Source organism: Panthera pardus, unplaced genomic scaffold (genome assembly GCF_024362965.1).
Source record: "Panthera pardus isolate Hobbes unplaced genomic scaffold, ASM2436296v1 HiC_scaffold_3, whole genome shotgun sequence".
NCBI classification, from domain to species: domain Eukaryota; kingdom Metazoa; phylum Chordata; class Mammalia; order Carnivora; family Felidae; genus Panthera; species Panthera pardus.
Genome location: NW_026526876.1, coordinates 31,065,043 through 31,631,377, shown reverse-complemented (window position 1 = coordinate 31,631,377; position 566,335 = coordinate 31,065,043). Strand labels below are relative to the sequence as shown.

General features: G+C 46.8%; 19 protein-coding genes, 4 long non-coding RNA genes and 1 other non-coding gene across 64 annotated transcripts; 12 read left to right on the top strand and 12 right to left on the bottom strand.

The window, feature by feature from the left end:
- Positions 1-9,976: 9,976 nt before the first annotated feature.
- SLC4A1 (solute carrier family 4 member 1 (Diego blood group)) lies at positions 9,977-25,734 on the bottom strand. Its single transcript, XM_053892889.1, has 20 exons — positions 25,625-25,734; positions 22,001-22,083; positions 21,785-21,875; positions 20,670-20,731; positions 19,623-19,803; positions 19,386-19,521; positions 18,819-18,937; positions 18,590-18,703; positions 18,235-18,437; positions 17,562-17,766; positions 16,935-17,147; positions 16,607-16,755; positions 16,324-16,518; positions 15,135-15,308; positions 14,604-14,693; positions 13,976-14,142; positions 13,221-13,474; positions 11,918-12,087; positions 11,647-11,823; positions 9,977-10,945 (listed from the first exon to the last, which is right to left on the bottom strand). The coding sequence occupies exons 2-20, from the start codon at positions 22,013-22,015 to the stop codon at positions 10,865-10,867; spliced, it is 2,796 nt and encodes a 931-aa protein (XP_053748864.1). The 5' UTR covers positions 22,016-22,083; positions 25,625-25,734; the 3' UTR covers positions 9,977-10,864.
- A 22,964-nt stretch (positions 25,735-48,698) lies between these two features.
- Positions 48,699-53,716, bottom strand: LOC109258199 (uncharacterized). The gene is made up of 3 exons (XR_002076227.2): positions 53,181-53,716; positions 52,786-52,885; positions 48,699-50,844 (listed from the first exon to the last, which is right to left on the bottom strand). It is a non-coding gene; the product is annotated as an uncharacterized LOC109258199 (long non-coding RNA).
- On the top strand, positions 50,607-59,955 carry RUNDC3A (RUN domain containing 3A). 5 transcript variants are annotated; one of them, XM_053892621.1, is made up of 11 exons: positions 50,607-50,772; positions 54,469-54,584; positions 54,955-55,103; positions 55,292-55,377; positions 56,322-56,411; positions 56,512-56,592; positions 56,737-56,902; positions 57,009-57,166; positions 57,917-58,054; positions 58,184-58,290; positions 59,329-59,955. In XM_053892621.1, exons 1-11 carry the CDS (start codon positions 50,666-50,668, stop codon positions 59,469-59,471), a joined length of 1,341 nt encoding a protein of 446 aa, XP_053748596.1. In that variant the 5' UTR covers positions 50,607-50,665; the 3' UTR covers positions 59,472-59,955. The 5 variants fall into 5 exon arrangements, with proteins under 5 accessions (XP_053748596.1, XP_019290387.2, XP_019290386.2 ...); XM_019434842.2 differs by having other exon boundaries at positions 50,619-50,772; positions 54,970-55,103; XM_019434841.2 differs by having other exon boundaries at positions 50,619-50,772; positions 54,967-55,103.
- A 650-nt stretch (positions 59,956-60,605) lies between these two features.
- Positions 60,606-65,001, bottom strand: SLC25A39 (solute carrier family 25 member 39). Of its 3 annotated transcripts, none has more exons than XM_019434852.2 (12): positions 64,868-65,001; positions 63,904-64,003; positions 63,711-63,770; positions 63,542-63,586; positions 63,175-63,308; positions 62,764-62,831; positions 62,497-62,621; positions 62,142-62,315; positions 61,686-61,795; positions 61,378-61,459; positions 61,218-61,298; positions 60,606-61,125 (listed from the first exon to the last, which is right to left on the bottom strand). In XM_019434852.2, exons 2-12 carry the CDS (start codon positions 63,986-63,988, stop codon positions 61,010-61,012), a joined length of 1,080 nt encoding a protein of 359 aa, XP_019290397.2. In that variant the 5' UTR covers positions 63,989-64,003; positions 64,868-65,001; the 3' UTR covers positions 60,606-61,009. The 3 variants fall into 3 exon arrangements, with proteins under 3 accessions (XP_019290397.2, XP_019290399.2, XP_019290398.2); XM_019434854.2 differs by having other exon boundaries at positions 63,175-63,284; XM_019434853.2 differs by lacking the exon at positions 64,868-65,001 and adding an exon at positions 64,105-64,486.
- A 16,454-nt stretch (positions 65,002-81,455) lies between these two features.
- On the top strand, positions 81,456-88,598 carry GRN (granulin precursor). 2 transcript variants are annotated; one of them, XM_019434839.2, is made up of 13 exons: positions 81,456-81,578; positions 84,503-84,647; positions 84,772-84,897; positions 85,006-85,090; positions 85,584-85,696; positions 85,793-85,928; positions 86,049-86,143; positions 86,359-86,482; positions 86,774-86,871; positions 86,962-87,207; positions 87,459-87,692; positions 87,784-88,014; positions 88,111-88,598. In XM_019434839.2, the coding sequence occupies exons 2-13, from the start codon at positions 84,510-84,512 to the stop codon at positions 88,246-88,248; spliced, it is 1,764 nt and encodes a 587-aa protein (XP_019290384.2). In that variant the 5' UTR covers positions 81,456-81,578; positions 84,503-84,509; the 3' UTR covers positions 88,249-88,598. The 2 variants fall into 2 exon arrangements, with proteins under 2 accessions (XP_019290384.2, XP_019290383.2); XM_019434838.2 differs by having other exon boundaries at positions 86,031-86,143.
- Positions 88,599-88,695: 97 nt separating this feature from the next.
- On the bottom strand, positions 88,696-98,738 carry FAM171A2 (family with sequence similarity 171 member A2). The gene is made up of 8 exons (XM_053892600.1): positions 98,483-98,738; positions 94,945-95,172; positions 94,619-94,711; positions 92,020-92,178; positions 91,756-91,935; positions 91,493-91,609; positions 91,245-91,371; positions 88,696-90,712 (listed from the first exon to the last, which is right to left on the bottom strand). The coding sequence occupies exons 1-8, from the start codon at positions 98,598-98,600 to the stop codon at positions 89,230-89,232; spliced, it is 2,505 nt and encodes an 834-aa protein (XP_053748575.1). The 5' UTR covers positions 98,601-98,738; the 3' UTR covers positions 88,696-89,229.
- A 2,997-nt stretch (positions 98,739-101,735) lies between these two features.
- ITGA2B (integrin subunit alpha 2b) lies at positions 101,736-116,111 on the bottom strand. Its single transcript, XM_019434837.2, has 30 exons — positions 115,806-116,111; positions 114,140-114,261; positions 113,954-114,051; positions 113,665-113,830; positions 113,340-113,389; positions 113,220-113,265; positions 112,998-113,126; positions 112,575-112,622; positions 112,377-112,420; positions 112,181-112,234; positions 111,991-112,043; positions 111,585-111,796; positions 108,644-108,826; positions 108,349-108,394; positions 108,145-108,249; positions 108,006-108,061; positions 107,761-107,912; positions 107,491-107,616; positions 107,031-107,098; positions 106,739-106,886; positions 105,656-105,748; positions 105,308-105,387; positions 104,907-104,987; positions 104,689-104,785; positions 104,433-104,585; positions 104,185-104,310; positions 103,596-103,709; positions 103,267-103,368; positions 102,936-103,052; positions 101,736-101,990 (listed from the first exon to the last, which is right to left on the bottom strand). Exons 1-30 carry the CDS (start codon positions 115,991-115,993, stop codon positions 101,934-101,936), a joined length of 3,114 nt encoding a protein of 1,037 aa, XP_019290382.1. The 5' UTR covers positions 115,994-116,111; the 3' UTR covers positions 101,736-101,933.
- Positions 116,112-121,069: 4,958 nt separating this feature from the next.
- Positions 121,070-222,419, bottom strand: GPATCH8 (G-patch domain containing 8). Of its 12 annotated transcripts, XM_019434763.2 has the most exons (13): positions 222,308-222,325; positions 196,372-196,446; positions 195,327-195,361; positions 190,316-190,333; positions 187,918-187,990; positions 168,123-168,167; positions 165,982-166,049; positions 162,951-163,037; positions 145,573-145,716; positions 142,759-142,795; positions 132,379-132,428; positions 131,082-131,212; positions 121,070-127,324 (listed from the first exon to the last, which is right to left on the bottom strand). In XM_019434763.2, exons 7-13 carry the CDS (start codon positions 166,006-166,008, stop codon positions 123,436-123,438), a joined length of 4,365 nt encoding a protein of 1,454 aa, XP_019290308.1. In that variant the 5' UTR covers positions 166,009-166,049; positions 168,123-168,167; positions 187,918-187,990; positions 190,316-190,333; positions 195,327-195,361; positions 196,372-196,446; positions 222,308-222,325; the 3' UTR covers positions 121,070-123,435. The 12 variants fall into 12 exon arrangements, with proteins under 12 accessions (XP_019290308.1, XP_019290310.1, XP_019290307.1 ...); XM_019434765.2 differs by lacking the exon at positions 190,316-190,333; XM_019434762.2 differs by lacking the exon at positions 195,327-195,361.
- Positions 222,420-222,565: 146 nt separating this feature from the next.
- Positions 222,566-255,671, top strand: LOC109258163 (uncharacterized). Its single transcript, XM_019434770.2, has 6 exons — positions 222,566-222,711; positions 228,873-229,044; positions 246,319-246,404; positions 246,725-246,813; positions 247,575-247,605; positions 254,108-255,671. The coding sequence occupies exons 1-6, from the start codon at positions 222,669-222,671 to the stop codon at positions 254,371-254,373; spliced, it is 687 nt and encodes a 228-aa protein (XP_019290315.2). The 5' UTR covers positions 222,566-222,668; the 3' UTR covers positions 254,374-255,671.
- On the bottom strand, positions 242,695-333,121 carry LOC109258241 (uncharacterized). 3 transcript variants are annotated; one of them, XR_008418774.1, is made up of 3 exons: positions 332,797-333,121; positions 324,961-325,089; positions 242,695-243,504 (listed from the first exon to the last, which is right to left on the bottom strand). It is a non-coding gene; the product is annotated as an uncharacterized LOC109258241 (long non-coding RNA). The 3 variants fall into 3 exon arrangements; XR_002076257.2 differs by lacking the exon at positions 242,695-243,504 and adding an exon at positions 281,304-281,991; XR_002076256.2 differs by lacking the exon at positions 242,695-243,504 and adding an exon at positions 304,860-304,939.
- Positions 262,741-266,572, top strand: FZD2 (frizzled class receptor 2). Its single transcript, XM_053892904.1, has one exon. It carries the CDS (start codon positions 263,224-263,226, stop codon positions 264,919-264,921), a length of 1,698 nt encoding a protein of 565 aa, XP_053748879.1. The 5' UTR covers positions 262,741-263,223; the 3' UTR covers positions 264,922-266,572.
- LOC128774402 (U5 spliceosomal RNA) lies at positions 320,800-320,917 on the top strand. Its single transcript, XR_008418970.1, has one exon. It is a non-coding gene; the product is annotated as a U5 spliceosomal RNA (small nuclear RNA).
- A 255-nt stretch (positions 333,122-333,376) lies between the features above and the next one.
- MEIOC (meiosis specific with coiled-coil domain) lies at positions 333,377-349,021 on the top strand. The gene is made up of 8 exons (XM_019434772.2): positions 333,377-333,589; positions 334,168-334,302; positions 337,592-337,749; positions 340,603-340,707; positions 341,622-343,491; positions 344,035-344,169; positions 347,550-347,730; positions 348,152-349,021. The coding sequence occupies exons 1-8, from the start codon at positions 333,524-333,526 to the stop codon at positions 348,379-348,381; spliced, it is 2,880 nt and encodes a 959-aa protein (XP_019290317.2). The 5' UTR covers positions 333,377-333,523; the 3' UTR covers positions 348,382-349,021.
- Positions 349,022-351,147: 2,126 nt separating this feature from the next.
- On the bottom strand, positions 351,148-361,843 carry CCDC43 (coiled-coil domain containing 43). The gene is made up of 5 exons (XM_019434779.2): positions 361,601-361,843; positions 357,572-357,659; positions 355,856-355,991; positions 354,330-354,388; positions 351,148-352,772 (listed from the first exon to the last, which is right to left on the bottom strand). The coding sequence occupies exons 1-5, from the start codon at positions 361,802-361,804 to the stop codon at positions 352,585-352,587; spliced, it is 675 nt and encodes a 224-aa protein (XP_019290324.1). The 5' UTR covers positions 361,805-361,843; the 3' UTR covers positions 351,148-352,584.
- Positions 361,832-420,419, top strand: DBF4B (DBF4 zinc finger B). 5 transcript variants are annotated; one of them, XM_053892948.1, is made up of 14 exons: positions 361,832-362,024; positions 379,554-379,636; positions 397,470-397,624; positions 400,852-401,037; positions 401,655-401,705; positions 402,480-402,567; positions 405,116-405,192; positions 406,855-406,888; positions 408,338-408,383; positions 410,915-411,031; positions 413,806-413,914; positions 414,041-414,165; positions 414,970-415,157; positions 420,102-420,419. In XM_053892948.1, the coding sequence occupies exons 1-14, from the start codon at positions 361,993-361,995 to the stop codon at positions 420,179-420,181; spliced, it is 1,371 nt and encodes a 456-aa protein (XP_053748923.1). In that variant the 5' UTR covers positions 361,832-361,992; the 3' UTR covers positions 420,182-420,419. The 5 variants fall into 5 exon arrangements, with proteins under 5 accessions (XP_053748923.1, XP_053748922.1, XP_019290320.2 ...); XM_053892947.1 differs by lacking the exon at positions 420,102-420,419 and having other exon boundaries at positions 361,834-362,024; positions 408,338-408,387; positions 410,919-411,031; positions 414,970-417,056; XM_019434775.2 differs by lacking the exon at positions 420,102-420,419 and having other exon boundaries at positions 361,835-362,024; positions 414,970-417,056.
- On the top strand, positions 362,737-370,857 carry LOC109258169 (uncharacterized). The gene is made up of 2 exons (XR_002076216.2): positions 362,737-362,851; positions 368,204-370,857. It is a non-coding gene; the product is annotated as an uncharacterized LOC109258169 (long non-coding RNA).
- Positions 375,321-488,448, bottom strand: LOC128774256 (uncharacterized). The gene is made up of 2 exons (XR_008418793.1): positions 488,299-488,448; positions 375,321-375,462 (listed from the first exon to the last, which is right to left on the bottom strand). It is a non-coding gene; the product is annotated as an uncharacterized LOC128774256 (long non-coding RNA).
- Positions 422,336-442,799, top strand: ADAM11 (ADAM metallopeptidase domain 11). 5 transcript variants are annotated; one of them, XM_053892944.1, is made up of 27 exons: positions 422,342-422,629; positions 423,086-423,261; positions 431,806-431,882; positions 432,087-432,153; positions 433,170-433,255; positions 433,345-433,420; positions 433,821-433,887; positions 433,956-434,023; positions 434,381-434,455; positions 434,536-434,607; positions 434,812-434,978; positions 435,514-435,598; positions 435,718-435,808; positions 435,941-435,992; positions 436,499-436,598; positions 436,694-436,765; positions 436,879-436,971; positions 437,370-437,450; positions 437,971-438,021; positions 438,137-438,200; positions 438,428-438,527; positions 438,753-438,872; positions 438,966-439,134; positions 439,226-439,340; positions 439,428-439,518; positions 440,139-440,156; positions 440,678-440,812. In XM_053892944.1, exons 1-27 carry the CDS (start codon positions 422,563-422,565, stop codon positions 440,691-440,693), a joined length of 2,316 nt encoding a protein of 771 aa, XP_053748919.1. In that variant the 5' UTR covers positions 422,342-422,562; the 3' UTR covers positions 440,694-440,812. The 5 variants fall into 5 exon arrangements, with proteins under 5 accessions (XP_053748917.1, XP_053748918.1, XP_053748919.1 ...); XM_053892942.1 differs by lacking the exon at positions 438,966-439,134 and having other exon boundaries at positions 422,336-422,629; positions 440,678-442,799; XM_053892943.1 differs by having other exon boundaries at positions 422,341-422,629; positions 440,139-440,792.
- GJC1 (gap junction protein gamma 1) lies at positions 456,577-496,240 on the bottom strand. 5 transcript variants are annotated; one of them, XM_053892951.1, is made up of 5 exons: positions 495,496-495,692; positions 469,774-469,947; positions 468,465-468,541; positions 463,359-463,434; positions 456,577-462,404 (listed from the first exon to the last, which is right to left on the bottom strand). In XM_053892951.1, exon 5 carries the CDS (start codon positions 462,382-462,384, stop codon positions 461,194-461,196), a length of 1,191 nt encoding a protein of 396 aa, XP_053748926.1. In that variant the 5' UTR covers positions 462,385-462,404; positions 463,359-463,434; positions 468,465-468,541; positions 469,774-469,947; positions 495,496-495,692; the 3' UTR covers positions 456,577-461,193. The 5 variants fall into 5 exon arrangements, with proteins under 5 accessions (XP_053748926.1, XP_053748925.1, XP_019290402.1 ...); XM_053892950.1 differs by lacking the exon at positions 468,465-468,541; XM_019434857.2 differs by lacking the exons at positions 468,465-468,541; positions 469,774-469,947; positions 495,496-495,692 and adding an exon at positions 496,057-496,240.
- Positions 496,241-504,746: 8,506 nt separating this feature from the next.
- On the top strand, positions 504,747-508,084 carry HIGD1B (HIG1 hypoxia inducible domain family member 1B). Of its 2 annotated transcripts, none has more exons than XM_019434815.2 (5): positions 504,747-504,878; positions 505,713-505,863; positions 506,472-506,606; positions 507,210-507,322; positions 507,817-508,084. In XM_019434815.2, exons 2-4 carry the CDS (start codon positions 505,764-505,766, stop codon positions 507,272-507,274), a joined length of 300 nt encoding a protein of 99 aa, XP_019290360.1. In that variant the 5' UTR covers positions 504,747-504,878; positions 505,713-505,763; the 3' UTR covers positions 507,275-507,322; positions 507,817-508,084. The 2 variants fall into 2 exon arrangements, with proteins under 2 accessions (XP_019290360.1, XP_019290359.1); XM_019434814.2 differs by lacking the exon at positions 504,747-504,878 and adding an exon at positions 505,312-505,623.
- Positions 507,875-547,265, bottom strand: EFTUD2 (elongation factor Tu GTP binding domain containing 2). Its single transcript, XM_053892538.1, has 28 exons — positions 547,157-547,265; positions 543,472-543,580; positions 538,128-538,293; positions 537,383-537,461; positions 535,778-535,853; positions 535,226-535,291; positions 534,438-534,473; positions 531,699-531,789; positions 530,685-530,767; positions 527,658-527,824; positions 525,287-525,411; positions 521,852-521,915; positions 521,178-521,268; positions 519,596-519,731; positions 517,853-517,980; positions 516,605-516,798; positions 515,075-515,186; positions 514,570-514,710; positions 513,052-513,153; positions 511,992-512,074; positions 511,319-511,405; positions 511,007-511,133; positions 510,730-510,817; positions 509,941-510,059; positions 509,690-509,784; positions 509,049-509,202; positions 508,794-508,901; positions 507,875-508,451 (listed from the first exon to the last, which is right to left on the bottom strand). The coding sequence occupies exons 2-28, from the start codon at positions 543,574-543,576 to the stop codon at positions 508,356-508,358; spliced, it is 2,919 nt and encodes a 972-aa protein (XP_053748513.1). The 5' UTR covers positions 543,577-543,580; positions 547,157-547,265; the 3' UTR covers positions 507,875-508,355.
- On the top strand, positions 547,233-551,044 carry CCDC103 (coiled-coil domain containing 103). 7 transcript variants are annotated; one of them, XM_019434812.2, is made up of 4 exons: positions 547,233-547,339; positions 549,052-549,203; positions 549,596-549,728; positions 550,428-551,044. In XM_019434812.2, the coding sequence occupies exons 1-4, from the start codon at positions 547,310-547,312 to the stop codon at positions 550,887-550,889; spliced, it is 777 nt and encodes a 258-aa protein (XP_019290357.2). In that variant the 5' UTR covers positions 547,233-547,309; the 3' UTR covers positions 550,890-551,044. The 7 variants fall into 7 exon arrangements, with proteins under 7 accessions (XP_019290357.2, XP_019290353.2, XP_019290352.2 ...); XM_019434808.2 differs by lacking the exon at positions 547,233-547,339 and adding an exon at positions 547,487-547,600; XM_019434807.2 differs by lacking the exon at positions 547,233-547,339 and adding an exon at positions 547,491-547,582.
- A 259-nt stretch (positions 551,045-551,303) lies between these two features.
- On the top strand, positions 551,304-553,176 carry FAM187A (family with sequence similarity 187 member A). The gene has a single exon (XM_019434805.2). It carries the CDS (start codon positions 551,896-551,898, stop codon positions 553,135-553,137), a length of 1,242 nt encoding a protein of 413 aa, XP_019290350.1. The 5' UTR covers positions 551,304-551,895; the 3' UTR covers positions 553,138-553,176.
- A 721-nt stretch (positions 553,177-553,897) lies between these two features.
- On the bottom strand, positions 553,898-563,419 carry GFAP (glial fibrillary acidic protein). Of its 2 annotated transcripts, XM_019434803.2 has the most exons (10): positions 562,932-563,419; positions 561,862-561,922; positions 561,573-561,668; positions 560,712-560,873; positions 559,399-559,524; positions 558,943-559,163; positions 558,323-558,366; positions 557,851-557,970; positions 556,126-556,211; positions 553,898-555,482 (listed from the first exon to the last, which is right to left on the bottom strand). In XM_019434803.2, exons 1-10 carry the CDS (start codon positions 563,390-563,392, stop codon positions 555,441-555,443), a joined length of 1,419 nt encoding a protein of 472 aa, XP_019290348.1. In that variant the 5' UTR covers positions 563,393-563,419; the 3' UTR covers positions 553,898-555,440. The 2 variants fall into 2 exon arrangements, with proteins under 2 accessions (XP_019290348.1, XP_019290349.1); XM_019434804.2 differs by lacking the exon at positions 557,851-557,970 and having other exon boundaries at positions 562,932-563,418.
- Positions 563,420-566,335: the final 2,916 nt, after the last annotated feature.

The window sequence follows — 566,335 nt, the reverse complement described above, 5'->3', positions numbered from 1 at the left end:
CTCGTGTGAATTTGGGCAGATTGTATCCTTTTAAGGAATTGTTTCATTTCATCCATTTATCAAATTTGTGGAATTATTTAGAATATACCTCTATATCCTTTTAACATCCATGGGATCTGTAGTGATGGCATCTTATTTCTGATATTAGCAATTTGTGTCTTCTCTCTTTTTTTCTTTGTTAGCCTAGCTAGAGGTTTATTGATTAAAAAAAAAAAAACAAAACAGCTTTTTTCCTGGGGTACCTGGGTGGCAGGCTTAACCTGCCAGTCAGATGCTTAACTGACTGAGCCACCCAGGTGCCCCTATTTTTCCCATTTTTAAAAATGGTAGCAAAATACATTTTGAGCTGAAGTCAGACGCTTAACCGACTGAGCCATCCAGGTGCCCCTTTTATTTCTATTTTTAAAAAATGTTTATTTATTTTTGAGACAGAGAGAGAACATGCTTGTACATGAGTGGAGGAGGAGCAGAGAGAGAGGGAGATAGGGGATACGAAGCAGGTTCTGTGCTGACAGCAGAGAGCCTGATGCGGGGCTCGAACTCATGAACAGTGAGATCATGATCTGAGCCGAAGTGAGTTGCTTAACTGAGCCACCCAGGCACCCCATCTTTACTGCTTTATGTTATCCAACCGTCACTACCATCTATCTCTAGAACTCTTTTTATCTTGTAAAACTGAAATTCTGTCCCTATTAAACAGTAACTTTCTGCTCTTTCTCCCCCCAGCCCTTAGCAACCCACCATTCCACTTTCTGTCTTTATCATTTTTGACTACTTTAAGTATCTCCATAAATGGAATCATACATTGCCTTTTTGTGAATGGTTTATTTCACTTAATGTGTTATTTTGAGCGGGGAGGGGCAAAGTCAGTTAGGGGTCTGACTCTTGGTTTCAGCTCAGGTCATGATCTCACAGTTCGTGAGTTCAGAGCTTGGAATTTCTCTAGGCTGTCTCTCTGCCCCTCCCCAGGTTGCTCTCTTTCTCTCAGAAAATAAATATATAAACATTAAAACTAAAAAAAAAAATCCTTCCTTTTGTAAATAATTTCCATTGTAAATAATATTCCATCCACATTTTGCTTATCCATTCATCCATCAATGGACATTTGGCTTGCTTCCAAGTTTTAGCTATTATGAATGCTGCTGCTATGAACATAGGTATACAAATATCTCTTTGAGACCCTGCTTTCAATTATGTTGGGTATATAGCCAGAAGTAGAATTGCTGGATCATATGGTAACCCTATTTTTAATTATCTGAGGAAGCACCATATTGTTTTCCATAGCAACAGCACCATTTTACATTCCTACCAACATTGCACAAGGGTTCCAATTTCTCCATATCGTCACCAACATTTGTCATTTTCTGTTCCCCTTTCTTCCTTCCTTCGTTCCTTCCTTCATTCCTTGCTTCCTTTGTTCCTTCTTTCGTTTGTTCCTTCCTTCCTTTCAGTAATCATCCTAATGGGTGTAAGCTGGTATCTCATTGTAGTTTTGACTTGTATTTCCCTAATGATGAGTAATGCTGATCATGTTTTCACGTGTTTATTGGTCATTTGTAGATCTTCTTTGAAGAAATGTTCATTCAAGTCCTTTATTCATTTTTAAATTGGGTTGTTTTATTATTATTGTTGTCTCTATTTCTTTTTCTTTTCTTTCTTTGTTTCTTCCTTCCTTTCTTTCTTTGTTCCTTTTTTTCTTTCTTTGTTTTTTGAGACAGAGATAGAGAAAGAGCATGAAAGCTGGGGAGAGGGATGGAGGCAGAGAGAGAGAATCTTAAGCAGGCTCAAAGCTCAGCATTGAGCTGGACGCCGGGCTCGATCCCATGACCCTGGGATCATGACCTGAGCCAAAATCAAGAGTTGGATGCTCACCTGACTGAGCCACCCAGGTTCTCCTCTATTTCTTTTTTAATGAGCTTCAAAAGTTTATGTTTTTCAAGGAATTTAGTTTCATCTAAGTTGTGAAATGTATGGCTATGTTTGTAGTATTCATTCACTATCCTTTTATGTCTTAGGGTCTGTAGTGATGCCCTCTAATTTCTGTTATTTATAATTTATATTTCTCCTTTTTTTTTTGGTCAGCATGGCTGGAAGTTTATCAATTTTATTGATTTTTTTCCCAGGGAACTAATTTTTGGTTTCATTATATTTCTCTCTTATTTATACTCAATTTCATTGATTTCTGTTCTAGCTTTATTATTTCTTTTTTCTGCCTGATTTGGTTCTAATTTGCTCTTCTTTTTCTAGTTTTTTTTTTTTTTTCTTTAGTAAACTCTATGCCCAACATGGGGCTTGAACTCATGGCCCTGAGATCAAGAGTCACATTCTCCACCAGCTAAGACAGCCAGGCGTCCCTCTCTAGTTTTCTAAGGTAGAAGCTTAAATTACTGAGTTGAGATCTTTTTTATTTTCTAACCTAAGTATTTAATGCTATTTCCCTCTAAGCACTGCTTAATTGCATCTCACAAATTTTGATCTGTTTTCATCTTCATTCAGTTTAAAGTATTTTGTTTCCCTTGTGACTTCATCTTTGATCCATGGGTTATTTAGAAGTGACTTGCTTAGTTTCCAAATACTTAGGCTTTTTTTTTTTTCCAGATGTCTTTCCATTACTGATTTATTTTTTTATTTTTTTTAAGTTTATTTTATTTTATTTTGAGAGAGACCAAGAGAGCGCGAGTCGGGGAGGGGCAGAGAGAGAGGGAGACAGAGAATTCAAAGCAGGCTCAGCACGGTCAGCTTGGGCCCGATGTGGGGCTCAAACTCATGAAACCATGAGATCATGACCTGAGCTGAAACCAAGAGTCAGAGGCTTAGCCGACTGAGTCACCCAGGCACCCCCAATTACTGATTTCTAATTTAATTCTGTGATGGGCATAGATTATACTTCCTCTGACTTCAATTCTTTCACATTTGTTAAGGTTTGTTTTATGGCCCAGAACATAGTCTATTTTGGCGAATGGGTGTAGTTAAAGAGAATGCGTATTTTACTATAATTAGTTGGAAGGCTCTACAAACATAAATTAGGTCAAGTAGGTTGATAGTGCACTCCAGGTGTTCTATATCTTTAATAATTTTCTGCCTACTTGTTCTATGGTTAATTGAGAGAGTTGTAGTTTCCTACTGTAATTGGGGATTATCTAGAGAGACAGAATCTGAAGCAGGCTCAAGGCTCCAAGCTGTCAGCACAGAGCCCCACGTGGGACTCGAACTCAAGAACTGTGAGATCATGACCTGAGCCAAAGTCAGATGCTTAACTGACTGAGCCACCCAGGTGCCCCTGAAATTGTGTTTAAAAGTTATGTATGATCTATTTTCTTAAACTAGGTAAATTAGTGTTCCCATATAAGTCAATCTGCAGGAGAATATTCTAAATGATTAACAGTGAGTGATTACCGGGAGGTTTTCTGGAGGCTTTTATTCTCTGTATTAGATAGTTCTATAATTTTAAGTGTTTCACATACAGATTTTTAATAATTGAAAAGATGGGGGGGCACCTGGGTAGCTCAGTAGGTTATGCATCCAACTCTTGATTTTGGCTCAGGTCAGGATCTCATGGTTGGTGAATTCGAGCCCCACATTGGGCTCTGTGCTGACGGCGAGATGCCTGCTTGGGATTCTCTCTCCTTCTCTCTCTGCCCCTCCCCTGCTCACACTCTCTCTCTCACTCTCTCTCTTTCTCTCAAAAGGAAATACAGAAACTTTACAACAAAAGAAAATATGAAGATATGGTTTAAAGAGAGATGGTTGTGTGCCTATGAATGTGTCCTCCCTACCTGGAAAGCAGTCTCTGGATCACCTTGGAGAAGAGTCAGCTGGGCTCTCTCTGCCTGCCCATTCCTGCCAAGCTCCCCAACCATGGCCTACACCTCCTGCTTCTGCTTCCTCACCAGCTCTTCCTCACCTCCTGTCATCTGGCTCCGGGCCCAGGTGCCTGGGAAAGAAACAACTTTCTGAGGTCACCATGTGGCCTGCCAACCCAGCAGGCTTTCCACCATGTCATTTGACTTTGCCGAGCTTTTCTTTTCTTTTTTTTCCTTTCTAAGTAATCTCTACACCCAACATGAGGCTCAGACCCCGAGATCAAGGGTTGCACACTCTACTGACTGAGCCAGCCAGGCACCCCTGAATATATTCATTCTCTAGACCTTTATTCCCCGAAGATGTTCCCCCTCTCTCATCACTGGGCCAGCTCTTACTTTCCCCTTAGGAATCAGAGCAAATGTCTCTACCTCCAGGAAGCCACGCCTAATTCTAGCCCCGCTCTGCTCCCACCACTCTGTGCAAATCCTCACCATTCTTGTTGAATGCCATGGTCCTGTGCTGATTGCAGGGCCTGTGAGGGTGGGGGCTATGTCTGTTTGCCTCTGCTATTGGCTCACTTACCTTCAGATTCCCAATTTGCCTCCTGCAGCCAGTCCCTCCTGTATATAGCTCCCACGTGCCTCACTTTAATCATGTCACTCCCCAGTTCAAGTACCTGCAATGACTCCCTGGTGTCTACTGAATCAAGTCCAAACTCTTCCTCTTGGGTATATTTAATTACATCAAAATTAAAGATTTGATCAACGAGGTAAACAAAATGAAGACAGAGCTGACAAAATGGGAAAATATTTTAACAAGATCTCAAACCAACAAAGGATAGAGAATGTCTTGCAAATCAACACCCAGAAAAGCATCAACCTCAGTAAGAATATGACCAAATGATATGACAAAACCATGTATATAATGGGAAATCATTTTTTGAAGTTTCTGAAAAATTTATTCATTTTGAGAGAGAGAGAAAGCTCAAGTCAGGGCGGAGCAGAGAGAGAGGGAGAGAGAGAATCCCAGGCTCTGAGCTGTCAGTGCAGAGCCTGACGTGGGGCTTAAACCCACGAACTGTGAGATCATGACCTGAGCCAAAGTCAGATGCTTAACCAACTGAGCCTCCCAGGTGCCCCTATATAATAGGAAATCTTTTTTTTAATGTTTATTTATTTTTGAGAGAAAGAGAGTGCCCAAGAGAGATCGGGGAAGGGGCAAAGAGAGACAGAGACACAGAATCACAGAATCTGAAGCAGGCTTCAGGCTCTGAGCTGTCAGCCCAGAGCCCAACACGGGGGTCAAACTCATGAGCCGTGAAATCATGGCTTGAGCCGAAGTCAGACACTTAACTGACTGAGCTACCCAGGCGCCCCTAACAGGAAATCTTTTTTTTTTTTAAGTTTATTTATTTGAGAGAGAGAGAAAAAGAGAGTGCGTGTGCGCAGAGGAGGGGCAGAGAGAGAAGGCAAGAGAGAATCCCAAGCAGGCTCCAAGCTGTCAGCACCGAGCCCCATGAGGGCCTTGAACTCACCCACCATGAGATCATGACCTGAGTGGAAATCAAGAGTCGGACGCTTAACCGACTGGGCCACCCAGGCGCCCCTGTAATAGGAAATCTTAAAGACTAATCAGCAAATGCAGAGATACTCAAACTCTACAGTGATCAGAGAAATGCAGAAGAACAAACAAGCAAACAAACCCCAAAAACAAAGAACAATGAGGTAATTCCTCAGTCAGACTAGCAACAATCAAAAGGGCTGAATAATGTCAATCACATGGGGACATAGGAACCTCGTGGGCTGCCCGTGGGAGCGCTGAATGGTGCAGACAACGCGGAGAGGAATATAGCCATATTTGGTCAAGACAGACCTATTTATACCCTATGACCTAGCAAATCCACTCCTGGCCCCTGGATACATAACCCAAAGAGGTTCTCACCAGAACCAGAAGGGGACAAGCCTGAGGACGCTGCAAGTCATTTATGGGAGGGGAGTAGGGTGCAGCAAGGTGTCCCTTCTTGGGAGACAGAAGAAGCCAAAGGTAAGGTGCTCCATGGAGCACCACACAGGAGCTAAGGCAACTCAGTGTTCAGCTTTGGATCCTAAAACCACAGTGTGGGGCAGAAAGAGCCAGGACTAGAACATGATGCTGATAATGTATAGGAACAGACAGACAGACAGATACACACACACACACACACACACACACACCCCAACCGCAAACAGACATCTTGAGAAATTTATTGTAGGTTGGATATTTGATAATATCAGGCACGAGTGCTCATTTTGTTGGGTGTGATGGTGGCACCGCAGCTGGTTAAGAAAATGATCAGTGTTGGTGGGAAGGTGCACAGCTGAAGGGTGCGTCTGAGATTCATTTTGAAGCATTGCGAGAAAGATGAAACAAACAGATCTACCCTGAACTGAGGATGATGAATTTAACCCTTTGCCCTGGAAGTCCAGGCGAGGGAGGGAAAAAAAATACCCCTATAACTCTACCACTGTGGCGTTTTCATATTTCCCGTCTAAGCCTCTAAACTTCGTTCCTGTGCACGCTATCCTTTCTTGCATGGCTGTCACCTTGACTGTCACAGCACTTCATGCTTTGCTTAAGAAACAGGAATAAACGTTTTGCTTACTAAATGCCAGCACCGGGGGCACCTGGGTGGCTCCGTTGGCTGAGCATCCGACTTTGGCTCAGGTCATGATCTCACTGTTTGTGGGTTCCAGCCCCGCGTCAGGCTTTGTGCTGACAGCTCAGGGCCTGGAGCCTGCTTCAGATTCTGTGGCTCCGGCTCTCTCTGCCCCTCCCCCGCTTGCGCTCTGTCTCTCTCAATAATAAACAAACAATAAAATAAAATAAAATAAAATAAAATAAAATAAAATAAAATAAAAAAATAAAGGCCAGCACCGGGCTAGGACCTCGAGGCGGGTGATCTCAATTTATCCTCTCAAGAACACTGTGAAGTCAATATCGTTACCACCGTTTTACAAATGCAGATGACGTTTTCTGTCCTTCTCCAACTAAATCACGAAGCTGGAATTCCAAACTCATTGACCTCAGAGGCCCAGGATCACGTGATTGCACCAAGCTGATTCAGCAGCTTCTTCATCGTCATTATTATTTTGTGGGTCTTTTTCCTAAGTAGGCACTTGAACCGACAACCCCAAGATCAAGAGTCACATGCTCTACAGACCGAGCGAGTCAGGTGCCCCTCATCATTTTTTTTTCATGTTTATTTACTTCTGAGAGACAGAGTGTGAACAGGAGAGGGGCAGAGAGAGAGGGAGACACAGAATCGGAAGCAGGCTCCAGGCTCTGAGCTGTCAGCACAGAGCTTGACGTGGGGCTCGATCCCACGAACTGTGAGATCACAACCTGAGCTGAAGTCGGATGCTTAACCCACTGAGCCCCCCAAGGCGCCCTGCGCCCCTCATTATTATTATTTGTAAGGCCTGCCTAGTGGCCTATCATATTGAGGTAGGGTGATTTGCTATAATTTACTAACCACCCTCCTATTACAGAGTGTTTGGCCTCTTTCTAGTTTTTTCTTGTTACCATAGAGAGTCCTATTAAAAAAATAGCTTCGGGGCGCCTGGGTGGCTCTGTCGGTTAAGCGTCCGACTTCAGCTCGGGTCACGATCTCGTGGTCCGTGAGTTCGAGCCCCGCGTCGGCCTCTGGACTGATGGCTCAGAGCCTGGAGCCTGCTTCCGATTCTGTGTCTCCCTCTCTCTCTGCCCCTCCCTTGTTCATGCTCTGTCTCTCTCTTTCTCAAAGGTAAATAAACGTTAAAAAAAAAAATAGCTTCAGGGGCCCCCGGGTGACTCAATCAGTTAAGCGACTGTCTCTTGATTTCCACTCAGGTCATGATCCCAGGGACTAGGGATGGAGCCCTGCATCAGACTCCCCACTGAGCATGGACCCTGCTTAAGATTCTCTCTCTCCCTCTACCCCCTCTCCTCCACACACACACACACACACACACACACACACACATGCACTCTCTCTCTCTCAAATTAAAAAAAAAAAAAGGCAATCTTCAGGTATAGGAGTACGTAGTTGGCTGAGTGGAGCATGTGACTTTTGATCTTGGGGTCCTCAGTTCGAGCCCAATGTGTGGAGTAGAGTTTACTTAAAATTTTTAAAATATTTTTAAAAAAGAGAGAGAGAAAGTCTTCAGGTGTATAGCTTTTGGATTCTGTTGAATTATTCTCTTACCTTGAGGGGGGTTATTTTGTGTTCACACTGCAGTGTGGACCTCGTTTCGGCAACCCATTCACGTTGAGGCAGTCTTCGAGAAAGGGTTGAGTGGGTGAGCAGGATTTAAAACTGCAGAGATGTTGAGGGAGTGTGTATGTATTGGGGGTTGGAGGGGGCAGAAGGACAGCTCTTAGAGGAAACGTGGGCAGTAGAGAGAGTGGGACAGGGCATCTGTTGGGGGCGGCCGGAAGCGCAAAGGGAGTAAGGCCTCAGGACAGGCAGGAAGTCGATGGGATTGATTTCTGTGGCCTTCACACTTCCCTAATGCCTTGCCTGCTCAAGGTGGCCAGTGGGGTTCTGGCGAGCCCTGAGGACCGGGCCAGCTGCTGTGGAGACATGAAGCTGCTGTTTGCAGGAGGTGGACAGCCAGGACGGCTCTCCCTGGGGCCAAGGTAGCTCTCCGGCCCTTTGGCGGCTGTCCCGGGCAGCCTGGGAGGGGTCAGCTGGGGATAGGCGGCAAGTAAATATAGATGCAGGGAAGGAAGCCAGGCGGCCCAGCCCTGCGCTGACCTCTCGTTGGAAGGCTGAGAAGTGTGGGGAGGGTTTATGTTTTGGCACCCTCCTGGCCAGGGGGTGAGTGACACCTGGCCCAGAAGCCTTCTAGATTTGCTGGAAGCTGGTGGTCTTCCACGGGGACCAGAGTGAGGGCCAGTGGAAAAGCTGGTCAAGAGATACTGTTCCTGTGTAACTGAGCGCAAACTGCCTTCCCTCCCTGGCGAGGCCCCTCAGAGGCGCTGCCCACCTTGATGCGTGCAAGCCAAGGGGCTGATTGGCCCCAAGGGATGTGGGGCCCATGGTACAAGGGACAGGGCCAGCCTGAAGATACCGGATGACAGTCCTTTCAGCCCCTCCCCCTACTGGGTCTTGCTCATTCTGAAGAAGGATGTCCAGAGCGTAATGTGTTTTCCCTTGCTCTCTCACCCTCTCACTGGCGGCTGGCCTTCTCCACCCTAAGACTCAGGGCCACCAGTTTTATCCCTCCCCCCAGGACACACCCTGCCACCCCCCAGCCTGGCCCTCCTTGCCCGCACCCTGGGTTACTCTGGGCACCAGCCCCACGGCGTGCGTGCCATGTCCACAGGGTCCGGCCAAGACCCCTTGGACCCCCGACTCTCGGAGGGAAATTGCAGCAAGGCAGTCACTCCACCACAGACGCATTTATTGGCAAAACCTACTCCCAAGCATCAAGGGGAAGGGTGCTAGCAGTGAGGGCGACTTTCTTTCCACTTTCCTGAGCAGTGTTCAAGGAGCAGAAGGAGGGAGGGGGCAGGGACACCCCAGTGAGGATCACAATACCAGCAGCGAAGGTTGATTGAGCGCTTCCTCTGAGGCCTGAGGCCAGGCTGGGCTAAGCAAGCGCTTTACATGCACTGTCTCATTTAAGCCTTACAAGAATCCTACAAGGTAGGTACCCTTATCGTCCCCATTTTACAGATGAGGAAGCTGAGGCATAGAATGGGGAAGTGGTGAGAGGCAGCTGTCAGCCTTCAGGGATGCACCCAAGAGCCTCCCATCGGGCGCCCAAGGCACCGGATTCTCCGTTTCAACCATTTCTCACCGCTTCCAGCTCTTTCCACTCTTTTTATATTTTTGTTTTGTAAAAAAAAAAAAAAAAAAAAAGATTATGCCCCTATTCTGCAGAGTCCACTGTCTCTTACCCCAATTGGTCAAATCTGGGTTTTCCCCAAGATTCAGCTGGGGTGAGGTTGTGGGCAGTGCGTCTCCAACGGGAGGCCTGGGCATTTGTGTGAAGCCGAAGTACAATGAAAGCTCTTAGAAAATACGCAAACAATAAATTACAAACCTCCCTCCCTCCCCCCCCATCTGATCTCACCCCCTCCATCCAAATCTAGCACAGACTCTGCATCACCGCCTCCCGCCCACCCCCCCACCCCCGCCCCCATTCCCCACCCCAGGGCAGAGTCTTTTCTCGGTTGCCCCTGTATCTGCAGGGACCAGGGCCCTCAGTAAGTGTTTGCAGAATGAATGAACACATGACTGAGTGAGAGCATGGGAGGAGGGAGTGAGCACTTAGGAGTCCTGGGTCCCCGCCCTGATTGCTTCTTCACCTGCTCCTTGCCCTCACCAGGACACCTCCCTCTGCCCCAGATGAGAGGGTCCAAGGGATGGGGGTGGGAATAGGGAAGGGGAGTCAGCAGGGGCATCTCTAGGCATGGGAAGATGGGTAACTAAAGTAGAGCCTAGGGCTCTGGCCTCAGAGTCAGGAGACCTGGTTCAAACCCCAGCTGTACAGCTCAGGAGCTGTGTGACCTTGGGCCAGCCTGAAGATACCGTCTGACAGTCCTTTCAAAGTTGACAAGGCTCCTTTTTCACATTTATCTTTGGTCCTCAGTGGCCATCCTGTAGTGTGGGTATTATTATAATTATACCCATTTTACAGAAGAGGAAGCAGAGGCTGGAGGACTTGCCCAAGGTCACACAGCATGCAGGAATTTGAACCTCACCCCCTCCACCTCCCCTGCCACTGCCCCTGTCTGTGCTGGCTGTGAAGACGTTGGTTCGGATCAGAGCCTTCCAGCTTGGGAACCCCACGTGGCAATGTGGCAGCAGGAGGGGACTACACAGCGAATTTCCTAATGTGGGCCCTACTGGCCATCTCCAGCCATAAAAGCTGGTTTACTAGTCACTCCTTCCATCCCCACCCACAGCCCCAGGGCTCCAGTTGCTACCCCAGGAGGGACATGACAGTCTATGAGATACCCATGAACTTCTGCTTTTCCTGGGAGAGAGGGGAGGCGGGAAGGTGGAGGGGGCCCTGAGGCCTGGGCCTTCTCCTCACACGGGCATGGGCGCCTCGTTATATTCATCCTGACCTTCCTCCTCATCAAAGTTCGGCTTGGCATCGTCGGCATCCAGCTGGAGGGTAGAGTAGCAGGAGAGAGGGTAAGCTTCCGGGGAGAGGCGGGGCAGATGAGCCCTCCCCGACCCCCCCCCCCCGCCCCCCCCCCGCCCCCCCCCCCCCCCCCCGGGTGCTGAGAGCGCCTCTGGAGGGAGAGGGCCTGGCTCTCTCTGAACCTTGGACGAGTCATGTCCTGCCCCCTCGGCCCCCAGGTTTGGTCCGGATGAGCGGTGTCCAATGGGCGAGGAGCCCCCGGGGATCCGGTGCCCCGGCAGGAGAAGGCCTACAGAGGGTGGGCAGGGCACCCCTTCGCCAGGACAGCCCCACAGCGACTGTCACATCGTGGAAGCATTCTACTGGAGGAGAGACTCTGTCCAAAATGACTTACAAGACCACAGGACCAGTCCCCCAGCGGTGAGGACAGCTCGTGTGGAACACAGCCCGTGTGCTTCTTAACTCTCTCCAACCCTGCCATTACTTCTGTTACAGGTGAGTAAACCCAAGGCGTAGAGAAAGGAAGCCACTTGTTCCGGGTCAGAAACTAGGATGACGCAAGCCCCAGACCCAGACCTTAACCTCTGCGCCCTTCTGCCTTCCTTTGTTTCCAGACCCGCCCCTCCTATTCTGCCAGCCCCGGGGATGACCCCTCCCTGCCCCCTGCAGCTCTGCGGGGGGTGGGGGGCGCAGGGGAGGGGAGGGGAGGGGAGCAGACACTTACACACTTGAGCTCCAGCTCCCTGAAGATGAGCGGCAGCAGGAGGCGGCGCAGAGGCACCGTGAGAATGAGGATGAAAGGCAGGATCAGTGAGATGGCCTGGAAGGACTTCACGACCCACAGCACCACCAGGCAGATGATCTGGATGCTCGTGAACAAGTGCATGCGCCAGGTCTTCACCTGCGGGCAGAGGCTGGGGTTACCGCCCGCCCTGCCCTGGCACCCCGCAACCCCCCACCCCACTCTGGGCCGGGCCGCCAGGAGGGCTCTGTACCCGCTTGACGTAGGGCACGACCGGGTGGTACTTGGGCGGCTTGAACAGAAGCAAAAAGCGGTCAAAGAGCTGGATGCCGCTGAGGGATGTGACCCCCATGTAGAGGAAGATGCCAAACAGCACAGCCAGGGGGATGAGGGACAGGATGGGCCCCATGAGGATAGACACGCCTGCGGGGAGAAGCACACGCTCTTAGCCCCCAGGGGCCCCAGTGGGCCAGAAGCATCAGGGGCTGGGGAACAAAACCATAGGTACCGTATGAAGCCCTCTTAATAGGTATTACCCCCCCATTTTACACAACAGTATTAATGCCTGTGCCGCTTTCCAAGCCTCTGACCGGCCCGCCGGGGCCCCTCAGACTTCGGCCCACGGCCAACCACTCCCAGCATCGTCCTAATCTTCCCCACCACCTAGCCCCAGGCCCCCGCCCCTCGCCCACCCCGTCCCTCCCCCCCAGGTATTACCCCCATTTTACAGATGGGGAAACAGACCCAGAGAGGGGAAGCAACTTGTCTGCAACCACGCAGCTACTAAGTGGCGGGTCAGGGAGTCAAACTCCTGCCAGCCCAATTTCAAAGCCTTTTCTTTTAGCCTCAGGGGATCACAGAGGTCAGGGGATCACAGAGGTCAGAGAAGCCCAACTTTTCCATCGCTCCAGCCCAGAATGCCTCCAACCCCCTCCACCTATCCAAACCCTGACCCTCCTCCAGCTAACACCAACTTTGCCTCCTTTAAGAAACTTCCCTGGTTCCTCCATCAGTGACCGCGGCGCTGCCCACACTGAGCTCAGCCGGATTCTCAGCTGCTCCAGAACTTGGATCAAACCCCAGTGACCCTCTGTCTTCTCTCCCACCCCAGATAACGCCTGGGGCACTGCCCTTGGGATCAGTCGTAGAACAGCCAAGCTGGAGAGACTTCAGGGGCATCTAATGAACTCTCTCATGGTACAGACCGAGAAACCGAGGCCCAGAGATGAGGAGGGTTACTAAGTTGGCAGCAGGGCAGGGCTGGAACCCACTATTCACTGAACTTCTGTCGGATAAAACTCTGAATGCTGGGTCCTATCTAGAGAAGTCCCCTGCTCCTTCCTCGACTCAGATGTCCGTCTCAGTGCCTTGGGCATTTCCTCCAGAATTCCCTCATGTGGACAACTGACACTGGGAGACACGGGCAGGGGGTACATCGGGGAGATCTGGCTACAGTGCGGGCAGGGCTGGAGAAGGCACTGGATCCTAACGGGCAGGGGCTGGGGGCCCGGAGCAAGGCCAGAGGGTGGTAGAGAGTGTGGCCAGCCCTTACTCACCCACGAGCACAGCGACCAGGAGCCCGCTGATCCGCTGCTCCCTGACCGATTGGATCTGGGGTGCAGCCCCCGGGGTGCTGTCCTTGACCATGACGGTGAGCGCGTTGGCATGGGTGATGGATCGCACGGTTGTGGCACTGAGCCAGGGCAACCCAAAGAGGGCACCCACACCGCCCATGCCGATAATTAGCAGCAGGTCCAGGTGGAATCCAGAGCCTTTGACCATCTTGCGCTCTGGTTTGCTGATGAGCAGCCTGGCGGGGGGTGGGGGTGAGGTCAGGGGTGAGCAGTGCTCTCGCTTGCCCCCACCCTCTTTGCCCCTCCTTCCTTCTCCATACTTGTGTCCCTCTGTATCTTATTTATCCTGCTGTGTTCATCTCCCTTAGCGTTCCTTGCTTCCCTCCCTCCCACCCCCTCTTGAGAATCCAGACTCTAAGAGTAGAAGTATCTTTAGATATCATCTAGAACGTCTACAAGCAGCTGATGCAGCTGAACTTCAGGGAGCCTCACTGGTACAGGTCCCTTCTGCGTTCTGGCACCTCGTTTTGTCTCCTTTTTCTTAAAAAGGCTTCCCCAAATTATACAGTGTCACGTCCCGCAAAACCTGGACCTTCCCCCGCCCCCACTCCTGCTTGTCAGGAGGGCCACAGGTTTGACTGAGACTCGCGCTCAGTCCTTGGGTGTCATGCCTGCCCGGAGCCTGTCGCTTTCCCCGCCTCGGACCCTCCCAGGCTCGGCCCCACCCTGGCTCTCACGTGGTGATCTGGGACTCAAGGAAGATGAGGATGAAAACCAGGAGGGCAGGCAGGATGGAGGCAAACATCATCCAGATGGGGAAAGGCGAATACAAGCCCAGTGGGTGGATGATCCAGCCCCGGACCGAGGAGTTGGACACCGAGAGGCCTTTAGGCACACTGAGTTTCTGTGGGAGGGGGATGCTGGTGAGAACACCGGAGGCAGGGGGCTGGGGGCAGGGAGGCAGGGCCAGCCAGGGTCCTGGGCACTTGGGAACTTACTTATGGTTTGTACCCAGTCACTGCACTAAGCCCTTTACGTACATCTTCTCATTCCCAGCTTTATAGATGAGGAAACATGATCAGAGAGGTTATGTGGTTTGCCTTGCATCACACAGCTATTTGGTGGCAGAAGTGAGATTCATACTCAGATCTGCCTGGCTAAAGCAGGTTCTTTGGAGTAAAGAGGGAATCTGCCCCAGACCCTCGCTTCAGTCAGAGGGCTCCTGTAGGGCTGTGGGAAGGACTTGGGGCTCTCAGGGGAGGCAGGGATGGGTAGGGGTAGTTCTAGCCGGCTTTGGGTTTGGGAAAGCTATTCTTGGGAGGGGGACACTGGGAGAATGAAATAACTGTGGGGAGAGAGGGTCACCTGGGTATAGGTGTCCTTGACTGAGAAATCCACCAGGACCATGATCAGAATGGAGATGGGAACCCCAAAGTCTCCAATGACCCGTCGCAGCTGAAGGCAGAAATCAGTGGTCAGTACCCGGTTGTTTCCCTACCTCCTGCCTCCCACTCCTGCCCCTTCTTCACCCAGGGCGCCTTGCTTTTCCCAGGGAGTCCATCAACATCTAATGCCCTGTCCTGCACCTCAATGTACCTGCTTCCTTTCTTCTGCCCCTGGCCCAGCCCCACCTCTGGCCCCACAGCTTCTCCATCCCTTTTTTAAGAGCTGTCCTTGGCTCCCCACTAGGTTCTCAGCCTGGGCATGCTAAGAAAGGGAGATGGGCTTGCCTGAAGAGTGGCAGCCTAGATGAGGAGGAGACCAGGGAGGCTTGGAATGGGGAATGGGAATCTAGGGTAAGAAGGAGAGCTAAGGACACTGAGGAACCTAGAGGCATGCTTTGGACTGAGATAGGGCAGTGTAGGCAAGGGCAGGGTGAGGGGAGGGTGTTCTCACCCGGCCGGGGAAGTAGGAGCTGTTCTTGAACTTGCGCAGTATCATGGCTAAGAAGAAGGTGCCAGCCATGAGCACAAGGGAGAGGAGGGCTGTGTTGGGCAGGGGAGCCTGAGGTTTGGGCACTGTTGTCACATTGTAGTCATAATCCTTCTGCAGTGGATGGTCCCGGAAGATCTGCAGCAGAAAACCAAGGCATCCTATTCCCTTTCATCCATCTGTCCATCATCCATTCATCAATCTGCCCATCATCCATCCATCCATCCATCCATCCATCAATCTGTCCATCATCTATCTATCCATCCATCCACCCATCAATCTGTCCATCATCTATCCATCCATCCATCCATCCATCCATCTATTATCCATCCATCCACTTATCTTCTTCCTCAACTGACAGGGTAACAGAGGGACAATGGGATTCTATAGCTTAGTTTTCAGGAGTAGAGACCAGGCTCAGCTTGGGTGGGGTTAAGCCACGGTGGCAATGAGTACATGTGTGTGTGCACGTGAGCACTCAGGGACTGGGAGACCTGAGAAGGCTGGTGGGCAGGAAACAAATGCCAAGGAGGTTCCTAAAAAGGGCTTCAAAGACTTGGAAACAGAAAGCCCCACCAACGAGCAGAATCAGGGGCAGACACGCATCGTCCACCCTTCCTCCATAGAAAATGCAGATGCAGAGGTGGGCATAGTTTAAGGTGACTGAGGTGAGGAGGCAGGGTGCTCCAACCACAGGCCCTGTGGTTCTTGGGGGTGAGTGTAGAGACGGCATGCAGGACTGGACATGGGCGCACAGAGGCACAGGCACTATGCAGTCACAGCAAGAGTACCAGCCCACAGGGGTCCTGGGGGGCTCAATGTGTTAAGCATCCAAGTCTTGATTTCGGCTCAGGTCATGATCCCAGGGTCGTGAGATTGAGCCCCATGTTGGGTTCCGTGCTGGGTGTGGAGTCTGCTTGGGATTCTCTCTCTCCCTCTGCCCCTCCCCTGCTCACACTCCCTCTCTCCCTCCCTCTCAAAAAAGAGAGCACCGGCCCACAGGCAGCAGATGTCAACAGGAATGCGGTCACGGCCACACACTGTGAAGGTACAGCCGCACGAGTGCCATATGGACACGTGCGCAGCGACACACACGGTCGCATGGCGCGTGCACAGAGTCACACGTGCTTGTCGACACTCCCGTGGCCCCTACCTTGATCAGCTTGAAGAAGGTCTCAGAGATAAAGATGAGGGAAATGAGGATGGAGAAGATCTCTTGGGTGTAGCGGGAGATAAACTGGACCAGGAAGCTGCCCTCGAAGGCCACAATGAGCACCACTAGCAGGACGAGCCAGAAGCCGATCCACACGCGGCCCACGATGTACTCCAGGTTGTTACTGCTGCAGAACTGCAAGGGCGGGAGAGGCGGCTGGGTCAGCGGACGGGCCCAGGCACCGTGCGTCAGGCAGGTGGGGTCAGGGCCAGAACAGAGCTACCGAGAAAAAGGCTTCCTCGAACACGAGCAGGGGTCCTGAAAAGCCAACCACCAGCAGCGGCTGAGCCCCGAGCAGGGAGAAGATGACGCCCTGGGCCGCAGTGGAGATGAGCAGCTCCGACACCCCCATGTGGTTAAAGGTCTTTTCTCCTGTGGGTAGAAGTTACAGTGTGGTCAAGGTCAAGAGGTCATTCCCAACGGCCAATAGAGCGTTTCACGGGCAGGCTGGTGCAGGGGCCCCGACCGTCAGATCGGGACGGAAGACAGGGCCGACACGGAGGCCAAAGGGTCAGAGGTGAAGGTGAGGGGGGCCATGTGGAGGCACTGACCCAGGAGGCCGCCGAAGGTGATGGCCGGTGACAGGGCAGCAAAGTAGATGAAGATAATGGTAGCCAGGACCTGGGGGCTGAACGCGTCTGTGATGTCACTCGGGTAGTGGGAGTAGCGGCGCTTGATGTCGCGTACCAGGCCCCCAAAGAACTGGCCTGTCCGTCGTAGAGGGTCTTCCGGGGCACCAGGGACCTCTGGACCCCCATTCAAATCTGCAGTCAAGGACAGGACCGTGGTCACAGGGGGTAACAGCAGGAGGTGTGGGGAGAGAGGAATCAAGGGGAGAATCTTTATTTTTTATGCTCATTTATCTATTTTTTGAGAGAGAAAGAGAGAGAGAGAAGAGAGAGAGAGAGAATCCCAAGCAGGCTCCGAGCCGTGAGCGCAGAGCCCAACAAGGGGCTCAAACTCGCAAACTGTGAGATCATGACCTGAGCTGAAATCAAGAGCCTGACGCCCAGCCCAACCGACTGAGCGACCCAGGAGCCCCGAGGGGAGAATCTGCTGATGGGAAGGGAGTGGCCAAGGAGGCTGGGAGACATGAAGACAGAGAGAGGAGGGGAGGCAGGGTCCCGCAGGGCTGCGCCGGGGGAGCTGAGGGTCTGTGGGGGCTGCAGGGTAGGTACCTAGGCCTTTGTAGAGTCTGGGCTCCTGCCTGACAGTGCCTACTCGTCTCTGCAGCAGCTCTCTCTGCACGGGCACCAGACCGAGCAGGGCCTTCTCAGAGGGGACTTCGGAGGGAGGCAGCACCAGGCTGCAGTCCAGAAACTCCTCTAGGTTTTTCACCAGCTCGTCCCGGCTCTGGGCCAGGTAGGCCTCAATGCGGAACACCTGGGGGCCGGAGAGAGGGTCAGGGCTGCCTGCACCTGCTAGACAAAAGGACCCAAGAGGCCACATTCAGGGCCTCCAGGAACCAGAACCCTCTCCCCCAGCTCCTTCGTGCTAGGAACTGCTTTTCCTGCTGCCCCCCTCACCTTTATGCCCACCACAAAAGGGTTTTGGGGAGGCAGACAGGGCCTCGAGTGGGGAAAGGGGAAAGGAGGCAGGGCCAGACCAGGCCAGACCTAACCCGCTGGAACCCGGTCGGAGTGGCCACACCAGACCAGGCCAGATCAGGCAGGGCTGGGCCAGAGCACGGGAGCCCTGGACTACCTGCCCCTGGCCGCACAGGGTGGAAGCAGCTGGGTTAGACGGCATGTGCCAGACCAGCAGAACTAAAGTGGCCCGGGCCGGTCCAGTGAGTGACGTCAGCGGCCGCCCCGCCTCAGGCTCCCCCAGCCCTCGCCAGCCCCTCCTCACCTTCTCCGACATGAGGGTGGCAGCAGCCCGCCCCAGCTGGGTGTAGTCGATGCGGGGGACCTCAGGTCCCAGCAGCACGAAGAGGAAGCGCACGGGCACTTGGACCCGCACGGCCTCCTCCAGCAACGGGGCCTCCTCCAGCGAAGAGGCCTCCTTCAGCCGCACGAAGCCCAGCACGGGGCGTGCCAGGAACTGCGCTCGGCCTGCGAGGGGAAGGGGTGACGGGGTGGGGGGTGGGGTGGTCAGGCCCGGCTGAGGGGGGGCTGCTGGGGCCGGGCTCAGGGAGACGAAGGCTGGGCCGGGCCGGGAGGCAGAAGCAGGGGGTGCGGAGGGAAAGGGGGCACCAGCTCCTTACCCACTAGCACCAGGGTGGCCTCCGAATCTGGGGGTATCTTTTCCAGAATTCCAGATGCTGAGTGGTCTTCTATGTCTTTCTCTCCCTGTTGGAAGGAGGGTGGTGAGGGGACGCCTCTGGCCACTCTGAGCATCCAGCCCCCTCCTTCCCTAACCACTGTCATGTCTCTGCATGTTCAGGTTGGGAGCTCTCCAGCGCTCCCCTCACCCCTGGTACAGCCTCACCTTACAGAAGAGCTTCGTCTCTAACGAGGGCTGCTGCTGGGAAAGCAGAGGCTCTGAGGGGTTCCCAGAACTCGTCACAACTGTGGGCTTCATACCCCCCAAGTCCTCCAGGTCTCTGGCATGGCTGCAGGAAACACAGGGGACGCGGACTGAGAGAGCTGTTCGGGCCGGGCTGTTAATAGCGTGGAGACCCGTGGTGGGAGGGATCAAGCGGGGCTCCCCAGTGACCAGACTAGAGAAACCCCGGGGCAGGAAGACGATCGGCCTCCTGTGGAAGGACGGGGTGGATGCCAGCGGGTGGCCTCCGTCTGGAAGGACGAGGTGGGGCCAGGAGGGATGGAGGGAAGGGCCTTGAGAGCCTCGCCTCCTGAGGACCAGTAGCCCCCCAGATCTGGGCATGGAGACATGGTCTCCCCCCAAGAGGTGTCCGAGGCAGGAGCCATCGTGGAGAAAAGTGGGCCCTGGTCCGGTGGGGGAGGGGCCACCCGGGCCTCTAGGGAGAGCTCGGGGCAGGCGGGCCGGGGAGGTGGGCCTTTTGGCTGTGGAGTCCAGGTCCTGGCAGGCAGGGGCACCTGTGCTGGAGCAGCAGGATCCGGAGCAGTGTCTCTCGGTCGTCAGGCCGGATCAGATCCTCGTAGATAAACCTGTCCAGCAGCTGGTTGGCCACCCCCGCCAGGGAAGTCTCTGGCAGGTCCAGGAGGACAGCACCTGCAAGGGGTGGTGGGGTGAGCCGGGCGGCGGGACGTTGGCCCTCCTCCCCTCCACCGAGCCGTAGGTGCAGGGTCGCAGAGGCACCCGGCAGGGCTCACCCTTGGCAAAGGCTCTCTGCAGCTCCAGGAGGCTCCAGAAGGTGAGGTAGGACAGGTGCGGGCAGCCCCAGGTCCCGTCTTCCCCCAGGTTCTCCTCCAGCCGCATCCAGTGCGCGACCTCCACCCACCGCAGCTCTTGGTTCTTCCCATCCATCACCAGCTCGTGCAACTCCACATAGACCTGCAGCCCCACAGGCCTGAGTTCGTCTCCAGGGCCCGGAGCAGCGCCCTGGGGAGAAGACTGGCAGCCCGGGACATGGGGGACACTCAGCAGGCTCTGAGGGATGTCTGGGGGAGGCCCGGGGTCCTGGGAGGCGCTCGGGGCAGACCCCGAGCTCAGGAGGGGGACCGGCAGGAGCAGCAGCCTGGGCGTGTCGAGCGAGGCAGCAAGTGTGGGGAAGGGTACAGCCCACAGCCCTGGCTCTATTCCCCGACTCCCTGACTGGCCTCCTCACCCCATCTCAGAGGCATTTGGAGAACCTCTGGACCAAAAGGGGTGCTAGAGGGGACACCTGGGAGGAAAAGGAGAAAGGAGGACTTCGGGGTCATCGGGTGGATCTCCTGCCTTCAAGACTGTTGAGCGGGCTCGGCATGCCCTTCCCTGTCCTTGGGGCCAGAGGACCACTCCCTGGAGCCTCGCTGAGGACAGACCCAACTTCCCAAGCAGCTAGACAGTCTGCTGCCCAGCAGGGAAGTGCGGGGCCTGGCGGACCTGGGCAGAGGGGGCACGTATGTAATTCTGTGCTTCCCCAGGGAGCACATGACAGCCTGGCCAGAGGGTCTGGGAGGGCAGGTCCCCAGCAGTTACTTTATCTCTGCCCAGGGCTCTCCCTGCTCAGTGGAAGAAGGCCCCGGGCACCCCATCAGCGAGGGGTGTCCTCTCCCATTCTGCCAATTTCCCGGGGTGCCCACTCCTTCTCTACCTGTTGGTGGGGTTCGCCGATGCTAAAGCTGTGTCTGTCCTTCTTCACCTCCCTTCCCCTGGTAGAAGGGCAGGTCCCACGGGCAACACAGAAAAGAGAATTGGGGGAGCCCAGGGGTCCTCACCTCGTGGGTCTCTGGGTACAATGTGATGTGATAATCTGTGGCTGTCGGCTCGGCTTCGTGAGCTGAAAACCCGGAGGCCAGTTAGGGTTGCCCCCAGATAATGCCCCCCTCGGGGTCGTCCTGCACCTCCACCCCCCCACCCCCCCCCCCGTGAGCCTCAGCGCAGCAAGCCTCCCTCCCTTTGCCGCTGGGCAGGACCGGGGTGCCCGCACCCCACCCACCCCACCCCTGCTGCTCCATGGGCTGTGGCCCCCCGTGTGTCCGTTCTTGGCCCGGCCTGGCTCTGTCATGCCCCGTCCAAGCATGGTGGACGACCCTTGAGACTCATCTTCAGCGGTGACAGAGAGGGTCACCTCCGAGGTACAGGGTCCTGAGCAGCAAATCTCAGGATTCTCCTAGGATCGCCCTCCTCTCCCATCACCTTCTGGGACCAGGTTCCCTACCTTCCTCCTTCCAGCCTCAGCAATCCCACCCACCCCAAAACTCCTCACCGTCTCCAGGTGGAGCACTGGGAGCCAGGGTGGGCTCTACCTTATATAGCCCCCACCCCCCCACCCCTCTCCCAGCCCGCATTTCTCAGAGGGGCCTCTTATCTTCCATACCAATTGCCAGCACTTAAGTCCTGTTGACGGTAAACAGGTCCCCACCTGGGGCTCCCCAACCGAGACCTTGACAGGGCCAGGAAGGTTTCCTAGTATCTCTCTGCCCTGGGAGGGTCCCCACGGCCCCCCATTTCTCAGGACCTCTAGACCCCCAAACAGAACGATGCTCTCAGGACAGACCCAGTGCCTGGCCAAGAAGTCAGCCTTGGATGGGCACAGGTGGCCTGTGGGCTCCTGCCCTTGTCCCAGACAGGCTTGGCTGCCCTGTCCCAAATCGAAAGGCCTGGCCATGGGTGACTGGTTCTGCCCGGCCCCCACCCCACCCCACCCCCGCAGTCACCCCCTGTGATCATTTCAAACAAAACTCTGTTTATCCTTCAATCAGCCAGGATTGTGGGGAAACTGGCCCTGGGGCTGGGGAGGTAGTGGAGAAGGGAGAAGGCATGTTGCCCACCCGTCTCTGTCTGGGGCTCAGCACCTCATCCCAACAAGACAAAGAGAGACGGGGCTCACCCACTGGCTCCTCCACCTGAAACACGGGGACGTCTGGGTCTTCATAGTCCTCCTGTTCTAGAGTGATCTCCAGCTCCTCTTCATAGTCATCCTGTGGGAAGTGGCCATCAGGGCTGGGCTGTGAAGGGCTTCTCCAGCCACCACGAAGGGAGGGGTCCAGGGCGGGGTTCCCAGAGCCCCGAGGTAGGAGCCCTGCAGGTACCACGAAAGACTCACCAGCCGCTCCCCCATGGTGCTGTCCAGATTTCCTATTTGTCTGCGGTGATCTGCTCTCCCAACATAACCCACACTGCTGGTCCCTGCAGTGGGGCAGCACAGGCTGAGTGAGACACAGGGCATCCCGGAGTCTTCTGATCCCCCGCCCCCAGAGGAGGCTACATTTGAGTGGAGGGGGATCCCATGTGTTGGGAGACAGTGGGCTCAGGGGAAGAAGTGTCGGAGGGGCCTGGAGGAAGGAGCTAGATTTGTAGGTTGAGGGCGGGTGCACGGGGGGGCCAGGAGAGATGGGGCAGGTAGAGGAAGCTTGGCTGGCATTGATCAAAGGGCGTTTGAGAGGATGGAGGGCCTTCAGGTTCAACTCCTTCCTCTGGCCACCAGTCCTCACCTGGCTTCTTTTCCTGTCCATCCTCAGGACTTAGCCAACTCCGGGGACATGACCTGTTTCTTCTTCAAGGAGCTTAGCTCCCCTGACAGTCTTCACAACATACCCTCTTCTGCCAGAAACAGCTACTTTCTGCTGGGCATGGGCTGTAGCGTCCTTGGGAGTGGCTCACGGGTGCTGAATGACATGGCCCTGTTTCTCTCCCCCACTCCATCTCTCATACTCGCTCCCCACCTATCCTGTTGGCCTTACGAGCCCTTTCCTGCCCCAGGGCCTTTGCACATGCAATTGCCCGCATCCCAGGTACCCCTCCCCCACACCTCATCCCTTCCCACATCTCAGCTCTTCAGATTCCCTTCCTGACCACCCTGCCATTCACTGACCCGATCTGTCGTTTTCTGGTCGTTTGATTCATTTATGTATACATCATTTGAGGATGCCTCTAGTAGGGAAGCCACTCGAGTGCCAAGATCTATGTCTCAGTCCCTCCCTACTCAGTCTCCACTAATCCCCTACTCCTAGAAGAATGGTTGCCACCAATAAATAAGTTTTGGATGAATGTAAAGCGTGGCTCCGCCCTGCAGGCTTGTGCCTCTGGGACTGGGGAGTCAGGATGCCTGGGACTCGGCCAAGAGACGGCTGAGCCCCGCGCCTCCATTTGCTCAGTTGCGGCTCTGGCAGAGAGGGAGGCATGGTCACTCCAGGAATGTGAGGACCAGCCCCAGGGGAGCACAGAGGTCCCCTAGGGTGGCCCCGGACTGGGCGTGGAGGGGCTCCCTTTCCCCCTCACCCACTGAAGCCCTGGGTGTTGCGACAACGGCGATTCGGGTCAGGTCGACAAACATGCCCGCTCCGTGCCCGCATGGAGCTGAGATGAACAAGACAACTGTCCCTCCCCTCGAGAAGCTCCCGGCCCTGACTGGGACCGCAAACTGGGAACGCGTGACAGGCTGAGGGCGCCGGGAGATAACGAGTCCCCCAGACAAACAAGAGATGAGCAGAACGTGTCGGGGGCCCAGGATCGTAGGGCAGGACAAAGGGTAGGAAGGACCTGCGGGTGGGGTTGGGGGTGGGGTGGCTCCAAGGAGGGGGACCCTGGGGCTGGGCCGAGAAGCTCTGAAGGACCTGAAGGGCTGAGAGGTGGGGAAGGACAGTCCGGGTCTGAGGAGTGGCTGCCCAAAGTGCAGAGCTGGGACCGTGCCAGACAAGGCTGAGGGAAGAGGGCAGGGAGGGTACACAGAGAGAATGGGACAGAGAAATTTCTTTCCGAGGAGTGGGTGGTGCTGGGGTCCCAAGAGATAGGGAGAGGGCATGACAGAGGCCCGCCAGACTGAGAAAGGCAGGGGTCCCTGCCTCGCGGTGGTGGTAGGGGAGGTGATGACCAGGGCACGGCCCTTGAGGACCCTTGTCACACAGCTTTTTCTCTCCCTCTCCTGTCCCTCTCTTTCCTCTTCTCCCATCTTTGTTTCCTTCCTCCCTTCTCTGGCCTTGCCCCGACCTGGGCCTCAGATCCCTAGCAGTCTCAAGGGTATTAAGCCTTAGGGGCTAAAAGTCCCACCTGTGAGGCTGGGACTGTGGCCTCCATTTCTGAGAAGTGGGTTGGTCCGAGGGGCCGTACAGAGCCACAGGAAGCAGCCTGTCTGCCACTGACTGGCCGAATAGCCTTGGGCAGCCCCCAGCCTCTCTCCAGGCCTCAGTCATCCCATCTGTACAATGGGGAGGGCCTTCCGGCCAGGGTTCTGAGACCTCAGTGAGACAGAAGAGAGGAGAACGGGGGTGATTTGAACGCATCTGGGGCCTTACAGGGTGCACCCATGACCCAGATTGCTGGTCCCACTAGGCCCAGTCACCCCCCGCAGCTGCCGGCCTCGCACTGATAAGAGCCTGGAACCCGATCCCTGCCCTGTGTCTGGAAACTCCCCAAACACCTGGCCGTCCAACCAGCCAGGGCAAGGCCAGATAACGGTGAGCAGGGCATCTGGAGCCCAGGAGGTGGAGCACAGCTGGCAGAGGCTGGGGTCGGGGATGGGGCGGGGTGGGGGGTTGACCAGATGATATAGGGAGGGTTCCCTGGTGGCATAGCACTGCCTTTGTGTAATCGCCCCCACACTGCACAGAGCTGTACTGCCTTATCTCCTATAGTCCCCAAACTACTCTGTGAAATGGGTAATGTCATTAACCCCATTTTACAGATGAGAAAGCTGAGGTTCAGGAGGGTTAACTTGTTTTGGTCCTATGGTAGGTAGGTATCAGAGGCGGGTTTAAACCCTGGCCCAGCTGACTCCAGCCACATCTCTAGCCATCATGCTGAGCTGCCTCCTAGAAGAGAAAACAGCGCTAAGCTGTTCAGCACTAGTGGTTAAGAGCGTGAACCCCGCAGTCAGACTGCCTGGGTTCAGATCCTAGCCCTGCCACTGCCTGCGTGACCTCGGGCAAGTGACTCAACCTCTCTGTGCCTTGGTTTCCTTACCTGTAAAGTGGGGGTGATATTGATACCTACCTTATAAGCCTGTTGTAGCACTGAGTTAAGTTGATCTACGTAAAGCACTTAGAATAACGTCTGACACACAAAGAGCTCAGTGTACAAGTTTGCTGTCATTATCACTGAGACTGGGGATCAAGGTCAGACTCGCTTTCTTCACCTATGTCTCTGATTTTCCTTCAATTCCCATGGAATTAGCCTAAATGCTTTGAGATCCTTGGGTGATGGGGGACTCCTCCTTTCCCCGCAAACACTCTCTAGGATGGGCTCGGTGCCGGGTCTGCCTGGTCGACTCCCCTGCAAGCATCCCATACGGGAAGCACTGTCATTGGCCAACTTTCCTCGCAAGAGGGAGATCGGATGGCCTGTACATCCCCACACGTGGAGGAAAGAGGGAGCTGGGCTGTAAGACCGGTGGGAGTGGTAAATAGGAGCCTGACAAGGACCCACACTTGGAGGGGGGGGGGATCAGATTTGCCCCCCACCCCCACCCCAGCCACATGCCTCTGCTGCTACATGCCAGTCTCTTTTTCCTAACACCTGCAGCCCTGTGCTCTCCGGCTGTAGGTGCCAATGGGCTTGTGCCCTTAGGGGTAACAACACATATCCTACGTTCTCAACCCACCCACCCACACCGCCCCCCCCTTGGAGGTTGGGTGCCTGTGCCCACCTAGACACAGATTCAGGCTGTGCACCTGCAGAAGCCCTCGGGACAGGTGCTGCAGGCCACCCCCCAGCCCCTCCCGGCCCTGCTTACCTGCTCACGAGCCTTGGGGTCCCTCAGCGAACTCCTGAAGCCACCGGTGTTCTCTGCAACCAGCCGAGCTCACACCTGCTCTAACAGCACCAGGTCCTGGCTCCCAAACCCCTGACTCATGCCCCCGCCTCCTAATCTGCCCGCCCCACGGTCCCGGGAGCCCCTTCCCACCCCCCGCCCGGCTCCTTCTGGGTGCCCAGTAAACAGAGTTATCTCTTACACACATCTGGACAGCTGTGAGTCTGGCCCACCCCACCCCAGCCAGCTAGCCCCCAGGGCCGCCTGATGCCCTCCTGGCTCTCAAGGACTCTCCTCGGTCTTCCTTCGTGGACCAAGGTCGGATGGTTGGCTTCTCGAGCTCCCAGCCTCATAGCAGGTCTGTCCCAGCTTCTGGATGCCCCTGTCCTGCATCTGTCCGCCCTCGCTCTGGCCAGATTCCTCTGCTCCGGCCCCAAGATACATGGGAGCCTTCTCTCTTCTCTCTTGGCTCAGAACTTGCTCTTGCTCTATGGCCTTGTCCACAGGGACCTGCTCAGTGTACACAGGGTCCAGGCAGCCCCCTCCCCTTCTTGCCCCGGACGAGGGCTCCCTAGCCACCCTCTTTCCCCAAGACCCTGGATGGCACCGAAGAGCCGGCCCCTGGATGCTAAAACTCTGCCATTCAGTCAACCTGAAACAATGTCAGGTCAACAAAAACAACCTTCCCCACACAGAGCTCCTAGCTCACAAAGCCCCAATGTCTGGGCACACTGGTTCCTCTGTCGGCAGCCTGGCCCAGGCCCCCGGGCCAGAGCAGCCTGCATTCTCGGCCCCCGCCGTGCCCCTGCCCACACCCCACCCCCCAGCAGGGCTGCCTCTGCTCCTGGGGGTGCTGGGGCCAGTCACCTGTTCCCGGGCTCTGGTTGCTAAAGAAGCAGAGACTGAAAGATGAGTTCAGATTGGCACGAATGAAGAGAGGCTTGAAAGCAGACAGAAAGGGGCGTTTGTAGATACTGCTCTGGGCGCCGAGAGAGGAAACCATACTAGCCCAGCACCAAAACTGACTGGCCGTGGGACCCTGGGCAAGTGCCTGCCCTCTGTGGGCTTCAGTGTCCTTACAGTGAAGTGAGAGTACCTAGTTCTGGGGCTACCAGCCCGGGGGCTCCCTGCTTCAGACTCAGACAGGGACGGAGAGCCGACATATCCAGCCATTTCGCCGCCGTTTCCTGGGTCTCGACCGCAGACCTGCACTGCGCCAGCCCAGAGGAGAGGGAGAGGGGCAGGAACACGGAGCCGACCTTCTGTGTACGAACACAGTGCTGGGGGCTTCACCTGGCAGTCACACCGGATCCTTGCAGCCTCCACAGGTCCCAGAGAAGGCAACGAGAGTGACAGAGTAGTCAAGTGGAGTCCTTGTTGCCACCCCCTACCCCTACTCCCCGCCCCCCCCCCCAGGTACTTCCTAGTGCTAAGGGAAGAGCCCTCCCCAAGGTCCATGGGGTCTTTGTCCAAGCCTGTGCTCATGGAAGGTTGGGAGCCAAGGCCAAGTGTCAGCAGGAACAAGGGAAGCCAAGGGTGGACCCCCAGGCCGGGCCTGGGGGGTGCACCGCGAGCGGTGATTTGGTTATATTCCTTATACGATGTTATGCCAGACAACACAGCCCAAGACCACGGGCTGGGACGGGTTGTCCCAGAGGGAGAACCTCCGGGCGGAGAGCGCTGTTCTGAAGGGATGGGACTTTCTCATTTCCCGTCGTCCTGGATGTCACCTGTCCTCAGTGAGAGGTGAGGCAGCGGCCACGGAAAAGAGGCTGTCTTCTCTTTCTTGGCCTGAAGGAGCAGAGGCTGAGATTCCACACGAGAAGGAGGGATGTCATGGCGACCTGGTGAGCTGTCCTTTGTCGTGGACTTGGCAATGAGGTGGAGCAGCGTGGGCCCGTGACCGCTGAAGGCAGACACGTGTCACAGTCTCACACCTGCTCTTCGGTACCCACTGGATGAATTTGGCTGCTCTCCCCAAGTCCCCAGCAAAGCCTTCCTGGACAGTCCCCTGCAGGCACTGAAGGGAAGATCTGGGCCCACATTCGGGGCAAAGAGGACTGTGGTTTGCAGGGGCTGCTAAGGTGAAGGGTCCAGATGGCATGGGGAAGGGAGCCGGGAGGCTGGCAGAGAGGAGAGGGTCTGGCCAGATGACCTGGAGGGGTCCATGGGTATTCCCTGGTGAAGATATGACTTCCTGTGCCCTCACGGACTGGGGACTCAAACCATGCGGAAGCACCCCATGGCTGGGACATTTGGGTTCAGGGGAACTGTGGGGGCAGGAGGCTTTGGGACCTCGGTGGATATGTGACCTTGAGCTGGCCTATCATCTCTCCACTCTTGGTGTTCCTCTCTGGGCTGTTGTGAACACCTAATGCGATGAAAACGGGAAGCATAATCTGCCGGGGGCACAGGTAAGGGACTGAGTTGTGGAGGGAGAAGGAGCCGCGGGGACAGAGTATCCACCCTCCAGGAGCTCATACCCAGTGGGGCCGGCAGCACCTAACAACCACGCGGTGCAATCACAGGTGTGTGAAAAGGATGGGGGGCCTGAGGGACGAGTGATTGGAAAGTGGAGATGTCCCCAGGGAGTCTTCTGAGCTGAGTCTTAGGAAAGTGCATCAGAAGAGCAAGCAAGGCCTCCCATGTGGAAGGACCAGAGGTGTATGTAAGGAACCGCGTGAGTTGGGGGTGCAGAGCCATTCGGGGGTTAATGGAAGTGGGGCAGTAATCCCTGCACATTATGACTGGACCAGTCGCCATTAGGGCAGGTGAGGGCTGTGGGGGGAGGAGGGGGGAGAAGAGGGGAGGTGGGGGATGGGACTGGAACTGGAAAGGTGTTCAGGGATGAATCAGCCCAACCCTCCTCCCTCAGAGTCCTAAACCCCACCACCCCACTCCTCAATCACCCCAGGAGCCTCCCATCTGGTCTCCTGGCTTCACTCGAGCCCCCTAGGTGCCACCCAGCACTCAAAGGGGTGCTCCCCCGTGACTCCCCCGTCGTGACTCCCCCTGCTACAGACCACTCCGTCCCTTTGCTGCTCCATGGAGGCACCTGCATCATTCCTGCCTGTCTCTCCCCACCCTGCCTGGATGCTCCTCCCCACCCACCCCCGCCACTCCTTCTCACCATTCAGGCCTTAGATCAATGTCATCCCCCGCAAAAGACCTTCTTTGACCATCCATTTCGAGATAACCTCCAGCCACTCTATTACTGCGTCAAGGAAAATCAGTGTGGACTACGTGTCAGAGACAACCCCAAATCTCAGCGGTTTAAAGCAAAATGGGAGTTTATTTCTCTTTGATGTAAAATCTGGAGGTTGGAGCTCCCAGGCTGGATGGTGCTCTGCAGTGTCAGGGACCCCGCCCGGGTACCTTCTATTCTGTGGCATCCTTGACATGTGGCTTTCTCTTCATGGTTCATCATGGCTGCTTGAGCTTCAGCCATCACTTCTGCATTCCAGCCAGCAGGGAGGAGGAAAGGGTAAGGAAGGATGTGCCCCTTCTCTTGCAGGCTATTTCCTGGAGACTTTCTGCTTGCGCCCCATTAGCCAGGACTTAGTCACATGGCTATACTCGGCTTCAAGGGAGCCTGGGAAATGTAGTCTTTATTTGGGGAAGTCGTGTATCCAGAGTTCTATTACCCGGGAAGAAAAGGCAAATGAAAATTAGAGGGTGTCCAGTAATCTGCCAGAATCATGTCGCCTGCTAAATACTCTTCTTTTTCCTACCAGCTGATGGTTTCTTGCTTCATTATTTGTTATTCTCTCTCCCCCGGAACATCAATTTCACAAGGGCAAGTTTTTTGCAAGGGCTTGTGTCTATCACTGTATCTCCAGGGCCTAGCACAGTGCCTGGCACAGGCAAAGGTAATGAATTTGTACTGAATGAATGAACGACTCCCCCACAATAATTATTTGAGGAATGCATTCTCACTCCCATCTTACAGATGGGGGAAAATGGGGCTCAGAGAGATTAAGTAACTTGCCTAAGGTTACACAGCAGGTAATAGGGCCAAGGTTTGAACCTTGCTCTCTGTGGCTCCAGCTCTGTTCCAGCTCTTTCTACCTGAGGTGCTGGCTGTGCTGATGGCTCAGCTCCACCCTGAATCAAGTGAGAAGCCGGGAAACCTCACCTGGAGTCTGTTAGTGTCCTCTCCCTGGTAAATTCTACCTCAAGTTCTCGCCAATGGCTTGCCTTTGGCCTCTAGTGGGATCAACGTAAGAAATGGTTGTTTAAAAAAATTTTTTTAACATTTATTCATTTTTGAGAGACAGAGAGAGACAGAGCACAGTTGGGGGTAGGGCAGGGAGAGAGGGAGACACAGAAGCCGAAGCAGGTTCCAGGCTCTGAACGGTCAGCACAGAGCCCAACGCGGGGCTCAAACTCATGAACCGTGAGATCATGACCTGAGCTGAAGTCGGACGCTTAACCGACTGAGCCATCCAGGTACCCCCATAAACAAACTTTAAAACAAAGAAGAGGAAATGGTTGTTTCGGACAAGTTTCTGTAACTCTTCTGCAAGTCCCCGGATGGGGATGTTACATAGAAGCCATGAATTCATTCCCCCTGGCATCGAGCACTAGGAAGAGGTCTGAAACTTCAGACAAACTGATCGGTTTCTTTGTTTCAGCGGAGGGAGAACTACCTGTCTTATCAGACCTTCCTTTTTACCTTGGCTGCTAGGAAATTTGGAGTTTAAATTACGCGTCCAGAGACAGCCCTAGCCTCAGGAGAAGTGCTGTAGGGGACAGACTGCGTGTGACTTGGAACCAGGGGGCCAGGACTTGTGTCTCAGCCAATGCTCCATGAACAAGACATTCAAACGTCCCCGAACCTTAGACCTGAGGTTGTAAACGTAGCATCCTTCCCTCCCAGGGCCGTTAGGAGGATGAAATAAGCTAATACATGGGACGACTCTCTAGAAGTGCCTCGGTGATATATAGATGGTTGGCCCTTACCACGTACAGGGCACTCCGCTTGCCTAGGCTAAGCTGCAACTTCTCAGGCCCCAGGAATTCTCTGATAAGATTGCGAAGTGGTCAGGGAAGGCTTCAAGGAGGAGGCGTCTTTCAAGACAAGTAGGCTCCTCTGGTGCAGAATGCTGATAGTGCTGTCCCTGTCCCCTGTAGTGCTGCCCGCTTCCATTTCCCAACCTGGCGGGCCCTGGTCCAAATCATCCTTTCTGGTAGGGTCTCATCTAACACCAACCCCATGGTCTAGCTCTGTCCCCAGGGGTAAAGCACAGCTCACAGGCGGAGAGAGAAGCTATAGGATGGCTCACAAGTCCCCGAGACCAAAGGGCTTTGGAATGAGGAAGAGTATAATCTTGGGACAAACCCCAGCCCAGGGCTGGAGGCTAAAATCTAGGCCCTTTCCACCTCATCTCTTGCCTATTAACCAGCAACCTCTGACCCTCTGCTTCCTCAGCCATACAAAAAGACTTAATCACAAGGCACACAGACCACCCTCCATAAAGTGGCTGTCTTACAGGCTGTTCTTTGTTAATCCTCACAATACTTGAACAAAGTGAGGCACAGAGAGGTGAGGTAACTTCCCAGAGGTCACACAGCTCATAAGCTATGGAGCTGGAACTGGGTTCCCACGCAGGCAGCCAGGGCACAATGCTTGGGATGGGGACGGGGAGGGAAAACCTTCAAGGAAATGGCTCTTCTCAGTCAGTGAGAGTTCAAGGTCAAGCCGCCTCAGGGAGCCAGACGTAGGTGGGTCCCTCAGGCTCAGGCAGGGCTGCAGAAGCCCATAGGCTTACAGAGGCCTGAAGGCCTGCCCCTCGGGTCTGACTGCCCGGATTCACAGCTGAAGACACCCCCTCTCCCTGCCCCTGCCTACTTAGGGCCCAGGCGACCTGCCCGGGATGATGGGAGCCTTGCTTGGGCGGAGGAAGTATGAAGAGCAGGCTCCCTCTTCCTTCCCGAAGGGCTATGGGGCCAGGGCACACACAGTGAGCCACGCGCGGCGCCAGGGGCCCACTGACCCTGCACTCCCTACCCTACTTCCAGCCGCTCCTGGCGCTCCTGGCGGGCGGCCTCAGGATAAAGTCCAAATTCCTCCTTCTGACCCAGTTTCTGCTGACCTCCCGACCGGGCCTCCTGGCTTTGAACTTGCTCTTGGTCCCAGGTCCCGCCCTACTAGTCCAGGTCTCTGCACTCTCCCTTCCCCTGGTTAAAAGTTTAAAATTGAGCTCAGTCCCAGAGCACCTGGGTGGCTCAGTCGGTTAAGCATCTGACTCTTGATTTCGGCTCTGATCGTGATCTGTCGTGATCTCAGAGTTCGTGAGTTCGAGCCCTGTGTCAGGCTCTGCGCTGACCGTGTGAAGCCTGCTTGGGATTCTCTCTCTCTCTCTCTCTCTCTCTCCCTCCCCTGCTCTCTCACTCTCTCAAAATGAATAAACTTAAACAAAAATTGAGCTCAGTCCCTCTCCAGTCTAGCCACCTCCCCTTTGGAGGGACCTCCACCACACTATTCTTCCCCTTCCCAAGGGCTTCCTTGTGACCTGGTCACCGTCTGCTTTCAGGGTGGGCCTGCCCCCAGTCGGAGCTCAGAACAAGGTGGCATGGAGGCTGAGCATGCATTATCAGGCGACCAACCACCGCTGGGAAGCTGCCTGTCCCTCCTCCCTGCTTTCCATGCCTGACCCTTTGAAATATCAGAAGCATGGAACAGCCTCTTTTGCAGGTCAGGGAGGTTTTGGGGGGGGAGCGGGAGGGGGGGAAGCGTCAGCTCCAGGCACTATCCCTCTGGGCTCAGAGGGCCCCTGATGCCAGGAGCCAAGGTAGCAGGATGCCACATCTGGAAGGTTCCATCTGTGGTCCCCAGGGCAACTTGCACTGTGTGAGAGGAACCCCAGCATTAAGCATGGCCTTCCCCAGTCACCCTCCCCTGGGCCCTTTATTTTAAAATAAGGTGCAGATAGGAGTGCCTGGGTGGCTCAGTCGGTTGGGCGTCGACTTCGGCTCAGGTCATGATCTCACGGTTCGTGGGTTCGAGCCCTGCGTCGGGCTCTGTGCTGACAGCTCGGAGCCTGGAGCCTGCTTCGGATTCTGTGTCTCGTCTCCCTCTCTCTCTTCCTCCCTCACTCATGCTCTGTCTCTCTCCGTCTCAAAATAAATAAATAAACATAAAAATTTTTTTTTAAATAAAGTGCGGATAAAATATGTCGCTGCAGTTGTGATTCCACGTGAAACCTCAACAGCCAGCATTGGCTGGAGCTCCACACTTCTTGGGCTGGGCCTGGGCAGGGCGATGAGGGGGGAAGGAAGGGAAGGAGGGGAGGGGAGAGGGATGATGCGCAGGAATTTGCTCCTGTTTAGTGCGTGTCCGTGGCTCCAGTGGGGAGACAGCTGCTGGTGCACCTGAGCTGGGCAGGAGGTGGGGGCAGGGCACCCTCCCTCGGCCGTTCAGGTCTTGCCCCTGACTTGTCTTTCACAAGCATCCCCTGGGGTCTCTGTGGCTGACTCACCCCTCCTCAGGGAAGCAGGGAAGGGGGCTCCCTGTCAGTCTGGGCCTCCCCTCCCAGCCCGTGGGGGCCCCTTCTCTCACCACCCTTCCCGGAGGAGGGGATATTTCCTCCAGGAGAGCGCCAGGCCTGACTTGACAGATGGCGGATGGCTCCTCCCTCCAGAAACAGCTCCCTCTCTTCTCACCCCTCCTATCTGCTGAGCCAGATGTTTGGCGCCTCCGCCTGACAGCTGATGGCAGGGTCTGTCTCAGGGCCTGGGCCTATGGGTGTGTCCCCCACTGTGTGTGTGTGTGTGTGTGTGTGTGTGTGTGTGCGCGTGTGTGTTCAGGGGAGTTGTGGTTCAGCCAAAGGCTTTGGAGTCAAACCAACTGTATCTGCTCTTACTAGCTGTGTGACCTTGAGTAAGTTTCCAGATGTCTTCCAAGTCTCATAGTCTTTACCCATAACATTCGCCCATAACATTGTGCAGGTAGTGTGAGGTATTGTACAGGAGGCCCTGTACATAGCTCCAGGCACACACGGTCACGTTTGATGATTAGTAGCTATTGCCACGGTTAGGGGAAAACCCTAGTCAGCACAGGGATCCCTTGAGGGGAGGCCTCCATCTGCGGGACCCTGAGATGTGACACTCCCAGCAGGTGGGGGTAGATGCCCAAAGGCCTGGCTGGTGGAGAAGGAGGGGAGCAAGGCCTCTGGGTCCCCAAACCCCCAACCCTAGCTTCTCCTCCTCTGTAGACTGTCCCAGTCAGGAGACCTAGAGCTGCCCACCTCCAATCCCAACAGCGAGGCTGAGCTCTGGAAAGACCTCGTGGGGGATGTTTCAGAACCCTCTATTTCTCCCACGTGCTCCGTCTCCCTGGGTGGCGAGGCCAACAGGCTTCAGCAGATTCAGCTTAGTAACTCAACTGTCCCTTCTTGAGCTTGGAGAAGGACAAGGAGTCCCCAAGTCCAAGTTCCCCCTGTTGACTGTGCTTTGTTTCTTTTTGAATAAGCCTTGGAGCAGCCAGTCAGGACCCAGAGCCTCAGGCCTGCCCCAACACTGGTTGATTTCAACTTGGGCCTGGCCAGTGGTGCAGAAGGGGCCCTGGGTGGGGTAGGGTGGGGTGGGGAGTAGGGAGCCTGTCTGCAGGGCCCAGGCCCCTATCTCAGAATCCAGTGCTGACAGCTGGGAGACTTGGGAGAAAAAATACTAGGTCTGATATGGGCAGGAGGAGGAGGACCGGGGAAGGGTTTCCAGTCTATGCCTCAGTTTATCTTTTGGATAGCTGGATGAAATGGGGTTTCCTAAGCCTCAGCTCTGAAAAGATGGGGCGTTAGTTCCTTTATTCATCCAAGGAGTGGGTCCATAACATTTATTTCGCCCTACTAATGTATGGGGCTCCATGCTAGGTGCTTGGAGATACAGAAGCCTGAAACCCATGCTGAGGGTCCCGGGGCCTTCAAGTCTGGGAGAGAGTAACCCCCCTCCCCCATCCTGGGACGGTGCAAAGGCAGCAGCCCAGAACCCACGGGAGGAGGCTCGCAGGCACTAAGTCACATCATTTTGGCCTCTAAACCTCAGGATGAGCAGGGATTCCCTCCTGTGACGTAGCAGAGGAAAGGGAATAAGAATCCCAGGATGATAGCGGCTTTCATGTCCTGAAGAAGCAGGAATACATTCAGGGCAGTGCCGAGAAGCCCTTCTGCTGGGCAGGCGTGGTTTGAGCACCAGGCAAGTAAGGGTAATTAGGCGAGCCTGAAACAAGCCAGGTGTGCAAAGGAGGCGGGGCAACACGAACAGGAAGTCCAGAGAGTCAGAATGTGCTTCTGGCCGGGGACAGGCCTCTGCCCCAGTGGCCATCCATCCTCGTGTGTGATCAAAGGGGCAGAAAATGAGAGCAAAAAATAAGCAAGGACATGAGAGATGCCTCCACGCAGTGGCTTTAAGTTCCCTCTCCTCATTTGGTACTTTAAAGACAGACTTTAGGGGCGCCTGGGTGGCTCAGTCGGTTGAGTGTCCGACTACAGCTCAGGTCGTGAGCTCGTTGGTGGCGAGTTTGAGCCCAGTGTCGGGCTCTGTGCTGACAGCTCGGAGCTCGGAGCCTGCTTCGGATTCTGTGTCTCCCTCTCTCGCTGCCCCTCCCCCGTTCGTGCTCTGTCTCTTTCTCAAACAAAATAAACATGAAAAAAAAAAAAAAAGAAAGAAAGAAAGAGAGACTTTAGATCATTGGAAAATAACCATTGCAAAGAAGCCTCGGTTTGCCTGGTAACCAGACAGTATGTTTGGAAGCAATTTTATTTTTTTTTAAATTTTTTAAATTATTTATTTATTTATCATCTATTTTTGAGACACGGAGAGAGTGTGAGTGGGGAAGGGGCAAGAGAGAGAGAGGGAGACACAGAATCCGAAGCAGGCTCCGGGCTCCGAGCTCTCAGCACAGAGCCCGACGCGGGGCTCGAAGCCACGGACCGCGAGATCGTGACCTGAGCCGACGCTCGACAGACTGAGCCACCCAGGCGCCCCACTTATTTTTTTACTGTCATTGTCAAAAGGCAACTCAAGTTTTAAATGTTTAGAGAAATTTAGTTTGTCAAATTCCTAATTGGTGTGAATGCGCTGGGCAAATATTAGAGATGTTGATTGCTTAAAGCAGTATCAGTAGATTCAGAAAGTTAGTAAAAGGGACATGAAACCAAGTTCGCAAAGTAGTGAGGATTTCTCTCCTCAGTAAAGGCCCCTGGACTTTAAAGAATTTAGTAAACAGCCTCTCCTACCCCGACGCCTGTAAACTTGTCTGTAGTGACACCGCCTGCCCTCCAGGGGGCCCAGGCTGCTCCTAGTGACTCCCTACCTCTCCTGAGCCCTCCAACTGGCCCCCACCACTTCCGTCGTCCTCCCTCACTGTGTGCCCACTTCTCCCAACGCACGCACTGGCTCCTTCCCTACAGCCCTAAATGAACTCAGGCCTATCCCATTAAAATAACCAATCTTCTCTTGACCCGACCATGATTGTCCTGTTGCTCTCCTCCCCTTCACAGCTCAACTCCTCTTCCTTGCCTCTTGTTCCCTCCTCTGCCCACGACTGTCCAGCCTCTTCCCTGTCTCTCCTTTCCACTAATAACCAATTAGTTGCTAAATCTAATGGACACTTTCCAGCTCCCCAGCTGGACTTCTCTGTAGCATTTGACATGTGCAGCCTCTCTCCCTTCTTGGAAATATCTGCTTTCAGTTTCCCTCCCCTATTCCTTTGATGGTTTCTTCTCTATCTTCTAGGCTGGTTCACCTTCCTCCTATCACCCCCCCCCCATGTCAGTGCTCCCCAAAGTCTGTCTTTCCTATCTTCTCTTTTCACTGTGCACACTCTTGTAGCTTGGTCCTCTTCCAAGTTGCCCTCTGTCAGCCAGTGACACCCCCATCCACCCATAGCTCAAGCCAGAAACCTGGCAGTAACTGCAAAACTTCCACCTTCTCTGGCCAATCACCAAGGAGCCATTCATAGGCTTCCCCGTAACTGATGACCTTTCTAAAGCCCAAATCGGAGCCTATCGCTCCTTACTCCTGTTCAAATCTCACAGTTCTAACTTCGAGCGTCCTTCTTCTTGTTCCTTCTCTCCACTTATGTACTAAACCACACGTAGATCGTGAATGACTAGCGCAGGGCATGGCACACAGTAGACGTCAGTAAACGCTTGTGGATTGTGAATGCTGAAAGGTGAAGGTAAGAAGACGGGAAAACGCGGATCATGCAGCTCCCAATGGCCAAAGCGAGAACAATTTGAGCAAAATAAATAAATAAAATAGAATTGGATTATAACCTAAAGTAGAAACTAAATATCCATGAGTCCATATTGATATATTTAAATGATTGAATACATTAATAAATGGAGGAGAAGAGATAAATCTCCCATACGGACGAATTCTAAAGACTACATATTGATACTCCCCTCCACTACTCAAGGGTAGGCTATGCATAGTGACTCCCTTCAAAAGAGTACAGTTTGGAAAGTGTGTGTGTGGGGAGGGACACATATAACTTTACAGTGGAATAACCTGATAAATGCTACCTCAGCCAGGGAGCAGGATCAACATTATCCATCGTTAGTTATGTTAACAATATGCACACTTGATATGGTGGGATGAATCTGGGACTCCATGATCTCCCTTCCTGCAGCTCATAACCTCAGGTCTCATCATGAGAGAAACATCAGACAGAGGCCGATAAAGCAGGGTGATGGGTTCATTCTACATGCCAACTTGACTAGTCTACAGGGCTCATTCAATCAAACACGAATCTAGGTGTTCTCTGAGGGTATTTTTATATGTGATTAACATCTACAGTCTGTTGACTTTAAGTAAAAGATAATATGGATGGTCCTCGTCCAATCAGTTGAAAGGCCTTATGGAGCAAAAGTAAGGGTTCCCCGATGACGAAGAAATTCTACCTGTGGACTGAAGTGTCAACACTTGCCCTATAGACTTTGGACTTGCTGATCAGCACCCCCTCAACTGAGTAAGCCAATTTCTTGGCAATAAAGCAATTTATTATTTATTATCTATTTATTTATTATAATTTATTATTATTTATTAATAAACATTTATCTATACATGTCTAAAATATATTTATAAATATATAAACATATGTATACATACATATGTACACAGAGAGACATATATGTTTATACATCTCTGTATGTCTCTACCTGCCCTCCTGGTTCCCATGGGTTAAAGAAGAAACCAAAATGGAAATTACAAAAAGTTTTGAACCGAATGAGAGACAATGCCAAGAGAACGAGAAGACAAGCCACAGACTGGGAGAAAATACTTGCAAAAGATACATCTGATAATGGACTATTATTGAAAATACGCAAAGAAGTCATAAAATTCAACAATAAGAAAATGAACAACCTGGGGCGCTTGGGTGGCTCAGTCGGTTAAGTGTCCGACTTTGACTCAGGTCATGATCTCACGGTTCTTGAGTTGGAGACCGCGTCGGGTTCTGTGCTGACAGTTTGGAGCCTGGAACCTGTTTTGGATTCTGTGTCTCCCTCTCTCTCTGCCCCTCCCCTGATCATGCTCCGTCTCTCTCAAAAATAAAATAGACATTTAAAAAATTTTTTTAAAAACAGAGAGGGAGGTAAACCATAAGAGACTTTTTTTTTAAGCTTTTATTTATTTTTAAGAGAGAGAGAGAACAAGCAGGAGAGGGGCAGAGAGAGAGGGAGACTCAGAATCTGAAGCAGGCTCCAGGCTCTGAGCTGTCAGCACAGAGCCCGACGCGGGGCTCGAACCCATGAACCTGTGAGATCATGACATGAGCCGAAGTCGGACACCCAAACCACTGAGCCACCCAGGTGCCCCAAGAGACTCTTAAAAATAGAGAACAAACTGAAGGTTGCTGGAGGGGGAGGGTGGGGTGGGTGAGTTAAATGGGTGACAGGCATGAAGGAGGGCAATTTTCAGGAGGAGCACTGGATGTTATATATAAGAGACAAATCACTAGGTTCTACTCCTGAAGCCAAGACTACGCGGTATGTTAACTAAGTTGACTGTTAAAAAAAAAGTAGAAAAAAGTAAGAGTAAAAATACATAAAACACAAAGTATCATAGAATCAATAACAACAAAGTTACTTCTTTTAAAAGATTAATAAAATTTAAAAATCTCTAGTGTGACTTATGAAAACAAAGATCTCGTTCGGCAGATGTCAGTAATGAAAAGGTGATTGGGCGCCTGGCTGGCTCAGTCGCAAGAGCATGTGACTCGTTCTCGGGGTTGTGAGTTCAGCCCCGTGTTGGGTGTAGAGATCACTTAAAATAAAGAAACTTTAAGAAGTAAATGAAAAGGTGAACTTCACTACCAGTTTTAAGGACATTACAAGTAAGAGGAGGCGCCTGAGTGGCTGAGTCAGTTGAGCGGCCAACTTCAGCTCAAGTCACGATCTCACAGTTCATGAGTTTGAGCCCCGCATGGGGCTTGCTGCTGTCAGTGCAGAGTCCACGTCAGGTCCTCTGTCCCCCCCTCTCTCTGTCCTTGCTCCGCTCGCATGCTCTCTCTCTCTCTCTCTCTCTCTCAAAATAAATAAACTTAAAAAAATAAACTTAAGAAAAATAAAATAAAAATAAGAGTATATTATGGATACATTTATTTTATGCCAAGAATTTAAAATTTTCAATAAAATGGGCAGAGTCTTAGAAAACTATGACTTCTACCCTCTCCAGAAGCCAAAAGGGAATTCTACCTCATCATGATGGAGCTGCAAGGACTGGACTGGCTGTCTTGCTGTAAACGACTAGAAGACTAGACGAGACGTATGAAACAACCGTTGTAGACATTGACGATGGGCGGTGCAGGGCTGAAATCTCAAAGACGAGGGGAACAAACAAAGTAAGCCCCCATGCTTGTCCCAGTTTCTGCCTGGAGGCACGGCCTCATCGGTGCTGGGAAGTTGTCCCAAAGCAGCGGGGTTTGCCAGGGTTGAGACAAGAGATCAGAGGTTAGGGAGGCTTTCACAACTGGAATTTGCAAAATGGAATATTACAGATAAAGGAGCTATGTATAGAAAGAGCTCCAGAAATATGCATCAGAGTGTCCCTGAGACTGCCGTTGAATACTAAGCCACGTATGTGAGGGTGAAACTCCACCCATCTGAGAGAGGCAGTGGCAGGCTGTAAGCGAAAGACTTGCCAGAGATTACAGAAGGCGAGGACGCAGCTGAGTTCCGGCCACCAGAGTGGAGAATCCTTGTTAAAACACCCAGGGCACTCAGGAGAGGCTCTAGAAAGGTAACAGACACCTTGGTAATAGGGCTACTGTAGCGTTAAAGGCACATTTAGACCTCCCCTAACACCTTAAAAATAAGCTTCAAAAGAATTGAGTTTCTCATGAGTAAGTTAACTAATTGCCTGATAGGACCAAGTCTAGCATTTTGGGAAACAAAACTCAGCACCTTGAGTAATGCAGTAAGTCACGGTCTGAGAGAAAATGTTTGCAACGTACATATCTGACAAAAGGCTTGCATCTAGACTATGTAAAGAATTCCTAAAACTCAATGATGAAACCAGGCAAACAACTCAATGAAAAAAATTTGCAAAAGACTTGAACAGACACATCACACACACACACACACACACACACACACACACACACAAATGGCTAATGAGCTCGTTGAAAAGCTCAACATCATTAGTCATTAGAGAAATGAAAAAAAAAAAAAATTAAGTCCACAAGGAGATACCACTACCTACCCAGTTAAACGGCTAAAATGCAGAGATCAACAGGGGTGCCTGGGTGGTGCAGTAGGTTAAGCACCCGGCTCTTTATCTCAGCCCAAGGTCGTGATCTCACAATTCGTGAGTTCGAGCCCCACTTGGGATTCTGTCTCTCCCTCTCTCTGCCCCTCCCCTGCTTGTGCTCTCTCTCTCTCCCTCTCTCTCTCAAAATAAATAAATAAACTTAAAAAAATTAAAAAAAATAAAATGCAGAGATCAACAGCACTGAGTGTTGGAAAGGGGGTGGAGCGTTGGAAATCTTACACTTTTATATATCGTGCAAATTGCACAACCACTTTGGAAATCGGCTTGGCGGTTTCTTTAAAAGTTAACCATATACTTATCCTATGATTCCTTTAATCAATCCTAAATATTTATCCCAGAGATATGAAATATATCTTGAATGAGAATGTTCTTGGAAGTTTTCTTCATAATAGCCAAACACTACAAACAGCTCAAATGTCTATCAACGGGAGAATGAACAAACTGTGGTATACTTCTTATCTCATCGATAAAAGTAAATAGTTACTTACAGACGCTTCAACATCAGCGAATCTCAAAAACATCGTGCTGAACGAAAAACAGCCAGTGCCAGAGTATTTATTGTGTGATTCCATTTCTATAAAGTTTTAGAGTAGGCAAAACGAATCTATGGTTCTAGAAATCGGGTCAGTGGTTGCTTCTGAGCAGACTGACTAGGACGAAGCACGGGAGAATGTCCTCGGAGTTGTGGAAATGTTCTGTTCCCTAACTGCTATGTGGGATACATGAGGGCACGTATCTACTAAATTAGTGAATGTCATGCTTGACATCTAAACATTTTGCCGTATGTAAATTCCACCTCAGTAAAGAAGAACCATATTGGGGTCCCACCGCACACCCACCGGAGTGGCTAAAATTAAAAAGAATAAATATACTGAATGTTGTCTACTGTAAGAAGCAAGCGGCTGTCTCATACATTGGTGATGGGGATGTAAAATGGTACCACCACTTTGGAAATTTCTTATGAAGTTCAACATATACTTACCATGTGATCTAGCAAGTCTGCTTTCAGGTATATACCCAAGAGAAATGAAAATATTTGATTACAAGTATTGAAAATGTATACAATACCATGTGTCCTAGCTTTCGCCGAAATAGTCAACAGAATCAAAACAATCCCAATATCCATCAGCAAGTAAATGGACAAATAAATTGTGTTATATCTACACAGTGGGATACTACATTTTATCCACTGTATTTATCCACCAATCCCCATCAGCAACAATAAGGGATGAATTGGGGCTCCTGGGTGGCTCGGTCGGTTAAGCGCCCGACTTTGGCTCAGGTCATGATCTAGCAGTGTGTGAGTTCGAGCCCCGCATCAGGCTCTGTGCTGACAGCTCAGAGACTGGAGCCTGCTTCGGATTCTGTGTCTCCCTCTCTCTCTCTGCCCCTCCTCTGCTCTCTGTCTCTCTCTCAAAAATAAATAAACATTAAAAATAATAATAATAATAATAAATAAGGGATGAATTAATGATACTTGCAACAACATGAATACATTCCCAAAATGTTATGCTAAGTGAAAGAAACTAGACACATACATCCTATATGATTACATTTAAATAAAATTCTTTAAAAAAAAAAACTAGTTTACAGTGACAAAGTAGATAAATGGTTGCCTGTGGACAAGGGTGAGGCAAAGGATTGACTGGGAAGACCCACAAAGGAATCTTTTTAGTGATAGATTATTCCATATCTTGATAGTGGGTGTATGCATTTGTCAAACCTCATTGACTTGTAAAATTAACACGGGCCCATTTATTGTGTGTAAATTATTCTTTGGTGTTGTTGAGTTTTATTTTTTTTCAACGTTTTTTTTTTTTTTTTTTTGGACAGAGAGAGACAGAGCATGAACGGGGGAGGGGCAGAGAGAGAGGGAGACACAGAATCGGAAACAGGCTCCAGGCTCCGAGCCATCAGCCCAGAGCCTGACGCGGGGCTCGAACTCACGGACCGCGAGATCGTGACCTGGCTGAAGTCGGACGCTTAACCGACTGCGCCAACCAGGCGCCCCTGGTGTTGTTGAGTTTTAAAAATGGAGAACCATTGGGGCGCCTGGGTGGCTCAGTCAGTTAAGCATCTGACTTCAGCTCAGGTCATGATCTCACAGTTTGTGGGTTCAAGCCCTGCGTCGGGCTCTGTGCTGACAGCTCAGAGCCTGGAGCCTGTTTCAGATTCTGTGTCTCCCTCTCTCTCTGCCCCTCCCCTATTCATGCTCTGTCTCTGTCTCAAGCATAAATAAACATTAGGGGCTCCTGGGTGGCTCAATCGGTTAAACGTCCGACTTCGGCTCAGGTCACGATCTCGCGGTCCGTGAGTTCGAGCCCCACGTGGGGCTCTGGGCTGATGGCTCAGAGCCTGGAGCCTGCTTCCGATTCTGTGTCTCCCTCTCTCTCTGCCCCTCCCCCGTTCATGCTCTGTCTCTCTCTGTCTCAAAAATAAATAAAACGTTAAAAAAATAAATAAATAAACATTAAAATTTTTTAAAAAAAATAATAATAATAAAAATGGAGAACCAGTTGACAAAGTCAAAATAAAAAAACTAAGACAAAAAAAAAAGAATAAATAGAATACCCACATGATGCACAACGATTAAAGAAACTGAATCAGCAAAGATAGTTCCATGACCAGATAGCTTCATCACTAAATTCAGTCACATATTCAAGAAGCAAATGCTTCCAAAGATTCACAAATTATGTCATGAAGCATAAAAAATAAGGTGGCATGTCTTAACTCATTTAACAGCATAATCTTAATACCCAAACTTGGCGTGGATAGTACAAGGGAGGGAAATAATAGGTCAATCTCACGCATGAACATAAATTTTAAAAGCCTAAATGAATAAAACATTTAGCAAACTAAAGCCAATAATATATATAAAAAAGGTAATATACCATGACCAAATTGGCTTATCCTAGAAATGGAATTTGATCACATTAGAAAAAATCAATTTATGTAATCCTCCACATGAACGTAAAGACAGAGTAAAAACCAAATATTCATCTCAGAAACAGAAAAAGCATTTGATAAAATTTTGTCACCCATTAATGATGAACACTTTGAGCAAACTAAAATAGAAGGGAACTTCTGTAACCTGATAAGAGATACCTACAAAAAACTTATAGCAAACATCACACTTGGTATTGAAATCTTTCCTTCTGAGGCCAAAAACAGAACAAGGATGCTTGTTATTTGGTGAGAAAAAGACAAACCTGTTTTTGCAAATGACCTAATTGTGTATCAAGAAAATCCAAAAGAAGCTACAGGTTAATTAATTCAGCGTATAGAAATTTTCAGCAAATTAGTAGAATCGGCTTAAAAGTCAATCGCACAAAGACAGACAACCCATTTAAAAAATGTTCGAAGTGGGGCGCCTGGGTGGCTCAGTCAGTTGCGTGCCTGACTCCTGATTTTGGCTCAAGTCATAATCCCAGGGTTGTTGGATCGAGCCCTGGATCAGGCTCCAAGCCGAGTGAGGAGCCTGCCTACGATTCTCTCTTTTCTTCTGCCCCTCTCCCTTCTTGTGCTCTCTCTCTCTCTCAAAATAAAAAAAGCAAAATAAAATAAAAAAGGAAAAACAACAAGTGTTGCTGGAGAAACTGGAACCCTCGTATATCTCTGGTGGGAATGTAAAATGAATCGACCCCTGTGGAAACAGTTTGGCTGTTCCTCAGCAAGTGAAGCATAGAATAACCAACCATACGACACAGCAATTCGGAAGAAGTGAGAACACTCACCATAGATCCCAGGTGACCATTTTGGCCTTTCTGCCCATTACGGGGGTCCACCTTGACCCTGCTGATTAAGTGCCATCGCCTGGCCTCTGTTCTGGGCTCCCGTCGTACACATCGACTCTGGGAAGCCTCTTTCCGCAGCAGCTTCTGCTACCACCGACTTTCGCCAGCAGAGCAGAACCACTACTGAGTTGTAAAGAGTGCCAGGGTCCCCTAACATCTAGCCCGTTTCTTATCACTTTATTGAAGAAGTATCTCTGGGCCTCCACGAAGAATACAGCGGGCTGGAGGGTTCCCTGATCACATATAATTATAATTTCATTCTGGTGTGCCCACCTCTCTGCCTTTGAACCCCCCTCCCCAGTATTCTGCCGCTCAGTCCCGGCCTCTCCGCCTCATTTGCCCTAATGCGTAGATTTTCCTAAACTTTGAAGATCTATGCCAGTAACATCTTGCAACTGGCTTCAGATGTCCTTGCCGAGCCTTTAAAATGTTAACTCCTCGGCTCTGGGAGAGTATCCCAGATCAATAAACTCTCCATTATCCAGACTTATTTATATTCCACCCCCTGGCCTCCGTCCAGCACTCTCATGGGGTAAGTAGAGGCACTTTCTCCCAATTTCTGAGACATGTTAGCCAGTCAGATCCTGCAGTCTTCTGATGAATAATCCCTTTCTTGTCGTCGCTGGGATAGTACTTCCCCGCTTGGTGCATGGTGACACTTAACCGAAGTTATGGGTCTAGAACCGTGGGGGGGGGGCGGTCCCTGGGTAGCTCAGTCGGTTAAGCGTCCGACTTTGGCTCAGGTCATGATCTCGCAGTCCACGAGTTGGAGCCCCGCGTCGGGCTCTGTGCTGACAGTTCGGAGCCTGGAGCCTGCCTCTGATTCTGTGTCTCCCTCTCTCTCTGCCCCTCCCCCGCTCATGCTCTGTCTCTCTCACTCTCAAAAATGAATAAATGTTAAAAATTTTTTTTTTAGAATCATGGAGGGAGTCAGAGTCAGATCTTGAAGATCATCTTATGGGGCATCTGCCTCAGATGTGGACTTTGCACAGTATGCAGGCAAGGAGAGGCCACTTCTGCTGCCCCAAAGGGCTCAGGGAAAAAATCTGAGGGTCCCAGGACAGGTGATCCCATACCAGATCTCAGGGGCCTGACTTGTTGCGTCTATAAAGATATAATTCTGCTATTTTAAAGACTTTAAAGACTTTAAAGACTTGTCACGTCTTTAAAGATATAATTCTGCTATTCTCACAATCAGATTATGGGATCGATTTTCAGCACAGGCTGCAGATGAGAGTTTCCTTAAATGCTGCCATAGAGGCCTTCCTGCTCTCACCCTGAACCCTGAGTTGATAGTTGGCTGTGAGTCTCTCATTTTTGTCTTTTAGCACTTTGATGTCGTTTAACAACCGGCCAACTCTGCTGTCCTTATAATGACCACTTCCCTCCTACGTCTCAAATACTAGAGATATTCACAGGCCGTACACCCTGTATTCACCAAGGGGAACGTAATCATGATGTGCAGCACTCTAGTCGATCTAAGGACTCCACTTACCTCAGCAAAGTAACCCTTGTTGCCATATGGATGGTGAATAATACAATTCCAGAATCCTATCCTGAGAACCTGCTTCCTAGGACCACTTAAAATACCAGCTGTATTTTGGGGAGTTGCCCTAGAAGTAGAACCTAGGGAAAGGATTCAAAGGCAAGTTTTTATTTGGGAAATGATGCTAAGAACCACCAGGAAGCAAGTGAGAAAGGAACACGGGGAAGGAGAGGAGGCTAATAAGGGCGTGCCCTCAGGAAAGTTAAGAGTGTGAACAGCTACGGGCTCCTGGGTGGCTCAGTCGGTTGAGTGTCCAACTCCTGCTTTTGGCTCAGGTCATGATTCCAGGGTCGTGGGATCGAACCCTGCATTGGGCTCTGCGCTAAGTGTGGAGCCTGCTTGAGATTCTTTCTCTCTCTCTCTCTCTCTCTCTCTGCTCCTCTCCCTCACTCAGGTCTTCTCTCTTTCTAACATTAGAAAATATATATATTAAGAGCGTGACCAGCTAGAGCTTAAAATCCTGTTGGGACACTCAGGGAACCAATAATAATGTGAGCCTCAGGACCATCCCAAGTGAGGGCTGAGGGAGCTGGGGTATCTATTCACCAATCCCCATCAGTTATTTCCTCAGGGTTGCTCTGGATGGAAGTATAATTCCCCAGAACTTTCAGCCTGCCCAGTGTTTGTTGGAGTAGAGCAGGCTCCAGTGGCCAGAGAGAGCCCTTGGGGAAAGAGCTGCAGGTTTTTTTTTTTTTGGCAGTTGGCAGTTCTTCCAGTGTACCCAAGAGCTGAGCGAATGTGGGAGGAGCACTGACAACATTTACTACACCTAGGGAGGAATCCTTTCACCAGATACAACAGTGGGTCCACTAAACTGGAGATCGAGGCTCGCCTGGGCTCAGAGCACAGAAGGTTACTATGGGGTGACTATCCCAAATTCCAAGGGATATTGGGTTGCAGCTATGCAATGAAGGTAGGGAAGACTATGCCTAGGACCCATGGGATTCTCTGGCGTGCCTCTCCTTTCTTCCATGTCTAATAGCAAAAGTTAAAGAAAAAACGCAGGAACTCAATTCTGAGGATTTAGAATCATCAAGAATGAAGGCTTGGTCACTTGACCTGGTTAAAAAACAAAAAAACAATTAACAAGCTGAGGTTATGGCTACAGGCAAAGTGAAAATGAAATGAGTAATGGAAGAGGAGAGTCATAAAGGTAAACTTGTGACAGTTACAGGAATAAGGATTGTAGAAGCCATAGGTATTTTCTTTCTTGCTTGTTTTGTATTATTAATACATATTAATAATACATAGTATTACATATGTAATAATGACATATTAATCTACATATTAATCTCTACACATTAATCTCTCCCCTCCTTTCTTTCCCTTATTTTATAGGCTGTTTTTTGTTGATAATGAACTTCATAATTTAGCCTTTAGGTTACAGAATCTTCTAGAGGAAATGTGGCTGAACTAGGTGAGGTATTAGCATCATCCAGAAATGGATACTGTTACCGAAGTGACTTTGCAGCTTCACTTTTGGGAGTGGGAACCAGAGCATCTTCATTTGTACAAAGGACAACTGCACCTTGCGAGGCAAACATATGAAGTTCATTACTGTTTATTTCTTTAAGTTTCTTTTTTAATGTTTATTTATTTTTGAGAGAGAAAGACACAGAATGGGAAGCAGGCTGAGCTGTCAGCACAGAGCCTGATGCGGGGCTCAAACCCATGAACCGTGAGATCATGACCTCAGCTGAAGTCAGACGCTTAACTGACTAAGCCACCCAGGCACCCCATACTGTTCTTTTTTTTTTTTTTAAGTTTATTTATTTGAGTGAGAGAGAGAGAGAGTGGGGAGAGGGAGAGAGTGAGTGAGTGGGGGAGGGAGAGAGAAAGTGAGAGAGAGAGAGAGAGAGAGAGAGAGAGAGGATCCCAAGCAGGCTCCGAGCTGTCAGTGAAAAGCCTGATACAGGGCTCAAACTCACCAACCATGAGATCATGACCTGAGATGAAACGAAGAGTCAGATGCTTAACTGACAGCCACCCAGTCACCCCTGTTACTATTCAAATACGTATAGAAAGATGTGTACAGGGGTGCCAGGGTGGCTAAGCATCTATTCTTGGTTTCAGCTCAGGCCATGATCTCATGGTTTGGTTCACAAATTCGAGCCCTGCATGGGGCTCTGCGCTGACATCGCAGAGCCTGCTTGGGATTCTGTCTCCCGCTTTCTCTGCCCCCGCCCCCGCTTGCTCCTAGCTCTCTCTCAAAATATATAAAAGTAAACTTAAAAAAAAAAGATGTGTATAAATGTTGAGCAGGTAGAGAGGCAGACTAATGTCAGTTATTCATTTCTTGCCTTTCTGCTCTAAATCCACTATTTGTGTCTCTGCTGTCTGATTTGAGTGCATCTGACTCTGCAAACTTGCTTCCCAGTCTCCGTTACTAATTGGCTTTCTGTTAGGTTCTGCTAATAAGAGACACTACAGAGAGATGGAAGGCAGGAGGAAGAAAGAAGGAACTATCTCCCCATATTTCTGGTTTTTTTTGAGTCGCTCTGTCGTTGGAAGTTGGCTCCAGCCTTCAGCTTCATTCTGCACGCCAAGAACCAGCTTTGTAAACAGCTCCTCTGAGGAATAAGCAGCAGCCTGCTGGTGACTTTGCCTGAATCTGAGCCCCAACTCAGTAGGGCCCTACCTGTGGTCTCTTTGGGTGCAGCAATCCCACCTCTTCTCTTTTGTTCCCTCAGCCCTCGCTGCTTCATTTGGTTACGAGTTCCATGTCGTCCCAGTGTTCTCTTTCTCTTTTCGCTTTTAGTCTTCTAACTCCTGTGTAACCAATTCCCTGTATTAAATCCCTTCTATCTGAAATACATAATGTGGTTTCCATTTTTCTTACTAGGCCCTTTCGGATACACAAAATTACCCTCAGTGACAGAATAGGTAAACTGTAGTATTGACATGTATTGGAATCATATACGAGGAAAATAATGGAGAAAGAATAGACAAATAACAAATTTTCTTTTAATAAAGAAACATTAAACTATATATTTATTGATCGACATATAGGTGATAAAACTATAAAGAAAAGCAAGGAAATGATTATCACAAAAGTCAGGATAGTGGTTGTCCCTTGGGGGGATGGATGAAGAGAAGATCTGGGTGTGTTTGGGAAGTCCTGGGTTCTTGACAACTTTCTATTTCTTGATCTTTAAGGAAATGACACAGGTGTTTGTTTTGTAAATATTCTTTAAACTGCACCTATGTGTTTTACATGCTCTTTTGTTCACATGACATACCCCGCAACTGAAAAACAAAAGAATATCATGATTGGCATTGGCTATCTAGCTGGAGGCAGGAGGATGATAAGAGGGCCTTCTAGAAGTGAGGGAAGAGGGAGACGGCAAAGGAGAAACAGAAAAGACCAAGTCTGAGGTTCTGGAAGCCAAGAATTGAGGCTGAGGTTGAGTAGACATGAGATCTTTGCTGGGAGTGCCCAGGGAGTGAGACCGGGGTTGTGAGCTTGCATAGGCCTTTTTTTTTTTTTTTTTTTTTATCTCTTCCTCCTCTGTTTGTGCTAACAGAGGGTCCCTGCCTGCTGATCATATTCAGATGTTGGTGCACATGTGAATCCATGTGGGGACATATGACCATACACTAGTAAAGTGGAGTAAATCCAGGAGGTGGACAGAGTTGGTGAATACACATAAGCTGAGCCCTAGGATGGACATTCCTAAAGCCAAATGGGAAAACTGGGTGTACCCCACCTTAACACAGAAGGATTTCTGTGGGAGCTGGAGATTTCGGAGTGTGAAAGAGAACAGGTTGAGTAGAGGAATGGAGCAGGTGCAAGCAGGGATGAGAGAACAACTGGGAGGCAGAGGGTGACAGGAAAGCCAGGCAATGTATCCATTTCTTTCACTTTACCCTAAAAGATGTGATCAGCTTTGGGGGCTCTCTTAGCCTTGCAGAGTGAGTTGATGGCACCATGCAGCAATGCTGATAGCCAGGGGGTTAACCCTCAAGCCAGTTGCCCTGGGATGGTGTGTGGGTGTAGTAGGACTCAGAGAGAGAGAGAGAGAGAGAGAGAGAGAGAGAGAGAGAGAGCAGTGCCTTGGCCCTTAGCTGCCAGTCTAGTCTCACAGTCCTGAGTGGTTCAAGCCGCTAGGCTCCTACGGCTTATTCTGGATTCCCATCCCCCACCCTAGGAGCCGTTGAATCCACCGGCCGGTGCTGACAAGCCAAACACCAGATACACAGTCTCTCCGACTGCTCCTTGGCCTCCTAGGTTACCGCGTAGGGCCACCTGCGCTCTCTGGAGGCAGACCTGATCCCGGCCTCCTTGAGAACCCAGATACTGATTGGGTGGGGGACGGGGCTGCGATGAGGGTATGGGAAGTGAGGACCTCCTTTCCCCGGCAGCAGGAGGAAAACTGAGACACCACTGATCACAGCTCAGAAACCAGGGAGTTCAGTCGTTGGAACTCAGAGACGCGAGGCGAGGGGTCCCGGGCCCTGAGTGTGGGAATGGACAACAGGCCAGATACCCCCTCTTCCTCCTTCCAATCGCTGCTTCTTCCGGGGACCCCCTCCGCCCTCTTTCTGCCCCAGCCCTCTCCCCCCCCCCACCCCCAAATTCTGCATCCTCTGCGGATTGGTGCCCGGCCTGCCAGGGGCGGGGCCCGAGGGCCTTGACGTCACCAGCCGAGGGGGGCGGGCGTCTAAGGGAGGGGGGTGACGGGCCCGGCTCAGCACCTCGGAGAGCTCCCTCCGGCCTTGTTTTGCTCTGGAATCGCCGCCGGGGGAGGGTGCCAGGGGGCCGGGCACCGGGAGCAGCGGCAGGGGGATGACCGAGCAGGGATCGAGGGGCCCCGGCGGGCAGAGGGCCCAGCCGTGATCCGGCGGGGGGGGGCCGGGGCTCCAGGCGGGGTGGGGGGCAGCTGGTGGCGGCAGCAGTGGCCGCACATCTGGATGGAAGCGAGCTTTGTCCAGACCACCATGGCTCTGGGGCTGTCCTCCAAGAAAGCGTCTTCCCGCAATGTGGCCGTGGAGCGTAGGAACCTGATCACCGTGTGCAGGTGGGCGCCGCTGGCGGGGGGTGGTCAGGGAGAGGCGTCGGGGCGGGCTGCGGAAATACGGACCGAGCGTGCCTGCCGGGAGGGTGCACAGCAGCCACGGAGGAAAAGGGATGAAGCACAGAGTTAAGAGGAGCGCGTCCACTGTTCCTCTCAGGCCCAGACCAGGAGGGGGTTTGGAGGTCTGGTCCCTATCCTTCTAGGCCAAGTCAGGCCTATGCCCAGTCCGGGGCCTAGGGGTGAGGGGTGTTTAATTGGCACTGCAGCTTCCTGTGAAAACCAGGAAGTGACATTGTGTGTGAGGGGGAGGGGTGGGGATGGCTGGCTCCCTTGCTGGGGGCGGGGGCGAGGTGGGCAGAGAAGAACTGACAGGTAGTGGCCTGAACGCCCTCCAAGCGTACCCTCACTCCCACCCCTGACATCCTGGCCTCTCAGGGGTGGGGCTTTCCTGGGAGATTTCCCAGGCTTAAATCCGGGAGCAGAGATGTGCCCTCCTCCATCTCTGGGCAGCTGCAGCCTGTGGCAGGATCAACTAGGGGTGTGGGCAAAGCCCCTGAATTCACCCAGTGAAGGGTGAGGGATGCTGTGCCTGCCGTGGGAAGGAGGGAGGGTCTGACCGCAGAAGCCTGGGTCTCCTGGGTTCCAGGGAGGAGACTGGGAGGGCAGATGTGTCCCTGAGGGTGGGGCTGTCGCAGTGTTGGGAAGATTCATCTGCTTTTGGGGGGCCCAGGAAATGAACCTTCCCACCTCAGCCCTGCAGTGACTCACCCTCACTGCCCTGCCCTGAGCCAGGAGCGGCCAGCTGCCCAGCCACTGTCCCTCAGCCTCACCTGCCCTCATCTCTCCCTCTAGGACCTCCCCCCCCCCCCCCCGCCACTAGCTGCCTTCTCCATCTGCAACCTCCCCACCCCCATGCCACCTCTGAGGGCAGGCACTCCAAGTGCCGGGCTCAGCTGTCCTGCCTTGCCACCCCCACCTTGCCTACACACAGGCCTTGGCCCTGCTCCTTCCCCCCAGGAATCAGCGCTCACCTGATGCCCTGGCTCCTGCCCGCCATAGCTCCTTCCAGGTTCCTGAGCACACACCCAACCACACTGCATCTGCCCCAGCCCAAAGTGCAGGCTGCTGCCTCCACCCTCACCTCTCAACCCCTGCCACTATGGTATAAAACAAAGGTTTCTGCCTTTGGGGCCAGAGGGTCCCAGGTTCAAGCTCTGACTTCATCAGTTATTTGCTGTACAACCATGGGAAGTCTCCTAACCATTCTGGGTCTTGGGTGCCTCATCATCCCCACTGTCAATGTAACAGCCACACCAAGGAATAGTTATGGCATAATTCGTGTAGGACCACATGCCTGGCACATGAAAATAGCCCTCTCCTGATGGTACCCTTCCTGTCTCTGAGAAGAAGGTTCTTCTTCTTTCCTTTGCCTGCTAGGACAACTGAGCCTCTTGAGTGCATGGGGAAAGGGGGGTGGGGTGCGGGGAATCTCCCTTTGGCCTAGGCTGGAGAAGCAGAGGTTCTGGAGGTTCGGAAGTGGGCTTAGAGCTGGGGTGTGAGGGACAGAGTTTTGGAGGGGGTTGGGGGCATGACAAAGACTTAGAAACCCCTCAGGCCCCTGCTACCTCATCACTGTCATGTGGTTCGCCTCCAGCTCCCAGAACAGTTCCCTTTAGCAGGCCAAGGGCTCCCCTGGGCCCTGGCCTCCCCGTCTCCATGGTAACCTGCAGCAGCCACTGCACCTCCTAACAAGGAACACACCATGGGGCTCCCGGGGGCAATGACCAGTTCGGCGACACCCCTGAGGATAGATGGCAGATGGCTGCCACACTGAAACGAGCCCCAGGCCCCCACTGAGGGCTGACCCAGATGACCAGAAAATATCACGGGGGGTGAAGCGTGCTGCATAATGAAGCCCAGCTAATGCCCTAAACACACGCTCCTTCCAGCAGGGTCGACCTTACCATTAATGACCCTGCCCCTCGCCACCCCTGCCCAATGGCCTATCACACTTACCTTCTCCCAGTCCTTCCTGGAGCCTGAGGCAGGTACTCTATTATTCCTGTTTGGGCCTCAGAGAGATTAAATGACCCGTCCAAGGCCACATGGATATCACCTGGAAACAGGATTTGAGTCCATCAGGCTGCTTCCGTCTACTACGACCCCAACACTGACCTGGCTCTGATTTCGGGCCAGACCAGCTCTAAGCCCAAAGAGAGGGAGGGAGGGCCTTTGGCTCAGTTCTGCCATTGGTCTGAGAGCCTCAGAGGACAGTGCATAAGGGCTGGAGCTTGCAGAGTGGAAGGCAGAGGAGGCAGGGGCTGCTCCCAGGCCTTGGGAATCGTGATGGCCACCAGGAGGCCACAAGATGTAGCAGAAAGAGGGAGCGCTTTGGAATCAGACATACTTACCTGACTCCTCACTAGCTGTGTGACTCTGAACAGATCAGTCCACCTCTTGAATCTTCAATTACCTTATCTGTCAAATGGGAATGATGATAGTAAGAGGACCTACCTCCCAGAGCTGTTGTAAAGATGGATGAGCTAATACATGCAAACTACAGTGCTTGACACATTACAGGGCTTGATAAGCTTAGGGGGGGAGGGCAGTTCCAAGCAGCCCCCATATCCCCCCAATACCCACTCTTGCTCTGCTACCCACAATAGGGTAATAATGGGATGTTGGGAGCTGTGTCCTCATTCCTGCCCCATCCCAGTGCAGGGATGGCAGGTGGAGATTGCAGGGGTAGGGATTGCAGAGGTAGCTGAGGCTCTGAGCAGGATTGCAGAGAAGGACGGGGGCTGCTGGGCTCCAGTTTCTCAGCCCTGTTGGCTTCCCTTGATTCCCTTCCGCTCTGAGAAGCCAGGTGTCTGGACCTCTAAGACCCCTTCCAGAGATCTGCTGCCAATGTCCCGCACACACACACCCAATGTGTGTCAGACCCACAACCTGCACACACACACACACACGCACACACACACACACACACACACACACACACACACGCACAGACACACACGCACAGACACACAACGCCCCAGCCCAGCTCTGCACCGCCTGGTTCTGGGCAGCTGGTGTGTGGGCGACCAGGCTAGGAAGGAGAAGGGGAAAGGGGGGCATCCGTGTGCTAAAAGCCCACCTGGCCACCCTTGCATGCCCACGCTCCATGTGCTCAGTGCCAACTCACATGTCCTGGCACAGGTGACCCCCCGCCGCCCCCAGAAGGGACTGAAGTTTGTTCCAGCAATAGCAGAAGACAGCACAGGGCAGGGGTACAAACCCATTTCTAACTCCTAGCTGACCTCTGACCCACACACAGAAAATGCAACTCCAAAGGATGGGCAAGAAGGAAGGGGCTCTGGGAAAGACCCCTGACTCCGGGTGTCTCATCTTCTTACCTGTTCTATCCCCTCTCATACTTTATTCCTGAAGTTTCCTTTCTCTAGCTGTCACCTCTCCTATCACCTATATGTCAATCAGTCTCCCACCTGCCACTCTATCACTCCCAGGTCACAGCACCTCTGTGGTCACTGTGTATCCCTCCGTATTTCACCTTCTTTCCCTTTCCTACCACACCCATGCTCTTCATGACCTCTTCTCTGTCCTCCTCTCCCTCTCTTTGCCTAACACCCCTCCTCTACTGCCATTACCCTGTTGTCTCACTGGACCCCCACTTCCCCCTCTCCCACCCCTCACCAGGTTCTCTGTGAAAACGCTGCTGGAGAAGTATACGGCAGAACCCATCGATGACTCATCCGAGGAGTTTGTGAATTTTGCAGCCATCTTAGAGCAGATCCTCAGCCACCGTTTCAAAGGTGGGCGGGCCCAGCTCCCTGTCCCCTGTTGTCCAGCCCTCCTAACTCCCAGCCTTTAGCTTCCAGCCACCCACTCTGTTCTACCCTGTGGCTTTCTGAACCCCATCATTTTGACTCTGGGCCATGCACAGAGCTGGGAAGAGGGGACGGGGTCTTCTGGCCACTTGAGTGGGTGCCCACAAGCCCAATCAATGGGCGTGCAGTTATATGCTAGTGAGCCCTTCGTGTACATGCATGTGTGTGCACATATGTTCGGGGGAGGCACCATGTGTGGGCGTGGCTGCTTATACTTATGCATGTGTATACCCCATTACATGGACCCTGTACAAACTCCCTGGTTTTGCTGAGCCCCCTCCCTGCCCTGGCTCAGCCTGTGCCCCAGCAGGTCCGGTGAGCTGGTTCAGCTCAGACGGGCAGCGGGGCTTCTGGGACTATATCCGGTTGGCCTGCAGCAAAGTGCCCAACAATTGTGTGAGCAGCATTGAGAACATGGAAAACATCAGCACAGCCCGAGCCAAGGTGAGGGGCCTGTGATGGGCAGGGCGAGGGCAGCTGTTGGTTGCAGGGGAATACAGGGGGGGATTGCCTGCTCCTTGTTCCTCACCCCTGCCTACAGGCACTGGGTAGAAGAGCCACAGGAGGTCTAGACCCAATAGTGCACTCATGGGTCCCTTCAGGGCAACAAATAAAGGTGAGTGTGCTTTCAGGGCCGGGCATGGATCCGAGTGGCACTGATGGAGAAGCGAATGTCGGAATACATCACCACAGCTCTGCGGGACACCCGGACCACCAGGTCAGACCCTCTCAGTCAGCTCGGCCCACAGATCCCAGTGTGCACGTTCACTGCCTAAACATACTCGATCCTTCAATTCTTAGAGCAACTTTCAGTACCTGGACTACAACTCCCAGCATGCACTGCTAGCTTGCTAGTTTCCCTCTCCCAGACTATCCTCTGCCGCTGCGCCTGCCTTCCTGGAACACACCTTTAGCACCACCACCATCTCTTCCAAGTCAGATTAATTATTCTCCACCATTCGGCAGCACTGACCTCATGCACAGCCCTAACCTTAGACACACCTCTGAACAAGCCTCAACTATGTTAACCTTGTTCCATGACCTATAACACAGAGCCCTACCTACTCCGCAAACAGTGGCAGCAGTCTGTACTTGCTACCCATGGACAACAGAGTCCCAGTGTGTCGAGCCTCAGTCCCTGCACCGTGGGTCTGCAGAGAGAATGGGTCTCAGGGGCCGGGGTCACAGGCAGAATTTGTGCTTGAAGCTGAGTATGGTCAGGGTCATGTCTCTCTCCCCACCAACCCAGTGGTCACATACAACCCAATGTTTTTACTCCATTCTATCTCTAGTCTGTCCTCACATGTCAGAGTTTACATCACCATATTTTTGAGCACCTGCTGTATGCCAAGCACTAATGATTAGAACTGGTTTCCTGATTTTACCGTTCTGGAGGACTCCATGCTTTGCTGGAAAGGGGTAGTTCAGAGGATGGAGGAAAGTATTCTCAGGGAACACACGTTCTAATAGGTGGGAGACACAGTGGGCCCCACTCTGAGGGAGAGACCAGATCCACACCTGAGAGGTGAGCAGGAAAGAGACCCCTCCTTCCTCTAGGAAAGGTCTGTAGTAAGCTAACAAGAGAAGTCCTGAGGGGTGCCCCACCCGCCACCCCCGCGGGAGGATGCTGCACCATCAGTCCCTCGCTCCCCCGCCCCGCAGACGTTTCTATGACTCGGGAGCCATCATGCTTCGGGAGGAAGCCACCGTCCTCACCGGAATGCTGATCGGACTGAGCGCCATAGACTTCAGGTGGGGTCTGGATGGAGGTGGCGGAGGGAGTTTAGCCGCGAACGCCCACATTCCCATCTCCTCCTACCCGCCCCCAACCTTGTGGTTCCTCTGCCCCCAGCTTCTGCCTAAAGGGCGAAGTGCTGGACGGGAAGACCCCCGTGGTCATCGATTACACACCCTACCTAAAGTTCACCCAGAGGTGAGCACCAGGACTGTTGTGATGGGTGGGGGACGGCGGGCAGGGGGCAGGCTGCGCCGGCATCCGGGTCCCTCCGCCCCAGGGGGCCGGCAAGGGAAGCCCGGGCGGGCAGAGCGGGCCGTGCCCACCGCTCCTTCCCCCAAGCTATGACTACCTGACGGACGAGGAGGAGCGGCACAGCGCCGAGAGCAGTACCAGCGAGGACAACTCGCCCGAGCACCCGTACCTGCCGCTCGTCACCGACGAGGACAGCTGGTACAGCAAATGGCACAAGATGGAACAGAAGTTCCGCATCGTCTACGCGCAGAAGGTGCGTGATGCCGCGGCGGGGGCTGCGGGCTGGGGGAAGGGGGGCGGGCGGCCGCTGGGACCCTCCCCCCGCGTCCCGCGGCCCGGGCTGAGCCGGCGCCCCGCAGGGCTACCTGGAGGAGCTGGTGCGCCTGCGCGAGTCGCAGCTGAAGGACCTGGAGGCGGAGAACCGGCGGCTGCAGCTGCAGCTGGAGGAGGCGGCGGCGCAGAACCAGCGCGAGAAGCGGGAGTTGGAAGGCGTGATCCTGGAGCTGCAGGAGCAGCTGTGAGCGCCGCCGCCGCCCTTCCCCGTCCCGGCCACCCCGACCACATCGCCCCCAGAGTCTAACGTCACCTTCCTTGATAACAGCATCTAGTGCAACCAACCGCCAGCATCAAACCACTGATCCCCTCACCTCCTCCACCCCAGGCCCCCGTCCCCAGCGAACTAAGTTACTCTCAACGTAAGATCCTGGGCGCCCCACTTCATCCGTCAGCTAGCATGGTTACAGAACATTACTCCTGGGACCCCAACATTACTGATAAGGACCTCAAATGTTACTTAGCAACCTTCAACACGATCCGTTATTCCCTCTGCTCAACAGCCCTCTGATCCACAACCACTGACCATCATCCCCACGGTGACCACTGACTTCACTGCTACTCATCCCCAATAGCTCCCCCCTAGACCTTTTCATTACCCTGTGACCTCCCAGCAGGAGTCCCAAGATACCCCATTAACCTTCAGGATTCCCACTCTGTTCTCTATCCACTCCACACTGACTTGAGTCCCACAAACACCCCATTGTCCCCTCCATCCCCCAGTAGGAGCACACCAAATCCCCGTCACCTCTCTAACCCCCAGTACCTTCCACTGACTCCCAGGATCTACCCTACTGATCCTCAACATTCTGTCCCCATTTCTGCTACCCAGGTTTCATTCCTAACCCCACCACCACCTCTTTCTGAGCTCGCCCCCCCCTCCCCACTTCTGCTCCCTCTCCTAGCCAGTCCTGACCCCTCCTCCCCATCCCAGGACAGGTCTGATCCCCGGTGACCACGTTCCCCTGGCCCAGGGTTCCAAAGAGCTCACTACTCCCCTGGTCAACCAATGGCCGTCACTAGGAACGCTCAATGGGGCAGAGGGTGCCAACAACCCCAAGCTCTACCGGAGGTAAGCCTCAGCCAGGCTCAGCTTGGGCCCGAGTGCTGGCCCTTACTGGGAAGAGGGGCACTGGGAGGGGGGGGGGGCGCGGGGGGCTGTAGGCCTCTGCCTGCACACCAGCCCTCTGCTCTGCCACAGACACAGTTTCATGAGCACGGAGCCACTGTCAGCTGAAGCCAGTCTGAGCTCGGACTCCCAGCGCCTGGGAGAGGGCAAACGGGATGAGGAGCCCTGGGGCCCCATCGGTGAGCCCCCGATCCAGCACCCAACTCTTCCAAGGAGGGCTGAGGCCAGGCCTTGGGGCCTATGGTCAGGCCCTGGCCGATTCCCTCTTTCATTCAGCCCTTCCAGAGAGCTTAGCACAGCATTTAAGTTTGGTTTGGGGGTGTTGGGCAGACCCTAGGGCAAACTAGCTGTGCCTCTTCCCCTGCCAGCTTGGTCAGTCACTTCACCTGGCTGAGCACTTCCCATCTGTAAAATGGGGATGCTGATTAAAATAACCACCCATGTTGGCATATGGTGAGGGCTCAATGGCTTTTTGGCATGATGACATCCTCAAGGGGCTCACAAATTCTTGGGGAATTCTTTGCCTAACTGATTTGCTCTTATCTCATGCACTCTGCGAACCGCTTGCCTGACCATTGTTTCCCCCTTTTCTTTGGCTGCCAGGAAGCTCAGAGCCAAATTAGTGGCTCTCTTCAAGCGAATGTCCAGGACTTCAACGCATGCATTTTGTGTTGCCCTCCCCTGGCTTCACCTTGGTTCCCCGCCCTAGTTTTCCCGGTGCCTGGACTCCTGCCTTTTCTTTCTAAAAACCACACTGTACTGGATGATTTTAGATCTTCTTTGAGACAAGGCAGGCTATGGACGTGGAACCCCGCCACACTGTGTTTGTGATTGTCCGTGTGTCTGTCTCCCCACCAGACTGTGAGCTCCGTGAGGGCAGGGACCGTGTCTCGTCCGTTCTCTGTATCCCCAGTGCTTGGAACGGAACAAGTGCTCACCGTGTGTTTAATAAACAGACAGAGAGGATGAACCTCAGGGGGAGACAGAGACATAAACTGACGATTACAATACAGTGTCCCTGGCACTGTGCATGGCATGGGCAGATGCTTATCAAGGTTTAACTGAAAATGGCAAATGCTCCAGAAATGAGGAAAAATTCCTGGGGGAGGGGGGGTTCACCTGAGGGCTGCCCCTCCACTGCCTTCACCTGTACCCCCCTCCCCAACTCACACACAGGCAGACCAGTTGGCTTGGCCTCACCTGCCCTCTCTCCCCAGGGAAGGACCCCACGCCCTCCATGCTGGGCCTCTGCGGCTCCCTGGCCTCCATCCCCAGCTGCAAGTCCCTGGCGAGCTTCAAATCCAACGAGTGCCTGGTGAGCGACAGTCCTGAGGGCAGCCCAGCACTGAGCCCCAGCTGAGGAGCGGTGTGGGCAGCACCAACGCCAGCCCCCCACCCCCACCCTGGCCAGGGGCACAGACACCTGCCGCCTTTCCTCAGAGTCCCCCAGTCCAGGCCACTTTTCCAGGGAACGCTGCCCACCCAGACATGGGTCTCTTGCGAAAGGCACCCTTTGCTTCTTGCCAGTTTTAGCTTTCTGCCCAAGGGAGCAGGAGCTGCAAAGGGGAGTCGGTTGGGCCAGGCTGCAGGGGCACCGCGGCCACAGGGAATCCTTGGGAAAGTTTGTTCCATTCTTCTGGTGACCCTGACGCCCGGCTGGCTTCCCAGTGGACTCTTCTTCGCTCATCCCCACCACCCTCCTCAGGAGCTGGTGGCCCAGCCTCAGCACCCCCACCTCCCATGCCTCTTCAGTCTGTCCTTGTGTATTCCCTGGAGTCCCTCCCTTCCCAGTCCCCAGGGCAGGGGCTCTGAGGGGATCAGGCAAATAAAAACCAGAAGACTGAGGGCAACTTTGTCTGTGGGGGGCTGGGACTGGACACTGTCCTGAGGTGGCATAATCTGATAGAGCCGGTGCCGGGCCCATAACGAAGGTGATGCTAGACTGGACAGAATGGGTGCGTGCCCCACGGGAGCAGACCTGTCAGAAGAATGCCAGGAGTAGGTGGCTTTCCTGAGAAGGGTCCTAAATGTTAGGCCTTTCCCCAGCAGACATGTAAATGCCCCATTCAGCCTAATACTCTTAATAACTTGCTTAGCCCCAAGCAGAGAAGACACTGAACATCCTGGGGGCAGGTGGAGGAGGCAAGCCCTGGCAGGGCCCTATTCTCCTTCCGGCACCCTGAGCAATTCAGCTTTGGCCCAGAGTTGCAGACCCAAAGAAGCAACCTCCCTCCTCTGTTGGCACTGAAGTGTGCCCTTGGGGAGAGGTTGCACCACCTTCTACCCTGGCCCTAACACTACCTGTCGCCCCCAACTCTGGGTCCTTGCACTGACCCAGCTCTCACTAAATAAGGAGGGGGGTGCTTTATATGGGTACCACCTGGGCAGTAAAAGCCGCTGTCAAGGTCCCCTCCAGGCCCCCTCTGTGCAAATCACTCACCAAGTCCCAGTTCCCTCCCCACCCCTGACCCCCCTGCACTCACAGGCACTGGAGAGAAGTTCATCATCTTTAGACTCAAGGAATTAACAGGGAAGGGTGCAGACTACACCAGGCCCAGGGTTTTGTGGCTCCCAGAAGCAGACCCAGCTACAGCAAACACAGGGAAATGGTGGGAAGGGAGGGGGCAGTTATCAGATTTGGTCTTGAACTTGGTCGGGGCGGGGGGCTGGAAAAGTGATTATCCTTGGGGCTTGGGAATGAGGAACAGCAGGAAGAAAGCTGTTTTAGGGGGGCCTTGGCAGACCTAGAGGGGTAGCCCCAACCCCTGGAGCTCATAGTTGAGAGGGAAGGGAAATGAGGCCCCTCCCCTCAGTGCTGAGGACAAGGCACTTGGCTCAGTCTCCTTCTGCCCCACCCCCATCCATGGAAGAGATAGGGTCCTTGTCCCCTGGCTCCTTTTAAGAGCCCAGAGGCTGTTCTCTGTTGAGCCTCTGGAAGAAGCTTTTGCCAAACTCGTAAGTGCTGATCATGATGGCACAGGAGGGGGCAGCCTTGATGATCCTCGGGAGAAAGCCTGCAATGGGAGACGGAGATTAGGGTCAGAGGTCAGGGTCCTGGGAGGGGCCCAATCCTTCCAAGTTTGGACACACACACACAGACACTCACCTGCAAAGAGTCCCCTGGTGCCAGACTCAGCCCGGATCCTCCGCAGCAGCAGCCAGGTGGAGTCGGCGTGTGGGGGCGTCACTGCAAACGTAAGGCACAGCCCAGTAAGACCCCGCGTGGGCCCCCACCTGCCTAGCCCCACACCAGCCAGAACCTTCACCTCTCACAGCCTCCACCGCTCCCAGTGCGACCTGGCGTTGCGTCTTCACCACGTCAAAGGGTAGAGTCAGGATGGCCGCCACCTGGCGGGGTAGGGAGAGAGCTGGTCTCCATTCCCAGGACCCCCATCCCTCGCATCCAGCCAGGGTCTGCCAACCTTAACTAGGATTTCACCAGGGAGGGCGAGCTTGCTCCTCAACAGGCAGCCACCTGCCGCTACACGAGCACTCTTCTCTTGAGCACCTCCAACAACCCTCAGGCCTCCCAAGGACACATCCACTGGCCTCACTCCCTGTCCGATCAACTCACCGTCCCTGAGATGCCGCCAGCCACAAAGCTGATGCCCACGGATGTCTGGTCTTTTGGCCTGAGCCCGCTCAACCAGCTCTTCACCAGCTCATAGTTGAACCAGTACAGGGCTTGGGGGCGCAAGGATACGCTCATTAGAGTTGGAGAGGGCAGCAGGGTGGCCCCAGACCTCCCATTTTCCACTGCCGCACAATGTGACAAGCCCTCCCTCCTGGTAACCAAGACTGCTCGTTACGTGCCAGTTTCTGTAACGGGCCCTCTGCAGAAATTTACTTCTGAAAGAAAACCTGGGTGAATACCCTGCCTGCTGGCCCCATTGCACAGATGAGCTATTCAAAGCCCAGAGAAGTCAGGTGACTTCAAAGTCAGTAATAGCACAACTGGGATTTAACTGCAGAACTCTTGTGAGTCATCCAAAGGCTCCGTTACCCCAGCCCCTGCACTCCTGATTCCTACCTGAAAAGGGCACATCCCGAAGGGCGGTGGGGCCCCAGCCCAGCCACAGCGAGCGCCAGCCGCCCTGAGCCATGGCAGCTCGGACACAGGCACCCAGCTCCCGGTATGACACGTGCTGAGCCTGCAGCTTTGTCCGCACCAGCTCCAGGGGGCTGATCACAGTCACGGTTCCCACTAGGGGGAATAGTGGGGAGAGGTCAGCTCACGGGGCCCAACGGCAACGTGTCCCAGGATCTGGGGGCCCAAGAGATCCCTCTACCCCTAAGCTGCCAGACACCGGAGCTGGAAGCCAGAACCGGACTCAAGCACAGGTGGGGGTCAGAGAGAGAGATCAAGGGCCCAAGGCTGTGCTCACAGCGGGCTAGTGCGCCAGCCACCATAGGTGCGTAGAGGTCAGAAGTCAGGGCTCGACCACAAAGGAAGGCCTTGAGTTGGTCATAGGCGGTGAAGTAGATGGCAGTGGCCGGCACAGTCATAACCCTGGGAGGGTGAACAGAGGTTAGCTGGGACTCCCAAAGCCTCCCAAACCTCCCAGGCCTCCCCTGCCCAGTCAGCCAACAGGAGAGGAACGGGCCAGAGGATTCCGGGAAGGAAAAGCAAATACACAAGCTGGGATACTCACAAGGTGGCTGGGAGGCCGCTCCACAGGGTCCTAGTGCCTTCATGTCTCACGATCTTCACAAAGGCATCCTGGCCAAGCAGACACCAGTCCGCAAGGAGGAAGGTGAAGAAGCTCCATGAGGGGGCTAACCCATACTTGGCCCCAGCCTGACGTCCTCACCTCTGCCCACTGCCCAGAGTCCTGGCGGTAGTCGCTCAGGCCCCCACACACTCAATCACCCACTTAGCTCCAAGTGGACTCTTGCCCACCCTTCAAAACCTCATAGCGACGATACCTCCTCAGGGAAGCCCTTCCCAAACTGAACCGGCCACCCCTACTTGCTTTGCGTCACTCATTCTTTCCTGAGTCTGCAGCGTGACCAATGCAAAGCCCTCAGGAATGCCTAGAGACACGGTTGAGGGCACAACTCACCAAGGTGCCCGTAAAACGCGTGGGGTCCTGGAACCAGGTGGCACAGCGGGCACCATTTGGGCACAAGTACAGGGGCTCCAGGACACCGTTGCAGTACAGGAGGCACTTCCCTGTGGATCGGAGAGAGGAGGGCACTGGGAAAGGGGAGGGGGTGTTAGGATGACTATGCTCTGGAACTCTGCAGGGAGGTGGTGAGCCCCCATCCCTAGAGGGCCAGCAGAGGCTGTGGTCCCTGCGTGGACATTCCTGACAGAGGGCTCGCTAACAGGACCTGGAAGTGTGTGCTAGGGCTGTGGAGCTCTCGGGTCCCCTGGGGACACTCCCTCCCCTGGACCTTCACAAGCCCCCTGTGGCTTGGGGAACTCACATTTGGTGTAGGGGAGGCTCCAGAGTCTGGAGGAAGACATCAGCTCTAAAATACAAGGCAGTCCCTTAAGTCAGGAGAACCCCCCCACCCGCTCCAGGGACCCCATCCCTGGAAGACCCTTATTTTATCCAGGCATCACCCCATATTGGCTCCAGGGTCGGGCACTCACCACCGGCCACGGAGGGGCGCTGAGACTGCAAGCGTACCTTCACCACGTCTAGGGGTGTCACTGGGGGGAAGACAGCAGGTCTGAAGTCTCCTTAAGGACCCCAACCCTGACCCCTCCTCCAGGACCAGGTCCCCTCCAATCTTTGGTCTGCCCTAGTCCCCAGCTGCCCCCACCCCACCTCCCCAGATCTTACTGAAGAGGGAGGTGACCACAGCCCCGGTGCCTGAGGCCACCATTTGTTGGAGGGGGCTAATGCCCCCAGGGTTCTGGTCAGCCATCTTGTAGCTTCAATTCTGAAAAATAAACAGTCAATTGGAGTCCCAACTCACAAAACACGAGTCAGTGGGAAGGGAAGAAAGGGATTTGACCCAGCCCTTCATCCCAATTCACTCACTTAACATGAATTCAAACGATCCTCACGATAACCTTTTAAAGCAGTTGTCAGCTCTACTTTGTCAATTGAGAAACAGAGATTCATAGAGGTAGGGTGACCTGACCAAGGTCACTGTGGGAGTAGTTAGGAGGGAAGCCTGGGGAGTTACTCACTGGTTAAGAGGCAATAATGGCCCACTGCCATTCCCTCATCTAAGCAACACGGAATTGCCGTGCCCCCTCCTCGGGGCAGGCACCTGGTTTGGCCCTGGGGACCCAAAGATCAAAACGTCTGAGCCGCTCCCCAAAGCCCCTGCCTCTCGAGGCAGGCACTTGGGAGCTCCGAGTCACCGGGCCTGAAAGGTGGGGCCGAGCAATGAGGGAAACGTGTAAACAAATCTGATGGTCACGAAAGGACCGTCCGCTCTCTCGGGACTGCAGGCGAGCTTCCAAGCCCTCCCCCGCACCCTCCCCCCGAGGCCGGAAGGGCCAGTCCCCAGGCCTAGATAGGAAGGACAATCTCTCTGCTCTCTTCCCAAGACAGAGGCGGGGTTGTTCGGCCGAGAGGGCGGAAAGTAGGTTTGGAGAGACAGGATCTCTCCTTGTTCCTCCGGCACGCCGGTCCCGCGCTCAGCGGACGCCCGGTGGGACCGAGCAGGTCGGCCCGACCGCTCACGACTCCAGGCTCCCAGCCCAGCTCAGGCTCCCCGGGACCTCGGAAGGCCCACCTCCACCCCCGCCCCCGCCCCGAGCCGGGCCCTCAACCCCGGTCCAGCTCCGCCCACCTGGCTCCAGGCCGGTGCTCGCGCTGCGCGGCGCCCAGGGCCCAGCGGGCCCATGGCGGCTCCGCGGCCGGTGCAGGGTCCGCGCGCGCTCGACCCGTACCGAGGCCGACTTGAAAAGCAGCAGAGCCCGCCCCGCCTCCGGACCGCGCCGCGAGGCCCCGCCCCCCGCCGGCCGACCTGCCGCACGCCCGGAGTGCCGCCGGCCCCGCCCACCCGCAGAGGTTCTGGGACGCGCACCGCCCCAGTCCCCCAGCCGAGGGAGGGTGCGCCGCAGGTTCTCCGCCGGACCAGCGCCCCAAGGTCGCGGGGTCTCCACGTCGAGCGTGACGGAGGCAGCACCGCACTTAACAGCGTGGTCTTACAAACTCCATCCCACCAGTACGCTGCGCGAGCTCTGCCTGGGGAGTCCCAGCTCTTCCCTTAACTTTCCAGACCAGCGTGGGTAAAGCGCTCTCCCGCTCTTCCTCGGTGTCCTCATCTGCGGAGCCGGCAGGGATTTGAATCAGTTCTTCCAAGGCCACGGGGCGATCAGATAGTGATGGCATATATTTACCCGCCGGGCTCCCTGCGGAGTTTTCCAATTTAGCGATGACGTACGAAACAGAAATTAGCATTATTCCTATTTTACAGATAATCGACTGAGGTGCTGCTCCACAACCTCTTGCCAAACTGCTGGGTACCGTGCGCGTGGGCGCTGGGGTTAGAAGAGCTGTGACTCGGACCAGGCAGGCTGGACAGAGAAAAGGCTCGCCCGGGAGCCAGGAAACACAGGGTCCGCCGGACTCCATTTAGGCTGCATCCCACCACCGTGTGTGACCTTGGGCAAGTTACACCACCACTCCGGGCCTCGGGTTCCTCCTTCGCACAATGAAAGGGTTGAGTAGGAAAGAAGGGGACCGACATTTTTGCGTTGGCTACTGTCACGTTATTTTTTCTAAGTCCCCAAGTTTTTAGAAGTGTATTATTATTTGGGCCCTTTTGACAGAAGAGGAAACGGGGGCTCAAAGTTAAGTGCCTTCCAGGTACTTTCCCCCTGCACTGGGGGGTGCCGCACTGGGTGACAGGTAGGCTTAAATCCTGCGCTGACGTCTCTGATCCCGCTTCTCAGAGAGACACGTATCTCCCCCGCAAGCCCCGCACCTGAGACCCCCACCACCTGCCTTGCCTTTAAAACTTTTGTGCAGTCGTAATTATTTGTCCGAACACAGAAAAATGAACACGGAGTGCAAACCTGCGCCTTTAAGAAGGGCAGTCCGTGACTTTGACGTCACCAGCTTCTCGGACCTGAAGCCGCCCAGCCAGCCAGCGCACGCGAGGTTAGCACGCGGATTCGAAGGGGCCGACCATCAGCTTTCCCTGAAACTGGCTTTGGGGCTCCGAGAGGCTTGAAAGCCCACGTTTAGGAGCGGGAGAGTGCAAACTCTAACGGGTGAAGTGGCCGCTGGTCGAAAGGGCAGGGGAGAAGGTGCCTTTACATTCCCTTACCCCCCGTCAAGAGGAGGTCTGAAATTACACAAAATCATTTTATAAACTGTATGTATGTAAAGGCGAGAACCAAGCTTCTATTAAGGTCTTTCACAGCCTCCAAGTTACGGTTTACCCAAACACGTTCCCAGCCAACAACCAAGAGATTACTCTCCCATGATACAGAGGAAGAAACTGAGGGCCTTGTGTGTAATGGCTCCTACCGTGGAGTAGAACCAAGACTTCTCTCAGCAATCTCCCATTTTGCAAATAAGAAAATGGAGGCGGGAGAGGTCAAAATCACACCAAGGTCACTCAAATGAAAGAGCCAGGATTCAAACCCCCAATTGCCTGAGTCCAGAGGAGCTCTCACCCCACCCGGTTCAGAACCAAGTTTCTCTGCTCCCTGCAGTGACCTGCTCACCTGTTGGAGGTTTTATCTACTCAGGCCTTGGGCTCAAGAAATCCAAGAAATGCAGCTTGTGCCTCAAGATCAGAGCACGTGGGAGGCAGGGGCCAGCGCCACCTCTAGCAAATATCTTAAAGCCTCTGTGCCTTAGCTTTCCCCTTTATAAATTGAGCTGATGGGGATAATAATGCACCCACCTCATAATACACTATGTGAGGATTTAATAAGTTAATAGTAGGTTGATAAGTTAATAGCTGTGAAATACTTAGACCCTTGCCTATCCTGTGGCAAGCACTCAATGACTATTATTGATTGCCCATCCCCAGGACCTGTAGCATAGAATGTTCTAGAAAGAGCCTTTAGAGCATCCAAGTTCTGGTCCTACCTCTGCCTCCAAATGCAGACACAGATAGTAATAATTCCTGAAACACCTCCTTGCCCAGAGCCAAAATCATACAGCTGCAAAGTAGCAGTCAGAACCAAACCTGGTGACCTCTGAGCCTCAGTTTCCACCCACAGTAGAATAAGGGGCTTGCATTCCATTTCTGGTTTTCTTCTCGCAAGAGGAGGCCTGTGAGATTTATCGCTATGCCTCAGTTTCTTCATCTGAAAATAACAATGATGTCATTCGTCCTGCCTAACTTACAGACTCCTAGCTAAAGTCACATCTGTGAAAGCCCTGTGAAGAGTCGACAAATGGTTCTGTGGCTCCTGACAGGATCCCTGAGTTGATCAGATCACGGTCCCTGCCTTCCCCCACCGGTAAATGCTTTGAGCCGGAGAAAACCTTGGGACATCACTGGTGTGAGCAAAGCCCAGTGCAGTGGCAACAGTCTGGACAGGTGGGAGGGCTTATCCAGGGGCAATGAGGCACCACTCAAGCTACTGGATGCATCTCCCAAGGATGGTCGTGGCAGCTGCAGGGCGGATCAGGAGCCTTGAGATGCCCATGAAGCTCTGGGGCCCTGGCTAGACTCACCTGCCCAAAGACCTGAGGAGGAAGCAGCCATTGTCCCAGCTGACTTGGCCACAGTTCACACTGACCACACACCCAGTAATCCTTCCAGAGGCAGCATGTGGCCCCACATGGCCATCACCAGCTTCCTCATCAGATGGAGAAACAGAAACTCCTTTCAATCATAAAAGGAAAGAAAACAGCCCTAGGAGCTGTTGTGGGGACTGAAGGATAAGTCCTTGCCTGGCCCTGGGGGAGTGACATCAACAGAAGGTAGTTTATTGTGAGATTGAATTCTTCCATACAAGCCCTGCAGGGGGACAGTGCCACACACCCCCCCCAAGCTTGCACTCCACCCCCCCCAACCCCCACCCCCGGCATCTGGGAAGACATTTGTGGGGCCTAAGTCATGCTTATGTCCTTCCCATGGACCCCACCAGCACCTATGAGCTCACAGCCAGCACCTGTCTCCACCTGGAGCTGTCTTCCTGGAGGCCGGGCCCACAGTTGCAGGGCCACTGAGCTGGAGAGAAATCCAAACTCCAGGCTCAGCGCTAAATGCCAAGTCAGATTTTTGATTGGACCTTGAGGGCAGGAAGGGGTGGGTGAGTTGCAGAAAACTATATTGGGCCAATCGGAGAAAATTGAGTAAGGCCCGTATAGTAGATATTACCTCATCGGTGTTAAATTTCTTGAGTGTGCTAACCGTGCTGTGGTTTCGTAGGAAAATGCCCTTGTTCTTAGGAAACACACGCTGAAGTGTTTAGGGGTGAACATCTGCAATGTAGTCTCAAACGGTTCAGCAAGAATAAAGAGAGATAAAACCAATGTAGCAGAATGGGAAGAACCAGTAAAGCAAGGCGAAGGGCATATGGGTCCTCATTGTACCATTCAGGCACTTTTTCTGAAGTTTTTGAAGTTTTCAAAACAAAAAGGTGGTGGGGAAAGGGATTTCTCGCTCTGAAATACTTAAAGGGCCGGAAAGCAGCAAAGCTGCCTTCTTTTTAAAATTTTTTTAACAGTATCTATTTTTTTTAACTGTTATCTATTTTTGAGAATGGGGGGGAAGGGCAGAGAGAAAGGGTGACAGAGGATCCAAAGTGGGCTCTGTGCTGACAGCTGAGAGCCCAGTGTGGGACTCCAACTCATGAGCCGAACCGAGCCGTGAGATCATGACCTGAGCTGAAGTCGGACACTTAACCGAGCCACCCAGGTGCCCCAAAGCTGTCTTTTTTTTTTTTTTGGAGGTTAAAAAGATACCCGTAATAGCTAGGATCAACCCACCCGGGGAAAGGCATCTGTTCACAACACCTCTCCGTCCCCCACCACTGCTGTCTCCAGCACCCACGCCCGAGAGGGTGAGTTGGGGAGTTTCTGGACACCCAAGGCTTCATTGAAGGGACCCTAGGTGTAGTCTGAGGAAATGGCCCCAGAGGGAAAGGATCCTGACAGACCCTCCAGAATTGCCTCCCTCCACCCCTATCCCAGCCCGACTCCCAGAGCTCTTAGGGACAGGCTCTCTCCTGCTCAGCTCAGAGACAGAGTTAAATTAAAAAGCAGGGCTGGAGAATGTATTGGGTAGTTGTTCTCGTCCTGAGCGCTACCGCCCCCTAGGGGACAACTTGTGAATTTATGAAGCCGTTTGTAGTTATCACAAGACTGGAGCTCCTGGAGTTTGATAGAAGGCAGGAGGGAGATGCTAAATGTCCTATAAAGTGTAGGAAGGATATCCTGACGCAACCAGGAATTGTCCCGTCCACCACTCAATCTTCCTTTGTCTTTCTGGCCACCCACATACATTAGAAACACATTTATAATTATCTGACCTAGAGGCTAGCCCTATTTCACCCACATCTTTTGTAAATGCTTTTTTTCTTAATTTTTTTAACGTTCATTTATTTTTTTTGAGACAGAGAGAGACAGAGCATGAAGGGGGGAGGGTCAGAGAGAGAGGGAGACACAGAATCCAGAACAGGCTCCAGGCTCTGAGCTGTCGGCACAGAGCCCGACGCGGGGCTCCAACTCACAGACTGCGAGATCACGACCTGAGCCGAGTCGGATGCTCAACCGATTGAGCCACCCAGGCGCCCCTTTTGTAAATGCTTTTAAAATATATTGAGTTTTCCAGGAATAAAACTACCCTGCAATCCTACAGAAGATTTGGCTATATAAAATAATTTTAACGTTTATTTGTCTCCATTAGAACTTTATCAAGGGTAATTCACCATTTCAGAAAATCTTGTCTCCTTGGCCACCTGGCCCGTGTGAGCTGAGTCGCTAACACGACACTCCAGCACTGAGTCTCCATTTACAGCTGCCAGTGATTCATTGCCAGGGATTCCTGTGCATTTACAAGCTTCTGTTCTCTCATGGAGTCAAGCCTGAGCTTTCACACGCAGAAACGCGTATTATTTTATTCTAAATTATTTGTTTCCAATTATTTGTTTTTCCTCTGTATTCCACTTTGAACTTTATATACACTTCTAACGACACCGTGCCTAGGAAAATGGTATTATCTATGAATTTCATTTCTGAAAATTTGTTAAAGGAGGGTGCAAAACATATATTACCAAAAGCAGGCTTTGGATCTGTTTCTACCGAGAACCTCGGAAAGGACCCTGAGAGCTTACCAAGCACGATCCGGCCTCATGTGGTATCGTTGCCTTCTGGGGGCCGCATGTTGTGCCTCTCAGTGTGACGAATGCTACCTAGGGTACATTGGCTACGAGACCAGAGTGGCCACGCCAGAGCTGAGCCCAAACAGAGGCGGAGCCATCCCAGAGGGGCCTGGACCAAAGGGCTGACTGTGTGCATCTCTTTTTTTAAATTTTTTATTTATTCTCTCTCTTTTTCTTTTTAGCTATTTTTGTGTATTTGTTTCTTGCCAGCTAGTGTTGTAGGCACTGGGATACAGCAGGGACCAAGTCACATAAAGTCCCTGCTCACACTTTCTGGGGCAGAAGATACAAACAAATGAGTAAATTTTTATTTTTTATTTTTTTTATTTAAAAAAATTTTTTTTTAACGTTTATTTATTTTTGAGACAGAGAGAGACAGAGCATGAACAGGGGAGGGGCAGAGAGAGAGGGAGACACAGAATCCGAAACAGGCTCCAGGCTCTGAGCTGTCAGCACAGAGCCCCACGTGGGGCTCGAACTCAGGACCATGAGATCATGACCTGAGCCGAAGTTGGACGCCAACTGACCAAGCCACCCAGGCGCCCCACAAATGAGTAAATTAAGACAATTGCAGACAGTGAGTAACTCCTGAGGGCAATACAACAAGTCACGTGATAGAGAGGGCCGGAGATGGTCCAAAGAAAGGGAGAACTAGGGGGTCAGGAGCACCGATGGAGACTGACCCCGGGTGAGGACCTGAGGACCGAGGGAAGGTGGAGCAGGCCGGGATGAAAGGAAGTGCCCAGGTGGGGGGCAGGGATGTCGCAGTAACTTCCATTGAAAGAATATTGTGATAGTTACAAACACAGGCTCTGGATCAGCCGTGGATTCAGTTTCTGACTTCACCCCTTCCCAACGACATGACCCCAGTAAAGTTGCTTAACATCTGAGTCTTTCTTTCTTCATTGTAAGACAGGGGTAATAACTGTACTTACCTCGCACGGTTATGTTAAAGATGAAAAGAGAAGCTTGTACAGAACCTCGATAGAGGTTGTGTGAAACTCGATAGAACGTTAGCAGGATCCACTGTTTTTTAAAAAAATTGTTTTTTGTTTATTCATTTTTTGAGACAAAGAGACACAAAGTGTGAGTGGGGGAGGGGCAGAGAGAGAGAGGGAGACACAGAATCAGAAGCAGGCTCCAGGCTCTGAGCTGTCAGCACAGATCCTGAAGCGGGGCTCGAACTCACAAACCGTGAGATCAAGACCTGAGCCAAAGTTGGACGCTCACCCAGCTGAGCCACCCAGGTGCCCCTACAGGACCTGCTTTCTTAAAACACTGAAATCAAGTACACCAGCGACCATCCTAACATCCAAGATTGAATGAAAGTCCCCTGAAGGGCACTTGAGTACAGATTTCTCGGCTAACTTGTTGGAAGAATTTGTCTCCGTTCTGGGCCTGGGCTTGTTCATCTTTATAATAGCATAATATTCCGGGCCCTACTTCCCTCCCAGGACTCCTGAGTGGTTAAGACAGATGAAATGTGTAAAAGGGATTTGTTACCAGGAAAGGGTGCTGGGGTTGGGGATGGGCGGCTCCTTCCACCCTCCAGCCTTCCTTCCTCGCAGCCGCCTCCTCTCTGCCCCTCCTCAGGCTCCTGGAGGTGACTGTGACTTGACCTCTCTGAGCTGTTTGGGGAGAGCGGTTTCCTCACCTAGGCCCTGGCCTGGTGCTTCAGAGCTAGATCATCAGATTAACAAGAGGAACCCCTCTGATGTCCTAAAAAGAATTCCTCCCATTTTTAATGTGGCGGTTTACAAGGCCTCCTCAAACCCATCATTCTTGTCGAACCTCACATGACATGAATCTCACATGTCGGGGTTATTGTGGACCCATTTTACAGATGAGGAAACTGAATCTTGGAGGGATGAAGTGACCTGTCCAAGTGCCTTTAAGCAGGTACTTCTTGGCCTCTACGGTGTCTGCCTGGAGAAGGGCCAGCAGCGCTCAGTGGGCTGGAAGGACTGGGAGGGAGGACTGGGCTGGGCTGGTGTTAACATCCAGTAGAGCCTGGTGCTACGGGCAAAAGCTCTGATTGACTTGGACTCAGCACGGACCCCACCACTTGGGACTGGGTGACCCTGGACAAGGCCCTTAGCGTGTCATGTATCTGTGAAATGGAGATACCACCCTGCAGTGTTGTTATAAGAACTCAGTGATGGGCTACAGACATTCAAAACACTGTCCTGATTCTTCTGGGCTCCACTCTGCCCCCGGGTCTCTAAGCTCATTATCCTCCCAGCTCTAGTGGTCAATGAGTCAACAACCCAAACTGCCCTTCCATGTCCACCACCCAACCTGTTCAGTTGCTGCCCTTGGCAAACTCTGGGCTCCAGCTCCCGGAGGCCATCAGCCGTGCGCCCAGCGCAGCTGCCCCCGGGGGATTCTCAAGTTCAGAAAAAGGCACAGGGTGGGAAGGGCACTCCACGTACCTTGAGTGGCATGACAGTGGCCGGACCACCAACGGGGTCCAGCTTCTCTCAAGCCTTGCAGCTCAGGGTCCACCCCCTCCCAGGGCAGGGACTGGACGTCTTTACATGTGGGCCCAGGGGAGTTGGGGAAGGGTTTGAAGGACCTGAGCCCCTCTCTTGGCTTTGGCTGCATTTTTAAATTTTTTCACTCTAGTGGGGTCAGATTTTACATCACTGACTTTGTAAATTAAAAAAAATTTTTTTCAATGTTTATTTTTTGGAGTGAGAGAGAGAGAGCGAGCAGAGGAGGGGGCCAGAGAGAGGGAGACAACAGAATCTGAAGCAGGCTCCAGGTTCTGAGCTGTCAGCACAGAGCCTGACATCGGGCTCAAACTCATGAACTGTGAGATCATGACTGAGCCGAAGTTGGACGCGTAACCGACTGAGCCACCCAGGTGCCCCTGATTTTGTAAAATTTCACAGAAAAATGAATTCTTTGGTCCTAAATAAATGCAGTTTGGTTGTCCAAATTCTTTCGAACATAGGGATGATGGAGAAGGAAATGACAATTTATTGAGGAACAACTGTGTGCCTGGCCCTTTACATGGACGTGTTAACACATTTGATCCTCCTGAACTCCCTACTGGGTAACTACAGTTAGTCCATTTCACATTTAGGGTCAAAGAAGTAAGCCAAAGTCACCCCACAGGCAGGAGGCAGAGCTGTAACCCGAGATCAGCAGACGGTGACAAGTTCCTGCCGCTGCTCAGATCCCAACCCATTGTCCTGATTTCCAGGAAAGAGTTGACTCTTGTCCCCTGGCACCGGACACCTGCCTGTCCCAGAGGCCACTCTGGCTTCCTGTAGATTCCCCGGGACCAGTCCTTGCCCTGGAAGTTCACCTCCAGAACATACCATGCTCTCAGGATATACAAAACCGAAACTTTCACCCAGGAATGTGCCCCTCCTCTCCTGTAGGAGGCAGATGCTGGCTTCCATATCTGGATAGAAGAGAAGTCAGCCCATCCTCTCCCGTGTCACGTCCCACCCTGACCCCATCTCGGAGGGACTGATTCTTCTTTGGCCACCTCTGCCCTTGTCTGGCTGAGGGAACCTGATGGTTTTCAATCTCGCGATTGCACAGGGGTCAGGACCAGCTGCCCGGGGGGGGGGGGGGGGGGGGGGGGATGGAGTTCCGGACACTGGGCCAGCAGGATGAGATGGGGTGCAGCCCCGGTGGGGAACCAGGTGGGTTCATGGGAGGAGAAACCCCGGGGGGGGGGGGGGACCAGGACTAGGGAGGAGAGAGGTGGGCTGAGGGGCAGGCGACCGTCTCCCAAGCTAAAGTGGGGGTGGGGGTGGCGGTGCGATGGGAGGGCCCAAGGGGAAGAATCCCCACAACGGGGCAGCTCTATTAACTGAGCGCGTACTTGGTTCAGGCTGCGCGCTGAGCGCTCTGCAGCCACTACTTGACTCTGATGGGGGAACTGCCTCAGTCTCAGTGTCTGCAATGTGCACATCAGGACTCTGTGGCCGGGCTTATAAGTCACGCAGTTCGTAAGAGGAAGAAGAAGTGGAGAATAGTTTCCTCGCCGAGTTCCAGGTTCCTCGTTCCATAAAAAGGGGGCTGAGCGGGATAAGCGGTTCTCAGACCTCAGCCATCTGCAGCTGCAAAAGCTCCCCAGCTGATTCCAATGGGTAGCTGGCATCGAGAACACGGGCTAGAAGATCCCCGATCCCCGGATCCCCGAAGGCCCCTCCGGCCAGGGCCCCTGCAAAGCTAAGGAATCCACTTCCTCTACCGGCCTTCCCCTCCCCCATTCATCCCTCCCCTCCCCCCACCCATCCTGCATCCACCCCACAACTGGATTTGAGGGTACCGCCTAGCATCACTCTCCCCAGGGTCAGTGGGGCCGTCACAGCTCCCTGTAGACTTGGAATCTCGCAGTGGACAGGGAGCAGGGCAGTGCTCACTCACTGCTCAGATGGATACACTGAGCCCAGAGGCGAAGCAAGAATTCCCAAATGCACACTGATTTAGAAATACGGGGGTGGGGTGGGGGACTGGGTGCCTCGGTCAACTAATCCTCCGATTCTTGGTTTCAGCTCAAGTCGTGATTTTTCCGTACGTGGGATTGAGCCCCAAGTCAGGCTCTGTGCTAACAGCTGGGATTCTCTCTCTCTCTCTCTCTCTCTCTCTCTCTCTCTCTCTCTCTTTCTCTCTCTCTCTCTGCTCCTCCCCCACTCATGCTCGCTTAGGCACGTGCTCTCTCTCTCTCTGTCTCCAAATAAACTAACATTTAAAAAAAAAGAAATGCAAGGGAAACTCACAGAAGAAACTTAAAGGGTTTGAAAGTGGATGTCTGGGGCAGGAAAAGAAACAGGACAAGAGGACCGTGTTGTGCTACCATTTGGTTAACATTTATATGCATGTTACTTTTTGCTAAAAATAATAATTGATTTGGGGCGCCTGGCTGGTTCAGTCGGTGGAGCGTGCAACTCTTGACTTTGGGGTCATGAGGTCGAGCTCAAAGTTGGATGTAGAGATTACTTTAAAAACATAGTAACTGATTAAAACACAGCAACAAAGAAAGTGACCTGCCCACTGGCACTGGGCAAGTTACAGCCTATGCCTATGCTGGGACAGGAACCCGTGTCTCCTGATTTCATCCAGTAGCTCTGTTGCCAAACATCCTGCCACAGCCTCTGGCCTGGCCACTGACCCCGTCCCAGGTCCCCTCCCCCACACTATCCAGAAGCCTGCAGGGCCTAGCAGAGTTCCATAGGCTCACCAGTCAGGTGCCTGATGATGAGGGCAGGCGCCAACAACTGCTCACCCCAAGGTGACTCAGGCAGGAAGGGGAAGGAGTAGGTGTGAGGGAGGAGAGGCTGTTTCTGTGCCCTCACTCCAAACTTAATCTTCAGGGCTGCCAGATCTGGCAAATAAAAATGTAAGATGCCCAGTTAAACTTGAATTTCAGACACACAGTGATTATTTTTTTTAAGTGTAAGTATGTCTCAAATATTGCATGAGCTGTACTTATACTAAAAAAATTTCTGGGTCACCTGGGTGGCTCAGTCGGTTAAGTGTCCGACTTCGGCTCGGGTCATGATCTCGTGGTCTGCAAGTTCAAGCCCCGGGTTGGGCTCTGTGCTGACAGCTCGGAGCCTGGAGCCTGTTTCAGAGTCTGTGTCTCCTTCTCTCTCTGCCCCTCCCTCACTCACACTCGGTCTCTCTCTCTCTCAAAAACAAATAAACATAAAAAAAAATTTTTTTAATTTTTTTCTTTTTTTAAAGTTTATTTTTGCAGAGAGAGCGAGAGAGAGAGAGCATGAGGGGGGAGGGCCAGGGAGAGAGGGAGACACAGAATCTGAAACAGGCTCCAGGCTCTGAGCTGTCAGCACAGAGCCCGACGAGGGGCTCGAACTCACAGACAGCAAGATCATGACCTGAGCCGAAGTCGGACACTCAACTGACTGAGCCACCCAGGTGCCCCTAAAAAAATTTTTTTTTAGTAAAAAAATTTCATTTCTACTCTGAGATTCAAATTTAACTGGGAATCTTATGTTTTATCTGGCAACTCAAGAGCCTGGGGGTGAAAGGCCCCATCCCTGGGGCCCTTGTGGCTCTTCTGTGGGGGCAGAACAGTAACTCTAAATGAAGAAAATCCTGCAGGGTGATTGGAAGAATCAGGGAGAGACTGAGAGAACTGGAAGGAAGGAAAGAGAGGGAAGCCGCCCAGTCCTTTATCCAGACCATCGCCTCTGAAAACAGCCATGGGCCTGGCCTGGAGGAATCTCTTCACCAGGGAGATACATCCAGGGACCTCTCCATGCCAGAATTCTCAGTGGAACCTCCTGTCACCTTCGGTGCCTCAACACTAGCACCTGAGGTCATCCAGCTGGGGCTGTAGTAAGAATAGAAACAGACCATATTTATAGAACATATCTATAACTTCTTAAACAAGAGGAAAGGGGAAAGGCAGAAGCCACACAGGAAAAGACCGATCACTAGATTTCCGATGACATAACAAAGACACAACTTGTGACCACAAAAGAAAACATAAACCGGGCTGCCTGGGTGTCTCAGTCAGTTAAATGTTCGACTTCAGCTCAGGTCATGATCTCACAGTCCGTGAGTTCAAGCCCCACTTCGGGCTTTCTACTGTCAGCGCAGAGCTCACTTCGGATCCTCTGTCACCGCCCCCTCTTCCCTTCCCCTGCTCTCTCTCTCTCAAAAATAAACAAACATTAGAAAAAAAAACATAAACAAGGATAAAAGACAAATGACGGATTGAGAGTAGATATCTGCAACATATAAAATATCCAGAATACATAAAGAGCTCCCCCAGTTCAACAGAAAAAAGACAAACACTGAACAAAAATAAAGAATAATGTGATGGTTAGTTTTATGTGTCAACTTGGTGGATGTTTTGGGGTGGGATTCACATTTAAATTGATAGATTTTGGCTAAAGCCAGTTGCCCTCCATAATGTGAGTGGGCCTCATCCACTCAGTTGAGGGCCTGAATAGAACACAAAAAACTGGCCTTTCCAAACAAGGAGAAATTCTCCAGTGCTGGCCCACACTTCAGATTTTGGACTTTTTGCTTCCATAATCACGTGAGTCAATTCTATATAAATTTATATTAAATCTCTTTCTATATACACATCAATCGGTTCTGTTTCTCTGGAGAACCTAATACAAATAAGAACAGGCAATTCACAGAAGAAATACAAATGCAGAATAAGCATATGAAAAAAATGCTCAGCTTCCCTAGAGATCAAGAAAATGCAGAGAAAACAACCACGGAATATCTTTTGTCATTAGATTGGCAAAACATCTTTTTTTTAAAAAAAAATTTTTTTTTAATGTTTATTTATTTTTGAGACAAGAGAGACAGAGCATGAACGGGGGAGGGTCAGAGAGAGGGAGACACAGGGCTCAAGCTCACAAACCGTGAATGAGATCATGACCTGAGCCAAAATCAAGGGTCAGACGCTTAACTGACTGAGCCACCCAGGTGCCTGGCAAAACATCTTTTAAACTGGCATATTCAATGTTGGTGAGTATCTGAAAAGTAAGTTCCCTCAAATAGTGTGAATGGGAGTGTAAACTGGAAAAGAAAGCAATCTGGCAGCAACATTTCAAATGTGCACATCCTTTACCTAGCAATATTACTTTTAGGGATTCAACCTCCATTCGAGCACTCGGAAACATGTTCACACACATTTATTGCATAATTATTTGTCACTGCAAAAAAAAATGGAAACGCACAAAGGTCCCTTAAATGAGACTGGTTAAGTAAACTATGTAGCATCTATAGTGGGAATGTAAAGCCATCCCATGTTCATGAATGGGAAGACTTAGTAAATATTATGTTGGCAATGCAGCCCAAATTGACCTATAGATTCAGTGCATTGCCTATCAAAATCTCAGCTGTCAGAACAGAAACAGATTCTAAAATTCACATAGAAATTTGAGGGACCCAGAATAGCCAAAACAATTTTGAAAAAGAAGCTGGAAGACGCCCGCTTCTTCCAATTTCAAAACTTGCTACAAAACTGTAGTAATCAAGACAATGTGGTATTGGCATGAGGTCAGATGTATAGATCAATGGAATAGAATTGAGAGTCTACAAATAAACCCTCGCATTTACAGTCAATTGATTTTATTTTTTTTTTAAGTTTATTTATTTTTGAGACAGAGAGAGACAGAGCACGAACGGGGGAGGGTCAGAGAGAGAGGGAGACACAGAATCGGAAGCAGGCTCCAGGCTCTGAGCCATCAACCCAGAGCCCGACGCGGGGCTCGAACTCACGGACCGCGAGATCGTGACCTGAGCTGAAGTCGGACGCTTAACCGACTGAGCCACCCAGGCGCCCCTCAATTGATTTTATCAAAATTAACAATCTCAAAGTCTGGCCAAAGGGGCCTGGGAGGGCTCAGGGAATGGGACAAATGGGGATGGACCCTTTGATGTCATATGTCTTTGTGACTCTGGAAGTTTCTTTTCAGTTGCTTCTTTTCAGTCTTCCCTGTTCAAAAAATGATGCACCCTCCTTAAAAGCAAAAAGCAGAGGGAGAGAGATTCCTAAATTGGAGGGCTTAAAGACACTGGAGTATTTCTTGAAGAATGTGAAAAATGTTCTGCGGTTTTGGGGGGAACTGTACCCTATCCACTGAAGTGGGGTTTCACTGCATCCATTTTAACAAGTAAATGCATTTTGCTTATAGTAAATATATTTCACATTTCTTTGCCATAGTAATCAAAATAACTGCATGTGATTCAGATTTTTCTAAAGCTTGGACTCATACGTTGATTGTTAATTACCTTGTCCTTTGAGAGTGATACCCACAGGGCGCACCGACCTATCCAGGACCGTTTGCCCCTACACCCAGTGTCTCCAGGATGTTAAGCTTCTAAGTCCTTCAGTCTGTCTTTTGCATTTTGTTTCTGTTGAATGCTTTTAATCCATGCTCAACTCCAAGTGACTCCTTCTAGAAACTTCCGTGCACACATCCCCTGGTATTTCTCTCATCTACTGTTTCTGGGAAGTCGGGTAACATTTATTAAAAATATATGAAATAAGTGGGGCACCTGGCTGGCTTAGTTGGTAGAGCATGAAACTCTTGATCTTAGGGTGCTGTAGAGCCCCACGTATGTGTTTGTGTATGTGTATGTGTATATATGTATACATATACATATATAAAATAAGACAAAAGAAGCTGTGTGAAAGAAACTTTGAGCTCTTTCATGGAGACGGTTTATGATCCTTTTGAGAGGGCTTCTCAACCTCAACACTACTAATATTTCAGGCAGAATAATCTTTGTGATGGGTGTCGTCCTTTGCATTAGAAGATGTTTAGGGGCGCCTGGGTGGCTCAGTCGGTTAAGCGTCCGACTTCAGCTCAGGTCACGATCTCGCGGTCCGTGAGTTCGAGCCCCGCGTTGGGCTCTGGGTTGATGGCTCAGAGCCTGGAGCCTGCTTCCGATTCTGTGTCTCCCTCTCTCTCTGCCCCTCCCCCATTCATGCTCTGTCTCTCTCTGTCTCAAAAATAAATAAACGTTAAAAAAAATTAAAAAAAAAAAAAAAAAAGAAGATGTTTAGCAGCATCCCTGGCCTCCGCCTACCAGATGCCAGGAGCACCTCCCCCTTGTTGTAACAACCCAGAATATCTCCGCACACTGCCAAATGTCCCTGGTGTGCAAATCGCTCCTTTAAGGATATTTTTCGTGAGACTCGTTTCAATCACTCTATTTTTTTTCCTCCCGCGTTTATTTTTTACATGGGTCTGTGTAGTTGTGATTAAGAGGCTCATTTATTGAGTAGCCTAACATTTCATGAAAAGTGTGCGTGCACGCGCTTTGTTAATGGAAGCGTGAGCTATACTCCTTTGCCTCAGGATATACAGGGAGGAAACTGCACAAAGGCCACGAGCAGGCAAAGAGTAGTCTTGATTCTCAGCAGGAGCCTCCATCGTTCCCCAGACCTCTAGCCCCAGGCTGAGCACCGCTGCTACACAATCCCTCCACCCTGCCACTCCCCCACTGCAGACTGCCACCACCCCTAAGTTGGGCTGTTTGTCCCCTCTCCCTGCCTCGCACTCAGCTCAAGCTGTTTACCCTGCAGTGCCCCACTCTGTATAACCAAATATGGCCCTTCCTCCCAGGCCTGGAACGAGGCTTTCTCTGGGCCTCTCCTCTCCCCTGGTGCATCTATCAACCACCTCGGCCTGAGCCAGGTCCTTTGGCACTGGGCGCCTGGCTTTTTTTGCTGGCTAATCTGTTCCGTGTGGTACACTTCTCTCCTCACGGGCCATGTCAGTTCCTGGAAGGCAGGGCTGACTCAAACAAGGAATCCATTTTTACTATGCACCCACCCCCAGCCCAGCCTTGTGCCAGGCACCCAACAGCATCTCGAGCCCACAACGTTGAACTTGGCATTTAATCCCTGCCCAAGGCTGCTCTTCCCATCTGGTTTCCTAAAGCTCTCCCCCCACCCCCACCCCCACCCCCCTGTCTAGGCACTTCTCCAACCCCTCCCCACCTGCCAGTTAAAATCCTCCCAGATTCAGCTCAAAAAGGTGCCCTTAAGGTGGAATTAAATCTTTTCCTTCCTGCCGAGAGCCAGCCTATCACCTCTTCCCTACACACATCTGCAACACCTGGCACACGACTTTGCATTTTACGTTAGATCTAACGTGAGCCTGTCTCACCTTCTCCACCCACTCACACCCCGCTGCCGGCGCCCTAAGGAAGGGGACTGAGAGCTGTTTATCCTTGCCCTCCCGACTCTCTTTCAACTCCTTTGGGGCCTGGCTGCCCAGCATTAATGAGTTTGTTGAACAGAATAGAAACAGGTGCACAAACGTCCCTAATCCAGAAGCTGACATCCCGTAAACGTCCTTGAACGCACTGTGTACGGGGTAGCTCCCTTGTTGGTCAATGTCTTCAGACAGGCACTGTCCTACCTTGGGGCAAACTCTACCAGGCGCCCGTAACCCTGCCGAGCCGGGCCCCGACGTCACATGATTGTCCAATCACATGATCCCGCAAAAAGTGGGGGAGGGTGGGAAGAGAGACGTAGGGAGGGGGGAAAGAGAATTGAGTAAGAAAGCAGCACAGCTTTCCAGGCTGGCCCCGCCTCTACATCGACCAATAGCCAGTAGAAGCCCGACATTCAGGACACCTGGCCAATGGAAATTGAGGTGGGCGGGCCATCGCGCTGCCAGGCCCTAGTCCGGGAGCTTCCCGGCCGCGGCTACCCAGAGAGCGCGGAGCGAGTCGCAGGTAAGGAGGGCGGCCGCGCAGATCTCTCGCTTGCTTCTTCCCAGAGGTTCGGCCAAGCGGACGAGAGGCTTGGGATTCCTCCAGAGTTTCAGCCGGGAGGCAAGAGAAGACTGGCTTAGAGAAACTCCTTTGGGGATTTCCGATGCACTGGAGACAGTTTTAGGGGGTGGGAGTAAGCAGTGACTGCAGTGACCCCCGTGAGAATGGGGCTCTCTCCCTCTCCAGCATCCTCGGGAGCTGCAGCCCTTTCCCCCAAAGCTGGGGGCACTCTATTCTTGAGCCGGCTCCGGCCGCGTCCCGGTGCTGGTGGTGGTGTTGGTGGGTGGCCCCTGGGCGCCTGGGAATGAGAGAGGCGTCGGCCCCTGGTCCGGGAGCTCAGAGGGCTGCGAGTGGGCTGGAGACCCTGGTTCCTTCAAAGATAGCATGGACTTGGGAATGGTGACCGAACCCCTGGGTTGTGTCTGACTCTCCCTTACTTCCTCTGGAGCGGGGTGGAACCAGCTAACTTCCGCCTCTCTCGGCCACTTTTCCTGCTCGCTCGCAGTTGGGTTCCCTCACCTTTTGGGAATCTCTCTCCTGACGCTCGGAGTTGGGGGCTGCCACCTAGTGGAAGATGGCAGAGCTGGGGGTTTGAAGAGGCAGGCTCCTGTCCTCCCTCTCTACTGTGGGCTGGGGGTGAGAGAGGCTGCCATTCAGAACCCTACTGAGACGAGTTAGGCCCCTTCTTCCCCCATCCCTGATCCTGAGTGTGTACGCGCCTCTGTACATTTGTATTCACTAGAAGCATTCGCTATATTCCCTAACCTTAGGATACCAAGGACGGAAAGTATGTGTAAATAAATCACTAGGGTGTTCAATGGTCTGAGATCTGTGCAGACAGCACCCCTTTTGGCTTAAGCCAGGGTAGTGGGACGGCCTATGAGGGGTTGAGGTTGGACTCCCAGGAAGCAGGTGGGACCAGCTATGGATGCCTTGCCTGGGAGCTGTAGGTGTTGGTGAGAGGGTGAAAGGGGCCAACGTCCAGGATCAGCCAGACAATGGCCTCCTGGAAATGGTCTTTGAACTGGGAATGGGGCACCGAGGAAAGCCAGGTGAGGGAGAGAGGGTGCCAGTGACTGGGCGAGTGTAAGTCCTCGCCACCCATAGCGTGCAGTGTCCACTCACAGACTCATGGGGAAGCTGAGGCCCAAAGGCAGGAAGCTACTTTTGAGGCTCTCACAATCAGTGGTGGCAATTCTAGGACTGGCACTCAAGTGCAGTATCCAGGCAGCCCCTGCACTTGTCGTTTCTGTTTTGTCTTGTCCTCCTGCTCAGAAAATGCTTGTCTCCCTCCTCTGCTTGGACCCCAGGCCTCTAGTCTCCTGGGATTGGGGGTGGGAGTGGGGGGGGGGGTCCATTCCTGGGCACTGTCCATGGTGCCACTTTGTGAAACAAACCCAGGTCCAGTATGCTTTGGAGCCATCAAAGCCTGTCATCTCCAGGACTTGATATATGACATGGGCATGTTACTAAACATCTCTGAGCCTCAGTTTCCTCCTTTGAAAAGTAAAGGAAATAATTACTACTTTGGATGGTTGTTTCAAAGAAGAAAGAAAATAATATAGTGTAACTGGTGCACGAGAGGGGCAACAAACATTACTGTTTTTGCTCCTCTAGGCAGGGGAACATCTCCTGGGCCCATCCCATTGACCTAGCAGGGCTGGCTGAGCTTGGGGAAAAGTCATTAAGGAAGTGAAAGGCCCCGCAGAGATCGATGATCGTTTTTTTCCACTGTTGCAGCTGGGTGGGCACATGGGGTCCTCTCCACAAACTGCTGAGTTTCGGCTTTGGGGTAGGGGGAGAGGCAGGGGTTGGAAGTGGTATGTTTGAGGAGCCTCAAAGGGTCCAGTGGTGTTGTGTGGCCCCTTAGAACACAGGTGGCCCAGTCTGTGCATCCCCTTCCCTGGGTGGGGTGGAGACAGTCAGTGGGCAGGTGTGGCCTCTGGGGAAGGCAGCTCACATTACACTGGCTACCACACTTCCCGTTTCACAACTTTCTCAACTCATTGGTTTCCCATGTCATCATGTGACACCCCTCCCTTGCCCCCAACAGGCCTTCGCAGGTGTGACCACAGCATCAGACAAGGAGGCATCTGGAGGGTCTGGCTGGGGAAGTGGAACCCTTGCTTTTCTTCAAGGGGGGACTCCCTCTTTGCTCCCCAGCTCAGTCTTCCCATGACTACTGACACCTCCTCACCCCCTGGAGGTGACCCATGTCCCTACAGATCAGATCCCCAAATTTTCCTTTCATATGCCTACATCTTTTTTTTTTCCTAAGACTTTATTTATTTTTTTATGTAATCTCTACAGCCAACATGGGGCTCGAACCTGCATCTCTGAGATCAAGAGTCGTATGCCCTACCGACTAAGCCCCCACACACCTACATCTTTACACACTTACCCACAGAGACTGAGGCATCTGGCCACGTTTGGGGGACACAGGTTTTGTTTTTTTAATGTTTTTATTTTTGAGAGAGACAGAGTGTGAGTGGGGGAGGGGCGGAGAGAGAGGGAGACACAGAATCCAAAGCAGGCTCCAGGCTCTGAGCTGTCAGCACGGAGCCCGACGCAGGGCTCGAGCTCACAAATTGCAATGTCATGACCTGAGCCAAAGTCGGACACTCAACTGACTGAGCCACCCGGGTGCCCCAGGGGATACAGGCTGACACATGTACCTGCATCGGTATTCATGCTCATCGCTGTACGTGTGCTGGTGCACGTGTGACACATACACAGGACACATATAGGGCGACATCTTTTTTTCCCTCCTGGATAAGGAATTGTTGGAGAAGCTCAGGCAGTATCTGGTCTGGGCTGGACTGGCCCCAGAATCAAGGGTCACCTGGGCTCAAGCCAGTTGCCAGATGCCTCTTGGTATTTTGCAGGCAGACCATGTGGACTTTGGTGAGCTGGGTGGCCTTAGTGGCAGGGCTGGTAGCTGGAACACAGTGCCCAGATGGTCAGTTCTGCCCTGTGGCCTGCTGCCTGGACCCAGGAGGAGTCGGCTATAGCTGCTGCAGTCCTGTTCTGGTGAGTGCCCTTCTGCCCAGGTGAGAGCTGGCGGCCTGGGATTTCCCAAAGGGTCATCTTAGCTTGGCTAGAGGAGGGGGCCGAGCTTGGGTCCTTCAGTTTATCGCCTCCTCTCACTTTCCAGGGCAAGGGGCCCACAGCGCTGAGCAGGCGTCTGGGCAGACCCTGCCAGGTAGATGCCCATTGCTCTCCTGGCTACTCCTGCCTCCTCACCATCTCGGGGACCTCCAGCTGCTGCCCATTCCCAGAGGTGAGGGTGCTCTTAGCCCAAAAGAGGGGCTCAAGTCTGCATACAGACATTTCCTCCACTCACCCCAGGTAAAAAGTCCTCGCCAATGCAGGCATCTCTGTCCCGCAGGCTGTGTCGTGCGGTGACGGCCGCCACTGCTGCCCACGGGGCTACCACTGCAGCGCTGACGGGCAGTCCTGCTTCCGAAGACCAGGTGCGGCAGGGGTGGAGGTGGAGGGTGGGCAGATGGGTGGTCTGTGGAGGCTGGACTGCCCAGGAACCCAGCCATCTGGGTGACCTGATTCCTGACCTTGTGCCCTCATTCCTGTGGCATCTGTACTAAGCAACGCCTTTGCTCTGGACAGAAGGGCACCCTAGGCTAGGAAGGGGCAGGAGACAATGCCAGCCTCCAGGCCCAGGGCCAGGCATTGTGAGGGTGGAGAGACGCCAAGCTGGGCTGGTTTAAGGCCAACGCAGGCAGTGGATGCCCCTGCCCTGTGCCGTGTTGCTGAGGCAATGAGTGGCTTGTGAGGAGAGTGGGTTAGGAGTGCCTGGGAGAACACCCAGCCCCAGTGCCGGCCCCCTAGTCCCCGCCCCCCCCCCCACCCCCCCGAGCCCGCAGGCCCTGGTGCCAGCCACTCCTTCAGTGATGGGATAATGGCTTTCACTGGCTGGGTTGGCGGAATCCTGGGTCATCCTGTCCACAGATGCCAACCCCTTGGGTGCCATCCAGTGCCCTGATGGCCGGTTCGAATGCCCCAACTCCTCCACGTGCTGCACTATGCTAGATGGCTCCTGGGGATGCTGCCCCATGCCCCAGGTACAGGCTTGGGAAGATGGGGGGCGGCGGGGAGCAGTAGGGGCAGAGCAGGGGACTGGAGGGAGCCAAGACAGAATCAGAACCATCTCTTGTCAGGCTTCTTGCTGCGAAGACAAGGTGCACTGCTGTCCCCATGGTACCTCTTGTGACCTGGCTCATGCCCGCTGCCTCACGGCCACAGGGACCCACCCCCTGGCAAAGAAGATTCCTGCACAGAGGAGTAACCGGGCAGGTTAGGGGATGGGAGAGCATCGGGTTGGGGGCTGGAAGTGGGGCAAGGCCTCATCTGGCTCCCAGCTGGGGAGAAGTTCCCCACCGCCTTGGCTGCCCACAGGCCTCTCTCCCCTTCCAGTGGTCCTGTGCCCCGATGCACAGTCCCAGTGCCCTGACGGTTCTACCTGCTGTGAGCTGCCCAGTGGGAAGTATGGCTGCTGCCCAATACCTAATGTGAGTGAGGGGCTGTGTGCCCACAGCCACCTGGCCTGGACACCTAAGCACTCCAGGGGGTGGGGCCGGCTGGCCGGCAGGCTGTCGGGAGCCTGGCGGCTCAGGACGCATGCCACCCCCTAGTGGGAGACTGAGGCAGCGTCCGCTGTCTCCTGGCTGCTCCCCGAGCTGACGGAGACTCCACGTCACAGAGACCTTCTCCCACCCCCACCCAGGCCGTCTGCTGCTCGGACCACCTGCACTGTTGTCCCCAGGACACTGTGTGTGACTTGGTCCAGAGCAAGTGCCTCTCCAAGGAGAACGCTACAGACCTCCTCACCAAGCTGCCGGCGCACGCAGGTACCAGAGTCTGGCCACAGACCCCATTCCGCCTGCACCATGCGCGCAGGAGCTCTCCACCAAATCGTTCCAGCAACAGATACGGGGGTGGGGGGCTGATGGCCACAGGGCGCCACGGGGCGGGTACAGGCCTCTCCCTCCACACTGGCTATTGCCTTGGGATCACTGCTGTGATCCTAAATGTACTCCCCGTCCTCGGCATCTGGTTCTAGCTACGGAGCCAGCAAACGGTTGGGTACCCCAAGGGTTCCCAGCGCCACTGCTGACCTGTTCTCCTTGCATTCGTCACAGTGCAGGAGGTGAAGTGTGACATGGAGGTGAGCTGCCCAGACGGCTACACCTGCTGCCGCCTACAGTCGGGGGCCTGGGGCTGCTGCCCTTTTGCCCAGGTACCCAGGAGTAGTGGGTGGGCTGGACTGAGCAGAAGGTGGCAGCCGGCTAGGCCCCGGTGCCCACCGTCCCCTGTCCATCTGCCCTAGGCTGTGTGCTGTGAGGACCACGTACACTGCTGCCCGGCTGGCTTCAAATGTGACACAGCAAAGGGTACCTGTGAACAGGGGGCCCAGCAGGTGCCCTGGATGGTGCAGGCCCTGGCCCGCCTCCGCCTGCCGAAACCCCAAGCCGTGGAGAACGATGTCCCTTGTGATAACATCACTAGCTGCCCCTCCTTCAATACCTGCTGTCGACTCACGTCTGGGGAGTGGGGCTGCTGTCCTGCCCCAGAGGTGTGTGGGCAGGGGGATAGCTTGGGGGCGGAGGGGGGGAACAGTGTCTTGGCCTGGGTGGGTAGACTCCTGTTGGCTTTGTTCTTCTGTCGCCTGTCTGGCCCGCAGGTGGCATACCAGCTCTGTGAGACTGTGTCCCAGCCAGAGGAGCTGGGAGTAGGAGAGGGAGTCCGGGTAGGCAGGGGGCTTCCCGTCCCACATAGTAGCTTCCTAGACCATCCTTATCTGCCACTCCCCTTACCCCCCTACAGGCTGTCTGCTGCTCAGACCACCAGCACTGCTGCCCCCATGGCTACACGTGCTTGGCTGGGGGGCAGTGTCAGAGGGGGAACAAGGTGGTGACTGGATTGGAGAAGATGCCTGCCCGCCGGGCTTCCCTGTCTCACCGCAGAGACATGGGCTGTGACCAGCACACCAGCTGCCCAGTGGGGCAGACCTGCTGCCCAAGCTTGAGTGGGGGCTGGGCCTGCTGCCAGTTGCCTCACGTGAGTGCCCTCCCGCCTGCCTCAGACAGGGGAGCCGAGCCCTCCTGGGGAGAGGGGGGGAGAGCCTTTAACGCCACTCTGTCCCTCCCAGGCCGTGTGCTGTGAGGACCGCCAGCACTGCTGTCCGGCTGGGTACACCTGCAACGTGAAGGCCCGATCCTGTGAGAAGGAGGCAGACTCTGCCCACCTTGCTGCCCGCCTGTCCCGTGGCCCTCACGTGGGTGTGGGGAACGTGGAATGTGGGGCCCGGCACTTTTGCCACAATAACCAGACCTGCTGCCCAGATAGCCGAGGGGGCTGGGCTTGCTGTCCCTATCGCCAGGTCAGTGCCAGCCCCCTCCTGCCCCCACGGGGCTGGGGATCCATGGGAGCTGGGTCCTGCTGTGTCCAAGTCTGACTCCCCCCTCTGGCCGTCCAGGGAATCTGTTGTGCAGATCAGCGTCACTGCTGCCCTGCTGGCTTCCGATGTGGGGCCAAGGGAATCAAGTGTCTGCGCAGGAAGAGCCTGAGCTGGGACATGCCCTTGAAGGACCCAGCCCCGAGACAGCTGCTGTGAGGAGAGACTGAGGACTGAAGACACTCCGCAGCCCTCGGGACCCTGCTCAGAGAGTACCCACTGCTCAGGCCTCCCCAGCACCTCTCCCCCACCAGATTCTCCCGATTCCCCGATTCTGAGTCCCCCGCCCATCATGGGAGGTGGGGCCTCAATCTAAGGCCTTCCCTGTCTCGAGGAGGGCTGTGGCGAAAGCCATGTTACAAGCTGCCATCCCCTCCCCCAGTTTCCATGAACCCTGTGGCCAGGTGCTCTTCCCTATCCACAGGTGTGTGTTTGTGCGTGTGTGTCTGTGTGTGTGTGTGTGTGTGTACGTGTGCGCGCGCTGCAGTAAAGTTTGTACACTTTCTTAATAGTGTCTGATTTTGGCCACCCTGCCTGCCCCACCATGAGCAAGGGCCCCCATCCCCTGTCCACGTTCCCCAACCCCACAGAAAGACCCACACGGAGTTAATCTCACCAGTTTTATATTTGCCGTTACCCACAGCAATCCCATCACATTATCCCCTAGTCCCCAGAGCCGCCCCCGCCACCAGCCCTGTGACCTCGTAGCCCAGAGGTGGGCTAGTCAGCAAGCAGCATCCCCTCCCCTCCCTGGGGTCCACAGAGAAGGCCCCCTCCCTTCCCAGCCCTCACACTAGCTGCTGAGGCCGGTTGCCCCTCCTGCTTTCCCACAATAGATCTTTCTATGTACAGCCACGTTTATACAGGCACTGCTTCCCCCCACCCAGCCCTCCTTCCCCAGCACCTCCCAATGGGAGTCTGGACCCCTCCCACCTCCCGGTCGGAGGTCGACACGGGTCCCTCCCGAAACATTACCCAGTACATACCACTGGACAGCTCCGCAGGCCCCCGGGCACCTCCCCAGGAGGGGGACTGAAGACTAAGAGCGAGGGCCCCCGCGGGCCCCGGGGGCACGCACCCTGGGGGCGGGCCCGGGTGGAAGGGGCGGGGGCGGAGGCGGGGCCGGCCCGGGCGGAGCCGCTACTTGACGTTGAACACCATAAGCGGCCGCTCCTCCCGGCGCTGCCAAGGGCTCTTCTTGTCGCCCGCCTCGTCGCCCACCTCCGCCCCCAGCTCGTCCTCCGGGCTGGTGAGCGAGTCGCGCCGCAGCTCGCTGGCGCTGCTGCGGGAACTGTCCCCGCGGCTGCGGCCCCGACCCCGGGGTACCGTGGCCGCCCGGCCCTCGGGCGCCGCCACTTCGTCCAGCAGCGGCGTCAGCGAGTTGTCCTCGGGGGAGCAGAGGCCCGTGCGGCTCTCGCTGCTGCTCGGCTCCGTGTCCTCGCTGAGCGCCAGGCGCGGGGGCGCGGGAGGCTGGCGGCGGCGGCGGGGGGTGGCGGCGGGGGCGGCGGACGGGGTCCGCTCCCGCTCCTCGCGCAGGGGCCGCCGGCGCGCAGGCCGCGCCTCGTGGACGTCGACGCCCGAGTCCAGGCTGGCGTCGGTGCTGCGGCCGCCCCCGCCCGCCTGCAGGTCGATGTAGGAGTGGCGCACTTGCGAGTTGGAGCGCCCGTCCAGGGACACAAACCAGGCGCGCGGGTGAGGCTTCACGCCCAGTTCGAGCAGCTTCTTCTCGGTCAGCGCCTGCAGCTCCCCGTTGAGCTGCGCCATGGTGGACTCGTTGAACAGCACCGGGATGGTGACCGAGCCACTGACCGGCGCCGAGCGCCCGCCCCCCCAGCCCTCGCCGCCGCCGCCCCCGCCGCCCTCGCCGCCCGCGCTCGAGTGGCCCTGCATCAGCGGGCGCTGGGGGTCGGGCGGGGGGAAAGGGCGCGCGGGGCCCGGGCCCGTGCCCTCGGGCGGGGCTGGCTCGTCGCCCGCCCCCGCTGCGCCCGCCTCGCCGCCGAGGCGTACGTAGTGCGCGGGAATCACCAGGGTGGGCATGACGTTGCGGTAGACGCTGTCCTTGAGGTGGTCGATGGAGCCGCAGAAGATGAGCTGCCCGGCCTGGCTGAGCGACGGCGGCCGCGCCAGCTGGTCCACCGACTGCGACAGGAGGAAGTCGGGGGGCTTGCTCTCGGCTGCTCCCTTGTGGCCCAGGTAGTGCTCGAAGGGCGGCGGCGGAGAGGGCGGCTCCTGCAGGAAGGCGGGGGTCGCCGAGCCCCCCCGCCGGTACTCCTCTAGGCCTGGCTCCAGCCCGCCGGGACCCTCGACGGAGCGGGCGCCCTTGAGCCCCGCGCCCTCGCCCCCGCGGGCGCCCCCAGGCTCGGCGGCCGGGCGGCTGGCGGAGCGCGGCTTGGCGCGGAAGAAGTCGTCCCGGGAGGCGGCCAAGTCCCGAGAGCTGGAGAAGGCCGAGTGCAGGGGGCCTGGGGGCGGAGCCTCAGGGTCTCCCGACGAGGCGGGCTCCAAGGGTCCCCCACAAATGAGGTGGAGCTGGGACATCGAGGTGGCCTGGTCTCGTTTGTTACCATCAGAGGGCCCGGACAGCTGCAGCTTGCGGTGCTGTTGCCTCGGCTTCAGGCAGCGTCTCCTGGAGGGTATTGGGGGGGGGGGGGGGGGGAACTCAGGAAAGCGTTGGGGGCCTGAGCTGCTCCCTCACCCCATACTTGCAAGGCGAGGGTTGAATATAGTTGGAGGGGTGGGGAGAATGCCTGAGACTCAGGAGAAATGCTGGGGAACCCAGGTGGGCCTGGGGAGAGGTCTGTGGAAAGAGCTTGGGTGTCTGTGGGTGTCCTTCGCTTGTAGGAGGCGCTGTGGGAACCTGGGGGGAGCACGTAAGCCAACCAGGGCCACGTCTAGCCTGAGGCGGGAGCGGCTGCCGACCGTCCCTTTGGAGGGGCCTGGCCTGTGGGTCCTGCCTCCTTCCCCCCCCCACGTCTCTTCAGCCACCAGTCTCTCAGGTCTGTGCATGTGCATTGGAGGTCCTTTCCTGTCAGTGCCTTGAAGACTGGAATTGTATTTTATGCATCTTTGGGGCTCAAGCGCCCAGCCCAACACCAGGCACAGAGCAGGCTTCTGTCCGCATGGGATGAGGGGAGGTTGGGGGATTGGGAGGCACTCACCGGCAGTAGTAGATGAGCAGACACAGCAGAATGAGCACCAGCAGGGCCAGCGCTGCCAGGATGGTGAGCAGAAAGATGGTGTGGTAGGTGCCGATGTCCTGGATGCCTGATGTGATGGTGACCAGTCCTGTGCCAGGCAAGGGCTTAGCATTCCAGGCATGGACGCCCTTCCCGCCTTTCAGGAGTCTATGCTCCCAACCTCCCCTTCCCCCACTGCCCCCTGTCCCCACTGTCCCCCCATCTCTCACCAGTGGTGGGGGAAGCCATGGCAGCTGCCCAGTACCCCAGCTGGGGGGAAATGAAGGTCCAGTAGAGCTGCCGGCCTTCCTTCCGGATCACACCAGTGCCATTGCGTACCCACAGCCCTGGAGAGGCGGGAGTTTCATGAAACTCAATGCCACTCCCCTCCCCCCGCCCCAGCTAAGTCCCACTTTCTTTCCCCAAACTCCAGCGGCTGAAGTCCCACTTTCTTTCCCCAAACTCCAGCAGCTGCACCCCTTGAGGCACTCACCACTCTTGGGGTCGAACCTCCAGGCTGGAATGCTGGTGCCCGCAGTAAGGGCACGAGGCTCAGAGGGCACGGGCAGGGACAGGTGAATGGGGCCTGAGAGTGGCACTTCTGTTCCATTGCCTGTTAGTAGGTGCACGCTGACAGCAGCCAGCGGCATCAGCTCCAGCCAGGAGCCATTGCCTGGGTGGGGGAAGGAGACACAAGGGCTGAGGGGTGAGTCCTGATGGGAGGAGGACATCCCTTGCATGCTGACACCCAGCGTACCTGAGCTGGAGGCCTCGGTGCCCAGGAAGGCAGGGAAAGCACGCATTTCCTGCTGGGTGCTGGCGGGGGTGAGCGAGGCCCAGAGCTGGCTGTAGGTAGAGCTGACCGGCAGGCGGGCAGCCCGGCGCTGGAACTGCACCCACGGCTGGGAGCGGGCACCTGGATGGAGAGGGGGGCCTCCTGTGGATTGGCCAGGGACAAGGTTCCCCAGGGACCAGGAGCAGAAAGCAAGTATGCGAGGAGAAGGGAGCTATTGGGTCAGGCCACTTGGGAAGGTCAGGGAGGGTTGTGACTTGGGGAGAGAACTGGGCATTCATAGAATGTTAACCTGGAAAGGAAAAAGGACACGGACCTGAAATCTAGTCCTGGCTGTGTGACCCTGAGCGAGTTACTTGCTCTCTCTGAAACACTATTTCCTCATTAACCCATAAAATGCTGAGGTTCAGGTCCTCAAACAGTTACTATTGACTGCTGTGTGGCAACACTGTGCTAGGTGCTAGAGATACAAAGTTGAATAAAACACAGTCCGCAATTCCCTGCCTTCAAGTTCACAGTCTTGTGCAGCACTGTCCATTTTGGTACCCATTAGAACTTTCTGCTGTGACGGATGGAAATGTTCTCTGTGCTGCCCATTACAGTCCCCATTAGAGACACAGGGCTATTAAGCGCTTGAAAGGTGGCTAGTGTGACTGAGAAACTGGATTCATTTTTCATTTTTTTTTAATTTAATGAATTTTTAATCTATTTAAAGAGCCACATGTGGCTACTGACTACTACATTACACAGCTTAGGTCGTGTGTGTGTGTGTGTGTGTGCGCGCGCGCGTCTGTCTGTCTGCCTGTTTTGGGGTGGAGGGGGCGTACAAACAGAATTCCAGTACGGTGTGGTCGTCGCTAACATTTATTAAGCTTTAAGATATACTGGACACTGTTCTAATCAGTGTTAACCCCTATAATTAGTACAGCAGCCCCTGAAGTAGGTGCTTTCGTTATCAGCCCTGTTGTATACATGCAGAAACGGAGGCAGGAGAAGTTTAGTGACTTGCCCAAGGTCACAATCCTGGAGCCTAACTGAAGCCCAGGAAGCCTGGTGCCAGCCCAACTTCTCAGCCCCTGAACATCATACCTTGCTATTAAAATACGGTACAAAGGGCACTCGGCCCACCCAGCTGGGGTAGGTCCTGTGGAGTCTTGCATGGTGAGTAAGACTCCACCAGGAAATAGGATATAAAGGGACCTCCAGGAGAACGGACAAGAGAAAGGCCCAGAGGCATGGGGCAGTGTGCTGGCTGGGGACCCCTGGTGACTGAGTGGCACGTAGGCCCCACAGGGCACAGTCAGCTTTGTGAAGGACTTGAGGCTTGACTTTGAAAGCAGTGGGAGCCATGGGAGGGTGGTAAACTAGGGGGCAACAAAGAGATAATTTGGCATTTTGTTATTTTTTAATTATTTTTTAAAGTAGACTCCACACCCAATATGGGCTTGAACTCACGACCTCGAGATCGAGAGTTGCCTGCTCTACTGACTGAGCCAGCCAGATGCCCCTTGTTTGCATTTTACAAACCTCCAAAGACAGTTTTTAGGAGCCTCTGGTTCAGGACCGGAGAAATGAAGGTGAGCCAACAAGTAACTTGGGAACAAGGGCACAAGCTAAGAATATAAATTGGAGGGGGGTGGGGTGGGTGTTCTCTGTCTCCAAAATCCACTGTGGCTCCCTGGTATGAGCCAGATCAACCAGTCTGCACCAGGCACGCCACCTGCAGAGCCAGACCAGAGCATTCCCTGCACCCTCACTGTCCACTTCTGCCCCTGCATCTGGATTCCTCTCCAGTGAGGGCGCCTCCTTGCTCCCCCTTCAACTCCCAAGGCCACATGGTCCATAGCTCCCGTCCCCAAATTCTCTTGCCCTGCTACACTCACAGGGTAGAGTTGTCTCAATACTAAAGGCGGCTGCCCTCGACTCCACTGTTCTACCTGCTTTGTAATTAGTTCAGGGTTTGCAGGGATCTGTTTGTCTTCCTACTTGTCTGTGAACTCCAGAAGGCAGGGAGCGGGTTCTTTCTTCCCATTGTTCCCCAGCACCAGACACAATGCCTGGCGCAGCACAGAGACTGAAGCCGTGAGTAGACAGGTACCACTGTGGGATTTCTCCAGGCCTTGCACTTGACAGTTGTCCAATAGCTATGGAATGACCCCCTCGCGGCCTTCTAACATAACCAAGCACCCAGTAGGTGCACAAGAAGTACATGGAGATCCAGCAGTGAAACAGGTGGCAGGGAGTGGGGATTCTAATGGTAGGAGTAGAGGGAGAATAGAAATCACGAGAAGCCCCAATAATAATAAACATTTATTGACCACCTTCTGTGCTGTTTTTTTTTTTTTTTTGCATGTTTGATGATATTTAATCCTTACTTCAATCTGATCACATAGATACTATCAATATCCACATCTTACAGAGGGACAAACTAAGGCTCAGAGAGGTTAAGGGACTTGCTCAAGGGCATCCAGCTAATCTGTGGAAGAGTGGAGCTCTCTACACCCAGGTCGGAGGGGGGAGGAAGAGGAGCTGGTATGAGGTAGGGGGGAAAGAGGAGCCTTACCAGGAGAGCCCAAGAGGATGTGCACCAGGTCCTCATAGAGGATGAGGGTGGCCGGCCGCTCGGGAAGCAGGTAGAGGCTGACTGATGCATACACTGTGGGAGGGGTGGCCTGTCAGCACCAGAGAAAGCTCCCCCCAAACCCCAAGGCCGGGCACTCCTTCCATCTGAATCCCAGTGACTTCATCTTCCTTCAGCCCCCTCTGTGTACCCCAGCCCGGGCAGCAGCTGCTGGAAAGTCTGCCCCCTCCACCCCCGGGGACTATTTTGGGAAGGGGCTGATGGGGTCAGCTGCTGCCCACCCCCCCTCCACCTGCCCCTGCACTCACAGGGCAGCTTGTCAACACGCCAGGGCACAGAGTTGGTGAGAAAGCCAGGGCGAGCAGCAGTGACCAGCACCCAGGTGCCCAAACGGTAGCTGAGGGGCAGTATGGCCACGCCCTCTGAGTCCGTGGTGCCAGCGGCAAGCAGCATCCGGTTCCCAAACACATCCACTGAGGCCCGGGCCAAGGGCACCAGCTCCCCGCTCACGTACACCTGCACCTTGATCAGGATCTCTGTGGGGTGAGGAGAGTGAGGAGGAAGGGGGGGAAAGAGAACTGGAGGGAGCCCCAAGATCAGAGGAGGGGGCTGTGGGTTAGAAGCAGCTTTGGGGTCCAGGTGAGACAAGGTTTCCTAAGAGTCGGCATTGGTAGGGCCCTCATTTAAACCTCACACCAGCCTGTGAGGTAGGGGGTGCTAACACATGCACTTTTTCCACATTTTAACATTTCTGAACTCAGATTATGCCTATGATTGATGATGTCATAACTACAATTGGCAGCATTTTTTCTTTTCTTACTGGTACATGAAATAATGGTGCATCTTACAGTCAATGATGTATCAGACTCCATCAAATATGTTCTTGGTCCATTTTACAGATTAAGAGGCTGAGGCTCAAAGTTTAGACACTTGCACTGCAGTTAATGGGAGACCTGGGATCCAAACCTGGAAGTATGACACTAGACCCAAATTCTTAACCAGTGGACCCTATGGGGCACGTGTCAGGGAGGGGAGAGGGATGAGGGCTGAGAAAGGAGGACTAAGCAGAAGACCAAGGGTCTGCAGATGGAGAGGAGAGAGACCAAGATTCAGCCAATGAGAAGGGGAGGGAGGGAGGCTGGGTCAGAGTTTTGGTTCTGAAGAAAAAGCTGAGAAAGGGGACACTAGGGAGCTGGTCATTCCCCTCATTTATTCTCTTCCCAGAATCCTTTGCACACGCTTGTTTCCTTTCAGATTTAGGGACTCACCCCAAGCCCTAAGCCCAACCAAGTGCCTCCCTAACCCCTCCCCCTCACAAGTACTGCCTGCCCCCTCCCAACTGGTCAGCTACAAGTCAGTCACCATGGCAACGCCCTCATTCCTCCCAGGAGATGGGCAGAGAGCTGGGGCCCTGGCAAGGGGAAGGAGTTCTGGGGGGGCTGACCCAGGCCCAAGGGAAACTGGTGTGGAGAGGGCTGAGAAGGGAAGTCCAAGTTTTTTGCTTTCCAGCCACCTCTGCCCCTGGACCCAGGACAGCTTGTCCAGGGTGGGCCTGCAGGTGTCCTGAGCTCAGACAGAGTGACCCTGTAGGGACCAGGCCTGGAGTTGTCGTCATGGACTCCCCAGGCAGCCTCTCTGATCCGTATTACCATCTACCTCTCTCCACTCAGCAAGGTCCCTCCCTCAAGAACATACCTCACCCCTACCTTGCTGCTAATAATGGGAGGAGGTTTCCATACCTCGAAAGGTACAGAGGCCTCATTGCAGGGCCCAGAAGATGGGTGGGGAGTGGGTTAGGTGCTGGAGAGTCCAACCTAGGAGAGTCCAAGTGCCCTGGAAGCTCAGGGCAGCGGGGCATGGGGAGGTAAGGGGGACTCATGGGTGGAGCCTGACACTCAACAGTGACAGGTGTCTTATCTCAGGCTTCCAACCCCAAGGCCAGCGACACGCCTGGCCCTGGCATCCCATCCAGCTGTTCTCCTGAACCCACCTCCCTCACCCCTCCCAGGCCAAAGCCCAACTTGGCAGGGTGGGTGCACACACTTGACTCTTTCCTACTCTGCTTTTCCCAGGAGCTGACAGTCTCCCTGCCCCTCCTCCCCTACCACTCAGGAGGAATTCTGAGAAGCCAGAGGGGCTCGGCTACTCCCCACCCCTACCCCCGGCTAGGAGCAGCTGGATGGAGCAGCTGGGAAGAAGGGACCCAGGAGTCTGGAATATGGTCATTTGAGGGAATGCTTTGGGTTCAAGGGCCAGAGCCTCAGATGAGGGGAAGGGGCCCAAGGAACACGACGGGGGTGGGTGGGTGGGCCTGAAGGAGACATTGGTGGGAAGGGGTGGGCAGGTGCCTAGCAGATTCTCTCCCCGCTTCCCCTCAACCTGGGCTCTCAGCCAGTGGCCTGGGAGAGCCCTCTATCCTGGCTCTATTCCAGCCAATGCCCTGGGCCCCCTCCCCTGGGGTACAGGACTTGAAGGAGAGGCTTCTTGAGAAGCCAGGGCCCCTTCCTATCCATCAAACCCTCCTCTCCTCCCGCAGAGAGCAGGGAAGACTGAGGCCAGAGGTGAGCCTTCCCCATTTCTCAAGCTTGGCATTCCATACAGTATCCGCCTCTCCAGGCTTCAGCCCTGCCTCATTCCAGGAGGAAATCCGACCCCCTGCCTTCATCCGGACCCCACTTCCCTCATCCAGACGCCCCCCCACCCCCACCCCCCGTTTTTCCTGTCAGCTCCTTGGTGGGGAGATGAGGAATGGAGAGCACCGTTTCGGGCAGGGACGGGGCCCAGAGGCGATAGAGGGAACAGTAGCTGGGGTGGTGGGGCAGGAGGCTGGAAGGTGGGCGCAGGGCTGGAGTGGGCGAGGCCCCGAGAACCCAGGCGTCCCAGGCGTCGGTAGGGAGTCATGGTCTAGCTCTCCCACCCTCTCCCGCTGCAGGAGACCACCCCACCCCCCACCTCACACACCCACCTGGGCCCGTGAGGCGCCGGGAGGCTCTCCTCCACCGCGATGGAGAGGTTAGATGAGGAGGGGTGACCTGGGGGAGGGCTGGGGATAGGAGTGGCCGGAGGCCTGCTGGACGGGAACCCAGGCACCTGCCCTCCTAGCCGGCACAGCCCACAGCCAGCTAGCCAGCTCAGCATGGCTCCGCCACCACAGCCCTGCCATGCGCTTTGGCTGGGAATCACCGCGTACCCCTTTTTCCAGATCCCCCCAAACTGCATGCCCTCCCCCCTCAAGGTTTGACAGCGTTTCTTTGGTACACCCCCAATTCTGAACCTGGGGGGCCGGCCGGGGGCTGTCAGGCTCCAGAGCGAAGAACCCCATTCGAGCAGTCAATCCGCCCACCGCCTCACCCACTCCCCCTTCTCCCCTCCCCCCTTCCAACCCAGCTCCAGGCGCCCAGCCCCCGTCCGGGTCCAAGGTGGCAGCCGATGCTGGCGCCCCCACCCAGCCCGCGTCGGGAGCGAGGAACCCGCAGGGGGCTGCGGAGCGGGCGCCCGCCCCAGCCCGCCCCTGGGCGGGTGTCTTCGGTAGACAATGGCTCAGGCAGCAGCGCCTCGCGGACCAGGAGAGAGAAAAACAAGGCGAGAGGGGGAGGCGGCGCGGAGCCTGGGGACCCCCGCTCTCCCCATTGTGTCTCCCCGAGACCCCCGCCCTGGCAGTCTCCCTCTCCCTTCCTCCTCTCCCCCGTAAGCGCCGACCCGAAGTCGCCTGGCTCCCCCCCACCCAAACCCACGGAACAGAGTACCCCCCCAATTCACGAGCGCCGCGAAGAGGGGGCTGGCGGGCGGGGGCCCGATGGAGGGGGCGCAGGCCCGCGATCGCTGCCCCTCCTGGCCGAGACTCACCCTGCGGGCTGGGGGGCTCCGGCGGCGACTTGCCGGGAGCCCGGGAGGCGCCGCCGAGCAGCAGCCCCAGCAGCGGCAGCAGCCGCGCGAGGACGCTGGGGCCACTCGGCGGCGGCATCGCGGGGCTCGGCGGGGCCCTAGCGGCCCATGGCTCCCGCCCGGCCCCGCTCGGCCGGCCCCGTTCAGCCCCAGCTCTGCGCCGCGCCGCGCCGCTCGGGCTCCCGCTCTGGCTGCGGCGGCCGCTCAGCGCGATTGTCTCCGCCCGGAGCCGCCGCCAGCGCCCCCTGCAGGCGGCGCCCCACCCCGCGGGCCTGGGGCACCGCCCCCTCACCGCCCAGCTCCGCACGCCGCCCGCCGGCCCTGCCCGCCCTCAGCTCACCCTGCAGCCCCGACCCCGCGCTCCCAGACCCAGAGCTGCAAGGGAGTGCAACGAAGAGGGTCCAATCACCCGGGTTCTTGGAGGTCCAGAGCCCTTGAAATTTGGTGCAAAATTTGGGAGGGAGAAAGGCTCACCACACACTCAAAGAGGTGAGACCGTCACGAGTGTTTCCAAAAAGTGTAGAAACTGCCCAGTTCTACCTGCACAAACACCCACGCAATGGGAATCAGTCAGTCCCGGTCTCTAGCTTCTGCCTGTTGAGCCATGAGCAAGTTACTTCGCCTCTGGTCCTCAGCCTTCCTTTAAAGTGAGAATTGTAATAATCTCTACCTCGTGTGGCTGTTGTTATGGTTAATTGAGATAATGATGTAAAGGATCTAGCATATGCTTGACGAGGGGCGCGATAATGGTGCTATTGTTGGCCCAGGGTGAAGTGGAAGCTCACCTCCACTCAGATAAGATCCACCGTTGGGCAGTCATAATGCTTAGGAATTTCTTCTAGAGGTGCAAGCAGTTTCTCTCTGGGAATCACCAATCCGTCCCACTGGTTCATGTATGGCAGTCTTTTCCTTCTTCCTTAGCTACATTTGAACCTCACATTTGAAGCCTTCCCTAGCCTCACAGCCAAGCTCTCTCTTTTTCCAGTTTCTGGTTGTCATCATTATGTAGTTTCTGGGTGGCCAAATCCTCACTAATCTGGTATCCCTCTCTTGGTTTTCTCTGATTTTCACCTTCTCCTTCTCACAGTGTGGTGTCCCAAAAGGGATTGGATACTTAGAGCAAGGACATTGTCCCCCAGAGGACAACAGGATTCTCTCCTCATTGGGTCTCCTAGTTGATCCTCTGACTTAAAGAACCTTGTTATGAGTTTGTGATACCAGATTCTTTTTCCCTCCCTCCTCCCTCCCTTCCTCCCTTCCTTGTTCCTTCCTTCCTTCCTTCCTTCCTTCCTTCCTTCCTTCCTTCCTTCCTTCTCTCCCTTCTCTTCTTTCCTTCTCTTTTTCTTTTTCTTTTCTTGTTTCCCTCCTTTTGTCTCTCCCTCTCCCCCTTCCTCCCTCTTTCTCAGAAATTTCCATCTAACCAGATTTCCCAGTCTTCTTATGTAACCAATTTTTCACAACCTCAACACAGGATTTAGCATTCCTCCCTGGTGAGTTTCATCTTGTTGGTTTCCACCCAACTTTACAATCTGTCAAGGCTGCCTTGAATGGGCTTCAGTCCCCCATTGTGCTGGGGCTCCCTCACAGCCAGCAGCCACCTGCGGGGTGGAGAGCAGCTTCCCTGCCTCCTTTCAGGGGTCTCATGACAATACCAGGCAGCTCAGAACCGGGATGGAGCTTGTAGAAGGAACAACCTTCTAGAGATCTTCTTCAGCTTTATCAAAATTCTTCAGTTTTAAATCCAGCTCACATTTCTGTCTTGCCAAACGCTTTGCTGGATCAAGATAAACTGTCTGGGCCCATCCAGTTGCAGTGGTGGAGTGGAGAGGGAGTCTGGCTGGTGTTTAAGGATCACAGCAGCTTAATCTTTTCCTAAGCAGTCACAGTCACCCAACTAAAAACCTGTTCTGGAACTTGCCATGCATGGATGTCAAATTGTTTTCTTTTCAAAATTTACCTTTACCTATTTGGGTAAAATCAAATACCAGAAGTTCCTGTGAAGTAAGCCTGTTCGTCAATGGCTTCCCCCAACACTTAGCATCTAGTCCAAAGTCCTACCCGTGGCTGAAAGATGCTGCCTGCCTGCTCCCCAGCCCTGACCTCAACTGGACCCATGCCTGCCTCCAATCCATGGGCCTCCTTGCTTTTACTTAAACACATCAAGCCTGCTCCCACCTCAGGGCCTTTTCACTGGCTGCTCTTTCTGTCCAAAACATGTTATTCCTGTGCAGCCATTGTCTCTTTCATCCATCTCTCTCCTCCCCTCATCGGAGAGGCCTTCCTGACCACTCTACCTAAAATGGCAGCCCTCTCCCACAGAATTCTATCACAATCTCTTTACCTTTATTTTTACTCCCAGCACTGACCACCACTGACCATACATTTATTTACTTGTTTCCTCTTTACCCCGGGTGGAATGTAAGTTCCAAAAGGGCAGGTACTTTGTTCTGTTCATTCCCCTGTCTCAGCACTGGGAGAGCACTGGGCACATGGCAGGCGCTCAATAAATATTTATTGAACCCATAAATCAACACGTTTCTCAGGACTCCTGGTGGACCCTGACGGCTATCCCTGGATTCCAGTCTCAGCGGGCGGAGGGAGAGCTATCTTCCATTCCTAGGCCCGTGAACTCCTTGCCCGGGGCCTCTTTCCTGACTGAAGAGCCTTCTCTTTGATGGGGAGGAAGGGTAGCTGGACAGCAATGCCTGCTCTCCTCTCCCTGGTGTGATGCTGCCTTCCTCAGGCTGAGGGTTTAGTCAGCCTCCCCCTGCCCCTCCTCAATCTGAACATGGCTTTAAAGGCTTTCTTTTCTTTTCTTTTCTTTTCTTTTTCTTTTAACAGGAGTGGGAAGAGCATGTTATGTTCCCAATCTCAAGTCAACTTGAGGCTTATCCCTCAAAAAAAAAAAAAAAAAAATACTGTTTAAAGCTGTCCACCAGAGACCAGCCTGCCTTCTCCGATGCCCCCAATCTCCACGCCACCCAGCCACCCTCAGACATCCCATCTTTCTCCAGTATCACCTAGAAGCTCTGTCACCCTTTCTCCCCTGTTCCACCCCACTCTCCACTTCCAGGCATTCCCCAAAGATGATAATATGCCACCTTTGCCTGGCAGAGACACTCTCCACTCACCCTTCTGCCAGCCCCGGCCCCTCACTCCAAACATCACCTCATGCCCGGTGCCTTTCTCTTCACTGAGCCAAGAGGAGACAGCGTGCTGGGGGTTGGGGCTCAGCCTCTTTATTTGCCAGCGGGGAAGGGAGTAGCCAGCTCTCACTGGAGGGGAGAATATCGGGTGTCTAGGGGACAGCTCCAACCCATAGAGCTGGGGGTGCACCCTGAAGAAGGGGAGGGGCGGGCACGCCTGCCGCCTTCCTCCCAGGACACTCCCAGGACACAGCGACGCTGCCCCTTCACTCCTCCTCTTCATCTTCTTCTAGTGGTGGCCGAACACGCTTGAAGAAGCCAACCTGGGGGCACACAAGGGCCGGGGACAGGGTGTAAAGATGATGGGTGGGCCCCAGAGCAGCAGTTGAGGAAGAATTCTAGAAAGCAGCCAGGCACGAGGTCCTTCCCTGGACCAGCACAGAATCGGATCCCACTGCCAACACAGATGGCCGCCGTCCCCACTCAGAGAGAATACACGTAACGAGTTGCTTTTTTGGTTTTTTTCCCTTGACGTTTTATCCTTTCTTTTAACGTTTATTTATTTATTTTGAGGGGGGCAGGCAGAGAGAGAGAGAGAGAGAGAGAGAGAGAGAGAGAGAATCTCAAGAAGGCTCTGCGCTGTTAGCTCAGAGCCTGACATGGGGCTCATTCCCACAAACTGTGACCTCATGACCTGAGCCGAAATCAAGAGTCAGACACTCAACTGACTGAGCCACCCAAGCACCCCCACTCTTGACTTTTTCTTAAATATTGGCGATTGTGTATCTCTCTGTGACTCTAGCACACAATATGTATTTGATGATTTTAAGTCTTAACGCATGATTTTCCCTAAAAGTACCATGGCTTCCCAGAGCTTGAACACTTGAGCGAGTTTGAGAACAGCCCTCCTGGCACAGAGGAGGAAGTGACCCACCAGGGCCTCCCGGGTCTCCCACCTCAGTCAGGGGGAAGGACAGAGTCAGGAGGAGGTGAGCCCTGTCTTCCTCAGCAGCCAGGGAATTCCTGAAGGCAGGACTCACTCCCTGTGACTCTTCCTGTCAGAGGGGAACAGACTGAAAAGGCCTTAGGATTTCAGGGGCCACCTCTTCCAGAGGTCTGTGCCCTGGAAGAGGTCCTCTGGAGAATGAGACTCTAATGGTAGAGATGTGAATGGACCCGAAGTCACCATCTCTCTCTGCCTCCCTGTGAGGTAGGGCAGGGCCAACTGTGTGCCCTCCTGGGGACCCCACTCTCCCTTCAGGACTTACCTTCCACATGGCCAGGACCAGGACCGTGAGCAACAGCAGGCCGCCCAATACACCTAACAGCACCCACCAGATTGGAATGTCTCTCTCCTCCAAGACACGAAGCAACTGCGTCTCGACCTGAGGGCAAACCCATGTGTCTTCTCAGTCACCCTGACACCTGTCTTTCCCAAAGACTCAAACTTGTGGGATGCGCATCTCTGAGCCAGCCACCTACCTGTGCCGCTCCTTGGACCCAGGGGTGTCCCGCCCCCATCCTGCAAGGTGCAGACACTTGGGAAGACAGTGGGTCCTGCAGGGCTCCTGTCCCCTGCCACCATGGGTCTATACTCACCGCAAATTCTCCACTGGGCAGGCTGAGGGCGGGCACAGAGTAAGGAAGGGAGGAGACGTTGAACCAAGCTTTTGACTTTAGCACGAACTGATCCAGTGGCCTCTGAATGGGGTGGGGGTGAAAGCCATTTACATGAGTCTATTGGTTGTAGGAGTCCTGGCCCCAGCCTCCCCGCTACCTTGGAGTCCTGCCCTTGGCCTACGCCTGGCTCCTCGAAAATAAGCCTTGCCTTCCCTCTCTCTTCACCACCCCCCCCATGCCCTATATCTCCCCAGAACAAACTTGGTCCCCGCCGCCAGAAAGCCCCGCCCTCCAGCATCTGCCCCCACCTGCCGGAGGCTGGGCAGCCACAGGAAGGCCAGCACCGTGACCATGGCCCTCTGCCCTCGTGCCATCTCTTGTAGCTCACACTGCACCACTGTACAGGGCACTGAGTCGCAGCTCTAAGGGGATGAGTCATTAGTTCCCAGCCCCTCTGACCCCTCACCCCAAGGACCCAACAACAGAGAGGGGCAGGGGGGCAGGGAGCTCCAGGCTCCCTCTCAGGAAGGGCCTCAGATTCAAGCGTCTGAGGTTGTCTCTAAATGGGGTTGCTCACATCGTTCCAGAAATGCGAGGAAGGGCCGAGAAGAAGTGGGTCATCATATAGTGTTCAATACCCAGAATTTTTGTAACTCTGCTTTGGCATTTCTCCATTTTCTTTAATGTACCGGGAACCTTTGAAAATTCAAATATTCCCACCCGGCCCAGACACAAGACCAGCTCAACCCTTCATATTCATTTGGAGTGTTCCGTGGGACCAAGGTGGCACACCCAAGGCCCACATCACACTGCCAACCGCTCTCCCTGCTTCCCAGAGCCTCTGTCCCCTGGGCCCCAGGGAAGAAGCCCCAGCTGCAGACCACAGAGCTTGCTCACCACGCGAACTGGATCCTGAAGCCTGGAGGGCTGGTTGGACCCTGGCAGGAGGGCCTCTCTGCGGTCCCGCTTGTGATGCCCCGTGTAAATGGGGGAAGGGCTGGGGGTAGGCAGCCCCCAGTTCAGCTGGGGAGGCAAAGAGCCGTCAGTCGGTCCCGAGCACCGATCATCTCCCCACCCTCCCAGAGGGGCCCTGGCTGCTGGGCTGGGGCCTCACCCATGGCTGTTTCTTCCACCCAGGCTCTCACCTTGAGGGGGTTAGGAGCCGGCTGTGGGGAGCATCGAAGCCCCCCCTGAGGCTGTATATCCAAGATGTAGAGCAGGTCAGAGGGCTGGGACTGGCTGGGAAAGCTAAGGCTGAGGTGGAGGCCACTGACAGTGCTGGGGCCATTGTTATGGAGCTGGTGGGTGGTGACGGCAGACGTTAGGTAGCTCAGCACCTAGTGAGTGCGTAGCTCCTGGGTACCCCCCACCCCAGCCTGGGCCCCAGGTGGTCCTCGGTACCTCATAGGTGTGCTCAACTTTGGGGCCCCAGCTGTCCGAGCTGTTCTCCCCGTTGCCTTCTTCCGCCACCATCAGCAAGGAGGCTGGAAAGGAGTTCCTGCAGGGGCCCAAGCCCCCGGGGGGAGCCTGAGCGCCTGACTTGCCTGTAGGGCTTCCCCCCAGGCCCTCTGAACCTTCGGCTCCTGCCCGCTGTCTCCCCGATCTACCCCTGGTCTCACCCTTGCAGTTCCATGTGGGCCTTTGCCCGGACTGGTACGTCCAGCAGCACAGCCTCGCTGTTTGGATTCTGGCTATTTTTGCTGGAGGGGAGGGGACAGGAGAAGCATGTCAGGGACACCAGCCCAGTGAACATCCAAACTCTCTGGACGGGGCCAGAATTTCAGAAGCTTCAGGAAGCGCTAACTCCACAGGCAGCGTGCCACACTGAAGTTAGACCTGGGTAAGAACTTCCTCTAGGGCTCCAAGACTCAGAAACAAGTCTCTGGGGGAAGAAAGGGAACAAGGACGTCTGAAGAGCAGGCACCCCAGAGGACCCTTCTGGAAGGAGAGCATCTCAGGGTCTCTGCATCGGGATCAGATAGGGGAAGGGTGGTGGGTAGGAATGCTCCCCTGCCCATACCTTCTGATCTGCAGCCAGAAGGACACATGCTCCCCAGCCTCTTCCAGGTCCCCCACGCTCACCAACATCGTGATTCCTATCTGAGAGAGAGGGAGGGCCAAAGTCACGGCCCAAATGCCCACTCTGGGCAGCCTTGTCCTGAACGTGGCCTCCAGTTTCCATCCTCCAAGTCACCAGCGTTATCTCAGAAGCCCACTCAGAGAGGGAAAGTCACTCACCCAAGAACGCAGGGAGTGTGAGGCCCAGGATTCCAGCCTGGGGCTATATGACTCCAAAGCCAGCCCCTAAAGCTCGGCTGTGTATGAGCCTCAGGTGGAGCAGACCCAGCACCCACGACTCGTGCCTCACCTGGGCATTTGTCTTCATCGGGTTGCCCAGCTCACACAGCACCACCTTGGTCTCATTCTCCTTCTTCTGGTTACAGATGAGTCTCTCAAAGCCCTTCAGGAAGGCAGTTTCAAGAAAGAAGATGGTTGCAGAGCATCCCATATATATTTAAGCTCCCTTGGAAAGTCTGGAAGAGACTTGTGTGCAAGGGTGCAGAGAGGGGTGCCTTGGGGTGGGAGTCTGAGGGACTGTCACGTTCTTCCTTGTGTCTCACAGTAGCACCTGATCATTTTTTTTTAATTTTATTAATGTTTATTTACTTTTGAGAGAGAGAAAGAGAGCACAAGTGAGGGAAGGACAGAGAGAGTGAGACACAGAATCTGAAGCTGGCTTCAGGCTCTAAGCTGTCAGCACAGAGCCTGATGCGGGGCTCGAACTCACGAACCATGACATCATGACCCGAGCCGAAGTCAGACACCTATCCGACTGAGCCACCCAGGCGCCCCGCGCCTTATCATTTTTTTTTTTTTAAGTTTACTTATTTTATTTTTGAAAGAGAGAGAGAGAGAGGCAGAAAGAGAATCACAAGCAGGCTCTGCACAGTCAGCATAGAGCCTGATGCAGGGCTCAAACTCATGAACCATGAGATCATGACCTGAGCGCAAATCAAGAGTTGGTCGCTTAACTGAATGAGCCAGGCACCCTGGGCAACTTATTATTTTTAATGAAATTTTGGGAAATAAAAATACAAAAACATTACATACAGGATGCTTCCATTGTTAGAAACTACATCAACAAGATAAAAAATAAATACATGCCCATGTTAAGTGTCTGTGGAGGCTAAGAAAAAAGACTGAAAGGAAATCCACCAAATGTTAACAGAAGTTTCTGCTAACATTTCGTACCTGAGCCATTTGGGGTTTGGGTTTTATAATAGAGCCCTTGGATTTTATGCCATTAGCAAAAAAAAAAAAAAAAAAAAAAAAAAAATCAGTTTTACAGCAATGCATAAGAGAAATGGGGGGGGGGTCCTCAGGTGGAAAATGAGAGTCGAGGCTCTTGCACCTCCCAGGTCCCCAGCAATGCCCCTGGGTGGGGCCTCACCTCAGTGTTGCCGATGGCCCTCATGTAGTGGGTACCTGGGGGCAGGTGCACAACCAGCTCGGCCTCGTAGGCCCCCTCTCCCTCATTGACTGCATCCATCTGTAGCTCCAGCACATTGTCGGCTCCAATGAGGAGTGGGGAGCCCGTCCTGTGAGGACAAAGGAGTTACAAAAAAAAAAAAAAAAAAAAGCAGAGGAAGCTAGGTCCACCCCAGGATCTGGGAAGGGGTGAGGACAGAGTATCAGGCCCCCCGGGGGGCGAAGGGGTGTCACGGGGCAGACGGCCTCCTCACACGTTGGCGGTGAGCTGGAGCTGGGGGACACACAGATCATCCTCTCCGCAGTCCAGGATGATGCGGGTCTAAAAGAGGCATGTCAAGATGTGTGGGTGAGCTGGGGGTGGGGGAAGTTTGAGGGTCACATCGGAACTTAGGGAATTAGGTCCAAGAATGAAAAGGAGTTTGGAGCTGACGTCAGGGCTTGGGGATTTGCATCAGGGTTTGGGACGATGTCAGGATGGTGACATCAAGGTTCATGCGTTTGTCAGTGTTTAGAGGTAACATCAACAACACTTGGGACCTGTGTCAGGGTTTAGGGAATTTTGAGATTTGGAGGTTTTTCGTTAGGGTTTGGCGTGACAGCACAGATGAGAGGTGACGTCAAGATTGCGGGGTTCACATTATGACTTCGACACTAACCCTAACCCTGAGCAGGGGTCCTGCACCTCCCTTGCCTGCTTCCGCCCACCCCCACCTGCTTCTGGACATGGGTGTCCCCATGAAGCACGAGCTCGGGGGCTATTCCGTCCTTCTCGGGCTGCAGGGACACATTGAAGCTGAGTACGATGGGGCTCAGCTTGTCCCGGAAGTCAGCCTCATCCTAGGGAGGGGACAAGAGTCAGACTGTGCACCCTGCTATACGTGTCCCACTGACCACCCCCGTACCCACATCGCTCAGCCCGTGCCCCGGGGCTGGACGGACAGGCTGGAGCACCCAGCCCGGCCCATCCCCAGCCTGGCGTACCCGGAGGAAGACCATGGTGGAGTGGCAGATGGGGCTGTGCCTCCCGCCCAGGTCCAGATGCAGGGTGGTGCCCGCCTGTTGAGAATTCAGCAGTAGCACCCGCCGGCCCTGGCGAGGCTTCTGCCGGTCCAGCTGCAGCTCAGCTTGTAGGGCTGGCAGGGCGAGCGGGGAGGGTCAGAGTCTCCCTGGCCAGCCTCCAGGGGAGCCCAGGACCACCTCCCTCCTGTCCCTACCACGACACTCACGCAGCTTCTGAGGAATGCTGTGCCCAGTGACTCCTACACACATCTGGATGTTAAAGCTGCAAAGATGTGAGTTGGGCTCAGGGGCTAGGATCCCTCAAGGTCCCACACCTTGCCTGGGCCCTGCCCTCCGTCTCCTCACCAGCTCACTGGTGTCTGGGTCTGGGGCAGGACACAGTTCTTCACAGCAGGATTCAGTGAATCTTGCACCAGCAGCTGCACATTAGCCATCACCACTGGCTGAGCTCTGGTGGGATGGGGGCATGCTTGCCATTATCCCCTCCTGAACTGGTATCCTCTGATGGTGTGGGCCCTCCGCCACCACGCCCCTAGAGCCAGCACTCACCTGTACACAGCCACCTGGTTAGCCCCATAAGCTCCTACCAGTAGGTCTATAGATATTGGAGGGGTCAGAATCAGCAGTAAGAGGGGGCAAGGGTGCTCATCACCTCTTTCCCAGAGTTTCCCACACCACTGCCTCCACTGAGTTTTGGCCTGGCCTCGCCTGGCCTCCCCTGGCCTCCCAGCCCCACAGAGGGGTCAGACGCTCAGTGGGGCAGAGGCCCCTGACTGTATTTTTCAGCATCTCCAGCTAATGCCCAAGGGCCCTTCCTGGCTAGCCGGAGGCATTCCAGGGGCACCTGGGTATCCGTTGTCATCGATGTCTGTGGCACCTCGCAGGGAGAAGCCGAAGCCAGAGCCTGTGGGGAAGGGGCTGTCCAGGATCTGGGAGGGGCGTGAGCTAAGCCCCTCACTCTGACCCAGGAACACCAGCACTTGGCCCCGACCACTGGGACCCCCGTAGGGGGCGGCCACTGCAACATCTGGAAGAAAGGGAGGGGCTGTTTGTTACAATTTTCTCCAATTTTTGTTTCTTATCCAGGCAGCCCTGAGCTCCTTCTCTGGGCAGAGGGCAGGAGACCGTGAGAGGGATACAAAAGTCTGGTGCAAGGAAGCAGTTATCCTGCCCCTCCAGGAGTTTATGAGTGAGTACAAAAGAGACCCATCAACTAGGATTATTATAAACACAGTAGCAGCCTTTGATAGCTATTGAGAAAATTTATTGACATGATTTCATTTAATCCTGAATTAGGCATTGTTATTCCCATTATTTTTTAAAGACTATGAGAAATTACTTTTTTTTTTTTTAGGTTTATTTATTTATTTTGAGAGGGAGAGAAAGAGCACAAACAAGCAGGGGAGGGGCAGAAAGAGAGGGAGAGAGAGAATCCCAAGCAGGCTCCGAGCTGTCAGCACACAGCCTGATGGGGGGCTTGAACCCACGAATCATGGGATCATGACCTGAGCCAAAATCAGGAGTTGGATGCTTAACTAACCAAGCCACCCAGGCACCCCAGGCATTATTATTCTAATTTTAGATGGAAAAACTGAGTCCCAGAAGAGTAAATAATCAAGACCAATGAAGAAATGGCTCCCTCTTCCCCTAGGGACCTTCACCCCATTTCAATTCCACCATGCAAACTCAGAGCCACACTATGGGCTTGTCATCACTAAGCACTTGTAAGATCATTCTTGAAGATGTATTTGTTAATCATCATAATCTTATTAATTTGTAGGAGTTATTTACATGTGACAAGAATTAAGATCTTTTATATATGTTGTAACTGTCTTTCCTTTGTCTTCTGACTTTGTTTTCTATGCAGCTTTTTTTTTTTCTTTTAAAAATCTACTGATTGGGGTGCCCCGGTGGCTCAGTGGGTCCTACTTGTGCTCAGGTCATGATCTCATGATTTGTGAGTTCGAGCCTGCCATCAGGCTTTGCGCTGAAAGTGCAGAGCCTGCTTGGGATTCTCTCTCTCTCTCTCTCTCTCTCTCTCTCACACACACACACACACACTCTCTCTGCCCCTCCCCCTTCATGCTCTCCCTCACTCTCTCCCTCTCTTTCCCTCCCATGCTTTCTCTGTCTCACAATAAATAAACTTTAAAAAACCTATTGATTTTTCTTTCTTTCTTTTTTTTTTTTCTGTTGATTTTTCTGATTGAGTTACACAGAATTCATCCATATAAGACCGCTCTGACCACAGTCTCATGCCCAGACTCTGGGCCTCCATTCTCTCTTGATCTTTAGCACCTTCCTTTCTTTACTTCCTTCCGACCATTCGATCACCCTTGTCATATCCTCAGCCATCTTGCCCCACTGCCAGTCCTCAGCAAACCTGGCCAGACCTCACCAGATTGGGCCCCAGGGATTCCTGACCACCAGGAAGGTGGAGATGGAGGTACTGCCCAACTGTTCCGAGGGGGCACTGCTCAGCCCCCTCCCCCACTTTGCTCAGCGCCTATTTCAAACCTTCTTCATTCTGTCAAGTTCCCAGCCCCCCCCACTTCCTTCACAAAGAGAAGCAGCCCAACTGTTGTGCTATCAGTCCAAACCCGCTTTTCTGGCTTCCTTTACCCTGCCACCAGGCTAAACATCTCAGCCCGGTCTTCTCTGTGGCCCATCATAGGGACCCTCCTCCAGCTCACTTCCCTCCCCACCCTGTGTCCCCGCAATATCATTCCCTCCACATTCAACCTACTCCATATGCTTTGAAATTAAAATAGCCTTCCCTTGACCCTCATCTCCTTTCAGGACTCTCCTTTTTCTTTTCTTTTCTTTTTTCTTTTCTTTTCTTTTCTTTTCTTTTCTTTTCTTTTCTTCTTTCTTTCTTTCTTTCTTTCTTTCTTTCTTTCTTTCTTTCTCTCTCTTTCTTTCTTTTCCTTTCACAAACTGAAAGAGCTGTCTACACTGGCTGCTTCCAATTCTTCACTTCCATTCATCCCTTGCCCCCTGGCATTCTGACTTTTGTCTCTACCCGGCCCTGAATCAGTTCTTACCGCTGTCACCAATGACCTTCTTGCTAAAGTCCAAGGATACTTCTCCAGCTCCATCTAAGTATGCCTTTCAGCAGCATCTGAAATCACCGATCCCCTTCCTCCTGCTCAAAGGGCTCTCTTCCTTTGAGTTCTGGGCCATCCAATCTCCTGGATCTACTACTTCTCTGGACACTCCTTTGTCTCCTTTCCAGACTCACTTCATCTGGGAGTCCCCTAAATGCTCTTGCTCCCCAGGGCTTTGTCCTCTGCCTCTTCTCACTTCACAGGTGCCCAGGACCTCATCCAGCCTCCCCAGGCCTCTGTCTCTCACTCAGACCGCTCTGGTGGGAATGGGGAACCCAACTGTTCTCTGGAAGTCTGCCTACTGCTCCCAAGCCCTTCAAGGTCAAACAGGCCCAGCGCTGAGCTGCTGACCTCTGCCTCCCACTTCACCTTCCCAGACCTGCTGCTTGGTCTGAGTTACAGGCAGTGAAGGCACCAATACCCCTCTCCACCAATGACTCGCTCTCTCTTAGCTCCACATCCAGTCACCCATCAAGTCCCAATAGTCCAGGTTCTGGATATCTGTGAAGTCACCCCTGTCTCTAACTCCACTGCCGAAATCCACACCCAAGTGCTCACCATCTCTTGCCTAGACCAATGCAAACAAATCCTAACTGATCTCTTTCAACTCTTAAACCCACAGTCTTTGTTGCGGCTGTTAACCCCTCTGCAGCAAGTGGGGCACCTTTCTTCCCTTACCATTGTAGCCATCCCGGTCGAGGTCGCCCAGAGGCGCGATGGCGGAGCCGAATCTCCCGTAGAGCTGTGTGCCCGTCAGCAAAACGCTGGGGGCGCCCAGTGGGTGGTGACCGCGAGGCTGCAGGAACAAGTACACACGCCCCACCTCGGCCAGTTTGCGGTCAGCGCGGCTCTCCATGTACAGTGGCGCGCCCACCAGCAGGTCGTGCCTCCTGCAGGCCAGACGGGCGGTTCCGTGGGGGTGGGTGAGAGGGATGCTGCGGGCCTGGGCCAAATCTCGCTCATTCTCGCCCTTCCGCGCCCCTCGGTGGTCACATGGGAACGGGTGAGGAAAGGAGGGGACCGAGAGCAGTCAACCTCTCTGGTAATAGGGGACTCAAGTCCGTAGGGATGGGGCGCCCCTCACCCGTCCCCGTTGACATCAGTGACGGCCACCGAGTGCCCGAAATACGAAGCCACCTGCAGGAAGACGAGGCTTACTTAATTCCTGCCCCCAGGCCGGCACCTTCTCTTAACACTGCCCTCCACGCTCCGCGGAATATTCTAGGGTTCCAGTTCCCCAGCGTCCGCCACCCCCCACCGGGACCGGTTTCCACCTGCTCTCCGTGCAGCCGGTGCAGCGTCTGGTGGTCCGAGTTCAAAATTTCCACCTGCACGGACAACGCCCAGGCGCTCATCATTCTTGCTCCCGCTCCAGGGCAGAAAGGGCAGGGGGGGCGTAGGGGGCTTGTGAGGCTGAGGAATGGGGCCGAGAGCTTTGGGATGCCCGGTGGCGGGACAGGGGGCACTCACCGCTCCCAGGGTCCAGCTCCAGGTGGGGGCGCCTAAGACATACTCTAGGGAGAGCCGGACCCCAGTTAATGAGGTCCTTCCAACCTACCCATCTCCCGCCCGCCATTCTGCCACCCAGGGGAGATTTCGTGGCGGGGAGTGGAGGTGCTCCTCCCCGGGCTGGGCTCCCCAACGTTTGCCCCTAAATGGATTTCTTGCCTGTAGTGTTGATATCCCCGTCGAACTCGCCCACGGCCACCGAGTACCCTGAAGACACGACACGAATTATTCTTTCTGGGAGGGTGAAGCAGGGAGAGAGGCCAAGGGCGAGGAAGAAGGGGACCCAGAGACCCAAACCCTGCATCGCGTAGATGGGAAAACTGAGGCCATCGAGAGGCCAGGACCTGCCCTAGGCGCCCCAGCGAATCCAGGGCGGGGAAGGCGAGGTGGGGCATATGGGAGTTGGGCGGTCGGCGGGAAAACTGTGGGAGCAGAGAGTGGAGGCGCCTTCGATGCCTCTGGGGTTGGAGTTGGCCAGGGGGGTTGGTCTGAGGGCGCTCCCGCAGGGGCAGGACCTGACCGGCGGAGGGGGCGGTGATACTTAGAGGGATGAGAAGTCTAGAAGGGAGGGGCCAGGGTTACCCCGGTAGCCGTCGAAGTACACTGGGTTGGTGTAGTCTGCGGAGAAGCGCTGGGTGGGCACGTTCCACAAGAGGGTGCCTGGGCGGTAACTCGAGACGATTTCGGCAATAGGAGCTCGCGCCAGGAGACCTAGGGCGCGAGGGACAGCGGGTGTGGGGGCTGTGACGACTGGGGTCTCCCCAGGCCAAGAGGAGGGAGGGAGGTGTACGGATGGGCACGTACCTAAGAAAAAATAGCCGCCAGGGGCCCCAAGCACCAGCTCTCCAGCCTGAAAGGGAACCCTGGAGGTGAGAGGGGCCCTGTTTGGGAGCTGCCCCCACGCCGCTTATGCTCCCTACTCGCCTGAGTGACCGCGGAGCTGAAGCCCGCTTCGCAGTAGCGCTTGTCTTGGACTAGAGAAGGCAAGGAGGAGGGGTCAGCGAAGGGGCGGGTCAAGAATTGTGCGTGGGCGTCTGGGGCGGGGTAGGGGCGGGGTCACGGGGTTAATATGGAGGCGTGGCCTTGAGTCTGAGCCAGGCGGGGCGGGGCTAGAAGCTGGGCCCAGGAGTTGGGCCCACGGGGATGCCGGACTGAAAGCCGGGCTTGGAGGGCGCTTGGGAGGTATCAGGTGAAGGAGGGAGCTAGGTGGCCGTGAGGGAACGGAGACAAAACGGAGAGCTGAACTCACTAAAGGACTTTGTCACGTAACCCCGGCTCATGGTGTTAGCCCGACAGGGCGAGTACTCCGCGCGGTAGCCGGTTTGGAGCTGAGCCACGAAGCAGCCACCTACGGGCGTCTTCTCAGCCTCCTCTGTCTTTTCTAGGGCGTTCCAGTGCTGCCAGGGGGCGCAGGCCTGGAACAGGGCCACAGGAGAGTGGGGAACCGGCGGGATTCGGATTCCCCCCCCCTCCCCCCCCCCCACCACCACGTGTCCCTGCCCACGATTGCTCTCTGTGCCCCGTTCCGCGGCGCCCACCACAATGTTGTTGTTCCAGCTGACGACCGACGCCCCCAGTCCTTGCCCGGCCTTGAAAGTTTGGAAGGTTTGGGAGCCTACGTGTCGGGTCTCATCATCTGGAGGGCGCAAGAAGGATGGGGCGCTGAAGCTCGGCTGTCCACGCTCCCTGTAACCCCTCCCTCTGCCTCCTTGAGCAGGACTCACTGAGGTCGAAGGGCAGCGAGGTGCACTGGCCGCCCTCGGTCCTCCAGGGGCACAGGAACACGCCGCCCGTCTCCTCCTGGCTGCGGCCCCGGGTCCTCGGGGCGCCCACCACGATGGCCACGCTGCGATGGAAAGCTGGGTGAGTGTGGCGCGGATTCCCGGGCACCACACGCCCCGTCACCTGCGCTGAGAGCACTACCTGGAAGGGCTGTGTGCCTTGGAGGGCACTGGGTCATCTTTCCTCAACGAGATATCACAGACCGTGGAGCCCAACCTTTTATGGCCAAACTGCCTCCCAGTGGGAGAAATCACGTGCCTAAAGTAACCTAGTGAGTTAAAGGTAAATCTGGTACTATAACCGTTTGGTTTGATTTGAATATGAGGAGTTTGTTATCCTTTCTGAAAAACACCTCCTAAGCTTTGCACATCATCCGAACTCCATATACCCCACCTCTATGCCCCACACCGAAAGCCAGGGATTTACATGCCCCCGAGAGCTTAAGACCTTTACCTGAGAAGTAGTTTCAATGGTGAAGAATTAGGGAGGCTACTGGGCACCTCTAAAGTGAGGTACTGATATTGCTGAGGACCTTAGTAGATCTAGGTTCAAATAATAGCTCTATCATGTATAAACTGCAGACAATACCTACCAATCAATGTCAGGAGAAGTAAATGAAATAAATGTATGAGGGACATTTCTGCATGGTGCCAGCCAAATAACACATAACAAGTACTAAAAAAAAAAAGTATTAATTTTTTTCTTTCATCTCGTAGGATGTTTATTAAGTAATACCTATGAAGCCAATATCTGTAGAAACAAAGGGAAAGAAGCAAGAATGGGAAGAGAAAGGAGTCAAATGCAGATTCAGGCCCAGTGACAGTCACGGGCCAGCACCCTGGGAGCTCTGGAGTTACAAGGACCCTTCAGAACCATCCCAAGTTGAGGTGAGAACATCGGACCCTTACACCTCTCTCCTCGCTCCACACTCCTCATGATCAGTCATTGGTTATAGGCCACATTGGAAAGGGGACTTGACTTGGGGGGAGGTGACTCTTCAGCAGAGAAAATTCCCCAAGAGGCAGATACTTGAAGGCCATCTGCCATCCCCACTCCCCGAAGGTGAGCATCACAGCATCTGCTACACCCAATAAGTAACTAGTGCAGGGTAGTTACTGTAAAGACAAGGAACCAGGACTCTAATCTTGGAAGTCTGATTTTACAGCTGATTAATTCCAACCATTAATGCTCTATTGTTTCTTTTCAAAATATCTATACTTTTGATGGGGATGGGGGTGGATAGAGTAGAAAAGCAAGGTGGAGTGGGTAGACAATTTCGCGGTTTTGCAAGTCAATTTAATAAATGTATTTTAAAGGGTGAGGGTGGAGTAGGTCATACAACTGACCCTTGGGGGGAAAAGGAAGGCATCAAATTTTGCCTTTGTTCTTGCTGTAGTTTTGGTGCCTATCTCCCCTTTGGTGCCCCTCCCTGACACTCTTACCTGAGCCAGTTCTGCCAGTATTCCTAAAAAGAACTCAGTCTGAATAGAGCCTAGAAATCGCTTTGCTCAACCTCTATCACAAATGGGGAGCTTGAGGTTCACAGAAGTAGTGAGGGGGGCACAGAATCCTTCTCTCTCCCAACACCCAAACTTCTCCCGGGCTCACCTCCCACGGCTGTCCTTGTAGAAGTCCAGCGAAAACCCAAAGTGGCTGCCATTGGGGCCTGTGTAGAAGGTGAGCTGCACTGGGTCCAGGTTCAAGGCCCAGGCTAGAGGGACAGCATCGGGTCCCAAGAGCAGCTGCACCCACTCCAGAAGCCAGAGGGCATGAAGTGGACACACAGCTCTGGCCATCTTCCTTCTCCCACCACCTCCTAGGCAGGAATGGGCTAGCTTCTTCCTCTTCCTTTCTGTCTCTACCACCGGAAAGCTTTTCTTATCAAACTGGAACTCACTTGCTGAGCAGTGGGCAGAGGAAAGGGCTATAAGCCCTGGATACATATGGTTTCTTGGATTGCCAGAAAGGGGGTGAAGCCACCCTGGGGGTGGGTGCTAATGGCTGAAAGCCATGACTCCTCCCTTTTCCTGAGAGTAGTTTATCACCAAGTCCTGTTGGTTCTGCCTCTCAACTATGTCTCTTGAGTCTTCACATCTGCACTACCACCATTCTAGTCCGAGCTACCATTCCTATCTGCTTGGGGTAATCATGAACTAACTGATCCATACGCCTCCATTCTAACTGTTTTACAGCCCTTCCTCCCCCATCCCCCACAACTGTCTACATTGTAATCGCCCAGTGCGACTTGGTCAGAGGTGGAGGAAGGAGGAAGGAAGCTGCTGTCTCCTGATAAGAACTGAGGTTTTTATACCCTTTTGGATAAGGCACTTATCCACTTCCTGCTTCCAGGGCTTTGGTCAGCCATATTGGTGTAGCAAGCTTCTTCACTCTCCCTCCATCTCAGGCCACATCTTAATGTGGCCACAGCAGTGCAGCTGGTGCTGGCGAAATGTGTGGCCAATGGATCTTGGCCAAAGGGGAAAGGAGATGGGGAAAGAGTGGAGTCCAGGATATTCTGGCTCACAGGCTCTGGGACTATATGCCAGCTATTCATTTGAAGGCAGACCCTCCCTCTTTCTTGGGTGACAGAGCTCTTGTCCAATCAAGACTTGATTCTAGTGGGCTCCCTGCCTAGGGGACGCCTCCCTCAACTCCTCAGGCTGGCACCCTGGAGTTGGCACACATGGGAACAGCACTGATCACACTGTTTAGTCATGGTCCATTCACTGGATTGTGTCCATGACTCCCTTGAGAACAAGGTTCCTTTTTGCAGCCCCAGGGCCTAGCCAAGAGCCTAACGTGTAGTATGTGTCGCTGACAGACAGACTGAATGGAAGCATGCACTGAGGAGGAAAGATGCAAACATGGAGTCACACAGTGGAGAGAAGGAATATTTTGAGCAGAAAGGCAAGGCAATTTTCTCTGGATGACAGGAAGAGTAGTGCCAAGTCTTATTGGCACTGTAGGTCTTCCCCAAAAAAGCAGGCTCTCAGGAAGGAAATTCAAAAGATCTGCTAGGGGTAAAGGAAGACTGCCACATCCTCCTTTTGCTCTATATTTTCTAATCAAACTTAACCACCATCTATCTTATCCTGCCCAACTATCCCGTGCCATCCTTCCAGCTCCCTTCCCCTTGTAATTCACCACCTTGGCCCACAGCTCAAAGTCCTCTCCCTTACTAGATTAGAAGCTCCTTGAACTTAAAAAAAATTTTTTTAACGTTTATTTATTTTTGAGACAGAGAGAGACAGAGCATGAACAGGGGAGGGTCAGAGAGAGAGGGAGACACAGAATCCGAAAAAGGCTCCAGGCTCTGAGCTGTCAGCACAGAGCCCAACGCAGGGCTCGAACCCACGAACCATGAGATCATGACCAGAGCTGAAGTCGGACACTTAACCCACTGAGCCACCCAGGCGCCCTGAGGAACCTCCTTGAACTTTAGTCTGGATCTTCTTCACTGCTGAATCCCCAGTGCTAAGCTCACGATAGGCATACATTTGCTAGAATGAATACTTAACCCTGTCCTATACTTACCTTCTACCCTCTTCTGGTCTTCAACCAAATGGTATTACATTACTGCGGTATACTGACTGCATAGCTCAATATTGTCACATCCCACTGAAGTCTTTAATGGGTATTTATTCTGCTCAAGGCACTGAGTGATGAGGGATACAAAGGTAACTGTCAGGGATCGTTAAAGAACTTAGCCCAGAATTAGGACACAAACACACATAACTGCAGCAGAGGGACAGTAAAGAATGCCTTGAAAGGGTAGACTAACATTATGCCTAACTGAAGTCGTTTATATCTTTGCTGCTCATAACAACCCTATGAAATAAGTACTGTTATGCACATTTAAAAAAAATTTTTTTTTTAACATTTATTTATTTTTGAGACAGAGAGAGAGCATGAACAGGGAAGGGTCAGAGAAAGAGGGAGACACAGAATCTGAAACAGGCTCCAGGCTCTGAGCTGTCAGCACAGAGCCCGATGCGGGGCTCGAACCCATGGACCGCGAGATCATGACCTGAGCCCAAGTCGGATGCTTAACTGACTGAGCCACCCAGGCGCCCCTGTTATGCACATTTTATAGATGCAAAAACCGTGGTAGAGTTTTAGGTAAATTGCCCAAATTTATATGGCCAAAGGGTGGCAAAACAAGGATTCAAACATGTTTGGCTTGAATCCATCAGTCTTAAAATCTTTTTTTTTTAACACTTAATTCACTTTTGAGAGAGACAGAGCACGAGTGGGGGAGGGACAGAGAAAGAGGGAGACAGAATCTGAAGCAGCTCCAGGCTCTGAGCTGTCAGCACAGAGCCTGATGCAGGGCTCGAACCCACTAACAGTGAGATCATGACCTGAGCCGAGGTCGGACACCTAACTGACTGGGTCACCCAGGTGCCCCCCCTGCCCCGCCTTTTTTTATTGCGTGTTCTTAACCAGTACACCGTGGTGCCTTTTGTCTGAGAATGAGGGTTTTTTAGGCACAGGAAATACCATGAGAAAAGAGAGCTGCAGACCATAGAGGTCAATTATAGGGAAAGGCAAGTAGTCGACTCAACGTACGGTGTTCAAAGGGGAGGACTGGGGCACGAGAATGAAATGGAAGGCTAGGATCAAATCACTGAAGGTCCTTGAATGCCTCAAGGAATTTGAATTTTTAATCTGTAGGAGATGGAGAACCAAAGATTTTTCAAGTCAGGGAATAAGAGATACATTGACCAATTGTGCTCCCTTTTGGATGATTACACTGGCTGTGGGTAGAAGGAACTGAGAAACACAGGACTTAGCGGGAAGGTCAGATAGATGGGTGGCCACTGCAATCCTTTTGGTTAAAGGTGGTGAGGTCTGAACCAGGATACTGATGATAGGAACAAAAGAGAGAACAGAGGTTACACAATCAGTAACACTGGGGTAGGGAGGTGTCAAAAGTAATTTACAGCTTTGGTGCATGGCTGTCTGTCAGGACAGTTGTACCATCAGCTACAACTAGAAATAGGTGAAGGATCAGATTTGGGAACAAAAGAGTTTGGTATTCAAGAATTGTTTCTCACGGGTGTTCCTTTGGGGCCAGAGCTGGGTTGATCTCCCTTCTGAGATAATAGGCAGAGTGCTGACACACTGCTCCCACTTTCCCATCCCACCAACCCCGAGTCCTAGAATTCCTCAATGAATCCAGAGTTCTGTTAAGGCTTCAGTCAACAATGACTGAACTTCTATGTGCCTGGCACTGAGGTAGGTGACGTGGAGGATATATAGAGAAAAATCCTTCATTATCTTTGATGCTTCCTTGTTTAATCCTTGCATAATCCTCAGTATTTTTTGTTCCTATTTTTCAACATATAGTAAAAATGTTTACTATGCGTTCAACTCTATGTAAAACATTCTAAGGGACTTAAAAAAAAAAAAAGAGGTATAGAAATCAGTCTGTGTCCTCTCCAAGCTTAGCATTTTACTGGGAAGCAGTACATAAAATGAACCCAACACAGATTCTGAAAAGCCAGTAAGCTTGCATAGGACTCTGAGCCCAGCCAGAAATATGCTACAATAATTCAGACATGAGCTGATAAGGGGGTGGGGGGAGGTGAAGGTATTTCTGACAAATAAGAATGGGAAGGTCAACAAGGCCTGATTTAGTCATCAGGGGGTAGAAAGGGGAGTACTTCCAGGTTGCAAGTATAGGTGGCTGAGGCAGGTGGTTGAAAGAACCCTTATTGGAATCGGCTGCACATGCCCTCACACAGCACTCTCTACAGGCCAGTAGGCACACCTTGCCTGCTCAGAAAGTCACTTTTTTTAATTAAAATTTTTAAAATTGATTTTGAAAGAGCACAAGCATGAGGATGAGTAGGGGGGAGGGGCAGAGAGAGAGAGAGAGGGAGAGAATCCCAAGCAGGTTCTGTGCCCTCAGCGCAAACAAGCCCAATGTGGGGCTTGAACTCTAACCAGGATCATGACCTGAGCCGAAATCAAGAGTTGTCCAGACACTCAACTGACTGAGCCACCCAGGCGTCCTTCACTTTCACTTTGTAACATTCCTTCTTTCTGGGCAGGGATTTTGCTCAGTTAGGAAGGTAGGAAGATCTGAGCATCCAACCCAAGGTTCAAATTGAATAGCTTCTCTTTTGTCTAGGGAGAACACAGCTGCATGAGAGATTAGGAAAGAAACAGACTTTGTACTCCTCCTTCCTGAAAGTCTGAGGAAGAGAGAGGGATCTCAATTTATCATTACAAATCTATGGTTAGCTTTTGAAACTAAACTTCCTCTGCCTTTTGTCATTTTTTTGATACAGAAGAGTAGAGAGAGGTTTTTATCTGCTGTAACAATTAGGGCACACTTCCTTTTACTACGCAGCTCTGAAGCATTGTTATTATTATGAGGTTAAGAAGAATAACTCAAGACTGGTTCGGGTATACAAAACTCCATCAGGAAGGCAAAATCCAGGCAGATGACTTGTAATCCCACTGCCCCTGAAGTGCATTCCAAATCCTGAAAATTGAAGCCAGAAATTCCAATGCCGTTTAGTGAGCACCTACATGCCACACATTCTACTACACAGAGATTGTATTTCAACTGAGCGAAAAAGTAGACATAGAAGAAAATTCTCATGGGAAAGTGTGGCAACGAGGTGCATATTCCAAGACATCCACCTAAGACTAAAAGAAAATTAACCACTATTATTTCCTCCCACAGCACAATCTGCTGCTACGTGGGCAGCCTGTCTTGAGAAGCTCAATTCCAAACATCATAAGCAACTCGTTCACAAGACTCTATTCCTTGATCACTTCAAACAAGGTATTATTTGTAACCCACAACTCCATCCCTTCCCAACTTGAGTGGATGGGACAACAATCACGACAGACTCTGCTAAGTTTCCACAAATCATTGGTTTATTAGAAAGTTCCTTTCCCTAATTTTACAGCATATATATCTCTATCATATGTGATAAAGTTAAATACAATCTGTAATGTTTGTAAGTAAGGATAGGTTATTTTGTTTTTTAAGTTTTAAAATCACTATTCTGAAAGTTAAAGAAAACTGCCCCCAGGAAGGTAGAGAGGCAGCCAGAGTATGGCTCAATCTACAAGCTAATGGGAAGCAGCACAAAAATGTTAATACTGTATTATTTAAATATTTACATGGGCTGAAAGCAAAGAAAAATGAGTCCCTTCACTTCAAACAGATGATTTCATTTTTCCAGTGCTAGTTATCCAAAGTGATGCTTCTGAATCAGAGGAGGAGCACTGAACAGGTAGGAGGCTCAGGCAGGAGCCTTGTTTGCCCAGCACTTGCTTCTCATAAACTCAAAACCTTTTTCTTTTGGGAATCTGAGAAGAAAGGCAGAACCCAGAGCCTTGGCCCAAGTGAGTAGGGTTTGATTTTTCCTGTCCGGTAACCACCCAACCAATTCCAGCCACAGGAATGGGTAGGGAAATGCCAAATAGAGAACTGCTACCTGCACCAAAGATGAGACCTGCAATATAAACACCTTTGGGCCAGGACGTGAATTAGGTCTGAGAGCCCTGGTGAAAGGCAAGAGGAAGAAGAGGAATGAAGGTGGTACTTCCTCCGGTAGGTGTCATGGGAGAAAAGGAAAAAAAAAAAAAAATCTTCACTGCTTAAACTAAGCTGGGCAGAAGGCATGGAAACTAGGAAGCAAAATAATCTGCAGTATCTATAAATATGCTCACCTCCCAACAAGGGGGGAAGAAACTGTCCCAACTCATCATCCTCAAGTCTACTTCTACTTCTGCTTCTAGCCAACCCAGAAGGCACATTAAAAACAAAAGAAAACAAACAACAACAACAAAAACAACAACAAAAACTGTCAGAGGGGGGCTAAGTACTAGGAAGGCAAATGGACTGCCCGGAACAAGGTCCCCAGAAAACCCAGGAAATCCCCCAGACAATCACTCTGAATCTCCCTGCTTCCAGAGAACAAAGCTCTCAAATTTCTCTCCTCCTCTGTGGGCTCACCTCTCTGTATAAAACTGCAAAGCACATGAGGGAGATGTCATAACTGAGGCCCCCTCTGACACCCCCAGCTGACTGCTGCCCGTTAGTTGAAAAACAAAAACAAAAACAAAAAACAACCAAATCCCAGTGCTGGGGGCACCACTTACTGCAAATTAACTAAACGTTCTGTCCCAGCAAAAAATGTTAAACAATTGTTCTTTTTTTGTTTTAACATTTTTATAGTTCATAACTTCAAAAAATACATGAGCTTGATAAAATATACATGCTTAGTCATTTTTGCATCTAGCAGAAAACAGATACTTTATTTTTTGTTTTCATTTTATAACCTTTAAAGTTTCTTAGTTCAACTAGGGCAAACATATTTACACAAAGCCACCAGAACAAGGATCACTTAAAGAGCTGGATGTAAAAAATATTATTGCAGTATACTACAAATATGGAACTTTTTTTTTTTAATATGAGCTACAAAAAGCAGCATTTACGTTTATAGAGTTCAGTGCAATTTTTTTACATTAAAAAAAATCCTATAAATTAAGAAGGAAACATCAACATGACAGAAGAAAATACACCCTTCAGACACATGAGCTCCTCTCTGGGGAAGCACATGGGCGACTCTATGTTCCGCATAGCTTCTATTCATGAGAGGATCTTCTTTTCTGGGATATGCAGATACCTCTTCTGGGATGAGGGATATGAGGACAACAGTGCCAAATGTGTGGCTTTCTGTTTGTGTGGGAAGTGGACTGATTGAATAACAGCCTGAGTAGCATCTGGTTCCAGGTCAGACTCCCTTTCCACCTCACCCGGGATAGCATAAGGTCACCAAGGGATGGTCAAAGACACTGAGAGGGCAGGACCAGATGGACAAACCTCCGGCCAGAGAGGAAAAATGTTTTAAAATTTACAGAAGGGAAGAGTGGAGGATAAAAAGTAGAGGGAAGAGAGGAATATCCAAACTTGACAGTTTGGAGATGTTGCCGCAGAGGGGTGGGTAGCACTTACTGGTGTTCCCTAGCTTAGAAACACAGGAGAGGGAGGGACAAACAGAAAGGGGGGGAAGGGGAAAAGAAAATCCCTGATAGTAAACCCAAAGCAAACCTCAAATCTAAAACCACCCCTGCAAGCCAAAACTCGATTCTTTGGCTGTCAGACACTGCCCATCCCAGCTTCTACTTGCTGGTATTAATGGCTCAACACTCCCGAGGGAAGATATATGGGTCACCTTCCCTGGCCCTACCTGGGCTCCCATCCCCCAACTCATGTGCCATGGCTAGGCGGGTGCTGCAGGTCCTGACCTGAGAAGATGGGGTGAAGTAGTGGGTGAAGGTGGAGGGCGGTGGCAGCTGCTGCAGCAGGCCGCGGAGCAAGCAGGGTAGGGTAGAGGGCAGCGTGTGGGACAGGATGGAAGGTGAAGGGCCCAGGATGAATGGCTGAGGCGGGAATGATGTGGATGGGATGGCTAGCGAGAAAGGTGGCCGGGTGGCCAGGGATGATTGAGTGAGTGAGGTGGGACAAGGAAATGGGGGTCAGGTGGGGCTGGGGAATATGATGCACTTGGGCGAGCGGCTGGGGATGAGGGTGGGGGTGAATCCCGATGGCGGCGGCAGCTGCCGCTGCATGATGTTGCAGGATGGCATGCTGAACAGTTGTGATTGAGGTGGCAGAGGCTGTGGCTGGCTGCTGAATGTGGATAGGCTGCAGGGCTGGAGTGGCTGGGGCCAGGGCAGCCGAGGCTGGAAAGGCCTTTACTTGCTTGGCTAGAAGCTGCTGCTGGATGTGCTGTTGTGCGGCCTGCTGGAGCTTGCTGTACTTCTCCATCTCCTCAGGGGTGAAGGTGATGGGCTGGCTCTCTAGGGGGGCCAAGGAAGCATCCTCAGCCCCGTCAGCTGACTCAATACTAGGATCCCCACTGGGAGGTGCATAACTGGGGAAGTGCTCAAGGTCTGGCGCTATAGGCAGCAAGCTGGATTCCACAGGGCCTGGCTGACTGCCACTATCCAAGGACTCTAGGGTGTCCCCATCGCTGGGGTCAGGGAGGTAGTTATGGGAGATGGTGGGGTCCCCAGGATAGCAGTCTGAGTGCACTGGGGTGCCTAGTGGAGCAACAGGGTGATCAGCAGTAACTTCTTCAGACTTTGGCTCTTCTGGGGGTGGGTCTGATAAGGGGCCAGCTGTTTCCTCTGAGGGGAACTGATGTCCAAATGGGGCATCACTACTCCCTGGAGGCCCTTCTTCTGTCTCTGACTGTTCTTGCTCTTCCCCCCTTTCTAAGCCAGACTCTTCACATTTCTTGCTGTTCGGCTTTCGGGTAGCTGGGAGCTTCCCTATCAATGGAAGAACAGGCTTATTGCCAAGAGATGGGGGGAGCTTGGGCCCAAAATAACCTTGTGGGGGGTCCTTGAGCTTGAGCCCAGCTTTAGCAGGGGTGGCCAGCACCTCCTCACTCACACTGGGTTTCTTCTCCACTTTCCTTGACTGAATCTTCTCCAGGAGCAGTTTGGCAGTAACGGAGTTCTTGTCTTCGGGGCTGCAGTCACCTTCCGACCCCCTTCCGGCACCAATGTTGCTGTTCTGGGAGGGCAGGCCTGTCCCTTTACCATCGTCTCCTCTGCTGTCATCTTTCTTCCCAGGACCTTCTCCCCGGCCTGGTCGGAAATAGTGGGGAGACTGGGAGCGGTAGATTTTAGAGCGGATGAAGTCTCGACGACCAGAACGCCTCTCCTCAGGGCTTTCGTGACCCCATGATCCCTTCCTGGAACCTGATCGCTGGGAAGGGCTCCTGGTGCTGCGGCTGCGGTCACGGCTATAGCTTCGGCTCCGCTGCCAGCTGTGGGCCGTGGTGCTGCGGCTTCTCCGTTTGCTCCGGCTGCGACTACAGCTGCTGCTGCGGCTGCGGCCCCGGGACCTTGAGCGCTCCCTGGTATGACTCCGAGACCGGCTTCGGGACTGGCTGCAACTGAGGCTATAGTCGTCATCAGAAGAGGAGTACTTGTGCCGTTTGGACCGGTGTTTGGAGCTGGCATAGTCCGAGTCGTCAGAGTCATGGGAGCGCTTGGAGTGCCTTCGAGATCGGTCACTATAGTCACTGTAGCTGTCATCAGAGTAACTGCGCTGTCTGCTGTAGCAGCTCTGGTCTGAAGAAGCATCGGAGCTACTTGAGTAAGAACGCCGGGAGGAACGGTGTGAGGAATGGCGCCGGCCCGACCGGGAACGGCTCCGGGAATGCTCACTGCCTGAGTCTTCCTCCTCTTCCTCCTCCTCACTGTACTGGGACGGAGACTTCTGGTGTAGCCGGTGTGACGAAGCATCGTCACTATCTTCATCTCCACTACTGGGTCGACTTCGATGGCTGGACCGGCTGCTCCGTTTGGCGCCAGCTCTTCGCTGGCAGGATGAAGTTAGAGGCTCACCTTTGTGTTTCTTCCCACCATGATCCTGGGAGCTGCCACCACCTCCACCTTCGTCCTTCTTGCCGCTGCTCCCTTCTTCAGCTGGGAGGGATCTCCGCTGGGAGTCATCTTGAGCTCGCCGCCGTCGTCTTGGTGGTGCAGGGCTACCACTCCCAGGGGGTTCTGGTTTGGGTCCCCGTTCAGAATCCGCGGGGGCCGATGACTTGTTCTTCTTTCGTTTTCGTTTCTTGCGCTTCTTAGACTTCTCCCCAGACTCTGTCTTAGAGCTTTTCTCTTCCGGGTCAGCCTTATGTTTCCGTTTGTGTTTGCTGGATTTTTTGTGCTTCTTTTTCTTTTTGTGTCGGTGGGACTTCCCAGATCGTTCTTTCTTGCTAGGAAGGCTTCTCCCTGTGTCCTCTGTCTCTGACCCATGGCTGCCTCCAGGTTCTTGCTTGTTCAGACTGCTACAGGCAGACCCAGAAGCAGGTGCATCCATTCTGCCTCCTGAGGAATGTTCTACATTCTCTCCACCCTCTTTGCTTTTATTTGGCTCACCAGCATCAAGGCCCTGGAGATGGTCCTTTGAGGAGCCTCCTATGTCCTTTGGTTTTTCGGTCCCTTTAGCTCTGGCATCTTTGTTCCTTGAAAGTTTAAAGTCAAAGTATAAAGGGTTACAACTGTATGAAATGGAGGGTTCTGCCTTGGTAAAAATTAAGAGTTCCGATGGCCACTGGAGGGCAGTGCTTTCATCTTTGCTCAAAACTGGAAAGAAGGGACCAGTAGGATGTTTGGGTCCCTCCTGGCTTTCTTTCCCTGCTGGGGTGATCTGAGAGGTTTCTTTAGAGGGGTCAGACTCACATATTTGATTCTCTGAAGCCTTCTGACATGGACTCTCTAAACTCTGCTCACTTACATCCCCTCCTGAGGTCTTCTTTGTCTCAGCTTTGCTTCCAGGCTCTGAGGGCTCTGCGGCACTGGTTTCTGTCTGTTGCTCCAAGACTTCATCAACTGTCTTTTCTGCTCCTTGGCTTGCTATCACCTTGATACAGCCTTTAGGCTTGGGAGAACTGCTTTTTTTGCTCTCTAGGGCATTCTTTGGGTGCATACTATTATCACCTTCCATCTGTTCACTGGCTCTCATAAAGAGTAGGAAGGGGAAATTTGGTTTTACTTTGCAGTGTGCTGGGGGAATGTAGTGGTAATACTCTGGCTCTGCAGCCCCAGCTCCTTCTTCTCGCTTCATTCTTTTTAACTTAGATAATGTTGAGGCTAGGGACCCTCCATCCTGAGGGTCTTCATCCTCTTTTTTACCATCAAGATTACTGCTACCATCAGATTCTCCCATCTTCTGCAATCCTTGGTCAGAACCTTTCTCATCAGCTTTGGCTCCATCTTCAGAGGGTCCTTCCTCTGCGTGGTCCTTGAACACTGACGCTATTGATTCGAGTTTGACAGGAGCCTTCTTGGCAAAGGAAAATGACACTCCCAATTTCTGCAGTGGAGTTCCTGGATTATTCTTAATGCCAAAGCTGATGCCTTGGGAGGCTAACCCAGGAGCCTGTGCCAGTCCAGAGGTATTAGTGCTTTGTATTGCAGTGAAAGGGCCTCCTTTATCTGTGGAGAATTCAGATCCCAGGCCACAAGTGGCTGTGGCACTTGTGCCACTGTTTGTAGCTGACTCATCTTTATCATCATCTCCGCCTTCTTCATCTACAGCCACTGTGGTTGGTCTGAACATGGGACCGCTTCCAGGTGCACTGCACAAGGGTTTAGAAAAATAACAAAAAAGGTTAGCGGTATACACTTCATACTTCTTATATAACACTTCTCTCTCACGTTCCACCGTTCATTGCAGGTTGGACCCGAAGACACTGAGTGGCGGTCATTTCCTAGCCCTGTGCCAAAAAGAGATACTTGCTCAGTGGGTTTAGGCAAAGTCTCATACTGTTAGCATACTAATTAGCTGTACTCCCAGGGCCAGCCAGTTAATACTATTTCTTCCTAAGCTGTCCAGAATTTAAAAAGTAAAGCTTTATTACACAATTCAAATAGTCTGTCATTACCACCTGGTACAGCTGACCCATCCTGTATTTGTTCTCATTTCTTTTTTAAGTTTATTTATTTTGTTAGGTAATCTCTACACCCAATGTGGGGCTTGAAGATCAAGCGTTGTGTGCTCTTCTGACTGAGCCAGCCAGGCACTCCTGTTCTCATTTCTTACTGAATCATTCCACCCATCAGTATGCCATCAAATGGGTGGCTGAACATCTATTCACAAAGATTGTATTTCATTCAGCTCAAAAAAACCCTCTAATTTCCTCTGTGTTTTCAAATTATACTTTTTTTTTTTTAAGTATATTCATTTATTTTGAGAGAAAGAGTGAGCATCGAGTGGGGCAGGGGCAGAGAGAGGAGAGAGAATTCCAAGAAGGCTCCACACTGTCAGCACAGAGCCCGATGCGAGGCTAGGACCCACATGACCTGAGCCAAGATCAAGACTGGACGCTTAACCGACTGAGCCACTCAGTTGCTCCTCAAATTTTACTTTTTAAAATGTGGATATCTTCTGAGTTTATCACAGTCAGAAACTTCCACTGTGTTACTCTATGGTAGTCTCTGGTTAGTATGTCTGGCATTTGCTTTGGTTTTTTGATTTCTGGACATTCTGTACGATGATCATGATGCTACCAAACACTTTCTCAGCTCTGAAAAAAGGAACACAGAGAAGCCTCAAAGCCAGTGTTTTAAACTCATGTCATGTCTGAAATTTTTACAGTGTGTGGACTATACACTTGAGGTACCTTTCAAGCCAAACTTAAGGTAAACTTATCAGGTATCTATTTAGATGAAGTCTTGTTATCTGATCCCTAGCTACAAGCTATCCTAAATTCAGGGACTACATATATTTGGATGATATGTTATCCCTTGTTCTCTAAAAACTCTTGCTAATGAAAGACAGGAACCCAAAAGATTTAGATAGCAAGAGACACACTGTGCCACGAAACCTACCTCATGGCAAAGAGACCCTCTAGGTGAATAAGAAGGGATCTTATTTTGTTCTTTTGCTTACTCTTTACCATGTTAATTCAATAATACATATGATGGGGTCATGCATTATTAATTCTGGGACAATGAAATACCTGATGATTGGTCAAACCTTCTTTTATTCTCCCAAGAGATTACTTGGTCATCTTTTAACTGTTTGCTTATGAAACTGACAACTACCAAGACACTTCTGAAGAAAAATATGTATTAAAATACATCCTAAGTTAGAAAGTGACCCGGTATATACTTTTTGAGAAGATAGCTTTGTGATATGCCCAAGAGTAACATGTTACTATATAAAAAGCTGCCCAAAGAAGGAATCAGAACCAGTTTATAGGCAGTTTAACTCAACATTAGAGCTCAGCAGTTAATTCTGTTTCACAACTTATACTATGTGTTCTCTCCCTTCCTTCTTTTTCCAAAACACTCAGAGAAGTAAGTAAAAAAAGGATCCAGAGACAAAATGAACCTAGTAAGTCCAGGAACTTGGTATCTGTGGCCCCAACTTGGCTGTAAACTTTTAAAAACCATAGTCAGGGGCGCCTGGGTGGCTCAGTCGGTTGAGTGTCCGACTTCAGCTCAGGTCACGATCTCGCGGTCCGCGGGTTCGAGCCCCGCGTCAGGCTCTGGACTGATGGCTCAGAGCCTGGAGCCTGCTTCCGATTCTGTGTCTCCCTCTCTCTCTGCCCCTCCCCTGTTCATGCTGTGTCTCTGTCTCAAAAATAAATAAACGTTAAAAAAAAAAAACAAAAAACAACACAACCATAGTCATAGTTTCTTTCTACTGTAACCAGTTACTTCCTTTGATCCTGGACAGCCATTAAAAACAAACATGGGGGGCACCTAGGTGGCACGGTCGGTTAAGCGTCTGACTCTTGATCTCGGCTCAGGTCATGATCTCATGGTTCATGAGTTCAGCCCCACATCATGCTCTGCGCTGACAGCGTGAATGAAGCCTGCTTGGATTCTGTCTGCCTTCTCTCTGCTCCTCCCCTGCTTGTGCTCTCTCTCAAAATAAATAAACTTGGAAAAAAATAAACAAACAAACAAACATGGGGGCCTAAGTCTTTCTCATCAGGGCACATACTGCATGAATCCTCAGATGCTTTGGGTCCCCAAAGTCTAGTTGCTTGGAAATTCCACCCCAAGTGGGGTAAATTCCACCTAAGGCTAAATACCAGCTCCCAAGTTTTAATCATCAAGAACCATGAAGGAAGATTAAAAAGAACACTCAAGAAGGTAGGAACCTGCAGAGAAATAAATGGATAGAATACTTAGGTTTTAGTGGTTATTACTAACTGTATAGTACTTAAAAGGAAGTTATAACACTTGAATCTTTGCGCCAGTACTTTTTAGCTATAAAACAGAATACTGTAATATATGTGCTTTTCTACAGAAGAATGCTGAAAAATGGGAAAAATATTTGTAGAATTTATCAATTTACTGAGCATCTTCTATGGCATGGCACTCTAAGGCCTTTTTTTATTTTTTATTTTTTATTATTTTTTTTTATTTGAGAGAGAGAGAGAGAGAGAGAGAGAAAGAGAATGAACATGAGCAGGGGAGAGGGGCAGAGGGAGAAAGAGAATTTTAAGCAGGCTCCACGCCCAGTGTGGAGCCTAATGTGAGGCTTGATTTCACAACTATGAGATCATGACCTGAGCTGAAATCAAGAGTTGGACACTTAACTGACGGAGCCACCCAGGCTCCCCTATAATGCACTTTTGATGAAAAGATAATCACTCCTCACAACTGTAAGAGGTAAATTGTTACTATTATCATCTCCATTTTATAGATAAGGAAACTGAGGCATAGAGCTTAGATAACTAAGGTGGGACAGAAGGTAGGATAGGGCCTCAGAAGTGCATATTCCTCATCAGTATATTACACTCTAATTACAGATATGCTTTCAGTTTGAAAGAAAGATACACTAATTAGTATTGTAATTCCTTTTTTATTTTTTTGACAGGAAGAGTGAGCGGGAGGGAAGGGCAGAGGGAGAAGGAGAGAGAGAATCTTAAGCAGGCTCCATGCCTAGCACAGAGCCCCACAAGGGGCTTGATCTCACAACTGTGAGATCATGACCTGAATTGAAATCAAGAGTCAGATGCTTAACCAACTGAGCCACCCAGGTGCCCCAAGGGTTATAATTCTTAAATCTTAAATTATAATCTAAAATCTTAAGGATTATAACTATCTGTAGAACCCTCTGGGAGAAAATATCCTCAGGGTGCCTGAGTGGCTCAGTCAGTTAAGTATCTGACTCGTGACTTTTAGCTCAGGTTATGATCTCACAGTTCGTGAGTTTGAGCCCCACAGAGGGCTCTGTGCTGACAGTGCAGAGCCTGCTTGGGATTCTGTCTCCCTCTCTCTCTGTCCCTCCCTGTCGTGCTCTCTCAAAAAAATAAATAAAAATAAAACGTCGAGAGGAAAAAAAAAAAAAAAGAAAATAAAGGAACATATCCTCACCATTCAGCTTGTTTCCTTTGCTCAGCCAATTCATGGAGCCGCCGAAGGGCTTTTTCCTGTTTCTTCTCATCTTTGCGGGATCTTGAAGAGACATTTCGAGCAAACTCTCTCTGCTTGAGATCTTTCAATCTCTGGTGTAACAACAACAACAACAAACAAAAACAAAGGGAACAGAGGGTGGGTGATTTAGAATAATTTGGGGATCCTGAAAACAAGGCCTTTAGAATATTTACCCTCAATCAATGGTTATAGTGCTAGCGTAGAACACACTGTTTAATACTCTCAGTAACTGAAACCACAATGGCAGATTACTTTGGATAAAACACTTGGAGTACCTGCATTTCTAATTAGGACAGCATACCACTTACTTTACTGGGCAAAATTAAATGTTTTCAGATACAACAAGCAAATTTTAGAACATTAGGAGGAAAAAAAAAGGGACTATTTAATCACCTGCTCCTCCAGGATGCAAAACTAAACAAACAGAACATGAGATAAATTGTAATAACACAAGCCAAAGAGAACAGAAAGGGGTTAGGCTAGTACAGAAAATTACCCAGGAGTAAGATCTTAAAAAGCAATGTACAGCTTACATGGGGAGGTTATGTGAATCAAAACAAATAGAAAGCATACTTTTATTTCACCATAAAAAGGTGCTATTTCTTTTCAGCATGAAGTTTTCCTGTGACTATCACACAAACCATCTTCCAATGCTAGCATGTTCAGAGCTCACCAGTCTGACCACTTGCGTCTGGTCAGTCTGCTGAAATTAGAGAGTAATATGTATAGCTTTTCCATTCCTTCATGGCCCTGAGAGGAACATCCAGGGGATGAGGAGAGAACAGAGATAAGTCAAAGGATTTATTACTTAAAATCCTGATAAAAGAATGAATCTTTTATTCTCAGAAACTAGTATATAATTTTCCTTAAAACAAAACAAAACAACAACAACCAAAAAAGAACAGTGCTGATGACACACTGGTGACAAAGTCCAGACATATCTGCAATGAAGACAGAACTAAAATTATTTCCAACACACTAGATAATATAAAAAACAAACCAAAACAAAACACATACATTAGCCTATGCTTTTACAATAGCATTAGGAAAAGGAATTTGACCCAATATAAAGTGGACATTGCTTTGTGGAAGGGCATGATGTTCAACAGACAGAGGAATTTTCATATCTAATATTTATGAAATGTGTTTTGAATATTTTTGAATTGGGAAGGGAAAAGGGTGGAAAGACACACACAAAAAAAGATATACAGCTAAAGACACTAGTAGAAAAACTCACTCTTGTGATCTGGGCTCCCAAATTAGAAGGATTTGCTTTCAATACATCAGCTGAAAATGTCACATCACAAAGAAAAAAAAGTAAAAATAAAACAAGAGTGGAAGAGAAAAAAAAATAAAGCAAGCATTACTACACAGGCTCTCTTAGTGAATCTGCAAACTATTATACTGAACAATCAGGGACAAAGCCATCAACTCTAAAAGGGTGGGGGGAGAGGGAAGCACCTGTACAACACATATATGTATACATACACAGAGACTGACACAGTAATAATCTCTCCTGGATACATGGACCTGTCTACATTCAGGAAAAACAGTTAACAGAACTTCAGGAAAGACCACTGCTACCTAGAAACCGTCTATCTTATTTTCATTTACCTTTATTTTGGGAATGTTCAAGTAACCAACAGCTGGCAAAATGTTTTCCTAAAGCTGGCTATCCAGAATTAAGAATTTTATAAAAACCACTTCAAGACGGTGGATCAACTATCTTGAATAAATATGAATTCCAATTTCTTTCTTTCAAGGAGAATGAGACAGAAAGAGCCTGTCAGGACTATTGTATCATTATTTCAGGCTACAAACTTAGTTTTTTTCTGCCCCAAACATTTACCAGGCGCTCTAGCCAAAATTTAAATAGAACATATGTTTTTCTCATATCTGCCATCTTCACTCTAGCCACCCCATAGGCCTGCAAAATTTCCCAGTGCCTGGTCATTTCCTTCCTTCCTTCCTTCCTTCCTTCCTTCCTTCCTACAAATATTTGATTACTTTTAGGAGTTATTTCCCAAACTACAGGATACTTTCTAGAAGAATGAGCATTTTATCAAAGCCTGGAGTTTCCAAGCTAAATCAGACAGAGGTTAGGCTTTCCAATCATTCAGCAACCACTTGGTGCAACCTTGAAGTTGAAGGGATAAGACTATGTCCACATCATCCTGAAGACGCTGTATCTCAAATTCTTACCATAACATAATTGGAGGTAGGGAGGGATGAAAATGGGATGAGGTCAGTAAAACAAATCTGAGTGCAGCCCCATTCTAGGTGAAGCTATACACCAAACAGGGTGTAGCAAACATTCCTAAATCACCTTTACAAACTTTAAAGTCTCAAATGTAAAATTGGGAACACCAGAGTTCTAACCCAAACCTTAGAGATAGGGCTTGGCAACCCTCCCAAACCCAAAATGTATGTTTGAGGTCTTTCAGGTGAGGGTATTTTGATGATAAAAACAGATTCTACCCAAGGTCAGACTAAATCCCCCTCCAAAGTCTTTACTGATACCTCATAAAATTTTTTTCTTCTTTCTGAACTTAGTATTTTGTTAAGTACTCATCTAGCAACCATCATACTTTGCTCTGTCTATACTTATTTTTGCCTTTCAGAAAAGCAGAATGTGTAAAGTTTGAGTCAGAAAGACTTGTGTTCAAATCCATTAACTACCAAGCAAGTGATGATTTCATCTCTATGAGCTCCAGTTTCCCCCATGAGAAAAATAGGGCCATTCTAGCAGGTTTATGAGGGTAAGTGTCAAAATAAATATAAAGCACTTTATGTATCAAAATTGTTCAATACTGGGGCAACTGGATGGCTCAGTTGGTTAAGCATCCGACTTCAGCTCAGGTCATGATCTCGCAGTTTGTGAGTTGAGCCCCATATTGGGCTCTGGGCTGATAGCTCAGAGCCTGGAACCTGCTTTTGATTCTGTGTCTTCCTCCCTCTCTCTGCCCACCCCACCCTGCTCACACTCTCTCCCTCTCTCTCAAACATAAATAAAAGAAGTTCAATACTGTCTCTGTTCTTTTATTTGGGGCAGAGACTGTAGCTGCTCTTTTTTTAAACTTCACTTTTATTTATTTTTTAAGTAATCTCCACACCCAATGTGGGGCTTGAATTCACAACCTCGAGATGAAGAGTCACATTCTTTATCAGCCGAGCCCCTCCTTTAAAAATTTTTATTTTAAAAACAATCTCTACACTCAATGTGGGGCTCACGTAGCTGATCTTTGTAATCAACACCGTAGTGCACAGAACAGTAGTTAAGTCTACAGAAAGCATCTGGTAAATGCTTGGTGAGTAATTTGGCTGAAACACTGGATCCTTAATTTTTCCCCAAATAAATTCTTTACCACTTGTAGAAAAGTTTGATAAATATTTTCCTATCTCTATTAGGGACATAGTTAAGTTATATGAGATATATGGTTTTCCTAGCTATTACTCTCATCCAGCAAGAAGTCTCATTCTTTAGAGAATCAAAAAGCCTAAAATGTTAAGCCCCTTACTTCTGGACAGAATTAGGCCATGGGTGCCTGGATGGCTCAGTTGGTACAGTATACCACTCTTGATGTCAGGGTCATGAGTTTGAGCCCTATGTTAGGTGTAGAGATTACTTAAAAAAAAAAAAAAAAAAAAAAAAAAAAAAAAAAAAAAAAAAAAAAAAAAAAAAAAAGAATTAGGTCAAATGGCAAAAAGGATATCAGAAAGTTCTCAATTTCCTATGTAAAAAGTAATTTAAAAAAATTAAGTTTATTTATTTTGAGAGAAACAGGGACAGCACAAGCAGGGGAAGGGGAGAGAGAGAGAGAGAGAGAGAGAGAGGGAGAGAGAGAGGGAGAGAGGGAGAGAGGGAGAGAGAGAGGGAGAGAGGGAGAGAGGGAGAGAGAGAGGGAGAGAGGGAGAGAGGGAGAGAGGGAGGGAGAGAGGGAGAGAGGGAGAGAGAGAGGGAGAGAGAGAGGGAGAGAGGGAGGGAGGGAATCCCAAGCAGGCTCCATGCTGCCAGCATAGAGCCTGATGTGGCGCTCAAACTCAGGAAGTCGTGAGATCATGACCTGGGCTGAAACCAAGAGCTAGACACTTAACAGACTGAGCCACCCAGGTGCTCCTAAAAAGTAATTTTTATAAAGGCAAAAGTCCCTAATTCAGAGTCAGGTTTTCCAGAGTTGGTTATTTTAGTCCATGGAAAAGCCTGGCTCATTTGCAACTAAATGCTCATATGAAATTCTGTGTCCTGTACTTTTACTTTCCTCTTAAATTCTGAAGAGGAACACAACTTCAGGTAACTTCTTCAAGGTGAGAACAGAGGAGCAACATACCTGCCTGTCAAAGAAGAGACAGAGCTCGGGGTGCCTGGCCGGCTCAGTCGGTTTAATGTCTGACTTCACCTCAGGTCATGATTGCATGGTTCATGGGTTCTGGCCCCACATCGGGCTCTGTGCTGACAGCTCAGAGCCTGGAGCCTGCTTCGGATTGTGTCTCCCTCTCTCCCTGCCCCTCCCTGACTCATTCTCTGTGTCTCTGTCTCTCAAAAATAAATAAATGTTAAAAAAAAAAGTTTTCTTTTAATGTTTATTATTATTATTTTTTTTAGAGAGAGAGAGAGAGACAGAGCATGAGCAGGGAAGGGGCAGAGAGACAGGGGAGACACAGAGTCCGAAGCAGGCTCCAGGCTCTGAGCTGTCATCACAGAGCCCCAATGCGGGACTCGAACTCACAGACTGTGAGATCATGACCTGAGCTGAAGTCGGACACTCAACTGACTGAGCCACCTAGGTGCCCCCTCCCCCAATTTTTTTTAAATGAAGAGACAGAGCTTATGCAAGGAAAAACATTTATTGACGTGTCATCAATCCAAAAACTTTTCAAAGGCCAAGCAAATTCCATTCCATACGTAAAAATTCAAGTTAGACTACTCCAAACTGGGATACAGTCTGATCTGAGTGGATATAATTAATCATTTAAGCTAACTCCAAAGCTACTATGTCCTTGTCTCTGAAAATTATAAATTATGCCTTCTGAAGTATTGCTAGTAAATTTGTTTCTTCACTGAACTATTTAAGCTTATTAGTAACAATTTAAGTCATATAATACATTTTTCAGCTGGGCAGAATTTCATTCAAGGTAAAGGAGACTGAACCCCATTCAAAATCAAAGGGTTTGAAGATCCTGTTCTGAAAAACCAATGGCATGTTTCCAAAAAAGCTTATACATTTGTGGCATAGAACACAGTGGCCATTTCTTTCTCACTGATTCTCAATCACATGGTAGCTGTAGTTTCCATTAAATTTCCCAAAGACCAATATAGGGAGAGACCTTAAGAAATGATCCAGCGCTTGAAATACCCACCCACATAACCATGTTCTTTGTGCTAAAGACGACTTCAATGTAAAGGACATTCCAGTTTGTTTTTTTTTTTTAATTTTTTTTTTTTAACGTTTATTTATTTTTGAGACAGAGAGAGACAGAGCATGAACGGGGGAGGGGCAGAGAGAGAGGGAGACACAGAATCTGAAACAGGCTCCAGGCTCTGAGCCGTCAACACAGAGCCTGACGCGGGGCTCGAACTCACGAACCGCGAGATCATGACCTGAGCCGAAGTCGGACACGTAACCGACTGAGCCACCCAGGCGCCCCAGGACATTCCAGTTCTTAAAACGCAGCTTAAATAGCACTGTGTTGGCAGCAAAATATCTACTCCACGATTACCCAACTCTGCAAACTCCTGCACCACTATTCAACTCTGAACAAATTAAACCAGAGAATTGAGAATCTGGTAAATCTTACCAGATTTTTAATGTGAGTGATAAATTTGCCCACACTATCAATAATGTGGAGTGTGACTAGCAAGGAGTGGCATGGCGTTTGACCTGGGAATGAATGAGACAAAGATACATTTGCACATAATTTTCCCTACTAACAAAATAAGCTTTTGAATTAATAAAATATTCGTTATCTTTTGGTATTACTCTTTTCTAACAAAAATTGATGCTAGAAGTTTATATTTGGGTATAGTCTACTAGGAATAAATCTGATTATTCTTTTTCTCAAGTATTTTAAATCTTTTATCTCAATTTAAAGAAACATGCTATTATTTCCAGATGAAGGGAATTTCAGACATCAAAAAACAGGCAGAGTATTTCCTACTGCCACTAACAATCCTATGTTCTAATATTTACTGAACTCTCAAGAGAAAACCTGATTTTGTCTCTGTAGGGTCAAAAGACTGTCCACGGTTTCTTCTCACCAACAACAATGCTCCTCTCCCAGAACAGAGACTAAAGCTTAGTCTTTGTAACTAACCCTGCAATGCACATACAGTTGTCTATGGCACAAGAGATGCTCAATAACGTATTTCAGTTTTAAAATAAATCGGGAGAAGGAACACATCTAAATACTTCATGTATTATCTGTTGATAATGAACAGTGACAGGGAATAGTAAAGAAACTGTTTTGTACTGCAATCTCTTTTTCTAAGTATAATCGACCTTTTTTTTTTTTTTAAAGTAAATCTCCACACCCATATGGGGCTCAAACTCACAACCCCAAGATCAAGAGTTGCACACTCCACCAAGTGAGCCAGCCAGGTGTCCCTAATTCGGCTCTGAACCTCAACCACTTTCTTTCCCCTATGTCAACAATCCTGCATACCCCAAATCCATAGCCTCTTCTCCCCACCATTTCCTGCCTCTCTTTCACAACACAACATTAATCTCCTCTCCCTTCCCAAACTGGAGTAATCACGCTCTAGCTATCACGTGGCCAGGTTACCTGGGTGCAAGTCTTGGTGTTTGATGCTTCTGAATGAGACCATCCAGAACATCACCATGTGGTGAAGAAGGAAAAGGACCAGGAAAGAACACAGAAAGCCTCAGCATTCAACTACTCAGGGAAGGAAGATTACAGTTGAATGGTTAAGGAAACCAAGTTACTGGACATTGGATGTAAAGTCTTTCTTTTTAGCACGTTTATCAGTAAGTGATGAAAATAAATTTTATTCAGTAACAGAGAAAACTAAACACTAATGCCGACTATAGATACTGAAAAAAATCAGAGGGAAATACAGAAGTAGTCATTCTTCTTGCTAAGAGTAGTCCTAATTAGTCATTTATGACAATACTTATCATTTGGTGAATATCAAATTAATACGTCATAAAATTCTTGTTAAATACTTGCTTTGGTATTTTCAGGAAGTCAGCAAAAAGCCTTCAAAGTGTGGTATATTCTTACAGTACCAAGCTGTGCCTGCTGTAACATGTTTTTTTCACATACATGTACGTATATGTACATACAGTCACCATCACCAAAATTTAAGCTGGATCATGAGATTAAAAAAATAATTTTATTGAGATACAATTCACATAGCATAAAATTCACCCATTTAAAGTGTAAAATTTGGTGGGTTTATCAGAGCTATGCAAGCATCACTACTAATTTTAGTTAGAACATTTCCATTACCCTCTAAAGAAACTCCATGCTCATGAGCAGTCACTCCCTATTACTCCTTTCTACACAGTCCCTGGAAACCTAATATATGTTCTCTATAGATATGATTATTCTAGACTTTCCATGTAAATAAAATCACACAATATGGGGGTCTTTGCGACTGGTTTCTTTCACTCTGCGTAATATTTTCAAGACTTGTGCATGTTGTGTTTATCACTAAGTCATTCCTTTTTATTGCTGAATAACATTCCATGGTATGGATATACCACATTTTGTTTGTCCATTCATCAGTTGTTGGATATATGCACTGTTTCCACTTCTGGGGTACTATTAATAACGCTGCTATGAACAATCTTATGCAAATTTTTGTGTGGACACATATTTTCATTTTTCAAGGGTATACACTGGTCATATGGTAACTCTATATTTAACATTTTGAGGAACTGCCAAACTGTTTCCCAGAGGGGCTACCCCATTTTACAATTCCACTAGCAATGTAGGAGTAATCCAGTTTTTCCATCTCCTCTCCAACATATGTTACGATGTCTTTTTAACTTTGGCCATCCTAATATGTGTGAAGTGGTAAACTACTGTGGTTTTGTGGATAATGAGTTTTAAATATAACTATATAGGGGTGCCTGGGTGGCTCAGTTGGTTAAACATCCACCTCTTGATTTCGGCTCCAGTCATGTTCTCACAGTTCATGAGTTCAAGCTCTACACTGGGTTCTGCTCTGACAGTGTGGAGCCTGCTTGGGATTCTCTCTCTCCCTCTTTCTCCGTCCCTCCCCTGCTCGCATTTGCTCTTCCTCTCAACATAAATGAATCAAAACTTAAAAAAAATAGATACAACTATATAGCCCTCAAAATCATATCTGGAGGCAAAGGTTTGACCTCTTTGTAAAATTTAAAGGAGCATAATTCATAAGAACTGCTTAGGCCTAAAGCAAATGCAATAGCAGCATCTCAATTCAGAGCTCTCTTTTCAGGACTGTCACTCACAGACTATCATTATTTCTTAGGTTGCTTTACCTTTTCAGACTACAACAGAACATATAGCCTCATATATGAGTCTCCACCACAATGTATCACTGTAATAAATGTAAATGTGCAGGGCCAGAAAACAGGTTGAAAACTGCAGAATGTAAGGTAGAATCATTTTAATTCATATTGGGAATGTGTATCAAAATGAAGAACAGAGTCAGAAATTCCCAGGAAGAGAATACAGAGTTTACCAGCAAATGAAGTTCCCAAAGGGTCTGTTTAGGGTTACCCCTGCCTGCTCACAAAAGCAGATGGTTTCCCTAAACAGAAACAAGAATTTTCTAAGGTTAACTAGATTGTGATAGCTGGATTTAAGAAGTCTATTCCCAACAAGAGCAGAGGCGGTGAGTACATAAGATTCAACAAGTGTACAGACTCAAAACATGCTCAGTTTTTGGAGGACTAGCCAAATAATGTCATTCTTTTATTAAGCAAAACAGTTCCAAAGAAAATAACACACACAGCAGTAACAAACTTGGATCTCTCTGCTACAGGTTACTAAAATAAAACTACAATGTCTCAAGTTCTTAGGAAGCCTTCCTCTTCATATCTGCTTTGCTTCTCCAGGCATAATCTCTTCAGAAGCTAATTATGCTGTTTAAGTCAACATCTACAAAGCTTTGGGATTCATAAATACTTTACGGCTTTCCTAATCTATTTCACCTGTTTATAATAATCAATTTACAGTTTTCTAAGGATAAACACTCCAGAAACACATGAAATATAGATTATATGTGTAGATTATCTTCAGTAGTATCTAAGTGGTTTCGCTTCTATTATTGTTGTTATTATTATTATTATTATTATTATTATTATTATTATTATTATTATTATTATTTTCAAAGTAAGTTCTACGCCCCAATGTGGGGCTTGAACTCCCAACACTGAGATCAAGAGGTGCACGCTCCACTGGCTGACCTGGCCAGGCACCCCTGTGGTTACACTTCTTTTAGAAGAGTTCAGTTTCTTTTGTATTTTAGCCCTAAAATTATTTCTCTCTTATTTTATTTACTTTTTATTGCCTTTTAAACATTTCCATTTGTGTTTCCCTTGCAATGAGTATCAAAGTAGCACTGAAGAAAGGGAACCCAGTCTGAAGCTCCTCAAACCTGTAGTGGCTTGCCAGAGGTCCAATTGGTTTTGATGTGCTTATTGTCCTGATGCCCCGTGTGCCAAGCACACAGAGGAGCAAATACAGTAGAATATCTTGAGGGGCAAAACTGCAACAGTAAGCAGTGCAACTCCAAGTGGAGAGTGGCCAGTCCAAATCTGAATGAAGTCCATGTGAAGTCCAAAGATGATCATTCCTTCCATCACCAAGGAATTTCTCAGAAAATACTTCAACACAGAACCTATTTCAATTCTGAGTCATGAGGAAAACTAAGCCTTCTATTCCTTGGTAATACCAGATATACATAACAGTCAACGAAAAGTAAGCAATACTGCCCCAAAATAATTGTAACAGTTTAGACAGAGTTAACTAAATCACGCAGTCACAGATCCCATTGTGTACAATTCAGAACAGAGCAGTCATCGAGGGGTACTTACTATAGGCTTAATCTGTTTTAGTTCAGCTATTTACAGCTCATAAAACCACTATTTTTACTGTTGAAACAGACCTTGGTATTAAATGAAACTTCAGTCTTTTCAAGAAACGTGAAAGGGGTTTTCACACTGAAGCTATTTTAGCAGGTTGAAAGCATTCTTTCCTCTGACCAATACACTGATTCTTTCTAAAAAGAATTGCCCAAAGCCGCTAATTTATATGTACCAGATTTTGATAAACTGGATGCGACTACTGCAGATGGTTTTGAAATTGCAAAGAAGTTGGACCCAACACTTAAAGATGAATAAGGAGGCAGCTTTTCAATGTGCTGCTTCTCCACTGTCAATTAGAACCGTGTGTGTGGAGAGAAAAGGAAGGTCTGGGCCTGGGTCACAAACTCAAATGTTTAGAAGGATTTGGCAGTCAATATAGTGAATCACACAGGTTGATGTAAGAGACATCTAATTGAAGAGTGAGCATGTGACTTTCTAAAGAGATAGCAACTATTCAGCTTTAGCCAACTGTTATGTTGAAATGCAGGCCCAATGTTCTTAGGTATTTCAATTTTTCAAGATAAGACAAAGCCTGAATTATATAAAATCTCATTTTTAAAAGACAGAGAACCAATCAAAATTAAATGGGAAAAATCTAACACTACAAAGACCAGACAAAATACATCTGTGGGACAATTTGTGACCTCTGGTTTATGTATTGGAGGCTGGTGAAGAGGAGGACCCTTAGTGGCACAAATAAAAGAGAGTAAGACTGGGAGAATCCTGACTAGGTGGCAAGGCACCAAAGAAAGCAAAACAATAACAAAAAAAACAGTGTTAAGATAAGGTACTATTATTACTGTGTTGCTACAAATTGACTTCTGGGAAACAATGTTCTTTGTAGTTTGAAATTTAGGCCCTCTGAAAAGCTCAAGAAAATGGTTTCCATGATCATATCCACTAGTAGACCTGTTTTTAGCTATGCAAAATAATCAAAGATGCAAGGAGGTAGAGATGAAAAATGTTTAGTTTCAAAGTAACCTTAACTGTACTGTAATTAAGCCAAGAGGGATAGAAGATGGATACTAATGTTTATTAAGCTCTGAGGCATATTAGGACTAACTTACATAAAAAGGAATCACAGATTGAGCTAGCTTTTGAAGAATGGAGAGGACTACCCTTCAAAATGTATTGAAATTATCACCTTAAAATGAGAGTTAAACTGCTGAAAAGAGCCAAAATGTCTAATTAGCTTTCTCATCTTTAAAAAAGCTGGGTCTTCATATTTGCAGGGTAGTGACTTTCTTCACAAAAATCTTGGAAATTTTGAGAAAAACTAGTGAATAGGGAGAGGCACATGATAACAACCCCCCAAAATCACCACAAAACGTGGGTGACCACACAGCCCTTTTTTGAGAGATTATTTGTGCTTAATAAAGATAAGGGCGTGTTCAGAATCCTGTCTATACTACTAGTTTTACCACTAACAGGATAGATTATTTCTCTGGAAATTTTAATAGTAAAAATTTGATGGAAGATGCAAACTAGGGATTACTAATATAGGGGTTGAATGTACTTACCTATTATCTCAGATTCATAATAATCCTGTGTGCCTTCCTGGAAGACAAGACAGGGTGTCTTTATGATTTTAGAGCATGAATTTGGAAAATGGTAGGTCCATTTGTATGGTAAGTTCATGTCCATCAAAGAGGAATGAAAAACAGGACATAGCTCCTCTTAGAGGTTATTTAGCTGTGTTGTACCAAGGGCAATTAAAGGCTCTTTAGAAATTCTAAGTAAAGGGAAGAGAACTATAAAAAAATTTAGTACTGTGCACTTTTTTGTTTATATATTTACAGCATTGTTTCAAGATTCTACTCTATCTGCACTAAGAGGGCAGTATAAAGAAAGATGAAAAAGCCTATGTTTCAACCAAATACAGAACACTCCGCCAAAACCAAAGAAAACAACAAACTCACACTACATTCATTCTTTTTTTAATACCTAAGATGGGCTTTTGAGCATGGTGAAGAAACAGGCTCACATGCATTCATTAACCATACCAGCTAAAGATTTCTTCCCAGACCAAGGACTGCAGACATTTTTCTATGTTAATGGAGAAAGGTAGTCCATAAGTTCCTTATAAGAAACCCTTAATTTTGTATTTCCATTTTTAAATGAAATGATAATCTAAAAAATAGTATTTGGGATCATCTAGATGAGCACTTTACAAATGTTTATAACATGATGAGGGACTTAAAATGACAGTGATTTGTTTGTACCAAGGAAAGGCCAAATGATTTTGCAATATCATATGTCTTTGAAAGTTTTTCAGTAGTCTTAATAGAACAGGGTTTCTCATCCTCAGCACTACTGACATTTTGGGCCAGGTATTCTGTGTTGCAAGGAGCTTTCCTGTGCATTGTAGGATATTTAGAAGCACCTCTACCCACTACATGCCAGTAGCACCATCTTCCTAATTGTGGTAATCAACAATGTCAAGTGTTCCCTAGAGGACAAAACTCCCCATGTGGAAAACCACTGCAACAGAGAAACATGGAGAGAGAATGAAGTCATCCCAAGGTGCACAGAACAGACATGTCAAATTCAAATGAACCAGAGCTGTAACAATTACTACTACTCTCAAGTTGAAAGCAGCATCACTAAAACATTATCATCCCTCACATTAATGCTGTCGATGTGAATTTCACTAGTTCTGCATTTCTGCTCAGATTTCATTTGTAATTCTGTTGCTTGGATAGAATATTTTCCCTTAAAAAGCAATCTAAACATTGCTCAAGTCTGAATTATACTTTTCCTGGTTTATTTTTTTTCTAATAGAAACTTTACTCAAGAGACTTCTCATCAACTAAAAATGTAACCTTTCTAAACGTCCTTCTGGTGCCTAAAGTTTCTTCTGGAGTCCTAATTTATCAGACAACTCTTTTTTTTTTTTTTTTTTTAAGTACGCTTTAAGCCCAACGTGGGGCCTGAACTCACGACCCTAAGATCAAGAGTCACATGCTCCACCGACTGAGCCAGCCAGGCGCCCCACAGACAATTTTGTCCCCCGTAGACAATTCTTAATTGAAGAAATTTTTAGAGCCCAAAAAGGTGGTTGTGTGTTTAGATGCTACAAGTCTTTCTCAATTCCATAAAAAATAACCCCCAAATTTGAATTATGTATACACTGAGAAGCCATAAAAATTATTGGATAAGCAATATTTGCTGTTGTAACTCTTTCTTGACAGATGTTTCTTTGAAAAAGTAAGGTAACTCCAGTATATATCTTGTCCATATATATCCTCTCTATATTTCTCTTCTTCAAATTAAGCAGACCTTGATAATACACAATGTCCAAAGGTGTATCAAAAGTTCAAAAGCTGTCTTGGATACAATTCTATCAGTGGAAGCATCTTAAATTGGTTAGGTGTGGTTAAACATGAGAGAGATTGTTGCAAAAAGTGTAACAGGTTACAAACTATCCTTGTGCTAGTAAAGCTTAAAGCTTGCTCTTGTGCACTGAAATCTTATGGCTGGTTGAAAGATGAAGCAAAGGTATTTAAAAAAAAAAGTTGGTTCAACAGATCCACTTAAGACAGCATTCCAGCAATGCTCACAAATCTTACAAGTTTAACAAATACAACTATTATGCCTTCAAAGACCTAGTAAATTCTGCTAAAATCACCCAACATCAAATGGCTCAAAATTATTCAATAAGCCAGAAATTTAAAGATCCATTTCTTTCTTCTAAAATCCCCCCTGGGCCACCTTCTTTATGCCAGTATCTAGTTAGGTACAATTTTATTTTCTAAGTCAGTGAAAGCAAAAAAGACTGCAAAGAAAGTATAATTTACTTTTTAGCAAGCTCTTCAACATGCAGCATCAGAGGTTTTTGTTAAAGTTAGAACAGCATCTAATTCTTTTTCCTTCTCAAGATTTATCTAGTTTCCAAGGTATACCAAATAACAAAATAACTTACTGATAGGAAATAGTAGCCAATAAAGCATGAACTCCTGTATATAGAAGATGAAGCACCCATAGTCTGGGATAACTATTCAAAGTTTAACATGTTCACAAAGAGAGAGAAAGGGAAATAAAACTCCTAGTGATCCTCAGTTGAACTACCAAATTAAATACAAATTCAGAAAATAATCAAAGCCAAAAACTTTATGCAAGATTTATGAAGCTCACAATTCTCTACATAAATTCTTGGAAGAGGGAGGTCTATGTCAGGACTTGTCACTGAAAAAAAAAAGTAAGTCAGATAGACCTCAGATAAAGACTGGCAGATATAAGAAACCATAGTCACCAAGCTTTTTGGGGTACATTTATAAAATTCAATAATTCTAACAAATAAAGTGTTGTTTTGTTAGCAAGCAACTATTCCTCACCTGCTTGTGTGCATGATCATAGGAGTTGATGTGGTTGTCAAATTCCTGATGTTTCTGATATTGCTTATCACAGAGTTCACAGTAAAAGTTGGCTCTGAGGTCTTCCAGTGCTTTGGCAATGGCCTTCTCTTTGTCAACATAATCCTGTAAGAACCACAAAATACAAACAAAAAATGAACTTAGAATTTTAAGTGAATGGTATAAAGACGGTTATTTAGCGGTACTAGCAAAAACTAGATGGAACACAAGCGGCAATTAGGTGGGTAATTTGTGTGTACTAATAGTTGTCTTCAAATAAATAAACATTCAAAAAGAGTTCCATGTTTATTTATTTTTGAGAAAGAGAGACAGAGCGTGAGCAGGAGAGGGGCAGAGAAAGGGAGACGAAAGAGGATCCAAAGCCGGTTCCAGGCTCTGAGCTCTGTCAGCACAGAGCCCGATGCGGGGCTCAAACTCAGGAACCATGAGATCATGACTTGACCCGAAACCAGATGAGTAACTGACTGAACCACCCCAGTGGTCCCCTGCCCCCCCGAAAGAGTTTAATTTTACTTTGCCTTTTGGCATTATGGTGGCATCCCCTACTCCTACCTCTGGCTAAAAAAAAAAAAAAAAAACAAAAAAAAACAAAAACAAACAAACAAAAAACAACCCCAAGCAACCAGAAAGGAGAAACAAACAAAATTTTTTGAATGTTTATTTTGAGAGAGAGAGAGCACACAGCAGGGCAGGAGCAGAGAGAGAGGGAGACACAGAATCTGAAGCAGGCTCCAGGCTCTGAGCTGTCAGCAGAGTCAACACGGGGCTCGAACCCATGAACTTCAAGATCATGACCTAAGATGAAGTGGGATGCTTAACCAACTGAACCACCCAGACACCCCCAAAAAGAGTTTAATTTTACTTTGCCTTTTAGCATATGGTAGCATCCCCTACTCCTACCCCTGGCTAAAAAACCCCCCAAACAACCAGAAATAAAAAACACAATTTGTACTGCAGTGTAAGGAACCATAGAAATATCCTCAAAAGAGGCAACAGAGGGGCGGCTGGGTGGCTTAGTCGGTTAAGCGTCCAACTTCGGCTCAGGTCATGATCTCGCAGTTTGTGAGTTCAAACCCCGCATCAGGCTCTGTGCTGACAGCTCGGAGCCTGGATGGAGCCTGGAGCCTGCTTCGGATTCTGTGTTTCCCTCTCTCTCTGCCCCTCCCCTGGTCATGCTCTGTCTCTCTCTCTCTCAAAAATAAATAAATGTAAAAAAAAAAAAAAAAAGTTAAAAAAAAAGAGGCAATAGAAAATAAAACAAATCAAATAACTGAAATTGGTATCAGGCTGTGATGGGCAAAGGCTCTCCTTAGGACATGTGGGTAGTGACACAGGAACTTGGGGTTTGAGCAAGATGGGGGAGCTAGATCACAGAAGCCTCATTAATAAATCAAAGAACCTGTGAGTGGGCTGGAGAGTACTTAAGACCTCTGCATCTTGGCAGAGGGGAAAAAAAATCCTCTCAGTGGGGCACCTAGGTGGCTCAGTAGGTTAAACATCTGACTCCTGGTTTCTGCTCAGGTCCTGATCTCGCAGTTTTGTGAGTTCAGTCGGTAGAGCATGTGACTTGATCTCAGGGTAGTGAGTTCATGCCCCATGTTGGGCATGAAGCCTACTTAAAACAAAATAAAACAACAAAACATAAACAAAACAAAAAAACCTAGGCAGACTGCAGAAAGAACCAAATAAGAACCGTAAAAAATAAACCAAAAAATTCATCAGCTACCTAGAGGATGGATGAAAAAAATAGGCCAGACACACCTCAAAAAAGATGCAGTAGGGAAGTGAAAATGTTCTGGAATTAGATTGTAGCAATGGTTGTACAAGCTTATGGAATACACTAAAAGCCACTTTAAAAAGATGAATTTTATAGTATTCAATTTATATGTCAATTTAAAAAAGATGTAGTAGGGGTGCCTGGGTGGCTCAGTCGGTTAAGCGTCCGACTTCAGCTCAGGTCACGATCTCGCGGTCCGTGAGTTCGAGCCCCGCGTCGGGGTCTGGGCTGATGGCTCAGAGCCTGGAGCCTGCTTCCGAGTCTGTGTCTCCCTCTGTCTCTGCCCCTCCCCCGTTCATGCTCTGTTTCTCTGTCTCAAAAATAAATAAACGTTAAAAAAAAAAATTAAAAAAAAAAAGATGTGGTAAAATAAAAGAGGTAGACGTCAGTTTGAGATTACTTGGAATGAGGTACAGAGACAGATAATATGCAAGAGAGGTTTAGAAGCCACAGAGTATACAGTATTTACACATGTACAAGTGGAATCCCAGAAAAACAGGATAGCATAGATGAGAGAAAAATATTTGAAGATATAAAGGCTGAGAATTTTTCCAAACTAGTTAAAGACATAACTCCACAGATACAGGAAGCACAAAGTATACCACACAGGCTAAATAAAAATGTGCACCTAGATACACTGCAATGAAACTACAAAAGGACTAAAGACCATCAAATCCTAAGATACACAGAAAAAACTTAAAGATTACCCACAATCAGACAGCAGACTCAAAAGCAATGTAAAGTTGAAGACAGTGTGCTTAGAGAAAATACATGTCACATGTATACCAAATGACCTATTTTTCAGAAGTGATTAAATTAAGGCATTTCCAGATAAAAGTTTTACCACCAAGAGATTCATTAAAAAGAACCTTCCTAGGGGCACCTGGGTGGCTCAGTCAGTTGGGCATCCGACTTCAGCTCAGGTCATGATCTCGCGGTTCACAAGTTTGAGCCCTGCATCAGGCTCTGTGCTGACAGCTCAGAGCCTGGAACCTGCTTCGGATTCTGTGTCCCCCTCTCTCTCTGTTCCTCCCCTACTCACACTCCTGTCTCTCTCAAAAATGAATAAAAAGATTTTTTTTTAATAAAAAAAAAAAAACCTTCCTAATAAAGCAGTATTTCTGAAATCATAGATTGTAATTCACCAGTAAGTCATGACATTAGTTTAGTAAATTATAGCAGGCACAGAAAAGGAAAAAAAAAACCCAAAACCAGAAAAATACAGAATATAGTTCACATAAGGGTAAATTCTGTCTTGTAAAACTTTTGTTTCAGTTGTAAGTGGTTGCAGTATTAAACATATTTAATTTTTGAGAGAGGGAGACAGCATGAGCAGGGAAGAGTCACAGTGGGGGGACAAGGAGTGAGAGAATTTTTTTTTAACTTTATTTTTTAAAATTTACATCCAAATTAGTTAGCATCTAGTGCAACAATGATTTCAGTAGTTGATTCCTTAATGCCCCTTACCTATTTAGCCCACTCCCCCTCCCACATCCCCTCCAGTAACTCTCTGTTTGTTCTCCATATTTAGGAGTCTCTTCTGTTTTGTCCCCCTCCGTGTTTTTATATTATTTTTGTTTCCCTTCCCTTATATTCATCTGTTTTGTCTCTTCAAGTCCTCATATGAGTGAAGTCATATATTTGTCTTTCTCTAATTTCGCTTAGAATACTATCTCCAGTTCCATCCACGTAGTTGCAAATGGCAAGATTTCATTCTTTTTGATTGCTGAGTAATACTCCATTGTATATGTATACCACATCTTTATCCATTCATCCATCGATGGACACTTGGGCTCTTTCCATACTTTGGCTATTGTTAACAGTGCTGCTATAAACATGGGGGTGCATGTGTCCCTTTGAAACAGCACACCTGTATCCCTTGGATAAATACCTAGTAGTGCAATTGCTGGGTTGTAGGGTAGTTCTATTTTTAGTTTTTTGAGGAACCTCCATACTGTTTTCCAGAGTGGCTGGACCAGCTTGCATTCTCACCAACAATGCAAAAGAGATTCTCTTTCTCTGCATCCTCGCCAACATCTGTTGTGGCCTGAGTTGTTAATGTTAATGTTAGCCATTCTGACAGGTGTAAGGTGGTATCTCATTGGGGTTTTGATATGCATTTCCGTGATGAGTGATGTTAAGCATTGTTTCATGTGTCAGTTGGCCATCTGGATGTCTTCTTTGGAGAAGTGTCTATTCATGTCTTTTGCCCATTTCTTCACTGGATTATTTGTTTTTTGGGGGTTGAGTTTGGTAAGTTCTTTGTAGATTTTGGGTACTAACCCTTTATCTGATATGTCATTTACAAATATCTTCTCCCATTCTGTCGGTTGCTTTTTAGTTTTGCTGATTGTTTCCTTCGCTGTGCAGAAGCTTTTTATTCTGATGACGTCCTAGTAGTTCATTTTTGCTTTTGTTTCCCTTGCCTCCAGAGACGTGTCGAGTAAGAAGTTGCTGCGGCCAAGATCAAAGAGGTTTTTGCCCGCTTTCTCCTTGAGGATCCTGATGGCTTCCTGTCTTACATTTAGGTCTTTCATCCATTTTGAGTTTATTTTTGTGTATGGTGTAAGAAAGTGGTCCAGGTTCATTCTTCTTCATGTCGCTGTCCAGTTTTCCCAGCACCACTTGCTGAAGAGACTGTCTTTATTTCATTGGATATTCTTTCCTGCCTTATCAAAGATTAGTTGGCCATACGTTTGTGGGTCCATTTCTGGGTTCTCTCCTCTGTTCATTGATCTGAGTGTCTGTTCTTGTGCCAGTACCATACTGTCTTGATGATTCCAGCTTTGTAGTATAGCTTGAAGTCTGGGATTGTGATGCCTCCTGCTTTGGTTTTCTTTTTCAAGATTGCTTTGGCTATTTAGGGTCTTTTCTGTTTCCACACAAATCTTAGGATTGTTCTAGCTCTGTGAAGACTGCTGGTGTTATTTTGATAGGTAGGGATTGCATTGAATATGTAGATTGCTTTGGGTACTATCGACATTTTAACAATATTTGTTCTTCCTATCCAGAAGCATGGAATCTTTTCCCATTTTTTTGTGTCTTCTTCAATTTCTTTCAGAAGCTTTCTATAGTTTTCAGTGTATAGACTTTCTACCTCTTTGGTTAGATTTATTCCTAGGTATTTTATGGTTTTGGGTGCAACTGTAAATGGGATTGATTCCTTGATTTCTCTTTCTGTTGCTTCATTGTTGGTGAATAGGAATGCAACTCATTTCTGTGCATTGATTGTATATCCTGCAACTTTGCTGAATTCATGAATCAGTTCTAGCAGTTTTTTGGTGGAATCTTTTGGGTTTTCCATATAGAGTATCATGTCATCTGCAAAGAGTGGAAGTTTGACCTTCTTCTGGCCGATTTGGATGCCTTTCATTTCTTTGTGTTGTCTGGTTGCAGAGGCTAAGACTTCGAATACTATGTTGAATAACAGTGGCAAGAGTGGACATCCCTGTCTTGTTCCTGACCATAGGGGGAAAGCTGTCAGTTTTTCCCCATTGAGGATATTAGCGTTGGGTCGTTCATATACGGCTTTTATGATCTCGAGGTATGATCCTTCTATCCCTACTTTCTTGAGGGTTTTTATCAAGAAAGGATGCTGTATTTTGTCAAATGCTTTCTCTACATCTATTGAGAGGATCATATGGTTTTTGTCCTTTCTTTTATTGGATGTGATGAATCACGTTGATTGTTTTGCGGATATTGAACCAGCCCTGCATCCTAGGTATAAATCCCACTTGGTTGTGGTAAATAATTTTTTTAATGTATTGTTGGATCCAGTTGGCTAATATCTTGTTGAGGATTTTTGCATGCATGTTCATCAGGGAAATTGGTCTATAGTTCTCCTTTTTAGTGGGGTGAGAGAGAATATCTTAAGCAGGCTCCACCCTGAGTGTAGAGCCCGAAGCGGGGTTCGATTCCATGACCCTGTGATCATGACCTGAGCCAAAATCAAGAGTCAGACACTCAACCAACCAAGCCACCCAGGCAGCCCTGTATTAAACATGTTTCTAACTGTGGACCTGAATGTCACTGTTTCCTTAAGAATATACTTTAGGGAAAAAGGAAAATGATGCCAGTAAAAAGGTCTGAAATACTGAAAGTAAATGGTAAGCAATAAAAATATATGATACACACACACACAAATACATAACAAAAACAAAAAAATATAACAAAAATTATATAAATATAGACATATATATACACACACACATGTATACACATAATAACAAAAACAATACCTAGTTTGCAGGACTGAAAAAGGATAAAAAGCAAAATGCTAGCTGATATAGCCAAATGTAACAGAAGAGGGCATTCAAAGTTTAAATGTTCTCGAGTCCTTCTAATGCGATGGAGTTAACTTTAGACTTTGTTAAATTAAGCATAATTTAAACTCCCAAGGGTAATTATTAGAAGAACAGAAATAGTGAAGGGAAAAAAAGAAAACTTCAATTTTATAAAGGTAAGACAGGACAGAAAAATCAGCAAAATATAAAGTAAAAAGGCAGATAAGAAATCACAAGAAATGTAAAGGTACTGGGACCCCTGGGTGGCTCAGTTGGTTAGGCGTCCAACTCTTCATCTTGGCTCAGGTCATGATCTCATGGTTTTGTTGAGTTTAAGCCCCATGTCAGGTTCCATACTGACAGCATCAAGCCTGCTTGGGATTCTCTCTCTCCCTCTCTCAAAATAAATACATAAACATTAAAAAAAAAAAAAAAGAAAGAAAGAAAGAAAAAGAAATAAAAGAAAAAGAAAAAAGAAATGTAGATGTACTAAAAAAAAAAAATCACCAGAAAAACAAAATCCAACTACATGTTGATCACAAGAGATATCCCCAAACTCAAGAAACAACTCAGAAAGTTGGAAGTTAAAGGACAGAAAAAGATGTATGTCGGGCAAATACTAGCCGAAATAAAGCTGGAGCAACTATATCAATACTCAACTTAATTAACTTTTTTTCTTCTAAGTAATCTCTACAAGCAATGTGGGGCTTGAACTCATGACCCCAAGATCAAGAGTCACATGCTCTACTCACTGAGCCAGCCAGGCGCCCCATCTTTTTTTTAGACTTTAAGGCAAAAGCATTACTTGAGACTGTGGCCAGTTATGGAATTAAATATTAAGAGGCTATTCTCCAAATAAGCTGCACTGCTAATCTGAAAAGCCAACACAGACATGTTGGTTATCCACTGGTCTTAATGAGGTTTTGGCTCAAAACTGTGGGACTGACCCAAAAAGGTGGTCCAATTTGCCTCAGCAGTTCCATTTAAAAGCTAGACATCAAAAGACATCTCAAAACAAGCTGAATACATGATCTTTGAATGAATTTGAACTGCATGGGTCCACGTACATGAGGATTTTTTCCAATAAGTATATTGGAAAGTTTTTGGAGATCTGCAACAATTTGAAAAAATTTGCAGATAAACCACATAGTCTAAAAAATACCAACAAGAAAAAAAGAAAAAAAGAAAAAAGAAAAAAGAAAAAAACAGTGTGTCATTAATGCATAAAACACTTGTAGATACTAGTTTATCATTTATTACCATAAAACACATGCAAACCTATTACAAACAGTTAAAATTTATCAAAACTTATGTACACACTTACAGACCTTAAATGGTACCACTGGCAGAGAGAAATGTGAACAAATGTAAAGATGATGTATTAAATCATAACTGCATAAAGAACTACAGTACATGCTGTACTACTGTAATAATTTCACAGCTATCTCCTGTTGCTGCTGGGGTGAGCTCAAGTGTTGAGAATATCCACTTAAAATGCTGTGTGATGTTAATCATCTCTGCATGAGCAGTTCATCTCTCTAGCAAATTGGGTACTGCAGTGAAAAGTGATCTCTCCTAGTTCTTGTGTATTTTTCATCATGTTTAGTGCAATACCGTAAACCTTGAATAACACCACAGGACCCACACAAAGTGCCACTCGTGATGCTGTAAATGCTCACAAGCAGAAAAAAGTCATGACATTACAAGAAAAAGGTGAACTGCTAGATAAATACCATAGATTTACATCAGCAACAGTGGTTGCCTGACATTTGAAGATAAATGAATCCAATGTAAGGACCATTTAAAAGAAAGAAAGAAAGAAAGAAAGAAAGAAAGAAAGAAAGAAAGAAAGAAAGAAAGAAAGAGGAAACCTGTGAAGCTGCCACTGCAGCTGAATTAGCCGGTGCAAAAACCTTGCACTTTTTGTGCAAAACCTTTCAATCTCGTATTGAAAAGGAAGCTTTTGTGTGTTTAGGATTGCTATAAGAAAGGAATACATACGGACTCTGATACGGTTAAAAAACAGTGAAGTGATTATATGACAACTTAAAGCAAAAGGTGAAGGATCTAAAGCTAGAGAATTTAATGCAGGCAAAAGATGGTTGGATAATTTTATAAAGAGGTCTGGCCAAAACCTATCAAGATAACAGGAAAAGCGGCTTCTTCCAACCAGGATGCAGCAGACAAGTTCCCAGACGCCATTAAGAAAATCCCTGAGGAAAAAGGTTATCTGTCTGAACAAGTTTTTAATGCAGATAAAAGTGTCCTACTCTGGGGATGGGATGCCACACATGACATTTATTAGCAAGAAAGAGAAGCAGACACCAGGATTTAAGGCAGGAGGGGAGAGGCTAACACTACTGTTTTATGCAAATACAGTTGGGTTTATGATCAGGACTGCCCTTACCTATAAAGCTAACTTCCACCTCCACCCCTACCCCAACCCCTAGCCTTAAAGTGAAAAAATAAACACCAGCTATCAGTCTTTTGGTTGTACAAGAAGGCTTGGACAAGAAGAATGCTTTTTCTGGATTGCTTCCATCAGTGCTTTGTCCCTGAAGTCAGGAAGTACTTGCCAGTACAGACTGCCTTTTAAAGTTCTTCTGATACTGGACAATCCCTCAGCCACCCAGAACCTGGTGAATTCAGCAAAGGCACTGAAGTAGTCTTTCTGCCCCCAAACACAAGGTCTTTAATTCAGCCTCTAGATCACGGGGTTATTATACACAGTACACTACAGAAAGGATTGTGAACACTATGAAAGAGAACCCCAAGAGAGAGAATATGAAAGTCTGGGAGGATTACACCACTGAAGATGCCATTGTTGTTACAGAAAAAGCCGTGAAAGCCATAACATTTCCAAATAATAAATTCCTGCCGGAGAAAACTGTGTCCAGATGTTGTGCGTGATTTCACAGAATTTATAATAAAGCCAATCACAGAAATCACAGAAGAAATAGTAAATGGGGGGAGGGGAAGTGATGGTGGTGGGGAAGGGTGCAATATATGGATCTTGAAGAAATTCAAGAGCTAACAGAGGGATTAACAGAAGACAACTCAATGGAGACAACTGCTTCCACACCAGAGCCAGACAATAAAGAAGAAAATGTAGAAGCAGCAGTGCCAGAGAACAAGTTGGCAGTAATCCATCTGGAAGAAGGGTTCTGATTATTCAAGACTGCTTTTGACTTCTTTTACCACATGGACCCATCTAGGACACAAGCACTGAAATTAAAGCAAATGGCGGAAGACAATGAATAGAAACATTTTTTTGAAAATGAAAAAGCAAAATAAATAAATAAATAAATAAATAAATAAATAAATAAATAAATAAATAAATAAGACAGAAATAATGACGTATTTCCATAAAGTTATACTAAGTGTGCCAGCTTCTCCTACCTCCCCTTCTACCTCCTTCTACCCTTGATACAAGACCAACCCCTCTTCTTCCTCCTCAGCCTTCTCAATGTGAAGATGAAGAAAACCTTTATCATAATCCACTTCCACTTAATGACCAGTAATATAATCATCATGCCATATAGTTAATAAACTTATCTGCTGTGTATGTGTGTTACTGTCTTTGTGTGAAAATCTAGTAACTATATGACAAGAATTCTGAGAGATGTTTTTATGTCATCATCATTTCCCAAGTACTCATAATGTAGGACATCCTGTGCAAGGCTGTATGGAAGTGGATAGCCTATCCTTACTTAGGAATAAGGTAAGTAACACTTGATGGAAAGTAATAATGTGTTAGTTTTCTTAACTATTTTATAACTTTGCTTTCAAAGAATTATATTATGTACTGTATGGCTCTCTTATAACTGGAGAAGCTGAGTATCAAGCTATCAACTCAGGGAAATATCTATATATCTATGCAGATATATAGATATATATTTTAATGTAACAATGTTTCAGTAATGTATTAAGAACATGTGGTATGCCATAAAAATTTTATAAGCATTCATTAGTGTATAGTCTAGGCTACTGTGAAGTAACTGCACTGATTAGGTCACCATAAAGCAATCATACTACTGCTTCTTCATTATCAATATATGAATCCTTATAATTTCTTTTTCATGTTAGCTTTTCATTTTTTAAATGTTTGCTTATTTTTGAGAGAGAACAAGAGTGTGAGCAGAGCAGGGCAGAGACAGAGGAAGAGGAGAGAGAGAATCTAAAGCAGGCTCCGTGCTGTCAACACAGAGCCCAATGTGGGGCTTGAACTAATGAACCATGAGATCACGACCTGAGCGAAAATCAAGAGTCAGATGCTTAACCAACTGAGCCACCGAGGCTCCTCTACCTTTTTTATTTTTGATTACAGTATTAATGATAAGTACAACGGCTACAACATTTTGTGTCATATAAGACAATATTGAGGTAGGTACTGACAGATTATTCATCTTGTAAACAGATAACATCAACTCATAGTACCGATACGGTACAGTACAGTAAATGTATCTTCTCTTTCTTTAAAAAAAAATTTTTTAATGTTTATTTATTTTTGAGAGAGAGAGACACACACACACAGAGTGAGCAGGGGAGGGACAGACAGAGAGGGAGACACAGAATCCGAAGCAGGCTCCAAGTTCTGAGCTGTCAGCACAAAGCCCGACATGGGGCTCAAACTCACAAGCCATGAGATCATGACCTGAGCCCAAGTTGGACACTTAACTGGCTGAGCCACCTGTGTTCTCTTTCTTATGATTTTAATATTTTCTTTTCTCTAGCTTACTTTAAGAATATATAATAGATAGGGAATGATAAATGACTACTGGTGCATCTGGGGGGCTCACTCAGTTGAGCATCTGATTCTATTTCATCTCAGGTCATAATCCCACGGTCATGGGATTGAACCCTCTATCAGGCTCTGCACTGAAAGTGGAGCCTGGTTGGGATTCTGTCTCTCCCTCTGCCCCTCTCTCCCGCTCACTCTCTCTCTAAAATAAATAAAATTTAAAAAAAGACAAATGATTACTTGTTAGCCTTTTACAGCAAGGGTAGATATATTAGTCTCACAATTAGTAGCTCCTCTAGTTAATAGATCTAAAGATAAGTCTCATTTCAAAGCCTTCGGACATTGGCCTCCTATTCAGTTTCGTATCTTCTGGATACATTTTTAAGGCAGTTCTATCATCTACCATTTCTCACATAAGCTAGTTAATCAGTAAACAAGAAAAGGTTGCTGTATTTTGTGGAATGTCAGTATTGAACTAGTTTGGATAAATTTATTAAAACTACAAAGTGAACATACAGCACACTGTAATTTTTGCCATATTCAATCATTCAGCATCATTTCTGCTAAGCAGCCTGGGTAGTTTCATGTTGTCTGGCTATTAAGCAACTTGTGGATAGCCTTCTTTATCAGTGCTGGTTTTCCCAAGATAGAAATCAGAAAACTCACTTTCTCAACCTCCCTTAAAACCAGGGTTCAGGGGTACCTGGGTGGCTCAGTTGGTTAAGCATCTGACTTTGGCTCAGGTCATGATCTCAGGGTTTGTAAATTCGAGCCCCATGTCCCCATGTCGGGCTCTGCGCTCACAGTGAGGAGCCTGCTTGAGATTCTCTTCCTCTCTCTCTGCCCGTTCCCCGTGTGCACGAACACATGCTCTCCCTCTCTCAAAATAAATAAATAAACTTAAAAAAAAAAAACCAAAAGACAAAAAAACCCCAGGGTTCAGACATATGATCTTCCCATCAGATACATCTGCCTAAGACTTCTACTTGAAAACAATACATAAAATGTATTCTTTAGAATATTTCTTTTTTTTTTTAAGTTTCTTTATTTTGAGACAGAGACAGTGCAAGTTGGGGCGGGACAGAGAGAGAGGGAGAAAGGAGAATCCCAAGGAGGCTCTTTGCTGCCAGCACAGCCTGATGTGGGGCTTGAACTCATGAAACTGTGAGATCATGACCTGAGCCAAAACCAAGAGTCAGACACTTAATGTACTGACCACCTAGGCACCCCTAGAATATTTCTATTTCGGACAGTATACCAAATAAATCTGGCTTTTCCCCTTATTTCAAAGAAATTATTTATTCAACTCGTATTTACTGACTACTTATGTGTCAGGCATTATGTTGAATACAGTATATAAACGGGCAAATAGACACAGTCTCTCTCCTCAAGGCCCCTTCTGCCCAGTACTGTAGACAGACTATAAGAAAGTGAACAAACAAAATTTTATAATTATAAATGATAAAAGAGAGTGTTACAAGAGAATGAGGTAGAGTGGAGGATTTATTTAAATTGGGTGATGAGGGAAGATTTCTAAGCTAACACCTAAAGATAAAAAAGAACCTAAAGGATGAAAAAAAGAACCAAATGAAAGATAATGAAACATAACGTCATAACCATTCAGTGCCTATGGACAGTGTTAGAAAGAAAAAAGAGTGCCCAGGTCTGAATATGAAGAACTCTAACATCTAAAGTTCAGGCAGAAAAGAAGGGACCAAAAAGGAATCTATATAGAAGCAGTAAGGGAGATAGGAAGGAGGAATCTAGGAAAGTATAAAATCTTCAAAAACAAGAGAAAAGAAAAGGCTTTAAAGAGGAAAAAATGGTCAATTGTATTGAATGCTGCCAAGAAACAAAATGGAATACAAGTTTTGGGGGCATCTGGGTGGCTCAGTTGGTTAAGTGTCCGACTTTGGCTCAGGTCATGATCTCATGGTTCATGGGTTTGAGCCCTGTGTCAGGCTCTGTGCTGACAGCCTGGAGCCTGTTTCAGATTCTCTGTCTCCCTCTCTGCTCCTCCCCTGCTCCCATTCTGCACCCCTCTCTCTCAAAAATAAATATTAAATTTTTTTAAAAAAAATATGTAATACAAGTTTGAAAAAGCCTACTGGACTTAGCAAAAACAGGTGTTTTGTGGCCTTGAATAAAGTGGTTCAGTGAAAAGTGCTAAAGCCAGTCCAAAAGGGTTGACTAGTGCATAAAGAAAAGGGTAGGGATAAGAGACTACGAAAGGAAAAAAGGAAGGGAATGAAGATGATTTCACCATGTTGTAATTCTGGATAAAACAAAACATTAAAAAATTATTCATTCATTCATTCATTCATTCATTCGTTTTAAGTAGGCTTTAAAAAAAATTTTTTTAACGTTTATTTATTTTTGAGACAGAGAGAGACAGAGAATGAATGGGGGAGGGTCAGAGAGAGAGGGAGACACAGAATCCGAAACAGGCTCCAGGCTCCGAGCGGTCAGCACAGAGCCCGACGCGGGGCTCAAACTCACGGACCGCGAGATCATGACCTGAGCTGAAGTCGGACGCTTAACCGACTGAGCCACCCAGGCGTCCCTGTTGTAAGTAGGCTTTATGCCCAGTTTGGAGCCCAATGCATGGCATGAACTTCTGACCCTGAGATCAAGAACTGAGTCAAGATCCAAAAGTAGGACGCTTAACCGACTGAGCCAGCCAGACACCCCAAAACACAAAAAATTTAACATAGAGCTGAGCTCAACAAGACAGAGAAATCCCTAGATGCTTGAAGATTAGGCCTCAGGACCTTGATGGCAAGAGGCTAATTAAGCTCTCCCTGCGAAAAGTTCAGAAATAGGAAGAGTTCTCTGCATGGGGCACCTGGCTGGCTCAGCTGATAGAACATGCATTTTTTTTTTTTTATTCCATGTATGTTGATTCTTTTTATCTATTTATTTTTAGTTTTTAATTATAAGATGCTTCAAACATATAGAAAAGCAGAGAACATATTAGTAATAGCACCAGTGTATGCACTGTCCCATGAACCCAACATAGAGCATGCAACTCTTGATCTTGGGGTTGGGAGTTCAAGCCCCATGTTGAGTGTAAAGATTACTTAAAAAAATAAATAAATATGGGCGCCTGGGTGGCTTAGTTGGTTAAGCGTCCAACTTCGGCTCAGGTCATGATCTCATGTTTCATGAGTTCGAGCCCTGCATCGGGCTTTGTGCTGACAGCTCAGAGCCTAGAGCCTCTTCAGATGCTGTGTCTCCCCTCTCTCTGTGCCCCTCCCTCGTGTGAACTCTCCTTCAAAAAATAAACATTAAGAAAAAAAATAGTAATAAGTAAGAATTTAAAAAAAAAGAAAGCTGTCTTCATCCTTGAAACAGGAACTAAAAAAATTTCACTATTATCATTACCTGCTGTCTCTTAAACGCATCAAGAAACTCGCCATCTATCAGGATATAAACAAATTAAGAGATTGGAATTTCAGACCAGTTCACTGGTGGACCTAAAGGATTTACACTTTCTACTCACAGCAGGAACACCTAGGTCAGGTATTAACATTTTGAGACCTCCAATTAAAGACTGTATAATGTTTCCTATATGGTTTTTGTAAGCATTCTACCTGGTTAAGGAAGGTTCTTTCTTATCAATTTGGACAAGACTTTTCATCATGCATGAATGAAGAATGTTATATACTGCTTTTTTTTTTTTTTTTTTTTTACATTTATTGAGATGATCATATAGTTTTTTCCCTTTAATCTCTTAATGTGGTTGACTATATTTCTAACATTAAATCAATTTTGCATTCCTGGCATAACTGATACATCCTAAATTGGTTCGGTAATTGCTCGTGTTTTAAGATTTGCATCTGTATTATAAATCAGAATATCATGTAAGTATCCTTGTCAGGATTTAGCATCAAGGTGGTACTAGACTCTCACTAAATGAGCGGGGAGTTTTTTCTTCATTTTCAATTCTCTGGAAGATTAGAAATTATTGGTTAAGACTGAAGTGACTTCCTATATGAATTTTGACAGAATTCACTAAGTGAAGTTAATTGGGCTTTCTGGAAAGACTTTTTTACTACAGATTCAATTTATATAATAGGTACAGAACTACTGAAGTTTTCTTTCTTTTCTTTTTTTTTTTTTTTAGTGTACTTTAGCAAGTTCTATTTCTTAGGAATTTGTCCATTTAAATCTTATTTTTGCATTCAATGGAATAAAGTTATTCATAATATTTTTATCTTTTAGTGCTGCCTACTACATCTGCAATAATGTCTGTTTTCATTATGGATACTGGTTTTCTAAGTTCTTTTCTTTCTTAATATCACAAGTACATCAAACAGCTAACTTTTGGCTTTGTTTTATGCTTCATTTTTGTTTTCTTAATCTTTTATTATTTCTTTGTGTTTACTTTGCTATTCTTTCTCTAACTTCCTGAGAGAAACATTTACTTCATTTCTTGCTTTCTCTAACACAGCATTTAAGGATATATATTTGCTATCAAATATATTACTTGAGGGGGCACCTGGGTGGCTCAGTTGATTAAGTGTCCGACTTCAGCTCAGGTCATGATCTCATGGTTCATGAGTTCAAGCCCCGCATCGGGCTCCGTGCTGCAGCTCAGAGCCTGGAATCTGCTTCGGATTCTGTGTGTCTCCCTCTCTCTCTGCCCCTCCCTCTCTCTCAAAATACATACTCCCTCTCTCTCAAAAATAAATAAACATTAAAAAAAAATTGAATGGGAATGTAAGCTGTTGCAGCCACTCTGGAAAAAGTACGGAGGTTCCTCAAAAAAGTAAAAAGAGAACTACCCTATGACCTACGAATTGCACTACTAGGTATTTATCCAAGGGATACAGGTGTGCTGTTTCGAAGGGACACATGCACCCCAATGTTTATAAGCAGCACTATCAACAACAGCCAAAGTATGGAAAGAGCCCAAATGTCCATCGATGGATGAATGGATAAAGAAGATGTGGTATGTGGATAAAGAAGATACACACACACACACACACACACACACACACACACACACACACTGGAGTATTACTTGGCAATCAAAAAGAATGAAATCTTGCCATTTGCAACTACGTGGATGCAACTGGAGGGTATTATGCTAAGTGAAATTAGTCACAGAAAGACAAATATATGACTTCACTCATATGAGGACTTTAAAGAGACAAAACAGATGAACATAAGGGATGGGAAGCAAAAATAATATAAGAACAGGGAGGGGGACAAAACATAAGAGACTCATAAATATGGAGAACAAACAGAGGGTTACTGGAAGGGGTACAGGAGGGGGGATGGGCTAAACGGGTAAGGGGCACTGAGGAATCTACTCCTGAAATCATTGTTGCACTATACACTAATTTGGATATAAACTAAAAAAATAAAATTAAAAAAGAGTGTGTAAATTAGTGAATGAAGCACATATTTATAACAATATGTAAATAAATGCATCAAAAATTTTAAAAAATTAAACTATGTTACTTAAGGCTACTTCTATAAATTGTGAAATACAGTATTTGTATCTTTCAGTTCAAAATATTTTCCAGTTACCACCGTGAATTTTTCTTCCACTGACTGGAAACTAACAATTTTCTCAAAATATAACAGGGTTTTGTTTTGTTTTTTTTTAATCATACCTTTTATTTTAAAACTTGGTTGCTTTGTGGCTTGCTTGATTTCAATTCTTCAAAATTGTTGATACACAGATTATGGTAGAAAATTTTGATTAAATAAATGTTCCATATATCTTCAAAATTTTTGATTTTCAGTGATTGTGGATTCATAGTTCTATACCAACCATTAGGTGAAATTTGTTAATGTACTATTCAAATCTTTCAAATGTCTTTTGTTGATTTTTCTCCTACTTTTTAAATCAGTTACTGAAGGAGATACATTAAAATCTCCCACTATTGTGGTAAATATAAAATTTCTCCTTACAGTTGTCAGTTTTCGTGTTGTATATATTTGTATGGTAGAACAGATTTTTAAAAATAAATCCTTTTTCCCTCTTCCCACTTTAAGGATCATGACCAATAATCTTAACTTGTTTCTTATCTTCAAATTTACCTATTTTTTTTGGTAGAGATTGGGCATAGTACATCTTGAAAGGCATGTTCCCTGGCCACTCTATTTGAAAGCTAACTTACAATATGGTTTAAACTGCAGTTTTCTGTAACTAATCCTTTAAAAAAGGAAAATACTAAAGTTCTCAATTTATTATTCTTAAAATACCTCATCCGCTGAAAAATAAAAGGCTTAGCAATACTTTCAAGTTCCCAAAGGAATCTTAAATAACAATTTTTACTGCTACTACCACCTACTGTGTACCAGGCACTGTGTTTTCAAATACAAATGCAATCATCCCAACAGAGTATTAGCTCTATAGTTTTTACAAAGGCAACAAATAGGCAAGTAACAGAAACCTGAGGCCTACTAATAATCATCACCAAATGTCAAATAAATGCTGTAATCAAAAGAGATCCTCTTCACCAAAACAAGTACCTCTTTCAGTGTGAGCACCCAACATGCAAGACTGGCTTCATTTAAGTACCTTATACTTCTGTCTCAATTCTTCTGTGTCTTCTTTTTCTACTTCTAGGACACGGCGCCGTTCGGTAGCATCTTCAGCATAATCAAGCTTCACAAAAATAGATATAATTAGTCTTCATTCCTAAAGAACCCCCAATTAACTATTAAAAAGTCATTTGTACAACTACAGTATTGCATGGAAATTAAAAACTTCATATTATAAACTCAGCCACCTTGGGGCGCCTGGGTGGCGCAGTCGGTTAAGCGTCCGACTTCAGCCAGGTCACGATCTTGCGGTCCGTGAGTTCGAGCCCCGCGTCAGGCTCTGGGCTGATGGCTCGGAGCCTGGAGCCTGTTTCCGATTCTGTGTCTCCCTCTCTCTCTCTGCCCCTCCCCCGTTCATGCTCTGTCTCTCTCTGTCCCAAAAATAAATAAAAAACGTTGAAAAAAAAAATTAAAAAAAAAAAAAAAAAAAAAAAAAAAAAAAAATAAACTCAGCCACCTCTTGCTTTATTGTCATCTCACAAGAAATATGTGTGCAAAATAGCTAATTAATCCTTTTGTGCTGGTGGTTCCCAACAGGCACATTTTTGATAATAACAGACTTTACTTCAACGTTTAATGCCAAAGAATTAGGAATGAATGGAGAAAAGATTTTAGGCAATGAAAAGAAGGTATCACAGATGACAGCTGTACACATGGGCAAAGCTTCTACCACAACAAACATGTTTAGAGTTGAACAACAATGGCTAATGAAATGAGCACCAGGGTCTGGGTTTGAAGTCTGATCTTGCCTTGTGGTACAACCCTGGGCAAAACATTCAGCTTCGTGGAGCGCCCGGGTGGCTCAGTCAGTTAGGCATCCAATGCATGATTTCAGCTTGGGACATGAGATTGAGCCCTGCATAGGGCTCAGTGCTGAGCATGGAGCTTGCTTGGGGTTCTCTCCCTCCCTCTCCCTCTGCCTCTCCCTTGCTTGCAAGCGCCTTCTTCTAAAAAAACAAAAAACAAACAAAACAAAACAAAACCACAACATCCAACTTCTTCATGCCTCTGTTAAAATAGGGGAATTATCTGTCATCTACCTGCCTCAAAAGCAGCAGTAGGTGAGAATGTAAAAAAAATATATATTTTGGGGGGCATCTGGGTGGTTCAGTCGGGTAAGCATCCGAATCTTGGTTTTAGCTCAGGTCACGACCTCGCGGTTTCATGGGTTCGAATCCCATGTCGGGCTCTGCACTGCCAGTCCAGAGCCTGCTTGGGGTTTCCTCCCTCTCTCTCTCTCTCTCTCTGTCCCTCCCCCACCTGCACTGTCTCTCTCTCAAAATAAATCAATTTTTAAAAAATTTTTAAAAATATATATTTTAACTTTTTATTTTAGAGAGAACACATGAGTGCGGGAGAGGGGCAGAGGGAGAGAGAATTTCTATTTATTTTTTAAAGGTTTATTTTTATGTTTGAGAGAAAGAGTGCAAGCGGGAGAGGGGCAGAGAGAGAGGGAGACAGAGGATCCAAAGCGGGCTCTGAATTGACAGCAGGGAGCCTGATGTAGGTTCAAACTCACAAACTGTGAGACCATGACCTGAGCTGAAGTCGGATGCTTAACCAACTGAGCCACCCAGGTACCACGAGAAATTTTAAGTTTATTTACTTAGTTTGAGAGAGAAAGCACACATGTGAGTGGGGAGGGGCAGAGAGAGAATCCCAAGCAGGCTCCACACCGTCAGCAAGGAGCCTGATGCGGGGCTTGAACTCAGTAACTGTGAGATCATGACCTGAGCTGAAATCAAGAGTCAGATGTTTAACAGACTGAGCCACCCAGGTGCCCTGAGAATTTTAAGCAGGCTCCATGCTCAGTGCTGAGTCCGTGACTCTGGGATCATGATCTGAGCTGAAATCAAGAGTCAGACATTCGACCAACTGAGCCACCCAGGCACCCCAGAATGTACAATATATTTTTAAATGACCAAAGAAAAATATTAACACTACATTCTAATAAATGTATTTTTTTTTTTAAATATATGAAATACATTGTCAAATTGGTTTCCATACAACACCTAGTACTCATCCCAACAGGTGCCCTCCTCAATACCCACCACCCACCCTCTTCTCCCTCCCACCCCCCATCAGCCCTCAGTTTGTTCTCAGTTTTTTGTTTTTTATTTTTTTTTAAATTTTTTTTTCAACGTTTTTTATTTATTTTTGGGACAGAGAGAGACAGAGCATGAACGGGGGAGGGGCAGAGAGAGAGGGAGACACAGAATCAGAAACAGGCTCCAGGCTCCGAGCCATCAGCCCAGAGCCTGATGCGGGGCTCGAACTCACGGACCGCGAGATCGTGACCTGGCCGAAGTCGGACGCTTAACCGACTGTGCCACCCAGGCGCCCCAAATTTTTTTTTTTTTTTTTTAACGTTTATTTTTGAGACAGAGAGAGACAGAGCATGAATGGGGGAGGGGCAGAGGGAGAGGGAGACACAGAATCGGAAGCAGGCTCCAGGCTCTGAGCCATCAGCCCAGAGCCCGACGCGGGGCTCGAACTCACAGACTGTGAGATCGTGACCTGAGCTGAAGTCGAACGCTTAACCGACTGCGCCACCCAGGAGCCCTGCTCTCAGTTTTTAAGAGTCTCTTATTGCTTTGGCTCTTTCCCACTCTAAGCTCTTTTTTTTTTTTTTTTTTTTCCTTCCCCTCCCTCATGGGTTCCTGTTAAGTGTCTCAGGATCCACATAAGAGTGAACACATATGGTATCTTTCTCTGTACGGCTTATTTCACTTAGCATCACACTCTCCAGTTCCATCCACGTTGCTACAAAAGGCCATATTTCATTCTTTCTCATTGCCACGTAGTATTCCATTGTGTATATAAACCACAATTCCTTTATCCATTCATCAGTTGATGGACATTTAGGCTCTTTCCATAATCTGGCTATTGTTGAGAGTGCTGCTATAAACACTGGGGTACTGTGATAAATGTATTCTTGCATTAGCAACTGAATTTGGAATATCAATAAATACAACATTAAAAAAAATAAACTAACGAGATCAATTTACCTCCATTTCCATGCGACCCATGCCCATGACATCATATTTGACGACAATCGGAATGGGATCTGTTCTCCCTGTAACAGGAACACATAATCAAGGTAAGAGGCAAAGCTAAGCCAACAGTTCACTTCATACATTGGGTTTGGGTGGTTAGAGATCTTGCCTTGGAGTGCAGAGACCAGAAAGCTACAGTGAACCAAACACAAGCCATTCTCACAGCTTACGACCAAACCTACCTCTCCCAGTTTAAGCCCAACTAACCACCTTGGTTGACGTTCCAGTTGGAAATAATTCCAGATTACTATGGCAAAATTAAATAAATAATGCAAAGCACTTCTAAGCAATGGCACCAGGAGATTTAAAATCAAAAACTTCAGAAATTGCTTTTTAAAAAGACCCCCAAATAACTTTCCATTAAGAATCATTTCACTCTTACTATCTACTGACATCCCCCCACATACACTTTTAAAACCAGTAACAAATACTTCAAATTACATGCTTAAATAAAAGGGCACTGTTTCAAACATGATACAGGAAAACTGCAACTAGGTAACTGCAACTCAGCATGTTTAATATTTTTTTGTTTTCAAAAGATGTTTTACAATTAACTGGGGCTGTGAAAATTTTTTAAATAAAAAGCAACAGTTAGTTGCCCTTAGGGACAAATTTTACTTTTGAACTGGTGCTCTGAGATCCCATTTTCCAGAGTGGATTTAACACTGGCTATAGCAATTGGTAAGCTGTGAAAAGGACTAGTTGCGAAGAAAATTGACTTTTAACTAATCAATCTATGCTGGAGATTTTTTTTAAATGTATATTTAATCCACTCATAACCAGCCAAACAAAGCAAAATGGGGCAGACAAGCACTTTACTACCACAGCTGTTTTACATCACAACTTGCGCTTTTTATTGTGATGTAAGCCCACTGAAAAGAGGACTTACTTACCTTATCCGTTGCACACCTTTAGTGAAAAAACACAATGTTTACTTCCCTCATCATTTCACTCAGGCTGGTGTAAACAATTGTTTTTTTGTTTGCTTTTTTGTGTTTTTGTTGTTGTTATACACACATATGTATTATACCTTTGGGCTAAAAGATGAGTTTTGTCAGGCTAAATCTGAGGTATTACCAAAACCAATTAAAAATAAATAAATAAATAAATAAATAAATGCTATATTCATGACTGGAGTCCTGGAGAAAAAAGAAGAAACTATTCTCTAAGTGACTGGCAACCACTCATATCCAGTTGCTCCATACTTGTGTGTAATTTTTGTCTTTAAAACATAATGAAAAACAAATTCAGAAGTTTACTTATCACCAGTATCTCATTATTGTTTTCAAACAATAAATAAGGAGATAATTAGGAATAATTAACAGTGAAAGTTGAAGTTAATAAAGACCATTTCATGCCAGAAAAAAAAAGAGAAAAAAGTTCTAAAATACAGACTTCTTTTAGATACTGTTAAAGACTGCCAGTTAAACAAAATGAAAATGCATTACTACCTTATGCCCAATGGTATAATAAATAAGCAGTGACTGCAATCTTTAGCAAAAGGACCAAATTAAAGACAGGTTATAAAAATGACTTCCTAGGTGCAATATCACTTTCATAACGTCTCAATCAGGGATTTACTGGTAAAATACACAAATGGTCCAATGAAAGAATTGAAAAGAAATGTCAAAGAAATTTCCTTTTTTTGGTTTTGTTTTGGTTTTTTCAGTCTGTCAGAATTTGTTTTGCAAGAATCAAGAAAGTTTTGGTACAAATTCATTACCTCTGTAAACCCCTGTTTATGAACTCTGCATTAGTACTTTTGCCTCCTAAGGCAGTCAAAGTTTGTTTTAATTTATTTATAAATTGCAGTAGCAAGTGCTAGTGCCCATTACATTGTGGGGAAATCAAGTTTTTGACAGTATTAGAATTTAATGTTTTAACTGATTTTTTTGGCAGTTCTAACACAAACAGATACATCCCTTCTTAACATTACCCTTTAATGAACAAGGATCAGACAAGTTGCATAAGGAAAGGAAAGGAAAATGAAAAAGACCAAGCAGAAGGATGAAGGCTACAACAGAGAAAGTAAGCCTAACATATTGGTGCACTGATGACAAAAGGAGTAATTCAGTCTGAAAATAAAAAATTACCACTGCTAAGTTTACCATCACCACAACAAGTCCAGGATCATAATGCTGTAAAAAAGAAACACCATCTGTTAGGCAGAAACCATGAGGGCAGGAAACAGGCCTTCTAGCAGGCAGATAAGGAGGGGTAAAATAATTATTGGTTTGTCCCTCCCCCAATTTCAGCTGCAGACAGAGGAAGGACACTTCCAGCTCCAGCAGTTGTTTCCACATTGGTCTGACCAGGGTGTGAGATTTTTGCGCGGTTACTCGGGAATATGTCCAACCTCCTCTTTAATAATGCAGGGAGCGGTGGGGGGAGGGGGGCATGTTACAGTGAGAACTCGCTCTAGCTTCCAATCTCTCACTTAACTATCCATTCTGGTAAATCAGTATTCAGGGCCCAACTTCAGACTTCTTGAAGAAATAACATCAAAGACAGATCAACTGGACAGTGATCAAGTCATTTCCTTCAGTAAAAGAACTCTAAGAGGATCTGTGGGTTGGGAGGGGAATCATCACGACCTTGTTAAAAAATATATAATAAATAAGAGGTCTGGAAAATAACCTTGTACACTAAGTGCTTAGAAAACTTATGTGCATTAGAGTTCTGATATGAATGAATAAAACTCTTCAAGTAAATTTCCTCAGAAATTTGCTTCCTTTTAACGAAGTGTTCCCAGGCTTGCCAACATCTTTTTGCATACAACAAAGCCAAGCTTTGAAGGAGACCAGGACTCCAGAAAGTGGCATCAAGATGGCTGTCACATTTACAATTAATCCCCTCAGAGGTAACTCATCACAGAAAACAAACAGTCTGGCTTCAAAAATAATCTGAAGGTATTGTTAGAACATTGTTTGGTGACAGCAGGGAACTACACTTAACTGCTGAATCATCCTGCACATCTGAAAGTAATATAACACCGTGTGTTAATTACACTTCAATTAAAAAAAATACAGGGGTGCCTGGCTGGTTCAGTCGGTGGAGCATGCAACTCGATCTTGGGGTCCTGAGTTCAAGCCCCACATTGGGCGTAGAGCTTACTTATAAAAAATATCTATACATATATGTGACAACAACACCCAAAACAAAAAAACAGTCTGAAGATGACTTTATTACCTGGGCCAAGCAGCAATTTCTTTCCATTATTAAAGAGGGTCCAAACCAAGGAAAAAATCCTCTCCATTCATTCGTGATTAATGACAAATCCCATCATAAAGACACCACTGTGGAACACCTGAATAACAACTTATAGTGATGACTTTTCAAAAGGTAGGTAGCAACCAAATGTTTGCTGATAGGATATTCTTTAGAAAACTCAACTTCTTTTTTAAAATAATTGAACTAGGGGGTTCTACTGGCTGGTTGAGTCAGTACAGCATGTGACTCTTGATCTCAGGGTTTTAAGTCCCTGCCCCATGTTGGGTGTAGAGGTTACTTAAAAATAAAATGTTTAAAAAATAAAAATAAAATTTAAAAAACTGAACTAAATCCAGGTTCCCTACTCTTTGTTTCTTTTAAAGGAGAAAATATCTCTTAAGATTCATTAAATTAACATTTTGTTACTTATTTCACTCCAAAGGAGGCAACTTCAATCAGAACACTAAATATTTTCTATAAAAGAAATTGTCCTCCTCAGCCAAAGATCAATAAATACTCTGTGATCCGGCCAAATGGAGAAGCGGGGCGGCGGGGGGAGGAACCCTACCAGATCTACAATATGCCAATACTAATGTATTCATATGATGGGGAAAAATTGATATTCATATTTTCTAAATCAAACTTTAAAGTGTGCATATAAGCATCTCTTGCTAAAATGTGCACCTGGGTTAAGCATCGGACTCTTGATTTCGGCACAGATCATGATCTCAGGGTCCTGGGATCGAGCCCTATGTCAGACTCTGTGCTGAGCATAAAGCTTGCTTCAGATTCTTTATCCCCCCCCCCCCTGCCCCTCCCTTACTCATGCTCTAACAAATAAACGTTTAAAAAACGTGAAGCTATTATGACTTATCATAACTAAAGAGAGAGAAGAGAATAAGGCCAAATACAAAAATTCACTGATTAACTATAGCCACCTTGTTTCTGAGAATAATCCCTCATGAATCACTTTTGATTTTAATATAGTTAAAGATATATTAATCTACAAAACTGGCCCAAAGAACTGGACTGAAGAGAAATACTTTTTTGAGAAACGCTATTTTTAAAGAGAAAAACTCAAGGAATAGAACAATTGAGAAGAAAATATTAAAGGACAACCGTAATTTGGTAATCAGTCACACTTCAGAATCAGAAGACATATAGGATTTCCCTACAGAAACAAATTAGAAATGAAGAAGCTTCCAAAGTGATTAAAACACTGGCTGGATAGTCAACAGATACAAGAACACCTCAATTTCTCTCTGCTGTCTTTCCCCTTACTAAGATTCATTCAACAACAAATATTCATTACAAATATTTGTTGAATTGCTACTACACTGTTGGAAGGCATTGGGCATATGGCAATGATCAACAAAGTCCTAAACTCCAGTAATTACCTATAATTAAACAAAATTATCTTACCAACTTAAACTTCTGGCATGGGGGCGGGGAACAGAACATTTATATATATATCTGAAAAAGCTTAAATGTATATATCTGAAAAAGCTTAAAAATATCTTAAGATGTCTACAATTGTTTTTAAAGACTGACCCTAATAAAGCAGAAATAAGTAAAAGCCATCAAAAGTCACAATATTCACTTCCAAAAGGCCATTAAACTGATTAAGACCAAGAACCTAACCTGACATCTTTCTTACTTTAAGCAACTCAAACACATGTATGAAATATTTTCTGATTTGCGAAACTATTCAAAATAGAGGACTCTAGGAGTGCCTGAGTGGCTCAGTCAGTTAAGTGTATGACTCTTGGTTTCAACCCAGGTCATGATCTCCTAGTTCTCAGGCTCTGCGCTGACAGCTGACACCGAGGAGCCTGCTTGGGATTCTCTCTTTCTGCCCCTCCCATGCTTTCTCTCTCTCTCTCTCTCTCTCTCTCTCAAAATAAATAAACTTAAAAAAAAAAAAAAGGACTCTATATACTAAGCTATGTTAATGTATTTAAATATAATTTCATTATTAAAACAGTGATACAGCTTTCAGAAACAGAAAAAATGGTATATCTATTTCCAAGCCAAAGTTTCATTTTTGCAAATTTCTTCTGAAAAGAATAGTCTTTGGTATCATAAAAAGAATGGTTACTTTCAGCATCATTTAAACTCTAATATGATATATGCCATCTCCCTGCAAACATTAACTGGAAACATCAAGCATATTATTCCTATAGACATTAACGTTAAAAAAAAGGAAAAAAGACTTCCTACTCAACAGAATTCAAATTCTCCAATACTACCAAACTAACTATATTCTTGCCATAGCCTGTTTAGTGATCTATACAACAACCAGATTATTTTGATTTTCAAATACAGATGTTTTCTAAGAGCACAGAAATTTAACTGTGACCTAAAAGAATCCCCATCCTTCCATCTTACCAAAGTATCAGGGCTAGCTTTACAAGATAAAGTAGTTAAATTTTAATCACATAGCCTGTGATTAATAATTTAGTATTAATAATTAAAACATATTATAAATATATATTAATATAAAAATTACTATTACTATTAAATGTTACTAAACAAGGACATACGGCGCCTGGGTGTCTCAGCTGGTTGAATGACCGACTTCAGCTCAGGTCATGATCTCGCAGTTCATAAGTTCAAGCTCCGCATTGGGCTCTGTGCTCACAGCTCAGAGCCTGGAGCCTACTTTGGATTCTGTGTTTCCCTCTCTCTCTGCCCCTCCCCTGCTTGCTCTCTACCTCTCAAAAATAAATTGTAAAAAATTTATTATTTTTTAATAATTAAAAAAATGTAAATGAGGACAAAGACAGGGCAAAAGGCTTTAGTGGGGTGCTTGGGTGGCTCAGTGGGTTAAGCATCCAACCTCAGCTCAGGTCATGATCTCACAATTTGTGAGTCTGAGCCCTGCATAGGGCTCTGTGCTGAGAGCTCAGAGCCTAGAGCCTGGAGCCTGCTTCGGATTCTGTGTCTCCCTCTTTCTCTGCCCTTCCTCTGCTAGTGCTTGATCTCTCAAAAATAAATAAAAAACAATACAAAGAAATAAAAAAAAAAAAGGGTTCAGTAAACATTTTATGGAATCAGAATGTTAAACCTGAAAAGGACATGTCATCCACAGATGACATGAGATACACAAGCCCTTAGAAAAGATTAATAAATGGAATTGTGAGATGCTTTCAATTAAAAAAAAAAGTCACCTAAAGAAAATCAAACTTTTACTCCAGGTAAGATTGCTTCGGCTAATTTTTTTTTAAAGTTTACTTATTTTGAGAGAGAGAGAGGGAGAGGGAGAGAGAGCATGCGCATGCACCTGTGAGTGTGAGTGGGGAAGGGGCAGAGAGAGGGTGGAGAAAAGAGAATCCCAAACAGGCTCTACACTGTCAGCACAGAGCTGGACTCAGGGCTCAAACTCACGAACTGTGAGATCATACCCTGAGCCAAAGTCAAGAGTTGGACACTCAACAGACTGAGCCACCCAGGCACCCCTGTTTGGGCTAAAAATCTCTTGACTCACTGAAGGTTGTTTCATGCTAACCATTATGATCAATTTAAAATTTTTAAATGGGAAAATCAATTTAATAAATACAATTTCAGGTTAAAATAACCCAAAATGGGGCTCAGGGGGAAGAGGGAGAAAGAATATTAGGTCCTTAGTTAAAAAAAAAAAAAAAAAAAAAAAAAAAAGGTTAAGGGTGCCTGATTGGCTCAGTTGGTTGAGTGCCCAACTTCGGCTCAGGTCATGATCTCACAGCTTGTGAATTTTTGAGCCCCGGGATAGGCTCTGTGCTGACAGCTCAGAGCCTGGAGCCTGTTTCAGATTCTGTGTCTCCCTCTCTCTCTCTCTGCTCCTCCCCTGCTTGCGCTCACTCTCTCTCATTCTCGCTCTCAAAAATAAACAAACATTAAAAAAAAAAAATTAGGTAACACTTCTGTGCCCTGAGTTTTACTTCTGTTTGTATCCTGAATAACTGACACAGGATCTGGGATAGAGCAGTGTTCAATTAAAAAGCATTTGTTGACTCAAAAGAATGAACATGTTCATAGTGGGTCTAGGACTTGTTCAGGTCTATATATTTAGTCATCATGGTGCTTTCTGCTTAATGCACAAAATACTGATAATTTACTGTCTTGTAATCAAGTAATTATTTTATCAAATAGAACACACGGCCATATTATACAGGTTTCCATATCTCAGATATGTAAGCTATTATAAAGAAATATTTGAATTTTGCATTACTGTTCATGAGAGGCTTGTTCAATTTGTTTTATCTACTGTCGCTCGTTAGCAGTCAGGGAGAAACAGGCATTACATGTTTAAGGAGTTAGACTTAATATTCGCTAAGGCTCACTTCAAGTTTATTTCTTTAAGTACTTAATCTCTACACCCAATGTGGGGCTCACACTCATGACCCCAAGATCAAGAGTCACATGCTCTTCCGATGGAGCCCACCAGGCACCACGGCTCACTTCAATTCTTAAGCTATAAGGAGTGGAAAATATCTGAGTAGAAAATATTTCGGAGAGTTATGTGGATAGTAGCGAGTCCTATGGCACTCTAATAATCCAACAATCCAACACCCTATTGGAGTTATATTCTCTTACTATTGGTTATTTTTCCATAACTACACTGAGAATTTTTTACTATTCCAGGATCACTCAATAACCCAAAAAAGACTTTCCACCTTCATTTAAACTTCTCCTCCTTTACTTTCCACATTACCTTCTCCCCAGTTCATCTTTAATTTTTTCCTTTCTATATTTTTCTAGGTAGTCCCCAAAAAAGCTGGGCTACAAAATCTCAGTTCTCCAATAAGAGATCATTTCTAAGCATTTGTGTCACCTTTGACAACCAGAGCCTGAGTCTCCACAGCCTCCCCTAAGGTCTCAGGATCGGTATGCAGATCAAGATATAACAAACAGAAGAAGCTTTGGAAACCATAAATCACCATGTAGGATGTTGTTGGACTCTAAACCATTTACCTCCTTAAGGCTTCAGAAAATTAAAATCTTTTGTTTTCCTTTCACTTCCAAAATAAAATGAACGATGCTCTAAAATAGAAGCTGTGACAAAAATGTAATGTTTTACATACAAATTGGTGATAATGAAACAATCCTATTTACAGATGGGACAAAGTGATTATCCAGGACCAATAACCCAAGTATTACCCAAAAATCTTTCCCACATATAATTCTGTTAACAAAATGAGACTGAGTTTGAAAAGCAATGTTACACAAATATTAAATCCAAGCCAAAAGTATAAATTTAAAGAAGCACAATTTTAGCAAGAACTTCTCCAAATTAAACATATAGTTCAAATCATCTAATAAATTATTCAGCTTATGAAAAATTGAATAAACACTGTCAAAATGTTTTACTATTTATTGGCATGTGGAGGAAGACAATAGTGGCTATGTATGTGTACTGAATAGCAAGATATTAATCCATGGTATGTCCCATTTATAATAGATGAACTCTGCATGGAATATAAGAATTCAGAATGTCAAGTAGATTGAAATTACTCAAAAATCTCCCTTATTTCCTTTGGACTCTCTGCTAAGAGTCCAGAGATGTTAGGGCATCCCTAGGAAAAAAAATTTTTTTTACAGCCCTAAACTCTAAGAATCCATATAGCATTGAAAGCAATTTTGTTTCCTCTTAGTTCCTATTTATCAAATACTGGTTCACTAGTGAATGTTTATAATTTCAAGTATTTCTACCTGGTTGGACTAGTCTATTTACAAAAATAGCATCATCACTGTATGCTCTATATTGCTCATTTAAAAAGTTTCTTGGACACTCCACTTTCTTGCCTAAATAAGTAACCCAATTTCTACATAAACCAGTTTCATTTTAATCATTCAAATTAACCTAGTCAAAGAAGTTCATAAGTAATGCAGTAGGAAACAATATAAAATCAGGCTAAGAATAAGACTATAAAGAAAAAATAGGGGCACCTGGGTGGTTCAGTCAGTTGAGTGTCCAGCTTCAGCTCAGGTCAAGATCTCGCAGTTCAGGAGTTCAAGCCCCGCATCAGGCCCACTGCTGGCAGCGAGGAAACGGCTTTGGATCCCGTCTCCCCCTTTCTCTGCCCCTCCCCCACTCACGTGCACTCTCTCAAAAGAAAAAAAGACTACAAAGAAAAATAAACAGTATTATATGAATTCAGACCCCAAATCACTAATACACTTTTTAAGGTTGTTTTTTTTTTTTTTTGAGAGAGAGAACACACACGAGTGGGGAAGAGGTAGAGAGAGAGAGAGAGAGAGAGAGAGAGAGAGAGAGAGAGAGAGAGAGAGAGGGAGGGAGGGAGGGAGGGAGGGAATCCCAAGCAGGTTCTGTGCTGTTAGCACAGAGCCTGATGTGGGGCTCCACCTCACAACCATGAGATCATGACCTGAGCCAAAATCAAGAGTTGGATGATTAACTGAATGAGCCACCCAGGCACCCCATCTTCGAACTCTTAAGACTTAGTACAAATCTGGCATATTCTAAGGATTCAATAAATTTATGCAGAATTAAAAAAGAAAACAGAGAACATGTAAATGCACAATTATTATCATTCAAAATCATTCAAAAGTTTATAGTCTAATGAGGGCTAAGAGACACAAAAACACTATTTATATAAGAATATTACAACTGCTACAGGAGAGAAATATGAATAATACGGGAGAAAATTAGAGTAATAAGACAGAAGTTATAAAAACCAATAAACAACCATCCCTTAAAGTGCCCTAAGAAAAAAATACCACATTCACAGCTACCTGTGAATTTTTTTGGCCAGAATAACCACTCCATGTTTCAATTCTGTAATACTTGCATTTCTCACCACCATTGTATCTTTCCAGAACAGAGAAGTGAGCCACCACATAGACTTTAAGTACATTATAGTATACTGATTAAAAGCATACTTTTGGCACCATTATTCTACTACTTATTTACTACCAGGTCTTGGGTAAAGCATGGCTCAGAATGTGAATTTTCTCATCTGAAACACAGGAACAATATCTACCTCAAAGAGCATTTAAATTAGAGAATCCATATGCAAGCACTCATTGAACACTTAATAAAATGCTAGTAGCTATTATAAAGGAGTATCACTAAACCCAGTGAACAAGGGCTTGCTAGTCAGATGCATGCATGAACTAACTGTACACTGTGCTTCTTGGTTGATGTTTTATCATCCTTCATACCCACATCTTCTTCATTGCTATCACTCTAAGTCCTCATCATCTTATACCGTGACAACTTTCTAAATGGTCTTCCATTCATCTTCAGACATATCATGAACATTCTAGTACTTAAATTCCACCACAAATATCCTGGCTGGTATACTGGGAAGAAAATTAGATCATAAATCAGAGAATTGGGGCTGGGTTTCAGCACTATTACAAAGACATTTTAGAACCCTAAGCCTAAATTCCTCCATCTGTAAAATGAAAATTATCTTTAATATCTCTTTTTGCTATGAAAGTCTCTCCTCTGATCAAAAACTGCCTTTGGTTTACAAAATAAAGTTCTAGATTGGTATAGTATTAAAGCCTCGCATTCAGTGTGGGTAGTTAAGAGCATGGTTTTAGAGTGTGAAAAACCAAGGTTTGAATTCTGATACTGTTGTTTACTGGTTGCTTATTCTTGGGCAACTTACTAAGCTTCTCTAAGCCTCAGTTTCTCCTCCTGCACACTGAAAATAACAATAATTATTTCACGGACTTGTAAGAATTAACTATTTAAGTGCTTGGCACATGGTAAACACTCAATAAGTATTTGCTTTGTGCCTATTCAAACCACTTTCCTATCACTGCCTTCTACTTATGGTTTCCAAACTGCTTCTGGAGACCCAGGACTCTGCTTCAACCAAAACAACTGTGTCATCCACCCCCCCCCCCTTTTATCCTTTCAAAGTTTATTTATATAGGGGTGGGGCGGGGGGAAGGGGCAGGGACAGAGGGAAAGAGAGAATCCCAAGCAGACTCCACACTGTCAGTGAAGAGCCTGACTGGGGCTTGAGCTCACAAACCGTGAGATCAGGACCTGAGCTGAAGTCTGACCCTTAACTGACTGAGCCACCCAGGTGACCCCTGCCTTTATATATTAAGGTTCAACATCAAAAAAATACGTGGAGAGGTTCTTCTTTAAAAGAAAAAAAAAAAAGTAAAAAATCCACTGCTCTGTGGGCATTCTCTACTCCAACCAGTCATGCCTACACTTGGCCAACTGTAATCACCTTGTGTACACAAGTATTTCCTATCTTTAGTAATATCCATTCCTCCTTCCTCAAGACTTCACAGTGAAATCTTCCCTAGTCATTCCTTCTTCTGAGGACTTACAGCATTTACTCTTTAAGATTTCCCGCATTTAACTCCGAAAATAAACAGCAAACTCTAGGAGTAAGGGTAGTGTCTTTATAATATTATATACATTCATTATATGGTTTCTTGAACAAAGTATTCAATAACGTGCAAATAATTCCATGTAATCCTTCACCAGTTCCTCTTTTAAAGTAATCTTCCTTTAAAAAAAAAAAAAAAAAGTAATCTTCCTTGGGGTGCTGGATGGCTCAGTTGGTTAAGCTTCAGGTTTGGCTCAGGTCATGATCTTGCAGTACGCAAGTTCAAGCCCTGTGTCGGGCTCTGTGCTGACAGCTCAGAGTCTGGAGCCTGCTTTGGATTTTGTGTGTCTCCCTCTCTCTGCCCCTCTCCCACTCATGCTCTCTCTCTCTCAAAAATGAATTTTTTTTTTACATTAAAAAAAAGTAAAAGTAATCTTCCTTGATAATGTCCAACCTGCTTCTGTAACTGGTTCACTCTATCTTTTCATAGTTTTAAAAAAAAAAAAAAAGGGACGCGAATGATAAAATAGGACTTCTGTAACTTATCTGTTCCAAATATTCATTTGAAAAACTTGCCACTTTTCTCCTGTTATTTTGCCACAAACTTAACATATATTTAATGTCTTATGACATATCTTTTAAATGTGACAATCTCTATATTGAGACAAATAGTCTATACAGCAACTGAGCTCATGATCTCCTCTTCTCTCCCTAATCCCTCTTCCTTTTTAGTCTAGCCTTAAAACCCAGACCTCTTATTGCAGACTGCCAATTCCAATTTTATTTACTGAATGGGCTTCCTCTTTTGTTTATATTAATGAAATTTCATTCAGAAGGTCATAGGTTCTATAGAATCTGTATCTTACTAAATGTGATACATGAACTACTAAAAATTATGCTTGCTTTTGGCAACTGTGTAAAGATTGAGAAGATCATTTAATTAGCAGGAAAAAGAGGTAATTCAGCTACAGGCTCCTTCAGCTAGACCCACTTCAAGTATGACAATCCATACCTTTGTGATATGGGGGAGCTACATGTCTGTCCTCCCCCAACTACTCTTATTTTCAGTTATCAGCTTTTTCTGAGAAAGGCAAAGGTATACATAAAAAACCACTGATTTCAAAGTTGTGCTTATACTTGAATGGCAGAAACTCTGTAGCTGTATGCCCTTTCTAAAACTGTTTCTTCATTTATGAAATGAGTACACTAATACCTATATCATTAAGTGCAACATACAAAACATTTAGATTCTATATCAGTATTCTGCATATAATGTGTACTCAATGTAATTTCCTTTTCCTAAAGGAAAATAAATTTCAAAAGTAAACTAACGTAGAAAGATAGCAACTTAGATTTTACAAAGACCCTATCCATAAAATTTACCTATATCATTACAATATTAAAGGAAAATTTATGGAGGCGCCTGGCTGGCTCAGTCAGAAGAGCACATGACTCTTGATCTCAGGGTCATGAGTTCGAGCCCCACGTTGGGGGTACAGTTTACTTAAAATATAAAATAAAGGAAAACTCATTTTTCTCAATCAAAGAATGATTTTTCTTAGGAAGTTAGTGAAGTTTTAAAAGGTCAACATTCTGGGGCACCTCGGTGGCTCCATCAGTCAAGCATCTGACTCCTGGTTTTTGCTCAGATCATGATCTCACTGTTAATGGGATCAAGCCTCACATCAAGCTCCTTGCAAATTGTGCAGAGCCTGTTTGGAATTCTCTCTCTCTGCCCCCACAATAAATAAATAAACACTAAAAAAAAATAAATAAAGATCAACATTCTAATTTAACAATAAAGTCTAAATTATAACACTACATATTTCTGTTGTATTCAATCCAAGTCTAGTTTTCCTTCAGTCATAAAAGTAGTAATAACACTGTTATTACTAGGTAATATAGGCCCTACCCAACTATATTCATCATTTATTTGCTAACCGAAACTGCAAGCCAAAGGGGATGGCTGGCACATATATATAAAACCAAAGAAACACACCCTGCTCTACTCTGCTTTAATTCCGCCTACTCTTTTTCGAAATAATTTTCTGTATTTTTAAATAGCAATGTAAGTATACTGTATCAAATTTTAAAAGAATATAGTAAAAAGCCAAGCACCTGGGTGGCTCAGTCAGCTAAGCATCTGACTTCAGCTCAGGTCATGATCTCGTGGTTTGTGGGTTCGAGCCCCGTGTCAGGCTCTGTGCTGACAGCTCAGAGCCTGGAGCCTGCTTCTGCTCTGGATTCTGTGTCTCCCTCTTTCTCTGCCCCTCTCCCACTTGCACTGTCTGTCTCTCTCTCTCTCTCTCTCTCTGTCTCTCTCTCAAAAATAAACATTGAAAAAAAAAGAGAGAATACAGTGAAAAGTAACTCAGTTTCCCTTCAGAATCTACCTTTACAAGGATTTTTTTCTGCATAGTCAAGCAAATACGAATAAATATATAGGCATATCCCAGAGTGTGCCCATTTAAAGTTTCACAGTGGAATACCTTAGTTCATGGATGGATCTTGACACAATATTTTTCAATCAAAGGTTTTACAAAGTAATATGTTTATATTTCATTCTCAAAAATCTAATTCAATATTTTTAAGAAAAAGACACATGAGAAATCTAGAAATACATTCCATATATACTAGAACTTTGGAGAAGCTTCTTACATATCAACAAAAGAGACAGACATGTTCCTACACAGAAAGCAACTGTTTGTTAACAACCATATTAATTATTTTGTAATAAAAAAGAAATGTGTAAGTATTTTATATCCCAACAACTTTCTTTTAATTCACAGATAGGCAGCTGTGTTTTTGAAAATTGGTTAGGGGTTGACGTGTAACTCATTTTAAATAATGTAAATAGGTGCTCAAGTAAAGCTTTCAAACAGATCATCTGATTTGGGGAACAAAATACTGATTTTAAGCAGGAGGCATGTATCTATTGGTTTATATATGCACACACATATACACACACACACATGTATATATGTATAAGTATGTATATAACACTATATATATCTATGTATATAACACAAATGATAGTTTTAACATACAGCACACAGTTCTGTACCTTTTCTACTTAAGGTACCATGGAAATTGTTCTACACATACTGAATACATACTAATGTACTTCAATCATTTTAAAGCTGCATGGTTTCCCTTTATACAATTTCAGTGGTCTATTTCTTCAAATCCAAAATGGTCATTAACCATTAAACACATTTTATGTGCCACAAAAAAATTTAAAAGCTTCCAATTATAACTATAATGCCATTAAGAAGATGCATCTAATTTTATCTTTATTAAAATATGCAAAAAATGTCTTGGAATCAATACAATATGGCCAACCGTTTCCAATCTTTTTTTTTTTTTTTTAATTTTTTTTTAACGTTTATTTATTTTTGAGACAGAGAGAGACAGAGCATGAACAGGGGAGGGGCAGAGAGAGAGGGAGACACAGAATCGGAAGTAGGCTCCAGGCTCTGAGCCATCAGCGCAGAGCCTGACGCGGGGCTCGAACTCACAGACCGTGAGATCGTGACCTGAGCTGAAGTCGGACGCTTAACCGACTGAGCCACCCAGGCGCCCCCCGTTTCCAATCTTAAATTATCGTGAAATAATATAAAAATCTCAATCATAAATTAGTTTGTGCATTTCAAAGAGTAACGAAGAACAGAAAATTAGAATTGCTGGCCCCAAGGAAACATGCATTTTAATCTTAAAGTTTTTCTCTGCAGTGGTTTACCAATTTATATTGTCATTGGCTATGATGCAAATACCTGTTTTCCCAAAATATGACCAGGCTAATTTTTTTTAACCTTTCCAAAGCAAAAGTGAAAAACTGTATTTGTGGTTATAAATGCATATTTCTAAAAATACATAGATGAATAATTAGATAAAGAATATTTCTATTATAAGAAGGACTGAAAATATTTTCATACGCTTAAAGGTCATTTGCATTATTTTTCTATAAACAGTGTTCATATCATGTCCCCTTTTCTCTTTAGGTAGTAAGTTCTTTTAGGTAATAAACACATGAAGGAAATTTTTCCTTTGTCTATAAGGAGATATTGCAAATATTTCCCCCAGTTTGTTACTTGTTTTTTCTTTTTTATTTGCAATGAAATAGTAAAATGTATCCTTTTTAAAGACTTCTGGGCTTGCAGTTAAATCTAGAAAAGATGTTCTCATTCCAACATTATTTCTTTTTTTAATTTTTTAAGTTTATTTATTTATTTTGAGAGGGGCAGAGACAGCATGAGTGGAGGAAGGGCAGCTAGAGAGGGAGAGAGGGAATCCCAAGCAGGCTCTTTGCTGCCAGCACAGAGCTCAACGTGGGGCTCGAACCCACAAAGCCATGAGATCATGACCTGAGCCGAAACCAAAAGTTGAACACTTAACCAACTGAGCCACCCAGGCACCCCTATTATTATTATTTTTAAGTAGGCTCGATGCCCAGCACAGAGCTCAACACATAGCTTGAACTCATGACCCTGAGATCAAGACGTGAGCTGAGATCAAGAATCAGACGTTTAACCGAGTGAGCCACCCAGGCGCCCCATCAACATTATTTTTAAAATAATAATTATCTCATTGCTCACCCTAGTGATCTTAAGATTTTTTTAACATTTAAATATTTTATTCACCTGGAATATATGTTGGGGTAAGAAATGACAGTGTGGATCCAACCTTTTGTTTCTGAGTTGCTATCCAGTTTTCCCAATGCCACAGTTTAGTGATTGGGACTGTTAGGTATTGTAAATTAGGCTCAGAAGTGGCAAAAACTAAAGACCTCAGAATCATTGAAAAATACACGAAAATTAGGGGTTTAGGGACCCTAAAATGCACACAGCATTAAAAACACAGATCAAGGAGTCAGTTATCTAGCACAGAGTGAGCACATATAAGAACCATATTGTAAATTCTGGGAAATAGCAACAAGACAGGGCTTCTGAATTTATGGTTTTTATGACATTTAGGTTTATTAAGACCTAAAGGTGGGTGCCTGGTTGACTCAGTCGATGGAGCTTGTGACTCTTGATCTCAGGGTTGTGAGTTTGAGCCCCACGTTGGGTAGACAGATTACTTAAAAATAAAGTCTGCTGGACGGATTAAGTGTCTGACTCGGCTCAGGTCATGACCTCACAGTTCATGGGTTCAAGCTCTGCAGCGGGCTCTGTGCTGGCAGTTCAGAGTCTGCTTGAGATTCTCTCTGTCTCCTTCTCTCTTTGCCCCTCCCCCACTGTGCTCTCTCCCCCCAAAATAAATAAACTTAAAAAAAATCATCTTTACAAAAATTAACAGGGGCGCCTGGGTGGCTCAGTTGGTTAAGTGTCCAACTTCAGCTCTGGTCTGTGAGTTCGAGCCCCGCGCCAGGCTCTGTGCTGACAGCTCAGAGCCCAGAGCCTGCTTCAGATTCTGTGTCTGCCTCTCTCTCTCTGCCTCTCCCCCACTGACGCTCTGTCTCTCAAAAATGAATAAACGTTAAAAAGTAAAAATAATAATAAACTTTAAAAAAAAAAGGAAAAAGACCTAAAGATGGATTATCTCCAATTTAGTTAAAATATCTAAAAATACACAAGAGATATTAATAGCAATGAGCATTTATACAGCATTTTATAGTTTTTATAAAGTGACTTCACTTAATTTACTTCATCCCCATTAACTGTGAGAAAATGAGCAGAGATTTTAATTCCCATTTATTGGACCAAAAAAAAAAATTCAGTGATGGTAACTTGTCCCTTTACTTAAAGTTAGTGGCAGAGCCAAACTCTTATCTGTATCTTATATTTCTATTTATTTATTTATTTATTTATTTTTATTTTTATTTTTTTTTTTTAACGTTTATTTATTTTTTGAGACAGAGAGAGACAGAGCATGAACAGGGGAGGGGCAGAGAGAGAGAGGGAGACACAGAATCAAAAGCAGGCTCCAGGCTCTGAGCCATCAGCCCAGAGCCCGACATGGGGCCCGAACCCACGGACCGCGAGATCATGACCTGAGCTGAAGTCGGACGCTTAACCGACTGAGCCACCCAGGCGCCCCTGTATCTTATATTTCTAAATGCTGCTCACACCTCCTTCACATCCTACACCAAGTACTTTTACAAAAAAACTAGACAAAAATCCCTACCTTCGAGGAACTTGGAGTGATTTGTCAATTATATATTCAGATTGATCACATACTTAATTCTAAGTATGGAAAGAATACATAAAAGTATAAAACGTAGACCCTTGCTTCAAGAAATCTTCAAAGGTCTACAGCAGTTTAAAAAAGCAAGACTTGGGATACTTGGATAGCTCAGTCAGTTAAGCGCCCAACTTTTGATTTTGGCTCAGGTCATGATCTCACGGTTAGGGAGTTCAAGCCCCACCTTGGGCTCCATGCTGACAGTGTAGAGCCTGCAAGTCTTGGGGAACAGGACAATGTCTTACCTACTTTGTCCATGGTTTGCTATGCTTATTTACAGCCTCAATAGCTCAGTAAATATTTGTTGGATGTCTGTTATTGATTGAATCTTCGAGACAGGGTGAGAGATGAAAGAGTATCAGACCCCATCCATTTTTCCCACAGGCTGAACTTTTGTTTATGATTTAAAAAAAAAAAAAAAAAAAAAAAGGGCAGCGAAACCATCAAAAAGCACCTAGACAATGTAACAAAGTTTAGGTACTCCACTTCTAGGCTACACCTACTGACTAAACATTTCACGGCAAAATAAAGATTTTGAACTACATTTCATTTCAAAGCTGCCACAGGGAACCTGGGTGGCTCAGTTGGTTACACATCCAACTCTTGATCTCGGCTGGGATCGTGATCTCACAGTTCACGGGATCAAGCCCGTGTCAGGGTCCACAATGACAGAGCAGAGCCTGCTTGGGATTCTCTCTCTTCCTCTTTCTCTGCCCCTCCCCCACTTGTGCTTACTCTCTCTCTCTCAAAATAAAATAAAACCTAAACAAAAAAAAGAAAAGCTGCTAGAAGGTTATAAAACAATTTCAAGAACCAAATCTAATCCAACTTCCACAAAATACAACTATCATTCACTGTTGCTTTATTCCAATTTAAATACATCCTCTGCCCCTATAATAAGCAATGCTCCATAATATCTCTCATCAAGAGGTCTTTGTATTGTTCCCTTCAGACACCTTATCAACATATCTTTTCCACCTTAAGTCTTTTTTTTGTTTTTAACAATTTTTTTAATGTTTTCTTAAATTTATTTTTGGGAGAGAGAGGGGCAGAGAGAAAAAGAGAGGTAGACACAGAATCCAAAGGAGGCTCCATGCTCTGAGCCGTCCACGCAGAGCCTGACGTGGCACTCGAACCCACAAACCACGAGACCATGACCTGACCCGAAGTCGGACGCTCAACTGACTGAGCCACCCAGGCAACCCTAAGTCTTTTTTTTTTTTTTTCTAAACCACTAGCAATCACTTATCTGCCATACACAATAAAAGTCCTTTTTAAAGTTCTTTTCTAACTTTTGAAATATTTTATTTATTATTTTTTTTTAATTTTTTTTTTTCAACGTTTTTTATTTATTTTTGGGACAGAGAGAGACAGAGCATGAACGGGGGAGGGGCAGAGAGAGAGGGAGACACAGAATCTGAAGCAGGCTCCAGGCTCCGAGCCATCAGCCCAGAGCCTGACGCGGGGCTCGAACTCACGGACCGCGAGATCGTGACCTGGCTGAAGTCGGACGCTTAACCGACTGCGCCACCCAGGCGCCCCTGAAATATTTTAATACTAAGGGAGAATAAATGGTAATAATAAATAAAATTCAAGTACAAAAATAAACCCAGTTTACAAAGTACAATTTTCTATCCTGCCACAGATAATCTCATTCTAGAGTCAGCATACCCTATTCCCCAATCTATATAGTAACAAGATAGTTGCACTGTAGCCTCCAAGGACTGACATTCTTTGTAAAAACCTTGGATGGGTTGAAATCATTTATAAACGTTAAAAAAATCTAAAGAGATGAGGCTTAAATTTTAGTGGATGGTTGCATGTTAAAGATGTTAGAGCCCTAAAAGCAAATAAAAAGGAGAACTGAAAGGATTTACAAAGCTATGAGCCCAGAAATTACATGCAGTGACTAGTCTATAAAATACTAAAAAGGCATTTTCATTTTCATCAGATCACAAGGACTTTCTTCAGTGGTTATCTATAGCAAAGGTTTGGTACAATGAAAACAATCTGTCATGAATGACCTCAACATGCCATAAATGTAGCTACATTCTAGGTCAGATCATGTGGGTATTACAGAAAGAACTATGCAAGAGAAACATGCACACTGATGAATCTAACACTAAAAAAAATAAAGAGCCATTGACAAGACAATTAAACTTGGCCTTTAATGTTGGCAACAGAATAAGGTTCCATTCTTTTCAAGAGTAAAGATACTGTACCAGCCATTCAAAACAGATGGGCCTTACACAACAATGTGGATTTAGTTAACACTACTAAACTGTTCACTTAAAATGGTTAAGATGGTAATTTTATGTTATGTGTTTTCTATCACCATTGAAAAGAAAAAAAGGGATGGGCTTCAAATTCCCCTTATATTTTAGATGAATAAAGGACTTATGAGTTATTGAATGCTTATTATATGTCTGCAACCACGGAGATGGAGTTAAAATATGGATAAAACCTAATTCCTCTTTTCAAAGAGCTCAAAGATAAAAACAGAACCAAAATTCTAAGTATTCTTAAAATAAAATTAAATTTTTCCATCACCCTAAAACAAGTGAGTATCCAATTACTTCTCCTTTCTTAAAGCCACTCTTCCTCACTCTTCCTCTGCTAGGTGTACTTTAATACTCTGATGCTTACAAATGAAAAATTCTGGGATTCAAACAGATTTGCTAGCTCCTATGAAATGCCCCCAAATTCTACTCCCTTGTGTGCCTGAACAAAAAAAAGAATCAACAATGCTCCTGGGAATCTCTGAATAGGAGGGTAAATATAATAGAGAAAGATCAAATGCAGTCTTGAGACCATCCTCTGAGCAATCACCTGCATTCAATTCCACCCCACACTCACAACTACATAACCTACTGGGGCAAATTTTATCCTTTCAGTCCTGATTATCCGTACCCTTCTTCTGGACTCTTACAAATCCATGGGTTACACCATACAAATAAATGGCTCTTAATTATAGACAGCTCTTTGTAATCAACTGCAATGAGTTCCTGTGCCACCAGAAAACAAGTTTAAAGATAATCAAATCTTTTTCCTACCCCCCAAAATAGGTTAGTGCTTATTAATAAATACTAATTTGAAATATATTTATTAAGCATCTCCTTTGTGTCACCACTAAATAGAACTTGTAGAATTATCATTTAAAAAGCAAACGTCTTTAAAGACTAGAACATTCTGCTTAACGCCCTGACCTATCCCCTTTAACACGCACACTGGAATTGGCTAGATTCCCATTCCCATTGTGGAAATCTATTTCCAAAAATCAAAGAATCAGTCAACAGAAGCACACCTCTCCCCCAAAGATCCTCTTATATGAGACCCTCCGTGACCAGAAGTAGAAGTGCAATGATTTCCATCATTTCTGAGGCAGTGTTCACAGAACACTACCAAGAATAGTAAGTAGCTCTCAAACATGAGGGAGCTAAAAGGTAAATGAAGCTGGGTTTCCAACTAGCAAGAACTCAAAAGCAGAAATATTAGTATTTTTGTTTTTACCGGAATGATTTAAGAAAAATGAACGCAATGGAAACAAAACCATATATTTTCCAGAGCCTCAAAAGCAGAAATATTAGTATTTTGTTTTTACCCAAATGATTACTATAGTTAAAAGAAAAATGAATGCAATGGAAACTTCAAGCCATATATTTTCCAGAGCCTAATATGAACCTGAGAAATGACCTCTCTGCTCAGAGAGCCCTAGGAAACAATCCTCTGCTTTCATCTTACATTTCATATGGGTTAATTCTTCTCTCTCCTACTACATGGGTTCTGACCATAGAGGAAAAGAGCCAGGGCAATCACCAGCTTCAGGGAGAATTCAGAAGGGCAAAAATTAAATTCTGCCACTGAATGGTTCCCTTTATAATACTGAAGCCACAATACAATATTGCTAAATGACATACCCCCATCAAAAAAAATTAAAACCAATTGAGCCATACACACACAATATGTTTGACCTGAAAGTATTCATGACACAGCAGCTTACTCTTGCAACTTATGATCTTAATAGTGACTTAAAATACAGTTACAGGAAAAATATAGACTATTCTAGGGGAGAAAAGGCAGGGGGGAAAGCCCAAACACTTTTTTCTTAAAAAGATAATATATTCAGGTATAAGATCAAATCAGAAACATTGTTTTCTTTCTTTCTTTCTTTTTGTACATTTAAAAAACTTACCCTGAAGAGATTTTCCCAATCCCTGGCCCAGCTTCCACCCATGTTTCTGGAGTAAGCGATGTCCAATATTATCCTGACAGACAGAACAGAGAGACAAACCAAAAATATTCCAATAATATATTCTTCCCTTCCTAGTGACATTTAAACAGGTGATGAGCAAGAGATAATTCTACATATATGCATGCAAAAAAGTGCTAATAATAGGGTAAATGTGCCCAATAAAAGGGGCATTAATGTAAAAAGAAATGCTGGCCAGTATTTTATATGGGAAGAACATAGGGGTGAGGGTCCTTTCTGATGGTGTGCTGGGCAACTTTTGTACATAACACTTTAAAAAGGAGAAAAAGGGGAAGGGGGAAAAGGGGGAAGAATACATTTATGAAATTTAAAACTAACATTAAAAAGCATAAAGTCAAGGTACTTATACAATCATATCCACCACCTAGACAGCACCACTTGAAGTTTTTTTGTTTTTTTGTTTTAAAGAAAATCTACATTGTGTTTAGTTATTTTGCTTATGTGTCAGGCTTTCATGATACAAAGTAAGTTGTAAGTGTAAGACTGCCCCACCACTAGAAATGAAAACACAATCAGAGCAAAATCCAGGCTAGACTTGATTGGTTTTTTTAATATATATGTATATATATATAAAATATAAATATTTAACTAGCATGCAGCCAATATTAAACTGAAAAAACAGTGAGGTTAGTAAAACAAGAAATTAAATTGATTAAACAGAAAAATAAAATGAGCTCAAGCACAGACTGAGTGATGCATTTCAACATGTAATCTAACAAAAATGCTAAAATGTTAGAATGAAACAGGCCTAGCAATAAGTTAACAGTAAAGAACCATTAGTGCATGTAGGGGGAAAAAACCAATATACATAATGTCTCATCTTCCTAGGAGCACACCAGAAAAGGCATTTCAATGAAAACTGTACATAAAGACACCAGAAACAACAATTAATGTCAGCTTTTAAGGGTTCAAGGTCTTAGAAGTCTCTGCATATCTTTGTCCCATTCGCTTTTTACAAACGTTGTGAAATATGAAGACAAAACTAAAATAACCATTAACTACGTCAGATAAAATGCTGCTATACTCCTCCAAAGAGAAACATTTTAAAATTATAAACACAAAGTGTTCTATATGCATTAAAATGTAATTTACAGTAGTAACCTAGTTATCACCATTTGAAAATAATCTCATTATTTCCTGAAATCAATCTATAAAGCTAAAGCCATAAATCTTATTTAAAACCAAACATCTCCTATTAAACTGCTTTTTATCTTCTAGTTCCATATTCAATGATAAAATGTTCTTTAGAATTATAGAAGAAAACAATTAATTTTACTGTTATCTTTTCTGACAATAAGTTATAAGAGGAAGGTTAAGCCTTCCAACGTTCTGTTTTGAGATGGTGGGGGGACAATTTCCTTCCACAAGTTTATGACAGCAGGCAAACTGGAAAACTCAGCTGAGCAACTGATTATTCACTGATCAGGGCAGAATAAAGATCAGGATACCTTTTTAAAAACAAAAATGAGGCAAACAATAATGGAAAATTTGTTTCTAAAAAAGAAGAGGAAGAAGAAGGAGAGGAGGAGGAGGAGGAAAATAATCTGTCCCTAAAACAAAAGATACTACTGTTTTAAACATATATAGGGGCGCCCAGGTGGCAAAGTCCGTTGAGTGACTCTTGATTTTGGCTCAGGTCATCATGATCCCAGGGTCGTGGGATAGAGCCCTGAATTGGGCTCCATGCTTGGGGTTTTCTCTCCCTCTCTTCCCTCTGCCCCTCTCCCCCACTTGTGCGCGCGCGCTCTCTCTCTCTCTCTAAAATAAATAAATGAAACAAAAGGTCACTAGAAATTACTTTTTCCCAGGAACTGAATTAGAAAATGCCATGGTTATGTATAATCTGAGGCAGTAACTTCCTTATTACTAGACATCACAAAAACTTAAAAACAAATGATAAAGTCTTACTATAAGCAATGTTAGCAGAAAATGAAAAAGAGGACTTTATTATACTATTATGAATATAAACTTACCTGTACATAAAATCCTTACTTTATATCATAACTCTTACATCTGAAGAACTATAGGACACGGATAGCAGAATGACTCTAAGGTTATATAGTTGACTAAATTATCATTTAATCTTTTAATAGGCTAATGTTATAACTCTACTTGGCACAAAGATTTAGGATATTAAACCATGCTGACAAAAATTGTCGCTCCCTTTTTTTATTTAAGAAAATTCAATCTTTGGCTAAGTGGAGATGAGACATTATGCTGACTGTGTTATATTATGAATGCACTAAAATAAACAGACAGATGAAGCAGTATGCTATTTCCAAAAGCAGTGCAAGTGGAGTGAAAGCATTTCCATACGAACCTGGCTTTAAAAACTGGGCTGTCAAAAGAACAGTTAAATGTAACACAAAGTAAGAAACTGTCCAATCACTAATGGTCGTTTTTTTTTTTTTTTGTCTTGTTTTCAATTCACTGCTTGCAATTAATGTATTTATTAAAGAAGAGTGAAAGCATAAGTAAATTCACGAGTCAAGACCAGCTGAGAGATTCAAGAGCAGCGTGTTGTGACTGACAACAGTGAAAGGAAAAGCAAATGTTAAAGGGAGAGGAAGAAAAAAGAAAACTTTAGGATTATACACATTAGCACCACTTTTACAAAACCACTCAAGATAGCTGTCACCTTCTCAAAAAAAAAAAAAAAAAAAAAAAAAGCAAGCTGATACAAAATGGTAGTGGCATTTTTCAAACTTTAGATGAAAGCTGTCCTTTAATTAACTCTACTTTCCTAAGTATGGATAAGGAATGAAATGTCAGGGTCTGTATTAAAATTAATATGCCACTTTATGTCCTTATGATTATAACAAAGGCAACAGAAACAACAGACATACCTCCCAGAACCTCTTCCCCTCACCAACCTCAGAGATTAAGTGAATGACTAATAACAGAAAATCTGGACCTTTCCTATCATTCCAGACTACCTGCTTTTGTAGGAAAAAAGGCAGCTCTGTGACTCTGCAGAAAGGGCTAGTATTCAGTATGGTCCCTTTTCCTACCAAAAAAAGAAAAAAAGTTTTATAAACACTTGTCAAAAATTCAATAGGCTTAGGGATGATGGGTAACACAAGGGAAGGCACACCAAAATACCTCACAACAAAGTACAACAAAGTAGACTTGCCTATCCCTGAAATGATCAAAATATTCACTGAACAGTCACTGTGAAAGAACAAGGGAGTCACTCATAAGCCTGTGAAAATAATAATCTACTCTGTTTGGAGTTGTGATTTTGCAAATTATTCCCATGGATGTTATTTATAACAGTAAATTGGAGTAATTTAAAGCCCAAACAGGTAATCTAGACATTATGAGGGTAACAAGAACTAAATTTACCTCTCAAGTAAATTTACTATTTAACAATTTACTATTTCAGTCACTATAGTCGTAACTAAAAAACCTTTGTTTTTTATTTTAAAATATAATTCAACTTCAAACTTTATATTTTAATTTCGTAGAACCAAAAGTAAGTAATCGAAAAAAACTTTTTAACACTGTCTGGTTTATAACTAATAAATGGGCATGACAATGACAGGCTGTTTATAAATTAAATGCACATGGAAGAACTGCAGGGAAATTCTACCCATCTTACCTACCTACCTACCTACCTACCTACCTACCTACCTATTTAAGTAAACTCTACTCCCAATGTGGGGCTTGAACTCACGACCCCAAGATCAAGATTCTCATGCTCTACCAACAGAGCATGAACAAGCCAGGTGCCCCAAGACAAATACTAATTTTAAATTAATTGATAAAGCAACTAAACTTTGCCCAAAGGAAACAGGCAAACAAACTAGTTTTCCACTTGATTCACAGAGTTCCCACAAGCTATTTGTTACTCTATGTTCTTAAGACCAAAATGGTGGCAGCGTGGCATTTTCTTTGGTTAGGCATGAAGTTCTTTAATTCTGGTCAAACCACAAAGCTGAGCTGAAAACTCAAACTTTTTTACACCTAGATTACCTCAATTGGCCTTTTTTTTTTTTTCCTATTTCTAAACTTAAATATATAATTAAAATGCTACATTTTTACCCTCTGTTCCCTTCTTTTACATGTGTAAGAAAGGAAAATATAATTTTTCAATGGGAAAATCTTTGAAAGCAAGAAATGTAAGTATTATAAACTATCAACATGCTAAAACACAATACCAGAAAAAACAAAAACAACAACAAAAAAAGCCTCATTATTGTTTCAGCCATTCCTCAACATTTTTACTTATTAACTATCAACTAGAAATTTTCCCAAGAAGTTTTCTCTGCTCTATAAAGCTGTATTCTGTCATAGTAACAATGATCATTTTGGCAATAGCACCACCAATCTGTACAATGGGAGCCTGCCAAAACATAGATTAAAATTTACTTTATTGTATGAGGCTGATTCCAGTTTTTATAGCAGGAAATAGAATCTTCTGTCTCCAGAGAAAACTGTATTACAATTATGTCAGTGACTGGATGAATATTAACTCCACAATGAATTTTGTTTTAGTTGACAGCCACATTCAATTTACACCATTTGCCCATTTTCAACAGTGACAAAAATGGTAGGTCTCTTGAGTGGATTGTAAGCTTTGCTGATTGTGTATTAAAGACTCTATAAGCAAAAACCAAATGCTACTAGGTGAACCCATGCAAACAACAAGTTGTAAAAATTCCCGAAACAAAAAATCTATAGCTCACTACAGATGACACAATGAAGACTAGAGAGAAAAGCCATATAGTAATGCTACACCATTCAGCTCCAAGAAGCACATTATTTATAGTGCAGTCCACATATGGTCACTGCTAAATGTCAAATCAGCAGTCTTATAGTTACAGTTTGGAACTAGTGGAGTCCACAGATCTAAACAGATATGCAACATGAACTCAATTATAAATATACTTCTAAATCCCAAGAGAAGCAAAGTAAACATCAGCAACTGGAGTTTGAAAACTTACATTAATTTTTAAAAACCTCTCAGTCAACCTAACAACTATAAAGACAGGATTTTATTCAGGTAGAACAAAGACCAACTAATGGCTGATGGGTAGTTTTACTTCCAACTGCAACAGTGACAACATATTTTACTATGATGTACGTGTTTTGCCTTCTGTATAGCTGTAATCATGCCCCCATCTCACCTCTCATATTGTATGACAAAGGTCATAAAAAACCATATATCATAAATCACACCAAACAGTTCTTCGAACTATGGTGGAATTCTAAAGTGAGCTTTGGCTTTAGACTTAAGTTTTGCTTTCTAAATACTTTATCGTTAAAAAATGTAGAGGATATAATGGCTGCGACCTAAAAAAATCATCAAACAGTAACTTAAAATTCACGTTCTGTAAAGTTGTTTTTCTTTTTGTAATAAGGGAAAACATTAATACTTTCCATCTTCTCTGTAATTCAGATAACCAAGTTGTCTGGCAATTCTTTCATAATTTTCTTAGAACAGTTTTATTTTTGACCAAAAATTTCATTGAAAGATATTTGGTTGACTGAAATAAAGCAGGGGAAATAAAACTTCGCAACAAAGATTATGAAATACTTTACAAATGCTGGATTTTGAGGTGTTTTCAACACTTCCTGACTGAAACTGAAATGTGGATCATCTATCTCACCAACAAGTCTAGGCTTCAGAAGTTTACTAAAGCATAATGCATTATTGAATCTTTGTACTTGAGTCTTTGTATTTCATTCCCCATCTTGCCAGTTTACAACAAATTTACCCTATTACCAAAGGAAAAGACCTTAATCCTATACTCACAATAACCCTTCACACAGGCATATTTCTTGGCACAAACCTGTGCAGAGATTTCCACGGTTACCAGCTGCTGCAGATTACCTTTGTTTAAAAAAAAAAAATGACTAGACCTTTAGCTCCTGCAGTGATCTGTAGACTCCCAAAGCTGCATATTTCCAGCCACTTTTGAGTTGCATGCTGTAGCAAAACAGTCAGCACCTCTCAATAGATATTGCTGCAGAGAAAGATTTTAATTCAGCAGAGACTCTTTCTATGTGTGAAAAGCAATGCCATTTCCCCCTAAGAACAAGAGAGCTCAATATAGCCAGCCAGCGATATAATATATATTTATTTGGTGGGAATTCCTTAGATGATAGGGTTCTTCCCTTTGGAGGGGAGGGGGAGATTGATACCGCACTACCAACTTTCACGCCAATTGTTTTAGCAAAAGTTTCCTTAAAACCTTTAAAAACTTTCAATTTGTTCCCAAGTGATTCATAAGAGAAATAAAATCCTTCCTGTCTTGTGTGTTCCACTTCTACCTAAAGCAATGTAGGCTATGAAGCTCCTCCTCCTATTACCTAAACTACCACAACGCAAATAGTATTTATTTATGTTTCAGGAGTAAATTTTCATTAGAGATATAATTAATATGCATCTCTGAACATACACTTATTTATTAAAAAAAAATTAAATATCCAGTCTGAGCACTATGTCATTCACTATTTTAAGTGGAGAAGATAATACGATTCAATAAATAAGGCATATTATCAATTCCACTCCTACTCTTTGAGATTCCTCAACAGTGATCACTCAGACAGTCTTCTGATAGCATTCTTTCTATGACATATGCTAGAAAAAATCCTGGACAGTGTGAGAGGAAAAATAGCATTAGTCTCACATGCCGAAGGAATGAATTTTCCAAAAACCTTAAAATACAGCCCTAAAATGCTTTAAAAATGTTAAATATTATTTACTTTAGAGCTTTTTAAAAATCTTTTGAGTATAGTAATAATGAATACTAAGCTGCAAATTTAGTCTAATTAAATTCCCTACTACTGTTGAATCAGAGTACCCACAGATTTACAGCTTATTTAAGAATATTAATCATGTACCTTGTAGATATGGTACTTGGGTCTTGCTTCTGACAACTATCTGTTCTTAAACTATGACCCAAAGAGACATTTAAATAAAATGAAAAAATTAAATTATTTTTCAAGTACAAAATGCTAGCTTAGCCAGCCTACAGACTTCATTATAAAATTCTGCCTTGTGGTAATTCCCAAGATGACACAGAACAAGGCACAAACTTCAGTGATTTTCACCTTAGCAATGTGGGCTTGGCATTTTATCCTCAAGTCAAAATACAAGATTGGGCTTTCAGCTCAAGATCAGATGTGAATTCTCCCTCTGCAGCATTATCACATGCGTCATCAATTACTGCCATGCCTAAGTCTAGCATCATGCCAGCACATTAAGACAGAAGGTACTATATGCAGTGTTCACTGGACCAGAAGAACAGAAATAAGAAGGGGAGGTGGGGGAGAAAGAAACCCTAGAGAAGAAATTAAAAAAAGGCAGACCGTGCAATACAAACCAGATCATGGCTGCTTAGCTAATATGGGCCAACTGCTGTGGAAGAAAAATGTCGAACACCCCAAGTTGTGTAAATTTCTGTAAACATCTAAACACACACACAAACACACACACAACACCAACCTAATTAGGAACATAAATATATGTTGATCCTTTACTATGTTATAGTTTTGAAAATAAAAGCTGAAGTTAAAATGTCTGTGCTCTCTAAACTGTCTTATTTTCCTGAGGGAGGAGAAGAAGCTAGTGTTTCTTAAAGAAGAAGGGAGATGTCTTCACTGCTATTAAGATTAAGACTTCCTCTTCGATCATTTTCACTCAAGTTTACCAATAACTCACTGAGACCCTAATTAAATATGTATACTTAAGCACAAATATTAAATACTGACAATACTGACAAGTTTAGACATTTTAACAATGCACTGTGTAATTTAAAAATAAAGAGCTTTTCAAAATGAAAATGATGTTCAAAAATTAAGATTTTTTAAAAAAATTAAAAGCCAGGAAAATAAATCTCCTTGTTCTATTGACTTATATCAATATCCAAAACTAAGTCATGTAAAGGGATAGAAAGAATCAGCTTTTCACAAAAACCAGACATCTCTTAAGCTACCAAATTTATCATGTTTCGTAAGTGTCTGGTAAATATATTAGTCCTTAACTATTCCTAATGGAACATTTCACACGTAATTGTGCTGCCAAGGAAAGGTGTAGCTTTTAAAGGATCAAAATACATTTTACTCCTTTATTCAATTTACAAAAACACTAAACTTTAACTCGCTATCTTTAACAGAATATCAGTATGGGCCAAAATGAAATTTTCCATCAAATTCTAAGTGGTTTCTAGATCTTTCAGACTGATTTCCCAAAATATTAAATATTAGATAACATCCCAAATTCTATTTGATTACTGTAGGGCATGCAAGAAAACAGCTCTAAACTGTACTATAACTTATTAATAAGTTTAAATTCATTCACATCAAGTGTCACACGAACACTACCTAACTAACTATGACCCAAAATTAAGCACTGATCTATAGGCTTACCGATTCTATAGGCTTGTCAAGTGATGCTTGTTCAATTTCCAAATGTCCTTCTTCATACTGATCAAAGTGATTACCCTGAAAAGACAAGACTACAGTTATTTTTCAAAAGTAATAAATGCCAAAATATGAATAATCTAATCCAGCTAGGGGTTATTTTTAACTTTTTATTCTTTTTCAGTAGACAATCAAAACTGTGCCACAATTTCAGACTTTTCTAAATCTATAAAAAAAACCAATTTATTAGAAGTCTAGGCCCAGTAATAGGAATTCTCCCTTTGATAAACATTGAAATTGCTAACTAAAATACTATCAACCATTTGGGATTATCAACTCCTTATCTGACTGATGATATCATGGAGACTCCAGAATCTTAAAAATGCCTGGGTGGCTCAGTGGGTTGAGTGTCACTCTTGGTTTTGGCTCAGGTCATGATCTCACTGTTTGTGAGTTGAGCCCCACGTCGGGCTCTGTACTGACAGTGTAGAGCTTGCCTGGGATTCTCTGTCTCTGCCCCTCCTGTGCATGCTCTCTCTCTCTCAAAATAAATATATAAACAAACAAAAAAAAGCCATGTTTTTTAGCTTTTCATAAACAATCTTGCACTGAAGAAGATAAATCATAATAATAGAAGAATGCAAATAAAAATCTGTTATAATACTATTCAATGTTGGTAACATTGCTTTTAAATTAAAACTGCTAAAACATTGGACTTTAAATCAAGTTGCTAACTCCCAAGTTTCAAAGAATCTAAAAACACAATCTCTTGACACAGTATTCTAAATACAGCTATTCCTCAAATGATCTGCCAAGAGAGATAAACATGTCTGTATAATGCCATATTTGACCATAAGTAAGCAGTCACTGCAACTAGAGTAAGTCAAAATAGTTCAACTGAGGATAGGAGGAGACAACTAGGAAGTTCTCTCTAATCATGGTTTTCTCTGATCTCCCTACTCTATTAGCAAATAATAGCTCATAATTTGGCTTTAAAACAGAATACCAACTTTCTGGTTCCCTTTATGTTACAAAATAGAGGGCGTGATGATTTGTAAGTCCTGAACTGACCTAAATCAAAAGAGGAAAGACTTCAGTCTAGCCTATGTTAATCCAATGTGTGGAGTGGTAGGACAACTTGAATGTTAACAAAAAGTTATTTTACCTTTTCAAGGTAAAATTTTACTTGAATAAATCTTAACCATAGAGATCCTAAACATATAATTTGCCACACTGTATCAAAACTACTAGGTTACTTATTTCCTTCATCAGACTGTAAAGTCCTTAAGAACAAGAACTAAATATTGTTTACCTCTTACAACCCTAAAACTTAACTCGGTGGCTAAACATTAGAGAACAATTAGGTGCTAAAATTGTGTGGTAGTGATGAAAAAGTTCTGGAATTAGACAGTGGTGGTGATAATGGTTGTACAACACTGTTAATATACTTAATGCCATTGAACTGTATACTTTAAAATAATTAAAATGGTAACTTGTACGTTGTATGTATCTTAGCACAATAAAAATGATAAAAATAAAATTGTGTAGTACAGTATATCCAAAAGAAGAAAGGAGTAACAGGACAGGAATAGGTTTTCCAAAGACAAAAAGCAAATCTTAAAAATGGAGGAGCAGGCATTCCAAGAATGAGGAAAAGCAGAGGTGCCAGGGTGGCTCAGTCAGTTAAGCATCTGACTTGGTTTTGGCTCAGGTCATGACCTCACAGTTTTGTGGGTTCAAGCCCCACATTGGGGCCTGCGCTAATAGCACAGAACCTCCTTGGGATTCTCTCTCTCCCCCACCTCTCTGCACCTCCCACATTGGCACTGTCTCTATCTCTGTCAAAAAATAAATAAAACTTTTTTTAAAAATGAGGAAAAGCAATCATCAACAAATACTAAAAATGAAAAATAGGTACAATCTCTGAAAGTCTCTCTTAATCTCCAATATTTTGTCCAACAATCTCTTTAACATTTGCCTCTTATTTTAACTTCTAAAGCAACATTTAAAAGTTTAGAAACAATCACTTAATTGTTTCTACCACTACCACTATTGGTGTTAATACCAACAATAACTGGATACTATTTTGAAAGTAAATCTTTAGAGTATTAAACTTAGGACAACCATGTTTGTTTGTTTGCTTGATTTACTTATTTTTGAGAGGGCACGAAGGGGCAGAGAGAGAAAAAGAGAGGATCCCAAGCAAGCTCTACGCTGTCATTGCAGAACCCGACACGGGGCTCAAACTCACAACTCTGAAATCAAGACCTGAGCCAAGATCAAGAGTCAGACGCTCAAGTGACTAAGCCACCCAGGTGCCCCATGCTTTACAAATTGCTAAAACTAGCCGCCTAAGTTGTCAAATCATTCTGGATCTATCACACACAATACAAAACAGGATTAATAATATAGTTTGAGTCCAGAAAAAGACCCATATATTTATGAATAACTGATCTTCAACAAAGATGCAAAGACAATTCAATAGAGAAATAATAGCATTTTCAATAAATGGCATAGAATTCGGTATCCATATGCAAAAAAAAAAAGAAAGAAAGAAAAGAAATGAGCCTCAATCCATACTGCACACAATAAAAATTTTTTAAAAAATGTATCGCAGACCTAAATATAAAACCTAAAATTACAAGCTTTTCTAGAAGGAAATACATAGAAGAAAATCTTTGTAACCTTGGGCTAGACAAAGCTTTCTTAAGCTACACTGCCAAAAGCACAATCTATAAAAGAAAAAAAATGAAGAACTGGGCTGCAAGGTGCCTGGGTGGTTCAGTCAGTTAAGTGTCCAACTTTTGATCTCAGCTCAGGTCTTGCCCTCAAGGTTGTGAGTTCAAGCCCCCCAAGTGGGCTCCACACTGGGCACACAGCCTACACTTATTAAAACAAACAAACAAACAAACAAACAAACAAACAACCTGGGCTGGGAGAAAGTATTCACAACTCTCATATCTCATAAAGGATTTGTATTTCTAAAATATACAATAAACTTTCTAAACACAGTAATAAGAAAACCCAATTTTTCAAGTGGGCAAAGATTTAACAGACTTCACCAAAGATGATACATAGATGGCAAGTAAACACTCAACATCATTACTAAGGAAATACAAACTAAAACCACAAGATAATACCACTACACATCTATTAAAATAGCTTTTTTTTTTTTTTAAGTTTATTTATTTATTTTGAGAGAAAGAGAGAACACAAGCTGGGGAGGGACAGAGAGGAGAGACAGAATCCCAAGCAGGCTCCGCGCCATCAGTGCAGAGCCCGACATGGGGCTCAGACTCACAAACTGTGAGATCATGACCTGAGCTGAGATCAAGAATAAGACACTGAAGCAACTGCACCATGCAGTTGCCCCTCTATTAAAACAGCTTAAAACAACAACAACAACAACAACAAAAACAAAACAACTAACAAGTGTTGCAGAAATTGCATGGAAACTCTCATAGGTTGTTGGTGGGGTGTAAAATGGTACAGACACTTCAGAAAACAGTTTGGCAGGTTCTTATAAAATTAAACACACATTGAACAAACAATCCATCAATTCCGTCCCCGGGTATTTGTCCACATAGAAGGAAAACCTGTGTTCACAGAAAATCCTGTCTTGTGAATGTATGGAAACCAATCAAATGTCCCTCAACTGAGAAATAGATTAAAATACTATGATACACCCATTCAATGAACCATTCTTCACCAATAAAAAGAAACTACTCATATAAGCAGTAACATTTCGAATGCATTACGCTAAGTGAAAGAAGCCATACTCAAAAGTCATTGTATAATTCCATTTATATGGCATTCTGGAATAGGCAAAACCAGAGAAAAGGAAACTGATCAGCGGTTGCCTGGAGCTATATACTGATTGCACTGGTGACTACACTATATTTTGTTAAAATTCAAAGAACTGTACACTAAAATGAATTACCCTGTATCTTAATCATACTTTTTTTTAATAAAAAAGGAAAAAGCCAGTATTTCTACATCTCCCCCCTTAAAAATACTTTTTTAAGCATTAAGAAAGTTTAAATCCTATTGTGTAAACACACGGTGATGGTTACAGGAATCTATACATGTTTTAAAATTTATAGAACTAAACACCAAAATAGAAGTCAATATTACTGTATGACTTATTACATAAAAATAAACTAAAAAATATGCATAGACAGCTCTAGAATACATAAGAAGCTGACACTAGCGGTGAACTCTGAGAAAACTGGGTGCTTAAGAGACAAGAGATGAGAAGGAGGCTCTTTCGTTGTTTTAAATGTTTATTTTTGAGAGAGAGAGAGAGAAAGAGCACAAATAAAGAGGGGCAGAGAGAGAGAGGGAGACACGGAATCTGAAGCAGGCTCCAGGCTCTGAGCTGTCAGCAGAGAGCCCCATGTGTGGGGCTTGAACTCAGGAACCATGAGATCATGACCTGAGCTGAAGTCAGACACTCAACCACTGAGCCACCCAAGTGCCCCTGGGAGGCTCTGTTTTTAACTGCGTGTTTTTTCCTTTTGAATTTTATACTTAAATTCCCTAATACTCAAATACTCTAATAGAAATCATAAATATTTTGTATTTAATAGAAATCACAACCATTTTGTATTTATCTTTGAATGCTTAATCAATGCCATTCAAAATAAATTTCTGATGAATTTATTTTAAAATGTTTAACACATTTTAAAGTGGTGTTGATTCAAAAATATTAACTTTAATTTTAAATGTTTAAGCATAAACATAAAATGAAATCATGATTTCCAATTGAATATTTGAAACTTTTTTTAAAAAGCTTATACATCAGGGGCACTTGGGTGACTCAAGTCAGTTAAGCATCTGACTCTTGGTCTCAGCTCAGGTCATAATCTCACAGTTCGTGGGTTTGAGCCCCAAGTCAGGCTCTGCACTGACAGAGCCTGGGATTCTCTCTCTCTGCCCCTCTCTCCCTCCCTCCCCCCAAATAAATAAATAAGCTTGAAAAAGAAAAAAAAAAAAAAAGCTTATACATCAAACATAACAGGCTATAAGCTCAGCTCCTTTTTTTTTTTTTTTTTTTTTGCCAGTCTTCTCAGTTATTGACACCAGAGTTGCTCTTATGCTGCTGAGAGGTTGACTATTTAAAAAAAAAAAAAAAAAAGACATCGGCTAATCATCCACAATGTAATCCCAACTATAATACATTTCAATTTTAAAAAACTAATTAGTTTAAATAGAAAAAATTAATAATCATGAAAGACAAACTATGTGAACTCAGAAATTTTTAATATAATTTATTCACAAATTGGTTTCCATACAACACCCTGTGCTCATCCCAACAAGTGTCCTCCTCAATGCCCATCACCCACTCTCCCCTTGCTCCCATCTTGAACTCAGAAATTTAAAAATGAAAACCAAATGATCTTTTCAATGAAACCAACAAATATGTACATTAAAAAATACAAATACTCTGCTGGTATAACTAATTCACCGCCTAAATTAGATACTGTTTAGAAGAACTCAGGAACTCATTTTTAACAGTTTACTCCCATGGTCTTGCTAAACAGTACATTTGTACCAGCTATCTTTTGAGTACCTATTAATAAGTATCAGGAACTGTGTGCTTCACAGGCATGATCTCAATCCTCTGAATGATCCAACAAGGTAGGTATCATTATTTCTATTTTCAGATGAAGAATTCAGGGGTGTAAGTACAAAATCTACTCACTTAAATAGTAAGTAAAGAAGCCCAAATTCTAAACCCAAAGTCATTATTAACTTCAAAGTCCATGTTCTTTCTGGTATGCTACTTTGTGATTTTTTTTTTCCAGGAGGAAGAGGCAGGAGGAAGAACACTGGGAGACAGGGTTCCAGATACCACATTTTCCATAGCTTCTGCGAATTTTAAATGCAGATAACATTCACTGTAGCACTTCTCTAATATATTTTTAAAAAATTAGAAGCAAATGTCCAATAGAGGAAGAGTTTAATTTAATTCTATTTTATTAACACAACAATTAGGGAGTTACAATAAAAGTTTTAAAACTATGCAGAAACAGGTTAAGTTTAAATGGAAGGAGGAACAAATCAAAAAGGCAGTTCACTAATTACAACTGTGTAAGACTATGTGGACAAGAACTGAGTGGTGTTCTGAAAATGTGACAGGAACTGATAAACATCTGAAGAAGCATCTAACGAACATCTAAAGTTAATTGTTTTAATTTAAATATTATTTGTGATAGAAGTTGACTTTAAACAGCCTAGAAATATTCCACAACCATAACTAAATTAGTGAACTGAGATTACTTTTTCTTTTTATTTATTTATTTATTTATTTGTGTGTGTGTGTGTGTGTGTGTGTGTGTGTGTGTGTGTGTGACAGAGAGAGAGAGAGAGAGAGCGAGAGACAGCGTGAGAGAGAGCGAGAGAGAAAGCGAGAGAGCGAGCATGCGTGCCAGTGGGGAAAGGGCAAAGAAAGAAGGGGACAGAAGATCCCAAGCAGGCTCTATGCTCGAATTCATAAACCGTGAGATCATGACCCAAGCCGAAGTCAGACACTTAACCGACTAGGCCACCCAGGCATCCAGAACAGAGATTACTTCTTAACATTTATGAGTGCTTGATTTCCCACAATAAACAAATCAATTAGTAGCAACGTGTGAAAAGTATAAAAACTGCTTATAGGGGCACCTGGATGGCTCAGTTGGTTAAGCGTCTGACTTTGGTTCAGGTCATGATCTCAGTTCACGAGTTTGCCCCGTGTCTGGCTCTGCACTGACACCTCAGAGTCTGGAGCCTGCTTCAGATTCTGTGTCTCCCTCTCTCTCTTCCCCTATCCCCCCCCCCACCCCCACACGTGCTCCCTCTCTCAATCTCAAAAGTAAATTTAAAAAATAATAAAAATAATAAATATTAGGATATAAAGGGGGGCAAATATACAGAAAACAAAGGGAGAACTATTGGAAAAGATCAAAGATAATAGACATTTGGAGGAAATTGCCTTAAAGACTAAATAGCTCCTTCCTTAAAGAAAGAAGAGTTGGGGTGCCTGGGTGGCTTGGTCCATTGAGCATCCGACTCTTGATTTCATCTCAGGTCATAGTCCCACAGTTCGTGGGATCAAGCACGACTGCGCTGACAGCATGGAGTCTGCTTAGGTATCTCTCTCTGCCCCTCCCTAGCTCATGTTCACACGCTCTCTCAAATAAATTTTTAAAAAACAAATATATAATAAAAATTAGACATAGGGTCCTTCTGTGCTATAGAACATATATAAGTTCTTACAATAAACTGAAATAGTAAATTAGACCCCAAATTAATAACAATTACAACATTAAAGTTTTACCCTTTAAAAGTTTTTAGAAATTGTCACGGCCAAGAAGAGTCTAAAGAGACATGACAACTAAATGTAATGTGGTATCCTACATAGGACCCTGGAACAGAAAAGGACATGAGGGGAGTACTAAGGATATAGGTTATGGACTTGAGTTAATAATAAGGTATCAATGAGTCCATTAGTATGGTGACAAATGTGCCACACTAATGTAAGATGTTAATAACAAGGGAAACTGGGTGCATATCTATGGGAATTCTGTACTATCTTAGTGATCTTTCTTTAAGCTAAAACTGTCCTAAAAGGTTTATTTAAAACAAAGTTTTGAGAATGGTTAATACCACCCCATATACATAGACATGTGTAGGTTCTTTTAGTTTTATAAAATATCTTCAGAAACCTTATCACAACAAACTTATTAGATAGCACAGGATTTGGCAATCAGTTGAATTTAGGGGATTAAAAAAATGTTTATTTATTTTGACAGAGAGAAAGATAAAGAACATGCGAGTATGTGCACAAGTGGGGGAGAGGCTTCATCTCGTGAACCATGAAATCATGACCTGAGCCAAAATCAAGAGTCAGACGCTTAGCCATGAAGCCTACTAAAGAAATAAAAAATAAAAAAACAAAAACAAAGAAGACAGTTGTAAGCTCTACGGACTGAGCCACCCAAGCAACCCTAGGTGATTTTTTTTTTTTTTAATCATCCCTATCTCACAAATAAGAAAACTGACACACAGATTGTCCTTAATTCTTAAAGGCTTCTGATTCTTTGGGGGTGGGGGAGTAGATGGTAGGCATAAATGTAATTTTGTTTTATTTTTATTTGAGTATAGTTGAAACACAATGTTACATTAGTTTCAGGTGTGCAACCTAGTGATATGCATCTTCTTAGTTCCATGTTTCTGCCAATGTATTATACTATACAAAACTCAAAAGATTAAAAATAAACAACCTTGACTCCATAATTCTGAAACAATATTCCATAAAGAGAACAGTTAGTCAAAACCTGCTTCCTATCACAAAAGACATGGAAAAGACTGAGGAAATGTTACAGGTTAGAGGAGATGAAGAAAAACTAAATGCAATCAATTCAAATTCCTGGGTGGGATCCTGCAACAGAAAAAGAACATTAGTGGATAAAAGTGGTAAAATTCAAATGAGGACTGTGGTTTAGTTAATATTACTGTACCAATGTTAATTTTCTAGTTTTGATAATTATATTATGGTTACTGTCCAACTATTGTAGTAGGGGAAGCTGGGTGAGTAGTAATCCAAAACTCTATATTTACAACTATTCCATAAATTTAAAACTTAATGCTTGGGATGCCTGGATGGCTCAGTCAGGTTAAGCATCGAACTTCAGCTCAGATCATGATCTCTGGTTTGAGAGTTCCAGCCCCATATCAGGCTCACTACCGTCAGCACAGAGCCTGCTTAGGATACTTTGTCCCACTCTATGCCCCTCACTCACGCATGCGCTCTTTCTCCCTCTCGCTCTCAAAAATAAACATTTTTTAAAATAAATAAAACTTAATGCTCAAAATAGGGGCACCTGGGTGGCTCACTCGGTTAAGCATCCAACTTCGGCTCAGATTTTATGATCTCGCGGTTCATAAGTTCTAGCCCCACATCAGGCTCTCTGCTGTTGGCACAGAGTCCACTTTGGATTCTGTCTCCCTCTCTCTCTGCCCCTCCCCCTTGCTCTCGCTTTCTCTCAAAAATAAACATAAAAAAAAAAACCTTGCTTAAAAAACAAAAACCTTTTAGTTATGCAATAATCTCAGCATATTAGCATTAAGAGAAAAACAACATCAAAGTGCCGAAAGATGTGTTTACATGCTACCCTTTGGGGAAGGAGAAGAGTGGAGAATGTCTGTATGTATACGTATTATGTATGTCTAAAAGAACCCACGTGTAATTGGAAATAGTGGTTGTCTTTGAGAAAATTAAGTGGTTTACTTTTCACTTTGAATCCATTTGTCCCTTTTAAAAGTTGTACTAGAAAAGCAAAAAAAGGGGGGGGGGGAGAGGAAGGAATGTAAAATTGACTTTAAACCCCCCCCAAGGGTTTAAATATATAGTAATAATAGTAACGGTGGTGGTGATGATTATGATAACAGTAATAAATATTTTATTTCCTGCTTCTTTCCCCGTTTGTGCCCAATTTTTTTCTTTTTTTTTTCAATATATGAAGTTTATTGTCAAATTGGTTTCCATACAACACCCAGTGTTCATCCCAAAAGGTGCCCTCCTCAATACCCATCACCCACCGTCCCCTCCCTCCCACCCCCCACCCCCTCAATTTTTTTTCAAGTCATCTTGATGAACTTAAGACTTAGACTTTTTTTTTTAAGTAGGCTTCACTCCAGCACGGAGCCCAACACAGAGCTTTAATTGACAACCTTGAGATTAAGACCAGAGATGAGATGAAGAGTTGATGGAGGCTTGGGGCACCTGGGTGGCTCAGTCAGTTAAGAGTATGACTCTTGATTTCGGCTCAGGTCACATATCTCATGGTTCATGAGCCCCACACCGGGCTCTGGGCTGGCAGTGCAGAGCCTGCTGGGATATTCTCTTCCTCTCTGTCTGCCCCTCCCCCAGCTTGTACTCTATCTCTTTCTCTCAAAATAAATAAATATTAAAAAAAAAAAGTCAGAGGCTTAATCAACTGAGCCACCCAGGCACCCCATCAGCATGCAACTCTTGTTCTCAGGGTCTTGAGTTCAAGCCCCATGTTAGGGGTAGAGTTTACGTTTAAAAAAAAAAAGCAAAGAAAAGCAAAAGCAAAAAAGAAAAAGAAAAAGAGGGGCACCTGGGTGGCTCAGTTGGTTAACCATCTGACTTTTTAACGTTTTTTTTTTTTAATGTTTCTATTTATTTTTGAGAGAGAGAGAGAGAGGGTTCAAGCAGGGGAAGGGCAGAGAGAGAGAGAGAGAGAGAGAGACAGACACACACACACACACACACACACACACACAAATTCTGATGTAGGCTCCAGGCTCTAAGCTGTCAGCAGAGAGCCCAACATGTGGCTCAAACGAACCCCAAGATAATGACCTGAACTGAAGTTGGGGCTTAACCAACTGAGCCACCCAGGCACCCAACTCTGACATCAGCTCAGGTCATGATCTCACAGGTTGTGAATTTGAGGCCCGCAATGGCCTCTGTGCTGACAGTGCAGAGCCTGCTTGGGATTCTCTCTCCTCCTCCCTCTCCTTCTGCCCTTCCCCCACTTGTGCTCATGCTCTCTCTCTCTCAAAAATAAACTTAAAAAAAAAAAAATCATTCTTTCCAAAAATAGTCAATATGGCCTTTGATTATGTGAAGGCCTCAACAGGGATTTTAAGAGAAGTATTTCTTCTGCTTTACCCTACTTTCAAAAATCTCCTTTAGACTTCTCAAACCCCATCAGAATTAAGATGATCACAAAATGTTATCAGGCAAACCAGGGCACTTTGAGAGTAAAAAGGAGTGTTGAGACTATGCCAGGACAAAAGACATAAACCACAACATATCTATCCTAGTGAAAAATCACAGATCACTATGTTACAGTATTCCTAAAATTTACTTTCTTTTTTTTTTAATGTTTGCTTTTTCAAGAGAGAACATGAGCAGGGGAGGTGCAGAGAGAGGGGGACAAAGGATCCAAAGTGGGCTCTGTGCTGACAACAGAGAGCCTCATGTGGGGGCTCGAACTCATAAACCATGAGAGCGTGACCTGAGCCGAAGTCGGATGCTCAACCAACTGAGCCACCCAGGCGCCCCCTAAAATTTACTTTTAATGACTGCTTGAAACACTTACTCCAATGCCTAAATCAACTCTTCCTTTCTACGTATTATGTGCTTTCGTAGTTGAAATATAGTTTTTCATTTATGGTGATCAGAAATTTAAGTACAGGGGTGCCTGGCTGGCTCAGTCAGTAGAGCATGCGACTTTTGGTCTCAGGGTTGTGAGTTCAAGCCCCACATTGAGTGTAGAGATTACTTAAAAATAAAATCTTAAATAAATAAAAGAAATTTAAGTTCAAAAGGATCGGACTAGAAGCAATTTCACTTTTTAAAAAAATTTTTAGGGGCGCCTGGGGGCTCAGTCGGTTGAGTGCTGGACTTCGGCTCAGGTCACGATCTCGCAGTTTGTGAGTTCGAGCCCCGCGTTGGGCTCTGTGCTGACAGCTCTGAGCCTGGAGCCTGCTTCAGATTCTGTGTCTCCCTCTCTCTCTGACCCTCCACCACTCACGTTCTGTCTCTGCCTGTCTCAAAAATAAACATTTAAAAAAATAAATTTAAAAAATTTTAAAAAATTTAATGTTTATTTTTCAGAGAGACAGTGCAAGAGGGATAGGTGCAGAGAAAGAGAGGGAGACACAGGCCACCCCGGCACCTCAGAAGCAATTTCACTTTAAAGAAAAAAAAGATGTTAAAATGTACACAGATGTATACATATACCCAACAGACTTTCCTTCAACTGCCTCTCTCTCAAAAAAAAAGCTTCAGGGGCGCCTGGGTGGCTCAGTCGGTTAAGCATCCGACTTCAGCTCAGGTCACGATCTCACGGTTCGTGAGTTCGAGCCCCACGTCGGGCTCTGGGCTGATGGCTGGGAGCTTGGAGCCTACTTCTGATTCTGTGTCTCCCTCTCTCTCTGCCCCTCCCCCATTCATGCTCTGTCTCTCTCTGTCCCAAAAATAAATAAATGTTAAAAAAAAAAAAAATTAAAAAAAAAAAAAGCTTCAACTTGTGGTAGATCTAATAATAAATGAATAGAACCTGGCTGACTTGCAGGTCATTAAAATACACAGTAGCTCTAGTTCCTTATAGGTCAAGGATTCTGCTTCCAAGCACAGGACAAATGTGGAAACTTCTCTATTACAAATTTAGCTGTGATGATCATTTAAATATAAATAGAGACAGGGACTGCCCTAAATTTATCCATATAAGTGGAAACTTGTTATTTGCTAACCAGTGCTATTTTGGAATTTATACAATCCTATAGGGAAAATTAAAACTAGAGAAGAGGAAATTATCAGGACAATTCTTTAAAAATCACAACAAACAGGGGCACCTGGGTGGCTCAGTTGGTTAAGTATCCAACTTCGGCTCAGGTCATGATCCCATGGTTCTATGGGTTCGAGCTCCACATCAGGCTCTCTGCTGTCAGCATGGAGTCTGCTTTGGACCCTCTCTCTCCCTCTCTCTCTGCCCTTCCCCCACTCATGCGTGCTCACGCTTGCTGTCTCTCTCAAAAAATAAACATTAAAAAAATTGTTTACATCACAATAAACATCACAATCTCAAATAACAAAACACAACACTTCAGACATAAAGAGGTGATATTCTCTTCCATCTGACAATGACTATTAAAATTTAACACAATTTCCCAAAAAAAACTAATGAAAAAATATTACTCATAGTCAAAGTCACTGGATCCAAGATCTCTGATGAATCAATTATTTAACACAAGGATTATGCAAACTAAAGTTTTAAATCCTGTCTGACTTTTCCCTAAACTAGGTATGAGCCAAGTTTAAAGTAGTTTTATCTTTGGCAGTATATTCTACCACTCAATGCTAGCCCTATCTTTTAGCACCTGGCTCTGGTTATTAGGCTGCATATTATAGACATTCCTGTCTCTCTCTGCTTCAAATATCCCCAAGCAAAACTTATCTGTTGTACTGTACTTATTATTCTCTTAGAGATAATCTAATGTCACTAAGAGGAAATATTAATCATAGCCCGACCTTACAACTCAAGCAACATACTTGTTCATAATTTGGACCTTCTAATTTCAAAACACATAATGATGCTGATTTTACCTACCATGGACAAAAAATGGTATGTTTAGCAGACAGAGCCATACAGGATAGCTTCATATTCCATCTATGAACACAACCAGTCCTCCTCTGTCACCAAATAAATAAGAGACATCATCCCCGTCCCCCTCTCTATTCATTCCAAAAAAACTAACTCTAATATTATCCTAAACAATTCAGAATAAAAATGTCTTAGGAGGAAAAACCCTATCCAAAAGGAAATGAACATTCTAGGGAATTACTGTATCATTTTATTAGTATACTTAAAGTTTATTTCCCCTTAGTCGACAGAAACATCATTGTGGTCAACTCCTCAAAACCCCCAATTCTTTAGTATTGTTTTCATAATCATACTGTCTAATGTACAATGGCTTCCAGTATGCAATTATAAAACCAAAGATCTCTGTCTGATATCAGAGACACCAGAAATCAAATCACAACCATCTGCTAGCTGTATCACCTTGGACATATTACTAAACCTCTGTCCAGGCCTAGGCTGGTTTCCTCAGCTGTAAAATCCACATTATTACACTATAGCATTACTACATAGATTGTGAGGTTTAAAGAGGAACAAAATTATAATTATTTTAAAGCACTCTTGAGACCAGTCAATACCCAGAGAAAAATTCATTTATTAAACTTAATTCTACATAAATTGGTAGGAAAGCTAATTGGCTAGCAATCTCAGCAAACAACTAAGAACTTGAAAACATATTACACTGGGTCAAGGGTATGAGCATATCACATACTAGTCTAAAAATACATGCACACCTGTTTGACATATCAAATTTTCTGGATAATTCAACTAGAACGAGAAAGAAATGGTTTCCAAAAAAAAAAAAAGCACAACACAGAAAAATTACCAACTTAAAAAAAAAAAAAAAAACCCATAGGGGTTTTTCAGAAATGCATGAAAATACAACAAACAATTCTTGAGGCATTCAAAAAGATAGGGAGACAATAGTTAAACAATTCATCTGGGACCCACAGTAACATGTATTATTTCTTTTACCACTGGCTGGTATGATAGCTCTTTTCAGAAGTTTGAAAGAATTTCTGCCCTAGTCCACAGAAAAACAAGTATATGTACGATGTGTCACAGAAAAGGAAACTCACAATTAAAAGATGATTGGTGTGGTTATATACAATATGAAATAAAGTGAAACTATAAATGACCATAATACAGCCTCCATACCTGAAATATCCCTCAACTGGCTCTATAAGATATCACAGAAAATAACAGTTCAACCTAGATAATCCACAGCACAGCAGGAAGCTGAGTCCCCAAGTCTACATTCTTCTCAGACTAAGCCTCTCCTTAACATACCTGACTTCACTTAACCATTAATTCAAATATCTGAGCAACTTTTAGGTGCCATACCCTGGCTCAATGCTAGAAAAATGAATAAAACAAAGACTTTGCATTCAAGAAATTCTTTTTTAACGTTTATTTTTGAGAGACAGAGAGAGATAGAGCATGAGTGGGGGAGGGGCCGAGAGAGAGGGAGACACAGAATCTGAAGCAGGCTCCAGGCTCTGAGCTGTCAGCACAGAACCTGACATGGGGCTCGAACTCACGGACCACGAGATCATGACCTGAGCCCAAGTCCGATGCCCAACCGACTGAGCCACCCAGGCGCCCCAAGGAATTCTAAGTCTGGTATGATAAGATAAATCATAAGAAGTATACAGCAGGAGAGATAAAAGCACAGTGATTAAAGGCTGCGACTGGTTCGAAAGCTACCTCTTCAACTTGCCAGCCATGAGATCTGGCTAAGTTTTTCGCTATAAAATGGGGGTAATAGGACCTGCATTAGTGGGAGATTACATGAGATAATGGTGCACACAACAGAGGAAGCACTGTATACTGTTAGCTGCTACTATTACAAGTAAATGTAATACTGAAATATTACGAAAGTGTTGTGGGAGCACAGAAAATGGAGTAACTAACTCTGCCTAAGGAATATGTCAGAGGTGACACCAAAATTGAGTAAAAAATTGAGTACAGCAGTAGGAATTCCAGGCAGGTTAGAGTATATGCAAAAACAAGAATAATAAAAGAGCCTAGCATGTCCAGATAACAACAGAAACTGTAGGATGGCAGGACAAAGAAGGGAAAAGAAGATATACACCTGGGGCACCTGGGTGGCTCCAGGCTCTGTACTGTCAGCACAGAGCCCGACATGGGGCTAAATCCTCAGTACCGTGAGATCATGACCTGAACTGATATCAAGAGTCGGACACTTAACCAACCTTGTCACCCAGATGCCCCAAGTGTCCAACTCTTGATTTTGGCTCAGGTCATAATCTCAAGGTTTCTAAATTCAAGCCCCACATCTGGCTCTACACTGTTTGGGATTCTCTCTCTCCCTCTCTCTCTCTCAAAATAAACAAAAACTTTTTTTAAATGTTAAAATTAAAAAAAAAAAAGAGTCTTAAAACATAAGTTAGTGAGTTTGAATCAGATACTTGAGAAATCAGAAACAAGAGAAAAAAACTGTAGCTTAGGAGCATTCAAGGTTCAAATTTGAGTTTTCTAACTATATGGTCTCGATTTCTCTGATCCTCAGTTCTCTCACCTGTAAAAAGATAGAGATACCACCACCTGGTTTAAAAGGTTACTTAAGATTACATAAATATCTCTAAAATGCCTTGGCCCAGGGCCTGGAATGTAATAAGTACCCAACAAATAGCAGCTGATAGTACCATCACTAGATATCACAGCAGTCAACTTTTGATGGTGTAGTGGTCAAGGATAAGTTTATAGTACCCTAATTTGACAGTATCCAGTAAAAGTACCATTCTCTTTCCCCATCTATTCTTCTTAATCTCGTTTCTTATTCTTTATGATGCTAACACATGGTCACTCAATAAATGTTTGGGAAATGGAATTGTCTGGTAGACCTATATACACAGTGAATAGGCCAGCAAGAAGTCATAAATAACCAAATTAAATCTATAACACCAAGATGTTTCCAGAAAAAAAATATAATATTTAATGATAAACATACCAACTATTTCCTACCAGTTAACTGGTAGAAAATGCTACCTTGTATTAAAAAGAAACAATGCTGGTGCACCTGGGTGGCTCTGTCAGTTGAGCATCCAACTTTGGCTCAGGTCATGATCTCACACCTCGTGAGTTTGAGCCCCACGTCGGGCTCTGTGCCGACAGCTAGGAGCCTGGAGCCTGCTTCTGATTCTGTATCTCCCTTTCTCTCTGCCCCTACCTAACCCACTCGCATTCTGTCTCAGTCTCTCTCAAAAATAAACATTAAAAAGATAGTTAAAAAAAAAAACAAACAATGCTTTGTGTACGGTAGACAATACCAACACTCGTCTCAAAAAGTGGCCAATCTATATAACACAGCAGAAAGAATACTACCAAAAGAATCAGAAGATTAAAGTTCAAAATCCAGCTCTGTATTAGGCAAAATACTTAAAATATCTGGGCCTCTGTTTCATCATCTCCAAAACAATTTCTACCTAATCTACCTGAGTTGCCAAAAGAATTACATAAGAGTGTGTATGAGGGCACTTATTAAACCATGCAGTATATAACTGCACAATATTACCATTCTAACATCCAGGTTAGATGATTTTACAAAACTCTGGTGTCTTACTTCCCTAACTTCGTTTCCTATGATCTTGTCCTCCAAACTACTTTAGCCATTTCATTCTCCCAGTCATTACCAATAATCTCAACCCTTCCATAATCTCTATTTCAAACACTGTGCTCTCCCAACCACAAAGTTCTGTCTTTCCCACTCATTCACTCCAGTACCTCTACTCCAAAAATTCTTTTTTGTTTTGTTAAAGTGTAATTAACATATGTTATATTCGTTTCAGGTGTACAAGGATTCAACAAGTCTATACATTACTCAGTGCTCATCAGGGTAAGTATATTCTTAATGCTTTTTATATTTTCCCCATCCTCCACCCACCTCCCATCTCTCCAACAATTTTTAAATCCCATCAGTTTATAATCCATTGATCCAACTTTTCCCTCCACCCCAAAAGTCCTTACTTATCCCCCTACTAAGCTTAAAATCACAGTCATTATAACCCCTCTCTTGCCCCCCCCCCACATTAACTCTGGTTAATGGAGACTGGTTATCACAGCTTTAACTGTATGTATAGCACATCTAACACCATTGTAACTGAATTAATCTTCAAATAAGAAAAACTGTTTCGATGTCTATCCCCCATTTAAACATCTTAAATAGGTAGAATATTCCAGCATAGAACATTAAAATAAAACTTGCTGTTGTAGCCTTAGCTTTTACTTTTTTCCCCTATGCTCAATAGTTTTATCATTGTGAAAACAGAAACAAAAACAAACCCCCCCCCCCCACACACACACCAATTCTGCTTATTCCACTTCCAAACTTTTGCCCCCCCCCCCCCCCCCCCCACCAATTCTGCTTATTCCACTTCCAAACTTTTGCCCTGGCTGTTTTCTCCAACTGAATCCCTCCCATTCTTTTCGTTGCAAAGATGCAATCCTATCTTTCAAGATATAGCTTAAATGCTAATTTCTTCATAAAGGCATGCCCAACTATCCCACTTTAAGGGTTCTGTCATTTACTTTGAGTTTTGTATTTATTTAGTATACTATTCATCTGATAATCATGCTGGTCTTATGAGTAGTAAATATTATTTTATTATCTCTCAATCTGGAACAAAAGTTCCTTGAAAACCACCACTTATTAACAAAGCTTCTTCCACAAATACACACATACTCTTTAGCACAGCCACTATTCAAATATTATTTTATTAACAACCTTCTTAAAAATAAGTATATACTAGAAAATATTCTGAAGGTAAACATACCTCTCGGTATCTCTTGTGTAGATGATACCCTAAAGTAGTTATTAAACCAATTAAATTTTCAACCACTCTTGCTCCTTTTAAGATATCTCATAATTTTACTTCTAGGTTTACTCATAACAAGGGAAATTACTGACACTACAGCATATAATCTACAAGCATAAGCTTTAAATTTTTTTAATGTTTATTTTTGAGAGAGAGAGACACAGAATCCGAAGCAGGCTCCAGGCTCTGAGCTGTCAGCACAGAGACTGATATGGGGCTCGAACCCACGAACCGTGAGATCATGACCTGAACCGAAGTCAGTCACTTAACCGACTGAGCCATCCAGTTGTCCCCGTAAGCATCAACTTTAGCTTCTTGTATAGTCCAGATCTAAAACATCAAATTAATTTCTTGATTTTTGATCAGTACTACCTACAAAATGGGTGAAAAAGTAAGCCCCTCCTCCCTAATCAACACTGGAAAAAGGTTACCCAAAACAAAACACAGGAGTACTGATTTCTCCAATGATCATTATTTAAAATAGCAGTCACAAGGGGCGCCTGGGTGGCTCAGTCAGTTAATCATCCGACTTCTGCCCAGGTCATGATCTTGCTGTTCCAGAGTTGAAGTGCCTTCAGGCTCTGTGCTGACAGTTCAGAGTCTAGAACCTGCTTCAGATTCTGTGTGTGTGTGTGTGTGTGTGTGTGTGTGTGTGTGTGTCTGCCCACCCCTCATGCTGTCTCTCTCTCAAGAGTACATAAACATTAAAAAAAATAAAATAGTCACAAAACATGATCAATGATGTTTTCTATTACAACTTTAAATCTGAAGAGCTATTTTGTATTTCAATTCCATAAAACAGACAGAAAATTCAAATTCCTCTTTGAAATCAATGTAATTGTCAGAGAAGGATGATAAATAATTGGAATTTCATGAGATGAGACCAAATTATTTTTTTTTATTTTTTTTAACGTTTATTTATTTTTGAGACAGAGAGAGACAGAGCATGAGTGGGGGAGGGGCAGAGAGAGAGGGAGACACAGAATCCGAAGCAGGCTCCAGGCCCTGAGCTGTCAGCACAGAGCCTGACGCAGGACTCAAACTCACAGACCGTGAGATCATGACATGAGCCAAAGTGGGACTCTCAACCAACTGAGCCACCCACGCACCCTGAGATGAGACCAAATTAATATTACGAAGACACACAACTCAAGATATGTCTTACCTCCTATGTCTTACCTCAACACTGTTGGTAAAAATAAAAATTAAGCAGGGATGCCTGGATGGCTGCTTAATTTCGGCTAAAGTCATGATCTCCTGGCTCATGAGATCCAGCCCTGCATCAGCCCTGCACTGACTGTCGAGCCTGCTTGAGATTCTCTTCCTCTCTCTCTCTACCTCTTTCTCTCAAAATAAATATTTAAAAAAATTAAGGCAAATAACAGAAAACTACTATTTTGGCCCTAGTTTTAAATTACTATCTATGGCACTTACTAAAATGTTAGGTGCTAGGGGCACCTGGGTGGCTCAGTCAGTTAAGCGTCAAGACTCTTAACTGGCTCAAGTCATGATCTCACAGTTCATGAGTTCAAGCCCCGCATGAGGCTCTGTGGTGACTGCTTGGGGTTCTTCTTCTCCCCCTCTCCCTGCCTCTCCCCAGATCAAGCTCTTGTGCTCTCTCAAAATACATAACTAAAAAAAATTTTTTAATAAAAAAATAAATAAAATAATACATGCTATAACCTATGTACAATGCCAAAGCAACTTTAGCTGCTTTTCCTTCCATAAATTCCTATATTAAGTATAAGATACCAAATGCATCTGTTAAATCCCAAAGAAATCATTTAGTATAAGCATGACAATACATTCTTTCAGCTGGATATATTTAAACTTTTGCATTGACTAATACAATGCATTAAGCACATTCGGTTAGACTTCTACAGTTAAACAGACAATTCACTTTTTATAACTGGAAAATCATTACAACATCTTCTGGTATTTGCTGCAATATCAAATCAATGACTTCTTTCAGTATTTGTGGTGCTCATTTGTAATTCCTCTGGTAATTAAACATGAGTCAGCTTTCGCTTAATGCTAAATGGCAATGCTAATATGAAAAAGAGATATAATGCCAGACACACAAGCAAAAGTACCAAGCAGTTTTCAGGGAAGGAATTTTAATAGAATTCAAGAACAGGATGTCAACCTCAAGTTGGAACCCATTTTCACTAATAAAATATTAGAAATTTATCAAGTCATAAGAAAAAAGATGAAATCTCTACATGGGTTTCAAATACATAATTCAAGATCTCATGAACTTCTATTCCTTTTCTTTTTTTAACCAGACTCCACGCTCAACGTGGGGCTTGAAGTCACCACCGAGATCAAGAGTTGCATGCTCCACCAAATGAGTCAGCCAGGTGCCCCAGAAAATGGAAATCTTGCCAGGAAAACACTGTCCTTTTTTTCATTTTATCATGTACCCAAACAGATGGAAAGGACATAGAAATGTGTCTCAGCTACAAAGCAGCAGAATCAGGATAATTAATGATATAGATCTTTAAAAATTTTTAAGTCACAGTTTTTAGTTCTGGTTATGTAATTCATAGTACTTTTTAAAGTTTATTTTGGGAGAGAGTGAGCATGCACACACGAGCAGGGGAGGAGCAGAGAGAGAATTCCAAACAGGCTCTGCGCCGTCAGTGGGCTGGAACCTAGGAACCTTGAGATCACGACCTGAGCTGAAATCAAGAGTCAGATGCTTAACTGACTGAGCCACCAAGCACCCTGGTTATATAATTTATCATAAAGACTTGATAAAACATGATAAAAGAATCCCTCTGTAGTACGCTAATGAGAACTGTGTGATATGTATAGGATAAAAGAACACAACACACCTGTTTTTCTATGTTCATGGTACTAGAACAGCCCTGTGAATCATCAGCCTGATACTATATTCCTCTAGATCTGTTTCTTCGTCTCCCATGCCTACTTTTAAAACAAATAAGCATACCATCACACAAAACCCTGTGATCACAATTCTTGTCAAACCCATTCTCCCTTCAATGAAACTCATAAATGTCTTTCTCTGTGATTTTTTTTTTCCTTAAAATATCCCTTTTCAAATACCTTTTATCTTGAATATATACCCTGTATCCTTCAAATCACCACCAGAGAGCTTTCCCTTAAGCTGACCTGACATGGTAATTCTTGATCCCCTGAGAATATACTAACCAATAATTTTGCATTTGCTAATAACCATGCCAATTTATCATCAGTATTCTGAAACTGGTACAGCCTTGGTTCCAATCCTTTCCACCTATCATAATATGTTGAGAAAGGGAACAGTAATAATTTTGCATAAGTTTCAGTATCCCAAGCAAAGCAGACATTCATTCTCATAGCTAGTGGCATCTCTTCCAGATGATGGGAGACCTAGAAAACAGAGATTAGAACACTTGCCCATGTCTCTGTCATATCTGCATTAGAATGCAAACTTTTTTACAAGACACCACCACAGAAAATATACTTACATGCTTCCGTGCCCTAAGTACTTTAAAACTTTAACCTCCTCACTTAATGGTCAACTTCAGAATTAAGTGAAGGCCACATCCTGGTATCATGTGAAACACCTAGAAGAATCCTACAAACATGCTACATAAAAGTAATACATGATTTATTGCTATTTACCACTATGATTACTTACATAGATTATAGAAAATCCTTGGGTAATTTTATTTCCACTATGAACTTTAAGATATTTCTCTCATTCTTTTATTACTCAACTATCTATTATCATAGCTCCTTTTCACTAGAAACCTAATACAGAGGGACACCTGGGTGGTGCAGTCGGTTAAGTGTCCAACTTCGGCTCAGGTCATGATCTCGCAGTTTGTGAGTTCGAGCCCCGTGTCGGGCTCTGTGCTGACAGCTCAGAGCCTGGAGCCTGCTTCAGATTCATTCTCTCTCTCTCTCTCTCTCTCTCTCTCTCTCTCTCTCTCTGCCCCTCCCTTGCTCATGCTCTGTCTCTGTCTCTCAATAATAAACATTAAATGATTTTTAAAAAAAAAAGAAATCTAACGCAGAATATATTTAGAACAAAAAGTAACAAGAGGCTACTTTAAATCACCAGTCCTCTGCAAGAACACAAACTAAAGAACGTATTTCCTCATAGCATTCAGCAGTGTCACCATTAATAGCTGCACAACCACTAAATGTTGAGCAGATCTTAACGCCTTATGGTTGCACATCACTGTACAAACAAAACTTTCTTTAGAGAACCTGTAATTCAAAGTACTGAATACATCTATATCTTAAATTATACTATATATTTTCAATTAGTTTGTGTTAACATTTCAAACTGTGAACAAATATGCCTTAACCTGGTAAGTGTAGGCAGAAGTCATGTCTCATTCAGAAATTGAGGTCAGATTCTTAAAGCAGTAGTCAAAACTTAACATAAAAAAAAATAAATACATCAGCCTAAATCACAAAGATTTCCAAAGATTAAAAAATATCACTTAAAAAAACTACACAAAAGAATGCCTAAACTAAGTTAATATATCCTCTAGGAGAGTATAACTCATCACTGTCAGAAGTCTCCTTAGAAGTCCTTGAGAGACCAAGAAACAGATCTGGACAAAAGAGAACACAGTAAAAAGTACTTGTGTAATCTCTCTAAAAGCTCACTTACTCTTTGTGACCTAGAAGTTTATCCTCCATATTTGATGACTCAATTACAGATACAGAAAATACGTAATTACCAGTAAACACAATGATTATGAGCACAGGTTCAAGAGTCTAAGAGCCAGAGTGTGAATCTAGGCTCTGCCATTTATCCACTGTATGTGGTTGGCCAGCTATTTAATTCTCTATGCCTTAACTGCTTCATTTGAAAATGGGCGTTAATAGTACCTACCTCATAGGGTTATTGTGAAGATTATTAGCTAATAATACACATAAAGCCTGTAGAGTAATACCTGTTTATTATTAAAATGAAGTTATCGAGGGGCACCTGGGTGGCTCAGTCAGTTAAGCACCAGACTCTGGATTTTAGCTCAGGTCATCTCACAGTTCGTGGGTTCAAGCCTCCCCCTGCCCCCATCAGCGTAGAGCCTGCTTGGGATTCTCTCTCTCCCTCTCTCTCTGCCCCTCACCTGCTTACTCATGCACACTCTCTCTGACTCTCTCAAAATAAATAAGCTTTTAAAAAACAAAAATTAATAAATAAAATGAACTTACTGAAAATGTTTAAATGTATGTCCCTGATAATGATTACCCCTTCTAGTCATAAGTGCTCCAGGTGGCATACCACAGTTAATTAAGCTCCTCACCGTATTATACAAAACACCTTTAAACTTCAGGTGTTTACAAATAAGTGAACCCACTTCTGACTCAATACTCAGTTCAAGATACCACAAACTCTTCAAAATTTGCACTTGATGATAAATTGGCAAAGAGTGTAATTTTATACTTCTAAATTATCTTGCCAAATTAAAGGCAAAGAAAATGATACTCATCTAGAACTTACCAGAGAAGACAGCACAGAAAATTTTCTAGTGCTGTAAGAAGATCTGTTTAAAGCAACAGGATCTATGCACTTTGTTTGGAAACCTACTTGGGATTTGTTTTCAACTGTATTCAATGCCTTCACCTCATTTATCACTTAAAACCTTAAAAGGAGGCCACATTTAATTTTGAAGAACCCAACCCTGAAATTTGTTTCAGATATACTATATTCAGAAGCATGCTATTACACTTCCTCTCAGTAACTTTAATTGAAAGACCATATTAATGAAAATCAATTTTTATTTTTCCTTTTACCATAATATCCAGAAAATTACTACTTTAAGTATTTTTATTATGTATTTTTTTCTATTTTAGAGAAAGAAGAGAGCAGCAAAGAGGCGCAGAGGGAGAGAAAAGAATCTTAAGCAGACTCCACGCTCAGCATGGAGCCTGACGCTGGGCTTGGACCCATTACTTTGGGACCATGACCTGAGTAGAAATCAGCAGTCAGACACAACAGACTGAGCCACCCAGGTGCCACATTTAAGTATTTTTAAATGGATGCTTTTTAGAAATGTAGTACAATAATTTACAAAAGTTGTAACATCTTATAATTGTCTAAAAGGTTTTCATTCCCAATACCCTATTTTACCCTTAATATTAGGACATCCGAATTTTTAAAAACCAACATTTTCCTGGCTGACCCAATACTGCGGGAGTTGGTTATTCCAACATACAAGCAGGAAACAAACTTCAAATAAACGTACTATCCTCAAAGGACTAGCAACCAGGTTTTACATAAACCCAACCAAAGCCTAAGAGAAAGAACTCTTACTTGAAAGGTAGAGGCTTTCTCATTTTTTTCAAGTGACAGCACTCATAATCTGCTATCCAGTTTTCAAATTCTTCTTTCAGGGCTCTGCAAATGCTCTTTGTTTAAGCCTGCTGAACTTCTGGGGTTGACAGCCATTTTCCCTCAAAACTTAATTGTCCATATTATCTATTTTCAATTTTATTAGGTCACCTTGAAATTCTCTCCTCTGAAAAAGCACTTGAGGATTTTAGTTTAACGACATGTCTCTTTAAAAATTACCAGTAAAGCCCACGCATCTTTCAGCCTACACGCGTTTTATAGTTCTCACTAAAAAACAATCTTTCTCAGGAATCAAATGGTTATACAGGAACTGCTTCAACTTCCCTGGCCCTGCATTATATTCTTAAACACCTTGAGATCCAGTCCTGTGCTGCAGCTACACAGCAGGCGCATGATTACAAGGCTTTTTAACAGCCCCCAGATCCCTTACTGCTGCAAAACTTCTCACAAGCGTTCTGTGCACTAGACTGTTAACAGTGCTGGTTTAACTGCTTTACCTGTTTATTAACCAACCCAATCATTTCGGGGCATTCAAACCCTCCAAATCGCCTTCTGAAACGTATCTAGAGTATCCCATGTTGATATTCAGAGAAAGATCTGCAGCGGGATAAAAACTTGAGTTCTGATGTTCATCCCCTGACCCAAATTGCTGTTGCCAGGATATGCGGTAGTAATGCAGTGGTTTCTTTGAGACTCCAAGGATGTACTTTACCCTAGAAATAGGCAATCTCTAGTAAATCCCTTTTAGTGGCCGAGATTTCTGCGGTAACAATGCTCAACTGGAAGGTATTTTAAACACCCGAAAGACGAGTTCTTCTAATTTGGCCTTTATTTTTCGCTCAATAATGCCTGCTATCACGAGGACATTTTTCCTTACAACACTTGCAACTAAAGAAAGAAAAAGGCAGCTTGTGGCGCTAGTTATCAAACGCTTAGGAAGTCCATGATCATTACGCTTCTTAAAAAATCTTTCGAGGTAGGTGGGGGCCAACCTTACGTCGACCACAGTCCTACAACTTACGGTTTGCCAAGCAAAACTAACGGCCTAATAACAACAACAACAACGCTCACGCCCGGAGAAATCTCAATGTTTGACCAACCAAGAAGGCGTCTGGTAACTAAAGCACCCTTTTCCACGGGAAGAAATGAAAAGACAGACAATGAAAGGGATTCACCCTCGTGAGGATGGACGAAGAACGACCCCAAGAAGAGCCGAGCGAGCAAAACCCAGGGGTTCGGAAGCGGTAGTCTCAGCAACAACCGCCCGAAGCCCTCCCAACCCACCCCTCTTTCCCCCCCGGGAGCCCGCCCGTCGCCTCCGCAGGCCGGGCGGACCCGAGGGGAGCACAGACCCCAGTGGGCGGTCGGGCTTCCGAAACCCGCCCAAGCAGGCCGAAGCCGCAAACCCGCGGCCTAAGTTGAACAGGTGAGAGAATAAGAAGTGAGAGCAGACGCGGCCTCGCCTCAAGCTGGGAGGCCCCCTGAAGAATTGGGAGGCGGGAGCAGAGCGAGCCGGTTCGTAATCCGGAGCGGAGCCTGAAGGAAAAGAGCTGGGAGCGGGGGGTGAGGAGGTCCCGGCTCGGCAAGCGCCTTCCCGGATGCTCGGCGACGCCCGTGTTTACCTGAAAGTCTCGGTCCTCGTTGAAGCGGGAGAAGCGGTCCGCCATTTTGCCGCCTTCGCTCCTCTCAGGACGAAGCTCTCGGGTTCGCTCCTTCCCTCCCGCGACACCCGCCCCCTCGCTCGCCTCCCCAGTTCCCCGCCTCCTCCCACGCCCACCCGGCGCGCGCAGGCAGGGAGGGAGGAAACGAGAAGTCGCGTCCAGAAGGGAGCCCCTCCAGCGCAGGCGCCTTTCGGCCCTGGAGGCGGAACCTTCCCTTAAGTCCCCTCCACTCTCGCGGCCCAGAGCGACCCCGGCGGCCGCGCGTGCGCGTTCGCGCCCGAGAGCAGCAAGCGCTTCCGGAGAGAAAGGTCACGGGGGCACAATGCGCTTGGGTCCGGATGTTTTCCACCTGCTCGCTTCCACGAGTGAGATCTATTTTCTTACCCTCTTGTTTCCATGTGTGTGTAGAAGCTTATCCTCAGCTTTATTCACTGAATAGCAACGTAATATCGTGGTTGAAAGCGCAGATCTGGAACCAGACTAGCTCCTTTCAAATCCTGGTTTGCTCTGAGGATTAAGCGGCTAACGAGACCGGAATGAGCCCTTCTCTCATAGGACTTAAGTTCCAGTGGAGAAAATCAGATAAATAGTAAAATATTTACATAATTTTAAATATTAACGAGTGCTATAAAAAATAAAACAAGGTACAGTGCATTTCAGAGACCTCGAAAATGACCTTTGACCCTTAGGAACAGCAAGGCGCCTGCAGGCTTGGAGCAAAGGGAAGGGAAAGTTAGACCTAAAGGCCCCTTAACTGTTAAGAGTTGACTTGTTTTTCTTAATGTTTATTTGTTTATATTGAGAGAAGGAGAGAAAGAAAGTGCAGGCTAGCAGGAGAGGGGCAGAGAGAGAACCCCAAGCAGGCTCTGTGCGGTTATCTTGGAGCCAGATTTGAGGCTCAATCCCATGAACTGTGAGATCATGACACTGTGAGATCATGACCTGAGCTGAAACCAAGAGTTGGATGCTCAACCAAGTGAGCCGCCCAGGTGCCCCAAGAGTTGGCATTTTTAAGAGATTAAATATTTTTTAAGGAGACCAAAGTTGATCAAAATCAACTAAAGCTCTCTGGGTTTCAGTTTCCTTTTTATAAAATAAGGAAATTAAATTTGGTAATCTCTACTGCCCATGACCGGCAATGACTTTGTGTGGGTTATGAATCAGGTTTTTCCATCCTATGGCTTTCCTGAGGACCCCACCCAGCCCTCCAGCTCCCTTAGCCAAAATACACAAAATGTAGGAGAGACATGAAAACTTCCCTGCTTTTGAAAAGAGTAGTTGACAGAAATCATAAAATGTAAAATAGCCCTTCCCGACCCTGAGAGAGTCAAGTGAAATACAAGTTTTTGGAAGAAGGATGTGTATCTTCCATTCCTTTGTTACCCTGTGCCTCACCCAACCCCAGTCCAAGCAAATTACAATTTTAAGCTGTGAAAAGAACTCTCTATCTAAGGAGAGGCAGAACACAGAATGTAAATATTGTAGAGAGACTAGAGGGTTAAAATGTTGCAGGTTGAGTCAGATACACCCCTTCTCTCTCTCCCAACCCCACTAAAATGACAATAAAAGGATGAGAAGGGCAGTAAACTCACATGGACAAGGAGGCCTGAAGAAGGAACAACAGCAGGCAAGAGATGTAAACAACAGTTTGGAAGCTGGAGGGGTTCCTGACAGGCTCAGTATGTAGAGTATGCAACTCTTGATCACGGGGTTGTAAGTTTGAGCCCCCATTGGGTGTAGAGGTTACTTAAAAATAAAATCTTTTAAAAAAGAAAAGATTAAAAAAAAAAAAAGAAAAGAAAAGATTTTGGAAGCCGGAAAGCATAGCTAAATGGAAATAGCTTTAGCAGAATAGAAGAAACAAATTTAAATGGAAATGCCTTTAGTAGAATAGAAGAAACAAATTACTGGAGTGGAGAAGCCAAGGAAACTAGTTGACTAATGCTAAGGTGTACCAGAAAGGTTCAGGAATTGGAATCACCAGGTACCAAGATGAGAGAGTTGAAAACAAGACTGGTTACAAGGCAGTTTAGGAAACGGACTCTATAAATTCCTTTGTCCTCCGGAAAGACTGAACAAAGAGACTTTAACATATCTGGCACAGATAAGGAAAGAAGTACCATGCCGAAAGTGAGAAGAGTTGGTGGAAGCTAACATTGTGGTCAGACTTGGTGGCAAAAATGGGAGTAGGGGTGGGGTCTCCCCAACATATAAAGGTCATGTTCCAGCCCAGATATCCTGCAGAGAAGTCCATCATTCCAGAAGCCCCATCCACACAGAGCTTCCACTTAGCTCTTATGTATGAATGGATAGCCAAAGATAACCAGACATTGAAGGGAACCTGTAAGACAGAGACACCCCCACCCCAAAGCAAAACAAAAAACAGGAAGGGGAATTCAGAGGGACCAGAGATAATGGAAATAATAAAAGAAACCATCAAAAGAATGGCAATCAATAGCCACAGAAATATAATATTACCTCAGGAAATAAGGGACCACATCAGGAAGCATCAGATGCCAAAAAGAGAAAAAAGGAATATTCAGAGATTAAGAAATAACTTTTGAAAGTTAAAATGTTTTAAGCAGAAATGAAAAATTCAATAGAAGAGTTGAGAAATAATTGCAGAAATCTCCCAGAAAACAATAAAAAGACACCCTGGTCCAAGCCATCTTCACTTTCTCCCTCATCATTGCAATAGCAACTAAGCGTCTGCCTCCACCTGACCCCCTACCGTCTTCCAAGGAGCATAGTGATAAGGTTATGAGGTCAATTAGAGCACATTAGTCCTCTGCTGAAACCTTTCAGTGGCTTTCCCTGTCATTCACCACTATCACCTCACCTCTCAGACATCATTCCTCTCTGCCCCTCCTCTCTGGGCACACTGGCTTCTTGGCTATACCTTGATCCTCCAGACCTGTTCCTGCCTCAGTCTGCCCTACTTAGGGGCTAATGTATATGTTGTTCTTTTTGCCTCATTCCTCCCAAGATAACTTATCAATGTGGCTTGTCTCCTCATCCTCTGGGCTTTATTCAAATGTTAGTTTCTCAGTAAGATCTTCCCTGATAACCCTATTTAAAATCACGGAGCTTAGTATTCTGAACATCCTGGTCTCTTTCCCTAATTTTATTTTTCTCCATAGTAGTTACACTTTCTAATATTTAATGTAAACTCCATTAGAGCAGAGGTGTTTTTTTTTTTTTCCAGTTCTATTCCCTTCTGTATCCCTAGCACCTAGAATAATGAATGATACATAATAGGCACTAAAGAAAGATTTTTTTGAATAGGTGAGAAGAAAAATAGGAAAGAACAGAGAAGAAAATGTAAGTGTCAGTCCAGCATCTGAATAGCAGAATTTCCAGAAAGAATGGGGGGAAAAAGGAAGGAAGAGCATATTGAAGAAATAACATTTTCTGGTTCTAAGAGCCTGAATGTCCAAGTTGAGAGGGCCCAGCACAATGGATGGAAAAATAGCTTGCTGCCTGGTACAGCGTTGTGAAATTTCAGGACACATGGGATAAAGAGAAGGTCTTACAGCTTTCCAAAGAAGAAAAATAGGTCACAAATGAAGGATTGGGAATTGGAATGATCTTGGATCTCTCCAAAACACCAGACTAAGGAGTAATTCCCTAGAAATTCTGAGAGGAGAGTTTGAACCTAGAGATCTATATCCACCCACCCACCTACCCCCAAAAAAGAAGGAAAGAAAAAAATCTTTATCCACCCAAATCATTACTCAACTGTAAAAGGGGAAAATGACATTTTTCAACCTGCAAGCTCTCAAAAAAAAAGAAAAAATCTATTTTCCACGGACTCTTTCTCTGGAAGACACTAAGGGAAGTTCTACAGCAAAACAAAGGAGTAAAACAATAAAGAGGGAGACTTGAGGTCCAGAAATCAAATCCAGCCTGAGGAAGAAGCGAAAGGATTCCCAGGGTAACCGTGTGGAGACACTCCAGGATGACTAGTGTGCAGCAGGCCTAAAAACACACAATCCAGATGAAAATAAGAGGACACAGGAGGACAGAGGCCCCAAGAAGGGGCAAGCCAGAAAGAATATTGCTGGGATACTAGTGGATCTGAAAGGGACGTTTTCATTTCTACAAAGTGTATACAGGGGAAGTCAGTGACAAGAATATAGAAAACCATGGAAAGAAAAAGAAAAAGAAAGAAAGAAAGAAAGAAAGAAAGAAAGAAAGAAAGAAAGAAAGAAAGAAAAAAGAAAAGAAAGAAAGACAAAAAACTTCAAGGTAAAATATTATAAGGAAAAAGAATTTTTTAAGGTTTTATTTTTTTAAGCAATCTTCACACCAACACGAGGCTTGAACTCACAACCTCAAGATCAAGAGTCACACACTCCACCGACTGAGCCAGTCAGGCACCCCCTATAAGGAAAAAATTTAAAGATAGTAATTCTACTCTGTAACATGGCTTAACTGTGAAAAATACCTACAATCACAGTAATATAAAAACTGAATATTGGGCGCCTGCTGGCTCAGTTGTTAAGCCTCTGACTTCAGCTCAGGTCATGATCTCCCAGTTCATGAGTTCAAGTTCCACATCTGATGAGCTCGAGCCCTGCTTGGGTGAGCTTGCACCCTGCTTCTGGTGAGCAGGAGCCCCACTTCAAGTGAGCTTGAGCCCCACTTTTCTCTCTCTTTCTGCCCCTTGCTCACTTGCACCCTCTCTTTCTCTAAAAAAAAACAAAAAACAAAAAACAAAACCTGAATATTGATCTAATAAAAATGTTTAACAAAAGTATATAGTGAGGGTATAGGCAAGGAAAGGGGGCTAGTTTGGGAGGTATAAGTCTTCTTCCATAATGGGAACTCAATAGGTAACGTCTACATTTGAAAAAAAATCAAGAAATATTAGTATGAGCATATTATTTAGAATGAAGAAATATTGGACAGAGGCATGATTTAAAATAAGGAAGAAAGAGCTAAAAGAGTTGAAAGCAGCTGCCTCCAAATAATAATTAGTGGTGAGATGACTTTTTTCATAAAAAGTCATGCAGAATAGTTTGACTTTTTAGCCTATGGAAATAATATTACTTCAATTAAAACCACAAATTCAATTTAGTGATTGAAAAAAAGGTCCATACCAGCCAGTTTTCTATTCTTTCACTTCTTGCAGGGATAAGACAACATAGAAAAGAGTATCACATAACTCAGATTTTTTTTAATGTTTATTTATTTATTTTGAGAGAGAGAGAGGATGTGTGTGGGCAGGGGAGAGGTTAGAGAGGGAGAGAGAGAATCCCAAGCAGGCTCCATGCTGTCAGTACAGAGCGCTACTCGGGGCTCAATCCCATGAACTGTGAGATCATGACCTGAGCCGAAATTAACCGACTGAGCCACCCAGGAGCCCCTCGGGTTTTTCTATACTTGGCCAAGGAGAACAGTTGTTAGATATTTTGAAAGTTTATCCCTATTTAGCAGCCTTTGGGTGGGGCTTACTATGTGCCGTGCTTGCAGCAAGCTAATAACTCCACATGCATTATCTCATTTGGTGCTCACAGCCACCCTATGAAGTAGGTACTATGATTAGGTTTTTTCCTATTTCCCAAGTAAGGAAACTGAGGCTTCTATGAATTTACCCAAGGTCAAACTCCTAGTAAGAGGTAGAGTCTGGATTCAAATTGGGTCTGCCTGGGTCAAGAGCCCCACCTCTAAACCTCTACTCCCAGATGCCAAACTAGACATTTGTCCAGTGGGAACCCGCATAGGGAAAGACCGGCACTGTGAAGGCTGAAGCTGATGGGAACAGGAAAAGGGCGGGGCACTGAAGGCAAAGGAGGAAGGAGCTGGGACAATCTTAGAAGGCCCTCCTTTCCTCCAGACCTCCCCAATCCCACCCTCACCCAAGGTCAGACTCCTGGTAGCCAAGCGGCAAAAGTGGGACTGATCTATGAAGCCCCAGCCTGCAAGAGTATAGGGTCAGTAAGTAATGATAGAGGGCTGTGTAGGAGAGGGAGAATACCTTTTTCTCTACCTTTTTAGGTTCTCCACTGGAACTCCTGTAACCAAAGACAGACTAATAAGAGAAAAGCATACAGATTTATTTAGTATAAGTTTTAAGTGACACGGGAGCCTTCATAAGGAAATGAGGACCCAACTGTAGAAAGATAGGATAGAACAATACAGTAAACTGGGAGAAATGTAGCAAGGCCTGTTCATTCAGATTCCTCCCTGTATCCCTCAGACTTCAGAGATAAGGGTGCTTCTTCTCTCCAGATATAGAGAGAGCACTTCTCACATGACAGTTTTCTGACATGCTTCAGGGAGTTAGAAAGCCCTTTCTGCATCTATGATTCCTTAAATTCCTTCAGCTTGAAACATTCAACATGTCACAGTGCCATATTTGGGGGTAGCATGTCCTGAACTCCATCAGCTGGAACCTGCACATTTTGGAAGGCACAAAGGGTAGCTATTTTATTTATTTATCTGTTTGTTTTTGCATGGTTGGGGGAGGTGCCTTGCTTATATGTGAAATCAGATTTCTGTTCCTTTCTCATTATGGAGACAGGCATTTGGGATGGTGAAACCAAGAGCTGCCTCTGTTTGGGCCCTGTGGACCCAGCTGTGTCTCCCAAGGAGTCCTGGGTACAATGTGAGGGAGAGCAGACCCCTGCTGGCTACACGAGGGACTGTCCCGGGGCTCTTCCAATGGCTCCTTCCCACTGCTCTTTCAGGGAAAGGTAAGAGTAACTCCTACTTTCTTCTCGAACCTTCTCTGATAATCCCAACAATACTGTAACATAGCTGTCACTGCTAACACAACCATTTTGTGGGAGACGACACGGAGGCTAAGGCAGGTAGTGTCACATGGCCAAGGTCATACATGTAGTAGGTGAAGAGCTAGAACCAGAATGCCGTGTCCTTCCCATTTCACCACTGCCTCTCTTAAACTCGTAACAGCAGCACTTACACACATTTTAGTGTTTACATGCAATGTATGGGTGTTATTTCCTTTAATCTCAATTCAAATAGCTGATAGCAGAATTGTCCTCATTGGGCAGATGAAGAGGAAAGGTTCAGAGACATCAAGTAATTTGTTCTTGGTCACATAAATAGAAAGATTCGAAAGTGATGTGTTCATCCCTGCTCAACCACAGAAAAGACAGGAACTGAAGTGTGTAAATTGGGATAGAATTTAAGACAGTGGGAAGGGGCACCTGGGTGGCTCAGTCGGTTAAGCATCCCACTTGAGCTCAGGTCATGAACTGATGGTTCGTGAATTCAAGCCCAGCTTCAGGCTCCATGCTGACTGCTCAGAGCCTGGAGCCTCTTCAGATTCTGTGTCTCCCTCTCTCTCTGCCCCTCCCTCGTTTGTGCTCTTTCTCTCTCTGTCTCAAAAAACAAACATTTAAAAAAAAAAAAAAAAAAAAAGAGTGGGAAGGATGCCTGAAGGAATTCAAATGCGACTCAAATAAAAAAAAAAAAAAAAAATAGGGGCACCTGGCTGGCTCAGTCAGTGAAGCATGCAACTCTTGGTCTTGGGATTGTGAGTTCGAGCCCCACGGTGGGAGTAAAGTTTACTTAATGAACATTTTTTTTAATCTTTAAAAAAAATAATAAAAAACAAAAGCAAAAACGCTGCTGGCTGTAGGATGCCCCTGTGGTAGATGGCCAGTATGCTTCACCAGCTTCCTGGAGTGCATTCTTCAGCATAGTCATTTGTTTTATTCACCAAACATTTATCGCGTGCCTAGTCTTGAAGCAGCCCTGCTCTGGGTGTTGGAGATACAGAAGTGACATGGCGGGAAAAGTCCTTCATTGAGTTTCTTTTTTTTGGTGGGGGGGGGGGGGCGCGGAGGGAAGCAGGGAGACACAGAAAATATACAAGTAAACAAATGAGATCATTTCAGAAAGGGCCACGTGCAGAGAAGATCATAATACCCAGTGATGTGATATGATTGAGAGGAACTGGGTGAGGTTACTTTAAATTCAGCGGACAATTCTAAAGAGGTGACATTTGAGCTGAGAGCTGGGTATTATAAACTGGGGCAGACAGTTCCAGGCAGAGGCAGGGCCTGTAGCACAAAGCTCTGTACTCGGAAAGGCTCCACCCTCGGGTTGATGGTCCATTCTTGGTGTAACTGTTACATCTTGAAATTCTTAATAACTTTTGAGCAAGTGCTCTGCATTTTCACTTTCCACTGGGCCCTGCATGTTCTGTAGCCAGTCCAGGTCAGAGGGACCACAAGGGGTAGGGAAAAGGATTTAGAAGTGAAGTGGAAAGAGAGGCAGGAACCACTCACCAAGGAGGGCCGTGAAGTCACAGCGAGGAGCTGGACTCTGCACAGAGGGAAAGCTTTGATAGATTTGAAGAAGAGGAGCAACGTGACCCTGTTTACATTTCCAAGAGATCCCTCAGGGGTGCCTGGCTGGCTCAGTTGGTAGGGCATGTGACTCATTTGACTCTGATCTCAGGGGTCATGAGTTCAAGCCCCACACTGGATATAGAGCTTACTTTAAAAGGGAGAGGGTGGCGGGGCGAGGTGGGGGGGCACCTGGGTGAATCAGTCAGTTAAGCGTCCAGCTCTTGAGTTCGGCTCAGATCATGATCTCACAGTTGGTGAGTTTGAGCCCCAAATCAGGCTCCGCACTGATGGTGCGGAACCTGCTTAGGATACTCTCTCTCTCCTTCTCTCTCTGCCCCTCCCCCACTCATTCGAGCATGCATGAGAGTGTGCTCTCTCTCTCTCTCAAAATAAATAAATAAACTTTTAAAAAGAGAGAGTGATGGGATGCCTGGGTGAATCAGTCAGTTAAGCGTCTTATTCTTGACTTCAGCTCAGGTCATGATCTCATGGTCCTGAGTTTGAGCCCTGGGTCAGGTTCCACGCTGTGTCAGTGCAAAGACTGTGGGATTTTCTCTCTCCGTCTCTTTCTGCTCCTTCCCTGTGCTCATGTGCACGGGCTCTCTCTCTCTCTCAAAATGAAACAAATATTTAAAAAAAAAGATTGTCTCTCTCTCCCTTTGCTCCTTCCCTTGCTTGCGTGCTCTTTCTCTCCCTAAAATAAAATAAAATAAAATAAAATAAAATAAAATAAAATAAAAAACAAATGCCTTCAAGATTCCTGGTGTGAGTAACTAGGTGGAATGTGGAATCATTTGCTGAGATTGGGAAGGTTGTGTGGGTGGTGGAAAAATTTGGGAGGGTATCGAGTTTCACTTTACTTTTTTTTTTTTTTTAAGACTTTATTTTTAAGTAATCTCTACACCCATGTGGGGCTCAAACCCACAACCTCAAGATCAAGAGTCACACACTCCACCAACTAAGCAGGCCAAGAGTGCACTTTAGACCTGCTAAGTCTGAGATGTCTCTGAGAATTTAAATGGAAATGAAATCAATTGTCTATGCAGATCTTGACTTGAGAGGAGATTCTCAAAATGGGGTCAGAATAACACGGGAGTGCTTGTTAAAAATGCAGATTACAGTGCCCCACCCAAGTTCTGCCAAATCAAAATACCACACCCACCTGCCAAAACATGATTCTGATGCTCATGAATATTTGAGGCCAACTGTTCTAAGAATTTCTTCAAGGAAAGGGGCCAAGGCATCCTCTTTCCTTCTGCAGATTCTTCAGGCTGAGTGACGAAACAATCACTTAGTGAGACTTCTTGAATATTTAACCTGGGGATTACCATGCTAGGACATTTAGTAAGAATGATCTGTGACCCCCAGGACCAACCAGACATTGAAGGAGACAGTTAGTAGATGTAATTGTCAATGTCCACCAGTCAGGTATAGGGATAGGAAGGAGCCTGTAAGGGGCACAGTGTGGGTTCAGGGTGCAACTCTGAAGAGGCCAACTCTCCTTTACAGGGGATGATGTGAAAGAACATGGAAGATCTGAACTAGATTTTTTCCTCTTTTTTCTCTTTATTTTTGCTTATTTTTTCCACGTATCAGCATAAACAATTTTTTAATGCACACAAGTTTGGTGTGGTTTTATTTTTTTAAGTTTACTTATTTATTTTGAGAGATAGACACAGAGAGAGCCTGCATGCCCCGGAGCAGGAAAGAGGCAGAGAGAGAGGGAAAGAGAATCCCAAGCAGGCTCTGAGCTGTCAGCACGGAGCCCCGTGCAGGCCTCGAACGCACAAAACCCCGAGATCATGACCCGACCGAAACCAAGAGTCGGAGGCTTAACTGACTGAGCCACCCGGGGTCCCTTAAAGCAATTTTTAAAAATTGTGTTTTATTTCCTTTTTTTATTTTAACATTTTTTATTAAGGGCTATGAAAATATCCAGAAAGATAAATGAATGTGATGCAATGATATATGTCCTAATATGAAAAACTTCCAGTACATTGTTTTCCTTCACAGTGGCCTTCAAATCACAGGAGGCAGTGGTTCCCTGCCATTTCTTCTATTACACGCTGCAGAATTTCTGAATCAGTATCCCGCCCTCAGTCTTCTCATTTATAAATCAAATTCATTTTCAATCCATTGTTTAGAGGGAGTGTATGTTTTTCTGTTCCACAAAGAGGACTTTTGTTTTCACGATCAGATCATAACGTAGGGGAGTCAGTTTCTCCCGGAGTCGGAGTTGGCTTCTCTTAGTGTTGAGGGAGTAACCCGTCCCAGCTTGGCTCAGCATTTCCACCAGAATGGTTTGTGACTTGCTCTTGGCAACTTTTTCTCAGAGAGGAAAGGTTGAAAGAGAAAAGAAAGTATCAATTTATTATCTTTCTTATGCAAAGTTCATACAAATCTCTGTAATAAATACGTAAGTCATGAAGTATGCCATGGGTTGTCACTCAAGTGACTACTTGTAGGGATCCGCTAAGATTAGGTGACCACAGACAGGAACATGGCGATAACACCCCCACAGTCTCCAAAATCTAAAAATTGTATTTTAGAGTGAAAGCACGTGCACAAGTGGGGGAGAGGGAGAAGAATCATTTTTTAAAATATTTATTTAGTTTTGAGAGAGAGAGAGAGTGGAGGGGAGGGGCAGGGAGAGAGAGGGACAGAAGATCTGAAGTGTGCTCCACACTAACAGCAGAGAGCCCAATTCGGGGCTGAAACTCAGGAAATGTGAGATCCTGACAGCTGAAGTCGAACACTTAACCGACTGAGCCACTCAGGAACTGGGAGAGAGGATCGTAAGCAGGCTCCATGCTAAGCAAGGAGCCGGAAGTGGGGCCGATATGGGGCTCGACATGAGGGTCAGTCTCACAACCTTGGGATCATGAACTGAGCTGAAATCAAGAGTCAGATGCTCAACCCTGATTCAGCCACCCAGGCACCCCTTGTTGTTGATAGTTTTAAAGAAACAGTATCTTATTATTCACACCTGCACCTTGCTTATCTTACTCGACAATACCTTGTGAAAAGCTCTCCAAGACTATTGGAAGGGCTCTCATTTTTTTTGTTTTAAAGACTGCATAATATGCCATTGTATGGCCATGTCACCATTTGCTCAACCATTTGCTGATGGACATTTATTCAACCATTCACTGATGGGCATTCATTGTTTCCAGTGTCTTTGCAACTAATGCTACATTGATCATCTTTGTATTCTCCTTCCTATGTATGGGTGGTCCTGTTTCCATGGGGCAAATTCCCAAGGCTGGGATTGCTCAGTTAAAGGAGGGTTTTTTTTTTTAAATTTTAATAAATGTTGCTGGGTTATTTTCCAGGGAGGCTGCACCATCTCCTTCATTCAATAGTGTCCAATAATACCCAAGAGTGCACCTTTCTCCATATTCCTGCCAGGAAGTGTCTTTGCTCCCTTTAATTTTGGTCAGTGTGGTGGGTACAAAGTGACAACTTACTGTTACTTAATGTTTCATTTCCTTGTGTTGTAATGCCTGAAGTTCCAAAACCTCCCACAAAAGACCACCAGAGTCGTAAGTCAAAGCCAAGCGGCAAGGGTCGTTTATTGCAGGTTCGAACCTGGTCCTCTGCGCACTCGTCACCGGTGACACAAGAGGCCACGAATAGGGTTGGTATAGCGTTTTTATAGACAGAGACAAATAGCACAGGGGAGGTCTTTTTTTACTTGTGGCGGGAGGAAGAAAGGGGGAAGGGGGTAGGTGAGGAATGTGCTAAGCAAGCAGGTTTACAGAAGCGAGAAATGCCGGTTAGTTTGTATACAATCACTCATTCCATTACATATCAGACTACATTTAGGAAGTTTTACAGCCCATTCTACAGCAGGTTACAATCAGGAAAGGTCTCACAATGCTCATAGCAAACAGCAAGCAAAACAGACTTCTCAGCAATTGTATTTCTTATCAAAGATCCATAATAAGCAGAAAAGAGAACCTAGCTTTAAACTAAGGCGGGGCTGTCATTTGGATTCAAAGCTGTTCCTTTCAGTGTACTTGTGAATCTGAGTCTTTTAAAAATTACTGTTTTTCCATGAGTTACCTATTCTTGGCCTTGCCATTTTTCTATGGGGTTGTTTGTCTTTTTCTTGTCGATTTGTAAAATCTTTTTGCATAGCGGAACTATTAACCCATGATTTGCCATTTGTGTTACAATTTTTTTCTAAATCTACCATTTACCGGGGCGCCTGGGTGGCTCAGTTGGTTAAGCATCCGACTTCGGCTCAGGTCATGATCTCATAGTTATTGAGTTCAAGTCCTGCATCAGGCTCTGTGCCCACAGCTCAGAGCCTAGAGCCTGCTTCGGATTTTGTATGTCTGTCTCTCTGCTCCTCCCCCACTTGCACGCGCTCTCCCTCTCTCTCAAAAGTAATGACAAATAAAAATATTTATTAAAAAAGAAAAAAATAAGTAAATCTACCGTTTACCTGACAACTGTGCTTATGTTCTATTTTCCCATCCCCAAACCATTTTAACTTTTTTCCAGCTTTATTGAGATATCATTGACATATAACATTGTATAATTTTAAGGTATATGACATGGTGATTTGCTATACATATAATTGCAAAACGATTCCTTTTTAACTTTTACATAGTCAATTTATTTTTTTTCTTTTTTCTTTGTTAAGTTTATTCATTTATTTTGAGAGAGAGAGAGAGAGAGAGAGAGAGAGAGAGAGAGCATGCACACATGTGCACAAGTGGGATAGGAGCAGAGAGAAGAGACAGAATCCCAAGCAGGCTCTGTGCCATCAGCACAGAGCCCAATGATGTGGGACTCGAACCCACAGACTGTGAGATCATGACCTGAGCTGATATCAAGAGTTGGCGCTTAACCGACTGAGCCACCCAGGCACCCTTATTTGTTTTTTTTCTATTACAGCTTCCAGTTTTTTCAATCTTGGTTAATATTTTCTCACTCTTTTTAAAAAAAATTTTAAATGTTTATTTATTTGAGAGAGAGAGAGAGAGAGAGAGAGAGAGTGCAAGTGGGCTGGGGAGGGGCAGAGAGAGAGGGAGACAGAATCTGAAGCAGGCTCCAGGCTCTGAGCTGTCAGCACAGAGCTTGATGTGAAGCTCGAACCCATGAACTGTGAGATTGTGACCTGAGATGAAGTCAGATGCTTAACTGACTGAGCCACCCAGGGGCCCCAATATTTTCTCACTCTACATCATGCATGCAGACTCCTAGATTTTCATACAAGATTTTATGAAGTTTCTGAGATATAACAGACATGCTATTTAAGGCATTCAATGTGTTGGTTTGATACATTTATGTATGCAATATGATTACTACAGCAATGTTAGCTAACACCTTATCGTATTACATACTTATCATTTCTTTGAGTTGAGAACAGTTAAGATTTATTCTTTTAGCAACTTTGAAGTTTATAATAGAGTACCACTTACTATAATAACTATATTGTGCATTAGATCCCCAGAATTTATCTACTAGTTGTGAGATGAATTTATTGTTTACATTTAAAATTTTAATCCACCTAAGCCTCATTGTTGTATATAAGATGAAACTCTTATTTTATTTTCTTCCATTTGGAAAGCATGCTATTGGAAAATCATTTTTATATTTTTCCCAATCAACTAAACCACCCCCTATGTTATATATTAGAATTTCATATATTGTGGGACTTATTTTTGGATTCTTTATTCCGTTCTGATATTCTGATCGATTTGTCTACTCCCATATCAATGCAGTATCGATTTAATTACAGAGCCTTCATGGTCTCTTCTCACACTTGGTAGTCCTTCCTACCAAGACTACCACTACTGTGGTAGTCACACACAAGTCCTTCCTCACTCTGTTCTTTCCCATACATTCCTTGGCTCTCGTTATCATATATAAAGTTTAAGATCATTGTAACCAATTCAGAAAACTTTTTTTGAGCTGGGAATGGTTAGAAGAGCTGATTGAAAGGGAGAGCCTTTCAGAAGGTACAGCAAGGGCAAAGACTAAGCAGGCAGGAAACACTCGACTGGAGTGTGGTGGGTATCGCTGTAGCTGGGGACCCAAGGGGAGAGGGAACAGGGAGAGGGTTGGAGGGGAGGTTATTTACCGTATCCTGTTTTGGCACTTAAGTTATGTCCAACTTAGGGCAGTCACACTCCTAGTGCCCAGTTAGGTCCCGGTGGACCCGGAAGTGTGTAAGCAGCTACTAGGGCTGCAAATGGGTATGTGTGTGCTGCCACCTACTGACGTGCTGAGAGAATGCAGTCACCTTCGAGTTTCCTGGCCCGCCCCAAGTTGATCTCAGATCCTGGTTTCCAGACCCCAGGCTCCCTCTCCAATCAATCTCCAACTCTGAGGAGGAGATGTGTAAGGGCCAACAGGGGTTTAATGAAGCAGTTAGTAGGAGGAGTCCTTTTTTTTTTTTTTTTTTAAGTTTATTTATTTATTTGGAGAGAGAGAGAGAGTCCCAAGCAGACTCTCCACAGGCAGCGCAGAGCCCGAAGCAAGCGGCTCGAACTCAGGAACTGTGAGATGGTGACTTGATCTGAAACCAAGAGTTGGAGGCTTAACCAAGTGAGCCACCCACGTGCTCCATGGAGGGAGGAGTCTTAGAATGCACCCCCAGATGCCTGGTCAGAATCAGAAACTACCTCAAACCTTCTGAACCTGAATTTCTCCCATCCCCACCACACACCCTGATTTGCCAGGATCTGGAGCCTGTGGTGGGGCAATTCCTGCATTTCCTGAGCCAGTCATCTAGTGTAGGAGACATAAATCAATCCATAAATTTATCTGATAAGTAAACAATTCAGGAGAAGCCCCAAGGTGCTGCCACTGAATGGGAGACAATCACTTCTGGCTGTGGGGTAAGAAGGCTCTAAGGGGGCAGGAAAGAACGGGGCTGCTGGAAGACATGGAATCGGAGGCCGTCTTTGGGGAATGGCTCCAGTTTGAGTCAGCAGGGAAGGGAGAACGTATACCAAGTGGAGGGAATAAAGAGGCCAGTGGGACTTCCATTTCTAGTAACGATGGGCTAAGTTATTCAGACCAACCTTCCCACTGAAAGCAACTGCAAGTGCTTTATAAAATATTTTTTAAATCTCCTTAACAATAGCACAAATATATGACAAGAGAGTTATAAATTTCCATGGCAAAGCCTAAGAGAGAGTGGGATCCCAGAAAGGCATTAGAATATGGAGCAGAAGTGACCCAGAATGCAGAAAAGAGGGGCGAAATGAGAAAAGATGTTGAGAGACTTGGAGGATACATTGAAAATGTTTAACAAAACTTGATCTGAGTTCTAGAAGGAAATGACAAGAGAATGTGGCAAGGGCGAGATTTGAAAGATAATGCCAAAGAATTTTCCAATACTGATGAGGGATCAATCCACAAGTCCCGAACACCCAGAGAATCCCAAGCAGAGCAAATAAAATAGAATGCACATGTAGATATATCACAGTGAAACTTTAGAATGACAAAGAAAGAAAGAAAATCTTAAGAGCAGCCTTCTCACCAGCAGTAATGGAAACTAAAAGACAATGGAATGATATCTTGAACATGCTGAAAGAAAATAATTTCTAGGGCACCTGGCCGGCTCAGTTGGAGCACACGACTTTTGATCTTGGGGTCCTGAGTTCGAGCCCCACATTGGGCATAGAGATTACTTAAAAAAAAATAATAAGTAACTTCTGACCGAGAGGTCAAGAGTAAATTTTCAAACAAGCAAAAACTAAGAAAATTTGCCATTAGCGGAGCTTCACAGAAGGAAATTCTAAAGGATGCAATTCAGACAGAAGTGATCAAACATGGAAGGTCCGAGACGCAAGGAGTGAAGACTTGCACATGAACGTTCATCGCGGCATTTTTCATAATAACCAAAAAGTGAAAACCCAAATGTCCATAAGCTGATGAATTCGTAACCAAATTGTGGTCTGTCCATACAATGGAATCGGTCACAAAGAGAATTAAGTATTGATACATGTTATGACGTGGATGAATCTTGACAACATTATATTCAATGAAAGAAGCCAAACACAAAAGGCCACATATTGTGTGATTCCGGCAAATCCAGAGACAGACAGAAGGTAGGTTAGTGGTTGCCAGGGTCTACAGGAAGAAAAGAGTGGGGAATGACTGCTAAGGAGTACAGGATTTCATTCTGGGGCGACAAAAATATTATGGAATTAGATAGCAGTGATGGTTGTACAATTGTGTGAATATGCTAAAAACCACTGAGTTGCACATTTAAAATGGTGAATGAGGGGCTTCTCAGTGTGTCAGTCGGTTAAGCGTCTGACTTCAGCTCAGGTCATGATCTCCAGGTTCTTGGGTCCGAGCCCCGCGTTGGGCTCTGTGCTGACAGCTCAGAGCCTGGAGCCTGCTTCGGGTTCTGTGTCTCCCTCTCTCTCTGATCCTCCCCCACTTGTGTGCGGTCTCTCAAAAAATTAATTAATTAAGGGGTGAATGATATCTCAATAAAAAAATAAAAATCTTAAAAAAGTGAAAAGATATGTACATAAATCTAAAAAAGCATTGACGGGGTAAACAATAATACTAATGCCCAGTGAGGCTAAAAAGGAGAATTTAAAATGTACAACATAGGGGGCCTGGCTGGCTCAGTCGGTAGAGCATGCCACTCTTGATCTTGGGGTTATAAGTTTGAGCGCCACGTTGGGTGTAGAGATTACTTAAAATTAAAATCTTTTAAAAAATAAAAAAATAAATCATCAGGGAAATACAAATTAAATACAGGGAAGTACAAATGAGATACCACCTTCCACCAGTCAGAATGGCTAAAATTAACAACTCAGGCAACAACAGATGTTGGCAAGGATGTGGAGAAAGAGGATCTCTTTTGTGCTGCTGGTGGGAATGCAAACTGGTGCAGCCACTCTGGAAAAAAGAGTATGGAGGGTCCTCAAAAAATTAAAAATAGAACTATCCTACGACCCAGCCGTTGCACTACTGGGTATTTACCCAAGGGACACAGGTGTGCTGTTTCGAAGGGGCACATGCACCCCAATGTTTATAGCAGCACTGTCGACAATAGCCAAAGTATGGAAAGAGCCCAGATGTCCATCGACGGGTGAATGGATAAAGAAGATGTGGTATATATATACAATGGAGTATTACTCGGCAGTCAAAAAGAATGAAATCTTGCCGTTTGCAGCTACATGGATGGAACTGGAGGGTATCATGCTAAGTGAAATTAGTCAGAGAAAGACCAATATCATATGACTTCACTCCTATGAGGAATTAAAGATACAAAACAGATGAACATAAGGGAAGGGAAGCAAAAATAATATAAAAACAGGGAGGGGGACAAAACAGAAGAGACTCTGAAATATAGAGAACAAACAGAGGGTTCTGGAGGGGTTGTGGGAGGGGGGATGGGCTAAATGGGTAAGGAGCTTAAGGAATCTACTCCTGAAATCGTTGTTGCACTATATGCTAACTAACTTGGATGTAAATTTAAAAATATATATATGTGCAACATAAATGATAAATGAAATTAAAGTATTCCACGGTCCAGGAGAAAGGTAAGTAACGGTATTGATTAGGGATGCCTGGGTGGCTCAGTCTGTTGAGCATCCGACTTCAGCTCAGGTCATGATCTCACAGTTCGTGAGTTTGAGCCCCGCATCGAGCTCTGTGCTGACAGCTCGGAGCCTGGAGCCTGCTTCGGATTCTGTGTCTCCCTCTCTCTGCCCCTTCCCCGCTCATGCTCTGTCTCTCTCTGTCCTTCAAAAATGAATAAACATTAAAAAAAAATTTTTTTTTTAAGGTATTGATTAACTTCAGACTTTGATGCACACTGAAACTTTCAGGAGACGGGCCCAAACAACATGCCCTATATGTAAATATAAGATGTAATTTGTAGTGTCATCACTAAAAGAATAGAAACAAAGTCACAGAAATGGCAATAAGGCCTAGTGTGGCCCCTTTGGGGATCCAGTAAAATCTATTTACAGTAACACCTGGCTACTTGAGATTAGTGTTATTCGATGAAGCAGACAGATTAGAAGAATCACAAACAGGGGCCCCTGGGTGGCTCAGTCAGTTAAGTGTCCGACTCTTGGTTTCAGCTCAGGTCATGATCTCATGGTTCGATTCATGAGTTTGAGCCCCGCATCAGCCTCTCTACTGTAAGCACAGAGCCCGCTTTGAATCCTCTGTCCCCCTCTTTCTCTGCCCCTCCCTCGCTTTCTCTCTCTCTCTCTCTCTCTCTCATTCTCTCTCTCAAAATAAATAAACATAAAAAAAAAAAAAGAAGAAAAGAATCACAAACAGAACCTTAAGGGTTGCCTGATTCACCCTACTCTTTCATACATAATTTCTGTAATTTATCAGGGATGTGATTAGCTAGGTGCTGGGGCCACAGGGGTGCATAGTCTCTGCTTTCATGGAACTGCGTGGCCAGGAAAGGGGGTGGAGATACGAACCAGAGCCTACCACCCAGGGACTGGCAGGTCAGACTGAGGAGCTCACTGTTGATGCCAAGAGCGGGGGAAAGTCATTGAAAAGTTTTCAGGACGGGACGTGATCGTGCCAGCCGCTGAGCATAATGGATTGGAAGGAGATGGTGGAAGCAGAGAGCCTCTCCAGGGTTTTCACTGAAAGGCAGTGAGGCTGGAGCATGGTGGCCAGATGTGAGAGAGACAGTAAATGGAGAGAGAGTAATTGGGGGTGTGAGAAGGGAGGAGTCCAGGAAACTGAGAGGCAGAGGTCCAGGGATTTGCCAGCGTCCTCAAAGAGCTGGCGGCTGAGCCAAGGCTGAGACCAGACCAGGGTCTTTCCACCACACTGTTTGAGACATGCCGACACCCAAGTGGAAATACAGGCAGATGAGAATCAGACAGTCTGGAGCCGGGAGGCCCAGATTTGGCATCCTCAGCCTGTATGCGATGGTTAAACATACGAGAGGCCAAGTTCTTTGTGGAAAGAGTATGAGGCAAAGCTAGGAACCTGGGCACAACGTCTGGGCCAGCAACATGGAAACGGAACCAGCAAAGAGCAGAGCAGGGTAGCTTCTGGTTTACAGGCCACCAGCTTTACCACTGCCTTATGCTGGGCCTTTCCCCTAACCTCGGTGAGCCTTAGCTTCCATGGTGGACAGATTCTAAGATCACCTCCTCGTGTTCACACCCTTGTGTGATCCTCTTCCCTTAATCGTGGACAGAACCCAAGACTTGCTTCTTACTTTATAGAATATGGCAAAGGGGATGAGATGTCACTCCCATGGTTGATTACATCATACAGAATGACTTCTTGTTAGCCAACCCACGCTCTTTGCTGGCTTGGTGAAGCAAGCAGTCACGTTAGGTGTGATGGTGAGTGTTATGTGCCAGCTTGGTTAGGCTCCATAGTCCCCAGTTACTCAATCACATGCGTATCTAGGTGTTGCTATGGAGGTAAATTGTAGGTGCGGTGAATACCAACAAGCAGTTGACTTTAAGTAAAGATTAAGCTCGGTAATTTGGGTGGGCTTCATCCAATCAGTTGAAAATCCTTAAAAATGAAACTAGTTTTCCTGAGGAATAAAGAAGAAATTCTGCATCAAGACTACAGCATCAGCTCCCGTCTGAGAGTTTCTAGTTTGCCAGTCTGTCCTATGGATTTCAGACTTGCCAGCCCCCACAATTATGTAAGCCAATTTCTTGGAATAAATGTCTTTATACACACACACGCACATACATACACACACACATCCTACTGGTGCTATTTCTCTGGAAGACACTGACTGATACATTGGGAAAGCCCACGTGGCTTGCAGCCAGCAGCCAGCAAGAAGCGGGCCCCTCGATACTGTACCCTGGAGGAAATGAATTTTGCCAACAATCTGATCGAATTTGGAAACAGGCTCTTCTCCAGTGAAACCTCCAGATGAGAAAACAATTCAGCAGACATCTTGACTGCTGTCTTGTGAGACCTTGGCCCAATAAACCATGTCTGGACTTCTAACCCATAGGAACTATAAGATAATAAATGTGTGTTGTTGTTGTTGTTGTTGTTGTTGTTTAATGTTTATTTTTGAGACAGCGAGAGACAGAGCATGAGCGGGGAAGGGGCAGAGAGAGAGGCACGGAGAGACACAGAATCTGAAGCAGGCTCCAGGCTCTGAGCTGTCAGCACAGAGCCTGGTGCGGGGCTCAAACTCGTCAACTGCGAGATCATGACTTGAGCCGAAGTCAGATGCTCAACCAACTGAGCCACACAGGCGCCCCTAAATGTGTGTTGTTTTAAGCCATGAGGTTTGCAGGGTTTTTTTGTTGTTTTGTTAAAATGGTAAGATTTTATTTTTAAGAAATCTCCACACCCAATGTGGGGCTTGAACTCACAACCCGGAGATCAAGAGTCAGATGCTCTACTGACTAAGCCAGCCAGGCACCCCTGACGCGATTTGTTTTGTAGCAATAGAAAACTAATACACTTCCCCATCTGTAAAAGGGGGGAAATAACAGCAGTCACCTCATAGGGCTATTGTGGGGCTTCAGTGAGATAATCCAACAGTGGGCTTAGCACAGTGGTTGGCATACATTTAGTGCACAACAAATCAATAAATGTTAACTCAAATTTCTCCAAAATTATTTAGCAGTCATCAAAGAATCAGAAACCAAAAGAGAAACGTCCAGATACCTAAAGTGCTTGGCCTCACTATATCTCGCGTAAAGGAGAAAACTAGTCTTGATTATTTCTGAGAAGCAGTAGATCTCATGGAGTTTCAGTAAACACACTGGTGTCAGACTTATGGTGAGCCTTATGCTGCTCAGTTCCGTCTGGCTCCGCTGTCTGTCAGCTGTGTCAAAGAATAGCACCTGGCACATAGTAGGGCTATATAAGCATTAGCTGCAAAGGCATTATTATTATTATTATTATTATTATTATTATTATTATTAATAATTTTATTATGATGATTACTATTATTTGCCTCTATTATTATTATTATTATTATTCTATTATTACTATTACTATTACTTGCCTCTAACTCCCAGCCCTAGAAATTAATATAGCACACATTTATACCAACTGAGCAAATAAAGGACGGACACTTACAATTCAGAGGTTCAGAAGTTGCTGTCTCTCTCTCTCTCTCTTTTAATGTTTATTTCTTTTTGAAAGAGCGCAAGCGGGGAGGGGCAGAGAGAGGGGGACAGAGGATGGGAAGCGGGCTCCGGGCTACAGGCTGACAGCAGCCGGATGTGGGGCTTGAACTCACAAACCTCGAGATCATGCCCTGAGCCAAAGCGGGACGCTCAACCGACTGAGCCCCCTCAGGTGCCCCAGAAGTTGATCATTTTCCATAAACTTCCTCCATCCTCGTCAAGGGATTCCGAGTGTGTGATCTCCTCGGGGGTATCTGGGGATCAGGAAGGACTCTATCTGGTACAGAACTTGGCGCGCACAGCGTTTTGTCACCCCTTCCCCTAAATTCCAGTACCATTTACTCTTGCTGCTGCCCCAGGTCCCCCAAATCCAGCAGAGGGCGCTGTGGCCTCAAAATGCAGCCCGCAGCCGTTAACTGCTGCCTTCTAGAGGCCAGACGCCAGGGAGGGAGAGTACCTGCAGGAGGGGTGGGCCTGACTAGTTGCCCTAACTAGTCCCTTTCTCCAAGCACTCAGCACACTCCCCATCACCCACTGCTGGCTAGTTTTCTAAACCTCACCCTGCTCTTTGAAGGCTTCAGAGCTCTAGACCTCCCTTCTTAGAACCCCAGAAGCTTCATTTCAGCAATGAATCATATCGGCCTTATGCTGTTCTGTTACTGTTTCCAAATTCCATGGCAGCACAGCTATAAACCTCCGTCTGGCCCTCTGAAGGGCCTTCTGCCAGCCACCCACAGCCTTCTCTTCTCCAGTCCTGTTCCAATTTCTCCAGACAAAACTCACTCACCCCAACCAGCTTCTTCTGCTTCATTCCGCTGCAGGGCAAAGGACTATTTCTTTCATTCAGTCTCAGCTAACAATTGTTTGGGGCCAAGGTTCTCATCATGCAGAGATCCAGACAGCCAGCCTTGATTGAGCAAATACTACTATGTGCCACATGTTGTCCTAAGCACTTACATACTCTTCACAATAACCTATAAGGCTTGTTAGGCCCATTTTACAGATGAGACAATTAAGGCACAGAATGGTTAAGGGACTGGTCTAAGGTCACACAGCTAGTGGCTGAGCCAATATTCAACCAAGAAGTCTGGTTCAAACAGCTGGGCTTCTTAAACAACATGCTATCTCTACTTTTAGTACAGACATGGGGCTCCATCTCTGATTAGAGCTTCACTGTCCAATATGGTAACACTAACCGCATGACTACTGAGCACACGACTCATCTAAATTGAGATGTGCTATAAGTGTAAAATACACACTGAATTCCAAAGACTTACTTTGAAAAAAAAAATACATATATACAATATAGCATTAATAATTATATCGAGGGGTGCTTGGGTGGCTCGGTCAGTTAAGCATCCGACTCTTGATTTGGGCTCAGATCATGATCTCACGGTTCATGAGTTTGAGTCCCGTGTTGGGCTCTGAGCTGACAGTATGAAGCCTGCTTGGGATTCTCTCTCTCCCTCTCTCTCTCTGTGCTTTCCCTGCTCATGTGCTCTCTGTCTCTGTCTCTAAATAAATAAATAAATATTTTTTAAAAATTATTATATGGATTACATATAGAAGTGATTTTTTTATATATTGAGCTAAATAAAATATATCAAAATTAACATCACCTGTTTCTTTTACTTTTTTTTTAATGTTTATTTATTTTTGAGAGAGAAAGAGAGAGCAAGAGCCAGGGAGGGACTGAGAGAACAGGAGACACAGAATCTGAAGCATGCTCCAGGCTCTGAGCTGTCCACACAGAGCCCAACTTGGGGCTCGAACCCACGAACTGTGAAATCATAACCTGGGTCAGTCGGAGACTTAACTGACTGAGCCACCCAGGCGTCCTTTTTTTACTTTTTAACACAGTTACAAGAACACTTCAAATGGTATAGCCTGCTCACTTTCTGTTTCTGTAGGGCAGAGTTATAAGATCTCTCAGCCCAGTGGAAAGACAGACAGACAGACAAGATCTCAAACAATTCAAAACCAAGCGAAAACGCGGTGTGTGTTCTGAGAAGTGAGATCAAGGCGGTATAGGAGCCCAGGGAGGCTTCCAGCACAGAGTGACAATTCCAGAGGTGTGCAGGATTCCACCCCGCAGAGAGAAGCAGTGGGGACAGCAAGTGCCAAAGCAGCAAAGCAGAGGGAACCCCAAGTCCACCAGGGAGGCTGGGACATCTAGTGCTCCTGGGGGAGCCAAGGCCAGTGGACCTCCGACTTGGGGGTGGGGGTGGGGAGGGGCTTTGACTGTGGGGCCAAGATTCTTGGCAGCACGGAGCTCCAAAAACTGAAAGCTGAGGAGGGCCTGTGGGGACTGGGGAAATGGCCAGCAGGGAGGCTCTGGCAGGGTGGGGGGAGGAAGGGGGCGGGGCAGCGAATGGCAGGTCTGCCACCCTCCGCCTTGCTGCTCCCCGAGGGGAGTGCAGTGACCCGACTCCTCAGAGGAGGTCGCTGTGGGAGGATAACTCTTGGGGAGCATTTCCTGCCTCCGGCTTGGCTCGCAAAGGCTTCCTGCCCAGAGATCCCAACACTTGACCTCCCTTAAATTTTTTCCTCCTCCCAGGGGCAGTGGGTGGCCAGGAGGACCTCACAGGCTTCTCAGGTCCAGAGACCCAAGCACCTCAGCAGCAAGAAGAGGCAAGATCCCAGGTGTCCGGACGTTTCACCTCCCCCAGCCCTTCTGAGGAATCTGGATTTCAGGCCTCCCAGTGAATCTCCTGGACAGATTCTGGAGACGCTGACCCTGCCTTCCTCCCCTGGGGGCAAGGACCCAGCTTTCCTATCTTTTGGTCTGTTTACTCCTTTGGGCCCTTCAGCTCTGAGTGGGAACTCACATCTCTTCTTCATTTATGGGGCACTCTCCCCCACCCCCCCACCCTCTGCCGCAAACAGAAGTTGGGGGATTCGAATGGGAAAGGGGCCTACGTGCAAATTCCACAGGAAATAATCCTAAGTGATTCCTTCCCTAGAACCACCTGGCGCCTCTGTCTACAGTTTCCTCCCTGGTTGTGATGTGAAACCAGGCTCCAAGGATAGGAGTTTTGAGAGTCCACTGAAGGTTGGCAAAAGGGGCCAGATTTTTCTTTCTTATTTCCCAAGCCTAAACCATGCCCTCCCCACACATTTGTGTGGGTGGTGTAATATCAGTACTTAAAATGGAGGAGCCCCAAAACAACCCAGCTCATCTCTGCTGCAAACCTTGGGCTCTGTGTCTAAGTCACCCCTGTCCTATTGTTTTCTTAAATCCTGGAGACCTCTAAAAGACCACACCAGCCAGAAATCCTGGACTCCTCCAAAGCAGCTGCACTGAGAGCTGAGAACCCCAGGGGAGCCTCAGTCCCTTTACCTGGCCTTGTCCCTTGATCACCATCTGAACCACAGTATTGGTATCTTGTCCCACCCTCCACATACTCTTTAAAGCCGGAAGCAGAATTCCCGTAGAGGATCAGTCTTCTCTTCCAGGGATTCTCACTCTCCATCCAAGGAGGAGGAAAGGTCCTGTAGGTTCAGGGAAGGACAGGCTTATAGTGCAGACCCAGCAGGACAACATCACCACCTCTCCCCAGTCTGGAGCGCCCACTGTGCCTAGGGCTCCCCCTGGTGGCGTCAGGAAGAGACTACCAGAGACTTGGGCAGAAAGTAGTTACCCTGGAAGAAACTACTAATGGGGCTAAAAGGCTTGCAGACCTCCCCCCCCCCCCCCCATTCTCTCACTCGTACCCCAACCCCACCCTTCACAGGGACCGGACACCAAGGAGTGGATTTGTGTGAGCCTAGCAAAGGGCCCTGAAATTCTTTTTCTCCCCTTTCATTTTCCAGATGGCACCATCTTCCTACTGCCTGGCTGGAGGTGAGTCCAGGCTCTGGGCTCCCAGCCCTACACGGCGGTGCCCTGAGTGAAAGGGAGAGCCCACTGCAGTGTCAAGGGTCAGGTCAACCAGGGAAGACTTTCCCGGAGCCAGGGCCTCCTCCCCTCCCTCAGCACCCTGTGCCCTACGCCACCAGCTCACCCTCTCCCGGTCCTAAAATCTCTTCCTTCCATCTCTCACCCCTCCTACTGATCCAAGAGTTAAGCCTGACTCGGAGAGGGGTGGCAAGTGGGAAGAGAGGAGGCAAGGGGCCGTGTGGGTTGAGGAAGGGGTCCTCCAGCCCTCGCAAACCCTGTCCCGCCCCGAGGCGCCCCTCTGGTTGCTGGGTTCCTTGGAGAACTCTAAGGAAGCCGACAGACTAGCCGTGAGCTGGGGGTGGGGCAGCGAGGAGGAGACTGGTGGGGAGGGAGGAGGGGAAGGGAGCCCAGGCGTGGAGGCCGGGTTTGGGAGGTGAGGGGCTCGTTCCCCCTCAGCCCCGTGGGTTGCAAAGAATTGCTAATTGCAACTAAACGAGGCCTCGGAGTGGGGGAAGGGGCAGTCTCTCGGCTGTCAGGGGCTACCGCCTCTTTGAGTGCCCGGGGAAGGCCAGGCCAGCCTGCTCTTCTCATGTAAAGCAGCTTTTTGTCTGGGGGAGCCAGGGCTGGGGCCAGGGGCTGGGGAAGGGGCCCAAGCCATTAGCAAGCTTCTTGTTCCCCAGAAAGGGAGAAGGGCACCGATGGCTTCTCCGAGTAAGGACACCCCTCCTCCTCCACGGCCGAGCTTTTTATGGTGGGGCTTGATGGGGTGCTGCCCAGCAGGAGGGGGTGGGCCTGGGATCCCAGCACCCCCCTTGCGGGGCTGTGGGAAAAAACCGAGCACAAAGAAGGGGGCTGGCCCAGCTGAGTTGGGAGACAGGGCAGCTCTGATCCAGGGATGCCCTGAGCTTGAAGTACCCATTGCTGGAGCCCCTTCCCAGAAAATAGCCCTGGTAGCCACGTGTACCTTATCTGGTCAGCTGGGCCCTGTTTCAGACTTCATCCCCTTTTCCAGCCTTCTCAAGGTCTTGTTCTGGAGTGGGAGTGGGAAAGGTCTTGGGGATCTAAGCCTGAGCCCAACCAGGGAGGAGAAGGATCCAAACATCTGAAGAAATCTTCTAAATGTAGGAACCCTGGGGCCAGGTAACCTTTTAAAGACCAGAGAATCTTGCCTTCTAATTTGGATGCACCATTTTATAAACTTCTATAAACTTGGATGTGAAATTGCATTACCTTATAAGCCTCAGTATTCTCATGTATAAAATGGGGGCAACAATAATACAATGTTCTTAAAGTTCTTTTGAGGTTATAGACATGCAAAGCACCTGGCTTGGCAGTCCCCAGTTCTCGATGTGTTCCCACCCCTTCCTGGGAACATCCATCCTTTTACACACACACACACTCCAGGGATGATGGGGTCTGGGTACTTCACATTTATATAGCACTTTACAGTTTCCAGAATGCATGTGTCAGCTCTCGGATAAGAAGCACAAGTGGAACAGGTCTTTTCCCCCACACAGTGTGGCCTCCAAGATCCCAACTCACACATTAGACAGTGGAGCCCAGGGCCAGGGTGAGACCAGCCCTGGCTGTCCCCCTCCAGGCCTCTGCCCAGGGTCTCTAGGTGACAAGAGCCCCTCCTGGGCTCTTCCCCTAAATCCATGCTCCTGTGGGAACTTCGGACCATGGGGGCCCCTTCATTCTCTTCCACGTTGGAGGTCCTGAGAAGCAGAGAGCTGTCCCCTCCTAGCTTGGGAGCCTCTGAGATGAAACCTTGCATGTGAGAGGCAGCCCAGGAGGGGACAAGGGACAAAATAGCTGGGTAGTCCATTCGGTCCCTCCTTCCCCCTTCTGACTAAAAGTGTGCTAGTTCATCTAGGAGTGTTGGCTAACCTTCCTTCCTCCCTTCCTTTTGGGGGCTCCATGGAATCTCCTCATCCCAGTATGTTGTCCTGGCTGAATCCCTATTCTCCCAGCACCTCATCCAGGTGGAGAGCGCTGACCCCAGCCCGCTAGACACCCTGGGGATCCTCATCCCAGAGGGCCTACGGCCAAGGGGCTCTGGCTTTGGGCCAGTGCCTTTCTTGCTGCCTGGCTCCCTCCCCACAGGCCCCTAATCCCTCTCACCCAGCAGGAAGCCCTTAAGCTGCCTTTTCAGCGGCCTTCCCCAGCCCGCTGTGGGCTCTGTGCCTTTCTATACCAACCTTGGCAGGAGCTGTGTTATACAAGCTGGAGAGAGCGCCCCTGCAAAGAGGTCATCGTGCCTAAGGCAGCTTCCAGCTCCAGCAGCCTCTCCTCCCTGGTCACCTCCTAGGGGTTTCGCCCCATCTGATACACTGGCTGGGCATCCATGGACACGGACAGCCCCTGCTAACTCACGTCAAAGCCCCAGGCTGGGTCCAGGTGAGGGTAGGAATGCTAGGGGGACAGTGGGCAGGAGGCCAGTGTCTGGGGAAGTGTGGCAGACAGGAGAGGCCCCTCTGCCTTTGGTCCTTTTGGCTGGTCCCTCCATCTTTCCTCTGATTCTAGCCTCTGCCCTCCACTTCTCCAAGTTCATTTACAGCCTCCGCGGACTCAGTTTGCAGCCCAGACTAAGGATTGGGAGAACCTCGCCCCTGGAGAGCCTAAACACCCTCCCTGGCTCACCATAACCTACTGTATCAGATAAGCAGAGACAGAGGCCAAGCGAGGGGAAGAGAGCATTGGGGGGAGGGGACAGACTGGGTTTTTTTGCCTCTCCTCCAGGGTTATATTTGGATGACTGGAGTGGGGGCCTCAGAATTTGCATTATTCTGGGACAGGCTTGACTTCAATCCCTACCCGCCCCCCCCCCCAATCCCATGGCCCTTGCAAGTATACTCTTACCAATTCTGATTTTTGGTTTGGAAAATATAGTCCTTATAAAGCCTAGTCCCTCCCCTGCCCTCAACCCTTCCCTCCTCTCCCTCTCCAGGAAGAGTCCCCCTGCCCACCCCACCCCCACCACCACCTCAGCCCCTCCCTGTAGCCCAAACCCCAGCCCTGCTTCTCCGTCAGCCTCCCACTCAAGGAAGCCAGGCTTTCGCTGGCTTGAAGTGGTTAGGGGAGAGTTGGGGGTGCCTCTGGGAGGTCTGTTTGTAGTTCAGATTCTTCTCATTCCAGGCTCAGCAGGCTCTCTCTAAGGGAAGGGCCTGGGGTGGAGCGGGGGGAATCCTTGGGGCACCAGCTGCGGGGAAGGGAAGCTTCCTGGAGAGAGGAGGGAAGTGTTTGTTTCTCCTCCCAATGACCCCCATCCACAAGGTAGGACCTGCCCCTCCCAATTCCATCCTTGGGGTCCCCCCTCCCTCAAGCTGCCTCCACATTAGTGCCCCTCCCAACAAAAGGAGACATTCAGAGGAGAGCTCAGCTGAGGTCTGATCTCTTTCTTTGCTTCCTAATGAGTTTCTTGCCTTTTGGGGTGCTCACTCTCCAGAAGAGCTGGGGAGAGTATCAAAAGAGGGATGCCTGGAGAGTGACTGAGTCAGAACCAGCCTCAAAGAAGACTTGTTACTGTGTCCCCCAAACTGAAATCTGCTGTAGGTTTTTTGCCAAATCCAGCATTAGTGTATGTGTCCCTCCTGCCAGATCTTAGGCCACAGAATTCCTCACGGGTTACTCAGAGGTGACCCAGCCATGGAGGAAGCCTCCCAAACCCGTCAGGTCTTAGGAGTCTGACACCTGCCCCAATTTTTCTCCTCCTGGCCGCCTCTACCTCATCTAGGGAGAGGAGGAAAACAAATACTAAAGACTTGTATTGAGTGTCCATTGAGTGAAGTTACTGCTCACTTATGACTGGTCTTCCCAACCCTTTGAGAGAGCAGATTCACACCCCTCTCTTTCCGATGAAGAGTCTGAGCTCCAGAAAGCTCAAGTGGCCTGTCCAGGGAAGGTAGTAATGAAGTAGAGAGCTGAGATTCAAACCTCCTCTCTCCGCCTGTGGAGTCCAGTGCTCGGCCCCAAGCATGCTGCCCCATGAGTAAGTCTGTCTCATGTGCCCGTGTTCAGGCCTCTCTGGGTGATCTATGTTTGACATTTGCTTCCAGGTTACAAAATAGCACGTGCCACCCTAAACTTCCTTTCCCAAAGCAGCTGTCAATACAGATCCATTTTCTTGTTCAATCCTCGCCTCAAGGGAACAATGCAGATTTATTGTACCCGTTCTGCAGATAGAGAAACTGGCACTCAGAGAAGCAAAATGATTCACTGAAGGCCAGAGAGGTAGTAAGTACCAAGGCCAGGACCTGAGCACTTTGGTCTCCCCGGGGCCGCTTCATGGGTTCCCACCATCATATCAAATTTGTTTTTTACCTTCACTTCTCAGATCGGGGACCAGAACATATTTACAATTCAGTATGGCTGCAAGAAATTGGATAATCTTGCCAAAACTGGAGAATGGAAACCTGGACCTAGAAACCTGGCTTGCTTACTTCTCCTCAGAGCTTAGCTTCTTGCCTCCCTAAATGTGGGTTCCAGAGATGGGCAAAGCAGTCAGGGTTATGGGCATTGGACTGGTGTCCAGGCAGGATGCTTGGATCTCTCAACTGCCCACCTTAGGGAGTTCTTCAGTCCCTGTCCTATTTATAGAGGGCAGCGAATCACTTAACAGATGTTTACTGAGCACCTACTATATGCCACCTCTCATAAGCACTAGGGTATGCACAAAAACTAAGATACAGTCTCTGCCCTCAAGAGACTGTCTTATTGTGAGTTGGGGGTAGTCAGACATACCAAGTGCCAAATGCTGCAAGATAAACAGTCACCCAGGGAAGTGCTACAGGAAGGGATCTTAAAGGATTTACAAGGGTGGAACCAGTGGAGCAAGTACTTAGAGTGTGAAAGTACCAGCTGTTCTGTCTAGTTCATAGGTGAAGGCAGGATTTGGTGCAAGAAACAAAGACCATTTTAGGAGGGGTTTGTTTTTTTTTAATGTTTATTTATTTTTGAGAGAGAGGGAGAGGGAGAATGAGTGGGGGAGGGGCAGAGAAAGAGAGGGACCCAGAATCCGAAGCAGGCTCTGCCCAGTCAGTGCAAAGCCCAAGGTGGGGCTGGAACTCATGAACCACGAGATCATGACCTGAGCGAAATCAAGAGTCAGACTGTTGAGGGAGCCTGGAGCAAGCGGAGGGCAAAGCACAGGCTTACAGCACCTCCACCCCCACCCCTGCCCCGTGGGATGTGTGTCATATGTGGGACACCCCTGGCTGCCCAAGAACGGGAGCAAGGAAAGATAGCAAATGGTTGACTGATAGAGATCACGGTCATGCAGGACAGGAGTCTCCTTCAGTTTACAGATCACTTAGTAAACAGTAAGAAAAAGGCAACCTTATGCATAGCCTAATCTCCAGAAACCTATAGACTCTGTTTTCTAGAGCCCCAATATCACCCTCATCAAGATGGAAGGGGGTGGGAGTGCTTGCCATGGTGATGTGGGAAACGAAGGTAATGGAAAAATTAAATTCCCTTACTGCCTACAGCCCCTGACGAGTCCTTGAAACAGGCAGAGAGACCTCCCTCTAGGAGTTCAGCTGCCTCAATGATGACACTTCGCTATGGGCAAGGGCAAAAGGGAATTTTGGCTTAACATTATCCTGAACCCCCTCCCCCAGGATCCTGTAGGTCTACATCAACATATAAAAATTCCTCTGGAAACTTCCTTTATCTCAACTCCCCCAAGATATATGCTGGCAATCATACTCCAAGCTTATGGCGCTCTGATATACGTCTGAAGGGTCTCATGACTGAGGTTTTACTGAACGGTAATAAATGGCATCTTCCTTACAACAGCTAGCCCCTCAAGGTCCTAGAAACCTTGCTTCCAAAATTCCTTAGAGACTTACGGTCTCTCTAACCTTGAGGGACCCAACCTAACAACCTGAGGGTATACAACAAGTTACCCCTCACAACACCAGCACAGCTCTTTCTGCCCATGGGTCCTGTCCCCGAGCTTTAATAAAATCACCTTTTTGCACCAAAGACGTCTTCAAGAATTGTTTCTTGGCCTTCGGCTCCGGACGCCCCCCGTCATCACCCCAAAACCTCATCAAGATGTTCAGCCTAGGGGTGCCTGGGTGGCTCAGTCGGTTGAACGTCCGACTTCGGTTCAGGTCATGATCTCACGGTCTGTGAGTTCCATCCCCGCGTCGGGCTCTGTGCTGACAGCTCAGAGCCTGGAGCCTGCTTCGGATTCTGTGTCTCCCTCTCTCTCTGCCCCTCCCCTGCTCATGCTCTGTCTCTCTCTCTGTCAAAAGTAAATAAACATTAAAAAAAATTAAAAAGAAAAGATGCTCAACCTACTGAGCAACCCTGGCGCCCCTAGGTGCTTTATGTAGAAGGTGCTATGAACCGACCTGTGTCCCCTCATTCGTATGTTGATGCCCTAACCCTCAGTGTGAATATATTTAGAGACAGAGCTTTCAGGATGTAATTAAGTTTAAATTTTCTCTCTCGACAGAGAAAGGCCCTGTGAACACAGGGAGAAAACAGCCACCTGCAAGCCAGAGGAGAGACCTCATCAGAACGCAACCATGTGGCAACCTGATCTGGGACCTTCAGAACAAAGACAATAAATTTCTGTTGTTTAAGCCATTTGGCCTATGGCATTTGGGTTTGGCGGTCCAAGCAGACGAAGACCACGGGGAAATAGGTGCCTGCCAAACTGTTAGATGGACTGGAAAAGCGGGACCTTATAATGAAGCCACAGAAACGATGGTCCAGTAGGAGCCCCTACCTCTGCCGCAGTCGGGGGGGAGGGAGAATGAAGAGGCTACGGCTGGAACTAACATCATGGATGCACCCAAAGCTCCACAGGAATCGGTGCCAGGCTTCCACCACCGTCCCAGACACTGAACACTGTGGGTGCTGCCGCAGGAAGACCCCATGTCCGGGGGCTGGCCTGCCAGCAGAAATAGCAGAGCAACAAAAATGCGGTCTCATCACCCTCCCAACTTTCAAGTCCCGAACAATGCACTTTGCATCCAGACCTTTAGCTGCGAGGAAAGCTAAGAGATGAGTTTCTTGGCTTTCCAACCTCTGCAAGTGCTGGAAGGTACTAGAAGGAGGTGGGAATGGATGCTGGGGGCCGGTCCATCTTGTCCACACACTGGGGCAGTGGGGGTAGAAGTTAATGCTGGAAAGCTACGTTGGGGTTAGAGTTTGAAAGGTTGTTGAATGAGTTTGGAGTGGGGGACGGGGCAAGACTGGGCAACTGCCAAGATGAAGCAAGGCTCTGAAAGCTAATTGAGGGCTCTGGAAAGCAGAAAGCTCTGGCGTGTGCATAAGAATCACTTGGGGATTATCAATTCTGATCATCATCGGCAGGACCCAGGAATCTGTATTTCTAATAGGCAAATCCTGCCCCAGTGCCCCTTCTTCTGTGATTCTGATGCATGTGGACCCTAGGCTTTCAGGAACATCGTCCTGGGACAGGAGCTCTGATGGGCAATTCCACATAGTACAGTGAGCTCTGAAAAGGTTCCATTTGTCTGGGGCACAGTTAGCCCAGTTAGCGCCGCCTTCTCCTTCCTGAGAGCTAGTTCTAAAGACTGGATGCTTGAACCCTGAAAAATACCAGTGATAGTGGGAGTGCAGGGGCAGGGGGCTCTGCTGGAACCCAGGAGTCTAGGGATTTAACGCATCCCCCACCCCCGAAAAAAACCACCCAGGAAGAACTAGGTGGTCAGTCAGTGGCAAGCACAAGCATTTCTTGGAGCTGTGGCTCACTGTGTTCTCCCTGCAGCCCCCGGCACTGGTGTTCAAGACCTTTGGGACCCTATTTTGATAGCAGAGGTCAGACAGTGCCTTAAACCCTGGGGGGTTCAAGGATCTGACAGAAAAGGAGCAAGCTGAAACAGAAACAGGGGACGGGAGAGGGAGGAGAGAGCTGGCTGGCCCTGCCATCCAGAGTGGCCTGGAGTCCCCACTCGAAGCCAGTGTTGTCCATAACCCACACTGAATTTCAACACAAAACAATCTATTAAAATAGATTTTCCTTTTCTTTCTCATTTTCTTTTCCTGGTTCTTACTCGCCACTCCCAGGCCCCAGCCTCCCCCCCCACCCCCACCCCCACCCCCAGCCAGTTCAGAGGGCAAGGCCACAGACACGAAGAAGACCTGGCCTTCTCCTGGCAGCGCCCCCAGCCCAGCGCCCCATCTCTGGGGAGAGTGTCACTTTGAGCCAGAGCGGGGCCAAGTCTGTGGGGCTCACAGCCTGCACTGAGGACATTTCCTCCTTCCTCCCCAGGGGTACCCTTCCACACCCAGCTCCTGACACACAGGGCCCCCTTTAGAAGCTTCAGCAGCCCTATTTAGCCAGGGTCCCCTGGGCCTTCCTCCTTGGGCTGGTTCTCCCAGGAGAAGAACGGGCTTTCAGGCTGGGGGAGGGAGTCAGACTTCCCAGCCCCCAGTTATCACCACAAAGCAAAGTCCAGGGAAAGGGGGGGGGGGGTGTTAGAGAGCCAGGTCCTTGCTAGTAAATCAAAGTTGGTTTCCCAGATGGAGCTGCAGCCGCTTTGATTTCTCAAGCCGCCCCCTCCCCCTCTGCCTCCCCTCACCCCCTCACCCCCAGCTCCACGGTTTCAATTCCTCCCTGAAAAGCAGTGGGGCCTCCTTTCAAACCAGCCCAGCTCCTCCAACTCCCAACTACAGCTTAAGTTACAGGAAAGAGAAGGGGGAGGGGGTGAGGTGGCCCAGCCTGGAGGAAAATGAGAGAAATTCTGGGAGAAGTGAAGGGGGCAAGGGAGAGTGAAAAGAAAGGAAGAATGAGAGGGAAAAGATAGAGGAAGTTAGGAGATGGGGTGCAGCCAGTAACAGAAACGTGTGCCCTATGGGAACAAGAGGGAACCCCACCTGGGAAGCAAACCTATCTTGGTCATCCTTCCCCACGTGAGCATCCCCCACCCCCATCACCCCTGATGACTGACTCCTCCACATCCACAAGTCTATGATTCAGGCACTCCCATTCCTCTCCTTTTGGCATTAGGTTCTAGAAGGTTCCAGGAGACAAAATATCTGACTCATTCATTCCCAGAGACACTTATTTCCTGGACCGAGAAGGCAGAGTCTCCCCCAAGAACCGCACTAACCAAACTCAGCACTGGTTTTTCAGCTTCGTTTTCCCCAATCTGCTCTGAGCAGCCACCGACACCTTACTCTTGCTTGGCCTAGGCCTGGGCGAATTAAAGTCCTTAATTAATAGATCATCTGTTATATCTGTTTAATCCTTTATGGCCCATTTTGCCATCCAGAGACCTTGGGGAAGGGTGCTAGAGAGATAAAGGGCATAACAGCTATACTCTGCCACGTCGCCCTCCTCCTCTGTCCCCAGAGCCCGGAGCAGCCTTGGAAATTGGCAGGGGGTGGGGTGAAGTACCCCAAAAGGGGACCTCCAAGTGGGCAGGGAATGGGGGCTCTGGGAGTCCTAGGCCTGATTTTTTCTGAGGTCCATTTCTAAGGGCTGGTTCCCTGAGAGCTCAATGGAGAACAAAGTTCTGGAAGAGGAAATCTGGCGTCTCACCTGAAGGTGGATTCCAGGTCTTGGTGGCCAGACTCTGGGAGAAAGGAAGAAAAGGAAGATTCTTGCACAGCAGAGACAAATACTTTGTGGGTTGGGGGAGGGGTGGCCAAGTAGACTCTGATAGCTCAAACCTGTTTTCCCCATCGGGAGTATTTTTGCTTAGAGAATAAAACCGTTGAGGATTCAAAGTATCTAAAATTGTGTTCTCTTCCTCAGCCCTTCCCTCCTAAACAGGATTGAGGAAACAAGGAAAAGATGCCTAACCTTACCAGGGCCGATGAGCTAAGGTTTCCTTAGCTGAGAGAAGATCCCTGTGCTCTGAGCAGGCCTGCGGTGTGTTGGATATTGCCGACTGGCTGCCTTTCACTTATCTGTAACACACAGCCTTTCGAGCGAGGGCAGTTTCCATGATCCGAACATACTATTCCCACAGCTCCCCATATCTGGCCCAAAGGTAAAATCAAGAAGTGTTTTTATGATCCCTTTATACAGATGAGGGAGCTGAAGCTAAGGAAGGAAAGGTGACCTACCCAAGGTCACTCAGCAGATGTGGGCTGGAGCCCAGACATTCTGAGCCCCAGACCAGGTTTCTTTCCTTTCCACTGGCTATGTGCTCTGTTCTCCCACCAGGCTGAGATTTCTGCTCTAGCAGACCATCCCGCGAAACGGGGTGCACGGTGTCATTGCAGCGGGGGCACTCAACAATCATTCCAGATATCAGATTTGTAGGTGGAGAGAGACGATTGAGGCACAGCAGTGCCTCAAGATTTGGAGAAGTGGCACTGGCACTGTGCACTGGGGACACTTAGGCTCCCGGCCTACAGGAGGAGCCCAAGACCAACCAGAATGTTCCTCAGGGCTGAACAGCAGTCCCCCTCAGCAGCAGATGGCAGACTGTTGCCCCCTAGACTCGAAGTTTCCCGAAGCTGGAGCATAGGTCTCTACAGACGTCGGTTGCTTTACATATAGTAGGTGCTCAATAATTTGTTGAATTAAAAACAATCGCTATTATTTTTCAAGCTTGTAGCCTACAATCAGGTCAAGTTAGTGCCATGCTCTACCTCATTTCATTGTCACAACTGAAACAAGGTAAACAAAAATTCTGACTTGAGGCTCTCAGGCTCAGAAGAAACAAATCTGTGACATTCACATGTTGGCTGGAATCTCTCTTCTGGCCCCACCACTCCTTCTCAGTCTCCCTCCTCCTCAGCCCATGGTCCTCAACATTGGCATCTCCGAAATTTCGGTCTTCCCATCCAATCTGCCTCCCCTAGGTGATCTCAACTACTCTCACAGCCACAATCATAGGCTACAGCCACCAGATCTAAATCTAGCCCAGAGCTCCCTCCTGGGCCCTGACTTAGAATATCCACCTGCGTTCTGGACACCTTCCCTTGGACCATCAGATTGGACTGGCTCGACTATGCTCATTATCCACCCTGTCCCTGCATTTCCTAGCCTCCTTAACGACATCAGGGCATCTAGGTCAGAAACCTTGGTGGGCCTCCTCCCTTACTTCTCTCCAACGACACCGCTTCGGTCCAAATGATGCCCTCACCATCTGTTGCCTGGACTTGGCAATCTATTCCTAACTGGTATCCCTGACTCAGCCAAGTCATGTTGCCCAGGGCTGCCCAAATGCTTCAGCGTGACTGTCTCCCTTCCCCACACTTCAGAGCATCTCCATCGGCAGGAGTCCAGATTGGGTGCACAATATCTAAGGTCCCTGCTTATCTCCTTTGCCATCACCCTCCCAGGTGTGATGCACACAGATGTACACAGGGCTCTAACAGGGCCAAAATATGTGCATACTTGTGCTCCTGCCATGTCCTCCACCACGCTCTTGGACACGCCATTCCCTCTGTTTGCAATGCCTATCCCTGCCTGGAGATGGTGGGTTCGCATTTCTGCACCTAGCACCTTACGTATGGTCTGCAAGGCCCTGCAGATCTGGGCTGTCTTTACCTCGTTCTATTTAATCGTCCCCACAATTACACAGTCCTCCGCTGCCCTCCCCAACTCAGATTCCCTCCTCCATTGTGCTGTCCCAGCATAGACTTTCCCTCCATAGCAGCGAATCCTGTGGCAATTTTGCATCCATGTAAGAGACTATGTGGTAAATGTGAGTGCTGACCACTAGAATGGAAGCTCCACAGGAACAGGGGTTGGGCCTGGTGACCAATACAGAGTTGTTGTTTTTCATACATAGTTGTTAAGTGCATAAAAGCACACAATTCTTATACACGCTAGGGGCTGTGTGGTGTAGGAGACAGTAGACAGCTTTAAGAGCCAAGAAGGCCTGGATTTAAATCTCAGCTCTGACACTTACTGTGGGACCTTGAGAAAGTTGTCAAATCTCACCTAAGGTCAGATTCTTCATCTTTAATTAATTAATTATTTTATTTTATTTTTTAATAATTAAAAAAAATTTTTTAATGCTTATTTTTGAGAGAGAGACAAAGCACAAGCCGGGGAGGGGCAGAGAGAGAGAGACAGACAGACAGACAATCCAAAGCAGGCTCCAGGCTCCGAGCTGTCAGCACAGACCCCAAAGCAGGGCTTGAACCCATCAACCATGAAATCATGACCTGAACTGAAGTCTGACCCTTAACCGACTGAGCCACCCAGGTGCCCCAATTATTTTATTTTTAATTGTAGATTCTTCATCCATAAAAAGAATGCAATACCTACTTTGTAGGGATAAACATAATGTATGTGCAGTGCTCAGTAGGAGCTCAATAAATGGTCGCAGTTACCCTGCGTCTCCAAGGATGTTTGCTGAATAAATATTTAATTCGTGTAACTTCTTGTTTTGAAAGGTTCTTAATGATTACAAAATGTATTCTTGTCATTCTGAAATTGCTTTGGATGCGTAGTCTCATGTTTTAAAAATCTGTTGACTCATTCCCACTTTGCAGATGGGGAAACTAAGGTTCAAAAAAGTAAAATGACTATCTGAGTTAGGGATCAGGTCCAGGCCAACGCTCAAGCCGATTAAAAAGCAATCAGAACTAAGTGCTGTATCTATCAAATGACATCATATAGTGTTTAAACTGAGAGAATCTACTAATTTCTTTTAGTTACAAATCTCCTGTAGTTGAAAGGTAGCTTTGTGTAAACGTTTGTATATAGTAAGTGCTGTACGGATAGACCCGCGGGTAGACGGGAGAGTGCTGTGGATACACCTGAAATCTGAAGATACAGGTTCTGGTCCTGTTCACACTCCAGACCTTCACGTGAAAGGCAAGAGTAATCATGAATTGTCGCGATTTCTTATTTCATGGAAAAATGCTAGCTACATGTAAGGTCTTAGTAGAATCACTCTTCCTTCCAGATCCCATAAACTCTTGAAGGGCAAAGGGCTGCTGCCATTTTCTCCTGTGTTGCCTACAACACCTCCCACAGTGGTTTGAAATTAGAAGATTCGATAAAAGTGTGTTGAAGGGATGACTGGTTTTCTGGGTAAATGAAAGAATGTCTATTATTTCTCTTTTCCACCTCCAGCTCCCCCTTTGTGGGGGCGGCTGGCGAAGGGATAACTGTCACTCAAAACTGGCCCTAGGGCAGGAAAACAAGTTTGTCGTGGAAGGAAATTGAAGATGCCGCGTTTCTATTGGAGATTTACTCTCAATTTCCTATCAGACGGTGAGCTTCCTGAGTGGAGAGTAGGAACCTGTCTTAACTCATTTTTGTTTTCACTGCTCTGCTCACAGGCTTGGTCCCAGCTCTGGAGATGTGCTGGGATGTACACTAGGAGGGGAGATCCGAAGGAGCAGCGCCTCAGGCGTGGTTCCGGCCTCCTAGAGTACAACTGTCCCATCCCCAGCCAGCTCTGCGACCAAGTGGTCTTGGGGTGGGGGTGGGGGTGGGGGGACTGGAAATGGAATGGAGAGTGAGGGTGCATGCCTCTTATTCTGAAGGAAAATATTCCTCCTAAAGTAGCGAAAAGGCAACTTCTCCAGGGTCCGATAAGGAACACTTTTATGTTGTAAATAACTTGAAAATCTGTTTATCATTCAATCCAGAAAAAAAAAAAAAAAAAAAAAGAATTCTGTCAGACCTGGATGTGTTGTATGTATCTACTTAGAATTTTTTTTCTTCTGCCCACCTATTCCTTTCTTCTTCCCGTCTCTCAAATTTCTTTTGTTGTTGTTTTTAAAGCAATCCTTTTCTAGAACGGAGCAGGAAACAGCTCGCCAGGCTGGGAGGATTTGGTTTGTACTGAGAAGCAAAAGGGTTTCCAAAACTCGATTTTCTTTCTTCTTTTTAAATGCCACCCCCCCCCCCCCCGCCCCCCGCCCCGCCTTTCCCTCCGGAGAGACCACAGAAATAATTGATCCATCATCCAGCATCAGACCCTGGAGATTTACATGCAAATCCCCCCTATCCTCCCCCAAACCTCTTCCCAAATTTAACATCCTAGAAGGAGAAAAAAAAGACCTTGCTAAACTAGTAGGAACCCTTCTAGCCTACTACACATCCCCAACCAGGTGAGAGATGGGGGGAGGGGTGGGTAATCCGCCACAACGCCACCCCCCCTCCGCCCCCAGCCTCTCTCTCGCCACACACGCCACTCTTTCTAGTGTGGAATCACTTAAGGTTTGGGTAAAGCTCCCTCCCTCCCAGGAGACTGTATCTGGAAGCTTTTAGGGGGCGGAGGCAGAGGTAGGGAGAAAGGAGGAAAATTCCCCCAAACGGTCTAAGAGAGTCATCTCCTCACTCAAAACTGCCCGTCACCCCCCACCCCCCACCATTAACTTTCGATTAAGACCTCCTCGTTATGGCAACTAAACTTTACTTTGCATAATTAAGATTTGCCTCGGAAGAAGGAGGAGGGAGAAGCCGTAGCTCTGGGCCATTCTCCTTCACCTCGCCCCCTTCAACCCCCGCCCCAATCCTCCAGCTCTGGGCCTCTAAGTTCCTGAGTTTTCTCACTTTGAGGTGCCACCGAACACAAAGAACCATAATGGGCTCCTTTGTGCTCGCTACGGGGCAATTACGCCCCGGAGTCCAGGCCCCTTTAAGAGCCTCTTAAAGAGACAGGCTCTCATTTTTCAGAGGGTTATTGAAGGGTGTGTTTAAGGGGGGGAGGGGCAAGGCAAACTCCTTGGGGTCTACGTAAGGCGTGAAGTGAAACTTTTGTCTGGATTCCTTGAGACGGGGTTGAGAGAAAAGTCTTTGTGAACTGCTAGTTTCTTAAGTTTTTCTCTCTCTTTTTAAACACTTTAAACTTGAGATTTTTCAGTTGATTTGAAAAATTGGACTGGAATAGGTGGGGTTGTAGGAGCAGGGGCGGAGGTAAGGATTTTAAAGTGGCCCTACGCCGGAGACCGCCTTGGCCCCCCAGAAGAAGAATGATCCAGGGCTGAGTGGCTTGAGTCTGCCGCAGTTCTGGAGAGTGTGTGTCTCCGGATCTCGCCGCCGCGACTCCGGAGAAATCCCGTGCTGGGCAAACAGCCCTTAATATAATAATAGCTTGTCTCTTTAAAAAGCAAAAAGGGGGGGGAAAGTTTTGTTGGCATCTGGTTTCTGATCTCATTATGTTGTGGTCGACCAATCCAGCCCTCGGGGCTGGTCCTGGAGTTTAAATCTGATTGGCCGAGAGCACATTTTGGGATGGTGCTTAGCGCTCGACGGGGCGGTTTCAAGGATCCCTTTTTTGGGGGGCTGAGAGGAGGGCGGGGCCGCTGGCGGGGGCCCCCTTGAAACCGACTAATTGGGATCGGAGAGGCCGAGGTGAGGGCTGGAGGAAGGCACAAAGGAGTCGCTGGGCGGAGAAGGGAGGGGAGAGGCGAGAGGAGGAGGAAGAAGAGGAGAGAGGGCAAGCAGCGCGCGGTGTCTCCGGCGGCTCAGTCGGACCGCGGCGAGCGAGCCGGCAGGCGCGCCGCCCCCCTCCCCCGCCCGGCCTCCCCAACTCTGCAGCCGCCAGCAAACTTTGCAAAGAGGCGCGGGAGGCGGCAGCGAGGCGGCGGCGGCGGCTGGGAAGGCGCGCGGTCTCGGGCCTGGGGGCGGGGGCGGGGGGGCGCCCGGGAGCCGAGTGGGGGGCGGCGGCCAGCATGCGGCCCCGCAGCGCCCTGCCCCGCCTGCTGCTGCCGCTGCTGCTGCTGCCCGCCGCCGGGCCGGCCCAGTTCCACGGGGAGAAGGGCATCTCCATCCCAGACCACGGCTTCTGCCAGCCCATCTCCATCCCGCTGTGCACGGACATCGCCTACAACCAGACCATCATGCCCAACCTTCTGGGCCATACGAACCAGGAGGACGCGGGCCTGGAGGTGCACCAATTCTACCCGTTGGTGAAGGTGCAGTGCTCCCCCGAACTGCGCTTCTTCTTGTGCTCCATGTACGCACCCGTGTGCACCGTGCTGGAGCAGGCCATCCCGCCGTGCCGCTCCATCTGCGAGCGCGCGCGCCAGGGCTGCGAGGCGCTCATGAACAAGTTCGGTTTCCAGTGGCCCGAGCGCCTGCGCTGCGAGCACTTTCCGCGCCACGGCGCGGAGCAGATCTGCGTGGGCCAAAACCACTCCGAAGACGGCACGCCCGCGCTGCTCACTACCGCGCCTCCGCCCGGCCTGCAGCCGGGCGCCGGGGGCACCCCGGGCGGCCCGGGCGGCGGCGGCTCGCCCCCGCGCTACGCCACGCTGGAGCACCCTTTCCACTGCCCGCGCGTCCTCAAGGTGCCATCCTATCTCAGCTACAAGTTTCTGGGCGAGCGCGACTGCGCGGCGCCCTGTGAGCCGGCGCGGCCCGACGGCTCCATGTTCTTCTCTCAGGAGGAGACGCGCTTCGCGCGCCTCTGGATCCTCACCTGGTCGGTGCTGTGCTGCGCCTCCACCTTCTTCACCGTCACTACCTACCTGGTAGACATGCAGCGCTTCCGCTACCCGGAGCGACCCATCATCTTTCTGTCCGGCTGCTACACTATGGTTTCGGTGGCCTACATCGCGGGCTTCGTGCTCCAGGAGCGCGTCGTGTGTAACGAGCGCTTTTCCGAGGACGGCTACCGCACAGTGGTGCAGGGCACCAAGAAGGAGGGCTGCACCATCCTCTTTATGATGCTGTACTTCTTCAGTATGGCCAGTTCCATCTGGTGGGTCATCCTGTCTCTCACCTGGTTCCTGGCGGCGGGCATGAAGTGGGGCCACGAGGCCATCGAGGCCAACTCCCAGTACTTCCACCTGGCCGCGTGGGCCGTGCCGGCGGTCAAGACCATCACTATCCTGGCCATGGGCCAGATTGACGGCGACCTGCTGAGCGGCGTGTGCTTCGTGGGCCTCAACAGCCTGGACCCGCTGCGGGGCTTCGTGCTGGCGCCGCTCTTCGTGTACCTGTTCATAGGCACGTCCTTCCTCCTGGCTGGTTTCGTGTCACTCTTCCGCATCCGTACCATCATGAAGCACGACGGCACCAAGACGGAGAAGCTGGAGCGGCTCATGGTGCGCATCGGCGTCTTCTCAGTGCTCTACACCGTGCCTGCCACCATCGTCATCGCCTGCTACTTCTACGAGCAGGCCTTTCGAGAGCACTGGGAGCGCTCGTGGGTGAGCCAGCACTGCAAGAGCCTGGCCATCCCGTGCCCGGCGCACTACACGCCGCGCATGTCACCCGACTTCACCGTCTACATGATCAAATACCTCATGACGCTCATCGTGGGCATCACGTCGGGCTTCTGGATCTGGTCCGGCAAGACGCTGCACTCGTGGAGGAAGTTCTACACCCGTCTCACCAACAGCCGGCACGGCGAGACCACCGTGTGAGGGGGTGTCCCTACGCCGCCGCGCGTCCCCAGGCCACCCGCACCGCGCTTGCTTCTGCCCGGGGGGGCCTCCTACAGACTCCTTATTTTATTTTTTTAAATAAAGAACAATCGAAACCATTTCTTTTTTAGGTTGCTTTTTAAAGAGAATTCTCTGTTCAACACCCCCATCAGGTTTGTAATTAAAACTGTAAATAGTCTGTAAATTTAATTATATATTTTCTATTTAAAAGAAAAACGGAGGGGGGGGGGCGCGGAGAAGGAGCAGCAAGGGGCGCCAGGGCTGAGGAATGAGGGGAGGGGGCGTTTAAGGGGGCCCTCGCCTTTCTTCGGTGCCCTTGCAAACACCATCTCCTACTTGGGTTAGTGTTGTGGTGTTTTGGCAGGGCTGGGCCTGCTGGAAGAGGTGTTTGCCGCGAGGAGTTGGAAGTTGGTTACATTCAACTCCCAAAGCCAAATACGTGAGCCTTCTCGCTGACGCTGGGCCTGTGGAAGCTGTTGGGTATTTTTGAACAAGACTCGGATTCTTCTTGTTTTATTCCCTTTCCCTTTCTCTCCCCACGTGCCCTGTCTCCTTCACTCCATCTTTGGAGCACTCCTAAAAGAGATGAAGACGTGCGGGGTGGGGGGAACCCAAACCCGCCAGTGGGACGGTGGGGATGGATAGGGCGAGATGGGGTGTGGAATGACCCTCACCCCTGTGGCCTGCTCCCCTGCAAGCCGGAAGATCTTTCTCCTCTTTGACTTTACTTCTTTTCAGCTGGCTGCCCCCAGGCGCTTGGAGTGGGCAGAAAGTGCTTTGTAGTGCTTTGTGAAAAGTGTTTTGAAACAAAACCACTCCCGACCCCTCACCCCCACCCCACCCCACCCCACCCCGCTGCTACCTTGAGTATCAATCCTGACTGCCTCCATTTTCAGGGGGAGCGTTAGTTCGCGAAAGTCAACCGTTTGGAGATGCCCTTGCGTCTCTCCCCCGTCTCCCCTGTAGTCGGCTCCTTCCGCGGCACCCCCTCAACTCCCCCAAACCGAATATCTTCTCTCGCATTCAGATTAGAAGTTTGCGGGTTGGTTTGTGTGTTCTGTGTGGGGTTTGGGTTTTTTTGTTTGTTTTTTTTTTTGTTTTGCCTCAATTTTCCTCCCCAAAAGCAATAAAAATGGGTTGGGTTGGAGGGAGGGGACTGATGGACTGGTGGGATTTTTAGTTTTCCTTTAACAAAAGACGTTTCTTTTCAAACTTGTCCAGAAAGGCCCGGTAGGGAAAGGTGGGTATCTTTGCTTTGGAAGGAGGCTCTGGGCAGGCTCTTTGTGCTGTGGGGGTGGGGTTGAGTGTTTACATGACATTCTATATCACAAGATTGATAGAATGTTTATAACAGATGTTTCTTATCTTCCCCCTAAACCCCCCCCAAATAAAAGGCAACACTTTTCTTAAAGTATTTTTGACGCTGGTAAGAGAATTGCCGTATCCAATACACATCATTTCCCTCAACTATTTGGAATATTTTAGAATTTTAATTCCAAAGGACTGAAGACCAAAGGGTAGGGTGGAACAAGTATGCCACATAACTCAGTTTTTCACCATCGCCTGTTTCTTGATAATAGTGCAAATTAAAAGCTAATAATCATAATAAAGCGCATTTAATTATCTTCTAGAGATCTAGCCCTTTAATTGTATTTAACAGGGTTGTAACATTTTATTAGTTTAACCAAACCACACCCCCTCTTTCCCTCTCCCCTTGGCCTACTTGGTTGGGGGTGGGGTGGAGAAGAGGTTCCCTGCCCCCAGACCTTGTTTTTTTAGCTAAATGATGATGGGGGAAATGGTGCCTTACCACCCTTTGTTGGCAGTCTTTGGGACAAGGGAGAAAGTAAGTTAGAACCCCTACTTCGATGTGTTTGTGTGTGTTAGTTTATGTTGGGGGAGGGGATCTGGAAATGTTTGGTGGTAATTGAAGTCGTATGTTGGGCTTTGTTTGGAATTGTATGAAGCCTGGGGATTTCAGCAGAGCCCCCTTCCCAAAATATATAACCTTCCCCCAAATGGTTTGTGCGGGTGGTCAACCTTATATGTTAAAACTAACTCTTTCTCAAATGATGATGTGTGTGAAGGCCCAACATGAGATTCTCTCAACTATCAAAGAAGCAGGCAGGGGAGTCACTCCCGGAGCTCCGTTTCCTGCAAAATTCTAAAGGAACCCCGCAAGGGCTGCAGGAAAGAGTTAAATTACAAATTGTGAGTGCCTCTCCTGGAAAGAATGGTGAAGGGGGGGGGGGGGGGGGGGGTTGCAGTGGCTGAGAAGGAACCCAGTGGAAAGAGGAGAACTGGTCTCTTGAAGATTTGGGTAAGAGCCCATCCTGCATCCCCCCCACCCCCCAAGGCCCAGGAGCCCAGCTCTTAGTGCTTTGGGTACATTTGTCAGTGGACCCTCATGCTGATAGCAGGAGCACTTGGTGGCCTAACAGCAATGATCTCTTTTCCTTCCCTGAGTGGGGGTGAGAGAGAGGGAATTTTGGTAAAGACTGTTCTTAACCCCCTTCCCTGAAAGTCTCCTGCCAACGCAGAAGAGGGCCCAAGAAAGTGGAAAAAATAGGTTTTATGGTGGGGGGGGGGGGGACAGGGTAGATGATAATGGCCTCCTTTGGACAGGACAGTTCTAGATGCCCTCCCCTTCCCCAAAGGCCGGGGAGGGGGGCAAGGGCTAATTACCTTATGGAAAGTAGTGGGGAATGTCCCACCTGGCTGCTCTCCTTGCTTTAATGAATCAGCTCTAGGAGGAAGGGAAGTGTTACCCCAAAGTGCAGGGAATTTAGGAGAGACCGTGCCTGGAGCAGAGACCCAAAGGCAGATTACCTGAGCTCACTGCCATATCTGGAGAGGGGTCTCCACTGCCTTGATTGGAAAACACAGTTAAACACATGGGCTCGGAGGCCTGCTTTTGCAGAGTTCTGGGCCACCCTATGAGTAGTTGTAAGTGGGTTGAGGCCTCCCTCTGGAAGAGAGAGGCTTTGTCTGGTGGAGGGTCAAGGGCCCAAAGGAAGACCTTTCACCTGAGGCCAGTCACATCACAGACGCAGCTGCTTTCTACCTGCTCTCCCACCCTCACCCCATGCCACAAAGGAGCAACAGGCTCTCTAAGTTCAGGGCATTTCTCCTCCAGACTCCTCGATCATGGATCAGACTTTGGCTTTTCCACACCTGCTCCCAGCCTCCCCTCCTAAAGATGGTTCTATTAGTTACAAACCCATTGTCCTTTAAGAACTAGCCGCAGAAGAGGACAGTAAAGTTTTCTAAGACAAAATTCTTCTGAACATCCCCAGAGAATGAAGATCACTAGGATCTGGGGCTGATGACTTCTGTATTATAGGGTGTTGGGGCCCTAGATCTGGGCTGGATTCCAGAAGTGGGGAGATGCCATCCCAGGGTGCCATGGGGCCCATGTCTGGGGAAGCTGAGCCCAGATTCTGCTATTTCGGAGGCATCGTGCCTTTGATCATCTACCTGCTCGCTGTAGATGGTCCCTTCTTTCTCTGGACTCCCCTTCCTTTCCTCAAAACGAATTCTAAACTGGGGCCACTGACCCATCTGAGAACCTAAAAAATCTTTGGAGCTTTTCCTGGGAGAAAATGGGCAGACTCTGGTGAACAAACAATTTTGCATGTAACTTTAGGGGGCTGGTGAACTCTCTGTGCCCCCCTCCATGGCCCCATCCCCAAGCTAGTTTTCCAATTCCTGGTTTAGACATTTTCTAGTCCTGATGACTGGGTATCTCCACTTCTTCAGTGGGCATCCTTCACCTTCTTGGGGGAACTCTGGTATTCCCTCAAGTGTCTAATCACTTATGTTATGGAAAGGTTGGGGGGGGGGAGTTCAGGAGGGAAAACCATCAGGTCTACAAAACCAGAAACACCCCCAAACCAGATTATTCCCTCATTGCTGCCTCTCTGGAAGGTAACAGATTATCAAGTGCAGCAGAGTGGAATGAGTGTGTAAATACCTTTGTTGTAGAGGGAGAAAAGCAGGCAAAAAAGAGACACACAGGCAGATCATGACAGAGAGTACAGACTTTGGCATGAGACATTGCCAGCTATGAGCCCTGTGGAAGTCTCCTAACCTCTGAGCCCCTGTCCTCATCTGCAAAAAGGTGGCTGTACCTGTCTGGCAACTTGCCATGAAGATTATATCAGATGGTATACACAAAGCCAGCACATAAAAGTTCAATAAGTTGTAGCATCTCCCTGATACTTAGGCTAATTCCTAAAAGAATCGTTAGATCAAAGGATGTGCATTTCTTCAGGGCTTTTTACTCTATTGTTGCTGATAATTTTAACAAAACAGAATGATTTCCTGTACTCCCAGGTTTTGCACCTGACTCTGGGTTCGAGCTCACAGTCTAGAGGCTCCTGGGGGTGGTGGGCAGTGTTTTTCTCCCGGCCTCTCCTCTGATTAGGACAGAAATGTCTCACCCGCCTGAGTGAGCAGGGCACACACGCAGGCGGGCTCTCTCTCCAGCCAGCTTTGAAGCCGGCTAATTAGGGCTAGGGCTGTCACAGCTGGCTTCCCCTGCGCCTCCCCCCCCCCCACCCCCCTGCTCTGCCCCATCCCCAGCCTCACTGCCTGAGAGCCCCTCCCCAGCTGCCTTGCCTTCCACTGCAGGCTTGCAGCCTTTCCAAACCATCTGGGCAGGGCCCGGATTTGATGCCTGGAGAAAGGACAAGATGGGACTTGGGACATGGAACAAGCCCAGAAACTATTGATTGAGTTCAGAGAGGACTGCCTGTGGCCCAGGACCCTCCTTATTCCTAATGAAGCCTGGGGAGGGGCCGGCCTGGGCTGAGGGCTGAGCCCTGGGCCCTTTGTTTGAGAGCCAAGCTTTCTGAAGGCTCCAGCCTCCCAACCTGGCCCTTATAATTAGCCCCAATCAGAGTGTTTATGTAGGGGCCTCGTGCGGAACTCAGAGCCCCATGATTTCATTCCAAACCTGGAGGAGGAGGGGCAGGAAAGGGATTTGTGCGGGGACATGCAAAAGGGAGGATGGGGTAGGAAGTGTTGAGAAGGAGGCCTGGGGTGAGGGGAGGGCAGGAGGTCCTGGAGCTGGGAGGACAACCACTCTCCTTTTGGCCATTGCAAGGGTCAGGACCCCCTCCCAGGGTCGCTGGCGCCCTGGCATTGCGACCCTCGGCTGGGGCCTGCACGCCTTCTGGGCAGGCTCTGTGGGTGGGTGGGCTTGTGCCAATCGGAAATGGCTTGGATATAATTAACCCAGCTAATCACCAGCCTCAGCCCGCTGGGAGGGGAGGGTACAGCCCAGAGCCCTGGCCCCCCCCAGGAAGCGCCAGTCTCCCGTTCTTCCTCTGACTGGGGCCTACAGTGTGCCAGGCTCTGCAGCTGCTTAGGATAGTGGAGTCAGAGGGTGGGCAAGGAAGGGATGTAAGAAGGGAGGGTGCTTAATTCTCATCTCTCTGGCCTCACCCTCTAGGGGGAATGTGACAGGGAGTGGGCCTGAAGTGGCCATGCTGTGTGTGGGGGTGAGCACAGCAGCAGGAGTTGTGGGTGTGAGGGAGGGAGTACTCCCAGCCACTGCTCCCAGGTGGCGCTGGGTGTGACCCACAGTCCTATTGCATTTCCCAACTGGTCTAGGTCTCTTAGGGAACTCTCTGGGGTGGGATGTGGCTTGAAGGGAATTCTGTGTACTGGGTTTAATGTCTTTTGGTGAAAATCCTACAAGGCCTCCAAAGAGTGTCCCAACTCCCTCCCTCCCTCAGCAACTCAGCTCAGAAGGCTTTCCAAGGTCTGGATCTGGCTCTTAGCTCTCCAGTCTCACTTTCCACTGTCGTCCCCTATACTCCTATGTGCCATCCTCTGGAACTCTTGTGTTTTCAGACCAACCATGCCCCGTGATTTTGCATGTACTGTTCCTGTGGCCTGAATGCCTTTCCCTTTTCCTGGCTTTACATATTAACTACTGTTGACTCAGAATGTCCCTGAAGTCAGGTGGCCCCTCTGCAGACAGCCATACCCCTGGCCAATCCTGTCCCCACACTGTGTTCTCAATGGTCACAGCACATCACAGTATTGTTTGTCATTCCTTTCTTGACTACGACCTCTTTGAAGGCCTGTGTTTAGTCTTTTCTCTCTCTCCCTGAGCCTAGCAATACGCCTGGCACATAGCGGGTGTCCAACATCAGGCTCCGAGCCAGTCTCCTTGGGCCTGAATCTGGCTTAGCCCCTTGCTAGGTGTTGACCTCTCTGTACATTATCTGTAAATGGGAATAGTAATAATACTTACATTGCAAGACTGGTTGGAGAATTCAATAAACTAATTCAAGTACAATGTTTAAAGCAGTGCCTGGCACATAGCAAGTGCTTAATAAATGCTAGTTAAGCTTATTCGTTCATTGCGTTGGCTCAGTAGTTAGTATTTTGTGTGTTCAGTGCTTACCACAAGTCAGGAACTTGCTAAGCTCTAGAGAGGCACAAATTCAGTCCCTGCCCACATGGAGACAACCATCTAGTTTAAGCGAATGAATGGATAGATGGTACTTTTGTGGTGCTTCTGAGTTTTTAATGTTTTGTTAAACAAGCTCTCTAAATAAGCGTTTGAGAATGTGTCCGTGTTCAAATATCAAATCATGATGTATCTATTTGGATAGTATAAAACAAGTAATGAAATTGGACATAATCCCTTATAAACTTAACATGTGTAATGTGTTGTTTGGAGCACATGAGAAAACTTGTCTAGGACAGAGGGTCCTGGAAGCCTCTTTCTTGCTCAATCTTCACTGCTGAGAATGCTAAAAAAAATTTTTTTTTCCTACCAGACAGAATCATTACTCTTATACAAAGATACAATAAATACATCAAAATTTCCATTTGACTCATCAATTAATGAAGTAATCAGCAAGATGTTCAGGAGAATCCAAAGAACCGAAAGATATCTAGGCCATCAAGAACATTGAAACAGGGGCGCCTGGCTGGCTCAGTCAGAAGAGTGTGTGACTCTTGATCTCGGGGACATGAGTTCAAGCCCCATGGTGGGTGGAGAGAGTACTTAAAAATAAAAGTGTTAAAAAAGACAGTGTTGGGGCACCTGGGGGGGCTCAGTTGGTTAAACATCTGGCTCAGGTCATGATCTCACATGATCTCGCCGTTCCTGAGTTCGAGCCCTGCATCAGGCTCTGTGTTGATGGCGCAAAGCCTGCTTGGGGTTCTGTCTCTCCTCTCTGCCCCTCCCCTGTTTGTGCCCGCTCTAAACAAACAACAAGCAAACTTAAAAAGAATGTTGGAATAAATTTGCTTAATGTAAAACTGGGCAATATTCACTGGGTAATATCAGTTACATCTTCACCAGACACGGTTTACATTTTATGGACAAAAATAGTGCCCATGATTACAGTTGCCGGAGTTGTAAAATAACTGAAAGACAATAAAACTCAAAGATAACCTGCAAGGACACGCAGTAGTCTTCGCCGCCCCCCCCCCCCCCGAGTAATGTTTTTAACCATTTCAAAGTCTTTCACAATTTTCCTTGACAAGAAGTTCTGAACTCAGATACCTCAAGATGACCTGAGCCATGCAACCCTTCTGATCAAACAGCTTTTGTGCCAGGAGGGGGCCCATTTCCATTCAGAGAGAGCTAGAAATCTCCCGGCCCTCCCAGGGTTGGCACAGCCTTTGTCCACCTAACCTTCTCCACTCTTAGCTCTCTGGCTTCTCTCCCTTGTTTTCCTCTCCCACCTCACCACTCGCATCTCCCCCAATTATGCAGCCAATCCTTTCAGCCTCCTTGTGGTAGCCATCATTTACAGGGGACATTCTATGTGCTAGACACTGTGCTAAGCACTATACATTCATAATAGCATTTAATGTTCAAAAGAACTACGAAATGAGTGCTGTCTTTACCTCAAATTACAGCATATTAGAGCAACTGAATTTCGTGGAAACAGCTGTTCAGAGGGCATCTAGCCAGCCCAAGAAGAGTACAGGCAGTCAGACTTTTAACCACAATACCAGAAATAGCAAATGGGGTCATTTCTCATGCCAGCTGTAATGCTTGGTAGTGGCTACCCAGGAGCACTGTGTTAAGATGGATTCCGAGGCTTCCTCTTGGTTTAATGGGAGATAGTGCTGGAATCCACTAGTGATGTCTGTCATGGTCAGAGACTCAAAGAATGTAAAGGTTGGCACCTATACCAGATAAAGGTCAGGCTGACTTTATACTATATCATCTCCTGCATCATCTCCTGAACATTTTTGTAACATTGCTGATGGTGGCCTCTCCTTCTAAGGCCCGAGCCCTGAGCCCTCAATGTCTGGATCTTAATGCCAGTTTTCTAGGTCTTTGTTACTCAAAGTGTGATTCCATCTGCTTTCTACCCACCCCCCTGCCCCCTAGCAGTGCCAACACCTGGGAGCTTGTTAGAAAAGCAGAGTCTTGGATCTGACCTCATACTTACCGAATCAGAAGCTGCATTTTAACAAGATTCCCTGGGGATTTGTTTGCACATTCAAGTGTAAGGAGCACTGGTCCAGGGGACCTCTTTTCTCAGCTGCACCTGCCCCCACCTCAGCAGCCAGAATCATCTTCCAGGAAGGTGCTGGCTCAGGTCCAGGTCTGAGTATTCCCTACAGACCCTAACACTTAACCCAGCAGAACCAGGTGTGTTTACGGACTATTTCAACTGAGGCTTGAAAACTTTAAGACATCCTCTTCCACACTGGAAAAACCTTGCAGGATTCTCTGGCTTTTCCCACTAGGAATGTGAGTGCCTCTGGGTCTGCTGGCCACACCTCTACAGCTCAGCGCCATGTCCTTTCCTGTTTTCTGAGACTTTGCAGAGTCTCTCTAGGGCCTCAAGAATCCAGCCCCAACTTTCCACCCTAGCTTTTGAGACCTTCGCCCCTTCTCATAGGGGCTCAGGGAGTTGGGGTGGAATCAGGCAGCACACAGATGTGGAGGAGGAATAGTTGCTGAATCTGGGAGCAATAGCTGGGTATTCAGCCATTGGTTCAACCAGTGTTGAAAACTATTCTTTGCCAGGCATGGGGGTACAGTGAAGAATAGAGCATGGTCTCTGCTCTTGAAGAAAGTGGCCATATAAGCAGATGATCACAATACCATGTGATACAAAAGACAGACACTGTGGTTGTTGGGAAAAAGACAAGGGCTTTCTGTGCAAAAGGAACCCCATGGCCAAAGCCATGGAAGAACATGGCGTAGTCAGGGAACAGTGAGAAGTAAAGCGTGCCTGGAACATAGGATGAGTGTAGAGGAGAGTGGCAGGGCTGATCTAAGTGAGGATTTGGGTTGAGCCCCAGCAAAATTTCAATCTCACGCTAGCTTGGCCCTGAAACACACATCTGAGCCACCCCTGCCCGTTCTCAACAGCAGATCTCATTTCTTTACTGACTTGAGCCAATCAGAAGCAAGAGCCATGTACACACACACACACACACACACACTCACAGATACACACACATGGTCTCTTTTTAATCAATGACTGGATCCCATCCCTACTAATGCCCTCTTTCACACCAATAGGAGTAGGAATAATCAGTGAATTTCCTGGTAAAGAACTGTAGGGCAGGACTTGGGGTCTCCCTGACCTAAGACATGGCTACAAATGGAGGCAGCCTTGGCAACATGTATGTACCAGACCTGTGTGACTGTGTGTGTGTGTGTGTGTGTGTGTGTGTGTGTGTGTGTGTGGCTATACATGTGTGAGTGTATACATGCATATCTCTAGGGAGGAGTGTGAACTGTTGCCTTGAAGGGAGAGATAATCCGAATTCCTTGACAGAGAAAGAGGGATAGGTTGGTCCATTGACATCCCTGTAGGATTCATATGAGAAACTTCCTTGGGGGTCAGAAAGTGAGGTGGCTATAATACATAACTTCAGATTATTTGGCTCTCCTATTGAGAGGTGGAGTCTGTGTCTCCTCACCTTGAATATGGGCTGCTTTGACCAGTTGAGTATGGTGGAAGCGATGCTACATGACATCCCAGGCTGGGTCACGAAGACCCACGTAGCTTCACCCTGTTCATGGGAACCCTCACCCTCAGGATTCCTGAGCTGCCATCTAAGAAGTCAGGCTTTCCAGAGACCACCATGCTAGAGAGGCCACATGGAGGTGCTCTGGTTAATATGTCTAGCTGAGCCCAGCCTTTCAGCCATCCCTATTGACACACTAGTCAGGTGAGGGAAACCATCTTAAATCGTCCAGACCAGCCCACCTAGCAGCTGAATATCACTAAATAGCCTCAACGATGCCTGTGGAACAGGAGAATCACCCAACCAAGCCTTATCCAAATTCTTGACCCATAAAATTATGGGATATGATAAAATGGGTGTTCTTTTAAGCTACTCAGTTTTGGGGTACTTTGTTATGCAGCACTAGAGAACTGAAACAAATGGATAGTAATAATTCAGTTAATTAAGTACTTGCTATGTATCTGGCATTATTCTAAGTATTTGACATGCATTAATTCATTTATTCCCAAGAATGGGCTGGAAACCAGAGCAGTTAAGTAATTTTTTCAAGGTAACAGCTTGTAAGTGTGATCACTTAGACCTGAACTCAGGTAGTCTGACACCAGAGCTCATCTATTAACCTCTACCTTATACTGTAGAATAATAGAGATTAAAAGGCTCTTCAAGATCACATGACTGGGGGTGCCTTGCTGGCTCAGTCAGTGGAGCACGCAACTCTTGATGTCACTGTTGTAAGTTTGAGCCCTACACTGGGTGTAGAGATGACTTAAAAATAAAATCTTAAAAATAAATAAATAAAATAAAAATATTTAGGGGCACCTGGCTAGTTGGAGGAGTATGTGACTCTTGATCTTGGGGTTGTAAGTTCAAGCCCCATGTTGGGTGTTAGAGATCACTAAAAAAAAAATACAAAAGAATCTTTAAAAAAATCATATGACCGAACCCCTTTATTTTACAGATAAAGAAGTAGAGCAACAGGAGGGTTAAACAAATAGCCCTGGGATCCCACAGTCTCTTTGCACCACGTCAAGTCCAGATCCTACGTCTGCTGACTCTCAGTCTAGGGGGAAAAGCAGAATGGGACATTCTTCTATCTCAACATGCCCTTCCTTCTGGACCACCATACCTGCCTTCTGTCTCAGGGTCACCATACAAAGTCCTTGATTTCAATCTCTGCCATTTACCGTACGTGTGTAAAAATGACTAGCTTCCTCTCAGGACTTCTGGGTACACAAATGCATGGGTGTGTGCATACACACATATACATCCATTTTCATCAGAGCTAGGTAAAATTTTTGTTGACTCCATCTCAGGGGTTAGGATTTTTGCTTTCAAAGGTATTAGGCTGGCTCAAGATCCTGCACTAGGAATTTCTCTGGTCCTTCTCTTTTCCTCATGTCGTTTAAAGTGGAAAAACTGCGTGACTGCATGTGGTAGGCAGCTTCTGGGTTGGCCCCCAGTGATCCCTGCTTCCTGGTGTTCACGTCTTTATGTAATCTCCTCCCTGCGTGGTAAGGGATTGAGGCCTGCCAACACCCATGTCAGTGAGTTTGGAAGCGGATTCCCTTCCCCCCACTCTGTTCTAGTCAAGTCTTTGGATGAGACCCCAACCCCAGTTGGCAGTTGACTGCAGCCTCGCGCGATTTGTTGGGCCAAAAGCACCCACCTAAGCTGTGCTCGCCGTTATGACCCACAGAAACTGCAAGATAATAAATGCCTGTTGTTTCAAAATACTTAGTTCTAGGGGCCCCTGGGTGGCTTAGTCGGTTAAGCATCTGACTTTTGATTTCAGCTCAGATCATGATCTCACGGTTGAAGAGATCAAGCCCCGCCTGCGTCGGGCTCTGGGCTGACTGTATGGAGCCTGCTTGGGATATTCTCTCTCCTTCCCTCTCTCTGTGGCCCTCCCTCTCTCTCTCAATATAAATAAACATTTTGTAAAAACCTTTATTTTTTTTAATGTTATTTTTGAGAGAGAAAGAGAGACGGAGCATGAGCGAGGGAGGGGTAGAGAGAGAGAGGGAGACACAGAATCTGAAGCAGGCTCCAGGCTCTGAGCTGTCAGCACAGAGCCCAACGCAGGGCTTGAACCCACCAACCGCGAGATCATGACCTGAGCCGAAGTCAGATGCTTAATTAAGACTGAGCCACCCAGGCACCCCCAAGAATCTTAAAAAAAACTTAGTTTTAGAGGCGCCTGGGTGGCTCAGTCGGTTAAGCGTCCCCCTCTTCATTTTGGCTCAGGTCTTGATCTCACCGTTTGTGGGATTGAGCCCTGTGTCTGCCTCCATCTGACAGTGTGGAGCCTGCTTGGGATTCTCTCTCACTCTCTCTCTGCCCCTCCTCCACTTGCACATGAGCATGTGTGTGTGCTCTCTCTCTCTCGAAATAAATAAACGTTAAAAAAATTTTTTTTAAATTGGGGCGCCTGGGTGGCTCAGTCGGTTAAGTGTCCGACTTTGGTTCAGGTCATGATCTTGCAGTCGGTGAGTTTGAGCCCCACGTCAGACTCTGTGCTGATAGCTCAGAGCCTGAAGCTTGCTTCAGGTTCTGTGTCTCCCTCTCTCTCTGACCCTTCCCCACTCACACTCTGTCTCTGTCTCTCAAAAATAAACATTAAAATCATTTTTAAAAATTTTTTTAAATAAAAATACTTAGTTTTGGGTAAATTTTTTTTTTTTTTACACAGCAATAGATAACCAATGTACTGCACATTGAGGAAATTCTAGGGTACAGATGATGTAAACAGTAAGAGACAGATATAAAAGAATTCTTTCCTTGATCAATCTACTTATTCACTCATTCTTTCAATACACTTCTACCTGCTTTGCCCCTAGGAATACAAAGATGAATGATACCATTTCTACCACAGAAGAGCTTCCAGCCTAGTGGGAGAGGCGAACTTGTAAATGGATTCTTAAAATGTAGTGATAAATGCAAATAGAGGAAGGTCCGGAGTTTCTGAGCAACCCAAAAGAGGGATAAAAATAATTCTGCCTGGCTTTATGAATAAAGCTTCATTGAGAGTACATTTAATTTGGGTTTTTGAAAAAGGGGTGGGAGTTTTCCAGGAAGACAAGGGAAGGAAGAGCTTTCCAGGTAGTAGGATCTACATTTACCTGTACTGAGAGGCCGAGAAAGCCTAGTATGTTTGGGGACTCACTGGTCATCCCATGTGGCTGGATTTTTTTTTTTTTTTTTTGAGAGAGAGAGAGAGAGGCAGAGAGAGGGGGAAAGAAGATCCGAAGTGGGCTCTGTACTAACACCAGTGAGCCCTATGTGGGGCTCAAACTCATGAACCATGAGATCATGACCTGAGCCAAAGTCAGACACTCAACTGACTTAGCCACCCAGATGCTCCCAATGTGGCTAGATCTCAAGAGTACTAAGTGGCAGGGGAGACTGGCAAGGTAGGTTGACTAATCAAGGTACTTGGTGCCAGCCTCAGATTTTTCGTTTTTATCCTACAGGAAATAACAGGTAGAGGTGTTTAAGCTCAGTGAGTACTGTGATCAGATTTGTGTTTTAGAAAGAGAACTCTGGAGGCAATAAGGAGGATGGCTGGAAAGAGGAGTCTAAAGTCAGAGAAATCAGGCAGGATGCTGATTCTGATCCAAGAGAGGGGTCAGATGAGGCCTAGCCCAAGCACTGTCTGTCAAATCGAAAGGAAAGTGAAGGAGGAAGCAGCTTGAGGTTACCAGCTGGGATAATTGGATGGGTGAGCCATCATTCACCAATGGAAGGAATAAAGATAACATGCAGATCTGAGAGTAGAGAATCTGTTAGGATCATGTAGATTATGCTGCAGTAATTAATAACTTCGAAATCTCATTGGCTTAATGAAACAAAGATGTGTTTTGTTTTCTCACTCATACTGTAGGTCCTATGTGGTCCACAGGGGTCTCGACTCCATACGGTCACTCAGGGATCCAAGCTCCACCATCTTGTAGCCACACCACCCACAACAAACACATGGCTCCTTTAGTCACGTCCTCAGTTACATGACAGGAGGAGAGAGAGACACTAGAGAATTGTGTACAGGGCTTTTTATTACCCCAGCCCAGACATGATGTACGTTGCTTCCATGCACATTTCATCGGCCAGAACCAGTCTTATGGCCTCTCCTAACTACAGAAGTTTGGACAGTAGAGGGGAGCACATAGAATACTTGGTGAGCATGATTTTCTCTGTTTATTACAAGAAGGTAATAAACTCAGTTTTGAACGCATTTACTTCAAGCAGAAGATATCCGGTAAGCATTTGGAGATGTGGTCCTGACATTCAGACAGGAGTTGAGAGCTTGAGCTGTAGGTTTGAGCACTGATCTTGTCCCTGCCTTCTGGAGGGTTTATCAGTCAATCAATCTGAGGGATGGCGGCCTGCCTACACCCAAGCAAAGGGCAATGATAGCCGACCTCTCAATGGATTGGTGAACCGACACAGGTAAGGAGTGCACGAGAGCAGCAAAGTATGGCAGATCTGGGGAGAGAGGCACCAGGCAAAAGAGAGAAGTCGAGAAGCGGAGGTAGGCAGGGGGCAGATAGTGGAACGTTTTAATGCCAGGTCAAGGAGCCCGGACTTTATGCTGTAGTTATAAAAAACCACTGGAGGCTTTGGAGAGAGAGGGGACAGATAGATGTGTGAAGAAGAGATGGGAACATTTTTTGGATTACTTTCCTCCCTTCAGTGGAAACCAGGCTCCTCACTTGCAAGCACATAATGCGTACACACACACACACACACACACACACACACACACACCCCTTTTTCTGCCCAGATCCCAGATCCCACTTCTGTATCATAATCCTAGATGATAACTCCTTTATCACTGTTACCAACTAGGCAATTTATGTGACTATCTGCCCACATTATTCCTTCCTCCCTTTTTTCCTCCCTCCCTCCCTTCCTTCCCTTTCTATTTTTACTGAGATATAACCTAGAGTGAAATGCACAAAGTGCATGTTAAGTATAGATTAATGAATTTTTACATGTGTCAACACTCACATAAACACTGTTTAAGATATAGGACACTTTCTTCCAGTGAGTTCTGCTCTAGAGGCAACCACTATTCTGACTTCTATCACAATCAATTACTTGTGTCTGTTCAAGAACTTCTAGCAATGAAATAATATAAAATTCCCTTGTTTGTATCTAATGGCTATGAGGTCCATCCACATAGTTGAATCCTGGTCTTATCCTGAGCTGTTCCAGCTTTTAAACCAACTTCCTATCCTTCTCTTTCCCTCTCCTCTTCTTTCTTCTTCCCTTCTTCCCTTCCTTTCTTCCATCAGTATGTAGAAAGTACCTTTGCAAAGGTGCTAGCGAAGCAGCAGTGAGCAATGCAGATTTGGTTCCTGTTCCTTTGGAAGGGTATGTTCTAGTGGGAGGGCGAGGGGAAACCCCAGGTAATTACAACACAGCGTGATGAGCACAGTGCTAGTCAAGTCTAGGGTGCTATGGGAATTCACAGAAGAGGCGTCAAACCCCAACTTTATGGACCACGGAAGACTTCCTGGAGGAAACAATATCTAAGCGGAGACCTGAATGATGAATAGAGTGTTGTGAGCAGCCGCCTGTGTAAAACCTGCAAGGCAAAAGAGGAAATGGTGCTTTCAAGGAACTGCAGGAAGGTCAGAGATGTTCCGCTCAGCTGGAGCGCAGAGTGCAAAGTGGGAAGGGGTGAGGCTGTGGGGGCTAGGTGGGGCAGATGCTGAAGGGCTTTGTGAGCTCTGCTAAGGAATCTAAACTTGAAGGTGTTGTGGGCCGTCACCGAGGGGTTTTCAGGAGAAAAATGACACAGTGAGGATTTGGTTTCTTTTGTCTATTAATAAATTTGACTTTGAACCGATTTTTTTAAAGTCTTTCAGTTCTTTTAATTTTTATTTATTAAAAAATTTTTTTAAGTTTATTTATTTGAGAGAGAGGGAGAGAGTGCACCAGCAGGGGAGGGGCAGAGAGAGAGAAGGAGAGAGAGAATCGCAAGCAGGCTCCACATTGTCAGTGTGGAACCTCATGAGGGGCTCAAACTCATAAACTGTGAGATCATGACCTGAGCCGAAGTTGGACGCTTAACCGACTGAGCCACGCATGCACCCCCCACCCAGTTCTTTTTTTTAAAGTTTGTTTGTTTTTCAGTTTTATTTATTTAAGTAATCTCTATACCCATGTGGGGCTCGAACCCATGACCTTGAGATTAAGAATTCCACGCTCTATTGGCTGAGCCAGCCAGGCGCCCCCTGAATCCAATTTTTAAAAGGCATTTTAGGGGCACCTGGGTGGCTCAGTGGGTTGAGCGTCCAGCTTTGGCTCAGGTCAAGATCTTATGGTTCGTGAGTTCAAGCCCCGCATCAGGGTCTGTGTTAACAGCTCAGAGCCTGGAGCCTACTTGGGATTCTGCGTCTCCATCTCTCTCTGCCCATCCCCAGCTCATGCTTTCTCTCTCTCTCTCTCTCTCTCTCTCTCTCTCAAAATAAATAAACATTAAAAAAATTTTTCTTTTTAAAGGCATTTTAGTTTTTGGAAAGGTACGCACATGGTACCAAAAGGTGTATCACGAAGCACAGGTCTCCCTGGCTCGTCCGTCTCCCACTTTACCAGCCCCCCATAGGTGATCTCTCTGTCTGCAGTGTGGAAAGCAACATGGTAACGAAGCAAGAGTGGAAAACGGAGAACTTCTAGGAAGCTATTGCACATTCTAGGTAAGAGAGGACAGTAGCGGTGGTGGGAATGATTTGAAAGATGCTTCGGAAGCAGAAACAACAGCACCTGGGCACAGATTAGAAGCAGGGGTGAAGGATGACAGCCCAGGGAGGAGGACAGTGCCTTTCAGTGAGCCAGGGGGAACAAAGGGGAGCACAGGGAGGGGAATGTGGTGGACGGTCTGCAAAGAAATGCCTTCTCCATTCGGAGCCTTTCATCTAGTTTTCACTCTCCTTGAATCTGGGTGGCCTTTGACTTGCCTTGATCAATAGGATGCAGTAAAACTGATGTCCTGATGGTTCAGGTGTAGGTTTTAGGAGGCCCGCCACAGCTTCCACTTTGGCGTCTCGGAAGCCAGCCACCATGTGAAGCGGAAGCACGCTGCAGGAGAGAAAGAGGCTACTCAGAGAGGGAGAGAGACACTCTGGAGGATGAGAGACTAGGCAGGAAAGAGAAGCACCCCCATCTCTCCCTGCCACGTTAGCAGAGGCACCAGACACATTAGTAAGGCCACCTCAGATGCTCCAGGCCCAGCTGAACTTTCCCCGGCCAACACTGCAGGGAGCGGAGGCAAGCCGTCCACACCAAACCCTGCCCCAACTGCAGAATCGTGAGCACATAAAAGATTGCTGTTGTTTTAAGCCACTCAGTTTGGGGTGGATTGTCACCCAATAGATAACTGAAAGAAGTAGGGAGGGATGGGGGAGAGAGGGTATAAGTTCTGCATCCACGGTCTTTCCTTCTTTTCATTCTTAAAATCCTCAGTGTCCCTGCGAAATACCTGCAGCTTTATAATTCAGCTTTATAATCTTCCACCTAGAAGGTTCAGGTGTCTTGGTCTACTGTTTCTCCAGTGCCCACATCAACAGCTCTGAAACCCAACTGCATGTTGATTACTGTTTCCTTGGGTCAACCTAGGGTTGGTTCCAATTCTACCTTTGTTTCGGCGGGGGGGGGGGGGGGGGGGGGGGGGGGGAGGAATTTGTTTTTTCTAACATCATACCCCAGGGAGAAATGTTATTTCTCTGTATTCCTCATTTTCTAATGCAGGGCTAACTGTGAAGGATAGTTGTTCACTAAATGCCAGACGAATGACTAATGAGGCTCTCTTGGAGAGAATCCTAAATGGGGTTCAATTCCTAACTTCCTGTTCTAACCGGAGGCCTTCAGTTTCTCCATTTATGCGAGAAGGTCTCACCGCACTCCTTCCGACTCATGTACAGTAATGAATTAAGGGGCTTCAACGTTGTCAGAGAGCCATCCGTCTGTGCCTCCATGGAGAAATGGCTGGGCCCAGGAGGAAGCAGGTGATGTGACACAAGCGGGCGTGGGGACAAAGACCCAGAGAGGTCTATGTTCCTCAGCAGGAGAGGGGACGTGTATATTTGCTGCATGAGGGCGAGAGGGTGACTGACCCCATGCTCCCTGTCTCAGTGGCCCTCCTCTGCCCTCACACGGGACTGCCGCCAAGAGCTGCCAGTTGGGAGAACCTGCCATCACTCCCCTCCTCTGGATTGCCTCTCCAGGGAGACTTGGGTACCCTCCATGCAGTCCCTGTTGACTGCTCTTGGTGGCCTGCCCAGAGCCCATTTCTCCACAGGTCTGAGGAGATGGGCATCTTCCCTGTAGCCCCAAACCCAGTTCTAGTGACAGTGGAATCTAAGAAGGAACTCAGAAGACACTCTAGTCTAACTTTCCCATATTCAAGATAAGGAAACTAAGGCCCAGGTCAGGGAAGTGACTTGTCCAAACGCCCCAGCTGGTTCATGGCAGAGGTGAGGCCAGCACCCACATTTCTCAACTCCCAAACTGGTGCCCTCTGTTGCTTACACGGCCTCCCGCAGGGCTCTCCCCTCTCTGACCTCCCTTTCCTTTTTACTATTCTTTCTCTTCTCAGCCTCTCTCCAGCACATGCCCCACGTAGGGACACTTCCAACAGGGGAGGGGGTGGCTAGCAGGCAGCCTGTCCTAATGGATGTGGGACATACAGAAGGCAGATGAGGTGTGTGCGCTCCGAACATGTCAAGCAGTGCCACTTAACACAGCTGCTCAGGCTTGGGCATCGATACACATGCACACATGGACAGTCACACACCTCCTTTAGGGTCACCTATGCTTTCCACCAGTCCCCCCAGTCAGATGGACCCTGGCACAAAGTCAAGTCACAAGACTCCTCACCTGGCCTCAGCCCTTGGTGTCCCACAAACTAGCTAAACTGGTGGCACCTGGGTAAGGACAGCCGAATGACCCGTTCTGGCCCTTGATCCAGAGATGGGAAAGAGAAGACAGGTTCAGAGCTGTCATCAACGTGGCACATATTTATGTACTTAGAACTCCTGCCTCTGGGTCCCTAAATGTCCCTCCCTGAGAGGATAACGGGAGGGTGAGGACCCCACTTTCCTTCTTCTTTCTGCTCCCTTTGCTACCCCCCTCTTCCCGTCTTGATAAGAATCTGTTTGAATGAAGCTCCTGCCAGGCCATAGATTCCATCTGAGACACAGCTGGATCTCTTAAAACACAAGGGGAGATGTTTATCTTTCCTCCCAGCTCTGTCCTGTCACCTCCTCCTGGGCATTGCCAGCCAAGGGCACCGCCTGGTGAGACAAATTAGGTAAGTCTGAGCTGGGCCCCTGGTACCTACTGCTAAGAGGGTAAGCAGTGCTGGGGGAGGGGCGGGCCACAGAGCCGAGGGGGAGGGGCGGGTAGGGCGGGAACTGAGACGTCCCTTCAGAGTTCGTTCACCTCTTCCCTCCTCCTCTGCTCCCCACTCCACCCCACCCCCAGTCATTCCAATACCCCCCACCTCTGGAAAAGCCAGATTGGGATTCGATCCCCAGCCAGTTGCCGGAGTTCCGGAGCAGCTGTCCCAGGCTTGGGAGGGGGAGGGGGCCAGGAATGCTGGAGCTGAGGCCTGGGCCGCCCCAGACAGAGCAGGCTCTGAATTCTGGGAATGTTTGTGCAGCTGGAGCCCATTAGGGGAGGGAGCCGCGCCGCTTATTAATCCCAGCCTTGTTCCCCGGGAGGGGCCAGGGCCCTGCACACGAGTGGAGGGGGACGGGGCTCTGCTGCAGGAGGCGGCCCCCAGCCCTCAGCCCCCTGCTTGGTTGAGACTCCATCAGGAGCTTGGAGATCTGGGGCCCTGTGCCTGGCTTGCATGGTGCACATGTGTGTGGGGAGGCGAGTGTGGAGGGGTGGGTGTGGGCACAGGTAAGGGGCCTGTGGGGGGGGGGGGGGGACGCGGTGAGGTTCCACAGAAGTGCTCCTACCTGGGGAGGCGGGAGGCACACGGTGGTGCTGGGAGGGGGTGCTGTGTACTCCTCAGGGATCCTCACCTGCCCCTCAGAAGCTCCTCGCTGGCAGGCACTCTTACAGCAGGAGAAGAGAAGGAGGTCATGAATTCCTGTTGGCTTAAGTATTTGAGTATGTGCACAAAGAGGGCTGAGCAGTGAGTGGGGAGGCAGCCACAGGGGCCACATCCTGCAGCAGCTCCAGGAGTGGCCATTTAGTAACGTGAAGAGCACCTCCGGGAGTGGTGCAGTGTGTGACCTGTGCAGCCACACACAGTGCTCCGGGTGTAGGGAGTCTGGGGGCCTGGGTTTAGTTCCAAGCTAGCACTGCGGATAGGGTGGTGCACTGAAACTGAAACAAAGGGCCTGGCCTGGGGTCCCCGTTCTACAGACTAGCTGTGGGGCCTGGGATACATTTCTTAGCTCCTCGGAGCCTTGCTTCCTTTATTGGGATAGGGTCTGTCCTATGTGTCTTATAGGGTTGTTGTACAGATCATGTTCCTTTGTCTCTGTATCCATCCATCCATCCATCCGTCCCACAAACTTGATGGCTACTATATGCCACATATTCTGCTAGTGACCAGGGCCTTAAAAGTGAATAAGGACATTGACCGTTAGAAGCTCATCCTTAATAGTATGGGGTGGTGTGGGGTTATCACATACACGAATAGAGTGTAATGTGGCAAGCTCTAACCCTGTGTCATGGAGACTGGAAGAGGAAGCAGTGCTAGCCAGCCCATCACAGGTGTGTTCTTAGGATAACATGTATGAAGGTGCCCTGTACACTATATGGCCCAGCACAGTGTGGAAAGAGGCCGTGGCAGGATCCTCTGAGACAGAACTGAGGTCTCATTGTACTTACTGGCACATCTCCAGCTGGGGCTGGGGCTGCTGGATGCTCAGGGTGATAATATCAGAAAGTTCCAGAATGAACTAGGACTTTGGTAGCTTGGGAGCTGTGACAGAAATCCCAGAAACCCCTTTGAGGGCCAGGGAGGAAGGCTCTAGGACCAATTCCATAGAGAAGGTTAGCTTTATTTTTGGGGGAAGCTTTTTATTTTTTTAACGTTTATTCATTTGAGAGAGAGAGAGAGACAGAGGATCCCAAGCAGGCTCATGCCGATAGCAGAGAGCCTGATGCGGGGCTCAAATCATGAGATCATGATCTGAGCCAAAGTCTGACACTTAACAGGCTGAGCCACTCAGGGTAACACCACCCCCCCCCCTTTTTTTTTTTTTTTTTTGTGAGAGTGAGGGTTAGCTTGGTGCCTTTGCTGAATTTCATCCTGGGAGATGGTGAGGAGGGAATGGGGCAAATGGGAGAGGGAAAGTCAATAAAGGGCTGGGCCCTTGGGAGCTTTGGAGAGGGGTCATCTGCCTCAGCCATCCCCAGAAGCCTCTGCAAACAGGAGGAAGGAAGGCCTCTCCTCTCACCCCCAACCCCACAACAGTCCCTGAGTTCACAGGGTCTCCAGCTCAGGTAGAGCTCCCTTCAAAACGTCAGAGAACTTCCCAGGAGGGCTGCTGGGACAGGAACCATAGAACACCAAGCCTTATAATTACTCTGACAAAAATTTAGGATCTTGGGATGGGCAAGGAATGGGAACAGTTGTCTGAGAATTCCCAGGTCATGCCTGCAAAGTGTTGGCCCCAGTGGCTCCAAATGGCACCAGCCATTTCAGGCATAGATAGCCTCTGAAGTGAGTACTCCTGTCCAAGGGGCTCACTGCTTTTAGGTTCCAGGCCACATGTCTAAGGAACTAAACAAGGGCTATCTCTGTGGAACAGAATCAGAGAGGTGAGTAGGAGGCCCACAAAATTCTGGAGGCTCAGTTCCTGCCTTTGGGGAACCCTAGTCTAAGACGGGATACAGCCCCTGCTCTCAGGAAACTTGTGTTCTAGTGAAAGGGAGACATCATTTGTTTTCCAGGACGAGAGATATAGCCTTTGTCCTTAGGAAACCTCCAGTCTGCTGATGGATCTCCATCTAAGATACAAAAAATTATGGACATGGGGCGACTATGAGACAAGCTAATGAACCAAGTACCAGTTATGGGCAGTCAGGAGTAGTAGAATGAATGATAGGGGAGAAGAAATATGGAGTTCGCTATAGGAAGCTCCTAGAGGAAGAGGGTAAACAATAAAGTAGACTACAGTCAGTTGGGGGAGAGCACGTTTCTCTGTAGGGATGCCCCAACTATCTCTCCCGTCCTGGGGAGGGGTGTGAAATGTCCAGGCTGCACTAGCTGATCCCTAATACCCCTTTCAGCTTTAACATACTAGACTTCCTGGCCCCAGCCCTCTCACCCCTGCTTCCTCTCCCTCAGAGCCTCCCCCACCCCTGCCCTTCCTCTCCGCCTTCCATTTGGTCTCTCCTGAGGCAGGTGGTCCAGCCAGCTGCTTGGCCTGTGTGGAGATGAGATCCCACCCACAGTGTGGGATGGCGTTCAGTGGGGGTGGGCTGTGACCTGAGGAGCTGACAGCTGGGTTTGGGGCTCAGGCAGGGGCACAGGGGTGAGGACATGGCTTGTGGCAGCTTTTCCCAATACCCTCAAGTAGGGGAGATTTGTGGGGAAGGAGAGAAGGGTTCCAGGGATGTCCTAGATTCCAGCTGTGGTGGGTCTGGGTCCCTTTGTGGAGGTCTGGGAGGGCCCATCAGGGAAGAACAGGTTGAACTCTACTTCCCCTGAGCTGGGGGACACTGGGGCTAGAGTTGGGCCAGGCTGGGTGGTTCCTGCAGCTGCTGGGCGTGCTCCTTGGGAAGGAGCTGGGAGGTGGGGGGCAGTGTGGATTGGAAAGGACAGCTGGGTCTGCCAGGAAGCCTGGCCTGACATCCCTCCTGAGACACTTCCCCTCCCTCACCCTACACATGTGGGCCATGATGGGGGGGGGGGCGGTACTCTCCACCCCAGAACAAGAGGTCAGACAGTGACCCGGGAGAGCTGAGAGCCGGGACTAGGCCTGAGGGAGCTGTGTTATTTCCGTCTCAGCACCTTTCCATCAGAAAGACTTACGGGAAAAGCGCCTGGGTCACATGGAGTACCCAGCAATAGACGGTGGCTGGATGGCTGAATGGAAGACTCAAGTCCTGTTTTCACTGATTCAGCCGAGTACCCCCCACCAGTGATGCCCTCTGTATCACTGGTTCTTAAACTTTAACAGTGTCTAGGAGTTACTTGTTAAAATATAATGCCATGAAGTCCACCTCACTTCAGAGATTTTGATTCAGTAGATCTAGAGTGGGGGCTGAGAATTTGAAGTTCCTGCAAGTTCCCAGGTGGTGCTGACGCTCGGGTCCCAGGCCACGCTTCGAGTAGGATACTACTCCTTCTTTCTCTCTTTCTTCCTCAGCTGTCTCATCCTTCTCCCATCCCCTGCCTGCCTGCCTGCCCCTCCACCCATCAAGCACAAGCCAGCTCAGCTGTTAGAGGCGAAGCACATGGTGGGGGTGGCAGAGGCCAAGGTCAGACTCTCCAGGAGTAGAGCTGGGCTCAGCCTGCCTTCTTCTATTGAACCTAGGCCTGGCAACGTACTGGGGTGAGTCTCTATCCCTTCCTTGCTTCTCTTCCCCAGCACAGTGACCTTCAACCTGGGTGTCCCTGAGGATTCCATATGTGGACCAAGCATCACCTGTAGAATAGAATTTTCCCACCAGGTCTGTGTGTTAATGTTTTTCAAATATGTATGGATGCTGTTGTATGAAAAAATATATACTCATTTAAAAGTCTTAATGAATTTATACTTTCTTAACTTCAAAAAGTTACAAAATACATGATACTTACAAAGCATTTTGGCATTTTGTCAAGATGAATGATCCTCAACATAGCCTACGAGAGTGTGCATGATTTGTACAGGCTGTTGCCCCAGCTCCATTCAAGTTCCCCCTCCTCACCACACAGGCCTTAGTTCAATTGCACAAATTGACCTAACTCCCTCTCCTCCCTCTGGCCTCAGGGCCTTTGCACATACAGTTCCCTTTGCCTACTACAATCCAATAATCTGTCTCACTTCACAATCCCTTCCACTCCTTAGCCTGGTTAACTTTTACTTTTTCTGCAAATCTAGGCTAATCACTTCCTTAGCAAATCCTTCCCATCTTTCTGATCATGTCATTTCCCCCTTTAGAGGTTGTCACAACACGTATATATATGTGTATTCCTCTGTCTGTAACCCTCAAGGTTGTTTTAAGTTTACGTTATGTGTGTCACTTTAATTTCTGACTTCCGTATCAGTGTGAAATTTCTGTGAGGCAGAGTCCCCTTGCTTCTTCTGCTTATTGCCCACTGTTGTAGCTCTAGAGCCGAAAACAGTGCCTGGCACTAACAGGGTACTTAATAAACATATGGTTAATGATGCAGTCAACTAGTCAGTTGACAAATAAAAGATCCCCTCCATAGCTGAAGGCAACAGCCAGAGAACTTTGCAGCCAATCTGGCACCCAAAGACAAAAGTGGAAAACAATCCATATAAACAAAACAAAACAAAACAACAAAAAACCCTCCAACGACTGCTACACCTGTACTGCTCCTGATGGGGATTTTCTGACCACTTGTTCTCATTGGTACACCATAGTTTTGGCCCCTTCTGTAGAGGTGGGAGAGAAGCAGAGGTGACTGGCTGGCAGCCAGAGTAGTAGGAGATGGGAGGAAGAGGGAGAAATTGGAGAAGAGCAGATGAAAGAGAAGGGAGAGAAGAAAACAGGGGGAGGGGCACCTGGGTGGTTCAACCAGCTAAGCCTCAGACTTGATTTTGGCTCAGGTCGTGATCTCACGGTTTGGGGTTTGGTTCCTGGGATGGAGTCCCTTGAAGGGCTCTGCACTGGCAGCATGGAGCCTGCTTGGGATTCTCTCTCCCTCTCTGTCTCTCTCTCTCTCTCTCTCTCTGCCCCTTCCTCGCTGTGCATGCATGTGCATGCACACTCACGTGCTCACTTGCTCGCTCTCTCAAAGTAAATAAATAAACTTATAGAGAAAAGAAAGGAGGGCAGGAGAGACAGAGAAGAGAAAAAAAGGATGTGAAGAGGAGAAAGAGGACAAACCTCTCCCAGGACAAAGTGAAAAGAAGACAATTTCCAGAGATCAGAATAGGGTCATAGGGTGGAGCCAGAGGGGTGTCATTTGACTGCCTTGCTTTGTGACCTCCTCCTCCACGCTCAGCCATCCCTTCTCTCTTTCCCGATCCCCAGCTCCCTCCCCGTCTGCCCCAGGAGCTGGGCTAGTTTATTTTCCTTGGGAAGGCTTCCTGAAAGGGGAGCCTGATTTGCCTGACACATGAAAAGTGTCTCAGACTGCCGTCTGACCCTTCCCGCAGAGCCCCAGCTCCAGGGAGTTTGTCTGACATGCAGTCACACACGTGGACACACACACACACACACACACACACACACACAACCTGGCACATGGCGCACACATGCCCCCGGGGAACCCAGGGTGAGGCTAGGAGTTGTGTGAGTACAAATGTGTATGTACACAGGCACCCCCTCACGTGTAGATAAGATGCAATGTACAGGTACCCAAAGCTTACCGCCCCCCCCCCGCCCCTGCCCCACATGGGTGTCTCGTACCTGTGCTCGGCACATAAGCTCACTCATTCACGTGTGAAACATTATTCCAAACCCCCACGTGTGCCCATTTCCACTCTTTGTTGTGACGCTGTGTGGGGAAGACGCGAGTGTTGGACACATGTGGTGTGACTGGGCCTTGTGAGTGGCTGGTGTGGCCCAGGGCCAGCGGCAGCTTCTCCGGGAGTCAGAGGAGGAGTGCCAGAGAGACCACCCACTGTGTTGGGGGGGTTCCCCCCCACACACTGCCTGGGGATGGGAGGTGGGACATCTGTGTCCTCAAGGTCCCTGACTTCAGGCTCTTTTTTTTTTTCTTTTTAATGTTTATTTATTTTTGACAGAAAGAGACAGAGCGTGAGCAGAGGAGGGGCAGAGAGTGAAGGAGACACAGAATCTGAAGCAGGCTCCAGGCTCCGAGCTGTCAGCACAGAGCCCGACGTGGGGCTTGAACTCACGGACCTAGAGATCGTGACCTGAGCCGAAGTCGGACGCTCAACCGACTGAGCCACCCAGGCGCCCCAACTTCAGGCTCTTTTGGAGTCAAGAGTGCCATCTGTACTTCCAAAGGGTGCTCCCAGGAACTGGAAGGGAGTTCTCTCCTGCACACCATATCCCCTGCCTGGCCTCGTTCTGCGGGGTCCAAGCCCACTCCATAGGGCCCAGGGCTCCTGCCCTCCAAGAGGAGACTTGCTGGGGAGTGGAAAGCTCAGGGGCTGCTCCGCCCCCTACCAGTCAGCATCTACTACATTCCACTGGCCAGGTACTTCATGCACAATATCTTAGTTAATATTTCTTTTTTTTTTTTTTTCCAAGTAAACTTCACCCCCAGTGTGGGGCTTGAACTCCCGACCCAAAGATCAAGAGTTGCATGCTCCACTGACCGAGCCAGCCAGGAGCCCCTGCTATTTAACGCTTGTAACTAGCTTGTGAAAGCCTTCTACTCTTCCTTTAGGGATCGGGAACTGAAACTTTGGGGGGTATAGAAACGTGCCCCACTCATGAGGCCAAGAGTTGGGATTTGGTCCCAGGTCTGCCTGCCGCCCAAGTCCATGGTCTTGAACACCGTGACTGATGTACTGCCTCCAACGTCACTTGTCTTACCTCAGAAGCTGCCCGGAAGGAACTGAGATGACTATGGTACAATGGCCTGGCACAATGCCTGGCACCTGGAGTGCATTTGAATGTGCCTTCTTTCTCCTTTGGGTTCCCGTGTGGAGGAGAGCGGGGTGTGCAACACTCCCCTGACCAGTGGGAGGGGGCTTCGGCAGCAAGTGAGTGAGGCGGGCAAGGTGGGCAAAGAGGCAAATGTAGAAGCCAAGCCCCCCACCCCTTACCACCCCCACCACTTTCACCTCTGGAGCCTGGCCCTGGTGAGAAGTCGAAGAAACCAGGGATCATCAGCGGGTACCCCCAACACTCACCCACGCCCGCCTGCTGTGGGGGGCATGGCTGGAGAGGACGAGAATCCTCCACACCCATTGCTTGTCCTCCTGCTCTCTGCCGCCTCCCCCCACCCCAAAAAGAGGCATTCCCAGACTCCCAGACAGAGGGAGGGGAGGGGCTGGGAGTGGAAAGGGAGGAGGGGCCGCCACACACTGAAGCCTTTGTGGGATTCCCAAGAGTCGAGGTGGAAACACTTCATATATCAAGTGTGTTTGTCCCTCCCTGGGGAATGGGAGGGGGGAGTGGCAAGGGGGAGGGAGGACGTGGTGGAGGGCTTAGGGCCTGAAATAGGAAACACCAGTGTGTAACCCGAGTCCGGGAAGGGAGGAGGGGGCTGCCCAGAACCTTTCTGGAGGAACTGACCTGTTCTTGGCTTCTGGGATCCCCACTCTGGGGCTTCTACTCCCCCCTTCTCAGGCCCCTATTCGCTGTGCAGAAACACACAACACCGGCCACTCCTTCCAGACCCTGTGTTCTTCCTGCCAGGCTCCATAGTTACCTTCCCTGCATCCCACTCCTGCTCACTCCCTGGCCTGCTCCTTGGTTCTCCCGGAGTCCACTCTTCCCTCACCCCACTTCCCCCACCGAAGTCTCTATTCCACCACCACCCCACCTCACCATCTTCAGAACTCTGCTCCGGCCGAGCCGCTGAGACTCCTGGCCACCGTCTCCCATGGATCTCCTCTTTTTGGAGCTCACTCTCTTCAACCACAGCCTTGCCTCCTGCTGCCCAAAACTGTTCTAGGATCCTAGGTCAGTCTTCTCTGAGTCTTGACAGGTTCCTTGCCTCTGTTCCCTCACTCATGTCCCTGACCCAGCCAACATGCCCGATAACAGGGATACTGTGTTGAGAGTGACTATAACCCAGCTCACTAAGTAACCTTGTAATGAATATAACTGTGACAATTCAGAAAAGTTATTTAAGAAGTTATTCAAGCTTATTCAAGAAGCATTTACTGAGGGCCTACTAAATGTCAGATCCTCTGCTAGCTGCTGGTCAGGAACTCACAGTACATATCACCCTTAGGCTCTAGGCAAGAGGGTACCCAGTGCTGAGCCTCCACGGCACAAAGTCCATGGGATGCGTCTCCCCTGAACCTGCATGGTCCCCTCCACACTGCTTCTAGACCATGCCCTGGGTTCCTGGCCCAGTGCTGTGTGAAACCATACAGATATCTGAGGCAGAAGAAAGAAAGAAAGAAAGAAAGAAAGAAAGAAAGAAAGAAAGAAAGAAAGAAAGAAAGAGAGGAAGGGAGGAATGGAGAGAAAGAAAAAGAAAGAAAGAAAGAAAGAAAGAAAGAAAGAAAGAAAGAGGGAGGGAAGGAGGGAAGGAAGGGAGGAAGGAGGCAAAGAAGGAGGAAAGGGAGAGAGAGAGAGAGAAAGAGAAAGAATGAAAGGAAGGAGGGAAGGGGGGAGGGGGAAGGAGGAGGGAAGGCAGGCAGGAAGGAAGGGAAAGACAAAAACCAAAAGCCCAAACAGTAGTAACAACAAAAACAGTAATACTGACCCTGTCTTTATTTAAAATTTTGATATTTTACTATGAATATTTTGCATTTAATTTGATTTTTAAAATATTGTGTTAAAATATTATTTATTACTGAATTTTTTGGTGTTCCTTAAATTTTGCCCCTGAACTGAGGGCTTCACTGATTTCCCAAATTCCCCATCTTTTTTAAAAAAATTTTTTTTAACGTTTATTTACTTTTTTTGAGACAGGGAGAGACAGAGCATGAACAGGGGAGGGTCAGAGAGAGGGAGACACAGAATCCGAAACAGGCTCCAGGCTCCGAGCTGTCAGCACAGAGCCCGACGCGGGGCTTGAACTCACGGACCGCAAGATCATGACCTGAGCCGAAGTCGGCCGCTCAACCGACTGAGCCACCCAGGCGCCCCCCAAATTCCCCATCTAAGTGACCCTAGACTTCCTGCCCCCTCAACCTTGGGCAGGCGGAGCTCAAGTGCGCGTACCCTCAGACCTGAGGGGTTGTCAAGGGTTGGCTGTTTGTGGGTGTGAGTAGGGCTTGCACACATGGGCCACGGAGGTGTCCCTGCCAGAGCAGAGCAGAAAGGAATTGCTGGTGGAAACAAGGTGGGTAGGTGAGAGGTGGGGCGGCCCCACCCTGTTCCAGTGCAAAACTCCAAAGTCATTCTGAAAGTGGATTTGTCAAGGTAAGAGGATAGGATCTATCTTATTTACATTTGTTCACTTGATTTGTACCTCTTAAATATTTAGAAATTTTGTTTGTGGGCTTTTATTTGTACTCTTGTCCCATGCCCCGCAAATGTTAGGGGCAGGCCTGCTTACAGGGATGGTGAATGGAAGGATAGAAGTTACCAGCACCGTGTAAACCAGTCTGATCTATTTGCTGCCATTGAATTTCCACCCTGTGTATCTTTCTCCTGCTCCTCCCACCACGGACACCTGCCCATCCATTAAATGCCTCTCCTCTCTCCATAGTCTTCAGTGATCCCTACTGCCCTTGGTGGCCTCTCCCTCCTCCAAACTGTGACTTTTACTGCCAGTACCAGTCTGTGGGCCCTCACCCACACTGCCTGCATCAGCCCTCCAAAAGCTATTTTGTGCCATCATCTAACTTTTAGTGTGTGTGCACACGCGCTCATGTACCATGTCCTGGGAGCTGTGTTATCAGTGTTTTTCTCTTCTTTTCTTTTTAAAAAATATTTATTTGTTTTTGAGACACACACACACACACACACACACACACACACACACACTCTCACACACACACAGAGTGTGAGCAGGGGAGGGGCAGAAAGAGAAGAAGACACAGAATCCGAAGCAGACTCCAGGCTCTGAGCTGTCAGCACAGAGCCCGACATGGGGCTCCAACTCACAGACTGTGAGATCATGACCTGAGCCTAAGTCAGACGCTTAACTGACTGAGCCACCCAGGTGTGCGCCATCAGTGTTTTCCTTTTTTGTTGTTTGTTTATTTATTTAATTTCACACGCGTGAGAGAGAGAGACCGTGCAGAGCAGGGGAGAGGGGTGGAGACAGAGGGAGAGAGAATCCCAGGCAGGCTCCATGCTTAGTGAAGAACCAGAAGCAGGGCTTGATCTCATGAACCGTGAGATCATGACCTGAGCCAAAATAAGGAGTCGGACACTTAACTGGCTGAGCCATCCAGGTTCCCCCTGTAAGTGTTTCAATAGCACTGTCAGTGTATTATTTTATTTTTCCAGTTCCTTATAGTGTTAGGCTTGGGAAAGAATGGGTGTGAAGTTAGCCAAAGACTTAGGGTTGATGCTGGCCCTGCCCCTTATTAGCTATATGACCTTGAGCAAGTTAACCACTCTGAGTCTCAGATTTCTCATATATAAAACAGGATAATAAGGCCTGCTTGGCAGGGTGTTATGAACATAAGAGGTAATATATATAAAGGGCCTGACAAAGTAGGCAGTCAATAAAATGTTAACCATAATAATTATATTCTTGCACATAATATATTAATAGTTTACATTTTTATGTGCCTATTATATTGTTAATATAACAATTATAATTATGTATTATTAAAGGCCTTACATAAATTAAACAATTGAATGGGATGATCAGGAGGCCTGAGAAGCCTAAGGCAATGGACATGGAATCCTGACTCAAGGCTTTTCTGACTGGGAGAGACCGAGGAAGCCTCCGCCTGAGCTGCTTTGGGGAGGTGATTCCTGGAACCCGTGGTTCCTCCCTGGGCATTTGGCATAGGAGTGAGCAGTACAGGGCTCAGATTTAATCCTTCCACGTGGCTAAAGCCTCTTGACCCTGGGCACTTCATTGAGCCATGCCAGCCACACCCTTGGCACAAGCCCATCTCTGCCCCGCTCACAGAGGCAGCTGCGCACCAGGCACCGCCTCCATCTGCTGCAGAGTTGGCCAGTCTTCCCAAGTGGCTCCCCTGCTAGGACACATCCCCGAGTGCCTGCCTGCGAGAAACCATGGGAACGGAGGGCTGGGGGAATAGGAGACACTGGATCCCAGCTCCCAGGACCACCCACCCTGACCTCCTCCCCTATGATTATTAAACACATATTTCCGAGGGATTAGCAACTATGCCAGGGATGTTGATCGCTAAGTCTCAGTCAAACCAATGGTTTTAATCACTAGCTGCAGCCACATTAACATTATTAACTAATGAACAGCCTGCTAAGTTGGGGGTGGGTACAGAGTGAGGGGTTGGGGTGAAAAGGGAGGCACCTGCTGTATGACTGAGCCAAGGGGCCACCCTGGGAGAGTGGTTCAAAACTGCACCCTCCCCCCCCCCCCCCCATAATTAGGAGACAAGCTCCTCAGGGGACTGAAGACATTGGTTTGAGGATAGGAAGCCTGTGTCCAGGCATTCTGGATTACCCTCAATTAGGCTCCTGTGGGAATGTCACGGAGCAGGGAGCTCACCTATCTATGCTTGGCCAAGTTTCTAGAAGGGGGTTCCCTGTAAAGACCTTGCTCTTGGCTCACCAGTGTGTGCAAAAGTGCAGGAGATTCAGACTCAGCCCTTCCCATCATCCCACAGCAGAGGTGATTGCTAAGTCCACTCCTAGTCTTACCTCCCTCTCTCCCAGCCAGGCTACTGTTCTGTTTTTTAGCAAGCAACTGTAAATTATTAGCCAATGGGAGAAAACTGGCCACTGGCGCACTCAGGTTCCCTTTGTCTGGGAGCATTGAGAGAGCAGATGGGAAGTTAAGAAAGCAGGAAGGGCACAGCCCAAGAAAATGATAGGAGGAGAAAATAGAGGCAGCTGAGGTGGTGGAGGGAGAACAGAAACTGGGGAGAGTCTAGAGACCCCTCTGACCCCTAGGAACCCCCTAGGAAAGAAGGTAGTCGACTCAGAGTAGACTTGTCCTTATAGATCATGCTTGGAAACTTTTGTGTTTAACAGCTGGTTACTGAAGACTTGGGCCTGTTACCTGTTCTCTCGCCTCTCTCCCCAGCTCTCTCTCTCCCCTTCCCTGTGTTTCTTTGCTTCCTTTGTTCCTGCCCTAGCGAATGGCTAAGCCCTGGAGTTGGTTTCCACTTCACCCGGTGCAGATTTTTTTTTTCCTTGGGAGACTCCTGGGAGCTCTGCCCCCACCCAGGCCATGGGCTCTGCACGCTTGCTAAGAGCCCCTATGGAGCAAGCTCGCCTGGATAGAGAGTATCTCCTCTTCTCTGGGTGCACACCTGTGCTAGGCACTGAGGAACAAGTCACAGAAAAAGGGGACCAACTAGAACCTGCAGGAATTCAGAAGTAAGAAAGGTGCAGATTCCAGAGCCAAATGGAGCCCAGTATAAGTTCAAATAGCTGGGTGCACATTCAGCCAATCAGATTAAAAGAAAAGGGGGTGAGGTGCCTGGGTGGCTCAGTTGGTTGAGTGACTCTTGATTTTGGCTCAGGGCATGATCTCTTGGTTTGTGAGATCGAGTCCTGTGTCGGCCTCTAGGCTCTGTGTGCTGACAGACCAAACCTGCTTGGAATTTTCTTTCTCCCTCTCTCTCTCTCTGCCTCTCCCCTGCTCATGCTGCTCCCCTCCCAAAACAAAACAAAACAAAACAAAACAAAACAAAAACAAAAAAAACCTTAAAAAAGAAAAGCAGGGGCACCTGGGTGGCTCAGTTGGTTAAACATCCAACTCTTAGTTTCGGCTCAGGTCATGATCTCATGGTTTTGTGGGTTCGAGCCCCACGTTGGGCTCTGTGCTGACAGTGCAAAGCCTGCTTGGGATTGTCCCTCTGTCTCTCTCTCTGCCCCTCCCCCGCTCATGCTGTCTTTGTCTCTAAATAAATAAATAAATAAATAAACTTAAAAAAGAAAGAAAGAAAAGCAAGGCGGGGAAGGCTCTTCTGAGGAGAGGATGGTGAGGTGGACAGTGGAGAGTTGTGTGCTTGGAGTGAGCCCATGGGTTCTAAGATGAGGGCTGGTATGGGCGGAGGGGGGATGTGGCCTAGACTTGACCCCTGGAAGCCCAGACTAAAATGTCTGGCACAAATTTGACGGGAATGGAGGCTCCTCTGTGGGGCCCTGGGCAGGGAAGAAGCAGCCTCTCTTTCTGCACCAGGTAGAGGCAGGCATAGGAGAGATAGTGTCCTGGGGGCAACTGCTATGGAAACTGTCCTGTCACTCTCCCCCAGGCAACCTGATGTCTCTGAGACCCAAAGGCCCTAGCAGCCCCTCCCGTCCCCGCCCCCCCCCCCCCCCCCCCAAGGCACAGTCGGTGACAGAGAACCATCTCCGAAATAAACACCCTCTAAGAACAACAACCCCCAGAAACTCCAAATGACTTTGATGTCGGGGCCAAGGGTTTTGACTAAACAAACTGGAAGCGATTTAGGCCGGGACTGGCGGCCTGCTGAGGCGGCTGCACTAGGGAATTGATCAGGCCACCAGGAGCTAGTAGGGGACTCTACCCTCCCTGTGTGTTCCCTCCCCGCCCCCAACCAGCCACCTGGGAACCTCAGAAACCAGTCCAGAGAGGCATAGCTGTGTGCATCTTCCCCAGTTCCCTCCTTCCTCCCGCCAGAGGGGCTGGACCATCTAAGGACACAAAGTCCACCCAGCGAATGCGGGGCTATGAAGAGCACAGTCAGGCCTTGTCCTCCTCATCTCTTCCCACACAAGCCCCCAGAGCACACATCCACGGCCCTTCATTTCCAGCATGTCTTCTCCCCAGCTAGTCCTTATTTCCAATGTCTCTATAAGGAACAGCTCATTCTGGGAATGAATCCTGCCCCCGTCTGAAAAGTCCTCAGCCCTGCAACAGCCACCTTGCTCTGGCACTGACATTGGCACTGCTCAGAGCATCATTGATTTCCTCCTTAGAGGGTGGCCTCTGTAAGGGCAGGAACTATGACTTGTCCATCTCTGCGTCCCCTCTGATATCTGGCATAGTGTCTAATGAAGGTAGCTAGGAAGTACGTTTGGTGAGTGAGCAAATAAATTACCACTTGGGGGACTCATGGCGGGGGTTAAAGTCCTTGCTCTATCATAAGGTCATTTCCTCTGCAAAAAGCAATTCTCAGCTCATAAGTGGTGTTATATACATACATACATACATACATTAAACTGTTGATACCAAATGTGTGTGAAGTGCCCAGCCCAGGGGTGAAGCCTGCAGCAGGTATATCATGACCGGCCATAACTGCTGTTATGATTTAGGCTGCGTCCCAACTGGTCTGTATCTCATTTGTAGCAAAAAGAACCTACATTTGTGAATGTGCATAGAGAGGCTTAGACGAAAGGGGCTTGATTCAGGCAGGAAGGCAATAGCAGCTCCCTCCCTTGCCCAACCTTGCAAGTGCAGAGAAAGCAGAGCTGTTCTGGTATGTGATGCCTTTCTCCATTAGACAGATGGGGGGAACTGGGGCTTATCTGTACCCCTGAAAAGAGACCCTCTGCCCTGTAAGAAGATTCCCCTTTGCTCTTTCCTCTGACTGTCCTCCGGCTGTTTCTATCCCTCACAGCCTCTTGCTGAAGGCCATCTGCCTTCCTGCCTTTTTTTTTTTTTTAATCTTAATTACTGTTTTACATTTAATCGCTAAGTCTTGAGTAATAAGATCCAAAAAGAACTACTGAGGTCTCCCCAGGCTAGGCTGACTCTCACAAAGGAAAATAAAACAAGGCAGCCACTCACAGAGACCCAGACACACACTTACACACTTTCTTACACAGATACACACATGCAAGTTCCAGTACACTAACAAAGAAGTACAAGGGAAACAGGCAGATCACACAAACACATATGTACACATTTAGATATACACACACTGTCTCAAACACAAGCGTATACACACACACACACACACACACACACAGTACCAACAAAGAAACCCCAACAAAGTAGCTCGCGCACATGGACTCACAGGAGGCCCGATGACTATACTTTAAGCTTCACCTCCCAACCCAAGCCCAAAAATCTGTCTCCAATTATCTGGCCCGTGTTGGGAGCAACAGGAAATCCAGAGCTGCCTCTGTCTTCTGGGGGAGATGCCGGGATTTCAGCCATTTCTCCATCATTGGATAACAAAAGACTTCTGGCCTTGTGTCTTTCTCCCTGCTTCCAAGTCAGCTGGGGCTAGAAGGGTGTGGGTGGGGGCTGGAGGGGGTGCAAAACTAAGCCTAAGAACATCTTGACTAAGAACAGCTTGGCGAGCCTGGGAAAGGGGCCAGGGGTTTATACGCCCTGAGTATGAGCCTTTCCAACTTTGCCCAAAATAATGAATAGGGCACTGGCTTGGGTCAAGAATAGGGGCCTACAGTGGCGACCTTGGAATCAATAATGACCCTAGACACCAGCCTCATAAGGTGGACAACGCAGCATAGTGGAACAACCACCAGACTTGTGATCAGACCTGGGCTCCAGTCCCAAATCTGCAGTGAGCCGGCTGCCAGTGATCTCACTTCTCAGAGCCTCACTTAGAAAATGGACGTAGTACCAGTGACCACCTTATAGAATGTGAGTGGGGCCAAGAACTTGTGTAGCTGGGGAAAGTGACCACGCAGGTGTTCTTACTGGCTATGGGATGGTCTCCCAACCATCCGACCTCCCCCTAAAATAGGAAGCTCTCCTTGTCTTCTCCAGATGCACTGGCTATTCCCATAGAAGAGAAAATACTGTTTTGAGAAACCTGGTTCTACTCCTTCATCCCCATTCCCTGATTAGATGGAGCGGCTCTCACCATCTTGTAGCTGTCCCACTTGACTGCATAGCCCACTCTCCAACACGTCCAGTCCCTGTGCTCCTCATGTCAAAGACAGTGGCTTGGAGCGGTGGAAAGGCTACTGAATTGGGGGTCTTTCCTGTTTCCTAACCCAAAGACAGTTTACCCTAATTCAGCCCAGCCTTAACTTCCTTGGGCAATGGACACTATCTCCACATAGCTTTGTATGGAGGAGTGTTAGAAATTGTGACCACAGGGGCATCTGGCTGGCTCAGTGGGAAGAGCCTGAGACTCTTGATCTTGGGGTGGTGGGTTCGGGCCCCATGTTGGGTGTAGAGATTACTTAAAAATAAAACCTTAAAAAAAAAAAACAAAGAAAGAAATCATGCCCACATATATGTGATGGTTCCCACAAGGGCTTTAAGGAAGGAGCTTCAGAAAGACACTTGACACGACCCAGTCCCCTCTCTGTGGCTTCAGCACTCTGTAGGATGTAGGATTTGCAGCTGGGAACACACTCTCTATGAAATAATGCTTAACTGTTTTAGTCAAAAGTTCCTCTACGGGACGTGGGTTCCTAGAGACCAAACTCTGTCTCCCGCATCAGACAGGGAGTTCCGGGTCATGCTCTCAACATTCCAGTCAGGTCCTAGCCCTGGCATGTGAGGAGAGCAGGACTGTGTGCTGTGCTAGAAGGGCAGAGGGTCTTCATTGGGTACCCCCTCCTCAGCCTGTGGAAAGGAACAAGTTTACTCTTTTTCTTTTTAAGTTCTTATTTCTTTATTTTGAGAGAGAGAGAGACCACACACACACACACACACACACACACACACACACATGAGAGGGGGTGAGGGGTGGAGAGAGAATCCCAAGCAGGCTCAGCGCTGTCAGAACAGAGCCCAACGTGGGGCTCAAACTCAGGAACGGTGAGATCATGAACTGAGCCGAAATCAAGAGTTGGATGCTTAACTGACTGAGCCACCCAGGCGCCCCTCAACATTTGATTTTTTAACATAGGATTTTTAACATGGTATTCCCAATGTGGGGGCAAGGAGTGTGGAATAGTCCAGTTCTGGAATTAACAGGTCCCAACTCTGCTTGTCCAACCTGGCCCTCAGAGGACTGCTCAGAGCGGCCCTCAGTCCGAGCGGCCCTCCTTTGAAGGCCAGGCTGAGAGGTTCAGTTTTCCAGACTGCGGCGGGAGTGAGTCACGGTCTAACAATGTGATCTGTCAAGTGCTGCAGCTCCCTGGGCTGGTCTTGCCCACAACCTCTTGCCGCCTGGATTCTTCCTGGGCGTTCCTCAATCTTGCAAAACGTGGAGATCATGCTGGCGGCTTTTCTGTGTACTCCCCACCATCCCCAGAGCCAGTTTACTTTTGGTACAGCAGACCTAATAAGGGCACCCAGCCAAAGAGATGGGCCCGAGGTGGGAAATGCTGGAATTATGGGGCACCTTTTCCAGAATTTGAGTCCTGACTCAGAGAGTTAAGAATTAGGGCAGAGGGAGAGCAGGAAAAGAAACTGAGGTCTAGTGTGGCAAAGTAGACCAGACGGGCATGGCATTTACTACAAGAGATTAAGAGTGTCTGTATAGTAAAAACCATTGAACAGTATACTTTTTTTTTTTAATGTTTATTTCCTTATTATGAGAGGGAGAGATAGAGAGCGAGCAGAGGAGGGGCAGAGAGAGGGGGAGACGAACCCCAAGCAGATTGCACACCATCAGCCTGGGAGCCCAACGCAGGGCTTGAACTCATGAACCGTGAGATCATGACCTGAGCTAAAATCAAGAGTCAAACAACCAACCAACTGAGCTACCCAGGTGCCCTAAACTGTACACTTTAAAAGTGTGAACTCTGTGATATGTACATTATATATATCAATAAAACTGGTTTGTGGGTTTTTTTTAAATGAGTGTCTGAGTCGGCAGTAGGTAACTCTGTCCCCACAGGGAGGTAATGCTGGCCGTGTGGGGTGAATGGGGATTAGGATAAGATGTTTAGAAGGACCTGGCTGCCTCCAGGTTTGAGTGGATCTGGCACTAAAGCGGTGGAACCTATGCAGAGGGTGAGGTTGGGACAAGTCCCCACTCATGGAGATCCAAGGCCCGTCCAGAATTTGTCAGCCCTACTACGAGCCTTCAACCTCCATATTGGACACCCTGGAACACCACCATCCAAGTGACCCCTTCCACTGATTCAGAGAACACCGTACAGTTTCCCAACAACGTTGAGACCCACCCAGAGCAAACTAGGTATGCATTTAACCTCATTTAGGGCTTATTATTACATCTTCACTCTTTTTTTCTTCTGCTTTTAACTCTCATCTTTAATTTATGCTACTTTGCATCTTCTGTATCTTGTAAGCCTCTGTAAACCCATTGCACAGCAAGGCAGGATATAAATAACATTTTGAAAATAAAATTTACAGGAGCGCCTGGGTGACTCAGTTGGTTAAGCGTCCAACTTTGGCTCAGGTCATGCTCTCGCAGTTCGTGAGTTTGCGCCCCGCATCGGGCTCTCTGCTATCAGCCTGCTTTGGATCCTCTGTCCCCTTCCCTCTCTGCCCCTCCCCCACTTGTGCACGTGCATGCTCTCTCTCAAAAATAAATAAACTTAAAAATATGTATAATTTGCAAAACGCTCTCATGTACATTTTTTCTTTTGGTGCTCAGAACAGTCCATGTGGAAGGTAAAGGTAAAGCTATTGCTATTTTTAGGCCAAGAGAGACTGAGGGACCTGGTCAAGCCATTGAATGGTGGAGTACAAACCAAAACTCGTGTTCAAACTTTGAGGTACCACTCTGTCCTCTGAAGAAGGCACCATGAGAAAGCCCTGGAGAAGGACCAGGTTGACTTCTTGTGGCCTTGCCAGTGCACACATCACCACCCAACATTGCTGACAGGCCTTTTAACAGAGAAGCATCTGTGCCTGTCTGCCTCAGGGGAAGGAGAGAGATGGCTTTCCATTTCTCCTTCCAAGAACTCAAAGTGAACAAATGCTCCTCCTTCCATCAGACATATTCACCACGCTCCCTTCACTCCGAAAAAGGGCGAACAGGACACTATTCTCCCAAGCCCTAGGCACAGGGTCCTGCTGTTCTCTGTAGGGCTGATAGGATTTCCTCACTTTACTGGGGTGGCTCTGCTTTAAGATCCCTTTCAGAAGAGGGTCTACAGGGATGGCTGCAGCGGTTGTGGAAATGGGTCCCAAACTCTTCTCATTTCTCAAACTCAAAGTAGGAAAGAAAACAGGCCACACGTCAAGGAAAGCCTGCTCTCTAACAAACATTGACCAACTGTAGGTGACCCAAAGATGGGTCACACAGTCTCTGCTTTCCAGTCTTCAGTTTGAGGTGCGGCAGGAATGAGGATGTCAGCAGACATGAGTTATGAGAGAAATATAAACAACAAAGCCCGACGGAGGAGCTGAGCTGGAAATCTGGGGGATCTGAACAGGAGTCTTTGGGGCCAATTATATTTGGAAAGGACCCAGAAGGATATGTAAATTTATCTTCTTTCTAGAAACTTATTACCCTTACTTTTTAAACAAAGGGTGGGGTGGGGGGAGAGAGAGAGAGAGATTGAAGCAGGCATAAGTGATGGAAGGGGAGCAAGAGGAACGTGTTCTAGGTACAGGAGGCCCTGCAGGGGCAGAAGCACAGGGATGGAAAGTAGGCGCACTTGAGAAGCATTGAGTAATTCAGTTTGATTGGAGCATGAGGTAGTGGAAAGGACTGGAAAGGTAGACCAGAGCCATATCACCACGGGGGCCCCTAAATTCCAAGCTAAGGAATTTGCACTTCATTTAGTAGGCCACAGGGAACCTCCACAAGTGACTGGATTACCAGTGTGCTTTAGGAGAGAAACTCCAGCAGTCGTGCGTGGGATGAACTAGAGGTAGAGGTCCTGTTAGCTCAGCTACTAGAGAATGATGCGGGCCTTCATACAGACGCCATGCTTGGGTATTGGAGGGCAGGAAGATATTCATTCAAAAGTCCCATGTCTTGATTCCATCTTTATTCAGAGGACAGATACAAAGATGAACAAAGACGCCAGCCCTAAGCTGATTCATATATAGCCTTATGGAGAAAGCAAGTAAAGGAGCAGCTAAACTGTAACAGGGTTAAGTGCATCACAGGGTCAAGTGCTCTGGGACTGCAAAAAAAGGGGGAGTTGAGAAACGGTTCAGAGGTTTCCCATGTAGAAAAGAACATCGATCCTAACATCTTTTTCTTCCCCACTTTCATCTAAATAGTACTGCTCATAGATGCATTTATGTTTAGCTGACATCTAATCTGAGGAAGTTTCAACCGGCCACTCGTTGAGCAAATAACACCCCTGAACTCAGACAAGTGTCCAGGTACCTGCTCTTTGTTCATCTTCCTCACACCTAGAGGGGGACGGATGGGAAAACTGAAGCAGTGACTGACCCATTGGACTGGATGGTTTGTGTAGCCCCAGGTCTCAGGGCTAATTCTGACCTTAAGACACGTCCCCACCTCTCAGCTTTGCTTAATTGGGTTACAGGAATTAGTCTTGAGAACAGAGAAAAGGCAAGAAACCACATTCTCCTCACTCTTAAGCCTCTAAAGAAGAGGTCAAGTGAGGTCGCCCCTGCTTGACCTGGTGAGGATGGCCAAGCAAGGAAAATGGCTGCTTGGGAGACATGATAAGGCAGGCCAGCATGGGACAGGCAGAAAAGACTGTGAAAGTCAGACCAGGGACAGCGGGAGGAGAAGATGCCCCAACATGGTGCCTGGCACATGGGAGACACCTGCTAATTAACTACAGATTGCATGAATGAATCCCAGAGGTCAGGGGATCCTCATTTCAAGAGAAATGTAATTATAACCGTGGTGAGAAACCATCTTTCACCTATGGGGAAGGCAAAGATCAGAAGTCTTGATAAGATTCTGTGTTAGTGAGGGTGTAGGAAACATACCCTCCAATGCCCTGCTGATGCAGCCATAAACAGGCAGCTTCTGTGCAAGGCAATTGAGCAGTATTGATCAGCATTACAAATGTGTGTAATTTGTATTGAGGCAAGCAATCTCATTTCTGCGAACTTATCCTGCAGATACACACATGTGCAAAGTGACCTACGTACAGTGTATTTATCTGCAGCTTTGCTTGTAATGGTACAAGATAGAAAATAATAGGGATCTGGTTAAATTGATTATGGTTTATCCATTCAATTCAATACAGGTATTATGAATTATGACGAGGACTGATCTGCTACATAAATTACCCCCAGAAGCTACAGGAAAAATAGTGTGCATAGTATGGTACCATTTGCATGAACAGTAAAAAACAACGCGTGCGTGTTTGTATGCTATCATTTGTGTGGGAAGAAGAATACATATTTGCTTACATAAGCACAGAATATCTCTAGAAAGAAACACTAGAAAACTTCTTGGGTTTGCCCCCCAGGATGATGAGCTGGGTAACTGGGGAGCAGGTACCTTGTATACTCATTTTTACCTTTAAAATTTTGTACTATGTACAAGTAGTACTTACGAAAAAGTTTGTTTTTTTTTTTTTTTTTTTTTTTAAATATAAACAAATTAAAAGGAAAAGAACAGTCAGGGAAGCTTCTGGTTGTTTCCTCCAGCAGGGGCTCCCAGGGCAGCACACGTCCCTGTGTGCTAGTCTATAGCACCCCCTGGTGCTGTCTGTGAGCACGCACTGCGCAGAGAAGGTGTGGGGGTGACAGGGCAGGGGATTCTTTGAGGAACACTGGGGTTTCTTTTTAAAAAAAAGAGAGAGGAAAGGATAGCGTACAATATTGGAGCCGGAGGAGACTCAGAAAGGACAGTGGCATCAGAGATGTAGCAGGAGAGGCGCTGGGAATGAGCGGTCCTGGGTTCGAGTCCTGACTCTGCCCTCACCCCCTGTGTGCCCTTGGACACATGACCCTCTTAGTAAGTCTCAGTTCTTACCCCATAAACTGCTCTGATAATATCTACCTCTAGGGTTGTTTTGAAGATTAAATAGGGTATGGAGTATGAACAGTGCTTTAGGATTGGAAAAGAGCTATAAAAATCTAGGGGATTATTTTTTAACTAGCCCCTCTTGTTTTATGAGGAAATAAGACGTAGTATAGGGCAGTGGTTAGGACAAGGACTCCGCAGCCAGAACTGCTGCACTTGGAAGCCCCGTTCTACCACCCCCTGGCTTGGGTGATCTAGGGAAAATTACTTAAATTGGAGACCTCCATTTTTCGTCTGTCAAATAGTATTAATAATAACATTCTCAGGGTGCCTGGGTGGCTCAGCCGGTTAAGCATCTAACTCGGACTCAGGCAGTGATCTCACAGTGAGTTCGATCCCTGCTTTGGGCTCTCTGCTGTCAACATGGCACCCACTTCGGATCTTCTGTTTCCTTCTCTCTGTGTTCCTCCCCCGCTCTCTCTCTCAAAAATAAATAAACATTAAAAAAAATAACATTCTTGTAGGGTTGTTGTGAGGATTAAGTGAGTAAATACATGTGAAGCATTTGCACACAAAAAGTGCTGAGTAAGCATCTGCTATTATTGACTTCTAATATATCCAATGCTTATGTCCCTTTTGTAGGTGCTTGATAAATGTGAGCGATTCTTACCATTTTATATGTGAAGAAATTGAGGCTATGAGAGGAGATATGCCTCGTTCAAGCTATCCAACTAATGAGTAGTAATAATTCTCCCTCTAAAGAACCTTAGACATCTTCTGGACATAAGCGCTTTAGTTCAGAGGGCATTTCCAGGTGGGGGTGTGTTTCTTAATCCCTGCAACCGGAAGTAAAATTGGACTGGAAGGGGGATGGGAGAAGGGAGGGCCATGAGGAAGAAAAGCTTTCTTGGGGGAAAGATATCGAGAACAGGGCTTGTGGGGAGACAAGAGGCGGGCCGGGTCAGGGTCTATGAGAATTTAGCAACGAGATGTAGCACAAATAGGAAACTGAGTGTGAACCTGGGGTACAGGACACTGGGAGGGCTTTAGTGGAGAGGCTCAAGGACAGGGGATTTTCAGCCAAGTTCTTGGTAGGGAGGAAGTGAGAACATGATAATGACCATCCTCAGCGTGAATAAATACTTCCCGAGACAGGCAATATGGTGTGGTGGGAAGTGTACTAACAACTATTTATCGATCGTCTGTGATGTGCCAGGCTATCAAGCAAACACACAGAGTTAACAGACTGCTCTCTGCTCACTGGGTGCCCTAAGTTAGATTACTATACTTTGAGCCTCTGTTTTCCCAACAGACATAGTAATACTTACCTGGTGGGTTCTCATGAAGATGAAGTTAGGCGACAATGAATGTGAAAACTACCACAGTGCCTGATACCCTGAGGGCACTCACAAACATGGAGTTGAGCATCTCTTTGTAAGGCACTGAGTCAGGTACTGTGAGGGAGACAAGAAGCCTGAGATGGGAATCCTGTGGCCAAAGGGCTTGGAGTCTAGTTGGAGAAACAGGACACATGGAAGATTTAAAAACAAAACCAATAAAGGTCACCATTATACGTTCCAAGGACTGGAAATGAGCAGGTGAACGGTTTGAGGAATGAGCACCCACCAAGGGCTGAACTGCTGAAGGAGGCTCCCCGAAGACATGTGAGACCTTCTGGGACCTAATAAAGTTGAGAAGAAGGAAATGCGGCCTGATGGAGAGCAGGGTAACGGTGCAGGGGTGCAGGACGAGAAAGGAGTGACGGCACAGGTGCTGACTGAGCGCCCGCACTGGGGTCAGTCGCCACGCCAAGGCTCTCCCCGACCTCATCTTACTGGATCCTCACTGCAGCTTGTGAGGTGCGCATCTCTCTCCCTATTCTATACATGAGAAATGTTGAGAATCAAGGAGGTTAAGTAACTCACTAACAGTCATGCTTCATAAATGGAAAGTCAAAATTCAAACCCAGAACTCTGGCCACAAAATCCACGGAAAGGGACTAAAGTTGGCGACATGAGGCCAAGGAAATCCACGTTTTACTCACATTCCTTCATTCATTCAACTACTATTTAGTGAGTGTTTACTATGTGTGAGGTATTGTGCTAAGCGCTGGCTGGGCTACTGTGAACGGAACAGATCCCTGCCCTAATGAGACTTTATGGCTTGGAAGCCAGGCAGCTTTTAAATAAATCCACAGTCGAATAAATGCTATGAAGGAAACAAAACGAGAGGGTGTTATGAGACAGAACAATGCAGGCCCTCAATAGGCTGGGGGGTCAGCCTCTCTGAGTAAGTCACGTTTAAGCTGAAGCCTGAAAAATGAGTAGCACTGGTTTGTGTGTGTGTGAGGGAGACAGAATCCCGAGCAAGAGGGGCGTTCCCGGTAAAAGTAATAGAAAATATGAAGGCCCAAAGGAAGAAACTAGAGATCATGTGGAGGAGCCTTGGGAAGGGAGAGGGTGCCGAGGTGAGGCTGGGGAGTGGCACAAGCCACATCTCACAGGTCCACAGACACCACATTAAGAACTTCGGACTTGACCCTCAGGGCAATGAGGAATCGGTGACTGGTTTTAAGCAGGAGAGTGACATGATCCAATTGACTTCTGAGAAAGATCAGTCTGCGACGCTGTGTGGGACAGGACTGAAGTGGCTAAGAGTGGAAGCAGCAGCAGCGAACTGCAGTTGCCTCGGAAGAAGGCTGGCGACAGCTTGGATGGGGGTGGAAGTGTGTCTCAGGAGTGGAGAGGTGAGGTCTTGAGGACAAACTGCTTATGAAGAGGGTAAGGAGAGTTTTTGTCAAGGTTCACCCTGAGGTCTGGAAGTGCCATTTTGGAGATGGGAAAGTCTGAAGGAGGAGCAGATTTGGGGCAGCGGGGGTGGACCAGGAGTTTACAGCACTGTGGGCAAAGGGAAGGTGGGGATACGATTTGAGAATATCCAATCCTGTTATAGGAGAGAAATAAGTAGGTAGTTTGTAAAACATGAGCGAAACATTTTAAGATGTTTTAAGTATAGGTGAGTAGTTAGTAAGCAACATGTTTGTTAGACCTAGGCCGAGGTCAAGTAGAGCATGTGTGGTAGGACTAAGAGATGACTAATATTCACAAGACGCCTGCGTGTTAAATAGTCATGGGACACTAAATGCATAAAAGTTACTAAATAGTTATGACATCCTAAACATGCATAAGATACATAAGGCACTAAATATACCAAAGGCAATAATATTCAGGATAGACTATATGTACATGAGGACTCGATGTTCATAAGTTATTTTTTTGTTTTTGTTTTTAAGTAGGCTTCAGGCCCAGCATGGAGCCCAACATGGGGCTTGAACTCATGGCCCCGAGATCAAGACCTGAGCTGAGATCGAGTCGGATGCTTAACTGACTGAGCCCCCCAGGCGCCCCACATGAGGTTTTAATATGACACTTTGGTGACATCTACTCTGGTATGTTCCCTGTCTACTCTGCCGAGATATACAAATATACTCATGGCTGCTCAGGAGGCTAAATAGCAAGTTACAGCTATGGCCCCGCGTGCTTGTTCATATGTTTGCCACTGGCCCCCAGTGCACTTTCATTCTGTGGGTCCCCTAGCTTGAATTATAAGGACTCTGGTCCTTATAATTTCAACAGAGAAGCCTGATGCAGCACAGAGAGATACAGAATATATAGACACTGCGTACCCCAAAATTCAAGTAGTGTGTTCCTTCCACCCTGCTTGTACACTACCCTAAGTTGATAAAGTAGTCTCATCCCTCTCCTTCCCCTTGTTTCTTGCTATGTGTTTTAATTTGACTTAATAAACCATACGATTTGAGCATTTCAACTCAATCTATGCATCCTTTCTATTTTGCGACCTTAGAGATAGCTCACTTGGTCATGAACTTGGGAAGCTACCATTGCAGTAAGCTGATTTCCCACACAACAGAAGTCACGGGCATATTTTTTGCAGTGAAGGTAGCATGTTTCAAGTGGTGTTTTGGAAAGATGATGTGGCAGCTGAGTGTGGCATGGATTGAAGCAGGGAGACTGAAGGTAGAACTGAGGCAATAGTCCTGGCTGGAAACTCTGAGACCCTAACTCAGGGTGGGAGCACTCAGAATAAAAAGATGGGGTGGACTTTAAGAAACATTATAAGGGGAACATCAGCAGGATTTGTGATATACTGGATTTCAGGAAGACCTTGTGGATGGAGTCAAAGACCTTTCAGAATTTCAAATGTGGAGAGCTAAGGGAGTGCTAGATCCACTGAATCGAATGGGGAGAAACAGGAAGAACTGGCTTAGAGATGAAAACTGTTAGATTTTAGACCAGTTGGTTGCAGGTGCTCAGGGGGCGATGCAGCTAGAGATACCTTAACCTGGTTAATTCCAACAACGGCCTTGGCATTGACTGATCCTTCTCTCTATCCCTTACATCCATGTAGTCTCCAAGTTCTGTTGCTCTTTTTCATGAAAATGTCTCATATCTGTCTCTTGCTTTCTCGTCATGTTTACACTAGGGCCATGTCTCCAGTTCAGGTTCTGGTCCTTACATCTCAGATTCTGACAATAACCCTCTAGATGGTGCCCTCTCACACACATCTTTTTTAACTTGTTAAAAAAGGAGGCTCCGGGGCGCCTGGGTGGCTCAGTCGGTTGAGCATCCGACTTCGGCTCCTGTCATGATCTCGCCGTCCGTGAGTTCAAGCCCCGCGTCGGGCTCTGTGCCGGACAGCTCGGAGCCTGGAGCCTGCTTCAGATTCTGTGTTTTCCTCTCTCTCTGCCCCTCCCCCACTCATGCTCTCTCTCACTCTCCAAAATGAATAAATGTTAAAAACAATTTTTTTAAAAAGGAGGCTCCACGCCCAACATGGAGCCCAATGCAGAGGCGGAACTCAAAACCCTGAGATCAAGAACTGAGCTGAGACCAAGAATTGGACACTTAACCGACTGAGCCACCCAGGCGTCGCTGAGACATCTTGACATTGAAACATTCCGCTTCTGCAAGGCAAAGAGGGTCATGGTGGGGGACGTTTAATTAATTGATCCAAATGTACAACATGGCTTGATATGCCTTTTCTCCTTTTGGTGCCACTGTGGATGGCTAGGGAGAAGAATCAACCTGGTTCTGTTTTCCCCCATGCCAAGCACTGGCTCTAGGAGAGTTGGGAGGACTGCGGAGCTTTGCTGCACTCAAGGCAACTGGTCTCCAAGTCTGCTGTTGATGATTTGCTATTGTGGAGGGCACACAGGCCAGGGGAGATGGGCAATGTCCTGTAGCCACATCCGAGTAAGGACACCACATGGCTGTGGGGGATGATAATGACGGCAAAGTACCTGGCAAATAGCTGTCCCATGTTCTTGTCAGTTTGGGGTTTGGGCATGGGGAATGTAAGATGAGGATGTGGCAGGGAAGAGTCACCCCAGAAATGGAGTAGTAACAAGTTTCCATAGTAGAAGGGGTCAGAGTTAGGGGCAGGCAGGGAAGGCAGCTGAGTAAGTTGTGGGGACAAAAACTCAAATCCTGAGTAGAGAGTAAAGGATGGAAGGAACAAACCATGGGTTAAACAAGCAAGAGGTCAAATCTAGGGGTCCTAGGGCAGAAAGGAAAAAGCAGGTAGCATAGTGTGGGTAGATAGACAAAGCAAATATAGTCTGAGAAATCAAGTGTCAGGGAGCAGGAATCGAAGCTGGGAAACTGGAAAGCAACCAGTGAGGCACCAGGCACAGGGCTGAACCTTAAGGGTCAGAAAAGAGGAGCAAAAATGCAGCCAAAACCATTACAAGTCAAGGGGTCTCCGTTTCCCAACTAGAACCAGACCCATTTCAGGATGTGTGTTTCTTATAGCTTGATGATGGTTGTTCCATTATCATCCTATCTTTTGCCTGGCCAAGGATGTTTCTGAGGCTTACAGAAACAACCATGAACATATTCCTACTATTTCTCCCTATGCTGGTCTGAGTCCAATGATCACTTAGTCATTCCTTTGGGAATGAAATCAGCCTGCTTGTCTCCTGGGGTGAGAAGGCTAGGAGGAGGATAGGGAAGAGACATTTGGAGCTCCCAGTCTGTGGCTCACTGCAGATGAGCTTGAGATCTGAGAAACCTCTCCATGCAAGCAAGACACCTGGAAGTTTTAAAGAGGTCTGATGTGGATTTTGTGGGAGCCAATTCTTCCCTACCTTACCAATCAGGCATCAGCCATCTCTGCATTCCCTGAGGACAGAAGAAAAACGGGTGCAAAGTGACCTATTTGACAATGTTTTCAAAGCGTTCTTCAATTAGTTCACTGTCATTTACTATTTTATCAAATCACTAGAATGCAAGAACCAAAAGCTGAGGTTGAGCCCCAGCTCAGCCTTAGCTGAGTGGTCTCAGGCAAATTGCCTTGTCTCTCTGGGCCTCATTTTGCTTATCTGGAAAATGAGGAAATAGGAATTAATGATCCCTAAGTTTCCTTCCAGCATTAAGGGTTTTTAGTCCCCGTGCTCCACCCATCCCCCCATCCCCCAGAGCACACTCATACTCAGCACGGGGAGCTGGATCCTGTTATTACTAAATGAATGTATGTCAGAAATCCAGGCTGAAAAGGGGTCATCTATGTATAAACATAGTTATTCATGTTAGTTCTCATCTAACATCCCTTGAAGGAGAAGTCTTTTTTTTTTTTTTAAATCTTTAACGTTTATTTCCTTATTTTGAGAGAGGGAGAGAGAGAGAATCCTAAGCAAGCTCTGCACTGTCAGCACAGAGCCCAGTGTGGGGCTCGATCTCACAAATCGTGAGCTCATGCCCTGAGCTGAGATCAAGAGTCAGACGCTTAAATGACTGAGCCACCCAGGCGCCCTGAAGAAGTCTCATAGCCATTTTAAAAATTGTCAGTCCACTTGACCTAATTTGTTCATTATCATCACTTATTATCTCTCTAAATTCTTTAGTATGCATCTAAATGATGATAATGCCTTACTAATTTATAGCAAATTGGAAACATGTCACAAAACCACACAAGCAGGTGGGAAAGATGCTATCATTAAATAACCCCCTGCTTCTTTTAAACAGATGAAGAAATTTACCAGGACCAAGTGATGATATTGTCCAGTCACAAAGGTCGCAAGAGCTGCCAAGTGGCATTACCGCATCCTGAATCCATGCCTCTCACTTCCATATGCAGGGCCTCTGTCCTCTGAGAACACACACCCAGGACTACACGTCCCAGAGCTGGCTGTCTTTCTGCAACTGTGAGGGGCAGGTTGGGCTGGTATGGTCCACTTCTCGGAATTTGCTGAAATACCCCAACCCCACCCTGCCATACTCAGAAGCCCACCTAGTCTTTGTCCCATATATTTTCCTTTCTACTTTAAAATGTGAGTCTCCTCTGCGGGAAAGCCAATCCATATATTTCTGATTCGTTTACACTAAATTTCTCCAAAGTGCTCTCTGACATCCCCAAGCTTCATACATTTTTCTAGAAGAAAAGAGGGAGATGCTACGTGTGGGATGACTGAGAAGAGATGAAGCTCCCAGGATTCCTCCCTTTAGGAAAATGATGTCTCCCATCCCTATGGTGGTTGCTGTGCCTGGCTTTGACTCCACATACCAGCTCCAGCTCCAGCCAAGGTGACAGTTTTAACACCTGGGCCAGCCAGCATGGGACTCCATCCAGAACACAGAACAGAATAAAGCAAGAAATGAACTTGATCCTTGATAGCTTGGCCAGGGCATGAAGTAAGGTTGTGAGACAAGCACATTCCTTCAAGACAAACCTGACTATAACAATGAATGTAGGGGCGCCTGGGTGGCTCAGTCGGTTAAGCCTCCGACTTCAGCTCAGGTCATGATCTCATGGCTCGTGAGTTCAAGCCCCACATCAGGCTTTGTGCTGACAGCTCAGAGCCTGGAGCCTGTCTTGGGTTCTGTGTCTCCATCTGTCTCTGCCCCTTCCTTGCTCATGTTCTGTCTCTGTCTCTGTCTCTCTCTCAGAAATAAATAAACATTAAAAAAAAAAAAAAGAATGTAAAAACATTCATTGGGATAATGTGATGGGTAGCCCTTGATGGAGAGACTATACGGACACAATGAAGCATGGTAGAAGGTGCAGGGTAGAACCCTAACCTGGGTTCAAAGTGTGGATCCGACATTAAACCCAGGGATTTTAAGCAAATTATTTCATCTCAGTGAATATCATCAGAAAACCTCCACCCCAGAAGATTGTTGTAAGAATTTTTCAGTGAGTTAATGTGTATGACAGGACAACTAATAGGCACTTAATAAATGGCAGCTAGTAGTATATTATCTGAAAGTAAAATGCTGTATGTTGAATTCCCTCTTAATTCCCACTTAAATCATGCACCATGCAGTCTCCTGACACCCCACTAAATCCAATATGGAAGTTTTGATAACAATCAATCAACAATATTTTAATGAGACCGTGACTGTGTAAAGCTAGTGCCAGGTGCTATGAGGGTGGACTGGAGGAAAAAAAAGTAGCAGGTTTACAAGGTGGTTGAGGAGACATAACACAAGTCACAGATGCTTAAGAAAAATCACAAAGCAATTTAGCAGTAGATTAAAAGAATCCGAGCTGAGTCTTGGGCTACTGGGGACGTAGAAGTAAGCTTGGGGGATACAGAGGCATTCCTTAATCACGAAAGGCTTCTCAAGCACCTGGGTGGCTAAGTCATTAAGCATCTGACTTCAGCTCAGGTCATGATCTCGCAGTTTGTGAGTTTGAGTCCCACATTGGGTGAGCACAAGCCCAACTTTGGGTAAAAAAACATGAGCCCCACTTTGGGTGAGCCCTGCTTCTCTCTCTCTCTCTCTCTCTCTCTCTCTCTCTCTCTCTCTCTGCCCCTCACTCCCTTGTGCCCCCTCTCTCTCAAAAAATAAGTAAAATAAAATAAAATAAAATAAAATAAAATAAAATAAAATAAATGAAAGGAAAGGAAAGGCTTCTCTATAATTCTGAACTTGGACTTGGATTTTTAAGCTTCCTTAACACATGGTGGATCTAAAGCCTGGGATTTTTTTTTTTTTTTTTCATTTACATCCAAGTTATTTAGCATATAGTGCAATAATGATTTCAGGAGTAGAATCTAGTGACTTGAAGCCTGGGATTTTATAATATAAGTTTAATTTTTTGTGTTAAAAATTTGTGTGTGTTGGGGCGCCTGGGTGGCCCAGTCGGTTAAGCGTCCGACTTCAGCCAGGTCACGATCTCGCGGTCCGTGAGTTCGAGCCCCGAGTCAGGCTCTGGGCTGATGGCTCGGAGCCTGGAGCCTGTTTCCGATTCTGTGTCTCCCTCTCTCTCTGCCCCTCCCCCGTTCATGCTCTGTCTCTCTCTGTCCCAAAAATAAATAAAAAACGTTGAAAAAAAAAATTTAAAAAATTTGTGTGTGTGGTGGGGGTGGGGTGGGGAAAAACTGTTTCGTGGGTATGAAGTTTCCCTCTTAGGGTAATTAAAATGTTTTGGAACCAGATAGAAGCGATGGTTGCACAACAATGTGAATGTACTAAATGCCTCTGAATTGTCCACTTTAAAATGGTTAACTTGGGGCACCTAGGTGGTTCAGTTGGTTAAGCATCCAACTCTTGATTTCAGCTCAGGGTCTTGAGATGAAGCCTCGCGTTGGGGTCCATGCTAAGTGTTAATCCTACTTTAAATTAAAAAAAAAAAAGGTTAACTTTATATTACATGAATTTCACCTCAATTTAAAAACTTGTGGAGGGGTGCCTGGGTGGCTCAGTCAGTTGAGTGTCCAACTCTTGATTTCAGCTTGGGTCATGATCCCGGGGTCATGGGATCAAGCCCCGCATTAGGGCTCTCTCTCTTTCTCTTTGCCCCTCTCTCCCGCTTGCTCTGTCTAAAACAAAAAATAAAAATAAAAAAACTTGTGGAAATAAAAATATTTTTTAAAGGAGTAGTCCTACCAGATATAAGAAAATATCTTTAAGCTACAGAAATTAAAACATTGTGTTATTGGCACAGGAACAGATGACAGATCGAGGGAACACAATGGAGTCCAAAAGTAGACTCAAGTGTGTTTTGGAAAATTAGTGTACACTAAATTAGCCAGTCAAGGGGCACCTGGGTGGCTCAGTCGGTTAAGCGTCCAACTTTGGCTTATGTCATGATCTCACACCTGGTGAGTTCAAGGCCCGCGTTGGGCTCTGTGCTGACAGCTCAGAGCTTGGAGCCTGCTTCAGATTCTGTGTCTCCCTCTCTCTCTGCCCTACCCTTGCTTGCTCTCTGTCTCTCAACAATAAATACATGTTTAAAAAAATTAGTTAAAATCAGTGGGGGCAAGATGGACTGTTTAATAAAGGCTGTTGGAATGAGTGGCTGACTATTTTGGGAAAAAAATTAAGTTGGACCCATACCTCACAGTTCATACCAAAATGGATTCCAGATGGATTAAAGAATTAAATGTAGAAGAATGGAAGCAGGAGAGTACGAGAAAGAAAATATGGTAGTACTTTGTATAATCCTGGGGTGATGAGGGATTTTTACAGGCTTGACATGAAGCCCTTGAACCAAAAAGGAAAAGATTGATAAATTTGACTCCACACATAAAACATACAAACAGAAGCAACTTCTGTATATTCTGTATGGCAAAAGTTACTATAAACAAGGTTGAATGACAAATAAGTTGGGAAAATATTGGCAACTCTTATGACAGATAACTAATTTCTCCAATACACGAAGTACTTTTACAAGTTAAAAAGAGAAAGTCAATTACTTCTATTGAAAATGAGCATAAGAATGGATAGTATATAAAAGAAAAGCTGAAGGGTATATGGGTGGCTTAGTTGGTTAAGCGTCTGACTCTTGGTTTTGGCTCAGGTCATAATCTCACAGTTCATGAGATGGAGCCCTCCATCAGGTTCTGTGCTGCTTGGTATTCTCTCTCTCTCTCTCTCTCTCTCTCTCTCTCTCTGCCCCTCCCCTGTTCACACACACACACACTCTCTCTCAAAATATATAAACTTAAAAAAAATACTTGTAAAAAAAAAGAAAAGCTGAATGGTCAATAGACATATAAGAAGATATTTAACTTAATTAGTAATTAAAGAAATACAAATAAAATGAACAAGGAGATTACATTTATTCTTTACCAAATTAATAAAAGAAGAAATATATGATACCCAGATAATAGATCCTCTCTGCACTTTTGGTAAAGATATAAAATGGTGTAACTTTCCTGGAGGGCATTTTGTTTTATGTATCAACAACATATTAAGTGAACTTAATCTTCAAAGCGCCTGGGTGGCTCAGTCGGTTAAGTGTCTGACTTCGGCTCAGGTCATAATCTTGCCGTTCGTGAGTTTGAGCCCCATGTCGGGCTCTGTGCTGATGGCTCGGAGCCTGGAGTATGCTTTGGATTCTGTGTCTCCCTCTCTCTCTGCCCCTCCCCTGCTCATGCTCTGTCTCTCTCTGTCTCTCAAAAATAAATAAATGTTAAAAAAAAATTTAAATGAACATAATCTTTATAAGACAAGTGAACAAAAATAATAGGTAAAAATTGGGGGGGGGGGTGGAATCCAGAATGTTAATCAATAGAAGATAGATCCATACTACTGGATTATTCTGCAGTCATTAAAAAAAATACACACTTTGGGGTGCCTGGCTGGCTTAGCTGGTTAAGCATCTGACTCTGGATTTTGTCTCAGGTCATGATCTCACAGTCTGTGGGTTCAAAGCTCACGCTGACAGCATGAAGCCTGTTTGGAATTCTCTCTCTCCCTCTCTCTCTGCCCATCCCCGGCTCATGCTCATTCTCTCTCAAAATAAATAAATGAATGAAAGAAAGAAAGAAAGAAAGAAAGAAAGAAAGAAAGAAAGAAAGAAAATACTTTGATAATGTCTCATGATATATTGTTGGTTGAAAATAGTAAGTTGCAGAATCACATTATACTATAGTATCACCTCATTTTTTGAAAAAAAAAACATATTATTTACTTTTGTTTGTATCAAAAGTAAAAAAGTCTGGAATAGGGTGCCTGGGTGGCTCAGTTGGTTAAGCGTCTAACTCTTGATTTTGGCTCAGGTCATGATCTCATCGTTGTGGGATCAAGCCTTAAGTTGGGTTCTGTGCTGGGCGTGGAGCCTACTTAGGATTTTCTCTTTCCCTTTCCCTCTGCCTCTCCCCAGCTCACACACATGACTTCTCTCTCTCTCAAAAAAAAAAAAAAAAAAAAAAAGTCTGGAAGGATACATACCAAACTATTAATAGTAGATACTCTTAGAAGGGAGTGAAGAAACTAGGGGGAAGAAACTTACATTTTATTTTGCACATTTCTGTAGTGTTTTCAAATGTTTTAAAGCAAGTGTATATTACTTTTATAATCAAATAAAACAAATTTGAGAATTAATTATAAATTATAGAAAATTTGCATAAGAGAATATTTCAAAGGAATATATATCATATATACTATTATATGACGTATATATAATATATACTGTATGTATATATATATATATACATACGTATGTGTATATTATATATATATATATACATACGTATGTATATATATATAAAATCTTCTTCTAAGTCTACAGATAGAAAGATCTCCATCAAATATTGTCTGGTGAAAATGGCAGATGCACATCACAATGTATCCCCATCTCTTTTATAATATTTTCCAAAAAAAACAACGTAATAACCAGAAGCCCAAAGCGGGGGGGGATTTTTTATAACCATCTTAAATGTGATAAAACACACACACAAAGATGTACATGAATGTGGTAGTGCATGAACTTATCTATGTAACTATAATTTCACAACTGTCAGGACAGAACCTAAAACGAAAGATCTTGCTAAAACTAAAGCACCGTTTCATGGAGATAATATTTACCACTACCATATTAAATTATTCCCCATTGTTTCTATTTGTGCTGTGGGGAGGAAAATTAGTATGACATGTGCTTTCCATTATGCTCATGCATGAGTATACACATATACATGGAAGAGAGAGACTAAAGGCTTTGAGAGTATGATGCGATTCCTAGGGGCTTTTTCTTTTTTTCTTTAACCTACTCTATATTGTTTAACCTCTCCACAAGCAGTTGTTATCCTTGCAAAGTGAAAAAAAATATTTACGGAAGAAGTGAAAATTAACATAAAATGTATGTATTTTTTTAATTGAGTTTTTTTAGTAACTGCTCCCAGCATGAGGAATTCCTGAAAGTGTTTTCTGATAGTGCACTGGCCAAAGAATATGTCAAAGTCATGACTCATGCAACACCCTTTCCCTCAACGTATGACATTTTCCTAAAGCCAAAAAGAAAGCTCAAACAACAAGAAATAAATAATCAAGATGGGGGGGTTTGTGTGTGAGGCTGGGAGTACTGGGTAAACAGAAACAGCTGAACTCGCCAGGCAGGGTTTAATCTTAATATCCAGTGAGGTGACCTGTAAACCACATCACCACAATCCCCTTAGCCCTTGAAGATCATGTAGCATCTCTGACTAGTACAGATCAGAGTTCCCCACCAGAGTTTATCAGATGGAATCCTCCTTTCTCCTAAATCACAAAAATGCAATAACCATACAGATGACCAGACAAAACCAGGTCACACAAGTTCCCTCCAAGTACTGTTTATTCAGGGATTTTATCTGTACAATCACCGAAACAGCTCCATGATTGGTAGAATTTACTGCACTCACAAAAATAAACCTAGGTAGGTACGTCAATAAAATATCAACACAACCCGTTAAAAAGTGGAAAACTTTCAGGGACAATGAAGGAGAGTAAAACCATGGGGAAGAGAAAAGAGAATGTTCTCCTTAAAAAGAAAAAAAAAAAAGTGGAAAATTTCAATACCAGTCTAGTCCACATAATACCAAATAACTTTGATTTTCAGTTCAAGAGATTGTGATTTGTATTCTAGTAAATCTAACTAGGTTTCTGAAGTCAAATAGGTTTTTTTTTTTCATATTATATGCACATACATTTAATGGGGGGAGGGGGGAGAAGCCCCAATCGTTTATAGGAAAAATTGTTTCAGAGTCATACTCAGGGCTTAGCGCTTTCCAATGGCTCTTGTGAGCATTAGCGTAAGGTTCTCACCACTGGTTCATACTGCGTTAGAAAGTAGGCCCTCCAAGGGCACCTGGGTGGCTCAGCTGAGTGGCTGACTTTAGCTCAGGTCATGATCTTATGGCTTGTGAGTTCAAGCCCCATGTTGGGCTCTGTGCTGACAGCTCAGAGCCTGGAGCCTGCTTCAGATTCTGTGTCTCCTTCTCTCTCTCCCCATCCCCTGCTTGCACTTTGTCTCTCTCTCTCTCTCTCAAAAATATAAATAAACATAAAAGATTTTTTTAAAAAGTATGATCTCCATACTCTGGTTTCTCTTCAGATTGCATAAAATCTTTCACCTTTTACTGAAGATTTCCATGGAGAGAAACAATTCTGAGTCCTTCACTGATTTTTTGAGAACTTGCCTGGAAAAAAATAATAAAATATAAAAAGTATGGGGCACCTGGGTGGCTCAGTTGGTTAGGCAACTGACTTTGGCTCAGGTCATGACCTTGCAGTTTTGAGTTCAAGCCCAGTGTCAGGCTCTGTGCTGACAGCTCAGAGCCTAGAGCTTACTTCAGATTCTGTGTCTCCCCCCTCTCTACCCCTCCCCTGCTCACGCTCTGTGTCTCAATAATAAATAAACATTAAAAAAAATAAAATAAAATAAAATAAAATAAAATAAAATAAAATAAAAAAGTATGATCTCCAAAATCTAAAAACAAAGACAAAAAAATGGGTAGGAGATTCCACTCTTAACCATACTGTCCCCACATATGAAGTCTTTAGTTCTGCTTTCCATCCCTCTTCCCCCCAACTCTGTTCAGACTCAAAGCTATGCCATCTCTTCTCAGGAGTGGAGAGTTGCAGAGAGAGCTGCTTAAAAATTTATCAACATCACAGTTACGAAATCGTTCATTTCTGGTTATGTAGTTACCATGACTGACCTGCTGTGAGGAGAGAATATTTCATGATCTATCCCTCTTAATAGGAAGGGCTGCAGGAAGCCAGGCATCTCACTCTTTAAGATGAAGAAGGTAGAAGAAATGCTAGGGATAGACAGGAGGCTAAGAAGTCTGGTCTTTCATTTCCAGCCAACAATGTTGCTGCATAATTGAAGTTGGAATCTATAGGATCAAAATCTTTATTGCCTGTACTACCAGATGAGCAAGTTCCATCAGGATATTCCCTAGCTTTTCACATTCAGACCAGAGGGAGTAAATTACCTAACAGTTTGTCTTTTCAAGATGATGATAATATTTAGTGAAACATATGCCTGTTTTCTAAAAGTATAGATAAATTTGCATGGCTATGTCCACACTCCCTCATCTTACACTTTGAACATACTGAAAAATAGCTGGCTGGCATTATGAGGACACATGTGGTTGAAGAGCAATGACATTAATGGAAAGTTCTAATCCTTTCGGCCAAATTACCACTGGAAAATGTCCATTTGAAATCAGGTAGACATTTGCTGAGAAGATTGTTCTGAAAGCAAAAGGGAAGCAGTCGCTATCAATGTTAATTTCATTGTCATGAAAAGCTTGGGGAGGCTGGAGGTCAAGGTTCTGGTGTTGGTACTGCAGTTAACAGCTATGTAATCATGGACAAGGTAAATCACCTCTCTGAGTCTTGGAGTAGGAGGGAAATAATATATTTTCTGCACAAAGACAGGGGATGGCCCAGGTAAGCTCAAGTTTCCCTGTCAAAAGCTCTTGGAACCCCTGATCTCAGCTGAGGTAGCATTTAATGTGATAGCAGGATAGTAAAGTTGTTCTTGGTCTGGCTTACAGGGACCAAAAATAACACCAGCCAAACTCACCATCACCTGCATTGTGCACTGAATTCACCAATCAGTATTCACCTGCAAGCTCTTAGCCAAAAGGCATAGGTAGAACAGTAGTTCTCAAAGTATAGTCCTGAGACCAGAGGCATCAGCATCACCCCTGGACTTGTTTAAAAATGCAAATTATGGGACCACACCCCAGATCTATTTAATCAGAGACGCTGGGGGTTGCACCATTTTGTTTCTTAGTATGTCCTCTAGGAAATTCTGAGGTAGGCTAAAGTGTGAGAGCCACTGGCAGAGATTAAAAACAAAACAAAACAAAACTATTCAGCTGATGTTTGGAGCCAGTCAGGTTGCTTATGACACAAAAAGAATCATAGTGGTAGATCAGAACAGGATCATCGGCACAGAACATAGTTCCCAAAATTTGTTTGATTACCAAAATGTGTATGGCTATTGCCACACATGCAAAACTGGTGTCTTATTCCAAAGGTCCCTGGAATTTGTATGTTAAGAAGCCACTTTTTATTTTCCTGGAGAATATGCTATTTATAAAGTATATATACATATATATATATATATATATATATATATATATATACATATATATGTGTATATATATATATATACTTTATAAATATATATATGTGTATATATATATATATATATATATATATATATACACACACACACAGGGAAAAAAACATTATTGTATATTATATTCTCCTTCCTACCAAAGAAACTGGGGCTACCCCAGGACGGTTGCTTCTAAATTTATGAGGAAATACCTTACTAGTCAGGGAATCTGATCTACATGATGCCAAAACATCTAGGTAAAATACGAAAGTTTCTGCAAATAAAATATTCACCAACTTTGGTTTCAAAAAACTTAAATTTTATCTCTTTAAAAAAACAGTACTAAGGTGGTCCCACCTGCCCCACATTTTACTGATTATTTCCAAAAGACAACAGCACTATCCTGGGTAGTAGCAAATTCTCTCAGTGATCAACGATGATGATGATGATTACATGAGTAGATAATTATAAGATGATGCCTTACTACAGACCAAGAGTTGAAAACAAAGTGACTGTGATCTTGTTAATGTCCCTTTCTCCAAGAGGCAATCCTCTGAAGGAAAGGGGAGTTCTAGAGTCAGCTCTGGCACCACCAGCTCTGTGATTTGTGCTTCTCTGAGCCTCATCGGGACGCCTAAGGATTGGGTCAAATGATCCCCAAGAGCACTTCTAGATTTAAAAAAAACTTTAATTCTATGGTTATACTAACTTGAAATTTTCAACATTTTGAACCAGAACAATTTAGAGTTGGAAGGAATGTTACAGGGTGATTTATCACACCCTTTATTTTACAGATGAGGAAATTGAAGCCCAGAGAAGGTAAACGCCAGAAATCTGGAGATCATCTGGAGAAAAGCTGGAATAAAACACTAGGCCACTTGATCCCCCAGCTTACTTTCCAACAGAAACCCCCTGATAGATTTCCCTCTTGATGCCCCATATTTAAGATGAGCTAGACAGGAAAAGCCAGATTTGTGTAGGGTTTACCTATGTGAAACAGTTCCTGCCTCTTCCCACTCGAAGCCCAGAATCTAAATTCAACTCAACTACAGAATCTAAAGATAACTGACTAGAGGAGACAGTTCTTAAGTGAACAGAGATGCAAGACCTCTCCTTAACTTTGACAATGAAGTATGGTTGAAATCGGGAATAACACCTCTCAGTGAGGCCTCTTCTAATTATTAATATTCACATCATTACAATGTTCAGGGAGTGTGCAACAAACCAGCTCATATTAGAAAGTTAAGGGGCGCCTGGGTGGCGCAGTCGGTTGAGCGTCCGACTTCAGCCAGGTCATGATCTCGCGGTCCGTGAGTTCGAGCCCCGCGTCAGGCTCTGGGCTGAGTTCGATCCCCGCGTCAGGCTCTGGGCTGATGGCTCGGAGCCTGGAGCCTGTTTCCGATTCTGTGTCTCCCTCTCTCTCTGCCCCTCCCCCATTCATGCTCTGTCTCTCTCTGTCCCAAAAATAAATAAAAAACGTTGAAAAAAAAATAAAAAAAATAAAAAAAAAAAAGTTAAATAGTCCAGGTATAATCAGTAGAGCAAGGAAAAAAGGAATGAAGGGCCTATGGGTGGGGCTGGGGAAAGAGAGGAGAGACAGAAAGAGAGAGGGAGAGAGAGAGGTGAGAAAGAGAGAGAGAGAGACAGAGAGAGAGAGAGAGAGAAACTCCAGACTGGTGCCAATCTACTCAGGAATGATGCTATTATTATGGGTGGAAGGAGTAGGTTAAAGAGGGAAAGCCAGGAAGAGTACTGTTGCCAAGAACTGTTATCAATTAACATTCTGGAAAACACAGCCATATTTCTCTTCTTTGGGGATTCTATAAAATGAGACCATATAGATTCATTGAGCCAACAAGACTTTGGTTGCATATTGGTGGGGGTGGTAAGGAATAAGGATCAAGAGGCTCACAAAGGGATCCAGACGTCTGCTTCACTGGAGTGGAAAAAACCATCATAATAATTTCCACAATATATCTGGCAGAACAAGGTGCTGCAGAAGCCAAATACACTGGCTGAGAGTAGGCATAAGCTGCACAGAGAGAGTGAGAGTTTTAATTCAAGAGGTGTTGCTGAGTTATTAAAGAAAGGGGCCAGCCCTAAATCATAGGCTTACCTCTCAGTTTGGTGGAGCTATCAATCCGACGTTCTCTCGTCCTTAAGAAGGAAGGCCCCGCATTTGGAGAAAGAAGCTACTGAGCATCTCTCTGTTCCTTTTGCTGGGTCCATAGTTCCTTGTGCAGTTCTGGAAGGCAAGAACATTATTGGTCTACCTGTTTGTAGCCTGAAAAATGCATAGGTCAAATCTTGCAGCCCCAAAATACCACTGAGATTCGGGTTGTAAGGGTCAAGGAGTTGGGCCTAAAAGGTAAGCAAAGGTTGGGAACAAAGAATAGGGGCAAGTTAAAAGCAGGGTCCTCTCCTACACAGCATGTGGAAGCTGACAGTCTAGAACAGGGCTTAGCAAATATTTTCTACAAAGCACCAGTTAGTAAATACTTTAGACTTGTAGGCCATAGGGCTCTTGCCACAGCTAGTTTTCTGCCACTATAGAGGAACAGCAACCATAGACAATACAAAAATAAATGAGTGTGCCCACAGTCCAATAAAACTTTATTTATGGACAATAAAACTTAAATTTCATATAATTTTCACATGTCATGGAATATCATTCTTTTGTGATAATTCTTGAAAATTTACTTTCAATTGTTTAAAAATTTAAAACCACTTTTTTTTTTTTTTAATTTTTAGCGTTTATTTATTTTTGAGACAGAGAAAGAGCATGAATGGGGGAGGGTCAGAGAGAGGGAGACACAGAATCAGAAGCAGCTCCAGGCTCTGAGCCGTCAGCCCAGAGCCCGACACGGGGCTCGAACTCACAGACTGCGAGATAGTGACCTGAGTTGAAGTCGGACGCTTAACCGACTGAGCCACCCAGGCGCCCCTTAAAACCACTCTTAACTCATGGGCCATATAAAAACAGGCAGTAGGCCAGAGTAGCCCACAGGTTGTAGTTCACTGACTCACAGTCTAGAGTAATGCTAACAGAAATACGATGAGAGCTACAAATGTAATTCAAAATTTTCTAGTAACCCTATGACAAAACAAAACAAAACAAAAAAAGCAGGGAAAATTAATTTTAATAATGTATTTTATTTCACCCAATATATCCAAAGTATTTTAATCTCAATGTTGTTGATATAAAAATTACCAACAAGGTATCTTGCTTTTTCTTTTTTCATACTAAGTTTTCAAAATCTGGGGTGCATTATACACTTAGAGGACATCATAATTCATTCTAGCCATATCCCAAGAGCTCAATAACTACATTTTTGGAGGTTATCATGTTGAACAGTACAGGTCTAGAACAGTGTCTTCAAATTTTAGCTTGCATCAGAATCACTTGGAGGGCTGTTAAAATAGAGTTTTCATTCAGTAGGTTTGAGCAAGGCCCCCAAACTCCATTTTTAACAAGTTCCTAGGTGGTGGTGGTGTTGATCTGGGGACCAGATCTGAGAACTACTTGTCTAGAAGCTGAGCAGTAAGAAAAAGAAGAGAAACAATGAGGAGCCAGGAATATGTACAAGCAAGAGGTAAACAAATGTAAAACAATGAGATACCGTTACATACCTATTAGAATGGCCAAAACTAAAAACACTAACAAACACCAAATGCTGGTGAGGATAATGGAGCAACAGGAACTCCTGTTCATTGCTGGTGGGAATGCAAAATGGCACAGCCACTTTGGAAGACAGTTTGGTTGTTTCTTACAAAACGAAACATACTTTTGCTCGATAATCCAGCAATCATGCTCCTTGATATTTATTCAAATGCGTTGAAGACACGTGTACACGAAAAACAGCACATGGGTGTTTACAGCAGCTTTATTCGCAATTGCCAGAACTTAGAAGCAACTAACATGTCCTTAAGTAGGTGAATGTATAAATTGTGCTACATCCAGACATGAAATATTTATGCAGGGCTAAAAAGAAATGAGCTATCAAGCCATGAAAAGACATGGAGGAAACTTACATGCATATTACTAAGAGAAAGAAGCCAATCTAAAAAGGCTACATATTGAATAATTCTAAGTATATGACATTCTGAAAAAGGCAAAATATGAAGACAGGAAAAACATCAGTGGTCACGAGGGGTTAGGAGGAAGGGATGGATGAGTAAGTGGAGCACAGAGGATTTTTAGGGCAGTGAAATTTTTCTGTATGATACTATTATGGTAGATACACATTATTATACATTTGTCAAAACCCACAGAATGTACAACACTAAAAATGAACCCTTATGTAAACTATGGATTTTGACTGATAGTGATGTGTCAATTCATCAACTGTAACAAATGTACCCCTCTGGTGCTGAATACTGATAATGGGGAAGGTTGTGCATGTGTGGGGCAGGGAGTATATGAGAACTCTCTGTACTTTCCATTCAGTGTTGTTGTGAGCCTAAAACTCATCTAAAAATTAAGTCTATTATAAAAAAAAAAAAAAAAAAAAAAAGAGCAGGAGGGAGCAAGCACCAGATCATCAGGCCAGACAAGCAGTAGGACTCCAGATCAGAGGTAAAGACCTTGGGTAAACCTCCCATACTCTGCTCTCCAAGAGTCAAGGAAGTAGCTTTTCCAGGTTTCAACTTTGTAGGTACCCTAGGGATGGACAGCCTGGAGAACCCTGCCTGATCAGGGGCCAGCTCAGAACCTAAGCCAGGTTTTAAAATCTCTTGCAATGGAACAGCTATCTCCAGGCTCTGACTACTTGAAAAAGATGCAGAGTCTCATTATTTAACACAATGATTTCTAAAACAACCCAGTTTTCAGACTGAACCTATAGGTAGGTGCTCTCACAGTATCTTAAGGCTGCTCAAATAGAATATAAGATAGATGAAATAATATAGAAATTTGTGCTGCTTAAAGATTGCAACAATAAGGTGAGCTGTGAGTTTTTGGAAAGATTCTATAAATACAGAATTTTTTCCCACTTTAAGGGTATATAATCATCCAATTTGGAAACCACAGTTTTCATGAATATTCTTTTTTTTTTTTTAAATTTTTGAGACAGAGAGAGACAGAGCATGAGTAGGGGAGGGGCAGAGAGAGAGGGAAACACAGAATCCAAAGCAGACTCCAGGCTCTGAGCTGTCAGCACAGGGCCGAATGCGGGGCTCGAACTCACAGACCATGAGATCATGACCTGAGCCGAAGCCGGACGCTTAACCGACTGAGCCACTGAGGTTCCCCTTTTTTTTTTTCTTTTCCATAAATTTCTTTTAACTTAATTACCATTGGGAAGCAAGCTTACTTGCCGTGGTACATCACAACACACAAAGCTTTGCTAGAACTTTAAAAATAGACCCCTTCATAACTTCTTGAACTCTGTAGCCTAAATTAAAACTCCGGATCTTAATTTTTTTTAAGGATCTGTTTTCTGGTTCATTGTGTCAGAAGACCCTTATATGGTCTGGGGATCCCTCAAATTCAGGAGAAATTTAAAGGCCTAAAGGAAATTTATAAAGACAGCTTTAAAAGATGTCTTTTTCTGGTGGCACTCTTCTATGAACCTCTTCTAATGTCTGGTTCCAATCAAACACTGAGAAATAGAAACTCAGTTCTAGAGGGCAGTGAGACAGATATTCAGAACTTTTCATTTTATAGTGAAAACTCTAGTTCAATATATATATATATATATATATATATATATATATATATATATGAAGAAGCTATAAATATAATGCTAGAGAAACAGAAAAACCCTAATTTGAGTAATTAAAAAAGGGAGTAGCTTCAAATAGCTCTGATAAGGAGCCTTTTGTAAGGCTTCTGTCATCCTTTTTAAAAGAAAAAGGTAAGCCATTCAGCCAACAAAAGAGTTTTTTTCAGGAATAGCAGGAAAATTGCAACTCAGGACAAGCAAACTCTGGCAAACCACAAGCAAGTCCTGAGAACAAAGTGAGAGGGGTCCTTCATAGAGCTAAGGAGGAAGTTGGGAGGGATGCTTTGAACAAAAGTTCATTGGAGGAAAATGAGAGTTGGAAGTGGTGACAGCCTCTCATTGGCTGCAGGTGAGGGTAGCTTCTTGTTGTTGGGCTGAGAGAAAATCTTCCTTCCTGCTGGACTAGGCAAGCTGGGAGGAATGGTTGTACATGTGTGAAAGCTTGCCCTTCATGTTTTCCCAACTCCAGTTTTGAGTGAAATTTCCTTAATACATTTTCACTCTTCCCACAACCTGTTGAGGTTGAGAAACCACATATGGAAGCCCAGTTAATTTTCAAAGGTATAATTAAGATAATTTAACCCCTCAAGTCAGAGAAGCCTATAAAGAATTGCATGGTTTGAACTGAGGTAGATTTGCAGTCCATTTAAGTCATTGGACCACTAGTCCACTAGGAAACTGGAAAAGCAATTCATTTAATACAGATGTGAGCATAAATAATAATCCTGCAGTGATATATAATTAATTATATACTGACTTGGAATTATATGATTGCTTTCTATGAAGAATTAATTCAGAGTTCTCTCTTTGGCATTGAGACTGTGCCCCTGATACACCTTGAACTTTCAAAAATTTGTATTTTATTTGAACTTGAAGTTTTAGTTGGGAGAATAATGAAATCCTATTTATTTTATCAGTCAAAACATTTCTAGGGGGCAGACTGACTTTTTTCAATGAAACTGATTATTTTTGTTACAAAACAAAATGTTTAAGTATGTGTAAAAGTATAAAAAGGGCTTCACTAATGTAACTGAAGAGTACCACATTGTACATTGTCTTCCAGTTATAAAACAAAAACACCCAACCTTGTATATTTTGATGAAGTGTGCATTCTGCACTAATGTTTAAGGATGGAATAGGTTTAAAACGTTTCCAGTTGTTATCAAAGAACGTTCTTAAATATTTTTTAAAAATCCAATCATAAGTTCAGATTCACTTAAATATCCCAAAATAACAAGGAAAAAAAGGAGTTTACTTGAGGGCACCATCATTCTGAGATGGATCAAGGTTATCAAAATGTAATCAATTTTATGACATAAAATTCTTTTATGGTTGCTCCTATATAGGAACATTCAATAAATGGAGAAAGAAGGTCACCATTCCCCCAAAAAACTAAATTCAGATGAAGGCAGAGAATACATAAAACAATTATGTAGGTATTTCTTTTTTTTTTTTTTTTTAATTTTTTTTCAACGTTTTTTATTTTATTTTTGGGACAGAGAGAGACAGAGCATGAACGGGGGAGGGGCAGAGAGAGAGGGAGACACAGAATCGGAAACAGGCTCCAGGCTGCGAGCCATCAGCCCTGAGCCTGACGCGGGGCTCGAACCCACGGACCGCGAGATCGTGACCTGGCTGAAGTCGGACGCTTAACCGACTGCGCCACCCAGGCGCCCCAATTATGTAGGTATTTCTAAGTCCTCATTTTAATCTGAGGTTTGTATATATCTTTGGGTATGATTGTGAAATCCAACCCCCCCAACACATACATGAAGAATGAGACCTTCTAGAGGTGCCTGTGTGGCTTAGTCGGTTAAGTGTCCAAATTCGGCTGAGGTCATGATCTTACGGCTGGTGAGTTCGAGCCCCTTATCGAGCTCTGTGCTGACAGCTCAGAGCCTGGAGCCTGTTTCAGATTCTGCGCCTCCCTCTCTCTCTGCTCCTCCCCCACTCATGCCCTGTCTCTCTCTCTCTCTCAAAAATAAACATTGAAAAAAATTTTTTAAGAAAGAATGAGACCTTCTAAAAAAGAAATACAAGAGCTGAAATAAAGTACTACTTACATACTAAATACTTGCCCTGCTTCATAACCAAAGTGTTCTTTTAATAATGTATTCACTTGTGTTAAACGGAATGTTAAATTTTCCTATAACCTTTGGGTTTTTTTTTTAATGTTTATTTATTTATTTTTGAGAGAGACAGAGAGAGGGAGCATGAGTGGCGGAGGGGCAGAGAGAGAGGGAGAGAGAGGACCCCAAGCGCGCTCCGAGCTGGCAGCACAGAGCCCAACGTGGGCTCGATCTCACTAACTGGGGATCATGACTTGAGCCGAAATCAAGAGTCACATGCTCAATGTACTGAGCCACCCAGGCACCCCAATACCCAAAAGAATTTAAAAAACAAGAAATCAGATACTTATACACTAATGTTCATAGCGGCATTATTCACAATAGTGAAAAAGAGAAAAATCCCAAGTATCCATTAACTGATAAATGGATGAACAACATGTGGTATACAGGTACAGTGGAATATTACTCAGCTATAAAAAGGAATGAAGTTCTCACACATGCAACAACACTGATGAACCTTGACATTTGCTAATGAATAAGAGTCACAAAGGGACAAATATTGTATGATTCCACCTAGGTGAGGTACCTAGAAGAGGCAAAATCCAAGTGACAGAAATTAGAATTGAGGTTATCAGGGGTTGACGGGAGAGGAAATGGGGAGTTATTGTTTATCGAGTGCAGAGTTTCTGTTTGAGATAGTGAGAATTATCTGGAAATGGATAGCAGTGATGGCTGCACACTAGGAATGTACTTAACGCCACTGAATTGTCCACTAGAAAATGATTACAATGGTAAATTTTATGTATATCTTACTACAATAATGAAGATACATAAGAGGTTTCGTACTTGTTCAAAATTCTTTTGGGTACAATGGGGGAGGGAGAGGGGTACAGAATGCTGTCAATGAAAGGGGAGAATGAGCTGCACATCAGCCACTTTAAGGGTGAAGTACGGAAAGAAATTTAATTGGTACAGCCTGATCAGCTTGCTTGCTTTTCTCTTTCTTTCTTTCTTTCTTTCTTTCTTTCTTTCTTTCTTTCTTTCTTTCTTTCTATTTTTTTTATTAGGGATGCCTAGGTGGCTCAGTTGATGAAGCGGTGGACTTCAGCTCAAGTCATGATGTCACGATGGGGCACCTGGGTGGCTTGGTCGGTTAAGCGTCCGACTTCGGCTCAGGTCATGATCTCGCGGTCTGTGGGTTCGAGCCCCGCGTCCGGCTCTGTGCTGACAGCTCAGAGCCTGGAGCCTGTTTCAGATTCTGTGTCTCCCTCTCTCTCTCTCTCTGCCCCTCCCCTGTTCATGCTCTGTCTCTCTCTGTCTCAAAAATAAATAAACGTTAAAAAAAAAAAAGTCATGATGTCACGGTTTGTGGGCTCAAGCCTCACATCCAGCTCTGCACTAATAGTGCAGGATTCTCTCTCCCTCCTCCTCTCTCTGCCCCTCCCAACTCACACACTCTATCTCAAAATAAGTAAAACAAGAATACACACACACACACACACACACACACACACACACACACACACACACAATGTTTATTATATTTTAGGGAGAGAGAGAGAGAATGCACAAATGGGGGAGAGGGGCAGAGGGAGAGAGGGATTCTTAAGCAGGCTCCATGCTCAGCACAGAACCCTCTTGGGGGCTGGATCCCAGGGCCACCCTGGGATCATGACCTGAGCCGAAATGGAGTCCGACTCTCAATGGACACCCAGGCAGCTCTCCTGGTCTGCTTTCTTAAACCAAAGCTGGGTAGAGATCCAAAATAACTATTGGGACAATATGCGCCAATAAAACTTATCCCCCTGTACTATTTCCGTTTGTTCCTGAATTAAAAGAACATCTTTCACCTTATTGAGCGCTTCTCAGGTTTTGATTTTAAATATAAACACCTTAAAGGTGTTCGCAGCCTCTAGGTTTCTCATCTTCCATATTTCAACGCACACAACATTCAGCATTTCTCTGAGACTATCATATCTCCAAATGAGACTGCCCACGTAAATGGCCTGTCTGGCGCAGGTCAGAGTGAAATATGTTCAGGAGTTACGTTAAGACCAAAACGCCTTCACCCCGATTGTAGCCTGGGTCCTAGAACAGAGGGCAGCTCTGCCTCGGGAAGGGGGTGTCCCAACAACACCCAACTCCATACGGCTTCCTCACCTTCTGTAAACGGGCACGTCTATTATTCTCTTGGCTGTTCCAAAGGACTCTGGGAGTTAGGGAAGGGCCCAAGGGCCAAAAATGAAATGTTGGCACAAGGTGCGCAGCGATAGGTTTAGATTATCAGCCAGTTGCTGGGCGACTTCTCAAATCTTCCGACCACCTCCACCGCTTCTCCCACGGGGTAGGCCTGCTCTCTTTCCTTACCTTCCACGCCCCGCCCCTCCGCTGCCCTATTAGCCAATCATAGAGCTGTTGCTTGCCAATCAGAGCCAATCCCGAACAGGTTTACTTTGAGCGGGAAAGATTCAGAAGCTGCGGGAGAGCGAGGTCAGTTAACGGCCCCTTCTAGGCTTTGTCTGGGGCGGGGGGGGGGCGGAGGGGGTAACAGGCCCTGGAGGCGGTTGCCTATTGGCTGGGCAGCGGGCCAATGAGGGGGTGCAAAGCGAGGGGCGGACCTCCTAGGAGGGAGGGGGGCGGGGCGGGCCCTTTGCAGGGTCGCGTGCCGGGTCTCGAGCAGGGGTAGGCAATGTAACGGCCTCTCCCCCCGCCCCTCCCTCCCCACTCGGGTCCCCTCACCCACAGACTGGCTCCAGGCAGCGCCCGGGGCGGCAGCGACAGCGGCGGCAGCGGCGGGGTGCGGGCTGAGGGAGCCGGGCTTCGACGCCCCCCCCTCACCCCCGTACCCCAGGAGCTGTACCTAGTCCAGGAGGGGCTGGGGGGCTCCATGGAGGTGAGAGGCGGAGTCACCTGCCCGCCCTCTAGCCCCCCAGGCCTGAGGGAGGGACTTGAGGTAAACGGTGGGGACGGTCAGGGTCCGGGGGCGGTCGAGCTTGGAGGATGGCTACGGTGAGGAGAGGCGGAGAGCGGGAGCGTTCCCAGACGCGGTTCTCTGAGGAGTCCGCGGCCGCGCTGGAGAGTGCAGGTCGTCGGGGAGGATCCCCGACGGGACGCCCCGGCCGGTCGAGGCGCCGGTGCGGGCGGGGGGCGCTTCGGTCGGGGCCGGGCTCGGGTTGGGGGGCGCGACGCGGGCTGATAGGACGGGCGGGCCGGGCCGCGGTGGCCGCGACGCCGGGGCTACGGCCATCTCCTCCGCGTCGGGCGGCGGCGGCGCTGAGGCGATGGCCGGCGGCGTGGGCCTGTCACGGCCGTCGGGGGCCGCGCCTTTGCGGTCGGCCCGCAGGCGGCCCGAAGGCAGAGAGGGAAGCCCGGGGACAGAGGCGCCGGCCCCGGGATCGGGATCGGTGTCCTCAGAGCGGATTCCGAGTGGAGTGGCGAGAACAACGGCGGTGCCCCAGCCGTCCGTCGTTTCGGTCCTGCCTTTGCACTGCGTGATGCCTCTCCCGCTTCCTCCCTGTCCGTTTCGTGCAGCCCAAGGTAGCGTTCCGTGGAAGCGCGAATCGCTGCTGGAACCTCGGTGCCGACCCCAGCAGCAGGCTAACGGACGTGTTCAACAGCGTGATGCTGACCGACTCCACGTCCTTCTATGATTGCTACAAATCGCAGGTCCATCCTTTGTTAGAGGATTTTTTTTTTTTCTTCCCTAAATCAAACTCGTTTCCCGGAGCCCATTCATATAAGGTGTTGAAATTGCTCCCAAGTTTAGGACCAGAAAGCCAAGAACATTCTTTCTTTCTGTTTAAAAGCCGGTAATAATTTCAGTACAGAGTCTGCGCAGTTCCATACTTTGCTTTGAAAACAAGATCTTACATTATTCTTGCTTTCATTTTGTCCTCAGAAATGTAAGAAAATCCATACTTAGTAAGACCGTAAAATAGTTGTTGCTGCAACATTTAGTGCAAGTCGGCACAAACATGCCTTTGTTAATTTGAAGGTGAAGTTTTTCTTTACTGCTTCGCTTTCTGGCTTTAACAGGGTCTTGGATTACATGCTACCTTTTACTGCATCTAAAACATTTAGTTTTATTAATCATATTAAACCAGGCTTTGGGTAGTGTAAGTCATTTTCATTTGAAATTATTTATCCAGGACATCAGTGTTGATATTGTTATACTTTGAATTATAACAATAGCCCAAAATAAATAATTTTATTTAATCCTACAACTTTGTATATTACACCTGCTATACAGACTGAGAAGCTGAGGCTCAGCTTGATTCATGTCTTAAGTGACAAAGCCTAAGTGGACCCTAGGTCTTTTTCCTGCCAAGACCAGCATTCCACTGCTCTCCATATTGTTTTCACAGCTACTAAAATTTACGTGAATTTAATTTCAATCAAGTATATTCAGGGTATATAAGTGATACATTTTGCAGTTATCTAAACTGATTATTATGCCAAACCCAAGCATTTGGGAATTTAATTCCCATAAATGTTTAAAACATTCCCATAAATGTTTTAATTTAATTCCCAGATAGTTAAAATATAATTATGTTTTATTTTAGCTGTTTGTTTTATCCTAGAATACGAAATTGAAATCAATCTTATAAACCGATTTATTGCTAATACTCAAATCTTACTTTAAAATGTGAAACAAACTTGAAAGAATACTCCTAAAATGCATTTAGTTTCAAATACTGTGTATCTTGTTTGATATTTTTGATATTACATAATCTGAAAATACTTCTTTTAAGTCACTATCTCAAAAAGATGAACAATTACTTATGTCACTTTGGATGTTTCACACCTAAAAGAGAGTTAAAGTGGGTCTATGATAAAAATTTCAGAACTAAAGGAATAAAATTATGAATGATTCCAAAGATAAAAGCCTTTGCAAAAGTTATTGCTAGCTAAGAAATTCTAGAAAGTAGTTTTTAGTGACACAGCAAAATTATTTCGGTTCCTCAGTTTCCCCAGCTTCAGAATAGTCAGCATTATATGTATATATATGTATATACAAGACAGTTATAACATGTAGTTTTCAAATAGCAGTCATAACCGCAATTTAAACAAATGGTTGTAAAGTATTTGACATTTTTAAAGATTGGTGATTGGAAGATATTAATTTTCATATTTTATTGGTATAGTAAATATTTTGTTGGTATAGTGTTTAAATTTTTTTTTAATGTTTATTTATTTTTGAGAGAGAGAGAGAGAGAGAGAGACAGGGAGAGACAGCAACAGCGTGAGCAGGGGAGGGGCAGAGAGAGAGAGGGAGACACAGAATCCAAAGCAGGTTCCAGGCTCCAAGCTGTCAGCACAGAGCCCAACGTGGGGCCCGAACTCACTAACCGTGAGATCATGACCCGAGCCAAAGTCGGACGCTTAACCAACTGAGCCACCCAGGTGCCCCAGAAACTTAGTGTTTAAAGAGTTGTATTTCAATTATGTCTATGAAGAACAAAAATTTAAGAATACTTTGATCTAATATGTCTTCTCTATGTAAATTTTGTAAAAGCAATTAGAAAATATTTTTATCTAGGATTATATTTCCTCTGTATTTATAAGAAAATACTATTTCTACTGTGTCTAGATATTTATAGTTATTACATCTCAGATTTCATTTGGAGAGTTAAAATATGTGAATGTATACTTTCAGACCTCTTTAAAGAAGCATTTTCAGAATAAAATACATCTAAATAAGTTTAATCTTTATTATTTAAATTCATTCTGTTTTAAGTATTTAAAATTATTTTCACTGCATATCAATCCCTCTTGAAAAGAGGCAGTATTTTATTTGTTTATTTGCTTATTTTTGAGAGAGAGAGAGAGAGCATGCATGTGAGCAAGGGAGAGGGGCAGAGGGAAAGAGAGAGAATCTTAACTAGGCTCCAAGCTCAGGGCAGAGCCCATCATGGGCCTTGATCCCACAATTGTGAGATCATGACCTGAGCCAAAATCCAGAGTCAGACGTTTAACCAGCTGAGCCACTCAGATGCCCTAAGAGGCAGTATTTTAAGTGAATAAAATCTTAAAACTCAAACTTTTACCTTACTTACCCAAATTATAGAACCATTCACAAAAAAAGAAAAATGACACCTAGTGAGTGTTGATACTTCGATCTGAGTGAAGAAAGAAGAAAAAGAAAAATGAGCTTGTATTTTTCTTCTAATTGTAGTAATAGATTTTAAATTTCTGAAGACATAAAATTTTATATATCATCATTTTTATAATATCTCTTAGAAATAGAAACTAGGCTGAAAATTAAAAGATATTCTTTAAAAGTTCCTACAGTAGGAGTAAGAAGGCCTTGAGTTTGGGTTTAGTTTTGTCACCTATCAGCTCAATAACTTGTAGCCTCAGTTTCCTTGTTTTTATAGCACAGTACTCTTGTCACAAGGTTGACTGAATATAATGTTATGTAGAATTTCTTTGCAAATTCCATATGAATAAATGTACATTCACCTTTTTTTCCCCCCACAGATTAGGGGCATTAAGACTGAATTTGGTAAATGATTTCTTGAAAATAACACTGCTAGTGTCTACATAACACTCATCTGTTAAAAAAAATTATAAGTGCAGTAATTGTGGGTATTTCATACCAGGGATAAGCAACAAATACTGATCAAATCTGCTGAGTGCCTGATTTTGTAAACAAAATTTTATTGGAACATAGCTATGCCCTTTACATATTGTCTATGGTTTGCTTTGGTGCTAGAACAGCAGAGTTGAGAAGTTTTGACAGAGACCTCACCAGCAATCCCTAAAATATTTATTGTGGCCATTTACAGATAACATTCATGAACCCCTAGTGGAAAGTAAGTTTAAGTGGCTTAGTCTAGATTTTAAGTCTCCCAACTCCTACGCATGTGTTATTTCCTCTCGTATCTCATTATTTCACTAATATTCTGTGTAATTTTGATGTGTTTGATGTGCAAACATGTCTTTAAATTTTCAGAGTGAAGACAGTGTTGACCTAAGGCAGACCTATACTCCACTTTCTTCATCAGCAGAATATTCAAGTTCTATAGATTCTTCACTTTTCTATGCACCATGGTCTACTTATGGAGATGATACTAAACAGCCTTCTAATTCTCAGATCAATGTAAAGAACAGGTAAATTAATAAATCATATTTTTCAGGCTAAATGAAAACTTTTAAAGTTTGATTACATGGGAACCCAGTTGTATTAGCTCTTTATTCCTTACATCAGCATTTTAATGTTATGGCATTACAATATTATGTTTATCAAACTTTTAGAAACCCTACACTGGGCAGTTCTGTGTTGTAATTTTTAGCTCATTACTTTTTGTTTATTCATTAGAGGCAACCCTTAGTGAGTAAATCTTAAGTTCCTCTTTCTAAAGATGACTTATATACATGGGTAATTTTTAGATCTATTTTTCATCCAATTTAATCTAAATTTTCAGTAATTATTTCCTTCACAAGTGTAGAGCAAGCAGGATTTTATCAAACGTAAGATTGATTGATTGATTGATTGATTTTTGAGAGAGAGAGAGAAGGAGCGAGCAGGGAAGGGGCAGAGAGAGAGGGAGAGAGAATCCCAAGCAGGCTCCATGTTGTCAGCATGGAGCCCAGTGAGGGCCTTGATCTCACAAACTGCAACATCATAACCTGAGATGAAATCAAGAGCATGACGCCCAACCGACTGTGCCACCCAGACCCTTCTAGTTATTAAAAAAAAATTTTTTTAATGTTTTATTTATTTTTGAGACAGGGAGAGACAGAGCATGAACAGGGGAGGGGCAGAGAGAGGGAGACACAGAATCTGAAACAGGCTCCAGGCTCTGAGCTGTTAGCACAGAGCCCGACGCGGGGCTCGAACCCACAGACCACGAGATCATGACCTGAGCCGAAGTCAGCCGCTTAACCGACTGAGCCACCCAGGCGCCCCTCTAGTTATTTTTTAATTCCATTAATATTAGAGGCCTAACTCTGCCAGATCTCTCATACTAGGGATATTACAATTAACACGGCAAATATTATCTCCAACTTTATAGCTCTTACAATAAAGATGATGATGATGATGATGATGATGACAACGATGACAGTGACGACTTGCTGGGCACAAGTATAGTGAGGTTTAAAAAGAAGTATAGTATATTATGGGAGCCTGTTGGAAAGAGAAGTCTAAAGGAGTAACATCTACCTTTATTTTAATTATGTATAAGGGAGCAGTTGATAGATGCTGTTGCAGCTTTAGTTTAATTGGACAATAATTATTTTTAAAATCTTATATGTTCTTTTTTTTTTTAAGCTTCTTTTTAAACTCTATACCCAACGTGGGTATGCTGTACCAACTGAGCCTGCCAGGCACCCTCCTTAAAAATCTTATTAATTAAAAAATGTTTTTAAAATGTTAAAAATTGGGGTGTCTGGCTGGCTCAGTCAGTGGAGCATGTGACTCTTGATCTTGGGGTCATGAGTTTGAGCCTCATGTTGGGTATAGAGATTACCTTCAAAAAAGTTAAAATTTTGAAAATTTTGGTGAGTTCTGTATAATAGTGATCTTATTAGAAAGACTATATAATATATAATTCTACAAAAATATTTTTTCAGTTGATATATGTTCATTGAAAAAATTCACACTTTACAGAAATCATAAAAGAAAGTGGAAATTCACCTTAACCCTTAACAGTTCCCAATAACAAGTATTAGTAGTTTAGTATTTATTACATTGAATTATTTTAGAGATATACTAATATATTATTATATCAAAAAACTTATCCAATCTTTTTGAAATAACACAATATAGCAGAAAAAGCATTAGACTTGTAGGCAGACCATTTGTTCAGCAGGTGTACAGTATAACAAATCACATACACTTATAAAATACAAGTTTCTTAAGATCTCAAATGATCGTTCTTCAATAGCTGAATGATTACTAATACCTGCCCATCTTATGTTATGAAGATCAATGAACTATTTGAGTATTATGCAAATATAAAGGTATTTTTATTTCTAAGATGTCCTAACACTATGAAATGTTAGAAATAAAGTACGAGAAAATAAGAAGCTATAACTTAAAGCAACATATTACTTCTAGGAACAGATTAGTTGAAATAGATAGGACATTAAATAGACGGGACATTAATAGATAGGCACCAATTTCCCATCTCCTTGTGGTTTTTACATTTTGTATTATTTAGACAGCATTAGTCACAAGGTGGGATTTCAGATACATAGAGCTCCAGTTACTGTAGTAAGGATTTAGGGATAGCCAACAAATCTGTTAGATTTAAGTGACAACTGTAATATTGCTGTGGTATCTAGGATGACCATATCACATTTCACTTTTTAAATCCAACATTTGGTTTAAAGAGTCACAAAAATAGAGTAGCGGATTCGTATGGTTTCCAAATCACAAATGAAAAAACTGAGCAAGTGTTGACGGAATAACGTATAATGGGACCAGATATGCTTTTAGAAGCAGCCGTGGTGCCAAGTGTGTCTAAAACATCGTAAGTCAGAGATTTATATCTTGGAACTTAAAATGAATAGCATGTGTTTGGGAGAAACAAGAGTTAAGCATACATTGCAAACTAGACATAGGATTTGAAATGGAGAAACATGTACCATAGGCACTATGCTAAATTGGAAAATATTCTTTAAAAAAAAAAAAAAGAGTGGGAGGTGCAGAGAGAGAAAGGAGAGAGAGAGAATCACAAGCATGCTCCATACCACCAGCACATAGTCCAACACGGGGCCCAAACCCACTGTAAGATCATAACCCAAGCAGAAATCAAGAGTCAGACGCTCAACTGACTGAGCCACCTAGGCTCCCCTAAAGTGGAAAATGTTGTTGCCTCTTTATTTGAAATGATGGGATAAATTCAATCCAGATATTTTATAGAAAAATAATAGTATAAGAAGTCTGGAAATAGAAATCAATATATTGAATTTCAGTATGAGGAAAATAATTTACATGTGATATTCATTTATTTTTAGTTTTCAAACGGAAAGAAATGACTATGGCAGTGAAACAGACTTATATGGACTTGTGTCTAACATTTTGGAAGAACAAGACAAGTCACAGCCATATTTTGCTGAGGGGTTAGTATATTATATAAGCTACATGGTATATAGTAAGCTTTTAAATTCACACATACTAGATTACTGTATTTATTAGCTTTTATTTTTACTTAATAGGGGATCATCTGACAATAGACATCTTAATTCAAATATTTGTTTCTAGCAGCCTTGACTTTGCTGAGGTACTTGCCATACAATTGGAAGTTTCAGACTTTAATTTGCTATTAAGAACTTTCCTTTGGAAAGTTATTCTTGCATAATTCAGAGCTATTTCCTTTGAGTTCTAAAGTTTGGCTTAAAGAGTACAAATTCCAAAGAGCTTTTATACATCTATCCTAAAGAATAAAACTATCATTGCTGGTATGCAGAAATACGTATGGACTTTGTTCTTATGGTAAAAATTTTTTAAATACACTTTGATTGATTTTTCGGGGATGGAGGCCATATTACCCAAATGTGGTACTTCATAAATAGGGAAATATGCAGCACACATGTAACCAATTAAAATATTTTAATTTTAGTAATAGTTTTATCAAAGTACATCTTTTTCATTTAAAAAAATGTGGTCAACAACATTTTTGTATTCTATAATAACCTAATTAAAGGAAAAACTTATTTTGTTTTCTGCTTACTGTAGATAAACAATTCATGCAAGACCATGTAGTCCCCAGCCTCAGGCCTCAGTTGATGCCTCTTGGGAAAGTATACTGAAGACATATCAAGATAAAAATGCATATTAATGTAGTATGTGGCACATTTCAAGTGATAGAAAATTATTTGGATGTAATGGTAATTTATAAGGCAAGGTTAGAAAGGATTAGATAATGGGGAAGTGAGGCAATATAAATGTTTTGAGAACCTGTTCTACCTTCTCCACTGAGAAAATAAAGTCATTTAAAATCTGAGTTGTAATTAAATATATTTACTTGTTCTAGGACCTGCTCCTCCAATTTAAAGTCAGTTTGGCCAGTGAACACAAGCAGATTTGCAGATCACCATGACCTCTTAACAGAAACCAAAAGGCCAATAGATACAGCCATCTCTCAGCAAGCTTTTTATAGTGGTGAATCTGTGTCAGCAGTGGAAAAGCAATACCTGCATAATAGTAATCTAACACCACAGCAAAAAATAGATGAACTTTATCATGGATTTACTGGGTTAGACCTTGAAGAACAATGGATGTACCCCTCACGAAGTGATCATTCTAATTGTTACAATATCCAGACAAATGATACAGCTAAGACAACATTCCAAGATTTTCCATTTATCAAAAACTGTTTTACATCACAGACTGGTCTGTCTGACATCATGAAAGAATCAGGAATTGATACTTACTCTTATGGAAGAGAGAAAATATGTGCTAAATGTCTTGAAGCACCATTCCAGCAAAAAATGGCAGAGATGTTTCTTTCTCAATTTAATAGATACAGCGAAAACACAGATTATTGTAGATACCCAGAATATGTTCATCCTAATAAGGTTAAGCTTAATAAGTGTTCAAATTTTAATGTCCAGGATAGTAAAAAATTAGCCAATGGCACACCTGAAATACCAACTGTAGAAGCAGACACATACACAAAGTTATTTCAGGTTAAACCAGCAAATCAGAAAAAAATGGAAGAGACAATAGCTGACCAGCAGAATTTCACATTTCCAAAAACCACACCACATCTGACAGAAAAACAGTTGGCAAATGAGGCAGCTTTCACTGCTGATTTTGGCTTAAAATCAGAATATGGACTAAAACCTCATGCGGGTTGTCCAGCTAATAATGATTTTGCTAATGTCACAGAAAAACAACAGTTTACTAAACCTGACCCCTCAAATTCTGAGTATTTTAAATCTGTGAATTTATTATCAAACTCAGCAACACCTTCAGGAGGTATCAGCTTAAACAGACCAACCTGGATGAATGTCCAAACAAAAAATAACACTCCTATTCCTTATCGAAATCAAGGTAACTTGATGAAATTAAATAGTCACTTAAGTGTAGCTTCTAAAGGTTCTAACCATTCTTCAGATTTCCCCCAACTATCATCCACAAATTTAACCCCAAATAGCAGTTTATTTCAGAAGTATTGCCAAGAAAATCCTTCAGCATTTTCTAGTTTTGATTTCAGTTACAATGGTGCAGAAAGAATTCAATCTGTCAATCACATGGAAGGACTGACAAAGACTGGAGAAGAAAATCTCTTTGAATCAGTTACTGATAAAAAAATAAAGCAGCCAAATGGATTTTGTGATAACTATGCAACTCAGCAGTATGGGATCATTGAAAATGTAAACAAACATAATTTTCAAGCTAAGTCTCAGAGTGGACATTATGATGCTGAGGAAGGTCCAAAGCACTTAGATGGCTTATCTCAAAATACGTATCAAGATCTGTTGGAGTCACGGGGTCATTTTAATAGCCACAGACAGGGAAGTGGAGACAACAATATTAATAGCCGTGTGAATCGCACACAGGCATCATGCTTTTCTAATAATTATATGATGGGAGATTTAAGGCATAATCAGAGTTTTCAACAAGTTGGTTCAAATGGGTTTCCCCTAAGATCCACTCACCCATTTGGCCATTCAGTTGTTCCACTGTTGGATTCTTATATGTTTTCTTACAATGACTTAAGCCATTTGTACCCTTATTTTAATGATATGATGTATGGTGATAATTCGTTTTCTGGTTTCGTGCCAACTTTTGGATTTCAAAGACCAGTTAAAACCCATAGTGGACCAGCCAGTGAACTTCATATTCGACTAGAAGAGTGCTATGAACAACGGAGAGCATTAGAAAAGGAGAGAAAAAAGGTAATACAAATCTATCCATTTAGGAGTAACTTGGGATGTTCTCTCTGCCTATCTTCATTTTGTTAGTGTAGTTCAAGAGTACTTGGCCTTATTTCTAAGCTGAATTCTTCCATAATGTACAGTATTTAAGTCCATGACTATAAGGAATTAGCTGACATAACTAAAAAAATGTGAGGCTTAAAAAATTGTTATTTATATAAAGTTGGGGGTTTTTTGCCTGTGAAGTAGACTTTTTCCTTAATGAGCCAAAAGTTTACTACTTTGGGGGCTCCTGGCTGGCTTTGTTGGAAGAGCATGTGACTCTTGATATCAGAGTTTTATAAGTTCAAGTCCCACATGAGGTGCAGGGAGACTTGCAGGTATTTTATATGCATTAAATATAGAAAATACAGTGGTGTTGTGGTTTGCATTTGTTCTGTTTGATACTGAAACAATTTTAAAGTAGTCATTTTCAATTTATTTATTAGACCTATGAGAAATGTCACTCATAACTGAATCATATTTAGAAAACTCAGCATCTAAAAATTATATAATTTTTTACAGACTGAATTGGCCCTGGCCAAGAATTACCCAGGAAAAAAAGTATCCAGTACTAACAACACTCCAATTCCAAGGCTGACCTCCAACCCATCTCGAGTTGATCGCTTAATTGTGGACGAACTTCGAGAACAAGCCAGAGTAAGCTGTAAAAACATCCAATGATGGATTATTTCATTGCTTGATAAAATTTTAAAGCATTTCAGCAAGTCAGAGTTCTGAATGATTTTTAAATCACATTTATGCATAATTCTCTGAAATAATTATCTTTTCCATGCTTGGTCCTACAACTATGATTAATAGTCAGGAAAGGAGAAATAGCACCCCCTCAATCCTTTAAAAAAATTTTTTAACGTTTATTTTTGAGACAGAGAGACATAGCATGAATGGGGGAAAGTCAGAGAGAGAGAGGGAGACACAGAATCTGAAACAGGCTCCAGGCTCTGAGCTGTCAGCACAGAGCCCCACACGGGGCTCGAACTCACGGAGTGCGAGATCATGACCTGAGCAGAAGTTGGACGCTTAATCAACTGAGCCACCCAGGCACCCCTCAATCCTTTTAAAAGTAGGTTTAGTAGGTGCACCTGGGTGGCTCAGTTGATTAAGGGTTCAACTCTTGATTTCCCCTTAGGTCATGATCTCACAGTTCATGGGATCAAGCCACGCATCAGGCTCTGCACTGACAGCATGGAGCCTGCTTGGGATTCTCTCTCTGCTTTCTCTGCTCTCTCTCTCTCTCTCTCAAAATAAAAAAATGAACATTAAAAAAAAGTAGGTTTAGGAATTTAAATGGTTTCTCTTTAAGAAATCTATATCATCAATACAGCTAACTCTCAACAGAATTTTAAAGCAAAAATAATTTTGAATATTATTTATAAAGTCCCATTTCTCTAACAAAACAAAACCAAAAAAAAAACCCCATTTGTTTTCTAGCTAGATGAGCAAGCTGTATTTGCATTATACAAAATGGGACATTAACAGGGAATTACTGTTTTCTTAACCCTGCACACTTGAGTTATTCAACAAACATTAAGTGTATCCAACAATGTATTAAATACTGATAAACTGAAAAAATACTGAAGAATGTAGGTATGCATAAATTTATAAAATAGCTTTGTTTTAGAAAAGTAGTATATCACTTCAAATGTAAAGAATCCTGACGTTAGGTCATTTTCTAATTTAACAAATGATTATTTCTATTACCTCCTTTGAAATTTCAGAATTTTCTAGAATTTAATACAGTAGGGTAAAGTTTTTCTTTTTTGACCTTCCTCTTTTAAAAACTTACACTGTTTTTCAAATATGATAAAAGATTCCTGGGAGGGGCGCCTGGCTGGCTTAGTTGGAGGAGGAGCATTTGACTCTTGATCTGAAAGTCATAGGTTTGAGCCCCACACTGAGCATAGACATTACTTAAAAAAAAACAAAAACAAAAACAAATTCCTGGGAAAAAGCACACAGTGAAGACAGCTTACTTCTATGATTGAATAAAAGCCATTTTAGGAACCAGAAAAATCAACATAGCAGAGTCTGTTTTATTGAACATCAGTTTCATCTACTTTGCTGTCTTTAAAATATAGATATGAATTACTTCAATGGAAAAGAGTGATTTTTACCTAGCTTTCAGTTGGTCGGTTGAAATTCTTTTATCAAATTTGTAAATTCTTACAATGGATTTATCAGTATTATAGTCAGATACCAACATGGGTTACAGCCAGATGTTAATAAAAACTTCAATCTTTTATTACTTTTTCTTAAAACCATTCCAAGTTAGGGGTGCCTGGGTGGCTTGGTCGGTTAAGCGTCTGACTTCGGCTCAGGTCATGATCTCACGGTCCGTGAGTTCGAGCCCTGTGTCGGGCTCTGTGCTGACAGCTCAGAGCCTGGAGCCTGTTTCAGATTCTGTGTCTCCCTCTCTCTCTGCCCCTCCCCTCTTCATGCTCTGTCTCTGTCTCAAAAATAGATAAACGTTAAAAAAAATTTTTTTTTTTAAATAAAAAAAAACCATTCCAAGTTAAAAGTCCTTTTTCTCAGCAACGCATTTCTAGGCAATTAATCAAGGAATTGCAAACTTTAAATAAACTTTTTCAGCTTTGCTTATGCTTCACATTAATTTAGGTTATGTTTATAGCTGTTGTAATAATTTATCTATATTTAGCAACATTAGGGGCACCTGCATGGCTCATTCGGTTAAGCATCTGACTTTGGTTCAGGTCATGATCTCATAGTCCGTGAGTTCGAGCCCCGTGTCGGGCTCTGTGCTGAAAGCTCAGAACTTGGAACCTGCTTTGGATCCTGGGTCTTCCTCTTTCTCTGCCCCTCCCCTCCCCTGCTCATGCTCTCTCTCTCTCAAAAATAAATAAACATTAAAAAAAATTTTTTTTATATTTAGCAACATTAGACCGATGATCACAAAGGGCAAAAATATTTTTACATGTACTATTTTCTGGTTTGCAGGTTTTATACAATTCTGAAAAGAACCACCTTTTTTATTAAAAATCACCTGTGCAAATTTCTTTACACTTACCATTTATTTAAATGATTCTTTTAAAAATACATAGTTAGAAAAAAATGTGTAATTAGTAGCTCACTGGAGTTTTTCTATGTGATTTTTCCTTTTTTTTCTTTTGTTGTTTTGTTTCCTCCTCAAAGATCCTGGTGGGTTCTGTAATTGGGAGGAAAATATTTAATAACTGTGTACTTATGTTTTCTCCATAGACCCAAAGTGGCATTACTCCACAGAAACTTGAAATGAGCGTGAGGTTAGAGGCATTCATTCAGGTGCCATTAGTTTCTTCACTGAGAGATAGTTTTCTCCTCTCCCCAGTCACTGAACACCAGTCACTGAACACAGAAGGTCTTCTGTGAATTTTAAATCATTTAGTTCCCAAAGGCAATGACTATATTTATTTGATGTTCAAATCCTAATTATTGAAAAAGTTCTCTTTCCATACACCTTTCAAGTTTAGAATTTGAGATATAGGTATATGCAACTATGAATTGTACTCCCCTTACTGATCCTACTGGATTAGGGATTCCTTAAAACTACCACTAGTATGATCTGAATATTTCTGATTTTCAAAAGGAGGATATTGAAAGCCCAGAAAGGACTTGCCAAAGTCAGGATTAATCAGTCTAGGACTTCTCCCTTTTTAGCTCAATGTTTTTCCCTTTAGATTACACTACCTCCTAAAAATGTTTTATTTGCAGGCTGTTCTCTTATTTGCCAAAAACAATATTAGATCTTAAATTTACACACCCTGTCAGTGACATGGAAATGTTTAAATGTTTGATTTTTTAACTGTTTATTCCCAGTAACTGATTACCGAAACAAGTAGGTACAAAAGACTGCCTTAACATCTTTATTTTCCCCAGCATGGTGTCAGTACACAGTAGGCATTCAAGTATTTATTTGACGAATATTACTGCTCTCATCTCTATTCTACTTCATTGAAAATTTGTTCTTAAAGACAGAGCAATGTGGTTACATGCCTTATCAAAATTTAAAATGTTTCCCTTAGGTTGTGACTCTACTAGGCAAAATGGAACGTCTTCGAAGCTCTCCCCTTCATGCCAATATCTCTACTGCTCTTGATAGACACTTGGAGTCCATTCACATTGTACAGTCACGTAGAAAGGATGAAATTGTTAATGCTTCAAATCGGCAAAGGCAAGGAGTTCCTAGATGCCAAGATGACAGAGGTATAAGTGTTAATGCGTATTCTGTTGATAAGGCAGTGAGATAATTTGAATGTTGTTAAAATCAGATTCTGAGTTTAAAGGTTGGATTTCCAAAATTTACACTTAGCTAAAGGTAAATTGGTAAATCATGCCCACATAATTTACTCCATAAGTACTTCGGTCAGTTTTGTTAATTTTACCCATTTAATTACAACTCTCAAAGTCTGTGTTCTCCCCAAAGCATAGTCATTGTCACACAAGTCAGAAACAGTATCAACACTTTTTGATATTAAGTCAAATAGTTAACTCAGTCAATAGCCACCTATCTCTTATGAAAATAATAATGTTTGATCATTTAATAGCACAGCATTGTGCTTTTTAAGAGTTAAAGGATACATAAAAGGCATCTAATATGAACTGACACTGAGTGTTTTCTTTACAGATGTTTTTGCCCTTGCTTCAGCAATTAAAGAGATGTGTGTGGCTACTCGGAAAGCACGCACTACCCTGTGGTGTGCACTTCAGATGACCTTGCCAAAAACAGCCAGTACAGCTGGCCAAACAGATGTGGAAGAGGCTTTACAAGATACAGTAAACTGTGAAGATAAAGTCCATGAAAACATAAATAATAGCAATCCAATGAACCAGAGAGGTGAAGCAAACAAACATTAAGGAAATGCCAGCAGAAGAGTAAAAAGCTGATAAGTAAATGTATCAAGACATGCTAAAAAATTTTAATGAACTTGTCAAACTTGAAAACTTCAGTACATTAATTTTCTTCCAGATTTAAAGTTAGTACCTTAATGAAGTTTAACTTCTATTCAAAAATCTTCTATTTGGAATGGATCAGATACCATAGTTTAAGGTGAACTCAGAAAGTTGACTACTCTAGGGAGTTCTGAGTAGTCACAGATAACAAGTTTAAGTTAATTAAATATTTCCTAACAGCTAAACTATTGCTTAAGCCCATTTGCAGTGCAGGTAAATGCAAATGTGAAATTGTTCTAGAAGATAAGTTTCATTTAGGTCTGCCTTAGTAAGTATAATTCCAAATAATGAATCTAAGTGACTGTAACCCAATTATGGCTACAGTCTAGTAACCAAGACAAGTTTTGACTGTGATATAACTGTGTTTTCCTTACAAAACTGGATAATACCTAGGAAACCAAGGAAAACAAGGATGAACCCAATATTCATGTAAAAATTTAATATTTAAAAATACTACCATATTTATAAATTTGAAATCTTAGTGCCTGCGTATATGGAGGGAAATCCATCTGATTCTCCTAAATTAGTGATAAAAGTGCCAGTGTAAAAAATTTAATTATACTATCAATTATTAAATATTTCCAGTCTTAAAGTATTTAAATTGAATCAAAAACAAAACATTTCCTTTATCTGGATCTTTTAGACTTGATGCACAGTAACTAAAATAATGACTATTGTTTTAATACCCCTATGAGGTAATAATACCCTTATGAGCATTTTATGAGGGTATCACGAAGTTCTAAAATATACTTTTTTAAGGTTAATCTTTAGTTTAGTTTGCAGTTGGTTAGTGTATATTTTGTGTAGTTGTGTTCATTAGTTAGCTTCTGTATTTTTTTAAAAGAGCTCTTGAAAGCTTGGCTTTTTCTGTTTCTCATCACTTAATATCTTTGTATGAAACCCAAGTAATTTATTCATTAATATGAAATGTTGGTATTATATGACTCAGATCTTGGGTTTTAACATTTCTAGCATGAGTTAAACTATAATATAATGTACTGATGAAATTTAATTGAACTATCCTTGACTGGAAACACTGATGTTTTAAATGGTGTTTTTCCTAGTTTTAGAAATCCTGGTATTAAAGAGTGTAATCACACCACATAAATTTTCTTTAGATGATGTGCGGAAGAAACTGATTGAGAATGCAGGAGTAACTGTAGGGAGAAACATTTTGGTCACTGATATGCTTTAGAACTACCCAAATGAATTACATTGAGGGTAGTCAAATAAAATAGATCACCCCACCACAGTCACTGCATGGAAAGTGGTTAAGTTTGACATAAGACATGTTGGATGTTATGAAAACAAATACTGTACTGAATTTAGTCTCTCAGGAAAAAATTAATAAATTACTTTGTTGAAAATATTTGGTTTCATTTTTTTACATCTCTGTATTAGTTTCTAACCTTAAGTATCACAAAGGTCATAAAACCAGTCAAATTTCATTTCACTGATAAGAACTGGAGCCGAGTTTTATATTTCATCAACAAGAATATTGGTAGACAAAGCAATGCCATTCAGATATCCTTGCATTGAACCTCCCCTCCTTCAAAGATGAAATTTTTGCTTTGCCTTTATACTAATCCAGGCAAACCAAAATAAAAATTCTGGATAAGTTTTTACATGACCGTTGTCAGAAATGAAACACTAGTCTATTCATAAAAACCAAACAAAAATTATTTGAAATTTTGTTAATCACATCACCCTGCAGATAATTCTCAAATTAGTTGGTTATCCCCTTCTATAGGTATACTCTCTAATGGATGGTTCTTATATACTGTACTTCTGAATAACAATCTATAAGAACAAAAAATTAACATCACACATAATCTGTAATGAAACTGATGTTCCCATTATTTCTCATCCAAAAGAATTTGATGTACTCCATTTCTTTTAATAGACAAAGCAATTTATATAAAAGTGGTTGAAAATTACCTTGAATTATATCAGTGTCCTTCCACTTGAACCATCCGCTACTTTATAAAGTTTTAGAGGGTTGGGAATTAATGTTATGACTGAAATTCTGATTTTGGCTTAAAATGTCAATCACACTATAAAAGATACAGTTGTTTAAAATTTGCCCTTTGCAATATTGAACATTTTAGACATAAAGGATTTCTCAGCACCTGAATTAAGTGGATAACCTTACTCCAAGTCTAAGGAGCTGATCCTTTTTTCTTACTTAAACATTAGCTCAGGATATACCTAACTGTAGAATACGTAATAGAAACTACATAATTGCAAGTACTCTTCGGGGATTCATGGATATAACCTGACTCTGCTGCAGAGACCAAGATCAAAGTGAGAATAAACCAAAAATCCAAAATAAGGGTTAATAGAGGTGGCTCCCTCATACCCTATCTGTAGCCACAGCCTATTGCTGCTGCCACAGAGGACTAAGAGTCCCAAAGTACTTCCAAGGCTTTCAAAGTCAATTTACTGACTTACAAAAAAACACAGTAATCTTTCTGATCTCCTAATACCTAACCTCACAGAAAAGAAAACTGAGGCAGAGAATTTGATTCTAGGAAAAGGTTCTACTATTAAAAGAGCATACTGGACTAAACAAAATAAAATACAGAGCAAAATTCATCACATTCCTAAGTGACTATTCACACAATTCATTTCCATGGATAGCTGGAAGGAATCAGGATAAATCAGAAAACAGTGATTTAAATAGTTTATTTTTTTAAAAGGTGGTTACTTTTTTAAAATGCAATGCCACGCTTATAGGAGTGTATAGAGGTGACATATCTTTTCCTTAACCATGCTTCTTTTTACCTGCTGCACAAAGGTAAAAATTTTTGTTAACCTCATAGTTAATAGTACAAAACAGAGGTCAGCAAACATTTTCTCTGAAGGACCAGACAGTAAATATTTTAGGCTTCACAGGCCTGAAGTTTTATCACATGTTTCTTCTTTTACAACACTTTAAGAATGCAATATTCACTGTTGACCCGCATTATATAAAAACAGACTGGGCCAAATTTGCTTGTCTGCAGTAGTTTGCCAACCTCAGGTATAAAATACCTACTTTCTGTCTTGTCAGGGAGATGCCTCCCTTCAGGCTTCTTGACAGTCCACTGCCTGAAGTAGAGAAAGGCCGTATTTACAACTGAATGTGGCTTGTGACCAAAGTAGAAACAGAGTTCCCGCTCACTTTTGACTCTCCTGGTTTCTCCATTCATTCAATAAATTTGTTGAGCACCCACAATGTGCACTCCTAAATATCTTTGTGTTCGCAGAGATTTCCAGTGTTTGTTCCTTAAACGCATGGTTCCTGCAGTTTCTCTCAACCTGTAATTATCAGGTCTTTATACTCATGTTTTAGGGCACATCAGGATTAAAATCTCTACTAGTGCTCAAGAGGACACATGATTATAAAAAATGAATCTAGCTAACAATGATCTCCTTCCACCCAATACACATCCTTCTTCAAAACCGCAGCCTTGATGAGGAAAAAAATATGTGACTATCTACACTTAAAAAGATACTTCTTTTCCTCCCATAAGCTGAAACTTAAAAATAATTGTTTTCCCCTCAAATCTAGAACATCCACCACATAATTTCTTCCATTTTCATAGGTCATTGCCATGTTAACATAATATCTAGACCCAGGTAGGGCTCTTCATTAGTTTTCTATTTCATCCATAAAACAATACATTTAGGGGTAAATAGTACTTTCAAAGTACTTTATGCTCCCACATTTCATCTTGGGAAAGGAGTGGTCATGATTCTGCTCCTTTAGGATGAAAACTGTAACTGTCAGCTTTCTGAATATTTCTGTTATCGATCCTAGGTAAGGGAAGACTTTTTAAGTAGCCAAAAGGAGCCAGAACTTCAAGATTAAAATATAAAAGTTGCCGCCATTCCAGATCTTTGGTACAGACATCAACTACAATAATCTGATTACCCACACCACACAGACATGGCACATTTTGTAATTAGAAGTGTTTGTGATTTTCCTTTTGACCATGTAAACAAAAGGGACATGCCTTGGGAAACCACTCTGCAATGTTCTCTCATTTCTCTTAAATACACATGTGCACAATCAGCTCTCCCTTTGATCAAGTCCATGAGGAGAAAGAACAGAGTGGACCAAGGTTATCGCTTCCGCTCCCCTCTTTGTGTCCTTTTCTTTTCCTTTTCCTTGCGCTCCTGCTTGGCTAGTTTGTCCCTCTCCCTCTGCAGCTTGTCCTGTTCCTTCTTCCTTTGGGACTCATCCCGAAGTGAGTCTCGTTCCAGTTTTCGGGCATTGAGGACATCTTCCACATTGGTGTTTCGGAACAGAGCTACAGATGAGTTAAGGGATTAGGGTACAGGTCACACAGGTCTCAACGACTGCTCTTTCCTTATTCTTGCTGTCCTCCCTCTACATGTTCCTAATCTCTACAAGAAAATTCCTTAGGATAATTTCTCTTTGGTCTAATGGGAAATCCTGAAACTACCATTACAAACGTTTAAAATTAATCCTCAGAATAAAAACCTCAGACTTATCTAAATTTAAATGTTAAAATATTTTATGAAAATGAAATTTCATTCCAGAATAAGCACTTAGATCATGGCAGACTATTGTTGAAGTATCTAGGCTACTTTCAGTCAACAAGAATATCAATGTAACTGGCAAAATTTTTATGTACTTGGCACTATTAAAAATGGCTGGCTCAGTCAGTTAAGCATCTGACTTCGGCTCAGGTCATGATCTCGTGGTTTGTGGTTTGAGCCCCACATCAGGCTCTGTGCTGACAGCTCGGAGCCGGGAGCCTGCTTCGGATTCTGTGTCTCCCTCTCTCTCTCCCCCTCCCCCACTCATGCTCTGTCTCTGTCTCTCCCTCTTTCTAAAATTAATAAACATTGAAAAAAAAATGCTTGAAAAGAGGTAAATAAGTTGTTTAACCTTACTAAACTTTATCAATTTGCTTTTTTCCCTACACCACTGAAGCTTAAGCAAAAACTATGTCCTAATAACCACAAACTCTGAATTTATAGAAGATACAAAATAAGTTTAACCAGTTAGAAAACACCTAGCCAAAAACTTTACCCCTCATTTCTTAGGACTTTAAAAATACAACCTGGGGTGGCTGGCTGGCTCAGTCGGAAAAGCGTTTGACTCTTGATCTCAGGATTGTGGGTTCAAAACCCATGCTGAGTGTAGAGATTACTAAAACAAACAAAAACAAAAAACAAAAAACAAAAAGCTTAAAAAAAGAACAAAACCCCTGTTACTACCAAACAAGCTCCTTCCTACTCTTAAAACATAACTTTTATTGCTTTAGTGCTTTAAAATAAGTCAGTCTTCCTCTTCTGTGATAATCCACCATACTTGTCTTTAAGAAGGTGGGTTCTTAAAAAAACAAACAAACAAACAAACAAACAAAAAACAGTGGATTCTAAATGTAGAAACTTCTCATAAGTGATTCTTTTGGGACGTTCCTCAGCACATGTTTCCACCTGTCAGTAATTTTAGCTCAAAAGTATTCAGTGTTTGTGCTCTCTTTCTGAAAAATTATAAAGTCTTTGAGGACAAAGTCACATTTTAATCTTATTTTAGTTTGCTTCCATCACTGGGGATCCCAGTGCTATACACAGGGTGTATTGATTCTTATTTTCCCTTAGAAATTCTTAAGAAATCCTTCCTCCCTTCACAATACAGGTGAACATGTTTTCTTCGGGAAAAGTTCTTGTTAAGAGTGACCATTTATGGTTGTCCTAGGAATGGGGCTCACACGCTGGCCTGACATGAGTTCCTATTGGTAAAAGGGAGGCCCCAGCAATGACAGCAAAATAAAAACTGTTCCTCAAGAGTATTTGATGGAGAAACACTTGGGGGTGGACACAGAGAAGGATACATTTATCAGAACCAATGTTCATTGTGGTGGCGCCTGAATCATCCTTCTCATCTGCTTCGGTGAGTGATGTCAAGGAAAGTCCGATGGAAAACAAAGGCTAGCACATCCCAACCCAACATCAGAAAACATTCGACGAAGTGATGGGTAGGAAAAGCATGCTGAAGAAAAACTGTCAGGGATGTGGTGGTAACCCCAGGAGAGTCATCTTTAAAAATCTCAACGTGGGGAAAATTATTCAGAGCTACTGTAAGATCCTTATCTCCTGGCAGCTGAAAAGAAACTTAGCCTGGTCTGGGTAGACTGGCCCAGGACTTGGAAGCCAGGGGATGGCGAGATGACTTCTAAAACAGTGCTTCTCAGGGGCACCTGGGTGGCTCAGTCAGGCGTCCAACTCTTAATTTTGGCTCAGGTCATGAACTCACGGTTTGTGGGTTTGAGCCCCCTCATTGGGCTCTGTGCTGTCCACACAGAGCCTGCTTGGGATTCTCTCTTTTCCTCTCCCTCTCTCTCTCAAAATAAAAAAAATAAACTTAAAAAAAACCAAAACAAAACAGTGCTTCTCAAAGCATGGTTCCCAGATCTTCCTGGCAACTTGTTAGGAAAGCACATTCTTGGGCCCCACACTGGACCTACTAAATCAGAAACTGGGGAGTGGGGCCCAGCAATCTGGATTTTAACAAGTTCTCCAGGGGAACCACTGCTTAAAACATTGTTCTTTTCTAGGCCAGGAAATGAGACTGTGTCATTGGGACCCTAGCTCTGCTGACCCTGGCAATAAAAACATCAGGAGAAGAACAAGTTGGCCCAAAAGCGCCTAACAATTATTTCCTAAGCTCGTGACGAGACAACTAACATTTCTGGCATCATGTCCACCACATAAGGCACTACATATTCCAGTCAAGCAGGCTCTGGAAGCTAAGCATCTCCTAAACAATTTCAAACTCAAAGGGAACCAAGCCCGTCTCTGGTCAAGGGCAACTGCCTTTGGCACGGTGCCCATATTCCAGATTTGGGGATGTGATCTTTCAATTATGTGGTCGCTGGAGTATTAAAAAAAATAATGAGATTCAAATGAAACTGCCCCAAATTTGGGAATCCTTCATCCAAAATGATCTGTATTCTAGTCCTGGTTTTGCCACTAAATCTATGCATATCTCTGATTACACATTCCACTCTCACTGTCTCCGTTCCCTCATCAACTGGGAAACGAATATAAAGACTGGTTATACGTATGACACTGTACTAGGCAGAAAGGTATTATACAAATATAAACATACAGCTGCATCTTAGTTTCTGGAAATACAATATAAACAGTCCATTATTAAGGCATTATTTCTTTCACACTGAAGTTTCCAACTATCCGAATATCAATTCTCACACCCACGAAGGGCCAGAGATCAATGCCATTTCAGAGAGAAAAATTAAACTACACGGAGAGATTGGCAACTTCCCAAAGCTCACTGCAAACCAGCAAACATGTCTGACTTGAGCCTCAGGGGATGGACCCAAGACTCCAAAAAGGATATTCTTCTTCATCTGTCACATCAGCATACTGGGCCAGGAGGGCAGCTTTTCTCTGTTTCTCTTCTTCTGACACCATCCTGGGCTTCACCACAATCTGTGCCTGCTTCTCAATTAGGGTGGCAATGGCCTGTACCTCATCTGGGAGGGGAAGGGAAGGGAGGGACAACAAGGTTGTATGTAAGAGAAAACAAGCTCACCGAACCACCAGTCCACCCAGGCAGTGCTTGCAGGCAAGGCAATGGCATCTGCTGATTCTTTAGGGCCCTGGGGTTCAAAGGAGGTGCCTCAGGGGCCAATGAGAAAGGAAAGAAAAGGCCCTGCAGGCTAGGCTTTAGGTCTCGTATCTATCTTCAATCAGAGCAGCCCTGCTTTAACCTGTTTTATAAATTGAAGTTTTGCTGCTTTACTAAAAAAAAAAAAAAAAAAAGAAAGAAAAAGTCAGGGCGCCTGGGTGGCTCAGTCGGTTAAGCATCTGACTTTGGCTCAGGTCATGATCTCATGGTTGGGGAGTTCAAGCCCCACATCGGACTCTGCGCTGACTGTGCAGAGCCTGCTTTGGATCCTCTGTCTCTCTCTGCCCCTCTCCTTGCTTGCGAGCTCTCTCTCTCAAAAATAAATACACATTAAAAAAAAAAAAAAAGTTGAAAAGCACTGCATTAGAACCACAGAAAATTTGGCTTCAAGCATGCAACTTTCTCTCCTCTCAAACCAGAAACATAAGAAGGAATCTAGAATCAACTTATGCCGGTCCCTTTCATAATGATGATGATGCCAGGTGAAATATGTAATTTTTTTAAATGTTTATTTTTGAGAGAGACAGCATGCATGAGCAGGGCAGGGGCAGAAAGAAGGACAGAGGATATGAAGCAGGCTCTGTGCTAACAGCAGCGAGCCCAAGGCAGGGCTGGAACTCTCGAACCACAAGATCATGACCTGAGCTGAAGTTGGACACTCAACCGACTGAGCCACCCAGGCAAAGCCATAGATTATTTTAAAATAAAGTCAACTAAGTTACCCATTCTCAAAGAAAGGGGGCAGTGGTGTCCAGAAGTGGTTTTTATGCCTGGACTCACACTAGAATCATCTGGTGCAGCTTTTTAAAAAATGCCAATACCTGAGCCCCAACCCCAAAGACGTTTCTACAACTAGTCCATGGTATGGCCCTAGCACTGGCACGTTTTAAAGTATATCAACTGATTCTAATGTACAGCCAAGACTGGGAACCAATGTGTAGTTTAGAATAGATTCAAGTTTGGCTTCTAGGATTTCAGTTTTCTGCAGTTAATCTGTCATACTAATGGTGAGTATATTAACCCACTTCTCTTTCATTTCCAGGGGTGACAAATTTAGCTGAATAAAGCAAAACATCAGCCACAACTGTTATGAAATGAGAATACGGAAAAGGTAGGAGGTGGGAAAATATAGTTGGCCCCATACCTGCCATGAAAATCTACAAGGGACAGTAGAAAGAGGATGAAAAGGAAGAAAGCAAAAGCCACAATGGAGGGGACTATGGTCAGGTGGAATGGAAAACTGTAAAAAAAGAAAAGGAAACCAACATCCAGCTAAAAAGTCCCAGTAAGCTGCTGGGTGTTTGCCAGCTTAAATTATCTTAGGCAAAATGCGTAGAAAATAGCGAAAACTCAAAATTCTCTAACAGCTGCACAGTAAAGGTCGTTGGAAAAGGCACTGCAGTTTAGACAAACTCCCAACTCTACCTTCTTTTTTCACTTTGGTGACAACATTCTGACTTTCCGACCATCGTTCCACAATCTCCTTGCAGATGTGAAGAAGAGAATCTTCCTCCTAGTTGGAGAAATAGACCAATTAATGTCCCGAGGCCCTCAGCCTGAACAAAGCCCATGCACAGGGTACAGCTTGCCTGCTGGTGATGAGAAGTCACGGGGAGGATCCGGGGGCCACAGAACAAAAAGCATGTTTCTGTTTTGAGGCTCTGGAAACAGAAGTAATCCTGTGTCTGAGGCCCAGAATCCACACCTGCTAGGTCAAAAGCACCCACTCCATCCTGCCAAGCACCAGGGGAAAGGATTCTCAATAATTCAGGACAGTCTTCCTCATACTTTTGGAGCAAAAACCTGTTGCCTGAATCAAAGCCGTGAAATCTTTCTTGGCTGCTACACTCAACTCAGTACTTTCTCCAAGGTTCATCCACTTTCGAGCTGGAACGTATCCGTGACCTTGCTGAGCTGACCCCACCTCTTTAGGTGATAAATGAGTAGATGGTCTCCTATCCAACCATCCTTTTGTTCACTTTACACAAGCACACATATCGTCCACACACATGCCGATCAATCTTCCTTACCATGATATAAGAAAAAGGATGTTGGCTTTGCTGTCAGACATACTTAAATTAAAACCCAGATCTATGAACAAGATTCTTAACTTTCTGAGCTTCACATCTTCCCAGGATTTTAGGAAAGATGAAAGAGAATGTGTACGAAGTCCCTACCCTGCTTGGCAAAGAATAGGCATTTCAACAGATATAGGTATTTCCCTCCATTTTCATTATGGCTGCTTCAATCTTCATGCTCCACTCTTCAAAATGAGCTGTCAGAGTTCACATTTACTAAGTGCTTAGCATGTGCCAGGCACTGTTCTAAATACTTCACATAAGAACCCTTAATTCTTAAAACAATCCCAAGATATAAGTACCATTCTCAGTTTATGGATGTGGAAACCAAGGTCTACAGGTTAAGTAACTTGCCCAAGGTTAAAAAGGATTTGAACCCAGCAGTCTAGCTCTGAGCCCATGTTCTCAACCATTATCTTATACCATCTCTCAAAGAAAGCGAGGAGAGACAGAACACAGACTTTTTTTTAAGATTTTACTGTTTTTTTAAAAGTAATCTCTAGGGGCGCCTGGGTGGCTTGGTCGGTTAAGCGTCCGACTTTGGCTCAGGTCATGATCTCACGGTCCGTGAGTTCGAGCCCCGCGTCGGGCTCTGTGCTGACAGCTCAGAGCCTGGAGCCTGTTTCAGATTCTGTGTCTCCCTCTCTCTCTGCTCCTCCCCTGTTCGTGCTCTGTCTCTCTCTGTCTCAAAAATAAATAAACGTTAAAAAAAAATTAAAAAAAAATAATAAAATAAAAGTAATCTCTATACCCAACGTGGGGCTCGAACTCACAACCCTGAGATCATGAGACATGCTCTACCGAATAAGCCAGGCAGCCAACCCTATTTTGGGTTTCCTTACTTTCCACCCAACAAAGGATTACATCCTCTACCCTGTGTCCTTTTTGGCACTCATGCCAAACATACAAAACTTCTTTGGTCCACAGTTTCTTTCTTTAATTCAAGGAACCCCAGCAGGAAAAGTAAAGGAAGAAGAAGAAAAAGAAGGAAAAGGAGTGGCGAAGCATAAGAGAAAAGATGCTTTTGGAGGATGAGGTGGTTCATTCTCCCAGGGTTCACCCAGACCAAAGTAGTTCATTCATCCATTTGTTCATTTATTTATCCAGATACTGCCTGCCATGTTGAAGGCACTAAGATAAGTGATAAGAAATGAGTGAGAAACAGTCCCTGGTCTCAAGACACTGACAATTTAGAAGGCTAGTATATAAATAGCTGCCCTAAAGTGTCACTACCCCCATTAATGTAATAATCCTACTTAAAATTACAACTCACCCCTCCATTCCACTTCTGATTCTCTTATAATGTTCCTTTTTTCCCAGTACTTACTATTTTCTAGCATACTATATAATTTACTGCTTTTTTTTTTTTCCCTGCTAGAATGTCACCCCATAAGGGGTGACAGGGATTTCTCTTTTGTTCCCTAAGGTACCCCAAGCACTTAGGGCAATGCCTGGTAGAGAGTAATCCATCAATAAAAACTTGATGAATCAATCCATCAATCAATATAAATGCTACTGGAAGGAATTTTAAAAATGATAATAGAAAGCTTTTATTATTAACTGCTATTTGTTCCTGACAATATACACTGTCCTTGAATCTTAACTCAAGTTGCTGCTGACAAACTTCTTAATTCCTAATACTGAATCCGAGCCCAATCTGGTAGCTGATTTAGCTATGCCTTTTGTTTTTCCTAGAAAGGGATTTGGTACAACAGTCAGGGTCTTTTAGATAGAGCCTGACTGACAAAAAGCAAGCAACACCGTGAATTATACATTTGACGTATACCATGTTCATTGGCTTTGCTGCTCTTTCAAGTTCCTTCTCAGGTGTTTCGTGTACAGGACGCCTGCCTCACCATATACTTCCTGGCCCGTTCTTCCCAAAGCAATTTTCTATATAGAAGGGCTTGCGAAAATCAAGAGAAAATTAAGAATGGTGTGTGAATCAGGCAGAGAGAGCGAGAAGCCACCCTTAAAGATGTCTGTCTTCTGTAGTTCATGTAAACAAGAAGCAAATATAGAGAAAATATGGTTCTAGATAACTCTTCTCACTTCTACCAAGAGACTGCTAATAGTCTAAGGCAAATTCATGCTTGCCTTCATCAACAGATGTGCAGTTCCAAATAATGACACCACGAAAAGAAGAGGTCAAGGAGCTAGTACCAATGAGTATCCAAGTTACTTCAACCTCTTTTTCACGGAGTCTTTAGAAACTTCCCAACTGGAAATAAAAACTAACTTAAATTGCTTGCCTTACACTCTTCCCCCCACCAACCTGCTACGTCGTCAGGGTCCAGGAAAAGAATTTACTACGGCGCTCTATCCCCACCAAACTTGTAAGATGCATCACAAGCTGTGTTAAAGCTTTCCCATTCATAGGTCAATCTCACCAGAGCAGACTTCGGGACTAAATGGGGCACCTTGCCAGGAGAACCTGAGACAGCTGCACTAGGGTTATATTTCAACCCTATGCCCAATCATCAAACTGTGTTTCCACCAAGTAAGTGTAAATGGAGATGAAGGCAGCAGAATGGTCAGGTTGGAAAAGTGGACAATCTGGTGATTTACTACTTAAACACAGATTAAAGTACACATTTCTCAATCTGCTTTTAAGAAGCTGGGTACCAAAAAAAAAAAAAAAAAAAAAAAAAAGCAGAAGCAGCAGAAAAAGAAGAATACCAAGCTTCTCTCTCTCCCTTAAAACTCTGACCTTAATGGTCGCTTTGGCAACACATATACTAAAAGCTGGAATGATAAAACTCTGACCTTATTTCCCACCTCCCCCAGCAAACATGGATGGTCACTGCATTTCTAAATACTGTAAAAGATCAAGCACAATATTTGCTTCAGTTTGGCCTAGGCCTACACCTATACCCAGACTTCTACCTCCAGCTTACCTTTTTTGAACTCCTACCTCCAAAATAGGAACCGAGAAGGTACTTCCTGCAGGCTTTTGTCATGGGATAGCACTGGGCACTGTCTCTTAAAGATCACAGACATCCCAGAGCACTTTACTCCTCTCTCTGAACACTGTCAACGCATGGGAATGAAATTGGTCGTTAGGCGTCTATGATAAAATTCTCATTTAGGCATTTCAGTGCCTTCGGAAGAAGACTCACTCAGCTCACCCACAGGGATCCAAGAGGGCCGTGTCCCCAGGAAAAAAGGAAAGCCACACTTCTCTATGCACCTGCAACCTTCTGGCTTCCCAAAACCCTGGTTGGTGAGCAACCCCCTTCCCCCGCGTCCCAGAGCTCAGAATATTCCTCTCCCATGGGATACCACTAATCCTCTGGGACACAAGGTATGGGAAAGGGGGTACGAAGTACTGACAGGGGCCGCCAGGAAGCTAAAGGAACGTGTCCCGGTTTCTCACCAAGAAAGCAGAGAGGATCCCCTGCAGAGCATCCAGCCTCTCCTCTTCCTCCTCCTCCTGCAGGACACCCAGGATGTAGGCGCCGTAAACGGCTCGGTCCACTCCCAGCGCCTCCAGCCGTCCGTCCAGCCACGACCCAAAGCCGCTGCCCCCGCCATCATTCTCGCCGGAGGCAGCCGCGGCCACTTCGCTGGGCGCCGCCATCTTGGGGTCAGGGTCCTGCCAGCCTCCAGGGCGCCTACCGCAGTGCCTGACGGGCCGCGCCGCGGGCGTACTGCGCATGCTCCTAGAGGTAACACACTCCCCGGCCCGTCTGGCGTAGAGCCAATCGACCAGTAGTGACCGGCTTGGGCATTTTGCACCTTCTAAATACAGCGCTAGTTGGCGACCGCATGGTTACGTCATCGCTCGGAAACCCTGGCAGGTGAGTATTCTTAACAGATTTTTTTTACAGTTGGGGAAGTTCTGAGAGGTTCGGTAACCTGGCTAAAGTCACGCGGCTAGGAAGAGGGCTGGGATTCAATTTCGATTCCAGCGCTTCGGTGCATCTCACCGAGCTGCCCTTCCGCGCGCCTCGGTAGATACTACGCCGCGCATTCCCACACAGCTTTCAATAGGGAAACTGCTGACTCTGTTCAGAGTGTTGGGAAAATAAGTTCTGCACCATAAGATGGCGACGGGACTAAAACAAGCTCTAGTTCCTAGCTTGGGAGACTCCTTTTCCTAGGCTCTTCCTGCCCTGTTTGCAGCGCGGGAAAGCCACCACCAACGTGGAAAATGACGCTATAAATTACCCTTCCCACCTGCATTTGGGGCTCAGATCTTTGGAGAAACTGTCTCCTTTGAGCCTGCAGGTGTTAAATAAATCTCCAATCCACCAGGATCTCCGAGTGCCGCTTGGTTTTTCCGCCAGCGTTCCAGCCTGGTTCCGTAACATATTTGGTTGGTTCCCTGACCAGGAAACCCAACTGCGCTGGCCCACTGTTGCCACTGGTTTGGGAGATGGGCGAGGCGGTGACGGAGCGAGGAATCCCAGAGGAGAAGGGGAGCCCTGCCTGATTTTCGGCAGTACCCTCAGTCGCCCAGGCTGGCCCTGCTCCTTTGTTCCTGCGGTACTCAGAGAGACCTGGTAGGTGAGGACCTGGACCCGATGTCGGAACCAGTAAGGCTGGGGCCCCAACCCAGTCAGGGCCATCCAAAAGGCTGGAAGGGGGACCTGATCACTCCCCGGAGACCTCAGTGGTCTCACAGGTAAAAAATTCTGTGGGAGAGAATGTAATAGCCTCTGGTATATGTGTGTGTGAATGTGCAGCTCAGCCAGGCTTGCCAGTCGGTTCGAATTTGTGCCTCCACAGATGGGCACCCTTAAGGTCCCCAAAAGTCTATGGAGTCTGAGTGGTGTCTTGGTGAAAGGCATCAGTCCAGGGCGGCATCGAATTAGACTCCCATTGTAAGTTACAAAGCTGAGCCCACCACGGCCAAGCCTTACCTAAAGTTTCCCTCCAGACCGTAACCAGTGGAGCATCTGTTTGGTCCTCTCATCTGAGGGGATAACCCTTTTTTTGTCTGTCTCTGCGACACCGAACACAAGAAAGGGATTGGTAATGGGGTCAAAACAGTAAGCCCAAGATTCTTGAGGTCCTGCTTAAAAACTTTAAGGGATTCTTTAAAAGGGATTCTCAGGTGACTATGGGATGAAAATGATACCCAGGAAGCTAAGAACCTTTGGTGAACTAGAATGGCCCACGTTCAATGTAGGATGGCCCCCAGAAGGGACATTAGATGCCCAGGTGCAGCGGGTTTGGCTAATAGTCACTGGGAACCCAGGTCACCCTGACCAATTTCCATATATTGACTCCTGGCTTGAAATTGCCTGAAATCCCCCACCTTGGGTGCGATTCATCCATAACAAGCAGAGTCAGGCAAAGGGTTTTAGCTGCCTCACCCGGAGACTCACCTGGAGAACCAAAGAAGCAGCCCACCGCTCCCCCGGTATTTGCGGGGGACCCAGAGGAAGGCCTTGTCTTTCCGCCACCTTATGACTCTCCGCCCCCTGCCCCCCACCTTGCCCGGGGGCTTAAAACTCCTCCTCCGTCTAGCTCTCCTCCAGCCCGGATCTGCCATCCATCTGTCCTTACCCCCAGACCTGGAGAACCCTCTCTCACCAGGGCCAGCAGCCAGATTGCAACCCAGACCAGACCTGACGCCCTCCAAATGCCAGTAAGGGAGATGAGAGAACCTGAAAGACAGAATGAGGACGGAACAGTCCAGCCCAGCCGTTCCATGGTGTATTATCAGTCCTTGTCTATAACCGACCTTCTTAATTGGAAGCACAGCACTGCATCATACTCTGAAAAGCCACAAGCAGTGGTCGACTTGATGGAGTCCCTCTTCCAGACCCACCGACCGACTTGGGAAAATTGCCAACAGTTACTCCGTACCCTGTTTAATACAGTAGAAAGAAGGAGGAGGATGAGGGGAACACGACAGTACCTAGAAGACCATGCACTGCCAGGGATCAATGACCCTGCTGCCTGGGCTTGAGCTGCCGTGCCTGACATGGGACTTCACCACAGAAGAAGGACAGGCTCACATCCATTGGTACCAAGAGGCTCTCCTTCAGGGAATTTGAGCTGGAGCCAAAAAGCCCATGAACATGACTAAAATAACATCGGTCACACAACAGCCTGGGGAGTCTCCCGGAGACTACCATGAAAGACTGTGTGAGGCATACCGTGTATACACCCTGTTTGATCCCGAGGCACCAGAAAGTCAACAAATGGTAAATACCTCCTTTGTGGCACAGGCTGCCCTAGACATCAGGAGAAAATTCCAAAAGTTAGAGGGCTTTGCCAGAATGAATATCACTCACTTGATAGAGGTCGCCAATAAAGTTTCATGAACAGGGAAGTCACAGCTGAGAGAGAAGCTGAAAAAAGACTAAAGAAGAGGGCCACCCTTCTCGCAGCAGCACTGAAAGAAACGGAAACCACCAAAAGGGGGAAAGGCCAGAGCCCCCTTAGCAAGAGACCAATGTGCAAGGAAAAGGGACACTGGAAGAATGAATGCCCGAATCAGAAGGGGCTCCCAAAACCCAGCCAATATCGAGAGCAACCCTGAGATGGGAACCTCATTGGTCTGGCTGAGATAGAATCAGACTGAAGGAGACCGGGCTCTTTCTGTCTTGGCCCCCATGAGCCCACGGTCAAAATGAAAGTAGGGGGCCAAACAATAACTTTCATGGTTGACACTGGGGCTGAACATTCGGTTATCACTTGCCCGGTAGCCCCTTTCAGCCAAAAGACAGCAACCATACTTGGGGCTACTGGGATGCGGGCAATACAACAACTTTCTGTCAGACTCGACAATGTGAACGTGGAGCCACAAGGTCTGGCACGAGTTCCTCTACTTGCCTGACTTCCTGATTCCCCTCCTGGGCCGAGATCTGCTCTCCACACTTGGGGCCCAAATAACTTTTGAACCCACTGGACACACTAAGCCTCCAATTAAACCTGAGGCAGAGGGAAACCCTGGTCCTGGCAATTACCATGCCAAGGGAAGAGGAGTGGAGACGTCTGTGCCCAGGCCCAACCCTGTAGTCCATCAGAGTTCAGGCTTGCATTCCCCTCTGTATGGGCCAAAGATAACCCGCCTGGACTAGCCCGGAATTGGGCCCCCATCGTTGATCTGATCCCTGGAGCCCAACCCCAAAGACAAAGGCAATATCCCCTTCCACTCGAGGCTAGAATGGGCATACAGGAGCACCTGATCAAGCTCAAAGAAACAGGTATTCTAATTGAACACCAATTGGCTTGGAATACCCCACTCTTGCCAGTCAAGAAGCCAGGAGAAGGATACCAGCCAGTACAGGATTTGAGGGCCATTAACAAAGTGACTTTCCTTACACCCAGTGGCCCTGAACCCGTACAGCCTCAGCCAAGTTCCAGGGTCAGCCAGATGGTTTACATGCCTCGACCTAAAGGATGCTTTCTTCTGCCTCCGCCTGGCTCCTCAAAGTCAACCACTGTTTGCCTTTGAATGGACTGAACCCGTTACAGGCCACCAGCTGACCTGCAGCTGACCTGGAAACAACTTCCCCAAGGCTTCAAGAACTCGCCCACTCTTTTTGGGGACGCACTGACTGCAGACCTCGCCAGCTTTCCGAGGGAAACCACAGGATGTGTCCTCCTCTAATATGTAGATGAGCTCCTCCTTGCCAACGACACCCAAGAGAACCGTGCAAGAGGCACAAAGGCTCTCCTGCAGCTCCTGTCCAACTCGGGGCACTGGGCCTCTTGGAAAAAGGCACAGATTTGTCAACAGCAGTTCCGATACTTAGGCTTCCTCCTCACAAAAGGAAAAAGAGAACTAGAACAGGAAAGGAAAAAGGTTATCATCACGTTACCACAGCCCCAAACAAAATGAGGCTTGTGTGAATTCTTAGGAGCTGCAGGGTTCTGTCGCATTTGGATTCCCGAATTCTCAGCCATAGTGAGGCCCCTTTGACCAATTGGGAGAGCCATAGCGGGAGCTCCCCACCTGGACTGAGGAAGCGAGGGCCGCTTTTGCAGAAGTAAAGTCGGCTCTGGGACGAGCTCCAGCCCTGGGTTTACCTGACATAGGAAGACCTTTTAACCTCTTTGTATGTGAAAAAGACAAAATAGCCCTTGGAGTTCTCACTCAGAACATAGGGCCCTGGCAACGGCCAGTAGCCTACTTGTCGAAAAAGCTTGATTCTGTGGCCACAGGATGGCCACCGTGTCTTAGGGCACTAGCAGCCACAGTCCTGCTCATCAAGGAGGCAGACAAACTCACCCTGGGACAAACACTTAATGTTAAGGTCCTGCACGTGGTCACGTCCCTCATGAACACCAAGGATATCGTTTCCTCTCCAACTCTCGGCTGACACAATAGCAAGGGGATCTCTCTGAAAACCCAAGGGTCACTCTCGAAATAGTGAGGACACTGAATCCAGCCACTTTCCTCCCCACGGAAGAAGGGGAACCTGACGATGACTGTTCCGAAGTAATAGATGACGTCTATGCCAGCCACCTGAACCTCTGAGACCAGGCTATAACAAGCCCATATATCACCCTGTTTAGCGACGGGAGCAGCTATTTACAAGAGGGCACGCAAAAAGCGGGATACGCAGTAACCACAACTACCGTAGTTTCAGAAGCCAAGGCATCGCCAAAAGGATGGTGGGCACAACAAGCTGAACTGTACGCCCTGCCCTGAACCCTCATCTTTAGCAAAGACAAACGAGTCAACATCTATACTGACTCTCGGTATGCCTTTGCTACTGTGCATGTACACAGGGCCATATGTAAGGAAAGAGGCCTCCTTACTGCTGCAGGAAGAACTATTAAAAACGAGGAAGAAATACTAACCTTCTCAAGGCTATATGGCTGCCAGACAAGGTAGCTATCCTGCACTGCAAGGGACACCAGAAAGAAAACAACGCCATAACTCAAGGAAATTGCCTGGCCGACAAAGCACCCAGAGTGGTTGCCTGTGATGACCCAGGCGAAGCTCCCATCTACACTATGACTCTCGTACTCCCAAGGGAGGCCTTCCTGCTCCTTTACACAAGAGGAAAGAAGTTGGGCCTCGACAGAAGGGGGCACACTAAGCAAAAAGGGATGGTGGGTCATGCCAAACGGGTGCATCTTTGTCCTGTCATCTGTGGGAAAACACCTAGTCAAGGAATATCACCAACTCATGCACCTGGGAAAAACTGCACTAGAGGCCCTCCTCAAAAAGAACTACTGTGTCAGCCAGCTGCTGGCATTATGCCGAGCTATCAGTGAATGATGTGTAACGTGTGCCAAAAACAATGCCTGGTCTGCCCCATGGCCCCCACCTGGCATACAAAGGATGGCGGCCGCCCCTTTCGAAGACTTGGAGGTGGACTTCACAGATAGACAACCAAATAGAGGATTCAGGTATCTTGTAATAATCTGCACATATTCAGGGTGGGTCAAAGCCTTCCTGACCAGGACGGAACGGAGTCATGAGGTGGCCAAAGCTCTCCTACGGGAAGTTGTGCCTCGGTTTGGTCTGCCCTTCACCATAGGGCAGTGGTGACAACGGACCTGCATTTGTGGCAGACATTATACAAACCTTGGTCAGGTCCCTCAACATTACCTGGAAACTATACACTGCTTACCAACCCCAGTGCTCAGGAAAGGTAGAGCAGATGAGTCGCACCCTCAAGGAAACCCTGGCGAAGTTCCACCAGGAAACTAATCTCCCATGGCCATATTTACTGCCACTGGCCCTCTTGCGTGCCCGATGCATGTCTGGGGCACTGGAATTCTCCCCCCTTCAAGTTACTATATGGGCGGCCTCCCCCACGTTTAGGAAAACTCCCAGGAGACCAACACCAGATTGGAGATAAGGAAATAAGGGAACAGCTTCAGGCGTTGGGGGCAGTCCTAAATAAGTTACAAAGATACACCATAGAGAGGGCTCCAATTTCTTTAGGGACCCCCATTCATCCCTTTCTGCCAGGGGACTCTGTACGGGTCAAAGATTGGAAGAGGGAACCTCTTAAACCACTGTGGACTGGGCCCCATACCGTTATTCTAACAACTCCTACAGCCCTTAGATTTCAGGTATCACCCCATGGGTCCATCACTCCAGGGTTAAGAAGGCCAACTCAGAGGAACCCTCAACCTGGTACAGTGATCCAGATCCAATCAACCTGCTTAAACTGACCCTCAAAAAGACACTGTCCCCTGAGGTCTCCAGCCCTGCTCCAGCCACACCCCGGAAGCTGGCTGGCCTGCGCACGGCAGAAGCTTGAGGAATCAACGTGTGGACCGAGCCTAGGGGTTTGGATGCAACTCTCCCAGCCCTTACCCCTTACTGGTGTCATAGCCCTGATCTTGCTTCTTGCTGTTGGGCTAATAGAGACTGCATCAGCAAACTGGACAAAAGATGAATGTTGGGTCTCACATACCTCCTCTGAATGGGAGGACTGTTAAGTATTGCCTGTATATTATGTTAACCTCTCTCACCCTCACAACTGCCACATACCCACCTTGCCCCCAGGATTGTTATAAGACAATAAGGACAGTATCCCATGGTATCAGGAATGCAAGGGCATTCAGCTCCCTCACCTCCCTCCACAAAGATTGTTATAAGGGAAAGACACCCACCCTCTGCCAGTCGCCAGATGCCCAAGCACGTAAGTTTTGGACCGTAGAAATAACCCAAAATAGCAGAAGCCCATGTAACAAACAGAGTCTCCAGAAAGGAAAGCGAGTCTGCTATACATATCTTCCCCAACTAGGGACATCGGACGGGGGAGGAGTGCAAGATAGGGCCCTTCAAAAGGTCATAAAGGATACCTGGACCAGGCTAATACAAGCTGTAAAGGCAACCACTCCCCAGCATCCTACCAGGGTTTAAACCTTTAAGCCCTTAATTAAGTGCTTACCAATTCCCAGCTCCCAACGCTGGGCCAACACTATAAGTCCTTCACAAAGTGAATAACCACACCCAAGCCTGCTGGATGTGCTCGCCTCTCAGCCGGAGGACTTACTTAGCCACTCCTATCCCCTTGGCCTGGGAAGCTCCTGACAATCTCACAACCAACACCACTTGTCTTGATTGGACCCTTGGCCACTGGGGTCCTTCTCACGAATGCTGATAATCTAACTTGTACGGTCCCTGAAGGTATGAACGGCACTTCCCTATGTGGGAGAAATATAACCTTAAAAAAGAATACAACCCTATGGTCAACCCCTGGGGTATTCTATCTGTGCTGCAATTTGGCCAACTGATGCTTGAAGGCCAACTGGACTCGGATGTGCTAGTCCATCTTCCTAATTCCGGAGATAACTGTATACACTGAAGATCAGTTCCTAACAGCCTTTAGCCCCAAGTCCCGGGCTAAACGGGCAGTCCTCCTACCCGTCCTGATAGGAGCAGGAATTGCAAGGGAATAGGAACTGGAATAGGAGGCATAGGTTCATCCGTAAGGCTATACCACAAACTATCGAGAACTAAATGAAGACACGGAACGGGTGGCAGACTCCCTGGTAACCTTACAAAGCCAAATAAACTCCCTGGCAGCAGTGTCCCTCCAAAATAGGTGAGCCCTCGACCTCCTCATTTCGGAAAAAGGAGGGACTTGTATCTTTCTGGGGGAGGAATGTTGCTATTTTATAAACCAGTCAGGAATAGTCACGACTAAGATTAAGGAACTCAAGGAAAGAATTCAACGTAGACAACAGGACAATATCAGTCAGTGGAGAGGATGGGATCTCACAGACTGGGCATCCTGGCTCCCTGCCGTGGCAGGGCCCCTCCTTTCCATAATTTTACTTGTGACCATCAGCTCCTGTATACTAAGTACCTTGGTAGTTTTATTGAAAACACTGTCGCCAAACTGCAGCATGTATCTTAGCCCTCCAGAGTACCAACCCCTAGAGCTAAAAGGTGATGCTTAATGAAAGATTTTTAAAAAGGAATCAAAGGGGGGGGGGAGGGGGGGGCGCCTGGGTGGCTCCGTTGGTTACGCATCCGACTTTGGCTTAGGTCATGATCTCGCGGTTTGTGAGTTCAAGCCCCACGTCGGGCTCTATGCTAACAGCTCCGAGCCTGGAGCCTGCTTCGGATTCTGTGTCTCCTCCTCTCTGCCCCTCCCCTGCTCATGCTCTGTCTGACTCTGTCTCTTAATAATGAATAAACGTTTAAAAAAAAATTTTTTTTTTTAAGGCATCAAAGGGGGGAATGTTGGGAAAATAAGTAAAGTTCTGCACCATAAGATGGCCAACGGGACTAAAACAAGCTCTAGTTCCTAGCTTAGAAACTTCTCTTCTGGGTACTTCTGCCCTGTTTGCCACGCATGCGAAAGCCGCCACCAGTGCAGAAGATGACGCTATAAATTACCCTTCGCATCTGCATTCAGGGCTCAGACCTTTGGAGAAACGGTCTCCTCTGAGCCTGCCGGTGTTAAATAAATCTCCAATCCGCCAAGATCTCCTGAGTGCTGCTTGGTTTTTCCGCCAGCATTCCAGCCTGGTTCTGTAACAACAATACCTGTCGTCACTATCGACTGGCACCACCTTTGCCTTTCCAAGCGCCTCCGGTATCAAAACTCAAGCTCCAGGAAACCTTCTGTGGTTCCCTGCAGTCTGTGTTAAGGCCACTGTAGCGTGCTGCAGTTGCTTCTCTGTACTTAGCATGCTGCACTTAACGTAGTACCGGATGCAGTAGGTGCTCAATAAATGACCGGGCAACCTCAAGTCATTTTTTACTCGTTCATTCAACACTTAAATGCATATCTTTGAAGAGACTTCTCTACTCTTTTCCAGGCACTGTGCTAAGAGCTAAGTATCTGTGAAGAGGTGGTTTTAATGTCCCTGTATTAAAGGTAAGGAAACGGAAGCAGAGAGGCCCACAACTACGGGAAGTCTAACTAGAGGCAAGGGCTCGTACATAGCAACCAGAGCTTCAGCTGACTCTGCAAAACACCTTGCTCTGGGCTGAAAGGAATTACCCAAGAACCTGGGTTGGCTTTTCCTAAACTGCAGAGAGGCTGGTAGGTCACTGGCCTGACTCCTGCATTCACTAAATATTTATTATCTACAGCATGCATTGCTGCTAGCACTGAAAATGCAAAGATAAACATCACAAAATCTCTGCTCTCAAAGGATCTTCAGTCTGGTGGGAACAGGCATGTTTAATGACAATATAGCAAGATAAACGTTTTAATGGAGCCTTGTCCAATGGAGGTTGTAGTAAGGTGCACAGAAGATTAAGTCCTGTTGCAGTGGGGTTAGAGCTGTGGAGATGGGGGCTGCCTAGTGGAGATGGTACTTGTACTTTTTTAGAGAATGAATCAAAGTTCTTTTTTATAATTTTTTAATTTTTATTTTTTATAGATTTTTTTTAACATTTTACTTATTTTTGAGAGACAGAGGGAGACAGCACGCGAGCAGGGGAGGGGCAGATAGAGAGGGAGACACAGAATCCGAAGCAGGCTCCAGGCTCTGAGCTGTCAGCACAGAGCCCCACGCGGGGCTCAAACCCATGGATCATGAGATCATGACCTGAGCCGAAGTCGGATGCTTAACCGCCTGAGCCATCCAGATATCCCATGAATAAAAGTTCTTTAGGCAAAAAGACTAGAAGAGAAAGAGAGCAGACCCCGATGAAGGGAACTGTGTGCAAAAGTTTGTTAGGGACCTCCAGAGATTTATGTATAGCTTGAGCAACACAGTTCAGATAGAAGATTCTCAGGGAGTGACAGCACAAAGAAAGGTGAGCTTCTATACTTTGCAAAGGATCTCTTGAGAGAGTTCCCCATATTATTGAGATAATGTAAATGGATGGGCATGGAACACTGTAAAGCTAGGAAATATAAGATAGTGTGAATATTATCTCCATGACTGCTGTGTGCTTAGAATGTGACGGTAATGCAGTCAAAAGCCAAAGTCCTCCCCCAAAGACTTGCCCCTGTTTCAGTCCTCAAATACACCTTTTTTTTTTAAAAGATTTTATTTTTAAGTACTCTCTATATCCAACATGGGGCTCAAACTTAGAACCCCAAGATCAAGAGTCGCATGCTCCACCAATCAAGCCAGTCACGTGTCCCCTCATACACCTTCTAACCCAGTGGCTAACTTGCAGGTAGTGCTTGTCAGTTGGCCAACTTGGGAGCCATCGTGACTCAAGGATCATAGCGTGAGGTCAGTACAGAGCCCCCAACCAGAAAAGTACCATGAGGTTTTGTTAGCTTTTTTTTTTTTTTAACTTTTTATTTCGAAATACTTACAGACATCATGAGAAGTTGCAAAAATAGTACAAAGAGACCTGTGCCCCTTCTTCCGCTTTCCCCCAGTAGTACTATATAATTATAGTACAGTATCGAAATCAGGAAATTGATATCGGTACTACACACAAAAGTTTTTGAAGGCATCACGAGCTTATCACAAAACTGAGTGAAGGCTGCTCAGACCCTCCATTATAAAAAAAATCCTGGGGTGCCTGGGTGTCTCAGTCGGTTGAGCATCCGACTTTCGGCTCAGGTCAAGATCTCACAGTCCGTGAGTTCCAGCCCCATGTCGGGCCCTGTGCTGACAGCTCAGAGCCTGAAGCCTGCTTCGGATTCCGTGTCTCCCTCCCTCTCTGCCCCTCCCCCACTAACGCCTTTGTCTCTCTCTCTCTCTCTCTCTCTCCCTCTCTTAAAAGTAAATAGACATTAAAATAAAATTTTTAAAAAATCCTTATTGGCCATGTTATTACAAAAGTTCTTGCTCATAGTTAAAAAAAATTTACAAAAGGACAAATGACAATTTATAGGAAAAATCAATACAACGTTTTTCACTATAAAAAGATGCTGATGCATAATTTTTAAAATATGCAAATTAAATTTGGCGATGAGTTACCATGTTTGCCTCTCAGATCAAAAAGTCTTGGGGCCGGGCGCCTGGGTGGCTCAGTCCTCTGTGAAGTGTCTGACTCTTGATTTCTACTCAGGTTACGATCCCAAGGTGGTGGGACCATCCCACGTTGTTCTCTGTGAGTGTGGAGCCTGCCTGAGATTCTCTCTCCCTCCACCCTTACCCCTCTGGCCCTCGCTCTCAAAAAAAAAAAAAAAAAAAAAAAGGGCGCCTGGGTGGCTCAGTCGGTTAAGTGTCCGACTTCAGCTCAGGTCACGATCTCGCGGTCCGTGAGTTCGAGCCCCGCATCGGGCTCTGGGCTGATGGCTCAGAGCCTGGAGCCTGCTTCCGATTCTGTGTCTCCCTCTCTCTCTGCCCCTCCCCCGTTCATGCTCTGTCTCTCTCTGTCTCAAAAATGAATAAACATTAAAAAAAAAAAAATCTTTACAGAAAGTCTGATAATATGCTGTGTTGATCCGTGATTGGGTAGCAGGCACTGGAAAACGTTGAAGCTGGAAGTAAATCAGTACAATCTTGTTGGAGGGCAATTTGAAAAGATCCAGCATCCTCCTTCTGGGAACTTATTATAATATGTACATGTGTGCACAATGACATATTTTCAGGGATATTCATTACAGTGATACTTACTGCAGTGAAAGGACAGAAATAGTCTCCATTCTGTTACCGGGAGACTGGCTCAAGCTACAGAAAGGAGTACTGGACAGCTGTAAAAATGGAGGAAGCTCTTTATGTCCTGACAGGTAACAAAACTCAAGATAGATTGTTAAAGACAAAAGTGAGGCTCAGAACAGTATGTGATGTTTGCTTCCATTTGTGTTTGAAAGAAGGTGGGGTACAGAGAATACATACACATACATATCCGTGCACGTGCATAAAATAGCTCTGGAAATATACACAAGGGGTGGGAGGGTGGTTGTCACTGAGGAAGAGAACACTGGAAGACTAGTTTCAAAACATCTTGTTTTAAAATTATGAGCTCTTTGTTATATTTATTTACCTTGCATTTGTTTTTAAAGCAATAGGGGTGCCTGGGTGGCTCAGTCGGTTGAGTGTCCCACTCTTGATATCGCCTCGGGTCATGGTCTCACTGTTGTGGGATCCAGCCCTGCATCAGGTTCCACACTGTCGGCTCCAGACTGAGCTTGGAACCTGTTTGGGATTCTCTCCCTCTTTCTCTTGGGATATTCTCTCTCTCTCTCTCTCTCTCTCTCTCTCTCTCTCTCTCTCTCTCTCCCAACTGGGCATGCCAGTGCCCTCTCTCTCTCAAAATAAACAAACATTTAACAAAGAAAAAAAAAAAGAAACCCTACTTGAATACTTCCTCCAATCTCATTTTCTTCCCTTCCTCCCCAGAGGTAACCACTATTCCTGAATTTGGTGTTTATCTTCCTCTTGAATGTTTTGAAACATAGTATATCTTACACAGTATGATATACTGTGTATGTATGTATGTGTATGTGTGTGTATGTATGTATCCATACATATATATGTATCCATAAACAGAATGTCACATTGTTTTGCATTGTTTTGCATGTTGGACTTTTCATTCTACAGTGTGCTTTTTTTCACATAAAACTGTTTAAAATATTTATGCATGTTGGGCGCCTGGCTGGCTCAGTCGGTGGAACATGTGACTCTTGGTCTCAGGGTGTAGAGATTACTTAAAACTAAAATCTTTAAAATATTTACCCATGTTGATACATACAACTCTTATCCATTCATTTAAGCCACTGTATAGTATTCCGCTGCTTGAATATATCTAGTTGATCCATTCCTTTGTTGACAGGCATTTAGATTATTTCCCAGTTTTCCAAATAGTACTCCAATTCACATCTTATAAATGTCTCTTTGTATGTTTGTGGGAAAGTTTCAGTAGGCCAGTAAGCATCAAACATATTTTGCCACATACTCTTAGAAGTAAAAATAATTCACCATGCATTTCTAATGTATGAATGTGTATTTGTTTATGAATTATGTATGTGAACCACTATAACAAATTAGTGTGTCCATGATAAGACATAAAACATATAAAAGAGGGGATTGAAAAGTGAAGGAAGGGGCTCCTGACTGGCTCAGTCCATAGAGCATGCCACTCTTGATCTCAGAGTCGTGAGTTTGAGCCCCACATTGGGAATAGAGATTACTTAAAAAAAAAAAAAAAAAGTGAACTAAATAACATATTACAAATATCCTACATATTGCAAAAATCTGTAGTCAAAATAAGGTTGCATATGCCTCATTACTTTGCCCACCTCTTTTTTTCTTTTCTTTTCTTTTTTTTTAATGTTTATTTATTTTTGAGAGAGAGAGATAGAGAGAGACAGAGTGCGAGCAGGGCAGGGGCAGAGAGAGAGGGAGACACAGAATCGGAAGCAGGCTCCAGGCTTGAGCTGTCAGCACAGAGCCTGACGTGGGGCTCGAACCCACGAACCGTGAGATCATGACCTGAGCTGAAGTCGGACGCCCAGGTGCCCCACCACCTTAACCGTTTTTAAGTGTACAGTTCAGTAGTGCTAAGGATTCATTACTGGCAAGAATTTCTCTTGAACTTCAGTGATTTTTTTCACTTGTTGGCCAGCTGCCTCCCTCTCAATGCTGGTTGGATTTTCATTGAACCTGAGTGTTTGTACTTGGAGCATTCACTTATGAGTAACCTAAATCTTGCTTCTTTGAACCAATTTTGTTAAATCCTGTGTCCACTTTGGAGGGTTAGGAAAATCAAATCCAGATAGCATAATCTGAATTATGTTTTAATGTTTAACCCATCTATCTGGTCATATGTAAACTACATAGAATATGAACATACAAACACACCACAGAGCTGAAAGAAAACACACAATACCCCTCCAGATATGAAGCTTCCACTTCCCCTTCCCCAGGTAACTCACCTGACTTACTACATAACCAAAGTGTGTGACAAGAGAGGCCCCAGGGAGGGCACCGGTGTCAATCGATTTACGACAGATTAGCAAAGCTTACTTATGTTTATTCTTTTAGCTAAAAAATAAATTTAGGGGCACCTGGGTGGCTCATTCGGTTAAGCGTCTGACTTCGGCTCAGGTCATGATCTCGCTGTTTGTGGGGTCGAGCCCTGCATCGGGCTCTGTGCTGAACGCTCGGAGCCTGGAGCCTGCTATGGATTCTGTGTCTTTGTCTCTGCTTCTCCCCACTCATGCGCGCTCTCTCTCTATCTCTCTCTCTCTTAAAAACAAACATTACAAAAACTTTTTAAATAAATTTAATTCTAATGTTTCCTTCTAGCAGCTCTGTGATTATCTTGTGCTGGGGGGTACACATCTCTCTCTGGAGACTAGGATATACCTAGAAACAATTGCTGGTTCGAACGGCACATACCATACTGGGTGTCTTGAAATTGCTCTCCTAAGGTTTTGTTCCAGGTTATATTCCCACTCTTTTCCTCACTTTTTTTAAAAAAGAATTTAGTATAGTGTTTGACACAGTAGGTTTTAAAAAAAAATTTTTTTTTTAATGTGTATTTATTTATTTTTGAGAGGGACAGAGAAAGTGCAGGGGATGGGGCAGAAAGAGAGACAGAATCCCAAGCAGGCTCTGAGCTGTCAGCACAGAGCCCGACGCGGGGCTTGAACTCCCAAACCACAAGATCACCACCTGAGCCAAAATCAAGAGCCAGATGCTTAATCAACTGAGTGCCCATGCCCCCCTCCTCCTCATATTTTTGTTAAAACTTGGTTTTGTCATAATTTTTCCAGTCAAAAGGGTGTGAAATGGCATCTGTTTAATTTGCATTTTCCTAATTACTAGTGAGTTTGAGCATTTTTTATATGTTTATTATCCATTAAATTTTCCTCATTTTTGAATTGCCTATTTATATCTCTTGTAGACTTTTCTGTTGGATTGTCTTTTCCATACTGATTTGTAAGAGTCTATTTTTCTTTTTTTTTCTATTTCATCATTTTCTATTCTTTATTCTTTCTGACCACCTGCAAATTTTGAGTGTGCTCGTTCTTCATGTTCTGACTTCTCAAGGTGAACAGTTAGCTGATTCATTTTCATTCTGTCTTATTTTCTAACAGCATATCCATTTACGGTCATACATTTCCCTCTAGTTACTTTAGCTGAATTTTACAACTTCTTAAACAGCTTTTGATATGTAGTGTTTTTGTTTTTGTTTGTTCCTTTGGTTTTTGTTTTGTTTTTAGGTAAGCTCTACACCCAACATGGGGCTGAGATCAGGAGCCTCACACTCTACTGACTGAAACAAGTTTTCCTGATACATAGTTTTTCACTGTTGGCAGTTCTCAATATATTGCATTTCCTCATTGTTTTAGTCTCCTATCATGAATTATTTGGAAGTATGGTTTTAATTTCCAGGGGTATGCATTTGGTTTTACTCCCTTAAAATTTTTTTCTTTATTGATTTTTTTTTACTGTTTATTTTTGAGAGACAGAGAGACAGAGCATGAGTGGGGGAGGGGTAGAGAGAAAAGGGGACAGAGGATCTGAAGGGGGCTCTGTGAGGGCAGCCAGAGTGGGGCTCAAACTCAGGAACCATGAGACCATGACCTGAGCTGAAGTTGACTGCTTACCTGTCTCAGCCACCCAGGTGCCCCTTTTTATTGATTTCTAACTTAATTATAATATGATCATAGGAGATGTTCTATATGATGTTGATTTTTTTGGTATTCGTTGATACATTAGTGGCATAATGTAAGTCTATTCTTATACTCCTCCGTGTGTACTTGAAAATCATATTTATTTTCTAACATTTGTATATTAAAGTTTGTCATATCATTTAATCTTTTATATGTTACAAATTTTATTTTATTTTTGTTTCATCTGTCTTTTCGGGGTAAAAATCTGTTAAAATGCCCTACGATATATGTAGATTTCAGTCTTCCCTTGTATTTCTGCCTTAAGTATTTTGAGGCTCTGTTTGTTAGATTCATGTGAATGCTAGGTTTTACCTAGTTCCTAGTGAATTGTTTATCATCAAGCAATGATACCTATATTCCTAATAATTCTTTTATCTCTTAAGATCTGTTTTGTGTGCCTGGGTGGCTCAGTCAGTTAAGCGTCCAACTTCGGCTCAGGTCATGATCTTGGAATTTGTCGATTGGAGCCCCACATGGGGCTCTGTGCTAACAGCTCAGAGCCTGGAACCTGCTTTAGATTCTGTGTCTCCTTGTCTCTCTAACCCTACCCCGTACCTCTCTCTCTCTCTCTCTCTCTCTGTCTCTCACAAAAATAAACATTAAATATGTGTGTGTGTGTGTGTTAACAGATTTTAATATTGCTGTGTCAGTTTTCTTTCTTCATGTTGCCGGACATTGAGAGGCAGCACAGAGCCGTGTTAAGAGCATGGCCTCTGGGGCGCCTGGGTGGCTCAGTTGGTTAAGCGTCCGACTTCAGCTCAGGTCACGATCTCACCCTCCATGAGTTCAAGCCGAGAGTCGGGCTCTGGGCTGATGGCTCAGAGCCTGGAGCCTGCTTCCGATTCTGTGTCTCCCTCTCTCTCTGACCCTCCCCTGTTCATGCTCTGTCTCTCTCTGTCTCAAAAATAAATAAACGTTAAAAAAAAATTAAAAAAAAAAAAAAAAGAGCATGGCCTCTCTAGTCAAACTGCCTGGGTTCAAATCCCAGCCCTAACACTTTCTGGCTGTGTGACCTCAAGCAAGTTATAACTTCAGTGTTCCCATGTACAAAACGGGCATTGTTAACTACTCACCTCACCTTAATTTAGGAGGATTAAAGTAATTACTATTTTTAAGGCACTTTGGGGGCCCCTGGGTTGAGGGTCAGACTCTTGGCTTCCGCTTAGTTCACGATCTCACAGTTCACAGGAGTGGCCCCATCACACAGTCAGGCTCTGTGCAGACAGTATGAGCCTGCTTGAGATTCTGTCTCTCCCCTTCTCTCTCTGCCTCTCCCCTGCCCGTGCTTGTGCACTCTCTCTCTCTCAAAATAAATAAATAAATTTTAAAGCACTTGAATATCATGGTAGAAGAGCTACCTATGTATTTATAAAATAGAGTAATTAAATATATCTGCATTCCTTTTCTGTGTCATCATTTTATAGGCATTCCTCTGATAAACACCATATATAACTGGTAGATACTGCAGTGCTGCAGTAGATATTACGTAAGTCCTAGTACATATGTGTGAGTATGTGTGTCTGTAGAGTAGCTCCTAAAAATGAGATTGCCAGGTGGAAAGATGTACATCTGTAATTGTGCTAGGGAGGGCCAAATTGCCTTACATGGGAGGCTGGTACAGCCCCAATGCAAGGAAGCTTGGCACTATCTAGCAAAATTGATCTTTGCCAGTCTGTTAAATGAAAAATGGCATTTCAGTGTAGATTTCATTTGCATTTCCCTTATTTGAAGTGAGATTGAGCATATTGGAATGCTCTTTGTATTTATTTTCCTATGAATGTTCCCTTCCCCATTTTCAATTGGGTGGTTGTTCTTTTCTAGATCTATTTATGCAAGTGTTTTAGATATTGGGAGGTCCTTGTTCTATGATGAGCTGAATTTTTTTTTTTTTTTCACTTTAAGCACTTTCCTTCAGGAATCGAAAAATGCTGAGAAAGAAGATTTTGAAGTACTATCTCAAAATATTTTCTGCCAGATAGTAAAAGGTACCTTTTTCTGGTCACTGACTTTGCATTAAATGCATGTTTAATATTCAAAACCTCACTCTGGGGGTGGCTGGGTGGCTCAGTGGGACTCTTGATTTGGGCTCAGGTCATGATCCCACAATTTGGGAGATCGAGCCCCATGTCAGGCTCTGTGCTGACAGCATGGAGCCTGCTTGGGATTTTCTATCTCCCTCTCTCTGTCCCTGCTCTGCTCACGTGTGTACACTTTCTGTCTCTCTCTGTCTCAAAATAATAAACTTAAAAAAAATTAAAACCTCATTTTCTGTTAGATAATGTTATCTTCCTTTTAGAAATGAAAAAGCTAAAGATCAGAGAGATTCAGTCATTCAATTCGTGCAACAAATATTTAGTAAGCACCCACCAGGTTCTTCATTTTGGGCAAAGAGCAGTGAGGGAAACAGGAAAGGCCCTTCACTTTATTGTCTTGCATTCTGGCTGGGGAAATATAGACAACAAACCGGTAAACAGATAAGATACTTTCTGAGAGTGTTAAGTGCTGTGAACAAAATAAGCCAAAGTGGCACACCCGGCAAGGAATGGGGGAGCTACTGTTAGGTTGGATGGTCTCCGCAGTCCCATATGAAAAAGTGAGATTCAATCTGATGCCTAGAAGGAAAAAGAAGAAATGGGAAATGGAGCTGTTAGTGCAAAGGCCCTAAGGCAGCAACAAGTTTGGCTCATTCAAGACACTGGGAAGTTTGGGGGGGCCTGGGTGGCTCAGTGGGTTAAGCAGCTGACCTTGGCTCAGGTCACGATCTCCCGATTCACAGGTTCGAGCCCTGCGTCGGGCTCTGTGCTGACAGCTCGGAGCCTGGAGCCTGCTGGGAATTCTGTGTCTCCCTCTCTCTCTGCCCCTCCCCTGCTCACGCTTAGTCTCTCTCTGTCTCTCACAAAAATAAACATTAAGAAAAAATTTTTTTAAAAGACACAGGTAAGTTTGGTCAGGGGAGCAAAGAGGGAAAGCCGCTGGGTGGGTTTGAAAGGGAGGGTAGTTTGGTGTTATTTGTCAGTCAGGATAAGCTAGGTTCGCAATTCTGAAATTGGTTCGCTTTGGTTTCAGCCCCCTATTTTCTTTTTTAAAAATTGAGGATTCCAAATAGCTTTTTTTATGCATTTATCAGTTGTCTGTTGCTGTGTCACCCCAAAATATGACTTAAAACAACACAGGCACTGATTTTCTCTGGGTTGTCTGTGGGCCTGGAACCTGGGAGCAGCTTGGTTGGGCTTTTCTGACTTGGGATCTCTTGTGGGGTTGCAGTCATCGAAAGCTTAGCTAAGGCTGAAGAATCCATCTTGCGAGATGGCTCCATCACAGTAGGGGGTGCTGCTGTTCGCAGGAAGCCTCCATTCCTCTGTCTCCACAAGAGCCTCTCCACAGCATACTTGAGTGTTCTCAGGCCATGATTGCTGGCTTCCCTCACAGCAGGTGATCTAAGAAACAGCAATGTGGATGTTGAAATACTTTTTATGATCCCGTCTCAGAAGTTGCACATCATTATTTCCTCTAATGGTAACTCACCCTGTTTGATGTGGTCACGACTACCAGGAATTGAATATCCTTACAGGCCATCTGGGGAGACTGGCCACCACAATGTTGTAGAGGCCGTTTTTAGGCAACAGGCTTGAACGATGGAAACCTGAGTAAGGTAGAAGAGCCCAGGGTGACCCCAGCGCTCTGGCTGAATACAGAGAGGCCCAGCAGGCTACCCACCTCAAAATATCCATAGGCCCTAACTAACCAATGGGCTATTTACAAGCAGGCACAGTTACCAAAAAAGGGAAAATTCCACAGGTCTTCATACCTCTTCACCTTCTCTCTTTAAAAACCGCCTCCAGCCACTGCCTCGTTACCAACAGCCTCTCCTCTGCTGTCTTGCCCACCGCTCCCTTGTAGTGTATTTAATAAATTGTCTCCTTTGTTCTGCCTAGGGTGAATCCTTCCACTGCCTGTGCCCCCGGCCCTCACCCTATCAGAATGCCCCACATTTGGGGGCCCCTATCCAATTGAGAGAGACACCACAAATGGGGGTATTTTTCAATTTAAATTTATAAATTGGGGTGGTTCAGTCAGCTAAGTGTCCCACTTCAACTCAGTTCATGATCTCGTAGTTTGTCAGTTGCGAGCCCCGTGTCCTGTCAGCCTCTCCACTATCAGCTCAGAGCCCGCTTTGGATCCCTGTCTCCCTCACTCTTTGCCCTTCCCAGCCTGTGCTCTCTCACTGTCTCTCTGTCTCTGTCTCTGTCTCTGTCTCTCTCTCTCAAAAATAAATAAACATTAAAAATTTTAATTTATACATAGAAAGATTTTATATATTTGAATATATACTTAGAAAATAAAATCTGTGATATTTACCACATTAGAAATTAAAGCTTAAAAATGTTGTTGATTGGGGCACCTGGGTGGCTCAGCGGGTTCAACTTCAGCTCGTGATCTCACGGTTCCCCAGTTCAAGCTCCGCGTTGGGCTCTGTGCTAACAGCTCAGGGCCTGGATTCTGTTTCAGATTGTGTGGATCTGACCTTATCTCTGACCCTCCCCCACTCACGCTCTAGTTCTCTCTCAAAAAAAATTTAAAAAATTAAAATTAAAAAAATAAAAATACTGTTCATTTAGGGGCATCTGGGTGGCTCAGTCAGTTAAGTGTCCAACTCTAGATTTCAGCTCAGGTCATGATCTCATGGTTTGGGAGTTCGAGCTCTGCGTTGGGCTTATGCTGGCAGTGTGGAGCCTGCTTGGAATTCATTCTCTCTCTCTCTGTCTCTCCCTCCCTCCCTCCCTGTCTCCTCCTCTCCACTCCTCACGTTCTCTCTCTTTCTCTCAGTAAGGAAAAACTTTAAAAATATATTGTTCATTTAAGAATAAGTCCATTATGTGTTAACTTAAATAATGCACTTTTAATGAAAAAATATTTTCCAAAACAAAAATAATTAGAAGAATGGCATTGTTTCTAATATTTTAAACAGAAGAGTGTTAGATTCTTACTTTTGCTTCTGCATACTCCACTAAACATTCATGAGAGAATGAAAATGAAAAATGGAAAATAATGTTTCTGTGTTATTACCAAAATAGTTTTGACTTCATGGAACCTTCTGAAAGGACTGTGCTACACTTTGGGAACCTTGGACTTGATTATGATATAGTAACAAATGATACCAAAATCTCAGTAGCTTAAAATAATAAAGGTTTATTTCTTGCTTATGCTACAAATCTATTTGGGGTTGCCCCTGGTTCTGTTCCCTGTCATCTTTACTCAAGAACTCAAGCTGACAGGTCAGCTTCTAGCTAGGACATTGCCTGACATTGTGATGGGATAAAAGAACTTGGTAAATGATCCTGTCTCTTAAAACTTGTGCTTGAGGGGCGCCTGGGTGGCTCAGTCGGTTAAGCGGCCGACTTCGGCTCAGGTCATGATCTCACGGTCCGTGAGTTCAAGCCCCGCGTCGGGCTCTGTGCTGACAGCTCAGAGCCTGGAGCCCGTTTCAGATTCTGTGTCTCCCTCTCTCTGACCCTCCCCTGTTCATGCTCTGTCTCTCCCTGTCTCAAAAATAAATAAAAACATTAAAAAAAAAATTGTAAAACTTGTGCTTGAAAGTGATGTCATTTTTTTTCTTTTTTCATCAGCCAAAGCGAGTCACATGTCCAAGCTTTATAGTTCATCAGAGCTGTTATGTATAGTCTAGTGTAGGGAGGGGCCCCACTGGAAGGGATAAAAGTGTGTATATATATGTATATATATATGTATATATACGTGTGTGTGTGTGTGTGTGTGTATACACACACACACACACACACACACACACACATATGTATAAATAATATAGTGCTTAGAGAATGGATAATTTGGGGTGGATGTTGGAAGGTACTCGAGTAAAAGTAGTGTTGGGGTGCCTGGCTGGCTTAGGCAGTAGAGCATGCAACTCTTGATCCAGAATCATGAGTTTGAGCCCCACATTGGGGATAGAGTTTACTTAAAAAAAAAAAAAAGAAGAAGAAGAAGAAGAAGAAGAAGTAGAAGTTGTGTTAAAAATTGACACAGTGCTTCGGGCAAGAAGGTATGGTGGCTTGAACTAAAATGGTAGAGGTGGTCTGGTGCAAGATGTACTTTGGAGTTGGTAGAATTTGTTTCTAGAGTGGGAGTGGGGATAAGCTGAAGTAGGATAAAACCTCCAGGTTTTTGTCTTGAACAACTGAGTGGATTATGTGACATTTACTGAGATGGAGAAGAGTACCTGGGGTTTTTTGAAGGGTGGGACAGTGAAAGAAATGTTCTGTTTTGAATGTGTTGAGCCGGAGGTGTCCATGAGACATACAAGCAGAAATGTCCAGTATCCACTTGAATATAGAAGTCTGGAGATCAAGGGAGAGATCCGAACCAGATGTAGAAGTTCTGCAGGCATTAGCACAGAACTGATTGTAAAGCCACGGAGTTGAATGAGGTCTCCTGGGAAGAAAGTGCTAATATGGAAGAGAATAGGACTAAGGGCTAAAGCCTTGGCATGCTGCAACATTATAGGTGGAACAATGGCTTCAGGTTCAGCAAAGGAGATTGTGGAGCCATTAAGGGAAGGTGCAGGCTGGTAGAAATAGGAGCAAAATGAAGAAACTGGCTCAGGAAGGAGGGAATAGTCTCCTTTAATGTTCTAGAAGTTGGATCAGTTGAGTACAGCAAAGTGACCATAGGATTTGGGAACGTGGAAGTTACAGTTGACCTAGACAAGTACAGGTTTAGTGGAGAGGTGAGGATCACACTAATCACATGAGTTGAACAAATGAGGAGACACCTCTTTTGAGAATTTTTTTTGTTGAGTGGGTAAGTGGAGAAAAGGGAGGGAAAGAAAGATGTGAAGATGAAATGATGTGTATGTGAAATTTTTTTGTACATGCTCCGTGAAAGGCCTGTTTTGTTATTATCGAACTCCTAGGAATTTCAAACCAGCTCAGTGTGAAGAATCATGAAAACTAGGCTACCACTAGTCCTCAACTTCCTGTCTGTTAAGGCGCAGAGTATCTCCACCCAATGAAAAGCCAAGAAATGAAGGGAAGGGACGGATGGAGAACGCCGGCCGGAATAGGAAGGGAGAAGGGAGGTTTTGCTGAGGTTAACGTTGACCTCGCAGGGCCACCGTAGGGCAGACCCTCGCAGCTATTACGCTGTATTAGGGGCGGGGCCGACAGGAAATTTAAACCCGAGCCGCGGCCCAGGGCGCCTGGAGACTGGTCGTGTACTTGCGCAGAGGCCACGGCCACTCGGTCGTTTGAAAAAGCTCATGGAGCCCGCGAATACACTACGGAGACCTTGAGGAGGGAGCCAGGAAAGGGTACGGATGCCGGGAAGGGGAAGATGGGGTAAGAAGGAAGGTGGAAGGAAGGGGTTAAACGAGTGTAGAGAGGATAAGAGATCGGGAAGGTGCACAGGAATTGGGGAGCTGATAGGGGCAGAAGCTGAGGAGCGTAGAGGGGCCGAGAAGAAGGGCTTACTGGCGTTGAGGAGGTAGAGGTCTAAAGGTGGCAAGGGACTGAGGGGACAAGAGCCTGGAGGGAAGCACGGGGATTGAAATACAAAAGGGGTGGCCAAGAGGCCATGGGAGTGAAGGCGCAGAGTTCTAGAGGGGGCGGCGGGATTGAAGGACAAGAGGCACGGGAGGTGAGATGAGATATGGATTGTGATGGAGTTCAGTCTTCCTTTCCCCACCCCACCCCCCTCCCCGGGAGCCGCGCTGGGGGGTTTGCAGGAATTGGGAGGCCGGGGGTGGGGGTTGGGGGAGAGGGTAGTAGAAGGTCGAAGGCTAATGAAGGTGGTTCTGATGCTGTTTTGTCCTTTCTCAGGTGACGGCAAATTCTCAGAGCTGCAGAGTTCTATGGCTGAGAGTAGGCTCCAGGCTCCTATCGTAGGTAGGTAACAGGTCAGAACTAGGGATGCGAGGTCGAAGTTGGTACTCCTGCACCAAGTCTTTTGGGATGAAAATCATGGTCGAGAATTGTTAGCGCTATTGAGGTTTCCTAATTACTTAGTGGCTTTGAGTGTGTGTATTTGGAGGGATGGCATGAATCACTTAGGAATTCATGGTAAAGGTCAAATAAGAGCTTTCAGTCTGATATTACTAACAAGATTAGCAGATGGAGAGTCAGGATAGAGTACCTTATTAAGCTCATATTCATGGTTATTTTTACCATAAACCCACCGAAATAGACAAGTATTGCAGCCATACTCACTTCCGTCACTTCCCTCCCCTCCCCTAGTTTCTTCTAGTTTTAGTTCTGGATTGTTAGAGATACAAGCTTTGGTTGCCTTTGAAACAGAAATACACTTTACTAAGTTATTTACTCTTTGTTTGCTGGAGGACTTTCTCCAAGAGTGTTTTCAAAAGGGGGCTTTATGTGATAAACTTTCTGAAGCTTGTATGCCTGAGAATATCTTGATTTCTTCTTTGTGTTAAATTCTTGAGTCAAAGTTTTTTTCCTTCAGTATTTTCTTCCTGCAAAAAGTAGATGTTGTTGGGGTGCCCAGGTGGCTCAGCAGGTTAAGCACCCTACTTCAGCTCATGTCATGATCTCACCGTTTGTGAGTTACGGCCCCACATGGGGCTCTCTGCTGCCAGCGCACAGCCTCTTTCAGATCTTTTCTCCCTCTCTCTCTCTCTTTGCCCCACTTGCACGCATTCTCTCTCTCTCTCAAAAAAAAAAAAAAAAAGGTGTTGTTGATAATTGATGTAGGTCTGATTCTTGTTTCTTTGTAAGTGATCTGCTTTTTTCTTTTTTTTTTTTAATGTTTATTTTTTATTTTTGAGAGAGAGAATCCCAAGCAGGCTCTGCATTGTCAGCACAGAGCCCAACGTGGGACTTGAACTCATGAACCCGAGATCATGACCTAAGCCAAAATCAAGAGTCAGATGCTTAACCACCTGAGCCACCCAGGTGCCCCCTTGGCCTACTTTTTTTCATTAGAAGATTTTAGATGATTATCTTCATAATTGTTCTTAAAATTCACTGTAATATGACTATGAAATTTGAAGGGTTTTAAAAAATTTTTATTATAGTTTTATGGTTTCATAATTTTAAGAGGCTAGGTCTATGTCTATGTCTCTGCCTCTCACACACCCGCCCCCGCCTCCTGTTTCCTACTCTCTAGAGTGCCATTGTTTACAGCTCTTACAGCTATTTCTTCTAATATTTACCTACTTATTTCTAAATAGCATGCCCATACTGCCTTTGTTTTCTTTTTTAATATTTAAAAATTTTTTTTTCTTAATCTTTATTTATTTTTGAGAGAGAGACAGAGCGTGAGCAGGGGAGAAACAGAGAGAGAGGGAGACACGGAATCCAAAGCAGGCTCCAGGCTCCAGGCTCCAAGCTGTCAGCGCAGAGCCTGATGCGGGGCTCGAACCCACGAACTGTAAGAGCATGACCTGAGCCGAAGTCAGACGCTTAACCGACTGAGCCATCCACGCGCCCTTTAAGATTTTATTTTTAAGTAATCTCTACACACAACATGGGGCTTGAACTCACAACCCCAAAATCAAGAGTTGAATGCTCTTCCAACCCAACCAGCCAGGTGCCCCTGCTTTTGTTGTTTTTAACTTAAATTATATCTGTTGACTTCCTAGTATGGAAAATAAAGATTTTTTTTCTGTCTCCCCACTTAGCACACACAAACACACACATTTTCCTCCTTTCCTCCTCTTAGTGCATATGTAGTCATCTTTGGTCATTTACTTATTTGCAGTATCGTGATTATGGTTATTCACAGATGACCCATGTAGTAAACTAGGAAATATGCTTCATTTTCTGTTTTTTTTTTTTTTTAATGTATGTTTATTTTTGAGAGAGAGACAGAGAGAGAGAGGAGAGAGACACAGAATCCAGAGCAGGCTGGTTCCAGGCTCTGAGCAGTCAGCACAGAGCCTGACGTGGGGCCTCGAACCCACGAATCGTGAGATTATGACCTGAGCCGAAGTTGGACGCTTGACTGAGCCCCAATATGCTTCATTTTCTTTTTTTTTTTTTTTTTAATTTTTTTAACGTTTATTTATTTTTGAGACAGAGAGAGACAGAGCATGAATGGGGGAGGGGCAGAGAGAGAGGGAGACAGAATCGGAAGCAGGCTCCAGGCTCTGAGCCATCAGCCCAGGGCCCGACGCGGGGCTCGAACTCACGGACCGCGAGATCGTGACCTGAGCTGAAGTCGGACGCTTAACCGACTGAGCCACCCAGGCACCCCAATATGCTTCATTTTCTATGTATGATCCCTAATTCATGTTCAGACTCTTACCAGAAGTATAAGCCTTCCCTCAGTATTTTCACGCTCATCTGAGAATCCATCAGTTTCTTCTTTGTCTGGAGAACATACCTTCTGAAACCATTTATCTTAGTACTCTAGTCTGGTCCAGCTGAGCGCTAGGCTTGTTGCACTGATTTCATTCTAGAAACTCCCTTCATTGTTCTGGGGATTTCCCTTTGTTTTTCCTTTGTAGGATCCCCTCTATCATAAATTCCTATGTTTTTCTCTCTACATTTACTTCCTCATCTTGATAGAGTACCCCTTCTAGTATAGCTTCCTGAGAAAGGGTACTAGACAAATTTTTCAAGACCTGCAAGTCTTACAGTTCTTTATGTTAATTTATATTTGAATGATAGTTCAGCTGGTTAAATAGTTCTAGGCTGCAAATAATTTTTTCCCCAGAATTTTGAAGACATATTCCACTTTTTTCTTTTAAGTGTACAATCTTTTTGTTTTGTTTAATTTTTTATTTTGGAGGGGGAGGGACAGAGGAAGAGGGAGAGAGAGAATCTTTTTTTTTTTTTTTTTTAACGTTTTTTATTTATTTTTGAGAGAGAGAGACAGAGTGTGAGCAGGGGATGGGCAGAGAGAAGGAGACACAGAATCGGGAGGAGCTCCAGGCTCTGAGCTGTCAGCACAGAGCCCAAGTGGGGTTTGAACTCACAAACTGTGAGATCATGACCTGAGCCGAAGTCGGACGTGGACGTTTAACTGACTGAGCCACCTAGGCGCCCCGTGGAGGGAATCTTAAGCAGGCTCCACACCCAGCTTGGAGCCCAACTCGAGGCTCAGTCTCATGACCATGAGATCATGACCTCATCCAAAATCAGAGTCAGACGCTTCACTGACTGAGCCACCCAGGTGCCCTGTTGTAATTTTTAATTCCAGTATAATTTACATGCAGTATTCTGTTGTTTCATATGTACAATATAGTGATTCAGCCACGTTCCACTTGTAGTTTGTAGTGTGGGGCGAAGTCTGATTCTGTGAATATTTCTACCTTCCTCCTGACACAACAAAGGCCTAGACAGGTCTGTCTCTGAACCATCCCTGTCCCCGTCTATAGCATTATTGCCATCTAGCAGCAATATGATTATTGTGTGTCTTTTTTACTTCCAAATTAGTCATTATTATCATTATTGTTTTATACAGTGATTGTTTAGAGTTATACATATTTTTGGCAAATTTTTGGCATTTCAGTCCTTCCTTGTGGGTCTAGCTTCCTTCATCCCAAAGTACACCTCTGCGAAGTCCTTCAGTAAGAAGTGGTTGGGGAATAAATGGATTTTCTTTGTTTGAAAAATGTCTTTATTTCGCCCTCATTCTTGAATCATTGCCCAGTCAGATATAAATTCTAAGTTGACATTTGTTTTCTCCCAGCATTTTAAATACTTATTTTAGTGAAATAAAACATTTAATAATTTAATTATTTTATGGTCTACAGTGACCCTAAAAGCTTCTATTCGAAGCTGTTGGGGATCTAATTTTGCTCTTTATTTCTGCTGATTCTTACCCACAGTGGTTTGTTTCCTTCATGTGTTTTATAATGTTGGAGGGTGAGTTAATGTTTGATGATGCTTTATATGAGGAAATTTTGGGAACCCTGAGCTAAGCTGTGCCTCTAGAATTGATTTGCATTTAGTTACTTGAAAGTATGCCAAAGGTGTTAGGAGCTGGGATTACTTTTTATGTTAATTTCTCTGTTTGATGGTGATGGTAGTGGATTCTTAGACCACATAAGTAATGTGAATTTGAATTCCAAATTCTTGGGAGGCCTATGGTTATGAATTCTCAGAGAAGACATTTTTCTTGCAGAGCCAGGCTAAGAAAGTATTCCTTTTAAAAGGTCTCTTGGTGGATGGATTATTTTCTGATTTACCTTTTCTCCTAGATTCATGTGGAATTTCTCAATTCTAACTCCTCACTCTAGGCAGGTGCAAGACCTTATCTCCTGATCTCCTGGGCGTGTCAGGCTCATCGGTCCCAAACCCTTTGCTTTTAAGCCCACAAACTCCCTCAGGGCAGTCAGCATTGGCTTTCCCCACTGTGGTTTTCAGTTTTCTCATTATTTGGGGGCATTTGTGGAATCTTACTTATTGATTTTGTGAACTTAGCAGTTAGGTGGGATTTGTATTTATATTTTAACTGGTATTTTTAGATATTTTGTATTAGAAAGGCTTTTTTTTGTTTTGTTTTTAATGTTTATCTATTTTAACAGAGAGAAAGAGAGCATGTGGCGAGGAGGGGCAGAAAGAAAATCCCAAGCAGGCTGCACACTCACTGTCAATACAGAGCCAAACTCGGGACTCGATCTCAGGAACTGTGAGATCATAACCTAAGTGGAAATCAAGTCACACTTAACCCACTGAACCCCTGTATTAGGAAGGCTTTTAAATTACTGGTCTCCAGTATTACCTGAAATGAAGCCAAAATCCTGTGTTTTGTGGGGTTTTGTTTTGTTTTGTTTTTTTCCTCTTTCTCCTTAATGTTCTGAAATTTCTTGACAGTGTGCCCTGATGGGGGACTTTTTTCATTCATGGAGCTGGTACTCGGTGGAAACTTTCATTCTGGAAACTCCTTTTCGTTCTGCAACATTTCTTTCTTTCTTTTTTTTTTTTCATATTATACATTTCTAAAAAGTTTTTCTTTTCTTTTTTTTAAATGTTTATTTTTGACAGAGAGAGAGAGAGACAGAGCATCAGTGGGGGAGGGGCAGAGAGAGAGGGAGACACAGAATCTGAAGCAGGCTCCAGGCTCTGAGCTGTCATCACAGAGCCCCGATGCGGCACTCGAACTCACAGACCACGAGATCATGACCTGAGCCGGAGTTCGATGCTCAACCAACTGAGCCACCCAGGCGCCCCAAAAGTTTTTCTTGTGTTTCCTTTTTTATACTTGTCTATGTGTTTATGGAACGCAATGTATTCCTTTATCTCTCTGAGGATATATAGGGTATTGTTTTTAGGTTTCTTCTGCTTTCCTGTATTGTCTCTATTTCCTCTAAGCCTTTTTTCTGTTTGGTAGTTAGATTTCTTGTTAGAAGCTTTCTTTAAATATCTGATCTTTGATTACCCATTCATATTTAAAAGTGAGGCAATGAAATGCCAATTGGAAGGGGGTTATCAGTTGGTAGATTTCATTGTAGGTAATCATGCTGGAACCTGGCAATTTTAGGAGGGGGGAGGTGTCTTTTTTTTTTTTTTTTTTTAAGTTTATTTTTGAGAGCGTGAGAGAGTACACAAGCAGAGGAGGTGCAGAGAGAAAGAGGGGGGACACAGAATCCGAAGTAGGCTCCAGGCTCTGAGCTGTCAGCACAGAGCCCCATGTGGGGGGAGCTCAAACTCACGAACCATGAGATCATGACCTGAGCGAAGTCAGACGTGTAACTAACTGAGCCAGCCATGTGCCCCTGTCCTTTTTTTTTTTTTTTTTTTTTAATGTTTACTTATTTATTTTGAGAGAGAGAGAGTGTGCCAGCATGGGGAGGGGCAGAGAGAGGATCCCAAGCAAGCTCCGCACTGTCAGCACAGAACCCAACTTCAGGGCTCAGTCTCACAAACCATGAGATCATGACCTGAGCCCAGATGCTTAACCGACTGAGCCACCCAGACACCCCTTGGGGGATATCCTGTATTTCAGGCTGCTGTAACAAAACATGGTAGACTGCGTGGCTTCAACACATTTATTTCTCATATTGCCAGAGGCTGGTAGTCCCAAGATCAAGATACCAGTAGATTTGTGTTCTTGGTAAGGGCTCGCTTCTAGCCTTGCACATGACTACCATCTCACTATGTGGTTCACATGACCTCTTCTTTGTGCCCTCATGGATGGAGAGAGAGAGCGCGCGCTCTGGTCTCTCTTCTTGTAAGGACACCAGTCCCCTTAGGGGAGCTACACCTCACGATCTCACCTAAACCTAACTACCTTCCAAGGGGGTCACTTCCTACTACTATCACATTGCGGGTTATAAGTGTGGTTGTCCGCATTCTGGGAGTTCATTAGGGGATGAGGTCTACAGGTCTCACCGTTCATTATGTGGACATCCTCTTAATCTTCTGTGTTTTCACTGGGACTTTATCCCTGCTCTCACCTGTGCTCAGTTGCCTCTAGTCCAGGGATTTTTCATTCTCAGCATTATTGACGTTTAGGATGAGATAATTCTGTTTGCAGGGGGTTGTCCTGTGCCTTATACAATGTTAAGCAGCATTCCTGGCTTCTATCGGCTAGAAGCATACCCCCTAACAACCAAAAATATTTCCAGACATTGTCAAATTTCCCCTGGGGGCAAAATCTCCTTCAGTGAAGAACCACTGCTGTAGATTTATTTATTTATTTATTTATTTATTTATTTATTTATTTATTTATAAGTGGATTCCTTGTTCAACGCGAGGCTTGAACTCACGACTCTGAGATCAAGAGTCACAAGCTCTACTGACAGCCATCTAGGCACCCCACCATTGCTGTAGTCTTCTGCCAGGGTAGGGGAAGGTTCTGGGTATCTAGCTGTTCCTTTGAAAAGCTTCCAGATAACCTCTTTTCAGCCCCCCATTTCACTCCAGCATTCTCTTCTGGTCCCTCCAGTTTCAGGGCCTTTCAGCTCCAGCTTGCTTCTCGTTGGCCTTAGATGCCACTTTCTCTGGTCTCCTGCCTGTTTTCCACTCATCCATCTGCTTTCCAGCTTCCACAGTTTAATGGCATCTCTTGTCTCTTGTCATCTTCTTGCCAGTGTCTTTGTCCATTTTTATTCCTTTTTTTTTTTTTTTTGTCATTTTTAGTAGGATTTAGGGAGAGAACAAAAGTTCTCATATTCCTCCTCCATATTTATTCAGAAGCCTAGACCGTTGCTTCTTCAAATGTTTTCTTCTCTCCATTCTTTTTTTTTTTCCCTTTGCAGCCCCTCTGTGATGTTGCTTACACTTCTATTTCTGTCCTCTCCATTTCTTAATTTTTCAGTTGTCCATTTCTTTATCTCCTCTCGATACTTTCTGGAAGGGTCCCTCCACCTGAGCTAGTAGGTCACACTGTGTTACAAGAATTAACTCCCATCTATTTAGAGTTTGGTTTTTTCCCTGTTCATTCTTCACTTTGAAGAAAGTTCAGACTTAGACAGAAATTTCAAAAACAGGGGGTTCCTGTATACTCCTAGCCCAGCTTCTCCCAAATACTTACATCTTATATAACCATAGTACAATTTGAAAACTCAGGAAATTATAATATTGATAAAATATTAGTTAATCTACAAATCTTATTCAGATTCTACTAGTTGTTTCCCGGCATCTTTTTTTCTGGTTTATGATCCAATCCAGAATCACGCCCTGCTTTTAGTTGTCATATCTTCTTAGCCTCCCTTCTATTTGGGAGGAGGTCTTCTTTATTTGTTGTTCATGACCTTGGTACTTCAGAAGGACAGAATACCCCTCAATTTGAGTTTGTTCACTATGTCCCTGTGGTTGGATCTAGGTTGTGCATTTTTGACAAAGAAGTGATGTTGTGCCCTTTGTAGGATGTGGTGTCAGAAGGCACATGAGTGGCTAAGGCTCATCACTGGTCACGTTAACTTGATCATTTGATTAAAGTGGTGTCTGGAAGGTTTCTTCAAAAATAAGTTACCATTTTACCTTTTAATAGTAAGTATCTTGAAACTATACAAGTACTGAGGTTTATTTATGTATTTATTTTTTTACTCTGATCATAAATGATCTTTACTGAAGCATGCCTATTCTTGTAGCTCAAAACAAATATTTTAAAAGAATGATATACCTAATAAAAATTGACATGAGTGTTTTATTTAAAATTATTTTAGGGAAAAAAATAATAAAAAAGTAAAATAAAATTATTATAGGGGCACCCGGGTGGCTCAGTAGGTTCAGCAGCCGACTTTGGCTCAGGTCATGATCTCGCAGTTCACGCGTTCCAGCCCCGTGTCAGGCTCAGAGCCTGGAGCCTGCTTCAGATTCTGTGCTTCTGTCTCTCTCTGTCCCTTCCCTGCTCACCTCTGTCTCTCTCGCTCACAAAAATAAATTTAAAAACATTAAAAATTTTTTTCATAAATAAAATTATGTTAAAAACAAATAGACATTTAGAAGATATTTGTCATTTTAGAAAACACAGGCAGTAAGAATTAAACTAACTTTCCAAACTCACTGCCAGAATTAAAATTGCGTATCACAGAAATGTTTAATAATAAATATTGACCAACAGATTATAGCACAAAAGTTGAATAAATAAAAGCCTTTCTGATTCTTTTACCAAAAAATCATGAACTATTTAATTAACAATAGAAAGTTCACATTAACTTCAGAAAAAAAGGGCATCTACGCAAAGCAGTCAAGGTGATCTGTAAAATGCAGTGTTGTATTTACACTGTGTATGATCAAGTGAATGCAATAAATTAGTCTGGAAGACTTTTTTTTTTTTTTTTTTTTTTTTTTTTTTAGTATTTATTTTTGAGAGAGAGCGAGTGAGTGCGAGCCGGGAAAGGGCAAAGAGAGAGGGAGACACAGAGTCTGAAACAGGCTCCAAGCTCCTCACTGTCAGCACAGAGTCTGACATTGGGCTTGAACCCACGAACTGTGAGATCATGACCCGAGGCAAAGCCGGACGCTTAACAGACTGAGCCACCCAGGCGCCCCTCTATTATTTTTTTTAATGTTTATTTTAGAGAGAGAGAGTGTGCTAGTTTAGGAGGGGTGCAGAGAGAGAAGGAGGCAGAGGATCCGAAGTGGGCTCTGAGATGACAACAGAGAGCTTGAGGTGGGGCTCCAAGCTCCCGAGCCGTGAGATCATGACCTGAACCAAAGTTGGACACAACCAACAAAGCCACCCAGGTGCCCCACAAATATCAAATTAAAAAAAAAATTTTTTTTAACATTTATTTATTTTTGAAAGATAGAGAGTGAGCAAGGAAGGGGGAGAGACAGAGGGAGACACAGAATCCGAAGCAGGCTCCAGGCTCTAAGCTGTCAGCATAGAGCCTGACGCAGGGGCTCGAACCCACAGATCGCAAAATCATGACCAGAGCCGAAGTCGGACACTTAACTGACTGAGACACCCAGGCACCCCTAAAAATTGTTTAACGATAGTTTTTTATTGAGGTATGATTCATATTCTATATAATTCATCCATGTTGTTAAGTATTTAAATATCCCCTCAATACGATTATGTGACACAATTTACAATATTTGATTTACTGCATATGGACTGTCCAAAGGGGGTGGGTACTAATTATTATCACTCTTTCAGAAGTGAAGAAATAGAGATTCAGAGACACTAAGTGAGATTGTGATTTGCCTAGAGTTACACAGCTAGTAAGAAGCAGAGCAGGGACTCACAACAAGGTCTCTTCTGTGAAATGTCAAGGTGACTTTCCAGTATTTTCTGTCTCTGAACTAGGGCTTTCAGGAAGAGAGAGATTTAGGGGGCCAGAAGGTAAGTGCCTGAAGGTCAGGTGCCCGCTGAGGATGGGAGAGCAGGCTCTGGTTTTGGGGGAATAAGGCTGAAATGTAAGTCAACATCTCTTCCCTAAATAGTTCCCAGTCTGATGGGGAGTCCAGGGGTTCATCCTGAAGGAGTAAACAAGAATATGAAGCTGAAAAATACTAAGAGGAAAGATAATAAGTAATGTGGAACTCAGAAGAAGAAAGACACTGAGGAGGTGCAAATGAGTCTGACTGGGCAGTAGCAAGGAGCGATGCAGGAATTTACGGAATCAAGGAGTTTTAGGAGATTTATAAAAATATCTGTTCCAAACCCCTCATTTATTTATTTTTTACTTTCTAATTTTTTTTTTTACATTTGTTCATTTTTGAGAGACAAAGCATAAGCGGGGGAGGGGCAGAGAGAGAGGGAGACACAGAATCAGAAGTAGGCTCCAGGCTCCAAGCTCTCAGCACAGACCCCGATGCGGGCTCGAAATCGCAAAGCGCGAGATCATGACCTGAGCTGAAGTCAGAGGCTTAACCGACTGAGCCACCCAGGCGCCCCTATTTTTTACTTTCTAAACGGCCAAGTCAATGACCCAGTTTTTTCAAAGTTTATTTATATACCTTGAGAGAGAGGGAGAGAGAGAATCCCAGGCAGGCTCCACACTATCAGCATAGAGCCCAATGGGGGCTCAAACTCACGAACTATGAAATCTTGACCTGAGCAGAGATCAAGAGTCAGATGCTTAACTGACTGAGCCACCCAGGCACCCCTATCTCTTCAAGCGTTAAGGTTTTTTTATGAAAGTTTTCAATCCTGCAACAAAGTCTAAAGACTTTTACGTTGAGCATTCATATACACAGCATTTAGATTTTATCATTGACATTTTAATATATTTATTTTATCATGATGGATTTCTTTTAATGTTTATTTTTGAGAGAGAGGGGAACAGATGATCCAAAGCAGGCTCTGCACTGACAGCATCGAACCTGTTGTGGGTCTCAAGATCATGAGATCATGGGATCATGACCTGAGCTGAACCCGATGCTCAACCGACTGAGCCACCCAGGCGCCCCTATCATGATGGATTTCTATCCATTATATTTTTGATACATTTCAAGTGATTTGTAGACAGTACCTTTCTCTCTAAATAATATAGCATGCATTTCATTGATCAGAATTCCATATGTATTTATGGTTTTTTCTCTTTTATATACAAAGAGATGCACGAATCTCAAGATTATATTCACCGAAGGGTTGGGTTTTTTGTTTTTTGGACTTTTTTTTTTTTTAGCTTTATTGAGGTGTAACTTACCCACTATAAAATTCATTTGTTGTATGCTTTCAGTGATTTTTAGTTACTTTACAGAGTTGTACATCTAATACAATTTAATTTTAGAATATTTTCATTACCCCAAAAAGAACCTCATGCCCATTTTCAGTCACTTCTTATTCCCACCCTCGGTCTTAAGCAACCACTAGTCCAATTTCTATTTCTGTATCTTTTCCTTTTCTGAACATTTCATATAAATGCAATCATATAATATGTGGTCTTTGTATCTGGCTTTTCTGACTTAGCATGTGTATGAGATTCATCCTGGTTGTAGCATTTGTCAGTGGCTCGGTTTTTTTTGTTTGTTTTTTTGTTTGTTTTTTTATTGGTCCAATAATATTCCATTGAATGGATACACCACATTTTGCTTATTATTTTATTTACACTTGAATTATTTCCTATTGGCTGAATGAATAATGCTACTGTGAACATTCTTATACATGTTTTTATCTGGACATACAGTTTCGTTTCTCCTGGGTTTATGCCCCAAAGTGGGATTGCAGGGTCGCATGTTAACTTTATGGTTAGCATTTTGAGAAGCTGCCAAACTATTTCCTCAAGTGGCTGCACCATTTTAGGTTCCTGCCATCCACGTACCAGGGTTCTGATCCCTTCGCATCTGGGCTTCATGAAGGTAGGAACGAATGCCAGTCCCAGGTTCATCTTTATGTGCCCAGGGTCTAGCGGGGGCACACCACAGAGGCTGTCATTGAGCGTTGTTCGGCTTGCGTGACTCTCAGCCCATGCTTCTCACTTTGTTCCCTTTTGTTCTTTCCTAGGGGCTCAACTGGAAGTTTCCAGTTGTCTGGAAAAATGCCAGATGAGTTCTGCAGATGCTGGGAGGCAGCCCTTCTCTGGAAAGTCCTTTTATCTGGATCTGCCTGCTGGCAAGAGTCTCCAGTTTTTGACGGGGGCCATCCAGCAGCTGGGTGGGGTATGTAACCTGCTTGTGACTTGTGATATCATGTGCCTCTGTGGGTTATCGGGCAGGAGCTGGAGAGGGATTGTATCTGTGACTTCTAGGTATTTGATATCTTTGCTTCTGGACTCTTAGTTTTCACAGCTTCATTTTATTATTATTTTTATTTTTTAATATCTATTTATTTATTTTGAGAGAGAGAGGTAGAGAACGAGCAGTGGAAGGGTGGAGAGAGAGGGAGACAGAGAATCCCAAGTAGGCTCCCCACTGTCAGCATGGAGCCCAATGCAGGGCTCGAACTCACGAACTGTGAGGTCATGTCTTGAGCTGAAATCAAGAGTTGAAGGCTTAGCACCCAGGTGCCCCTTTTTTCACCGCTTTCTTGAGATGTAATCCATATACCATACAGTTCACCCATTTAAAATGTACAACTCAATGGTTTTTGGTGTATTCACAGAGATATGCAAGCTGTGTGAATACACAATTTTAGAACCTTTTCATCACCCCAAAAAAGAAACCCATACCCATTGTCGGTCACTCCCCATTTCTCCTCAATACACCCAACCTGGGTAACCACTCCTTTACTTCTGTCTCTATTCTTTTTTTTTTATGTTTATTTTCTGTGTAGCTATATGATCATGAATACATTTTTGATTACCAACGTTTTGCCCATAACCTTAAAGCATTAGCACTTTGCTATCGTTATTGTCCCTCATGTTATTTGTAATGAGAATATATTTCTTTGAGTGGATTATTAATTTACCTAATGGTTACTCTGTGGACATTGAGATTATTTCTAAATTTTAACTCTTTTACATCACACTGGTGAAAAACTTCCCGTAAGAAGCATTTGCCGTATTTGAGTCCTTTAAAATATTTTTAAGCCATGTGTGTGCCGTGTGGCACTTTTAGTAAGGGGTTGACATGGGGAACTCTCGAGTTTCGAAAATGGGATGATAGTGCTCGGCTCCAAAGAGGCGGGCAACTAGGGAAATGACTTGAATAAGCTTGGAATGCAGAGGCTCTTTTCTGTCAAATGAACAGAAGCTCAGGAATATAGAAGCTTGGCAATGGGGAACGTACCAAGTGTTGATTATACACCCAAACTGGCCCCAAATTACCTTTTGAACTTTTAGTCTCTTCTATCATTTAGCCTGTGCTGTGTGAAAAAACCACCCCAGAACTGGGGCTTAAAACAAGTTATTTCTTACTACTCTGTGGAGCAGCTGGGTGGTTTCTCTGCTGGTTTCATCAAGGCTCCCGCCTACAGCTGCATTTGGGTGGAGGGTCAGCTTGGCTGGAAGGATGGAGTTGACCTCACACATCTGGGAGTTGGTGCTGGCTGCCTCTCTATGGCTTCTCAGGTGTCGTTTGAGAGGCTTCTTACATATGTTGTATATACCCGTAACATCATACGTGTATACAGTAAGCTAGACCAGCCTGTTGACACGGCGGTCTCATGGTAGCTTTCTAAGAAGGTGAAGGGAGAAGCTACACGACCTCTTGAGACATAGGCTCTGGAACACGTTTCACTACATTGTATTGTTCCAGAGGAGTCTGATTGAAGGCGATGGAAGAGGGGGCTCTGCCTCCTGATAGGAATAGCCGTCACATTGCAGAAGAGTAGGCAGACTGGAGTGGGAGCCACATGCAGCCATCGAACCGTCGGCCGCGTTTATATAGGACAGTCATTGTCCTCCTCCCCCCCCCCCACCATTTGTTTTTGCCATATTACAGAACATAGGTACTCTCATTCAAGCCATAACTTTAAAGATTCTTTTTGTGATAAAACGTACACAACATAAGATGTGCCATTTTAAGCCTTTGTAAATGTACAGTTTTCAGCATTAATTACATTCACGCAGCTGGGCCGCCGTAACCACTGTTTCCACAACTTTTATCACCCCAGACAGACACTCTGTAACCAGTAAGCAAGAACTTCCCACTTCCCTTTTCTGCAACCCCTGTCCAATCCACCGTCTGTCTCTGTTAATTTGCCTATTCTAGAGACCTGTCCGTGGACTCACAGATAGTCATTCTTTTGTGTCTGCCGCCTTTCACTTAGCATAATCTTTTCCAGGCTCATCCATGTTGTAGCGTGTATCTTCACTTCATGTCATGACTGAGCAATATTTTGTTGTATGTACACATCACATTTTGTCTATCACCTGTTGGTCACTTGAGTTATTTGCATTTTTTTAGCTCTTGTAAATAATGCTGCGGTGAGCAAGGATGTACAAGTATCTGTTCAAGTCCTTGTTTCCAGTTCTTTGGGGGGCGTTCCTAGAAGCAGAATTGCTGTGGTAGACGTTGGTAGACCGTGTTTAGCTTTTTGAGGGACTTAAACAGTTGTTGGTTTTTTTGTTTTGTTTTTGTTTTGTTTTGTTTTGTTTTAAGCTCAGTGCTAAGTTTCTCATCCAGTCCACCCTTCAGAGAGGGCCATCATTCATCCTGACTTTTAGTGGTGTGCTGGAGGTGGAGCCAGTTGTTAGCATCTCTTTCCAGTTCCACGTTCAGTAACATCATGTCAGCAGCTTGCAATCAGCCATAGTGGGAGTTCTTACCCCCCAGAAATCAGCACATGCTTCGTTGCAGGGATTTTTCCCTGGCGAGTGGGTCACTAAGCATTAGCCACCTCGCCACTGCTTATTTCCATCTTTTCTTCTCCCCACAAATATGAGTTAAGTGTCCTTGTGCTTCAGGCACTGTGTTGGGCCCTTGGGATACAAAGATGAGTCAGACCCTCTCAGTGCCAACGAGGAGCTTACAGGTAGGATGAGCGGATACCTGTGCAGCTCAGTAGCAGCCAAACTCTTGTCTTGTTTCATGTTTTTGTTCCTATTTTTGGTAGTGTGGTCAGGATCACAGGCGCGGTGTCTGGATGCCCCCGAGTATCTTCACAGGAATGCCATGGCTTAACCAGCTACTTTTAATCCTGTTGGGCCCCGCCAGTGTGCTCTTTCTCTGTGCAGACTCAATCTGGTCAAACCACAGAGCCTGTGGCCTTCTGCTGCTGGGTCAGGAGCAGCAGTTCTGGAGACAAAACCTGTATTATATATATAAACCCTATTATGTTTCAGGATGATGTCTTCTTGAGGGCTCGGTACAAAACTGCACTTGGTCTATTTAAGGACATTGATTCTGAAACTTCTGGCAGCCAAGATTTCCTTCCCCAACCTCTCAGAATCGATAATTCTACATCTGCCTTCTGGTTTTCAGCCACCTCTGTGATCTGGTTTCAGGTAATTGAGGGTTTTCTGAGCAAAGAAGTAAGTTACATCGTGTCCAGCCGCAGGGAAGTGAAGGCAGAGAGCAGTGCGACAGGCCACAGAGGCTGCCCCAGTCCCAGCGAGGTCAGGGTGCAGACACTGTCCACGGCCCATCCGAAGTGCGGCCACCCCCGGCCTCCACAGAAACCCACAGACTCGGTAAGAACCTCGTCAGGTAGGAAAGGTGTGTTTTCTGAGCAACGGAAATAGGCCTCGGTGAGCCGTTGTGGGCGGTCTCTGGCTTTAGTTCCATCTGGATTAATTTAACCTCTCATTTGAATTCAGAGACTGAAAATATTTTATCATAGCTCTAGATCGAAAAACCTTCTCAACTGGTTATCCCCACGCTGTCCCTTCTGTGATACATTTCACTTTTTAAGGGACTTCAGAGTCAGAGGGTCAAAAACAATAGGAAGGTCCTCTGTAAACCAGAGAGGGTGTGTTGAAATTGGCCCAGACCTGTCTGCTGGGGGTATGGAGACTCGTAAAGAGAGGTCTGAGAGTACTGGTGACACTCTGGCCTTGGGTGAATTCAGAATGCGCTTCTCCACCTGGGTCCAAGCTGCGGCTACCTGTGGGTGACCCGGGACTGTGTGTGGCTTTACCTTTACCTCCAAAAGGTTCTCTAGGCTTCTGTTTCTGCTGCTCCTCAGCTGTCAATGCTCCCAGCTTTCCAAGACACATGACTCCCAAGCCCTCACCAGCACCTGTGTGAACATCTGTTTGTGCACAGGTGGGCTGCACAGCATACCTCATTGCCCTTCTCTTCCTGTCAGGTGCCTTTGAGCAGAGGGAAGGAGCTACTGCAGAAAGCCATCAGAAACCAGGTGAGCGGAGGGGGGCGGGCTGCAGGTGGCCGTCTCTGGCACAGGGGAGGATCTAACCTTTCTTAGGAGGGGCTTCTGAAGTACTGACACAGAACGCACAACCTGTGAGACGTACCGTCCTTCTTTTCTTCTTCCAAATGAGGAAGTAGAGCTCAGAGAAGTTCAGTGATTTGTCCAGGGTCGCCCAGGGTGGCGGTGGTAGAGCCCAGATTTGACTCGCTAATCCTTCCAACACCAGAGCCTAGCACGAGCACCTTGGAGGGGATGCCGCGCTGCACATAAGCCGGACTTTGTGCATCTTTTAGCAGTTTATCCCTTTTGTGGGACCCAGAGCCGTGAAAGTGAAGCAGCGGGGGGAGGAGTTCAGGTGATCTCGGGAGCACAGTGGGTAAAGTGGCATCGAGAAGGGGGCGCAGGCTGTGGCGGGGGAAGGCCGTGTGCCGTCCTGGGGCAGCAGGGCAGGAACGGCCTGAGGCCAGCACAGCTTCCTGCTTGATGATGGTGACGGTCGGGTCGGTCGGTCACCGGTATTTATTGTGAGAGCTTTCCTCCCAGAGGCCCTCCTGACAGCTCTCTGGGAAGCCTGTGCTGCTTCCTGGTCACAAGTGCCTGGAGCAGCCGCCCGCGCCTCCCGCTGTGGCCAGCGCTTGTGGAGGAGAGGGTCTTTCAGGGGACTGGGGTAGACTCTCCCGTAACGTCTCTTCACGGGGTGCCTCAGAGCCGCTCAGGCCTTGGGGAGTCTCTTGCTCCTGCCTGACTGCTTTGTCTTCCCAGGGGAGCAGCAGCGGAGGAGGTGGCGGGAGCAGCAACAGTCTCCTGACCAGTGCCCGCTCCTGGGGAGTGAGGATCCTGCATGTGGACGGTACCGTTTCTGCCCAGGGCTTCTGGAGAGGGGTGTTGGTGACTGACTGGGAACATCCGCTTTTAGAGGGATGTCAGCCAGTATGAGCTAGCTGAAAGCCGAATGTACCCACTCATCATGTGGCCCCACAGCAGTGGGGGGTGTGGAGACCAGCAGTAGTCCTGGCAGGTGCTCGGTCCTAGCACCTAGGACGGTGCTGCTTTGTGGAACGCCCTACAGCTCTCCTCAAGCTGGTGTGATGACCCTTTTCACAAACCGGAAACCCTCCTGGTAGCCACAGCCACTTACCAGCTGTGACTCTGTGCTAGGAGTGAGCTCAAGTCAGTCCCCACTGCAGTCGTTTGTCCATTGTACAGATGAGGTAATTGAGCCTTAGATGTTAAGTGAATTACCCATAGTTTCATCAGAAGTGAGGGGTGTGTGGGGCGCCTGGGTGGCTCAGTCGGTTGAGTGTCCAACTTCGGCTCAGGTCATGATCTCACAGTCTGCGAGTTCGAGCCCCGCGTCAGGCTCTGTGCCAACAGCTCGGAGCCTGGAGCCTGTTTCGGATTCTGTGTCTCCCTCTCTCTCTGCCCCTCCCCTGTTCATGCTCTGTCTCTCTCTGTCTCAAAAAAATAAATAAACGTTAAAAAAAAAATAGTCATATAAAAAAGAAGTGAGGGGTGTGGCCCACATTCCAACCTAGTTTGACCTGACTAAATTTCATGTGCTTTCAGGGAGCCTCTCTGGCTCTGTGGGTAGGGCATGCAACTCTTTGATCTTGGGGGTGTGAGTTCGAGGCCCACATTTGGTGTAACCTCTAATTTCTTAAAATTATTTTTATACAGGGGCACCTGGGTGGCTCAGTCGGTTAAGCATCTGACTTCGACTCAGGGCATGATCTCACGGTCCGTGAGTTCGAGCCCCGCGTCAGGCTCTGTGCTGACAGCTCGGAGCCTGGAGCCTGTTTCAGATTCTGTGTCTCCCTCTCTCTCTGGCCCTCCCCCGTTCATGCTCTGTCTCTCTCTGTCTCAAAAATAAATAAACGTTTAAAAAAAAAATTATTTTTATACAAAATTTTAACTAAAAACATTTTTTTTTTAAATAAAATCTTAAACTTTTTTCGTGGGGCGTCTGGGTGGCTCAGTCGGTTAAGTGGCCGACTTCGGCTCAGGTCATGATTTCGCGGTCCGTGAGTTCGAGCCCCGAGTCGGGCTCTGTGCTGACAGCTCAGAGCCTGGAGCCTGTTTCAGATTCTGTGTCTCCCTCTCTCTGACCCTCCCCCGTTCATGCTCTGTCTCTCTCTGTCTCAAAAATAAATAAACGTTAAAAAAAAATTAAAAAAAAAAAAAAAGAAACTTTTTTCTTATTTATGTAGGGCTTCCTCGCTGTAACCACCTGTTTGCAGGCTGTAATAAATTTACATTAGAATAGCTATCCTAGGGGCAACTTGAGTGGCTCAGTTGGTTAAGCAACTCGTCCCAGGTCATCATCTCATGGTTCCTGAGATCGAGCACTGCACGTTGGGCTCTGTGCTGACAGCACAGAGCCTGCTTGGGATCATATCACACTCTCTCTCTCTCTCTCTCTCTCTCTCTCTCTGTTTCTCTCTCTCTCTCTCTCTCTCTCTCTCTCTCTCTCTCACCCTCTCTATCCCTCTCCCTCCCTCTCCCCCACCTCCCCTGCTCATGCTTGCTGGCACACACAACATGTGCAGACTCTCTCTGTGTCAATAAATAAACTTTATTTTTTATTTTTTAAGTTTTTATTTATTTTGAGATAGCACTAAGGGGGGAGGGGCAAGGAGAGATTGGGAGAGAGAGAATCCCAAGCAGGCTCTATGTTATCAGCATAGAGCCCGATGTGGAGCTCAAACCCATGAACCATGAGATCATGACCTGAGCTGAAAACAAGAGTCGGATGCTTAACCAACTGAGCCACCCAGGTGCCCCCAAATAAATAAACTTAAAAAAAAAAAAGAATCGGCTGGCAGTGACTGACTCTCACACGCAGCTCCACCTTGAGTCTAGGGTTTTCTCTAATCCATTGTAGGGGGCTGAACCCGATCCAGCCCAAGATCTGCCAGGGCAATAGAAAACTGCTCAGGAAGGTCCTGGTCTGGGATGTGGGGGGCTCCATTGTCACTAGAAAATCAGCCATTTCTGACGTCTAATTTCCTGCCTTCCAGTGTGTTAGGGAAGCTCCTGCTGGGTCTGCCATATACAGCTACATCTGAGTAAGTCACATGACTGGTCTCCCCCCAATGGAAGCAGCTCTTCAGTGGTACCTTAAAGCCCTTGTGAGCCATAAGGCACCTCCTGTTCAAGAGTTGTGTTCAGTACTACAAAACAGAGTGGGGCCAGCTTAGGTACTTTTCCCAGGATAGAGGACCCAGCCCTTTCTTTTATTATCGGCAGGTGCAGAGGTGACACATAGCCAGAAGGTGGCAGGCAAGGCTGGTGTGATCCAGTGGGCCAGGCCAGTGAAAAGTATAGCCCCTGGCCCCAGGAAGGGGCCACGCTGGGGAGATGAGTGGCAGTCTGGCCACAGCCCTCTGTTTCTTCCACAGAAATGATGATGCACGTGCAACAGCTGTCTCTTGACGCCTTGCGTGTGAAGAAACAGGGGCCAAAGAAGAAGCCAGAGGTAAGTCGTCCTGCTGAACTGAAAGGAAATAGATGGTTTGTAAACAGTGAGTCTGTGACAACTTTGGTAAATCAGTGCCCCGTGCAGCCGTGTGTTCTTGGCCATCCTGGATCATGTACAAGAAGTGCAGCCTCTCAGCACACCCCTGATGTCCACAGCCCCCCATTGCCCTGTTCCCTCTTCCCTGTGTTACCTACAGATCTCCCGTGGTATACTGAGGCATTCACCGTGGCCTAGGCCGGGGACTGCCTGTGGGTAGTCCTGGCCTAGATAAAACATAAATGATCATGGCCTGCTGGCCAGGCTGCTGTTCCGGGGACAGCTCTTGGCCAGGGATGAGCCTGCAGATTGCATGGGTGGGGGCAGGGGATGTTGTGGTTTGAAATAGCTGTCACCTTCCAAATTCTTATTTGGCTTTTCCTTCCTTTGCTGGAGTTGGAACTGTGTGTACCACACACCAAAACCCAGGCTGATTTTTAAAGTCACGGTGTCTTCATCCAGCCTAAATCTGAGAAAGGATTAAGCCTTGCAGGTTCACCCAGGGCCTGGCACCCAGGAATAGGACCAACAGTGGTAGTAGACCACAGCCATACCAGATGGAACCTCTGCCTCAGCTCCCCTTGCTCCACACCCTCTGGTCTGGGAGTCTTCGGGGTTTTGCTGCTGCTATTAAATAGATTTTCATTGTTCACAATTCAAAAGGTTATGCAATGAGTCTCTCTCCCCTGCGACTTCTCTTCCCCAGCCACCAAGCTCCCTCCCTGAGATAAACAGTGCAAACAGTTTTTCAGGTTTCCTTCCAGGATCCGTGCATGTACAAACAGATATGTCAAAGTCCCCCCCCCCCTTTATGCAAATGCACAGTATTTTTACTTTGCTTTGTTCACTTAATAATCTATTTTGTAGATACTTAGGGATCTTCCAGAGTGAGTTCTGGGTGCAGTCTGCTGATGTTTGAGGAAATATGGAAGCTGCTTTGGGTCATGTTTGCCCTGGAGGTGTGGGCTAGAGAATCCTAATCTCACTGGGCCCAGAGGCACAGACAGTCATGGACCCACTAGATCTCTCCTGCCCGCCCCCACCCCAATTCTACCTGATTTCTTACATTTTTCCATTTAATTTGTAATATTAGTTTGACCTTGGCCTAAACGTTGGTCTTGACCAAGAGAGTCCTAATACACAAGACAGGGCACAGGAAGGCAAGAGGCAGTCTCTTTACACTTGTCCTGTAAGCTGATCTGGGATGCCAGCAGTGCCTAGGAAATGCAAGCTGCCATTTAGTGAGCACCTGCTCTGCATCAGTCTATTACCTACTTTCTTTGCGTTTGTGCCACATCGGCCAGGTAGGGAGGTGCTTGTCACACCCCGGGTGGCACAGCTCCACTTGGTGCCCAGGCCTGGGGCTTCTGTGGCTCTTGCTCTTCACTGTCCTGCATTTCCTCCACAAAGTCAGCTGCCACTGAGATGCACACACCGCACTCACCGCTCCTCATGTCCCTGGGGAGGCAGAGGGAGCCGTCCTGTCAAAGTTGGCTCCGCTCAGGGCCCAGCCCATAGCAGGAAGCAAAGTGGGGCAGACTCACAGCGACTCGGCTCACCGGGCCCTCTTCCTCGACCCTCTAGCTCCCTCGCATCCTTAACCTATTTTCCCTTTCCATTTAGGGAACGCGTCCAGCAGAGTCAAGAACGCGGAAAGGTCAGTGTGGTAGCTTTCCTCATCTAATTGCAGTCCCTCCCTCCTAAACGCTTCCCCACGGCTCCCTCTGTGGCAGCATCTGCTCACTTTTCTGCGGCAGGAAGCGAGTCCAGGTTGTGTTGCCCTGTTGTGTTTCCAGGGCCTGAGCTTTGCAGACAGGAGGGCAAGAGAGGGGTATCCGTGAGCAAGTCCAGGGCTGCCCAGCCGGGGCTTTTCCTTGGCGCCAAGACCCCACGCGGCCGCTCTGGCTCCTACATCCCCTGCCTGCTCTGGGCATTAACTGAAGTTCGGCTTCCTTTTCCTTCTGATTCAAGAGCAGTTTGGGGTGGGCAGTTTGACAGCTGCCTACCACTTTCCCAAATGCCAAACTCCCTGAAATTGACAAACAGGCAGATTGACAGCCCGGCTCCCAGCCCCTCTTGGACCGCAAGAGAGTTTCTCCCCCTGGATGTTTCTCCCAAAGATGCTCTTTAAGTGGCATTTATTCGTGCACAAGCAGGAGCTAAGAAAAGTCACTTGGCACCTCTCATGTTCAAAATTCAAGGAAATCTGTGGGGGAATTGATTTTAATCACTGTCTGAGTTAATTAGAAAGACAAGAAATCGCCCCCAAAAAGTAATTAATGGGAGCTGCTGCCATGTGAGGAGTGAGGCTGCTTTTTGCTTGGGCGCTGGTGGAGCCTGGAGTGGGTCTGCGAGCTGGGAGGCGCCAGCCTCTGGATGGGGTCTGGGGCTGTTATCTCTGACAGGGCTTTGGTCACTGTGGGAAGTAGAGGTGGTTCTTAATACCTAAGAGGTTTTAGAAACTGTGTGAATAATTAGCTAGTAGAGGATGAATCTCCTGATTAACTGAGCAAATTTGTCTTCCCAGCACCCCTTTGCCCTGTTCATTCAGGAACGAGATTTCACCCTTGATACATTTTTTTTTTACTGCCCTCTGCTGTGATCCCTAAACACTCTTTAGCTCTCTTCCTCCCTGCTTTCCCCCAGAAAACCCAGGATCCTCCTGGAGTGTTCTGCCTGGGAGTGTTCTCGGGCCCCTCAGGATTCTGAGACTCCCAAGAGGAAAGGTCAGGGAAGGACCCAGGGCTTTAAGCAGAAACCAGCTGGGGCTGGGTTCTGCCCCGCAGCCAGGTTTCTGACCTGCGGCTCACAGCCTCCAGAATCCACACACGGGAGGGTCCTGTACCCTGCTTTGGGGCTCGGGGCACCCTGCGGCCTCTCCCCAGTGAGGGAATTCTCTCTCCCAGGGTAGAGGCCGGAGGAGATGGGAATGGGTGTCCTGCCTCAGCCAAATGGAAAGGTGTGCCTCGGGGTGGCGTAGGCTCCCGCTCTGAGCAACTCTTAAACCTTGGCAGAGCCTTACCTCTCTGGCGTTTCCTGTGTGTGTGTGGTGTGGGCCCTGCATCGGAGCCCACAGATGGCTGACGTGTGCGCTTTTTCTTTCCAGTGGCCAGACTGAAGGCACCATTCCTCAAAATTGAAGATGAGAGCAGGCAAGTGGTGGTGGTTGGCGGGGGGGGGGTGGGGGGGCCTCTCCCCTTTCCCTCCCCTCAGACCCACCAGGCCCGCACAGAGGAGAGGTGCTCAGGGGCCCCAAGCTGACATGGGGGTCATGGAGCCCCTCAGCCCTGCACCTTCGTCTTCCCCAGAAACCGCTTTCTCCCCCTGTCATGGAGAAGTCTCCCACAGACCAGGAGGAGCCTCTGAAGGTGGCATTGCACAGGTGGCACTCCTCTTGGTCATGAGTCAGAGGTTAGTGACCCTGTGTGTGAATTACCTCTTTCTAATGCTCTGCTTTTATGAGCACATGATGTCCCATCCAGGCTCATTACTGCTCCTCGTTTCCCTGTGGGCATACACTGATGCTTAATACCGAATTGTTGCTGGCCCAGGACAGTGCCAGTATGGTCCTCGTGGCCAAAGCCAGGGCTCTTGGGGTGGTGTTGGAGACTCCCTTGTCAAACCACCCTGTACTGGAAGCCTTTCTGGTTGGCTGTGCAAAACCCTTTTTATGACACCTGCTCTCTCATGAGGAGAAAGACTGGCATGAGGAGACTCTACCCTCTTCCTAGTGGGGAAATCAAGGTCAGAGACATTAAGGGACTTGTATACGGCCATTTTGCCAATGAATCTTAGCCCAAGGCCAGAATCCAGATGTCCTGCCTGGTGTCCTTTTCACTCAGCCCTAAATGTCCACCAGTATGGCCCCTTCTTACCTAGAGCAGGAGGGTCACATTGGTTATAATCTATGAGCTGTTAGTCACCTTGGTTATTACTGACTCTTCGATAAGCACTAGATCAAAAACCTGCGAATCTATAATTATCTCAGAGGTTTTTCTTAGGGAGAGGGAGACACAGAATCCAAAGCAGGCTCCAAGCTCTGAGCTGTCAGCACAAAGCCCAATTTGAGCCTCGAACCCACGAACCATAGGATCATGACCTGAGTCAAAGTTGGACACTTAACCCAACTGAGCCACCCAGGTGCCCCTAAAGATTTTTTGTTTTTTGATTTTTAAAGAAAAAGTTCATGTGAACCTAGCAGAGACTCCCAGGACCAGAGCTTTCTGGGTCCCTAAGCCTCAGGCAGGGCAGCTAAAAGACCCGGTGCTGGGAGCCTGGCAAGCCTGTCTACCCTCCAGCTGGACCTAGATTTCCTTCTCAGTACCTGACCACAGTACAGAATTGGCTTTGGTGACCCAAAAATTAGCGGAGGGAACACAGAAAGGTAATGAGGTGCTCTCTCCTTCAGTTCCAGTGGCGGGGGGGTACTTCCCAAACTCAGCCCCTTCACTACCAGTTAAATACAAGTAGCGATGACTCATACACAGCAGCATAAGAGATGCCACCAGTGCCTCAGCGTCTCGCTGCACGTGGCACAGGCGACGTCACTTACTGGAGTGGTGTCCACGTGTTTGTGTGCTCCTGGCATCACAGGCAGGAATGAAGATGAGGTTTCTCGTGGTTCTGTTTATGTGCTCTTCTGAAGCCTTGTAGCTTCACCCACCTCAACTATGCAACCTTCTAACCAGAAACAAAACATTGAGGAGGAAGAAAGAGGGGTACTGGGGTGGTGAAGTGCACCTCCTTCTTCTTAAGGATCCAAGAAGACCCTGTGGGCCACAGGGCTCCCACCATGCCCCGCCCGGGGAACCCATGGCCTGCATTCTCTCCTGGAGTGCCCACTGTTTCAACCAAACATGGTTTCCAAGCCTGGCAGTTCTATGAGCAGGCTTTGCTGAGTATCCACAGATCCCCAGATCTGGTTCTGAAAGTTTCTGGAACATGAGCAACTTTAGGCAAACCACCAAAACAACTCAGTATAGATCTGACTACCCAGAACCTTCACTGTGCTTCTCTTTCCCATTCAGAATACCTCCACTCGGGTGGTACAAAGGAGCAGCCCAGAGCAAAAATGTTCCTCTTCTTGGAATAGGAAAATCACTGTTCTGGTTTAAACCTTCCTCCATTTAGGTCTGTCAGGCTAGAGTCCTCAAACATGGTTTGTTTTATTTATTTTTTAAATACTTTATTTTTAAATAATCTCCACACCCAATGTGGGGCTCAAACTCCCAACCCCAAGATCAAGAGTCGCATGCGCCACTGACTGAGCCAGGCACCCCCTTAAAGGTGGTTCAGGGTCAGGAAGCAAAGTAGAGAGATAGATCACTAGTTGGGAGACATGCCCTGTTGCCTAGTCTTGACCACTCACCAGTCGTGAGCCCTTGGGCAAGTCACAGAACCTTTTGGGCTCCATTTCCTCTTCTGTAAAAATGGGCTAAGAACCACTTGTTCCCATCAGCTCAGATGAGGCAGCGAGGTAAACTGGGCTTTGATGAGTAGACCGGGAGAGCATAAATATTCATCTAACCAGGAAGGCTGGTGAGGGTTTGGTTCTAGAACCGAAAAGATGTGCAGGGGAGTGGCCGTTTTATCAGGATTGGAATTCTAGGGGGTTGGGACTGGCCCCTTTCCTCATCCTATCCTTGCCCCACTGTAGTCAAAATGGAAGTTTTCTGTGTTTCAGGAAGTTTCGTCCTTTCCACCATCAGTTTAAATCCTTTCCTGAAATTTCTTTTCTGGGACCCAAAGATGCAAGCCCTTTTGAGGCCCCGATGACCCTGGGCAGCTCGCATCATACCAGGTGGGTCTTTCTGGTCTGAGTACCAAGGGCTGGTTGCAGGCAAGGTCCTTCCCCTCCAGAGCCTGCTGGTCTGATTTGGGAATGGCCATGTGTTCGCTCCTTAGGCAAAGTCTATTCTGGGAACTTAGCCCAGACCCTAGGAGTCTTCATCCGTTTTACTTGGTGCTTTCCGTCCCTACTGAAGAATTTGACTTGTGTCCAGAGAGCAGTAGACTGGCTTCTAAAAGGTCTACAGACCATCTTTATCAGAGTCCCCTGGGGTCCCATTAAAAAGGCAGGTTCTCATACTCCACACCTACAGAATCACAGTCTCTGATGATGAATCCCCCAAAACTGCATTCCTGTGAGCTCCCAGGTGATTTTTATGCACATCAGAGCTGGAGGCCTTTGGGGCTAAACATCAGGAATAACTAAGGGGCAAGGAATCTGGGGACCTACCGCATTGTGTGGCCCAGAGTGGTTCATAGGCTGTGGGTGTTCTTCCTCCGCAGATGTGTGAGAATGTGAACCTTCACTGAGCAGAGTGCAGCAGGGAGGACTACAGGGAGAGAGTGGCCCAGGGGCGGGGGCAGAAGGGGCGAGCTGGAGAAAATCTGTGGGAGGAAATGTTTAATATTTTTCATTTTTAAATTACTGTATTTTAGTTCCAAATTCAGAAGTTACAGAGGGTTTAAAATGAAAAGTCTGTATTCCACACCTGCCCTCTAATCTCCAGAGTGTGGGTCTGTGTCCAGACGTAGTTTATGTATCCTTTTCTCTTATATAAAGAGTAGCATAACATTGGGCTGTTTCTAGCTTTGTCCACTTGATGTATTCTTTTTTTTTTTTTTTTTTTTAATGTTTATTTATTTTTGAGACAGAGACAGATCGTGAGTGGGGAAAGGGCAGAGAGAGAGGGAGACACAGAATCTGAAACAGGCTCCATGCTCTGAGTTGTCAGCACAGAGCCCGACATGGAGCTCGAACTCACAAACCATGAGATCATGACCTGAGCCAAAGTCGGATGCTTAACCAACTGAGCCACCCAGGCGCCCCCCACTGATGTACTCTAGATTGATTTCCTATTGGTCCCTAGAAAGCATCCTCATTTTTTAATGATTTATTTTTTTTAATGATTTATTTTTTTTAATATATATTTTGTAACATTTATTCATTTTCAAGACACAGAGACAGAGCATGAGTGGGGGAGGGACAGAGAGAGAGGGAGACAATCTGTAGCAGGCCTCAGGCCCTGAGCTGTCAGCACAGAGCCCGATGCAGGGCTCGAACTCACGGAGCACAAGATCATGACCTAACCTGAAGTCTGACGCTTAACCGACTGAACCACCCAGGCACCCCAATGATTTATTTATTTTTGAGAGAGTCGGGGGGACAGAGGATCTGAAACCAACTCTGCTGGGCTGATAGCAGTGAGCCCAATGTGGGACTTGAACTTCAAGAACCGTGAGATCATGACCTGAGCTGAAATGGGAGCCTCAACCAACTGAGCCACCCAGGCGCCCCCCCCCCCCACTGATGTACTCTAGATTAATTTCCTATTGGTCCCTAGAAAGCATCCTCATTCTCTTCTGTGGCTTCAGTGTCTTCCATTGTGTGGTCTTACAGTATTTTATTTAACCAGTCTCTTACTGATGGATGCTTAGATTATTTCCAGGCTTTTGCTATTATAAATAATGCTATAGTGAATAGTCTTACGCAGAGTAAATTTGTAGAATAAATTCCTAAAAGCGGAGGTGCTGGGTCAAAGGGTACCTGCATTTATAATGTTGATAAATGCAGCCAAATTGCTCTTCGTGGGGGTGATGCCAGTGTGTGCTCTCACGCCCTGGCCCTGAGCCCATCTCCCCTCTTGCCTTGGCTGGTACAGTGAGCTGTCCGATGTCCTGACCTCTGCCAGTCTGATAGTTTAAAAACTGTATCTTAGTGTAATTTTCATTTTCGTTTTTCTCATTATGAATGAGGTTAAGTAGGTTCATATGTTTGATCATTTGACTCTTTTCATATGAACCTCCTTTATATCTTTTTCCCATTTTTCTTTTGGGTTATTGATCACTTTTCTTATTGATTTGTAAAGAGCCCTTCATGTATTAGGGAAATGAGCCCTATTAGTTATAAATACACCTCCCCCTCCCCTAGTTTGTGATTTATCTTTTATTTACATTTTCTGCCATGCATACATTTTTTTAGATTGCATGTAGTTGAATTTATCAGCTTTTTCCCATGTTTTCTACATTTTGCATCATGCTTAGAAAGTCCTCGGAGAGGGCTGTTTTGGACTTGGTTGAGCTTGCTCATACAGCCAAGCAGCCACTAGAAAGATGGGCCTGAAATTCAGACGAGAAGACACGTTTGAGAAAGAAATTGGAAAGTCCTCAACGAAGGTGGCGTCCATGCAAGGAATAAGCCAGCGTGAGGGAGGAAGCCACCTGAAGCAGGGGAAGGGGACATTCGGGGTAGAGGAGGTTGGGGGCAGTATGGTGCCCTCACTACCACTGAGGCCCTTTGATTCTACAGGTCAGATGAGCCTGGGTTTGAGTGTCAGGCTGGAACTGCCCTAGGAGGCCTTTTTGCTGCCCCTGGCACACGCCCTCACCTATGGTTTGAGATGCGTGGGCAGGGACCGGACAGGGTCCCCTCTGAGAGGTCTCGCCTTCCTCGTTGCCTGGATGGGAGGTGCAAAGTGTAGGCAGGTCTGCCTGACTGTTCTGGTCCTTCCCTCCGAGGGCCCCAACAGTGACTGCTTTCCCCCACCCCCACCCAATGCTTTCCCCCAGAGAACCCAAGGACCGAGAGCCAAGCCGGCGATTGGCCACCCGCACCCCACCCAGGAGAAGGAAGGGCTTCTGTGAGTGCTGTCAAGAGGCCTTTGAAGAGCTCCACGCGGTGAGCCTTCCCTGCCAAGCAGCTGCTCCCAGGCTGCTCTGACCGTGCTTTTCCTACCCGCCTCCACCCCACTCGCACCTCACCCTGGCCTTGACTAATGCCCTGTGCCCCTCTCACCCCGGGCAGCATCTCCAGAGTGCCCAGCACCGGGGCTTTGCCCTAGAAGCCCACCCGTATGCAGAAGTCGATCGGGTCATTGCCCAGCTCGGCCACAGCTTTGCTGACACCCCCTCGCAGGCCAACCTCCCCAGGTGAGCACCCTGAGCGGCCCTGCTGGCATGGTGGGCGCTGCCGTGTCCTCACCATCCTGCTGCTGCCCACTCCAGAGGGGAAGGAGCCAAATAGGACCAGGGATTGGTGGAGGTTGGAAGCCCTCCATTTGTGGCTTCAGCTGATGGAGACTGGGCCAGATCAGCACATGGCTCCCATCCTCATGCATAGCCATCGCCATGGTTGTGTGGGTAGGGAGGGCAGCTCAGCAGTGGCTGCTCCTGGCATGTGCCTGCTGATGTCCCTGTGTGGCCTTCTAAAAGTTGCGAGGGGGATTCCTGGGTTCCTCCCAGATAGGTAAGATGCAGTATCTTTCAGCCTCTCTGTAAGTTACCCCCAGAAAGGATTGCAGGGGGATCTCCAGCCCAGCTTTCTCTGCTGCCACCAGCTCGCTGTGGCTTCTTTCCTCTTGACCCAAGTCTTCACCTCCCCGGGCTCAGCTTGGAGAGCCAGGCTCAGTGCTGCATTCTCCAGCCGCCAAAGGGCACAGCCTCTGCTGTGGAATTATTAAATGGAACAGCCTCTAACCTGTTCCTCTGGCCAGCCCTGACCACAGGCCACAGAGCCAAAAGAGACGCAGACAGCACTGGCCGCTATTGCAGGGCAGCCCGAGAGCAAGCCTCTCACAGAGCCCCAGAGCGGGCCGTTCTCTTCATGCCAAAACTGAGAAGGGTAGTGCCATGCATGCCCCACCCACACCCTGCCCTCAGCCCTGACCCAGAAAGATCCCGACTTGCCACCTGCTCTGGAGTTGAGCCCTGAGGCCCAATGTTTCTGTCCCGCAGGCAGCCAGGCTCCCCGTGTTCAGATCGTGACCTGCTGTGTCCTGAGACTCCGCCTCCTAGCCAGCCCTGCCATCCCAGGGCAGCATCTCCCAGGATGAAAGAGGAAGACGAGCATCAGGCCCCAGGCACTCCAGAGCAGGATGGGACGGTGGGCAGCATGAAGGCAACCGATGAACCTGTGGGGGCTGGTGAGATGCTGGGACCAGTAGCAAGCTGCCAGGAGCTGGGAGGGTCAGTTCATGTCATTGCAGACCCCCCAGAGACACCAGTGTCCAGGAGCCCTGCACACCAGAGCCTCTTGACAAGCTCTGGTTCTACAGAACTCTCTGGCTCGGATGTCGCACTTTTTGGCCACAAGCGGAAGATTCGGCTCCCCAGTGGCAATCCTGAAAAGAGGTCAGGGGTCTCCCGGCCACAGGCCTCATTCTTTGTTCCAAGAGCCACCAGCCCTTGTGGCGCCAGGACAGCCAGTGGCGGGCACCCCCTCTTCCTTCCCCCTCCTGATTGTGAGCACAGGCCTCTGGCCCCTCTCCTCCCCTGGTGCCACCCACAGACCTGCCTCCCCCTCCCCACAGATGGGCCAGCAGAGTGCTGGGCCACACAGCCCCCTTGGCCAGGGGAGGACAGCCCCCTGGGATCTGAGGATTCTGAGTGTGCCGCCCCTGGCCCTGGCTGACCAGCTCCCTAGCTGCCCTGTGGCTCCAGGCCAGCTGTCAGCCCACCTGCACTCAGCAGCTGACGTGCAGCCTGCAGGAAGACCCGCAGAGAGCCCGTCTACCTCTGTCCCCTGCTCTCAGCCAGCGGGGGAGCCAGCTGCTCCCAATGGTTCTGGGCCTCCCAGCCTCCCTGTCTCAGCCCTAGCCCAGTGCCAGCAGAGAACTGATACCATGAGTCTCCTGGGGCACGCAGTAGCTCTCTACTTGAGGGCCAGATACACAGAAGTTATACTCTGCTGAGTGCTGCACAGCCAGCAGGGGCCAGACCAAGCACAGGGAGGACAGCACCTCAGGGCCTCCCCACCAGAGCCAGAAGAGCCGCTGGCCTGGACTTTGAAGTCCAAGAGAACAGCAGTTGTCATGTCCAAGCTCTGTAGGCTCGACAGAGCCAGTCCTCCCACTCACTGGGTCTTAGGTTAGGACCAAGAGAGTCTGGGCTGGGGGCTGCCCTCTACCCCTTCCTCCAGCCAGCTCCCTGACCAGGCAGCAATCTGATGGTCTTGCTCATCCCTGCCAGCTGCCCACACCAGGAGGCAGAGGCAAGGTTGGCATAGGGAGGGACCACAAAGGATCTAGAACGGCAGGAGCCCTGGCCTGGCTTCCTGTCCCTCTGAAGGCACTTGCCTCTTGCAGAGCCGAGTTTTGGTGTTCCCCACCCCCACCCCAGCCTCCTTTCCCAGGAGCATGTGGCTCTCCTGCTTTCTGAAATGCCTGTTTGTCCCCTCCCCCAGCCCCCCACGCTCGTGCACACAGATCCTCAGGAACATACGAAGCAGAGGAGGGGCTGGGCTGCAGCACCTCCAGAGCTCCCTCGCCCCCCTGCATTTGGTGGGAGCCTGGTGCTGAAATGACCTTTCTCCTGAGCCCAGGATATGGCCAGAGCCCCCTCTGGGGACCCCTCTGCTCTTCCCTGGCTGCCCTCTGCCATTTCTGCTCTTCCAGAGTCGGGATTCACCTGCCAACTTCTGCATCACCCTCTTCTCTCCCTCCTTCCCCAAGGACCTCCCCCCATTTCTTTCAGCCAAGCCATTAATCTGGAGACGAGATGGGTTTGCTATTGATTCTTTGGCCACTTTTTTTTTTTTTTACATTTTGTGCTGTGGTTCTTCTCACCCTTCTCTGCGTCTGTGTGTTTGTTTCTTTAAATGTTGAAGCTACAAGAAGCCTGGTGCTATTCTGTGTCTCATTTTGGAGGAAGAAAGGGGGGCCTCGCTGTGGGTGAGGACCTGAGTTGTTAGTTTGGAAATAGAGCAACTGTGTGTACAACCCTCATAGAGGTCATGTTTGGCCTTTTTATGCCATTCCTGTTAAATTTCACAATCAATCTTGGTTCAGGAACTGTAAATAAATTTGTTAATAACAAATAGCAAAGGGATAGGGCTGGAATGCAGTGTGTCAGGCCTTGATGTGCCCTCCAGTGACCCAAAGCAGGACTCAAGCCCAGCAGATATGGACAGAGTAAGTGGATGGCCAGATAGGAGCCCCCTGCAAGTGGGAGAGCGTATGTCACAGCCCCTGAGGGCCGAGGGGAGGTCAGGCGGCATCTGTCCAGTCTCTGGTCACTCATTTGGCTCTGCTGCTAAAGGGGGCCCCAGGAGACCTGAGGCCGGACAGATGGGTGCTGCCCTCAGTGGCTCCTTGGCATGGGGACTATTCAAACCCCTTCCACTCCTCCGCAGACGACCTTGACTCAGACTCCACAGGCACTGCTTCTCCTTGCTCCTGATCCCCTTTCCACATCCAACTCCTACAAAGGAAGCGGTGTCCTTCCTTCCTGTCACTGTCCCTGCTCTCCAGTCCACCCAGCCAGCCTCGTCAAATTCCTTTTCTTGGGTTTGCCATCTCTTCCCTCTGCCCTAAAACTCCATCCTGGAAAACACTTGCATTGATTCAGCAGGCTCCCCCCACTGTTCTCCAGCTCCTTCCTGCGGTCTACAGCCACTGCCTCCATGTCTGCACCTTCTTGCCCTTCCAAACCCGCGGAGACTCTGCCTGAAGCGCTCCACTGGGCTTGTCCCTTCCAAGGTCACCGCATAACCTGATAGTTCTCAAAGGCAGATTCACTTTCTCCTTTTCCACCTTGAAACCTGGCTCCCTTGCTCGACCCCACTCTAGCCTGGTGCTCCCCTCCCCCAGCCTCTGCCCTCTTGTACCAGCCACTTTCAGCACAAACCTCAAATGTCTGCCGAGTCAGTTCCTAGAGCCCTAACCAGCCCTCTAACACCCCTGCTTCCCCAACCTGGGCCTGGGGGACCTTTGTCCTCACCTCTGCACACCTTCACAGATGTGACCTGGGTGGAGAAAGTTCCACCCAGGCTCCTTTTCTGAATTCTCTCCACCTGTGCAAGGTGGGAAGGCAGGGAATCTAGCCACACCCTGACTTGGTGTGTCTTTGGGGGGTCCCTTTACTAATCTGGGCCTCCGTTTCCTCATCTTTCAGTGAGGGGCTTAGATGACATGACCTTCAAAAGTCCTTTCCAATAATAAAATGCCCTGATGGCCACCGGCTCCCTTAGATCCTTCTGTCCTTGCCACCACCACAGACCTACTTACCCAAAAACTTGTTCCTCCTTCCAAGACCGGCTCCCCTTCCCACTTTGTCCTGCGCCTCTCCTGGCGCCCTCTACCTCAGCTTCTCCCATCAGGCTGAGGTCCTCCTGGCCACTCTCCCTGATGCCCCATCCTCTCCTTACAGCCACCCTATCTCCCTGGTCTCTGACACCTCCTGTCCCCAGACCCTGTCCAGCCAGGCTGGTCCCTTGTCTGGCCACCGTGGGCACTCCGGCCCTGAGGCTGCTCTCTGACACTGAGCTGGAATCCCCCTCGACAACAGCAAGGATGCCCTATGGTTCGAGGTCCAGATTCCATACTCTGAGAATCCTATAGTGTGAGTCACACAGGCCTGAGTTCACTTCCCAGTCCTTCCCTTAACTCTGACCTGGGGCAAGGCTTCTGAGATGCTGTTTTCTTAAGCTGAAAAACAGATAATGGTAGTTTCTGCCTTACTAGGAAGTCACAAGAATTAAATCTGGTTATGATGTTATAAACATTCAACAAACTAACTTTTTATCCTCCCCTCCCCTCTGCAACATGTACCTGTGAGGCCTCTCTTTTGGACCTTTCAACAGAGCTCATTTTCACTAATCTCCCACCTCATGACCTATGGCCCTATCTCCTGTGTGTACTTGTGGGTGAAGCTGCTAAGGAGTTCTATGAGATGCCCTGTCCCCAGGCCCCCACTTTTCCAACAACTGGTTCTCCACAACCCGAGAAATCGCATGTGAGGGGGAGAAAGGGGAGTGGGGTGTATGCCGCACACCCCAACCCCGGCATATTGGGCCCTCGGGAGCATGACGACATTTGCGCACTACAAACCTCTCAAAGGATGGATGCCCCTGGGACCCCAGGCTCCTCCAATTCCTCCCTGAGCTTGAGATTGCAGGAAGGGTTCTCAAGGACAACTGAGAGGGGGGAAGGAGCACTAGACTTCCCTCGGGAAAGATCTCATCAGGTGAGGAGAGTGGTTCTTTCCCAGTGGGAAGGACAGGGCACTGGGCTGGGATCTGGGAGGAAGCAGAAGGACTTTCTGGTCCTGATGGTCTGGGCGTTTTCTCTGCTCCCCACCCCTCAGCATCCTGTCAACAGGCAGTCTCTCCATGTGCAGGGTAGAGGGCCCCAAGACCCCAAGCCACAAAGGAGTCCCTTGGGTCTAGGACAAGGGCCAGGAAGCTGTTTTTCTCCATGGCACCTTCAGGGCCACATGGATGGTGTGAGCCCAGATCGAGGGAGCATTTCTGTACACCAGGTGCTGCTCTGAGGATTTGAAGCCAGCCACTCATTTACCCCCTGCAACACTGTCTCGAAGGGGCATTCTAACCCCCATTTCACAGATGAGGAAACCGGCTTGGGGAGGCTGGGAGACCTGCTCAAGGTCACACAGCCCTTAACCAGGACTGGGACATCAGCTGGCTGCCTGAAGCCCTAAGTCCTGCTCTTCACGTGCCCCCACCCTGCCCTCGCCTGGCGTGGCCTCTGCAGCAGGCCTCGAAGCCTGGGCATGGGGCCTGGATAGACTCCGTTGGCAGGAATTCCCACCCACCATGTCTTCCAGGATAGAGTTTTTGGGCAGAGGGAAGGAGAGGGGCCAAGGGCAGCAGACACCCCTCCCTTACCTGCAGCTGCTGGGACTACATCTTGGCCCCACATCAGCCCAGCTTGGCCCCTGTGCAGGAAAATTTGAGGGAAGAACTGGCTGGAGGGCAGGACTTCAGGGAAGGAGGCGCCAGGCCTCTCGGTGGTAAGGGCTCCTGAAGGAGGGCTGGGGGTGGGGACCAGAGCCTAACAGCTCCCTCAGCAAGAGTGAACCAGAGGGTGGCCATCAAGACAGAATAGTGGCCACCAGTCTCTGATTTCCAGAGTCCCGTCCTCCTCCTGGAGCAAACAAGCAATGGGCAGAAGGGACCAAAGTAGCCCTCCATAGCTGTGTACTGGGGTAAGGATTCTCCCAGGGAGCCCCTGGTGTGAAGAGATGCTACCTCCACAGCTCTTGACCTCAGGAGGGAAGGTGGGTGAGAGAAACAGGCAGGCTCCTGTGTGGGAGAGGTGTGAAGCTTGTAGCAGAAGCGACACAGGAGTCACAGGAGTGGGAAGGCGGGACCTCAGCCTCGAGAGTGAGGTGCGCTCAAGGGAGGGTCAAGATACCAGCTGAGCCTGCTCGAAGCGGCCCACCCAAGGGAGAAAAGGGGGCTGTTGGGGGTCATGGGGCCATATAATTGAGCTACCGTGGGAGCTGGCTCAGAACGCCACCAGAGAAGAGCCAGTTTGGGGGCCGGGAAGAACTCTCAACAGGAACCTCAAGGAACCAGAGCCACAGAAAATGGTAGCAATGTGCCTCGACCAGGCCCAGGCCACAGACCGAGCATGCTGTGTGGTCTTGGTCCTGCTGGGGGAGGGGATCCAGACTCCCCCAGGCCCAGTGCCCTCCACTGTGCCATGACAAACCCCACCTATTCTTCTGGGAGGCACACGAGATTGGGGCTCACTGCTGTGGCCCTGGAACTGGTGGGACAAGACAAACACTGGTGTCTGGAGGAGTCAGAGAGTGGAAGGTGGGATAAACGGCCACTCACTGCCAGCTCTTGGAAGCTCACGTGGGTCCCTCTTTCTTGGAGTCTCGGGTTCCCCACCTGTGAAACGAAAACACTCTCTCCTTCCTGACTGAGTTCCTAAGGAATATCACATAGTAGGTCCTCATTCCTGGGAGCCCCTACACCCTGAAAGAGGTTTCCAAGATGTCTCCAGAGTGAAGGACCAATCAGCTCAGCCTTGCCGAGTATCTGGGTCTGGAGTGGCAGGTGGTTGTTGGGGGTAGCCACCCCGTTCCCAGCATTGATGTCAGCACCTCCCAGGAAATTGCCTTCTCACCTCTCCTGGGCCTAAAATAGAGCTGGGGGGGGGGGGGGTGCAGTCACGAGCCAGAAACAGCTCCCCCATCCCAGGCGGAGGCCCTGGGTCCCTAGGGAAGCAGGGGACCCAAGAAGGGATTCCTTGCTTTCACTCCACTCTGCAGTTACCTGTGGCCTCCCAGTGTAGGTTTGAGGATGCTCTCTGGTCTTGAGCACAAGGTTATGGTGGGACCTCACCAGCAGTGCCCGAGCCCTACCACACCCCCATCCATCTCAGGTCTCAGGCTCTTGAGATCCCTAGCTGAAATCAGAGATCCCAGCCCCCCAGTATGGGTGGGGGTCCATCTTACCCAGCAGCCCAGGAGCACTAGGGGGCTCAGTGGGAGAAAAGGTTGGAAGGTCAGGTAGGTTTGCAGACAGGGTAACCTTGTCTGGCCAAAGAGTGGAAGACAGAGGGTGGGTGTTTCCAGAGGTGTCTTCTCCTCAAAGATTTGGGCTGGCAAGGGAGGGGCAGGAATGAGGTATGCTAACAGCATGTAAATGACCTGGCTATTTTATATATTTAGGGGATAGAATTGGGGTATCCTGTGTGAGGGATTCAGGAGCCCAGAGTTAGTAGACCAGCCCTTGCTGGTGGCTCTGGTGACTGCAATCCCCAAAGCCCTCCTGGAGGCAGGAGCATCTTTGGCCTGGAAAAGGAGTCAGCAGGATGGAAAGGGGTCTGGACCCAGGGTGTGGGACGACTCTGCAGTGACCTGCTCTCCTGTGGGTGGGTGAGAGATCCCTTCGGTCCCGTCGCTGGTCCTCTAAACTTCCCAGCTCTAACAGCCTTCGACCGGGGACCTCGTGTCTGGGTCCAGGGAAACCCCTTCCTGGGTACCACGCCGGAGGGGCGAACCTGAGCCGGAAAGACACGCCCCCGACCCCCGACCGTGCGGTCCCCCAGACTGGCCGCCTCGGGGTCAGAGCCCGGCGTCCCTCTGTTTCCCGCCTTCCCCCCTACAAACCCAGAGGTCCTCGGAGCGAGGGATGGCCAAGGCAGGGGCCGCGAGATCGGGACGGGCGCGCCCCGCCGTGCACCTGCCGAGGGCCCCGAGGAGCCGCGGGAGGGCCGGTCTCCGGGCGGCGCCTCTTTTGTCCTCCCGTCGCGGCGGCCCCGGCCCTGGCCGGCTGGGGTGAGGGGGGGGCGGGGGCGGGGGAGCCCGGGGGGCGGGGGCGGGCCCTGGGCTCACGTGCTCGCCGCTCGGCTCTTAACCCGGCCCGCCGCCCAGCCGGGATGGCCGCGGCCGGAGCGAGCTGAGCCGGGCGCCCGCCCCGCAGCCGCCGCCGCCGCCGCCGCCAGCCTCGCCCCCCGCCCGGCCGGCGCCCCCGCCCGCGGCTCCCGCAGCCGCGCCTCCCGCCCGCGCCTCCTCCCGCCCTCGCCGCGCCGCTCGCAGCCGCAGCCCCCGGAGCCGGAGGATTATGAGCGAGCCATGAGGCGGCTGCGGCGCTGGGCGTTCGCGGCGCTGCTGCTGCTGCTGCCGCTGCTCCCCCCGCCCGGTGAGTGCCCCCGGCCCCGGCCCCCGCGCCCTCCCTGCCCCCGCCCCGGGTTTTGCGGCGCTTTCTGCTGCAGCCACATTTTCCTGCAGTGCTCGGGGTGACAGCCTGTCCGATAGCGGGGGGGGGGGGGGGGGGGGGAGAGCGGGGAGGACGGGAGGGGGGGACGGAGGGCGCGTGCACCCACCTGTCCCCATCTGGCCCGCCCCACCGCGGCCAGCCCCCTGCCGCCGGCCAGCGGACTCTGCAGGTCTCTGCGGGTGAGGGGGGGCAGTCGTGACAGGCGGGCGGGAGGAAAGCTCCTGGCCCCCTCCCCATCGGGCTCTTCCTCTGCAGGGGACCAGATCCGCCCAGCTCCAAGGGGCACACCAGAGTGGGGGATGAAGTGTGCTCACCCCAATCCCAAGTCTCCTGCCCCTCAGTGGGCATCCTCCTGCAGCTATGGCCTTGTCTCCTCAGGTCTTGGGACCCGGGGTCCTGTCGGAGCTCTGCACTGGCGGGTCTCACCCCAGTTGGGGAGTCCGGAAGCCCCTGAGGTCACAGAGCCCAGTCGTCTGGTGGGGGAGAGCTCCGGAGGAGAGGTCCGAAAGCAGCAGTTGGACACCAGGGTCCGCCAGGAGCCACCAGGGGGCCCGGTGAGTGGCCCTGGGTGTGAGGCCAGGGGTCTGGAGCAGGCCTGGAACCCAAGGAAGGCCACCAGGCAGCCAGGGTTTGGGCGCCTCCCCAAGAAGCCGGCTCCCGCAGCTTCTCCTTCTGTATAATGGGTGCTGGAGCCCACTAGTGGGGAGCACCCACCTGCCTCACTCCAGGCCCCCTCCAATCATCATGGGGATCCCCTATCCTCCGTGGACCCTGGAATGCCCAGGGTACAGTCCAGCCTTGGGTCAGGGTTCCACCAGCCCCCACTCCTCTCCTGCCAAAGCAAGTGGTTCTACACCAAATTGGGCTTGGGCAAGGCAGTAGGGGGCAGGGAGAAGCAGCTAAGAGCTCCATCAAGGATTAGGGCTCCTGTTTCTCATCACAGCCACCCTCAGTGGGCTTTCTTGGAAGAGCTGAGTGCTTGATCCTGCCTCAGTTTCCCCTCTGTGCACTGATAGGCTTGTCATTCTCCTTCCTGTCCTCGCCCGAGGGTGGGGCCTTGGGAAAAGGCTTGGAGGTCCCAAGCTCACCCACAAATGCCAGCTCCACCCGCCCTCTGTCCCTTTCAGCTGCCAGGCCCCTCCTGCCTCCCAGAGGAAAGTTAGGAATGAAGGAGATTAATTGCAATTAATAATTAATTAATATCATGTGAATAATAATTACCCAGATGGAATATTCATTCAGCACGGCTTGGCTCTCCAGGAGCTGGAAGCGGAAAGTTAGCCAGGCCAACTGGGGGCGGCGGAGGGCAGGATGGCAAAGGCCTGGCGGAATTAGGAGGTGTAGAGGAGAGATTCGGAGGAGGGGTACAACCGCGGTCTGGGAAGTTTGGCAGCTGGGAGTGGTGGGAGGTAAATTGGGCTGGGCAGAGGGAGGAAGGAGGGAAACGGAGGCTAGCATTACAGACATCTGTCAGACTGGCATCTGGCCCTGCCTAATGTACTTGGTTAAAAGCCCTTAGGGGAGGTGGAGGGGTTTGTGGGGGGGTGGGGGGATACTCGGGAAATGGAATAGAGCAGGAAGGCAGCATGCATAATAGATGGACCATCACTCAAGGCAGTGAGGAAGAGGGTGGTTAATGGTCCTGAGCAGGCAGGCCTGGGTGGGGGTGGGGTGGAGTGGGGGTGGAGCAGGGGTGAAAGAGGAGTTGGAGGCTGCCTTCAGTGTCTGCCCAGGCTCCCTGGGGGTGGGCCGCAGGGATGGTTCCAAAGCCAGGGATGGGGTATCCTGGCTGGGTTTTGTCCCTGATCCAGCTTTCATCCTTGATGTCACCCGCATCTGAGAACTGTGCACCCAAGCCTGTGTTGGCTAGGAGTTGACTGCTCAGCCTGACTACTGGGTATGCAGGTGACAGGGAAGTCTCTTTGGGTGTTGTTCTGCTGGCTGAGTGGGTGGCATGTGTGCATTTGTGATATGTGTGTGAGTGACCAAGTCTGAATATGCCCAACAGGGTGTCTGAGGGGGTGAGGTTAGGAGTGGAGGGTTCTGTGGATCTATGGGGCAGTGGTCGCCTCCAGTGGGGGGTCTCTCTAGCATTGAGCCTTCCCAGGGACCTCCCTGCAGCCTCCCCAGGGGACGTAGTCATAGCCCTGCCTTATCTGTACCTCAGTCTCCCCTGGGGTGGAATTCTCACAACTCTTATAAGGCAGGTAACTTTTGCCTGCCCATTTTACAGATGAGCAAAGTGAGGCTCAGAGAAGTTGAGTAACTTGCTCAAAGTCAATCAGATCTTTTTTTTTTAATTTTTTTTAATGTTTGTTTATTTTTGAGAGAGACAGAGAGACAGAGCATGAGCGGGGGAGGGGCAGAGAGAGAGGGAGACACAGAATCCGAAGCGGGCTCCAGGCTCTGAGCCATCAGCACAGAGCCTGATGCAGGGCTCGAACTCACAAGCTGTGAGATCATGACCTGAGCTGAAGTCGGATGCCCAACAGACTGAGCCACCCGGGTACCCCAGATCTTTTTTTTTTTTAATGTTTATTTATTTATTCTGAAAGAGAGAGAGTGAGAGAGCAAGGTAGCGCAAGCGGAGAACGGGCAGAGAGAGATGGAGAGGGAAAGAATCCCAAGCAGGCTCCGTGTTCAGCACAGAGCATGATGCAGGACTTGATCCCATGACGCTGGGGTCATGACCTGAGCTAAAATTAAGAGTTGGACACTTGGGGCGCCTGGGTGGCTCAGTCGGTTGGGCGTCCAACTTCAGCTCAGGTCATGATGTCACAGCTCGTGGGTTCGAGCCCCACGTCGGGCTCTGTGCTGACGGCCCAGAGCCTGGAGCCCGCTTCGGATTCTGTGTCTCCCTCTCTCTCTGCCCCTTCCCCGCTCATGCTCTGTCTCTCTCCTTCAAAAATAAATAAACATTTAAAAAGTTAAAAAAAAAAAAAAAAAGAGTTGGACACTTAACCGACTGAGCCACCCAGGCGCCCCTCAAAATCAACCAGATCTTTAAGCAGTGGAGTAATTCTCTCCCAGACCCGGTACTTCCCGCCACAAGGACTCTCAAGTTCGGCACAGGGGCAATCCCACGTGTCCAAAATATTTCCCCCTGACGGGAAGGACACTTTGCAGCCCTCTACCTCCCACCTGACATTTCTCCCTGAAGCACTTCTGGCCTCGGCATGTACGGGGCTGATGATGGAGCCCGTGTAGTACTGAGCCCATGTCCCAGCAGGAAGTGCCACACCCTGGCGCTGCTGGGCTGAGTCCGAAATTATTGCGTTGGTTTGGAAACTCAGGCTGAGCAAGGTGTTGAGCCAGCAGCAAGATCTCTATTTGCTGCAGGTCATGTGGCGAGTCTGGGGGCACACGCTGGCCAGCGGGATGAGGATGATGGGGCTTTGTGTGCTCACCTGCTCTGGCCTCGGGCCGGTCATATCACCTGTCTGAGGCCTAGCTTCCTGAGCCCTAAAACCAGGATGATTTATGATAACATCAATCTCAGCATCACTCACCTCCAGAAGGTGGCGATAGGAAAGGGTTTTGTGTGCTGAGGGCTCCTGGTTTTGTGGGGGATTGTGAGGGAGAGAGAAGGTAGCCAGGAAGGAATTTAGAAGCTAGAGAAATTACAATTGCTGGGCCCTTACTGGGGCAGACACTGTTATGCCTTTACATATATTGATTTTATGTAATGCTCATCACTGCCCTAGGAGATGGGGCTGTCGCTATTCCCATTTTACAGGTGGGGGGAGACAGGCACAGAGAGGTGAAATAACAAGCCCAAGTCACACAGCACTTAAGTAGCAGAGTCAAGATTGATACACTTGGGCCGGCCTGCCTCTCTCTCAGGGGTATAGTGAAGAGGGCCACAGGGGTCCCTTTGCCCTCTTTGCCACTGATCTCAACACCTCACTTCTGCCCAGTTTGGAAGAAAGCTGGGCCTGAGGCCCAGAGAGGTGGGGGAGCTTCTGGAAGTGCAGAAACCTGTGGTCACAGGGAGCCTGAAGCTGAAGGATGAGGCAAAAGAATAAGCAGGGCCACCGTGTACAGTTGGGCTGGTTGTTCACTGCACAAGGGTGCCCCAACAAGTAGACTGAATGAAATCTGTGGGCTCATGAGGCTACGTGTGTTCCGAAGGGACTCTTCTTCTAAACCACACAGAGCTGCTGTGTGGGTCATGCCTGCCCCCTGGGGAAACCCAGACTCCTTCAGAACCAAGAAAAGGGCAGGATGTGGGGGAAGCAAACAGGATGGGGGTGGAGAAGTTCCAGCCTCCAGGCCTAGGAGATAGACTTATCAGAGCCAGCTGGAGGAGGGGGGATCCTAGTCACTGGGCTGAGCTCCTGTGAAAGCTGTCCAGACCAGCATTTACTGGAAATGCTACCCCGGAAGCCCTCTGCTGAGGGTGTGTGTTTCAGTGTTTGTGTTTTCTTGCTGGAGGGGGTCAATTCAGCAAGGCTCAGTCCCCTGCCCTTGCTAGATGGCAGTCATTGCAGGGAGCCACCGGGTCTGTGCCTGGAGCCCTAGTACCCCACTGGGGTTATGGCCGTGCAGCCAAGGTCACAGCCCTGTCCTGGGATTGGAGCAGGAGACGGTTCCTGGGAGGGGGCTGGTGGCCGGAAACTGCCTCTGGGACTTGAGCTGAGCCCAGCTTGCTCTGGAAGGGTGAGGGCTGCGAAGAGAGATCATTCACGCAGGAGGTTAAGCTTGGGTCTGAAAGGCTCTGGGGAGGACAGCCTTGGTGGCTCCTGGCTCCACTGCTTTTGACTGAGTGACCGGGGTCAGCCACTGCTGCCTTCTGAATCCCACCCTCCTCATCCATAAGATGGGGCTAATAGTCGTCTCTCCTTTGCCAGGCTGCGTGGAGGATTCGAGGAGGTGATGTTTGTCAGATGTCCTGCCTGGGATTTGGCGAGAGCAGGTGTTTAACATCTGTAAGGCCTGCCCTCGCTCCTGCGTGTCAGGGGCAGGGTGCTGGGCAGCTGGCACCAGCTTGAAGGCTGGTGTCTGAGACAGAAGCCAGGGCATTTGGGGGTTACCTGTCAGGCTCCAGGTGGTGCTGGTGGAGGGTGGGGACAATGTGGCAGGAGTCTTGAGTTCTCCCCGGCCAGACTGGCCTGTGGGCTTGGCCTTGCCTGATCACCCCTCCTGGCTGCCTACAGGGACCCAGTTGCCCAGAGTCTGTCCCCAGAGGGACTAATGACCCTCTAAGGAAGTGACTGTCATCAAAAATTTAGGTCAAATCCCATTATCAGAAAATGTTCAACCGTTCTCACGGTCTGGGATTCCCGCTGTCCTGCGGATCAATAGAGCCTCAGCACATCGCGGGGGGGGGGGGGCTTACTATTGTGGGGAGGGGATTTCTCCCAGGTGGGACCCTGCCTCTCTGGCTCCTTGCCATCTGCCACTACCCAGCCCATGTGGTTCATCTAGTCCTCAAAGCCCTGTTTAGCTGGAACAGGTACACTCCATTCTTCAATTATTATCATTATTATTACTAATCCTTGTGATAATAACATATTAAAAAGGGCTTCCATCTGATCTCCATGACAAACTCATTTTACCAATGGAGAAACTGAGGCTCAGGCCTTCGGATGCCTTTCCATTCAACGTGACTGTTGAGCCCACTGGGCAGGGAAAAAGGTAGGCACAGCCTGTGCTTCTGGGGACTAAAAGTCACCGTGCAAGAAGTTGAATCAGTGATCAGAGAAACAGACGTCCAGAACTGTGTGCTTAAAGGTCCAGGAGTAGTGGGGGCCACAGCCCTCTGTGGGTTGGGCAGTGCTGGCTTTGTAGACATAGTGAGGAGGAGAAAGTCATGGGAGGAGATGGAAGTTTGGGAGGAGATATTTGGGGTGACAGTCTGAGGGGCAGTGCTTGGACACTCGAATTTTCTGGAGCATCCGAGAATCCTCCAGATCCTCAGTCTCCCCCTTCCCGAGCCAGTGATTCTGTAGGTCTAGGGTGGGGGCCTGGCATCTGTATTTGTGATTCTGGGACTTCAGTGGGATTTTTGCCTCCTTCTTTCTGCACCCCACATCTAGGTGAGCCTGACACGGAGCATAAGACAATGCCTAGGGGGGTGAACGGGCTGGTGACAAGGGAGCTTTAGGGAGGGCACAGTCACTGAAACCAGGTGGCCCCAGCTGCCATGGCAGACATGAACTGCAGCCCCAGGGTGAGATCTGACCCCGCACCTCCCCAGCATGGCCCTGGGCCAGTCACCTCCAAGTGTCTCTCCCTGAGCCTTGGCCTGCCATTTGTAAAATGAGCACCAGACGACCCGGGCGAGTTGAGATCAAATGAGCCAGGGCACGTGAGAGCCGGAGGCAAGAGCAGGGCACGGGGTCGAGGCCCAGCTGGCCGGTCACCAGCAGCGCTGAGCTGGGCACAGAGGAGGGTGGGTAGGTGGGGGTGGGTGGAGGGGGACAGAAGGGGCTCCCGAAGGAGGGACTGAGGGATGATGCGCGAGGTCGGGGGCAGGTCAGGGGCAGGAGGCAGACCATGCAAGGAGCAGTTTGGCTTTGATAGAACTCGGGCCTAAAGCTTGGCTGGGGGAGAGGGGGTGTTAGGACTCTGGTGCCAACAGCAGCCCCCACCCCAGGTGACTGGAGAACAGGGGTCCTGGGGACCGAGGTGGGTTTGCCTGTTCTTTCTCTTCCTGAAGACAGGGAGTGTCCCCATGAACCCCCTGCCCAGCTATCTGGTTTCCCTCCTCTTCCTCTACCACCCTTGATGTCTCCCCCAGCCCTTCCTGGGCCCAGCCCCCAGCCCCAAGAGCTGCTCTGGCTGTCATTGGCCCCCGTGCCCTGTGCCCTGCTGGGGCAGGGGCAGTCCAGCCCAGGTTGGGCCTTACCGGGTGGGGAAAGAAGAGGCTGCAGGAAATGGTGGGGACAAAAGGGACCTAGTGTCTGCTCTTCCAACAGTCTGGGCTTTCCCCAGCGTGGGGGTCAGCTTGGTCTGCACAGAGATGGGGGAGGCCAGATGGTTAGCTTGCTGACTTCCTGCGTGGGGGAGATCCTGCTAGCACCAGGGCCGACCCTGCCAGAATTCTCCAGGCCCAGGACGACCCCCACCACCCAAAGCCAACCTCACAGCTTGCATCTGGGCTCATCTTACCATTTTCGTTGGGGAGATCTGAGGCTCAGAGAGGCTGCTGGATCATCCCTGAAGCTGCACAGCCTGAGAGAGTGGACTCAGGGCAAGGAGCCTGAACAGGCTGCACCTCTGGGTGGCCAACAGGGGCTTTCTGTCAGGGGCAGAAAGAACAAGGAGGTACAGGCTTAAGGGCAGGGAAGGGCAGAGGTAGGCTAGGCAGGGACAGGTGGGAAAGGCAGAGATAGACCAAGCCCAGGAGGGGAGAAGGAGGGCCGAGGGGGTGGGTGGGAAGGGTAGAGGCCCAGGGGCACGGAGGAAGCAGAGATGGGCTGGGCCAGGCCAGGGCAGGGAGAGGAAAACAGTGACTCCTTGTCCTTGACTTTCTATTTCAATTCTGATCAACGCTCTAAGGGCTTGGGATGGAGCTTGGAGCTCCAGTCGGCCTGGAATGGGGCAAGTCAGTGTCCTTGGTGCTCAGAGGGCTGTCTACCTAGGCTCTGCGCCTTCACCCCCCCTCCCCCCACGACCTCTCATGAATGCTGGGCCATTTCTGTCTTATCTTATCTTTGGGGTGAGGAGGCCTTGGAAACTGTTTCTGTAGGCTTGAATCACAGCTCCATGACTTCTTAGCTGCGTGACTTTGGGCATGTTAGTTAGCCTCTCTGTGCTTCGGTTTCCCCATCTGTCAGATGAGGATAACAGTGGCATCCATCCCACTGGCTTATTATGAAGATCAGATATGATAATACTTGCAAAGTATTTAGAACAGTGCCTGGCACATAATAAATGCTCAATAAAAATGAGGAATCTAAGTGATTGATGAGGAAGCCAGCTAGGACCAGGCAATGAGATTCTGTGACCTTGGGGCTCCCTTCTAGCCTGCAGCCTGCTCCCCACAAAAGAAAGGCAGCAGAGAAAAGCCTCACATCTGCATGGCCCAGTGCTGGGACCCTCACCTGGGGATCTGGATTTCAGTCTTCTTAAATGAATATGGGGGTGAAGAAGGCTCTCCAGTCCTTCTGGGGCCCTTGCTGCGCTTCCAGGTCTTTGTGAGACCTGACGCTTGGTGTGGGGACATGAGAGCCCAGAAGGCCAACTCATCCCCTGAGTCCAGACTCTCGTGCCCCCTCTTCTCTTGAGGTCACTGTTCCTCCAGGCACACTAGCTTCAGGCCTGGAGTCCCCACTCCCCACAGAAGCTGGGTGCCCAGACCTGGAAGGGCAGCCATCTTGCTCAGGCCTGGTATGTTGCCATGACAACCTGGAGCCTCCCACTGCAAAGGCCCCTCTGAAAAATTTATCAGGAAAACTTCCGTGTTTAAAAATTAACCACGGGATTGAAATATTAAAGATGAGCTGCTTTGGGCAAGGCAGAGGGCAATGGACTTGGGGGTAGAGGAGCCAAGTTCTTCCCTCCTGACAGGATGGCATCTTCCCATCACCCCAGCTTCCAATTCTCACCCACGCCACCCTGTCTGCAGAGTCCGAGGCCTCCTCCGTAAATTGAGGCTGGGGCCAGGATACAGGAAGGGAGGGGCCTGCTTTACAGGGCCCAAGGATCACACTGCACCCCATCTCCGGCTTGCCCCTTTCCCATGGTACTTCTGGGGGCTTCCCTTTAGTCCACGTGAGGGGGGGGGGCTGCCAACGGGGGGAGGGTGGTGTGAAGCAGTGGGCGGGCTGAGTTCCCTTCCATCCCCGCTGCTTGGGTAGACTGGCCCCAGGAGGCACCTGCACCAGGTGGATGGGCTGCCCCCTGCCCCCCGTGCTGCTCACAGTGCCCCGGGCCCAGAGGGTGGGTTGGGCTGTACCCAGGGGTGCGTTCTCCTGTCCCTGCTCCCAGGAAAGGAACAGGGTCTTGGAGGAAGATGAGCTTGTACAAAGCATCTCCCACCCAAATCAATGGTCCCGTCAGCTGCTGGGCTGGGCCGTCCCTTCCTCCCCAGTGCTACTCCCTATTCTGGGATTCCTCAGGTTGACTCCCCTCTGCCCTCTCCCCACCCCCAGCCTGTCCACCTGGCCCAGGTGAGTTTCGTCATCCCAGCCTTCAACTCAAACTTCACTCTGGACCTGGAGCTGAACCAGTGAGTGTGGCCGGGAGCCTGGGAGAAAGGGCAGCAGGCGGGTGGGCAAAAGCACAGCCTAGATGCGGCTTGGGGTGGGGGTGGGGGGGGGATGGGGGCAGGGCCGGGTCCTGCGGCCTGAATCTGAGCTGGGGCAGGACCCAAGCCTGACCCAACGCCAGCGGTGATCCCCCTCCTTTCTCCCGCCCCTTCTGTCTGTTCCAGTCACCTCCTCTCCTCACAGTATGTGGAGCGCCATTTTAGCCGGGAGGGGACAACCCAGCACAGCACCGTGAGTGCCTTGGGAAGGGGACAAGGGAGGTGGGACGAAGAGACGGGTGGTCCCTGGAGATGGGATCCGAGGTACACCTATATTCGGGTGGGCCCAGCCCCTTTGGGGTCCTCCATCTGTCCCACCACGGAGGCTCCCAGAGTCTGAGTCACCATGGCGAATGGCGTGGAGCCCGAACTCCCGTCACCCAGCTCCCAAGGTCTGACTCCCAGCCAGCCTCTCTACCTGACATCAAGGCTTTCAGGGACCCTTCCTGCTCCATGCCCCCCAGACTCTTCTAGGAGGGGACAGTTGGGGAAATGCCCTTCTTGCTCAGCACCAAGGCCTTGGGAATTCCTGGCTGCCTGGGACACCAGGGTCCCAGCCCCGGAAGCCCAGGGGCCTGAGCAAAGATGAATGAGTGTCTATAAATAGCCTCCTTCCTCCCCACCCCCACCCCCGCACCCCTCAACCAGCCAGTTCAGTAACTGGAGCACAAGTAATTCTGCAGGAGCAGGGAGGGGGTGCTGGCCCCTCTGACCCGAGAGCCCCGGCCAAGTGGACACAGGCTGCTCACGGTTCCTCAGCCACAGACCGTGTCCAGAGGGGGGTCCACGGAGGCAGCGGTGTCCGTGAACGCACTGTGTGTGCAGTTGAGTGTGTGTGCGCTGGGGGGCGGGGTGGGGGGTCCACAGCTTTCATCTGATTAAGCGAGCTCATCTGTGGGAAGCGCTCCGAACAGTGCCTGGCACACGAGCACTAGCTCTTCTCGGAGGAATCTGTGAACCGTGCACCAGATGGTTGAGAGCCACTGATGTAGTCCAGCTTCCTCGTCTTGTAGGTGAGGTGAAGGAGGCTAGGAACTGGGAAAGGAGAGGGCTAGGAACTTGTCCAGGCGAAACAGCCAATTAGGAGCACACCCGGAGGGGAAGCAGGACCCCCAGGAAGCGCAGCCACCTGCGCACCGAGCAGCTTTGGTGGCCCTGACCTCTCCTGCCAGGGCAGGGGGCATGTCTGCTCACCTCCTGCTCCTCCAGGGGGCCGGAGACCACTGCTACTACCAGGGGAAGCTCCGCGGGAACCCCCACTCCTTTGCCGCCCTCTCCACCTGCCAGGGGCTGCAGTGAGTATGGGGAGGGGCTGGGCGGTGGGAAGAGCCTCCAGTGCCGGCCTGGGGATGCATAGTGGGGAGCTGCACCTCTCTCTCCGCAGTGGGGTCTTCTCGGACGGGAACTTCACCTACATTGTGGAGCCCCGCGAGATGGCCAGGCCTCAGGAACCCCCCCAGGTGAGCCCCTCACAGTCCTCTGACAGCCCTCCTACGCACATCCCGATGGCTTGTCCCAATGGCTGTCGCTGCCTCCTCCCTTGGTAACCTCAGCCTTCCTGCCCTCCTCAGTCACCCCAGCTCTGGTTCCATCCCCCTGTGCCCTCAGCTCCAATGTCCCCTCTGTCCCTCAAGTAACCTCCCTTTGGGCTCCAGTGTCCTTTGCCCCTATCTCTCAGGGCGACCCCAGGTCTTGACCCCGGAATCTGAGCATCTGGGAGATCAGATCCGACATGGGAGCTCTGGCCAGTTCTGGGTCACCCTGGGGTGGGGTGGGGGGAAGGGCTGGAGCTGTCCCTCCCCATCTGGACTCAGAGCAGACCTGGTCAGCCCCCCAAGAACTAATTCCCCCTCATTGCAGGGACCCCTTCCCCACCTCATTTACCGGACCCCTCTCCTCCCAGCCCCCCTCGGATGCAGGGAACCAGGTAAGGGAGGGAAAGCGGGGCTGGGGAGGGGGCCGGCTGTGCCCCCCTCACCTGACCCCTCCCCCCAGGCTGCCTATTTGCTGCCCCTGCTCATTCTGCTCCTGTGAACCGGCCGAGGCTGAGAAGGAAAAGGCAGGTACGGGGGCCCGCACAGACCTCGGGCTGCAGAGACCTCAGGCTGCGGTCCAGAGCAGGACACCCCATCCAGGACTGGGGCAAAGGAGGGCTCAGACTGATGTGGCTGGGGGCCAGGGAACCATGCCCGGGAGGAAGCCCCCACCCCATCTCCTAACACCCGTGTCTACACCTGTACACACTATGGACAAACTGAGACTGCCTGTCCTCATACCAAGGCTGGGGAGAGAGGGGATCCCCACCAGTGGGGGACTGGCATTGTCCCTGACTGGAGTTCAGCACCCTCGAGCCTGTCCATGGCTTGGCCCTGACGCTGGGCATGGAGGGGACTGATTCCAAGTGCCCACCCACCCCCCAGGTCCGCCGGGGCCACCCTACTGTGCACAGTGAGACCAAGTACGTGGAGCTGATCGTGGTCAACGACCACCAGCTGGTAAGATCCCCAGCCTGGGGGCAACTCTGGGAGGGGGGCACGAAGCAGCCTGGGCCTCCGCCCACTCTCTTTCCTCCCAGTTTGAGCAGATGCGCCAGTCGGTGGTCCTCACCAGCAACTTTGCCAAGTCCGTTGTGAACCTGGCGGATGTGGTGAGCCGCCTCTCTTCCCTTCCCACTCCTCTGTCGCCCCTGCCCCAATGCCCCGCCACACACAGGCTTCGGGTGAGCTTGGGGGGTGGGGGCCCTGTCAGCCTCGGATAGGGAGAGACAGACTGAGGCCCTCCCCCAGCCCTGTCCCCCCCCCCACTCTCCTGCCCTCCAGCCCCACCCTCATCTACTCCCCTCTGAGCCCAGATGTACAAGGAGCAGCTCAATACCCGCATCGTGCTGGTTGCCATGGAAACCTGGGCCGATGGGGACAAGATCCAGGTGCAGGATGACCTCCTGGAGACCTTAGCTCGGCTCATGGTCTATCGGCGGGAGGGCCTGCCTGAGCCCAGTGATGCCACCCATCTCTTCTCGTGAGTCCCGCAGCCCCCACATCCTGTCAGCCTCTCATGGTTGCTGCAGTGCACAGGGTTGCTGAACACCTGCTCTGCGTCAGGTGCCCTTGCAGGGCCCGGGCACTGGGCTCGCCTTGCACCAGCCCCCAGCCACTTGTCACAGGCTGGACAATGTCCCTTACATCTTAGGCTGATGCCCGTTTTCCCTGACCCCAGTGATCTTCCTCTGCTTATCATCTTCCTTTTGTCCCCTCTTCTTTTTTCAAACTGTCCCAGCATTCCTTCCTCAAGGACCCAATGCCCGAAAGAAGAAAAAAATCTGATAAAACTCCTTATGATTAGAGATGATCTTATAGGAGCCTCTCGTTTGACTTATGGACAGACAGAGAGAGGAAGGGGCTTGCCTGAGGTCACACAGGCTGACAGGAAAGGCAGTGCTCACCTCCCCAAAGAAGGGCTCTAGTGTAGGAGGCTCCCCAGCCTCCCCTTCACAGCCTAGGGAAGGCACCATAGGCAAGGCAGGGGGTTCTCCTGACAATCCTCTCCCTTCCAGGGGCAGAACTTTCCAGAGCACCAGTAGTGGGGCCGCCTACGTGGGGGGCATCTGCTCGCTATCCAGGGGTGGGGGTGTGAATGAGGTAAGCAGTGTGGGTATGGCTGGGGGTGGGGGTTGAAGACAGAGGGACTGTGAAGGGCATGAGCCCTGTGTCTTTGGACGGATGTAGACATCTTTGTGTTCCATCTTCCTCACCTCAAGTACGACAACATGGGGGCCATGGCAGTGACCCTGGCCCAAACGCTGGGACAGAACCTGGGCATGATGTGGAATAAACACCGGAGCTCAGCAGGTATCAATGAAGACCCATGTGGCCCCACAACCAGCCTAGACCCACTCCCAGCAGCTCTAGAAGTGAAGAGAGTGTCCATGGGAGGGGGGCAGTCCTCCACCCTCCCTTATATCCACTTGGCTCACTCCTCAGGGGACTGCAAATGCCCGGACAACTGGCTGGGCTGCATCATGGAGGACACTGGGTGAGTTCTTAGGGACAAACTAGGGGAGGGTCTTGGGCGAGGGAGAATCTGGACCCAGTGGGTGGTAGTCTGGACCCAGTGGCCTCGGGAGGCCCAGCTATTGGGACCACTTAGGATTTCAATAAGCTCAGTTTTCAGTTTTCTGAGGACCCTGCACCAGGAGACCCACATTCCCTAGCTGGACACAAAAACTGCTAGGCTGTAGTGCGCGCTGTCGCCACTGGGTGCCGCCAAAGCCTCGTTTGGAGGCACCTTTCCGCCTTAGCGCTCCAACCTCCCAACTGCTGAGTCCTGCCTGAGGTTTGGAGTGGGGTGGGAGACAGGAGCAACGTCCCCTGCTCACTTCTGCTTGGTGGCAGGAGGATTATTATGCAGTCTCCGGACACACAGATCCTCAGGCTCCTCGAGATGGTGACCTACTACCCCTATGCACCCCATCCCCAATCTTGAGAAGGGGCGAGAGAGTGGGCCTGGACTCAGCGGCTCCGTCCCTTACCCCTGCCCAGATTCTACCTGCCCCGCAAGTTCTCGCGCTGCAGCATCGACGAATACAACCAGTTTCTGCAGGAAGGAGGCGGGAGCTGTCTCTTCAACAAGCCTCTCAAGGTACTAGCCCCTGGGGGGGTGGGGGGTGGGTGGGACGTGGGAACGAGGTTTGGACAGGGTCCCGGCCAGACTCCCGACACCCCTCCCCCGTCCAGCTCCTGGACCCGCCTGAGTGTGGAAACGGCTTCGTGGAGGCGGGAGAGGAGTGCGACTGTGGCTCAGTGCAGGTGAGAGACTAGTGAGGGCTCCAGGTGGGTGACAGGAGCGCGCGCCATTGAACGTCTGGGTGGGGAGGTTCAGGACTTGCCCACCTCCCTGCCCTTGTCCCCGCGTCCCTCAGGAGTGCAGCCGTGCGGGCGGGAATTGCTGCAAGAAATGCACCCTGACTCACGACGCCATGTGCAGCGACGGGCTCTGCTGTCGCCGCTGCAAGGTAAGGGGCATCTACCGTCAGGGCGGGACGGAAGCACACCTAGGAGGGATGGGGGCTGCGGACTTCCCGATAAGGGGTGGTGCTTAGGGAGGAGGAGCCGCCGGAGGCGGAGTAAATGTGGGGCGGGACTTGACGCAAAGAAAGCGCCAATGGAGCGGGGGAGGGGCGGGGCGTGCGCCCCCCAAAGGTCCTGTTAAAGGCGGGGCTACGAGGAGCGGGGCGAGGCACCTATCCGGAGGTGGTGGGAGGGGCGGAACCGTGAGCGGGCCTGGGGGTGGTGCTGAGTGGGCTGGGAGGGGCCGAGGGGCGGGCGAGGAGTTGCCAAGATGAGTGAGGGGCCTCGAGAAAGGCGGGCGGGGAGTCGGCGGTTCTGGACTGAGCCACGATCCCTTTCCCAGTACGAGCCGCGGGGTGTGTCCTGTCGAGAGGCGGTGAACGAGTGCGACATCGCGGAGACCTGCACCGGGGACTCGAGCCAGGTCCGTCCGGCCCAGCCGCCCTGAGGGACCCTGGGCGAGGCAACCCCTATCCCTATCGCTTTGGCTCCGCGGAGCTACGTGTCTCTGAGGCCCTTCCCTCCGCTGCTGGTGTCGCCACCGCTGGTCAGCCTCAGTTTCCTCGACTGAGAAACCGGTTCTTCATGCCTCCTGGTTTTGTTTCTTCAGTCATTATATCAGTATAGTCTGGCTGGGGTTCCCAGGGCCTGGCACGGTGCCTGGTGTGTACTCGGGATCAAAGTGTGTAATAATATTAGTTAACATCTCTTAAGTCCTTATTACGTGCCACGTACTTAGTTCCATTTAGTTCTCCCAGCTCTGTGAAGTAGGTACAGGATACAGGGAGAGGCTATGGGATTTGCCAGTCTGCGTCGTCGTAGCCTGAGTTCTGAGCCAGACCTCTTGTCCTTGACATGAAAGAGCACTGAACTATGAGCCCCACGAGGGGCGCATTTGGCACCCCTTCATCCCTCGGCTCTCAGTCCAGCACCTCTCCCCACAGTGTCCCCCTAACCTGCACAAGCTGGATGGTTACTACTGCGATCACGAACAGGTATGATGGGGTGGGGGCTCCTCCTCCTCAGGGCCTCTGGCTCAGTACAGTCTCTTGTCTTGTATCCATTCTGACCACTCCGTGTCTCAGTCCCTTGTCTCCTGTTTTTCCTTAGGGCCGCTGCTATGGAGGTCGCTGCAAAACCCGGGACCGGCAGTGCCAAGCCCTTTGGGGCCACGGTGAGTTTTTGGCTGGGAGTGGGAGAGGGTCTCTGGAGGACCCAGAATCAAGAGGCTGAGGAGTGGCAAGTTCTCGCTAAAAATACCCTCTTACGAGTGCGTGGCTCTCCAGGATCTCAGGAACCCAGCTGGACTGGGGATCAGGCCAGAGTGTTGGAGATGCAGGCCTGAGGTCCCCGGGCGGGTGCTGGGGTGAGTGGGTGACGCTTGGCATCATCTCCTTACAGCGGCTGCTGATCGCTTCTGCTATGAGAAGCTGAACGTGGAGGGGACAGAGCGTGGGAACTGTGGACGCAAGGGGTCAGGCTGGGTCCAGTGCAATAAACAGTGAGTTGCCAAGGCTCCTGGTTGGCCTCCCCAGCTCTGGGGCTGGGGAGGGTTTTTGTCAGAGTTGGGACAGAAGGTTCTAGGATGAGCCTATGAGTCCCAACAGAGAATATGTGAAAAATTAGGCGGTGGGGAGAAGGCAGATTCGAGTTCAGAAGTAATGGTAGTTAGTAGTTGGATTGAAGGTCAGATTTGGGGCTCACTGTCTCCATGCTGCCCCAACAGGGACGTGCTCTGTGGCTTCCTCCTCTGTGTGAACATCTCTGGAGCTCCTCGACTGGGAGATCTAGGGGGGGACATCAACAGTGTCACCTTCTACCACCAGGGCAAGGAGCTGGACTGCAGGTTTGGGCTCGGACCCGGTCTGGGGAGGGGCAGACTGCAGCCGCGATGGGGGTGGGGGACAAGGGCTGAGGCTGGCCATGCCGGCTCCCCCAGGGGTGGCCACGTCCAGCTGGCTGACGGCTCCGACCTGAGTTACGTGGAGGATGGCACAGCCTGTGGGCCCAACATGCTGTGCCTGGATCATCGCTGCCTGCCTGCCTCTGCCTTCAACTTCAGCACTTGCCCCGGCAGCGGGGAACGCCGGATCTGCTCCCACCACGGAGTGCGTGCCTGGAGGCTGGGGATGGTGGGAGGAGCTCGCGACCGGCAGGACAGAGCCCCTCTCACGTCTGCTGGCCCCACCCCACCTCTAGGTCTGCAGCAACGAAGGGAAGTGCATCTGTCAGCCCGACTGGACAGGAAAAGACTGCAGCATTCACAACCCCCTGCCCACGTCTCCACCCACGGGGGAGACGGAGAGATATAAGGGTGAGACTGCAGCTGGCCGGGATGGGGCTCTGTCTCTCCCCTTCTCCACGCCTGTCCCTGCCAACCAAGCCCTGCCCTCCTCCCCAGGTCCCAGCGGTACCAACATCATCATCGGCTCCATCGCGGGGGCTGTCCTGGTTGCAGCCATCGTCCTGGGCGGCACGGGCTGGGGATTTAAGTAAGAGACACACATGCGCCCCCCACACCACTAGGTGTTCATTGTGTGTGGAGGGTGGGTATTGGAACCCCAGAGTGTTGGAGCTGAGGGGGCCTTTCTGAGAAGTTAGCTAATAAGCCAGAGTCTGAGCCAGCCACAGGGTCTTGTTTTGCTCACATTTAAAAAAACCAAGAGGTTTACATTAACAATCCTGATTTCTAGCTTCTCTTGCAAAAGAAGACTGGCCCTCAGTACGTCTCAGCACGGCCATGGAGTGGAGCTGAGCAGGGGCTGCCTAAAACAGGGCTGTGTCCTCTGTCCCTAGGCCCCTAGTCCCCACCTAGCCTACAGTGTTCTGTGAGCATCTGAGTCTGGGGCCCTCGAGCTGGTCTCACCTCTTCAAGGTGCAGAGGAGGGACCTGAGGCCCAGGGTCATGTGGTGCGTTAGTTGCAGAATCAGGACTCAAACCCAGGTATCTCTCTCTAGGCCTATCTTTAGTGACCAGGTCCTAGGGACCCTGGCTAATCTCTGGGGCAAGGGGTCTCATGGGAGCCAGAAAGGCCCTCTCTGAGAGAAGGGTAAGGTCACAGATGGCTCCTTTTCTTTCCCTCTCTGCCTGTCCTCTCCTTGGCTCCTGAAGAAACATCCGCCGGGGAAGGTACGACCCGACCCAGCAGGGGGCAGTGTGACGCCGGCCACGTCATCCCTCCCGCTGTGCCTGTCTCCTCCATCTCATTCGTCACCTCACATTCTGTCGATGGGGGAGCCAGGGGCTGATTCCCCACCCCTGCTGTCACTGCTGTCACTACAGGGGTGGGAGAGCCCCGCTCCGGAAAGAAAGCCCTCAGCCTGCCCTTGCCCCTTCCTCCTGCCCACCTGCCCTCCCAGGCCTTGGTCCATTTACTCCTGCCCTTCCAATGGCCACATCACCCCTGCCCAGGTGGGCCCTGGAGCTGTGTCCCCTCTAGTCCCCATCCCCGGGGAGAGGAGCTACCTCTGCGTCCCATCTGTTTTGTCTTCCATGTCACCGCTGTCTGAACTTCCCACCAGATCCCCTCCCTGGCCAGCCTGTGACTTGCCGCCTCTAGGGCCCAGCACTGACCTCCTAGGGCCTGGCTCAGGGGCTCTCCCTCTGGGCCCTGCCTCACATCCTCCCCTGATGCCCCCTCTCCGTTCCAGGTCCGGAGGGGCCTAAGTGCCACCCCCTCCCTCCGAGCCTGGCGCCCACCGTCTCCGCCCTGAACCACGAGGCTGCCCCCGCCCAGCCACGGAGGGAGGCACCATGCAAATGTCTTCCGGGCCCAAGCCCTTCAACTCCTGGTCCCATGGGGGTTTGGGTGGGGGGGTGTGGCCTCGCCCTTCACATCACCAGGGTGGACCAGGCCTGGGGCCTTTCCCTCATGGTCCCTCACCCCACCTCATGCGGCTTTGGCCTTGTACACCAACTCTCCCTGTGTGAATGTAGCTTCCATCATCACGGACTGCCGCAGCTCAAGGTGGGGGGGCGGCTAGAGGGATGCCCTCCCCCCAGTGGGCATGGCCTGGGAAGGCCCTTCCTCAAAACCAGGCAGCTGGGACCAGGGTTTTAGCTCTCTGGGACTTAGGGGGAGGGGGCTGACATCTACACTTTTTTTTAACTGAATCTTAACTGATGAATGTAACTTTGGGGGTGCTGGGGCGAGGGAAATTGGGATATTTTGACATTTCCAGGAGGGACCAGAGGAACTGAGGCCTGGCCCTTCCCTGGGGCCCTTTCCCTGGATGATCACACCTGGAATCCTCTCATTGAACATAGCTGTCCCCAAGCAATGCAGGGGTGGGGCGTCCTTGCTTGCCCCTCGGCCCAGCCCTGTGGAGCTTGGAGAGCAGAATGAGCGCCAATTCAAACCAAAGCTGCCTGTTCTGTGCCCAAGGCCTAAGTCATGGGTGCGACGACCACATGTCCCAGATTGTCTACAATTTCAAAGTGACCATCCTGCTGTCCCTGCCAGGACGCATGTATTTGGGGGTCTAGAAAATACAGTCCCTGAACTAAAAAGGCACCTTCCCCCTTTCAAGAAGGGTGATTCCGGGGCTGACTCAGGGTTTAGGTGCCCCCCCCACCCCCCCTTGTGGCCTAGAGGTCCCAGGCTGGGCCATCTTCCCAGGGAGGATTCTCCCAAGCAGGAAAAGCCAGGGGTGGCCCTGTGACTGGAGGGTGAGGGCTTTTGCCTGCAATGTACAAGAGGAGGTAAGAAAAGGCAGGTCTCCTATATGATCCTCAGCTTCTAGAAAAGTCCTCAAGGCCCTGTCAAACTCATTCTGCTCCTTACCCCCATTCCAGGGCTGAGTAGTAAGTTTACAGCTGTTCTCCGCATTACGTCCTCCGATTCCCACTGCAGCCGAGCCTGAGAGATAGGCCGAGGCTGGGCGGGATTCCTCTGCCCTCCCATGAACTCAGTCCTGCCCATGCATGGCCTTCCTCAAGACCCACGGGACAGTGAAGCCTTGGCTCGACTGCTAAAAACCAGCTGGCAAGGGCAAGATGGGGATCAAGCTACCTTATGGGATGAAAGCCACAAATGAGCAGAGCCCCTCTCCCCAGGAATACCCCACCCAGACTCAGCAGGGGTTTCTGAACACCCCAGGGCCTTTGAGCTGTTATAGTCCCTCTGTTTCTGGGGCATCTGTGAGGAGGAAGTGGCTCCCTGTTTATCTGCACCACCCCTCAGGGCAAACGGGACTGAGACCCATTGACACCCTTTTGGGTGGCCGGATGTGGCTACGGTGGGGTCCTCAATACTGTGGTCCAGCTGGCACTGCCCAAGAGAAGGGGGGGCGGGGCACCCTCTGGCCAGTCCTGCTCCACCAGCCCCACAAGCAGGAGGGGAAGGGCTGGGGTTTGCACCGCTGCTGCCGTGCCGGTACCGGAAGACACTCTGGTGGTACGCGTGTGCACACAGCCGGCGATGCATCTGGCACAAGCATTCGGATCCACATCTCTGCACAAGTGTGAATACCTCTACACACGCAGACATGCCTGTGTGTGCACACACGCGGGAGTGGGCGTGGGGATGTGGAGGACTCAAGACCTTCTGCGACCAGTCCACCTGGCTCCCAGCCGTCTGCATCCTCCCGCCCCACCGGGGCCGGGCCCACCCCGGCAGCACCCAGGGAGGAGTGGAGGCTGCCCTGGCCTGGGCCTGGAACTGGCTCCATACAGCATCCTGTAAATATGTCATCTGGGGCTCGGGGTGGGGAGGCAGGGACAGGAACATCAATTAAAGATCATGTCCTGGGGCTTCCATGGAGCTCACACCAACCTGTGTCTCTTTTTCTGTAAATGACCTCACTGTGACTCGGGACCCTTCCCTGGCCCCAGAGGGAACATGATGACTGGGCCACTGAGGGGAGGAAGTGAGCACCCAGGACCAGGCGCTGGGAGACCCGGGCGAGGGGGTGTAGTTTTCCATTCCCGGCCAGGAAATAGGCGCAGACTGGGTGGAGGGCCAGCCCTTCCGCTTCCTCGGCTCTCCCACCAAAGATAACTGCCTTCCTCTGGCTTTGGCAAAGCAGAAGCGGAGGTGAATAGGAAGCCTCTTACCCAAAGGCAGGAGACCCAGCTTCCCTTTTATGGTTAAGGTCAGAGAAGCCTCTCTTGCCCCCGAAGAGATTCCAGAAAGGTGGATAAAGCCGCTAATCTGGTCCTGGGGCACCTGCTCTTCAGCCTGCAGAGTTTGCTGTCTCTCACCCCTGCCACTCTCCCACCATGCCAGAGAGGGACTGAGCAAGGCCAAGGCTTCGAGCCCCTCCCACCCCACAGGAACTATCTTCCCATCTTCCCCTTTAGAGGCTTTGGGCCTGGAGGTGTCTGGCTCTGGAGGTCCTGCTTATTCAGGGGAAAGATAAGATGCGAGGCGGGGGCAGGGAATGAAGGCAACGTAAGATACCAAGATACTGTAGAGGTCATGGGAGCAGGAAATAGCAGCAGCGGTCATGGGCTTGGAGACAATGAGCAGCCCCAGAAGCCTAGCCCCCCACTGCCGAAAGGGCAGGTGTCCCAGGACCACGGCAGCTCACAAGCAGAGAGAGTAGGATTCAGGGCAGCGCCAGCCCCGGTTCCTGGTCCCCACCCTGTGGTGACATCTGAGTCCCCCCAGGATTTCGGGAACACTCTACCCCCCATCTCTTCACCCTAGCTGACCAGGCAGCCCAGCTGGAATCCCTCTCAGACCCACCAGTCACTGCCTGCCTCTAGACTTGCCCTGTCTGCTCTGGGTGGGAAACCTTCATTTTAAATTTTCTTCATTCCTGCTGCTGCCTCTCCACTCTCCTTCCTCATGTCCACTCCCTTCTTGTTTCTCGGTCTGTCCTGACCTTCAGACTCTGAGGCGTCACACGGCTGACCCTTCAGGTAGTGAAAGATGCGGCTTCTGGAAGAGGGCATGAGGGAGGCTTGTTACTGGTGACTCGTGAAGGTCAGCACTCAGTCACTCTTGACATCTGCTTCTCAGCCTCAGGCCGAACCCCGGAGCTTGAGAAGTCACCTGTGTGAGTGCCCAGAGGTGCACGAGGATGGCTGGCCATGGGAACTCTAGGGAGGGAGCCCCAGCCCTCTGCTGCCCTCTGCTGCCTGCATACCTCCTATCTGCCGTGGTGGAAGGCTCCATGGGCTGGAATGGAAGGAATATCAGATCTGGAAACAGATAGTCTGGAAAAGTACTTACTTTGGTTTCAGAACATGTCACAGGCAGTTCTGGCAGAGTGTTTCGTAAAGACTGTGGAGGGGGACCAGAAGTTCCAAATTTGCTGTAAAGGCCACTATTGTGAGAATTCCCAGGTACGTGTTTTTTCAAAAGTCAAAAATCCTTTGATAGGATTACCACCCCGGACTGTCTCTGAGTCACCCTCCCGAACCCGGCACTCACCTGTTCAGAATTTCTGGATGGATCATGGGTTCAGATTTCAGTTCCCAGTTCTGTGTGTGGGCCTCCTTGGTGCCCTCCTGAGTTGAAGGTGGCCACGATGGACAGCCGGGGTCACTAAGCCCACCCTGCACTTTGGAGGTGCTCAGAGTGTGTTCGTTGAGTCGAAGGAATGACTATAAATTGATTATAGCTCATCCCAGTGTCTAGACCAGTGATGTCCAATAGAATAAAATGGGCGGCCCAGGAAGGCTAGCTACGTATGTGTCTTTAAATTTTTTAGTAACCTCATTAAAAAAAGAAGTAGGTAAAATGAATATTAATACTACTAAGCAAATCCAGTATGTCCAAAATATTCTCATTTCAACATGTAATCGACATAAAATGATCATTGAGATGTTACATTGTTCTGTTGTTGTTGTTGTTTGTGCTAAGTCTTTGAAATCAGCAGTGTATTTTGGACCTAAGGCCACACTAGCCACACTGCAAATGCCCCAAAGCCACCTGCGGCCGGCGGCTACCATGCTGGACGGCACAGGTCTAGACGAGAATTACTAAGTATCACTTTCTAAACCCAGGAAACTGAAAGAAGGCAAGGCCAGAAGAGGGGAAATGAACGAGGGCAGGATGACCTTGGAAGGCTTGGGGAATTTTAACTTCATCTAGAGTGAGAGCTAGATGCTTCCGGCCCTGGAAGCGGTTCCGGCCCTGGGGAACGTGCCGCAGGGAGTGTGGGATTTCTATCACCCTTTCAGAAGCACAGCGGAAGCCAGGGGCAGCCCCGGCCCGGAGGCTCAATGCCCAGGAAGCCTCCTCTGGCCCAAAGCGCTTCTCAGGCAAAGGGCTGTCCAGCAGCGGCTGAGCGTCAACTTCTGGGCTTTGAAGCTGGAGTTCCATTCTCATTTCTTGAGAAGCCACAGAGGTAGTAAGGGAGTAAGAGCTGCACCCCACCCGCACACAGATCCCCGAGGCCCTCCCACCAGCCCCTGAAACCCTCTGCACCGCTGGCCGGGCTCCAGCCTCCATGGGGGCCCGTCAGGCCTTCTGGTGTTGAAAGAAAAGGCAGGAAACAAGCGTTGTCGGGGCTGGGCCTCAGCTATGGCTATTGTGTAAGAGGTCTAAGGTCTTACAGCCTAAAGACCATCCCTGGTGACAAGTCCCAGAGCGCGCCCGGGAAGCCCTTGCAATGACGTGGGAGTCAGCGGGGGCCCGTCGTCACCTGACCCTTCGGGAGAGAAGTGTCTCCCTGATCTATGAGATTGACGAGGCTGTGAAGCCACGGATAACATCGTCCACGCAGAGCCCCACGAGAGCCTTCCACTCGGTCACACACAGCCCTCCAGGTCAGCTGTAAGGGGACAAGGTACCACCTGGTCCTCCAGACGGCTGACACAATGCCCCTGATGCTCGCCTGCCCTCTGCTCTCCCCATTCACGTGGTCCATCTGACCACGAATTAAGAATTGAGACCAAGTCTGACTCAGCCCCCAAGTTCAGGGATGACAGCTGTATTCTCTATATTCACTGGCCCCAAACTGCCTTGGGGGGCAGCCCGGGCCTCGGGGCTCAGGCCTTGAGCCCCCTCTGCCTTCTTGGGCGATGCTTTGTTGGGCTCCGAAGCATTAACTGCTGCTCCCCTCACCCCCACCCTGGCCCCTCATCACAGTCCCGGCCTTCAGACAGTTTGAACCCCTGCCCGCTTGGCAGCCTGCAGGCGTCCTGACGAGTGTCTGACCAGATGCCAATCTCTATTCTCCCCAAGAGCTGTCTGCTTCTCCCTGGCAGCTGTAGTGCCCACTTGGGTTTAAAAATAAACTCACTGTCTGCTTGCCTGACCCAGGAGCTGCCTCCGGGTTGAGCCTGATCCTGTCTGCCTCCGCAAGTATGGGGCCACCGCCTTGCCACCTCAGGGAACACGCTCTAGCGTTTCCGCTGAGGACAGACCCTACAAAGCTCGTCCTAGGAAACTCCGTTTTGTCACCTGTCACTTCTCCGGTCTGAAGGTCATCCTGAGGATTGAAGCACAGGTGTGGGGTGCTGCGAGCAGGACTGATCTTATGGGGAGAGCGAGCCCCTGGATTGTTCAGACTGGCACCAGTGCAAAACCGTGGTCTCCAGCCTCAGCTGGGCGCTCACGGCAATGGCGCAGGTGCACCTGCCCTCACCTGGTGGCTGCCTCTCCCTCTCCCCACCATTTTTCCTCCTTTGCTCATCACAAAATGCTCCCCTGCCCCGCATCCTCCTCCTACTTCACACTTAATCTGAACACCACTCTTAAAATCTTGCCAGCACCCCCCTTGCGTTTTTTTAAGTTTATTTAGAGAGAGAGGCGGCGTGAGTTGGGGAGGGGCGGAGAGAGGAGAGAGAATCCCAAGCAGGCTCTGCAGTGTCCACACAGAGCCGGATGAGGGGCTTGAACTCACGAAACTGCAAGATCATGACCTGAGCTGAAAGCAAGAGTTGGAGGCAACCACCTGAGCCACCCGGCCGCGCCGCTCCCCTCCCCACTGCCCGCCACTCGCATTCTTACTGTTGTTCTTGGGTCCTTCCCCGAAAGCATCAACTCCTCTGAGAGCCCCCTCCCCTCCAATCTTCTTAGGACATCATTCCACCACTCACCAATCCTCTCTTCTGATAACTTCTACTCCTCCTTCCCATAACCCAACAACTTTCTGTCCTTAAAAACAAAACCACGGCCACCAAAACCGGCCCCCGCCACGGGCCTCACATCTTCACAACCACACTTGTTGATAGAAACCCCTGCTCCCACTGCCCTGCTTCCTCACCGTCCATCCAGATGTTCGAGCAAACGGCGGAGGTTGCCAACTCCAAATGCATCTGTTTCTCCACCTCAACATCTGGATCCCGGCAACGGCCACCTCCACTTCTCCGGCCCTGCCCTCTCCAGTTCTGCCTCACCCCTGGAGCTCTGGATCACGCGTTTGCCCCCTCCTTGCCTCTACAGCTCATTTCAGGGTCACCTTCCCCTCTCGGCTCCAATGGCTTTTGGTTGCTTGAAAATTTTTGCCCTTGGACCTTTTCCCCATTTACGACTTCATCACCCACTTTATCTAATTCCTTTTTTTTTTTAATTAAAAAAATTTTTTTTTAAGTCATCTCTACACCCAACATGGGGCTCAAACTCACAGCCCTGAGATCAATAGTCGAATGTCCTTCCGACTGAACCAGCCAGGTGCCCCTATCTGGCTAATTCCTATTCAACCTTTAGCTCTTAATTTACGTGGCTTGTTCCAGAAGGCCAGCCTGCAGGCTCTCAAGCCCTCCCTAGGTCTACGTCCTCAATCCACATTCAGCCTGCTGGCCTGAGTGGTCCCCCACATCAGCTCCATGAAGGGGGGGCCGGGTCTGCCTTTCACAGTCACACGCAACATTCCTGGCACTCAACAGATGTTTGTTGAATGAAAAAAAGGAGGACCATCCACAGACCACAGCAGGCTGGCTGGTTGTGTGTTGGGCTAGGAGAAAGAGGAGAAACGTAAAATTGGACCTAAAAATCCAGGCTGGCTCACCACTGTGCTTGTTTAACTGGAGTTTAAGCTGGAATTTGAGCGACCTTTGGGATGTGGGAGCAAAACGGTTTCACTTGAGACATACCCCATGGCATGTGGTCACGGCAGAAACTTCTTTCCCAATGCACGATAGAAAGAAGAACTGACTTGCTGCTTTTAAAAGAGAATTAGAAGAGTCTATTTGCAAATCCTTCCTGTCCCCACCCAGCTTCCCTCTTAGTTTCTCTAGATGGATCGTCAGAAACAGCCTGCTTCCAGCACCAGCCCCCCCCCCCCCCCGCTTCTACGAACCTTCAAAGTCAGAGCCCCAGCCGAGGGCCCCCCGTGGGCACAGCATCTCCCGTGACCGTCACTCACCAAATAGGGCAGCGCCGTCACCAGCCCCACTTCACAGATAAGGAAACCCAGCCTTAGCGGACACACCCCCTTGAATTCACTATGTTTCTAGAAAATTCATCTGACACTGTTGCTTTTATGGAAAGGTCCTATTTTCTGCCACCCAGGACTCTCCTCATGTCTTCTCCAGAGCCTCTGCACAGGAACACTCAACACGTCCTTGTTGGTGAGGACGAATGACACCCTATGCCATCCCTGCGGCCCAGAGTGGGGGCAGCGGAGCCTTGAGGGACAAGTCTGCCGCCCGACACAAGGACCAATCGCTCCCTTCGAAGGACTTTTCTGCATTTTTCCCCTTTCCGAGTCTTTCATAAATGTCAAAGGTTTATAGTGTTTATTTGCTAAAATACTTGCCCAGCATCTCCAGGAGCTTAAGGGGAAAGAAGAAAGATGTGAGGAAAAAAAAAATCTAATAACCAGTGTTATCGCAAAGGGGATGGAGACCGAAATCCTGCTTATTCAGATAGAATTGCAGAATCTGGAGACCACGGACCCAAGAAAGTATCTGTCCGACGTCCCAGCCGCCTCCTCCTGCCAGACCCCCAATTTGGCCTGTATAGATTCCTGAACTGGAATTCACATGGAACACTTCAAAAACTAACAGATTCTTTTTAAAAAATGTTTATCTATTTTTGAGAGAGAGAGAGCAAGTGGAAGAGGGGCAGAGAGGGAGGGAGACACAGAATCTGAAGCAGGATCCAGGCTCTGAGCTGTCAGCACAGAGTCCAACGCGGGGCTCGAACTCACAAATCATGAGATCGTGACCTGAGCCAAAGTCAGACACTTAACCGACTGAGCCACCCAGGCGCCCCCAGCAACAGATTCTTTACCTGAAAACTTAAGCTGTAACCAAGTTCGGCCTCCCTCCAATCTCTCCGCACTGGTGTCCTCTCCCTAGGACAGTCCTTTAAGTACATGAACACCTTGGGAGCGACCCCAGGCAAGTCTTCTCTTCCTCAGGCTCCAGATCCTTCGAATTCAAGTGCTCCTCCCTGTCCTCCCTGTCCCACCGCTGCCTTCTGGGCACCCCCAACCTGCCCTCGTGTCTCCTAAGTGTGCTGCCCAGAAACAGAGAATACCTTGCACAGTGTGCCCAGAAGGGCTGGAGCCGTGGGTCTGTCTCCTTCGTTGATGAGGAAATCTTATTTCTGTGCAAGTAGTAACTGTGCTTTGATCAGACACATCAGGAATGTGTGTTTATTGGCCTTTATCTTACCGGGATTTGGCCTAAATCTGTAGACCTGAAATGTGAGAAAGTTATTGCTATTTTTTAAGATTTTTTAAAAGTTTATTTATTTTGAGAGAGAGACAGAGAGAACATGCATGCGTGAGGGGGGGAGGGGCAGAGAGAGAGGGAGAGAGAATCCCAAGCAGGTTCAGTACCACCAGCACAGAGCCTGATTTGGGGCTCAAACTCACAAATTGTCAGATCATGACCTGAGCCAAAGTCGGCCCCTTAGCCCAATGAGCCAGCCAGGTGCCCCCCTAGGATTTTATTTTTAAGAAATCCCTACACCCAGCGTGGGGCTCAAACTCACAACCCCAAGATCAAGAGTCGCAGGCTTCACCGATTGAGCCCGCCAGGCGCCCCTGAGAAAGTTCTTTGAATTAAATGTAAGATAGCTTTTATTTATTTTTACTTTTTTTTTTCTTTTTGAGAGAGAGGAAGAGAAAGAATCTGAAGCAGGCTCCACGTTGTCAGCACAAAGCCCGACACGGGGCTCCATCCCACAAACTGTGAGATCATGACCTGAGCCCAAATCAAGAGTCAGACACTTAACTGACTCAGCCAACCAGCTGCCTCTAATAGAGCTTTCAGTTTTTAGGAAGGTACCAGAAACTGCATGTCAATCCTTGTTCAAAGAACTTACTACATGTAGACAGTAGAAATTATGCTTGGAGAGACTGCTGAGAACCCAGGGTTAAGGATCTGTGTGGTCTTTTCCTTTTGGTAAGTGCTGCAAATTCACTTCTGTGAAGTGATCGCTCTTTGTTCTCTTGACAACATGGAGGCAGGTGACGCCACATTACTGGTAGCTGGAAATCGGAAGCTGAAGGCATCCACAGCTGTGCCATCCAGCCCGGTGGTCATTTAAACAGCGAGGTACAGGGGCTCCTGGGTGACTCAGTTGGTTAAGCGTCCGACTTCGGCTCAGGTCACAATCTCACAGTTTGTTGGTTCGAGCCCCGCATTGGGCTCTGTGCTGACAGCTCAGAGCCTGGAGCCTGCCTCGGATTCTGTGTCTCCCTCTCTCTCCCCAAAATAAATAAACGTTAAAAAATTTTTTTCTTTTTTTTTTTAAATAGCGAGGTAGGTCTACAAGTGCGTGCATGAGAAACACTCCCAGATGTAAATGAAAACCACAATGCAGGAGTGCTTGTGGGCAGGCACCTGACATGTCAGCTGCTATGTGCCCAGGAAAACACTGTGGGAGAATTCACAAAAATGGACCAGAGGTTACCCGTGGGGACAAACACTGCTGGGACAGGGATGTTTATTTTTCATTCATTTACTACATTTTGGTCATTTTAATTTACTGGCTGCCTAGGGTTTATTGGCCATTTGGGGCCAGGTACACGGTTACAGGGGGTCAGGAAGCCTCGCACGCAGTTTGGACGGTAAAGAGTGGGGTTCTCTCAACTTCCTTTTTGAGGTTCTGCAGTTTTGGTAGAAAAGAACCCCGCGGCTTCTGCTTGCTGCAGCCTGTAGTCCGCGGTAAGCAGAGGGGCTCCGATGCGTCTAGAGCCTCCTGAAGCCTGGAGAGGAGGAAGTTGGGAGGGTGGTTTTGAAGGAAAGTCCGCAGGAAAGCAGGGGTTCAGGGCGAGGAGGTGTCTCAATGGCCAAGCTGCAGGGGCAGTGGGTTTCCTGTAGGGGCCGCAGGGCACACCTTCCCCTGGTGGGGTCTGTGCCTGGTGGTTCTCTCTGTGGAGGGTTCTAATCTTGGGTCTGTAACCGACGACGGTTGTCCCGTGATTGACGCTGAGTGGTGGCTCCCCCTTCCAGCCTCCCCTCCCAACCTCCCGAGTTCGCTTGCTGGCTGGCGGTGGCCACGCAGGTCTGGGGCCTGCTGTTGGCTTGGCCAGGCTGGCCACCGGGCTGCTTCCTCATGGCCTTCCACAGCCAAGTCACAGGCGATCGTGCAGCTGGAGAGGCTGCCCCCCACCCCGGCCCCATCTCCCACACTGGCCCCCGGGAAGGTGGGCCCGCCGTTCTGGGGACTCCAACACGGTGGCCACGGACAGGAGGGTGGACTTCCCAAAAAGAGAAGCTTGCCCACCAGTGATGGCTTCCCAGGGACGCTCTGCCCTTGTTCGGGAGCTGTTACTGGAGGCGGAATCCCGGGGGTGCCAGTGATAGTCGCGGGTGAGCATGAGCGAGCAGCTGGAGCGTGGCTGCCATGCTGTCACTTGTGGGCTGGTGGAAAGCTTGGCGGGGACCACTCACGGGTCACAGCACGTGATTCCGGGTGGTGGGGACGGGGACGCTAGGCCCCCCGGGGACAGGGGAGACTGCGGAAGGCCACTCCATGCCCGAGGCACTAGGGGTGGTAATTTTAATTTTTAAAGATGTGCATGTATATCACCTTTAAGTGTCAGCAAGGATTATCTGAGTAGGGAGGTTGTGGGCTATTTTTATGCCCCACACATTTTTATGTATTTGAAGGTGAATAAATGCATGTGTGCTTTTAACAAGAGACAATGTTAAGAATGACTTTTTAGGGATGGGGCAATCATTGATGTCTTTTGTTTTCTCTTTGTTTCTGAATTTTCCAAGTCTTTCATAAAAGGCATGTAATGACCTTTATAACCAGAAAAAAATGTCATTAAACTAGAATAACGAACAAAGCAAAGGAAGAAAAAAACCCAGCAGGCAATGGTATTTGTGTTTATTTATTTTTTTTAAAGCCTATTTATTTTTGGGAAAGAAGGCGTGAGTTGGGGGGACAGAGAGAGAGGAAGAGAGAGAATCTCAACAGGCTCCCCCCCAGAGAGGAGCCTGATGTGTTCAAATTTACGAACCATGAGACTGTGACCTGAGCCAAAGTTGGATGTTTAACTGAGTGAGCCACTCAGGTGCCTCATGGTATTTGTAGTTTATTTTTATTTATTAATTAAAAAAAAATTAAGGTTTATTTTTGAGAGAGACAGAGACAGTGTGAGTAGGGGAGGGGGAGGGGCAGAGAGAGAGGGAGACACAGAATCCAAAGCAGGCTCCAGGCTCCAAGCTGTCAGCAGAGAGCCCGATGAGGGGCCCGAACCCACAAACCGCGAGATCATGACCTGAGCCGAAGTCAGACGCCCAACCGACTGAGCCACCCAGGCACTCCCATACCGTATTTTCTTTATCCATTTACCTGCCGATAGACATGTGAGCTGTTTTCATCTCCTGGATATTGTGAACAATGATGAAATGAACGTGGGTGTGTAAACATCTCCTTGAGGTTCTCCTTTCAACTCTTTTGGATAGACCCAGCAGTGGGGTTGATAGATGAATGAGTTTTTAAAAAAGCAGGCTGGCTGCTGGCCTGAGTTTGGGTTGACATGGCTATTTAAATTGCTACGGATAAAATTATAGAACCAAAAAATGGTTCGCATTAGAGGAGAGTGGCTATAAACAGGGAAGACCAAAACGCATTCCGTACCGGGAGCATGATTTCTTATCTTTCTGCACGAAGTGGCTCAGACTCAGCACATAGTTTATGCTCATAGTTTTTCTAATAGTTGACTAAAGCCTTTTCTATCTTCTGTTACAAGGCCTCAGAATCTACATCTGAGTCCAATCAAGGTAGGGTTACTAGTTTTAGCAAATAAAAATACAGGATGCTCAGTTAAATTTGAATTTGGGATGAGCAACAAATGATTTTTTTAATGTTTATTTATTTGTGAGAGAGAGAGAGCGAGAGCACAAGCAGGGGGAGGGGCAGAGAGAGAGAGAGACAGAGGCTGAAGCAAGCTCCAGGCTTCAAGCTGTCATCGCAGAGCCTGATGTGTGGTTCGAACCCACGAACCTGAGCTGAAGTCAGATGCTCAACCGACTGAGCCACCCAGGTGCCCCCCAATAATTTTTAATATATCAGGATTTCCCATATATAAGATATAATACATAAAAAAATGATTCACTGTTGATCTGAACTTCAAATTTAACCAGGCATCCTGTATTTTATCTGGCAATCCTAAATCAAAGGGAATGGGCATCTATTCCAGGCCAACTTATGCTGATCTATTCACAGCCTTCTCCGACGGTTCTTAGCTGTGCTCTGGCGTTTCACATTCCTCCTGACCACACAACACCCCCCCTATGCCCCATGCTGGAAGCTGGGCCCTTCCTCCTCCCAGCTATCTCCAGAGCTGGCTTGAATGGCCACTCACCGCTTAAGAGATACATAAAAGAAAAAGAGGTCCCCACCCCACATGCTCTCTTCTCGTCCAACAAGCCTCCAAAAGCAGGCCACTGGAATCAAACAGCATAATCACAAGCCGGTCTATAATCGAGACAGGGGGGCCGAGTGTGCCACAGACCTCTGTCCACGATCATTTTCCCGTTGGAACGTGAAGTAAACAATCCGCTGACCATTTGCGTTCCACCCTATTTCCAGGATTTTGCCTTTAAAAGCACCTCGAGGAGCCCAAATCGTCGCGCAGACCATTCTGCAGAGGCCGCGTCCTGTCAACGCTGTCAACAGCACCTGGGTACAGGATCGAACATCAGTCTGCCTGCTGGGCACAAGCCACAGCTGCAACGTGCTTTCAGAAAAATGGGCCAGGCCAAAGGGGCTCCCTGTCAGTGCTTTTTAATGTTCCCAGTGCAAAGATAAAATTTCACTTTCACAGGGCTACACAAACTAAAAATAAAATTGAGGGGGAAAAAAAGCGATCTAGTTCTGTATCATTTTTCCCCATGGTCAGGTCCCATTCAGGTCACTGGCTGTGCGCGGAAATCGGTTATGAACAGTTGCTCGGTTCTGCCTTGCCTGGGGTTTGAGGCTGTCAGCCAGCCATGCCCTCTGTGATGGCCCCGGAGAGCAGAGCAGACAAGGATACTTGTGGAAGGTTCGGCTGAGGGTAAAGAGGGAATCCGGTCAGATTTTCCTCGAGGCTCTAGCAGGGGGCTTCCTTAGGTTTTCTTTCACAATCCCTGAGTCTAGTTGAAAACAGGCCTGGCGTGTCAAGGGCAGGGCAAGGAAATGCTGTGCTACCTCCTCAGGATTGAGAGGGCAGCAGAAAACCAGTGGCTGGCGAATGCTTGTCACCATGTCATCTTCTCTTTTTCTTACTTTCCACTTCTGAGTCACTTCCTCTTTCTGATTTCCTCAAAGATGTCATTGGATGTAGGGCGGAGAAGTTTCTCAGTAATGACACCAACTCACTGACATAGAAGGTGAGATACTTCTCTTTACACGGGACTGGTCAGTCCTGGAAAGGAAGTCCTGAATCCATACTGGATCATGGTTTGAAAACTCCCGTACACACAGTTAGTCAAGGACCGCATGCTTCCCGGCACCCACCCCCTGCACATCACTTCTGGATTATTCTGCCCATCCCTCTACAGCCCTCCCCTCAGGCTGCCATCAGTCATTCTGGGCTGTCAGAGAAGATACTCATGTGCTATGCCAGGGTCTAAACCTCTGTGAAACAGATCATTCAAAATAATCCCTCTTCCCCTTTTTCTCCTGGCCCATTCTTTTTTAAACGTTTCTTTGCTTATTTATTTATTTAGAGACTGAGTGCGAGCGGGGGAGGGGCAGAGACTGGGAGACACAGAATCAGAAGCAGGCTCCAAACTGTCGGCACAGAACCAGACAGGGGGCTCGAACCCACGAACCACGAGACCATGATCTGAGCTGAAGTCGGACACTTAACCGACTAAGCTACCCAGGCGCCTCCTCAAGTTTTTCTTTTCCCTAAGCTAAGTGGTTCTCAAAACTTAATATGTGATATTACATGTGGAAAATTGTTGGGTGAAGCAAGTGTTCTGTGTCTTCTGGGGGCGGCTACTCAACTGTATGCATTGGTAACTACTAAACAAAAAGGGTGAATTTTACTTGTAAATTATACCTTAATAAAAGATTTCTTAAGAATCACCTAGGGAACTTAGTTCTGAATGTGGAGACCTGAGAAGGGTCCAAGGAACCAACATTTTAACAGGCATCCCTGTCTCTTCTTACACAGGCAGCTCAGTGGTCACATCTGGAAAAAACACGGCAAGTACAGCAAGGTCCACCCGGCAAAGATCCGCAACGCTGCCTGCCCCACCAGCAGCTGCCGCCCACTCCTCCGGGAAAGGAGTCAAGGGTGCAGGCCCGGATCTGTTCTCCACTCTGCCTCAACCTCTGAAAGTCTTCACGCCCGTGGGTGATAGGCTTCCAATCTGGGGTAACTAAAGGAGAGAAACCCAAAAAATATTGTACTTTAAGATTCACAGAAGTCTTAGAAATAGTTTTAAACTCCACACAGCAAAGATTTTTAACTTTGAGGAGGGAGGACACCTTTTCCAGGTATTAGTCTCTGTTCTGATGGCCAATCTGCCAAAGAATCCACTTTCAAAACTAACAGGGTGCCTTCACTGCTCCAACAGCTTGGAACGGCTCACAAGTTTATTACCAAATATGGCTGGCTGACCAGTTTACACTCTGCTGCTGAGGGTGCGCTCTTTGCGTGACCTACCAGCCAGCCTTCTGTGTCCGGGCCCAGGGTGGGGTGAACACAGGGCACTTTCGCAATAAATGCTACCCTCTCCTAACCCCCTCCCACACTTCCTTCCCAAAAGGCACGTTAGCCATACCAAGACCAGTGTGGGTCTGCAGGGAACATCCCTCTCAGAAGGCCCCCCTTTTGGAGAAAAGGCCCTGAGAACTACAGGGAGCGAGACAGGCTGTGTTCCCAGTTTCTGTGCTTAGACTCCAGACCCCCCCACTCCTCCTACACAAGGCCACATCCCCTTCCCAGATTTAGGATGCCAGTAATATGCCAATCCGCGTAGCCACAGTAATCAAGAGTTGTGTAACTCAGCTATGAACAAGGGCATGTTTTGAGCTCAAGTCACCTGCTTGGAAGTTTTTCTGCTCATCCATTCCCACTGAGATCAGTTTACAGGTGAATGTACTAGGAGAGATTTTCATATCAGGTTTTCTGTACAAACCAGTAAGCCATCAGGTACTATTTTACACAAAGAATGGGGTAAAATCCTCAATAAGACATTTACTGGCAGCTGAGTTCTCAAGTTTGGGAAAAGACGCACAGACCACAAATGAATCTTCTAAACTGTATTTGGAACTCACAAAACATTTGGAACTGACAAATCTTCCTAGAGACAAGGTCCCGAGCACAGAAGTCTGTCCCCACCATAAAAGTTTTACATTAACTGTACAGAACAAAATTAGCAATGAGTGATCTTTGGCACTAGAATGGTAATTCCTTAGCTGTTCATACAACATCCAAACCACACATGACATTAGATTGCTGGTTAACAGTTGAAAATTATATTTCAATTACCTTAAAAAGCTAGAAGTCCTAGCTAAGTTTTTCAGTATCAATATGCTAACTGTATCTAATACTTAGTGCCTGAGGTAGAGACTTCTGTAAGAGCTTTATTAGAGAAAACACAATTGGAAAGTACAATAAAGAAAAATTTCCAATCTTGGAAGCAAATAGCCAATGTCTTTGCTGGTTCAACAAGCCAACCTTGAAATGTAAAACACTTACTCCTTTTATTTCTGTAGGGACTTTGCATGGGAGTAAGACTTTCTTTTGTTTGGACTCCTGGATTTTAGAATACTATGGATTGTCTCTTTAAAAAAATTTTTTTTTATTATTGAGAGAGAGAGAGAGAGAGACAGAGTATGAGCAGGGGAGGGGCAGAGAGGGAGATGCAAAATTAGAAACAGGCTCCAGACTCTGAGCTGTCAGCACAGAGCCTGACCTGGGGCTCGAACTCAGAGACTGTGAGATCATGACTTGAGCCGAAGTCGGAGACTCAACTGACTGAGGCACCCAGGCACCCCTGGATTGCCTCTTTCTAAAAAGTATGACTATTAAGGTGGAATGTGCATGAACCAAACTCACTTAACGTTATTATTAAAAACAACACAACTGCATTAGGGGCAACAAATAAAATCTTTTAATCTCTCCATGATGTGTGGCCAGAATGTAACTTTTATTTCCAAACTCTACACTGTAGAGGCGCTGGGGCTTTCTTATTTTCAGGTGGTAAGGCTCTTCATGAGATTACATGATTTTATACAGATACAATTAACCTAATACCTGGAATCTTCCGATCAAAGTGACCCACAACTGTGTATCTTTGACTTCCAGGTCCCTTTCAGTCAAGAAAGACCCTTCCTTTATAAAAAGGCATTTCTTAAAGTAGGTTCAAGTATAACATACTTGCCTTTACTGCAAGCTAGCTGGCCAAAAATTTATCACAAACTGTAGATGTTAGAGGTATACGGTCTCCTAAATGAGACAGAAGGAATAAAGCATGGACATTTATAAGCTGAAAGGGTAAAGCATCAGTATGACTAACGGGAATGACATTTAAGTCCATTCTTGGTATAAACTGCTTAAAGCCAAGTGTTTTAAGCCATCACAGACTCCTGTGATCAAGAGCACTGGAGGATGGTTTACTACTGCCATTGTGTAGTTTTGTCAACTATTTTTGTCTTGAAGACCCAAGTTCAGACACATGACCAATAAATAGTTGGTCTTTGAATACCTTTTACCATAGGCTCTAACTACTTCATAACACTTCCAAGAAGTAGCTCCTGAAACTTGGAAAAGTCAGGTGAACTGCTTAATTTTACACCATTAAGAAATGACAGAGTTACGGTACCGAATGAGGACTTTTTTTTCTCCTTAAAGACATAGGTGTCCTTGTAAAAGACAGATATGTGGGAGTTGTCAGGGCTGTGAAAACCATTTTAGATCACAAAGTTCATTTTTATCAAAAGTAGTTTTTTGCAGATTAGTCAAGGAAAATCCCCAGAAAAACGGGCTTCAAATGAGATAACATATTTGTGGCTTTCAATGAGCAAATATAGAAACAGGAAAAACTAAGTCATAAGGCAAAGATGAAGCCACAAAGTGAACATTAAGACTTCTTTAGGAGAAAATGTTATCTAATTCTCCCTTCAAATTTGAATTAAGAAAAAAGCCTGTTTTATAAATCTCTCCTGGTAATACATTTTAACACAAATGAGCAAAAAACACATCGGAATAGATCCAATAGTATATTAAGAAATATAAGCATATTGACCATATCCTGGTTCTAGTAGATGGAAGGACTAAGCACTCAACTATTTAGAGAAGCAAATGTCATAGGACAGACATGACTTTATGGCAATTCCAAGGAATACAATTTTGATAGGGGAAAAAAAAACAACCTGCGGACAGGCTTTTTATACTAATACCTGTAAGTTCCAGAATAACCAGAATGATATGTTTATAGATTCGATCCCAATTCATGGGTTAAGCTAGACACTGATAGGGCCATTTTCCTAATGGAGGTCCATGACATGCCATTATGGGGAAATGGCTTTGGCAAACTCCCATGGTTCAAAGGCTGAAGAAATGTACCAAGAAAGCAGTGAGAGTTGGGAACTCTATGTCATAGCTAAAACTTTGGTGAGAGAGTAGACTCGCACATGTGAAGTGACTTAGAATATTTTTCTATATACTTTAAGATATTGGAAGAATTATCCAGACACAAAATAACATTTTCATCGGAACAAGCCAAGAGGAAACACCGAGGGCACTGTTTGTAGGAACTAAGTAGACGCTTCTGGCATCACACGTCTTTGCCTGGCATTTCTGCTTGACTCCTGTCCTCTCTGTCACTCTCGAGCCCCCAGCCTTTCCTCTGGTGAAGCCACTGTCTCCTTCAGGCTCTGTGTAGATGTGCATTGAGTGTGTATGTATCTTCTGTCCTTTGGTTAAGAAATTTCCTTGAATCTCTAGTGACACCAGAGGGGACTGAGAGATCTTCATCTTAAATAAGCTTAGGTGTTTAAAAGCTTGCTTGTTTTCTAATAAGCACTTGAATTTCTTTATAAAACACTTGGTATGAAGGAAACTGCACGAGTCTGCTAATGATCCAGGACATGTCAGGTCTATTGTTTTCTGAAATTCCCCTTCAGTCTCTCCTGAGTTTACTTTCTGATTAAGGTGTTTAGAGATTATAAGGAGCTTCTCTAGGCTAAAATTTATAGATTAAGAAAAAAAAAAAAGGGCAAAAAAAATTAATGGATGGCTAGAAGCTGAAATTTTCTGAGTAGAACAAAGAAAGAAATGAAAAAGAAATGCCCAAAGGGTGCTGTTCCAGGATTCTCCTAAATAATAAAGAATGGACATTTTAAAATTAAGACCTAAAAAAGAATACTTTTGCAATTTCAAAGTCAGAGGTGGCTTGCTTTCTATTAGAAAACAGTGAGACACTCAAACCGAAAAGCTCCATGGGAAACAAAGGTCCCTTCCTTTACATCCTTACCAAGCTCTTGCTTACAAGCTCATAAACTGTAAGACAAACGATGTGAATGGGCTGGGAGAGCAAAGCTCTCCCACAGAATACAGGACTGAAAACATCAATAAAATACTGCAAATTGTAAGTGTTATGTGAACATCAATGCTTGTCATTAACAAATAGATATGCCTTGAAGGAATAAATTCTGAAATTCTCTTTAGGTCTATCTACAGATAGAATCCCCATTCTGACTGGTCTTCTATACAGAAAGAAATCTACATTGGCAGAAGTACAGAAATTATAAAAGTTACGCAGCAAATTACAAAAAAATAAGGAATTTGGATTTAGGCCTTCTGCCACAGGCAATACAAATGGCTCTGAGTATTTTTAGCTGAGAATTTTTTTTATTTCTAATGTTAACATCCAAAGAAAATATCCACCATTGGTTTCTTAAGAAACCAGAAAGGCAGGTTTCTGGATAGAGATTTAAGGCAAATCAAATAGGTCCACAACTAAACATTGTAGTAGGGCTCATTTTCCAGGCATGGCTTTGCAATAGAGGAATCTTAGGAACACCTCTGGTCAGGGTCTCCACGCTGCTACCAGACTGAGGACACTTTTGTGTATCAGCCTTTTGGGAGAACTTAAATTATGTACACACCTTCGAGGCATATGCTGGCAATGCTTGATAATTAAACGAATCCTGCAGTTAATCATTTATATCCTTTGAAAATACAAACAGGTTTTCAAAGATTGGATATAGGTGTGGGTAGGTGAATGAGATTCAAAGATTTCTTAAGTAAAGGAGAAAAGATCTCAGCCTCCTTCTACTGTGGACTTTCTTTCCAAGATTGAAAATTGATGCTTCCTCCTCCGGCTCCTGACATATCCGAAATCTTCCCTGCAACACGAGAGGCACTTTTATTAGGTGTAGCATCTATTAAAACTTTAAACCCAGGGTGGAATTTGCTGAACAAAGTAAGAACACTGGCCTAATAGGCATTACCTTAAGGATTTTTTTTCATTTAATATAAAAGTGTAACTACAGCGGTCCAATATACAAATACAAAAAAAAGTACTCATACTAAAAAAATGTACCATAATACTGTACATACAAAAACTTTTCAACAAGAATGATTTAAATATATCTGTTTTTTTCCAGATCTGGAAGACACAAATGTAAAGTTCTGTAACAGTATTATTGCTGAAATATGTGCCCACGAACACGGTGTTTCCCCTTTTCTCCCCCTTGTCCCAGCCCCGCTTTCAGAGTCCCCTGAGCGTGGATCATGAGCCAACAGCATCCCTGAAGATAACCAGAGCCAAATGTTTACTCCACGGAGGCCATTATTCAGTGAGCCGCTGCTTACCACGGACTATGGAAGAGCACAAGTTTTAATCCCAGCCAAGATTAAATCCAGACGGAGGTCTTTCCATCCCCTGATTTGCTACTAGCACTGCTCTTGTTGGACCCAGCTTTGGACCCCACTTTGGCTTTTTTTTCCCGGGGACCATGAGGGTTGTTTTGGTGACTGTAGGCCTGGATTGCTAGATCCAAGCGCTCCTGAGCCATTTTGATCTCCCGCTGCAGAGTCTCCAGGTCAGCTGGGAGGTTCTCCTCATGGCTGCCATACTGTTGTTCCTGGGCGATGTTGGCCTTGTTTTGCTTGTAGGCAATCTTAGCGTTGGACAGTTCGGTGTACTGGATTTGATCTGGTTTGACGGCAATGTTATAGCCAGGGGGAGCAGATGGTGTATTCCAAGTGAAGGGATAATTATAAGCACCCGGATCTTCCAGTTCCCTCCTTTTACTGTTTAGTGAGTCTCGAATTGTCCCGAACCCTAAATGAAGCATCTCCCAAATGTTAAGCAATAGGCAAAGGCCTGTAACACCATACATTATCAGAAGGAAGATGGTCTTTTCAGTGGGTCTCGAAATAAAGCAGTCTATCTTATGAGGGCAAGGAAGTCTGCTGCACACATAAAATGGGTGGACTTGGAAGCCATACAGAAAATACTGCCCTATCAGAAAACCCACCTCAAACACGGTCCTTGCCAGCAACTGCAGCACGTAGATTTTCATAAGCCCGTCCTCCCGAATCCGCCGGCGGCCATCGTGCTTGGGTTTAGGTTGGTTCTGCTCTTTATTTTCTTTTTCACTTTCCAATTCCATTTCCGGATACATCATGGGATCCTCCTCATGGTCCTCTTCTGTTTCTTCCAGAGCCCGGTGCTGTTTCCAACGCATTGCATAGGGTTTGCTCCGAGCTGTTTTCTTGTCTGCTTCGCCATGCTCCATCTTGGCAATCTTATGAATGGCGTAGCCCAGGTACATCACCGAGGGGGTTGCCACCAAAATGATCTGGAATACCCAGAAGCGCACATGGGAGAGGGGTGCAAAGGCGTCATAGCAGACATTCTCACAGCCTGGCTGCTCCGTGTTGCACACAAATTTGCTTTGCTCATCATAATAGATGGATTCTCCTCCTACAGCTGTAAGGACAATCCGGAAGACAATCAGTACAGTGAGCCAGATCTTCCCCACGAATGTGGAATGGTTGTGGATCTCCTCTAGCAGGCGAGTCAGGAAGCTCCAACTCATGGTGATGGAATTGGTTTGCCCTGATAAAAATGGAAAAATGAAAAATGTCAAAGGAAAATCAACAAATACAAAAATCTGAACAACTTAATTTTTTGATGGTATCTCTAGGAACTACTTTTTTGAATACGTGAAATCTAACTTCAAGGCTCATGCCAGAGTGCTAATTAGAATAAAGAGCATCTCACTCTCTACTACCCCCAGGAAGGACAATTCACCTCAGTCTATGAGCACATCTTTGGACCTACAGAATCCTAGAAGTCTGGTTAGCTTTCATGTCTTCCCTAGTTCCAAAGGTAAAATTGTAGCTAACATCTGAGATGTGTTTCTCAGACCCAGCATACTAGATTCTTTATGCATACTATTATTTCATAAACTTCTCTGTGAGATATAAATAAGGAAATAGTGAGAGGTGTAGCTATTCTTTCCAGTCATGGTAAGACTCTCACCGAGAACATAATGGGGACACTTGGGTTGGACCCCATTGTGAAGAGGTACCTTATTAGGAAATTTAAATTTTGGACCTGGTGACAAAGTATTAAAAAGAATTAAGGAGATGATACAGCTGCAATAACTGGCAATGATCAAGAACTAAAACAAAAGACAGAAAGGAACTAGGAAGACTAGGAACTGGCTAGACTGCACAGGATAGCAGATTCCAGGATTCTGTGTACTGCTGTATTTGGTTTATGGTAGATTTACGTTTGCAAACTGTGGTGTGAGGACATTAAATCCAATCCATAGGCAAATCCATTCAAAACAGCATTTTGAAGGGCAGTTTTATTCTGAGATTCTTAGATCTATACGCCCAGCATCTGGGTAACAATCATCTAAATGAGATGATGTATATACAATTCCTAACGCAACCGCTGACACAAAGCACACTTCTCTCTCCTTCTTCTCTTCTTCCCACTCCCAGTTTACTTTTGTAGATTATAGGTGACCATCAGCATCCAAGAAGTTTAAATATACTTTACCTGTTACTCAGAACTTCTGTTATCCAGAATTTTCTTAGAGAAATGATGTTTTGCTTATAACTTTTCCAGATTCCCTCTGGAAGGAAAAAAGACAAGTGAAGGTCACAAGCTTCCTCCTACAGAAAATAATCATTAAAATGCCATTTTCAGGAAGAAACAAGTTTTCTATGGAGCAGAGGAATTCATCAGCATGAGGAAGAAACATGCTTGAGTTTGAATACCTCCGTATATTCCTCCCAATACATGTGATAGGAGAAACTATGTTTAAAGTGACCCAAAGATTAAGTTATTGTAGTCTAAGAAAATACGACAGGATAGAGTGCCTGGGTGGCTCAGTTGGTTAAGCGTCCGACTTCGGCTCAGGTCATGATCTCGTGGTTTGTGAGTTTGAGCCCCACATCAGGCTTTGTGCACAGAGCCTGGAGCCTGCTTCAGATTCTGTGTCTCCCCCTCTCTCTGCCCCTCCCATGCTCATGCTCTTTCTCTCTCTCAATAATAAACTAACACTAAAAACATTTTTTTTTAAAGAAAGAAAAGAAAACACGACAGGAAGATGAGTCATTCATGAAAATCTGAAGCAGATCAACTCTGGCACCTATAGGAAAAAGCCAAAGCAGAAAAATCTCAACAAATTTAAGCTGGGTCACTAAAGGCCTTGCGAAAATCTTCACCCTGGATGCTCTATTCCCGTTCTATTCCCTGGAGCAGCTAATACCTCTCACTGGGATTTGAATGGCCAACAATGAGCAAGCTGTTTAGTTAAAACACCCAACAGCTGGCTCTCAGTCACTGGGACACTTGAATACACTGGAGGTGATTTACAGCTTCACACAAAGAAACTGCTCACGGAAAGAAAACACCTGCATCTGTACTGTGATTTTAAAAAAATAGTAACACCGGGGTGCCTGGCTGACTCAGTGGAGCATGTGACTCTTGATCTCGGGGTTTTGGGTTCAAGCCCTACACTGGGTGTAGAGATTACTTTAAAATAAAATCTTGCGGGGAGCGCCTGAGTGGCTCAGTCGGTTAAGTGTGTGACTTCGGCTCAGGTCACGATCTCACAGTTCGTGAGTTGAAGCCCCACTGGGGCTCTCTGTGCTGAAAGTGTGCAGCCTGCTTAGGATTCTGTCTCTCCCTCTCTCTGTGCCTCCCCCTCTCATACATACTCTGTCTCTCAAAATAAAACCAGGACAAATTTGTGTGTGTGTGTGTGTGTGTGTGTGTGTGTGTGTGTGTTAAAGTTTATTTGGGAGAGAGAGAGAAAGCACAAGTGGGGAAGGAGCGGAGACAGGCAGAAAGAGAATCCCAAGCAGGCTCTGCACTGCCAGCGTAATGCCTGATGTGTGGCTGCAATTCACGAACCATGAGATCATGACCTGAGCCGAACTCAGACGCTTATTAACCAACTGAACCACTCAGGAGCCCCCACATTATTACTTCTTATCAAGTTCTGCCAACTTTGAATAGTCATGGCCAGGAGTCATCCATAAAGTGCCAACTTTGTTCATTTGCTATCATTTAATTTAATAAATTTAAAACAATCTCTAAGTGTTATGTGTTCGTAGTAATTTAATAAGAAAAACTGGTGGTGATGGGGGTAAGATATTGGGGAAAAAACCTGGAAAATTTTCCAAAACGTCAATGAAAAACTAAGAAAAGGGGTGCCTGGGTGGCTCAGTCGGTTGAGTGTCTGACTCTTGGTTTCAGCTCAGGTCATGATCTCATGGTTTGTGGGTCTGAGTCCCAAGTAGGTCTCTGTGCTAACAGTGCAGAGCCTGCTTGGGATTCTCTCTCTCCCTCTCATTCCGCCCCTTTTCTGCACTATCAAAATAAATAAACTTAAAAAAAAAAAAGACAGATAGTACAGGCACCTACAGAACATGGAAGTATCAAGATTACATGCAGAATCTGACCACCCAAGCATTTTACCACTACTCTCACTGAATACACAAGTTATAAAACCACAAGAGTAATATGCAATCTTTAAATGGTGACATAGTCAAGTTTCTAACACAACTCCTGTAATGATTCACACCCCCAAGTTCAGACTCAGATTTTTCCAAACACCACATTTAAAGCATTTTCCCTAAAGCCTGAAGTTCGATTTACTCCAATTAGTCAAAATCACAGTGTAACTGTTAGAAAACTCCTCCCCTACACCTCTCTCCATACCAAAGACAAGTATCTTTTTAGCAATTAATGTGATGAAAGAGTTCTCAACGGTTCAGCATCTCATATAATAATCTACCTTTTCTGGGGGGAGGAGGAATTAGTCCTATGTCCTTCACAGCTTATAAAGCAGCAATTTATACACATATAGAAGTAGGCACTGTACACTGGTTAAGATATAGTCTAGACTTAGAAAATGTTGAACCCTAAGAACCTGGCTTCCCAAGGGCAATCACAAATGCCACAGTACCCTGTACCCATACCTTCAGTATATGTGATGTGTTTAGTAACTTAACTCCAGCATCTCATAAAATGGGTAATGGGAAATTTTCTTTCTTTAAAAATGTTCCACTACAGTTCCCTTTCTTCTGAACCATTTTTTGCTCTGCTATCAGAAACCTAAAATTCAGGACATAATCTTCTCTGACTTCCCTTTTTCAGCAAACAGACATGAATACAGAATGGAGAGTGAGTGTGTGCAATTACTCTGTGAATGGCTCTCATGGAAACATAAAAATCATTTCCATACTTCATCTTTTAAAGCAAGTGCCATGGGAGCACAGGATGAGTGGAGCACGAGTGGAGCACATGGGAGCACAAGAGGAGGGGGATGGCAAGCTGTTAAATGTTTTTTCTAAGAAAGCCCAATTGATTTACATGTACATATGTACTTATTATCCTCCTGAAAAAATATATTCTTCATGCTTTGGTTGAATTTATCTATAGACAAATTCTAGGAAGCAGTATTATTAGGTCACAGGAAATGTAAATCTGCATGGCTCTTGCTTTGCACTGTCATCCAACTTGAAAAAAAATTTTTTTTTTTAAATATGCATTTTTGAGAGACAGAGAGATCATGAACAGGGGAGGGGCAGAGAGAGAGGGAGACAGAGCACCCCAGGCAGGGCTCAAACCCACGAACCGTGAGATCATGACCTGACCTGAGCCAAAGTCAGACGCTTAAGCGACTGAACCTGCCAGGTGCCACTGTGCGTTTTTCTTAAAGATTTTTTAAGTAATCTCTTTCCCAACATGAGGCTCAAACTTACAACCCCAAGATCAAGAGTCGCACAGTCTACCAGCCAAGCGCCCCTCAATTTATGTTTTTTTATTTTTTTTTTAATGTTTATTTATTTTTGAGACAGAGAGAGACAGAGCATGAACGGGGGAGGGTCAGAGAGAGAGGGAGGCACAGAATCTGAAGCAGGCTCCAGGCTCTGAACCATCAGCCCAGAGCCCGACGCGGGGCTCGAACTCACGGACTGTGAGATCGTGACCTGAGCTGAAGTCGGATGCTTAACCAACTGAGCCACCCAGGCACCCCCAATTTATGTTTTTAATATACCAAGACATACTTCCCCCATATCCTTCCCCACTTCATGGACTATTTCTAGCCTTTTGCCCATGTATTTGTAGAATATATTCTTTTTTTATTAAAAAAATTTTTTTAATGTTTATTTTTGACAGAGAAAGAGAGAGGGAGACACAGAATCCAAAGCAGGCTTCCAGGCTCCAAGCTGTCAGCACACAGCCCAACGCAGGGCTTGAACTCAGGAGCCGTGAGATCATGACCTGAGCTGAAGTCAAATGCTTAACTGAGCCACCCAGGCACCCCATGCAGAATATATTTTAATATAGTATAGACATTAATCATTTGGCATTTAACATAACACTTCACTTTATTGTCTTCCTTTAATTTTTATTTTTTTTAAACGTTCATTTATTTTGAGAGAGAAGGAGAATGCGAGCAGGGAAGAGGCAGAGAGGGAGGTGGGGAGAGAATTCCAAGCAGGCTCTTGGCTGTTAGCACGGAGCCTGATGTGGGGCTCTATCTCACAAATTGTTGAGATCATGACCTGAGCCAAGATCAAGAGTCTGAAGCTTAACTGACTGAGCCACCTAGGTGTCCCTCAAATTTTGTTTCTATATAGTCACATCAGTCAATTTCTTGAATAAATTCAAAGGTGGAAAAACTATTCCTTCTAGGATGACTTGTTAAGTAAAGAATACTACAATTCATGGTAGCCCATAATTCAAAAGGATTCACACAAACAAAATAACACACACTGAAAAAAAATGTTTGCTTATATAACATTTATTGGACACAAACCAAATGTGTTATTTTTAGCCCGTTTTCCAAATAACTAAGGTTACAAATCTACCTTGTCTTGTACTAGAAAACAGAATTTTAAAAATTAGTTGGCATAAACATGGTAATAAATTACATAATTCCCTCCCAAATTCTTTGTATTTAAAGTTTTCTACAGTTATACCCTAACAGGATCCAAAGTTTACCACATTTTTCTGTAGAACAGAACTCATAGGATTTTTGAAGATTAAATACAAAGCATATTATTTGGATTATCCCAGGAGGTAGATCACATGATTAGATCTCTTCTCAAGATGAAGAAATGAGATCTAGAAAGGTTACAAAATTGCCTAAGATCATACAGTTATTAAAGTGGTTGGGGCGCTGGGGTGGCTCAATCCATGGGATCCGAATAAATTCACAAAGATCGGGGCACCTGGGTGGCTCAGTCAGTTAAGTGTCGTGTCCGACTTTGGCTCAGGTCATGATCTCACGGTTTTTGAGTTCGAGCTCTGTGTTGGGCTCTCTGCTGACAGCTCAGAGCCTGGAGCCTGCTTCAGATTCTCTTTCTCTCTTTCTCTCTCTCTCGCTCTCTCTGCCCCTCCCCTGCTCGTGCTCTTTCTCTCAAAAATAAACATTAAAAAAACTTTTTTAATAAAAAAATTCACAAAGATCAAAAGGGGAAATTTCAGAGTTTAAGATCTTATGTGCAGAATGAACTCAAAGTCAAACAAAAAGAACTCAGGTTTCTTGGCAGTTGGGAAGGAAGAATAAAACTAGAAAAGTGGTATCTCCAACAGAAATGGTTTAATTACTTATTTAATAAGTTTATAAGTTTAATTACTTACTCGGGCATTGAGAATAGGGACAAGAGAAGTTGGTATAAACTCCATTCAGTAGACACCGGGTCTGATGTGCCAGTGTCCTGTACAAGGGGAGACAGTCAAATGGCGGACATACACGGAGCTAAGAGCTGTGCCAGACCTCAAGGCAAGCACCATCACTCCCAACGCTGCTGCAACTTTTGGGTTTGTCACTGCATCAGACTGGGAGCCCCTAGATGTTGTGTCTTTCACCTCTGCTTCCCTAGCTTCTAGCAATAACTGGCACATTTTAAGTGTTAAATAAATGTTTGACAAACATGAATAAATGCATTCCTATGGGACCTGCTTTATACTTATTACAATCTCTCCACTTTTTTCTCCTAGAAAACAAATTCCCACTGCATCAGCCTGTCCATAAAAAGAATAAGCAGCCTCATGAGGCAATGAACGTTGCTTGGTTCACAGGACAGTTTAAGCAGAAAATGGGCTGTTGTATGGAGTGAGGTGTCAGGTAAAACACTGGACTAGAAATTAGTAATTTTCACTTCAAAGTTTTTGTTTTTAATCTCTGTTCAACACCTTTCAGAAAACCATTTGCTTTCTCCCTAGTTGTCTCCCGACAAGAACATCCAGCTCTTGATTTCGGCTCAGGTCATGATCTCAGGGTTGTGGGATAGAGCCTGGAGCCCGCTTGAGATTCTTATTCTCTCTCTCTCTCTCTGCCCCCTCCCTTGCTTACATGTGCTGTATTAAAAACAAAAAAAAATTTTTTAAAGATAACTGGCTGTTTAAAGTAAAAATGGCAACAACTAATTATTGTAGGAGTGATCTTTCTTTCTTAAAAAAAATTATTTTTAAGTCATCTCCACACCCAATGTGGGGCTTGAACTCACAACCCCGAGATCAAAAGTCCCATACTCCATCAACTGCACCAGCCAGGAGTCCCTGGAATTTATATTTATTATCACACTTCTTTTACATAGAAGTAAAAGTAGTAAAACAATAGAAGTAAAAAACAATATCACAAAAAGCAGAGAGAAAGGAAATGGAAATATACTGTTGTAAGGTTATCATATAATACAAGAAGTGATTATAATATTGAAAGTAGACTGTAATAACTTAAAGATGGCTGTAGTAAACCCAAAATCAACTATTAAAATAACAAAACAATGTTACAGCTAATAAACCAATGAAGGACATACTATGCAATCATAAAAATAAATGAGACAAAGAGAATAAACAGGAGGATGGTGGATTTAAACCCTATGACATCAACAATCACATTAAATGTAAACAGGCTAAATATTCAATTAAAAGGCAGAAATTGGGGCACCTGGATGGCTCAGTTGGTTAAGTGCCTGACTTTGGTTCAGGTCATGATCTCGCAGTTCATGAGTTCGAGCCTTGCATTGGGCTCTGTGCTGACAGCTCAGAGCCTGGAGCCTCCTTCAAATTCTGTGTCTCCCTCTCTCTCTGGCCTTCCCGCGCTCATGCTCTGTTTCTCTTTCTCTCTCAAAAATGAATAAACATTAAAATAAATAAATAAATAAATAAATAAATGGCAGAAATTGTCAGACTAAATAAACAAGATCTAACTATATGCTGCCTACACAGAAATCCACTTTAGGTATACAGCCACAAAGAGATTAAATGCAAAACTATGGAGAAAGATGTAACATGTTAACAGTAATCAAAAGAAAGGAGGAGGGGCACCTGGGTGGCTCAGTCCGTTGAGCATTTGACTTCAGCTCAGGTCATGATCTCACAGCTCGTGAGTTCAAGCCCCGTGTCGGGCTCTGTGCTGACAGCTCAGAGCCTGGAGCCTGCTTTAGATTCTGTGTCTCCCTTTCTCTCTGCTCCTAACCCACTCACATTCTTTGTCTCTCTCAAAAATAAATAGGAAGGAAGGAAGGAAGGAAGGAAGGAAGGAAGGAAGGAGAAAAAGAAAGGAGGAAAGAAAGAGAAAAAGAAAGAAAGAAAAGGAAGGAGTAAATGACATGCCTGAGTGTCTTTTAATTTCAGCTCAGGTCATGATCTCAAGATTTGTGGGATTGAGCCCCACGTCGCGCTCTGTGCTGACAGGCAAAGCCTTCTTAGGATTCTCTCTCTCTGTCTCTCTGCCCTTCCCCTGCTTGCTCACTTTCTCTCTCAAAATAAATGAACATGTTTTTTTTAAAAAAAAGAGGAGGGGCCCCTGGGTGGCTCAGGTCATGATCTCACGGTTCAGGAAATTGAGCCCCACATTGGGCTCTGTGCTAGCAGTGTGGAGCCTGCTTGGGATTCTCTCTCTCTACCCCTCCCCCACCTATTCTTTATATAAATAAATAAACTTTATTTAAAAATTTAATTAAGAAGGAGAAGTAACTATATATTACCAGAAAAAATTTATTTCAGAGCAATGAATAGCCTTAAATAAAGGTCCTTTTACAATGATAAAGGGGTCAATTCATCAATACAACATAAAAATTCACATGTTTATACACATATTAACAGAGCCTCAAGAGAGGAAGCAAAAACTGATAGAACTAAGAACAATTGACAAATCCACAATTAATAGTTGGAGATTTCAACACCGCTCACTCAATAACTCACAGAATAAACAGTAAGCATATAAAAAACAAATACTACTTACTATCAACCACTAAACCACAAAACCACTGACATTTAGAGTACGCTCCACCCAACAGCAAAATAACTCAATTTTTTCAAGGACACAGAGAACTCGTACTGAGATAGACCGTATCCTAGGCCATTATCAAAGTTGCAATACATTTGAAATTATTCAACGTTTTGTTTTTTTTTTAATTTATTTTTGGGACAGAGAGAGACAGAGCATGAACGGGGGAGGGGCAGAGAGAGAGGGAGACACAGAATCGGAAACAGGCTCCAGGCTCCGAGCCATCAGCCCAGAGCCTGACGCGGGGCTCAAACTCACGGACCGCGAGATCGTGACCTGGCTGAAGTCGGACGCTTAACCAACTGCGCCACCCAGGCGCCCCACATTTGAAATTATTCAAATCATACAAAGTATGTGCTCTGATCACAATAGAATTAAATTGGATAATCACTCAAATTGACTATCTTCCCCTATTCTCTCTCTTATCATGGAAAAATCTCCATACGAATGACCCAAAAGAACTGTTTTCCTCTTCTCCTCCACCCTCAAAACACACCTCCTTACATTTCCAAGACCAATTACTAACAATTTTTTTCAGAAAGTTTTATTCAGAAAGTTTTATTTTCCCTATAAAACAAACAACAAGAGGTGCCTCGGTGGTTCAGTGGGTTAAGCGCCTGACTCTTGATTTCAGCTCAGGTCATGATCTCATGGTTTGTGAGATCAAGCCCCGTGTCAGGTGCTGCACTGACAGCTCAGACCCTGCATGGGATTCTCTCTCTGCCCCTCACCCACTCATGCCCTCTCAAAAATAAACAAACTTGGGGCACTCACGTGGCTCAGTCGGTTAAACGTTCGACTTCAGCTCAGGTCATGAACTCACGGTTTGTGAGTTAGAGCCCAGAATATGGCTCTCTGCTCTCAGCGCACTGAGCCTGCTTCAGATCCTGTCTCCCTCTCTCTCTCTGCCCCTCCCTCGCTTGCATAAAATACAACCACGCTTTCTCTCTCTCAAAAATAAACATTAAAATAAATAAACTTAAAAAAAAAAGAACAAGACACAATTTAGGATTACTGAACACACATGTGCTAGGAAGCATACAAAGTGCTCATTTATTTTAATCCTCATAAAATCTTATCTTTTAGATAAGAATCAGGTTCATGAAAATTGAGTAATGTAGACAAAGTCAGCTATTGGCACAGGTTGGTTCAAACAGGCTAGTTTAACTCCAAAGTCTTTTATTTTTGCTATGCAGTATTTTCTTAACTCCAATATCCAATAAGGCATTGATTTATAAATTACTTCACAATGCTCTCAAATACAGCATGCCCATCTGAATCTGCATATGTAAAATACCTTAAGAATTGAAAACTACCTAAATGGCTAATAACTGATGATGAGTGGTGAATAAACTATGGTAACATCTATGTGATGGAACAGTACACATATCAATAAGCCTAGATACCACCAAGCTACCAAAACTACTTGCCAATGATAACTTCTACAGTGCCAAATTCAATGGTCAATTCTTATTCAACCTTTTAAGCTATATATATTTTTAAAATGTTTAATTTGTTTCTGTTAAATTTCTAAGAATAGGGGCGCCTATGTGGCTCAGTCCGTTAAGCGTCCGACTTCAGCTCAGGTCACGATCTCACAGCTCGTGGGTTCGAGCCCCGCGTCGCGCTCTGTGCTGACAGCTCGGAGCCTGGAGCCTGCTTCCGATTCTGTGTCTCCTTCTCTATTCCTCCCCTGCTCACGCTCTCTCTCTCAAAAATAAATAAAGATTAAAAAAAATTAAATTTCTAAAAATATTTTAGAGAGAGAGCATGTGAGCAACCGGGGGAGGGACACAGAGGGAGGGAGACAGAGGATCCAAAGCGGGCTCTGTGCTGACAGCAGAGAGCCTGATTCAAGGCTCAAACTCAAGAACCGTGAGATCATGACCTGAGCCGAAATCAAGAGTCAGATGCTTAACCGTCTGAGCCACCCAGGCACTCCTAAGCTGTATTTGATATACCTGATTACTCCTTCCTCTCCAAAATACTTTTTTTTTTTCCACTTGGCTTCCCTGATACCATACTCTTCTGGCTCTTATTTTTCAGTTCCTATTTCAGTGTCACTTCTCCTTTTCTAAACTTCTAAATACATGTCCTGATTTTTATCCTATCTTGTTACCCTATCTTTTTCAGTGTTCTTTGCAGGTTCCTCCAGCCAGAATTCAACTTGTAAATGATGTCCCATTTGCTTCAACATTTCCCTGAACTTTAGGCCTGAAATTCAACTGCTACTCTACATCTCCTGGATGTCTTAATAGGCCCCACATTTATCATACCACAATCCTCCCATCCTCCAAAGACCTACTCCATTTTCAGTTTTCCAAATCTAAGTAAATGGCTCCACTATTCATGTGGTTCCTCTGGTCAAAAACCTTCAAGTCAGCCTCACTCCTAGCCAAACCATTGGCAAATCCTTCCAACCACTCCTTACCACCTCCACTACTACCACTCTGATTCAAGCCACCTTCTTTTTTTTTTTATGTTTTTATTTATTTTTGAGACAGAGAGAGACAGAGCGTGAGCAGGGGAGGAGCAGAGAGAGAGGGTGACACAGAATCCAGAGCAGGCTTCAGGCTCTGAGCTATCAGCACAGAGCCCGACGCGGGGCTCGAACTCACAGACTGTGAGATCATGACCTGAGCCGAAGTCGGACGTTCAACCAACTGAGCCACCCAGGCACCCCAAGCCACCTTCATTTCTAACCAGGACTACTGTAAAAGCAAAATCTTCTAACTGGTTTCCTAGTTTATGCTCTTATCCCTCTCAAATCTATTCTCCAAAAAGTAACCCCAGTAAAGCTCTTAAAAAGTAAGGCAGATCATGTCCCTCTCCTGCTCAAAACTCTATTGGAATAAAATAAAAAATCTTTACCAACATGCCCATACGACCATAGTTCACTTCCTGGTCTCATCTCCTTCCATCCTCCCTCTTGCTCATTCTGACTCAGAAATACCTGTATCCTCACTGTTCCTCAGACTGCACCAAATATGCCATGCTTTCTCTCTCTCTGCCTGTCCCCCCTCTCTAAAAATAATATATATTCTTAAAAAAAGAAAAAGAAAGAGTGGGGGCACCTAGGTGGGTCAGTCAGTTAAGCATCAGACTATTGATCTTGGCTCAGTTCATGATCCCACAGTTCGTAAGATAAGTCCCAAGTCGGGCTCTGCACCGACAGTGCAGAAATAAATAAACAAAATATATAAACAATTTTTAAAAAGGTGGCTCAGTCGGTTAAACGTCTGACTCTTGATTTTGGCTCAGGTCATCACGATCTTAGGACTCATGGGTTCGAGCTGGCAACTGGTTCTGCTCTGACAGGGTGGAGCCTGCTTGGGATTCTCTTTCTCCTTCTCTCAAAATAAGTAAACATCAAAAAAAGAAAAAGAAAAGACAAGACAAATATGCCATGCTTTTGTCCCAAGACTTCTGCACTTGCACTGGCTATTTTCACTGCTTGGAACGCTGTTTTCATCAATACTGGCAGGACTTTCTCATTCAAGTCTGCTCAAAAGTCACTTCCTTAATGAAATGTCCCCCCTGGGGTGCCTGGCTAACTCAGTTACTAGGCATGCCAGCCAGGTACCCCCTTGGTAACTCTTTCCTAGGTAGAGACCTAATCTCTCTACTATATAAAGAGTTCCAAGAACAAAAACAAAAACAACAAAAACCTACCCCCCAGAACACCCAACAATCCAAAAAGAGAGGGGCAAGGGACACAAGCAGACATTCCATGGCAACCACCCCCCCCCCCCAACAAATTCCCCTTAAAATGTTACACAACATGGATGAACCTTGAAAAAAATAATGTCAGGAGTGCCTGGGTGGCTCAGTTGGTTGAGCATCCAACTTTGGCTCAGGTTATGATCTCATAGTTAATGGGTTCGGGCCTCACATCAGGCTCTGTGCTGACAGCTCAGAGCCTGAAGCTTGCTTTGGATTCTGTGTCTCCCTCTCTCTCTGCTCCTCCCTCATTCATGCTGTCTCTCAAAAATAAATAAAAGTTAAAAAAAAAAAAAAAAGAAGAAGCCTCTTAGACTAGAATATGATGAAGAATGTTTGGGAAGTAGCCATAGAGAAGGCTGAACAGGGAAGTCAAAGACCAGTTTGCAAGAGAGTCTTAGCATACCATGGAACCTCAAATTAAAGCATGTAAGTAGTGATGAATAAAGGAACCTCACATGTGGTCCACAGACCACCTTCATCAGAATTACCCAGAGCGCGTGTTGAAAACGCTCATTCTCACATTCTATTTACCCAACTGCCACTCCCAGACCTACCGAATCAGAATCTAACCAAGCTTCCATGGTTGAACATGTAGGTTGTTTATAGTGGTCTGTTGTAATACTCAACTCGGTACACACACCCATTTCTAAAAGAATTGCTGGTGAACCGTTGTACATTGCAAAATATATTTTTGCACGTTTACAAAAAAAGGTCAATTTCTTTGCCCTCTAGCTCTCCAAAAATTCTAAAGCTTTTGATTTGTATTACTAAATTACCCTTCCAAAAAGCCGGTACCTATTTATTTATATTTCCACTATCAGAGTATGAGAATCTGGTTCCCTCATTTCCTCACCAATGATTTCAATATATTTTTTAAGAAACAAAGTCTGGGTTAATAAGAGTTTAAATTATAAGAAGTTTTAGACTATCACAATCACTAGGGAAATTCAAACAAAAACCATGAGATACCACATCACACCCATCAAGATGGCTATTACCAAAAAAGAAAAGAGAAGAACAAATGTCAACAAAGCCATGGAGAAACTGGATCCTTGTTGAGCACTGCTGGTGGGAATCTAAAATGGTGCAGTTGCTATAGAAAACAGTTCGGTTACAGTTTCCTCAAAATATTAAATATACAATTACCTTATGATCTAGCAATTCTCCTGGGTATATAGTGAAAGAAACAAAAGCAGAGATGCCAAGAGATTTTGTATACTCGTGTTCACTGTAGAATTATTCACAAGAGCCAAAAAAGGTAGAAGCAACCCAACTGTCCACTGACAGATGAATAAACAAAACATGACATTTTGTAATATACAATGGAATATTTTTCAGCCTCGAAAGGAAGGAAATTCTGACACATGGATGAACCTTGACAACATTTTGTTAAGTGAAAGAAGTCAGTCACAAAAGGCAAATGTTACATGATTGTACTTACATGAGGTACCTACAATAGTCAAATTCATAGAAACAGAAAATAAAATGGTGATTGCCAGGGGCTGAGAGGAACAGGGAACTAGTGTTTAATGGGTACAGTTTCTGCTGGGAAGATTCAAAAGTTCGGGAGATGGTCATACAACGATATAAATTTACTTAATGCCCCAAAGCTATACACATTATATTTTTTAATTTTTTAATTTTTAATTCATTTTTTAAATATATTTTTAATGTTCATTTATTTTTGAGAGAGAGGGGGAGAGCATGAATGGGGGAGGGGCAGACAGAGGGGGAGACAGGATCTGAAACAGGTTCTGTGCAGACAGCAGTGAGCCTGATGTGGGGCTCGAACTCATGAACCAGAGATCATGACCTGAGCTGAAGTCAGACGCTTAACCAACTGAGCCACCCAGGTGCCCCAAAGTTATACACTTTAGAAAACGGTGAAAATGATAAATTTTATGTTAATACCACAAAAGGATAAAAAAGTTTTAGACTAAAATTCATTCATGCAATTGGTACTTATCTATCATCAAGAAGCTTGCAATGTAGTAGTTTGTAGGATATTTACAAACACGTTTTAAAAACTACAGTTGTATTCAAGAGATATTTACTATACAGTTATATATGCTAAACAACAGAGAACTAGAAGAAGCAAACTAAAATCATCTGTTAACTTTCAACATATTTTATAGTGTAGTGACACTACAGGGAAATGCTTTACTTTTCAGTTTATCTGATTCATTTTTTCCATTGCAAGCTCTTTACTATAACGTTGGCCACAAAAACAGTTAATCCAAAAATACCACTTTCATATATATCTTTGGAATAGACTCATGTAAAAAAAGCTCCCAAGGGTTCCAAATCAACAACAAAAAAACCCAATAACTTGTCCCTTGTCAATTTTTAATCTAAACGAAACTATAATAAACAGGAAATTAAAAATTTTCAAGTAAGTAGTGCTAAATTCTAAATGTTTTACAAATGCAACAACAAAGTCCAAATGGGTCAGAGCCAAGTTTTAATCTCCCTCTAATTAAAAAACAAACAAAAAACACCCCAAGCCTATTACAAACCAGATTTTAAAATCTTAGTTTCTTTTAAAAATTAAAAACAGGGGGGGCGCCTGGGTGGCTCAGTCGGTTGAGCGGCCGACTTCGGCTCAGGTCACGATCTCGTGGTCTGTGAGTTCGAGCCCCGCGTCGGGCTCTGTGCTGACAGCTCGGAGCCTGGAGCCTGTTTCCGATTCTTGTGTCTCCCTCTCTCTGCCCCTCCCCCGTTCATGCTCTGTCTCTCTCTGTCTCAAAAATAAATAAACGTTAAAAAAAAAAAAAAATTAAAAACAGGGGCGCCTGGGTGGCTCAGTTGGTTAACCATCCAACTTCAACTCAGGTCATGATCTCACAGTTCATGAGTTCGAGCCCGGCACTGGGCTCTGTGCTGACAGCTCAGTGTCTGGAGCCTGCTTCAGATTCTGTTGTCTCCCTCTCTCTCTGCCCCTCCCCCACTTGTACTCTGTCTCTCAAAAATAAATAAACATTAAAAAAAATTAAAATAAAAAGAAACCCAACTCATTTTCTCAGAGTTCCTCGAAACTGAGGGTCAGGCCTGTGATCTGTGTGTGCTCTGCTGGTGAGATGCACCATCAAGAGTAATTCCACGGACAGCAGGAAGGATCTGGCAAAGTCTGCTCTGGGGAGAGCAGGACTGAGCAAGGGAGAGCTACCAACTTTCAGGGGTCCCAGCTTCTGGGTCCTGGGCTCAGCCGCAGTGTGATCTAATGCCAGCAGTGGAGTCTCTTGGAGACTTGCCCCAGTGGGGTTGGTCTCTGGCCCTCTGGGCATATAGGGAGTCGGCCAGCTCTCTCAAATCCTTAATAAATTAAAAAAAATTTATTTATTATTTATTGTTGAGAGAGAGAGAGAGAGAGAGAGAGAATATGAATGTGAGTGGGGGAGGGGTAGAGAAAGACAGAGGGAGACACAGAATCTGAAGCAGGCTCCAAGCTGTCTGCACAGAGCCCAACGTGGGGCTTGAACCCACGAACCGTGAGATCATGACCACTCACACTCTGTCTCTAACTCTCTCAAAAATAAACATTAAAAAAATGTGTCTTAATAAAAACAAAGTCCAGGATGAACTAAAACTAATATTCTAGAATAGTGATTCCTAACCTTGAATTTTATGACAACAAGACAGTGCAAGCACTGAACTTGGAGGTAAGAGATTCTAACAGGCACTTCAGGAGTATTTCTCCCCACCCCACCCCGTTTTTTTTTTTTCATTTGTGAAATAAGTGGAGAATATCAGATGATTTCTAAGATCTTGCCTATTAACATTTAATGAAAATAACCTCAGGCAGAATAAAATTCATAAAACAACCAACAAATTATGTGGCATTCAGAACTCTAAGGAGCAGGAAAGAAGTAACTGCAGTGAAATGAAACAATGACAAGATGTCAAATTTTCAAAAAGGCATTTCCCAAACAGTCATCCCCCCGGAAAATTTATGGTTGAATAAAACTAAAAAAATGTAATATTGACTCACCATGATTCTAAAGTATTAACTATCTGGGCATCCCAGATCATGAGCTGAGCAATCCACTAAGAATCGTGCTAGTGACTCACACTCCTGAATGAGACTGCTTTATGTGCAGAGACAAGGCATCAATTAAAGGGTTTACAATGAAGTTTTGTTTAACTGGAATGCTTTAAGTGGAAGTTAATTCTGCATGAGCGATAATAGAGGTTTAATAACTAGCTAGTGACAATTTCTAAGCAAAAGCATCATGGCAGCTCACTAGCAAACAGTAATCTATGTATTACAAACACACAAACAACTTGTTTTCAAAAGAGGTCTTGGCTATGGACATTATTGGAGAAACACAAAATTTAATTTATTGTGAGTCAAATTATAAAACCTAGTGGAAAGTAGTTTGAAATCTCGGCTCTATTAACCAACAAGGAAACAAAGTACATCACTATGAGCTGAAGTGTCAATTTGTGCGGGCAAAAAGCCACTCTGTTTAAATGTAAGAACCTTCAGGAACCAGCTGGAGAAGTAAGGGGAACCTGGGATAATGCATTCATTCACATCCTAAGTGGTACTGTCTTCATGTAAAAAAGGACAATATTGGTACACTTGTCCAAAACAGCCTGAGTTTAGGTCAAATCAACTGTCTGAATAATCATCAGTCTAGGAGAATGAACATGTCTAAGACAAAATAAAAAATGTGTAACATTTCCAATATGACTGCATATAACTACATGTTGTCCAATATGACAACATAAAATTTGCAAAAAAATACCATCATCCACTGATGGTGAGGGCAGTCTGATACAACCTTTCCGGAAGGCACTGTGGTTAATATTTATCAGGAACTTTAAAATGTTTATATCCTTTGATCAGTAATTCCACATCTAGTAATTTATCTAAAATAAGTGCCCAATATAAGATAAACTTTATACAATTTACGACATAACTTCATGATGAAATACTGCATAACTACTATAAATCCTGTTTTAGAAAAGAGACCACAAAATTCAAATGCATACAATTATTTAATGACAAAAACTAAGACTAGTGGTTGCCTAGACCTGAAAGAGATGGTGGGGTGGGGTGGGGTGGGGGGAGGGAGTGACTGCTAGTAAGTATGAGGTTTCTTTTTGGAGGAATGAAAAGATTCTAAAATTAAATTGTGGTGATGGCTACACAACCCTGTGAATATAATAAAATTTTTGAATTGTACATTTCAAATAGGTAAACTGTATGGTGTGTATGAATTCTATCTCACTCAAGCTGTTTAAGATACCAGTGAGGGGATACAAGTAACTGAAACAAGAAAATGGGGCCTGGAAAACAGGCACCAACCAAAGGGTGTGGGGCGGGGGGGGGGGGGGGGGGCGGCTACTGCTTATTAGCTACAACTATGGGAGTTATCAGACTGTCCTATCTTTCAAAAGAAGTCTTCGAGGGGTGCCTGAGTGGCTCAGTTGGTTAAGCGTCTGACTTTGGCTCAGAACATGATCTCGCAGTTCATGAGGTCGAGCCCCACATCGGACTCTGTGCTGACCACTCAGGGCCTGGAGTCTGCTTTGGTTTCTGTCTCCCTCTCTCTATGCCCCTCCCCTGCTCGCACTGTCTCTCAAAAATAAATAAAGGTTAAAAAATGAAAACAAGGGGCGCCTGGGTGGCTCAGTCGGTTAAGCGGCCGACTTCGGCTCAGGTCATGATCTCGCGGTCCGTGAGTTCAAGCCCCGCGTCAGGCTCTGTGCTGATAGCTCAGAGCCTGGAGCCTGTTTCAGATTCTGTGTCTCCCTCTCTCTGACCCTCCCCTGTTCATGCTCTGTCTCTCTCTGTCTCAAAAATAAATAAACGTTAAAAAAAAAAAAATGAAAAGAAAAAATGAAAACAAGATGCCTTTGACCTGGATTTTTATGTGAAGTCTGATTTTCATACAAATTTTTGATTGCAGTGTAAAATACCTACAGAAGATAAACAGAAGCATGCAGCTCAATGAACTTTCACAAACTGAATACACCTATGTAACCAGCACTAAAATCAAAAACGATCACACCCTTCCTACCCAAAGGGAAACCGCCACCCTTACCTTTAACAGTACAGAGTACTTTAGCCCAGGGATAGGTCTTTGTTATGAGACAGTTGTGTGCACTGTAGGGTGCTCTGAAGCAACCCTGGTCTCTTACAGTTGTGGCAACCAAAGATGCCTCCAGACACTGCCAAATGCCCCTTGGGGAACAATATTACACCACACTGAGACCCACTGGTTTACCCTGTTCTTGAGCTTAATATAAATGGGGGGCACCTGGGTGGCTCAGTCGGTTGAGCGTCCGACTTCGGCTCAGGTCATGATCTCGCGGTCTGTGAGTTCTAGCCCCGCATCAGGCTCTGTGCTGGCAGCTCAGAGCCTGGAGCCTGCTTTCAATTCTGTGTCTCCCTCTCTCTCTGCCTCTCCCCTGCTCATGCTCTGTCTCTCTCTCTGTCAAAAATAAATAAACATTAAAAAAAAAAAATTAAAAAAAAATATAAATGGAATCCTACAAAATGGACTCTCTTGTATCAGAATCATAAAGAATATACTCTTTTGTGCCTGACTGCTTTTGTTCAGCATCTGTTGAGAGTCACCAATCCTGCTGCATTTAGCTCCAGTCTGTTCATTCTCTTTGCTTTATTATATTGCCATTGTGTGACTATATCACAAATTTATTCATTCCACTGCTGATGGGCATTTGAGCAGTTTCCAGTTTGAGGATATTATGAATAATGCTACTATGAACATTCCGTATAGGTCTTCTGGTGAATATATGTATGAATTCCTGTTGAATACCTAGAAGCAAAATTGTTATGTCAGCTTCAATAAGTTAGTACTTTTCCAAAGGGAGTTGTATCAATTTACACTCTTGTCTCCTTTTCTTTCATGCTAGCAATAGAAAAAAAAAGAAACTTAAATAATATTGAGCCAGATATCTTATAGCTGAATATATATACCCTGACAATTTGTGACCCGTTTACAAAGAGTATTTCAGGGGCACATGGGTGGCTCAGTCAGTTAAGCATCCGACTCTTGATTTTGGTTGAGGTCATGATCTTGTGGTTTGTTAGATGGAGCCCCACATCAGGCTCTGCTGAAAAGCATGAAGCCTACTCGGGATTCTCTCTCTCCCTCTCTCTGCCCCTCCCAGGCTCACGTGCATGAACGTGCGCTCTCTCTCTCTCAAAATAAATAAACTTTTTAAAATAAATAGAATATTTCATTATATGGGAAAATGCTCACATGTAGTAAAGAGACAAAAAACAAAAAACCTCCAGTAACATAATATGCTTGAAAGGAAATACATCAACATTAACAATGGCCTATGAACGATTTCTCTTCAATTTGCTTTTTCAGTATTTTCTACAATAAACATGTAATAATGGAGTTGGCAAAGCTTTCCTATGCAACAAAAGCCTTGAGGGAAATTTAAAAAGTAGGTCGGGTACAAATTTCATTTTGCATACATTCATAAAGACCTAATTAAGTAATGGATAGATCACAGAAAAGTATAACGATCTCATAGAGCCATTGATACAGTTACTACCCACCCCTGTATACAGGGGTCCAAGACAGAACTTATATAAAATTCTACTCCAGAGTAAAAGAGAGTCTAGAGGGTAATTCTTAATTTGTAAGAGTGTATCACAAGATGGTAGTATATTTTTTAAGATTTTCTTTTAAGTTTATTTATTTAAGCAATCTCTACACCCAACATGGGGCCCAAACTCACCACCCTGAGCGAGCCAGGTGCCCCAAAAGAGTAGTATTCTGACATGATGGCTTATATAGCAGCTTACTATCATACTGTTGCTCCTCTCATTCCTTTAGAAACTCACTATAAAATGGTCCAGAAGCAACACAGAAAATTAACATATCCAACATTCCCTTGAAATATATAGTTATAATTGCTACCTGCTGGTTACTATCTGAGCTGAGTATTTGGAAAGAGACACCTTTATTTTAGAAAATGATTATTAAAGTAGCCACCAAAAACTTACCAGTCTCCATTATAAGTGAGTTCTATTAAATGTTTATTTGACATGTGAAAATGTTATAAAACTCTTACTTCCTGTCCTAATCACTCTACTTAATTTTCTCTACTTTGTATCAAGGATTCTTCTATTGGGACAAGAATATGCCCATAATATTCAGTACAAACCCAAGGGACATTTCTTCCAAGAGAAAATACTAAATGTTAATATACTACACTAGGTAAATTATTTAAACCAAAATCATGTTACTTTAATGCTCTGAAGATTAGCTAAACTGGAATCTTAAAAGATCACTATTCTGAGCACTGATCTCATCTCCATTTCCTTACTTTGAGTAACCATGCTGATATTTACGTAATTTCAAACCACAAAGGAAAAAAAATGACAGTTCTGAGGCAAAATAAATAAAAACCAGTAGAAAATAAACTTAAAAAAAAAAAAAAAAGTAAGCTCTAAGATCCCAGTAGGAAACAAACTTCTATTAAAAGCATTTTCCAGGGCGTGTAGGGGTGTGTCTGGGTGGCTCAGTTGGTTGAGCTCAGGTCACAATCTCATGGCTCATGGTTCAAGCCCACATGAGGCTCTGCGCTGACGGCATGGAGCCTGCTTGGGGTTTGTCTCTCTCTCTGCTCCTCCCTGGCTTGCTCTCTCTCACAAAATTAAACATTTTTTTTTAAAAAGAGCATTTTCTGGGGTGCCTGGGTGGCTCCGTCAGTTAAGCGTTAGGCTCTTGGTTTCAGCTCAGATCATGATCTCACTATTCATGGGCTCAAGACATGTGTCAGGCCCATGCTGACAGTGTGGAGCCTGCTTGGGATTCTCTCTTCCTCTCTCTCTCTCAAAATAAATGAATCCACTTTAAAAACAAACAAATAAATAAAATGCTAAAGGGCAGGGCAGGGAGCACCTGGCTGGCTCAGTCTATGGAGTGTGCTATTCTTGATCTCCAGGTAGTAGTGAGTTCGAGTGCCATGTTACGCAAAGAGCTTACTTTAAAAATATTCTCAGGCACCTGAGTGACTCAGTCAGTTCAGCGTTTCAGCTCAGGATATGATCTCACAGTTTGTGGGTTCAAGACCCGCATCAGGCTCTGCACTTCCGCACTGACTGTGCGGAGCCCACGTGGGATTCTCTCTCTCTCTCTTTCTCTAAATAAATAAATAAATACATACATACATACATACATACATACATACATACATACATACTAAGCCTGATTTAAATTTCTCATTGAACTAGTAACCATAATTAACTGGTAGCCAAAATAAATCTATTCAGTAGAATGCTTTGCAAGCTATGCATATATAGTTTCCTTCCCAGGATATACCTCAAATCATAAACACATTTTCCATCCTCTTCTTTTCTGAGTTCAAGTATAATAGGATACAATGGCTTCAGATACACAATTCAATAGAACTGAGACACTCTGAGACACTCTCCCAATTCCTAACGATTTGTCCAAACTCAAAGAAAAACTTTCCTAAGTCAATCTGAGAAGTGCACATCTGCTTGACCTGCTCAACATACAATAAATATATACAAAGCTTTTACTCTGAATAACATGAACATCTACTACTGAACTAGAATGTAAGGTCAAAGCAAGCTAGTCGAGTTAGACACATGAACAATAAAACCCCTTTCAGAAAGTATTATATGGCTTTTCTCATGAAAGCATTTTCTATACAAATCTAGACAGGCTACTCTTCAGGTCTATTAAAAAGAGATCCTAAGGGGTGCCTGGCTGGCTCAGTTAGAAGAGCATGCAATTCTTGATCTCGGGGTTGGGAGTTTGAATCCCATGTTGGCTGTAGAGATTACTTAAAAATAAAATTTTTATTGGGGCGCCTGGGTGGCGCAGTCGGTTAAGCGTCCGACTTCAGCCAGGTCATGATCTCGCGGTCCGTGAGTTCGAGCCCCGCGTCAGGCTCTGGGCTGATGGCTCGGAGCCTGGAGCCTGTTTCCGATTCTGTGTCTCCCTCTCTCTCTCTGCCCCTCCCCCGTTCATGCTCTGTCTCTCTCTGTCCCAAAAATAAATAAAAAACGTTGAAAAAAAAAAATTTATAAAAAAAAAAATTTTTTTTTATTAAAAAAAGAGGGAGGGGCACCTGGGTGGCTCAGTCAGTTGAGCGTCCAACTTCAGCTCAGGTCATGATCTCACAGTTCATGAGTTAAAGCCCTGCATCAGGCTCTGTGCTGACAGCTCGGAGCCTGGAGCCTGCTTCATATTTTGTGTCTCCCTCTCTTCCCCCCCTCCTCCACTCACACTCTGTCTCTCTCTCAAAAATAAACATTAAAAAACAATTTTTTTTTTAAAGAGGGAGAGAGAAAGATCCCAGGAACACACTTTTGACATTTAAGCTTAAAAATCATTATCTTGGGGCGCCTGGGTGGCTCAGTCCATTGAGCCTCCGACTTCGGCTCAGGTTGGGCTATGTGCTAACAGCTTGGAGCCTGGAGCCTGCTTCAATTTTCTCTCTCTCTCTCTCTCTCAAAATTAAAATAAACATTAAAAAAAAATTTTTTTAAGTTACAGTTACATAGGCTCACACACTATTAGTGTTAAAAGAAATGTTACAGATCAGCTAGGCCAGTAGCCCCTCATTTTTAGGGTCTGAGAGACTTTATGTAGTAATTACAAGAGTTTCTAGAGCCCTATATAATAGTGGCGATACACATAGTATCTGATTTTGGAAAAAACACAAAAAGATAAAACTTTACTATAAACTGTTAAAGTTTTAAAATAAACTTGTAGGGGCGCCTGGGTGGCGCAGTCGGTTAAGCGTCCGACTTCAGCCAGGTCACGATCTCGCGGTCCGTGAGTTCGAGCCCCGCGTCAGGCTCTGGGCTGATGGCTCGGAGCCTGGAGCCTGTTTCCGATTCTGTGTCTCCCTCTCTCTCTGCCCCTCCCCCGTTCATGCTCTGTCTCTCTCTGTCCCAAAAATAAATAAAAACGTTGAAAAAAAAAATTAAAAAAAATAAAAAAAATAAAAATAAAAATAAAATAAACTTGTAATTTATTTATAATATTATTTATATATACATTTGAAAAGGTCATATATATTTGTAAGACACTATTTTTTTAAATTTTTTTTTTTTCAACGTTTTTTATTTATTTTTGGGACAGAGAGAGACAGAGCATGAACGGGGGAGGGGCAGAGAGAGAGGGAGACACAGAATCGGAAACAGGCTCCAGGCTCCGAGCCATCAGCCCAGAGCCTGACGTGGGGCTCGAACTCACGGACCACGAGATCGTGACCTGGCTGAAGTCGGACGCTTAACCGACTGCGCCACCCAGGCGCCCCGATAAGACACTATTTATATAGTTCACAGATAATACCTGCATGGATTCTAAGGTTATCTTTCAATAATTCTGCAGTGGCCCATTGTTTGATATCTGAGTATGAGACTATATCCTTATTTTACCTAAGAGGATATTAAAGATCAGGATAATGTGCTTAAGCTCACACAACTAATAAGCTGCAAAGCCTAGAATACAACTTGGGACCTAATGATCTTTTTGCTATACTATGTGGGTGTACTGTTTAATTTTATTTTCAGACCACGCATAAAGTCACTGAAAAAGCTGATTATAATATACAAGCAATATAAATATAACTGAAGAAAACTCTCATTTAAAACAGCAAAAAAGAGGGGCGCCTGGGTGGCTCAGTCGGTTAAAGCATCCGACTTCGGCTCAGGTCATGATCTTGCGGTCCATTGAGTTCGAGCCCCGCGTCAGGCTCTGTGCTGACAGCTCAGAGCCTGGAGCCCGTTTCAGATTCTTGTGTCTCCCTCTCTCTCTGACCCTCCCCCGTCATGCTGTCTCTCCCTGTCTCAAAAATAAATAAACATTAAAAAAAATTTTTTTAAATAAATAAATAAATAAAACAGCAACAAAGAGGGGAGCCTGGGTGGCTCAGTTGGTTAAGTGTCTGACTTCAGCCAGGTCATGACCTCGTGGTTCATGAGTTTAAGCCCCGAGTCGGGCTCTGTGCTGACAGCTCAGGCCTGGAGCCTGCTTTGGATTCTGTGTCTCCCTCTCTCTCTGCCGCTCTGCCTCTCTCCCACTCACACTCCGTCTCTGTCTCTCTCTCAAAAATAAATATTAAAAATAAATAAATGAATAAAAATTAAGGAAAAAAAAGGGGGTGCCTGGGTGGCTCAGTAGATTAAGCATCTGACTCTTGACTTTGGATCAGGTCATGATCTTGCAGTTAGACTCACAGTTCCTGAGTTGCAGCCCCACACTGGGCTCTGTACTGAGTTCTGTGCTGGCAGCACAGAGCCTGCTTGGGATTCTGTCTCCGTCTCTCTCTGGCCCTCCCCTGCTTGCTATTTTCCCTCTCAAAATAAATAAAAATAAACTTAAAAAAATATTAAATAATAAAATAGCAACAAATAGGTGAAATACTTAGGAAAAGACTAACAAGAAACAGAGATTTTAAATGAAGAACACTTAAAAATTACTGCCAAGGAACACCAAAAACTTAAATTCTTAGGACAAAACATTCCATGTTCTTGGATACAAAAGCCATCTTAAGATATTAGTTCTCCCTAAATTGATCTAAAATGTAATGCAATCTAAAATACAATGCCAAAAGGATTTCTTAGGAACCAGACAAACTGATTCTAAATTAACATGAAAGGGCACCTGGCTGGCTCAGTTGGAGGAGCATGAGATTCTTGATCTGGGGATTGTGAGTTCAAGCTCCACACTGGGTGTAGAGATTACTTTATTATTATTGTTATTTTTTAATTTACTATTTTTTTGAGATAGAGTGCACATGAGCAGGGGAGAGGGGCACAGGGAAAGAGAGAATCCCAAGCAGGCCCCAGGCTCAGTGCAGAGGCAGATGCAGGGCTCCATCCCACAACCCTGGGATCATGACCTGAGCTGAAATCAAGAGTTGGACGCTTAACTGACTGAACCACCCAGGCGCCTCTAGATTACTTTATAAAATAAACTTAAATGAATGAATGAATGAATAAATTTAATGTTAAAAAACAAATAGTAAGAATGGTAGAGAACTTTCTGAAAGAGTAAGGAGAGCATACAAGCTTCTCTAGATATGCATTATAAAGTTCTAATAATTTAAAAGGTGAAATTGGCAAAAAGATCAACAGATCAATAGAATGAATGTAACAGAATAGAAAGTCCAAAAGATCAAAATACATCTGGACATTTAATGTATGATAAGGTGACATTTCCAACAAATGGAAAAATGATGGAATATTCAATAAATTATAATGAATTACTATGGGTAGCTATCTGAAAAAAATTAGAAGTTGGACCTTTATTTATTTATTTTTTTAAACTTTTTTTGTGTATTTATTTATCTTTGAGAGAGAGAGCGCACGAGCAGGGCAGGGGCAGAGAGAGGGAGACACAGAATGTGAAGCAGGGTCCAGGTTCCAAGCCGTCAGCACAGAGCCCAACACGGGGAATGACCCACAAACCGTGAGATCATGACCTGAGCTGAAGTCGGACGCTTAACCAACTGAGCCACCCAGGCACCCCTAGAAGTTGGATCTTTAAATTCCAGATGAATCAAGGATCTAAAATTAAAAACAAAACAAAGTTAGACAAAGCCATGGCCATTTTTTTCTTTTTTTTTAAATTTTTTTTTAACGTTTATTTATTTTTGAGACAGAGAGAGACAGAGCATGAATGGGGGAGGGTCAGAGAGAGAGGGAAACACAGAATCTGAAACAGGTTCCAGGCTCTGAGCGGTCAGCACAGAGCCCGACGTGGGGCTCGAACTCACGGACCGCGAGATCATGACCTGAGCCGAAGTTGGACGCTTAACTGACTGAGCCACCCAGGCGCCCCTATTTTTTTCTTAACTGAGTAGAGAAGACTTCTAAAATGATATAAAACCTAGAAGTCAAATGAAAGAAATGACAAATTCAATTATACAAAATACAATTTTTGGAAAACAAAAAAAAATACTGTAAACAACTCAAAAAATATACTGAAAGGTAGGGCACCTGGGTGGCTCAGTCAGTTAAGCGTCAGACTCCTGACTTCAACTTAGGTCTTGCTCTCACGGGTTCAAGAGTTCAAGCCCCACATCAGGCTCCATGCTGATAAGTGCGCGCTGACAACTGCAGAGCCTGCCTGGGATTCTTTCTCTCAAAACAAATACACTTTAAAAAAAAAGATATACTGAATAATTAAAATGATTTGCAATTCTGAGTAAAAGGTTAATTTCTCTAACACATAATTCTAACAGATCAAAAATAAAAAGACCATTCAATAGAAAAAATGCAATGGATATGGAGGTCTCAGAAACATATTAATGGTTTTTAATAACATGAGAAGACATTTAATATCACTTGTAATTAAAGATTCACAAATTAAAACTACACCAATATATCATTTTATATTTATCCACCTGGAAAGAGATAAGGATTGCTAACAGGTTATTGGCAAGGAAGGATGTATAAAGTCATTCTTTGTGCTTTACTACAAGTGGTGGGGTGAACTGGTACATGAATCCCATACTTTTTGAGCCAGAATGCCAATTCTCAATGTTTATCTAACAAATAACACTCACAGACATAGAAAATAATGTACAAGAATATTCACTGCAGCACTGCTGATAATGTGCTGGAAAGAATTTAAAAGTCTATCAGGAAGGGACTGGGTAAAGACATTACAGTACATCTGATAGGCAAAAAGTATGAGACAGCTCTATTTCTAATGATATGAAATAAACTGAGATACATTAGTGAATGATGCAGGCTAAAGAACAGTGTGTATAGTATGCTACCATTTATGTATGTGTGTAGGGACATACTGAATGTATGGGTACCTCTAGAAGAATTCCCAAAAAAAGGTAAATAATAATTGCTTCAGCAGAAAAAAAAAATGAGTGACTGAGTACGAAGAGAAGACTTACTTTTCACCGCAAATCCTTTTATACCTTTCAGATTTTATGCTACATAATGTATTACCTACTCCAAAAAAAGTCAACAAAGTGAAATTCTCAAGTATAAAACTGTTGACATTGGCCTTAATGTAGAACTGTCCTAGTGTCTTGGGACATTAATTATACTGACCCTTGGCCCAGGAAGAAATGAAAATCAGAACTAGGTATAGGATGTCAAAGAAAAAAACTAATCTTCAAGTTCTTTATTACATCTGACAGTCTGCCTAAACCGGCTAGGATTATTTTCTGGGGTGGCAAGAGCTCCCTTTGTGTACATTATACCATTAGTGACCACTGTATTTTTGGTCTATTAAAACTGCTAAATAATTTGACAATAAATTATATTAATAAACAAATAAATAAATAAAACTGCTGAAGATTGCTCAGGCCATGGCTATTAGTAAGTTTACAAAAGTAAGTTTTACCAAGGAACTAGCACTATATTGGCCTATTAGACTAATAATGCAAAAAACAACATACAATAATGAGGCTTCTAATTAGAAGAACAAGAGCTTTGTCAGAAGTTACTTTACTACAATCAGCAATTATAATTAAAAAAGAAATTAGAAAGCACTCAAATAATTGTTGAATACAGAAATGAACTATAAGCTATAAGCTAGGTGTTGTGATACTACTTGGCTACCCAAGATAGATTATTACTTCTGATTTTATGGAATATACAGAAGAGTCTAATGGTGAAATAGGCATCATACAAATAATTAATTAAAACTGTGATAAATCCTATAAAAGTGCAGAGTACATTGAGTTCCCTACACAAATCTAGGATTATCAGAAAAGATTTATCCCCAAATTGATATTTAAGCATATTCTGAAGAACTGAGGAGCTGCTTTCCAGACAGAAGAATTAGCTACAGCATGTACAAAGTCCTTGGGTCAGCTTTGAACCTTTAAGGAATGGGGGGAAAAAGTCAGCAAGCTAGACCATTCATAACAAAAAAGTACAAAGAAACGATGCTGGAGAAGTAGGCAAGGCCAGATCACATCTGGTTAAATGAAGATTAAAGGGAAAACAGAAGTTTTCGGGTAAGTGACTTGACTAAATTTGTTTTATAAAGATAATTCTAACTGCTGTGAGAAGAGTAGATGAGCATATACTGCTTAGGTTACATACTATATGTAGTAACAGTATAAAGAAATGCAAAGGAACAATAAATTCAACTGGTGATTATCTCTGGTAAGGAGGCCCACAATGGAGGCTGGAAGAAGGAAGATGCAAGCAGGTAAGGAAACACAGAAGACCCCAACTGTAGTGGTAATGTTTTACTTCCTAAGCTGCAAGGTGGTTAAGTATTTATTGTAGTATTACTTACTACTTTTTCTGTATTAATATCCCATATTACTGACCCCCTTTAAAAACAAGAGTGAATGAGGAAAGACCATTTATAATTGACTCTAACAGTCTTAGGACAAGGTGGCCTGCCTAGACTAGGATGGGGAGACTAAAAGTAAAGAGAAATCGCAAGAGTTGAGCCTCAGTAAGTTGCTGATAGAGCCATTTAATGAAATGGTACAATGAAGATCTAGCTTTGGAGCCAAGATCAACAGGTCAATCTGGGCAACTCAATTCAAAGTACCTCTGAGAGTGGTTAAGTGGAGACGTTGAGTAGGCAGCTGGGATCAGAAAATAAGTTTGAACTACAGGCAAAAATTTGGGAGTAACTGAAGCCACAGAACAGATTAGATTAGAGGATCAAGACTTGAGAGAAACCATCAATTAAAGATCTGGTAGAAGAGGATGGGGGGAAAACCTGAATAGCCAGAGAACAAGGAAGGAAAATCAGAACCCAAGAGAAAAGAGTACTTCAGAAAGGACATTTCTGAATCCAAATAAACACCTATTCTGAAATGGGCAATTAGGAATCTGAGGTCCAAGAATGAGTCAAAGGGAATTCCATAAAAATAGAAGTCCAGATCTACTTTATTCTGAACATTCCCAAAAGGAATGTTGTAACACTGTTAAGTAACAATAAATTCAGTCAAAACTGATAAATCATACAAAGATGTAGACGAAAATAATCTCTGTAAGTATGAGTCTTGAATGAGTTAGAGATAAGAGGGTAATGAGGATGTGTGAAGTTTATTCCATTTCTATAAAAGAAAAAAATAAAAAAACTTACTCCAAAATCCTATACGTTTCTTTTGTTCCAAAGATTTTAGATAATTTCCAAATTGCTAAACCTTTCAGCATGTTAAATTCAAAGTGCTCAAAATATAAACATTCTGAGAGCAAAACCCACATAGTATTCATCTTCAGCACCTAGTTCAGTGCCTAACATAAATACTTGAATGAAAGAAGAAAAAAAGAAGTTCACTAGAATAATGAATGGCCACCAGAGTACTTTTGTCCAAATTGTGCTGGTGCTACATGCACTACAGCTTCAAAAAAACCAGCTTTAACTGAGGGCTCTACTCATTCCACAGAACACTTCTCTTCTTCAGAAATAAAATGCTATCTGCAAAGAGATCTCATCCTTAGGGGAAAAAAACTGCTTTGGGCAACACATTACACATACAGGTCTAAATATCAAACTTGAGGGCTGTCAACTCCTGCAATGTTGGAGAGACTCAAGAATGTACTACCACCATATGCCAGCCAGTACTGCCTGTCTAGTCATTCATTCTAATAATTTTTTAAATTTATTTGTTATTGAGACACAGAGCGTGAGCAGGGGAGGGGCAGAGAGAGGGGGAGACACAGAAACTGAAGCAGGCTCCAGGCTCTGAGCTGTCAGCACAGAGCTCAACGTGAGGCTCGAACTCAACGTGAGACTCGAACTCACAAACTGTGAGATCATGACCTGAGCCAAAGTCAGATGCTTAACTGACTGAGCCACCCAGGCGCCCCTCTAAGTCATTCATTCTAAAGACCTGTAGAAAACAGCAATGCTCAGACTTAATAGATCCTTACTTCCACAAAAACTAAACTCATCAGTTGCAGTAGTATGTATGAAAATTGTTGGCACTTAGCTGATAACAGTTCAGAACTGTTAAGTTTCAGGTTAATGGTATCAGCTAAGATCTGTTATCGTATGTATTCTCAAATGGTCTACAAAAAAACGTAATCCCATTTTTCTTTGCCTAAATTTTTTTTTTTAATTTTAACATTTTTATTTACTGTTGAGAGACAAAGTGAGAATGAGCATCAGCAGGGGAGGGGAAGAGAGGGAGAGACATAACATCTGAAGCGGGCTCCATGCTCTGAGCTGTCAGCACAGAACCCGACATGGGGCTCGAACCCACGAACTGTGAGATCATGACCTGAGCCGAAGTAGGACACTCAACAGACTGAGCCACTGAGGCACCCCTCTTTGCCTAAATTTCTATCCAATATTTCTGATAGGAGCCGCACGTTTCTATGCTACAAGCAAAGCATCAATTAATAAAAATAAGTAAATACATTTGCAAGTAAAAAAAAAAAAAAGCACCAATTCAGAAAAAAATAAATATGCTTCCAGTTGCACTAACTATTCAGACTCATAATTTTAAAAAGGGAACACCTCTCATTTATTTTGAAATGTGAACAAACTTCAAATAAAAAAACCCCAGCTTTTTGGAACTCATCTCTGCATTGAATTAGGCATGGAACAAACCATCCATTTATTAAGAGAATGATACTCCGGATTTTAATTACCTATTTTGTATTCTAGAATCCCAATTACTGAATTGACAGGAGAGCCTGGAGCTAAGGTGGGAGGTGTGTGGCTAATCAGAGGCAGACCCTCCATCCCTTCCCTTTGGCTAATTTATACAAATAATTAAAAGAAGGACAAAAAAGTTAAGGGGTAACAGTAGTTAAGTCAAATTGTTATGTTGAAGATATGTTAATTTCTTAAATCCTTTGGATTGAAGACTAAAAGTCAATTCTACCTTCGTTAACGGACTAGAAAGGTACTGGGTCCTCTGCTCCTGTTTCAGAGAATTGTGGTCTAGCACAGATGGAAAACCAATTCTGAAGTCACACAACCTCTAAAGAAGCTAAAAGCGTTGACTTTTAGAAAGGATGTCTGCAATGCTTTGGAAAAGTGCACAACAGTTTAAGACAAGTAGTATATAATATTAAACCATTACAAATCAGGACAAGTGAAAAAGAGAGAACTTCCATATAGCTCCTATGTATTCTCTTCAAAATGTCTTTTAATTACAACACTCTGCTCACAAAGACCTGGCCAACACAATGATGCAGATTTGTTTACCACAGCTTATTACATTTTACCCAGAAGAGTCAGTTCATGTTTCTTGAATTCTCCCATCACATAGCACGTAAGAAATCCAAAGCAACTGTAATATACCATACTAAGTTCCAAAAAATAAAACCAACAAAAACTCCAGGAAACGAACCACAATTCACAGTGTATTTAGTCAGGAGCTCTGGAATTAAGCTTATTTTTCTGAATGCTTTTTTTAAATTTTATTTATTTATTTATTTATTTATTTATTTTTAATTTTCCGCATTCTTAATCTGAATACCTAAACTCTCTTTAGGGGGTAAAGAATTTGATCCCTAAATTGCATTATTAAACCCCTTTTCTATACATATGTGATGTATTTGAGATACACTGTTCTCCGTTTATCAGAATTAAAACCCCTTTCATTTATACAACCTGATTTTTAAAGAGCTTTCACACATACTCACTTGAAAGTATACACAACAGGAACGTATAATAATTTTGGACTACCCAGGCACAAGATAAGGCTAATTCAGAACTTACTCTAACTCGATTTACTCGATTCCACAAAGTGCAGTCTTCAGGCTAACAAAATAAAGCGTGAGCACAATGAAATCTGTACCACTGCAGGTTCTCAAGCAACAAATACTCCTTCAAATGATAATCCAAACTCGCCCGCTTCGCAAAGAAAAACGAATCCCACTCTTTGAAACAATCGCAGGGGAAGAGGGGAAAAAACGCAAATTCTAAACCACACATTCACGTAAATCCTTTCAACTCAGCTCCAAACGCAGCCACCAACCACACAATTGGCCACAATCACAGCTTTAGCGCCTTCTCTTAATTTTGAATCTGGAGATCGAGGGGAAAACAAAACAAGTCGTCCAAAGTTTCACGAAGTGGAAAAAAAAACATTTTAAGTAAAGGAAACATGTTCATCAAGAGGCGACCGCGCCATTTCCCCCCCGCCCCCCGTTTCCCTCCTTCCAGCCCTCGAACTAAATCCTGTCTGAAACACTGATGGGAGGCAGGAGTCCCGGCAGCGGTGTTAGAGGAAAGAGTCAAACGAACCGCACGCCGCCCGAAGAGATGTCAGGCACCGAGCGTCGGGAGACAAAGACCAGCCCGCGAAGCGCCCCGGCGGCGAGGGGCGGCCCCGGCGCGGCCCTGCGCCCCTAACCGCCCCGAGGAGTTGCGAGCACCGCCGAGCGCCGCCCAAGTGCGCGCCCGGGGTCCTCCGGGCTCCCCGCCCGCCCGACGCGGCCGCCGCCGCCCTGGCCCACCCCCGGGCCGTTTCCCTCCCAATTTGGGAACCGCGCGCCCAGGGACAAAGGGGGAGGGCGCGACGGGGGCAGCGGCGGGCCGCGGGGCAGACGCCCCTCCGGGATCGGCGGGAAGTCTCGGCAGCACCCCCTCCCACCGCACTCTTCCCGGGACCCCCATCCCCCGCGTCCCCCCGCCCCTTCTCCGGCCTCCCCATAAGTTCTCCCGCCCCCCCCCGGCCCCGCCCCTTGCCCGCTTCTCAGCCGGCCCTGCGGCCGCCCCTCACCGGGCGGCGTGTTCCCCCGGAGCCGCCTCCTCCGCCGGGCCTCGGCCCGTCCCGCCGGCCGCCGCCTCATGTGCCCCGCGTCGCCATCGCCTTCGCCGCCACCCGCGCCTCTCCTCCAACTCTCGCCGCCGCCGCCGCCCTCGCCTCAGTCTCCAGCCGAGGCCGAACCCGCTCCCGCCGCCGCCTCCCGCTCCCGCCGCCCGGACCCGCGGGGAGGCGCCTGCGCACTACGCGCCGCGGTGGGGGCGGGGGCGTCCCGCCGCGGCCTGGGAGCAGGGGGCGCGCGGCACGTGGCGCTCGGGTGGGAGGGGGCGCCCCGGAGCGCGCGGGCGGCGGCGCGAGCGTCCCAACTTTCTGCGGTCGGGCCCTCGCGCGCTCCCGGGCGGTCCCGGAGGTGCAGAGCGTGTGGGTGCCACCCGCGTGGAGTCCGGACCCGGGTGGGCGCAGACCTCGCCTCCCGCACAATTCATTCCTCCCGCTTGGTTCTCGGGACGGCAGTCCCCCGGCGCGCAGTGCCTCACTTGGGCGGGCTACTAACGGCGCCGTGAGGACACGCCTTACCTGGGCATTTTAGGTTGGTCCTGCGAGCTGGGGAGTTGTCTTCCGTGCGCTCCGCCGAGGCCTGGGTCCAGTGTGACACATCAGGATGCTGATGCCCCGTTCTAGGTTCTGCTCCTCCGGGCCCTCGTCGGGTTTACCATCCTAGCTCTGCGTCGTGGCTTTTAGTGGCGCTCTGGATACTTTTGAGGTCCTGGACTTCTCAGATTAGCGAGACCCTAATAGGCCATTTCCTCTTAACCCCTTGCATCCCAGCAGGATCCCATTCAAAGGACCTTCGGGAGATTTGCATGGGAATCTCCAGTCTTAAACTTGCTCCAAGGAATCTGAAAATTCAAATGCTTTAAGGACAGCGAGTCCATGCGTGACGACCGAAGGCGTACTAAGGAGAGTACTTTGTATAGTGTTCGACGACTCCTGTACTCCTGAGTTATCTCCTTTGACCGTCACTGTACAAAAGGACAGGCTTCCATTTTACTCTTTTGACCAGAGAGGAGATTAAGCTCTAACAAATGAGGTGACAGGTCAAACGCTCCCACCTCTCAAGCCAGGCCGGAACTAACGGCTGGTCCAGAGGGCTGGGCATCTGGCCCACTGACCAAAGTTGTTTGGCCAGCACGTTTTCTGAAAGTATGATTTAACTGCCAAAATTTTTAAATCCAGATTTTTGGCTTCTCTCTAGTGAAAGAAAAAAATTGCTCCCTTTGAGCCTCTAGGTTCATTGGGCAGCTACTTCTGAGTAATATTTGTTTATTTCAACTTAACTGCTTGAGTCCATTTCATTACCTGCTTGGTAATGTTCTCCTCCCCACCCTGCCCTGCCCTCTGCCTCCACTTTCCATGCCTCAGTCGTCCCCAGGCCCCTTCATTACCACATTACCTCTCTACAAATGAATTTAAAATGACAAGTGTAACGACCCTGTAAATATAGGAAAATACGATAAAAGAACATGTCAAACTAAACGCAAGAGACATCACTGTATAAGCTGATTGAAATATTAAAACTAACATCCTGCTAGTGCGACTATACATTGGAACAAATCGCTTTGGAAAATGGCAATTATCTGCTAAAGCTGAACATATGAATACACTATGATTCTGCAGTTCCATGGAAATTCCACAGAAATATATACAAATGTTTGCCCAGGTACATGTATTAAAGTATTCATAGCGGCACTATTTGTGCTGGAAACCACCCCAAGTGTCCAACAACTGTACAAAGGATAGATAAAATGTTATATTCACACAATGATCCCTTATGCGGCAATAAGAATGAACAATCTACAATCACACACGAGATAGAGGAATCTCACAAAACTTTCCATTTATATAAAGTTCAGAAACAGCCCAAAGTATTCTGTGCTGTTAGGAGTAAGGATAGTGGTTACCTTGGGGGAAGGATAGGCACCCGGGAGCATGAGGGAGCTTCTGGGGGACTGGTCCTGTTCTAGATCAGGATGCTAAATACACAAATGTGTTCAGTGTTCACATCTGAGCCGTACACATTTGATCGTGCACTTCTTCGTGGCATAGTAAGACTTCAATAATAACCTTTAAAGTGCTATATTAAAATATGGGGCACCTAGGTGGCTCAGTCAGTTAAGCGTCCAACTCTTGATTTTGGCTGAGGTCAGGATCTCACATTTTGTGAGACTGAGCCTCTAGTCTGGCTCTGCACTGACAGCTCGGAGCCTGTTTGGGATTCTCTCTCTCCCTCTCTCTCTGCCCCTCCCTCTTTCTCTCTCTCTCTCTCTCTGTCTCTGTCAAATAAATAAATAAACATAAAAAACATTTATACATTTATAAAGTGTGTTAAGACATTTGATTATAGGGGCACTGTGTGGCTTATCTAGTTAACGTCCAAGTCTTGATTTTGGTGTCGGGCTCTGTGTGGCAATGCAGAGCCTACGTGAGATTCTCTGCTTCTCCCCTGCTTGCTCACTCGCTCTCTCTCTCTCTCAAAATAAATGAATGAACATAAAAACACTTATATATGTATATATTGTATATAAAATAATATGTGAATAAGCATGTATTATATATTGTGTATAAATAATATATATTAAATGTTCATTAGGTATTATTATCCTATAAATTCATGGATGAAACTGCTGAGGAAGGCTTCCTACCTTTTAGCATTGCCCATTCTTCATGGAGATTTGGAACAATACCCTTTCTTTCTTTCTTTCTTTCTTTCTTTCTTTCTTTTTGAGAGAGAGACAGCATGTGAGCAGGGGAGGAGCAGAGAGAGAGAGAGGGAGATACAGAACCTGAAGCAGGGTCCAGGTTCTGAGCTGTCAGCACAGAGCCCGACCCGGGGCTCGAACTCATGAACTGTGAGATCATGACCTGAGCTGAAGTCGGATGCTCAACCGACTGAGCCACCCAGGCGCCCCAGAACAATACCCTTTCTATATTTGTTACCTTACTACCAAACCTGTAGCCCTGTCTCTTCTGGTAGAGAAACCTTTTAAAGGTGGAAATAATGAGACCCAAGGAAGCTAAGCTGTTTTACCTCTGGATAGTTAGAAAACAAAACTAAACAAAACAGAAATAAAATTCTTCTCTCTTCTATCACTTTGCCAGCTAGTAACATCTCTTAATTCAGTTATAGGTGGGAAACTGAGGCCAGAAACCCGAGCCAAAGTGATGTGGTTTGAAGTGTTGGGGTTTGAAGCTGATAGCCAAGAAAGAATTCTTGAGAGGTCTTCAGTGCAAAATGGTGATTTTATTAAAGCACGGGACAGGACTGTGGGCAGAAAGAGCTGCACTGGGGTTGTGACAGGTAACTGATTATATACCTTCAGGTTGGGAGGCAGTTAGGGATAGAGTAACCCTCTAAGGTATTTTGGAAACAAGTTTTCCAGGACCTTGAGGGGCTAACTGCTGTTAGGAAATGGTCATTTATTACTGTTTCTTAAAACCTCAGTCATGAAACCCTTCAGATGTATATCAGGGGGCCGTAAGGTTGGAGTATGATTGCTAACATATATCTTGGTGGCAGGAGGTGGGGGAGTAGAGATAAAGGAAGTTTCCAAAGGAACTTTTAATTTCTTTTTTAATGCTTAATTATTTTTGAGACACACACACACACAGAGTGCAAGTGGGGGAGAGGCAGAAAGAGAGGGAGACACAGAACCCAAGGCAGGCTCGAGGCTCTGAGCTGTCAGCACAGAGCCTGATGCGGGGCTCAAACTCATGAAACATGAGATCATGACCTGAGCCAAAGTGAGACACTAACCGACTGAGCCACCCAGTTGCCCCCCAAAGGAATTTTTATATGTTAAAGTAGACCTACAGGATCCTGGGGTGGGGGGTGGGGGGGTGGAAATGTTAAGCTAAGATTCCCTTTGCCCTTAGCAAAGTGTCATCATCGAGGCAGCTGAGCCCCCAGAGGAAGGTCACTGACTGTTCAAGGCCTTGCCAATGGGCTGTAGGCAGTAAGAAAATTTAATTTTTCATTTGTCTTTGTTTCCCACATCAAGGGGATCTCTGATCCAGGGAGTCACCAGGGTCTGGAGCAAACCAGGGCAGCTATTAGAATGTGAGTTTTCTGAGGGCAGGACCACTGCCTGCCTCTCAGTTTCTGGACCAGAGCTCAGCACATAGTAGGTGCTTAGCAAGTATATGCAGAGTGAAGAGTGAGTGATTGAAAGCTTGCCATGGCTAGCACAAAAAGGCAGGCTACTGGAGGGAAGGAAAAAAAGCCTCAAGCTTCAAACAGGGAAATGGGTCTGGTTTCCAAGCCTCTGGCAGAGAGGAATGGAGCCGGGTGCTGTGAGAACCGCATCACCTTTTATTCACATGGGGCCCAGGCAGGAAAGGATCAAAATCCAGTCTGAAAACTTGAGAGTCACCCTGGGGCTCTGTGGTTTGGGAACCGTAGGGTCAACTTGAAGACTGCAGTGTGTCACTATTTCCATTACACATTTTCCAGGGTCCCCACTTGGCCAGTAAACTCAGAGTAGATTCTCGTGTCCTGGGGGATGGGAAGCAAAGGCTCAGAGAGGTAGGGTTTTGTCAAGCTAAGGTTGTTTTTCCCTCAAGGGAAGCCTTCACGGTAAGATAGTAGGGAGTTCCTGGAGAAATGTTTTACCCTGCCAGCCTCAAGTTATTTGTCAACGGGCTACAGGTTATAAGGAAATTTATTTTTATCTGCCATTTCCTTCTGCCTTTGTTTCCCACATCAGATGAGACCCCCACAGCCCGTTCCCTGAGCCCAGTTAGCAGTTCCTGTGTATTAATGCAGAATTTTAAATTAAGGTCAATTTACTTGCAAATGAAGAATAAGTGAAGTGTGCAGGAGCTGGGGGAGGGAGGAGAGAGGGGGGAGGTGGGAGAGGTCCCGTTCCGGTACCATCCACCAGGCAAGGACTTTTGGATGCACCTAAAATGCAGGGTGCTGGGGCAGGAGCTAGTCTGTGTTGGTGAGAAGGAGTGGGGTAGCTGCACAGTCATTGAATTTCTGCAAGTTCGCTCTGCCCAGCTCTTTGCACTTGTTTACTCTTATTTCTAAGATGGTGTGAGAATGCGATGGTGAAATGTACATGGGGGCACCTGGGTGGCACAGTTGGTTGAGTGTCCGTCCGACTTCGGCTCAGATCATAATCTCTCCGTTCGTGAGTTCAAGGCCTGCATTGGGCTTGCTGCTGTTGGTGCAGAGGACACTTTGGATCTTCTGTCGCCTTCTCTCTCAAAAATAAACATTGAAAAAAAGAGAAAGAGGGGGGCGCCCCGGGTGGCTCAGTCGATTAAACTTGAGTTCAGGTCATGATCCCGCGGGGTCTGTGAGTTTGAACCCCACATAGGGCTCTGTGTTGACAGCTCAGAGCCAGGAGCCTGCTTCCGATTCTGTGTCCCTCACGCTCTGCCCCTCCCCTGCTCGTGCTTTCTGTCTCTCAAAAATGAATAAATGTTAAAAAAAAAAAAAAGAAAAGAAAAGAGAGAGAGAGAACTGTACACGAAGTCACATTATTCCTTGATATGTTAGTTTTCCACTGGAAAGTGGTCTATAGTGGTTAACATTATTGGTTGGATGGGTCAGTCATTTACTTGCTCTCTGAGCCGTGGTTTCTTCATCTGTTAAATGGGGATGAGATCCATCTGTTGGGATTGTTGTGAGGATTAAGTAAAATATGTAAAGTGCGTAATCCTCGTAGGCTCCAAAAGGCATTAGCTCCTTCCCACAGTGTTCTTTAGAGGAAGCCAGGTAATTTGGGTATTCAAAAGCATGCAACATAAGGATCTTAGCAAAACGTTTCCCATCTCTGGAGCATCCATTTGTCATCTGAGACAGGTGTGTATAAATACACAGCTCCAAATTGGTCCTTCACAAGATGTGATTCTATGTCAGCCTCACTACAGTCAGATGCAGCCTTCCAGTCGCTATATCCACCCTCTTAGGAGCTTTTTAAGATTTTACCTTTAAAAAAAAAAACCAAAAAACATTTTATTTATTTGTTTATTTATTTTGAGAGAGAAGAGAGCATGCGTGCAGAGGAAGGGCAGAGAGAGCATTCGGAGCAGGCTCCAGGCTCAGCGTGTGGAGCTTGACCCGGGTTCCATCTCAGTACCGTGAGAACACGACCTTGAGCAGTAAACAAGAGGTGGAGGCTTAACTGACTGAGCCACCCAGGCGCCCCGATTTCACCTTTGTAAGCAGGCCCCATACCCAAAATGCGGATTGAACTCAAGACCCTGACTGAGCCAGCTAGGAGCTCCCCGGAGCTTTTTATTTAAAAAAAAAAAAATTTTTTTTTAACGTTTATTTATTTTTGAGACAGAGAGAGACAGAGCATGAACGGGGGAGGGGCAGAGAGAGGGAGACACAGAATCTGAAACAGGCTCCAGGCTCTGAGCTGTCAGCACAGAGCCCGACGTGGGGCTCGAACTCACGGACCGTGAGATCATGACCTGAGCCGAAGTCCGCCGCTTAACCGACTGAGCCACCCAGGCGCCCCTCCCCGGAGCTTTTTAAATACGTGCATAGTCTCCCCAGAAAGATAAGAGGTACCAAAGGCACTTTCCTGGTCCCAGGCCCATGACTCTTGGGGTGTCCTTGGAAGCCAGTGCCTGCTTTTAGGGGGAGGATGTCTTACCCTCTCTACCCCGGGCACTTTCTAGAGGGTGCCTCAGTCTAGCCATGTTGTCTGGAAACTTCCACTGCCCCAGCTTGTTTCTGTTCCCCCCACTCTTTGCACCTCAAGTCCCTGAGACACTACTATATATGGCCTAGTGTTTTCTCTCCTGTGATTCCTCCAGCCCTTCAGTCTGGGTCCTCCCCATTCCAGGCCCAACTCAGATCTTCTGTTCCTTATCCAGTTCATTCTTCAGCATCGCCTCCCTCACAGCACTCCTTAGCTCAAGGCAAAAGAGCTGCTGGCCCTCTCTCCCCTGTCCTGGCCCTCAGCTCCCTGGAGCTATATATAGCACAGCGGTGCCTTAGATTGTATAGAGCTTCAAGTCCTGGCCACCCCTCCTCCCAACAGAATGGGGAGAATGAGCCCAAAGCTTCCTGTTAGGGTGGGGAAGACAGAGAAAGGAGGTTGGAGAGGGACAGGGGTGTGCTGAATTTGGACCACCCAGAACGTGGTAACCTTTCTATCTGTTGTCAGAGACTTTCCGCTTCTCCCCCAGCCTCTACCCGTTGTTTCCTGACGCTTGCTCATTTGGGAGGAAGAGGAGCAGGCAGCATGGAGGGAAATTCTAACCATTTGGGGAGATGCTACCTCCGTTTTACAGATGACGGCACAGACTCAAAAGAGGTTGAGTGATAGAAGACCAAATATTCAGAGAGTGGCCAAGCAGCTAACTGACCCCACGTCTGACTCTGACTCTGGCCTATACACTCTGGATTCGTTAAGTCTGTCCACATCACTCAGTTGAGACCCCTTGAAATTAGAATGTCTCGGGGTGTGATGTGACCTGGAAGAAAAAAAAAAAAGGCGTACGACATAAATGACTATGGAGAAATGCTTAAATAGCAATAATTATTGAAGACTTGGCCTATTAACAAAAATGTTATTTTATCTTCTCTGTTTACTGAAGCAGGACTCTACAGAAATGTTCCTTGAAGTTTTGGTTACTGTGTGTTCTCAGAAGTAAAAAGCAATTTTATTTCTTCTATTTCAAGACTTTCCCTCTGCTTAATAGTCCTCCCATTCATCCAGAACAGTGAGATTTGATTTTAGGAACAGTTAGAAGTCTGGTTCTTTTTTTCTGTCACTTATTGTGACCTGGAGCGGGACATTTAACCCAAGCCTCAGTTTTTCATCTGTGAAAGGGGAATAACAGTACCTACCTTACAGAGTTATGAGGATGAAATAAAATAACCTCCTTAAAGCAATTAGCACACTTCTTGCCCCCTAGGTGCTCAGAGAACCACAGCAACTATGTCTATTATTATTTTCTCAATTCTGGGCTGAGATGCTGTAGGAGCATCAACAGAATCCCAACAAGAAGGGAGAACTTCTCAATTAAATTGAACTTTGCCCTCTACAGCTTGGCCCCTGTTCTACAAAGGGCTTGGAGTTGATCCTGATTCTTGCTCTGTGTCATCCAGGCATTTCCATCCCCCTACCTCTGGCCTAGACCATCCATCTCTTGAGAATTCAGGTCACTCTTGGGACCAGGAGAGGCAGCCTGGGAGAGTGTGTGTGAATGACTGGGAGGAGAGTTCCCATGGACGCTGGGGATATGTGAGGGCTCTGGGGAGCTGCTGTGACCCTGGGTCTCTTCCTAGAGCAGTGAGTGCTGGAGAGAGAAAAGAAAGACATCAGCTGCTGGACGGATTTTCTGTGCTGTAAAGCCCCTTTAGGACAGGCACACGGGGCTGAGTATCTAGGGTAAGAACAAAGCGCTGGGATAGAGTGGGATTCTCCGTAGCGTACGTCAATCTTTTCACTCCTGCTTAGCAAGAAGGTACTTTCCTCTTCTCCGAATCCAGGATGCTGAGATTGATTAGCACTCCTAAGCTTCAGCCTCAATGGAGAGGGTTTCTGCTTAGCCAGCCCCTGGGAAGTAGGCTAGAAGTACAAACTCTGGAACCAGTCAGACCTACATTCAGATGCTGACACTGCCATTTACTAGCTGTGCACCTTGGAGATCATTTAGCCTCTCCGAAGCTCAGTTCCTTCCCTACTGTATAGAACATTTGAGAGGTCTGAAAAGTAAATACCTCAAACAGAATAGGTGGTAAGCCTGGCCACTTGTCACCTCTGTCCCTAGTGAACATCATCCCCCCTCTCCCCATGCCCCCGTCCCCCACCTGTAGTACAAGGATCCCTGGAGATGCGAGGTAGTCCTAGCGGTTACAAATTGGATGAATCTCCCTGATCCAGAAAGCATCCTTGAAAAGGATCAAGACCAAGACCAGAGGGCCTGCCTCCCACAATTGGGGCATTTTATTTACAGCCCACTTTGTTCATGAGTGTTTGAAGCAGTATAGCTTGGGGGAGAAGCCATGATCTCTACCCTTCCTTGCCTCGGTATTCCGATCTCAGTTCTCTGTATCAAGTTCCTGTTTGATCCAACCCCTTACATCCATGGGAATTACTGGACTGAATCTAGTTAAGGCCTCCTGCCATGTGATCTTTCATTACTTTCTAGTGCATGGAGCTCTGGCCTGGAACTCAGCAAATGGGGGGTTAAGACTGATGCCCTGGCCTATCTCCTCCCCTCTCCATTCCAGACTTCAAAGTCCACAGAAAGCTCGCTTCCCTGACCCCACAGTGGCAGCTCCATCATCAGCTCCTGATCGGTTCAAAACAGCAGATGCTGAGCCCTGGCCGGGCTGCTTGCACTCTACTTTCTAGCCATCTCCTAGGGTAAGCACCAGCATGTTAAGAAAGTGTGGGGCCGACAGTCCTTGCTCCTCCAGGAGAGAGGCACCTGGAGGTCACCTCACGCAGGGCGTCTGTCTCACGGGTTAGACCTAGAAGGCACCCCACAGGCAGAAGCCCTTGTCTAAGGACCAGGACTCTGGGACTCTGTCTAGTTTGTGATCAGAGCAGATGTTTACTGGGGGGTTAGCAAGTAGAGCACTAGGGGTCACCAGCCCAGGGAGGGAGGCAGGGGGTTGGCAATCGCAAAGAACCTGGCGAGAAATGGAAACGGGAGCAGTTCAGGGACCAGAATTAGTTCTGTTAGTATTAATGTCCAAAATCTATGCTAAATTATTCACAAATCAATGTCCAATTATTTTAATTTTTGGCTCTGGTGACTCGGTAACCAGTGCTGGAACACTGTCTGGGATGGCCTGCTTCCCTGGGGCCAGACCTGCTCTGTGGGATCTGCAGCTCCCAGAGGAGCAACCCTCACAGACTCCAGGCCAGTGGGGGTCCCAAGGCTCAAGGCCTGTTCCTCTCGCCCTCATCTGTGGATTTTTCCAGCTGCTTTCCTTGACCCAAGGATCACATAGGGATACAGATGGAAGGAGGGGGAAGCAGGGAAAACAGTCAGAATGAGCTGGGGAAGAGGCAGACGTGAGGAAGAAGGGATGGCGGTAGTGGTCCAGCCATATGAGACAGGACACTTGGGACATCTTCTCAAGTAGGGGCTGTGTCGGGGATGGTAAGAGAGGTTCTTAGCAGGCAACTCCCCTCTTTTTCCCCCAAGTTGAGGAGAATTGGGGGTTCCTGTTATGGGGTGCCTCCTTGTAGGACTGGGCTGAAACCTCAGAGCCCCAGCTGCTGACATCTGGAGCCAGGATCATGTCTGCTAACAAAGGCTGGTGGGTACCACCTGAAGGCGAAGACAGTGTGTCTGAGAAGTTCCTGAGGAAGACCAGGGAGTCTCCACTGGTGCCTGTAGGTGAGTGGTAAAGTAGGGAATGAGGGGCCTTCTCTCACGGAAAAGGTCTCCTAGCCCTTTCAAAGGAAGCAGAGGACTCAAGCGTCCTGCCCATGGAACAGCCAACAGCTAGGAGAAGAGTGAACCAGCAGCAAAGGTGCCAAGGGAAGGGACACGCCTGACAAGGAGTCTGGATGGGTGGAGGTGGTGGCCGACTGACGGCCTGGGGTGCAGGGAAATGGGGGGCATCGACACCAGCATCAGGATGGGAAAGAGCGGTCTGGCGTCTCCCAGGGCTTCCTTTCTCCAGGCCCTGGGAGAAAAGAAAAGGAGCTGTGGGAGCCAACATGGCTGGAAGAGGGTCCGGAGCAGAGCAAATGGGGGGTGGGGGAGGCCCGTGATGGGCTATTTGTATGTAGAGGGCTCACTGGAGGTAGACAGCCACTTTGAAAATGCCATTGGGAGTAAACAACTCGATATTCTCTTCATAGTCCCCCGTCTCCCACCATGAAGCGGCACGGAAGTAGGGGTTTATCCAGATGCCCAGCCTGCCCCGCCTGCAAAGGGTCTCATCAGGGGAGCCATGTGATCGGTGACTGAGGCCCAAGGGTCATGTTCTCTGCCTACAGGCTTGGGAGGCTGCCTGGCAGTGGCAGCATACCGGATTTATCGGCTGAAGGCTCGTGGTTCCACCAAGATGTCCATACACCTGATTCACACCCGAGTGGCAGCGCAGGCCTGTGCCGTGGGTGCGGTCTTGCTAGGTGAGGGGCTGGTGGGGGTCACAGAACGAAAACGCAGCTTGTTAGACAAAATCTGGCTGTGAGTCCCGATGGTTAAAGGACCATGATTTCAGTCCCACCAGGCTCCATGGCAAGTGGAGGTTTGGGTGAAACCCTCAAACCAAGCCATTTTCAGGGGTCCCTGCTTGGCCTCCTGTCCCAGGCCCGTGGGGATGGTGCACAGTTGGTTTTATGGCAGTCTGTCCTGAGAGGTGAGAAAAGTCACACAGCAGAACACATGCTGAATTTCCCTTCCTCTGTGGGTCAAGGGGCAGACAGCTACTTACTAGCTGTGTGACCGTTGACAAGTCCCTTTCTCTGAGCCTCAGTTTCCCCATGTGCAACATGATGGTAAGCACCCTGGCTTGCCGACCTCGCAGGTTGCTGTGGGGTTTCTCAGAGAGGTAATCTACACGGAAGGGCTCTGCAGGTACTTGTAGCAGCTACTGAGAGCTAGAGCAGAAAGGGAAGCTGAGCAGGGAAGCTGGACCCTCAGGGGAACGGCTGCAGTCAGGCTCCTGGGAGAGCCAGGGGATGGCTGCAGGGTTGGGTGTTATGGGCTGTTTTCCCTTCTCCTTCCTGCAGGTGCTGTGTACACGATGTACAGAGACTATATCAAAAGAACAGCACCGGATGCCGGGGAGAAGTAGGATTCCTGTAGGGCCCGGGGCAGCCAGAGCCTCGTCCATCAATCCCTGGTACGTTCCTAATAAAGCATTTTGAGGAAAATCAAGTCTCTTCTTCACACGGGGCAGAGCTTTGAGGAAAATCAAGTCTCTTCTTCACACGGGGCAGGGCAGAGTTAGGGACCAGTAGTGGCTGGTGTGTGTGTGTGTGTGTGTGTGAGAGAGAGAGAGAGAGAGAGAGAGAGAGAGAGAGAGAGAGAGAGAGTGTGTGTGTGTGTGTGTGTGTTTGAGAGAGAGAGAGAGAGAGAGAGAGAGAGAGAGAGAGAGAGTGTGTGTGTGTAGGTTTAGAGAAAGGTTTGGAAATCAGAGTTCTGGCCCCCAGCTCCAGGGGCAACAGCCTCCAATCCCAGAAGCCCAATACCTCCTAAGCCACCCCAGGTCCCAACCAGAAGCAGCACGGTAGAGAGGACCGGGTGGTAGGTGCAGGGGATGGGGGGGTGGCAAGAAAGTGGCCCCGATGCTCACGGGAGCACTGGATTACGAGGCAGGCGTCCCTCCCACCACAGGCCGCTGTCCTGGGGACCCAGGCAGGAAGACTGCAGCTGGGAGAAGAGACCGTGAAGCTTCACATGAGATGACATATATTCATTCAGAACCCAAGTGCCAAGACCAGACTGTTGGAGGAAAGGGGGAGGGGCAGGGGGAGTAGGGATGAAAGGAACAGAGCAAGGCAGAGGTCAGAATGTTCTGTTCATTTAAAATCCATGTCTAAGGTCAAACTTGTAAAAAAAAAAAAAAAATTCCATGTAAATCCTGAAGACAGGGCCCCTTGGGGTTAAACACTTTGTCCCCTTCTCCTTCTCCGAGCCCGAGCTCTTCTCTGTTCCCTGGGAATGGAGCCAGGCAGAGGCTGCAGAGGAACCAGGAGGCCAAATACTCTTCCCTCGTTGGGACTCTGGGTTGGAGGCTTTGAGGTTGTTAAAAATGGCCACAGCAGCTCCCAGATGCTCTCTGACAACATGGAGTCCAGGTCACACCAGGTCCCAGCTTCAAGTCCAGGATACAGCCCACTGCAGGGAGCAGGGGCTGCCAGGAGTCCCGACACTCACATGGGGTAATTGAGCACAACATCCTGCTTGGCGAGCTCCAACAACATGGGATCATCAAAGAACTTGCTGATGCTCACATCCTCACTCAGTCCCTGAAGAGAGTGGGGACAGATGTAAGAAAGAGCCCTATGTGGTGGTCGATTGAGCTGGAGGCCGCCTGAGGCCTGTGCTGGGGTGGGGGGCTGGTGGGGTGAAGCTGTGGACCAGCTATTTCAGGAGTCACCACTGGAGAAGATAAGGCGCTCCCTTCCTGGTCAGACTGTGTCCCGGGTCTGGTGGCCCGAGGCCTGGACAGATTGCACCTCTTTGCGTTGTACGGTAAACCGCTCTCAGTCTTTGGGAGAAGGGTCCCAAAGGAAGAAATGAAGAGAGATCCAACTCCTGCCAAGAGCCCTGGGGATTAAGGGCTGGCAATGGGCCTGAGGGACACATACCTTCCTGCGACGGGTTTTGATCATGAATTCTCGGGCCAGGTGAGGAGCTGGTTGTGGCTCCAGGGGACGGATGACAATGCTCTTGTCCAGAGGATCACCGGGCACAATCTGAAAGGCAAAGTGGTTTCCAATGGTCCAGCACTTTTCTCTAGGACGTTGGAAATCTCACTTGGGATTTGAAAGGGGAACAGACCAGAGAAGACTGGCCTTGAACAGGTGGGAGGCCGCACTGGCCAGCCTGCACCATTTTCTCACCTGCCAATGGTGGAAGACAGACAAGGAAAAGGCCTGCCCCTGGGTGTGAGTCCGCAGATCGGTCTCAAAGCCAAAAGAGTCAATGGCGGGGATGAAAGCTTTGATGGTGTAGAGAGGGGAGCCTGGGATGGGTGCATCCTGAGTCACATGCCCCCTGCGACAGAAAAACAAAGGCTGAGTTCCTCATCCTTCAGAGACCAAAAGCAGAGAAGGAATCTGTCCCAAATATACAACACAGAGTTACCATCAAAGAAAGAATAACCACAATCGTGCTACAGTGGATGGAAAAGGCTGGGGGGGAACTCAGTGTCATTTCCCATGTCAGCCAAAGGGGTAGTGACTGCTACATTTGAGTGGCAACACTGAAGGGACAAGGTCCTACAGACATTCCCCCACTGACACATTTCAGTACTTTCCCGGCGGGGTTCTCCACAGAGAGGCGTCCAAGAAGGAATCTCAACTTTTTATCTGCAGTGAAGCAGGGGTCTGCCTTAATCCTTTCCTACTTTATTTTGAAAAACCAGCTCACTAGGTTCTAGGAGCAGGGACAGTACAGGAGGTCCACCTCCTTCCCCACGGAGCCCAGTTACTCTTGCGGTGCTCCTGCTCCCTGCACCATCCCTAACATGCCCACGGCTCACCTGCGCCTGGCCAGGACAGTATACACAGCAGAGACACAATCTGCAGGGGCCTGGACCTCCACGAAGTAGTAAGGCTCCATCAGACGAGGAGTGGCCTGCAACAGGGCAAGAAGAAAGAGTTCCTTAGCTTGGGCAAGGCTGAGGATTGAGGACCTGGATAGAGAAAAAGGCTGGAGGGACTGTGGTCTTGAGACCCGCATAGCTGGAATCTCCACATAGTGCCCCAGAGCAACTCAGCTCCACTCACTTACCATGAGGAAGGCAGAATAGACAACTCTCCTGGCCGTGGGGATGATTTGGCCCCCGCCCCGGTGCAAGGGCTCTTGGGCAACCACTGCATCCAGGATCTTAAACTTGACATTTCGAATCACTGGAAAGGAGATGGGGGAGTTGATGACTGAGGAGTGGTTCTGGTGCTAGTCAAGGGCCCACGCGCAGGGCACCAAGGAGCCTCTAGCAGCATGGCGGCTGTCTTAAGATCACAAAAGATATGGGACAAAATCACCCTGCAGATGGGTGTTCTGATAGGATACTAAGGCCTATAGCAGAGGACAGAAGTTAGGCACACATTCTTTATGTTTGTTTCAGGCCACGCTCAGGCATTGTAAAGCTTTCCTAGAAGTTTATGGGATTTTTTTTTTTTTTTTTTGTAGATACTTAATTGTTTTTGGATATAGAGTAAGTGCTAGGAATTGCACCTTCCGGCCCACTAATCCAACCTCGTCTATAAACCACTCTGATCCCATCTTCCTCTTTATACCTCTCCTCAAGCACATTCCTTCTCAGGACTGAGAAGCAAATGTCCGTCTAGAAATGACTTCCCTTCCGGGATGTCCCAGGCAATAGCACTTGGATGGGGAGGGAGGAGAGGAGAGGAGAGAAGAGGAAGCTGACCTAGGATATGGAATGGCCCCATGTACCCCAAGCTGCTTCTCCTGCCAGGTCCTGTACATGAGCCCACCCCACCCCACCTCATACACCCAGGCAAAAGGACCCTACAGGGCTGGAGAGGGGGAGGCAGAGGCACTGTTGGAACTTACACTCGTCACAGAGGGGCCCCTCCCTGGTTCCCCACTGGAAACCTTGAACAATGCTGTCCTTCACTGAGCCAAGAAGAGCCTTGTCCACCTGCACAAAACATGAGGGCCTGTGAGCAGTGACCCTGGCAACAATCAGTTTAGAGGGAGAAGGTAAGTATACTGGTAAGAAGATTCACCAGAAGACACAAAATACTTCTGGGAAAGGAAGTACACTTTGTAGTTTCTTCCACTCCACAGCAAAGAAACCACTGCATGGCTCCCGTTAGTTATGCTGTACCTCAGAAGGCAGGGTATCATCCACCAGGATGTTGGGGCCGGTGGCATCAGGGCCAAAAGCCCAGATAGAACGGGCAGCCAGCAGATCCCAATCGTACTTGGTCTGGAAGAATTCTCCCAGTTTCTTCCTAGGGGAAGGAGGAGGAAATGGAGGTTTTCTGGCAGCTCTGCAATTTCTGCATCCTGGGGTCACAATTCCCGTCTTCCCGGGGGACAGTTTGCTTCCCAGAAGGACACGTGGTATCAGAGCCTGGGGAGGCAAGCCGTAGCGCTTCGTCTCCTTTCAGCCTTGAAACCAGAGCCACATTCTCACCTGTTCCACGTGATCTGGACCACCTCATTCTCTATGTCCTCGGCGAGGCCCTTCTCGAGAGGCTCAGCAATCATGGTGATCTTATTCCTAGTCAGAAAGGAAATGAGTAATGATGAGGATCAGCAGAACTTGAAGAAGGGGCGTTCCTAAGGAGAGGGTGACAAGGCAGTTACATCAGTAAAAGCCAGAGGAGCAAAACAGAGCAAAAAAAGTTCATTTTCTGTCTTCCTTCACTTGAATCTACCACTCTTTAAAAAAGTAGGGTCTCAAGGCATCTGGCTGGCTCGGTCAGTGGAGTGTGTAGCTCTTGATCTTAGGGTTGTGAGTTCGAGCCCCATGTTGGGTGCAGAGATTACTTAATTATAAAATTTAAAAAATTCTCACAACAACAGAACTGTTGCTAGGGCAAAATTGTAAGACGATCATATTATACGGAGAAAAGTGGCAGTTGGGACACTCATCCTTGGGGAACCTATAGCAAAGAATTCCACAGCATCATGTCTACAGGCCTAAGGCATGAGAGTGCTAGGTTAGAACTCAAGCATCCTAAGCCCCCATCCTGAGACCTAGGGAGTCTCTATTTCCACAGTACTTGTGACTGGGGTGGAGTTGAGGAGGGGGGAAGAGAAAGTGTCCCCTGTCAGTCCCAGGGTCACTCTGACACCCAGCTCACTTCTTATTGGGCGTTTCAGCAAAGCACTTGAGGGAAGATGTCTCCACCACCGTCTCACAAAACGTGACAACGGGGTCAGCCACCTGGGAAACAGAATAAATTGTTAGGCAAGATCTAATTTTGTTGGAAGGACAACATTCTGCCAAAGGGAATTCTGAGGTTCCCTTGGCACTACCTTTGTGACAAACCCGTCTTATTCAGCGTCAGCAATGAGTACAATAGCAGGTGAGAAATCCTTACCAGCACTAAGGAGACTGAGAAAACTTCGTGGAGTGTGGAGTTTCTGTTCCTGAGCCAAGAGTACGTGGGAGTCAAACCTGGGCCTAAAGTATCATCCCCCAAGGACGCTTTCAAGGTCTGTTCAGCCGTCCCACAACCACTCACTTAGCACCTCCCGTGGCTCTGTCACAGCTGACACTAGGGACTGACTGGCGGGATCCCCTTCCACTCTCAACACCTGGCTCTGAGTAGCAGAGCTCCTCCCTGAAGCTCCCACATGGCCAGCCACCAGGGAACTCAGTATCTTCTAGACCACCAGTCCTGGGCACCTCAGGAGGAGGATCTAAGAGGGGTACTTGAGGGCGCTCTCTCCCACCACCACAGGAACTGGGAGAAAATGGGTACCATCTAGGAGACTGAGGCCATGCAATGGGCACTTTAATCAAGGGGCCACGTCACAACCTAAAGACAAATCCAGGAGAACCAGTTCTCACTCTCTCCCTGAAACCCTCCGCTGAGCCCTAATCACCAAAGATGGGTTAACTGTATAACTGTTTCCTTAACAAAAGACCAAGAATCACTTTGGCTTGGGAGCCTGGACTTTAAACTATGACACAGAGAATAACCCTGCAGAAAGGGGCAAACCAGATCTCAAATACCTTCCCAGATAGGGAGCAATAGGTCATGCTTTTCCCTAACATGTCTCCTCCCCAATAGGGCCCCCCCTCTTCCCTCAGGCCTTCCAGGGGAATCAAGGGTTTTGTTGCTTATAAAATCAGTCTGGAGCCATGAGTCAAGCTCCTGGCCAGGCGGGTACTCAAGAAAGAGGATGCTGATTTACCTTGATGTCGATCTCTGAGTACATCTTCCGTAAATCGTGCATCACACAGTCTAGGTACAGCTCCCCAGTACCTAGAATCACGTGCTCCCCAGACTCTTCCACCTGAAACGTAACAGGCCTGGTGGTCATAGCCTGGACCTCTTATGCCAGCAACAGCAGCTAGAAACACAATCAATGCTAGAGCCCAGGAGGAGGTGCCCAAACCCACTACCAGAATCAGCCACTCCTCAGCATCAGTTCCAGCCTCTTCAAGAAGGATCAGTGGGGAAGTGACCAACGGGTAAATCCTCAGGACATCTGGACCATTCAGCACGGTGCTGCTGGGCATTAGGTCACCGATTTAATTTCCAGCATAACCGTTTAGGGAAAACCCTGCCCTAAGTCTATGGACATAAGCTGACCCTTTAGCCCTGGCCAGCTACTCAGAAAAGTATGCTAGCAGGCTCAAGAATGTAGAAGGATCAGAATGATCACTTTTCCTTCTATATTTTCTGGAAAATCAATTCATAGTATATATATATATATATTTTTTTTTTAAGAAAAAAAAATTACTTCCTCACAAAATGTATTAACTGTGATTGTCATTAATCCTGGTCCCTAATATTTCTTTTTTTTTCAAAATTTATTTACTTATTTTATTTTTTATTTTTCTTTAATAATTATTTTATTTTTATTTAATTTTATTTTTTATTTTTTTAAATTTACATCTAATTTGGTGCAACAATGATTTCAGGAGTAGATTCCTTAGTGCCCCTTACCCGTTTAGCCCATCCCGCCTCCCCCCACCCCGTAACCCTGTTTGTTCTCTATATTTATGAGTCTCTTCTGTTTTTATATAATTTTTGTTTCCCTTCCCTTATGTTCATCTGTTTTGTCTCTTAAAGTCCTCATGTGAGTGAAGTCATATATTTGTCTTTCTCCGACTAATTTCACTTCACATAATACCCTCCAGTTCCATCCACATAGTTGCAAATGGCAAGATTTCATTCTTTTTGATTGCCAAGTAATACTCCATTGTATATATACACATCTTCTTTATCCATTCATCCGTCGATGGACATTTGGGCTCTTTCCATACTTCGGCTATTGTCGATAGTGCTGCTATAAACATGGGGGTGCATGTGTCCCTTCGAAACAGTACACCTGTATCCCATGGATGAATGCCTAGTAGTGCAATTGCTGGGTCGTAGGGTAGTTCTAGTTTTAGTTTTTTGAGGAACCTCTATACTGTTTTCCAGAGTGGCTGCACCAGCTTGCATTCCCATCAAAGTATACTTTCTAAGACACATCTCTTTCTCATCTAAAGATACTGTGGAATATGAACACATGCATGTGCACTCGCAGCACCCTCCCCCCCCCCCAAAACGTGTCTTGTTTTCAAATGACAGTAACAGACAGGGAATACTTGCTTTCGACATAGGCTGCTGGAAGCAGCAGATCAGAGACAGCTGGTGGACGTGAAGCAGTGGGCGGCACAGACCTGTCACCGGGGGCAGCTATTGCAGACCTTGAACATACCTTGGTGGTGAGGGATGGATAGCTCTTGTTGACCTTGCGCAGACCGTCCAGCATCTTGGGTAGCTCTGAGGGGTTGACTGGTTCCACGGCAATCTTGATAACGGATGTGGTGTTGAACTTCAAGGGGCGGAAAATCTGAGCCTGAGATTCAAAGTGCAGAGGAGTGAGGGCACGTGGCCTGAGTAGGCACCAAAGGTACAGAGGTCAGAGAGGAGGAGACCACTCCCCAACCAGGAGCCAAAGTGCTGCTGGGAGGCAGCCTGAAGGGCCATTTATTCCCATGTAATTGGGCAGAACAAACAGCAGGGAAAAGATAAAGCAACTGCTCCTAACTCTTAGCAACTGAGTGGAGTGCAGGGAGACTCGAGCTGGGTCCGATCTAGAAGCTTCAGCCTGTGCTCAGGCCCAGAACCAGGAAGTGGCAGTGACTCCGGGTTAGTACCCTGTGAGTTCCCATGGGACCCTCCAGCTTAAACTAATCCAGCTGCCTTTTCAGAAACTCTACCTCCTCATTGCCTCGGGGTTCAGTTATGGTTGCTGTCTTCACAATTGGTTGATCAACACCTTCGATGAGAACCCAGTTGCCAGCAGGAACACGGTTCACCTCAATGTGGTACCTGGGGCAACAGATGAGTGAAATAAGGAGGGGTGCCAGGCACTGAGCCAGGAGCAGGGGTGAACCAAACATACATCCCATTAGGGGAGGGGTACAACAACCAACCATGTAACCTCACATATATGTACAACTGACCCAGGAACAATGGGGCCCCAACGCCCCATGTAGTTGAAACTCCACATATATGTTCTGACTCCCCCCAAAACTTTTTTTAAATCTTTTATTTATTTATTTTTTTAACGTTTATTTATTTTTGAGACAGAGAGGGACAGAGCACGAACAGGGGAGGGTCAGAGAGAGAGGGAGACACAGAATCTGAAACAGGCTCCAGGCTCCGAGCCGTCAGCACAGAGCCCGACGCGGGGCTTGAACTCACGGACCGCGAGATCATGACCTGAGCTAAAGTTGGACGCTCAACCGACTGAGCCACCCAGGCGCCCCATCCCCCCAAAACTTAACTATTAAAAACCTACTGTCGGCTGGGGGCCTTACCGATAACATAAACACTCAATTAACACGTTTCGTATGTGCATTCTATATGTGTATTCTACACTGTACTCTTCTAAAAAATAAGCTAAAGAAAAGAAAATGTTAAAGTCATAAAAGAAAATACATTTGCAGGATGATAGTGTATTTACTGGAAAAAAAAAAAACCCACATTAAAGTGGACTCGTGTAGTTTAAACCTGTGTTGTTCAAGGGTCAACTGGAATTACAAACTGGTTAGCACATGGAAGAAAGCTCATGGTATTTTAGGAGGACAAAAGAGGAAAACCTAATTTCAGGTGGATACTACTGGTAAGCAAGGCCCTGCCCGAGGGGTAGAATGTAAGGAGATGCCAAAAGCACCACAGAAGATACTGCAACTCTCCTAGGCCATCAGTCCTCTGCCTTCTAGGGAATGGGTGGATTTGGAGAGGGAAAGGGGGCCATCGGCAAGGTACAGCAGGCACGTCAGAACAGAACTGCCTTGACTCTGCTTGCTAGCTAAGAAGCCGAACTTATGAATTCACAAGCAGCCCAGAGGCCCAAGCTAAGTCTGGTGCTGCAGATAAGGAACCTATAAGGGATCTAGCAAAATCTTCTATCTTGGTCAAAGAATAGTCCGTGGAGGTTGGGAGACAATTTCTTTTGGGAAGAAACATAAAGGTTGTGACTCAGAAACACAGAAGAGGAATAGAGGATTAAAAAGAGTAAAAATAGAAAACTTACAAAAGTTTATATAAGCCATTCAAAACTCAAAGGCAAGGCTCTTGGCATTATCCCAACAGTAGCTGCCTTTTGGCCCTAGCAACTCTGGGTAGTAAGAAATAGAAGTCAACAGATGTGAGGGAGCGTCAGCTGATGCCCTACTGAAGTGGCCCATGCAGCTGCCGTGACAAGGCCAAGGCATGCCTCTGTAGGCTACTATTGGCGGTACCTGGCCACAGAGATCCAAAGACGACCCACGGTGCATATCTGGGAGTCTTCCTCATCCTCCAGGGTGTAGTTCTCCCCCAGCACCTTCACGGGCTGCCCGGCATGGATGGTGCCACTCAGCACCCGGCCAAAGGCATGAAACTGAACTCCATCATCCGTGCTGTACATCTTGGTGGTGTGGCACATCAGGGGACCCTGGAGGTGGGGACAGAGTGCAGGCTCGACCACACATATTCCCAGGGTAAATACCCTTGTCTCTACCTCCTTGGACGGCAATGACACGGCTCTGCGAGGAGGCTGCCCAGACCTAGAGGAAGATGTGTCAATCTCCTGGGAAAATTCCAAACCATGCCCTACCCCCTGATTAGCTGGCAGATGTCATAGGCAGAGCAAAGCAAAAAAACTTTGTCTTTTCTCTAGGAGGATGAGGGCAATGGCGAAGAAAGGCAGGTTTAGGATGGCAGATCGCCACTGTTAACTTGCAAGATGACAAGACTTGCTTGCCCCAAATTCCCTCCGAAGATGTAACACAATTCTCAGTTGGTCGTTCATGCTGAGAAATTAGACTGAGAACAGCTGGGAAAAAAAATTTTTTTCAATTAATAAATTAATTATTTTTAAAGTAAGCTGTGTAGGTCCAATGTGGAGCCTGAACTCATGACCTGGAGATCAACAGTCATATACTCTACTGACTGAGTTGGCCAGGCATCCCTGGGAAAGACTTTTTTTAAGTACATTAAAAAAAAAATTATTTATTTTTGAGAGAGAGAGAGAGAGAGAGAGAGAGAGAACCCGAAGCAGGCTCTGGGGCTCAAACCCACAAACCATGAGATCATGACCCGAGCCAAAGTGGGACGCTTAACCAACTGAGCCACCCAGGTGCCCCTGGTAAGGACTTTTTTAAAGCCCAAAGCTGACAAAGTTAGCTACCATTTGTTGAATGTTTACTGCCTATCAGGCACCATGCTAAACACAACTGTAAAACTTTCTTACTCTTATTTAATTTTGTAACAGTCATATACATACTATTATCCTCATTTTACCCACCAAGACTCTTAGAAAGATAGAATAATTTTCCCAAAATCATAACACTAGAAGTGGTAACCCTGGGTCTTGAATTCAGGCCTGTTTGACTTTGTTAACGGGGAGTGGCAAGCAAGGATGGAAAGAAGGCATCATTCCTATGACCAGAAAACAGCATCTCCAACAGAAGGAGGAAAAAAAAACAGAAATGGGGGTTTTCCCTTACGTCAGGATCACAGTCGCTCATGGCCTCGCCGAGATCAGAATCCACACCGCCAGTGTAGGTGTGCTCAATCTTGGGCTTGGCGCCCACCTTTGGAGAGGGGATATGCTGCACACACATGTCCACAAAGCCTGTGGAGGGAGAAGACAAAGCCATTACTCTACACTCACAGGGAGAAGTGACGGTGAGTTATGGATCCACTGGTGATGGCCAGAAAGCTAAAAGTGCAGGGACTCATTTTCAGCTCTTAAGCTAGGGCACCGTGAGCCCAGCGGGAAGTACCACCTTGTTTCCTGGGAGTATGCTCTAAGAGCAAGAAGCAGGGCTCAATGGTTCCTTGAACTCAGGTGACAAAAATTTTCAAGTGTCTGTTATCAATCCATGATCTTTCATTGAATATAAGCACTTACTGAGCACTTACAATAAGTATCCCAGCTCTTTAGATCTACTCAGAACAATCCGAGTTGACTCTCTCTTCGGGAAATACTGCATATGTTTCTGTTCAATACATCATCCTGTTTTCTTTTTTTTTTTAACGTTTATTTATTTTTCAGAGAGAGAGAGCAAGCGAGCAGAGGAGAGGCAAACAGAAAGGGAGACACAGACTCTGACGCAGGCTCCAGGTTCTGAGCTTTCAGCACAGAGCACAGCGAAGGGTTGGAACCCATGAACCGTGAGATCATGACCTGCACCCAAGTCAGACGCTTAACCGACTGAGCCACCCAGGCGCCCCATCATCCTGTTTTTCTAACAGCCAATAGGCCATGAAAGAGAAAACCTCCATTAGCACCTTGGGGAAAGCAGATCTGTTTTCAGTTGGTGTCTCCTAGGTCAGATGGATGACCAGCCGAGAATGAACTACTAGAATCATGCACCTTGTGGATTCAGACACCTAATAACTACCAGAATCAAGAGATCGCTGGCGCGCCTGAGTGGCTCAGTTGGTTAAGTATCCGACTTCCACTCAGGTCATGGTCTCATGGCTTGTGAATTCGAGCCCCATGTCGGGTTCTGTGCTGACAGCTCAGAGCCTGGAGCCTGCTTCAGATTCTGTGTCCCCCCCTCTCTCTCTGCCCGCCCCCTGCTCAAGCTCTACTGTCTCTGTCTCTCTCTCAAGAATAAATAAACATTAAAAAAATTAAAAAAAAAGAGAGAATCAAGAGATTGCTGAGGGGACCCTTAGTCATTACCTTTACTACCTCCCTTATTTTACAGATGAGAAATTCGAGTCACAGAAAAATCAGGTGGCTGACCCAGGTCTCACCACATAGAAGGGCCAGGGCCACAATAGAACCAAGATTCAGGTCTTTCTCAATAGGTCCAGGGCTCATTCTACTATATCGCCTGCCTTCTGTGCCACTTAAATAGAGGAGACAGGAGCTTAGGAGAAAAGAAATCTGAGCCTGCTGCTTTTCCCAGTATTTCCCATCGCTTATGAGTCTATTTACATCACTTATGAGTCTCGTAAAAATACTAGAACCTCGGAATCTGTTTCAACGTCTCCTTTATTTGCACGCTCCTCCTGGTAGGGAAATATAATTGCTTTTGTTTCCCAAGATAGAGTTCTTAGTACCATCCACCAAAGGAAACAGCTAGGAGAAAAATGTAGGTGCTGTACATCCGGCTTGCAGTTTATTTAAAAAAGCCTCACATCTCTGCACATCACTGGAGTGAGGAAAAGGTCCCCACGATACATGTGGCAGAACATGACAGTGATGGGAAGGGGGCCATGAGCTCTTTTGTTACCTGTGAATTCACCAAAGAATTTTTTGCAGACCAGCCTGAGCAGGGGGCGGATATTCAGCTTAAGCTCTTCTTTGGTCAGATGAATGCCAAGCTCATCCAGGGTCCTGGGGAGGCTGGTGTCCACGTCACCCACAACCTGTGTTGGTACCAAATACCATGTCAGCTGTAATGATGGCCCCAGCATGTTGCCTGCTATAGAGGGCAAGGGAAGGCCAAAGGGCAATTTGAAGGGTCACTGCGCCAAGTTCTCTTCTACAGGGAGAGCTCTTGGCAAGGACAGCCATTTGGTTTGAGAGAAATCTTTGATATCTACTCTTCAAACCAATCCTGGGGGGAAAAAAGGGGTTGGTTAAATAAACCTGGCCCTCTCTGATGACCTTCAGTGCTGCCCCCTGGTGTCTGAAAAGCAGCATCTCACCCCACTCAGGAAATCCCTTACTCTTCCCTATTTAGAGACTTCTCAGATTTAGAGGATCACTGCACCGGAAGGAACCAAAAAAGGTCACCTAGCAGTCCATCTGCTGGTAGGGCAAGGCCAAGCTAAATCATTCTCAGCAGACTCAAGGTCTCTAATGAGACAGACTCTATAAATTTCTTTTATTAATCCATTCCAGTCTGACACAAGATACTAAGTATTTTTCAGCACTAATAAATTTTAATCATGTTATTTTGTCTTGTTGCTATGTTTTACTCTTTTGTCAGCTGGTATGGCCACACACGTTTTGTGTATATGTGTGTGTTAACTGTGCACAGTGCTTATTAAACACTTGAATATCTTATAACTGTCTTGGGAAAAAGGTCTACGAAAACTCCCGTACAGTGTTACCCCTTTACTTCTGCTTTTTAGGTAGCACAAATTCATGCAAACTCAATGTTATACTCTTTTCTTTGGAGAATCCTACATGTCTAACTGCATCCTTACCACTGTCTGATGCATCTTTTTTTTTTTTTTTCCCAAGTAAGTTATATGTCCAATATGGGGCTTGAACTCACGACCTGGAGATCAAGAGTTGCATGCTCTGCCGACTGAGCCAGTCAGGCGCCCCGTGATGCATCCTTTCCGATTTGACAAACATCACATATATACAGGCCCAGAAAAGTCATTAAAAAGCAAGCTAATACAGCCATTCTTTTAATGGCTACAAAATACTTGAGATGTACCATAATTCATTTAATCAGAATCTCACTGATAAACATTTAACTTATTTCCAGTTTGTTTCCCCCCTTATAAAATATATATATATATATACACACACATATACACACACACACACACACACACACTATACATAAACCAATTATATCTGTAAATCAAATCCCTACAACTGAAATTATTAGTTCTCAAGTATCAAATCTTTATACAAAATTTCTCCATTGCCTTTTCTTTCTTATCTTCCCCCCTTCACTCTGAATTCAACGGCACTTAGAGGACCATAGATCTAGAAGACTGGTGAGCAACTATCCTCATGCTTAGTAAAACAAAACTGAGCAGGTTTAGGGGCAGGGGGAAGTCTGAGTTCACCAACTTTTGTACTCTGTGTTTAGAAGGGCAGGCCTGAACCAGGCAGCCTGACATTCTCACCTGAGCAAGGATCTTATACAGAGGCTCCAAGATAAACTCCACAAAGCTCCTCTGGGAGCTGCTGGTTGGGGCCTTTTTTGTGAATTTTCGTCTATTAAGAGGAAAAAAAAAAAAAGAGTTATGGGTGGCCCAGCAGGGAGAAGGCTGTGTCACTGACCCCAAGGGTGAATTTCCTAAGTTCTGAATCTGAGCAGGGTGAAGGGGAAGGAATGTGTATGTGATCATAACATTTCCAAAGAGAGATTCCCAAGAGAGCATATGGTTATGACTCTCGTGCATGCCTGAGCTGAGCTGTGAAGACCTCAAGAGAAATAGGCTCATCCTGTTAAGAGCTCATGAAGCCAAACCACTTAGAGGAGGATTATTCATGTTTAATAAAAAAGTAGGTTTTGGGGCACCTAGGTGGCTTAGTTGGTTGAGCGTCCAACTTTAGCTCAGGTCATGATCTCGTGGTTTTTGAGTTTGAGCCCCACATCAGGCTCACTGCTGTCAGCCTGTCAGCACAGAGCCCACTCCAGATCCTCTGTCCCCCCTCTCTCTGCCCCTCCCCTGCTTGCACTACCCCCCTACCCCTTCCCAAAAGGTAGGTTTTAATCTTAGGAACTCTTTCTCTGTCCTCACTTCCTGGAAAAATGAACGCCCCCTCTAGAGAGTCACTTCCCCACTCTACTTACGTTTTGGGGTTGAAGTAGATGTCACCCCAGAGTCTTTTAGCAAATTCCTGGTAGTTAATGTCACCTGTAAGAGAAGCCATATGATTATAATCTACCTAACAAAGTATTGTTTGAAAGCCTGCATACGTGGTTCTAGATGCGTAAGTGGTTTATAGCTGAGGAATTCTAGCACGTTCCTTCCCAAGGTCTGGACATTTCCTTGTACCCAGGCAGGCAGACAAGGATACTGAGGCATAGACAAGGACAGGACTGGCCCAAATTAGACATGGCTACGCTGGAGCCAAAATGAGTACCCAGGCAGCTCTATGTCTAGGAAGCAAAGAACTGAGCTATGGACAAGGATACGGTTTATATGCTTTCCTTCAATAAAATAGGCCCAACCGCCCACATGCTATGCTCTGTCTGCACCTAAACACTGTTCCTTCCAGAAGTGGGGCTTAATGGCTCCTTCACTCTTCCCTGATCCACATAAGCTCTCTGCTGCCAGTGTGGGCAGTCTCCCAGCTGCAATGCCACGCTAAAGCTCAAACTAGCCCCAAGCCTCTGGAAGGCAGACATCTAGTCCTCTGGAGAGAAAACTCCAAAGCCTACCTTTGTCTCATCTTTTACCAGTTAATATTTTTAGTTTGACTGTAACTCTTAATCCTGGTCAGGCTGAGCCAAGCAACGGTGGCTTTTAGAATTCAAGATCTTCTCAATCAAGAGCTCCTGTTAGCCAATTTGGTCACATGACCAACTCTGTCATGAGTATTTCTATCTAGATGATTTCACTCAAGATGCCATAAAGGATATTCATCACTTTTCCCCTAAAGCCACGCTCCCCTTCAGACCATTCCCCCTTTTACTGAGGCTACCTTGGCATTTCATCCAGGTTCAAAATCTTTTTCTTCCCCACTTTGCTAATTACCAAATTCTTCCCTTCTTTCCCACATTAGTTAGTGACTCTCTCTCCTTTGAACCACTGTGTCTTTTACACGCCTCCATTACTGCACCTTATAGTACAGCATACTCACTGGACTGAGTTGCTTGAGTGCTCACAAGAACTAGGCCTACCGTGCTGGAAGTTTAATAAACGCTCAGTGGAAGAAAGGGTGAACTTCTCTCTGGTTCTTCTCCTCCTTTTCAATCTCACTAATAACAGGAACCCAATATTCACGATCCTGTATCTGAATACTGGTGAAAATGTCTAACCGGGTGTTCCTTCCTGTACCCACCCTTCTTCCTGGCCTATCTTCTATCAGCTTTGCACGTGTCAGCCTACCCCAATCTTTAACAGCTCCCAACTGCTCACAGGATAAAGTCAAAATTCTTTAACCTGGCATTCCAAGCCTTCCTCAATGTGGTCCCAACCCAGCTTGCCCACAGCTTTACTTCAACTCTCCCCTTTGGTGAAACAGTTCACCATTATTAAATAGGCCATGGGTCCAAACCACCCGCCTCTGTACCTCCTCTTTCAATGCTGCGAATCTAGAACTCCCAGCTCTCTACTCTCCACCTGCCCATGAAGCCCCATCTCTTCCTGCCCAAACTGATGTCATACACTGTTGTTCAACACTCTGTAGGTTTCCGTCTACCCCTTGGACAGAGTTCTTAGAAGTCAGAGATTGTTCCCCATGCGTTGCCAGATTCTTAGTTAAGAGGACATGACATCAACTGTGGAAGTACGGTGTGATGGAAAAAACATCAAGTAGATTCTAGTCCCAAGCCCACCAGTAGGTTCTGTAACCCTGGGCATAGTTTTCCCATATGTGGAATGAAGGGGAAGGACTCAATGATCTCTGATATTCCTTTCAGAGCTGACTTCCTAGAAGTCCCAAACATGACTTTTCTCCCCTCCCCTCCTTTGTAAAAATATAAGTATACAGAAAGAATGCAAATGGGGGAGAGGGGCAGAGGAAGAAAGAGAGAGAATCCTAAGCAGTCTCAATGCTCAGTGCAGAACCCAGTGCAGGGCTTGATCCCATGACCCTGGGATCATGACCTGAGTCAGATGCTCAACCAACTGAGCCACCCAGGTGCCCCCATACATGGCTTTTCAGGAGGATGATACTGGAACCCAGAGCTGGCTCCTTTGTAAACTAACAGTGGGTTCCTAGGATGGGCAATACTTTCTCCTGAGGCTCAGGGCCATTTTCAATCAGAAACTAAATCATTAATACACTGTAATTACAGAAATGGTCTTGGATTTTGCTTCACATGCTGATGTAAAGAATATTCAGAGACCTGGAAACCAGAACCCTACTCAGATAAGTTTTATTTATTATCCATCTACTTTTCCTTTTCAAAAGAGCCATCTAGAAACAACTAAATGTATGCCTAATGATAAGAAAGTAGTTAAGTTATAGCACATCTATACAGGGGAGTAACTGGCAGTGACAGAAAATAATTGATAGAAATGAATTTTAATAAAATAATTTGGCAAATTCCTGTGATCCGATGCTGAGTGAAAATTTATCTGTGTTATGTTTTATATATTATTTATGTCCCTCTATAAAATGTGATCTCATTTATGCAGAACACTAAACACAGAAAGAACTATAAAATGTTTGCATGGTTATGGTAATGAGGTTATGGGTGAGTTTTGCTTTCTTGATGAGATTTTACTGTATCGTCCACGTTTCTACAATGAGGATGCAGTGGATAAGTACATATTAAAAACACAAACAAACAAGTTGCATTTGCCCATTTCTTTCACAAGAGCAAAGACGAGGGTGAAGGACCACTGAGTGGTGAGAACAGAAACACTGGAGCTCCAGTGCCTGTCAGCTGTGAGACCTCTCACCGGGCCTCTCCGCAGTCCTCAAAACAGGGTGAATTATGACCTCCTCGAAAGGACAGTGTTGGATACTCAGGACATGGTTGTTACCGGAATCTGAGGGAATCGGGAGGCACAGAGGTAAAGAGCACAGGAGTCTCCTGGAGTTGGGAAGCCGGCCCCAGAGCTCTGTGCCAAGGCTCCGGGACCTGTAAAATCATTCAGCTGGGTATCCCGGGGGACTGCAAATCCAACTCGAGCTCTCGAGTAGGCCTACAAAATGTCCATGTGCCTACAGATGGCTGGAGAGACAGCCAGAAGAAGCACCACTAGTGACAGACATTCCATCCCTGAGGAAGAGGTCTGACAGGGCTTTGCGCCCATGGAGAATTACTCTCGGAAAATATCTGTCTCACGCTAACAAAGATTCTTATTCCTAAAATGAGCTCCCTTTTCACCCATTTCTTCCACAGTCACCTTTACTCTTCTATTCTTTAGAAGCCACTTGGCCCAAAGAAAGGGTCTAGGGGCCAAACAGAGACCGAAACGTGACAATAATAGTTGATAAAATGCTCCCCCAAACAGGGGACCCTGGCATGAAGCCAATTCTAAACTCTTCAGCAGGAAAGGCACCCATGACTCTGGGGAAGCTGGGAGACAGCCCGCCAGCCAGAGCTTACCGAAGGTGTCAGCATAGATCTTGGCAAAGGAGCCGAGTGTGAAGCAGATGCTGTACTGGGAGCTGGAGAAGCAGACGTTGCCCAGGAGTGGGGAAAGGATCAGGTTCTCATCGGTGGAGTACATGCTGAAACAGAGACAGTCATGAGTGCAGAGCCGGGCTGTGCAGCAACACCAACATAATGCCAAGGGTGAAGGGCGGGGACTCTGTGTCATCACCCCTCTCCAGCCCTTGTTCTCAGAAGGGGCTTGCATAACACACTCAAGTGCTGCCAGCGGCCTGGCCCAAGAAAGTGACATGATGGAGTTGTCCCCTAACTCCCAGTAACAAGCTGACTTCCCAGTGCTGGGAACTTCGTGCATGATCCTGGAGAAGTTAACTGCACCAGACACACAAGGGGAAACTTGGAGGTCAGAGACAAAGCTCTTGAAACACAGGAAAGGAATCTGATGTGAAAGTGGAGTACCTTTTTGAGAAATCTCAATTTCACAAACACAAACAGACATAAATATCAGAAGTGAATAAAAAACAAAAGACAAAATAAGGGCAACTTTGCTCCCCACTCTCACTGCCCAGTTCCTCTTTATTTTATTAGGCGTTGTTATACAAATTCACATGAAAACTTTATCTTAAAGGCCACGCAGAAGCCACAGCATCCCAAGTTCACTAAAGTTTCAAAGAAAACCAGCTGTATACAGGAATTCAATCCACAACCCTAGCCTCACTGACAGATTGTTTTATGTAATTTCTTAATTTAGAAGTGAAAGTATTGGCTTCTAAAGAGCAGTTTCCTACCTTATTCCACCATATCCCAAGTTATGTTCCCCAGAGGCAACTGCTTTCAACTCTGTTAAAGCTGCTTTCAGAGCAATGGTCCTCATATTTCTAAATAATATGCTCACGTTGCTGTTTCTTGTTTAGAGGCTGAGATCAGACTTCTTATTTTGGTGATCGGGATTTAGCCCCATCCTCTATTTTAAGGTAATAAATAAGTTTATCATTTCATCTTTGGGGTTCCTGATATTATGTTGGTCTCCAGTCATTCCCGGTCCTTCTGGAGCCAGGGAGAAGAGATCACTGTTGAGAATTAGTACTACATACGGGGGAGGCTCCTGAAGGTAAATCTGTCTCTGGCCACGGAGGTACCATCCCCAGTCCTTAACTGGAGAGGTGTTCTCTCAATAGGACAGCTTCATTCTGGGCCCTTTGAGGGGCCACAATAAGTCATCCAGTCCTTCTGTCAGCCCGCAGATAAGACTGTCTTTATGATATATTTAACCTATTCTTCAAAGTCACCTTGATACTGTATTGTGAGGTCTCCCAGCCATCGCTCATACTTATTAATATAAGCCTGAAATCCATCTTGCTGAAAAGCAACTATGTCCACAAAAACAACAGCCAATAGTTCCTTCACTTACTGAATCTGTGTTAATAACAGCAACTAACATCATTCATGGGGCAGGTACTGCATGCTAAGCACTATGCTAAGTGGGGTTACATCAAATATCTACCTGATTTCTTTAAAAAAAAAAAAAAAATTTTTTTTTAACGTTTATTTATTTTTGAGAGACAGAGCATGAGCGAGGGCAGGGCAGAAAGAGAGAAAGAGAGAAGGGCGCGAGAGCACGCACGCTCATGCTGAGCTGTCAGCACAGAGCCCGATGTGGGGCTCAAACCCACAAACTGTGAGACCATGACCTGAGCCGAAGTTGGATGCTCAACCGACTGAGCCACCAGGTGCTCCAAATATCTGATTTCTTATCACATCCCATTAGGTAAGCGTTATTATCATTCATTCCCTTTTTACAGAGGCAAAACCTGAGGCTCTACAAGCATCACTTGCCCAGGTTCACACACTTGGTATGGGGTGAAGGCGAGACCAAGTTGAGAGTCCCAGGTATTGAACACAACACAGAAGTGAAGGTGGGTCTTAGGCTGTACAGCCGGTGAAGGCACAGGGTCAATGAGGCCGAGGTTGTGGAGTCAAACCCTATAGAGCCCTGGAATGTGCCCCTAGCCTTGTCCAAAAAGCTCGTTATGTACTCCCAAGAAATCAGGGTTGCCCCCCAGAGGTGTTCAAGGTTAAGATTTGTAAAAAACAGAGTTCCTGAGGACAGGAAATCCACACCTGGGGTCCTATACCTTATTTATTTATTTATTTAAGTTTATTTATTTCTTTTGAGAAAGAGACAGTGCAAGTGGGGGAGGTGCAGAGAGAGGGGGAAACAGAGAATCCCAAGAAGGCTCTGTGCTGTCAGCGCAGAGCCCGACGTGGGGCTCGAACTCACGAAACTGTAAGATCGTGACCTGAGCTGAAACCAAGAGTCAGACGCTTAACAGACTGAGCCATCCAGGAGCCCCGGGTCCCATACCTTATTAATCCGTTGACCTCATCTACGATGTGGCGCAGCTTATAATAAGCATCAGTTGGCGGCAGCTTTAGCTCCAGGATCAGCCGGTCAATCTTGTTGATGCACACGGTGACCGCCAGCCTCTCCTGTACTGCGTGCTTGATCAGCCGCTCTGTGTTTAGCATCACCTGAGAGACACAAGACCCAGAAAGTGGTGGTAAGAGCAAAAAGGGCAGAAAAGTCCAGAGCAAAGCCAAAGAAGGTACTATCTGAAAATACAAACTATGAGGAAAAGAGAACCTCGGGAAACTGATTATTGGGTGTAAGCAGAGGGTAAAGAGGGCACCTGGCAGGATTGAGATACGACTAAACAGCCTGATGATGCTGGGAGCCAGGTTTCTCAGTGCTGGAGAAGGGACAGAAGCAGGCTTAGGAAGCAGCTATGGTACTGAATGGAACTGTGGGCATTAGGATGAAAATACGATTTCTTCATTTTTTATTATTTATCCCATTTAATATGTATGTGTAGAAATAGTTGGGGCACCTTGGTGGCTCAGTCAGTTGAGCGTCTGACTTGATTTCGGCTCAGGTCATGATCTCAGTTTGTGAGATCGAGACCCACATTAAGCTCTGTGCTCACAGCGCAGAGCTTGCCTGGGATTCTCACTCTCCCCCCTCTCCCTGCCCCTTCCCTACTCACGCACATTCTCTTTCTCTCAAAATAAATAAATAAAAACGTAAACAAAAAAATAGTTATAGATGTGTGTGTGTATGTATTATCTGTGTTCAGTGAAAAGATCTAGAAGTAATGGACCCCAGGAGCAGTGAACACACCATGGCGTTTGTTTCTATCCCAGTCCCCACTACAAGGAGCCAGAGCTCCTTGAAGAAATAGCTGATTCCAGGACTGGGGCAGGTAAAGCACAAAATGAATCCAGAACATCTTTTTGTGCCTGAAAGTAAGGAAGTACTCCAAAAAAGATGGGGCATGTCAAAAGAACAAAGGAGCTCTACCTAACCAAATCTGGGATAGAGCATCAAAATATGTAAGGAAAGTAATGGATTATAACCCACTGAATGAAATAAAAATCCACGTATCCATACTGACAATAAATAAGCAAATGGGCGAGAAAGGAAAGCCCTTCCTCAAAATAGAATTCTAACCAAAAAATATAACAGGAGGGGATGCCTGGGTGGCTCAGACAGTTGAGTGTCTGACTTTGGCTCAGGTGATCTCATGGTTCACAAGTTCGAGCCCGGCGTCGGGCTCTGTGCTGACAGCTCAGAGCCTGGAGCCTGCTTCAGATTCTGTGTCTCCCTCTCTCTCTGCCCCTCTTCCTCTTACACTGTCTCTCTCCCTCTCTCTTTCAAAAATAAATATACATTAAAAAAAAAGGAATAATAAGAGTTAGAAAATCATCATTTGCAACTACTATGGAAATAAACTAGGAATGATTAATGGAGGATAAAACTTGGGGTGCCTGGCTGGCTCAGTCAGTAGAGCATGCGACTCTTGATCTCGGGGTCATGACTTTGAGCCCCACACTGGGCATAGAGCTTACATTAAAAAAAAAAAAAAAAAATTAACAGATGATAAAACTAATAGGCAAAGTTTGAAAAGGAGTAGAATGTATACAGAGCCTCAAGGTATCTCTCCACAAATTATTTATTACCAAGGGGGAAAATAGTAACTTTACACAGGAGAAAACTGGTAAACCCACCTTAACCAAGCAATCAAAGTTAGTATCACCAATAATGGGATAAGGTAACACCATGGGCCTCCTAATGTGATGGACTAAGAACAATACAGCTACATTTGCACTTGGGTCAAAAATAACCTGAATGCGATCAGGAGCAAACATTCAACGAGGCCAGATGGAGAGACATACTACCAAACAAGTATAATTTATACTCTTCAAAAATGCCGTTATAAAAAAACCAAGAAAGACTATTGAATAGTTCCAATCAAATGATTCCAATTAAGAGACTGAAGAGACATGAGGACTGAATGCTAAGCAGCATCCTTGATCAGAAAAGAAAATTCTATAAGGGACACTACTGGGACAGTTAGTGAAATTCTGTAAGGTCTGGAGAAAAAGATCTGTACAACAATACTGTATCAATGTTAAATTCCCTGATTTTGGGAACTGTATTTTGGTCATGTAAGTGAATGTCCTTGTTCTTAGGTAACATGCTGAAATATTGTATTTTGAAATAATTCACGGGGAAAATACACACTCATATGTGTGTGTATACATCTACAGAGAAAGAATTACAAAGCAAATGAGGGTGCACTCCTTGTACTGTTCTTCCAACTTTTCAATAAACTTGAAAGTATGTGTATTCCAAAATGAAATCAAATAGAGGGGGAAGAAAAAAAAAAAAAGCAACTCTGGCTCCCTCTGCTGGCAAAATCACCAATGACAACACGAACAAGGTTAGCCAAATTACCTAATCTCTCAATTTAGAAATATACAAGATGCCTTGAGTCTTTTGATTCCAAACTCTATTTTAGAAAAACTCATTGGGGCGCCTGGGTGACTCAGCTGGTTAAGCATCTGACTTCGGCGCAGGTCACGATCTCACAGTTTGTGGGCTCGAGCACCGCACTGGGTTCTGTGCTGACAGCTCAGAGCCTGGAGCCTGCTTCAGATCCTGTGTCTCCATCTCTCTCTGCCCTTCCCCAGCTCATGCTCGAGCTCGCTCGCTCTCTCTCAAAAATAAAATAAACATAAAAAAATTTAAAAAAAGAAAAACTCATTAATATTTAAAATCCATTTACACGAATATACTCTCCTCCCTCTTTTAATTACATTTGTCATTTTATTTTGGGTCCTATCATTTTGACCTTCACTGGACAAGGAGTGAAGAACTCATACTGAGAAGTAATTGTGACCTTCATAGGCTGCCTTAATTTCAGAGCAAACGTGAGCCTTAATCCCACAGACTTTCATCGTCTCTGGTTCCCAGCTCACTCAATGCACTAGGCATTGTGTGGGGCAAACCTAACATGGAGGAGGGATCATAAGAGGGTAGCGGCAGACTCACCCCTTCAGCCGCATCGATGAAAAGGACAACTCCATCTGAGATGCGCAAGCCAGCTGTGACCTCATCAGAAAAATTCACATGTCCTGAAAGGCAAATACCCAGTAAGTCACCTGCGTGGTGGCAGGATGACGCAAATTAACTTGTAGGTAGCCTAAGGGAACACGGCAAAGCATGTGAGCCCCCAAACATGTCCTTTCCCTTCTCCCCACAACTCCCTACATCGTATAAAATTCTACCAGGTAGAGTCATGTGCTTGGATTAAACTTTTATACAGGGGGTCCCCAAACACAAAAAGAAGGAAGTGTTTGCCTAGGAGGGCAATAACATCGACATTCACACACCAGCTAGGTCTCATCAGCAGTCAGCAGAGTTCTGGGAGGCACAAGACGATTCAGAGGCTGGAGAAAGGGCAAGAGGGCCTGGTGCGTGAGAGATAAGCCAAGGTGCTGCCGGTGGGGGACAGGGACAGGGGTTGAGAGGTATCAGGGCACTGGGCATCCGAGGATGAGAAGAAGGTCAACCTGTCAAAGCTCCAGTTTTTCTACTTAAAACTCTGCCCCGAGTTGGTCCTTTCCATTAGATAAAGACACAGTCTGTCACAGGGCAAGGTATGCTGCTCCTGTGACCTGTATGTCCACCGCCACTTGGTGCACTGACCCCACGGTTTCCTTCAAAAGACTTAGTGTGCCCGAAGCCAGGGCCATGTCTGACTCACCTTCATTATCAAGTGTCTAGCATGGGGCCTGACACAGGCTGGAATGAGTCAATGAATGAGACTCCATAATATTTAAATATTTTAGAGCAGAGCAAAGAGAGGAGCGAAAGAGAAGGCCTGCTGCACAGTGCTTGCTAATTAACTAGTCAGAAGCAAAGGAGACAGTGAAAAAGGAAATTATCTCAACGAAAGGAGAAGTGAAGGAATGTAAACACAAAGATGAAATGCTCTGTTCTATTCTGGAAAGAGAGCACAAAAAAAAAGGAGGGCAAGGTCTCATAGTAAAAGGAATGTCCCACCTGGAGTGTCCATGATATTGAAGAGGTAAGACTTTCCTTTGGTATCTGGCAAGACCACTGTCACTGGAGTGCTTTTGATGCCAACACCTCTCTGAAATCACGAAGAAAGAGTGGTCATTGGGATTTCTTCCTATGCAAGAGGAGTTCCTTCTGCTCCAGGGGCTTGCCAGTTGCTAGTAGTTACGCTGACGTCTCTTCTTGAGTGTTATTTTTATCTAGGCCTCTAATCAGAATGACCCTGAAGATGAGCTATCTTGGTGTTAAACATCATTTCTGCAGAGGTCTCGTTCAAATACAACAAAAGTAAAAATAGGGGTGCCTGGGTGGCTCAGTCGGTTAAGCACCCAAGTCTTGACCTCAACTCAGGTCACAACGTCACGGTTTGTGTGTTCGAGCCCCATGTGAGGCTCTGCGCTGATGGTGTGAGGCCCGCTTGGGATTCTGTCTCTCCCCCTCTCTGCCCGCTCTGTTTTCTGTTTTTCTCTCTCTCTCAAAATAAATAAACTTAAAAAGAAAAAAAAAAAAACACAAAAAACCAAAAGAACAAGTAAACCAGGATTAATTTAAATCTTAACAGAGAATCCAGGATCCTATGATCTTAATACATGGTTAACAAAAAATAACTAAAGCATTATGTAAGTGCAATGAAACATCCTGCTGCATTTTAGGGTTTCAAAAAAAATGAGACCCTTTTGGCCCCGGCTGCCACCATGGCACCCATGAAAAAGCTTGTGACAAAGGGGAGCAAAAAAAAAAGTTCTGAAGTCTACCCTTGACTGCACCCACTTTGTAGGAGATGGAATCATGGATGCTGCCAATTTGGAGCAGTTTCCTCAAGAGAATCAAAGAGAATGGCAAAGCCGGGAATGTTGGTGGAGGGGTTGTAACCATTCAAAGGAGCAAGAGCAAGATTACTGTCATTTCTGAGGTGCCTTTTTCCAAAAGGTGTTTGAAATATCTCAGCAAAAAATATCTGAAGAGGGGCACCAGGGTGGCTCAGTCGGCTGAGTGTCGGCCTTCGGCTCAGGTCATGGTCTCACAGTTTGTGAGCTGGAGCCCCACGTCAGGCTAGTTGCTGTCGGCACAGAGCCTGCTTCGGATCCTCTGTCTTCCTCTCTCTGCCCCTCCCCAGCTTGCGCTCTCGCTCTCTCTCAAAAGTAAATATTAAAAAAAATTTTTTTTAATTTGAAGAAGAATAATCTGTGTGATATGTAGTTACTCGCAACAAAGAGAGTTATGAATTGTGTTACTTCTGGATTAACCACGAGGAAGAAGAGAAAGATTAAAATGCATTTATCTGGAATATTTTTTTAAATTTTTTTTTTTTAATTTTTTTTTTTTTTTTTTTTTTAACGTTTATTTAGTTTTGAGACAGAGCATGAACAGGGGAGGGGCAGAGAGAGAGAGAGACACAGAATCAGAAGCAGGCTCCAGGCTCTGAGCCATCAGCCCAGAGCCCGACGCGGGGCTCGAACTCACGGACCGTGAGATCGTGACCTGGGCTGAAGTCGGAAGTCTAACCGACTGAGCCACCCAGGCGCCCCTTTTAAATTTTTTAAATATTTATTTATTTAAATGTTTTTATTTATTTTTGAGACAGAGAGAGACAGAGCATGAGCAGGGGAGGGGCAGAGAGAGAGGGAGACACAGAATCGGAAGCAGACTCCAGGCTCTGAGTGCCAGCACAGAGCCCGACGCGGGGCTCGAACTCACACACCGCGAGATCATGACCTGAGCCAAAGTCGGACGCTCAACCGACTGAGCCACCCAGGCGCCCCTAATATTTATTTTTGAGAGAGACTGTGTGAGCTGGCGAGGGGCAGAGAGGGAGGGAGACACAGAATCTGAAGCAGGCTCCAGGCTCTGAGCTGTCAGCACAGAGCCCGACGTGGGGCTCAAACTTGCAAACCGTGAGACCATGACATGAGCCAAAGTCAGATGCTCAACTGACTGAGCCACCCAGGCGCCCCTATCTGGAATATTTTGTATGAGTTCTTGAATAAAACTTGGGAACCAAAAGTTATAAAAAGAAGTAAGTATTAAAAACACTCTAGTCATACATGTTAAAAAACAAAAGCTAACATCTGTTAATTACTTATCATAAGCTTGCACTGTTCAAAGTTCCTTTAGTAAATAAACCGCACTTACAAACTTGAGCTCTCCATGTGGTCATTTAAGAAACAGAGACAGAAATAAAGGAGAGAGGAAAGAGAGGGGTCAGAGAGCAGGGGAAAGATCCAGATGGAAGAAAGAGCCACCAGCTGGAATGGGAAAGACAGTGAGGTACGCTCACTGCTTTACACAGAATAGAAGCACAATGACAGAGGTACCCACTCTCAAAGAGAAGCTACTCCTAGAAAGAGATCATCATATAGATGGAATCATCTCATGGGTTTTGAGGATGATGTCATTTAAAAAATCCTGTTGGGTTTCTATATAACTTATTGCAGAAATGTAGATATCACCTGTTGGGCCTTGCCCTACTAGGCCAAATTAAAAGTAAGGGTAGGAAGGTCCCCCCACCTACCTTAAAGCTTGCCTGCCCACCTCTCTTTCAAGTAATATATACAGATCAGGGGACGACTGGGAGAAGCAGCAAGATAAAGAGACGTGAGGTGGGAGTGAGAGAGGGAGTACAGTGTAGAGCAAAGTGTTAGCATAAAGGCTCCCCCACATTCCCTATAGAACTCCTGATGGGTCTGGTGTGGGCAACAATTGGATTTCCCCAGGAACACCTACCTCCTGCTCTGTGAAGAGGATGTCAGTGTAGCACAGCTGAAAAAAAAAATGAAGCGCTGTTACCAACTGACTTCAGACTCCTCTCCCACACAAACCATCAATCACTTTCCCCCACCAGCTCCCAACTCAAGGGTTTCTGCCTCAGAAGGATAGATGGAAGACAGAAGGGTATCCTACAGAAATTCCAAACAATGAGACCAGTGCCCTCTCAGATGGAAAATGCTCCTGAATGGATTTTTTGGGGGGTTAGGGTGGTCACCGAGGACCAGGTATGGCTGGAGAGCTCAATTTGATCAAATACACTGAATTCTAAAGTGGTGAAGGGAGACATATCCAGCCTTTATGGAACGCCCCGCACGTCAAAACACTCAATCTAGCAGACACAGAACATTTATTGCTCTGAGACTTGCAGCCACACTTGGCCTCATTCACAGGCATTTAAATTTATCATGAAAACAACAAGGTCCAATTGTATTATATTTATAGAGTAGACTATTAATACTATGACAGGAAAGAACAGGCTATAAAAGTCAGGATATATCAGAACAGAGGAAAGATCCCAAGTGCAGAACAGATCATCCAAAAATACTGCAGGTTAATATTCTCTATGCTCTCGAGAAAGTTAAAATTACTTTCTTAAAGGCTATGAATAGAGATTACAATTATAAAGCAGCACTTTGTAGGTGTCATTATTTATAACAAGAGTGGGAAAGTGGAAGGAAGGGGAAAGAGAGAGACACCATATTCTGAATGGTTCATCCTAAACCCTCCACAGAATTTCTACTCACATCTTGGTCATAGCGCTTCCTGATTTCCGGGTGAGTCTGCTCTATTAAACAATCTACAAAACATGTCTGAAAGGGAAGAGAAGGTTAAGATCTGTCAAGCACAAAGGAAAATCTACTCTACCCCTCCCCCAGTGCCCAATACACCACATAACTTAGGGATAAGGAGAGGAAGAGGAGAGCAAGGAGGATTATGGGACAGCAAGGGATTAACACTGAAGCCACAGGATTATTTTCAAATGAAAGATGAAATCTTTCTTGGACAAAGCATTCCCCCGGGAAATGAAAACTTATAAAATCAGAGTAAGGCTCAATTTCCCCTCTTCTGTCCAGATGTAGACACAAGGCTGTAAGTGGCTTAGAAACAGGCTCCACCCACCTGCTGCTCAGGAAAAGCTAGAATTTCACAAAATGGATTCACACTACGCATGGAGGCCCCCCAGAATCAGGAGGTCCAATGTTATGGCTTCAAACCCCAACCTGTGACTCTGAGGGCTGAAAAAAAGAGCAGGAACTAAGAGAAATCCTGTTCCAAGTAGCTGAAAGTTCTCTCACCTTGCCATGGTGGAGATGGCCACAGAGGGTCACATTTCTGATGAGCTCCGAGTTATCCATCAAATCTGCCAAGAAGCTGAAAGGAGAAAGGGAAAGAGAAAAGGGACTTTGGCAAAAGCTTCCAAGTGGGGAGTGGCACAGAGCTGTTTCAGGTATTTTGTCAGGAACAACTCTCAGACCAACTGGAGAGCACTCAGAGGCACACGTGAATTTCTACATCTACGTGGTTCTGGTTCTGGCTCTGGGAACAGAAGAGACTTACCCGCGAGGTGAACCAACCTATGAAATGGGGATTTCACCAGTAAAATCATGAGATTTCAAAAGCAAGCAAGAAAAGCAAACCCAAATACCAGTACGAATACACACGGGCACACACACAAGGACTGCCCCATTCAAAATCTCCAGGTTAGACACTATAGATTTATTCCATTAATGCTAAGGGGACTCAAAATCACTGAGAGAGCTTCTCTTTCGAAATTGTCCTCAGAGCTAGTTAACAAAACTTTTGAGAAACCCCCATCTCGTTAATGAGTTCCATCTTGATCAAAACCAGCACTATCTGTCTTGTTTATCACCCACATTACTCATGGCAGGTAGCCTTCAGAGGACTTTGGCTCTTTGAAATCTCTAGCCCGCTTTCAAAGACTGGAAATTTGGGGGAACCTAGGTGGCTCAGTCGGTTCAGTGTCTGACTCCTGGTTTTGGTTCAGGTTATGAGCCCAGAGTCATGAAATCAAGCCCTGTGTTGGGCTCCACATTGAGCGTGGAACCTGCTTAAGATTCACTCTCTCTCTTTCTCTCTCTTTCCCTCTCTGCCCCCTCCCCAGCTCACACTCTCTAAAATAATAAAATAAAATAAAATAAAATAAAATAAAATAAAATAAAATAAAATAAAATTAAATTAAAAAGTTTAAGAAACAAAGATTGGAAAATTTAAAAAATCACCAGTGAGAACACAAGAGAACATGAAGCAAGTTTGGAAGATAATTGAAAAGTTGCTTCCAAAGCGGCTGAATGAGGGCAGGTGAGCTGACCATTCCAGAAGGGACCCTACTCTTTCAGATGTACTAGATGTCAACATTTTTTTTTTTTAAGTTTCATTATCTAATAATGAGTCACAAGCACTTCAACATAATGGGGACCTTACAAATGCAATTCATCAATGAAAATATTTTCAAAAGTCTGCTGTATGAAGAGTCTAAGTACTCTACACATGTATCCACCTACTTGTGCCCTCCTTTCCAAAATATAGAATTGTTATATTCCCCAAACACTTAGCAATCTTATCAAGTCAAAATGCCCTCTGGTGGTCTCAGCACTGACCATTACAATACCCAGTTCTGTCTCCAAGGGTGGCTTCTAATACCAAACTAAGGGGTTGGAAGAGAAAAGGCTGAGGTCTGAATGAGAGCCAGGAGAAAAGTTAAGATGGACTCTACATAGTCCAGCAACCATGTATGCTCAAGGAAAATTCTGGCAAATTGTAGGGGAGGAGTTTTGCTTTTATAATTCATTGGTTACTTCAACCACAAACCACCTCCTACCTCCACAGAAAAATGAACCCACACTATTTGTGCAGAGAGGCTGAGAAACCTTGTAACTTACTCCATTTCATACACCGTGACAGGTAAAGTCTGCTCCATCAGAGTGAACTTCTTGGTTTTCACCGGCTTAATTATAGGTTCTAGGCAGGAAAACAAAAGTTGTGACGTGCAGGTTGGCATAAAACATAAAAATACAGAGCCCCATTTCAGTAGACTGAGCTTTCAGAATGTATGATATGTGACATCAATTTATGTTATTCTCAAGGATCACTCATACGTTCAGACACGTTTGGGAATGCAGTTTGGCACAAGACAGAGAAGGCTCTCAAACTATGGACTGAGGGGTTTGGACTTCATTTTGTGGGAGGAAGGGAAAGGGACTGGATATAGGCTGAGATCAGTGTCAGTTCAAAATCTATCCTTGCATTTATGAAATCCAACCACTTCCCAGAAGATGAATGAAAATGATTAAAGAAGTGGAAGATCAGCACTGTGTGGACTGGGTAAAGGAGTTGGGATTCTTTGGATGGAAAAACAGCTCACACCAGACAAAGAACTTAAAATACAGTCATAAGCACCGAACCCAAAATTCAATAAATAAAGAAGCGATTCCTATTTGCTTAGTAACAAGCTACAAGTTGTACTACATATTAAAACAGGGTTAGACAAATCTCAATTCGGAAGCAATACTGAGCATAGTGAAGAAAAACGAATGAGTTCATTCCCTGAACTTTCCACACCGACCACGGCTGCGAACTGAAGCTTTCTTGATCTCACCTCTCACGACCCGGTGCCTGCTGACTTACCGGTGAGAGGCTGGGTGTCTTCCTCTTGCACGATGGTCTCCACCTCAGGACCGTACACCTCCTCAGCTGTGGGGTAGTACTTCTTGTCCTCGTGCAGCACCACCTCCATCCCAGGGTGGTCCTCATCGTGATCTCCTACGTCATCATCATCGTCGTCATCATCCATCTAAGAGCAAGAGAGGGGAGGAGGTCCTGAGAGGCACACACCTTTCCTTCTCAGTGACCGTCTACGTCATGTGACTCAAGAGCAATGACGTCACAGGCTTGACAGCTTCTTATTTTGAGTTCAGCGCCAGGGAGTCAGTGGGGCAGACTCTACTCTTGCGTGATCCTTTACAAAGACAAGTCTGTACAGATGGCTCTCCTGCTTCAAGCTAGCCCCTTCCTACATGTGGATCACAAGTGGACGGAGACTGGAGAAAACAAATCGCTTATCATAACACATCCTTTCAAGGGGAAAAATCACTTCCTTCAAGGGCAGAAGTCAGAAATAAGAGGTAGAAGCTGGGAACAAGTGCATACCTTTAGATTTTTTACTTAGATTCAGAGCTGTTTTTGAAAAATACCTTTGTGACAGATAATAACAGGTGTTGGTGAGGATGTGGAGAAACTGGAACCCTCAGACACTGCTGGTGGGAATGTAAAATGGTGCAGCCACTTTGGAAAAGTTTGGTAGTTCCTCAAAATGTTAACCACAGAGTTACCCTACGACCCAGTAATTCTGTTAATAGATGTATACCCAAGACAACTGAAAATCTAAGTTACACAAAAAGTTATACACACACGTTCATAGTAGCATTACTCACAATGGTCAAAAAGTGGAAACAACCCAAATGTCAATCAACTGATGACTGGATAAATAAAATGTGGTATATTTATACAATGGAATATCATTTGACCAAAAAAAAGAAATATTTACACCTGCTACCACATGGACAAACCTTGAAAATATTATGCTAAGTGACAGAAGTCAGACACAAAAGGCCACACATATTGTAGGATTCCACTTATATGTAATGCCCAGAATAGGCAAATCTATAGAGACAGAAGGTAGATTAGTGGTTGCCTAGGGCTGGGAGAATTGCAGGGCAATGGTTAAGGGGTATGGGGCTTCTTTCTGGGATGATGAAAGTATTTTACAACTGTTTGTGACAAATAAAAAGTAAATAAATAAATAATATTTAAAACGGGGTGCCTGCGGGTGCCTGGGTGGCTCAGTCAGTTAAGCGTCTGACTTTAGCTCAGGTCATGATCCCAAAGTTCATGGTTCAAGCCCCACATCAGGCTCTGTGCTGACAGCTCAGCTTGGAACTGCTTTGGATTCTGTGTCTCCCTCTCTCTCTGCCCCTCCCCTGTTCATGCTCTGTCTCTCAAAAATGAATAAATGTTAAAAAATAAAAATAAAAATAAAATAAAATGGAGTGCCTGGGTGGATCAGTTGGTTGCACATCCAACTCTTGATTTTGGCCTAGGTCATGATCCTAGGATTGTGGGATTGAGCACCGTGTTGGGGGCTCTGTGCCGAGTGTGGAGCCTCATTAGGATATTCTCTCTCTCTCTCTCTCTCTCTCTCTCCCCTCTTCCCCCTCCTACCCCACCCCTTGCCTCTCCCCCTCTCCCCAACTTTTGTATGTGCTCTCTCTAAAATAAAACTTAAGAAATAAATAAATAAATAAATTAATTAATTAAAATAGTTGTTTGTGATGATGGTTGCCAGTGAGAAGGAAAACTAGGGGGTTCCGGGGAAGCCAACAGAAGAGGGGATTTTAAGGAGGGAGTGATCAGCCGGGTCAGATGCTGCAGATAGGCCAAGTAAGATGAGGACTGGGTCTGGGGCAGAGGTCACTAGTGACTTTGACAAGAGCGGGCTCTGTGGAATGGGAGAAGCAGAGGATAGAGATGGGTTTGACATAAAAAGGGAGGAGAGGATTTGGAGACAGCAAGTATCACTAACTGTTTTGAGATATGCTGCAATGGGAAGCAGGGTAACAGGAAGGGGGATATTGGATCAGTTAAGAGGATTTTAAGGTGAAATATCAGCATGTCTATATGCTGATGGGAATGATCTAGCGGAGGAAAAACTGGCACAGGAGGGGGAGAACTCACAGGTAGGTGAGAAGGGATGGGACCTAGTTTCTAGTAGATAGGAACGCAAACAAATCATCCATAAGAACAGGAGGGAAGGCATATGGCACAGAGGTAGGGAGGTGGGTGGATATACTGGTGGGAGCCTGTTTTCCTTCACACAAATTCCAGCACGTCAACTCTTTCTTAAAAAGAACAAGAAACCCTCCAGTGGTATGCCGACTGGCTACCTCTATCACCTTTACGCTCTACTTCTATTAACATGACCTGACATTATATTAGCTCTCTGGGTAGCTGTACATATTCTCCTGGTGGTGGCCCCACAATGGCTATTAAGCCAGTTCCCTCCGGCCCCATACTGCTGACTGCATTTTGAATCTAACTGTAGGATTTTATGTAATAATTTCCAACTACCTGTAATTAATTCTAGCTGGGTGTCCTGTTGGTAGCTCAAACTTGACAAATCTAAAATAAAACCACACACGTGCCTTTTTCTCATTTCTATTTAATAACCAGTGTTCTGCTAGTCATCTCACTGCTCCCATTTTCTTCACCCCCGCACCTCCACACCTGTGCACCCTTCCACCGTGATGAGCTCCTGGCCTCCTGACCCTCCCTTCACTAAAGGAAGAGTCCCAGCATCGTGCTTTGATCATGTCACCCCCCTTTCTTTTTTTTTAATTTATTTTATTTTATTTTTATTTTTTGTCACCCCTTTCTCCCAGTTCTCCATTCAAGGCCTTCCAGAGTCTGGTCCCTCCTCCTCTGTGCTTCATCCCTGCAGCCGTCCTCCAAGGACTGCGCTGTGGCAACTGGGAGGAGAAATCATTTCCTCCTAACATGCAACCTCTGGGCTCCTGCTCGTTGCACTCCTTTCTAGAATGTTCTTCCTTCTTTCCTCCCTCCATTATCAAAATTGTATGCACCTCTTTACTGTTACATCAAAACAAAAACGTTTTTAAAGTCTGTGCATCCCGTGTGGACAGGGAGGCTACAAGAACTCTCGTTCTGCTGGAAGCAGTATTGACTAGTGCAGGCAAGGTGAGGAACAATCTGACTGCACTTCGTGAAAACCCCTGAACTAAACTAAACCCCTGAAATAAACACATTAAATATGTACCTGATCCTGGGATCTGCAACTCTGCTTTTGGGAATATAACCCAAAGGCATTTTCACATGGTACAGAAAGGGACATATCTGAGAATATCCGCTGCAGCTTTATTTTTGGGGAGGAAGAAAGCAATGCCCACCAGGGATTACTGAGCAGCAATCAGACCAGACGGACACACAGCACCAGAGGATGGATCCAAAAGCACATCACTCACCGCAGTGCCTGGTGGAAGAAGTGAGAAGCAGGAAGACACAGAAACCTGATGCCACTGCGGTACTTACGTTAACAATGCAACCACTCACATTTTATACATCATACAGAGACACACGTGCACGTGCTATAATGATTACTGTGGTAACAGGCACAATAAAGAGATAAAAAGGAATTAATAAGTAAACTAAACAAGAGCAGGACCCTGCATGAGCAACAGTATCAAGGAGCATGAACCAGAGTAGGAGGAACTCAACACTAGGGACTGAGGGGAGAATGTTCACACATAGCCTAAGCGATCCCATTTTTTCTTTAAAGTATTTCTTTGTTAACAGCATTAGTGAAATATAATTGACATTCCCCACAATTCACCCATTTTAAGTGCACAATTCAGTGGTTTTTTAATATATTCAGAGCTGTGCAACCACCACCACAAACGACGTTACGTTTTTGTTACCCCAAAAAGAAATCCTGTACGCTCCGGCCATCACTCCCCAATTCCATGGCCCGAATTGAAGGCAACCACTAATCACTCCACTTTCTATCCCTACAGATGCCTCCCCAGTCTTTGGCTCCACTATGAACATCACTTCCTCAGATAGCTTTCTTGGTCATCCCAGCCAGAAATAATCCCTCCTTATAAACTATTACTACAGTACTAAGATAAAATTATTTAAATGGCACTTGTCCCTCCCTGCTTCATGCTATACATATTTTCATACTTCATCTCTCCTGGTGGGCAGTAGGTTCCTGGAGGGCAGAGATAGTGCCTTGGCTCTCTCTGTATCATGATCCCTTGCAAACAGTAAGTGATTATAAATAACGAATGAATTCCTTTATTTAGCTCAGTATTCAAGTTTGTTGAGATCACTCTGAATTAAGAGTCTGCTATCCAGTGTGTTAGCTTATGTCATGTGTGAATTCTCTATCTTCAACTAGGTCATTGATAAAATGGTTGAAAGGATGAGACCAACCATGGATGCCTGGGGCACGTCACCTCTGGTGGTGATCCATTAATCGATACTCTTTGGGTCCCACTGTTCTATCAGCTGTGACCTCTCCTAACTGTATTATAACCCAGCCCATATTCCTTCCATGAGGCCATCATGAATTATAATGATTACCTTAGGAAGAGTGAAATAGAATAAGGACCAAAAAGACTTTCTATCTATTTGATCTGAATGAGAATGTATTCACCAATTGCTTGTAAGATGAAAAATAACTCTTTAAAGTATTCTTAAAAATTGTTTTTAATGTTTATTTTTGAGAGACAGAGAGTGAGAGGGGGAGGGGCAGAGAGAGGGAGACAGAATCCAAAGCAGGCTCCAGGCTCTGAGCTGTCAGCACAGAGCCCGATGCAGGACTCAAACTCATGGACTGTGAGATCATGACCTAAGCCAAAGTCAGACACCCAACCAACTGAGCTACCCAGGCACCCTTCTCTTTAAGATATTTTTAAAAAGAAAAACTTGGATCGAGCACATGGGTGACTCAGTCGGTTGAGCATCCGGCTCTTGATTTTGGCTCAGGTCATGGTCCCAGTCTTGTGGGATTGAGCCCCTTGTCGGGCGTGGAGCCTGCTCGGGATTCTCTCTCTCTTCCATTCCTCCCTCTCACAATAAATAAACATTAAAAAAAAAAAAAAAAAGGAAAAAACTGGCTTATAAAAAAAATTAAAAACTGGGGCACCTAGGTGGCTCAGTCACTTAATTGTCTGACTTCAGCTCAGGTCATGATCTCGCAGTCTGTGGGTTCGAGCCCCATGTTGGGGTCTGTGCTGTCTCTCTCTCAGAATAAATATATAAACATAAAATAATTATTAAAAAAAAAAAGGTGCAATGTGACAGATGTACACAGGATATTATGGGAGCACAGACGATCCAGTACTATTTTTTCTTTTTTAAGAGAAAGATGAAAATTGCAATAAATTTGTTTTACCTCATCAAGATCTTTGGTCTCTCTGCCCAGTTCATCATCATCTTCATCAGAATCAAGCTCTGGTCCAATATAATTTCCAAACTCGTCATATAAGTCCGTATCCATGATGCTAAAATTCAAGGAAAAGAGGAGTGAGATTCTGGCAAGGTAGCCAAGGTCTCCACAACACAGCCCCGTATTTCTAACCTTACAGTTGACTGTATCCCTCCACACATCTCCTCTCCAGTTACAGCCACCCACTGACTGCTCCTCCCCAAGCCCTGTACTTTCCCCTCCTCGCTGTTCTACTTGTTGTCCCTGTTTCCCTTCTCTTCTCCTATTCTTGTAATACTAAAAAGATTTTTAACTTTAAAATAATTTAATACCAGAGAGTTGCAAAGTAGCACAAATAATTTTTTTTCCTAAATTACTTGAGAATAAGTTGCTGACAGTGCCTCATCACCCCCTAATACTTGAGAGTAGGAGTTTAGCAAACTATGCCCTGTGGCCAATCTCGACTACTGCTGGTTTTCATACAGCCCCCAAGCTAAAAATGCCTTTTATTTTTAAAGTTGAAAAAAAAAAATCAAAAGAATATTTCATGATATGTGCAAATTAATTGCATAAAATTCAAATTTCAGTGTCTATAAAAACAGCTTTATTGGAACACAGCCGTGCTCATTCATTTATAATGTCTGTGATTGCTTTTACACTGTTAACAGCAAAGTTGAGTAGTTGCAACTGAGACCATATGGCTCAACCAGCCTAAAATGTTTACTATCTGACCCTTGGTAGAAAAAGTTTTCCAACCTCTGCTTCAGTGTGTGTGATTCCTACAAACAAGGACATTTTCCTACATAACCAAAACACAACGATCAAAATCAGAAAATGAATAGTGACACATTACTACCACCTAATCCACAGACCTCTATTCAACATTCACAAATTGATTTTTTTTAAGTTTGTTTGTTTATTTATTTATTTAGAGCAAGCATGAGCAGGGGAGGGGCAGAAAGAGGGGGAGAGAGAGAATCCCAAGCAGGCTCTGCATTGTCAGTGTGGAGCCGACGCAGGGCTCAAACCCACAAACCATGAGATCATGACCTGAGCCCAAACCAAGAGGAGGATGCTTAACTGACTGAGCCACCCAGACACCCCCACAAACTGTTCTAATAATATGCTGCACAGCAAAAAAAGCCAACCTAGGATCCCACGTTTGCATTCAACAACAGCTCCCCAGTCTCCCCTTGACTTTTATGACACTACACTTTTGAAGGTTACAGGCTACTGATTTTTGTAAAATGTCCCTTAATTTGGGCTTGCCTGATATTTCCCTATGATTAGATTCAGGTTTTGTTTTTTTGGCAGAATATCTCAGAAGTAATGCAGTGTTCCTCTCAGTGCATCTCTTATCAGGTGGTTCATGATTTTAATTTGTCTCATTAGTGGTGATGTTAATTTAATCACTCAATTATGGTGATATTTCCCAGACTTTTCCAATGTCAAGTTACTAGTTTTATCATTGTAATTAATAAGTATTTTCTGGGTTTTCTCTACTTCAATTATGGAAATTCTATTTAAAGTAATAACTCAAATGCCACCTCCTTCCAGCTTTTCTAGATCCTCAATTTCTCACTCCCCTACATTGCTATAGCCTTTTGTACCTTAATCAGCATTTAATTCTGCCATGAATGACAGTTTACTACTAATTAACCTCTCCAACAACCCTACAGTTTATAAGTAATAACAGACCAGAGGTGGGGTAAGGGTTAAAAGAGTTCAAAGACCTAGATTTGAATCCTAACTTGGTCACTTAATAACGATATACTTCAAGTAAGTTACTGCACTCCTCCAAATCTATTTCCTCAACTGGAAAATGGAGTGAGTAATCTCCACTGCATAAAAAGTATGAGACTTAGGGGCACCTGGGTGGCTCAGTTGGTAGAGCATCCTCTTGATTGTCCGTCAATCAAGAGTTGAGTGTCCAATTCTTGATTTTGGCTCAGGTCATGATCCCAGGGTTGTGGGATCAAGCCCTGTGTTTGGCTTCATGTTGAGCGTGGAGCCTCCTTGGGACTCATTCTCTCTCTCTCTCTCTCTCTCTCTCTCTCTCTCTCTCTCTCTCTCTCCCCCCCCTCCCCGCCCCCACCCCAGACTCAATAAATGTTAACAAGCATTATATTTTAGACATTCTTTTTTTTTTTTAATGTTTATTTTTGAGAGAGAGAGAGAGAGAGAGAGAGAGAGAGAGAGAGAGAGAGAGAGTGCACAGGCACAAGCGTGTGATCAGGGAAGGGGCAGAGAGAGAGGGAGACAGAGAATCTGAAGCAGGCTCCAGGTTCTGAGCTGTCAGCACAGAGCCCCCTGCAGGGCTCGAAACCACAAACCACAGATCATGACCTGAGCTGAAGTGGGATGTTTAACCCACAACCACGCAGGCACCCCTGGCCATTCTTGAATACAGGGACCTGTATTCCTTGTCCCTAGCTGCCAATGCCTAAGATAGTACCTTGCATAAGTAGAAGTGGATAAATGTTTCAAATATTTAATTCTGAGATAGTGATATTTATCTCAAGTAAAGGACTAGCTCTAAAACTTGTAACTAAATGTTAGTAACTTTCATGTGCATAGAGATTCTTTTTACTTCCAAAGAGCTATCACATCTGTGCTCATTTCATTCTCCCAAGATCCATGAAATCGCACACATTTTTAGAAAAGGCTGCTAATGGAACAAACCAAGCTGATGTCTACTCCAGAGTCATTGCACTTATTCTCTTCTCAAATGCTCTTCCCTTGGATATTATACCGTGTTCCTTCATTTTACTCAGGTCCCTTCCAAAATGTCACTCTCTGACAATGTCACTCTAAAATAAAAATAGTCCTCCCTGGGGCGCCTGGGTGGCTCAGTAGGTTAAGTGTCCGCTCCTGATTTTCGGTTCAGGTCAGGATCTCACGATTTACGAGATCAAGCCCCTCATCCGGCTCTGTGCTGGCAGCGTGGAGCCTGCTTGGGCTCTCTCTCCCTCTCTCTGCCCCTCCCCCACTCTTTCTCTCAAAATAAACATTATAACAAATATAGTCCCCCTACACACATTCTCCAACCCCCGACTTTCACTGTTTTATTACTATTAGCACTAGTCCCTCCTTCACATGTATCTGTTCACGCCATTTTCACTATCATCTCCTCAACTATGATTTAAGCAAAGTCGTTTGTTTGTTTGTTTGTTTGTTTTTTCACTTAGAACTGTGTTGGCACAAAACAAGCCCTCGGTAAGTATCTGTTGAATGAATGAATGCCTCCTACAAGGTACAGAGAAGATAGCTGACTTGCCCACAGTTGCACAAAACTAGTGGCCAAACCTCACTGCAGCTTCCCGCTACAGAATAAGGACGGAGGGAGCTTGGTAGAGCAGGAGTGAAGAAGGCAGAAATGGAAGAGGGATGAGATGGGACTGGACAGTAAGACAACGACCTCTGCCCAGGAAAGGAATTTTATGCACGGTCGACATTGAGGGAAGCCCGGAATCGAGGTGCGGGCTGTGTGGGGGGGGGGCGTCTCTTTCCCTTTCTTGCTCCACGCTTGTTTACCCATCTGTAAAGCGAAAGGGGCAGAAAGCTTACAACGTCCCTTCCAGATCTGACATTGTTTAATTTCTCATCCCAGCCGGAGCAACTTGCCCCTGACGCTGACCCCGCGCCAGCTCACCTGCCGCTCTCCCAGCCAAATGCTCCTAGTCCGCTGCCGGAGACCGCGCTTCCGCCCCACGCCGCCGCACCGCTGCGCCCGCCGTTCGGAAGGACCCCGCAGACGCGTTTCTGCTCCGGGGACAGTCCTTTGCCTGAGGGCCGGCTGGGAGGAATGCCAGCCGCGGACCCAGGAACCGAGGAGGTGGCGTCGTGGGTCCCCAAACCAAGATGTGGGCTGCTTCAAAGAGACTGAGGCCTGAGGAGGCACGAATCTGATCAGGCGCCTTGAAGACACCCTGAAAAGGGGGGGGGGGGCCTTCAGGACGATCACGTGGCCAGGCTGTAGGCGCAGTTGCTGAGCAACTACAGCTGCTGGGCGTGGTCCACGTTGAGCTGTGCTGTTCTGGTGTATCTGGGGATTCCCAAAGAAAGCGAGGAAACCAAGGCCTGAGCTCCTGGGGTGGTGGGTAGGGGCGGGGGAGCGGAAGAGTTAGTTTGTTCTCTTTCAATGATTGGGGAGGACTCAGAACTGGACAGGCGCCAGGACACCTGAGTTCAGTTCCTCGCCTGCCCAGACCCCTTCTAGGTGTTCAGCTTACCCACGCTGGGGTGGAGCGGAAGGGCTAAGGGGTTGGTCCAGACCTCCTGCTTCCCTGCCCTAGGGCTGTTGGTGATGGCTCCGCCACAAAGTCTGGCACAAGGCGGCAAAAGTTTGAGGTTCAGAGAGGTCTCAGCAAGTAAATGCCAGAGCCCGGACTAGAACCCATGTAGATGATTTTTCTGTAGAACGGATCAATCAGCCTCACATATAAGCAGAGGTTGCAGAAGTACAGTGGCAGAACTGAAGAGGTTGCTCAAGTATCTAGGGACCTGTGTTCCAGCCCTGTTCTGGACGGAGGCATTTGGAAACTGGGATCATAGAGCCCCTTGCTCTGCCACTTCTGCTTCATTTCCTGCTCAGTCATTGTATCTGGTTTGGGTGGAAAGTATCATTCCCCATTAAAAACATTTAATGATGGGTGAAATTTTATCCCTGGGCTCAAGAGTATAGTTAACTGTAGTTCTGCTTCTGTGGGAGGTCCTCTGTCATAGCACCTCACTATAGAGTGAGCCCATATGGAATGGTGAAGGGACTGAATCCTGAGACCCAAATGTCTCTTCAGTAGAAGCACCAAAATTAAAATATTTTTAGAGGCAGAGAACAAAATTAAGACAAGGCTCCAGGGGCGCCTGGGTGGCTCAGTGGGTTAAGCGTCCAACTTTGGCTCAGGTCATGATCCTATTGTTTGTGAGTTCAAGCCCCACGTCCGGGTATGTGCTGACAGCTTGGAGCCTGGAGTCTGCTTCAGATTCTGTATCTCCCTTTCTCTCTGCCCCTCCCCCCTCACACTCTGTCTCTCTCTTCCTCTCAAAAATAAACAAACATTAAGAAAAAAATTTCTAAAGACAGGGCTCTAAACTGAAAGTCAGTATTCTGTACTTTCCGTGACAAGTCTTAAGCAAGTTCTCACTGCAACTCCGCTCCCCCTGTAGAGAATTAGATTTTTTTGAGAGAGAGAGAGAGAGCATGCGTGAGGGGAAGGGGGTGGGGAGAGAGAGAGAGAGAGAGGGAGAGAGAGAGAGAGAGAGAGAGAGAGAGAGAGAGAGAGAGAGAATCCCAAGCAGGCTCCACGCTCAGCAAAGAGCACGACTCGGGGATCAAACGCACGACTGCAGGATCATGACTTGAGCCGAAATCAAGAGTCAGACACTCAACTGACTGAGCCACTCAGGAGCCCTGGGTGTTTTTGTAACACCAGATAAGTGGAAAGATATCTAGAGTACTTTGGGATTTTGTAGGCTGGCAAAGAATGCAGACACATCCTCCTCCCTGATATTGACCTTCCATGATGTCCATTTCCTCTGCCTTCCTAGAAACAGATCATGGAAAGGAACAACATCATTGATTTCAAGGCTTTGGAGAAAGAGCTGCAGGCTGCACTCGCTGCTGATGAGAAATACAAACGGGAGAATGCTGCCAAGTTCCGGGCAGTGGAACAGAAGGTGGCTTCCTATGAGGAGTTCAGGTTCGCTTAATGCTGTTTTTCTCAGGTCCTGTTACTATGTGGACAAGTGTGGATAAGAGCATGTGTTTTGAAGTCAGACAATTCTGGGCTCAGTCCTGACCCTACCTTCTGCTATGTATCTGATCTTGTGCAAGTTATTTAACCTCTCTGAGCTTCCATCCCTCATCTGTAAGAGAGAGTAACTATTGTTATGATTAAATAATTACATGTAAGATTTTGAGCACAGTGCCTGGCACATGGGAGGTGCTCAAAAGCTGTCAGCTATTGTTGCTGCTATTATTATTGTCATATTGGCTTGTTGATAGGTTTAGTCTCTATTATGCAAAGTCTAGCCACTTCACATCCACAGATAGCATTAAGTCCGTCCTCCAGTCTCTGGCTTTTGCCCACAGGGGTATTGTCCTTGCATCACATCTGAAGCCACTGGAGCGGAAAGACAAGATAGGAGGAAAGAGGACTGTGCCCTGGAACTGTCACACTACTCAGAGAGGGACCTCCCAGGAGGAGGCCACTGAAATCTCCCAGGTGGGTGAGGCCCAGCCTCTTCAGCCCAGTAGGATTCTCTGCCCAAACCTCTAATCCTGTCTCCTTACCACCCATACTTCTTCCTTATTTCTCATGTTAAACCAACAGAGGCAGGTTTCTGCCTCCAATCCCAGAAAGAAAAGCAACCAGCAGATGGTGAGGGTGAGTTAAACTGGGTGGAACAAGTCGGAAAGGTGGGCCAGGCAGGTCTCCTCCACGACTAGTCCTTTGACTTGCACTCCCAGATGAGACTGGAGTTGTTCTGCTCCCAGGTTATACGGTAGGTAGTATAATGATCCTGTGGCACTGTTGGGAGAGAGGCCCAGCCTGTCAGATTCTTAACAGTCACCTTGAATTCCTTTCTCTCTTTCTGAGGTTTCCATCATCCCTCTGCCCTGCTCAGAGTAAAGCCTGACTTACTCTCATAGAGTAGGGCTATGTCTGCATTCATCAGTGGGAACATCCCGGTACAAATGAGATTCTCAAATCATGGCCGGGTTCCTTGGGACCCTCCCTCCCTGTCCCATTCCCAGTTCCCTCATCTGAAAACCAAGCCTACAGGGACCACAGCCTACCCAGTGCTCAGAGAGCAACACTAGAGCTAAGATGAAAATCCACAGTCTCCCCTCACTGTCACTGTCTCAGTGTCGCAGAGCAGCTGGGAGAACTCTGGACTTCCTTTCCTTCCTTGTGATCCAGGAGAAAACACTTCTCCAGCCCGAGACCTCCGCAGAGTTCTACCGTGCTTGGCGGCGACACCTGCGGAGTGGGCCAGAGCGCTACCAGGCCCTGCTGCAGCTCGGAGGTCCAAAGCTGGGTCACCTCTTCCAGATGGACGTGGGGTTCGGACTTCTAGGGGAGCTGCTGGTGGCACTGGCCGAACACGTGAGGCCAACCGACCGGTTGGTGGTGCTAGGGATCCTGTGCAGCCTGGCCAGCACCGGGCGCTTCACCCTGAACCTGAGCCTGCTGAGCCAGGTGGAGAGAGAGGCCTGCAGAGGCCTGTTTCAGAAGCTGCAGGCCATGAGTACTCTCAGACCCACAGAGGAGAAGGAGGGGCTCGGCCAGGAGGAGGAGCGGGGTCTGGAGGAGCAGCCTGGTGAGATCCAGGAGGAGGAAAGGCTCTTGCAAGAGTTGCTGGGGGTGTACCAGGTGGATTGACCGGACCAGTTGCCTCCAGAGCCCCCCAGTGGTCACTGGAGGCTTTTTCTGCTTGTTGTCCTGGGGGCTCTGCAGGACTGTAATGAGAAGCCCACACCTGATTTCCTTCTCAGCTTGGAATTTTCAGAGCAAATAAAAGAATTAAATCTTCCTGACTTTTCCAGCCCCTTGGTGGCTCAGTATTCTGAACTATGTAGATCAGCAGGATGGTCAAGGGCCTAAGAACTTGAAAGAGTTTTGCTTCCCGCCCTTCCTCTGCCAAACCTCTAGCCCATGGCCATGAGAGATGAGTGTGGGCCCAACCAGATGCTGGCTATACCAGTTAAAGCCTCCACTCAAAAAAAAAAAAAAAAAAAAAAAAAAAAAAGGAAAAACCAAAATCATTAATCTTCTGTGGTAAACAAACACTGATCTCCATAGCTCTTAACAAGAATACCCCAATAAATGATTGGACATTTAATCGACAAATAATCAAAGGCTACCTCCTTTGAAGTAAGGTATTTTCCTCAGGGACTGAATTCCTGTGCAGGCTGGGCCTGAGAAAGCCCCAAGCAATCAGGTTAGGTCTGGCCAGCCTCCTAGGCTGCACATCTGGCCAGATGTGCAGGCAGGCGGGTTTTCCTCAACTCCTGGATTAACCAAAGAGAAAACCTTTCCACCAAGCACCCAGGCAGGGCCTAGAGCAGGAAGGCAGAGATTTTCCTGTTCTAGCACTTCTCATTCCGGTTTCCCCTGACCCATTCTTGAGTGAGTGCCAGTGTTCTAGAATGGGGAGAGGGCCAGGTTCTAGAATGGTTTTCCCTCACGATCCTATCTGGAACAGGAGAAGGGCATCCTGTACATCAGCTAGGAATAAATTGCCTGGCCTTTGGCCACTTTCTCTGCAGACTCTTGCTTCTCTTCCTGGCTGCCCAATCCTTTCTCACCCTGGCAGTGATTTCTAGAAGCCCAGACCTTCAGTGCCTTGGTTTTGCCCTGCCCCCTCTGACCATTGCCTCCTGCAGGCATGAACCTGGCCCACACCACGGTGCTCCTGTGGGTGTGGGGGAGTCTCCAGGCCTTTGAAATCGTGGAGAAGGAGGACATCTTTCAGAGGACCCCCTGCCCCGCTTTTCTGATATTTGACAACGCAGCCTACCTGGCAGACATGAGCTTTGAGCTTCCCTGCCGCTGCAAGCCTGAGGAGGTGTCTGCTGTAGTCTGGTACTATCAAAAGCACCTAGGGAGCAGCCACACCAAAGTGCTGACAGACTTCGACGGGCGGGTGCTGACCGAGGAAACCCAGGCGCGCGTGGGCAGTGACATGCTGGTCCGCTTCAGCATCCGCATGTTCAGCCTGTTGGTTTTCCGGGCCCAGCCCGAGGACTCGGGCTTGTATTTTTGTGGCACCCGCAAGGGGGACTACTTCTATGCCTATGATGTGGACATCCAGAGCGGTGAGGGAATGGTGGCCACCTTCAAGGACCTGGGCCAGGAGCCCTTTGCAGACGAGCACCGTGGGAGCCTCCACATCTTCACCGCCTTCTGGGAGTGGACCCCCTGCGACCGCTGTGGGGTCCGTGGGGAGCAGTGGCGCATTGGCCTCTGCTACTTGAGGAGCCCAGATCTCTCCCCACGCTACCAGAAGACGCTGCCTGATGTGGTGTCCTGTGGCTCGCAGGCCGTGCCCTGGAAGCTTCGGGCCACGGCCAGGGAGCACACGCCCGAGCTACTGGTTCAGAGCTGCGTGGTGCCCTGTGAGAAGAAGACGACCCAGCAGGGCGTGATGGCCATCTTCAGTTACGTGTCCAAAGTGGGCAGCCGGCCCTGGGTGCCTCAGGTGCCCATTCAGTTCCACCAGCAGAGGCTGGGCCACGGACTCATCATCTCCTGTCCCGGGGCCCGGCCGGAGCACGCCGTGGCCTGGGACAAGGACCGCCAGTACCTCTACCGAACGCAGTACCTGAAGGGCGTCAACAGGTCCATGAGGGTGTTCATCGACCACGGCAACCATCTCCACATCCGCTCCACCCAGCTAAGTGACCGGGGCATCTACTATTGCTGGCGGCAGGGGGTGCAGGTCGCTGGGTTCCGACTGGGTGTCACGTCTCAAGGCCGCTACCGGCCCTCATTCTCGGACCCTGAGACTCGCTCCGCCGTGGAACTGACCCTGATAGGCTACCTGTTCATCACGGCAGTCTTTGTGGCCATTCACCTCTGTCGTTGCTGCTGTTACTTATTTCGCTGTTGTCCCAACTTCTCCCCCTAGGCCCCCCTCTTCCCCAGCTCTGAAGACCAGTTGTGCTCAGATGTGTCTGTTAAATGATACCGGATGCCTCCGGGTGGGCATCCTGGGCTGGGACGTGTGGCAAGGGGTGGGGGGTGTGGATAAATCTGTTAGTTACAACCTGCTCCTTGGCAAGTGGGGAAGCCTGAGGCAGGTAGGAGACAGGGGACTGAGGCCGGTACAGAAGTGGCCAGAGTGCACGTCTTCTGACATCATGCTCAGAGAAGGAAGAAGTGAACGTAATATTTATCAAACAGCCTTTTTGATGTTGGCATTATGTTTGAGGTGCTTTATTTTCTTGCCTTCGAGGATTGCCCAGTGGGTTGAATTGGGGGCAGCAGGGAGAGGAAAAGGGAGCCTAGTACCTGTCCTCTTTCCCTTCCTCCTCAACCTGGACCCCAGACTGGCAGGTAGAAATGTCAGGTTTAGGAATAAAGGTAAAAACTAGAATGGGGAAAAATGCAGGAGGAAAGTGGAGGTCAAAGTTAGGGCTTTCCCAGAACTGGGGGCTGGGTGAGAAGAGGGGTAGAGGGATGGAGGGGGGAGGGGGGAAGGGCACCAGGGCTGCCATGTGGAGCGGGATTGGAGGTGGGATTTGTCCTGTGGCTGCTGCCACAAATGGGGTTTGGGGTCTCAAGATGATCAGTAATAAGAAGCAACTTGAATCTTGTCCAAGGCTACTTCCTGCCCCCTCCCCCAGCCCCAGCCTCTCCTGAACAGATCAGAGTCCACTCCCGGGAAGGACATAGCAAATGTCTTTATTTACTTCAGTGACTAAAGGCTGCATGGTGCCCTCAAGGTTGAAGGTTAGCAACAGTGGGTGGCTGGGAGGGAGGGGGAAAGGGCACCAGGTCTTAGAAAAAGGGAGGGACTCTCACTTCTCTGGCCTTAACGGGGTGAGGGGGACCCTGGAGCAGGCCCTCTCAGCCCTATTTCCAGGCACAGAGAGTCCTGTGCCTGCCCACCCCAACCCCAATCTTCCCATGGAGCGGTGCAGGTGCTCTGGGTGGAAGTGTCTGCCCTGCACTGCCCCACCTCCAGACTGCAGGAACACAAACCAGAGCCTTTACTCTGCTCATGTCTCCCATTTTCTAAATTATAAAATAGGGTGCTACCTACAATATGGGGATACATTTTGTATTTGATAAAAGGCGCTTGGGTTAGGGAAAAGCAGTGGGTCACTGGAGGGTGGAGAATGTCAGATATGTGGCAGTGGCTTCACTCAGCAGCCTTTGCTGGGGTCTGGAGGCAGCAGCAGCGTTGGCTTAGAGGTTGGGTGGAGGGATTATGCAGCAAGAAAGGAGCCTTTAGAACTGGGACAAGGTGTGCCCTGCCCCCGGGGCCAGCAGCCCCCCTCTCTCTTATTTCAGCATTTTCAAGAGGATGAGTCACTTCCTTGATTCCCACAACCCAGAGGCCAAGTGTAACTGGCCATCCACAACCCCCATCTCTGATGTCTAGCATCATCCCCATGGCCTCCACCATCTCCACCTGCCTCCCCTCCAGCATTATGGAGGGAGGACTCCTGGGCTTGACCTCTCTGTACCCAACCTAGAGGTCAAGCAGCTCCCCTCTACTCCTTCTCAGCACCCCTTCCCTCTCCACTTACACTATAGATCCCCCAAGTCCTGAGAATCAAGCTCCCACATGCCCATGGCATGCCGACAGGGTGCCCACGTGGCAGCTCAGTGGGACTGAGACACTTGAATCATCACCCAGGAGGCCCTTCTGGGATCTGGGCAGGCCAGGTATTCTGTTTGGTGATTACTCCAGGTGGCAGGATGGCCCCACCCGCTCTCAGACTGCTCAGGGTCAGTCTAGAAGAAGAAACCTCTGTGGGGATTTCCCTTTCCTGTCCCAGGGTCTCCTTTTTCTCCAGCAGCCTGAGGACACTCAAAGGCCCACTTCCCAGGTACCCTCAGGGACCTCTGGCTCCGCCAACAGTTGCCATGACAATGGGGAGTAGGGAAATCCAGGTGATTTATTGGGGCCCCTACCTTCCCCCCCTTCTCTCCTTCCTCCTAGTTCTAACCCAAGCTGCTCACCCTTTGGGGTGAGTGCCTTGTTAGTTGGAGTTACTGGGTGCAGGGGGCAGGGGGTGCAGGCCTAGTACTGACAGAGCTTAGGGCAGCGAGCTGGCATAGAGACCGAGGGATGAGGGGAACAGCTGGGGTGGGTGGGAACTCGGGTCTGGGGAAATCAGCTATCAGAGACGGGGAGAGCAATCCCATCTCCTGCTCGGGCCTCTCACACTATGGGGTAGGGGCCACCTTGGGGGTCCTGCCTCACATCACATCCTTGTGCTCCTGCTTGGACTCCTTAATGACCTGCAGGGGACAGAGAAGCGCACAGCACATTAGTTAGGGGCCCACACAGACATCAGGCCCACTACCGCTAGGCTATGTGACCTTAGACAAGTCCCCAGCTTTCCTGGGTCTTTCTTTTCTATGCTGGGAACCAGAATTCTCCCATGCAGTTGTCAGGAAATGAGGTAACACCTGGAAGCACTTAGCACCATGCCTGGCACATGGTGGCCTGGTATGGTAAGATTAGCCAGTACTGTTGCTGGCGTGATGGCAAGGCGGTTATGCCAAATCCCCTCTTCCCTTTCCTTTGGCGGGTTCCTTTTATCAAGCTGGAAACTGAAAGATGGGAGTGAAAACTGCTAACTTTAATTTTCTTCTTCTCTCCCCCAGGCCTGGTGCTGGGGGCATCTGAGTCAGGGTGAGACGGGGGAAGACCCGTCAGTGCCTAGGCACCCAGGCTCCCTAGAACTGCCAGTGGAAGGGATAGGGAACTGAATTACATCCAGGTTCCTTCCCCTCTTCCAGAGCCTCCCTGGGAAGCTTTTCCGAGTGATTGAGAACCTTCTCTGTGCCAGTTCAGGCTTTTTTCCAAAGCCTGGCTTCGAAAATTCCTGGAGGCAGCCAGAGCCTGATGGGGCCAGAATCTCGGGTCTGCCCTCCTTACCTCTCCATCCCGCATCTCCACAGTCTTTACCACAATGTTCCTCTTAAGGTGGCCTTCTGACACGGACTTGGTGTCCAGGCTGGTTTCTGCAGACATGGGGACAAGAGGCCTGTGGGCTCTTGGGTCACTAGACATTTTCCCCCACCCCCAACTTCTCTATGAAACCCACAATCATGAGGATTGAGTATGAAAGTCTATCCCAACCAGGCAGAGAGGGCCTAGGATCCTTCATTATTATTATTTTTTTAATTTTATGTTATTATTTTTTAATATGAAATTTATTGTCAAATTGGTTTCCATACAACACCCCGTGCTCATCCCAACAGGTGCGCTCCTCAAATATTATTTTTATTTTAGAGAGAGGAGGAGAGAGCGCAAGCCAGGGAGAGGGGCAGAGGGGGAGAGAGAGGGAGAGAGAGAGAGAGAGAGGGAGAGAGAGAGAGAAATGCAAGGCAGGCTCCACGCTCAGTGTGGAGCCCAATGTGGAGGTTGATCCCATGACCCTGGGATCATTACCTGAGCTGAAATCAAGAGTGGGACGCTCAACTGACTGAGCCACCCAGGTGCCCCGGGCCTAGGCTTTTTCAAAGGGGATGAAGACCCCCAAAGTCCCCATGGTGCTAAGCAAGGCCTGGCTGCTCCATCCAGTGCTCTGCTCACTTTCCTGGCCTGGCTGCATTTCAGTCCCTCTGCAAGCCGTCACCTGGCACCTGGCTTTCTGACCACCCAGCACTGTGCCAAGGAAGGAGCACATGAGCTTTGAAATCAGGCAGGCCAGACCTCAAGTCCCAGCTCAGCCACAAGACTGTGGGCAAGTTAATTTACCTCTTCCAGCCTCAGTTTCCTAATCTGCAAAATGGGGATGATGGGGTCTACTTCTCTAGGTGGGAATGAGGAGTCCTTTAACTGAAATAATGTATGTTAAGTGACTAGCATGTTATTAGTGCTCAATAATCGTGGGTCCCTTTCCCGTTCCTGTTCCCCTCTTCTTCTTCCCTCTGCTAATTCTCTGGGCCCTACTGACCCTTTACTGTTTGGCACCTGGCAATATTACCTCGACGACCCACTCTGCCTGGTTAAACTTCTGATACTGAACTAAGCCCTGGGGGATACACATATCTAGTGTTCCTAAATTTGTGGAGCAGAAGATTTTTTTTTCCTTAGACAAGAATCATTTGAGGGCCACTTACAAGTAAGAAGTCATTTAGGTCCCCCCCCCCCCCCGAGAGGAAAATGTAACATGTCACACTAATATTTAAAATTAAGAGCAGGGAGCATAAAACTTTATCCACTACGAGAGCAGAAGTCCAGGGGGAAATGATCCTTTGGGCTGAATCAGCACTGAGCTGAGCTATGGAGCCTTGGGGACAGACGAATCAAGCAGAGAACCTGGCCATTGGGCACAGCAAGACCCTAGGGGCCTCCCGATGATGGGGAAGAGGAAAGGCAGAGGCTGGCGTTTGTTCAGAGGCCCCAGAGCATCTCATCTGAGCACCAGAGGACATATCACTTTGAACACCAGCCAGCTCTGCTAGTTTAACCTACATTTACTCTGTGCCAGGTCCTGGGCTGGGCACTGAGGTTGCTGGGAAAATGACACAAGCTTGGCCCTTTAGGAGAAAACCTGGGAGGAGGAAGCCCAAGAGGGCAGGGAAAATGGGCTTGGTGAGGCTCGTTCCCCGACAAGCTGAGAAAAGCACTGTGTCTGAGAGGCAGGCTGCTAACCGAGAGCCGGCGGGGCTCCATTTACAATCTGGTGAGCCTGTATTGGTATAACTTGTATTGTGAGCCTTTTGAGATGTCTTGTGACCTTGTGACTTTCCCCTTCTTTGGTGCTTTTGCCCCCTGTAGTGACAAGCAGTTAAAAAAACAAAAACATAAACATAAAACACTGAGATGGGCAGAGCTTGCTCAGGGATCTGCGGATAGGACAGAGGTTGAGACCTTCACCCGTTTCTGCTATAGGATGGGGCGCAGGGTTAGGGAGCAGGACACAGGGCAGAGCAGGACAGGAGCAGCTGCGGGCCCCACCTGGAATGCCCTGGGATACTGTGTTCTGGCTGAAAGCTCTGTGGTGAATTATGAAGGCCCCCTGGGCCCCTTTGCCCTGGTCCTTGGCCCCACGCCAGAGCAGCAGCCCACACGGGGCAGGAAGCGGGAATCCAACACCCTGCCCACAGGGCCCTGCTCTACTGACCTCGGATCTGCAGGTTGGAGAAGGTCTGCACGGGAATAGTGATGCTGAAAGACAGCAAAGGGAGAAGAGTGACTGGGCTGCCCAAGGTCATCCCCAGGTCAGGTCCCCGTCCAGGGTTATTGTGACAGCCTGAGGCCCTTCTCCTTGCCAGGAAAGGCTGAGCCCATCCCCTGGCTTTCCCCAGCAGCCAACATGCTCTCTGGGGCTGCAAGAGTCTGCAGGGGGCTGGGGTATTGTCTGGGAGGGGAACGTGTCTTTTGGAAGGACAGTGCAGGCCCAGAAGATGGCAGAAGGGAGGAGGAAGTGGCGAAGAAAGTTCCGAGGAGGCAAAAGAGGTCAGTTGAGGGAAAAGAAGTTCAGTCTTCATTGGGAGGGTGGGGAGCGAGCCTTTTAGTTTGGGGGGTGACCCAAGTCCTTGCCCTGGGACCTCATGGATTGAATTGAATCCATTCATTCATTCATTCACCAAACACTTATGGAATATAACTGTGTTAGGCCAGCACTGTGCTGGGTACGGGGGGATAGGAGGGGCTGGACGCAGGCTGTATAAGGCAGTCCCTGAAAGGAGCAAGGAGAGACCAGGGAGGGGCAGCAGGGAGGATTGACTCCCTAGGGCTCACCGGTTCTCCTCGCCCTCCAGCAGCTTCCTGTAGGTGGCGATCTCGATGTCCAGGGCCAGCTTGACGTTCAGCAGGTCCTGGTACTCCTGCAGATGCCGTGCCATCTCGTCTTTGAGGCTCTGCCCCTCCTCCTCCAGCCGGGTCAGTGCCTCCTGGTAACTTGCCGCCTCCCGCGCGTGGCGCTCATCCTGCTCCCGCATCTGCCTCTCCAAGGACTCGTTCTGTGGGTGGAGCGGGCTGGTGCCTCGGGGTAGAGTCACACCACCCCCACCCATCCCAACCAGGACCCCTGCCCTGCCTCTGCCCGCCCCCCCCCCCTCCCGGCCAAGTAACTTTTCAGAGCCCCAGCCCTCAGTCCTGGTGCCCGCCCCGGGCCCTTCTCTCCAGGCTGCAAGGCTGCAAGGGTTGCAGGTCCCCCCTCCGGCTTGCCCACACCCGCTGAGGCCCCGCGCTCACTGTGCCGCGCAAGGACTCCAGGTCGCAGGTCAAGGCCTGTAGCTGGCGCCGGTAGTCGTTGGCCTCGTGCTTGGCCTGGCGGAGCAGCTCAGCGTTGCGCGCTGCGGCGTCGGTCAGGTCTGCAAACTAGTGGGGAGAGGATCCTAAGCGGAGGCGCAGCTGGGCTGCACGTCTGGGGCGCACGTCTGGGCGGGTGGGAAGGCATGGTCTCTGGGAAATCAGGGAGATGGGCAGGACCCCAGGCTTGGTGTCCAGGTCTCCCCCAGGACTTTGGCTCTGGGTGGGATTATTCCCATAGACGGAGACCCAGGGAGGGAGGGCACACAACGCCCTGTAGGTCTCCCTCACTGAGCACAGTGCTTGGGCAGGGGACGACTGAACAGATGGTATTTGCCACAGAATCCAGAATCTCCTGGGTTGGCAGCTCTATCCAGGAGCCTGAACCCTGTCCTCCTCTGCTGTGGACAGGGGGTTCTGGTGAGCAGAACCCCGGGTTCTAATAGCCCTCTCTCCCCCCAACTTGGAGTGAAGCTCTCATGGCTCCATCAGGCCTTGACCTGCCCAGAACCATCACTGGCTTCTGCCACTGATACTCCTCAGCTTGGACCCTGGGCTAGCATCCCCGGACCACTGCCCCTCCGTGCTTTCTTGCACTCAGAAAGCCCCTTCCCTCTTCTCTTCAGGTCCTTAGGCTGCCAGTCTTGCCGAGCCCAAATGCCCTCCTTTCGACAATATCCACCCACCCGCATATAAACTCTGCCCAGCAGTGTTCTCTCTAGACACCATATTTGGGTGCACATCATATCTCCCTGGTCGAACATGTCTCTGTGTCCTGGGCGGTGCTGACAGGCAGTGGATGCTCAGTAACCCAGGACACAGCAGAGGCATCAAGAATGAAGGCTCCCAAGGGCAATGGCTAGGGTTAGACACCCAGTTCTACCATTTAGGAACCGTGTGACTTCGGGCAAATTAGTTAACCTCTCTGGACTCCAATTCTCTCATCTGTCAAAGAATAGTACCTTCTTCATAGTGAGTAAGATAATGTCTGCAAAGCACAGGGCCTGGCACACAACAATGTTGGCTAGCAAGAACAGTAGCAGGAACAGTAATAATGATAATTAACAGTCATGATAAGTACTTATTGGAAGTTATGACACCTGTGTGGCCCTGGGGAAGCCACCTCACGTCTCTGGTGAAGGTCAATCACCCGAAGAGGATCCTCTCCCAGCCTTCTCCACCCCATTCCCCCATTCTTTTGTATGGAGCCAGGAGGGCTGCCTGGAGGAGGCAGGCTGGCCCACAGTCAGGGCTACCTTGGACCGATACCACTCCTCTGCCTCATGCATGTTGCTGGCCGCCATTGCCTCATACTGCGTGCGGATCTCTCTCAGGGCTGCCGTGAGGTCCGGCTTGGCCACGTCCATCTCCACATGGATCTGCTGCCGGGCCAGCTGCTCCTGAAGTTCCTGCACCTCCTGGCCAGGATGAGAGAAGGGATGCCAGGGCTTGGGCCCAGGCCGCAGCTGGGGTTTCCCCACAATGCTATGCCCTTGTCTACCTGCCCCGTGGACCCTGACATTGGCTAAGGGAAATGGGACAGTCCTAGTTAGAGGCAGTGGCATGGCATGGGCTAGGTGAGGCAGAGGGTCATTTGGGAGCCTCATGGTCCTCCCAGGTTTGGCCAGGCAGGAGCACTGCGAGTGTGCCTGTGGGTTTCCAGGTTCCATAGAGTCGTGGATTCCTAATCCGTAATCTGAAGTCAGCCTCAGTGGTGTCTTTTAAAAACGAATAGCTTTCACTTAAATGGAGACAGGTGGCAGTGGGGGTGATGTCAGAGAGACTGTGTGACCTCAGCAAGTTCTTTCACCTCTCTGGGCTTCGGTCTCCTCCTCTGTGAGAAGGAGACAGTACTGGAAGGGTTTCTACCTCACGGGGCTGTAGTGAAATAAAAAATGAGAGAGACAAGGCCTGTTATAATTCTCAGCAAGTGGGGTGAGTGTGTGAGAATCTTACCAGGGGCTGAGGATGCTCTCTTGTCTCTGTCTCCCTCAGCCTCTCTGTCTCTCTGTCTCTCTCTCTCTCTTTCTCTCTCACTTTTGTTCTGTCTGTCTTTGTGTATTTCTCAATCTCACCCTCTCTGTCTCCGTCGGCTTCAACCTCTGTGTTGGCCTTACCTCCTCATGGATCTTCCTCAAAAACCGGATTTCCTCCTCCAGAGATTCAATCTTCCTCTCCAGATCCAGACGGGCTAGGGTGGCTTCATCTGCCTCCTGGAGTAGGGAGGGTGCAAAAGGCTGCTGGGACCCCAGACTCCTCTTCCCCACTCCCTCGCCTTGTCTGATCCCACCTTCTGTGGCTGGGGAGAGCAGCACATTGCTCTGGAGGGCTGGGCTTGGGGGCTGTGCTTGGGCGAGCTGCCCTCAACCCCTTACCCCCCTCCCTTGCCCCTCCCACCCCCCTGACCTGTCGATAGGTGGCCAGGTTGTTTTCGGCCTCCAGCCTCAGGTTGGTTTCATCCTGGAGCCTGGGGTAAGGGGACACATTCCTGGGTCCAGGCTCTTCTGAGGATCTTGGACCCCTGCCCCAGTCTCCCTGGAGGTGGCTGCCAGAGAGACCCTCTACCCCCTCCCCCCCACCCCCAGGACCAGTGGAATGGCAAGAGAAGCGAGGGACAGAGGGTTCTAGACAGAGCCTTGACCAGGAGGGTGAGCAGACAAGGGACTTTGCTTTAACTCATTACTGAGGTGCCTTATCGAGGTTGGTGCACCTGCTCCTGCTCACACAGGCCCCTCTGCCGGCGCACACTCACTGTCGCATGCACAAACACACTCATCCTCCTGCACTTGAGGGCACACACGCACGCCCTGCCAGCTCAGCAAAACACCGTGTCCCTGGGGTTTCCTCTGACTTTCGGAAATGAGTTTTATTAGAATCTCTGCTTCACAGCTCTGCAAGCTGAAGTGGCCTGACCAGGGTCATAAGCAGGTGACAGGCAGCATCACCTGTGTTCTGAAGCCAGGCCTGCCTGCTCCCTCCCTCACCTCCTTTCCCCCAGAGCCCAGTCCCCCTAGGGCGCACCAGTCTTCTCTTCCCGTTCCTCCTCTGTACGGACCTGGGCTCCACAAGGCCACCAGGCCCTGCCGTGAGTGAAGTGCAGAGACCCTGCCTGTGGGGTCCCTGACTCTTCCCACAGAGCTTGCCCCAGTGGGGAGGTGCTGAGAGTGCACCCAGTGGGGAGGTAGGTGCAAAGGGGTCTTTGGGTGGGTCTTTCCCCACCCAGTGGGGAGGTGCAAAGAGGTCTTTGGGAATCAGGTCCCTGAGACTCTAGGCCTCCCCCCCCCCCCAGGGCCCTCCGGTCATCTTGGGGAGCGAGGACAGCCCTCGCCTCCCAGAGGTGGGGCAACAGAGGGGCCGAGGAGCGTGGAGGCAGAGCCCCCTGCCCGAGACCCGGCCGGCCCGCGGTCACTCCTGCTGGAGCTGGCGGGGGCATCTTCCCTGTTCATGTGGTCCCTCTCCCTGGACCCCCTCCTCACTTCTGCCTCAGGGTGCCCAGGTCCTGCGCCAGATTGTCTCTCTCGACCTCGAGCCGGGCGCTGTTGGCGGTGAGTTGGTCGAGCCGAAACCTTAGCTCCCGCAGCTCAGCCTGGTAGACGTCGGCCAGCTTGGTGGGCTCCTTGGCCCGCAGCTGGTTCAGCTCCGCAGCCAGCGCCTTGTTCTGCTGCTCCAGGAAGCGCACCTTCTCAATGTAGCTGGCGAAGCGGTCATTGAGCTCCATCATCTCTGCCCGCTCACTGGCCCGGGTCTCCTTGAAGCCGGTGTTGAGGGCCCCGGCCAGGGAGAAGTCCACCCGGGCCGGGAGTGGAAGCGGCATCCGAGCCAGGGAGACGCGGGTGCCCGGCCCCAGACGGCGGCCGGAGGCCAGGGCTCCCCCCACCATCTCCGAGGAGGAGACGTAGGAGCGGCGAGCGGCTGAGGTGACCCGTCTCCTCTCCATGCTGGCCCAGCTCTGCCCGCTCCTGGGAAGCGAGGGCTTTATGGAGGCGTGGGCCGGCCTGGCACCGCCCAAGCTGCCCCTGGCAACGCCCCCCTGGCATAGCCTGAGGGGGAGGGGCTGGGCGACAGCTCGGCCATGGGGAGAGCTCTTCTCACCCCACCGAGGTCACTGTGCCCAGAGGCAGGGCCTCCTGAGCACGCCAGCCCCAGCCCGGCCACAGACAGAGGTACTAGTGGGCAGTGCCTGGGGCCGGATGCTGGGTCTGGGGCCCTGACCACTGGGTGAGGAGGCCCTTTCTCTGGGAAAGTGGGCCAAGAAAGAGCTGGACCAGATGACCTCTGACCTGCTTTCCACTTCTGAGATCCCATAACCCAGGCCTTCCCTACTCAGCACTCCTGCTTCAAGTGGCCGCTAAGTGCTGGGACTTTGGCAAAGAACAAACCCGGTTCCTTCACAGCCTCCAGAAGCAGCCTACAGTTACAGTTTCCTGCCTAGCCCCATTCCTAGCAGACTGTTGGACTCCTCCCCTCGGAACACAGGCGTCCCACGTTCCTGCTTTCTCCCCTTTCCCTGAAAGTCTGGGGCTGTGGGCTGGAGTTGGACACCAGCCCTTTGTCTAGAAGGTCAGTGAAAGTCCCTGTCTAGCAGTGGGGGGGCGGGGGGGGGGGGTGATGGAGGGAATGTGGAAGCCCCGAGGGGGCAAGAGAGGCAGAGGCTGCGTTCCCTGGCCTTCTCCCTGGGCCACACTTAAGCTCCTGCCTCAGTCCCACCGGACTCCTGTCCCCCTTGCTCAGCCTCTATGCACCCCTGCCTGGAGCCAGCCTTGACAGCTGCACAAAGCAGTTATGGATGAGCTGGCTGTCCCGGCTCCTGTCTTTGTTCCTACATCACCCTGTTTCTCTGGCCACCCCTCACCTCACTTTCACATTGGAGATTTATCTCCTTCGAGTTCCCACGCATCTGGCTGAAAGGATGGGAAAGGTCTCTGGGGATGGGTCAGTTTGGGAACCCAGGAGCCACTGGGCCCATACTAGGTAGCCCAGGGCCTGCGCCCTATAGCCTGATGCTTCAGATCCATCCCCCGCTTCTGTTCTGATCCCTCAGGGCCAGAGCCTCACCCAGGCCCCTCACTCATCTGTGTCCTTGGACTTCTGGGAAGCGGGCAGCCTTCCTCTCCCCACCCCCCTGCTGCCCATGCCCATGCCTGGGCCTCTGATCCCTTCTCCTGGGCACTTGCTGAATAGAGCCTTGTTTTCCACCACTGGTCAGGGCGCCACTCGGAGAGGGCAGCCCCTGGGGGGCTGTGTTGTCTTTATCCCAAGATGCCAGGCTGTTAGGCAGAGTACAGCCCAAGCCCCCAGCTCAAAGAGCTTCTCGGAAGCATCTGAGGGGGCTGGGGTGCAGCGGGGAGCAGGCTCTGTGCCCACCCCTGACTATTGTGTCTGTGCCAAGGTGAGTCATTCAGTGGGCACAAGGAGAAGGCCCTGGGGTGGCAGGGGGCGGCCAGTCCAGCTCTGCCAGGTCTCCAGCTCTGTAGACAAGGCCTGGCTGCCTGCCCCCTCGCCAGCTCCCAGAGCCCGCTCACACCCCTGAGCTCCAGTCCGGGCAATGCCTCTTACCCCACACTGGGTAGATGCTCTCCATTCGGGCATATTATGGGCTGCTTGCCGAGGTTTCCCCTGTGAGTCCCAGCACAGAGAGGGGAGGCGAGGATCCCTAAGTCTTCAGCCACACCTGATCCTGGACCTGAGCAGTAACATGGGGAGGGAAATCTTGAGGAGGGGACGCCCCATGACTTTTGATCCTGCTGAGGACTGGGGAGCTGGGAAAGGTCAGGGGACATTACAAGAAGAACAAGACTGAGGGCAAACCCTCATCCCCACTACTCTCTGTGTCTGGGAGCGGCTGTCCTTCCAGCTTGCCGGGCAAGTCACAATGTGCGGACTTCTCTCTCCGTTCCAGTAAAATCTAGTTGAAGGGAGTGCAAAGCCATCTTGGAGGGAAAATATGTCACAAGAGCAGGAAGGGCTTGGCAGTGAGGCTCACTGAATCGCACCTGTGTGTGTGTGACACAGCACTTGGGCAGCAGCAGAGGGAGGCCCCCCTTCACCCGCTTTGGCCACCTGCCCTGGACCTGTGTCACCCAGGCTTCTTGCTCCAACTTCAACCTCCATCTGACCCTAGACCCATCCCCCACGCCCCAGCCCTTAACCATCCGAAGATGTCCACACAAGAACCAGGCTGGTTGTGGTCATTTGCCAAACTTTCATTATTTTATATCACACATTCATCGTGGAAAAATCAGAAAACACAGATAAGCAAAACGAAAAAGTTCAATTAGCCGTGATTTTGCCACCTGGAGATAATAAACACTACCAGATTTCCCCCCACATCTATAAATTCTTTTTTTTTTTTTTTACAAGTGGGCTCATGCCGTACAAATTATTTTGTAATTTGTTTTTTTTTCACTCAGCAATATGTTGTGAACATCTTTCCATATCAATAAATATTTATCTACATCATCATCTTAACAGCTGCATGGCTCTCCACTGTATGCATTCATTTGCCCAAGCTTTATTGTTAGACACACACTCGTCCCCCGCCCCGCCTCTCTCTCCCTCTCTCTGTTCTAGATCCCACTATGCCGCCCAGTTGCTTCAAACACATGCAGCTCCCGGCATACCCCACTACTCCCATCCTTCTGGCCTGGCTGAGGCCCCATCTCTGCGGCCCCTCCTCTCCTGCCTCCCTAATCTAAGGGCCTCACCATCCGAAACCTCAAGCCAATCCCTACACTGATTTCTGGATAGACAGCAGAAAGCTGCAGGCCTTGGAGAGAGGATGCCTGGATGTCCCTCTGCAGGGCCTTCAGCCAAGATGTGCCCCCACTTCAAGCCAAGGTGGGGACAAGATGGTCTCCCACTCCCTATGCCCCTCCCCTGT

What these genes read in the sequence shown, in the direction of transcription:
- EFTUD2 (XM_053892538.1), bottom strand. Translation starts at nt 543,576, where the DNA reads ATGGATACGGACTTATATGACGAGTTTGGAAATTATATTGGACCAGAG. An exon ending in GTCACGGTGTATGAAATGGA is followed by an intron (nt 535,854 to 537,382) that starts GTAAGTTACAAG and finishes TTCTCCTTTCAG; the next exon opens with CTTCTTGGCAGATTTGATGG. An exon ending in CTTTGGATCTCTGTGGCCAG is followed by an intron (nt 515,187 to 516,604) that starts GTACCGCCAATA and finishes CTGTTGCCCCAG; the next exon opens with GTACCACATTGAGGTGAACC.
- GPATCH8 (XM_019434758.2), bottom strand. Translation starts at nt 222,352, where the DNA reads ATGGCGGACCGCTTCTCCCGCTTCAACGAGGACCGAGACTTTCAG. An exon ending in TTGACAAGCCTATAGAATCG is followed by an intron (nt 187,991 to 196,371) that starts GTAAGCCTATAG and finishes TCTGTCTGTCAG; the next exon opens with GATAATATTGGACATCGCTT. An exon ending in ATTGGGAAAATCTCTTCAGG is followed by an intron (nt 166,050 to 187,917) that starts GTAAGTTTTTTA and finishes TTCCTGTTACAG; the next exon opens with GGAGAACAGATCCCATTCCG.
- GFAP (XM_019434803.2), bottom strand. Translation starts at nt 563,392, where the DNA reads ATGGAGAGGAGACGGGTCACCTCAGCCGCTCGCCGCTCCTACGTCTCC. An exon ending in CTGGGCACCCTGAGGCAGAA is followed by an intron (nt 561,923 to 562,931) that starts GTGAGGAGGGGG and finishes CCCTTACCCCAG; the next exon opens with GCTCCAGGATGAAACCAACC. An exon ending in CTCCAACCTGCAGATCCGAG is followed by an intron (nt 557,971 to 558,322) that starts GTCAGTAGAGCA and finishes TTGTCACTACAG; the next exon opens with GGGGCAAAAGCACCAAAGAA.
- SLC25A39 (XM_019434852.2), bottom strand. Translation starts at nt 63,988, where the DNA reads ATGGCTGACCAGAACCCTGGGGGCATTAGCCCCCTCCAACAAATGGTG. An exon ending in AGCGGCCTCCCAGCCACCTT is followed by an intron (nt 62,622 to 62,763) that starts GTGAGTATCCCA and finishes TCACCCTCCCAG; the next exon opens with GGTTATGACTGTGCCGGCCA. An exon ending in CTGGCGGCATCTCAGGGACG is followed by an intron (nt 61,460 to 61,685) that starts GTGAGTTGATCG and finishes CTACCCCGCCAG; the next exon opens with GTGGCGGCCATCCTGACTCT.
- RUNDC3A (XM_053892621.1), top strand. Translation starts at nt 50,666, where the DNA reads ATGGAAGCGAGCTTTGTCCAGACCACCATGGCTCTGGGGCTGTCCTCC. An exon ending in TACCTAAAGTTCACCCAGAG is followed by an intron (nt 56,593 to 56,736) that starts GTGAGCACCAGG and finishes CCTTCCCCCAAG; the next exon opens with CTATGACTACCTGACGGACG. An exon ending in GGAGCCCTGGGGCCCCATCG is followed by an intron (nt 58,291 to 59,328) that starts GTGAGCCCCCGA and finishes CTCTCTCCCCAG; the next exon opens with GGAAGGACCCCACGCCCTCC.
- LOC109258163 (XM_019434770.2), top strand. Translation starts at nt 222,669, where the DNA reads ATGCGCTTGGGTCCGGATGTTTTCCACCTGCTCGCTTCCACGA. An exon ending in CCACCTGCTCGCTTCCACGA is followed by an intron (nt 222,712 to 228,872) that starts GTGAGATCTATT and finishes TTATGGAGACAG; the next exon opens with GCATTTGGGATGGTGAAACC. An exon ending in AAGAAGAGGCAAGATCCCAG is followed by an intron (nt 246,405 to 246,724) that starts GTGTCCGGACGT and finishes TTCCTTCCCTAG; the next exon opens with AACCACCTGGCGCCTCTGTC.
- CCDC103 (XM_019434812.2), top strand. Translation starts at nt 547,310, where the DNA reads ATGCCAGCCGCGGACCCAGGAACCGAGGAG. An exon ending in GCTTCCTATGAGGAGTTCAG is followed by an intron (nt 549,204 to 549,595) that starts GTTCGCTTAATG and finishes TTTTGCCCACAG; the next exon opens with GGGTATTGTCCTTGCATCAC. An exon ending in AGGCCACTGAAATCTCCCAG is followed by an intron (nt 549,729 to 550,427) that starts GTGGGTGAGGCC and finishes CTTGTGATCCAG; the next exon opens with GAGAAAACACTTCTCCAGCC.
- DBF4B (XM_053892947.1), top strand. Translation starts at nt 361,993, where the DNA reads ATGGTTACGTCATCGCTCGGAAACCCTGGCAG. An exon ending in CACAGAAACCCACAGACTCG is followed by an intron (nt 401,038 to 401,654) that starts GTAAGAACCTCG and finishes TCTTCCTGTCAG; the next exon opens with GTGCCTTTGAGCAGAGGGAA. An exon ending in CCTTTGAAGAGCTCCACGCG is followed by an intron (nt 413,915 to 414,040) that starts GTGAGCCTTCCC and finishes CACCCCGGGCAG; the next exon opens with CATCTCCAGAGTGCCCAGCA.
- FZD2 (XM_053892904.1), top strand. Translation starts at nt 263,224, where the DNA reads ATGCGGCCCCGCAGCGCCCTGCCCCGCCTGCTGCTGCCGCTGCTGCTG.
- CCDC43 (XM_019434779.2), bottom strand. Translation starts at nt 361,804, where the DNA reads ATGGCGGCGCCCAGCGAAGTGGCCGCGGCTGCCTCCGGCGAGAATGAT. An exon ending in GGATCCTCTCTGCTTTCTTG is followed by an intron (nt 357,660 to 361,600) that starts GTGAGAAACCGG and finishes TTCTCCAACTAG; the next exon opens with GAGGAAGATTCTCTTCTTCA. An exon ending in GATGTGACAGATGAAGAAGA is followed by an intron (nt 354,389 to 355,855) that starts ATATCCTTTTTG and finishes GACATCACTCAC; the next exon opens with CGAAGCAGATGAGAAGGATG.
- FAM171A2 (XM_053892600.1), bottom strand. Translation starts at nt 98,600, where the DNA reads ATGCCGCCGCCGAGTGGCCCCAGCGTCCTCGCGCGGCTGCTGCCGCTG. An exon ending in GCGTGTTGACAAGCTGCCCT is followed by an intron (nt 94,712 to 94,944) that starts GTGAGTGCAGGG and finishes CCCCTCCCACAG; the next exon opens with TGTATGCATCAGTCAGCCTC. An exon ending in CATGGCTTCCCCCACCACTG is followed by an intron (nt 91,372 to 91,492) that starts GTGAGAGATGGG and finishes TGCCTGGCACAG; the next exon opens with GACTGGTCACCATCACATCA.
- GJC1 (XM_019434857.2), bottom strand. Translation starts at nt 462,384, where the DNA reads ATGAGTTGGAGCTTCCTGACTCGCCTGCTAGAGGAGATCCACAACCAT.
- HIGD1B (XM_019434814.2), top strand. An exon ending in GTCTCCACTGGTGCCTGTAG is followed by an intron (nt 505,864 to 506,471) that starts GTGAGTGGTAAA and finishes CTCTGCCTACAG; the next exon opens with GCTTGGGAGGCTGCCTGGCA. An exon ending in CGTGGGTGCGGTCTTGCTAG is followed by an intron (nt 506,607 to 507,209) that starts GTGAGGGGCTGG and finishes TCCTTCCTGCAG; the next exon opens with GTGCTGTGTACACGATGTAC.
- SLC4A1 (XM_053892889.1), bottom strand. An exon ending in TCAAGGACACCTATACCCAG is followed by an intron (nt 14,143 to 14,603) that starts GTGACCCTCTCT and finishes CCCCTCCCACAG; the next exon opens with AAACTCAGTGTGCCTAAAGG. An exon ending in CTTGAGTCCCAGATCACCAC is followed by an intron (nt 13,475 to 13,975) that starts GTGAGAGCCAGG and finishes ACCCCCCGCCAG; the next exon opens with GCTGCTCATCAGCAAACCAG.
- FAM187A (XM_019434805.2), top strand. Translation starts at nt 551,896, where the DNA reads ATGAACCTGGCCCACACCACGGTGCTCCTGTGGGTGTGGGGGAGTCTC.
- ADAM11 (XM_053892942.1), top strand. Translation starts at nt 422,563, where the DNA reads ATGAGGCGGCTGCGGCGCTGGGCGTTCGCGGCGCTGCTGCTGCTGCTG. An exon ending in GGGGTGGGGGTGTGAATGAG is followed by an intron (nt 435,599 to 435,717) that starts GTAAGCAGTGTG and finishes CCTCACCTCAAG; the next exon opens with TACGACAACATGGGGGCCAT. An exon ending in CCAAGCCCTTTGGGGCCACG is followed by an intron (nt 438,201 to 438,427) that starts GTGAGTTTTTGG and finishes ATCTCCTTACAG; the next exon opens with CGGCTGCTGATCGCTTCTGC.
- ITGA2B (XM_019434837.2), bottom strand. Translation starts at nt 115,993, where the DNA reads ATGGCCAGAGCTGTGTGTCCACTTCATGCCCTCTGGCTTCTGGAGTGG. An exon ending in TGGCGGCTATTTTTTCTTAG is followed by an intron (nt 113,127 to 113,219) that starts GTACGTGCCCAT and finishes CTCGCGCCCTAG; the next exon opens with GTCTCCTGGCGCGAGCTCCT. An exon ending in ACACCCATGTCCAGAAGCAG is followed by an intron (nt 107,099 to 107,490) that starts GTGGGGGTGGGC and finishes TGCCTCTTTTAG; the next exon opens with ACCCGCATCATCCTGGACTG.
- MEIOC (XM_019434772.2), top strand. Translation starts at nt 333,524, where the DNA reads ATGGAGGTGAGAGGCGGAGTCACCTGCCCGCCCTCTAGCCCCCCAGGC. An exon ending in TAGAAAAGGAGAGAAAAAAG is followed by an intron (nt 343,492 to 344,034) that starts GTAATACAAATC and finishes AATTTTTTACAG; the next exon opens with ACTGAATTGGCCCTGGCCAA. An exon ending in AACTTCGAGAACAAGCCAGA is followed by an intron (nt 344,170 to 347,549) that starts GTAAGCTGTAAA and finishes TGTTTCCCTTAG; the next exon opens with GTTGTGACTCTACTAGGCAA.
- GRN (XM_019434838.2), top strand. Translation starts at nt 84,510, where the DNA reads ATGTGGACTTTGGTGAGCTGGGTGGCCTTAGTGGCAGGGCTGGTAGCT. An exon ending in GTCCTGCTTCCGAAGACCAG is followed by an intron (nt 85,091 to 85,583) that starts GTGCGGCAGGGG and finishes TCCTGTCCACAG; the next exon opens with ATGCCAACCCCTTGGGTGCC. An exon ending in CAAGCTGCCGGCGCACGCAG is followed by an intron (nt 86,483 to 86,773) that starts GTACCAGAGTCT and finishes CATTCGTCACAG; the next exon opens with TGCAGGAGGTGAAGTGTGAC.